This window comes from Phyllostomus discolor, chromosome 2, assembly GCF_004126475.2.
Source record: "Phyllostomus discolor isolate MPI-MPIP mPhyDis1 chromosome 2, mPhyDis1.pri.v3, whole genome shotgun sequence".
NCBI classification, from domain to species: Eukaryota; Metazoa; Chordata; class Mammalia; order Chiroptera; family Phyllostomidae; genus Phyllostomus; species Phyllostomus discolor.
This window is the reverse complement of record NC_040904.2, coordinates 170,106,479-170,628,696: the sequence shown is the minus strand read 5'-3', so window position 1 is coordinate 170,628,696 and position 522,218 is coordinate 170,106,479. Positions and strand designations below refer to the sequence as shown.

At 38.1% G+C, this 522,218-nt stretch overlaps 2 protein-coding genes and 1 pseudogene across 3 annotated transcripts; 1 reads left to right on the top strand and 2 right to left on the bottom strand.

Moving 5' to 3' along the window:
* Positions 1 to 46,515: 46,515 nt before the first annotated feature.
* On the bottom strand, positions 46,516 to 332,535 carry NELL2 (neural EGFL like 2). Of its 2 annotated transcripts, none has more exons than XM_036019152.1 (21): positions 332,480 to 332,535; positions 331,980 to 332,065; positions 331,416 to 331,544; positions 297,665 to 297,815; positions 278,627 to 278,800; positions 278,444 to 278,540; positions 276,034 to 276,106; positions 275,759 to 275,856; positions 274,754 to 274,882; positions 273,144 to 273,246; positions 226,120 to 226,211; positions 222,620 to 222,722; positions 215,353 to 215,481; positions 195,191 to 195,316; positions 146,737 to 146,859; positions 144,650 to 144,745; positions 77,010 to 77,150; positions 68,259 to 68,452; positions 66,934 to 67,110; positions 64,648 to 64,872; positions 46,516 to 47,233 (listed from the first exon to the last, which is right to left on the bottom strand). In XM_036019152.1, exons 2-21 carry the CDS (start codon positions 332,032 to 332,034, stop codon positions 47,183 to 47,185), a joined length of 2,466 nt encoding a protein of 821 aa, XP_035875045.1. In that variant the 5' UTR covers positions 332,035 to 332,065; positions 332,480 to 332,535; the 3' UTR covers positions 46,516 to 47,182. The 2 variants fall into 2 exon arrangements, with proteins under 2 accessions (XP_035875045.1, XP_035875046.1); XM_036019153.1 differs by having other exon boundaries at positions 275,759 to 275,841.
* An 81,512-nt stretch (positions 332,536 to 414,047) lies between these two features.
* Positions 414,048 to 414,479, top strand: LOC114513805 (annotated as a pseudogene).
* An 11,471-nt stretch (positions 414,480 to 425,950) lies between these two features.
* DBX2 (developing brain homeobox 2) lies at positions 425,951 to 467,439 on the bottom strand. The gene is made up of 4 exons (XM_028533335.2): positions 466,676 to 467,439; positions 451,413 to 451,508; positions 439,694 to 439,881; positions 425,951 to 429,891 (listed from the first exon to the last, which is right to left on the bottom strand). The coding sequence occupies exons 1-4, from the start codon at positions 467,109 to 467,111 to the stop codon at positions 429,559 to 429,561; spliced, it is 1,053 nt and encodes a 350-aa protein (XP_028389136.1). The 5' UTR covers positions 467,112 to 467,439; the 3' UTR covers positions 425,951 to 429,558.
* Positions 467,440 to 522,218: the final 54,779 nt, after the last annotated feature.

Below are 522,218 nucleotides of genomic sequence, written 5' to 3'. Positions count from 1 at the left end.
GAGCGTGGGCTGGGAACCAAAGTGTCCCAGGTTCGATTCCCAGCCAGGGTACATTCCTGGGTTGCAGGCCATAACCCCCAGCAACCACACATTGGTGTTTCTCTTTCTTTCTCTCTCTCTCTCTCTCTCTCTCTCTCTCTCCCCCTCCCTCCCTCCCTAAAAATAAATAAATAAAAATATTTTTAAAAAAACTTAAGATGGAACTGTGTTTCAATCCAGTAATCCCACTGCTGGGACTATACCCTAAGAATCCTGAATCACCAATCCAAAAGAACCTATGTACCCCAAAGTTCATAGCAGCATTATTTACAATAGCCAAGTGCTGGAAACAGCCTAAGTCCCCATCAGTAAATGAGTGGATCAAAAAAGCTCTGGTACATTTACACAATGGAATACTATGTGGCAGAAAGAAAGAAGGTGCTCCTACCCTTCATAACAGCATGGATAGAACTGGAGAGCATTATGCTAAGTGAAATAAGCCAGGCAGTGAAAGACAAATACCGTAGGATCTCACTATAAGTGAAAGCTAATCAACAACAACAGCAAAAAAAAAGAGCAAAATAGAACCAGAGACTTAGAAATAAAGAATAAACTGACAGTGACCAGAGGGGAGGGGGAGGGGCAAGCAAAGGAACACCAATAGAGGATCATGAGCATGGACAATGGGGGAGATTGACTATGGGAGTGGAGGGAGACAGGGCAGGGGTGAGCAATGGGGGAAAATGTGGGACAGCTATAACTGCATGACAATAAATAAAAAATAAAAATTAAAAATAAAAAACAAAAAATAGCAATAGCCATGACCCCACCAGAATATACATATGAATTACGCCCAAATGCACAAAAATGGCTTCCATCCCTGATTAAATCAGTTCCTCATTATTTCATCCTCTAACAGTCAGCAAAATTAAGTAGATTACAATTCACTGCTACCTTTGACAGGTATTTAAAATTAAAAAAAGCACAATCACTAGCCTTGCACCTTTTGTCATGTGGAAAGTGTTGAAATTCTCTGTGTTCTATCACCACCACTTAGTTTTGCAGGTGATTAGCAGCTTTCTTTGTTACTTCAGCAGCCTTAACATTTATTGAGCACAGTTCAAGGATAGAAAGCTCTATGGAATTAAACTTGGCAGGAAAGTGTGGTTATAGATACACTAATACATAAATTCAGTAAGGCCTTAAAGAACCACTAGATCTAACCTTGGGAACTTCCAACTGCTGGCAAAACTGCCAACTGCTGCTTGTAAACTGTGGACCTTGAAATAGGAAAAACATGTATTTCTCTCTCAGGAGGAGGCAAAGCTTGACTGAAACTCTTCCTGGGCTTATCCATCTCTCTGCTGTTAAAAATGAGCTATTGATATTTCTCATACCATACAATCTGTTGAGAAAAAAACTAGCAGAGGTACATACCAGGTAAGAAACAAGCCAAGGTTATTATGCTATAAAAATGAGATGCTGGAAGAGTTTTGACAATATGTAGAAATAATTAGCAAACATCACTCAAGCACAAAGTTAGTTACCATTATATGAAGCATTTAAAATGTGTCTCAAATCTCCTCTCAGGTTATTCTGTCATAAGTGCCATGCTGGACTAGCATATTGTTAATAGTGCCTGCTTCTTTGCAAATAAATGACATTTTTTCCTTTTTAAAAAAGTATATTTTATTGATTATGCTATTACACTTGTCCCATTTTTTCTCCCCCTTATTCCCCTCCACCCTGCACCCCCTCACTGACCAGCGTTTCTCCCACATACAGCACCACAATGCAGCAATGTGGGTTGCTCCGCCCTGGTGAATACCTAAGGCTCTGCCCCTTACTGTGTAATGGGTGCAGAAAAACACAAAAAATATGACCCAAATGAAAGAATAAATCAAAGCTCTAAAAATAAAATTAGTGACAAAGAGATATCCAACCTATCAGATGCAGAGTTCAAAAGACTGGTAATCAGGATGCTCACAGAAATGGTTGAGGGTGGTTGCAAAATAGAGGAAGAAGTGAAGGTTATGCAAAGTGAAATAAAGGGAAATATACAGGGAACCAACAGTGACCGGCAGGAAACTGAGACTCAAATCAATGACTTGGACAAGAAACAAGAAATAAACACTCAACCAGAACAGAATGAAGAAATAAGAATTCAAAAAAATGAGGAGAGGCTTAGGAATCTCTGGGACAACTTTAAATGTTCCAATATATGAATCATATGGGCGCTAGAAGAAGAAGTGGAAAAGCAAGAAAGTGAAAGCTTATTTGAAAAAATAATGGAGAACCTCCCTAATCTGGCAAAGGAAAATAGACTTCCAGGATGTCCAGGAAGTTCAGAGAGTCCCAAATAAATGACATTTTTAAAAACGTATTCTTCCAGAAAACCACTGAAGACAGTTGGATTATTTCAGGAGCACTGAAATATTACTCAAAAGAAAACAGTACCATGATGCAAAAAACAATGAAGTGTATATGAAGCAATTTCTGGGTCTACAAATGTCACATCAACAATTTAATATTATTTTTGTATCTACATCAAAAAAACTCTCGATAGATCAAAAATTCAAAGGTACTTTAGAAAGCTGTTCCACTGAGATTCGTGGAGACATTGGGGGCTAAATGCAGCTCTCCTCTATGACCTATGACTGGTTCAGTCCAAAGGCCAACAACGGGTGGGTGTCCCACTCGTAGCTCCTGTCATAATGTAACAGGACATAGCTGAGCAATAGCTATTCTTAGGTAGGAGCTGACCAGCAGGCGTTCTCAGGCAGCAGCTGTTTCCCAGATAAGCAGTTATCTCAAGGTCTTACTAATTCCCGTTTTAGCAGCTGCACCCCTTTCTTCTCCTCCTTCTACTTGTGTAACATGTATATAAAAGAAACTCCAGCTTGAGCTCATTGCTCAGGATTTGGAGATTCTCCTCTGAGCCCGCGCATAATAAAGGATTGTGCTTCGCCATCACCCCCCCGCCCCGCGTGTGAGTTATTTTCCACAACAATAGCACTGTGTGGACACAGCCACTCCACCAGCAACTCAGAACAGTGAACCTCTGCAATGGAGATACCACTGGGGAGGCATCTTGTCTCTGCGACTTTGCTCACCTCACGCCTCTGTGGCAGAAATCATCACGTCAGTGGAGTGCAGGATATGGCAGCTGAGAAATACTCCCCAAAGACCCTTGGGATGACAATATGGATTTAGGTGACCTGTTGGAAATGGAGCATTGATGATTCTATTCTTAGAATTTTAAATTTAGTTCCAGGTTGGTGTAGGAGGAATGGTATTCCTAGAGCAGAACTTTAGTCCTCAATGGAACTTGGATCCTTAGTCTTAGCAATAAATGGCTGCTTATGTATCAGTTCTGATATTCTATCTCACATGATGACAACTTTAATAGTCTTCATAGGGTGCTTTATAGTGTACAAACCAAATCCTCCCAGAAACTCAATAATAGGAGTAAAGCTGGAGTTCTAGGGAGGGAGCTCAGTGAACTCAGAGGAAGAGTTGTACACTTCCATTTTAATCCCTGGTTTTTCTTAGTCAGATTGAGAAATTCAGTTCTTAAAGACAAATTTGCTCCCATGCTCAGCATATGCCAATATTTTAAATTTCGTTTTCCCCCCCAGTGGTCCAGTGTACCTCCAGGACCTTGAGAGAAGAGAGAGAAGAATTCAATGATATAGAAGCAGTAACATTGGGGCACTTTCTTCCCCCACTCCGCTGAGTTCTGGCACCTGAACAACCTGACACGGGTCATTTTGAAGAACCAGCAGAAGAAAACTGCCACTATAACAGAGTGAAATGCTTGGCATCCCTGATTCCATCTTGTTCAAGCCTGCTTTGTTCCCATGGCCTTCCTAATAGCTTCTGCTTAGCCTTGCATACAGACATAATAATCATCAGAGGAATTCTGCTTGTGCCTTGGGCTTTACAAAGACAGCCCTTGACCAGAGAGAGCCTCTCTGGAGGATATAAGGAAAGTATGTACAAAAATATTAATTGTTTATCAAAGATTTGCAGAAACTTCTTTACTGGACTCACATCAGCTAGAGCCAACAGGTTAAAAACAAAAAAGGTTCATGATTTTCCTTGGACTTTTGCTGGTATCCTGAGGTCTGTAGTTGTCAATTGGCTCTTGCCCGTCTTGTTTCCCCCTTCCTGTGAAATAAAAGATGCCTGAATTCTGTTCTTTTGTTGAGATGGTTCTTCAGTCCATTAGCCCACAATCATCTTGGCTTATTTGCTTTCCAAATAAAGTTGTTTTCCTTTCCCCAACACCTTGTCACTCGATTTACTGGCTGTTATGTGGCAAATGGTTGTGTGCTTGGACTTGTTAATACAATCAAGTCCAGAGGACTTCTGTCTAAAGGAGCCTCTGGCCCTGCTGGGTGGCTCAGTTAGCTGGAGCATTGTCCTGTACACCAAAACGATTGTGGACTCAATTCCTGGTCAGGGGACATGCTTAGGTTGTGGGCGCACCCTAGTTGGGTGTGTATGGGAGGCAAGCGGTCAATGTTTCTCACATTGATGTCTCTCTCTCTCGCCTTTCCTCTCCCTCTAAAAACCAAACCAAAGCAAGCAAACAAAATAAACAAAAAACAATAAACATATCCTAAGGTGAGGATTGAAAAAGAGAGAGAAAAGGAGCCTCTGTCCAGGCTGTCTATCCTGATTTTTTAGAAGTGATATAGTTGTAAAATACTAAAATAACTTGTCCTGCATATTCGTACCTTACAAAAAGCATCCTACAAAATATACATTTTTAATAATCACATTTAAAAAAGAAATTTAAAGTATATGTTTTTATTAATTGGAAGAAGGGTGTGAAAAATTTTTACATGGTTTCTTGTCTAAGAATGAGGAATTTAGCACCTAAGTCCATAATTTTCTCCATATTCTATTAAAATCTAGAATTTTAGAGATGAGAAAGTTAAAGATAAAAGAGACTTAACATCTAATAAGTGATAAAACTAGACCTTTATTTCCAGAGTTATTTTACTCATTTTGGGGGTCTATTTCAGATCTCCAAGCTGACTCCCAATTACACGGTTTTCACCCAGATTCCCTTCTCTGAACACCTGTGACGACTGAGCACTGAGCTGCTCTCCCCTACGATTGCCATTAAAATGTTCTTATGTTGAACTGGATATCAGAGTAGCAACTGATCTTTCAGTTCTGATAGCCTATAAATGTGTTCTTACTTCTACAGCAAGGATTTTTCTTATCAGTCTAATCTATGCCTAGTGCTGACATTCTAACATGTCTAAAATGATTTGTTATGACGCTCACTCAAGTCTCTTTTCACAGGGTCTGAGAAGCCTCCTGGAAAAGTTTTCATCTAGAGCAGGGATGTCCAACATTTTGGCGTCTCTGGGCCACACTGAAAGAAGAAGAGTTGTCTTGGGCCACACATTAAATCCATTGTGATATGTAATCACACAAAATCTCATAGTATTTTACATAAATTTATGATCTTGTGTTGGGCTGTATTCACAGCCATCCTGGGCTGCATGGGGCTCCCAGGCTATGGGGCAGACACCCCTGAGTCTAAAGGGAAGAAGTAAATAGGCCTGCCACACTTATAACAAAGCCTTTGCTGTTGAAAAAGAATACAAATTTTGAATACAACATAGTGGCTGTCACTCAAATTCATCTCCAGCCTGGATACATGCCCAAAAAGAGAGAAAATGATAACTAAAAACTGAAAGAGCAGTTTCACATAAAAGTTCTGAACAAGCAGTGCCGTTTGAGGACGCCTCTGACACGTGATAACGCAAAGGGAAGAGAGGCATTCCCCCCGCTGCCCATTACCTACCACAGGACTTGAGTGCACTGGCAATGATTCCTGGGGGAGCAGTGGCAGCGCTTCCCAGAAGATTATGGTGCTCAAGGGATCCCTGGCACCTACGAGAGTAACAGCAGAGTCCCGAGGGGGTGTAATTACTCATGAAAACACATAAGGTAGCCCTTTGGATTCCTACAAGTACTTGGTGGTGAACTTGAATCTATAAGTGGGTGCAAGAGCAAATAAAACTTATTTATAACAATTATGTTTGTCTTATTATTATAAATAATAACTCATGACTGTAAATAATGTCACCTTTAGCCACAACCTGGAGGTGCCTTGGACATGCAGATTAAATTTTACCCTGCTTTAACTTCTGTCATCTGAGGATTAGGACTTTGGAGGGTGGAAAGGGGGTTAGCAGGACCTATAAGAGGGCACCATATTTCCACACCACATATCCTGAAGTTACTTAATAACAATGTCATTGTAATTGAAGTGATCATAATACATGCAACTGCATACATCCACTAATTGTCAGTGCCATTCCAGGGTTCTGTGCCCCGTTTTCTGTATCAGCTCTTCAATGTGACTGTATCTGGCTCTTCAGGAGCATTTCCATGGAATGTTATTATCAGGTTTTTTATTTTTGTTTTTAATGGATGAGATGTTTGTGCTAGGTTAATGTGAAATGTTGTCTTGCTTGAATTCATGTGTCTGTCAAGTTAGGAAATTTTAACATTTTCAGAAGGTTAGAGGAGGAGGTATAGACATCATGTGCTTGTTAAAGAAAATGGTTTTAGATATTTTAAAAATAAAAATAGTTATGAGCATTTACACAAGTACAAATATAAAATTATAACGGGCAAGGTGACCCTGGTTCAATATCGAAACATTACCCAAAATCACAAGTTGAAGATTATTCAAAATCACAAGTCAAAGGGCCTAGATTGTGTGGCCCTTTTATCTAGTTTCATGCACAAACAATTAGGTAAGACTCTGGTCTTATAAGGGACATAAAAAGTAGTTTTGACCTGGGGCCAAAAATAAAAATTGTAGACAAAATTGGAGCATGAAAAGACCTTTTAAAGTATCCTAAATTTTTCAGATTAGGTTTCAGGGGATTCTGTGTTTGGACAGTGGAATGGCTGGTGGGGGGCGGGGGCTAAGTTTATTTACCATGGAGAAATGCTGGTGTCCTCTTAGCTTATGGAGATGGAAAAAAGAACAATGAATGCAGATGAATGCAGAGGGAAAGAGAATGTTTGCCGGCATACCAGATTCTGCCATACACCCATGTGGTATAGTCATGGTATATGTAATAGATGTCTTACTTTAATTTTAGGGCACATAATATTGGTTGATATTGGCAAGTGTGTTGTAATAATAGCAATTCCATTACTTAGTAAGTGTTTATCTTGGGTCTGATACTTTGTTTTTCTCTGAAACTTAATTTCCTACTGGTATAATGGAAAATAAATTGTTTTTCTTAATGTCTTAGAATTATGAGAGCTAAAGCACTACATGCATGTTAAATACCTATTATTAAAATTATTTGATTAGTGCATATCATAAATAAACAAACACCAAGGCCAAGGACCTCCTAGTAAAGTAGCAAGGAAGGAAATGAGGAAGGGAGAGGAGGGAAGGAGGGAGGGAGGGAGGGAAAGAGAGAAAAGAATCAATCAGCCAGTCAAGTTTATGACATTTTTTCTTTAAAGAACTAGATTTAAGCTGAGTTTAGTCAAACTAGTTCTTGTAAATAGACACAATGCTATCCACTGATGAACTTATATTTGAAAGACTAAATGAAATATAACAAAATTCTACTAATTTACTTGTTGTAAGATCAGAATTTTTAAAACAAGCGAAGGGAAAGTTGGTTTATACACTTGTGTTACTCTCTGTGAATATACTATGCTAGGAAAATTAAAAATAAACACTAATAAGGTTACAGATGGGAAAGAAGTTTAAACCTCTTGAGAATAAACTTTTCAAGATGCCCTTAGACCCACTAGAAATACCATTTACATATAAATAATTGATACCTCATTATGAAACATTTTAATCTGTTCAAAAGCAGGTCCCAAAGGACTGTTGGTAAGCAATGCTTTGTTTGAGTAGCTCCAATTATTGTATTAATAAAAATTTAATTTGACAACCAAGCTCATTTTCAATTAACTAATCAATTAATTAACCAGCTAACATTATAGAAAATCAACAGTAAAAACAGTGCACTTTTACAATTAGGACTGCCACTATCAGGTTAGCTTCCTCAGGAAATGTGAATTGTTGTGGAGTTAATGAAATTGAGTTTGCTTTCACATTGTGACATTTTAATTCTCAAATCTTTCACATGTATAACCCTCCAACTTCCTGTTCTCTAAGTCTGTCAGATCACGATATTGATGTGCTTGTCTTTAGTGTTCACATTCAAGCACGTGGTGGGCTTATTCGACCAGCTTATTCAGATAGGCAGACCAAAAAAATAAATAAATAAAACAACACAAAAACCGGAATTACTTCTGGAGGGTAATAAAGGCTTTCCCTTCTAGGTGAGTGTTCTAGGAACCCATCTGAGTCAGTGTATCAGCTGGTGTTGTGAGAGGCTGCTTTTGGATTCAGTGAATTTTTTTGAAGACTCTTTCAACTCGTTTGCCCATTTCATGATGGGTGATTTATGAGAGCACCTGCCCACACAGCGCTGGATGTTCAGCAGCTTTTGACCAAAAACTGCATGATGCGCAGAGCCTCACCCTATTCACTCAGTGTTGCCCCTAGTGACTATTTTTTTTCTTTCCCCCCGAAGAAAGAAGTTCTCCGAAGTAAACGTTTTGCTGACATGGAAAAGGTAAAAATAAATAAATAAATAAATGGCAGAAGCACTAAATAAGGCACCAAAATTGACAAATTCAAAAACTGTTCTGAGCAATGGGAAAAATGTCTCAGTGGGTGTATTGCATGAGACAGAGAGTACTTAGAAGGTGACTGAAGTTTCAACATGTAAGAATAGGTGCACAATTTTTTATAAATAATTTCTGTTTTGGGGGGATTCCCCCCACCCATACATATTTGAACTTAACCAAAGTGTGTCATTTTGTGTGAATGATTTACAATAAAGAGAGAGAGAAGAGAACCATCATGAGTTCCTAGTCATAGCCCTGGTTTTTCCATACAAGAACTAATCTGAGGAGCATGATTAATTTATAGCATTTGGTAGTCTATTTAACTTTTCAGTTTTCTTTCTTTCTTAGAAAATGGGCTTGTGCTAACAGTTACTTTCTTTAGGAGTGTTAAGAATTCCTGGAAAGTGTCTAGGGAGTTATTAAGGTTAGTACATTTCAAAAACCTGATTTCTCTCTTGGCTTTTAATTAGAGCTTCTGATCTACTAAAATGGCAGGAACAGGGTGGTGTCTTGTCTGTGGCCTCATTGCAGACAGCTGCTAATTCATCTGAGCAGAAGTCTCACTGAGCTACATTGCTTTGGTCATAGTAAAGAGAAAGGTTAAGTAGGATGAATGGACTCTCACCTGGGTAGTAGATACTCAACACAAAGAGAAAAGAGTGAGGTGGAAGCTGGGGTTCAGGGTGACTTTGCATATCAGTTTCCTCATTCAGTCTCATTGCCATGAACCTCCAACTTTGGTACCCACTCTGGATGGAGCAAGAGCAGAGAGGACTTTTTGGACAGTTCTGACAGTCCAACATGGGGTCACTGTCAGCCATGACATTTATGTCCAGTGCTATTTCATTACTGAGGGACCGGGGTGCAATGGAATGCCCTTAGGAAGGGCCCGGAATGCCCAAACTGGCAAGTCTGGATACTTGGATAAGGGCTCCATCCCAACACTGTATGGGTGGGACCTCCACCCCTCGTGGGCTATAAAACTCAGAGCTCCGGCCACCCAACACTCGAGCCTGACTGTACCCTGGGTCACATTCAGAGCCCTGCCAGACTGTCACTCCATTGGCTGCCTGCAGCTGCTGCAGCTGCCTGGCTTGAACACGAGGCCTGCTTCTGCACCAACCTATGCTGCCAGTGACCGGGACTGAGCACCAGGCACTCCCTCTGCTCGCTTCTATCACCTGAGCTCCATGTGTAACCTCTGCGTGATGCCATTGACTTATTGGGAGGTCTCCCCCAATAAACCTGACACTGTGGAAAGACACAACATGTGTGAGCGACTGCTTTCTGGGGTGCTTCCTTGCTCACCACCTACTTCAAATGTGTTTGGACAGTAGAACAAAGAAAACACTGACTCCTGAGTGAGTGCTGGAAAGTTTTTAGAGTAATAATACATTAAGCAGTTGTTGGGAGTATACATATGATGAGAAGACAGGCACCATGGGTTTCTTTTTTCAATTTTTTCTTCCCACTCCCAGCACCCATTATCATACCTGGCACATCTCCGGGTTCTGATAAACATTTAATGAAGTAATGAAAAAATAATCTTAAAGTCGCCACAGAAAGAAGCCTTGCTTTGGAGGTCTGATTGGCAAGGTGTCCAGGTTCTGATTCTCTCTTTTTGCCTTTTCACAAATCCTGTTGTTGCAGTAAGTAGACTCCTCGTGGAAACTATTTAAATTACCAGGATGTTAATTCTTACATTTTATTGTAACCAATATGGAAACTGGGAATTAAGATGGACTTGCACGAAAACTTACATGTATTCTGTGTCAGTCTGAAACTGAGGAGGCACTGGCTATATTCTCGAGGTGTAGAATCTGATATTTTGTTGACATTTCCTGGTAGTTTTGAAAATGTTACCCAGTGCTCCGGCCACAGTCGGGATTTCTGCTGTGGCTAATTTAAAACCCACCAAGCCAACAGGTGTTCTGTTGCAGTGAGACAAAAGCATTATGTCAGCTCCACATTGTGATTTTCAAGACTTCTGCATCCAGTAATGATGAACTAGGTAATCTGCACCAACCTGCAGACTGCCCCCGAGGAAAACTGGAAAAGAAAGCGCAAGATAGAAACTATATGCTCAGATAGTTCGAAGAAAGCTCAGAGGGCTAACAGACAATGACGGATATCTGGCCAAGATTGGAAAGAGAAAGACTCCCCTGCCCCCACCGCTGGCTGGTTTGTCCTGGGGACATGTGCTGATGCTAGTGAGGCAGGCGAAGAAGACTAAATCGAATTCCACAACCTCGAGGGGGCAGGTGATCAAAGATGGTATGTAGTAAGCCATCTACATCTTGGACTGGGACCTCAATAGGCTGTACCTCAGGACAAAGGGCAGCCCACTCTCCAACTGCAGCATGGTTTCAAACCATCTGTATTACCCAGAAAACCTCATTCTAAAATTAGATTACAATGATCCCTGAATGTTGATGCCCCAGGGACCTGAAAAAGCAAATAAAAGTTCTTCTGGAGGAGTGGAATACTGAGCTCTGCAAATTATTTTAAAAATACTTTTTCACACCAATGTCACATACAGAATCAATGATATAGCAAAGTGCTTGAGGAGATAAGGCATAACTGAGACCAGCAGAAAAAAACAGATGACATCTAGAAGCTGCAGATATCAGGGGGGAATCATCAGATACCTAGAATTTCAAACTCACTAAAAATGTTTAAAATTAACTCAATTTTAACAGAGTTATTAAGTACTAATCTAGATATCAATAGGACATAGTTCCTACCTTCAGAAAATGTACATTTTAGTCATGAAAAATACTGTATACACGCTTCTTCTTTTATTTAGTAAGTAGTTTTATGGATAACATAAATATACAGACTAGGCCCTAAGAATAAAATAGCACATACACACACAAAAGAAATAAAGGCAGTTTCTTTCCCCATTAAGCTTCCATGAAAGTGTGAAAGCGAGGCATTTACCAAAAAATGTCCAGTGCAAAACCAGCCTGTACTTCTCTGCAAGGGGGGCAAATACTGCTATGAGGGTGGACATTAGAAACAGGAAGACTCACATGAGAAAATGATGATTAGGTTGTGGAAGATGTCCAGGATTTTACTGGTGCTTTTCTAAAATGACAACTTAAGTACATGCCTCCTTGACTTAAGTAAGAGCTTTACCATGATTTCCAATATTTTTTATCTCATGGTACACATAGACTAATTACCTAAATTCTGCAGCATATTGAAAAATAGATATTTTTTGCAGGTCTGGCAAAAAATAGATATAATTTTTATTTGATATGACTATTGTTGTGTTGGTGGTTGTCATTTTTTATATTTGATCACCGAGGGGGAAAGAGGGCAGTGCCCTCTTTTAAACAGCCAGGTGTTGCATGTTGTAGAAATGCGTGTGGCACACCGGTGTGCCTGCTGCAGCACACTAGTTGAAAATAAGCTGCACTATAAGGTAAGTTCTGTGTGGCAGTCATATTAAATGAGCTGAAGTCAGGTGGTACAACCAATTTGCAGCTCCAATGTAGAAGTCAATCCAGTCCAAACCGAATCAAAACTTTAGTTTAGTGTCCAATTCAAAACTAGGAGGCCCTGCAGCAGGGAAGGGGCCAAGTGAGCATTGTCTGTTCCTGTATTTTTCTCTGATTTGTCCTCTCATTGTTGCTACCAGCTCTAGGATCTGAGCTGTCGAATAGGGACTAAGAAAGAAGGAAGTCATTTAATCCAATAGGGCCATATGTAATTCTTTCTTAACCATCAGTTCCCTGCCGGGAGTAGTATCCAAACGCTAATTCTCTTGTGGAGCATGTCTGGGGGTGCTTTGGAGGGACCTCCACTCTGTGCAAGACATGCAGTGGGTAAGACATTCTCTACTGAGCCTGTTTTAGATCCTTCCATGCCTCCCATTGCCCTGCCCAACAGCTCTTGCCTCCCAGTAACTCAACTCCCTGTGTCTTACTCCCAATGCCCTCTCATTCTGGGATGCAAGTCTTCCTTGGGTGCTCACCTGAGAGGCACACTCAGTCACAACAGTGCTGAGAGAGCAGCCTGCCCTGCCGCTCCCCTTGCCCCCAGCCTTGCTGCCAGCATGCATGCGATGCTCTATCCAGCTTCTCACCTTATGATTCTCTGATCCATGTATGTTTCCCTAGGATTGTTGTCACTGGGAAGGGCTTAAGAGTCTCTGTAGTTGAATAAGCATTAACTTAGGGATGAAATGCTCACCTCCTCTATCTGCAGGCATCCCCAACCTATCTGAATGTCTCATTCATTATCTATCTATCTATCTATCTATCTATCAATTATCTATCTAATTCTGAGTGCTTCCTGTCTTGGTTTGTGGAGTACTTTTCCTCTAAGCATACGATTCACTGCCTCTAGCAATCTCCTCTTCAGCAAACTGAATTCTTACATAAGCCTGAAGGAGGGGTAGGAAAGAGAGGAGAAAGACTGCTTCAGACTCATCTTAATAAGATCTAATAAGGTGTTTGTTGCTCCTCTTAACAACACTTGCCCTGGATTTGGGGGTTGTAGACAAATTCTGAGAAAATAAGAATAGTATTCAATATCTAGTCACATCTGACTTTCTAATTATGACTCAGAAGTCATTCATGAAATGACTCCCAATTATCTCTCCCATCTTCCCCTGTACTCCTATAATCTGTGCATTCTTGAGTACTCGCCATATCCCAGGCATGATGTGTCCTTTCATGCCTCCCCCAAACTGTTGCCTCCGCTGCTTGAAGTCTCTGTTGTGAACCAGTTAGCCGAGTCAGACTTTAATAGATTCTTTCCAGACAAAAGCAAGCATCTCTTCTGTGAAAAGATTCTCCTTTGTTATCCCATTGCTTTTTTTATTCATATGTATCATGACAAGTATTGAATCGAAGAGTAATTATTGAATTCAATCAAAATTTATTGAGTATATACCAAGAGATTAAAATCTCTGCCCTTCTGGAGCTTAGAATCTCAGTCCTGCTAATCTAGGACCTCCAGGAGGGCAGAAAGTATATCTTATTTACCTCATGTTCCCAGACACAAACTAAGCACCTGTAATACGGAATGGTAAATAAATGAGTTAGTGGAGTGGGTGTGGTAAAAGGAAGAATACAGATACAAAGGCATCACCATGGGAACACAGAAGTGAGAGAGGCTCCCACTAAATGCATGAGGAGAGCATTTGGGAGGAAGTAATACTCATTCTAAGCTTTGAAGGGAGGGCTCTGGATTAAATTGTGTCCCCCTAAAAATTCATGTGTTAAAGTCCTAATTCCTAGTACCTCAGAATGTGACCTTATTTGGATGTAAGGTCATTGAAGAGATAATTAATTAAGGGGAGGTCATACAATAATTTGGGCTGCTAATTGATATGAATGATGTCCTTATGAAAAGAGGAAATCTGGACACAGACATGCACACAGGGAGAACAGCATGTGAAGATGAAGGTCGAGAACAGAGCAATGCAGTAGAGGCCAAGGAATCGCAAAGGTTGCCAATAAACCACCAAAAAGGAGCCAGAAGGGAGAAGCATGGAAAATATTCTTTCTTACAGACTTCTGAATGTTGCTTTCTTACAGAAACCAACCCTGCAGACACATCTGATATCAAACAGGAAGTCTCCAGAACTGTGAGACAACAATTTTCTATCATTTAAGCCATGCAATTTGTGGTACTTTGTTACAGCAGCCCTAGCAAACTAATAGAGAAGAGAAGGATTTAATCAGGTAAATGCAGAGGTGCAGGGATAGACCTTGAACACAACCTAGAGTGGGAAGAACGCCGTGTGCACGTGTGCTGGGAATAGTTGCCGTACCCCAGCAGTGGAACAGATCGATGCTGCATGGGTCAGGGACTGCTCTGTGGCAGAAGTTAAGATTATATCAGGAGTTTGGAGCCTGACTGTTGGAAAACCTTGAATGCCATGCTAAAAAGCTTGTGGTTTGTTTGTTTGTTTGTTTGTTTGTTTTAGGTAATAGGGTTATTTCACATATTGTCAAATTGGAGAAAATTTTATGAGTCATGATGCAATCATTTATTTAATCAACAAGTATTCAATTATCACTTTGTTGTATGGGGGGAAGTCAGGGTAATTAGTGGAAAAAGATAGATAAATATATGCCAAATAATATCATAATGTTATATTATGTATATTGTATTATACTAGTCAAATAACAATATAAAAATGTGTCAACTGATATGTTATCAATTGAGAAAAATAAACCAGAATGAGGAGATAAAGAATTCCTCCGAGAGGAAGGGGGCAGTTGCATTATCTGAAGAGGGTGGTCAGATGACTCTGATAAGAGGCCCCTGCCAGAAGGATAAGTTTTGTCTCCTTAGTGGCTTATTGTCCCAAGGTCTTTTTACAGAGCCTTAGCCATGGGGGGTTACAGCTTCTGAAACCAGGCAGTGTGGCTCCCAACAAGCAGAAAGTGGGAGCAATTCAGGCAGCATTTGGACCATGAGCACTCCTGGCTCCAGGGATAAGGGTGGGAGTGGATGGTATTTGCCTGATGATGTTTGAGAGAACAACAAGGAAGCCGTGGTAGCTGGCATGCAGTGAGCAGGAGGAGAGCATTAGGAGATGAAAGTCAGAAAGTTTGGAAGGAAGAAAGAGATAACAGTATACAATGAGGAGAAATAATTAGAACTTGGTACTAATGTTAATGCTTGGTACCTTTCTCTCGGGATTGCACATGAACAAGTGTGGCCATCTCACATTGATTACTGTGAATTCAGTCAAGACCCAGGTGTCTACTCTCTGCGCAGGGACCGGCCAGGGGGATCTATGCAGCCCCATCACTTGCTACTGCCTGGTCATTAGCAAAGCAAAGGAAATGGGGAGGGGGTTGAGGATACAGCCAGCTATTCCAATGAACAAAAGCAATTCCAACATTGTCGGGTGCATGGTTAGTGCTTCTAAATGAAAGTGCTATGTTTTTTAGCTGGGAAGAATGATGAATTATTTTAAAAGCACTCAGCTTGATTCCTTTTGCCCTGCATCACATATTTTCTCATAACATTGAATGCATAGGAGCTCGGAACCTTAGCCAAACGTTATGTATAGAAAATGTTCCCAACATCTTAAGAGTCAAGTCAGCAATAGAGATGATTGAATATTTACATAATTAGAAGGCATGGTCAGAATTTAAATAAATCATTATAGGCACTGTCTCTACAGAAGGCCCTAAAGCTCCCACCTAGCTCCAAATTAATGCAAAAGGAAGAGGGGCACCAAATTACACACCAAACTCTAACTGTAATAATTACTCAGACCTCAGTCAATAACCGGGCTGATTTTAAATTAGAGAAAAACCATACTTTGCAGGTATCCATGCCTATCATTTGATTTACAAACATTTACAAACAAAAATGAGTTCTCACAGCTATCTGGTGAAGCACGAATACTTTATTTTCCTCCATTTTTAGGCAAAGAAATTTGCAAGAGTCACTTTAAAGATCTTTTTTTAAAATGATTGCACAAAAATCTTGGATAAAGCAGAAAATTGAACTTGGTCCTAAGCTCTGGTTGAGAGGACAATACTCATTTCCAACTTCCCACAGGTTTAAATTCTAGCCATTGTAGGAAAACTGACAAGCCTTATCTAAATTGCCATTTTTCAAAAGCTTGCTGCAAATGTGGAAGGGGAAACTGTCCCCATCCCAACTCTCATCCTTATATAAATAGAACATACTCTCATTAGGATTTCATTTTAGATTCAATGAAAAGGACTCGAGTTTCACTTCTGAGGTTTCTATGTAACCAGGTACATAGAATACCTATGGGGAATTAGGAGACAATTTTGAAAAAAAAATGAAACCTAATACTGCTTCGGTCTAGGTATCATTAAAATCAGTTTCTCTTTTTCTTTTTGTGTGTTTTCTTGGACAGAGAGCAAATAATTTCAAACTTTTCATGACCATCACTCTCTTCTCTGTAGAAATCTTGATTCTGTTTGAATTAGAAAGATGGTGTAACTGGAAAGAATCTTAGAATTTGTCTAGGTTAACCCCTTCACTTTATGAGCCATTGCCCAGGTGGCTAAATAACTTGCCTTGGGTAACATAGTAAAAAGCACTGCCCTGAAATGCAGTACAATTTTGAGATCCTGATTTGAAGCCCTCTGTTCAAACTGAAATATATAAGCTGTTAGGGATTGAACTAAATGTCCAACCCCCAGATCCCTACCCTGCCAGTCCTATCAAGCTCTCCATGAAATGGGATAATAATACCTCAAAGAGATCAATCATGTATGAAATATGTTTAACATGCAGGTATTTAATTATTATTAGCTACTATTATTAAGAAATTGTTTTTGGCTACTCACATATGTTGGTTAGCTCTTATATGCTTATGATAGAAATATTAGCCAAAGCTCAGTGCTTGAAAAAGAACAATTGCTTAACTACAAAGCCACATAGAAGTAACTATGCAGCCCTCATCATCTTTTACTGACATTTAAACAAGAGCATGTGTCATCTCAGATGTCCTTTGCTCACCTATTTTAAGGTTACATGAGATGCTGGCTCAGAGCGTGTTGCCAAGAGCTTCCCTGGGGAATGAGGCAACTTAATGTGGCTGACCACATGGGTGCTCCGCGGGAACATGGGATGAAGCTCTCGCAAGGTCTCATGGAAGCTTCGGCCTGAGCCTGAGCTGGAGGCAAGGTGCAATGGTGTTTTTGTGAACACTGTTGGTACTACTACCCGCTATTCCTCAGTTCCTGCCCACTTGCGTCAGGTGTGGGATCCCTGCCGGAGGAAGGAGGAAGAAAGACGGAAAGGGAGAGCGTTTCCTGTTCTGAACATCCCTCCTTTCCACTCTCCAGATTCTGGGCGGTTGTCCCCTTTACTTTCACAACACGTATCGGGAAGGTTAAGGAATCATGGATGTAAAGTCTCTTCCTGTGCACAACTACGAATTTCATTAAGAACAGAGAGCAGGTGGATCTGGTTTATTTCTTTTCCTTGGTGTCTAACGTGGTGCCTGATGCACAGCAGAACCCCTGGAAATTCTGTTGAATAAATGAACGCATGCCTGCATTCTTTCTGCTGACGGCAAATGCCGTAGCCTCAGACTCTCTCTCTGCAGCCAAGGAATGGAGGTGGCTGGAGGAGGGAAGTGAACTAATATTTATCATGTCCCCCTTGTTATATGCATTTTCCCATGTTACTTTGGGAAAGTAGTAACTCGCAGAGGTGGGTGGGAAAATGTGGGCCGGCTGCTCCTCTAACAGCCACGTGCCCTCCGCTGCAAGTGCATTCATTTGTTTCCTGCTTACTTTCCCTACTGTTCATCTGGGAGCGCTCACATTCGGAGTCATTTTAGTTAAGCACTAATTAACCAATTAGCAACTGTCAACTTTTTTTTTTTCCAAAGCTCTCTAGGATTCATGGCTTTTTGCTGGTAAGTTTCTGTCTAGGCATAGGCTCATGTCTGTAGAAATCGTATCTTTGTAAATGAAGTGTAAGTAGGAAATTTGACTTTTTCCTTCTGCTCCTGAAAACTAAAAACCCTGGCCGCGTCCCAAAGTCCTTGTCTGTCCCTCTCATAGGTGATAATATTTGCTCTCCTCAAAACTCTCCCTTCCTCACCAAGAGGAAAAAATAGAAGTCTGGATAGACCATTTAAAAAAGCAGAGATAGCTGGAGAGGAAGAGACATGGTTTCTGTCTCCACTCTAGGACATATATTGGTGATAATAATGAAACTTAGTTCATAGGAAAAGGAGCAGCAGCCATTTCTGGGGAGCACCGAGCAGAGCACACATCGGAGGAAGGGTCTCCTGCCTGCCTCACGTCAGATAGACCCGGCTTCTGGTGATGCGGCCACTAATTAGCTCCGCAACACTGAAGATGTTCTTTAACTTCATTACATCTGTTGCCTCATTTGTAAAGTAAGGATAAAAATAATGGCAATTAAATTAGATAATGCATATGAGTTGCTTTTCACACAGCCTGGTGCGTAGCTCACTGCCAAATAAAAAGTAGCTCTGATAAGTTTTCATGCCACAAACATTTATGGAGCAGTGCTATAACAGCAGACATAATTTTTAATGCTGGGGATACAAACACTTTTTTTCCTCTAGATTTTAAGGCCATTTGGGCACAGAAGTATTTTGACAAGGAGGTACTCTAGTCATTGAGACTGCATCCCCTATGTGTGTGTCCCATAAAAGGGCCTCGCCCCGATCTTGGGTCAGGACTCATAGACCAATCAGAATGACATTGCATAGACAGTTAATCTACAGGTGTAGAAATTCTGATGGATGTGTCAGGATAGTGTGATATTAGGCCAGAATAATTGTCTAAATGAACTGGGAAATTATTGACTGTTCGTGTCTTTGACTATGTAATACCTGGTTCTTTGGCTCTCTAGTAGGTGAACACCCTTCTGATTATCAGGGCTCCCCACTGTGTACAAGTGCAGACTCTCCCACTGGAGAAATGGAGGAGTCAGTTACTCTCTCTCTCAGTCTCCAGCAATAAGTGTGGCATGTGGACTATCAGATGCTTTCGCCTAGAGTCTTGGGAGACCTGGGCCAAAGACAGGGATGATGGCTGTCACATTTCCAGAGGAAGTGTGCGAGTCCAGGGAGGGCTGCCTGGAGCGTCAGCAGAGCGGCGACTGCACACGAGCTCTGAGTGGGCTGACCATGGCAGGACCAGGCTGTGCTTCTTTCTACCAAGGCTTCTTGATTCTGGCTGGTTCTCTATTCTCTCCAAGGAATCTGTGAGCTCCCCAAATCCTTCTGATAACTTTTTGACTTAAGTTAGCTAAAGTTTATTTCTGTTGCTTGCAACCAAAGATCCTAACAGAAGTACTATCGTTCTTTCCTTCGGGCACATGAGATTGAGATAGCTTATGGTGTCTCTGCTCTAATGCAAAGCTGAGGAGCGTGGCCTTTCTTTTGCCCCCAGAGTGTCCACATGAGGTGAACACTTAACTGGCTGCTGACGATGCTTCTGATGAATGCAGGAAGAAAGGGGGGACAAAGGAAGGAAGAAAAGTAGACTAGGGACAGTGTCAGTAGATGTTTCTGAAGTCCTGACCTGATTTCCTTTAGGGCTTTGCTCCAGAGCAGTGAGTTTATTTTCATGTCAGCTCTGATGACTTTGAGACTTAAACATGAGTCAGCTTAAAAACACACGCACATGCCAGGGAAGGCTGAGGAAGTATTCTATTGAGTCCTTAATACCTTTCAATTTCAAAGCATAAATAAATAGTTACAGAGGAAAATGTAATTATGTCAATTCACGTCCAGCTACAGCCATTAGTAGGATTGCAGATACCACATTAATTGTTACAGTCTTAATCTTTACTCTGGAGGAATTCTAGAATATGAAATTTATTTTCTCAAGACAGAGCTGAGCCCCTTTTAAGAGTGGTAGGGTGAGTGAGGTGGGGGCCCCTTTAGGTAGCCTTCTCAGACTGTTTGTCAAGCATTACATCTTCCAGAATTTTCCTTAAGTATTTTTGAGAGAGAAAGTATCTCCTAAAGCACAGAAGTTACCCCATCTACTTTTAAAGAGGGATCGTGCTGTGGGGGAAACAGAGCTATGTGCCCGGGACCTCCCGCCCAGGAAGACACGACCTCTCTAGGATGCAGTCACAGCCCCAACTTCTGTCCCATAAAGGGTTTGCTCATCTTCTCTCTAAGGTCTCCTGTGGCATTAGTTTTGTTAGTAATCATGTAATACTTTAGCAGTTTCGGTGAAAGAATAGGGCTCAGAAGAGGAGCTAGGAAACAGAGAGAAGAAGGAAAACGGAGACACAGAAGGAGGAAAGGAGCTTTGGCATGCCACTCTAAGACACAGCCTAGCCGTGACATGGCATGGAGAGACAGAAAGTGTTGAAAGAACAGAACTAAGCTCAGACAGAGAAGGTGAGCAATGCCGTTCTCACTTCCAGTTCTCCCCTCCTCACCATGCAGGGTCCCTGGGCTGCATTGCTTGGGTGGAAACCTGGGGGACTGAAAACAGACCACTTCAATCCTCCCCTGCTGGACGGAGGCCCCAAACCGGCCCCAGGGCTTCTCTGATTCCGGCCAGACCACCTGAAGTGCAGTGGGAGGGAGGACAGGCAGACCAGGGTGTCTACACCTAGGCTCTCCACCGAAAAGCTGAAGGAATTCAAGGGACTTATTTAAGCTCCCAAAGGTCTAGTTTCCTCATCTGTCAGAAGAAGATGATTACACTGCTCTGAAATGTTGTGAAGATCAATAATATTTTATTTACTCTGCCTGGCGTTGTGAAGTGAAGAGCCGATAACTGGTAACCAGTGCGATTGTAATTGTTCCTATTGCAGTAGTTACCATTGCCACCGGTCTGAGGAACCATAGGATGCCTTGGGATGGCAACTCTTTAGGTCTGTTCCATAGAGGTAGGCCCAGGTCACGTGGAGAGATTACAAAAAGGACTTCCTAATACTCTATTTTAAGACAGTCAAACCTCGGTTCTCAAACCATTTGGTTCTCGAATAACTCAGTTCTTGATCAAGTTGCTCATGGAAAAAAATCTCGGTTGTCTAACAAAACTTTGGGTCTCGATTCTGGGCCCGACAGCCCTTTTAGGCTGACTCCTGTGTGATCAGTCACGCATCTCTTGGGGAACAAACAAAAGAGATTCGGTTTTTGAACTAATCACTTCTCCAACAGTTTTCTGGAACGAATGAAGTTCGAAGACTGAGGTTCCACTGTATTTAAAGGAGCAGAGACTTTTCTGGGGAGATAGGCAGACTTTCGATTGTACCCAGCGAGCACATTCTGCAAGATTACTATGAACTGGTGCTTCAGCTCAGCTCCAACACAGGTGTAAGCTGCTCTGCGGTGTCACACAGGTTATATCTCCAAATGTAGGCCCAGGGAACAGGAACACATTCTTTGAGAATGTTTTGTAAGAGGATTAAGTGAGATAATGTACGAGAGACTCTTGAGGGAATCTGGAAACGTGGCTACTTGGAATACAGCCTCCTTCCTCTCCCGAGCCCCTCCAAACTGTTTAGCTCTCCAGAGTCAAGCAGCTGCTGGATCCTGCTGGCAGGAGGGTATAAGGGAAACCCTGAGTTCTGCTGGGGTTCCCGAGAATACACTGCAGAGGGCTTCCCCTCCTGTGGTCTGGGCAAGCACTTGGTTAATGGCATGGAGCTTAAGTGCCTGGGACACCAGCCAGTGAGTATGGGTAAGATCTGTGTATGGATGGCCAGGGGAAGGTCAGGACATTACTGGGAAGTACAACAGAACCTACATAAAACAAGAAGAGAAAGATGGAATGAACTCCAAATTATGGAAAACAGCAATATGTTTAAAGAATGAGGAAAGACTGTGATTTGTGAGATAAAATAACCAGTAGAGTTAAAAGAAAGAAATAAAATCAGGTATCTAGTTATGATACTATATATAAGTGAAAGTTTTAAAGATAGTCATTGTCAGATTGTGTTGAAAACAAAACAAAAAAAACCTTTTTATGCAGTTTATAAGTAACCTATACAAAATAAAGTAATGATGAATACATTTTATAAAAAAGGAGACAGGTGGATTAAAAAAAAAACAGTCAAATGCAAACAGAAGGAAAGCAAAAACAGCAATATTAAAATCACTCAAAAATGAAATGTAAGCATAAAGGTGCCAAACTGGTTAAAGAAGAACCTCATATTATGAAGTTTTGGTAGGAAAGGAGTAAAAGAATAGAATAAAACCAAAATCTGAATAGATGATAGATAAGAATTTTCAAAAATTGGTGAAAAACATTAAGTGACTTATTTAAGGATTGTTCTGAGCCCCAGTCAGAAAAAATAGTAAATCACATACAGTTACAGCATCTAAAACTGCTCATACACAGACAAGAGCAAGCACTTACACAGCCCGAGCCCTGGTCTGCCACTTTAATACAAGAGGGAAGTGAGGGAGGCCAGGAAACAATAGAATGACATTGTTTTAGGAAGGAGAATAACACAAAGAAATGGGAGGGAAGGGCCACAGAGTTTAAAATATTTCAAGTTGTAACCTTGCTAGGGATGTGGGGGAAATAATCATTTTTGTTTTATGGGGATATGTCAAGTTTTCTCCCTAGGTATAAAGGGAAAAGGCAAGTATATGCTGCTTTCTAGAAACATGCATTAAACATGAGATTGAAAATAGAAGGCAGGAAAAAGCTCTGTAGTACAAAACTCAAACCACAGTGACAGAAAGAGCGTCAGAGACAGTAAGATGGTGAGAAAAGGAGCATTATTAGAGATGAAGAAAGACATTCCACAAGGAGACAATATTAACCTACCAGGTTAATAATGATGACTCTGAGTGTATATGAATCCAACGATGTGGTGAGGACAGACCACTGCCCCTGCTGGTAGAGAACTTGGCTGGACCCACTGATTAGAAAGTGCCTGTGGAGCCCGGTCAAGTGTGGGGTGTGGAGTCATATTGCTAAAGACCTCCAGTCCTCTTTGCCCCTAACATAAGTTATCTTGACATCAAGCAGTGGCTAAGGACTTTTATTGTGTTGACTATATTTTTAAGACTATTTCTCACTGGGTAGAAAGCTGAGGTAGAGGTGAAGAAACCCTGGGTGCTCACTGACACTAAGGAGCAAGACTGTAAACTGCAACCTGACCCTCTGGCGTCTGGCCAAGGAGGTGACCCACGGTCTAGACGATGCACAAAAAACCCTCCTTGCCTTCAGGCAACTTACACCCTGGGGGAGACCAACCTACAAAAGTAACTAAAACATAAGGGATAATATGATAAATGTGATCAAAATGGTAAAAGCAAAAATACACACACATAGGATACTGAGTGTCACAAAGGGGTGCAAATAAAGGTAAAGATGAAATATGAAAAAATGAACTCAAAGGCACCCATGCAAATGCAGTGTGAGAGAAACCAGGATTTCACTTCCCCTCCATTGCCAGAACCGCCCCAGGTTAAGTGCGATAATGTCCTCTCTTCTTGGGTCCTACTGGGGCATCACGCAGCCTTGATCCTTGCATTTAAGCACAGGTTGAGATCTGTTTTTCAAATTGTGATTTAACAAAAGTATGTCAGAGATCAGACTGTAAAAAACATGGAAGCTCCTGTGAGACCCTCACTTGACACAGCTTTCCCTAGAGACCGTCTTGCTTGATAGCGGAGTCTGATTTCCACACCCTCTACTGAGCCTTCCATAAGGATGCCTCTCTGTGGCGGGGATGCAAACAGAACTACCACCGCCTTCAAAGGGCTGCTCAGCTGAGTCAATTGAGCAGAAGGAAAAGAATGCAGCTGAGACAACCTGCAGCTTCCCAAATAGCATCTTATAAGCCCCTCCATGTGAAAATTACATGGCAGAAATATAAAAGAAAACAGGAAGTTCAGAAAATGGCTGGCAGATTAATTATTCTATTTAATCACCACAGTGCCTGGTGTAAAGTAGGCCCAGCGGCCTCCAGTATTCCCCGTTCCTCAGCTCCCTGAATATAAACCAAGCCCACAGGTCTTAGTTTAAGACATAGCCTTATATTCCCTGCAGAAATGGCATGCCAATTGGAACTCTTTAATAGCAAAAACTATGTCCAGAAGATTGGGACACAAAACTTATTTCCTTTTAGTGTAACTCTTTAATTCTGCATATTACTCCTTATCTGCTTGCCCAGGTAGAACAGAGATTTGGAATAAGAATCAGGAAAAGACTGCCAACGTTCATTCTATAGCTGTGTGTCTGACGAGAGAAGGTGGGATGAAATAATTAGCTTAGTTACCCAGGCAGGTGATTTTTAAAACCATGAATTCCGACTCTGTGTGTGGGTGTGTGCCAGGCACTGATAAGTGCTGGGGCTATAACAACAAACAAATCAAAGTCCCTGACCTCAGATTACTCAACTTCCAATTGAAAACAGACAATACTTAAAATTATGATGTATTTCTGTGTTGGGGGCGACCCATGCTATAAAGAAAGCATAAAGCAGAGGAATCAAGACCAGGACTGTGAGAGAGTGATGGAATTACAGCTCTCCATAGGTGGTCAGAGAAGGCCCTGGTGATAAGGTGACATGTGAGCAGAGACATAAAGAAATGAGGACATTAACCACAGGGCTATCTGGAGGAAGAGCAGGGGGCCAGAAGTTCAGTGGAGGGCACGGTGAGCGCAAAGGAGGTCGAGCACACTTAGCACTGCGACGTGCAGGCCGCTGTGAGTAGCCAGAGTGAGATGATCAAGGAGCACGGTAAGAGATGATGTCATAAAAGTAGTAGGAGAGGGAAGATCACAAAAAGTCTTACTGTCCATGGTGAGGACGTGGGCTCTTATTTTGAGTGAATCCACTGGAGGAATTTGAATGGAGGAGAGACATGATATGACTTCCATGCTCACATTGTCACACAGGTTGCCCTAGGGAAAAGACCCAGAGTGGGGGAAGGGCTGAAGCTGCGAGACCAAGAATGTAGGAGGTCATTGAAATCATCCAAGCAAGTGGTAGTAACACCTTAAAGCAGTGTAATGAGTGTGGCCACTCCACAGAAGCGAGGTGGGCACCATTGAAATTGGCATCAGATGTCAAGACTGATTTCACTCACACACACACACACACACACACACACACACACACATACCCCAAGAGGACAAGGAAAGTTTAATTACTCATATAATGAGGCTTTTTGAAGAGAACAGAGTAGACCTCCCAGGATGGTTCAGAAATGGCTTGAGAGAGAGGACAAAGGAAACTGGCCTGGGGACTGGGTGGAGATTAGTGAGTGGGCTGGGTGAGAGGGTTCCCACACACAGTCTGAATCTCTGGCTGGGGCCAAAGCCGGGGGCCCCTGGGGCTTTTCTAAAATCGGCTTTTCCAGACGTCCGGCAGAAGGAAAAGAGAGAGGAGTGAGGCTTAAAAACTCTCAGCACTCAAAGATACAAAAATGCATTCAGTCTTTTATGTAATGGTAGAGATGGTAAGAGGAAATCAAATCCTGGAACTATTTTTAACGCAGAGGAATAACATTGAACTGAAATGAGATTTTGCATTAAGGAGAGTAGGATGATTCCCTCTTTCACTATATCTTAGCAAATAAACATTTAAAAAGATCTAAAAATCAATAAGAAAGTTGTTTTATATCGAAAGTTTCATTTAAATATAAAAGGCATGTCCTTTACTTTTCTTTAACTCTCTCCAACCTCCCCAACCATTTTCCCTGAGAAGTAGGACAATCTCTGCAAGTGGGAATGTTTAAAATATACTTATTGATTGAAAAGATTTATAATCTTACAGGATTAGAGTATTATATTGACTTAAAACTCCCTGCTACCTTGCTTATCAGTGAAGTCAACCACTGACTTTAAGTAAAATTTTTTTAAAATTTTCTACATGATAAAACTGAGATTTCATATCATTATTCATCACACATATATTTAAATATCTGGGGTATAACAAAAAGTCTTTTACTTACATTGCAACTTTTATTTCAAAAATGACCTTTCATTATTTTATAGCTAATAAAGGAAGCAGCTGTGTTACAATAAAAGTGTCCTAAAATAGGAATCTAACATTCTGGGAATTATTCCAATTTTGCCATAAACTAAGAAAATGCATGGTACTGGGTATGTGGGTTCTCTGAGGTACATCTGTAAAAAGATGGAATAGGATTCAGTAATTCTCAGGATTTGCCTCCCAGGGGCTCTGTGTCAGAGCCGACAGCCCACAGGACAGTTTGAAGGACACTTGAACAGGTGTGTGGATTCGCTCACTGCTTGTAACAAAACCTTTACCTCTGTCTCATCGAATGTGAGAGATGGCTCTACAGTTAGAGAAATCCAGAGGAAACGTGTAGCTTCAAAGTTAAGAAATTTTATCAGAATTATTTAAATGAGCTCTTTAATGAAACCATTTATGTTTATTGTAGAAATAAGAAAAATTTTGAACAGCATCGAAAATATTTGATGAAAATTAAGAGAATGGACTATGTTATGCATTCCTGATCTTTTGAGATTTAGAAAGAATAAAGTCGACAGAACCTGGGTATTGTTAAAATCTAACTTTCAAATACTTTACAGACTTATTTCTAGGTTACTCCTTTGAAACCAGAGGTTTTTAAAACTTAAAACAATCCAAACTAACTAAAATTATTTTGACTCTGGTCTTGGCAGGTGTGGCTCAGTTAGTTGGCTTCCTGTAGCTGAAAGGTTGCTGGTTCAATTCTCAGCCAGGGCACATACCCAGGTTGTGGGTTTGATCCCTGGTCTGGGCACACAGGGGAGGCAGCCCATTGATGCTTCTTTCTAGCATCGATGTTTCTCTCTTTGCCTTCCTCTCTCTCTAACAGCAGTGAAAAAATGTCCTTGGGTAAGGATATAAAAAATATTAAAATTGCCTTGACCCTGGGTTAGTAATCTTAAATACAAAAGTACTACTGAGTATAAAACTGTCAAAATTGTGGCCATATGTTAGGTATCCCTTGTCAAAAAAAAAGTTATAGTAATTGTTTTTATTTTTTTTAAGATCTAGAATCTACCAGCACCATTCTTTTTTTTTAAGATTTTATTTATTTATTTTTAGAGAGGGAAGGGAGGAAGAAAGAGAGAGAGAGAGAAACATCAGTGTGCAGTTGCTGGGGGCCATGGCCTGCAACCCAGGAATGTGCCCTGACTGGGAATCGAACCTGTGACACTTTGGTTCGCAGCACATGCTCAATCACTGAGCTACACCAGCCAGGGCTATATGTAATTTTTAAAAATGTTTTATTTATTTACTTTTAGATGGAATGGAAGGGAGGGAGGAAGAAAGAATGATAAACATGGATGTGAGAGAGAAATGTCGATGGGTTGCCTCTCGAATGCGCCCAACCTGGGAGCGAAGCCATACCCAGGCATGCTCCCTGATGAGGAACGAAACCAGCAACCTTTCGCTTTGCGGGATGACACCCAACCAAGGAGCCGCACCAGTCAGGGCTTATATGTGATTTAAAAAAACACAACTAATTAATGTTTTAAAAGATGAAAGATAAAGACAATATAAAGCTATAACTCAACCCATTTTTTGACAACTATAGAAGCACTGTCCAAATTGATGAAAACACCTGCTATAGAAGAAGTCCTATCTCACAGACAGTGCAGCCATGTCCCACCGAAATCACTCTCTGATGTGTGTCCAGTGGTGTTTGCTGTGTCCAACACTCTGTCTTCAGAGAAGACTCTCAACCTTTATTATACTCAGTGCCAGCCAGATTTGGCCATTCATTTGGTAATTCACTTTCCAGTTAAGTCATAGTACACATAGCATTTCAGTTGTTGTCCATGGACTCGGGCCATGGTACCACAGACAGCTTTTCGATGGGGGAGACAGGGGTTGCTCATCTTTGCGTTCTTAGGACGTCGCACAGCACTTGGTGCATGAAAGGATTGTGATGAGAGTTTGTTCCATCAGACCAGTGAGTTTTGTAAAAAGTTCAAGCAGTGATTGGAAACTGAATCATCAACACAAAAGCTAGTCTTTTGTTCTGATGTGGGCTAAGAAACTGAGTTAGTGATTTAGAAATGCTAATTGAGTTGTGGGAGAGCAACTTCGAAATTCACTACACAGGAACGTGTTTCTGCTTCAGAGAGGATATTGGGAAGTCTACCACAAATCTGACAACAGAGGTGGCGTCTGTCTATCATGAAAACAGGGAAGATTGAAAGAGGAGTAGAAACCATGCTAGAGACAGGTGAAAATGTAGCAGGCCTTTGTGACAGCTAGGAGGGAGTAGATTCTTAGGGACATAATTTTGATGTGGTTTATATTTCACTCTTGTTTAATTTTATCTATCTTAGAATCAGCGTGAATTTTTTTCAGTATGCTAATATTGCTCATCTGTGCTGAAGGTTCATAAAGTTTTTATTAAAAATTGGATTCACTGATTAAAGAGCGAATAGCGACGATGATAATGGAAGTGAGGGAGCCCTAGCAAACAGGCAGAAGTCACAGAGTGAGACAAACCATTTTCTGCAGCTTTTTCCCAGAGCCCCACTCTGCTCAAAACTTGGGAATCCATATTTGATAATAAAGATCCACAAGTGGGACTGATACAAAAAGACAAAATAAAGTTCTCTTTCGCAGAGATTATCTCAATTTGCATAGCCGACTTCTTTCCATGGCTCTTACAGCTCAATGTCTGCCACCAATCAGCAACTCTAATGACATTTCTGGGGCCAGGCTTGACCGTAGGACGGAGGGGTGTATGTACTAACCCCGTGCTTTGGGGCTCTCGGTTTTAAGTCACCTAATGGCAACTTGACTGTAAGTGTGGTCCTGGTGCTAATAAGTTGGATTTTGTTCTGATCACTAAGGCAGAGCTCCCACCTCAGCACCCAGTTCATTGTAAGGGGCTCAGAAAATCAACACTGTGCAGGGCAAGGCACGGCATTCTGAGGGAAGGTAGCAGAGGCATTTCTGGAGCATAACTTAGGAACTGACATCGGACAAATACGAGTTCAGAGCACCACCTGAGCACGGCCCAGGGTCACAAAGTGGCCTACCAGTTGGCAAAGCATAGGGACGAGAATCGTGGTGCTCAGTGATGAAGGTTGGCCAGCAAAATTCTGGATTACATAGGTCCTATGCTTGTGTCTAGACCCTGAGAATTTGATTTTTTAGCCCTAATATATCACTCTAGCTCTGAGACAAAATAAGACTCTGGAAGCTTTCCCTTGATACGAAGCAGTAACTCCTTTAGACTGCCAGACCAACTCATTACCCAACAGATTTTCACCGACTGTTCATCGAATGCGTTGTGTAGCGATCACTGGTGGTCAGGCGCTGCTTTAGCTGTTGTGATGGCAGCATTGAAAAAATGATAAAAAATGTCTGCCCTTATGATGTTTATGAGCAGGGAGAACATACCACCGAAAATTTGTGTTGGAATGGGAATTTTGGCTTTTGTTTGAAAAGTACAGCAGAGAAAGTATATAAAGTGGTTTGACATTACTTGTGACTCAAAAGTTAGTTGTTGCAAAAATGATATTATTCAGTATGTGTTTCACCCATAAGTGCTATTTTGCCTCAAAATTTTAGGATGAATTCACTGAACCTTATCCATGCTGCAGAAAAAGCTGGTTTCCAAATCATTTTGTGTGCTATATTAGTGGTTGACCATTTCATGTTAAATGAAAGCTAAAACTGGAATGTGCTGAAATAGAATTTGATTAATTTGTGGACTCATCTTTATTTTTATCGTTCTTAAGAAATTTATTTTGATTCTCTTTATTTATTTTTTCCTCTTTAAGAAATTAATTGGTGAGTTACTTTTGAAATATAAAATTGGTTGTGACTCCATTTACTTTGGCAATAAAACACAAACACTGCTGAACTGGCAGACTGGTGTGCAGGACAGCACATGAGGCTCTCCAGCCGCTGCTCCTGACACGAACCCGCGGGACCAGTGAGGGACACATCCACGGAGTGAACGAAGCACACTCGGCACACTTAGGTGTTAATAGCATGATGGGTTCATATTTTTTCTGCAAAGTTTCTGCTCTTGAATGATGCAATAAATAACCACAGGCTTTAAATACCTTATTTAAAAAAAAAAAAACTAGCTTTGGTAATTTGTCCCACTGAACCTTTTTCTGCTCCACATATATTTTTAGCATCACAGTGTAATACATCTTAGCAGATTCCACTCTAGGTTGTCCTGAAGCAATGCTTTCTCAGTTTCTCCCAAAATGTGCTCACCTCTAGTTGTTCCACCCAGATACTTCAGTAACTGTAACCAACTATTGCCAAGCTATTGCCAATGCCAAGCTATTGCTTGGCATCAAACAAACAACTGAATAGTACAGGTAACATTTCTTCATCAAGAACCAAGATGAACCACTCAAAACATTTGCTTATATTTTTTTGTTAACCACTGGCGTTGTTCGCAATATGTTTAACAATTTGAAAAACTGTTCTCTTCAAAAGAGTAATGGTTCTGAATTTATTTCTTCTGGATGCATTTCTTCAACTACTGACATCAAACACAATTTAATTAATTCACTAACAGTACACCACTTTCTTTGGATAGCTAATAAATGAGCCACTGGGAGACTTAATGGCAGCCTTAATTTTTTTTGTCAGTGTGTGAAGAAATTCTACTGTGATAAGTATTTGGTTTTAAATTTTCTAATTTTTCTGGACATCGCTTTCCTGCCAGTTGGGAATATCTTACTGAGGGCTCAGCCTGATAGTATCAATGCACACTGTATTAGTTTCCTGTTGTTGCTATGACAAAATACCACAAACTTAGTGACAACACGCATTTATCATCTTAGAGTTTGGGAAGGTAGAAATCCGAAGGGAGTCTAACTGGGTTCCAATCAAAACGTCAGGGCTGTGATCCTTCTGGAGGAGCTATGAGACTGTATTCCCACCTTCTCCAGCCTCCAGGGGGATTCCTGAATTCCTAGGTTCGTGAGGCCCCAGACAGAGGTCACATCACACCAACCTCTGCTTCCATCACCCCATTCCTTCCTCGGACTCTGACCCTCCTGCTTCCCTCTTTCTGAGGCTTGTTGTGATTCCGTCGGGACCTTTAGGGTTATGACGGTCTTGGTGTCTGCTTGGAATGGTGAGATTCTGAGCCCGACAGCCCAAGCTGTAGGCCTGCTCTTAAGGGATTTTAAATTGTGCATTTTTAACACTATAGTAAAGTAATTTAAGATATTTCGTGTGCTCTCTCCATTAGGGGCTATTTCAAGTCATGGCGGCATGAATGGTTTTGTAAAAGGGAAAATGTTTCTAATGGTGTTTCAATGTTCGTGCCGATACAGAGTAAGCTATTGCTTTGCAGTAGGTGGCTTAGCCACGGAAAGAATACTGTTATTGCAGCGGAAACAATCTTATTTCTTCAGATAACAATATGGTTTACCAAGTTCTCCCATTCTTTTCATTGATTTCTAACTGAATTTATTATGTTTCAGACTGGGAATTGAGAAATTATTTGAAGTAGTATAGGTAAACCTCAGGATATTTTATTTAAAAAACACTCAGCTCAATTGCTGTGTTCAAAATACACATTTTAAATGCCTCTTTACAGACACTAAAGTGAAAAATACTTCTTTTGGGTTGTAAACATGTGGTAGTACCAGAGTATCATATAGTCAATATTAAATGAAAGCTAAAACTGGAATGTGCTGAGATAGAATTTGATTAATTTGTGGACTCATCTTTATTTTTGTCTTTAACTTTAAAAAATAAATATAGTTGACACACAATATTATATTATTTTCAGTTGTACAACATAGTGATTTGACATTTATGTATTTTATGAAGTGATCAGCATGGTGAGTCTAGTACCCACCTGTTACCATGCAAAGTTATCGTAGTATTGACTATATTCCCTGGGTTGTGTATTCAATCTCCATAGCTTATTTGTTTTATAACTGAAAGTCTGTACCTCCTATTCTCCTTCACCTTTCACCCAGCCCCTCATTCCCTCCCGTCTGGCAGTCATCAGTTTGTTCTCTGCATCTATGAGTCTGTTTCCACTTTGTTTTGTTTGTTCATTTGTTTTGTTTATTAAATTCGCTTTACCTTTTAGAAAACAAGATTTCTGAAGTAAATTGGTGTATTCTGTTGGAGACTTACGGCGACCCATTTTCATTTATATGGTGCATCACCAGAAACTCACCCAAGACCTGCTGGTGTGTGCGTACAGCATTTACAAAAGCAAAATCAACAGACCACCCACTGGGATAGAGGGCAAGAGCCACAAACTAAAGACAGGGCTTGTTGAGACCCAATACCCTGATTCCCTAAGTCAGTTCCATTGTCCACGTCTTTCTGTGACAGGGTTTGTTCATACTATTGCCCTCTTCATTTGCTGTAACAAATGTTAATAATCTAAATTTTTATAAAGTCCTGTGTCTAGAGTAAAATAAAAGTTATCTGTCCATCTTAAGATACTTAACTTAGTCATGTCTGCAAAGTCCCTTTTTACATGTAAGGCAGCACATTCACGGATTCCAAGATTTAGGATCTGAACATCATTTTGGGGGAGTAGGGGGTGTTATATTGCCTACCACAGCTAAAATGTCACTGCATGGAAAAACAATGCTTTGTCACCTAACTTGATAACAACAGAAACTGTACTCCATTGTGCCTTAGAAATGTGACATTTGAGGTTCACTTTTCTCTTTTTTTTTGGTTTGACTTGATGGATTGCACTGATAGTAGAAAAACAAAATCAAATAAAATGACATGCATAGCAGTCAAAATGCTGTCGAGTTATAACTCCATCATTGTAATGAGTCAGCAGGGGGCAGCCCTGAGAGGACCCCACTGGGTCTCCATTCAACTATTCAACTCTGCCATTGTAATGTAAACACAGACATGAACAGTGTAATCAGTGGATGTGGTTGTATTCCAATAAAACTTCATTTTTGGCATTGCAATTTACATTTTATATAATTTAAAATGTAGTAACATTATTATTTTTAAAATAGCTTTAAAAATGGAAAGCCATTTTAATTCGTGGGTTGTGCAAAAAATAAGGAGTGAGTCAGGTTTTGCCTGTGGGCTGTAATTTGCTTTCTCATGGGGTCTCAGAGGCCTTACTGCGGGAGGGTGTGTGGGTTGTGCCTAGAATTAGACTAGTTCATTTCTGCCCACGTTGCATCAGCTAGAATTTGATCACCTCACCACACCTACCGGTGGGCTGGGACAGGTGGTTCTTCTGTGTGTCTAAGGAGAGGGAACATGGGTATTGGTGAACATTAGCATTCCTACCACAGCCTGCTCTTTCTGGGAACCAAATGTTCATTTTGTCCTTTTTTTCCACATGCAGACTTTACTGACTTTCAAAGTGCATTTCGAAGTCCGGGGTCTAAGGTAATGCACGTCCTCTACAACATATCAGATGTAACTGCTCATAGTCCTGTCACTTATGAACTTAGAATATGCCCCTGGTACCCACCATAACAATAGATCCACTTGAAAAGGGTAAAGAAAGGGAGACACAGTGGATAGCGGTCAGGGGTAACCAGCTGGACAAACAACAAGAAGGCTCCTTATCCAGAAAGCAGGAGAAGCTTAATGATTTTTTTTCTGAGTCAGCTCTCTGTGAGGAAGTCTAGCACATTACTCTTTGTTGCCCTCCGACTCTACTCTTTGGGGGGCTCCTCCATAGCTCTCATTCTCCTTGGCACATCTGAAGTGTGTTATGCCTTCCTTGGGGCAGGGAGCTTTGATAGCCCACTGCCTTTACAAAGATTATTGTAATGCTCTTTAATTACACCCCCTTAGACCACCCTCATGGTTTTATGTGCCATACAGTTTCCTCATGAACAAAGCTTCAGATTTATTTGCTTGTAATAAGTACTGTGAGCTTATAACAACACCCTAAGATGCTTTCCAGACATTGCCTTCAAATCAGCTTGATTTTATTATCTAATTCCCTCCATTTTGTTCTTAACCTAATGGTGGCTGATCACTTGGTTCAACAGAAGTGTTTTTTGGTTACTCAAAGGCTTTCTCAACCATACCACTTACTAGCTGGGATCTAGAAACCACAGACACTTCCAACTCTTTCATGGCCCACATTTTTAGGCTCTTTCTATTCCCTCTCACTTCTGCTCACAAAGTGGCCAACTCTTTCCTGAGCTCATTTCCTCCTTATAAAACCCTGCCAGTAGCAGACAACCTCATCAGGCTGGATTACTAACATCGTTTTCTCCCTCTTTCCCTAGGGCTACAATTCAGCAAGCACGTGGTAGGCCTACCGAATTGTTGGGGGCAACAGATTTTTGCAAATGTTTTTTCCATAGCATAACATTTTCCTGATTCTCAGTCTGCTTTCTACCTTCCTCCTCATAAGCCATATTCTTCAATTTCCACTGGAAAAATGAGGTATTAGGCTAAGTGCTATAGCAAACTCCATTAATGTTTCAGAAGTATAATGCAATTAAATTTTCTTTCTCATTCGTGCCACAGCCCCACTTGGTGTTCACTGAGCAGCTCTCTTTGTGGTCAGATTCTAGTCCTTGGGAGGAGATTTGAGCTAACAATTTAAGGTTCCAAACCTAAAGATCCTGAGAAGATATAAGGAAGAATGACTCAGAAATTTAGGTAAAAGATAGGCATTTGAATTCACTTAGGAAAAAGTAAACCAAAAATTAAATTCAGGAACCAGAGTCACTAGATGTCATGTCCCACATGGGATAATTGGGATAAAGCTCTCAAAATATCTTCTCGGATTCCCCCATGGCTGCGATTGATCGAGAAAGTCCAATCAGCAGGGGGCATACATGGCCTCAGCCCCAGGATCTAGAAGGTAACAGAAAGGAAATGAAACAGACGTTATGCTTTCTCTCCAGAGAGCACCCCAGGGTGGCCCGTGAGTTAACCAGACCTAAGGAGAGTTCCTACTCTAAAGTGGAATTTGTCACTCTTCCTTTGTATTGTCATCATTTTCATTGTAAGCTTGGGAGTTGGTTTAAAGCTTAGGAATAATTTTTCAATTTCTTTGTTTTGTTTTAGAAATTGCAAAAGTTCTATGGTGAATTTTCTTTTTCTAAAAAACATTTTTGGGGGGACTTGTTTTTTTTTAAAGATTTTATTTATTTTATTTTTCGAGAGGGAAGGGAAGGAGATAGAGAGAGAGAAAGAAACATCAATGTGTGGTTGCTGGGGGTTATGGCCTGCAACCCAGGCATGTACCCTGGCTGGGAATTGAACCTGCAACACTTTGGTTCGCAGCCCACGCTCAATCCACTGAGCTATGCCAGCCAGGGCTAACTTTCTTTGGTTTTATTTTTTCCTTATTAAAGCTTCAGTATTTATACAGTCTCAGTGACTATAAATATGCAAATAAATGCAATCTCTTTGACAACCATATACCTCACATATTAGAACCATCACATGACCCAGCAATCAAACTTCTGAATATGTATACAAAGGAAATGAAAATAGGGTCTCAAAAAGATATGTGCACTCCATTGCTCATTGTAGCACTATTCACAATAGCCAAAATATGGAAACAACGTATGTGCCCATCAATGAACAAATGGATAGAGAAGATGTGAGATATGTCTGTCTGGAAAAAGTCCAGCCATTGTTAATATAACAAGAACGATTTGCACATATCGATGTAACCTGGCAGCCAAGGAGAGTGGACTGGAATGTGCATGGGTGTACAATGACAGCTTCACTGTACTAGTCCATGGGGGTGGTAGATGCTGTTGAGTGAGTATGTGTACTGTGTGGCTATCACATTCAAAGTGACTGAGTGAGTAGAGCAAAGAATCTGCATCAAATTTTGCGTTAAGTTTGAACATTCCTTTGTGGAAACTATTCACATGATTCAGAAGGCTAGGCTGGGGCAACTGATGGTTGGCAGCTTCATCATGACAATGCACCTGCTCAGGCATCACTTCTTCTGCAGAGTTTTTGGTGAAACATCAAATCACCCAGGTGACTCAGCCCCTCTACAGCCCAGATTTGGCACCCTGTGACTTCTGGCTTTTCCCAAAACTAAAATGACCTTTGAAAGAGAAGAGATTTCAGACCCTCTATGAAATTCAGGAAAATACAACAGGGCAGCTGATGGGGATTGGGAGAACTGTGTGAGGTTCCATGGTGTCTACTTTGAAGGGGACTGAAGTGGCATTGTCCTATGTATGATGCTTCTTGTACCTTGAATCTTCTTCAATAAATGTCCCTATTTTTCATATTATATGGCTGGATACCATCTGAACAGACTATATATATCTATATCTATATATGTATATATATATATATATATACACATATGTGAATATGTATGTATATATATCCAAAATATGTTATTTATAAAAAATTGTGTATTTATTCTTGCATGTTTAAACTTCAGTCACCTTGAAAGTCATCTTCCAAGTCCTCTCCACTCGATGTGATACACCTATCAAGATGTTTTTTCACTCCTCAAAACAGTTTTTAAATTCATGGATTTTGATGCCTTTTAGTGCTTCTGCCTTTTTTGTTTCACCTCTCCCACATTGGCAAAACATTTCCTTTTGAGGACTTTTTTTTTTAATCTGGGGAAACAAAATAACATCACTCAGGATGAGATTGCATGAATAGGGAGGGTGGGGCATGGGGTCATGCCATTTTGGCTCAAAAACTGCTTGACAGCGTGGTGTGGGCAGGTGTGCTCATAAATCACCCATCATGAAATGGGCAAATGCATTGAAAGAGTCCTTCAAAACAAATTCACTGGATTCAAACACAGCTCTCACAACGTCAGCTGCCACACTGATACAGACGGGTTCCTAGAGCACTCACCTAGGGGGAGAATCCTGAACTACAAGTGGCCTGCACTCCAGAAGATAATTCTGTGGGTTTTTTTGGTTCCCCCCCTAGTGTGTGTGTGTGTGTGTGTATGAGACAGAAGGAAATCCTGCAGTTTGCAACATGGATGGCCCTTGAGGGCATTGTGCTCCATGAAGGAAGCCAGACAGAGAATTGCATCATTTATATGCAGAATCTAAAATAAAAAGTCAAACTCAGAGTGGAAGAGTAGCTCCCAGGGACTGGGGTGGGGAAATAGGAAGAGGTTGGTAAACAGGCACAAACCTTCAGCTCTAAGATGAATAAGGCCTGAGTATCTAACATGGTGACTATAGTTGATACTGAAGACAAGCAGTGTTTGCCACCCCAAAATATGCTGTTAGAGGTGTTGATTTTAAGCTTGCTATAAAGGAACAAATGACTCAGGAAAAAAGCCCCATAAACCTTTGACCTCCCCCCTAACTGCCTGGAGGGACTTTAAATAGAGGGCCTGCTCCAGGAAAGGTGGTATCACTGTAGATCACTACAGGTTAATATAAACTGGTGTGTGACAGGCAGGGAGGGACCTAGCAAGCAAGGCCCATTTGCTCAAAATCCATTCTGTGACCCATTGTCAGAGGGCCCAGCAGACATTTGGTTACCAATCATTTGCTCTTCCGTCTCCATGTGAATCACTTTCCTGCCTTTTGAAATTCCAAACCACATCCACCCGCTTGTCCTTAGTTCCAGAAGGTCACAGAAGTCTCAACTTCCCACAGCGTTCTTGGGTTCATTTTTTATGGCAATCCCAAATGTGCATTTGTATAATAAGCTTGGGCATTTTCTCTTTTTAAACTGTTTCTTTTAATTTGATTATTAGCCCAGCTAGGAGAACTTAGAAGGTTGGAGGGAAATAATTTTTTAAGCCCTCACAATAACACTGTGTGGTGTAACTGAAATTTGCTAAGAGAGTATAACTTAAATGTTCTCTCTCCCTCTCTCTCTCCATTATATATATATATATATATATATATATATATATATATATATGTATGTATATATATATGTATATATATATGTATAGTGATGAATGTGTTAATTAACCAGATGGCAGAAATCCTTTTCACAACATATATCAAATCACTACGACATGCACTTTATATATATTACATTTTTATTTGTCAATTATACCTCGATTAAATCCAGAACATGAGAATACTAATAGAGTTTGTATCCTACACTAGCCACTGCACTGCGTGGAAGTTAAAAGATGAGTAAGATGTGAGTCCCACTTTCAGGTATATTCAGTAGGATGAACCAATTCATGGAAGTTGGAGTAAGAACAAGGATTTGATATCTGATCTAATTTTTTTGCAGACAAATGTGGTTAAGAAGAAGAAAGAATAAGGGAAAACCACTTGATGTTATGGAAAGAAAGCACATAAAAGGAAAAAGAATGAAGAGAATCCAGCTAAGAGGCTTCCGCACTCAGCCCCACCCCCACGCCCTTTTGCCCTTGCATCAGAACAAGCCCTTCAGAAAGATTCTCTATGGCTTGGAGCAGATCTGCTTAAGTAACTGTCTTCCTCTCATCAGAATAATGACAAAGGGATGGTTATCAAGCAGTAAGGGGAACAGGAAAGACAGTAACTTTTAAGAATGTCATTTAAAAAATACATAAAGTAACACATTAACAAAACAGTTCATATTTGATAAAAGCCAAAGTAGAAGCAGTTTTCCATAAAGAAAAAAAAGCAGATAAAACTCTGGAATGGCTAATGTATGTCACATACAGAATAATAAAAATAACCTTCAGAAAACAGGTGCCAAATGTCCTCAGTGCAATAACTGTCTTTATGGTTAATCCTCACTTAGTGAAGTGTTTGAGTTGCGTCCTGCTCTATGGAGAGTGAGAATGTGACCAAAGCGATAAAGCTCTGTTTCTACTGACTTTGCTTCGCGGTTAAAATGATTCAAATTACTAAAATATATTCGAGCTGTTTTATTCATAGCAAAGCTCAGTTATCTTCCTTTGGAATATCATTTGGAAATGATGAAATGATGCATGAAGATCTGTACTGGGGAATGTATTTACTGTAGACGAAAAGCACAGATTACTAGAAAAATTCAATTTGAAGTAGAAAATACATGCCACTGGGTTCCATGTGGAATAGTAATATACCACTGATTTTACACGGAATTGAATATGCCCTTAGAAAGATGATTTCATAAACACACTTGGAAGGATCGAATTTGAATATAAAAGTTCCCCTATTTAGCATTTAAAATTTTTTTTATGTATTTCAAATATATCAGAAGATACCACTTGGTGAATTGGGGGAATTTTTCTTCTTTTCCGTAAGACAGAGAAGTTCAGTAAAGGAGTCCCAATGCACAGTCTCAGTTCCGAAACAAAGTGTGTCTTTGGTTGAAATGACTTCTGCAGGAATATGGAGTTCGGTTCCAGGCCTGACACCGTCAGAGGCACCTGAACAACTGCGGACCATCCAGAAGGGAGCATCTGTGCTCTTTTAAGAGGACGCACTAAAGGACTCAGAGAAATTTCACACCAGAAGGAAAGGACGCTGATGGGACATTTGAAGGGAAGCCGGAGAGTATGGCCCCATAAGTAAACATAGAATGAATGTGGTATAAATTACGTTGAAATTTAAGGTAAATCGATTTCATCTGATGTCAGAAGAACTCAAATAGAAGAGTCAAATCTGGAGGATTCCAAAGCAGGCATGGGTGGTTTCTGGACGTGGTAAGTTTCGGCATGTGCCCAAACAGCTATTTGGAGATACACTAATCTGACTTTTTAAGAAGTGGTTATAAAAATAACCATTTATAATACATATGAAAATTCTTTATAATAAAAATGAGAATAAATAAACTATAAGAATAAGATAGTGAGGGAAACATTGGTAAAGTACGTCAAAGGATTTCTAACAACTACACATAAATATTTTATACAAGAAAGACATAAAAACACAGAAAATCAACAAAGAACAAAAGTAGAAAATGATAATGCCTATATAAGTTCAACCTCAGTTATTTAAAGAAATTAGAGTTAACATTAATACACCATTTTATACCTATAAAGAAAACACAATTGAAGAATAAAGTTAAATTTATAATATGGTAACAAGATTCACTTTAAAACAATCCCATACATTGCCAATGGCATTGTTCATTGGTAAGTCTTTAGAAAAGCAAGAAAACAGCTAAACCACAGCATTAGAACTGTGCACAACTTGCTTCATTAAATCTATGCTTGATGATACAGTCTCAGGAAATAACTTAGATGGTATGAATGTAGCAGCATCTATAACAGTGAAAAAGTTAGAAGGAAATAAATTATACTTACAACAAATCAATAAAATATTTACTAGTCATTAAAATTTTATAAACACCTATAACATAAACTGTTTATAGTAAAATGCTATGCAAAAGTAGAAATAAAAACTAAATGGCGACTGCAACGATGTAAAATATGGAAGTATGAGCGAAGAGCAAAGAAAAATAAAAATAGTAGCAAAGGTAGTGCAATTATAATGTTTTTTCTGCACTATTTCCCTATTTTAAAAGTAGTACTGTAGTTATTTAAATAAATAATTAGGAGGGGGAACCTTTTGTGCACGGCATTACCATTAAAGCCTTGCTTCCACAAATCATGTGACTTCCACACATGCATGTGAAAAACTAACTGGTTTAGTATGGGAGTGGAGATAGAAATAAAAATACAATTAATCAGCTTGTAAATTCACTTACTGGAATGCCAGAATGGAAAGCATCATTCTACTATACCTGAAATATACAGAATAAAATGACAAACAAGGACTACCAACACAATTACGCGCCCCGTGTACCCGGCATCTATCTTCCACATCCCAGAGACAGCCACTGTCCTAGTCTGGTGTTTGTCATCATCGTGCATTTAAAAACACTTATATTTGCATAAATACAGGGGCCAGGCGTAACTAGGTTTACAGTTGTCTGTATAGAAAAATACATACTACAAGAAAAAATAATATAAGAATAGACTCTGTTTCACGTACTCACAACTGTAAACCTACTCCCCCCTGTATATTCCTACAGGAAACTTGATTTTGCACATTTAACTATTTTATATAAATACTGCAGTATGCATGCATTTTATACATTTGGGGTTTTTTTTCTAAACATTGTTTCTGGCCTCTGGGCTGTGGTTTCTTAGATTGTTTCTGAGATGCATCCAAGTTGCAGCATGGAGTTTTTATTCATTTTCATGACCAGGGTATTCCAAAATATAAAATACCACATTTTGTGTCTCAGTGGTCCTATTGATTGACAGTTGAATGTTTTCTAAAATTTTGTTCTTGCAGATAATGCTGTTGTGAATGTTATTTCCTTGTCTTGTGCACGTGTATGAGAATTTCTATTGATCAACGCTGTCCAACAGAATTTGTACCATGAAAAAAAAATCATTGTACTATCAAATACAGTAGCTACTAGCCTCAGACTGGCCATAGGGCCCTGGATCGATCTTCATGCAACTGAGAGACTAAAGTTTAATGTAATTTTAATTATTTTATGTTTAAATAGCCACAAGTGACAGCAGTTACTGTTTTGGATGGTGCAGCTCTGCATCACAGAGGGGTGCACATGCGAGGTCCTGAGGGGCGCCCATCCTCAGCTCCAGATATTGCACACCTCCCCTCCAGAGTGGTGTGGAACCGAGTGCGATGTGCAATCCCACTACTGGCGTGCATGTCCCTGTGGTTTCACAACCTCCCCAACAATTGGTATTCTACTTTTAATTTGGTCATTTTTTTCAACATTATCATTGTGCTTTTAATATAAACTTACTTGAGGGTGTCCAAGCAAATTTTCACATTCATTAGTTGTTTTGGGTTTTCTTTCTTGTGAAATACCTATGTATTTCAGCATTTTTCTATTAGATGCTTGGTTCTTCTCTCTTTTTCAAGAGCTTTAAAATATATGTTAAGATATATATTTTAAAGTGCATATAAATATATATATTCTAGTGACTAATCCTTTGTGATTATATATAATGCCATATATAACCTTTTCTAGTCTGTGGCCTATCTGTTCATACATTTCATATAGTAGAATTTAATTATAATTTCATGATGTATGCCTTCTGATTCTATTTTAAACTATCCTGAGGTCAAAAAAGTATTCTTTTAAAATTTCTTCATAACTTTACTTTGTTTTCATAATTAGGTCCTTAATCTATTTGGAATTGGCTTGCATGAAATAATTTGCATTTTAAAGTTCTTCTTCCATAACCAGTTTCCACAGGCCCACTTCCTACCGTGACCACTGAAACACATCATGTGTCCATATGTGCACCGGGGCAGTTTCTGAGGTCTTAACCCTGTAACATATATCAGTCTGTCATTCATCTTGCCTATTCCTACAGAAATGACTCAATTCCCATAGCTTTATAATGTCTTGATATACAGTAGAACAAACCTCCCCCACCCCCAAATATAACTCTTCAAAATATTCTTGGCTTTTTGTTTTTCTATGATAGTTGAAGATCACTTTGAAAGAAATTTATTCTTATTAGTACTACTGGAGAGAAGTGGCATTTTATGAGAGTCTTCCTCCTCTTTTCTTCACTTAGTTAGGTTCTCTTTAATATTAAATCCCTTTGGCCCTCAGCTCTCACCCTCATTGTTACTATCCTAGTCCAAATGCTTATTATCTGGTCTGGAATTCTGCGGTATAAATGTGCCTCCTGTTGCCATGCTCACCACACTGCCACCCCTCTCCCAACTCACCTGTCTATTCCCCACACTGGCAAGAGCGATCCTGTTAATTGTCACTCGGATTATGTCACAGCTATGCTCAAAACTCTCTAAGGACCCCCATCTCACTCACAGTAAAAACACAGACCTCTAACTGTGGCCTAGGAGTGAGTACCTACATGATTTGGTCAACATCCACTCCTCTGACCACATCTTCTGTGAGTCTCAGCCATCTCGGACCTGTTCACACACTTTCCTTCTGCTTGTAATTCTCCTCTCCCTCCAAGTATACAGAGGGCTCCTGCATTCACTTCATTCAAGTATTTGCTCCAGTGTCATTTTACCTTAGGACTTCTTGCCCATCTGTTCTGAATTATCACCCCTGTCCTTGTCACTGCCATAACCAGCTTAATTTTTATTTATAGCATTTACCCTCACCTGACATTGCATCTACATAATTGTTAACTTTCTTCCCACCCCCCCCCTGCCCCAATCAGGATATGAACTCCATGAGAAGGCAATACATGAATGTTCACGCTTTGCACAGATTGTGTTCACTGGGGTACCCGGCTGCACCTATCCTGCAGTGCTCGGGCTATTGCAGGGATATTGGTTCACTGTGTAACCTCCTCACACAGTGTCTAGAACAGTGTGTGGTGTGTGGTAGGTCTTCAAGAAAATTTGTTCAATGTGGCTTTATGTTTTCTCCATAAGGCCATGCATCCTGTTTGATACACTCATTCCTGGATTTTATTTTGTATGTGTTTTTGTATGTATTTTAGAAATTTGTTTTTTCTATTTTCCCCTTCTTGTAGTTATGTTTTTAATAAGAGAAAATAATACTCAAAACTAAACTTGATATCATCTCTACTTCTACCACATAGTCCCATATTTATTCCAGAGTGTTATTTTAAAACACCCAACACTAGAGATAATGGAAAAGCACATTCTGAATACAATATTTTAGGGGTGACAGTGACATATTATGCCATTTGTCATTCACAATAAAAAAGAATTTCAGAGCCTGTCATGCAGACCATCTCTGTGAACAATGATTTGATCCCAGAACAAAGACAAAAGGATTGGAAGACAAAAAGGATTGGCCTCCTGGCCAACACAGGGTACACAGGAAACTGCAGCTCAGATCACCCTATTGAAATCTCCTGAATGCTCCTATTCTTCGTCAATTTAGTTTGCTACAGACCCAGAGCCATTACTGCTCAAGTCGTTCCTGCCTTTTTCTACCTGCAGGTCTATTAAGTAAGGGCAATTACTCTGCAAAAAGGTGACACTTCCTTTATGGAAGATATTGAATTCTAGGTCAGAAAACAGTACATTGTAATGAAAGGTCAGTAAGGACACAGTGAGCCAGCTTTACCGTAACGACCCGTACTGCAGAGGGGGAGCATCACAGAGAATAAAGTGCACATGGAGCATAAGCATTCACTTATTGCCTTTGGGGATCCTTTTGGCATGAATCTCTCTGAGCTCAATTTTTTATTGTACTACTAACATTCTATATTTTAAAAAAAAAGTCTTGCTCCAAAAAAAAAGTTGTTCTCATCAATGCTAGAGCAACTGGGCTGGGTCCATGAAGGTGTTTTGTGGGAACTGGTGACCTTCAGGGGAACTCCTAACTGGGCAATGGTGTCGAATTTAATAGATAAGGTAATGCTTAGTGAATTGAGGCTTGTTTTTTACTCAGCATTGCTCACCTGAATAACCTCTGCTACTCTGACACTCAGAGTACTGATTGCTGTTATGGAGCTTCAATATACCATTGTTTTTCTAAAGGAATTATAGGGTGTCTCAACTTTGGTTGTAGGTAACCAAGTTATTCGCAGGGTGAAAGGAGTTCCATGATATTGCAGTGTAATCAAACAACCCCATGGTTCTCTTTACCAGTGGAAAATGTCAAGGGGAAAAACAATATGGCAGTCTTTTGAAAGAGAGGTAAATGATGTGGATGACCATGCATGAATTACCAAAGAATCATACTTAAATATCAGTGTGTCTTTTTTTTTAGATGTGGAAATAAAGGAAATGTTATAAAGACTTTCTACTAAGGGCTGCTCTTAAAAGAGCCAAGTATCCCCAAATTAAATTCATGCTTCTTAGTTCTTATTTTCTCATAAAATTGGCATAACTCAACCATAGCATTCTTCCAATTATCTCCAGAGTAAAAACAGGGTATTAACCACCTCTTTTTCAAGGAACAAAGTTCTTAAGAAACAATTGATTACTGTTTGCGGGGGTAAATAGTAATTCTCCTGGGAACCTATTATTTATGGGATGAACCCTGAAGAAAAAAATTCAGTCTGAACACATTTACTGCTTTAATGGTCCTTGGAAGAACATAATGTTATTTTCTTCCTTCTCCTATCTTCTCAATGTTAGAAGAGTTTATTTTCCATCAACACTTGATAGAAACCAGAGTCTGCAAACCACAAAAGTGCTCAGAGCCCTACAAGATTTCTAATGGATTCATGACATGCAATTTCAGCCTTACTTCTTCTTTGCACAGGTGTAAAACAGCTAAATGATGACTGTATACAAGTATATGGATGTAGAACATGAGTATATGGATACACACACATACACACACTATTTCTTACTCTCCCCAGGGAAGCAAAACATATCTTTTTGGGGAAGATGTAATGTGAAATTCCAAACCTATGTAAGAAAAAAACTATGTGGAAAACACTTCAAATTAATACACTGTTGGAGGGTATTGCAATTTACCATAGTAAATAATTGCTGATAAAAATAAACCTTATACTCTGCTGAAATTTTAAATATAAAAAGGCTGCAGAAAATATCATTTATTATGTTTAAGGAATATAGAGATACTCCAGTTCACACATTCAATGAATGTTATATATGCCAAAGTATTAAGACATTTATACATGATCCTTCAGCTCCGCTTGTGTTAGGTTGTTTCCATAGTAATGTGACGGGGGAGTTAAAAGCCACATTACCATTTCTATTGCATGTGCTGCTCCTATCCTATCCATTTTCATTTTTTTCTTTAAAGAAAAAAGTCTCTAGAAACTAACATTTAATTTGATAATGTTTTTATTTCCTTTCTCTCTAGAGCACTACATATAAATGGGGCATATTAGATTAACCACTTCTACTTGGTATCCTCCTGAGATTCTTGTGCATCAGAAATTTGATATATAATATCATAGAGCCTCCTAACATTGGGATTCTTGTAAATTTTACATCAAAATGTGAAGAACCAATCTTGGAAGACATTCCCAAGCCTCACACCCTCCCCTCCTCTGTCTCTCAGAGTCCCAGCAGGAAGCAGACGACCCATTCAAGCTGGCTAACTAAAGAATTTAACAATGGGGCCATTTATAAAGATGTGACAGAAAATAAGGAAACCAACAAGAAAAAGAGCAGTTTCCTCCTGAGGACAAAACAGTCACATTTGTTCTTATCCCTAAGCCAGAAGATGAAAATACAGAGGGTAGCTGAACAAGGCCCACCTGCCGGGAGATGTAGCCTGCAGTAGGGTGACACAGATAGTCATGACAGTGACCTGGCAGGAAGACAGCCGATGGAATAAATACCCCAACTCTACCTCCTTCTGATACGCAGCCAGTGGTCCCTGTGGTCAAACCAAACCAAAATTCAGAGGACAAAAGAACCCATTACTAGGGCCTGTGTAGATCAGCCCCTGGGATAGGGAGCCAGGGAGAAACGTGACAGGAGAGACAGAATAAAGGTATTCACCGCACCCACACTTAGGCGTATAATTTAGTCAAAACCACCTTTCATTTTGAAAATAGCATGGTGGGAGTTTCATTAGCAGAACTAGTTGTATGTTGAAGCATCTGTGCAAAAAGGAGCACATTAGACAAGACACTTGGACATGTTATAAGGTAAGAGAAATATTTATTTACTTTCGCACAAGAACGAGCTTATTATACTAAACAGATTCAACCAAATAATATCAAGTGCAGTAAAACAATGGAATAGGGATGACTTTTCCTGTTAGAAAATATGAAGTAACCATGCCTGTGCATTATTTTTATCATGACAATAACTTGTGTCAAATTTCTTTTCAGAGTGTATACTGTACATAACACATTATAGCTTCTTTGCTTTGCTTCTGAAAATAGAACTCGTTCACTGCCTTACATTTTATTTTTTGCAGTGAGGAACCTAACTGATTTGTGAAGCTTCGGATCTAGAGGAAAATTTTCTGCACCAGTGAAGCTCAAAGGCTTTCAAAGCTCTGATGGGTTCAGGCTTCATATCCACGGGTCGCGACGTCAGGGTGTGGACTCGCCCTCATTCTTCCACTCGGGGACGTCAGACACAGCGGAGGCAGAGATCTGGTCTGGTTTTGCCCCAGGAATTTTCCTCTGGCGATTTTCTCTAGCTCCACACATTTCATAATTGAAAGTTCACTCAGCTATTAACAAAGCTGCACGTAGCTGCCCACAAATCATCCATCTGAAGTTTTAACTTTTTAATTTTTTGGTCTTTTTAATGAAAGAACATTCTTTAAACAGAAATCTCCTGTGAGACCGTTAACTTCACAGTTCCTGAAGGCACTGTGGATCCACTGAGCAACAGATGTGGCCATTCTAAAAAAAGGGGGATGGAGAAAAGCACAGTATGAATTTTTTAAGCCATTAGTAAATATTCACACTTACCGATGGGTGCACACAAACATAAAACTATGGTTTATTTATTATTTCTGCACAATTGGAAGCTCAATGGCCCAATCACTTTTCATGTTGTACAACTGCAGAACTAACTCTGTTCAGTTATTTGTGGCAAATTATAGGCTAGCTTTATTTACCCCACAGCACGCTCTAAGACCACACTGGTCCTTTTGTTTATTTATTCACAAAGTAGGGAAGGGGTACACAGATACACTGAACAATACAGAAAACATGGTCACTACCGTCACAGGGCTGGGCTTACAGGGTTTTGAGTGGGGAGAAAACTAGTAAGTACCAAACAATCATACAATAAAAAATTATGAAAAGTGCTGGAAAAGACTGGCAATTTAGATTGGGTAGTGAGGGCAGACGTCACTGTAAAAGTGATATTTAAACCAAGACTTCAAGACATGCATGTGAAAAAGCAGACTAAAGCACATGGACTACAAAGAGTAAAGGCGGGGAAGTGAAAAGAGTTCTGTATAGTTAAGAAACTGAAAAAGCTCTGGATGAGTATTTTAATTGGTGACAAATACAGTGTAGAAATGAAGGAGGAAAAATAGGCAAGTAAGGGCCAAATATGCATAATTAGTTTCAGAACAAAAATACAAAAATAATACATGGAGAGACCCCCCACAACTGGAAATATTTTCTGGGGTCAGGCCCCTTGTAGTACAGGCCTCCCTCACTAGGCGAGTGTTCTAGGAGCCCGTCTGTATCAGTGTGCCAGCTGGTGTTTTGAGAGCTGTGTTTGAATTCAGTGAATTTTTTTTGAAGACTCTTTCAATGTGTTTGCCCATTTCATGATGTGGGATTTATGAGTGCACCTGCCCACACCATGCTGCATGTTCAGCAGTTTTTGACCAGAACAGTATGACCCAAATGCCCCATCCTTCCCTAGTTAGCTGATCTCACCCAGAACAACATTTTTTTTTGGTTTCCTGGGATAAGAAAAGTTGTCAAAGGGAAACATTTTGCCGATGTGGAAGAGGTGAAACAAAAAAATGACAGAAACACTAAAAGGCATCAAAATCCACAAGTTCAAAAACTGTTTTGAGCAGTGGAAAAATGATCTCGATAGGTATACTGCATCAAATGGAGAGTGCTTTGAAGGTGACTGAAGTTTAAACATGCAAGAATACACAATGTAAAAAAAAATAAATTTCTTTTTTTGGGTCCACTGTCATATAGTGTATTACAAAACAGAAAAAGTTTCTTATCTACTTATCTTCAGTTTTTTTATTTAATGTTTTTTTCAATTACAGTTCACAAATATTGTACTAGTCTCAGGTGCACACCCCAGGGCTCAGACATTATATACCTTATGAGGTGATCATCTCGCTAACTCCCACACCCACGTGGCATCACGCATAGTTATTACAATAGTACTGACTATGACCCCTACGCTGCACCACACACCCCCAAGGCTGTTCTGTAATTGCCAATCTGTGCTTCTCAATCCCTTCACTTCTTTTGTCCAGCACCTCACTCCCCTCCCATGTGGCAACTATCAGTCTGTTCTGCATATCTCTGAGTCAGTTTCCATTTTGTTTGTGTGCTTTGTTCTTTGGATTCCACATGTAAATGAAGTCATATGGTAATTGTCTTTCTCTGTCTGATACATTTCATTTAGCATAATATCTTCTAGGTCTATCTATGTGGCCACAGATGGAAACATTTCATTTTTTTTATATGGCCATCAACAGGCAAGTGGATAAAATAGTAGTGGTACATATACACAATGGAATCACATCTTATTCTTTCAATTCCTTGCACACATAATGATGGTTGGTACCGTCACCTCCACTGTAAGATGGTAACATCCCCCTACTGCGTGAGCACGTACTGCCGGACACTTTGCCAGGCACTTGAACATACGGTCAACCTCACAGTATTCCCAGTAGGTTCACTATTCAGAATCAAACTTTTTAGATTCAGGAACTGTAGTTTAGAAAATCACACAGCCAATAAATGGTACACCTGAAATTAAAATTTGGGCTAACCTGACTCTAAAACTCATCCTCTATTTGATATTTTATTGCAATAATTGACTTTAGATCACTGAAAATGTATTATACTTTAATAGGATAAAATCCAAAGTGTCTGTTCCTACAAGATAAAACTGAAAAAAGATTTTGATACTTTAGTTTTTGTCGAAGCACACCAGATGAAAGATCCAGTCTATATCCAAGATTGTCCATTTAGCCTCATCAGCTTCCTTTATAATTTTTCATTGTATTTTTCCATTACTATTTAGTCCCCTTATACCCCTTCTCCTACAATCATCACACCATTATCCATGTCCATGAGTCCTTTTTCCTTTCTGCTCAATCATCCCATCCCCTACCTGCCCCCACTTCTTAGCTGTCATCCTGCTCTCCATCTATGAGAATGCTATTAAGCAGAGCTCTTACTCTGACAGCAAGAGACAGTCTCAACCATCTCTTGGGTCTCTGGTGGCATTATAAAGCTTTGTCATCATGCTCAAAGGCAGAGACATTTTGATTATAACCTGGTTACGTGCTCTTTCCTGACCCACTGACCCAGAGAAATTAGGGTACTAGTGCCTGAGAGTATCAGTCCCTCAAACTGTATGGCTGTAGAGCATAAGGGGAATTTCCAGAGCCTTTTGCCACTGGGCACATAAAACAAGCACTGGAACCTGTTATGAGAGGCACCATTAGTGTGGCTGTTGTGAGCATGTTTTTGGGAAGGGGTTGTCTACAAGTTATTCTCTATTTTACAGGAAAGTCTGTCTCATTCTATGCTAACATGTTCTGATGTAAGAAGATAAATACTCTACAAACCATTTTTGTGCACACATAAGATATTAAAGATTCTAATAAAATATCCCTTGAGGTTCTGGTTTCAGTAATGGCATAGCTGCTTATAGAAGACTAATCATCCTATAGGTAACCATAAAGTCTAGACAAAATATAAAAAGAACTATTTGAAGCAATGGCAAGTGACCAAAAGCAGGCAGATACAGAGGGGTTCCAATCATTGAAAGAAGGAAAAAGTAGTGTATGAGATTTATTCTTACTTGGCATTTCCCCCTCAGGGCACTCCCCAGACTATGTGGTTTAGGACACCTGTAATTCCAGCAGAGAGCCACCATCTGACAGGCTTCTGCCATACAGAACAATTTTTAGGGCTGTTTGAGTAGCTGGAAACCCAAGAGGAAATATCTAGAGATGAGAACGTGAGCCCGCATAAAAACTTCCCTCAACCTTTGGCTGATTTGAATTGCAGAGAAGACTAAATAAACAGTCAGCTCAAAGGCTGAAAGATCTGAGTAGAAATTTCAGGAGCTACCCACTGAGTGTAGCAGTGTTTAAAAATCTGTGCCCTGCCAAGTTAGAAGGACAACAAGTCAGGCTTTCCAATGAAAGCCCAAAAGGGCCATGATTAGGAACAAAACAATGTCTCAAGATTAAGAGATTCAATGTAGGACAAGGGTAAATCTGGATTAGACCCACCTAAGCAGTGTAAAGCCAAGCCTCCTTAAATGCAAGGTGACTGGCCAGTAGCTTGCAACCTGCTGTAACAAAAATAGTCTTCAGAGGAAGCTAATAGAACATAGGCTCTACACCATAAATCATCCATGACCTCCAATAAACCAGAACAATGATTAGATATGTAAAAAAAGACAGGAAAGGGTGACTCCTAATCAGGAGAAAAAGTAGCGAATAGAAATGACTCAAAGGTAACCCAGGTGGTGTAATTAGCAGATGAAGACTAGAAAGTACCAATTATAAATATGCTTAAAGATACAAATAAAGATGGTTATAATGAAAATAATATGCTAAATCTTAGCAAAGAAATGAAACTATAGACAGAATTAAATGGAAATTTTGAAACTTTAAAAGGAAATGTCTGAAATAAGAAACTCACTGGATTGGTTTAATAGGTTAGAGGTGAGAAAAGGAACAGTCATCAATTTGAAGACAAAACAATAGAAATTATCCAATCCTTGGGACAAAGAGAAAATATTGAAATAAAAATGGTATCAGTGATCATCAGGATACTATTTACTGTATAAAATATATGTAGTTGGAGTCCCAGGAGAATAAAAAGGAGAAAATGTGGCAGATGAGAGTTCTGAAGAAACAATGGTCAGGTTTTTCTCAAATTTGGAGAAAGAACATCAATTTAGATACTGAGAAAGTTCAGAAAACACCAGAGAATAAAGGCTAAAAAGAAATTCACACCTAAACGGATCATAGTCAGACTTTTAAAATCTAAAGATAGAGGCAATTGTGAAATTGTGAAGTTGTGAATGGAGTTAGAGGCAAAAGAAGGAAGTATTGCATACTGGGAAAAAATGCAAATGACAGCTGAAGGCTCATCAGGAAATATGGGAGACTAGGAAACAATAGAGTATCACCTTTAAAGCTCTGGAAACAAACCGTCAATCCTGAAGTCTAAATTTAGCAAAAATATCTTCAGAAATAAAACCATTTTTAGATAAGTGTAAGTTGAGAGAATTTGTTACCAGTATCTGCAAGATGGAAAATGCTAAAGAAAGCTATTCGAGCTAAAGGGAAATGATATCAGACGGAGACTCATACATGTGAGGAGAAATTAGAAGCACCAGAAATGTGAATATATAATATATAGCAAAACTTCCCCCTTAATTTTACTAACTTTTTTTGACTGTTTAAAGCAAAAATACTAACATGGAATTTTAGAGTTTACAGTGTACATAATTATAAGCCTACAGGGATAGAATTATAATATTCTGAAGTTCTTACATTTTAGATGGAGTAGTATAATATGAAATCTTATTATATTATAATAAATTAATATATTATAATTTCTAGACCAACAGCTGGAATAATAATATATTTAGAGTTTATTTTTATATTTTTAAATATTTTATTTATTTCTTTTTAGAGAGGTGAAGGGAGGAAGAAAGAGGGGGAGAGAAACATCAGTGTGTGGTTGCCTTTCATGTGCCTCCTACTGGGGACCTGGCCTGCAACCCGGGCATTTGTCCTGACTGGGAATTGAATTGGTGACCCTTTGGTTCGCAAGCCAGCATTCAATCCACTGAGCCACACCAGCCAGGGCTAATATAGTTAAGGTTTAAAAAGCCAAAAGAATAATTAAAATTGAATAATATAAAAAGGTAAATAAACAAAAAGAAGGGAGAAATGGATGAATAAGAGTACAAAACATAGATGGCACAAATAGAAAACAAATGGTAAAATGGTAGCCCTAAACCCACCAATGTCAAAAGTAACATTAAATGCAAATATACCATCCCTGATTGGTGTGGCTCAGTGTGCTGGATATCTGTCCACAAGCCAAAAGGTCACTGGTTTGACTCCTGGTCAGCACATGCCTGGGTTGTGGGCCAGGTCCCTGGTTGAGGTGCAAGAAGCAACTGATAGATGCTTCTGTCACGTGTCAATGTTTCTGTCCTTTTTCTCCCTCCCTTCCCTTCTCTCTAAAAATAAATAAATAAAATCTTAAAAAATGTAAATAGACTAAACACTTAAATTAGAAGAATGAGATTGTTACACTGAATAAAAAAGTAAGAATTAACTCTATTATACATCATCTATGAAAATGCACTTAAAATAAAACCATAGCTAGGCTGAAAGTGGATGGATCAAAACAATATACTGTGTGTCTAAATGAATGCCAGACAAAATTGAGTTCAAGTCTAAAAGCCTTGCTAGAGCGAGGGACATTACACAATGATAAAATAGTCAATTCACCAGAAGACATAAAAGACTACATACTGTGTGGATCCATTTACATGTAATTTGAAACTAGGCACAGTAAATCTATTACAGTGAAATCAAATTGAGGTTTCCTATGAGAAGCAGGAACTGCCTGGAAGGAAACACAAAAGTACTTGACAGGGTGTTGGAAATACTCTATATTTTGATTTCTTAAACTCATCAAATTATATACATAATAATTGTGCATTTTGCTATAATAAATATTTCCTTGATAAAACTAAAATAAAATGATCTACTAAAACTTTGACTAAAAATAGTAACCACCTACTTTCATAACTAATTATAAAGACTACTTTTTTACATAGCAACATAGTGTGTTCCTTAACACACTGTTATTTCTGGCTATTTATTATTAAAGATGTCATTGTCATTCTTGTAATGCTAAACTCTAATGATCCAGATTAGAAGATAGTCTCCTTTTATTTTAAGTAATATATATTATATATACAAGTATAATACATTTAAATATTTTGAAGTCAATATATTATCTTATTATTTGATTACTAATTTAAAATTTATTGTATGATTATTATAACTCATCTGTTATAAATTATATAGATTACAGATTATAATCTATTCTATAGATTACAGATTATAATCTATTATATTGATTTAATTTATATCTATATGTTTCTTTATTATTTATTAATTTAAAATTTATTATATTAACATATTAATTCATCTGTTATGCTTATATAGATTATAGACATAAAAATATAAATTATATAGATTATATGTATATCTATACAGATCATTTTTGTCATAGGTATAATATATATATACATATGTACATTAATTATATAAAATATGCATTTATAAATAGCCTATATCTAAACAATTGATATATATTTTATAATCTCACTATAAATATTTTAGTATAACTTCTTAGAATTCATTTTTTATTCTTTTATTTTCAATTTTCTTGTAAAGTGCATATGTAACACTCATATTTCACCTTAATTTTTACTATAAGCATAGTTACTACTCCAATGGCTGAATAATATAACCATATAATTATATAGAATATGTAATTATAATATAATATGATATATTGCATCATACAGAGTTATTATAATTTATTTAACCATTTTCTATTGGATATTTTGGTTTCTTCCTTGATTCTACATGGCAAATAATGTTGAGGTGAATATTGTCATGCATATAGCTTGTTGCATATTATAGATTATTTCTTTAGCTTAGATTCTCAAAACTAGGATTAACAGGTCATAGGATGTTTGTGTGGGAACAGAGAGTTGGCAAGGAGGTATATGTGTGGGCTGTTGACATGTGTTTTTCTTTTTAGATTTTATCCATTTTATTTTTAGAAAGAGGGGAAGGGAGGGGGAGAGGGAGAGAAACACCAATGTGTGGTTGCCTCTCACGTGCCCCCTACTGGGGACCTGGCCTACAACCCAGGCATGTGCCCTGACTGGGAATTGAACTGGTGACCCTTTGGTTTGCAGGCTGGTGCTCAATCTACTGAGCTATAGGGAACCACTTCTGGAGACACGGAAATGTAGCTCAGCACCCACATGGAAAACCAGTGGGCAGTGTGGCTGCACCCAAGACCACACCCGTGAAGAAGCTTTCCCATGGAAAATCAGGCCTGCATTATACCTAGGCTGCTTTGTGACTTGCTCTTGCTAAAACTCACCCTGAGTTCAGGCAGCAAGCCCTTGCTGCATATCTTTAAAGTACCTTCCTGAAATCTGTGCTAATTCTCCGAAGGACTGAAGTGTAACCAAACCTGTTATTCTTATCATTCCCTTGCATTTGCAACATTTTTTCCACACCCTCAACAATAATCTATAATGGCTGAACCCTAAAAACTGATTTGATGGACTGAATTTACAAGTTTGGGTCCTAGTGGCCCTTGGGTACCCACTTGCCTTAATCCTTATTTGTGCTTTATGATATATATGGAGGTTATTTTCTTAAGATTGCATTCAGGAACAGCAAATAGTAGGTTTCAAAGGCTTAACAGCTACAACTGATTTCAAAAACAAAAAAGGGGAAGATGTTGGACTTTTGGCCAAGATGGAGGTGTAGGTAGACACAGTGTGCCTCCTTGCACTACCAAAATAAGGACAACAAAAATTTAGAAACAAAAAAATAACCAGTACTGACAGAAAATTGAACTGTATGGAAGTCTGACAACCAAGAAGTTAAAATAGACACATTCATCTAAGCCAGTAGGAGGGGTGGAATAGGGTGGCCAGGAGGAGAGAGGTTGTAGCAAAAAAAGTGGTGGCTGGCAGACCCTGGGTGCTCAGGCAGCAGCTAGCGGACCATGGGCATGGGGTGGCAGTGGGTAGACAGGGTGGACCCACACTCGCATGCAGATAAGTTAGATGAAACTGGGGATTGAGACAGACTGCACAACCCAGGGCTCCAGCACGGGGAAATAAAGGGTCAAATGACGTATTGAAAACACCTGTGGGGGTTGAGGTGCAGGGAGAGACTCCCAGCCTCACAGAAGAGTTCATTGGAGAGACCCACAAGGTCCTAGAACATGCACAAGCCCGCCCACATGGGAATCAGCACCAGAAGGGCCCAGTTTGCTTGGGAGAAGTGGCAGAAGGGACTGAAATCCAGCAGAGGGTGGAGCAAGCACCATTGTTCCTTTTGGACCCCTCCCCCACAACAGCATCAAAACACAGTGATGTGGGTCGCCCCACCCTGGTGAACACCTAAGGCTCCACCCCTCAACGTAACAGGCATGTCAAGACAAAAACAAAATGACCCAAATGGAAGAACAGATCAAAGCCCCAGAACAAATACAACTAAGCGACGAAGAGGTAGCCAGCCTATCAGAAGCACAGTTCAAAGCACTGGTGATCAGGATGCTCACAGAATTGGTTGAATTTGGTCACCAATTAGATGAAAAAATGAAGGCTACGCTAAGTGAAGCGAAGGAAAATGCACAAGGAACCAACAGTGATGGGAAGGAAACTGGGTCTTGAATCAATGGAGTGGACCAGAAGGAAGAAAGAAACAACCAAACAGAAAAGAAGAAACAAAAATTCAAAAAAAATGAGGAGAGGCTTAGGAACCTCCAGGACATCTTTAAACGTTCCAACATTCAAATTATAGGGGTACCAGAAGGGGAAGAGGAAGTTTTCAACAAGTGGAAAACTTATCTGAACAAATAATAAAGGAGAACTTCCCCAATCTGGCAAAGGAAATAGACTTCCAGGAAGTCCAGGAAGCTCAGAGAGTCCCAAAGAAGTTGGACCCAAGGAGGAACACACCAAGGCACATCATAATTACATTACCCAAGATTAAAATGAAGGAGAGAATCCTAAAAGCAGCAAGAGATAAGGAGACAGTTGCCTACAAAGGAGTTCCCATCAGACTGTCAGCTGATTTCTCAAAAAAGACCTGGCAGGCAAGAAGGGGCTGGAAAGAAGCATTCCAAGTCATGAAGGACAAGGACCTACATCCCAGATTGCTCTATCCAGCAAAGTTTTCATTTAGAATGGAAGGGCAGATAAAGTGCTTCTCAGATAAGGTCAAGTTAAAGGAGTTCATCATCACCAAGCCCTTATTATATGAAATGTTAAAGGGACTTATCCAAGAAAAAGAAGATTTAAAAAAATGTACAGTAAAATGGCAGCAAACTCGCAGTTATTAACAACCACACCTAAAACAAAAACTAAGCAAACAACTAGAACAGGAAGAGAACCACAGAAATGGAGATCACATGGAAGGTTAGCAACAGGGGAGTGGGAGGAGGAGAGAGGGGAAAAAGGTACAAAGAATAAGTAGCATAAATGGTAGATAGAAAGTAGATAGGGGGAGGGCAAGAATAGTATAGGAAATGTAGAAGCTAAAGAACTTACAAGTATGACCCATGGACATGAACTAAAGGGGGAGAATGCGGGTGGGAGAGGGTGTGCAGGGTGGAGGGAAGTGAAGGGGGAAAATGGGACAACTATTAGCATAATCAATAAAATATATTTTTAAATGTTTTTTACAAAAGGAGGGGAGATGTTGGGAACTGCCCTGCCTGGTTTCGGAAGCTGTAACCCCCTATGGCTAAGGCTGAGTGAGTGACCTTTGGACCATCAGCCACTAAGGAGACAAAGCTTATCTCCCTGGCAGGGTCACTACCTCTTCCCCTTTTACTTCACCCTGCCTGGGCCCCAGTGCTTGATTGATTAGCCAATGACAGGTAAGATTCCACAAGGGGGGGATGGCCTAAGACAGGCACGATCACTGGGAGCCCCCAGGGAAGAACTTGGGGGTTATAGAAAAAGGGGGTGATGGACCCTCACCCCTTGGCTTTGCCATAGCCTGAGTCCTCATTCTGTTTGCAAGAAGTCTCCTAATCTCTTGGCTGCCTTACTTCCCCTGCCTGACTTAAACCTGAAACAATGACAGAGGGCAGTGCAGCCCTGTGCTAGAAAGGGTGGGCTCCCCTGGTGATCAGGCCCAAGAAAGAACACATAAAATCCTGTGAAACCTGCTTTGCTAAGAATGTTTTCAATTAAATAAGGGTCCGAGCAAGAAATGAGTTTGTTTCCCAAAGTTTTGTAGCCCTTTAGCTAACAGACCCTGACTCAGAACAAGCCCTCATAGTTCTTTGTATGCTATTGTTTGATCCTTACTGCCTGACAATGATTAATGAGATTCACCTGTATTCCTGTGCCAATTGAAAGCCAGTAAAAGCTTGTCAAGGCAAGGGTCGGGGTGCTCTCCCCTTGAGAGAGTAGCCATGCCATCCCTTGTCCTCCACAGGACTCAGTAGTCCATGTGAATGGATCGTCTCATCCATAATGCCTTGGACACTGAGGGCCGGTGTCCATGCCACTGAGCCACACCAGCCAGGTAACATGTATTTTTCAATGCCCCAGCAGTGCATATGAATTACAATTTTAGTACATTTCTGTCAGCATTGGAAATTAGTGTGAAATATTTTTTTTACTGTAGTATAGGAAAATAATGATTATTTTAATTTATATTTACTTCAACTATTTAAAGGTTGAAAATTTTCCTCTTTTTTAATAGCTGTATTTTTAATGAATTTTTTATTCTATTGCTGATTTATTTATGGGGAAATAAGTGTTTTTCTTATTAATTTTTATGTATTGCAGTATATAACCTAATAAAGAAATCGTATCTTCTGAGAATATTATTCCAATCTCTAGTTTTGCCTGTTTTGTAATTTTATCTTTAGAAGCCCTAACTTTTCTTTGAGGTATATATTACCACTTCTAACTTAGAAAAGGACTCTCCAGTCTAGAATTTTGGTAAGTATTTAATCACATTTCTGTTTTGATTTATTTTAACATTTAATAATTTTTTCTCATGGAAAATTACTTCCTTTAAATTGTTTTCCAGTCATTCAAGTATCTGTAGACTACTCCTTTTTCTTTTCTACTGACTTGCAAAGCTCTCCTAATCACCTGTAGGAGTCTTCATTATAATGTTGCTTATTTATGGGATATTTGTCTTCATAGATAGCACTAGTTACCAATTCTAATGTTAGTACAAAGGTTCACTTTCAAAGCTTTAAGTTTGCTGTTTCAGACAGATGAATGCAACATTTAGGAAGTTAGGAGCCTCATCCATATAAAACACTAATTTTTTCTATATCTCAATTATTTTGGTATTACACCTAGATTTTTCCCAGGAGTTAAAAGTACCCCCCTCCCTGGGTTTGTAATTTCCAAAGAGTTCTGCTTAGTGTTTATTTATCAAAGGATATGACTCTCTATTCCCTGCTTCCTCCTTATTTCTCTAGATACATGGTCTTAAGTTTGGAACTCAAAGCATAATGGCCTGGAGACACTCTGACCTATCAGTGTTGGAGGTCTATTAGATTTGGGGAAGGCAACCTTAGTAATTCATTTTTGACTCAAGAATTTAACTTCCGAGTGGAGAAAGTATTTTTTTTCTACCTAAGCAAATTAAGTCTGAAGACATCTTTAAAAAGGGAAAGGAAAATCTTACTCTATTCCATCCACTAACTCCTAATTCTTCAGATCTTCTGTTCAACGTCACTTCCTCAGGAAGGAACTGGTCCACATGTTGATGGCTCCCTAGCTCAGCAACCCCTTCCTTGAGAGCATCCACCACAGTCTGTAACATCTTCATCTGTTTCATGACTTAATGTCTATTTATTCCACTCCCAACAATAACAGTCAATATTTATTGAGTGTTTACTCCAATTCCAGACACTGCACTCTTCACCTCTAGACCTGCCCTGTCCAACAGGACGCTGCATGATGATAGAAAGATTACCTCTATGTGTTGTCTACTATGATAGCCACGAGCTGCATGTGACTCTTTAGCAGTTGAAATGTGGCTACTTGACTGGGAAATTGAATTTTAATTTTATTTAATTTAAAGTTAAATAGCCACATGTGAATACTGACTGCTGCTGTATTGGACAGCACAACTAGGCAATAATTTCCAGGAATGATCATGTCTGTTTTGCTTATCATTATACCCTTGCTACTAACCCAGTATCCCACACAATTGGTAATTATTGACTAAAATGATCACCCAGAGGGGAATAGAACAGAAAGATAAGTAAAAACGGTACTCTGAAAGCACCAAATTATGAAGAATGCTCACCTTCAGAGCAATATCTGGAGGCTGTTTTAAATAAATTTTATTTTTTAAGTAACACAAAATAAACAAAATAAAAATAAATATTTGGGATAAATTTAGTAAATCTGAGAATATTGTTACAACTCATATTTAATAAGAAAGGAAAAGGAAAACAGCATAAAATTTGAGTTGGCCAAAAAATTCATTCAGTTTTTTTCCATAGGATGGCACTAGTAGTGCTTCCTTATCTTTATTTTTATTTAATTAACTTTAATTTTTTATAACTTCTTTTTTAAAAGATTTTATTTATTTAATTTTAGAGAGGGAAGAGAGGGAGATAGAGAGAGAGAGAGAAACATCAATGTGCAGTTGCTGGGGGTCATGGCCTGCAACCCAGGCATGTACCCTGACTGGGAATCGAACCCGCGACACTTAATTAACTTTAATTTTTAAATTACATTTTATTGATTATGCTATTACAACTCTCCTGATTTTTTCCCCTTTTGTCCCTCTTTACCTAGCACTCCCTAATCCTCAGGAAGTCCCCCCACCATCGTTCATGGCCATGTGTCATGTGTGTAAGTTCTTTGGCTACTCCATTTCCTATACTGTACTTTACATCCCCGTGGCTATTCTGTAACAACCTCTTTGTACTTCTTAATCCCCTTACCTCCTCACCCCCCATGACACACCCCACTCCCACCTGGCAACCACCAAAACACTCTCCATATCCATGATTCAGTTTCTGGTTTTTTTCTTGTTTCCTTAGTTTGTTTTTTAGATTCAATTTTAGAAATATGTATTTATTGCCATTTTCTTTTTCATGGTTTTGATCTTCTTTTTGTTAAGTAGTCCCTTCAACATTTCATAAAATAATAGTTTGGTAATGATTAACTCCTTTATCTTTTCTTGTGTGGGAAACTCTTTACCTGCCCTTTGATTCTAAATGATAGCTTTGATAGGTAGAGCAATCTGGGCTGTAGGTCCCTGTTTTTCATGACTTTGAATATTTCTTGCCAATCCCTTCTAGCCTGCAAAGTTTCTTTTGAGAAACCACCTGACAGTCTTATGGGAACTCCCCTGTAGGTAACTAACTTTTCTTTTTCTTGCTGCATTTTAAGATTCTCTCTTTACTTTTAACCTTTGGCATTTGAATTGTGGTGTGTCTTGGTGTGGGCCTCTTTGTATCCATCTTGTTTGGGACTCTGTGCTTCCTGGACTTGCATGTCTATTTCCTTCACCAGATTAAGAAAGTTTTCTTTCATTATTTTTTCAAATAGATTTCTAGTTTCTTTCTCTTTCACTTCTCTTTCTGGCACCCCTCTGAGGTGAATGTTGGAATTGTTGAAGTTGTCCCAGAGGTTGCTTATACTATCCTCATTATTTTGGATTCTTTTCTCTTCTTGCTGTTCTGATTGGTTGCTTTTTGCTTCCATAGGTTACAAATCATTGATGTGATTTTCAGCTATGAAAATCTTCATCCACTCTACTGTTATTTCCTATAAATTGTTCTATATTTCAACTACTGTATCCTTTAATTCTCACTGGACCTTTTTTATGCTATTGAGGTCCTAAGTTTCTTGAGCATCCTTGTAACCAGTGTTTTGAACTCTACATCTGATAGAATGTAGATCTGATATCTCTATTTTTTTAGCTTTTTTTCCTGGAGTTTTGATCTGTTCTTTCATTTGGGCCATGTTTCTTTGTCTTCTCATTTTGGCAGCTTCCTTGTGTTTGTTTCTATGTATTAGGTAGAGCTGCTATGACTCCATGTCTTGGTTGTGTGGCCTAATGTAGTAGGTGCCCAGTAGGGTCCAGTGGCACAGACACCCCTATCACCCAAGCTGGATGCTTGAGATGTGCCCTTCATGTGGGCTGAGCATACCCTCCACTTGTAGTTGAGCCTTGATTGCTGTTGGTTGGTCAATGGGAGGGATTTACCCAGGCCAGTCAGCTGTAAGGATTGGTTGTGACCACTGACCACCATCCTCTTCCTTCCATTGAGGATAAGCTGTTCAGGGACAGGGTGGTGGTGCTCTGATGGTATAGCTGTCCACTGAGTACACAGGCTCTGGGGTTTCTTGGGTGGTGCAGATCAAGGTTAGCCCCTAACTTTGTTTTCCCCTGGGCCACCCTGCCTGAGCTATAAAGCAATCTGAAATGGCTGCTACGTGTACTGGGCTTGGAGATTCCCAGGCAAACAGAAGCTGTGAACCTAGGCTGGCTGCTGCTAGTGTCCAGACTGGGGCTCACTGAGGCCAGCTATTGTTTGTTTGATAGGATTTAGAAAGTTGTGAAGCATGAGCCAAGAGCAGCCATTCGTATAGAAAAGCAGCTTGGGTGGACCATAAGTTGGGTGGGGAGGAGTCTCTGGGGATCTCCAAGATGGCTCAAACAGTGTTAGCCAGGCTGATGGAGTCTTGGATATGGCACCAGCTTGCTGGCTCTGTGGGGGGAGGGTTCAGGAAAGGGACTATGGCCTCCATTTGCTTTGATGCCAGACACTTTAGTTTCTCTCTGTATACCACTGGTACCTTTTAAGCTGCTACCCTGGTGCTGGAGATCGGAAAAAGTGAGTCTAAGTAGGTGAGTCTGTGTGTGGATTCTTTAAAAGGAACTGCTCAGGGCTCCAGAATTTTCTTCCACCGACTCAATCCCTGCTGGTTTTTGCATCCAGAAGTTGTGGGGTCTTACCTTCCTTACACTGGAACCCTGTGCTGGGGGGCCTGGTAAGGGGCTAAGACTCCTTGCTCCTGAGATATCCCTCCTGGATTTTTATCCACCACATGTGGGTGAGGGACCACCCTGTTCTGTGTCTGTACCCCTCCTAACCAGTATGGATAGATGTGGTTTCTTTAATCCTACTGTTGTTGGACTTCCATTCAACTCAATTTCTGATGGTTCTGAGTGATGGTTGTTTCGTATTTTAGTTGTAATTTTGATGTGGTTTTGGGAGGAGGTGAGCCACACCTGCCTATGCCACCATTGTGACCAGAAGTCTGCTTAGTTGTCATTAACTTCATTCAAACACAATTTTGTTGTATTGTGACAGCTGTCATATCAGCAGGCATTAAAAAAAAATTATCAAAAGTGGTGAATTTTGTGTAGCTATTTTATTATTGAAGATTGAAGAAAACACATAATATTTTTTAGCACATTATGCTTTATTATTTGAAGAAAGGTAAAAACGCAACTGAAATTCAAAAAAGGATTTGTGCAGTGTATGATAAAGGTAGTATAGACTGACTGAATGTGTTGAAAGTGGTTTGCAAAGTTTCTTGGTACTACTGATATTTCAGGCAAATAATTCTTTGCTGCAGGGCTGTTGTATGCATTGGAAGATGTTTAGCAGCACCCCTGGCCTCTACCCACTAGAAGTCAATAGTGGGAGATAGCTGATATACTCAAAATATTCAAATCAATAAAGTTATTTGTGAAAATGAAAAATATCTTTTATTTTATGGATAAAACTAAATGGACTTTTTGGCCAACCCAATAGTAACTTCTGAGAATCAGCACTTACCTGACAAAAATTTAATTTAATGCCAAAATATACTTTCTGGGATACATTCCTAACATGAGCCAAACAATCCTAGTAGTTGTTTAATGACAAGCTTCTTCACTGTCTCTACCCCAGAAAACACTGCCTATTACTGAAAGCATTTTTCTTATTGAAAGTATCTGTTTGAGCCATATTTGGTGTGTTTTCAAATTCTATTACCTGGTATATATTTTTGTTGTCACTACTCAGGACAACAATCTAACAGATAAAGAGTATAAGGGGACTCAATTCTATTTGGTAATTAAATGACAGAAAGTCATTAATGCTGAAGTTTCTATATATGAACTGTTAAATGTACTCATTAAATATGTATTAAAACAATACTGCATACATATTATGGTAACTTTTTTAGTAGTAGTAACTTTTAAAATTTTCAACGTATTTTTAGAAAACAGCATTAAATGTTCACTCAAAAAAACTTTGCTTGATTGGTAAATTGCATGATTAAAAGAGCTAGAAATTTCGAGTTGAAGTAGATAATAGTATCTTAAGGCTTAAACCACTTTACATTGTCCTGTTAAATCAAGCCACTCTAGTAAGAATTTGTACTAAGTGAATCTAAATTAAATTGCTCTATATAAAATTATTTTTTAAACAAAAATGCTCACTTAAAAAAACAGAGCACTTGTACATATCTGGCTGTGTTATGCTAGGAAAAATCTGACATTTTTGCATTCCTGTTGTTAAGTGTTCCATATTTTTTACTTAGTTTAACATTCCTTCTAAAATTATGACTATGAAGAACAATGGCCTCTAAATCAAAGGTTTGTAAAAACAAAAATAAAAAAAGAATACTTTCAACTTTGTCACTACTTATGAAAGCCATGTCTATGTTATCTGTATTTTTGTTTTTATTGAAGAGGCACAATGCTCTCTAATAAGAGGAAAAATCTCTATAATGATTTTTGTCCAACTGAAGGACTAAAGTATGGTAAATAACAGATCTTAAAATTTTTAGCTCAGTGTAACTGATCACAACAAACCAAGAAACATGCCCATTTTGCCTTATCGATTTCCACTTTGGAAAATGTAATATATCTACTTTGTCAATACATCTTACAAATCTCATAAAAGGACCAGATAAAAATCAATAAAATAATATTGTGTTCTATTATGAAGGAAGAAACAAAGTTTACTGTTGTACGTTTTTTCTTTTCTTTTTTTTTTTTAATGTGTGCACAGTTAGGTACTTTAGGGCAATTTAAGTGGGTTGTATCTCTTCTGGTGATGGAAATAACTGATCATTCCGGTTTCTGACCACGAGCCTCCTTCTCGAGGCATGCGCACTGAAGAATGCACATGACATTCAGCCTAGGCATTAACAACGCCGATTACCACTTCTCTTTGAACAATAAATAGGCAATAAAATGCTTCCCATTGGCCAGGTTATACACATTAATATCTCTGAGTCATGGGAGCAGCTGGCCAAGTGCGCCCTACCTGAATTTAATTGCCTTTACCTTGCACTGGCACAGAGTACACTCGGTGCCGTGTTTGATCCAAGAGGAGCCAGTGAAGCGAACCACGTTCATCTCATCCAGGCAAGTTTTGGTGATGTCATTGCGAATGGTGTCAGCCTGGCAAGGGTCGGTGACACAGCGAGGGCAGCACTCACTCTCTGGGAGCACACTGAATTCACATTCCACCTCTGGGCAAGGCAGGGGCCAACAGTCAACTTCCCCTTGCTGTAAGAAAAGCAGATTTGCAAGGGCAGAGGGAGGGGAAGGGAGGACAGGGAAGGAGGCAGGCGGGAGGGAGTGTGGTACACACTGCTCTGACAGGCATTTATACTCAGACTTTCAAAGCCATGCATCTTGCTGTCGAAGTGATGAGATCTATGCTGCAGCTGAAGTTTAAACTGGCCTTCAATGATTAAACAAAAACAACAATAAAACAAAAACAAAAACCATTCTCTTAAACAATCAAGTTCGCATGCCCTTACCTTTCCTATGAAAAAGGGGAATTATTTACAATGGAAGAGGTTTTTAATTAACTTTTGCCTATGCAATCTTTTTTTAAACTTTTTTCATACTTCCCCTAACTCCTCATTTTTTCCCTTCTGTATAAAAGAAACTTTTGCCCATTTATGAGAAAAGAAACTGAAATATGAAAGGAATTTGATAGCTTTTCTTTGTTCATTTATATGGTTCTCAGTATAGGAACTTGGGGGGAAAATAAAATTAGGAACTGATTTCAGTCTTTTTCATCCATGTGGGAAAATTCTATGAATTGGATCTTTCTAAAACGTAGTTCCTACCTGTTTCCTATTTTCTCCGTAATTCTGAATCTCTGGGTTTTGGAGATGAAGGCTGCCTTCAGGCACAGAAATTGACCTGACTCTTTCAATTGATTTTTGGGTTGACAGTATAAAAAGGAAGCAACAAAAAAGCACTGCCTTAAAAATATCCTCACAAACAGAAAGAAAACTCGCCATAACTTTAAAAGTAGTGTCTGTGAAACTTTCTTTTATACAGACACATAGGCCAAATTTTCCTTTTCCATTTGTACCACTAGAAAGAAAGAAGACACTTGGTCAAATGGAAAAAAGATTATGTTTTCTTAATCAAGTCTATACTTTCTTTTTTTATCTATTATTTCCACGAGAAGTCTCATAAATATATGCAGACATTCGATTCTAACATTCTAATAAGTACTTATTACATATCCATATTATATGTAAAACCACATGCCCACTAGAACAGCATTGACAGTAATGATCTTTAGAGGGAAAGAAAAGTATTTTGATTTTTTTTTTAAGTCTGAGGTGTGACTGACAGAAGTAGATTAACAAAAGTGCTACTGGGAAAAAATTATTGTTTTCATGAATGCCATTGTTGTATTCATAACAGATATTTAGTGAGTACTTATTATTGGGTTGGCCGAAAAGTCCGTATGTTTTTTTCCATAAAATAAAACACACATTTTTCATTTTCACCAATAATTCTATTGATTTGGATATTTTGAGTATGTCAGCTATCTCCCACGTGGTATAAAATTGATTGTTCTCAATTAGTGTCACGATTTGATCACTGTTAACTTCTGAGTGCAGAGCATCATCCAGCAAGAAATCTCCAGCACGAAACTTTGCAACCCTCTTTTGACACATTTGATCAGTCACAGCATCTTCTCCATACACTGCACGAATCTTTTTTTTTTTGGTGTGTCAGTTGTGTTTTTTACCTTTCTTGAAATAATAAAGCATAATGTGCTCAAAATGTAGCATATTTTCTTCCATCTTCACTCTTAAAATGGCAGCAAAAAATTTACCAATTTTGAAGTTTTTTTTAATGCATACTGATATGACAGCTGTCACAATAGAATCTAACAAATTTGTTTCAAATGAAGTTAAAGAAAACTAAGTACTACTACAGCCATCTTACAGAAAAAAAAAAACAAATGAACTTTTTGGCCAACTCAATATATGCCATTAGGTATCTGCTCTGGATTCTGGAGTCTAAGTAAGCTTTGCTGGAAGAGGCTGAGTAGGCTGGGAGGGTCTCTTACTTTGAGCTCTGGGCATATTCCTGGAAAGACACACAACGCGGTGCATCATGTCTGCCCCAGAATATCGTTCCCAGGTCTGGACCTCACAGTGCCATCTTGTCATCCTAACCATGCTCACTTTTTCGTAACTCCTGACACTATGGCTGGGTAATGCGTACTTGTAGAGGGCAGAGAGCCAGGTTGCTTTCCTATCTAGAGTCTCGGTCTAAACTCTTCCCGAACTTCATTGTAGCTGAACTTACCAGGCAGCGGCACTGTTGGCAATTCTGGACCCAGGTGTCACCGCTGTTGTACAAGGTTTCCCCATTTTGATGGAGGCACTGACTGCTAAGCCTTGGGTCACATTCAGGACAGCAAAAAAGATCAACCGTGGGATTCTCACAGTCACAGACCATCCGACGACACATTACAAATCCATTCTGTATGGGAAGGAAGAACAGCAGTTACCAAAAGCCTCCATTTCTCAATATACTAACATATGTGTGTTTGTACATGTGTGTACATATATATTTACATATATGTATATAACATTTTAGATGTTGATTTGAAAGTTGAGATAATTTGCACTGTTTATCCAATATAATTAATTTGCTTTAAAGTTTCATTTTGTAGCTAAGGTACAGAAATTATGCAAGCTAGAGAACTTCTGATTTCCTTTCCACAAACTACTTTACTAAAAAGAAGTTTTGCAGAAATGGCCTGAATAAAATTACAAGCACTACATGGTCCTTATGTGTGTATAAATGTGTGTGTGTGTGTGTGTATAAATGTATGTGTACTTGTTTACTAAGGCAATAGTTTGAATGCTAACTAAATTGTTTTGTGTGAGGGCATATATATTTCGTAGCTAGTCAACAAGTCTCACATGTTATTAAGTTTATGGAATATTTTAAACCTTATGGTTTTGTATAAATTTTTATCAATTTCTTTCATAGTAGTTGAGCCTTTGGTGCATAGCATTGCTCTTTAACTAAAATTAAAGTCACTATTATCAGCAGGGTACATGAACATCTCTCTAAAATTCAAATATAGCATAATAGGCATTTTTCACTCCCAGGCCATAGACGTCCATTCTGGCTTCATTTATGCATTCACTGAAATGTGGTATTATGACTATGAAAACAGCATAGTTAGTAACAAAATTTCATCAAATGTGACAAATAAACATATTGTGGTATTTACATACAATGAAATATTATTCAAGAACAAGAAGAAATGGGTTCCTGATATATGTGTATGTCATGAATGTAAATGAATGTCAAAAACATAACACTGACAGAAAGAAACCAGACACAGGGAGCATGTGCTGTATAATTCCATGCATATAAGGCTCTCAAAAATACCAATCTAATCCTTAGTGACTGGAGATGGTGCTTGCTTGGGGTTGGGGTATGGGGTTAACCAACAAAGGACAGAGGCAACAGTTTGGGTAGGTGAAAATGTTCTATTAATACTTATTGTGGTTAAATGGACATACGGATTTTTCTAACTTCATTACACTGGTCCCTTGAAATACATGCAAATTACACCTCAATAAAAATGACTAAAATTTTTTACTTATACCAACCTGACATGAGCACACAGAACACCGGTCATTTTCCAACACCCAAATCTGACCATTGTGCTTAATTTTTCCATCATGGATGCAGTCCCCGGTACAATTCTTTCCATGAGGACATCGGCAATCATATCCACCATCCAGGTTAAAACAAATGGTATCATTGGTACAGCTGTGCCTGCCAGTCCCACACTCGTCAATATCTACAGTTAAAAAAAGAAAGACAGCAGCCAATGTGCTTAGAATATGCTTGGTTGCAAACAACTGCAGTCAGGCAAACTGTCTCCTGATGTCACACATAAACTGATTTTCATCTTACTGGCATGCATTTTTTTTAATCAAATGCTGACTACAGCAATGTTAATAATCTAGGGATTTACCAGGAAAATATTATCATGTTTGATTTCAGACACCAAATAACCTTGCTTATATTTTTGACTTTTATATCTCTGTAAATACCATTAGGCTTTATGGAACATATTTTTTTGAAAGTTAAGAATGAGAGTCAATTTATCAAACAAAACCAGTTTGGCAGTGGAAATTCTAAAAGGGCCTATGATTTTTTTATTGAGGAAATCATTGTCGATGTTAAAATGGTACAAGCAGAAAACCCTTTCTTAGTGGGAGATAAAATGTCATGGGAGCCCTGAGGCATTTTATTCAATTTCGAACCCAATTGTCACAGCCATGTCAGCCACATGTAAGCTCTTTCCAGCGTTCTGCTTAGCCGTTCTTCCCTGACAGCCTAGGAATTTCCACACCATCCTTATACCCTGCTCTTCCCCCACAGGAGGGCAAGGTACCACCAGCAATCGCCATTCTCTCACAAAGAATCCACCACTTCTTACCTTTTCCATTTCAGACAATCATTTCTTCTCCTGCCTGACTCAGTTGGCAACTGCCTGTGCTTCACCCGCCCTCACCCAGTCCGCAGCAATCATGGCCTAAAGTATTTCCATACAGATGAGGAGCAAATACCCTGACCCACAGATCAGGCCCATAGGAGGAAACATGGTTCATTTTATTTATCTCCATCATTTAAAGGCCACAAGACAAAATACGTTTCAGGGATATTGTTTGAGCAGCAGTAAGCAGTCCCCCCCCCCCATTTCATCTGCTTCCTCTGAGTAGAGGCCAAGAAAGAAAGAATTAAATTATAACAGGAAAAGTGGGCTAGAGAGAAGACAGAATATATAGCTTTTAAATGGGAGAAATGTTCATTGATTTTACTCCACAATTTTAAAAATGGAGATTTAGTAAATATTTTTCTTAAGTGGTTTGATTTAAACAATATTGGAGACGTGGACTAGTCAACATTATAGTTTAGCTATATTTAAAATCTTAAATACTTAAATTCTGTCACATGTGAATTCCTGAAAATAAACCACATGATGTATTTCTATTTACCTTGATTTTTTTATCAGTTCCTATCTTAACAAAACCAGTGAATTGAGTCAATGGCTGAAAAGATTTTTATTAAAACTATGATGAACTATATTAATAGCATGACTTGCCAAGGATAATACTGCTTATAATTATAGACTGTGATCAAAAGGAGAAATGTTAGCCGATATCAGAATACTTTAAAACATTTTTAAAGTACACTGGCTAATATATACTTTTTTCAGATCAGATACAATTTTCTCTTGGTAATGGAAATGAAAATTTTAAAGTGGCCCTATATCTGGTATATTCAGAATAATAAGGTATATTTGATGAGTTGAACTTCATCTCGCATTAATACTTTTATAATTAGGAATTATAGTAAGCAGAAAAATGTTAACCATAGTTATTTGGTCTCTTTGACCACAAACTCTACAAAAACCTGTTATTACCTAGTCCTTGGAATATACTATTATGACACTATTTCATCAATGGCAATCAATAACTGGATTTTTACAATCTTCTTATTTTGCCTGACATTTAAAATGAAAGCTCTGATATCAGACAATGCTTCTCCCCCCGCTTAAAGGCAGAGAGGCCTTGGATTCAGAAAACAAAGAAGAGATACCCAAGGACATTCATGCTCTTAAATAAAGAACAATTATAATAAAAACGAGAGTAAAACATTGCTCACAACAGTGGTTGACATGCACTTGTCATGTGTGGAGAAATGTGCAGGCAGAAATATCACAGTGGATTAATCATCACCTTTTGCTGTCCAGTGGGATTTGAATTAATTCAAACTCATCTTTTCTGCTTCTCTACACTGGGTTTCCCACTGCAGAGAATATTCTCGATTGAATGGTAGTACAGGCTTTTTGGAATTCAATTTTACATATAGTTTTATTATAGTGTTTGGTTCCTAAATTAAATATGTGTAAAGGGTTTATATTCTGCTTTGAAAAACCTACTATGGTATATAACATTTCTAACTTTAAAAATATTGATAACTCCTCTAGTGAGTGATTGTAAAAATAATTCTGCTGTAGCCAATGGTCAAGTCTCAGTTGTTATCTAACTTGACTTAGCAGCAGCACTTCACACAGTTTATTCCCTCTCCCTAATAAATTTTCTTTACTTGCTTTTTATCACATGCTTCTTTGGTAGCTCTTTTAGGCCCTGTCTTCTGCCAATATACACACTCCCCAGGTGTGGCCACTAAACTCTGAATAAACGGTAGTCACTTGAAGAAGTGGTCTAGTCAAGGCAAGTGTATGTGTGAAGCCACAGTATTTAGGGCCATTGAGATGTGGTATGACTGATCATCTGGGGAGTGCACAGCACATAAAAATGCAGCTAAAGAGGTACTCAGGGCCCAGGTAAAGTCCATGTTAACAAATTTGAACTTTATCAAAAAATAATGTAATCTCATTTTACAGAACTGCAAAAAAAAAAGTCACAATCAGATGTCCTTTTCAGAAAGCTTCCTTTGGCTTCATATTGGGAAAGGAATTTGATTGGACTAGAATTTTCAGCCACCAGATCAATCAATCAGCAGGCTCTTTCAGTAGCCCAGGCAAGAGATCGTCACATCATAAAAGCAAACACTCATATGGTCGTTGGTATCACCAGATTCTAGTACTTTCACATAATGGCTCATTTAATCCTCACCAAAACTGTGGTGGCTACAATTATTATCCCCTTTGTACAGATCAAGACATTGAGGCACAGAAACGTTGTGTAACTTCCCCACGGTCACTAGTCAGTAAGGTATAGGGAGCCCGCGTGAGAACCCACACCATCTGGCCCCAGGTCTGCGCTCCTCAACCCAGTGCTGAACTGAACAGTGGCACTGGGGACGCATAGAAAGAAACAAAGACAGAATCATCCAAGAAAGAAATGACGATGTTAAAGCAACTTAGTGATTTATTGACTACAAAGATTAGGAAGAGGGAGGGATCATGAACGATGTTCAGATTTCTGGGCTGGAAAATGTGGTTGATAATATTTACAGAGAGAAAAGCAAGATTTTGCTGAGGAGTGGAAGTGGTGACAGGGATGAGGAAAGACAATAATTTGTTTAGAACATTGAATTACACTTTCCTCTGGGCTTCCAAGCGGAGCTATCCAGTAAGTAATTGGATATATGGGGCTAGAGTTCAGAAAAAGGACGGGGCTGAAATATGAATTCAGTGAAAATATACTTTCATCATCCCCTTTCTCAAAAATTGTCCTTCAGACTCCAGTTTAAACTTCTTTGTGAGCCATTTAAAGCTACTTCCTTCCCCTGCACTCTTTCCCTGTCTCGACTGGCCAATAACCACACCAGACTTGAAGCCCTACAGTAAATGCTAGCCAGACACTCAAGGCTTTCTTGATCCCAAACAGGAAATGATCTCTCTGTTTCCTCACAGTCCTGAATTTATGTTATTTTCTCAAGTATTTATGATTTTTAACCTTGTAGCTTTCCCCTTTATTAAAAAAATCCACCATATTCTATCTAGTCTAACAGGTTTTGTTTTATACCTATTTTATCTCTTCCACAAGCTGGGAGCAGGGACCACCCTCCTTTAAGTTTCTGCTTAGCGGATGCCTGGCAAAGCACCTCCAGGTACCAATGCATATATTCGGTAACTACGTGTTGATATGAATTGGATTGATTCATTTCATTTTGGCCTTATTTTAGATTTAGGTTAATGATTTATAGTGTTTAGTTTGAACATAATGCTAAAAAGATCCTATCCTATAAACATTTTTTTCATCTTACAAATTCAAAAAACCTCATCAAGCTTAAAGATAATCCTGAAATTAAAGCAATGAAGTGAAATGTGGACAAGAAAATAAAATAGTATGTGAGAAAAAAAGTGGGCTTTATGCTCAGAGAGAGACCAATTTAGGGATGCACTAGCAATGGTGACATGGACAAGGAAAGTGTTACTCTGGCCCATTACCTGGGATTTAATGTCTACAGCTCAGAGATAAAGGGCTCAGCAAAACAGCATACGCTTTGTATGAATGCAGCTTATAAGCACGTATGCTGTAGGTTACACAACTGAAGTCTAAACAATAGCGAAATAGTGCACAGTTATGGGTTGATGTCTTCAAGCATGAACCTTATACTTCACAGTGACTGGAGATGCACCGCTGTGGTTTTGTCTGCCTCCGAGTGCTGCTCTTGTTGCTGCTGCTGTTGTTGTTCAGCAGCAGCAGACACATGGCACCTGCTCAGAAATGATCATACTCTTCAACCTGCATCCTTCTACAAACTAACGTCACCTACAATTCTACAAATCACTGAAATTGCAGCAAATGGATAGATGTTTAGAAGAAGCATTTTAGTCTTTTTTTATATATAACACAGGTGGGTTCTTTTAAAAGAATCCTTCAGAGCACATTGTCTTCTGAAAGAGTAGTACATTTTTTTGTGATAATCATTAAATTCTAATGGAAGATAATAGAAGAATCATCATTCTGGAATTGTGGTTTTTTGAAAATAACAATTTCCACTGTTCCTGTGTTTATGGCATTTCCTTGAAAAGCCCTTTCTCGGTAAGCATCTCATAGAATATTTTACTTCCCTATCTTCAACTTTATTATGTATTACTTTAATGGCTAGTTTTGTTTTCATTGTTATTTTCTGAACACTCATGAATGTACTAATTATGTTTTGTCCTAATCATTACTATTTATACATATATTTACTTCTAACATAGTAACTATAAATCATACTATATACCTACTTTAAAAACAAAACAAAATCTAACCCAAGGATACGTTCATGGGTTTTTATAGAGAGAGAAAAGGGAGAGAGAGAGAAACATTGATATGAGAGAATAATTGATCAGTTGCCCCCCATACATGGCCTGACCAGGGATTGAACCCGCAACCTAGGTACATGTCCTGACTGGGGATAAAACCAGCGATACTTTTGGTGTACAGGACAATGCTCAACCAACTGAGCCACCCAGCTGGGGCCTATATATCTATTTTTAACATAGGTTACATTCCTAACACACTTCCAATTAAAATATTATCTATCATGCATCTCAATCTTTTTTATTAGAAAAATAAATATATCATCTATTACATGAGAACTATTGTAGACACTGATGACTGACAAGCAAACAAAGTCTATGGCTCTTGAAGCTTATGTGCTATAGCAGATGATGAGCAAGGAAACAAATTAATATGTACAAACATTTCAGGAGAATTGATAGCTTGTATGAAGAAAAGTGACACAGGGTTACTGAATAATGTCAGGGGTAAGATGCTGTTTTAAATTGGGAGTCCTTGAGAAGCATTTTAGAGGAAATATAAATAAATTTAAAATGAAGTATGCTAAGATCTGGGGAAAGAACTTTCCAGACCAAAACAAAAAACAAACAACAACAACAAAAAAAACCAACGCATGAAAAGGGAATCAGTTTGGTTTATCTAAGAAGTGTCAAGAAAGCTAAGTACTATATCATGTGGGCCTTTGTAAATCATTGTTAGGGTTTTACTCTCCTCTGGTCAGTGCAGGGAGAAGTGCTGGGGTTTATGAGAAGGCTAGGAGAGACTGGTGTCCTCAAAGCCAAGTGAAGGAAGTTGTTTCAAGAGGAAGCGATGATCATCTGGGCCAAATGACTGAGATATCAAGCAAAAGACTAACTGACCAATGGGTTTGGCAAGAAGGAAACCGTTAGTAATCTTGAAAGGAGGGCATTCCCTGGAGCAGTGGAACTCAAGCTTCACGGGAAGCTAGAAAGCACAGATAAAAAGGCTAGACAATTCTTTGAAAGAGTTTTGCCCTAAAGGGGAGTAGAAAAATGGGGGAATATCTGGGGAATCTGGTAGTGTCAAGGAAAGTTACTTTTTGTTTTTGTTTTATATTTTAAAGACGGGGTGCTGCTCCAGGCTCTTTCTCTGCTAATGAGGATGATACAGTAGGTAGAGTGTAATGTGAATGAGAAAGGGGATAGGACAGGGGCAAAGACCTCATGGAGGCAAGAGGGGGTGAGATGCAAGGTACACTGGAGGGTTTAATTTTTGATAGGACAAATGCAACTTCATTCTGTGAAAGCAGCAGAAACAGACATAAGTGAGAGTTAGCCAGTGTAGCTCCTGGTGCAGAAGTGAGGTGCTTCTGCTTTCTCAGTTAAATATGAAGTATGGCATCAATAGAAAATGAAGAGAAAGGAAGTGATATCTAAGGTTGGAGGAAATGGGAGAAGGTATGAAATGGTTGGATCAGGCAGTTGCAGGGGAAAGTTACTAAGGGAATAAAGTAGGAATGTTGTATAATGTTGATGGCCCTTGTAGGAGGTAGTCTATAAGATGACCTCCAATGATCCTCAGTGTTGAATTTTTTAGGCTCTTATATAATCCTCTCTTCTAGAATGTGGGGTAGACTTATTGAGTCACTTCAAATGAACAGAATATGGGCAAAGTGGTGAAATGTCCCATCTGAGATTAAGTTATAAAAATGCTGTGGCTTCCATCCTAAGCACCTGCCCTCTCTTGAACTGCTTACTCTGGCGAGCCAGCTCCTCTGTCTTGAGGCAGCTCTGTGGAGTGGTTCAGGGGCTAAGGAAACAAGGCATGCCAATATCCATAAGAGTGACCTTGGAAATAGAGTCCCATTCCCTCCAACTCCACCCCAGACAAGCCTTCAAGATAGTCAACAACTTAACTGCAACCTCATGAGAAACCTTGAACCAGAAGCTTACACCTAAGCTGCTGTGAGATAATTTTTGCTGTTTTCAGCTGCTAAGTTCAGAAGTAACTTTTTATGCTTCTATAATACAGCCCTCCTGAGATGTGTCATCATGAATTTAAAACACAGTAAGCACAATTACAAATGTAAAGTATAATAGCAGAGGTATGTGTTTATTCTAGTCATGTTCTGATGCACAGAAAATGGTGTGCAAAGATACCACACAAAATGAAACAAAGGTAATCCCCACAGAAGAAGTGGAAAGGACGGGGGAGAAGAGGATGAAATAGATTCATTTTCAGTACACACACACACACACACACACACACACACGTGCACATATTTCTGTATGATTTGAGTTATTTATAATCACGTTATTTATATCCATCCTTTATATGTGAACTTAAAAGACAAGAGGAAGACCTGTTTCTCATAATATACTATAGAATATAGGCTAAATAGTTCATCAGGGAAGAAGAAAATCACATTGTTTGATATGCTTCTTGAACTGCAATCTGGTTCTTGGCTTTCTCTACAGGGTTGGAAGTATTCACTGGAACACTAACAAGTGCAGGGTAAAGCCCTCAGACCACAGGTAAGGGTTATTTGCAAATGCCAGGTTTTGGTCCCTGCTAAAGCAATAGAGTTCCCATTCCTACACAGAAATTCAGATGGCCCTCTGCTCGAGGTCCAGCGCTCTGCAGCTGCTGTCAAAGCATGCTGGGAGCCTTGGCATCTATCACCCAAGTCTACTTCATGTTTCTCCCAGCGAAAACCTTTTGAGGCACAAGGATAAAAGGCATCTTATCATTTAGGTGTCAAGTGCTGTTAAGTTAGAGTCTCTAAGGCTTTCATTGACTTTGTCATTTTAGCCACATTTTTCTCTCAGGCCGTTACTCTATGAAGGTGTAAGTACGAATGGAGAAATTGATGACTTTTTGACATTTGTCCTCCATTCCTGTGCCTAACTGGAAGGATGATGGCGAATCCTTTCAGTGAGGGTGGTTTCCCTGACCATTATTCACCGGGCTCTGCCTGCTCTCTAAAAACTGTGCCCCTTAACACAGGTGTAGAGAAGCAGAGTTGTTTGCCAATTCACTGAAAATAATTCAAAATTAATGGTAAATAATTGAGTATAATCTGGGCAGACTTTCCACTCCTACAAGATTGAAATATTTCAAGCAGGGACCATGTCTCCTTTATTCAACATGGAACATTCACTGAACATCTCTTCCTTTGCCAGGCCAGTGTTATGTTAGGAGTAGCCCAGTGTCATGTATTACATATCTTACACTTGGCCTTATCATCATCATATTTCTTCTGTCCTCTCTTTCTCTCTATTTTTCCTCATCTATTTTTCTAGCTCTTTTTGGGTCATATTTTTACATGTTTCCATTCAGAAATTTATCTGCTACTATGGGTTTATTCATTCTAAAACACCCTTCAATGGTTCCAAGTATCCACAAAGAATTGGGTTAGTGTCATAAATTTAATTATCTAAAAATAAAATGATCATAATTAGCAAGCACAACTTAGATTTTAACATGTTTTCAATCACTGCTGTAGAAACACACAGCAAAAATTGTCAAGTAAAAGATTAGGTCAATGGCTACTATTTATATCTTACTGTATATTCCTCAAGTTCAAGAGGGGTTCTTAAATTCTAGGTCTTCTGCACTGACCTTCACACGAGTCTCCACTGGGTGAAAACATTCCATTGTCATGGTAGCCATCTCTGCACTCGCAGTGGTACCACCCAGGCAAGTTAATGCAGTTGGCGCGGCTGTCGCACTGAATGAAGCCATCGGAGCACTCGTCAATGTCTGGCAAAGAAAACAAAAATGAGATGTTATACAATTACTGCTCTTATCTCAAGATGCAAAAACCGTTCTACTAACATTTGAGCACCAGCAAATCCTAAGAACTGGGAAAACATAAGACCAAGAAACTCTACTTGGTGACTGGAAGCTACACAGAAAGAATGTAGTGGTATTGTTAACAGCAGAAACATTTAGACAGCTTCCCTGTTGCAAAAGAAACCATCTGTGATAGCCATTAGCACTGCTCACCAAGTATTTCCAGCTCTTCTAGACACAAGCTAGGATTGCCACGGGGATTCCTAGAGCTAATTAGGGAGAGACACGTGTCAATGCTAGGAAGAGCCTTGAAGATTCACTGTGGGATGTGCATGTATTCTTTCCCTACCACAATACCAGTGACTTTCAGAGGCTCTGAAGGTCAGTGCGAGTTCCTGAGTAAGGACAGTGTGGAGCACATTCCTCCTCTACTTGGAATGGACATACTATATGAGCAAGAGATCAACCTTTTTGCTCTAAGCCACTGAGCTTTTAGGGTCTTTTATTACTATCAGCAAACCCCATTACAGCCTAATACATCATTCATCATCAATATGTGACAACTGCATTCATGCATTAATATGCTTCATATTTCTGAAAATATATGCCATCTGTGTCACTTTTTAATAGGTTTCACATATATTATCACATTCAGCCCTCAAAAAATATCTTGCCATATAGGTAGCATATCAGACAGATGAAGAAAATGAGGTAAAACAATTACATGGGATTTAGGAAGATCTCCTATACGTTCATGGCTGCCTACAAGTAGATATAGGCTAAAACTGGCAAAATTCTCTAAACAAAGAGAGCTATGTATCTTGAACCTCACATATTTCCTCCAGTGACTTACTACTATTCCCGAAGAGGATGAGCCCTTTATTCTCCTTGTTCTATTTGCTGCACAATTGGAACATCCAACCCCATCCAAGCATTTTCCTTTGCTCATTGAGAGAAAAGTAATTCCCAGAGCTGCCTTACAGAGTGCCCCCTTCCTCTCAAACACCTCTGGGCTTTGGGGTTGACGCAGGCCCTGCTAAGTGATCTGACGGCGCTGCACCATTGCAGCTGCCAAAAATAGTCACATGCACCCCACTGCCACCTTGACAGCCCTGTGCTTTCCAAACCTGCACCTTATTTCCTGCTGCAGGGACCAGGTACGATGCTGGCCCTCGTGCTGAAGTGAAATCCAGTTGCTTTTGCAGCCCTTCCCCCAAGACAGTCTGCTCCAAGCCCAGCAGGATCTGCCTCCTTCCTAGTCCAGTCTCATCTAACTCCAAAGTCTTGGAAGTATATATTCCTTTCATTTAAAAAAAATTTCCTCTTTTCCTATGTTCAACTTTGAAAGACAATTTTTTAAATAAATAAATAAAGTGCATTAAAAAAAAAAGGAAGAGGAAATAGGGCATCCTTCATTTACTTCTGATAAGCCCAGAGTGCCTTCACTAAAACAAACTGTTCTCTTAGATTAGGTAATAGGACAAAAATAAATAAATATTTTATATTATTGCAAAATTTTCACATTATTTTAGAACTATGAGTGTTTTTGCCTCTGTGGTTCCTCTTCTGAAGAGTCAATTCCTACTGTCAGGAGTTACCACTGTCACAATAATTATTCGTGGCCAAGTCAGCTAACCATGGACTTCCTGATACAAGCAGATTGCTTCCATTCGCTAAGGCTTCATAGGTTTTATGAAACAGCCTATTTATATTTCAAAGGCCTCTCTAACTGATGAACCCCAATTGTAAATGGGACTAAAATGCTGTGCTCGTTCAGCTTTGTACAGTCTTTTCTTCTAACCCAAATGATGCAGAAAATTGATTATAGCATTTTTTAAGTGTATGGACAAAAGAAATAGGTTGGGATTTAAACTTTACAAGTGAGTTTATTGGAAGAAGGCCATGAGTGTTATGCTTAGCATATCTCATTTTGAAAGATTTCAGTCATTAATGTTGGTGATTTGGAAGTAACCATTAATGGAAGAGAGCCTTCTCCACTGAAACAACTCTTGCATCTATATTAAGCCTTTAATTTAGTTCTTTTTTTCTTGCTTGAACACAATTGCAGGGTTACCTCAGATCCTATGATGTAAATGACACATATATTTTGCTGTGTATAATGCACATCCACATTTCGTGTGCATTATACACAGGATTATTATACCCATATTATACCCGTGGTATGTAATCATTATACCCACATATAATGTACATCCCTATTTTTTCCTCAAAAATTTGGGCAAAAAGTGTGCATAATACATGGCAAAATATAGTATATATTTCAATTTTCACTTCTTATTTTCTCTCATCACTCTTAATGCCTACTTCTGTACTGTCTCAACCCCACTTCTTTTAATGAACAATATGGCAATTTTCCTTGATCTATCAACATACTCATTAAGACTAGTAGAATTGCTGTGTATTATATTACTCAGTTTCTGAAGACTGAGGATACAACATGTATTGGCCATAATGTATTTTCATATACAATTTGAGTATTATTTTATTATGCAATTGTTACTTAGCAATATTTCAGAAGATGAGTACACAAATATATACATCACTTGTTAGTTTACCATTCACTATTTACTGCATGCCTGTTATGGGCCAAGTACTAAGTGCTGGGGAAACAAGGATACACCAACAAGAAGTGATTTTTTGCCCTAACTGGGTTTACTATCTATTTAAATAGTGTTTAAGAAAATTAAATTTATGAACATCTAAATTTACAATCATATTAAATAGTTTTTTCCAAGACACTATGTATTTAACACCTCTGGTATGGTATTAGGTGGTGATATGAATATCCTTTATTTTAATGGCTACATATTTATGTCTCTGAATTATTTCCACTTATAACAAGTGATACTAATAGCACAGTAGCAAAATTTAAATTTGTAGAGGGAGATAGATTACTGAAACAATGTTAAATAAACACTGGCATTTGCACATGACAAAAATTACAAAGAAGGTACAAATGAATGGAGTTTTAAAAACACCAATATATGAAACATTTATTCACATTTCAGATAGATTTTCTGAGTAATTCCTTAGGTAGTGAAATCATTTAATTTATTTAAAATATGACTCAGTTTACAAAATAACCCCCTAAACCAGAATTTATTTATAAAAAAGTGTGTATTTATTCTCACATGTTTAAATGGCAGTTCATCTCCATTTGATGTAATACACCTATTGAGATTTTTTTACACTGCTCAAAACAGTTTTTGAATTTATTGATTTTGATGCGTTTTAGTTCTTCTGCTGTTTTTTTCTTTTACCTCTTCCACATTGGTAAAATGTTTCACTTTGAGGACTTTTTATTTTTTATCAGGGAAACAAAAAATGTCACTCAGGGAAAGGTGAGGTGAATAGGCAGGGTGGGGCACAAGGGTCATACCGTTTTTGGTTAAAACTGCTGAACACTCAATGCTGGGTGGGCAGGTGTGCTTGTAAATCGCCATCATGAAATGGGTAAATGTATTGAAAGAGTCTTCAAAAAAAATTCATGAAGCTGAACACCCTCTCACAACACCACCGCCCTCTGGAAGATAATTCAATTTTTTTCTTGGGCACCCCCCCATACAAGTGTTAAAGTTCAAATTATATAGTACTTGTTACCATATAGGATAGTGAAGTAAAACTAGTCAGATAAAATACTTTGTTTCATCTTACATTTTCAAGTTTCTGATCATTTTGATTTGTTTATGCAAACTTTTCTACTTTGTTGAAAGTCAATAGGAAATGAAAATGTGCTTATATTGCCGAAGTAATCACTTGTCACCAGTAGTTAAGCTAGACTGCCTCATGGCTCTTTTTAAAGTCAGAGATAAAGCAATCAGCCTCATCTGCAAGTTATCTGAGGGACTTAGTTGCTCAGTAAATACTCAGCAAGAGAAGAGCTGAAATCTGATCCACAATTTAAGAGTTATGTATATTTTACCCATACACAACTGTGGATATTACTGAATTATAACACACGGATGTACACATACTACACACTACATATTGTGTACTAACAGAAAACAGTAAACAAATTTGAAAAACAATATTTCTTGGGTACTTTCTTTAGGTCAGTTAAAACCAAATTTTCACTTGAGTTACTATACAGAGAACACTAGACCTAGAGGAGAAAAATGTTATTATAATACTTTATTCTACATATGAACTACCAAATTTGAAGATATTTCTTTTGAAACTGAATAAGAGTACTTAGAAAAATAGTACAGCAGTATAGAAGCTCATATGATTTAGTCTTGATTTTAAGGACCTAACTTTTTTAAATCTGCAGGCACATTATGTAAACAACTAAAAATAAATTTTGTGAAAAACGATGATTTCATTATACTGTATTATATCTTAGAGAGGAAGTACTTTCCAGCTCCTGAGGGACAATTAGAACTTTTCCAGTAGCTACATTTAGACCAGTCAGCCCGTGGCAGTATTAAGATGCTGTCCCACAGCACAGAGAATCTAAAGGCCCAAAGACACTCAGCCATCCGACGAGAGCCATCAATAGCCGTCATACTCCAGGGATCAAAACAGAGCTGGCTAATAAAAGTGGAAGGCACTGTTGAGGACAGATTTTCTAGGAGGCACATATGTTTTGAGACAATCATTAAAAACAAACCAACACGCAGAAAAATAGGAAAGGAACATGCATGAATACTAAGAAGCTCACACATGCCGTTCAGAGTCTCCTTTTGTTAGGATCACACAGGCTGAGGCCTTCTGCAAGGGCACACAGAACGCTGGCTGCAGAGTGAGCTACCAAAAACAGCCTTCCCCGCTGCATGTAAAGGGTCACTTTAGAAAATGATGAATTATTTCCTTGTAAAATTGAATGTAGTTACAAAATGAGAGTCATGAGTGTAATCTCTTTCTCATGCATAGTAACAGTTATTTCTATCATAATAAAACAACTAAGAACAATAAAAAAAAGTGCAAATGCCTAGAATTATTCATACTTAAAGCAGACCCTAATCATTAGTTTAACCTGCTCTCCTTTAAAGCTAAAAGAAAACTGATTAGTTGCTATTCTATACCAAAAAAATCCAATTTTTTAAAAAGAGAACACATTTTTAATGGCAGTCAAATAATGAGTGCTGTCTTTCCTACTGCTTATCATTAATAAAACCCTGACATTATTTCTCTCATAAAAATAGCACTTGGACTATTTATATCATTATCCTATGCCCTGGTAGCTACATTATACTAATAAACAGCAGGCAATAAAACATACTCAAAACAATTAATCAACTCTTGATTACCCACAGGTGGATTATTTGTTGTCAGGATTATCTGCAGCATTTTTTTAATCCCAAGGTCATCTCCTTCCCTCTTTGGTTGAGCCTGGGTCTGGGGGTGGGGGTGCACATTTGCCTTCAGCGTGTAACAGATGTGAGTGCTCAAGCAATGCAAACTCATGTGAGTGTCACATTATTTTTAATAACTCTGCCAGATCTAGACATAAAATGTTGTCCAAAATTTTACAAGACCGATTTTCTCAAGTGAATATTTTGAAAATAAAATATAACAACATATGTAAATAAATATTTAAAATCACAATATCCTCATCACAAGTTGGGTGATGACATTACAGATTTAGTGATATTTTTATTACTTTATAGTCCATAATTGGGAAGTTAATGATCTTCTTAAAAAAGCACAATTTCATCATTATATCATTTAGTCCTCAAAACAACCATATTCTCATCCCTATGTTTTGAGCAAATACATTGCCCAAGGTCACACAGTAGACCAGAACTCTTTCGATTCCAAGTCTAGTGCTCTTTCTCCCACACTGGGCTGCCTCTCAGACCAACACCTGGCCAATCAGAACCAGCTCATGCTTTGAAATATCTCAGTGTATATCTTAATGTGAGTGAATTCCAGCTCTTTGGTTTGTTAGCTGTGTAACTTTGAATATTTTACTAAACCTCTTTTGAACTAGAAATAGTTCTCTCTCCCAATAATTTGCTGTTAACTACTTTTCTTAACTATCCTGGCTCATAACAGGAAGATAATATGTGTAAATTTCATCTCTACCTCTAAAATAACCCTCCAGAGTTTATCAAGTATATTTACTTGTCATTTGATTATGTGAAAAGGAGCAGAGGGAAATACAGTTTTACAGGTGGCATTTAGGCCAGAGAACATCGCTGCTTCTGTGGACAACTGGGAGCCACTGAACAGAGAGCAGTGGAGTGAGGAGGTCTAAGGTGTGCTTTGGGACAGACAGGCAGGGCCCACATGCTGACCAGACAGGGCTGAGTAAGACCAGAGGCAGTCTCATGTCCTTCTGAGGCTGTTTTTCATTGTCTAAGAAAGAAGTAATAAGATATTTTAATTAGGGGATAAAAAGCAGTGGAAATAGGGATAAAGAAGCATGCTCCCCCCCCTCCCCAAATGCTTATTATTTAGTCAGTATGTACACAAGGCCCTTTCATGTCGCCTGTGTTAATGTCAGACCAGTCAAGTTCACGTGCCACATGTCTGGGTACATACTGTACAGAGAAAAAAGATCAAGACAACCCATTGTTGTCTGTGTGTGTGCAATTCCTGGGGTACTATTATTTTATCATTTCTTTATTTCCTTGAGCCTTTGCATATGGTGTCCCTATTGCCTGAAATGTTCTCACTTTCTCATCTCCTCACCTAGTTAGTGATCTACTTCTCATCTGTCTGTGTCTCAAACTAAAATTAATATTCTTGGGGAGGCCTTTTTTGACTCGAAAGGCTATGTTAGATCTCCTATCGCTCCTTGTTTTTTGTACTTTACCCCACATGGTCGTTATAGCAACTATCACAAGATTTTTTTATTCTAAACTTACAAGTATTACACTGACTTAATTAGAATAACTTCAGTTCTGGAGAAAGTCTTCCCCTTTTGTTCTTACCTTTCAAAAGTAGCTCAATTCTTTGGGCTTTTTGTTTATCAGTGTTTGAATCTCTCACCGGTAAAACAAAATAAAATAAAAAATGGCGGAAGAGAAAGTCTGCATTGATTCTATAGATTGATTTTGGGAATACTGACGTCTTAACATCATTGAATCTTTTAATCGATACACATGATATATTTCCCTTTTTTCTAACAATTTTATAGTTTTTAGAGTCTTTGTAGGTTTCAGAAAGGATATCTTATGCATATTTTGCCTGGATTTATTCCTAAAATTTTTTGCCTTTTTTTAAAAAAAAGAAACAACTTTTTAGTTTTCTGAGAAAATTCCATACTGTTTTCCATAGTGGTTGTACTAGTCTGCAATCCCACCAACAGTGCACTATGGTCCCTTTTTCTCCACAATATCTCTAACACTTTTTCTTTGTTGCTTTGTTTATGATGGCCATTTTGACTGGTGTAAAGTGGTATCTCCTTGTGGTTTTAATTTGCATCTCTCTGATAGCTAGCAATATTGAGCATCTTTTCATGTGTGTCTGGATCTGACTTTTGACCCAGCAATTCCACTGCTAGGGTTATATCCTAAGAACCCTGAAACACCAATCCAAAAGAACCTATGTACCCCAATATTCACAGCAGCACAATTTACAATAGCCAAGTGTTGGAAGCAACCTAGGTGCCCACCAGTAAATGAATGGATCAAAAAACTATGGTACATCTACACAATGGAATTCTATGCAGCAGAAAGAAGGAAGAAGCTCCTACCCTTTGCAACAGCATGGATGGAACTGGAAAGCATTATGCTGAGTGAAATAAGCCAGGCAGTGAAAGACAAACACCATATGATCTCATCTTTAACAGGAAGCTAAACAACAAAACAAACCAACAAGCAAAATATAACCAAAGACACTGAAATAGAGGACAGGCTGACAGTGACCACAGGGAGGAGGGGAGGGAATTTCAGGGGAAAAGGGGAAGGGTTTGCAGGAACAAGTATAAAGGACACATGGACAAAATCTAGGGGGGGTGGAAATGGGAGGGAGGTGGGGAGCACTGGGGGGTGGGCTGGGATGGGAGTAAAAGACAGAAAACTGTACTTGAACAACAATTAAAATTTAAAAATGTTAAAAAAAACAACTTTACTTTTCCAACTTTATTCAGGATTATTGGCAAACTTGGCAAGATATTTAAAGTGTATAATGTGATGATTTGGTTTGGTACGTGTACATGTTGTGAAAGGACCCCCCCCCCCCCATTGAGTTAACTAACACTTTTATCACCTCATATATTTATCTTTTTTGGGAGGGAGTGGTATATGAACAGTTAAGTTCTACTCCCTTATCAGACTTTAATTATACAGCACAGTGCTATCAACAATAGCTGCCATGGCACACATTAGGTACTCAGACCAAAATCCAACATCAGCAACAATCTCGTGGGTTTTGGTATGTAACTAGTACCATAATTAATATATAAAACATTTCCTTCACCCCCAAAAGCTCCTTCACATTACAACAGTTTGAAGTATTAATTTGTATATTCACTTAACATTTATCATTTTGAGTAAGCTCCATATATTCAGCGTCTATTCCTGTATTTTTTTACCTCATCTTGAGAACACCTATCAAAGAACTTAATACATTGCTAGAGATTCGTAAACATCTACTGAATGAATGAGTGATCTTTTGTAATATCGGGTAACTAAGTGGCATGCTCACCAGGCCACCTTTGTGCCTGGCTAGGTCCGAGGGGGAAATGCAGGCAGGATGTCAGCTTGAAAGCACTCACTGGGATGCAAGAAGATGGTAAGATGACACTTACTAACCAACTTCAAATATTTACATCAAAATATTGACTACAATGTTAAACAGACAACAATGTGCTCATTACAAATAAATATATATACACATATTTTTAACAAAAAGAATAGATCAAGACTGCTGATTAAAAACATTTTAAAAATCTGCTTTTCCTCTTAATCTTTTACGCATTATATTAAAAGAACAAAAGAAAAACAAAGACAAAAGGAAGAACATCACCAGCAGAAAAGAAAATTCAATACATTTTTGTCTTTTCTTAGAAAACAGAATACGGGTGCATCAGGAGAGTCAGAGCAAAAGCAGGCAGAGCCCCGATGCTGTACCTAACAACACAATGGCACCACAGCTGATGAGGCAGAGGTCTGCCCTGATGGATGCGGAATGGACTGGACACCATGGAAAGCTGCTGAGACATGGAGCTGAAAGTTGCTGGGTTAATTAAAAGTCTACTGATGAATAATCAACCCGTTTACCTCCTCCCACCTTGAGCAAACTGCTGAAAGAAAGCAATTACCCCTGAAGCCAGAATGAATGATTCTTCTGTAGAAAAAAAATATAAATAAATAAATCATCTGCAGGAAATGAAAGCACCTTGTGCAGGATTTGTCATCCTTTGGAACAAAGTCCCCTGTGTTCCAGTGTTTAGAGATCTCAGAGTGTAAATAACTGGCTCCCTTTCAGTTTACCTATTATAAGTCTGCCAGTCAACAAATGTTAGCGTCCTAGGAAAGCTCAAAATAAGTTCTTCTGTTTGTTCACTCTTAAAACATTCATGTGAAACCATAAAACAACAAATGCTTTGGAAAAGTTTATAACAATACAAGTGAGTAACCAAGATACACCATCAGAAAAACCAACTCTGAAGGAAATAGAAATAATTCATAGAACAGAACTTCAAATATTTCTTCAAATAGATTCAAGGGACAATTTCATCCATAAAATGGACAGTGCTAGAAAAGGGGTATTCAGAGAATAAGAAGCCAGTTCTTGGGAATTAAACACATGATAGCTGAAAAATTTAAATGCAATATAAAGCTAGGAAGATCAAGTAGAAATAGTATCTTTGAAACTATAACATATGCAGAGTACATGAAAAATACAAAACAATAAAAGCTTCTGATTAAAGAGACATTTCTTACCAAGAGAAAAATGAACAGAAGGAAAATATCTTTAAAAATAATAATAATTGAAGAACTGTTACAGTTTTCATAGAACTGTAGTTTTCAGATTAAAAGGCCCCACCGAAGTCCCCAGACAATAATTAATGATATGCTGGTCAGTGCTCACCCAAGGCTCACTACGTAGCAGCCACTGTTCCTTGCAGTTACCTACATCTACTCATTTAGTGCTGACAGCAGTCCCATGAGACAGGAAATATTATTGCTCCCCTCATTTTAGAAAAGAAAAAACAGAGACACTGAGAGTTCCATAATTCTTCTTAAGGGTATAGAGTGGCAAAACGGGGTTTGAACTCAGACACTTTCAGGGGTGTCCAACCTGCGGCCCATGGGCCATATGCAGCCCAGGATGGCTGTGAATGTGGCCCAACACAAAATCATAAATTTACCTAAAACATTATGAGATATTTTTGTGATTAAGTGTCACAATGTATTTAATGTGTGGCCCAAGACAATTCTTCTTCCAGTGTGACCCAGAGATGCCAAAAGGTTGGATACCCCTAATACAGAGGTCAAACCCTTACCTCACACACAATACTGTCTCTCAAATGAATGAAAAACCCACATCTAAACAGACACTGTGACATTTCGCAGTAAGTATGCAAATACAAATCTGAATATCTTCCAGACAGGAAATAACAGCTTACATGTAAAGGAATGAGAATTAGTCTGGTAGCATTTTCCTTCCTCACAGTGTTATGGGCTGTAAGACAGTGAAGCAATGATTTTGACCCTAGGATTCTATACCCAGCATAATTTTCAAATACTTATGAAAGCAGAATAAAGATATTTTAAGACCTATAACTCCTTAGAAAGTTTATGTCCCATGCACTATTTAAAAAAGATTTTGCTGATGATATAGTCCAGTAAATAAAGGACTGAAACAAGTCAGAGAAAGACATCAGTAATTCACCACTCTCTGAAATACTTTCCTCACTTCACAAGGAAACACCACTTTCTCAGGTCTCCTCTTCCCTCAATGGCTGCTACAGCTTGGTCTTCTTTACAGATCTTATCTATTCAATCTCCAAAATGTAAGTTCCCCAGAAACCTTATTCTCAGATCTTTTCTATCTACTAACTTCTCCACACTTTTATCCAGTACTAGGAATTTAAATACCCAAACCATCAACGTCTAGTAGGTTCGATAGTGTTCCCACAAAATTCATGTCCACTTGGGACTTGGAATGTGACTGTATTTGGAAATAGGGTTTTTGCAGATATAATTAAGTACGGATCTTAATATGAAATTATCTTGGATTTAGGGTTGGCCCTAAATCCAGTGATTGGTGTTCTTAAAAGAAGCAGAGTGAACCACAAAGAAAGTCGCTGTGGAGATGGAAGCAGAGATTGGAGTTACAAGGTCAAAAGCTAAAGAAAGTCTGGGGCTACCAGAAACTGGGGCAGGCAAGGAAGGATTCTTCCTAGAGCCTTCAGAGGGGTGTGGCCCTGATGATGCCTTGATTTTGGACTTACACCCTCCAGTACTATGATAACGAATTCCTGCTATTTTATATCACCCAGTTTGTGGTACCTTTTTTTACAGCAGCCCTAGAAAAACATGTTAACTTATTTATATTTTCAGCCCAGACTGCTCTCCTCTCCTCTAGACTTGCATATTCAATTTCTTACTCAATACTTCCATTTATGTACCAAACTGCTCCTTCTGAAACTTCTCCATCTCAGAATATGGCAACACCATCCAGTTCTTAAGCAAAACCTTAGCCTTCTTCCTAATTTCTCTCTCTCATACACTTTATCCAATCTACCAGCAGATCCTATTGGTGATGTCTTCCAAGTATGCCCAGAATCTAGGCATCACTTCCACGACCTTCATGTCACCACTGCCATGCGTGTTACCCTCATCCCACCTGAGTTAAAATAACAGCCTAACGAGTATCCCTGGTTCCACTGTTTCCCTCCCATGGTCCCTTCACATGTCATAGCAGCCAGATGAACCTTTTAAAATATATGTCATGTTCCTTGACTTTCCCCTTCCGCTTCTTTCCCTGTTATCCCCCTCCTCCCTCCCCCTCTAATCACTGTCAGATAGTTCTTTATTTCCATGGCTCTGTTTCTGTTTTGCTCATTTGTTTGTTTTGTTGATTAGTGTGGGAGGCCGCTCTGCGTGGTGTGGGCCCAGCTCCCACTCGGAGATGCACAGGACCCACGCCCACAGATAGGTTCTCCTGTGGGGAATCAGGCCTGCAATGTACTTAGGCTGCTATGAGTCTTGCTTTTTGCTAAAACTCCCTCACTCTGAATTGAAGATATTTACCGCAAAGCAACTTCCTAAAAATCATGCTAAACCTTCCAAGGCTGAGGGTAATTGGTCCAACTACTTTTGCCTTTTCATTTGCAAATATCCCTCTTCTGTGATGTGCTTACCAGCATCCTCTCCTTTGTTTTCTGTATAAGGTAACCACCTAAAGTGAGCCTGTGCATACTTAATGAGGATCTTCTTATAATATGCCCAGTAAGACAATAAAAGCTCATTGGAGCAAGGGCCAAGGCTTTTGCTCCCCTTGAGAGAAAAGCCATGCTGTTCCTTTTCCTCCACCAGATTTGGTAATCCGTGTGAATGTCTCATATTCATCCATAATGACGTGGACCCCACGAGCCAGGGTATGAATCAGATTAGGTTCCGCTTGTAGGTGAGATCATATGGTATTTGAATATGTCATGGACAATGGGGTGGGAATTGACTGTGGGAGTAGGGATGGGGAGGGCAGGGGAGAGCAACAGAGAAAAACGGTAGGACAACTGTAACTGAATAACAATAATGATAACAATAAATAAAATAAAATAAAATAAAATAAAATAAAATAAAATAAAATAAAATATGTGTCAGATTGTGCCACATCTCTGTTCAGATCCTACTCCCATTCAGAGAAGAATGTTAGGAGGGAAATAGTTTCAGGGAAGCTATAGGGCTCGTATAATGTAGTCTGGGGACTACATTTCCCAGAGCCCTTTCCCTGAATGATTCTGTGTTAATGTTTAACAATTAGAGGAACTCCAGAAAATCACTAGAGGGAAGCTAAGAAGAAGCCATTGTTCTTTGAAGTAATAGCAGTTGGTGTCCCATTCATTCCTGTGAGCTCTGGTTCATCAGCTCTAATGGGGCGTCTGAACTGGTCAGTGAATGTTTTTCATGTCCTCTAGCTGTACCCTTATAGGCCTTCACTCCTCCAGCCCTCCCACAAATGTAATCCCTAATTTTTAGATAAAGCCCCTTATTCCCATAGTGCTTGTAGTGCTCTGTTTTCTAGATTGAATGCAGACTAATACGGAAGTCTATAGACTAGAAGAATATAATGAAGAGTTAATTTTTTATAATTAACATGATGAAGTATAAAGGAAAAATGGTTATCAATTAGAAATTCAGGAAAAAATAAAATGTTTTAACCATAATGAATACTATATACAAGGTGGAGCAAAAGCAGGTTTATAGTTGTGAGTATTCAAAACAGTTTATTCTTATATTATTATTTATTAGTTATTATATTATTTTCCATATAAAAAACCATAAACCTACTTTTGGTCTACCCTGTATACTATTGTGTCTCTATCAAACAACATTTTACATGGTCACAATGACATAAACAATATGAATTTTAAAATTTTAGATCCAATTGATAGAGGGCATGGGATAGTTCATTATGGATACTGAAATATATATATATATATATATATATATATATATATACCTCAACCCTGCAATATAAAAAGACAGAAGTTGGGAGAGTAAAGTTGGAAGAAAGCAGAAGGCAGGTTGGGAGATGGGACTGACAGGCAGAACTGATTTCCTTATTTTAAATAGTGAATAAACAACACTATCTATGGTAGATAAAACACAAAATAAAGGTGAAAAATATATATTGCTGGAGGCTGAAAAGGTAACACATTAGAATGAATGAAAGGGTAGCGAGGTAAGGGAGCTAAGCTGTCATCTATCACAGTCAAAAGTCTTTCTGTAATGTCTAAAATTGACTGACTAAATAAAGCTTCGTATAGTTGTATTAGAAGAACTGAAAGTTGTCTCTCTTAGCACCTTGTCTCAACTGCAATTTCATGAGAGGATTAAGTCCTGATGTCCTCAGCCATCCTGGGTAAGTCATGAATTAACTTGCCTGTAAAGCTGGTATCCTACTAGTCATGCACCATCTTCGGGAGACACGAGAAATTATTCTTTCAGGTCACTGTCTGGTTTCAGGAACTCCCTTTATAAAGACTGCTAGAAAGTGAGCAGGAAGTGAGTCAGGGGACTATTGCTTTTCATTCCAGGATCTATACTGTTTGATATTTTTTAACCATGTGTCTATGTTCTTCTCATACACATAAAGATATTTTTAAAGAACATTCGGAAGCTTCACTCTAGAAATGTTGAGTATAATATGACAGCAATTAAGCTAGTAGTGATGTCTAGATGGAAAGAAAAATGAAACAGAAACTCTGGAAAAAGATGAAGACTGGAGACATGAGGATAACGCAATCTGAATTGATACTACAAGATGCTACTAAAATTGGAACAGGTTGGATGAAACAATGAAAGTTAAAATTATAGAGAGACAAGAGTGAACCAAGGATGATCCTTGAGGAAAAGACTGGAGGAGAGAAAAGGAGGAGGAACTCTAGGAGGAATTGTTAGCAGAGGGGTGGGATGATCACAAATTTAACCACCAAAACCAAGGGATGAGGGAGTGTCAAGGAAGAAGAAGAGGCTGTCATTGACGCTGGGGAGCATTTCCCATTCCCTCTGATGTGTGAGCAACAAGTTGAAACCAGCATTTAATAAAAAGGAATTCTGAAAACTTCTTAAAACTTAAAAATCTTTGCAGCTTCTTCCCTTTTACAAGGTCGCTAATGTGTAGGATATGAGACTTAGAATACTTTTACTTATTTATTTAACAAGTATATATTAAATGTCTATCATAAAAAAATCTGGTAGACATTATGGAGACCCACTCAAGAGCTCACAGTCTAATAAAAAAGACGTATCATTAGCATAAATAACTCAGATACAAGGTGTATATTATGTGGCCCACAGGAATATTGCAGAAATATGTGAATACAGAATAAAATTATCATATCATCCTGAACTTCTGATCAACAAAAACTAGGCCACTAGAGTAAAAGCATGGCTAAGCAAAAACTTCCAGACTTATTCCTGCAAATACTAGCCAAGTACTTAAAACATTTACTCATTTATTACATTGTAATCAAGTACCTATTTTAAAAATAGGCATGCTTTTTTCATATATTGGATATTATAATTAGGCTCCCAAGATAACGTGAATGCGAAGCATCTGCTAGCTCTACACTAATAAGTAGACTGCTCTTAATCAGAGTAAAAATAGGAAAATCTTAATGCCTGTGCTTCCCTGACCTACTTTCCAACAGCAAGGATTAGCTTGTCTACTTGATCTACCTCAAGAATATTTTCAGAAGGAGAAAGTTGATTTTTCTCAAACTATCCAGTAGAAATAAGAGGGCGAGAGTGTCTCTGTGTAATAATTTACTGCAAGTTTTCTAATTACTAATATAACACTAAAAAGGGCTTTATGAATTTTGATGAGCTCGCTAACTGGTTGTTCAGGAAAATGAGTTTTGAACAGCATTGCAGGACTGGTAAGACAACAGTCAAAATAGTGTTTCTGTATTTATTTTCAAGTTAACTGACAAACTTATATCACAAGAAATATTGCTCTGAAAGGGAAATGAGCTCACAGATGCCAATAAATGCATGAGTGGAATGCCACCGCTTCCATATATCTGAATAAGAAGCCGTCTGCTAGAGCTTTGAGTGGGTCCTCACTGTGAAGCGTGCTGATGGATGGCTTCTATCGGCTCTGAGCAAGTGTTGGAGCTCTGACAGTCTGTCTGCTGTCAACCCCTTTATTCTAATTGCCTCCATCTCTGCTGAAACACCCATTAGCCTGATACAGGTTTTCCAGCCAGTAACAAAACATCACATCTCTCCCACATACATAATTGAAGGGAAAAAATACCAAAAAGAAGAAAAAATTGAGCAAACCATAACTTCTTCCAAATACAATTAGATTAAAAAGAATATGGGTTTCTTAAAGACAGGTTTGCTCTTTTATAGAGCTCTAAAAACCTCTTAACCACACAGACGGATGGCCACTGCTTGGTTCTGTCAATATAAGGCCATTGATGCTTCATGATGTAATCAAACTTCTTCCAGACTAGCTATATTTTTATTTCCTTTAACAGCCTATTTCTTCAGGAGCAATCAGATCAGTTGCACAGTCTGATTTCAATACTACAGAAACACCAAGAAAACACCGAGTGCTGGACCAAAGGGTTTCCAATCCTTGAGTGTTTGATCTCATGGACTCTGCCTAATGGTATACATGGGCAATGTATTTTTTAAATGGAAAAAAATCCTTTAGCCCACATTTTTATGATTATCTAAGATAATAAAGGAAATAGGAAGAGGGAAGGTGACTGGCAGTTGTTTGGCTACTAGGAGCCAGATATTTTATCTATCATTTGTATCTAGTTTCTATGACATTATTATTTACCCTACCTCCTTCTCTGTCATCTTTATATTTAAATGGTAATTGAAGAAATGATATGAAGGGACCCAAGGGAAAAATAATATCTATATGAATGGGGCTACCACAAGCTACTTGTTTTTTGTGGTAACAAGTATTCCTCAGGACCTCATCTTCCTGCTGCTCGGAGGCAGGATCCAAGGTTATAAGGAGGTTTGGCAAGAAGTTTGTCCTAGTAATCCCAGTGCCTTAGTCAACAATGGAAGCCATTGGAAGTCTAATTTCATCTGTACTATCTCGTTTTTTTTTTAATCTTTTTTTATTTATTTATTTTTAGAGAGGGGAGGGAGATAGAGAGAGACAGAGAGAGAGAGAGAGAGAGAGACGTCAATGTGCGGTTGCTGGGGGTTATAGCCTGCAACCCAGACATGTACCCTGGCTGGGAATCGAACCTGGGACACTAACTATCTCGTTTTTCAGCTGCTTGAGCAAAGGAAATGATCTAAATTCATAGTGATGGGAAGTGATTAAATTAAGGCATATACATAAAATGGAATGCTATACAGCTTGTTAAAATGATGTCTCTGAAAATTAATGACATGGAAGAACAGTCATGGTACATGTCAGATGAAAAGAAACAGAATTAAATTATGAGTAAAACATTATTCTAGTAGATAAACATGTATTTCATGTTGAATAAGATAGCCATTAGCTCCAAGTTGTAATAATAGAGATTATTTTTATTTTTTTATATTTCTCCATTTTATAAATCTCATTAAATACATGTTGCTTTTATAATTTGAAAAGATTTATGCTAAGGATATGGTGTTTATAAGTAAAACCAGAATGGGTTGGAAGAGCAGCTCGTGTGCACCCCTCACATAGTGAATGTCTCAAGAAGCTGGTCAAGGCCCTCGGGTCTCGTCTCCCTTGGTATCCCTTCCACAGATCCTGTGCTCCGGGACTTGCACGACCCTCTCCTTCCCTACACGTGAACTGGACTCTCCTGCCTCTGTGATTTTGCCTTTAAGCCTCCTTCTTTCTTGAGTACACATTCCTTCCTCTTGGCTCATCAAAATCATATTTGCAATTCTCTTCCTAGGTCTCATTTATTCAGGATGCCATTCCAATTCTCTGGGTTCTAGTCCTCCTGCTAAATTTAATGCTGAACTTATCATAGTCAGTTGAGTGTCTGTTAGTCTCTCCCCATGTTTATTGAGATATAATTGATGTGTAACATCATATAAGTTTAAGGTTTATGCTGTGGTGATTTGATACATTTATATATTGTAATATGATTACCACCATAGCATTAGCTAATTGCTCCATCACATCATGTAATTACCATTTCTCTTCTGTGATGAGACCATTTAAGATTTACTCTTTAGCAACTTTTCAGTATATAATACAGTATATTATCAATAAGTCACAGTGTTGTGCATTAGATCTCCAGAATTTATTCATCTTCTAACTAACTAGAAGTTTGTGCTCTTTGACCAAAATCTCCCCATTTCTCTTCCCTCTCAACCCCTAGTAACCATCATTCTACTGTTTTTGTGTGTTTGGTTATTTTTAGATTTCACATATTAAATGATATTATACAGTATTTTTCCTTTATATCTGACTTATTTCACTTATTATAATGTCCTCAAGACCCATTCATGTTGTCTCAAATGACAGAATTTCCTTCTTTTTTGTAGCTGAATAATATTTCATTGTATGTACATACAGGCATACTTCAGATATATTGTGAGTTTTGGTTCCAGACTACTGCAATAAAGCAAGTATTGCAATAAAGTGAGTCACACAAAATTTTTGGTTTTCCAGTGCATATTAAAGTTGCTTATACTATACTGGAGTCTATCAAAAGTGCAATGGCATTATGGCTGAAAACAATGTACATACTTTATTTAAAAATACTTTATCACTAAAAAATGCTAATCAACATCTGTGGCTTTAGTGAGTCATAAGCTTTTTTGCTAGTGGAAGGTCTTGCCTCCATGTTGGTGGCTGCTGACTGGGTATCTGTGGCAATTTCATATAATAAGACAACAATGATGCCCTGGATGGTGTGGCTCAGTGGATTGAGTGCTGGCCTGCAAACCAGAAAGTCACCAGTTTGATTCCCAGTCAGGGCACATTCCTGGGTTGTGGGCCAGGTACCCATTTGGGGGCCTATGAGAGGCAACCAGTTGATGTATCTCTTGCACATCAATGTTTCTCTCCTCTCTTTCTCCTTCCTTTCCCGTTTCTCTAAAAATAAATAAAATTTCCTAAAAAATGAAAAAAAAGATAAGAATGAAATTTGCACCAATTAACTCTCCCTTTCATGAACAATTTCTCTATAACATGTGATGTTTGATACCACTTGACCCACAGCAGAACTTCTTTCAAAATGGAAATCAATCTTCTGAAACCCTGCCATTGCTTTATCAATTAAGTTTGTGTAATATTCTAAATCCTTTGTTGTCATTTTAACAGTCTTCACAGCAACATCACTGGGAATAGTTTCCATCTGAGGAAACCACTTTCTTTGCTCATCTATAAGAAGCAACTCTTCATCTGTTAAAGTTTCATCATGAGATAAAACTGAAGCAATTCAGTCACCTTTTCAGGCTCTACTACTAGTTCTCTTGCTATTTCCACCCATCTGCAGTTACTTTCTCCACTGAAGTCTTGGACCCCTCAAAGTTCTTTATGAGAGTTGGAATCCACTTCTTCTGATCTCCTGTTAATATTGATATATTGATCCCTTCTCATGAATTGCAAATGTTCTAAATGGTGAATACTCTCCAGAAAGTTTTCAACTTACTTTGTCCAGATACGTGAGAGGAATCATTATCTCTTGAAGCTATAGCTTTATAAAACATATTTCTTAAATAAGACATCAAAGTCAAAATTACTCCTTGATCCTAGCACCACAGAACTGATGTTGTGTTAACAGGCATTAAAACAACACGAACCTCATTGTACATCTCCATCAGAGCTCTTGAGTGACCAGGTACATTGTCAATGAATAGAAATATCTTGACAGGAATCTTTTACTCTGAGCAGTAGTTCTCAATAGAGGGCTTAAAATACTCAGCAAATCATGTTTTAAACAAATGTGCTTGTCATTCAGGCTTTGTTTTTCCATTTACAGAACACAGGAAGAATGGATTTAGCATAATTCTTAAGGGCCTTAAGATCTTCAGAATGATAAATGAGCATTGGCTTCAACTACAAATTGCCAGCTGCATTAGCCCCTAACAGGAGAGTCAACCTGTCTTGTGAAGCTTTGAAGCTGGGCATTGACTTTGATTCTTAACTTATTAAAGTGTTAGACGGCATCTTCATCCAATAGAAGGCTGTTTCATCAACATTGAAAGATCTGTTATTTAGTGTAGCCACCTTCATTAATTATCTTAGCTAGAGCTTCTGGATAACTTGCTGTAGCTTCTACATTAGCACTTGCTGCTTCACCTTGCACTTTTATGTTATGGATATTGCTTCTTACTATAAACCTTACACAGCAACTTCTGTGAGCTTCAGACTTTTCTTCTGCAGCTTCCACACCTCTCTCAGCCTTCATAGAACTCCAGAGAGTAAGGGCCTTGCTCTGGATTAGGCTTTGGCTTAAAGAAATGTTGTAGTTGGTTTGATCTTCTATCTAGACTACTAAAACATTCTCCATATCAGCAATAAGGTTGTTTTGCTTTCTCATTCATTATTCATGCATTCAGCGGAGTAGCACTTTTAATTTCCTTCAAGAACCTTACTTCTGCATTTACAACTTGGCTAAATGTTTGGTGCAAGAGGCCTACCTTTTGGCCTATCTTACCTTTGACATGCCTTCCTCACCAAGCTTAATCATTTCTAGCTTTTGATTTAAAATGAGAAACATGAACAACTAGAGGCCATTTCAGGGTCATTAATGGACCTATTTTTAATACTGTTGTGCCTGAGGGAATAGGGAGTCCCAAGGAGAGGGAAAGATATGAGGGATCAGCTGGTCAGTGTAAAGCAATCAGAATGCATACACCATTTATGAGTTCAGTTTACTCGTCTTACGTGGGCATGGCTTGTGGCACCCAGAACAACTACAACAGCAACATTGAAGATCACTGATCACAGACCCTATAACAAATGTAATAATAATGTAAAGTTTGAAATATTGTGAGAATTATCAAAATGACACAGAGATGTGAAGTGAGAAAATGCTCAATGCTGGGTTACCACAAATCTTCAATTTGTAAAAGACACAGTGTCTGCCAAGTGCAATCAAATGAGGTTTGCTTATACCACATCTTCTTTACCCATTCACCCATTGATGGACACTTAGGCAATTTCCAAATGACAGTCCTCAGACAGCCTGCATCTTTGAGTACCTCTATTCCTAGGATACATTTTGGTGTACAGCAGCCCTCAGTAAACATCTGCTGAACTCTGGTGAATTCATCCTTAAAAATAGGACTGAGTCTTGAGTAGAAACCATTTGGATTCACATATGAGTATTTCCAAAAAACTGAAAGAACAGTAATAAAATGAATTTACTCAAGCAATTGTATTTCTTCAAAGAAAAATATTCTGTAGTGGATTTCAGCACATAAGTTTTGGTCTTTAAAACTTTGGCCCACAGTGATTAGCATAGAATAAGAAGGACCTTTGTACTTTAAAACGAGAAAACATTAGGAAAGAGGACCTAAAAATTAAGCTATCCTAACTTTTTGTGGTTTAAAGAAAATATATACTGATAGCTGCCATTTCATTTTTAGCTAACCAATACCTTCTTTCAGAGTTATACCAACAATTACTACTTAGAAATTATATTTGGGACTTGAAAGTTAAATCATAAATTTGTCCCCCATTTTAAGTGAAACTATTTTAAATACAATAATTAAAAATAGATATAATATAAAACTATAAAATTAAACACTTCTAATTTTCTATGGCAGAAGTTAAAAAAAATAGGAAAACCTTCTGTTAAATAACCTTTACTTATGCCCTAGCAGCACGTCTTCCCTAAACCATGGAGATAGCTTCTCTAATTCCTCCCACTTTAATATCTCCTGTGCCTAGAGAACAAGAGAAATTCACTTAAATAGAAATGTGAAATCTATCAGACAGGCAAGGAAAATTAATGGATGAATTTTACTTGATTGGCTATAAATTGTTCTACCCACATATTTAATCCCATTATTTTGAAGAAAATAGGGTCATACTACTTACAAATAAGATAAATTTCTGGAAAGAATAAAAGTAGTCATAGTATGCTCATTGTGGGAGAGACTGATAATAGTTCACAGAAATCTTGCTTTTTCTACTTCCTCTGCACACATCTAGACTACCTGAGTTTCAGCCAATGGAATGTGAGCAGCCAAGGCTTCTAGGAAGCAAGTATGCTGTCCCTGTGCACCCCGCCCTCCCACCACGCACATCGTCTGTCTTCCCCTTCTGCTGACTAGATAAAGTTAACAAAGTCTCAGAAAATGGTAAAAGGGGGTTGGAGGGGAAGAGAAGGAGTTCTATGTCCTAATCTTCCTGCCAAAGAGAAGTACCCAATGTGGACAGTTACAGGAGAAATAAAATTGTGATGAAATCATGATGCATTTTGGCTCTGGCTCTGTATTTTATTGTTGCTAATACTCCCCTAACTAATTCAGTACTACACCCTCCATAAACTACCTGAAGTTTCTATCTTTCAAACATACATACACAGGGGATCTGTCATTTGTTGTGTGTTCTCTTCTCTGATTCCCCCCCCCTTGAACATGGATGTTATTTTTTCTAGAAGCAGATGTAATATGCATAAGCCACATATGTCCACATTTACATTAATCAATTTATTCATTCATACAACAAATTTGACAGAGAACTGGCTATTTAGTAGACCTTGACGATACATGAGTGAAGAGAGCGTGAGACCTGATTCTAAGAAGCTTGTGATGTATAAATAGCAGGAAAGACGGATCTGTATAGAAGGAGTATAACCTGATGCATTAAGACATATTCTTCCTGTTGGCCCCCCTTTCTCTCTTTTCCACAAATGGCATTCTTCTCTTCTAAGGTCTTTCTCTCCCTCCTCCAGGGCTCACCAGTGGCTCATGCAGAGAAAACGGAGCCACCCCTTTTTGTAAACAGCAGCAAAGACTGGAAAATTCAGAGTCCTAGATAGATAGGTTAGTTAAGGGTCTTTGGAAAAATAGGTGTTTTACGAGGAGATGTGGCTAACCTATAATCATCTCCTGGAAGGGTTTCTAAAAAGCCTCTACATATTTTCTTCAAAATAATTATATTTTGAACTGAGGGACCCAAATTTTCTCTTTACTTAGACTGCCTGGAATGTCACAGAAAACTGCAATTACAGGGTCTCTTGCAATGAAGCTAATTGTTGTAAATTCTACATGTTTATTGCATTTTACTGTTTTTTTTAAAGACTTCTACTGATAGTTATTACTATCAGCTTGCTTCATATGATACAGAATTCTCCACAAAGAAGGCATATACAGAATGACTTTTGGTACATGATGTTAAGACTATGAAAACCTGAAAAAAAGGACAAAACTGATCTAGTTACTTGTGCTCACATTTTAAGGAAACCATCCCCAAATCCCCGCATTAATAATAGTGATATTTTTTCAATGTCTTAACGTTATTGCTGTGACTTTCAAATTTTGTTCTGAAACAGGCCAAGGATCCCAAATGTGCCATAAAATATGACCTATAATTTGGGATTCTCACTGCTGAGGTTTTATTGGTCAGCTTCTATTGTCTACTTTATTTATCTTCATATATCAAATGGGCTATGGAGGGATGGTTAAAGGTGAACATTTTCTATAAACGAGTCTTTTCACCTCTGTCTCCCTTGTTGATTCATGGCCGAATACAACTTTTGACCCCAAATAAGCAAATATCTAACAGAATAATGGCTAGCTCCAGACTGTTTGGCTTCCTATCCACAGGCAGGTAACCCTATTAAATATAGTTTAGAATTTTCTACCTCAGCAAATATATAAAATATTCTTTCTTCTCCTCAAAAATAATTTTTTGTTAAAAAATGAAGCACTATTGTTAAAACTAAGTGTTATTTAATGGATTAAAAATCCAAATATATAGTGATTTATACACTATAAATGCTTAAAATCATTAGTCTATTTTAGAAAGTAAATCATAAAATAAAACTGTGCAGGACAATGAATTGGACATTGTGAGGATAGAAGGGTTTAAATGTCTAAACTAATGAGAAAGCTGATTTTCATGCACACTATTTTATACACACACACACACACACACACACACACAGCCATTTTCTTCTGGAACCTAATGCCTGAGCTTCCGTGATAATTTACATATGCTAGTCCACCTAAATATGACTTATTTGCAAAACATGTCATGACTTAGACTCTAATACGATAGAGCTTCCATCATAGAGGACAGGCTTCAGATGGCAGCTAGATACACACTCTGTATGGAAATCTGCCTTATGATGGTGGTGGCCAAAGGCATGTTACTATTTTATCATACGTAGGTAGTTTTCAGGATGCACTCCAAACTTGAACTATAACATAATGTAACATTCTGATGATGGAAATTTTAGAAGAATCACACATTTGAAAACTTGGAATGAATGCCATCTTGTTCACAGTTGGCAGACCCACAGACTGAGCCAGAGTGTTACGGTGAATGTCTGCACCTGCCTCTCTGACGTGCCTGGATGCCCTGTCAACAATAATAAAGATCCATGTGGAAATGTATCAAATACAAAACAGAGAAACAATACAGTACATACTCTGTGATTCCATTTACATTAAATTCCAAGAAATGCAAGTAACTTAGTGACAGAAGACACATCAGTAGCTCCCTGGGGGTGGGGGATTCGAAAGTGGCACTAGGAAAATTCAGGGTTGATAAATACATTCCCTATTTTGAATGTGGTGATGGTTTTACAGAGGTATAGTATATATGAAAACCTATCAAATTTTACACTTTAAATACGTACAGCTTTATGTCAATTTGAACTCAGTAAAGCTATTAAATTATGTAATAAAAAGTAATATGTGTTCTCAGCTTGATGCACATATACAATAAAATGGTGAGAAACTATTTTTTAATCATTTATTGGTGCACAACTGTCAACAACTAAACAAGCACTCCAGTACTCCAGTTAACAAAGTGTCCTGTGAAAGGATCCAAAAGGAGCTACAGAAATTAGAAAGTCAGTTATAGAAACTGGGGGCACAATGAAGGGCCGTGGAATAAAGGGAGACCACATGACTCAAGTACAGGAGCCATTAGAACAGGGAAGCACTCAACAGGAACATGATACTCACCTCACATGAAAAAAAAAAACAGAACTTCTGCAAAGACACAGGTTCAGAAACAGGCTGGGAAGCCCCATTTTCTGAATGGGGAAACGTGATGAGGAGGGAGCACTACAGCTCTGAACTAACTAACTGACCCCAGCAGGTCAGCCTCCCTGGCGGTTCATCCCAGATAGGTAGTGCTCCAGCAAGGAACTGCACGGGGCTGGGGGAACCGAGTCAGACTGGCTGGGGTCAGAGGAAGGGTTGGCAGACAGCAGGTGACCTGTCTCTTCGGAAATCAATGGGCCAGTTGTGAGAATTAGCATCTTGAAAAGGCTAGGTCAGGCCCAGTTTAGAATGGATTTTTTCCCTCTGAATACTTACAGCACTTACTAGTTCATTATATGTCTCCCAACATAACAGACTTGTTTTGTAGCTCTTTTGGTGAGTGTCTGACCACCACCAACCCTCTATGTGAGCTCATGTTCCTAAAGTGGAGAGCATTTGTTACCAATGTTTGATTCTTCCTATTACTGACAATGAAAATTAAGTGCAGGAATAAAATTAATGTTAGTAGGCTTTCCTAAAGCTTGTTAGCCCTGTTTCCTAGCTGACACTGTCCTCTACTTCAAAGACTTGACTACCAGCACAGAAGCCATCCAGTTCACCAGAGTGAAGAGTGAACATTAGAATCCCAGATTGAATCACAATAACATTTGAACCCCTGGTGATAAATCTCAGACTCTCTTTATTAAAAGTTGCAGAGGCCAGTGTGACAGGAGGGCACAAAATCTGAACTCAATCCCCCAATTCAGACCTCCTTTGGCCTGCCTGCTGTGTGATTCAACTTGACTGAGTTTCTGAGTAGTCCATCTAAGAGGCAAATCCAACAGCAAATCTGCCTGCGGTAGATAACACAACATTTATTGTTCATTGCCCACTTCCTACCTCAGCGGAGGACTGACTGGAGAGGGGGTGTCCAGGTGCCAGGCACTGGAAATCCGGTGGCGTTAAGCTGTTAAGGTTCATGGGCTTCAGTTACATGCATACTCACGGTGCCTGCTGCCTTCAGGTCCACTCTTTCAAGCCCAGCAGTAAGACAGCACCAAGCTGCATTACTGATATGTTGCTAAAATAAGCTCTTGAGTTTCTTTTGTCTCCCTAATACACAGAGCAGGGAGGGGTCCAGTCTAACCTGATGATTCTAATCCTGTATAGCTGGCATGATACAAGAAAGAATAAAAGTCTTAGCAGTTATGTTCAGGGTTTTTCTGTGCAATTCAATCTGAAAAATATTATTAGCTGCTGAAGGAATTCCAAACAGAGGGATGTTTGGAATTATGTGGGGAAAATGACAAGGACTGGAGAAGAGCGAGGGACTGTGTGTGGCAGGTACATAATTATATCAGGGGAAGTGACAAGAAACAAAGTAAAAGATACTGGTTGTGGCCAGATGGACTTATTTTCTGGAGCTGCAATTCTGGATCTTATTCTGCATATATGTGGAGACAAATAGGCTTTGGAGTATAGGCTGTTCACTCATGGTTTGTCCCTTGAAGCAGTTAATGAGCTTCTACAGAGCCTTGCTCATTCTCCTACAAGCATCCTAGCTCCAGCTTTGAACCTGGGCTCCCACTCTCTGCTTTGGGGGGTTTATGTCTTCACCATTGCCTCATTTCGATTGCAGATTGTTTATCAAACTCTGATTTGGAACTCCCCCAAAAGACCACTGGTTTCACTAATAGGCAAAAGAGTATGACAAAACAAGCACAAAAAGTACCAATATTCTTTGCCTGGTCCTAGTCTCTGGAATACTGTCAGTCAAGGGTAGAGACAGAGCAGTAACATGCCCAAATCTGTTTAGAGGTAGATCAGAAGAGAATAATAGGAAGGAAGCTAAATTATAGAAAGGCAGGCCCACAGGGACAACAAAGAGAGATAATGCTACCACAGAGGTAGTGGCAGAGAGAATTGATATGGAATGCCGAAGAGGAAGACTCTACAAGACTTGGCAACTAATTGTAAGTTGAGAGTAAGGCGGAGAGAATAACAGAAGGTCACTTTGCTGTTGAGCTTTAGGTGTTTATGAGACATGCAGGTAAAGATGTCTGGTTGGCCATTGAAGACACAGATCTAGGGTTCAAGAGAGGAAGAAAACAAAGTGTAGATATGATATGGTTTGATAGATGTTGTTGTACATGAAGCCATGGAAATGGACCAGAAAATAGAGTTGCTAAAGGAGAGTATTCAAGATAGACTGAAACTAAGGAAGAATCAAGATAGAATGAGGCTGAGGAAGAATCAAATGAAGAACAATACCCCCAGCAGTGAGAGGAGGAGAGAATTTGAAGAAACAGAGAACTGTCAACAATGTCAAATTGGTTAAAATCTGTTGAAAATGGAAGAAAGGCCACTGAATATAGCAACTCAGATGGGAGGAAAGGGGATAAAAAATCAAGTAAGTTAAACGGTGAATAAAATAAAGACAGTGAGTAGAGATTTCATTTCCAAAGAAGTATGACTAGGAAGGAAAGGTGAGAGGTATGTTGGTATTTTATAAGAAAGGAAAAAGCAAGAATTCAAGAAATATTTTAAGACAATAAAATCAACATATTTATATGCCAAGAAAAGGGGATAAATAAAAAAGGAAAGACTGATGATATAAAATACAGAATAGATAACTGAACTTTGATTTAATTTTATGATTTTTAGGTGCATGAAAAATCATTCATAAACAAATTATTTTATTTTTCTCTGATATTCAAGATTGAACAAGCTAGAAGTTCAAAAATCAATCATTAGAAAGGAGAAGGAAGTTAAAGGTGAAATTCTCTTCTTCTACTCCTGTTTCTGTCTCCAGCAGACCCTGAGTTCTAAATTTAAAGCAGAGAATACTGCTTTAAAGGTGGTGTATTAGCGAAACATGCATAAATGTACTAATATTAATACCAGTAAGTCATCTTTCAATCATATTTTAGGGGTGAAAGGTAGCTCTACTTAATTGAAGAGGGCATCTAATTAAGCACATCTTCAGTTATGCCAATCAAGGACATATTTCCAAATAATTACAAGATATGAAAGCTTATTAGCTATTAAAACTATGCTGAACATAACTCAATCTTTCTTCACTTATTTAGAAGGCACTTACGGGGCCATTATTATACATATTAATTTTCATCAAAAATATAAAACTGTTAGATCTATTGATACTTTCTAGTAAAAATGGCCTTCTTTATTTTTTAGATTTGCTAAGTAAATGGACAGATAGGCCGAAAGAAATAAAAGAGTAATGTGGTAGACATTCCAAAATGGAGAGAAGTACCTGCTTGCTTCTGGTTCCAAAAATGCTATGATTGTTTCCTGTTGAAAACTTCCCACCATGGTTATCAGCAATCTTATTTTAATATGTTTATTTCAGGTCAAGAATATAGCATATACTAATGTATATCCTCAGGCCAAAGTACATAAAAGAGATGATGACATATTTCCATAATTTAATAAACTACTTTGTGATAGCATAGATGAAACACTTCTGTTTTCCTATTCATCCAGCTGTATCAGTTTGGTAATGAAAGGGGACGATCACGGACTTATTAATTCAAACTAAACATTGACCCTAATGTTGTTACTGTGTTTAAGTCAGAGGGCAAATGCTATTAACACATTTGAGTGAAGTAGGCCTGTAGAAGAAAGTGGTAGAAAGCATATGTATGTTTTGTAGGGGGGCAGAAAAACAAGCTATATTCAGGACATTCTTTAGTGGGGAAGAAGACAGCAGAAATATTGAATATGGCTTACAATTGCCATCATGAAAGGACGATATAAATGATATAAATGTTTTAACCATCTTCAGGGTTGTTCTAGCTCCCATTACCTACATAGTGTTCCCAAGAAGGCACAGCATTTGATTTGGAATCACGCCTGTGAAAACATTACAGTCCCTGAGCATGGGGCTCTCCCCGAGGGCGTAAGACAAAGCCTGAGTCCCACAGGGCTCACAGCCTAATAAAGTAAACACTTAGACACACACGCAAATAAAATACTTACATGAAATTCATGTATTTCATACATAAGCATATACAATATATGTATAAAATTATCCATGAGACTGCCAGAACACACAGCTTGGTAGTAACTGATCCATTACTTTAGAGACAAGTGGTACATGTAAGCTATGTTGTTCCCCCCCCTCCCAAAACTGACATGTTTTCAGCATACACTCTTGTGTTTTTTCATCAGATGCTACACAAAGACAGTGAAAATATTGCTCCTGTGCACTGTCCATGGCATGAGGGCATGATTGGCATTGTCTGCCACCAACCCACACCCATTCTGAAGCTCCATTTGAGAGCCGAATTCTAAAAATATCTTTGCATCCCTGAAAGCAATGGTTCTTAAAGTGTGGGCCACCTGAATCGGAATCCTTTGAGGATGCTGATAAAAACACAGATTTCTTATCTTTGCCCTCAGTTTACGTCTATGAACTCAGAATTCCAGTTAATGGAGTCTGATAATTTGCATTTTTCAAGTGTCCCCGGGTGATCTGAGTGTGTCTCGAAGTTAAAAACCCACTGTCCAAGGAGCCAGGAATGGTCCCCCTCCAGCACTCAGGTCTCTGTAAAGCACTCTCTCTTTTTTCATTTTAGCCTTCAAGAAATTTAGTTATTAAAATTGATGTTGGACTCTACTGTATTTTACCAAATCCAACTAATTCATTAATTGTAAGTTGTAGATTTTTTTATGTACACAAAGAAAAATGCTGCCAGTTAAACAAGGACATATCATCAACTGTAAGAGGTATTCAGATTTTGGAAATGTTAAAATGTGAAATAAGTGCATCTTAGAACTGATGGAAGAATATTGTTACTAAAATTTAACTTTTATGTGAGAAGGTTGTCAAAATTAAAAGTTTTGACGGGTGAATGGATGTTTCCTAGGAAGCTGTGTGTTGAGGGGTGGTACCTTCAGACAAAGATTTGAGCAAGCTCAAAAATGCAGGGACATGAACACAAGCCTGGTCTAGAGAGGGTTCTAAAATTAGACCACTTGAGTTCTAGTATCTGCCTTGATACTTAAACAGAATAACCAGGAACATAATTTTAAACCTCTGCACTTTCGTTTTCTTATTTGTAAAACAGAACTTTACACCTTTGCTTCTTAGGGTTGTAAAGTGTAAATACAGACTGAAAAAGGAGTGTTGAACATATTGTCCAATACACAAAACATATTCTCAATTACTATAGTTGTTGTTGTTGTTATTATTATTATATTCTTCTTCTTCTTCTTCTTCTTCTTCTTCTTCTTATTATTTTATCCGTAGAGGGAACAGCACTGGTAGGGTGGGAGGGGAATGGGAAGTGAGAGAAGATGAAGCCCGGTGGTAAGTACAGATAAGATTTTGATGGTTGCATATTTCTAAGAAGTTTAGGATCTATCTCCTAGGTGGTAGGGACTCACAGGAAGTGGGATAGTGACTAATTTGTTTGCATTGTAGTTCATTTACTCTGGTATCACTTTGGAGAATGCATTGAAAAGAAAGAGCCACAGTGTGGGTGAAGATGATGAGGACAATGGCAGTGCAGAGAGAGGCTGGGGAAGACTCCTAAATGGCTCAAAGGCAGTTTGAAAGGTAAAGTTACACGACCTGGGGCTAATTTGACATGGTGAGTGAGTGACTAGCAGAAGTCAAGGATAATTCCCGGGTTTTTTAGTGTACAGAATTATTTTTAGACAATAGATACATATTTTAGAATTCACAACAGCCTTTGTCCTTAAGAAAGTTAGAAGTTGAAATGGAAAATATTAGAAGTCAATATGTAATTAGCATCCATAGATAACTAAATAAAGAGAAGATAATGCCAGGGAAAGAAATGACATGGGCACTAGGTTAATATTATCAGGAACAAGTAGAGTTAATTAGAAAAAGAAAATAAGACATTGGTTACAGAGTTCATAGGTTTTTGTTGGTGTTTTTGTTTTGGCATCCAGCCTAGAGAAGATTTCACACACACCTGCGCGCGCACGCACACACACACACACACACACACAGTTTTAAGGCTAACAATAGGGACTATAATACTAGGGAGGTTTCCCTATAGTTGGAATTAGTAATATGCATTCTAATTTTAGCATTGACCATGTAATATCTTGTGATCCAAGACAAATTAGCTAACATAGCTGATCCAGGTTCGTCATCTGTAAACACAGGGACAAGTGTACCTATTTTGTAACCTTTTTGTAAAAGTATTTTAAAAGTTAAGTGCTATATTCATTATACTATATATATCAGTGAGACATAAAAACTTTATACGTTTCATGAGTCAAGATAAAAAAAGGTACTTACATTATTTAATTTAAAAGTGCTTAAATTTTTAGTTTAATTCAAGCCTCATTTATCAATGCCATTTCTTTTTTTAAAAATTTAATATTTTTTCACTTGGTTTTTAGATGCATCAACCAATGAGATGTGATGCAAGTGCCAAATCTCCTGTGAAAAAAACATGAGCAAACATAAAGCAGATGCAAATGCTTACCCTACCTGAGGGCTAGATTCTGATATTTTAATCAGGATCTAAAAATACTATTCTTGAAATAGGAGAGTTGAAGGACCTCCGCAATTCAGAATTTTTCTAAATAACCCAAGGGTAACGGGAAAGTGAAGAAGACAGGAAACAGTACTGGAAGAAAGATGAGTGCAAGGGAACAAGGGATTTATGACAGCACCATGGACTTGAACATAGTCTAGAAATCTAAAAGAAAAAAAAGCATGTAGAAATTCCCCCTGTTGTATGACAGCATTCATAGTTCATTTATCTTAGGTTTTCTTTTTTTTTTTTTTAATTTCCTACCCTTGACCAGAGTGGAGAACCAGGTCTTTACTCTGTATTATTACCTCAGGTACAGAAATATCTTCCCTGGGTCTAAATGGACCTACCTAAGCTACACAGAGGTGCCCATTTGCCCTGATCCAGACCCCTGTTGATAGTATATGAAGTGTCTAGTGCCTACACCAGCCTTCTTTTTAAGGGTAAAAATGTGCCTTTTAAGAGAGAAAAGTTATTGAGTGCCTGCCCTATGTTCAGCCGTATGCAGCAGTTGGGGATGTAATTGCACATGAAGTAGCAAAGCTCCTCATGGAATCTCCTGGTGTAATGGGGAGAACAACAATCACATAGGCACTTCCAATGTTGGGTAACACGCGCTGTGGCGTAGGAACTGAGGGTACACAAAAACACCCAAAATCGTACCCAGGTTGAAGGCTGGGGCTCCGGGAGACTTTCCAAAGGAAGACATATCTCAGTGGAAACTCAAAAGCACACAGAAATGAGACTGGAGAAGACAGACGACAGAAGACAGAAACATGTAAAAGCCAGGAGCTGGGAAAACTGGCTTCTGTGAGAAACAGATGGCTGGCATGTGTATTTGTGCTCGTGAGCACGTGTGTTAGGGGTGGAATGAGGGAAACAGCAAGATACAAGGCTGGAGAAGGAAGCAGAGGTCAGATTGTGAAGGGGCTTAAAGGCCACACCAAAGAGCTTGGTCTTGACTGTGTCATAACTTGGAACCCACTGGTGAGTTTTAGGGCAGGATCCAGTATCATCAGTCTTGCTCTAGAAGGAATCTGACTGTGGTGGGGAAAAGGACTAGAGGGGCAGCAGAGGGCAGGAAAGCACAGACACCAGTTAGCTATCCTCATGATATTCCAGGGGAGGGTCTGTCTCAAGGAAGTAGTCACAGGAATGGTGGAGGGGAAGGGAGCCAAGCAATATGTCATCTTGAAGTGACATCACATTAGGGCCCCCTCATTTGGCTAAAAGTGGACCAGAGAATGGATTCACACATGGAGCATGAGAGAAAGGGACAAAGGCCATGGGGATGAGAAGTGTGCTAAAACACGCCAACAGTGTGCCCAATGTTGCGCTCCATGTTTTATATCGGTTATCATTTAATTTTCATAATGATCTTGTAAGGCACAGAGCACTTCCCTTTATAGACAAGGACTCCCCCACAGTCTGCAGCCATTTGATAAGGAAAGTTGCTGATGTGACTGGCAAGATGTATTTGTGCTTGGAAATTTTTAAATCTAAAAGGAGCATTTAGGTAAACACAAATAATACACACAAATAAATCTATTCAATCACACTGATCAAAAAATAATTAAAGATCTGAATACTAAATGGTTACAGAAGTCAAAAAGGGAAAATATATTGTGTGTGGTTGGCCTGGATGGCACGACTGGAGTCATTAAAGGTTGATGGATGGAAGGAAGGCTAACGAGGAATTTGATTTGATATATGATCGTAAAGGAAATGGTTTGGTGGCAGGAAATAGAACTCGGTATGTGTAAGGGACAGCACGTATGCTTGATAAAAGTGAAAAGCTCAAACCAAGCACATTATTACAATTTCAAAGAGAGTACAGAATCACATAATGAAAAATTAACCTTAAATAATCTGCTTCCAAATTATGACTTACACTGTAACAAAACTACGTGTTGGTTTTAATGTAATTGTGTTATTCCCACATTGGCGATGCTTTAGTTCTGTTCAGACTGAATTTTGATTTGGGGCTTGATACCATGGAAATGAAACACAGCGGTGAAGGCGTAGGGGGCATAAAAGCCTTTGCATTTGATTCATCCAGAGTAAGTCATCATATTCTTTATTTTCACAGTTCATCATATCCTCACTATAGTATTTAAAAGAGAATCATCTAGGCAGGACAGTAATATGAACTTACTATTAAAAGCTACAGTTTGAGGAATGTGTACATAATAATAATATTTCCCAGAAATTGATGAAATTGTTTCTGACACGAATCCTGAGAGAATTCACTTTTACGTTAGACTGCCACATGCTCACTTGTGATCTTGAACTTCGATGTGTGTGTGCCCATAAAACGCACTGTCAGACAGCTAGTCTGTTCATGAGAAAGCAATACCAGCACTGTGCCCACCATGATTAACTACTTTCTTAGCTAGACTAATAACCACTACCACGTACAATAAAATAATCTTAATTTGGATTCATAAGTGGCTCTGTTTTAGACCTCTCTATAATTTTTTAGTTATGTTTAGATTTCATTTTTATAAAGTATGAACACTGTGTCCAAAGGCTTTTATGTCTTGTGACCCGGAAACAATATGAAGCAACTGAAATACACATGAAGATATTAAAAGCATTCTGAATATTAACTAAATTTTGGTTTAAAAATTTTTATGAGAAGTTATCCATTCTTTTTAAAGAAAACTTTGATTATCACTGTACTAGGTAAAACTATCTAACTGAAAAAAATTTCTCTTTAAAAAGAACAAGAACTAAGAAATTAGTTACCATTTTCAGCCAGAGATTTAGAGACTGATTTCAAGACACTTCAACAGGTTGAGTTAGCATAGGGGATAACTTCTCTCTATATTTCCTATTAGCATGTTTCATGATAGAACAAGGCTCATCTGAAAAGCAGGTAACATTTTTAAAAAATATGAGCAAACACGTGATTGCATTTTTAAAAAGTACCCTGTCTATCGAAAACCAATTTAGGTACCCAAATAAAAAGGAAACACAATATGATTGAGAATGTAATATGGAATTATAGTTCATTAATTCTTCAAGTATGTAATTTTCCAGGCTCCTGGTCCCTCACTGATTTCTGCACACCCGTACAGGTCCCACTAAATGTGAGCAAAAGGAAATTTAATCGCTTGGCTATATCATGTGTGGAGATGGCAGCGCTCCACAATTACATAGAAACATTGGGAAAGGGATTTTTCCAGTGACTGCTTCACCATGTAGCCCTGTTAACATTTCTTTGTTGTCAAAAATTGATCAATCACAGACCCACAGGCAATGGGAATAATGACAGTCTCCTATTACGTGGCCAATACCATCAAAGGGGTGATACTTGAACAATCGAAGCTGATAATTCGGAATACTTAATTAGGCACAATGAATTGGATGTATGCTTCAATCTTTTTTTTTCCTTCACATGCATGCAATGTATTTTCTTATTGCTACCATTGTAGGGAGTATGTCAATGTCCACAAAATTAAAAAATATATATATATTAAGTGATAGAACACAATTATAATTGTGAGTTCTGGCTAAAGAATTCTATTCTGATTTTCTAGGTTTTATAAAGGTTATCTCTTTAAAATTATAATTCTCCATTCATCTCACTGTCAACTTGTCCTTGGACCTTAATTTGCTTCATTTTCCCACATCTCAGACTTGAGCAAAATCGTGACCTGCAACCCAGGAATACAGTGGCAGTTAGTGAATGCTGGCACATGTGGTCTTGAAGAACTGGATGGAAATGCATTCCATCCAAGGCAAATTTAGCAAATGTGTGGTGCTGCTTGCTTGCCTTGCAAAGACAGCTAATATTTCAACCTCTGTGGAAGCTGCACTGACAACCCCTATTGGGGTTCTTCCATAAAGAATCAAGGTCAAAATAACCCTTTTGTGCTTTATTAATAGGTTCGAAGCACAGTGCATACTTTATATATTTAGGGGAAAAAAGCTAGGTAGAATCTTATAAAGAGGTGTCCTGAAAACAGCTGTGTGAACAAAAGCCATTTTAGCAGCAAGAGGAAAATCTACCATGGAGGTCAGCCTTTAAATAGCCCTTACAACCATTTCCTCTCTTTAGAAGATGGAATAGTAAATGGGGCAATCTTGAAGGAGTTTCGGCTATTCATTTTCCTCTCTTTATATCTTAATGCATAGCGGTGCCTCCTTGGCTTAGCCTAGTGTAAATGGGTTTGTCACCCAGAACACATAATTCAGCCACAAGCTGGCAATTAGCCTGTGCTGATTTACTGATATACAATCCAGATCTCAGATCAGCAGTGACTGAGCTGAAACAGTAAATGGTTAGAGTTCTTAAGAACCCAATTAAGTAATTACTATTTTTTTTCACAGTTTGATTGTCCATCTCCTTCATTATAAAGTGATTTTATATAAGAAAACGGAATTTACCTTTTTCATCAGAGCATCTCCAGTCTTTAGGAGTTCCTGCTACATGGTAAGCATTTGATAAATATTTATCACATGAATTAATTAATTAATTTCATGGGGAATGTTGATATTTCCATACTTAATAAATATTATTATTGAAGCACAAAAATGAGTTTTGAAGCATTTAAGCATAACATAGGCAATATGAGAAGTTCCTACTGTCAGCCTTACCCAGATCTCCTTGGGCTCCATGACCCCATGACAAATAAACTGCACAAAAAGTTGATTATAGGATGGCATTTATCTTGGCTCGTGTCTGAAATGGCTTCTAAGTCTTCAACTTTATTTTAGTAGCAACGTATGCTCATATTAACCACAAGAATTTCATAGTCAGGATGTATACATTACAGCCACATAGATGAACAATAAACAAAAACATAAGGAAGACAGAGAGAGGCCATATCAAAAGTGACATGGACTTTTTATATTACTGGTAAAACAGCATATAGGTTGAAAAAAAATCCCTCTGAATAGATCATGTAGGTCATTGCATACATTCTTTGTCTCTTCAAAGAAATTCTATTATTCCAAGCCCATCATTACACATTTTATTTATACCTAATATTTTTCAGATCAGTAATTCAAATGTTTCTTATTTTTGGATAGTTTTGATTTCTTAATAAATACATTAAACATAAAACTTAGCCAATTAGTAAACATACTGGGAATTTATTTCAGCAGTTATAGAAAGGGGTTTTTTTGGTACAACTATGGAAAGTTTTAATATTTAGCCATTTTAAGATTTCTTTTGACAACTGTGTTTCAGTGTTGTTTGGTTTTGTGTCTATTTATACCCAAGTAAATGAAAGAGCCAGACTAATACTATGGGTGCTTGGAGATTTACAGTTTAGATGATAGAACGAACAACAGCACAGATTCTAACAACAATTACAACAAAAATCACCACCAAGAACTAAACCAGCAAAGAGGCATGTTAGAAAGACTTATATGCATAAAGAAATCTTAGTTCCTGCAGCCAACTGAAGCCCCATGACATAGCCAAATTCCTTATCCCCTCCCATTTCCAAGAAGCTATGGGGGAGAACAGATTCTGAGACTCTCAATAATACTCCCAGATCCAATAAGAATAGAACGAAGTGGGCACTCTCTTCTGACTATGGGGTGGCAGAAATAGCAGCAGGAGAAAAACAGGCCACATTCCTGATGGCGCTGATTCTTGAAGAGGCAAGTGCCAGAACAACATAAGGAACCTGGGACTACGCAAAGCCTGAGCGCAAATCTCCAGAGGAAATAGGGCTGTCCTCTGGCTTTGTGCACAGAACTCTGACAAATCAAACCTTTGATGAAATCCCAGGAGTGAAGTCAAAACTTGGACAGCACAAGACACTTCCTCAACTGAGCTCTCCTCTCAGGCCATCAGGCCCTCAAGTCAGGGACAATTTTGGATAAAACATAAAATACCCAGCCATCAAAACACACTCTGGAAAGCTACCTCAAATGATTTTCAGGCTGGGCAGGAAGAAGTCAAATAGGAAATCTGAACCAAACTGATCAAGCGTGAGTAAAATACAAGGAAAGGGAATGGAATCAATGTACAAAAGCTATGAAAAACAATAAAAAACAGACAGAAAGTATTCATCCTAGAAAAAAGTGTAAGTCCTAAACAAAGAAATTTCCCCAAATCATTAAATAATAGAATATTAAAAAATGAGACAGTAGAAAAACAAAAATAAATAGAAAAAGAAAATTGCAGGCACAAAGGAAATAAAAATGAAGATCATAACACATCTATTGAAGCAAAAAATGAAATATATATGGTTAAAGTTTTTAACTTAAAAGAAAGTCTGGTAATAATCACAGAATATATACTTGGAAATAAAAAGAAGATTTAAGTCATTAGGATTTAGCTAACAGATATGGAGGAATGGCAAACATAATTCAGTTTTTTTCATTATATTTCCACCATCTGAAAAATCTGTGCAGATTATGGTTATAAAAAAGACTTTAAATTTCATAAACTTTAAAACGTAAAATAAAAAATGAACAAAAATCTGGAGGCAGAGGTGATATGTTCATTTTGACATCAATGACTTCATCAATTTTGCCTTAGATTGAAAACATGCAGTTTAAGATCTATAACAAACAATTTTTTTAACCTTAGTGGAAATTTTAAAAATATCGTATATCTTGTGGTAAATACCATTAAACACCTTGCATGGCACATTAAACAGTTGGGCATGATAAAGCCAAAAAAGCCACTTAATCTTACTCTATGACAATATAACTTTTTATTAAAAGTCATCACAAATTTGATCTGCATTTATAATGGGCATGAAGAAAAAATACCATTTGAATCAAGAGATGCTAGTGCTTTAGAGATTTCACACTAATGTTCCCTCTGCCAAGAATATTCTTGCCCCAAATATCTGCATGCCTGGCTCCTTTATCTCCTGTAGGCATGCATGATGATTTCACTGACTTCCTTAGACACATAAAACTGCGTCCAAATGCACCTACACCTGATGTTCCCCCTTCTCTCCTTTACTTACTTTTCTCATTAACTAAAAAATTACATATTATAGGATCCAAACCATACAATGTATACTATACTTATACTATATACTATAGTTAAATGGTATATAACTTATAAGTATACTTATACTTAACAGTATATAACTTATAAGTATACTTGTAGTATGCTTATAGTATAGTTACTTATAACTAATATAAGTAACTACTTATAGTTACTATAGTATACTTACAGTTAAGTATACTTGTAGTATAAGTATAGTATAAATTGTAAGACACATCCATCCTACTTGCTATAGTTGTCTCATCTAACATACTATATATTTTAATTATATACCCTGTCCATGGTCTGCCTCTCTTCCCTGTAGCATAAGCTCCACATTGGCAGGAATTTTCATCAGTTTTCTTCACTATTGTATCTTTAGTGTTGAGTACAGTGCCTTGCAATAGTAGTCACTAAAGCAAATATTTATTTAGTAAACAAATGACTCAATAAAATATATAAAAAGAAGCAAGCACAATTGGCTACCATCTGATTAGCTACTATTCTTAATCCCTTTTTAAATTACCTAAAACCTTGGACCTTTAAGTAAATAATAATTGAAATTGGAGGATTCACTTTCAGTTAGGTACCTGCAGGCAGATAACTCTACAAATTCCTGGCATCCTGATTTGCTGTATCAACACTTCAAAGTTCTGACATCTGCCTGTATCTGGCATGAGGGAGATAGGAGGTACAAGAGTAATTTATAAGGAAATGTCATAGATCAAGTCTCAGTCTACGGTCTTGCCTTTTGGGCATCTACTTGGTTCTAATATCTTGGCTAACATCTTAGTATTGTATTGTGCTTGCTTAATGCAGCGGGACTGGAGGGGAAGTGGATATGTGAACTTGCTTTGACAGAGCACCGCAATTCTCCAGGCGAGTTCCCGATAATGCATATAAAGCACTCAGCATAGTGTCTGCTTCACAGTTAGAGTGCAATACATTTTAGTTTCCTGCAGCATCAGCATAGTTCCCATCATCTCTCTCCTTGAGTAGTCACCTAAATTTTTCCCACTCCCAATTTTATCTCCTTCCAATCTCTTCTTTCCACACGCATGTCAACATGATTTCTGGCAACTCAAAATCTAACCCTGTTTAAAACATCAAATGGTTTCTCTCTGATGGCAGGATGAAGACCAACATATTAATGACCCACCTGCCTCTAAAGCCTCATCAGCCTCTCCCTGGCCTCTGGGCTTCAGGCACACTGCCCTCCTTCCCATTCCTCAAGTGTGCCTCATTAGCCCAACCACAGCCTCTCTGCACAGAACACTCTCCCTCCCAGCCCCCATTTCACTTCTCTTAACCTTTCTTTATATTTCAGGTCAACCGATCACCTAAACGAAGCACTTTTGACACCACTGAGTAGGTCAAGTCCTTTCCGCAACCTCCATACACAGTGCGGATGGAGGCTGTTGTAGCTGTGCGGTGAGGCAGCGCTGTCCCCTCTTGGGACTCAACAGAGTCACACCTGTAAAGTATCAGAGGGGCTGTTTGGTTAGGCCCATGTCCTCCCTGAACTATGAGTTCCTTGGGGACAGGCCGTGAGTCCTTTTGATCATTAAACCCTAGTGCCTATCTGACCAGCAAGCATGTGTTGGATGACGGAATGCATCATCATTGTCACTATGCCTGTCACTGTCATCACCCTTACCATCAAATTCCCAGGCAGACATCTTTCTGTGGCTTACACCTGGAGTCTGGCTTCCCTTAAAACTAGCTCCCACTGAACTAGTGCACCTTTGATCATGGCATCTATATACTAATAGCCATTCCACTCCCCTTGACCCTTACTATATAACCTGAACAAATCTCACATGCATTTTTGAATTTGGCCTAGATCTCACTAATTGGAGGTAATTTCTACTCTTTCAATCTTTTGAATTGCCCATGCATTATAGTAATTTGTGTATTTCTGATTTCCTCTACTGGATTTTAAATTTCTTAGAGATGAGAGCTAGACTGTACTTATTTTGAATATCTATAGTACCAAACACTATCCCCTAAATATAGATGTTTGAAATATTGCTTTAGCTCACATTTTCTTCCTGATTCTGCTACTTTATACTGTTCTTAGATCCTCTCTTCTAAACTCCTACATTACCAGTATTTTTTGAGTACTACCTGCCTTCAAGGAGTTATACCTTTTCTTTTATTGACACTGTAAGCATGAGATCTTTAAAATAAAGCATATCTAATTTAAAATACTTAGAAAACAATATATATATTTAAATATATAGAAACAAAACAATCTTCATTCTATCAAAGAGTTTTTCAGGTGTAGAAATAAAAGAAAACAATATAAAATTTCAATTTTGAAAATAAATTTAAAGTAGAGAAATTGATTAATGTATAAAAAGTCCTAAGGATATTTAAAAAAAGAGCTAAGAGAAATACTAAAATGCCTTAAAAGCCATGAGAATACCACAATGAAGTCATAAGGAGGCTATTCCACATTTTTTCTTCTAGACCTTGATTTGATTTGATTCAAAATTCAGAGATGGGTATCTATTTTAATTAAGGTGTATACCTTGCACACTTCCAAAAGGTATTTATTATAACTAATTTGAATTGAAGGCAGCCAGAAACTCCCGGGAGAGAGTCATGGACAGCAAGCCAAGCAAAAGAGCCTCCTGGCAACAAAGTTGCAAAGGGAAACAGAAACAGTTTTTAACATCCAGCAAAACGATGCACATGAGTTTTCTGAAACAGACCTTCCCCTGGTTTGAACTCGAAGAGTAATTTATAATGAATTCTAAGTGAAGTATTTTAAGATGATGGTCTAAGTTTTATTGCTGATTTACAAAGAAAGCAGAAAAATCTCTACTTTCTCTGTCTCTCCCAAATTCAAACATAACATGGTAAGGTCTTTCTTAGAGGCACTGTTTTGATTGCTGTTTGTATTTTATTACCTTAATACAAGGAAGAAGCATATTTCATTTTAATTATCACTATAAAAATATCAAAAATTTTAAGCCACCTTTGGCAAGCACTACATCAAAATCATTTCCAATATTAATTTTAAAATTAGCCCTTGAAATGCTACTATTTTGTTTTGTGATCAAGGGGAGAACATACTGCTTTAGGTTCAAACATATGGGCAGCTAAATTGATAAGTTTTAGTAAAAAGTCAGAAGCTTGAATCAGCTTATAGAGTCTACTTACTCTTGCAATTGTACCATGGGACTACTTACAGGTAAGATTGGATTTTCTTTTTCAAAAATTAATTTTGAATCTGTTTGCATGCGTTAACAAGTACTTCCCTGAAACCCCAGCTTGCTGTGCGGGAAGGCACAATAGGCACCGCTGTGTTTTGAAACAAGTGTGACAGCACCCTGGCCTCCAACCTGTTCATCGAGAACCTTCAAACAGCTGTAGTAAACTGGTATCAAACAGACTGTATTCTAATAGGTCCTTCGGGACGCTGACTGGAAAATTTCTATGTCCAGCTATCTAGATACCTTACTACATAATGCAGAATTATTTATGCAGAGTACTGCTCATTAAAGTATGGGTTTAGTTTTAACACTTTAATCCAGTTAAAGTGTTCTTTCTCACTGTAGTAGATTAGCAGAGTTAGTTTATTATTTTTAAAGGCACATTTGGAATCAGAAGATAATACATTTAATTGCTGCTCTGCCACTCTCCGGTGTGTGAGTCCAGAAGAAAGAGGCCTGCTCACACCTGTCAGCCTGAAGTACCTTGCCTCTGAAATGGGCAATATCTGCCATAAAGGGGGCTTTGTGCGAGGGCCAAACAGCATAAAGTGTTCTGTAGCTCTAGGAAACTGTTAAGCTATATTCGAGTATTGATAACATCATTTTTATGAGGTTATTTTTATGGGGTCATTTAATCGATCCATAGGGGATTTTTTGGAACAGAGAAATAAGTTTTGGGAATGGTTCTTGAGATAGTAGAGACTGTTTGTTTTTTAATGTGCTAAGACAGTATGAGGGGGGCCCAAAAGAACTGGAATTTACTTATAAAATATTGTGTACTTATGCTTACATGTTTAAATTTCAGTCACCATCCAAGTACTGTGCATTTGATGCAATACTTCTATTGAGATTTTTTCCCCACTGCTCAAAACAATTTTTGAACGTGTCATTTTGATACCTTTTTGTGCTTCTGTTTTGTTTCACCTCCTCCACATCTGGAGAACGTTTCCCTTTGAGGACTTGTTTTTAATCCGGGGAAACAAAAACGTAGTCACTTAGGGGAACGTTGGGTGAATGGAGAGGGTGGGGCATGGGGTCATGTGGATTTTAGTCAAAAACTGCTCAACACTCAGCACAGTGCGGGCGGGTGCGCTTGTAAATCACCCTTTATGAAATGGGCAAATGTGCTGAAAGAGCCTTCAAAAAATATTCACTGATTTGAAAGCAGCCTCCCGCAAGAATGCCAGCTGGTGCACTGATACAGATGGGTTTGTGGAACACTCACTTAGCAGGGGGAAGCCAGTACTACAAGGGGCCTGCCCTCCAGAAGATAATTCTGGGTTGGTTTTTGGGGGGTCCCCTTTATATGTGTTTAGAGGGGATGCATCTCCATAAGTCAGTTTGAGTGGACTTTGTACCCACTTCAAATTAAGGTTAAATTATCATTAGCAACTCCTATTTTGACATAACTTCTTAGACTACATAATGCCATTCTTCTATTATGGGTTCATCAGAATAGAGAACAGTAATGTGGAGAATTCATACTGACTTCAGGAAAAAGGAGGTGTCTGTTGAGATTGAATTGGGAGTCGGGGGCAGTCCACTCCCCTCACAGATATGCACATGAGGACAGAAGACCACCACGGACATGGCCCAAAATACGGTCCAGGGACGGAGGTAAAACAGATGCCACTGCATTCACCTCAGAGGCTCTCTCCCAGCTTTTCTCCTCACACAACGTGGACCTGCCCCTCAGAGAAGCAGCCTCTGGTGCATCTTCTGAAGCTCCACTGACACTGGTCTGCCCCAAGAACGCAGAGTGCGGTCAAATCCATGGGCTGTCCACCAGTACTCACAAACCATTCTGTGGTAGTAAGATGTGGAGACTACATATAATTAAATCCACAAGTGATTTTAAGACACCCTGATACCATAGTGAAGCCAACATGAGTGTACTCCTCTGATGTATATTATTCTCCAGCGATCACATAAAAAAACTACTAATTCACTTTTAAGCCCAAAGCAATTTACTTCTTTTGCTAAATGATATTGTTCTAAATCACTTCCCATTTTTAAAATATAAATTCTTATCCAGACATATTCATACTCTAACATAGGGAACAAAAATTAGATGGCCTGGGTATGTTGAACTTCTGGAAATTGGCTTTAAATGACAAAAATCACAGTAGGAAAGCCTCAGGGCGTTTTGCTGTTTGTGAGCTAAATATTTCATCTCTTGTCATAAAGGCCTATTTCTGTGCCCTTAAAAGCAGAAGGAGCTTGAGTTAGAATTTTAAATGATCACAATATCTTTTAAGTCAGTCTAGGAAAGAAAATTATTACACGGTGGTCAACAGAGTAAAACATTTACATGTTAACCTCATTTTGAGACACATTCTTTAAAGATGTAAATATTTGCATGAGACAATTTACATCTCATCTTCCAGAAGGTTCTGTCAATTATGTAATTGATTCTAGTTCTATTTTAGGTGATTTCCGTATGTATATAATTATAGGTCTCAGTGAATAAATAAAATTTCCTTGTAGTTTTAGACTAAAACCTACTCCTAAAGCCATCAGTTTTTATTCATCAGTATACCACTAATGGACAAGTACCCTTGTGTACATAGGTTTTAATCACAGGAAATGTAAATTAACAGAAATTTAATTTAAAAGCAAAAAGGCAGTTTCACTTTACCATCTACATTGTTCACTTGATAAGCTGAAGGGAGGATAAGCTAATGAAGGGCTATATTGAGTCATAACTAGGACATTATCTGTTCATTAAAGATCTTATTGTAAAACACTCTTCTTAATATCTGGAACAATTTCTTTTTAGTTGTTTAAACACTGACGATCAACTCACAGATTGAAAGGTGTATTCTAGTAGAATGAGTCTTGGCTATAAAAAGACTTTTAATACATAAAATTATATGTAAAATCATTAATTGGTTTTTTAACTACTTATCTTTTTATAGATGGTTGAGAAAATAACATACACATTTTGAAAAAATCCAGAGTTCTTTTGAAGTGAAAGTTAGGTTCTAAATGTCTTGGAGCTATTTTCCTTCTGAGAGATTATAAGGTAATAAAAGTCAATCAAAAATATGATTGAAAATATTTAACTTAAACACAGATATCTTAGAAATATACTGGAAGTTTTGAATTTGGGCAAAAAATGCAAGATCAAATTACATGTAAATATTGAAAAGAAAAAAGAGTATCCAATTATGGGTGAAATTTTAAAAATTCAGTTAAACAAAAACAACAAAACCCTTTAAGCTCATGCTAAATAAACAGAATGCTATAGCAGCCATTTTTGAGAAAGGGTGTAGAGTTTTCCCAAATCTTTTCAAGGCTAATTCTTCTTCTTCATTTAGGTATCCAAGAAGTTAAAAGTTAAGGTAATCAATAGTAGGGGGTAGCTAAAGATTCTGAGAGGCGAATTTGAGAGAGACAATTGTTAGAAGCTTGATGAGACAAAAATAGGCATGAAGTAGTTATTCTGAAAAGTGGAAAAAGATCATTCTAAGGAATGAGAGCTTTTCATTCTCTGTTGTCATTTGTATTTATGAATTTGAAGAGCGGCCAGACAGTGCAGCTGTGTGTTTTACTCCAGCCACAGTCAGCTGCTCCGGAGCAGAGTGGAGGAAGCCAAGGGCTGTATTTGACAAGAGCTGGTGTTTGCTGGGTCGTACACCACAGGGGGAAAGGCTAAGAGAGTTAATGAAGAAGTGTTGATCTTGATGAACCACGGAATGCAGGTAAGTATTCGAAAAGTGTTTAGATGAAAGGATTAATGTTCTCAATGAAGTCAGACAGTTAATGGAGTAGATGTAGTAGAGTATGTGAGATGGAAGGATAGGAGGGGGTGGCCTAAGAATAAGCTGCTTAAAAGTGAGATTTGGGGGGTGAAGGAGTTACAGGTGAGGACAAGGTCAAAGTTATAACAGTGGGAGTGGGTGGCTGGGGAGGTGACACTATCAAAGACCTGAAAAGCCAGAATATGGATGGCTCATCCACATTCAGGCTGTAAGAGCCAAGAAGGGCATGCTGGGAGAATATGGTGTGCCAGACTCAGAAGTCTTCAATGAATGAACCAAACAAGCAGGGAGGTTGGGAGGTTGTAGAGTCTGACCATATAAAATTCAAAGCTTTAATGTCATTTCCTAAAAAGAGTTCCCTAACCACTGATGTTCACACTCTCCCCCATTAGTCTATTTACTTTCTTTATAGTACTTATCACTACGTATCATTCACTTTTATGTATGTTGTCTGAATCCCCCAACATGATGTGAGAGCAGGACCTCGCCGAGTCACTACCTTCTCCTGGGGGGTGAGAATAGTAAAAATAGACACACCTTAGACATTGCTGAATGAGTAAACAAATGAACTTATTTATTAGGCTTTTACCTTATTTCATTAACTGTGCTAATTGTTAATGAAAAGATAAAAATATATAATGCTATTACCTTCCTTTATGAAGCTTTCACTCTATCGGGGAGTTTTCTTGAAAAGAAAATGCACTAGGAAATATAAGAAATGTACCCTAAGTGTGACAGAAAGTGTTCTAAATGTTTGAAGGTAGAAGTGAGGTGGTTCCCATATCTTGGCTCAAATGTCACTTCTTTAAGGACACCTTCCCCACTGACCCCTGCACTAGGGTAGGTGTTCTGCTATATCTCTTCATAGCACCTTCCATTCTTATCACAAACATAGTAAATGATTACATAATTGATTTTTTAAATAACAGCTTTATTGAGATATTTTATACCATGGTATTCACCATTTTAAAGTATATAATTAATTCATTGGGATTTAGTATGCTTACAAAGTTGTGCAACCATCACCACTATGTATTTCCAGAACCTTTTCCCATCACCCTGAGACTTTTAAATATATGTTTCCCCTCCCAAAATGTAAGCTCCATGAGAAGAGGAAGCCTCTACCTTCTCTAACTCTGTAACCTCAGCTCATACTCAGAGTAAGTTTCCTATAAGACAAGCAGCTTAATGACTGAGCAAAGAGTGAGAAGTGTCATATCAATGATGGAGCAACAGACATTTCCTTATGGTTTGTCGATGCAACAAGCATGCAATCTGAGATCTTATTATGCGATTGTCTTTCAGCCAACAAATCTAGATTGCTTTATAAACAGTTTTTACTTTCATATAAAAAGTAGATCCCTGTATTATATACCTGGGCTTTATTTATAGAATTGTTTTGTTTGGGAAAGTTTAGGAGGAGAGATTATGTAATTCATGTTTTACTGATTCAATTTCTGTCCAAATAAAACCTTCATTCTTAGAATTCATTTATTCATGGCCCCTTCTCTAATTACCTCAGTGGGTGACTTGTTTTCCGGTTTATTTTCCTCTGCCTTACTTAAAAGCCAAGTAGCTACAAATCCCATGGACCATTGCTGCTCACTACCAGGCAGCAAGGTGAAGGCAGATTACACAGTGGGTCCTATTAACGGGGTGGCCAGAACCCAGGAACTCTGGTAAATTTCCTCCACAATGCAGCCAGAGGGTATGCCTGCCATAGGCATTGGCCCTCTCAATGTTATTGCTTGGGTAACAAAATAATTTCTGTGATCATCACATTCTACTTCCTAATGACCATTATTATGTTCTTTGATATAGGTTGATGGGCTTTTTGTGGCTTTGTCTGTCCAAACATCTTGAAATCAAGCACAGTTTTATAACCCTTTTTAGAAAAACACGCTTACAAAGTTGAGAATATTCCTGTCTTTCCATTGACAGTTGGTGAGAATATAACTTGGGTAAGTCCTTTCTGGAGGGCTTGGCAGTGCCAAATTTTAAAATATTCATGCAATTTGGCTTTGCAATTTCACTTCCAGAAAACAACCCTACAGAAATCTTTTCACATTTGTATAAAAATGTACATATGATGATTTTACTGCAACCATTTGAAATAGAGAAACATTGCAAATAACCTGAATACCCATTATTATGAGAACAGTTAAATAAATTATGATACATTTACACATACATAGAAAATGTTATGCAATTCACCAGAATGAAACAGAGCTAAATGTATTGACTGAAAGGCCTGCAACTAGTAAGTAGAAATATCAAGTCACAGGATGATGTGTGCAATATTATTCCATTTGCACAGCCTAGGAGGATGTATGTTCCTATGTACGTAGGTATACTGAAAAGACCTGTAATTTTTACACACTGAAAAGCTAATAGTGGTTTCCTCTAATGCAGGGTTTTTTAACCTTGACTCCAGTGATTGTCATGGGGCCCTGTCTTGTGCATTGCGGCATGACTAGCAGCATCACTAGCCTTTAGCTCTGAGATATTAGTAGCACTCTCATATCCCCAGTGATGACCACCAAAAATGTACCCAGATGCTGCCCTATGTTCTGTGAAGGGCAAAATCCCCTCTGATTGAAAATACTGCTCTAGTGAATCGGGAAGATGCAATGGACTTTGAAGAGACACTACATAGACAGAAAGATAGAGAGATAGATATAGCTACCCCATATATGTATATATATATATAGGATAGTATTATCAGAGTAGTATTATCTATGTGCGCCTCAGAGGCACAAATTTCTCCCACATTTTGCTAAGATGCTTAATTTTATAGAATTTACCAAACAACTACTCTGTCAAGAAACCCAGCTTGTACTGCAACTATCTTAAGGCAATTTTCTCTCCTATAAAATAGGGATAATAAAGTTATTTCACAGGGTTTTTATGTCAAGTACAATAATAAATCCATTGAAGTAACTAATTTTTGCCATTTTGTTCTATAGTTCATTAGTATCTTAAATTATTTATATAATCATTTATCTTAAATTATTAAGATATAAGGGTTTTGGGGGGGTTGCAATAGGCTTCATGAGAGCAACATGTTGCCCAATTGCTTCCCCCACCACATTCCAGCACATAAAACAGTGCCCTGCATAAAGTAGGTGCTTAGTACAAATGTGTGAAACGATGCAACACATTATCACCTCACCTGCAATGCAGGCTGACCGATGCCCTTAAACTAAAGCACTAGTATTGAGTGATGTACTGACTTAAATATAAAGTTATATACACAGCTACCCCAATCAGAATAAAATGAGACTAAAATAATTAGCATGATTATTTACTGATGAACAACTGCAGCTTGAAAATTAGTTTAATAATCATTTAAATCTATTAAATGCATATTATGTTACAAAATTATCATATGTAGTGTTATTTATATATAGGAGTGGGCAAAAGTAGGTTTACAGTTGTGAGTAAGCAAAAGTTGATTCTTGTATTGTTAACTAATTATTGTATTATTTATTTGTATTACAACTGTAAGCCTACTTTTGCTCACCTCTGTATATACATTCATAGCTCAGTGGAGGGAACAACCTAAGATGGTGTCTCTCTCCTTTCCATGACTGGTCATGCTTGGTGGGCACTATTCCTAGGATCAGGGTCAAAAAGGACTCCTGAGGTCACATAATTTATCCCTATGTTTCAAGTAGGGGTCAGATTTTATTTTTAAATAATTCCAGTGGAGCAAAAGATCTGTGTTTATTTAATAAGCTTAGATTTTTAAAAATCCATTAAGTAATTAGAAGAAATTTCAGGGGAAAAAAGTCCTTCATGAGTCTAGCCTTCCTTGGCTTTTACATGCCACATAACGTGTCCTCTAGGTGGTCACCAGTGTTCGGCTAAACTAGTACAACCCTATGCATCTGAAATGATATATGGTTTTTATGATGCTACAAGAGTCATTTTAAATTTTGAATCCATGTGTGTGACTGCTTGACCTAAATGGAGTGGAAAAGACAAAGTTAGGTGTACCTGGTAGTGACTGATAAGCACTACAGCTGAGTTGGTCTCATAAAACCGCATTCCTCCTCCCTGGGGCATCCTGAGGCATCAGGTCCAAGTTCTCAAGCCATGCCCCACTGCCAAGGCTGTGGGAATCTGGTGAGGCCAGCGTCTCTCTCCTGACCCTGTACTCCAGGGGCCTCTCAGACTGCCAAGGTGAGCTCCTGGCCCCCTCAGAGGACATCTTGGAGGGTACTCTGCCTCAGAGATCTTCCTTTTTTGTACCACAAGACAACAGAGGTAGCAATGAAGGTAGTTAGTGTGTTAGGTGTATAATTTTGTATATGTGTGTTTCCTGGCAATAAGCAAAACCAAGAGAAAAAGAATCTGAGCATAAGTAAGCTTTCTTTCTTTTGTTTTATTGTATGTGTATAAATGTTATTTTCCATTTTAACCATCTTTAAGTACACCATTCAGTCATATTGATTATGTCCACAATGTTGTACAACCATCATCACTATCAGTTTCCAGAATGTTCCATGACTCCAAACAGAAACTCTGTATCCATAATGCAATTACTCTCCGTTTCTCCCTCCCCTCACTCCCTGGTAGCATGCAGCTAAGCAACTTTCTTCCTTTATGCTTTTGTTCAGTTAATTTTAATAGTACTAGTTAACACTTATTTAGCACTCAGTTTGTTCCTGGCACTGTGCTAAGAGTTATTTCATGAGTTAGCTCAAGAATATTCATAACCATTGTAAGGCTACCATTATTAACTCCTCACAGGAGTGGAAACAGATTACAGAAGATGTAGTCACTCAGCACCACAGAGTCTGTGAGCGACGGAGCTGGGAGAGGGAACTCCAGCATCCTGACCCCAAAGCCCACACCATGATGTTGGCCTGCCTTCATTCTGCAGAGTCTTTCTGAGGCCTGCTCTTACACTGGTTTATGCTCCTTCCTCTCAGTCAGTTCAGTGAGAAAAGGAACTGCTGGACACCAAAATATCCCTTTATGGCACTTAAATGCCAAGAGTTGGAGGAAAATGTTTGCTGTAGGAAGTCTTTTCAGGCTCAAAGATGCACTATTTTTAAGTAATGCTCTCTAAAAGTACATCCTATAAGGTTTCTCTTACATGTTATTCTTAATTTTCTCATTAACAACAAAAGCAAACCAAAATTTCTTCACCAGGATGCCTGAGTTCTCCTCCCAGAGAAAGACCCATTTACACAGACCCACTCTTATGTTCAAAATTGCCAACTTTTTACAAACCATACTTTTTTTCCTATTGAACTGTTATCCCTGTAACTCAAATGACTGGCGTGCAGTTTCAGTCTCACTTTATTCATATGCCCGGTCCATCTCAGAAGATTATCCCTGCCTCTCTCTCTTCACCACTCCCTTCACTGAGCCACATTCATGTCCATCCAACTCCTATCTCATAGTTTAAAACAGTCTCACCCCAATTCAATCTGTAAGTACTGTTCATTCTGTTTTGCACATATGTCCACAGCCAAATTTCTCAGAACCAGGTTAAGAGCTATTATTAGTAAGTCCTTAATTAGGCTTATAGTTGTTTCCTCTATCAACTAAGAACATCTGCTCCCTCCTAACACACACCTCCCTATTGTAGCCGATATCACTTTTTAGGAAAGATAACACACTGCACTTTCCAGTTCCTGGGAATGGCACACATTTACATTTTCCATAATGCAAGCCAATTCATAACTTCACAGATACAGGCCACATAGGTAATATCCTGCTTATGGCACTAAATGATTTCCCTTTTCAGCAGAATTTCTTTTAAGTAATCTATTTATGAATGTCACAATAGTTATCTCCTTTATCTGTATTTAACCTGAATTGTTTTGTAGTAATAAAAGCCATTCTGTGACTTGATTTCCATGAAGTACTAAGCAAAGCTCCATGAGAGTTTAAGATAAGGCTCTTGTGCTTGAAGATTAATACCAACACAAAGCGATTGAAGGGAAGTGGAATACAATGGGCACCAATATGGCTGTTGGGAGGAATTACTTTGGTTGGACAAATCCATGAGAGTTTTACAGAAGAGTGGTGTCTGGGGGGTAGAATGGAGAATTTGGGTGGGTTATGAGTGCATGTGCGGATTTAGGTGTAACTATTTAAATGGAGAGCTTACCCTATGCCTACTATTTGACCTTCGACATGCTAATCTGATTAGCACTGGATTTTTAAAATGATCATGGAAATAATTATACCCATTTAAGTGTTATTTTTGTGATTAAAATGAGTTAAAGAATGCAAAGCAATTAGCACAATGTTTGGCTTATAGTAAGTTTTAAATGATGACCAGCTGATGTGTCAGAAAAGTTTAAAAGGGAACTCAAAATTATGGTTAAAGGTGAGGCATTTTTACGTTAGTAGGAGAATGGCATGTGTCATAATAGAAAGAAAAGTCTTGCTTCAGGAAAATGTGTTGATGACCTCTTTGGGCATGAAAGGTGATACTACCTAACTTTACTCTCCTCCCAGAATATGGGGAGGGGAGCAAAGGGAGAGAAAGAGGAAGGGAGAGAGAAAAAGAGAGAGAGACAGAGAAGTTTAAAGGTTTAAGATTGAGAGCTATAAGCATCTCAGGAAAAAGAATAGTCTAGAGAGAATAAAAGTATGGCAGGTCTTTGAAGGGGGGGATATTCTGTGTGGTAAAAATAAACTCTGTGCAGGGGTGGGATCTGAGGCACCGTAAGCCTATATAACGCTGAGATCCCCTGCAGACAAAAGATATTATCAAAATATATAACTACTGCAAATTTTATAAAAATACATGTCCAGGTGAGCACATTGTTAGAGCCCCTCCCATGTTGTGAAAGAAGCACGGGCAGAAAGGTAGAGCAAGATCTTAAACTTTGTTAGAAAAATTTGCCTTTGATTCAGTGGCAAAAAATAACCAACACATTTTTCAAAATTGGCATCTCTATTGAGCTTTAGTTTTTTTTTTACCTTCACTTTATTCCACTTTAGTCCTCCTATATTACCCTCAAAATGTTGGTTAAAATTCTGCCATACACCATTTGTACCAGTGTTGCTGTGAGGGCAAGGTAGGAAAAGGAAGGCGGTGGGTGCTTTGTCAGGTGTGGATGATTCCATGTGGAGTAAGAAAAGCACAGGGAAGCAGGCTGCAGTGCAGTCCAAGCACCGATGTCCAAGTATGGCAGCCCCTTGGGATGCGGAGTTAAGTTGTGGGAGGGGCCTGGACAGGATGATTGCTTCTGAAGACTTGAGGGCAGCTGAGCTTCACAGAGAAGACAGCGTTAGGAAAGAAAAGAGATGATCAGGTGTGTATTTAAATCTTCACGTTCAGGGGGTGAGAAGAAGGAAATGCAAGCAAAGGCAGCCCGAAAGACAGAAACGCAGCAGCAGTGGGAGCTCCCGTGTGCAGTCGCCCGTGCTGGAAATGCGGTGCAGTGCTTCTCGGTGGGGCTTTGAGTTCATGCTGCCCCGTGTTTAACTCCTAGCTCTTCAACTTGATGGCTGTGTCACCGTGGGCAATGTGCTTACTTCTCAATCTCTCTCTCCAAGAACATGTGTCAGAACACCTACTACATAAGGCTGTGGCAATACAATGCAGTCTGGAGAAAATGTCCAGGAAACCAAAGGGGGCTGCTGGAATGAGTTCGAACACTCTGCAGAAAGGTCACACAATGTGAGCACGTTGGAAATAGTAATCGGGAAGTTAGATTTGTTTTCCAAGAGAGCTATTTCAGTGGAGGGGTGAGGTCCAAACTAAATGAGTACAAGTGTAGAACAAATATCTCCCTTCTATTTGCCTTTCAAGGATGGAAACTTGAAGATAAAGATCTGATCTCAGACTATATAGCATAAATATTTATTAATAATTCCAACAAAATTAACAATTGTCTCCATTCTGCTCCTAGGTAAGCTAAAATTACTTGATGGATACTAACTTTTAGACATTTACTAAATCTTGCATCTCACTCAGTTTAGGGTACAAAATTATCTGTGCAACAGAGTCAATGCCATTTGGTTTCTAATTCAGTTTTTGTGATTAATTTTTGTGATTTATGGAAAGAGTCCGCTTCCCATCTTTTACTGAGTAAAGGCTTTGCCATCCTGTAATATGTAGCTCACTCTCGCTTCTGCAGGACTAGTTACAGGCCTCTGTGTTTTAATTAATTTCTTTTTGTTATAAATGGTCAAAACCAAGAAGATCATAATGAATAATACATTTTCATTTTTAGAGTCCATTAGATTAACTGAATTTCAAGCAAAAAGAAACACAAACAATTGCAGTTAACATATTTTGGTTTCCTGGAATAAAAATTTTTAAAGAAAATGATGGGAAGTACTAAAAATACATTTGGCTTTATATAAAAATGACAAAGGTGAGGTTAATTTTAAGACTGGAATTGGGTCTTTTAAACTCTGAAGAAAGAAACATACTTGAGTGAGTGGTTTATATTTAAAAGGCTGCTCAGGGCAAATGAAAACACACCTCAACTAAGAATGACAACAAACAGCTCCATGTTTTCAAACATAAAATAGAGAATTCCTTTAACTTGTTTTGTTACTTTGATTAAACAAGAAGCCCAAGTTCACTTTTATTCAGCCTTATAATTATCTTCAGATGTGAATATTGAGAAACTCGGCAAAGAAAACCCTAACACTTGAGTGCGTACTTTTCACACATTTAATCAGCTGTTTGAGTGCCTCCTAGCTCCCACCAGTAGGAGTTTATTATGAAGCCTTTCCCTGAAAATTGCAAGTGCTGGGATTCCAGCTCCCAAATTTATTCTTCTCAAGAGCAATTTCTTCTGGGGTTACCACACCTGAAAAGATTAGTAGTGAGCAATCACTTAAAAGGTACTCCTATTATTTTTGTCCCCCCCCCCCCGTTCTTTCCTTGTCACTTACTTTAAGTGCTCCCTATGCACTAGACAGTCAGAAATATAAACTCTCAAGAGAGAAGAAAAAAATACCCCTCATTTTACTTTCTGCATCTTCAATCACATGCAGCATTGTGCTGTGCATGCACAAGAGCTTAATAGATGTTTAATTTAGATAATTTGGCACCTATATTTCACAAAGTTTGCTGCCGTGTCAAAGGTATTTAGTCACCTTTGTGGTGCAGTGGAGGCTAAATATCAGAGCAGAAACAGTGCAGATTATTTTAGTTCATCAGCCCCAGGCATGACTCCTCATTTCCCCACTTCACTGTCTGTACAGCCCAGAGCAAATTACTTAATCTTTTCAAACCTCGGCCTCTTCATTTGGTAATAATAATAACTATTTTATAGGGTTAGTATAGAGATTATGGGTAAGGTCATAATAACAGCCAACATTTACTGAACTACTGCTGTAACTGTTTGTATGTATTAAATGAAGTAATCTTTTCAATAATCCAATAAAATAGGCATTATTATTATCATTATTACCATTCTATGTTAAAACAAGGAGACCTAGACAAAAATTGAGCAACTTGTCTCAGGCCACTCAGGTAGTCAGTCAGTCAGGGACAGAGTCTGGGTCTGTACCCAGAGAGCCACCTTCCAAGCCTACTCTTAACTCTTAATCATCATACTCCACTGCTTCTGTATTATTACGGGAGGGGCCCTTACACATGCAGTTTGACGTAGCTATTGTTATGAAAAATTGTAACAGGAAGAGCCCTAGATTATCCCAACAAACCAAGGCAATCAAGACACAGTGCAAAATCCAATGCTCCCTGAGCGCCTCTAACATTCGTTCTCCTGGACCCTGCTTGGACATGCAGGCTGGCCCATCCCGTTTCATTCGGTTCTTGTGCAAGAGTATTTCTTATCTGGAGCTCAAACTTGCCTCTCAGTAAATTTACTAGTTTTGCATACTAGAGCCACACATAATAATCTAATCCAAAATCCAAATGCTAGTTTAGCTCTTCATATATTTAAGAATAATTTTCATACCAACTTTCAGTTTTTTAAAGGTTCTTTGATTTCGTGCTCAAGCATGTAGGGTTTATTAAATTATTCTCTTATGCCTGCTGGAGCTCTCATTTCCCAGATAACTTTTTCCTATCACACTCTGGTTTACAAATAAGCTCTTAAAAATCTGTAGGCCAATGTGGACACAATATTCCACCCTGGAATAAATGATATGGAATTCAGGGAAACTGTTACTTACATGGTTCTGTATACTCTATTTCTATTAACACAGGTTGTGTTTGCATTTTATTTTAGAACTAGCATGTTATACTTTTGGCTCACACTAAACTTAGAATCCACAGTCAAGCAAAGCATGAAACTGTTAAAGTTGGTTTCCTCTCTCCTCTGCAATTATTTTTTTCTAACCCAAATGCAGGAGTGTATTTATATTTTATTAATAGTCACTGACTGCATACCATATGCAAACCATGATGCTAAGTCCTGTGAAAAACACAAAATTGAAGGATTCACCTCTACTCTCAAAGAACCCGTACTCTAGTAGAAGGAAATGGAGAAGGGTGGGGGTAAAGAAGGACAGCTGAAGAAGAAAGTCAGAGTAAGGCAAGGGACACAGCGAATGTGGTCCTAAGACGTAAGAGATTAGAATTAAGAATCTAAAAATAAAACACCCTGGTAGAAGCAGTGTGGCCTTATTTGAGAGCTGAAAGCAGGGCAACCACAGGAGGTGCTTTTTCCAATGCTTGTTAATGTCATAATGCTACTTTGAAACCATTGTTCCTGCTATTGGAATGACTTTGAATGTTGGTTCTGACTTTTGCCATGTTAGCTATCTCCTCAGTTTGTCAGTTGCAAATTTGATTCATGTTTTTGACTTGACTTTATACCTATATCTGATATTTAACTTCTGGACCATATTTTAGTTTAAAAATACCTGTAATATATTTTATTCTCTCAAAAAAAAAAAAAAAGAAAAAGGAAAAAAACACCCAGTAAGTTCTTAAGGAAGAGTCACCTATCAGCTGAAAAAAGGCTGACTGACTGCTGTGGGCTTGCCGTACCTAAGTCCTATGGCTGCTTCTGGAAGTCCTACATGAAGGAAGAAATAGGAACTAACCATAGATGAGACCCCTCTAGGAAGAAATACAAGTTCTCTTTGAAAGCGCCTGAAATTTAGTGAAGAAAAAGAAGAAGCCCCAGCCCCAGATGCCTTCCCAGTAAACTCCATGAAGTTGTTCCTATTACCATCATTCTTTTTCATGTCCCACAGACTTGCACTTTTGTTCTGCCACCATGAGCTTCCCCTCAAGTGTGCAGACATGTGAGTGACCCACAGTGTGCATCACCCACAGGAGACACTGAGCATCAATCAGATCAAACGTACGGCTAAAATGGGAGTGACTCTCTTTCCCACTCCTGCAATGCGGAGAACTGCATAACCTGAAAATCTTCTTTCTGAAAGCACATGACTTAAAAATATGCAAGGTAAAATTTATAACTGAGTCAATTTTTCCCCATTACGCTGGTGTCCTGGTATAGTTAACAACAGAGTTGGCACGAACTGGCCCAGAATGCCAACCAGCTACGGCTGCTGTTCTCCCAGCAATGGAACACTTGCCTAGGTACAAGGCAACCTAGGCAGCTGTCTACCACTGAGGCCAATTTTTTTAAAAAATGGAAATTCCTATGTGGTCCAAGAAGAAGCTGAACAACATATTTGGATTTTATGGCCCACATGGCGACAGCAGAGAGGATTTGGTCCTATGTAAAGTCCAAGACTCTGGTAAAAAACAGGACTCTTGAAGGGCTGTCCTTCAGTGTAAGTGCAGGACAGAAACCACACACATTCATAAAGATAAGACATCTGCTAGCGGAGGCAATCAGGAGAAGATACGCTATTCACACCTGTAGTTGGGTGGGGAGAAAAAAATGTTTGCTTTTACAGAGTTCTGAGGTTCAAACTTATACCATCTATGTGGTATACCACTTTGCAAAGAAATTAATACAAATATCAATGGGTAATACCTTGATATACTTACAGAAGCAAATGCAAAATTTCTCCGGAGGAAAAAGACTCAGGATTCATACATAGGTCAATAAAGGTAAGGTCAGATATCAAAAGTATAAAATGAATGAGAAAATACTGTAGCATGAGCAACTGTCAGCAAACAGAAGAAAAGGCAGATTTAGATGCTCTTGAACTTCAGACAACAGAGCAATATGAATATGTTTAAAATTGTTAAAGACATAAAACAAGAAATTAAAGCCACAAGAAAGTAATAAGAACTAAAGGGAAATGTACCAAAAAATTTGAAAAAGAAAACTCCTACAAGATAGTTAATGAACTACAAAAATTCAATGGATGATCTAAATGAAGAATTAGACAGAGCCGAGGCGATAACTAACAGACTGGGGGATAAATATGAAAGAATCATGAAGGGCACAGCACTAAGGCAGACAAATAGAAAAGACTAAAAGAAGGTTGAAACATAAGATGATAAGGGCCAACATGCATCCAATAGGAAGTCCAAGGAAAGAATAACGAGGGAAAAGCAGTATTCAAGAAGACAAAGATTGATTGCTTTCCAAAATTGATGAAAGACATGTGTCTCCTCAGATTTAACAACATAAAGGAGCCCTAAACAAAATAAATAAAAATAAATTCATACCAGGACACAATTCATTGCAACCACAAACCCCAAGGGAAAAGAGACCTTAAAAGTGATTACAGTGAAAGAGTACTTTCAAATGAATTACAGTTGAACTGACAGCAGACCTCTGACAGAAACCTCAGAGGCCCCAGAGCCATGGAATACTTCCTTCCCAGGGCTCAGATAACACTGCCTAGAATTCCACACAAAACCTACCCTTGGAGGGAAAATGGCACAAAGCCCATTTCAGACCAAGAGTCGGAAGTGAGTTTGCCACTAACACATCTAAGAGAATACCGACATAGGTCCTTCAGGCAGGAAGGAAAAAGGCAGGGGAAAGAAATGGAAAGCAAGAAGGAAAAATAATTTGAGTATAAATAAAATATTGTATCCTGGATATGTTCTGAATTATAGAATACTAAGTCCCAGATAGCTGTCCATGTCTTTGTGGCTTCTAATGGGTCTCCAGAATATTGAGTTTCTACCTCTCCCGTCATGCTTCTAATGAAGAGAATTTCACCAGCTTATTTACGTACAAAAATATTTAGAATGTATGAAAGAGAAAACTGCAGAACATTCCCAACCAAAGTGTGGGAGTGCTCAAAGGAAGAGAAAGACCTTGTCCCCAGGTGTACATTTTATTGGCAACCACAGAGTTACAAATTAGAATTCCATGATTGAATGTAGCAGGCTCCTCTCAGTTTCAATTTCCAATTTAATCACTCTGTCTAATGGGGACATATTGACAGTATTATTTTCAAGATATACTATTTAGGGGGGACAAGCAATGACTGGAAAAGGGATACAAAGAAAATTTACTTGTCATTATATGCTTTTTGTCCTTTTAAATTTTATACCATGTGCATGTACTGCTTATTCAAAATATGAATGCTGTATTAATTAATTTTAAAGTAATATTTAAAAATCTGAAAACTGACTTTGGTTTGTCCTAAATAAAAAAAAAAACAAGGGGATACAAATTCAAAGAAGTCAATGGCATAATAAAATGTAAGTTATATTAAAAAATGCTCCATTGGCCCTGGCTGGCGTAGCTCAATGGATTGAGTGCAGGCTGCGAACCAAAGCATCGCAGGTTCAATTCCCAGGCAGGGCACATGCCTGGGTTGCAGGCCACGGCCCTCAGCAACCACACATTGATGTTTCTCTCTCTCTCTCTTTCTCCCTCTCTTCCCTCTCTAAAAATAAATAAATAAATAAAAATAAAAGCATTTAAAAATCATCTTTAAAAAAATGTTCCATTGAAAAAAAATTATCAATATATTTAAAGCAAAAGTCTATATTCCCAAGTAATTCCATTTGACTTTTTTTTCATGGACACCTTCCCTCTAACAGCTTGAGAGCATTTTTTCTCTTACATTACCTCCATGATGTGTCTTCATTTCCAACCTCAATTAGACAGGCACTGCAATAGGAGTCTGAAAAATGTCCCCTCACAGTTGTTATCTATTATACATGACTGACACAAGGAATGAGGGAGTAAGACTTCTTTTCCAATTAACCTGAAGGACTTGGAAGAATGACTTTGAGATTTAAAACTAAGAACTTTTAACTACTTTCTGAATAATACAAAGACAGAATTCTAAAAAGCATTAATTTTTTAAGATTTGCATCTGAACTACAATAAAGCAATTTTAAGAAATGCAGGAATGCATATTGGTAAATTAAACATTTTAAATGATTAAAGTATAGTAAAATTATACTTAATGCTGGTTTATAAATGAATAAAAAACTAGAATCATTTCTTATTCTAATCTTCACAATATCTCAGGGTACCTCTAGTTAACCGAAGGATGTCTAAAAGCTTTAAACAGCTGTGTACATAAAAATGTATTATATGTATAATACAATCACATCAGGTATCATGATGCTGTATGCCTTGCTTACATTATTTTATTCAATCTCCAGAACTAATGCCTGAGGTAGATCCTATTATCACCTTCATTTTGTGTTATACATGGGAAAATAAAGGCAGAGGAAAGTAAAGTAACATAGAAAAGGCCACGGAGCTGGTCAACAGTAGAGCTGGGACGCATGGCAATGTCTGTCTGACTTCAGTGTTTCTGTTTTCTCTATAATTACGTTAAATGCTCCAAGGAGGACCAAGGTTTGGCAGAACCTTAAGCAAATAAAGGGTTATTTAAGAGGTTTAGGATTCCCAACTTAAAGAGAAGATATCTTAAGTACCCAAGTTAACTCGTATGCACAGTATAGTCAAAAGACTTTGGTGAGAGTTTTTTTGTTCTTTAAAACTAAATTTGTAACAGGAAAATGTACTGTTGTGATCTAAAGCCCTAATTCACCTAAAGTTCATTAGTACACATTCACCAAATGTAATTCAATCACTTTTGTCATTAGATGCCAACTTTGACGGTCAGATGGGTCTCAGCAAGTATGATTGGAGATCCCACCTTAGAAGGATCGACAATCCCTCCATGGACGTGTTTCCAGATTACAGAGGTCACCAAATGATGTCTGTGTCTTGTCTGGAAAAATCACTTTGGTAGACACTGAGAAGGGTCAGAGGCTGAACTTCCTTCACCCCAAATTTTATTTATTACAATAAAGTTTAACTAATGATTTTTTGTGTAAGAAGTTTAGCTAGAACAAAATAGATTTAAAATAATACTAGAAAAAGATCACCTTTATTGGTAAAGCAAAGGTATTTAAAGATTTTCCTTCTTTTTTTTTAACTATATTATATCAAAATTTTTCCTCAGTCTCCCCTTTTTCCCCACAAAAAGATACACTTTTTCGTAATGGAATTTTACTGAGTCAATTTGGTAAAAAAAGAAAAAAAACATATATATTATGTAGAAATATTTTGTAAATTTTCTCCTGCTTCTGAATATTTTCAGTCTTTCATGTAAAACAATATAAAATAATATAAGCTTCTGAAAAACATGTCTTTTTAAAAAATGCTATGCAATTATGAAATTAAATCAATGTACAGGGTCTGGCATAAATAATGCCCCTGTTTTATTACAAAATCATAAGCACGTAATTTCCTAACATAACAATATCACACTTAAGTAAACCATATGAAATTTTAGGTGAAATGTTCAAATTAAAACTATACATTATTACACCCATATTATTACCCTACCAATCACACTCAAGCAGGCCTTACTTCTGCTGGACCCTGTATTTCTTTAATGATGAAAAATGTGCTAATTTAACCATATCCAAAATTTTAATATAATTTGATATTAATAATAAATGCTAACTGTACTTAATGCCAGCAAAATAACTTTGTTACTATAAATGAATTGAAGGATTTTTACCCTATACTGTAACAATAATAACATAATTTATAAAAACCAATCAACCTCAATCAACTTGAAGTTATCTTTGAAGTAAAGCAACACTCATATACACCACATGCTTCATTTTATCATTTTGAAACTAGAGATGTTAAAAAGCTATGAAAACACTTAGAAATACACCTTAAATTTATATTCATTTAACTACTCACTAAAAAATAATTAAAATCTCATTTCATGTTTTGATCTGTAGATAAGAAACTCATTATTTCACACACTGGAAAAAAAAGAAGCCATCTATCACAAAAGAGTCTGACATCTTTTTCTTTGATATTGCAGCATATATATTTTTTTAGCCTTCCTATTTGATACCAAGTTTTTCCCAGTTATAAACATTCAACTTGATTCAAGCCAGCATTTACTTATAGGAAACTGTCAAATCTTTAAAGTTAGGGTTTAATTCATGACTGAAGTTTTTACTTTGAGTATACTAAGACAGCTTTGCATATTAAATAGGTCATCAGCCATGTTTGCTGAGATTTAGCAACTGTGCGATAAATGTAGTATGGCAGTGACAGAGCTGTTAAATCTCAGCACATAGATTTCTACTATATTATTCTGTTATCCAAGAAATAATCACCCTGCTAAATCTAAGCTAAACATCTGATGGAATATTAGGATGTTTAACTAAAAACTTAGTTGTGCTGTTATACATGTGGTTGATTTCACACAGTGGCTAAAAAAGAAGTAAATGAAAAATTAGTTTTAATTAGTAAAATGCATACACATGGCCCCTTTGCAAAGTTGATAAATGTATTCAACCATTCCACCAATACACAAATGAGACATAAATATGAGGCTTGTCCAGAAAAAGGCCAGCCATTATTAATCCAATGAGAATGGTTTGCCCAACATAATTGTAACCTGGCAGCCAAGGAGAGTGGACTGGAAGGCCCATATGTGAACAATGATGACTTCACTGTACTAGTCAGTGGGAATAGTAGATACCCTTGAGTGAGCATGTGTACCATGTGGCCATTGCATTCAAAATGACTGAGCAAGTACAGCAATGAATCTGTATCAAATTTTGTGTTAAGCTTGAACAGTCCTCCATGGAAAGTATTTGGATGATTTGTAAAGCTACAGATATGGGCAACTGGTGATTGGAAGCTTCGTCATGGCAACATGCCAGCTCATGCATCATCTCTTGTGCAGAGTTTTTTTGTGAAACATCAAATTACCCAGGTGACTCAGCCTCCCTACAGACTAGATTCAGTCCCCTGTGACTTCTGGCTTTTCCTAAAACTAAAATCACCTTTGAAAGGGAAGAAATTTCAGACCATTGATGAGATTCAAGAAAATACAACAGGGCAGCTGATGGAGATTGGGAGAACTGTGTGGTGTCCCAAGGTGCCTACTTTGAAGGGGACTGAGGTGTCATTGTCCTATGTACAGTGTTTCTTATATATTGTATCTTCCCCAATAAATGTCTCTATTTTTTGGTAGTACATGGCTGGATACTTTCTGGACAGGCCTCGTAGACTAAATAAATTATGGGAGCTAGTTCAGGGGAGACTTTCTCAACTAAAGTAACAAGAGTTGGTAAATGTTATGCATTAGGATTGTCTCTCAAAAACCAGTAGATCCTATCACTTCTTCCTGAATGAGCCCATTGTGAAGACCTGGATAGTCACTAAGGCCAGGAATCAACCTACTTTCTAAGCTCTGTGGTAGCATACAACTTCAGCAGTCCAAATTTAGGCCACTGCTATACTTAGGAAATCTCAGCAATCCTGTTATTTTCCCTACCTTGGGAGAGAAAAAATGGCCACACTCTTCATTGTTAAAGACAACAGGATTAGATGAGGCACTTGAAAGGGTGAGCATAACAAAAAGCACAGACCCCATGAGGGATAATAGGAGAATAAATTTCTTAGCATATAGCATGGCACAAGAAAAAGGGAAAGAAAAGAAGGAAGAAAACTGGAGAAAAGAAGGAAAACAGCGGGCTAGGAAAGGGTACACCTGAGTTCTAAGTTGCAGATCTGTTCCTACCATGAAACACCTACGTAAGTTCCTTCACTTCTCTGTGCTTTCACTACCTCATCGGCCATACAAGAGTACAGGAATGACCCTGAAGACCTCTATAAACTAATACTCAAAAATGTCCAGCTAATATGGAAGCAACCACATCTTTTCCTTCTCTTCTAATTGATTACTTGCTTATGCCTAATTTTAAAATTGTCACCAAATATTTGTGAAGTGCCTAATGAGGTACAGTCTTTATAACATGTCTAAAGATTCAAAAGTGAACCAGATACAGTTTTTTTATCCCCGTGAAACTACATGTCTGAGTGGGTAGGAATGAGTTTAGGAACCAGAGGAACATGAGGGTGAAAGCTAAGTAGACAAGCAGAGGCCAAATCTTCAAGAGTCTTATATGTCACATTCAGAAATGTGACCTTTATCTTCAGGGTAATGAGGGACACTGAAGTTTTATTCCCCTATGGGGTGATATGACAAGATTTGTGCTCTGCTATTCTGTGGAGACTGGATTGCATGCAGAGAAATACACCTGAGAGTCCTGCATAGTACCAGCTAGAAGGGAGAGAAATGGACCCTAGTAAACATAAGCAAAAGGGCTTGACTGGATGTGAATGGCAACAAGAAGGGCATGAGTCCTTGACTACTGGCCAAGTAGACTTGGTAGATGAGACTGCTACTCACTGAAATAAGGAACAGAAGTTAAAAACCAGGTTTTGGTAATAGAAGAGGAAGAGGAAGGGAGTCATGAGTCATACAGGAGATGAAGAGTTCAGTTTGGAGTGTTTGGATTTAAGGTGCCCAAAGAAACATACTGGGAGGCATTGGATATTTGACTTTGAATCACCTTCCACAGAATAAACCAGAAGTTAATGTTCTTTATGCGTCATGAAAGATTCTCTTCCTAGTAGTTTTTAACTCTTTGTTAGTTATAGAACATATGAAATCTTTAAATGCTGTCAGTTCTCTCTAAAGAAAAATGTACATGTATACAAATATTTGTCGAATTCATGGACCCCCAAAGTCTATGGACCAGGAATTCCAAGTTAAGGATCTCTTGCAGGAGGTAGAAAGAAGGCAATGATTGAGAAAGGAAGTAACTCACTCTGAGTAGATGTGAGAAACAGAAAACAGTTTGGTTGTTTAGAGTTAGTAGTACCAACAATGCCAGATAGCAGGTATGGCAAACATCTGGCTTGATGTTCACCAACCCAGTTTCATCTTCCTGGACCCTCAGTTCAACTACACTTCCTACATAACCCATGTGATTAATTCTTACCAATGGAATGAGAGAGGAAGGACACTTCTGACCTGAGGCAGTAACATGGGTGTCTTTTCTCTCTGGCTTCTTCATAAAATGGTGACAGCCAGGTCCCCAGTTTAGGCAATCCCAATTCCAATGCCCCTCAGTACTCACTACTTCCACATTTGATAAACTGAACTGAGATACGACTGAGCAATAATATACTTTTTATATTAACAACCAAAATTTGGGGATTAATATAGAATCTGATGTTAGTTGTCTTTATTATTAAAGTAAGTATCAGTAATATCTATCATGTATAAGGTCCACAGGTCAATAAAATAGTTTTACACTATCTTTCTTAATTTTCTTTTTAGCACAATTATCTGAAAACATTTTATGTATTTATTTTTTTTCCTTTTCATAGTCCCTAGACCATAAATTCTATGCAGACAGGGAATACATTTTGTTCCCTGCTATATCTTGTTTCTAGATATATAACAGATCCTAAATAAATATTTTTGAATGGATGAATGAATAAATTATTTTACATGAGGCTCTTCTTATCTGAAGTTAGTTTTTAAAGGGCACAACTTCTGTTTATAACTGCACCAACAAAAGAGATATGTTGGAAGCCGAGGGGTTAGGAGCTAACCTGGAGCAATAACTGGGACAGATGCTTTGAGGCTAGCAGTAGTGTTACATTTTCCCAGATAAAAGGCAGGGATGCTTGCTTCTCAAATAGTGAAATGTGATCTTGTGCCAAGAGATCCTGGAAAGCAGAAATAAACTATGACCCAATGTCTTAGAGCAACAACTTTACTCAATGTATGTAAGTTAAATATTTTCATATATTATAAAATAGAAATAAATGATTTTTTTTCATTTCACTAGGATAAAACATAGTGTTTTGAACAAATTTTATTTACCCTTGCAGTGGGCCATTCTAGAACCTCCTTGGATGAAGCTAATTTCTCTCTTCTGTCACTTAGAGAGATTTTAGTAGAAACTCTATAAAGCACCAATATAGATAAAATGCCTGGGTTTAGGAGTAGAAAGATTTCTGTATTAAGCTGTTAACTCTGTGATCTTAGAAAAATACTAATCACTGTGAACTCAATATTCTCATTTGTAAATGGAGATAATATCTATTCTGGAGGAGATTTGTGAAGAATAAGTTGATGTATGGAGAGTATAAGACACTGAGAAGTTACGTAACTTGCCCAAAGCCACAGGACAAGTACGTAAATGGTAGAACTAGGTTTGGATCCCACATCTGTCCTTCTCAAAGTCCTAGGCTGTTATGGACAGCTACTTAGAGTAACTCTGGTGTCATCTTTTTATAGGCTGGAAGTTCAAGAATATTTTTTTTAAACAGAGAAAGATAAATATTCTTTTGGGTTATTTTTAACACTGGTATTAAATTTTACATTGCTTCAATTAATCTTATGTCACTCCAGATTTTAAGAATATCATCATGTAATTATTTTTCTAGTAGAACAATGATATGCAGAATTGGGGATGGCCATTAATCATCCCAAAGTTTACGGGACAACCTTTATTTCAAAATTGCACACCAATGAAATACTCTGAAAAAGCAAATATCTTAGTATTGACTCTGCACCTGATAACACTGTGTTCAGAAAACATGGCCGCCTGATGCAAGGCCCGCAGTGTACCTCCATGTGCGTAGGTGTGCTATTGGAGATCACAGGACGCAGAACCATTGTGTTGAAAGGACCTGGTTTTGATCTAGCAAATCCTATGATAGTTCATTACCAGAAACTTGTATTTTTTAACAAATTCATAAGCCCTATGGGTGAGGCACATGTACAATGAGCTTGGGAACTCCTGATTTAGGAAGTGACCTCTTTAAGAAAGAGGCCCACCAATCAAAGGCAGCCACTATGTGTTTCTATCAGAGACCTTAGTAACCAATTAGTCAGTGAAGTTTCAAAAACATCACGTAGAGGTACTTGCAGGAAGAAATGGTCTAGTGATGCAAACCCTTTTGTGAGCTATTCAGTGAAATTTTCACTTCTTGAATGAAGCAGAACATTTTCTGTCTCACATTCTGACCAGTCAGTGTTTTCATTAAAGCAGATGACTGCAAGTGGGATTGAGGCAAGACGTGCGCTGCCTCTACCGCATTGAGATTTATGGAAAGCACCGTGAGGCAGCAACCACCCAGGCACTGACGGCAGCAGCTCTCGCTGAAGGATCATAACCAGGCTTTCAGAGGCCATGGGCTATTAGAACCCACCCAACCCAAAGCAACCACAACTACTGACATGGTTTTAATTAGGACCTAATACACAAAACATTTTTTTTATTCTCAAGGTGCATTTTCAACTGAAGAAGCCTCTTTTGGGTCATAAGCTGTATATAAATTATGTTTTTAAAATTTTTTATAGTTTCTAGTATTAGCATCCATTAGAAAGAATAAGTAGAATGGACTTAAGTGAGGAATCATTAAGAAGTAGAAAACCAGCCCTGGCTGGCATAGCTCAGTGGATTGAGCGCAGGCTGGGAACCAAAGTGTCCCAGGTTCGATTCCCAGCCAGGGTACATTCCTGGGTTGCAGGCCATAATCCCCAGCAACTGCACATTGATGTTTCTCTCTCTCTCTCTCTATCTTCCTCCCTTCCCTCTCTAAAAATAAATAAATAAAATCTTAAAAAAAAAAGAAGTAGAAAACCTTAAATACTTTGTAAATAAACAATAAATGAATATTGAATGGGCCTGGTAAAAATGAAAAATTCTCGCAGTGTGTCCTAGGAAGTGAGCTGGCCATAAGCTTGAAGTCTATGCTTTAATACAGTCAAATGGACTCCAGGAAAAATGGGCTGTAAATGAATAAAATAAATTATGAAACATAAAATCCTATGCACTCCCACATATCTTTCTGAAAACATTTAACATGCTTCTAGTTATAATAGCTGTAAAACCTCCTTCGAGTGACTGGGGAAATACCCCGTGAATATGCATCGCTGAAACCTCCTTCCTCCTAGCACTTCCTTATTAATAGCTCTGCGCTCTGAGATCCCACTTGAAACATTCTTTTCCTCATGGATTACTTTATACATTAGTGTAAAAATTCATTTGCTAGAAGATGGAATGATATTCTTACCTGTTTCGCAGCTGGGCCCAGTGAAGCCCTGGGGGCAGGCGCACACATTTGCAGCAATACAAGCTCCTCCATTCCTACAGCCGTCTTTGCAAAATGCTAGAATAATTCAGGTACATGATTTTAGCACTTTAGAAGTAAGTAGTTCAAGATGCTCTAAGTCTAGCTTTTATGTATTCCCTTAGAGATATGGACATCAAATTATAAATGCTATTCTAATTTCATATTCATACAATATTTTCCATACAGGTAAGAAACTTCAACACCATTTGTAAAGCAGTGTTCTTTCCAATGTTACCTGTTTTTACCTGTAAAATAAAATACTAAACTTTCTATTTTAAAAAAGCAGTAACTTTGCACTACAGGAGGTATATTACAATTAGGATTTCATAACATTATAACAATCCAGCTTGAACTTGAACCTAGAAAATGGCAGCAATTCTCATTAGTTTTCTTAAGGAACAAAATCACTATCTAGAGAATAGAATAAATAGAAAATGACTAAATCTTATGAAGTTCTTATCATTCTACATACTGGCCAAAGTGACAAAATGTTAGAGAAATGCCCCGTGTTTCAAAAAGTTTAAAATCAGTCTTGGTGCTGAATTAGCCAATAGTAAGAAGAATTTCCTATAGTGGTCTTCAGAGTCTCTTGCATTCCCCTGTGAAGGATAGGTCAGGATCCAGGATCAAGGACAAAGAACCTGCATAGCCTATGGTCTTAGAGTGAGTTTGCAAGTGAGCAGGAAAAAGAGTCAAGGTCTGAGCCATTGCAAAGGTGATCTTTTGAGATGTGCTGCCCTCAAAGAAGATGAGAAAAACAAGACATGAAGCTGAGCACCCTTAGAAGCTTCTGTTTCCACTTCAGCTTATTCTTTGGCTCTGTAAGGGTCAGAGGCTGTTCCCTCAGCCTGGCAAGGTCTGGCACGGATGAATTAGACCAGCTTGTTACCGTCAGTGGGGCAAGGCATTCTCCACAATACTCTAGATTAAAGATGTCCACAGACTTTGGCCAGCCAGAGTAATCCTCTGGCTCATTCTGACCTGCATCCATGCGCCCAGGTCACTGCATTAACAACCAACCCTTGTTATTTCCTCCTCCCCCGACACAGTATGGTAGCAAATTGATTTTAGTGAACTCCAGGATGATGGACAGCCTCTATTTGAAAAATGGGCCATTTTGAAGCTTAAAATGCCTAAATTAGACAAATCAAAAATAAATCTATATGACATAATAATGAATATGGACTTTGTCTTATGGGAGTTGGTGGAGTTTCCGAAATAGAACCTCTATTTCCCTAGTGAAGAGGGAGGTACGCTCATCTGATGAAGGAAATGAGGGCATTTTTAGAGTGAATTAATGGATAGTAGTAAACTATAGTTGGAATATCCACTGGTAGAAATGAAAATCTGACCTCAACAGGACATTTAAAAAAATATTTCTTGGTATTGACAAAAAAGCTAAAATGGGAAACTATAAAATGTAGAGAACCAATATTCTCAGTTAATTAGTATCAACAGCTCAAAAGAGAGGACAGAGAAGAAAAACTGTGACACTGGCCTGGCCTGAAATCCAGATATTTCACAGTGGAATGTGTTGCTTCCAAAAAACAAGAAGAAAAAAGCTGTCAATTTTGAAATTCAAAAAGAAATATCCGAACCTAGGAAGAAACTGGTAAATAGGATGGAAAGGGAGAGTCAGAAAAACTGAAGCTCGAGAGTTGTAGAAGGAACAGAGCAGGCAAACTGGAAGCAGGGGGACCTGGGTTCAGACAGTAAGACATTGAAGTTTAAGGTTTCCAAGCTGGGGGAGTTCTGTAAAACAATGGCCAGGATGTGATCTGCTAGAGAGGAACAGAGATGGAAACCACTGTGGCTGAGGTAAAGGAACATACAGTCGAAGTTGTTGAACAGTTTGGCCACTTAAATACTGATGTAGCCAGGAGGAAGGCCATGAGCCATACTGCAAAGCTCTCTACGACTGTGGAGAGTGCAAAGAAGGTAAATGACAGTGCTGAGAAGGGGTGGAGTGATGTAAAGGTGGGTGACACTATTCTAATGGAAGAGGTGTTGGCACTGAAACCTGTTACCTTTGCACGTGGTTCCATTCCCTGTATAGCCTGGTTTGCAAACACAGTTGTGTCCTCCAACAGTATTGAAGCATAGAGCGTTTTCATCACAGTTGTGCTGATTTGTGATACACTCGTCGTGTTCTGAAATGAGGAACACAATTTTGTTACTCAGAGATAAATTTTCAAACTGTACCTGTGTCTTGGTTACTACAGTATCTTTTTCAAACACAGATATACACAGATTACAATCTAAGGAATAACAGATTTTAAAGTAGTTATATACTCCTCTTGAAGTACATGCATAGTTTACAGATACACAAAGCTTGAATGCAAAAGGATTTGAACAAAAGGCCCACCAATAACAGGAAGGAACAGAAGGAGAGAATAAGCAAGGGTGGGGATCAATTCTCAGAAGTACATCTCACAGCCAGCTGTGTATGGACTCTGTGGTTACCATTCAGGGGGTTATTCTCATTAAATACATCTGCTACCTACGTCTTTCCTGGAACATGAGAAGAATAACGGAAAAGAATGTGAAGTTGTATTGTTCTGTGAATTCTGACCTCCAGGATAATGCAGCTGAAGCTTTGGGAGTTAGGCACAGTCAATACCCACATCCACACTTGCAGGCATAAAGATGCATACACAAACTACTAGGGAAATATTTGTCCTCCTGAGTAAGTTCCCTCCCTCTGCAAAGATACCATCATACTTCTGCTAAAGCTAACTTGTCCTTATAACATAAGCAAATATACACTTTATCCAATCAATGTGATACTCCATTTAACTGCGTATAACTCAGCATTTTTGTAAGCATGGAAGCAGTTGTTCCTCCCAGGACCTCTGTAAGGCAGGCAAACCGATATCACTGTCAGCACTTGAAAGGTAAGTCAGTGGTGGTTCAGAGAGCTTAAGTAGTTCACACTCTGCCTGAGCTCACAGGAATACTGTAACTTCAGAATTCTAGCTCAGTGTTCAGCAAAAATGTAAAGGAAAAAAATAAGTACTGTGTATATGAGAAAGAAAACAGACCTAATATCAAAATCAAGATGAGTACAAATAAAATATAAGTGAGAAAATATATACAAATTAGTTCAGTCATTCAAAACCCCTATTACTTGGTCTCTCATAAATATTATTTTAAAAATAAATATATATTTTAATGTACTTACATTGATCAAACCACTAATTTACTATAATTTAAGCCATCAAACAAAAATAATTACTTTTCATTTTAGAATTTTGTAGTCCAGACATTACATAGATTATTCCAGACAATATATTATAATAGTAATATACCTGAACTTCAAAAAAGATTTCTTTGGGCATATACAATTGAAATTAGATGATTTTTCAGCTGACAATATATTGATAACAATTCTATGTTATATAAGCACAAAGCTATGACAGATTCAACTATAGCCCAGTAATAGTCTTAGAGATTATTCCCAATAATTTTTCAGAGGAAAGACATTTCCTCTGGTTTTATAAGGTTTTGTATCTGCATGAAGAGATCCTTTATTCTCCAAATTCCTGGCTGTATTTTTACCAAATTGTATAAAATTTCACATCAATTATCTAGTATCAGAACTTTTCATAGCTTTTATAAATTCATATATAATGATGACGGTTTAGAAAACAGCTGGGTTTCCTGATTGGGGCTACCTTGGACCACCATAAAATTTCAGAGGGACCAGAATGGGCAGCCCACCTACCTTAGGCTCAGCGTCCTGAAGCAAAAGCAATCCACATCTGCCACCGAATTTGTTCCCAGTGCAACTCGAAGTGCAGCAGTTAATCTATAAATCTCTACACGGACAGCCATGAACCCTTTCAAGACAGCTGCTGATTGATTGGATGCTGTTTTTATCCCTGTCTTGGTTGTTTTCTTAATTAGACAGTACTCACTGGGTAGAGGTAGGGCCTAACAAGATTCGTCTAGTCATGAGTATGATAATGTTCAATAAACATTAAATAATTACACAACCTGGGGTTTGGGTGTTCTTTTGTTGTGGTGGTCACTCTCATGGTCACTGAAACGAATGAGTCTGCTCCTAAGCAATTCTAAGAGAAAGACAGTTTTCAAGTTTTTTAACTACCTCTGTACCTTTACACATACATTCCCTGTGCCTGAAGAGCCTGCCCTGTGGTTCTCCTGGGAGACTCTTACCACTTTGAAAGGTGTGACTAAAATGTTACATTTTATATGACTTACTCTCCATCTCCTCCAGAGTTAGGGGCTGTTGTCTGTTTACGCAGCACAGTATACAAGACTGTTATTATATTCTATCATAATTGTCTACTTCTCATTGGCCCACCAAGCCTCAAGCCCTTTATGGGACTGTGAATTTTTAGATAAGAATTTTGTACTTTTCCTTGTGCTAATTTCAGCACTCAAAGAATGCTTCTTGAATAAATGACTGGAAGAATGAATGACCACAAGAAGAAAGCTAGAACCTATTTCCTCTGCCATTATCATTCATGTCAATCTTAATTTGTTCAATTGTGGACTAGATGTTAAGGGGAAAGCTATTAGAAACCTACATTGTTTTTCACTGATTTTAATATGGTGGTTTTTTTTTTTAATTTGGGATATTTCAGGTATTAGTTAAGATAGAAGGACGTATTTTTAAAACAGAAAATATGAATTACTTTACAATATCACTTTAAAATTTTTCCACACTACTTAAATTTGATTGCACTTATAAAGTAAACCGTAACCTCAGAAAAAATCCTTTTAAAATGCTATAATCTCACAGAGGAATTTACTTTAATTTCATAGCCCTTCACAACACAGAATGTGAATGAAGCAAGGAGCAAATACTTCATAAGGGCACCTCAATAAATGGTTCATTATTGCTTCTCCATGTCCAGTTCCAGTCAAATGTCAACTTCTTGCCCTTTCCCTGCCTCACATGTCCCTGAGGACTCCACCGCCAACCCGTCAGCCAGCTTCTCCATTTTTAATACTTCCTCTAGTACTTTCAACATCTAAGAAGTAAAATTAAATATAATAAAGAAAGGAGGGAAGTGGACACTATAATGTAAATCAATACTATGTTCCAATGTTTGAGAAGAGCACGTCAGGATGCAATAACAAATGAATTACAAGTTTTATTTCACATATATTGAAAAGCAGGCATTTCAGATCTGAGATTCCTGAACCAGCTCATAAGAATCAATGCTACTTTCACATCCTCGTAAAATGTCATTATGTATGTGATACGACAGTCCAAGTAGCAGCTGGGACTGAAACCGAGTGCTTTTCTAATTCATCTTCATGAAAAATATTCACACATTATTATTTTAATCAAAATGTAATCATATCCATTTCTACAAATTTCAAATTGAAATAAAATGGAAAAAGAAATAAACACATAGACTGAAAACACTATCAGTCAGCAGTGCTAAACAAAAGTAATAAGAGTGTCAATCACTATAGTACACTATATAGAATCAGTAATCTTATAGAGATAGCAGGCAAAGATTTTTCCTGTGTGCCATAATTTGTTGGCTCTGTAGCTATACATACTATGTAAAACTGATTTCATACCAGTGATGAGTCAACATAGTAAAATTCCCCTACAGAAAAAAATGTAATGTGCACACCTGGATTCATCAAAATGCAGATGTTATACATTACAATAATACTTAACCACTTAGTTTCAGTGATTAACTCCTGACCTAGGTAGGTTAATGTATCTAAAACCATTTTAATTCAGTTTTGGAAGATTGTATTTTTTCTATAAATTTATCCATTTCACCCTGGTTATCAAATTTCTAGGCATATAGTTGTTCATAGTAATTTCTTATAATCCTTTGTATTTCTGTGGTATCAGTTGTAATTTTTCTTCTTTCATTTCTGACTTTATTGATTTGGGTGCTCTCCCTTTTTTCCTTGATGAGTCCGGTTAAAGGTTTGTCGATTTTGTTTATCTTTTCAAAGAACAGCTCCTGGACTTATTGATCCTTTGAATTGTTCTTTTAGTCTCTATGTCATTTAATTCTGCTCTGATCTTGGTTATTTACTTCCATCTACTCTCCTGGGCTTTGTTTGTTGTTGTTCTTTCAGTTCTTGTAGATGTAGGGTTAGGCTGTTTGTTTGAAATGTTTCTATCTTCTTTAGGTAGGCCTGTAGCACTATGAACTTCTCTCTCAGGACTGCCTTTGCTGTGTCCCATAGGTTTTAGACTATTGTGTGTTCATTTTCATTTGTTTCCAGAAATGTTTTGATTTCTTCCTTGATCTCATTATTAACCCATTCATTGTTTAACAACATGGTATTCAGTCTCTAAGAGTTTGAATGTTTTTGAGTTTTTTCTTTGAGGTTGGTTTCTAGTTTCAAGCCTTTGTGGACTGAGAAAATACTTGATATGATTTCAATTTTCTTGAATTTGTTGAGGCTTGTTTTGTGTCCTATCATCAGTCTATCTTTAAAAATGTTACATGTAGATTTGAAAAGAATGTGTATTTTGTGTTTTTGGGATGCAAGGTTATATATATATTAGTTAAGTCCATTTCCTCTAATGCATTGCTCAATGCCACTATATCCTTGTTGATATTTTGTTTGGAAGATCTCTCCACTGTTGACAGTAGGGTGTTAAAATCCCCTACTATAATTGTGTTGCTGTCTATATCTTTCTTAAAGTCCTCCAAGAGTTTCCTTGTACATTTGGGTGCTCCTATGTTGGGCACGTAGATATTTATAATGTTTATGTCTTCTTGATGGATTTTTTCCTTGAGTATTATGAAGTGTCCTTCTGTGTCTTTTTTTTATGGCCTTTGTTTTCAAATCTATTTTGTCTGATATAAGTATTGCTACCCCAGTTTTTTTCCCTATCCATTTGCTTGGAATATTTTTTTCCAATCCTTCACTTTCAATCTGTGTAGGTCTTTTGTTCTGAGGTGGATCTATAATAGCCAAGGGCTGGAAACAACCTAAGTGCCTAGTTGTAAATGAGTGGATTTACACAATGGAATACTATGCAGCAGAAAAAAGAAGGAGCTCCTGCCCTTCACAACAGCAAGGATGGCACTGGAGAGCATTATGCTAAGTGAAATAAGCCAGGTGGTGAAAGACAAATACCATATGATCTCACCTATAAGTGGATCCTAATAAAAAACAAACAAACAAGCAAGCAAAGTATAACCAGAGATATTAAAATAAAGAACAAACTGACATTAACCAGAGGGGAGGGTAGAGGAAAATAATGGGGAAAAGAAGGGGAAGGGTCATAAAGAAACATGTATAAAGAACCCATGGACAAAGCCAAAGGCGGGTAGGACTGAGGGTGGGAGGTGGGGGTAGGTGGGGCAGTGAAAAATGATGATGGGAAAATGGAGAAAACTGTACTTGAACAACAATAAAAAAAGAAAAAAATAAATAAAATCATTTTAAGACTCCACACCTGACATGTCAACAGTCAAAATAACATACAACTGGACTTAAATTGAGTTTTTATTTTATTTTATTATTGTTCAAGTACATTTGTAAATTGAGTTTTAAAACTCAATTGGCATTAATATTGATCTGTTTCCAGAATGAAGGTATTATCTCAACACAAAGTGGCCACTATAAAATTCACATAGCTCTTTTCACTATAACTTCAAAACAGACATATAATACACATAGCACATGTTCTAATCAAGAATTGCACTATTGCAAAATGCAAATATTACAAAAAATATGAGTAAAAGCAATTATTTAAATACACCATTTCAAATAAATATAATTTTCTCTAATACCTATTATATATTAGCTTCTTCTTGGGATAAAAAGATGGTTATAAACAGTAGCTGCTCTCAAGAAGCTTATAGTTTACTTAGAAAGATAAGACAAAAACACATGCTTTTAGTACTGGCTTCATTATGAGAAATACAAGTGTTTTGTTTACAAAGGGTTACAAAGATCAAAGGAGGAAGTCATTTCTGGTTGAGTCAGGTGAGAATTCAAGAAGACTACACGGAGAATGGGACATTTCACATGGATAGTTTTTTACGTGTGTGGGGGTAAGTGTAAAATCCAAACTGAAATAGCAATCCTGTACTTTGCCTCTTTTGTTTTTGTAATCTTGAGGCTATTACAAATTTGAATGAACCTGAATGATTTGTAACGATGGAAGCTACAGTACGTTGCTTTGTATGTACCACATACTTTGTAACATACATGATCTCATTTAATCCTCATTCTAATTTGCAACATTATCATTACTTTTTAGAAAATTAAACTTGGCTTGAAGAAGTTGTGACTTGTCCGAGATCACACAGATCACACAGCTCCTAAGTGGCAGAGCTGTGAATCAGAACATCTAACTCCAAAAACTAGGTTGTCGATTGTTATGTGACATACTTAATACTTGTGTTTTACCCAATCTATTTATTTTATCCTAGTGTTCTTTCCAATTATACAGACAATTTTAATGCTTACATGATTTATTGTCTTTTTGTTGTATTTGGAGTCTTCTATTTCTTTACAATTAGGAATTTACCCTCTTTATTATATTTTGTAGAATTTTTAACCCCACAGGAGCCCTATTAAAATTTTAGAACTCTTCAGGGCAAAAGACTGAGGTAGTTCTGTTCATACTAAAATCCACACTTGTACAAGGTTGAGACAGGTTTTTAAAAGTAAAGGAAGATATCCAATACGATTAACTACAAATACCTGGGATTCTAGCACGAATTCTCCTAACTTAAAAATCCCTGGAAGCTTGACATTAATGCAGTTTGGCAAACAGACAGCTCTAATGCATGAGAGTTCTCTCCTCCAGTACCAGCGGTCCAGCCCTGGTGAGCACCCACTGCTTCCAGATTCTGCTTCACATCCCCGGCAATACCTCCAGTCCTCTGGCCACGCCTTTATACAGAAGATTCCACTCCTCTGGTAACAGAATATAATAAACAGCCATAGCTAGCCCACTACCCTACAAGAATCTTTCTTTTCCCCTGATGGATTTCTTCAGCCACAAGAATTGTATTGTCTATGCTGCATCTTCTACTCTCCCGTCCAAATCTAGAAATGTTGGGAAAACGGCAGCTATTATAACACAGTTCTACAAAGAAAGCTGCTCTACTTTTTCTGACCACAGAGTTTCTTGGAATATTTTACATTGTGTAAATTCTCTCTGCAAATGTGGCAGGAAATGGCTATAAACACAGCAACAAGCTACTTCTGGTCTTAACTACTATCTGATTATTCGAAACCCGAGAACAGGCTCCCTCAGACTTAAGACTGATTAAGTCTTGGAGCAAGGAAGCTTGCAGAAATGTAAATTAAATTTGAGGAGCTTATAATAACACCATGAAACTATAGGCAGTTTATCTTAAAAATCAATGGCTGCTTAGTCCTTTTTCTCTTATATTTCTGTAGACCAGAAACACTGCCTTCAGATACCAATGGGTTTTGTAGAAGCTCATCCATGAATTTCATTCACATGTGTTCCCACCAAAGTAAATATGCAGTTATCTGCCTGGGCCTGTGAAGAGCATCAGAACATGGCCACCCACAGGTCTACAATACTGAGACCTCTGGTTTCATTCTACAGAGAATGGCAACAACTGTGAGTGTTCAGATGAAAGATGCCACCTCTGTTCTACCAACATAAACAACTCTTAGGACCTGTCCTCTGCTCCTCAGTATGGCCACAAGATAATTATGCTGCAGCAGAGCTTTTCAAAGTGAGTAAAAACTGAGTTTAAAGAATGTCCTATAGCACACTCAATAATTCCCAGATGGAACTCCTTCCTCCCTTCTCCCCCTTTCATTCCTTCCCTTCCTCAGCTACAGTGGTTTGGCATTTGGAGGCATTTTTCTGGCTTCTAAAATTCCATTACTTTCAATGGTTACATCAAGAAAAAAAATGCCTGCTATCATACTTACTCAAATCTGTTCATTCCGTTTCTTACAATTACCTTATTCACTCACTATTACAGAGAAAAATCTATTTGCTACAATGTCATTTTAACAGACATATACTTTTAACACTCTTAAAGTAGCTGCAAGATATTATACTTTAATTTTGCTCGATGCCCACATTAGCAGCAAACCCACTGAAACTCATTTTTAGCACCTGAATATGTTTTGTTCACTACCCAAGTTTCCTGGTCACTGACCGCACGAATTCAATACTCACTTCTTGTTATTCTTCAATTTGTTTGGCAAGCAGAAATTTGTTTGGAGTGCTTTCCTCTGATATGCTTGGTTTATTTTCTTCTAGTCTTTTCACTGATATGCTCAGCCTCCTCTCCTAATCCTTATTTGATCAAGAATTTTAATGACAAAAGCACATTCTAATTTCCTCTGTACCTTTACAATAATTTTATAAATTAATCTATATTATGACTTCATGGCAAAAACTTTTTTTTACTTTGTGTTTAATGAAATTAATTTTGTCTGAACACATTGTAGGGCAACAAAATTCTTATAACTACCAGCCATAGAATTTCCACTTATCCTTTCAAAACACATTTACAAAGCTTCTGCTCTGTGGTTCTAGTGCTGTAAAAGATACCAAGGATGCATGAACTGGGTCACAGGATCTCAAGGAACTTTTGAACAGTTAGAGGAATGGTGCTATGCACAGATAAATATGAAATATTATAGAAGACTTTCAGTGCTACAAAGATAAAATAATAACAACAATAATGGCAACAGCAAATTCCTAAGTGCTCACTACATGCTATGAATCACTGCACTAAGTGTTTTACATACATTATCCCCTTCAGTCATCACAAGCATCTGTTCAGATAGGTACTATTATTGTTCCTATTGCACAAATAGGAGTGCAAAGCTTTCTTAAAGCAAATGTATATCTTGCCCAACATCATTTAGCTAAGAAGTGACAAGGCCGGGATTTGGATTTGCCTAGAGTGTTTTAAAAACTGAAACCTATAAACAAATATCTTGTGAGGCTTACAAAGGAAGTGATGAGGACTGACAAGGGTCTGGGGAGGTATTATGTAGGAAAGAGGCCAAGGGAGAGGGTATGGGAAGATAGGAAGGGTTTTAACAGAAAAAGGGTAAAGATGGTAAGGAGCATTCCACGCAGACCACAGGTGCACAGAGAAAAGCAGAGGGTGTGGCAGGACCGTGAGGTGTCTGACCTGCCCCAGGCGATGACTGGAAGGGCGTGGTAAGGAGTAAGTGTGGGTAGGGTCAGGAACACAACATGATTTTGTCTGGTGGGCAATGAACAGCTACTTCCAGCTGAACAATAAACGGTGTCATGATAAGATTAGGGTGGATTTGAGGGAAATCCACAGCAATGTGTAGATTAGGAGAGATGAACATTCCTTGGCAAAATGGGTGCCCCGTGTCAGGGAGATAGCACTCCTCTCTCTCTTTGTAGTCTTTCTTTCTCCCTTTTATTCTTCTCTCTCAGAGTCAGATTACATTATTACTGAGACTTGAGACAGGGGTCTGTGCAACACTGAGAGGTGAAGCAAAAGTTAAGGAGGCAGAGAAAGGAAAGGGGAAGAAGAAAGCAAATGGACAGAACCTGAATGCTTATTAATTGCCAAGCACTGTGCTGAGTAATGTACCTGTGCAGCCCCAGGAAGCACCAGAGGACACAGGAGGGATAGTTGGGAAGCTAGCAAGAAAATCTTAAGATTCAAATCCCTGTAAGGAAGGAATTGTGTCTTGCTCATTTTATACATCCCAGTCCCCTTGCTTTTGTGGAATGAAACCATGTCAACGAGAGGCCCTGAAATAGAATGAACACAGTGATGGAGAAGGAGGGGCAGATTTAGACATAGAACGGATGATCCTACTCTATCAATATTTAAGCCAAGGAGAAGGCATATAAAACAACTCGGGTTTCAAATCTGGGTAACTGGGAAGATGGTAGTGAGTTGAATAGAAGTTAGAGTGCTTCTTACGTTTAGGGATTTTGTTATTCTTGTTTTGTCTGGTTTTTATGGGAAAGTAGACAACAGAATTAAGAAATCAAATTATGAAACTAAAGATCATATAGGAAGTTGGATTTACTCTGCTGATGGTAACAATAAACTGAGTAAACACTCTGCACTCAAAATCTGTCTCTTATGGTAAACCCTCAGGGCTAATTCATCAATTGCCCTCAGCATCCATCACAATGACTGATACAATATTGGTCTCCACTGACTATTTGTTACAGAGTGAATCGATCACTAAAAAGTGTGTCTCAATCTAACATGCAAAACATTCAGAGACCTGCTACTGCAAAATATTCGAGTTGGTCTACAGTGAGTCCTATGTGTCCACTGTCTTCTCTTCCATTCCCCTCAGCAGCTATCCCGCTCTTTATTCAAATGCCCGCTGCACCTTCGTCCCCTTGCTCTCTGCATGGAACCCCAACCACAACTTCACAGAAAACCCTCCGGGTCATCAGGAAAGAACACCCTCATATTTCACACCCACAGATGAACCCACAACTAACACTATCCTTAAGCCTTTCTTCCTCTCACACCAGGAATCGGGGAGCCAACAAAGACTCCTCTTGCCGTCCTCCCACACACTACGTCCAGGGACCAGTTATCTGGATTCTGCCTCCTTGGCAGCTCACATTTCCATTCCCCGTCTCCATCCCCACCACTGTGCGGCTGCCCAAGTTTGGGCACTAAAATATCTTCTTTCGATTACTGTATGGCTTCACGGTGACAACATTGCCCAGCTTTGTCCATCTCCCAATAATTATCAGAATAACTTTTCAAATAAAATCTGATCTCTCTCTCCTCTCAAACCTCTCATGGTTTTTTAGGGACACCCCATTGTTTTCATGAGCCATCAAAGTACCGTTGACTCATTAAGACTTTCATCATAACCCTTTGCTCTTACCAAACTGCACCATTTACAACTCTCCCATTGCGTCCTTTTATCATCATGTATTGAGACTCTACTAAAGGCTGAGGATCACACCAGCCAATCCCTGTATATTTCACACATGCGTGCTTACTTTTTGCCCAGAAACTCTTTCCCTTCTTTCTTTGCCTAACTTTCCTACTCATCTCCCACTCAGACCAAATGATACCCTCCTTCATACTACTCAGCCATTAAAAGGAAGATTTTACAGTTTGCAGCAGCACGAATGGACCTGGAGAACATTATGTTAAGTGAAATAAGCCAGGCAGAGAAAGACAAATGTGGAATCTAATTGAACAAACTGAACAAACAAGCAAAATAGAGACAGACTCATAGAGGGAGAGTAGGCTGACAACTGTGGGGGGGGGGGGGACTGAGCAAACAGAAAAGGACTCGTGGACATGGACAACAGTGTGGTGATTGTGGGGGGCGAGGAGGGTATAAGGGTGATAAATGGTCCTGGGAAAAATACTATAAAAATAAAGAAAACATTAAAAAACTCTCAGTCTAATTCAGATGAGCCCACAGAGCCCATACAGCCTTGTGCTTAATTGTATCATAATACTTGAAAGCCAGAATGTGCAGTAGTTAAAATTAAGGACTTTGGAGCCAGGCTGTCTCAGTTCAAATCCTGGCTGCCTTTTATTAGATGTCAAACCCTGGACAAAATTATTTAATTCCTCTGAATCACAGATTTCTCCTCTGTTAAATGAACCTACATACAGCACAAGAATAAAATCTCCAGCAGGATCTGTGGCAGCGCTCAGTACTCAAAAACATTTCTGTAGTGAAAGTGTGACAGTTTATACCAAATCAGATAAAGATGAGAAAAGCATCACATCAAACTAAACTTTGCTATCAAATAAATTTTAAAAATAAACATTCAATTTCCACAGCTGTCTGGACTTTTGGGAGTTCAAAACTTTAGATAAGGGATTACAGATCTGTGTGTTTTATATAGAGCTGCAAGGATTAAATGAGGTAAGGTCTGGAAAGCATTTAGAATAACCCTGGTGCAGGTGAGTGCTTCAGCCCAATCACACTGTTGGGCATTATTAATTATTTTATCCATCCCCTATTAATCAGTTCACTCCTTGAAACAGGGAATTTTTATTACATATCTTTGAATCATCAGTTCTTGCCATAACTCCTGGCACATTTTAGGTACTTGGTAAATGTGAACACATGAATAATGGTCTGGCTTCAACCTGTACAAACATAAACATTTTCAATTTCTCAGAGTATTATACATCTGAAGTTTATTGCACTCATCAAAAATCCATGCAGCACATACCTGGGATTTGACACTTAGAGTAGCACCTATGCATTGCTTAAGGGATTGTGACCTTTAATGTCACCAAGGCAAAAGGTCAAGGTTGCTGTGCCTATGTTTTCATGTAAGTGATGCCCCTGAATCCAGTAAGATGCATATTTTTCTCTTTATTGATATTTATTTGAAAAAAAGAAAAGGCTTCACTAAGCTAGTAAAACCTCTGCTGGTGAAAAAAATCCCCCCCATATAACCCCAGGTGATCTATCCTTTCATCCACACCTCTAAGGCTTGCCTGCTTTAATACCCACAAAAATAAGATTAGAGAGAATATTCAACAAACTACAGCAGTAAAAGGTATCACAAGATAAAATGCAGCATAAAAGGGAACTTCTGAAGTCTACGCTAATTGAAGAAAAACAACCAAAGTACTCCAACCTAGGCAATATTTTGAATCCATTTTAAGACAGTTTTAGAAGGTATGCACACTTGTAGCAGATAATGTATCCTAACCTTTTATCTTCCAACTTGCAGAAAATTAAATGATTTCTCAGATTTTAAAGGGTTGGGACTATGGGGCAAGGAGTGCCATAAACCTTTTCAGTTGGGGACTTAATTTTATTTTATTTTTTAATTTAAATTTTATGTTTCAATTACATTTTAAGTTCAATATTATTTTGTACTAGTTTCAGGTACACAACATGGTGGCCAGACAATCACATACTTACCAAGTGCCCCCCCCATGTTTCCAGTACCCGCCTGGCACCACACATAGTTATTACAATATTAGTGACTTTATCCCCTTTGCTGTACTTGACATCCCTGTGAATATTTCGTAACTACCCATCTGTACTTCCTAATCCCTTCCCCTTTCCCACCCAGTCTCCCAACTTCCATCCCTCTGGCAACCGTCAATCTGTTCTCTGTATCCATTGTTTGTTTATTTTTCTCTTTAGGTTTCACATATAAGTAAACTTAATTTCAAAAATGAGCTTCATTACAAAATTCACCTCTGTTAGAGTATGTTATTTGAGTCTCTATCACACAAAATGCAAACTACAAGATTTTTTATTACAAATTGTTTTATATATTTTCTTCAATGTCCTTGATAAAACATTAAACATGTTTATACAAGTGTCTACTGTGCACTTTTATTTCATGCTTCTGTCTGTACTGTTTGCTACAGAGCATTTAATTTATCTCTGACATTTTAGCGCTAATATCCTTTAATGCCTACTTGCAATGTCTTATTGATTTTATAAATAAGTGTTAAGATCTACTATGCCTGTGTAAGAGTTGTGATTGTTATAAGATGAATAAGGCAGAACCTTGCTTTCAAGACATTTATACATGTTGTTTTGCAAAAACTAATACACATAAGTGCATTTCTTTGTGTGTGTGCATATATATGCATGTATGTGTGTGAATGTATTTTGTGTGTGTGTACATGTATATGTATAATTTATATGCACCAATATAGAGATATTAGGTAGCAAGTTGGCGATGAATTCACTCCTGTGTTTTGTTTAGTTCCTGAGTGGTAGGAATCAATTTAAGAGTATAGTAAAACCTTTCATTCTATCATTTAGAAAGCCATATTTTTTTAATCCAAAAAGGATTTTCTCTTCTGATGATATGGTTAAAGTGCCTCTTCTTTTTATACAATATGTGATTTTCAAGAATTTGAAATGGCTTTTATTCTGAACCTCATTCTGAATCACTCCCTTTTACTAGATGAGTTCCTTCAAAGGCGGCAATTCATTGCTCTCTGCTCCTCACCAAGGGGAGTGCCTGTCTGCAGGAATCCCCGCCAGTGTGCACAGGAGGCAGAAAGGCTGTAACCTGCCCACTCAGCATCCACCCTTCCTGAATCCTGAGCACCTCACCTCAGCAAGCTGACAACACTCCCTTCTGATTATTTCTCCTTAAGCCTTTGGACTCTGGGATCTCAATCAGATGGCTGCTTGAATGTGCATAGAAATTTGACCTCATAACAAGCTGTGTAGCTTAAGGAACAGCTGAATAACAACAAATGGGGATGGATTCTGGTCCTAATTTTCTTTCCTTTCCCTTCTTGTTTCACTATTTGCCTTCTTACATCTCAGCTTCTTGCCCTTGTTTTCCAATTGTGAACTTTATTTACACTCCTTTCCAACTTACTCATTCCACTTTTATTATTTCATAGTATCAATTAAATTTTTTAAAATTGTAACTTATAATCTTCCCAGAGTGCAAGTGTATACTTTAATTACCACTAGCCATGTCCTGCTCTGGGAAAACACCTGCTCTTTGTATTCACCGCTCTTGTTCTACCCTTGTCCAACTCCGCCTGCTCCTCCCTCATCGCTGCCTTCTTTCTCCCCGCTCCTTTCTCTGGGGCCCTAATCTAGTACAACTGGCAAGTAAGTATATCTGAGGGCTCCCTCTTTTAGTGTTATTTAAGTATGCCCCACATATCTACCCACAAATGATAAAATCTATTCACTCATTCAGAATGTCCCTTAAAAGTAAAGTAGAACAAAAGAAGGGAATCAGGAAGGTGAAGTGGAAAGATTGGGGGTCACCAAGGAACAGCTGGTACCACCAGCCTCCTGGGCCTCATCGGCACATTGACCACTTTTCCATTGGCTGGTCTTGCTTCTCTGCCTTCTAATCTGGCCTCTGCACTCTCCATTCTCTACCCCAACTCATTGTATCTCAAGACAAAATTATAAATTAAATGTTAGGGACTGGATGTATGTGCCTCCCCCAAATCCATATGTTGAAGGCGAAAGCCCAATGATGGTATTCAGAGGTGGGCCCTTTGGGAGGTGATTAATCATGAGGGTGGAGCTCTCATGAATGGGATCAATGCCCTTATAAAAAGGACCCCAGAATGTGCTTTGCTCCTTCCACTGCAGGAGGACACAGCCCGATGAAAGCTGTCTGACCCAGGCATCAGGTTCTCCCCAGACACCAAATCTGCAGTGCCCTGCCTGGCCTTCCAGCCTCTAGACTGTGAGAAATAACAGTATGTCGTTTAAGCCACCCAGGCTGTGGTATTTCTGTTATAGCAGCCCAAATAGACTAAGACACTAAATCAGAATGATTATTTTGAAAGTAGACTCTGACCATCCTTACAAGCCCCAGAGCTAGGAAAAACAAAATGATGGAATCATGATTGGAAAATTTTGAGAAATAGAATTCCCTAGAAGAAGAGATGGAAATCACTCAGCCATATATATTTCTCAATAACTGAATGTTAGGAACAGTACAACACTGACATTAATTACAGATTTGTTTTGGAAACAGAAAGGTATGAAGCAAAGAGATTGATTTGTCCTCTTTCTTTAAACTCCCACTCCCTTTGCCACTACCTCATCACCTTGGTGGCTCAGCGCCTTTGCCTAACGCAGCGTGCTGGGCCCCTCTATCACAGCCCTGAGCTCCCTGGATTGCAGCTGGCTATTTTCTTACCCATCTTTGCTTCTAGGTTATGATCTCCTTGAAGACAAGAAGATGAGTTTTGTTTTTATATGCCAACTGACATAACAAAGAGGGGTTAGAGAGGAGTTAGCCCCGCCATAATGGGCATCAACCAACTTCCTAGCCATCCCTGGAAGTCTGAGTAAGGACAGAATGTGGGTAGGCCATGGAAGCATGGCTTTAGGCGGTGACCCCTGACTCCCTGGTCAAGCATGTGGTCACCGCTGCATTTTCTGCAGGTGGCCCTGAGTGTCTGGCAGAATGCCTGACTGGAACCCGCCTCTCCATTGATGTTTGTGGGTTGAATGTTTTCATGCATTAAAAAATGAATCCATTTGGCACCATACTCCAAGAGAAGGAAAAACATCCACCTAAAATGTTATAAGAAGCTTCTGGCCTAAACACTGAATATGCACAATGAAAGGCTTTCCTGCAGGTCTAATTGGATTTATACTTCTGAACTCTCCTCTTGCTGTCCCTATTCAACTATTTCAGAGAAGAAATAACTAGAAACATACTCATTTATCTGTGTTTAATCAAATTAGCAATACATTATTACATCTCAAAATCTTTCCTGAATTGGGTTGAAAACTCAGGCATGCCAGCACAAATGAAGTTAGCATCTTTTCCTCCTTTGTGATTATTTCTGCCAATTCTACATTATTTAAGGTAAAATGAATCAAAGGTAATTAAGAAACATAGAAAATTATCAAAAGCATCTCAATTGTCATCATAATTCTTCTCCAACATCTCTTGAAAAACATTCCCCCATAAATTTGAAATTACATGATCTTTAAAAGTGACCACACATATACCAACACATTTGAGTCTATTCCGTTAAAGTGCAAATATACCCACCAGTAACCTTCCTATTTCATACAGCAGGCAGATTCTTTCAAAACTTAAACTAGATCATGACATCCCTCTGGCTTTCAACCATTCCCTGGACGCTCTTCCCCCTTCAAATAAAATCCAAAGTGCTCGCCGTGGACACAGCACAGCCCCACTGAAGCCATCTCCTACCTCTCTCCAACTCCCTGCCAACCGGACTCTCTGTCTTCCTTGAACAGATGAAACATTTGTGGTCCCCTCCCCCTGAGATGCTGTTAACCCACTTTTTCATGGTTCATCTGCTCACTAATTTCAGGCCTCTGTTCTGAAGGCACCTCTTCAGAGAGGGTCTGTCTCACAGCCTGTCCTCACCTGAATTCCTTCTTCACAGTGCTTGCCCCTAGCGAGCACTGAACTATACAAACTTGTTTGCTTACATACTTATAGTCTATCTTCTTCGTTAGAACGAAAGTTTCATGAGGGCAGAAACCCTACTTTGTTCGCTGGTATTTCTGTAGCAACCAAGAGTTTATTCCCAGTAGAAACACAGAATTTTACGGGGGAATTGGACCTTGGAGATTGTATCCTTCACCAAATTTTTTTATTAACCACATGGAAAAACTGAGGTTCAAGTAGATCAAATGACTCATCAGAGTTAATAAACAGCAGGACTGGATCTTAGTTATGTCTACTGCCAGTCCAACAGCCTTCGAAGGTAAGAAATAAACATGAAACAGAGGAATGCTCATGTTAACCTTCAACTTCATAGAAATTTACACTTTTTGTTTTCTAGAAAAGTCTCTCTATAAAAGCTGCAATAGTTTTTTTTTTATCTCAGCTTATTTTTGTTTTCGTTTCATTCACCAAGAGTGAGTCCTGGTGTGATTTTGTAAATCCCAGAACTCAAAAGCTAACAGGGTGTGACAGCTGGTATGTCCCATGCTCATCACATTCAGTGGCCTGTAACAGGGTAAATGACACAATTACCTGCTGTAATTACTGCTGCTGACAATCCAGTCTCCCTGGTGACTGTTTTATGAAATTCGGAACTGCTTTTCTTGTCAATCCAATAAAAATTTCTGCCTCCATATTTTTGGCAGTATTTTACTAAATAAACATTTAAAAGTTAAGGCTCAAATATGAAGTATATTTATTACTTAGTAAATTCAAGTGTTGTGTGTTCATTCTGCTTTTAACTATTTTTGGTAGTGAAATGTAAATCTTTTCAATATAGTTTTGTTTTAAATCGACAATGTGTTCTCACTGGTTATAAAGATGCACAAAATACTTCATTTAAAAGCAGATGTATGGTAAAAGTCAAGAGAAATGAATAAATAGAGCCTCCACCCAAATCCTGGTCTAGAATGGTCTGCTGTAAACCAAACTTGTTACTTATTTCATTTCAACTATGAAGACACTTGAGAATACAACAGACACAAACAATTGTAATAGTTGACTGCTCTGAGTTTGGCTGTCAGCCAAACTCCTTCACAAATTACAGGTAGGCTGTCAGAATAAAAAATAAAAATACACAGGGATGCACTTGCCACAGATATGACTTATTTCCCTTTTTTAAAAAAAGTACAGTTATCAAATTCCCATTTTAAGACTTGGATTAGCATATTATATAACTTAAACATAGTATTAAAAAGCAGCCTACTTAGGAGAAAGTAGTACAAACTCTTTTTGCAAGCACATTCAATGAACACACTTTTTTCTTCTCTATAAATAACACCAATATGTTAACAGAAGTATATTAGTAATCAGATGATTCTGATTTTGCACATAAGTGGTTCCTGCTTTAATGATGCAATATATTATTGGAAACCATACCAGAAGGCTGATTATCATTAAATGAACTAATCATGTCCTTATTGGGTTCACATGTTCTAACACAGTTTGGCATCATCTGCAGAAACTGATGAATAAATGGGTGAGGAGGTCAACAGTAAAGGACATGCACTCGATAGTCAGTGTTGAATGTGCTCAGCAGTGAAACACAAACGTGAGGGAACAGGGCTGATATGCAATTCAAGTACAAGTTACTGAAGACTGAGTTCCTCACTACATAGGGACACAAGATACTTCGATGCTTCTTAACTTTTTAATTGTAATATTCTTTTTCTTTGTAACAAAATTAGAATAAACAAGTGCTATTCAAATATCAAGATGGAAGTGCCATATGAATATTAAGAAGGATCATTAAACATAAGGGTACAAATCTCCACTTTACAGCTTAATGTATTAAGAAGAGAAAATTTTACATTTCAAAATATAACAACATGCAATGTTAAATAATGTAATGGGGATCAGTATCACTTTTGGAAGTGAAAGTGACGGTAAACAGTAAGTCCTCTCTCCATTTTTTCAAGCTTTGCAGTCATCCAGGGTTGCTAGGGAATTGTGGCACAGCCACTCACACAGTAGAGAGTAGTAAACCGCTTAGCTACTTGCAATATGACATAATCCACGCAAAATGCCATCTCATGCAAGCTGAGATGGAGGTGATAAACGAACACACAAGACAGAAACAGCCTCATAGATACAGGGGACAGACAGACGGCTGTCCAAGGAAAGTGGAGCTGGGGGACTGGGTGGAAAAGCAGAAAAAGTAAAGGGACTGAGAAGTACGGACTGGTAGTTACAACACAGTCACGGGACGTAAAGTACAGCACAGGGCAGGGGTGTCGAACTCATTTTCACCAGGGGCCACATCAGCCTCGTGGTTGCCTTCAAAGGGCGGAAAGTAATTTTAATTCCTTAACAGCTAAGGAGTAGTTACATTTATACAGTCCTAAAATTATTTCTGCCCTTTGTAGGTAACCGCAAGGCTGATGTGGCCCCAGTGAAAATGAGTTTGACACCCCTTGCATAGGGAATATAGTCAATAATTGTAATAACTATTATAGTGCCAGGTGTGTACTGAAAATATCATGGGGGAGGCACTTTGTAAAGTGTATGATTGTCTAACAACTATGCTATACACCTGAAACTAATACAAAATGATATTAAATGTGAACTATAATTGAATAATACAATTTTAAAAATCCATTATTCCAATCTCCAATCCCATTGGGTTTTGTATACTCTCTCAGCCTGGAGACCTGCCCTCTGTTACAGGTCAGCACTATGTTTTGGGGTGTTTGAACCTGCTGATTCCCCCACCTATAACATTCTTCCCTGAGCTCTTCCTCTCATGACTCCAGTGAGGACCTGTTTGATCACAGAATTGTAGTAGGTCCCCAGTGCTGGTCTCCATAGTGTTCTTCATAGCACACATTTAGCACCTGACACTATTCATCCACTGGCCTGTTACTAGTCTTATGTACCTCACCCACCCCAACATGGTGAAGTCAGTGAAGCAAGAATTGCATGATTAGCATTGTGTTCATCCCAGAGCAGGCTTTCAATAAATATGAATTGGATCAATGCATCCTTCAGTATAGGAAACCATTCTGTGTGGTGTGGGCCCAGACAGGACCCATGCCCACAGATAGATTTTCCTATGGGGAATCAGTCCTGCAATATACCGAGGCTGCTTTGAGACTTGCCTTTGCTAAAACTCCCTCACCCTGAATTGAGGCAACAAGTGCTTACTGTAACTTCCTAAAGTCTATGCTAAACCTCCCCAGTATGGAGTATAACCGGTTCAACCACTTTTCCCCTTGCATTTGCAAATATCCTTCTTCTGTGATGTGATTAGTGGCATCATCTCCTTTGTTTTCTGTAAAAAGTAACCACCTAAAGCGAACGTGTGCATTGTAAATGAGGACCATCATGTAATGCCGAGAAACCCAATAAAGGCCGGTCATGGCAAGGGCCGTGGCTTTTTCTCCCCTTGAGAGAAAAGCCATGCTGTCCTTTTTCCTCCACAGGGCTTGGTAGTCTGTGTGAATGTCTCATGTCTCATCCATAATGTGGCGGACCCCACGAGCCAGGGTCTGCATCACTTCAGATTAAGAGCTATTTTCCCTCTATATGTCTTTTATCATACTTCTAACTCTAAATTTGACATTCTCTAGGTCTGGAAGCTAGTAAATCTGTAGTTGGGGGATAAGGCTAATAGCTTCTCTGCTCAATGTAAAATAACTGTATAATATCAGGCTTTTATTTGAATACAATTACATTTCAAGAGACATGATATTACATAAAGCATATCTAAATTTGGGTTAAAAGGAGTCCAACAATATAATTGCATTCTACTGTACTAATTTTTCTTATAGGTAAGTAGCATGTCTACACAAATGGCCTTAATTGTCACTTTCAAATTAAAGCATGAAAGGATATAATTTCAGTTCTAGCATATTAACAGAGTCCACTATAAAATCAAAATATCAGGTTGGTAAAATTTAATGTATCTTTTAAAAAAACCACTTGGAAATCATCTCAGGAGAATTTTTTAAGTTTATTGAAAACCTTTTCCTACTGAAAGGTTTATCTAGTCAACAGAATTATCTAACAGTAGATTGATTTTTAGAGGACTGAAAGATGAAGCACAGTTAAAGAAACACTGTAGTTAGGAGTAGGATAAAGGGCTGTATTGCCCCTGCAGTGATGAATCAGAGGCAAGAGCTCAGCAGAGCAGTCAGAGGGAGGTGGATTTGGAAATGTATGGGATGTCATATTCAAAGTCACATATAGTAATATAAGGTGTCCACATTTCAGAGATGGATTGGGCAGCTACAATAAAATAATATATTAGTAACTCTCTCTGGAACTTCTGGGTTAAAAGGTTGCTTTCCTCATTCATTTTCACAAATATCATGGTAACTGAATCAAAATGCAGACTGGAAACATCTATTAGCAAATCACTTTCTCTAGACATCACTAGCAACCACAGAAGCTGGCTTGCATTACGTTATACTTGTCGACACTGCCATAAATTTTCAACTGCACTGCAATTATTTCCTGATCTAGAATTATAAGCACAAGAAGGGTTTTAGAATATCAGTTTATTCTAGAAATTTATTTTCTAATCTGCCTTTGTCCTTCTGAAAAGATTACTGACTCAACTAAAAAGAGTACCTATTAAAGGAACAGATCTTTTAGTTACATGTTATAATAAATAGTGAAACACTATTTCTTGGTCCTAACATCCTAAAAGGACATTACTAATAGCCCCATTAGTTATGTTCAGGTTGGTCCATACAGAAGCAAACATATATACATGTTTGTCATATTTAACATTCTACCACTTTGGACATGTATAATTTATATAGGTAAAATCATGTAAAGGTGCTATGAGCCGAAAAGTACTTCCTCATTTGTTGGGTATTTACATCCAAACTTACCTTTAGTTGAAACTTCTTGAACATTAACAATGTGCCAAGTACTACAACCTATGATTTACTTTGTTCTTCGATTTAATTTTGACAGCCTCATTTAAATAAATATTGTTATCTCCATCTTATAGATGAGGCAAATGAACCATATAGGGGTTAAATAAAATCATCCAAGGTCATCAAATTTTAAGTGGGAGAGCTAGGATTAGAAGTCAGATCTGTTGAATTCCAAGCCTGAACTCTTAAACGTTAAAATAAGTTAGGAGCTAGTTGATCTAATTGTCCTTCCTCATTTGAAATTTTTGTGCCTTCTAAGAAGTAAATACATTACCCCTTGACTGTCGCAGCCACAGGGCCACATTTGTGAACTTGGTCACCACAAGACACTATTCCATATTAAAGATCTCACATGTGGTGTTTCTTATGGTCTTCACTCTAGGAATTATCCTGTAAGAAGAGGTCTTGAATACACGGTTATCCCAAAAGTGCTGATAGACATGTGAAAAGATGCTCAGTATTACTAATCATCAGAGAAATGCAAATGAAACCACAATAACATACCATCTCACATCTGTCAGAATGGCTATCATCAATAAGTCAATAAACAACAAGTGCTGGCGAGGACCGGGGAAAGAGGAACCCTCATGTACCAGGTAGGGATGCAGACTGGTGCAGCCACTATGGAAAACAGTATGGAGATACCTCAAAAAATTAAAAATGAAACAGCCTTATGACCCAGTGATTCCACTTCTGGGAATATATCCAAAGAAACCCTAAACACTAATTCAAATTGCCAAAATTGGAAGCAGCCCAAATGTCCATCAGTAAATGAGCAGATAAAAAAACAGTGGTACATTTACACAGTGGAATACTACTCGGCCATAAAAACAATCTTGCCCTTTGTGATAGCATGGATGGACCTGGAGAACATTATACTAAGTGAAATAAGCCAGTCAGAGAAAGAAAATACCATATGATTTAACTCATATATGGAAGCTCATGAACAACATAAAATAACACACAAAAATAGAAACAGACATACAGATAGAAAGCAGGATGCCAGCTGTCAGAGAGGAACGGGGTTGCAGGGTTGGATGAAAAAGGTGAAGGGATTAAGGGAAAAAAAACCCTCATAGAGAGACACAACAGCATGTTACCATACTTTTTGGACTGTAAGACACACTTCCCCCCACCGCCCAAATTTGGGAGGAATGATGGCTGTTAATGCTGTTGCTGAGTTCTGTTTATATTTACATTGGTGAAATATGTTATTTATGTTATTAAATATTTTACCTATTTTTTGCTCAAAATGTTTCCCCTATTTTCCTCCTCTAAAACCTAGGTGTGTATTATGGTCCGAAAAATATGGTAATTACCAGAGGGAAAGGGGGAAGAGGGTAGAAAAAGGTATATGGTGGATAAATGGTGATGGAAACAGACTTGACTGGGGTGGTGAACACACAATACAGTGTTCAGAGGATGCATTATAGAATTGTATACCTGAAACCTATATAATTTTATTAACCAATGTAACCCCAATAAATTCAATAAAAATGTCAGGAGTCATGTCCTGTTGTAAGGGTCACACTTTAAGAGGGATGAGGTTTAATTAACATGCATCAACAGAGTGCCATAATAAAGAGATTCATTAGGAATAATTAATTTAAAAAGGATATTCCAGCCCTGGCTGGTGTAGCTCAGTGGATTGAGTGCGGGCTGCGAACCAGGCATCGCAGGTTCGATTCCCAGTCAGGGCACATGCCTAGGTTGCAGGCTATGGCCCCCAGCAACCGCACATTGATGTCTCTCTCTCTCTCTCTCTCTCTCTCTCTCTCTCTCTCTCTCTCTCCCCCCACCCCCTTCCCTCTCTAAAAATAAATAAATAAAATCTTAAAAAAGGATATTCCCAGAGATTTAGTAGTTTTATAAACATCATTTTGAATGTTGTTATATGGGACCAAGATTAGACTTATTTCCTGTTCCAGGGTGCATAATAAGGATGGCTTAATCACTGACTAGCAACACAGTGTTTGATCAAGGTTTGTTTCTTTGCACTGGCCTCCTTGCCTAAAATACCCCTCCTTCACCCACTTCACCCAAACTCTATCCTTCCCTCCTGGAGGACCTAATTCACAATCCATTACTTTCATGAAAGTGTTTCTGATTCAGACAATCCACATTGAATGTCTTATCTTTAGGACTACTATGAGTTATTCTATCAGCTTCTTTTGATTGCTCTTTTTTGTTTAAAAAAATTTTCTAATAGACTAAGCACTTGAGGTTATGTCCCATATACTTGATTCCTTTTATAACATGGGAAGGTAATGTATAAACACAATGCTGTGCTACTCCTCTCATTTTTTAAAAAAATAAGCCAATAAAAATCAAAACATTCAATGAAAATAAATATCTATAAAAGTTATTGTAAGTAACTAAATTGATAAAGTAGTAAGATGAGCAAAACTTCTATATATTATGAGGAAAACACACCTAAATATCCCATAGGTTAAGAAGGAATCACAATTGAAACTGAAATATTTAGAACTAAACGATATAGAGAATATCACATATTGAAATCTGCAAAATATAGCTTAAATAAAGATACAGAAATTTATGGATTTAAATTCATTCACTGCAAGAAACAGAGCATTCAAAATGAGCATATTTTTGTGCCAGTATTTTTATTGGTTCTGTGATTTTAGGCAAGTTATTAAAAATTCCAGTGCCTCATACTCCTCCTTTATGCAATGGGGCTAATAATGCCAAGTGTATAATATTGTTTTGAAACCTAAGTTAAAGAAGTAAAGCATTAATCATTCCCACAGCTCTTATACCAAAGAAGAATGCTCTAACTAGGCCACAGAGACTAACAGTCTTCTTGACTGCACTGGTAGATAGGACTACCAATGAAAATTGTGTGTATAAGAAAAGCAAAATAGAAAGGATAAGAAACAGGACAGAAAAATAAAAAGAAGATATGTGAGCCCATAAAGGAAGAGGAAGGAGTAAAAAAGCATTCAGGAAGGCAAAAAAAAAAAAAGCCTTGTTAACATAAGCTGAGAGAAAGAGAGGGTTGATTAAGAGGCAAGGGTAACAGCATAAAATGCCAGAGAGACAGGAAAGGGATTTAAAGTAGGCATTTAGGAGGGAACTGGTGATTTCCATGTGAGCAAAGTCAGAAGAGGTGAGCAAGAAGCCTCTTTATAAGAGGTGAGTAAATCCTATAGGCATGCTGGTGAAGCAGCCGGTATTAAGCCATGCTCTTTACATCCTGTGTGAAGGATGAGGATGGTAGCTAACTAAGGGTGGGATCCTCCCTATTCCATAAAATGTCAAATCCATAGAAACACTTTTACCCAGTGTGATTAGGATTCAGAGGCTGAGAGAAATCACAAAAGGTAAGACATACATACCTTAAACAATCTAACTTAAAATATACAAACGAACATTTGTTTACCAGTCTCTAACAAAGGCCAAGTCTTTTGCTTTGAGTTCCTCAAATCTTGCCTTTATAAATCATACCAAGTATGTATTCAGTAGAAATTCCAGATTCAATTTCTTTGAAGTGGAGTGAGAAATTAAAGACACTTGCAGATCAATCTAAATGCAGAATCATATGTTTCTAAGATTTTTCTTAAATTTTTATGGTATTCTCACCCATACATAATTTGATAACACATCTTGAGTGACTAGACTGAATTAAGTTTTTCTTATATAGTCAACTTATTTTTTTGTGCAACAGCACTCCTTTGTGGAAAATATCTGTTTATCTGGTGGTTTAGTTAGCTTGTGGTTCATTAGAAGAGCTTCTACAGACTAGGGAAAATTGCTAACTTCCATCCTACACTATATTGTCCCTGTAAAATGCTTTACCCTAAGGAAAAATACATTCAGCCATGATGAAAGGTTGGCAGCTGAAAAGCTCTGTCTTAAAATAGACCTTTTAATTGACCACACATCCTATATATAACTGACACTGATCCCATTTTTTCTATTATATAACTTACAGAGCTACTTTAAATAAGAAAATGTATGTGAAAGACTCTGTAAACTATAAAGCACTTTGTAAAAGGAAGTGCTGATTATTACTAGAAGGAAGAGATTTTACCACCCGTCCTTTATTTTTTTAACCTTTCTGCTTATCCAACAGTTGTTGGTTGACCACCTACTGCATACTAGACACTGGTTATACACTAGTGAAAACACAAACGTGTTTTCTGCACTTGTGAAGCTTATAATATAATGAAGAAAACAGGAATTAAACGAGCGGATATATAAGCTACAGTGTTATGAAGGAGAACGTTTTGAATGTTCTATGAGAGAATAACATGGTAGGTCAGTATTAAATTGGGCAGATAACTCTTTGAGGTCAAAAGAGTGAATTACAATCAGTCCAACAAAAACAGGAGAAAGAATCGTTGCAGAAAGAGGGGGCTGGGTGTGTAAAGACACAGATGCAGGAAAGAGCCTCATGTGTCTGAGACCTAAAGAAAAGCTCTGTGTCTAGATTGAAGTGCAGCAGGGGGACTGGAGTGAGATACGGCTGGAAAGGGCAGGAGAAGCCATAGCATGCCGGGCTCTTTAGGACCTATTAATAAATGACCTATTTTTTTTGCCCTCAGATAAATGGAAAGCCACCAAGAGGTACTAAAGATTTTTTAGAAAATCACCTTGCAGTGCAGAAAACAGGTTGGAAACAGGGCAAATTGGAAGGCAGACAGGGCATTAAAGAGACTTCTACAAACATCCTGTGGGAGAGAATGGGGGCCTTGACTACAGTGGGGCATGGGAAATGGAGAGGCATGGAAAGAGAAAAATGGTATTTTAGAGTTCAAACTGATAAACTAGCTAGTGCTTTGGATGGGATGGGGGGCCAAGAAAGAGAGAGAGAGGGAAAAAGGTCAAGGATCAAATTTGGACTTCTGGCTTGAGCAACTGGACATGTTCAGTTTAATGTGTTTGGAGGATATTCATGTAAAAAAGTTTGGGGCAGTTATTTAAATAACAGTTTCATTAGTTCAAAGCAAAATCTTTCAAAGGCTCAAAGGTTTCCAATGATCAAATACATAAATAGTTGGGATAAGACCTGATACCAAACAAGCCTTAAAAGCTCACTAACATGTCGGTACAAAACTGAAATACATTTTCATGAGAGAAAAAAAAGTATATATTGAAATGAAATACATCTCCATAGCATAACCTCCCTGCCTAGCTGATTTTCAAAATTACTCCTACAGTGTTTCTCTATGTCCACTCCTTGGGGCCTTTAAGTTATAGTATGAACAAAGAATTTCAAAGGCTGACTTACCCCAAAAGTCCTTCACCAGGGTCCCTCATTCTCTCTGTCCCCTTCGGTCCTTGTTTCTTCTGGACTCAGTGACTCTTTCACTCTCACCCCAGAGAATTTTCTGCTCTGCACATTCAGGAGTTGTCTTTCCCATGGGCATCCTTAATTTCCCAGCACTATACATTAATAACACCCTCCCGTTCACACAGTCTCTTTTAACCAATGAAACAGAGGTGGCTTTTAGGGTTGTTCTATCCTGACCAGATATACAACTCCTTTGTCTTCCTGCATGCTCAATAATCACTCACTCCATCTCCTAAAATGCCTTTAGAGGTAGGTAATGATAATAAGCATGATCATATCATAGATATCCCTGGGGGCTAAGTGACCTTGTGAGTATTTAAGATGTATATAAGTTATACAAAAGTCCTCAATATATTGTACTATCATTTTCTATGATGATTAGCATTTGGGACACCACCTGGCTAATGGCAGAAAAATGCATAACATGTAATTTTGAGTGGGAATAACTGATTAGAGAAAATGCACAGGAAAATTCTACCATACAAATCTTGTAGAGAAGGACCTAAATCTTGTAGGGAGAACAAGAAATAAAATGAGAAAAGAAATCAGCAGCATTATTGAATATTTTACAGATATCCCATATATTAAGTTATAAAGGATCAACAAATCTTCTTTGGGTAAAGCTGACCTCTAGTTCACCCAGGGACCCTGGTTAATCATCTTGGAATGATTCACCCACACTACCTCACTTGCTCTACTCATCAGGAACACTACTATTGAGAAACCATAGACTGGCAAAATGAAAGCTCATTCTTTAGTGGCCAGGTAAGTGGGCATGAGTTAGGAGCAGGTAGATCAGCACTGTCCAATGGAAATACAGTGTGAACACATGCATAATTTAATTTTTCTAATAGCCCCATTAAATTTCTTAATACAATTAATTTTAATAATATATCTTATTCAGCCCAATCTATCAAAGTATTATTTCAACATATAATCAATGTAAGAATTATTGAGACATTTAAAATCCCTTTTCTTCATACTGAGTCTTTCAAACTTGGGTGTGCATTTTACCCTTGACCACATCTCAATTCAGTCAAGCCACACTTCAAGTGCTAGAGAGCCACATGTGGCCAGTGGCTGCCCTACAGGACAGCACAGCTGTTCTTCATGTTCTGTCTGTATCTTATCACGCTCCATAAAAGTTAAGCCTGCCTAGAGGGAAAAGTAGAAGATAAAGCCCACAGACAGAAGATATGGCTATAAATAATGATGTGAATAGATAAACTACATGCAGCCACCTACATTTACTTGCGTGACATTCATAAACCCATACAAACTAATCCCTTTCCAGCCTATCTCACCCTCTCACCCCATCCCATCCCTGACACTCTGACACACACACACACACACACACACACCATCCTGAGCTGAACTGGGCCACTTGCTGTTTCTTCAGAAGACCTTGAGCTCCTTTACTATAATTTCCTTTCGTAGAAAGCATTCCCTTCCCCTACTAATTATGACATTTAACTCATTCTTCACTTACTATACACCCAGCTGCCCAATCTAGAAATGTGAGGGATGCTTGACCTTTCCCTTTCCCTCGTTCTGTACAACCCATAGATCACAAGTCCCAGTGGTTCTCCCTCCATGTGTTTGGAATCTGTCCACTTTTCTTGCACTTCCACGGCTTTCCCCATAGTCTGGGTCACTGTCATCTATTGCCTCAAAGATCCTCCTAACTGGTCCTTCCAACTCCACTCTTACCTCTGACCAAATTATTCCCCAAACAGTACTTACAGGAATATCTTTAAAACATGAATCAGATCACATCTTTTCTTTGCTTAATATACTCCAATGGTTTACTATGACACTGGGACTAAAATCCAAACACCTTCTATGGGTAAGATGCTGCATGATCTCTCTCTATCCTATCCCTTCAGTCTTACCTCATGCCACGCTCCTCCTTGCTCACTATGCTACAAACACAAGGCCTCTTTTCAGTCCCTCAGACACAATGCCCTTTATGCCAGCTCAGGGCATTGGATGCGCCTGGCAGTCATTATCTTTTCTCTAGTGTATAGCTGCCTCCCAAATGAAATTGTAAATTCTTTGAAGGCAAGGACTTATTTGTATGGCTTATTACTCAAGGCTAATGCTCAATAAATATGTTAATTGCTTAACAAATATGAAAGGATTAAAAAATTACTTTCATGACCTTTCAAGCTACCATCATCATGATCACCATAATTTTAATTTATTGGACACTTACTATGACATTATGTAAAGTGCTTTTCACTGAGTCTTCACAACCCCACAAGGTAGATGCTTTCATCCCAATTGTAATAATAATAATAACAATGAGAAAACTAAGGGTAAAAGGGTAAACACTTTTCTCATTGTCATTTAGCAATTGAATTAGAGCTGGGATTTGAACACTGATCTGTTTGTTTCTATGAATAATTAGTTATTCTGCCTCCATGAATTTCCAAAAGCTTTAAATTGAGCACTTAAGTTTTTTCTAGCTTTGAAAAACGATATTAGCAGCTCAGAATTTGTAAAATCAGTACAGGTCTAATCAATTTTTATGTCCTATATTGTTTGGATCTCTTATACTGACATTGCACACTTCAGATACTATTTTGAGAATGTGGTTGCCTAGCAACAAGCATTATTAGACTGAATGATATTCCAGATTATATTTTATTTGTTATAATATAGTTAACATATTATTCATTTAGGAATATCTGAGGAACAAGGTAGATAATTTACTGCAACATATTGTCTATCAAACAGGAACTCTACAATAAAGTGTAAACAATAAGGTGAATGCTTTTCTGTTCAGGAATGTTCTGTCTCCAAATACTTCTTTTTTTCTATTATATTCCATTGTTTATCCTACAACAGTTGCCCCAATTTTCCCCCTCTATCCTCCTCCATCCAGCCTCCCCATACCCTCAGGCAACCCCCCCACCATTGTTCATGTCCGTGGGTCATGCATGTATGTTCTTTGGCTACTCTGTTCCTGTGCTATACTTTATGCCCCCATGGCTATACTATAACCACCTGTTTGTACTTCTTACTCCCCTCTCCTCTTCACCCATCCCCCTAAACCCTCTCCAACTGCAGCTATCAAAATGCTCTCTGTATCTATGATTCTGTTTCTGTTCTGCTTGTTTATTTTATTTTGTTTTTTAGATTCATTTGTTTGTGTATATATATTTATTGCAATGTTATTATTCTTATTTTTGATAGTCTTCTTCTTAAAGAAGACACTTTAGCATTTCATATAATACTGGTTTGGTGGTGATGAACTCCTTTAGCTTTTTCTTGTCTGGGAAGCTCTTTATCTGTCCTTTGATTCTAAATGATAGCTTTGCTGGGTAGGGTGATCTTGGTTATAGGTCCTTGCTTTTCATCACCTTGAATATTTACTGCTAATCCCTTTTTGCAAAGTTCCTTTTGAGAAATCAGCTTACAGTCTAATGGGAGCTCCCTTGTAGGTAACCAACTGCTTTTCCCTTGCTGCTTTTAAGGTTCTCTCTTTGTAGTTAAACTTTGGCATTTTAATTATGTGTCTGGCATAAAGCTTATCTCCTCTGACTCAAGGGGCAACCTAAAACTATACTATTTAAAATGCCCATTAGTGTTGGTATGTTGTTTTAAAAAGTAGTAAGAATAAATAAATTACAATGAGGAGAAAAAGAAAAAGAAGGAAATCATAAACACAGGTAAGGTGATATAACAGAATGATCTTAAGATTTGGCATCTGAAAAGCTACTTAGGGGCCTAATAATTTAAAATTTGTAAAGTCTTATACCAGTTTCTTAATTTTGAGAGTCAAAATTTTCACCTCTGTGAAATGGAACTAATACTACCTTCCTTGCCTAATTCACAGGTTTTCGTGAAGCTAGAATAGGTTGGTCAATGAGGTCACTATTGCACTTTCCTGCAGCTCAATTTATGAATCCTCAGGGATGGGTATGGGCAGGTAGAATACGATGGTAGTTTGTCATCTAGGCAAGTTTCCAGATAATTTGTAACCTGATAATTATGCTACCCGCCTATAAAATTCATTAGAAATCAATAAGAAAAACATGAACAGCCAAAAAGATATGACCACACAACTCACTAAAGGGAGAAAAGCCAATATACATGTAATAATAAAGCAATGCTCATATCTACTGGTAATAAAAGACATTGACAATACCAAGATATATATATGTATAATTGACAATGCCAATATAATATATAATTTATATTATATTTTATATATCTTTATATATTAAATTATATATATTTTTTAAATCTATAGAATTGACAAATAAAAAAGGAAAAGGTACCAGCCCATTTGAGAGCTCAGACAATAAGCCTTCTCATATACTGCTGGTGGGAACAGAAATTGGTATGAAGTCTTAGAGGACAATTTGATAATATATATCTGAAGTATTAAAATGTACAGAACTGAGGTTTAATAATTATCTTTATAGAAATGTAGCCTAACTAAGGAAATTATCAGCAAGGCTTACAAAAATTCCTGTACCACATATTATCTGTAAAAGTGAAATTCTGGTAAAAACTTAAAATGTCAAGTTTTTAGGACTGGCTAAATAGAGTATATCTATTTTATAGAATTTTATACCACTATGATAAATTATGTTGTAGAAATGCTACTGATATGAGAAAATATTCATACTAAATTGATCATCTTAAAAGATTAAAAAAGTGTTATAGAATAATTCCAATTTAATTTTAAAAGGTACACATGCATTGCACACCATAGCTGAAAGAGTAAAAAACTATTTCTGAAATATTAACAACAATATCTCTAGGAAATGGGATACTGGGAGATTTTAATTTCCTTCCTCCTTTTGGGGGCTTTAATGTATTTACTTTACTGGGTGTATCTACTACATCTATATTAGGGAAAAATATGATATGTAAAGCAATATAAAAATAGCAAAATTAGGATTTCATGTAAATACAGTGTATTTAAATTCACCAATTTCAAGCTTTTAAAGATATGTGTTTGCTTTTCCCTGAATTTTAGTGGGGTTCCTATTGATAAATATCTAATTCATTTTGGTGAGCTGTTTTTATTGCATACATAAAGACACACAGATTCTGGAAAATTTTAAAAATAGCTAATCTATAGTTTTAAAAATACTTAGGCTACTAGGAAACCTAAGCATGGAGGGAAAGGCCAAGCAGTAGGTAGCAGGGTCCCCCACAGTTCTACCTGGTAATGATATATAACCTAATGGACATGAACTTGAGGATGATGAGACTTGGAGATAGTCTAGGGTCACAACTACATGTTTTGCTCACATAACTATCCTCTTCTTTCCTTAAAATGATGGAAGAAGAGATTAGTCCAATGTTGTTTCCTCTTCTTATTTGAAAAGTGTTTCTCCACTTTTACCGAGAACTTCAGCAAGTTACTCAGTCTCCCTTAAACATAGGTTTCTCATCTACATAGCAGGGACATCTGTATCATGGGGTTATGTTAATTAAATATCTAACACATGAGAAGCATTTGCAAGATAATAGCTATACATTCCATATACATTGTGTAGCTCTAAGACCTGTTCTTAAATTCTGTTGATAAAACTATGGAAACCACAAAAAATGCATTGATCTCTGTGAATGCCTTAGGGAATCACTTGACTGCTCTCATTCTAATAGAGATAGGATACCTACTTCAAATAATTATAATTAAAGAAATATTTCTAAAATTCACATTTTATTCCCTGAGTTAAAAGGAAAATGACATAAATCCTCTTATAATAACATACAATTTAACAGGGAAGACAAATGTGTAAACAACTATTAATACAAAACCAAACAGAATTAATTAAGAGCTATAGAAACACAGATGAATCTTGAGAATGTTATACTGAGACTAGGATGGTGAACACTAAATCCACTTGAGCTTCATGCCATTAACTGCTAAATTAACTCACACTTTTTAATAAGAAGACTCAAAATAACTTTATACAGGTGACACCATGTTTACTGAGCCAAAGAAGGTCAGTAACATTTCAAGTAAAGAAAAAAATAAAGAAAGTTGTCTGAGCCAATTAAGAACCACCTCAGGAAAGATATTCTCAGAAAACACTACAACAAAACCTGCCATAATGGGATAATGGAGGGTCTAAAATTCTATTTGAGTAAAATAAAGGTGGCAATGTTACGAGGTAAAGGGGAAATAGTTTCAGTTGGTTGTCCAGTTCTTGTGCGGTGCATTGTGTGGTTTGAAGGGGGGTGGCAGGAGCTGCTGCTCCTGGTTTTAGGCAATAGAGCTGTTCAGTTTTCTTGAGGAACTTGAAGGGAGCAAGAGGGTCAGCTGCACAGTCACTACGTTTGGATGTAACCCCACTGTGTGGCAGAAAGCAAGGCTAGACTTTGAGATAGACACACGATGGGAACACTGAAGTCTTCTTCCACTAGAAGGCTTCAGGGCTTGCTCTCTGTCAAATCCTTGCAAAGGTAAATATGCGTTGAATTGAACTACTAAAGTCTCAGATGATCAAGATTCACTTATTTCCTACTCCCCTTTTTCCCAAGCCCCTCAAAAAGCTAAGACCTTTTGTTCCCCCAGTTTGAGAGTGGCAGCTGGAGTCAATTACTGTATATTTGTATTACAGTGTGAAATATCACCAAGCTTTGCATTACACTGTAGTTCTACTATAATAGTTTTGCAAAGCATTAGAAGCCTGTGATTTGTAAATGAAGTTGGATATAAAGTTAGAAAGACAGACTGCTCTACTAAGCTGTGTGAGTGCTATTCTGTGAGCAATGGGAAGTCTGAAGTTTCCAGGGAAATGACTACACTGGACAGGATGATAAAGCTGTTGACAAAGTTGAAGTCATAAATAATGAGGCAAGAAGGAGCAGACACACACACACACACACACACACACATACACACACATGCGCACAGAAGAGATAGTTACAAGCTAAAGAAGCAAGTCTGGATAAAGCAGTAGAGAATCCTTACTTTTAGAGTAGGAAACACAGGGGAGGAAGAACCGGAGGTCAGATGGAAAAGGAAGATCTGGGCAGAGGATTGACAAAAAGCTCTCAATATGGGGCAACAAACATATTTCAAGATATGACTACAGAGACAGATATACCCAAGGGGATGACAAGTCTGCTGTTTTCAAAGATAATTATTCCAATGAATTCTACCCCCACAGGAACCCATTATCAAACTCTAAGGACATAGCCCAGACAACAGTGAAGGCAGGTTGGTAGCAACTCTGGAATGTGCAAAAAGAAAAATGATGAGTGGAGCAGTATTTAATACTAAAACAGGCTCTGATTTTTTTAAAGGGCAATCCAGTGAAAGCTTCATATGGACAGATTGCATTGCGGCTATTGGGATTACCTGCATATAACTGTGGATCTCAGACAGCCCATTTGCTTTTATGTCGGAGACCCTAGAAGGGGCATGGAGTTTTCTCCACTCAGAAGAACAAACATTTTGCCAACCCTTTGGATTCCATAAACGGGAATTAGATGAACCTTTGGGACCAGGTCACTTGACAAAGCCCTGCTCTGGCATCATTTCATCCCTTGCATGCCTCCTGCTGGAATTCATTTAGGACCACATGGAGTGGGAAAGCTCTCTTCCATTTGGGATTGACCCTGTTAATCCATAATCAGCCTGACTTTGTATTTAAGAATCAACTTAACCATCTGTATTTAAGAATCATCTTCCCCCATCAAGGCCTTTCTCTGGGTTAAGGCATGCTGTTTTGCCACCCCACGGTGTGTCCTCTCCTCAGTGATGGTCCTGGAGAACCTTCCTGCAGCTGTTCCAGAGTGACTGTCACTCTGCTGCATGACCCCGGAGACCACCTGCCATCAGCAGCCAGTGTCAGCCTGCCCAGCCCATGTGGTCTATTTGATCTATAGTGTTGTTCAAGTCAGCTGTTTCCTTGTCGATTTTCTGACTGGATTGTCTGTCCATTGCTCAAAGTGTGGTGTTGAAGTCCCCTACTATTATTATGCTGCTATGTATTTATCCCTTCAGTTTTGTTAATAATTACTTTATATATTTAGGTGCTCTGATGTTGGATGTGTATATAGTCACCCTTGTTGTATTCTCTTCAGGAATTCACTCCTTTATCATTATGTAATGATTTTTTGTCACTTGTGAGAGTTTTTGACTTAAAGTCTCTTTTGTCTCATATAAATATAGCCACCCTTGCTCTATTTTGGTTCTCATTGATATAAAACATCTTTTTCCAATCATTTTACTCTCAGCCCATGTGTGTCCTTAAAGCTGAAGTGAGTCACCTATAGGTAGCCTGTATTTGTATGAATTTTTATTATCCACTCTAAGTCTTTTGATTGAAGAATTTAGTTTTTTAAAAATCATTAAAAGCAAACTCCTGCATCCAAAGACACCACAGGGCTGTGCAAAGAGAATGAACAGCTTGCTCTGCACCTACACAATACCCTAAAGGAAAGAAATTGAGAGGTAAGGACTTAAAATGGTCATTTTGTTAATTTTCTCACTGCTTGTTTTGTAATTCTTCCTTTCTTGCCTTCTTTGTGATGTGATGATTTCTTTGGTAATGGTATGCTTGATTCCTTTTTTCTTTCTCTTTTATTTATATAGAACAGGGTTTTTTTGTGTGTGATCACTATGTGGCTTACATAAACCATAACAGTCTGTTTTAAGTTGATAACCACTTACTTTAATGGCATAGAAAACCCCTGCACCTTCACTCTCACTTTCCCTCATGGGAGCATTGATAGGCTGAGGGGGTCTCTCTAAGCACTGAGCTGTGCCACCTTGGAGGAGGAGTGACACTGGAAGGTGAAACTGTTTTTCTTACCCTCTTCAATGCATCTATTCTCAGAGTTTTTGCTTGAATGGGGATCTGCAACCTCCCAGGTGCACTCTTGGGCTCTGATGGAGGTACTCTCATTTTGCGGGTGGTTGTCAAAATTGGTGTATCAAAGTGGGTCTGGGGGCTGGAGCCCCCTATCCCTTCATCCTGTTGACATTACTTACCAGTCAGGATTCTAACCAGATCCTCTGTACTCTACCCAACATCTGCATTATATAAGATTTCATCTCTCGGCATATAAAATTTACATATGCAATATATGTAGCAAACAGATGACTATTGTGGAAAGCTCATTACACCTGAGGAAAACATTTTAAAACATACCATTAAAGTTTGGTGTTTTTTTGTAATACTGCAAAATAAGGAATGAGCAAAAGAAACTCCTATTCATAACAAATTTTACTGTGAAAGGAGAAGTAATATCACTAATTGTATGTGTGCAAAGCGATGCCAAATAAAATCAAATGCACCAATAATATCATCTAAGCTAAAACCTACAGCCCCAGGACCAACTCCTCTTGCTAAGGACTTGCAAACAGTAACACACCCCATTTCACTGATTAACTCAGTGAAATCCTGTATCTAGGCATTACACTCCCTTGATGATTACATGCTATGTAATATCTTGTCATTTTCCTACAAGCCTTTTACTGCTCTCTCCTTTTGAAAAATATTACTCTATCAAAGAAGAGACTGGCCATTAAAAAACAAAACAGCATCCAGTATTCAGTAATTTCACTTCCATGGACCCTTCCTAGTTTATCAACAAATTTTATGTCGGTCTAAACGATTCCCTCTGCTATAAACTTTGCAATGATCTAAAATTTTAGGAGTTTTTAAAATTGTCCAACTATCTGACACTATATTATAAGAATCTATATATTCTGCTTGTGACTTTACTGTTTAAGGTTATTGTAATTTAATTTCATAAGGAAAACTGATACGGATGAATTCAAAATTTATTGAAGTGTCTGGCGGTTCTTCTGGGGTTTATGTCAATGTGAGTTATGAATTTAGTAGGGACATGACTCATAAAGAAACCCAACCTTTGACATTATTTCTATACTAACATCTCCATGGTTTAAGATGACCATATTTATGATCACTTTAATACTATAAATCACAGTTACAAACTAAAAATACTCCAAGTCACGGGTCAGATAAAGTAAAGGGGTGAGGCTGACTGGCTATACAGATTCTGGTATTCAGCGTTTTCTTCCTGGAACTGCTGAGTATCAGGAACTGGGAGATGAGAACATGCAACCTGGAGAAGCCCTCTTGTTCTAAGAGAGCTGCAGCTATCACCTGCATTTGGTGGCTGGGGTGTGGCAATGGAGACCCAAAAGTAATGGAGAAATCCAGGTTTTCACAGTGAAATCTTTTGACTACTTAAATGTGGGATTATAATGCCCCAGAAGCCAAATAGATCACCACCAAAAGGCAATTATGGTTTATAGGCCACTAATTTGTGACATGGATACAGTCTTTTCTGGCAAGGAGTCTTCCTGAATTAAAAGATTGTTCTAAACAACCCGCATTCCATTCCAAGATCTAGGGCAACAGCAATTCCCAATAACTCACCTACATCTACAAATGAACTTTTTAATAGTGCTTTCAAAATTACTGTCTGCCAACTTCCTTCATGTTATTAATTTCAGAGTCTTTAAAAAGAATGCACAAGAGATATATACTATACAAATATCTGACTTACTATGTTTTGGGTAAATGTATATATAGTCTATTTCTATGTTAACTGTGTGCTTTTTGGTTTTACCAGAATCAGACTAGAAAATGTTAAATTTATACCAAAACCAAATATTAAAAAAGCAACTCAATGACTAAAGTGAGGCATTGGTATGGACCACCCACTCCTGAACACACTGTCTCTGTAACTCTCCCTGTGAACAACAGACTTGCTCCAGAATTATGAGAAATGGTTTTGTTGCTTCTAACAATTAGAAAACAGATGAGAACTGGGAATCATTTCTTTTTAAATATAGTTTTAGACAATTCAACAATGTTAGCTAATAACAATAGTGTATTAGTTTTCTATTATCATAAGTATTCTATTACTCTAAACCAATGATTTTCAACTTGTGTCCTGCAAGAATTTTTAAAACATTCAATACTTGACTAGTCAGGGGCTTTGACCTGTTTCCCCTTAATTGTCAAATAAAAAAAAATGACAACAGCCAACACAACAACAGTTATCTGGTGTGAATGCCCTGCCTTGAACCATAAATACATGGGTCATATAGTAGAGATGCATCTTACTGGTCACATCACATAATAAGGTTGTGCCTGCTTGGTTAATTCTTGATACCAGATATCTTTATGTGTAAGTATGGGCATGCGGTTTTTTTAAAAGCACTTTGAAGCAAAAAGGATGGGTAATTACTATTATTTTCTTTTTGTAAACCAATTGAAGTTATTTTTTCTATTGCCAGATCAGCCCCCAAAATATTTTTGCTGTGTCAAAGAATTTTAGTAGTTAGTTTATGTGTACCATGAGATGCAAAAGGTTGAAAATCAATACTCTAAACTCAGTGGTTTGAAACAACATAAATTCATTATCTTATAGTTCTAAAGGCCAGAGGTCCGACATGGGTCTACTGGGCTAAAATCGTGATGGGCACAGGGCTGCATTCCCTTCTGCAGGCTATTTTCTTGTCCTTTCCAGCTTCCAGAGGCTGTTCCACTAATGTTGCCTGTCTGACCATTCTTCCACAGTCACATCTCCCTCTGACAAAAGTCAGGCAAGTTCTCTTTTAAGGATTCGTGTGATTAGATGAGCCCACTTGGGAAGTTGAGGATAGTATCTTCATCTCAACATCCTTAACCCTAACCAGATTTGCCGTGTAAGGTAACACATTCCTGGGTTCAGGAGTTAATGTGGGCCTCTTTGGAGGGCCTTCATTCTGTTTGTCACAAATGGGAACAGTAGTAACAACTATTTCTTTCAAGTGCTTATGTTCCAATTGTCATGCTGATCACTCTGCCTGCTGCCTCTCATTCAATTCTAAAACCACGGATAAGGTATGCAGTATCATTCCATTTTAAAAGGGAAGAAACCAAGGCTAACAAGTTAGGAAAATTGCTCATGATAACAGCTAACAGATAGCAGAATAAGGACTTAAGTCCAAAAAGCCTGAATAAGCTAGGGCCCATAAGCTAAAATGCCACAAACGTGCATGGAGAAGAGGGGGCCAGGGTGAAGATTCTAATTGGATTTGGAAAGTGGCTCCATGGACCTCTTAGCTATTTCCTACCTTGTTGTAGTTGCTTGTTGTTGTTGCATTTCATAACATTTAATGAGCATGTATATGCAAATCTATTGTATAAAAATGCCTCAGGTAGTAATTTAATGGTTATAATTTCATTCTAAAAAAGTTCTCAAATCAATTCTCATTAGGCTACAATGAAAATTTGCTCTCATGGAGTTCTAAAAATACTGACAGCGCATTTCATTTCTCTTTGAAATGAAAGAACATACCACCTTGATTCATTCAATGTCATCATTGTTAGACACATCTATTTAATAAACAACGTTCTGGCACAAAAGAAAAATAACATAAAACAAAAAAAAATAAAGCATTGTCACTTCAAAGTGAACAAGCACAATTAGAACAAGCACAGCCTGAGAGAAATGTTTCAGAAACCATGGAGCATGTCTTATAATTTTCTATAGAATTTTCTGGCTTTGTCTCTTACAATTCCAGCCACACTAAACTTGCTATTATAAAACAACCTGTACTTTTGTACCTACTCTTCCTTCTTCCTGAAATGTCTCCTCTCACTTCTTTCTCTTCTGGAATGTCTGTTCATCCTTAAATACTGCAATTTAAAAGATGCCTGCCTGTATTTGGGCTTAAACCGGCTTACTCACTGCCTCTGCTGGGCTCCCAACAGCTCTCTGCACATTTCTTAGTTACAGAATGTGCCACATCGCGCTGTAGTCCTTCATTTCCATGACCTCCATCTATTCCACTGGACAATAACACTACCATGCATCTATGTCAAAGCTCTGGTGCAAAGAAAATAAAACAAATGTGTGACATCTCATGAGTTTTGCACAACTGCTCATGCACAGTTCTTACACAACATATTTTTATACTTTCTCTTGACTCTTATTCTCCAATCTGGGCTCTTCATTGGTACTTAGCTGAAATGGGTTAGTTCTGATTAACTGCATATAATATTCAACGTCGGCAGTAGGCGGTATTTAAGATGGTCCCAATGATATCTGCCTTCCGATATCCATGCCTGTGTGCAACTCCCTCCCTTTAGAACAGGCTGGACCTAGAGATTTGCTTATCACGAATATACTAACATGAAGGTAACAGGGTGTCACTTCTGTGCTTAGGTTGCCAAAGATGATGATTTCCATCCTGCTAGCAGGTGCTCTCTCTTACTAGCTTTGATGAAGTAAGCTGCCATGTTCAAAAGGCCCTACGTCAACAGCCAATGAGAAATTTAATCTGCCAATAACAATATTGGTAAACTTGGAAAAAAATCCTTCCCTAGCTCCTGAGGACACTCCGAATGCTGCCTTATGAGAGACCCTGAAGCAGAGGGGACTTGGCCATTCCAGGCCCAGATTCCTGATCCACAGACACTGACTGCGAGACAATAAATGTGTGTTGCTTTAACCTGCTAAATGTTGGAATTATTTGTTATGCAGCAGTAGACGACTAACGCAATAGTATTCCCTGTGATAAAAGAACTTCATTTAAGCAAAAGGAAGCCTCTTATATGGCATCAGAAGTTATATGAAGAAATCCCAGCAATCAGTGTGGTTCTCCCTCCCCTGGCAGAAGTGCATGGCAGAGACAAGGCTCCAGGTTTGAGAGAAGAAATGCACCCTCAGAGCCCAAACCCATGGCCTGAATGTGACACAGCCAACAGTAGATGCTCCCTGACTCCAGGGGGTTGGGCAGGGAAGGACAGCGCTGAGACAGGCAATGTCATGAGGAGGTCACACACCCATTGCAGGGTAAGCTCAGCAGCAGAACCAGAAGATGAACTCGGTTCCATGGGACACTCAGACAAAGAGGCACAGGAAGGTCAAACTTTCATTCTGGCTAACGGTTCAAAGCCAACAACCAAGGAAGGAAATGAAAGGTATCTGCTGAACCTCAGCTTCAACAATCCTGTCCTCCATACCTGTCTGTTGCTAAGACACCACTATTATCACACTCCTGCCATGCATAATCTTTTTATTCCCCTATGTGGGTTTTCCAGTCTGTGCCTTTCATATAAAAATCTCAAAATAAAACTCAAATAATACAGACATTTGAGACAAAGGTGAATTTGGGTTTACTGACTAACCAAGTCAAAGCAGGTGAGGCTGGCTAATGAGGCGGCTGCCATCATCGCAGTGCTCAGGTGGGCTTGCACAGAGGCAGGCTGGTGTGGACACCTCCACTGGCTGCTCTGATGATCAAACCACAGCTGGCTGGAGGTCATACATGGATACAGCGGCTGCACCGCGATGCTGCGTAAAGGCTCCGACAAGCCTGGAAACCACTACATTGGAGCTGACAGATTCAGATAGCACAGACTTCTTTCCAAGCTTTCATCTTTCAAAAGGCAAGTCAGCTCCCTGAGCCTTTGAGCCTGCTTCATTTTGAGCTGGCTGCTAATTGTATGCATGCACATATGTGTTTCAGAAAAGATAAGCACATTGCCTTGGCCTCCTCACTAACTGCACAGACAAGCCTCACTTCTGTTCTCTGTGCGTTTTCCAAATGGGGCCTGTGGTTCTCTGAACATTAACCCTTCCTGGTAACTACAGTCTGTGTTCTTCTAAAGATGCTTTCTTGATTATGTTTGTTCAGAAATAGCTTTTCATCTTAAATTCTTTGAGTCCTGGGACTTGCCATTTTCATTTGCTTTTTGTAATCATGTTATATTTTCAAATAACTCAATAATAACTACCTAGTGTAATAGTATATAGTGAACTCAAGGAGATGGGTAAGGCATTTTTTTAGCTTTAGGGACCACATTTTAAATTTTCAAGTTGTCTGATGATCATGTTTCATGAAATAGTCCACAATTTTGTCATATTTTGCAATGCTGACTCCACGAGAAGAAAATGTGGAGTGGTTGTTCATAAAAATGCAAAAGTCTTTCCCAATAGCCATGGCAACTAGTGCCCAGATGGTGAGATTGTCAGACTGCTGACCATGGTTCCTTAGAAAGGAAACCCACACAGCAGCAGCCGGGCTTATAAAATCCACCCTGCGTGAGCACGGACCAGACTCACCAATTCTTCACAGCTCATATTCTCTGCTCTGGGCAGATCAGTGTCCAGGGTAGGGCCCTGGCTGCATCCACCTCCCCCAGGGAATCTCCGTCTCACATTTGTTCCCAAGAACAACAGGAGCCTCCTGGGTCCTAAGGAAAATCCTCCTACGGAAGGATTTTCTCTAACTTCCAGAGAAAGTGCTACTCAATTACACCAAGGGTCCTTTTTCTTTTTTAAGCCCCTATTCACAGTACATAATAAGTACAGTTGAATAAACAATGGCATGTTGAATCCATTGCTCCAGCAAAGCTATCTACTTTACGAAAATGATAACTTGGAAAACAACCAGAGAAAAGGGCCCAATTGAAACGATCCCCGGGAAATAAGATGCATCTTCAAGAGGAGAGCTCATCTAATCATAGCAGTAACAATAGCAATTACCAGAGGTAACATTTACTAAAGGTTTCCCCTTTGCTAGGCATTTTACTAAAGATAAACTGCCAAGGCATTTTATGACTTTAAAATAACCTTGTTTATTTAGGGTTTTTTGGTGAAAGCTGATCTGCTTCCTTTCAATTCCTGTTCTTTATCATCATTCTCTCTTCCCTGTGCTGCTTGTGGCCCCCTTGCCCCTGTGCCCTCACCCACAGCATTCTTACCTACGTTACTGTGTATGCACCAGTAATTATCATGGCACACGCAGTGAATTATGAATTGTCTGTCTTGTTCTCTGCTTGCAATTTTGATAAATCCATCCAGAGCTATTTCTAAATACCTGATAATGAAGTTGTTGTCTATCCGTACAATAAATTACCAGCTTCAAGTGAAATTCTTTTGGGAAGAATATAGAATAAAAAAGAATAATGTATTGTTGCCTTTCCAAAATATTATCTCTTTAAACACTTTACACAAATTATTTTTTCCAACAGGGCTTGACAGAACACTTGAAAGAGAAACACAGGAGGCAGCCCTGTGAGGGAAGGGCGCACACGGGTCACAGCGATTTCAAGTCTAGGCGTCAGTTGCAAAGTCGTAAATCTTTCCCTGTAACCTTTGTGCGTGACAATGGTATCCAAGACCTTTGAAAATGCTGGGAAACCAACAGTAAAAAAGAAAACAATATCATCATAAAATTCATGACTCTGTCTAAATAAGCCTGACAAATAGGATGGTGGTAATGATTTAAAAAACTCAGTATTGACCATGTCAGAGAGCAAGTAACTATAACAAGACCATAAAATGTAAGCACCAGGAGTATTCAACGCTATAAAAAGGTAAGTACTTTTAGAAGTAAAACTCCTTGGGGAACAGCACACGAGGCTCTTTAACAACAAATATCCAGTATCTAGTAGAATTCCTTGTGCTTAGTGTAGACACTTTATGAACCTTCTTTGATGTGTGACAGGGACCAGAGCCATCCTGAAAAGGCCCTGGACGACAGTAGCAATCCGGGCCAGCGGACGGCACATTGAGCAGGCATCAAGAGAGGTCATTTACGGAGCCCTGGGAAAGCCCTCTGCCGCCTCTGCTGAGGCCTGCAGTTTCACCACTGGAGAATCGTGGCCTCAGGTTAAGCCAAGAACAGGTCTTTAATAAGGGAAAGGCCAAAGGCCAATACAAGGGCATCATAAGAAGTGAGCAAAGCCATCACGATATGGGGCCTAAAAGAAACTTGAAGAAAAACAAGGAAAAGTTTAAAAGAAAGTATATAACTCAAAATTTTGATTGGATGAACCTAAAACTGAATTTCTCAGCCTTGGCACTATGGACCTTTTGGGTCATATAACTCTCTGTTTTGAAGGGCTATCTGGTACTAGACACAGATTAATGACTCAGCTGGGAAGTAATCATAAAAAAAGCTTCCAGTTGAAATGGTTCCAGAAAACTAAGACGTTTTACCAAGATGCTCACTAGTCTAATAATAATAATATTATGGGATGTTTGGCAATCTCTGTGGCCTCTACCTACCAGAGGCCAGCAGCAATTCCCTTTCCCCACAGTTGTGACAAACACAAATTTCTCCAGACATTGTCACATGTCCTCTGGCAGATGGAAGGTGAAATCCCCCCTGTTAAAAAACCACTGCCCGAAAGAATCTGTTTTCTCCCTAAGCCAGACAAGACTTTTTCCATTCCTTCTACCCGTCTGCCTTTCCCTTCTTCTGATCCTGCTCTAAAGAACTGCGAAAGGGTGGGAAGATGTCATGCTCACCGACACAAGGAAGAATCAGAGCTCTGTTTTTTCACTGTTAATCAGAGCAGACAGACATTTCAGGAGGGTCTGAAATCAATTTGTTTTATCCTTTGACAACTCCAAAATTATTGATTTTTATCTCTCATTCTAGAGATATTTTATTCTTTGTTCATTATACAAGGCCAACTGGAAGCAGACATGCCCAATAAGACTGAAACATATTTGCCAAATTTAATGAATGTTTATATGAGTGACCCAAGAAAGCCATTTGTTATGCATAAAAGTTATTTTTACAGAGATATTGAAAAATGGGCTTCTAATATCCTAGCACATGAGAACCAAACCCTTTCCTTCTCTTCCATCCCCTTCCTTTGTCTTTTCTCCCCTTCTTTCCTTCTTCCCCTCTTTCTTTCTCTCCCTTCTCTCTGTCCCTCCTTCTCTCCCTCTTCTTCTTTTTTCCTTTCTTGCAGGCATACCCATGCTTTCCTCTATGAGAACAGAAAAAATATATAAGCAGAAGAGAGATTATGAAGCCTTAACTAAGAAAAACAATATACCCTCACTGGAAGGAAAACTATATTAATGAGTTTAGAAGAGCATACACTGCTACATCATTTGCACAAATGGTACAACTGAGTCATTATTGTAACTGTACTCAAATAATACAGTCAGAGACCCAGAAAATGGTGATTTGTAATTATTCTATTGATTCTGATTTAGGACTATTATTATAAAATCTGTAGGGGAATAATTTGTCTTGGAGTTGTAGCTAATGAACTGAAACAATCTCTAAGAAAGGCAGTTTAATTAATGAACATTATAAAGTGAATAATGTATTTCCACATAAAATATAAATCTTTCCCCCTTATTTATTTTTGTTGGGTTGCAAATTAAACAAATGATGACAAATATCAGAGACAAGAATAAGGAGGCTCATCTTCTTTCTTCTTACTGGTTCTCACTAATTATGACCTTGAGTAAGGCAATCAGTCTCTCTGAGCCTTGGTTTCCCCCCATTTGTGAAAGGAGTTTGGATGAGACTATTCTTAAGAATTCTTCCATCTCCAAAATTTTATGATCATGAGGAAAACATAATTCAAATCATCTAAAACTGAAATAAAAATCTGTGCCATGCTACCAACTATGGAAGGTAATTATTCTGCAGCATACATAATTTCTGCTCCAGAGCTACAGGGTTATAAAAGTGAAAACGGCTTCTTTTATTGATCAAAGCTCGTGACTATAAAGTACAGTGTATCGCACTTGGATTCTTCTTTAAATTAGAGTGTCTATGATTAATTTCAGGTGGGGTAAGCAAGTTGGTGAGTCTGCTGGGTACAGGGTTGAGCACGTCAGTTGTTACAAGGGGCTCTCTGACAGGAAAACTGGGCAGGAACACAGGAGCAAAACAAAATCAGAACTCCAAGAGCTCAGCCGTGAATATCGAAGAATGGCCCTGCAGTGGTGTCTTGACATTTATTCTGGAAGGCCTTCTACTGTGAATATGTGAGTGCCTGTTACTAAAATTCAGAGACATAAATCCCAGTTTCTATCAGAGAAATGAAGTCCTGCTCTGGTCTCATGGGAACTTGAAAACACACAGCCTAGATGCCATTGGCCACAAGGCAAACCTCCGCCAGTGTCATTTCCTCAAGGTGTTTGCACAGATGCTAACAGAAAAGTGTGGAGAAAAAGATGCAAAGTGGTAGAAGTTAAACTGCCATTTCCGTTGCAGGAATCCTGAATACGGGCTGACCTGGTATAGTCTAACCTAAAGAGTTTTGTCAACGATCATCTGACCTGGGGCTATAAAATAAAACCCATTCATATTCCCTAAAAAAAACCCAGCTTTTACATAAGAATGTAAATTCTCAAATTTGTAGACCTACTTGTAGTAGACAGGAAATGTAAGGGCCAGAAAGGCTCTCATCAAGGAAAGCACAGAAACAGTGGTGTGAGTCGGGAGTGCTGGTGCATCGTGAAGGAAAGCCATCCGTCATGTGCCAGCTCTTGAAATTCTTGGCTCTGGTTCCTTAGGCACAAAAATCATGGCCTGAACAGCTTTTCTTAAAATAATTTTGGCCTTGCTTCTCATTTTCACAAAGGGATACTTAATTTACATCATTAGGTCCTTTGGAATCAGAAGGGAAAATTCTCTGAAAGTACTCGAAAACAAACAGTAACTTGTGGGATTTTATTTGGAAGGAAAATGCTCTGGGAATGGCAAAGCCAAAGCAGGAAATTCTCTGTAATGGATGACAGCTAAACTGTTCCTTGAATTTACAGCCAACAGACAGGCTCAGAATGAAAATGAACCTCTTGAAAATATCCTGCTCCAGAGAAACACTCCTCATTCAACACTAGGCCAAATTATGTGTCATGTACTCTCCCTTAAAGTAGCTAACATTTTTAAAGAATATAAGAAAGACAAAAAGGATCACTAAGAAGTACAAAAATGTACAAAGCTTTTTAAGTCTTCAATGCCAAAGAATCAGCAGATTCCTTGGAAATTGCTGGCACTCTTATTTTTAATGAGCACATCTTGAAATCCCGCTCTCTGGGAGGCAGCGGTTTTATCTCAGTCTTTTTCATTGTCGTTAACCACTTCCTTGGAACTCAGGCTTACTGACATTATCAATACTCTAACAAACTGTGTATTTATTAAAACTCATTCTTTTATATTCCTTTACATTGGAAAATATCTCTGTAGTCCTCCTTCAAGATACACTGCCACTAAGTGTGATTAAATTTTGTCTAAAGAGCCCTGGCTGGTGTGCCTCAGTGGACTGAACCAAAGGGTTGCTGGTTGGATTCCCAGTCAGGGCACATGCCTGGGTTGTAGGCTAGGTCCCTAGTAGGGGGTTCATGGCAGGCAACCACACACTGATGTTTCTCTCCTTCTTTCCCTCTTTTCTCCTCTCTCTAAAAGTAAGTAAATAGAATCTTTGAAAAAAATTTTGTCTAAAGAAAAAGTACACAATTTTCCCCATAATGTGGAAACGTTTAGGATGAACTGACACACATACAAAAAGCAAGAATTTGTAAATCCACTGGCAGAATATATATTTTCTTTCCCCAGAACATCTTTCATTATTTCCATTGATTAAGAAGTCATTTCTCATTGTTTTTTCCCATCATTTTTTAATGTGAATACTATATTTAAATTTAGAGGCAGGACCTTCCATTTGCTGTAACTGATAAACAGGCTATCAAGTAGTATGTTCACTACAACACTTAGAAGAAGACACAAAGGCATAAAGTAAAACTTTTATTATAGATTCTTATTTTCCCTAGGAACCTCTCAGTATTATTTACAATCACTCTGACAAAAATTATAAAGTTGGAGGTACAGTAAAAAGTGACATGTTTTTCTAAAATATGCCACTTTTATCTTTCATATACTTAAAAAAATAAAAGAAACCAAAGGAACATTTTATTTCACATCCACATTTTCTCAAACTCCATAGTCTTCGATCTATTCTTCCAGCACTTTTTTCTTTCATATCCCACAGGTAGGAGCCCATACAATATGAACTTGATCAGTTGTCTTACCCCAGGGCCATTTAAAGACATTACTAACCCTCAGGGTATCCCTGAGCAGGACTCTGGGTGGTGCTGAAGGGTCCTGATATGATATTTCATAGAATAAACCTAAGCAAAATTTCTGTGATATGGTTACTCTGGGCCTTGCCCAGAGATATAAAGAAGCTCAATTTTCTTTAACATTCCCATTTTCTAGCACTCCAAGAATCTATTTCTGAAACATTTCACATTATTTATGTTACTATTCCTCCATTCAAACATCAATTGTCATATAAAGGAAACCTACTCTTTAAGAGTTGTTTCTTAGATTTCCCATAGAATTCATACAAGCATAAGGACAGTCTGGGTTTTAAATTATTATAATATTAATTTGGTTTTTAAGTTTTTCTTTACCTTCCTAACAGGGAGCATACTACTCATCCAGAACAAGCAGGCATCCCTTTCCTTACATCAGATTCACAATAACTATCAAATCAAAACCATATGCTATTGTTTATGACTTGTTTTCTTGTAAGGGAGTATTAATGGCAAACTTCCCCTCCAAAACTGAGTTTCTTTTAGAAACCTTTGAAAGTAGATTTAAGACACAGAAAGACTGTATTTCATAAGGAGCCACTACTTACCTGTACATGAGTAATCATCGATTCTGATATACCCAGTTCGACAGACGCACATGAAGGAGCCCGGCGTGTTGACGCACATGGTGTTCTCCCGGCAGTAATGGCGCCCCTCAGCACACTCATCGATGTCTGAGAAGAAAAGGTAGGGCAAAGAGGTCAACAGCAGCCAATATTCTGAAGTTTATCTATAATTTTCTTTGGTAGGGAGAGCACAACAGTTCCTCATTGAAAGGCATTTGCTCTAATGGTTGTTTGCTGTTGGTCTACAGGCCAGACTGTTGGGAGACATTGCCCTATCTGATTTCTTTTCATAGAGGTTTCCCTTTTAAGCTATTGTATGGCCAGAGAAAATGCAAAGTTGGGTCATAAAGCAAAAACAAAGAACCTAGTCAATGTGAAGCCTTTTAGGAACTTGAAGGATCTGAATCACATAGAAATACTGGAGTCATGACCAAGAGATATGAAATGTCCTGCCTATTTCCTGAAGCAGTATTGTGATAGGAAAAGTAGTAAAATACCAACACACATCATATCAACACTGTATGCCTAATCGCCAATTGCCTTTTTAAATTTCTCATGACCCATCTTCAGAAAAGAAACTCCCCAAAGAGCCACATTTATATATTAAAACTGCAAAGCTAAATAAATGTCGTTCCCATTTACATATGCAGATACTCACAGGCACAAAAATGACAAGACTAAAAAGTAATCCAATGGAAAATCATATTGAAACTTAGTCCAGGGTATACGTTAGTTCCAAATCCCAATTCAAAAACTTAGTCAAACTCTCACAATTCAATTCCATTCGTTACACTTTATTGAATGTTTCTATGTCCAAGTCTTTCCTGGATTTTGAGTCATATTGATGACCCTAAGAGTTAGAACTACAACCACAGGTGGATGGTACTGGGGATCAAGTATACATCAATATAACTTTGTCCTAAGCAGAGAGCACTGCACCAAGTTGGGGAGGGTTGCCATGGAAGATAGCTTCCTGCCAAATATTCACACATGAGCTGGACATGCTATCGGGATTCCAGCAAAGGATGCCTTGCTGAACCATGTGGCTTTTAACAACCCTTCTAAAATTTAGTATGAAGATAGTTAAAGCACAGACCCTCTCTTGAGAGGACTTACAATCCAGGAAACATTACAGTAATATAATCATTATCGTTATCCAGTTATGCACCTTCTGTTTTCAGCCTGGATTTTAGAGAGCAGTACTCGAAAGAGATTCACAGTTCCTTGAAAACAGAGTATCGCATGGTGAAATAGGTTTCAGGACCATGGTACTACTGTGCTTCCCACATCCCCTCCTTAAATTCACAATGAACATGGGCAAATTACAGACTCTGAAGTATCTAGTTGTTGCTTTTTTAAATCAGTCATTCAATCATTCCTTTGACAAATATGTAATGGACATGCACCATGCCCAAGTATTACTACATTATGTAACAAAAACAAATTCTAGCTGGAGAAATAACACCTAAATGATGTTATAAAGTGATGCACAGTATACAACAGAAGCACATTCAATGTGCATTAAATAGGCAGCAACCAACTTTTTAGGAATACAGAGCTTGTTTGTTCTGAGCACCTGGGAATGTAGAACACATTTGGGAATTTATATTTAGTGATATGAATCATTTTCTAACTCTTTCCTCCCCCAACCTAGCAAATGATAACAAAATAAAGAAGCCAGAACATAATTACACAAATAACAACATGAGGTCTTATATGCTAAGTGAATAAAAAAGCAAAAATAAAAGTGGTATTCAGGGGAAGATTGATGACTGAGAGCAAAGACAACCAGGGAAAGTTTGATGGTGTAGCAGGGTTTGAGGTGGATTTTGAAGAAGTAGGCTTCAAGTGTCAGATTTGCACAAAGTTGGAGGGAGCCACCACAGAAGAGAGTTTTCTGTCAAATAAAGATGCTCAAAGATGAGAGGGAGTGCTATTGAGATTCAAGTCTAGTGCAGACAGCATAGGCAGGGAAATATAGAATGTTGAGAAACCACAAATATTCCATTTGATTGCAGTGTATACAGAAAGAGGAAATGGAAACACAGTTATGAGATAGGAGACCATGTGACTAAACTTAATTGTCCAGCAAATATGAGAAAGATGCCTTATTTTTTCTAATGTGAAGCTATTAAAGCATTTAGAGGAAGGGAATGGGGAAATGGCATAGAAAAATAAACCTCATAAGGGTTGGTAAGATGGTGCAATTGCAGTTGATAAGAGAGGTACAATTAAGGAGAGACATATATATATTCATGAATCAATAAAATTCTGAGTCTTTTGTGGTCAATAAATTTAAAGTAACATCCCCAGTCCCAGTTTTTCCATATTATTTATCAGTATCTAAGAGTACCCAACGGACCCTATTAAACTATTTGTTAATATTTCTGTTGTCTATTTTTATTGGAATATCTGTTGTCCTTTTTTATTGGAATATAACATTCAAGAGGATAGAGACCTTGTTCGAGAACAAAGCCTGGCCCTCACTGAGTATCTGCTGAATGAATCAATGAATCCTTTCATGGCTTTTCATCTGGAATGAAAAAGATAAGAATCCTCATTCATAATGGTCTGCCTTGGACCTCAACCTCGCAGAGTGAGACTTTCTTTCCAGTACGCCCTGCAGGCACTTACTCAGACGTGGGATCTTTGTAGGAACAGTGAGCATAAGCCATCGTGATGAAACAGTCTTGTACAGTGGAAGAACACTGAAGTGGGAATGAAGAAGCCTAGTTTAGTCTTCGGCTCTATTATAGACCTGACAGGCATTTCATCTCTCTGGACATTAATTCCATCCTCCATAAAAGCAAAGACTAGTCATTTCCAAGTCATTACCAGCCCTCATACTTTACAACTGTAACAAAGAGAACATGATCTATCTGCTTGCAGTAGAAAATCTGATTCTCCAGAATTTTGTAGAATATACAGTCAGGCTCTGCCAAACTTAAAAAGCAGAAGTAAACTTGAACATTTCTTATACTTGAATATTTCTTATACTTGAACAAGTATTCTTGCCTCAGGATAATTCAAGCTGATCTATTTTAAAAACAAGAATTTATAAATTTATAAATTCCCTTTTATCCTATCTAAAAGCTGAGACAACTTTGTAATTATTGAGAATCATAGATTTTTAGACCTGAAAGGAACTTTAGAAATCATCTAACTGAACCCCAGCCATTTGCATGGAAGAACTGGAAGCACAGAGACACTGGAGACAAATTAAAGAGGCAGCAGGGATCAGGTCACGACACTTTTGTGGTCACATAAAAACTTTGGACTTCATCCCTATGTGAAATGGGGAAGCTTTTAGAAAAGGATTAATTGAATCAAATCTGTGTTCTTTGAATATCTTTCATAAAGCAAAAGTTTAAACAATTAATGAGTGGCAATCATAATGAAAACACTATTTCCAGACCCCAGGTCCAAGTTAATGCTCCTTTTGGCCTAGAGGCTGGTCTCCAAAATAGCCGTGGAGTCAGTGGGTCCCCGGGCATGATGCTCCTCCCCATGTGCTTCTGGCCACACTACCCAGCTCCCCGCCAGTGCCTTCTCACTGACACCATTCCTTAAAAAGAAATGAAAAAAAGCATGCCGTATTTCTAAGACATTTATCTCATTTTGCCCTGTAAAAGGATTATATTAGCATGTTAATGAACACTAATGCCTTTTGCTCAGCCAATAAAATCTTGAAGTCACGCAGCTCAATGGCAGGAATTCACCTGCTGAAGACTAATACAGATCAGGATGGATTACTGCTAAGTCTTGGCCCAGCAGCTGTGAAAAACTCTCTTGGCAAAGTTGGCAAAGAGATCAATAACAATTCGTAAACCAGAGTTCCACTTGGGAAGATTAATATTTTTTAAAATATAAAAATTTGCCAGTATAAGTAGGCTGCTCAGTGAAAAATCAGTAAAGAATAAATTAAAATGTCATTTACAAATAAGCTAACATTTAAAGGAATTGCCAGGAACCATGCTTTTAAGTCAGTGGCATTAATGAGTTTACCAAATGTTAATTTTATGTATTAAAAACTATATCTATCATATGTGACTAAAACATATGACTTTTTGACATCTCAAAACAACCATACATTTATTTCATTTTTTAAAAAAATCATTCATTCTATGTTGTATGGTACATTCTTCAAGAAGAGTAAAAGCTGTGTCAGCGTTCTTACTACTATTAATAGGATATATTATTCCTAGCTTTCAGATTCGTGAATTTAAATATATATATATTTATATGCATATAAATATATATGTAAACATGCCAAAAAAATTTGAGACAGGGCTGAGAGTGGATCATAAAATAATACCATATGCCTTTGGGAACAGATGAACAGATGAAAAACTAAGAGGCGGAGGACACAAAAATGTGAGTAGTTTATCCATGTAAGTAATATTTATTGAATCCCTACTATGCCCAATATATATTCATTTTGACATCAATGGCATAGTCTTCAATAAAACAGCTGTAGTACTTGTCCTTGCAGAGCTTATGGTCTTTCTGACAAGAGAGACAAATAATGATTTTTAAAATGTTATGGGAGTTTTAATAAGAATAGTGCCATCTGAGGGGTGAGGGGGAGTGAGAGTTTCAAATCCGGTCGTACAGCAAGACAAAGCTTCCAGAAGGATGTGACATCTAAGCACAGGTCTAAGGGAGAAGGAGAATTAACCAGTTGAGAGGGGAAAGAAAAGGGCACTTCAAACAAGGAACTGTGTGTAAATGCTGAAAAGTGAGAGCATTTGAGATATTCAAAGAATAGCAAAACATTCGATGTGGCGAATGAAGTAAGCAGGAGCTATTTTGTGTGGAGAGCTTACAAACCATGTGAAAGAGTTTGATATTATCCTATGATCAGTGGGAATCTATTGAAGTTTTTTAAATCAGTTTTTAACACATCCTATGTGCACAGGGTATCAAATTTTAAAGACACAATAGAATGCACAATAAAAATAAGCCTGGGACCTAGCCACACCATTGTCCCACTCCTAATCCCCGAGTCGGCCACTGTTACCAATTTCCTGTGCAATCTTCGAAAGATAATCTACACTCACAGAAGCACAAGCATGGGGGTGGGAGAGACTGCTTCCCCTCTGACGGATGTCAAGGAGGCAAATGAGGTGACATGAGTTGGTAAGCAAGACCTTTTTACTTGCAAGGTAGAGGATGGCTTAGAGAAGAGCAAAACTGGAAGTTAGGAGGAAGCTCACTTAATAATTTGGGTTCCTGTGTCTGTGGCAGTATATTCTATTTGAATATGGAAAGAGTGTGTCAGATTTAAAAATATATATATGGTATCCACAACCAAATGCACCCGGGGACTGACTGGATAACTACAGATGGGGGAGGGAAGATCTCAATGATAACATCTTCCTTTCTTAACAACTGGGTGGGTATTTAACATGGGGAACTGGAAGAATACATTTGGATGACAGAGGAATATGTTGAATTTGAGGTGTTTATGATGCATTGAAGTAGACTTGTCCAAGAGGCAGCTGTGGACCTAGAGCTCAGGAGAGAGGACAGGGCTGGAGGTCCATATTTGGGAGTCCTAAGCACAAAGAAGGTAATAAAAGCCATGTTGTTAGACAACATCACCCACAGAGAGGGTGCAGAATAAGAAGAAAAATGAAAATGGAGTCCTGGTTGACTTCAGCATTTGAGGGGCAACCAAAGAAAGAATACTGAAAAATTAAAAGAGTGTTCAACACACCTTCTATATTTGGGGAAATTCCCATCTGCCCAAGGAAGAAATCAGAATTCAGATTTTCAGTACTTGGCAGCTGAGACACAGGCCTGTAATCTAGGCCTGCAATCGGGGGCACTCATGCAGCATTGCAGTTCAGAAGAGAACTTTTGACTCTAAGCAAGGTTGTGAACTCTTTCTTCTAACAGGTGTAATGGAGAAAGCATTCAGCACGTAGGATAGTAGCAATGGCCTGGCTTTGGGAGTCCAGTCCTGGTGTCATTAGTGAAAAGTATGCAATATTTCTGTGAGTTGTGGCGTTGACAGCAAGAGGAAGATGTAGTGGTATTTGTACCCAGGTGTGGTAGGTGTTGTCCTGGCTAAATATCAGCTAAATATCAGGTGCTGTCCTCCCACATATATTGAGGGCCACCTAACACCCCTCAATATATTCCTTTTCTGTTTAAACTGCCAGAGTGAATTCTGTTGTTTGCAAGTCTGATCCCTGATCAATATAATGTAGCATCATGAAGACAACATAAATAACTGTTTGAAGGAGGGAGTGATCAATAGAATTAATTCCTACCTAGAGGTCAAGCAAGATACAGACTGAAAGGTAAGTTAACAGTGACCTTAGTAAGAGTAGTTTGGAGGGGACTTGGGATGGATATCTAGGCTGAAGTGGATTACAGGGAGTGTCTAACTTGAAGAAATGGAGACACTGAAAATAGATCACACCTTCAAGGAATCTGGCTATAAAGAAGAAGAGAAGCAATTACACAAAAACCGGAAGGGGGTGTAGGGTTTAGGGAGAAACTTGATCATATTTAAATGCTGATGGAAAGGAGTGAATAAGGCCCTGGCTGGAGTAGCTCAGTGGATTGAGCGCAGGCTGAGAACCAAAGTGTCCCAGGTTCGATTCCCAGCCAGGGTACATGCCTGGGTTGCAGGCCATAACCCCCAGCAACCACACATTGATGTTTCTCTCTCTCTCTCTCTCTCCCCCTCTCTCTCTCTCTCTCTCTCTCTCTTTCTCTCTCTCTCCCTTCCCTCTCTAAAAATAAATAAATAAAATCTTTAAAAAAAAAAGAAAGGAGTGAATAATACATGGCAAGATTCCTCTGCAGACAGGAAGAGATGAGATTCAGTAGTCAGATGGACCCATTACTCCTAGAAGTGGCGTCTATTCCACTGAGAGTAGGGAGAGGGAAGACAGGGTGAGTGTGAAGCATGTGGGTTATGTGATGGAAGCAGGAGGACGAAGAAGTTACTGTTTGTTTTGTCGGTAAAGGAGGTATCTGCTGAGAATAAGAGAATGGGTAGAGCCAAAGGTTTACAGGGAACAGTAAAGGTTTGAAATAATTATTGTAGGAAGTGAGAGCAAACTGAGCTGGGTTGCACAGTAAAACTACCAAGCAGAGAACAGTACCCAGCCAAGGCTGGTAAGCATGCACAGATCTACCACTTGACATATCTGTAACACTTTGATTCTTCCAGTGCATATACATAAGTAGGATATGTTAATTCCCACAAAAACTCTATGACCTACAGGGTACAGATCGAGTTGCCCCTTTTCACAGCCAAGGAACTTGTGTAAAGTTGAGAATTTTGCTGTAAGCTCGTGGTTGGCAAATCTAGAGTAGAATCACTCCACATAACCCACCATTATTCCTCCACAATCTGGCCCCATCTTTGCAGTTTAATCTAGTAACACTGCTGGATATAAGCCTCCTGTTGCAGAGAAACTCCAAACATGTCTTGCTTTTTCTCTTTGCTTTCTCTTCTCTGCCAATACAAATTGGATTCACTCTTCAAGGCCCAGATGAAGTCCCAATTCCTCCACAGTATCTCCCTAACTTCTTGGGCCATGGGGATTCCATCTGTCTCTACTTCTGCACTTTTTGTCTGTGCTTATTCATGGCTAGAGTTAGTAAACCATGAAACTAGGGAACAAACAGGCTCATTTGAAAGATTGCCTTGGATTGTTGAATCTGAAAATTCATCAAGTTGAATGACACTCTTTCCAGGAAGATTAGTATTTTTAAATATTAAAAACTGATTTAATAAATATATATTTATTTTGCCAAAACAAGGGTTTCACTCACTACAATATCCAAATTGCTGCCTATTCAGAGTTATTAATCTAAACATTACACCAGTGTTTGCATGAGAGATACAAAGCCACTGGTTTCCAATAGCTCATTTATACATAAGGCACTGACTAAATTACATTGCTAAATTTGCCAATGTGAATCAATGTTTAATGTTGATTAGGAGGAATGACCTCACAACAACGTGGTACAAACAATGTATATGTTCTAAAATTTCAGTTCAATTTCTTCACTGTTACATTGTCCTTTAAGGATATGAACAATTTATAAAAATGCATTTGGGAGCACATTCTTCATATTAGTGAAAAATTACTTGAGGGAAATTTAAAATGGAATAGAAAGTAAAAATGAAGCCCTGGCTGGCGTAGCTCAGTGGATTGAGCACGGGCTGTGAATCAAAGTGTTGCAGGTTTGATTCCCAGTCAGGGCACATGCCTGGGTTACAGGCCATGACCCCCAGCAACCCCACATTGATGTTTCTCTCTCTCTCTCTTTCTCCCTCCCTTCCCTCTCTAAAAAATAAAATAAATAAAATCTTAAAAGCAAACAAACAAACAAACAAAAACCCAAATCCTAAACAACTGAAAAAAAAAAGAAAGTAAAAATGAAAGTATTCTTACCTACTATTAAATCTCAGGGATCTGTTTTTATATCATACCAGTGATTAAGAGATATAATTCAGATGTATCAGGTGCTTGTCTCTTAATCAATGTTTCATGTTCACTAAAGGAAGCACCAGTTTCCCCCTCTGTCCAAACACATGGGGCTCTTTTTCTGCTTAGGAAGGTCATTCGCTTAAACAATCCAAGTCCTTCTCCAACACACAACTCAAATCTCTCACCCCTCTCTCACACATTTATTTAATTTGTGCCTAACTGGCACCCCTGATCAAGGGATATTGTTGTCTCCTAAAAACACATTCTTATTTCTATTCATAATATTAATAATAAAACTAACATTTAATCCAACGTCTGATGCTTTGCCCATGTCATTTCATTTTTCTTCTTAGCATCACAGGTTTGGACAGCAGATACCAAACATCATCTCAGAACCTTTGAATCAAAGTCAGATTTGTTTTATTTGTGCAATCCTGATATATTTGTAGCCATTTCCCTACCATTCATCATGCTCAAACTTCTACTGCCTGTCTCTAAGCCTTTTCTATTGGAGGTGGTTCTTCTTTTCGAAAGCCAATGAATACATAAAAGGAGGAAGAGAACTGTAAAAGGAATGCTAATAGTTGTGTTTTGTTTCAAGCAAGCATTTGTTAATTGACTGCAACACTTTTAATAAATAAACATAAGTAGAACATATGATTTGAAATTCTTGGGAGGCAAGATAAAGCTGGTATTTATAATTTAATCTCTAAGTTATACTTGACCTTGATGGAGTTGCAAAAAGACTTTTCCATCAATTAAATTATTAAAAATTTTAATCATATCATGCCTCTTGTCACTTCAATTGAATTATTTTCCAGGGAGGTGGCTTAAAAAATAATTTTCATTTCTTTAATGAAAAAGTGATAATGAACTGCTGCTTCACCTAAGACACCTGCAATTAATTTTAAATGAATTGTTTAATTCTAAGCAGACATTTTCTCCCCGATAATAATAAACAAGTATATGCATATGTAACTATCAAGTATTTTAACCTGCTATGCATATACAGAAAAATAACATGAATTCCCATAGTCACATTTAAAATCTTACCACATAATATGTAAATTAAGATGCACAATACATACTCTTTATTGAAGAACTGGTTCGAATATTATTCAGACCAGAAAGGAATTAGGCATAAAGTAATCTGGTTCTGGAAATAAACCTTGGTAACTTAGTTACTGATGTAGCCGAAGATCTTATTACAATTGGCTTCAAATAGATGATATCATCACATGGACTCTAAGGTATTGTTACCTCAAGTTTTCAATATACCAATGGTATGAACTCTGAGTTCCAAAGCTGAATTCATATTGCATGAACTGACTGACACACTGGTAGTAATAAACATATGTTAGGTACACAGATTTAATGACAAATTTTTACCAAGGACTTAGTTTTTGGAAGGCATTTTCACATACTTAATCTTATGTATCCTCCACTTGCCACCAACCTCACGAGACAAATTCTCCCATTTAACAAATGAGGAGACTGGGGCTCAGAGATACTGATTTGCACAAATTCCCACCATAAGTAAAATAGCAGAGGTAAGAATAAAATCCAAGTCCTTCATGTAATATTCTTTCTTTGTGTAATATTCTTCCAGAACTTCCTGCATTTTTCAAAATGGAAAGATTTTCATTTGATCAAACACATTAATTTGTCTATTAAACCCCCAAATTTCTTCTGACTTGTATTTTAAAAAATAATTACAGGCAATTGCACATATAAATCTACAAAGTATCCACGCAGGTACCAGAAGGACCTTTTCTGGTTTACTTTATTTTATATTTTCCCTCGCCATTTCTCCCCGCGTATCATCTTCCACCTCTGCCCATCCCCCTCCCCTCTGCAATCACAGATCACCTCACTGTCGTCTGTGTTCAAGAGTTCTCTCTCTTTTTTTTCCTCAATCCCTCCGCTCCCTCCTCACCCCGCAAAGCTGTCAGCTTGGTCTCTATCTGAGTCTGTCTCTATTATGCTTGCTGGTTCAATCTGTTCATGACTTTTTATGCACAGGGAGTATATAAAAAAGTATTTTTTTCTGATTTGGTTTTCATCATTGAAACAATTGACTAGCAAAAGTGTGACGAATATAAGTACTTGTTTAACACTGGCAGACAGTAAATGCTTCCATTATATCATACTACAAAGAAATGCAAAGGTAAGCAATTTGGTGAGAACAGTGGGCCAAAGAAATCTAAAAACCATACCAGAAATTCAATAATGCTATAAGCTATGGATACAAATGTCCTTGGCTGCTGATGAATCTGCAGCCTCCCTTCAGCATCTCCCCAGTTACTTCTGGGTGTGCCTCCAGTGTTTCCATGGGTTTGGGAATAAGTCAACACCTACATACCATCACTGCCCACCACCCTGCCCGGGACATCCTCTGGGCCTTTTCCACATTCTGAGTCTCTGCCAAAACTAGTATGTATCTCTGTGTCCCTACTTTTGTCTCTTTAAAAGAAACTCCCCAGGGCTAGGGGTGGGGTAGAAGAGGGGAAAACAAATGGTAATGGAAAAACTACAATAAAAATGAACTGTTTACGAAATAAAAGAAGCTTACATCCCCAAAGCTACAAAACTCTCGAGACACCAGCACAAAGCATTGTCCTCAGTCTCTATAGCACATTCAAAGCTACTCAAAAGTAGAAAAATAAATGCCCTCTACCTAATTTTCTTTTGTTCTTTGGGACCTAGGTCCTACATTAGCCTTCTTAATATACTGAATATAAGAGTGTATCCTCTTCCTCATCATCACATTATGTCTCTCCCACCATTCAGCACGAAAACCAGCCCAAGGACCCAGGCAGCCCTCCCAGGCTTATATCCATGAAGCCCTCTTCACTCCTGGCATAAAACCAAACACCCTGAAGACAATCAAATGATACAAACACACCCTGGGGGAAGGTATCACACTCACATATAGTCACGTTCCTCTTCTTTACTTAGCTTAAACCAATGTTTCTCCACTGGGAACAATTTCTCCCGCCATCGGAAATTTGGCAATGTCTGAAGACATTTTTGTTATCACAACTGGGAGTGGGGGGGGGGGGGGACACAGGAATGTTACTGGCATCTAGTAAGCAGAAGCCAAGGATGCTGCTAAACATCCTAAAATGCACAGGACAGCACCCATAACAAAGAATTCTCCAGTCCAAAATGTCAGTAGTGCCCAGGTTGAGAAAGCCTCGTGTAGACTAACACCACTGTGATGCACAAGAATATGCATGTGACTGAACAGCCTCAACGATTCATCTTTCTGGGCAGGGGCACATGAACTGGAAACTAAGAAACAATGATTTTTGAAAAATTAGTCTACAACAGTCCCATTAAACTTTAATGTACATAATCACTTGTAAAAATGCAGATTTGGGGGACCCAACTGTGACTTAAAAAATATTAAGGAGGTTGCATCCAGGAATATGCATTTTTATTTAACAAGCTCCTCGGGTGATTCTGATGCAACTTGAATCACAGGCTGAGGAAACCACATTGTACCCTGATGACAATAAGCTGATACTGTGAACACTGACATCCCTCTCCAGTTGAGCGTCTGGCTGGAGAACACTGGATAGCTACCAAATCATCAAGATAATAAACTAATAAACTCTATGCCTTTGGCCAGTGCTCTTCAAACTTCCGGACCTGTAAGAATGACCTGGAGATCTTGTTAACATCCAGGTTCTGACTTGGTAATTCTGAGATAAAGTATGAGATTCTGCATTTCTCACCAACTCCCAGGTAATGATCCATACAATTGATGCTTAGACCAACATGCTGAGTACTGAAGTCTTAAAAACAACTGCCAAAGAGTATAAGGACAGTACTCGTTATTTTAACAAAGCACAAAAACATCAATCACAATTCTCATGTTCTTCTGCGTCTTGGAAATGGGCAAAGACTTTAAATGCTACCTCCAGTGGAGTCGGCTCCACGAGAGCAAGGGCTTAGTCAGTTTTGCTCATGGCTGTGTGACTGGCACCCACTCAAGACCTAGCACATAGTAGGCACTCAAGAAATACTGTGAATAAATGAATGCTGAACAGAGTCTCTCTATGAATTCTAATGAGAGAAGCCAATCATAAATCAAAATCCCAAGTGCTTGTTCTTAATCCTATTTCATACATTGATGCCTCACTAATTAACGACTGATTTATGATTTCTTCTCTATACATCCAAAGTGATCATAAACTCCCATAGGCTTATATGAGCATTTTCTGGAGGAGTGCATTCTTGGGGCGAAAAAACTCAGCTGCCTGTGAAAGTCACACAACTATGGTGTTTTGTTTCAAAAGAATAGTATTTGGGTAGCCTTGATTGCTTCTTCAACTGCTTTACACGAGAAACTATCCCTACGAAGAAATTCAGAGAAGTTTAATCTTTATTAGGTTTGATCTTAAAAATTTAAAGTCTTTCCTTCATATCAGAGGAGACCCTTACAAAAGAAAAAAATGCTTCTTTTCTCTGAGTTGTGTATAGTAATGGTGTTCAAGTTTGCAAACGAATGGAAATTGGTTTGGGGTCAGAGAAAGCTGAAGCCGAAGTTGTTCATATCAGAGACTAAAAGATAAATAACCTCCCCCTCCCCCCAGAATGGCTACTCCAAGTTCAAATTTAGCTGTGTCACTTGATTTGGATCTTCCTGGACTTTTGCACCAAAACTCCTCAATTGGAGAAGAAACGATTTTCATGAAAATTTTTTAAAAACCAGACATTTCCTCTGCATTGTAAACCTGTTAAATAAATGTTCTTCAAAACCTAAAAACACTTTAATATTTCTGTTATCATGTTAATTTCAAAAGCTATTTTATGTTGCAACTTTTTCACTTGATTAGATGAATACACGATGTCATTAAAAAGCCAACTCATATTTGGAAACATCAAAACTGCATTTGCTCTTCTCTTTTTTCCCCTTAACTTGTAACTATAATGGTTAGTTTTGGATGTCAACTTGACTAGGCCACAGGGTGACTGGTCATTTGGTCAGACTTCATTCTGGGGTGTCTGTGAGGGTGCTTCTGGGTGAGACTCACATTTAAATTGATAGACTGACTACAGCAGACTGCCCGGCCCAATGTGAGTGCGTCCCACCCAGTCAACCCCAAACCTGAACAGAACGGAAGGGAAACTGCCTGCCTGCCTGATCAGCTGGGACCCTGGTCGTCTTTGCCCCTGAAACTGGAACATATACCAAAGGCTCGCCTGGTCCTTGGTCTTTGGACTTTGCCAAAATTACACCCTGAGCTCTCCTGGTTGTCCTGTTGAGTGCAGATCTTGGGACTTCCCAACTTTCATAATCACATAAACCAAGTCTCTATGGTATCTCTCTATTTCAATGTCTATATCTCTATTTATATACATAGTAACCTTTATTTGTGGGAGATATGTTCCAAGACCCCCAGTGAATAAATACCAGAAATCACAGATACTACCAAACCCTACATATACCCTATATATATTTTTCCTAGATGTATATACCTGTAATAAAGCTTAACTTACAAATTAGGCAATTTCATAGATAAAAGATGTGTTCTTAGCAACCTCAGCATACAATTTTTTCTTTCCTTATTACATCAAAAACTTTCACCTTTTCAATTTAAAGCACTTTATAGCTGCTCTTTGGCATATCTGAGTTGCCAGCATCTTACACCCTCACTTTGGGCCCATTATTCAGTAAAGTAAGGCTCACTGGGACCTAAGCACTGCAGTACCGCAACAGTGGATCTGATAACCCAGGCGGCCACTGAGTGACTAATGCACAGGTACTGGACAAAGAGATGATTCATGTTCAGGGCAGGATATCACAAGGTTTCATCCTCAGAATGGTGCTCAACATAAAATTTGTGAGTTGTTTCTTTCTGGAGTTTTCCACTTAATGTGTTCAAACAATGGTTGACTGCGGGTAACTGAAACCACAGAAGGTGAAGCTGCAGATGGAGGGGTGGTGGGTGCTACATGTCCTTTTGGTTCTGCTTTTCTGGAGAACTCTAATTAATACAGTATCCTTGGACTTTTATATTTAAGACACTCTACCATACACACCACAGAGAATCTGTATCATCAACCATAGTTTTGAAAGCTACAGTGTCTGCTATAATTCCCTAATTAATCCCACAGGGCTTAGTCCTCTGGTTATTTATCCCCACTCTGTTAAACATGCCTCCCATTAGCTCCAGTGGGGGCTTGTGTGCTGGGTTTACAATAAAAAACTTGAGCTCATTCAACATCTTTCACTTCATACCTCTTTGAGTAACTCTGGGAGGCTATCACTCATCTTACTCTTAAAGAAATCCTCTCAGATTAGCCCTATATTCCATAGTTAATGATACACAGATGCTTGCTACGTCAGGAATTCACCACTAAATTAATTAATTGTGAAGTGGTAACAGCTAAGAAAAAAGGAAGGAAGGGAGAAAGGAATGGAGGGAGGGAGGAGGAAAGAAGGGAGGAGCAAGGACAAAGGGAGGGAGCGGGGAGGGGAGGAGCAGGAGGGACAGAATGAGAGGGAGTTTGTTTTCCTATTGTCTTCCTGCCTGGGTTATATATTATGCTCTCACCTCATTACAGTTTCTGTAATGCCATGAGATGCTTTCTGAATGAACTAGAGAGATTTTTCTTCTTTTCAGAAATACTCAATTTTTAAAGCCAGTTAACCACTTTAAAAATGTCTTTCTAAAGAAAAATCTATATGCTACTCTTATTTCTAAAAACAAGAATTAGTTTAGCTATCTAAAAATTAAAAGCAGTAAAAATTTTTAAGCACCAAATTTGAAGATAGATGACATAAATTTGGACCCTGAGTTTACTGTTTACTGTCTGGGTAAGTGATTTTGGGCAAATCATTTCATTTCAAAGCTCTTCAGCTTTCTGGACCACAAAACAGGAGATTATAATAATGTCTGCATCATAAAACTGCTGGGTGAAGTAAAATGTTTTATGTGGAAGGCATTTTAAATGCATGTAAAGAAGCATTTGGTTATTAATAACAGGTGTTGCCTTGACCCACATGGCTCAGTGGATTGGACGTGGTCCCACAAAGTGAGAGGTCACTGGTTCGGTTCCCAGTCAGGGCAAGTCCCTGGGGCAGCCAACTGATGTTTCTCTCACACATCAGTGCTTCTCTCTCTCTCTTTTCCCCTCCCTTTCCCTCTGTCTGAAAATAAATTTAAAAATTTTAAAAAATCATTGATTCTGTCTTTTATTATAGTCTTATTGACAAACAGCAGGAAGGAAAATTTAAAAAATAGTAATATACTGAAGTTACATGTTTTCATTGTTATGTTCACATTACTTAGTACATAGGCTAAAATCTTCTGAAATGCAGAAGAAAAAGGTAGAAGAGATATCATTAGCTAAAGGCCTGCATTGAAAGGACAGAAGTCAGGTGGGAGGAGACAGTGTTTTTTGTGATATGATGGGTGGAAAAAAATAGGTATTTGTAGTCCTTTTAAATGCATGCCATTTATCAGTGCCCACATAATTTAATAAATAATGACTGGTATTTAGTTATAAAAATCAATAGACAATTAAGACTTTTTCTGTACAATATAAACACATTCAATAAGTTCAATGCCTATTTCCAGAATAATTCTTTGGTGGTGAGGTTGCCTAAAGGAATCCATCTGTTCAGCATATCTAAGCATCTCAAAGCATCAATAAACAAACATATCTTAAACCCTTCCTTTGGCTGTCTCTATTGTAGTATGTTGGGATAATTCAAAAAAAATAAACAGTCTATGACCACAAAACACATATTATAGGTGGGAGAAATGCTTACATACACACACACATGCATGAACCCCTTAATAAATAATATAGTATTTATTTATTGCATATATGTATATAACAACTGGACAAAACAAGGTACTAATTCTTCAGTCATCTAAAACTTTAAAAATTGATCTGAGAGATTAAAACTCTGTGCACTTCATCCATCAAGAAAATCTTCAAAGAAAAAAAATTAAGCAGTCTAGAAGGATAATTAAATCATGAAGAGTTAGACCAAAAAGCAAAAAGTATTTGTTTCAGATTGCATTACTTTGCTAGGGCTACTGTGGAATACCATAACTGGTGGTGTAAGGAACAGAAATTTGTCTCACAATTCTGTAGGCAAAATCAAGGGGTCGGAGGGCTGGTTCCTTCTGCAGGCTGTGAGGGACAATTCACTCCATGCCTCTTGCCTAATTTTGGTGCTTTGCTGGAAACCTTTGGTGTTCCTTGGCTTACAGGGGCATCGACCTGACCTCTGACTTCACAAATATGATCATGGCACTCCTCTACCCAAAACTTCTCCTGGCTTCCCCTTGTTCTTACCATGAAACCCTTTGTCTTTACTGTGCCCTTCAAGGACCTGCTCCCCACCATCAGCCTCATCGGGTACTTCTCCCTTGCTCTCTGCCTTCCTTCGGTTCTGACAAAGTACTTCTTTCCTCCTACAAGCCTTTACACATGCTGATTTTTCCACCTAGGAAATTCCCTTCAATCCCACCCTTATTTATAGACCTGGCTTCTTTTTACTTATTTTCAGATTTCAGAAAACAAACAAACAACAGCACACACAAAAAAACCGTTTCTTCAAGCACTACCACTGATCCATATCAGACCCCCTCTTAACCTATTTCTCCGCTCTTTCAGGGTATTTGCCACACATACAATTCGATGTCCTTTGGTGTAATGATCTGTTTATTATCCGTCTTGCCTGAGAGAATGTCAGTCATTATTTCTTATTTCCTGTTTCACCTCTAGCCTAGCCTTAAACAAAGTAGGTATGCAGTGAATATTTGTTAGATAAATAAATGAACCCCAACATTTTACCAATGCTATTTTAATGCTGATCAAGTAAACTGCAGTAAAAATAGTCTGAATTATAGTCACATTATTAAACAACCCCACAGATTTAGTAAATAAAATTTATATACTTACAAATTACTACTTGCTTATTTTTGTACATAATGAAAAGTCTAATTTCTTAGAAGACCAGCTGATAGACAACATGTATAATGACATATTTTTTTAAATGTTGCTTCTAAAAACTCAAAGCATCCTAAAAGTTAGCAACAACAACAAAATGAAAAGTAAAATCAAATTTGATCAGAATACTGCAAAGCCTGTTAATATGAATAACAAAAGATATAGCATTAGATGTTCTCACGTATAAAAAATTCAAGATATCTATAATAAACCAACAAGTTTTTCTATAATTAACTTTGGAAGATGATATCTTTAACTGATAAATAAATATCATGAAGCAATTTACAAACCATTTTCAGCACAATCCATTCAGGGCGGCTCTACTTTCCAAACACACCACGAATATGCTCCCCCCTTCACCTCCCTCATCACGTTCTTCATCCAGCCACCTACACCGTCACCTGCAGGACTGCAATAGCCCTCCAACCAGTCTTCCTATTTACACTTTGGTTCTCCCCACCACCTCCAACCCCACATTTCATCCCACTCATTGCAGGCAGAACTATCCTTTATACCATATTTTGCCATGTATAACGTGTACTTTTTTACCCACATATTTGAGGGAAAAACAAGGATGCACATTATACACAGGTAGTACTAATTCCATATCTATATATATGGGTTTTTTGGTCTCCTCTTTTATTTATTTTATCTTTTCAATGTTATTTTACTTTTTATATATAATCTTTATTATATTTTTCCATTACTATAATTCTTTTGATGCTTATGCATTAAAAGTCTAACTCCAGAAAGCAATAACAATATTTATATGCAAAATAACACCCTGGAATATGATCATTGGTTTTGTGTCTAAATATAAATAATAAATAACTGAATTAAAAAATTACAATGAAAGTTTTTTTTTCCTGAAAGTTTTGGCCAAAAATGTGGGTGTATACTATACGTAGGAGCATATTATATAAGGCAAGATATGGTGAGTCTGAGCATGTCACTCCCCTCCTTGAAACAAGCCTAAAATCCTCACAAGCCTGTCTACATTTTCTGTACCCTGCCTAATTCTTAACTGTATCTCTCTGCTCTGATTTGTCTGGTCCATCACATTATCCTTCTTTCTGTTTATAGAACAACCAAGCTAGTCTCCCCTTGGGTCTTTCTACTTACTGTTCTCTCTTGTTGGGATGCTTTGTTCCGGATTTTTCTATGCTGCTTCCTTATCATCAAGTCTCAAGTCAACTGGCAACCCCCCTCCTCCAGTCCCAGAGGCTTTCCCTGATCATCCCACCTAAATTAATCCCCGATCACTATCACGTCACCCTGTTTCATTTTCTTCCTGTTATTTATTATTATATGAAATTGTCTTCTCTCTATCAGGAGTTACTCACATATTTTCGGTCTCCCCCCTAGGACGTAGGCTCCTGAGCACAAGAAACTTATCAGTCTTATTCATCAATTACTACCCAGTTCTAGAAAAATCATTTGTATTACAGTAAGTAGGTGCTCACTAAATATTTATTACATGATTGAATATACTTAACAACAACAGAAGCAGCAGGTCAAAATAAAAATGATTATCATAAAATTAAGATTTTAAAGAGGTATCACATGAATTATACACATTAACACTTTCAGTGGGGCTGTTACATATTAGAAATCTTATGAAAAATACATTATTTGACTCAGTAACTTTAAATCTATTTCTTATAAAACCTTTAAAAGTTGAGGAATTTTAAATAAATCTTCATTATAAATAGGGACGGGAAACCGTATGTCCTACCCAAAGCAAAAATGGAACGGTCTCTTCAGAACTGAATCAGAGGCATTTGAAGAAATACTTTGGGAAAAAAAGTCAGTTTAAAAAATGAGTACTGATTTTTAACAGAGAAAAAATCTATTGAAAGCTAAGGGAAACAATAGAAATTGGTTTCCCAGTGGCCAATAAATCACTGTGTAACTAAGCAGAGGCTACATGTTTATACTCTGGAGGTTTTCCCTCTCCAAGGACTGATGCACCCTCTTGACATTTGGGAAAGGTAAATCTAAAACCCTCCAAAGGCCAAAATACCACCATATCAGTGTTCTTACTCGCAATACCCAGGATTCGAATCTGTGCCTCGGGTAAATTATAAACTACTATGTCTCGTGGACTTCTAGAGTCTTCACGAACAGTCAAAACCAAGGACTCTCTCAGTGTATTTGGACTGTTTCCATGAGAGAATAGACTACCATGGGTATTAGTTAAGATTTAAAAAAAACAACAACTAGGAAATCATTTACTCCACAGAGCTGTTTATTAAGTACTGTAGAGCACACCTACTAAGATTACTCACAGTAGCAAACAAAAATAGCAATAAGCACTTTATTTTCCTGTTAATTGATTGCCTTTGTTACACAACACTGTCTGGAAAAATCTGACTACAATTCTAACTGTAAGCTGCAGTAATCATGTCAATATGTGAACTATCTGAAGATCTAATTATGAAAAAAAACAAGGCAATTTCACAGTGGGAGTCTTGTTCTAATTCAAGAAACCAGCCATATTAACTTACTAGTCTGACATATAGCAGATAGCTGAAAAAATTTAATTTGAAAGATAATTATTCTTAGCTGATTAATATGCTTCAAATTAAATTCACCGCTTTTAATGGGCCCATCAACTTGACAACCTGGGAAATTAATAAATTTTGCATGCCGTAATCCTAGGAAATGTATACAGCCGAGCTGCACACACATCATTACAAGGATTACCTTCGCAGTAGGCGTTGTCCTCTCGCAGAGCCCGGAAACCGTCTCGACAGCTACAGACAGCCCTGTCGTTCAGATTTCTGCAGACGGAATTCTCCATGCAGTTATGCCGTTCAGAACAGAAGTCATAACCTACCAGGAAAAAGGAACTTATTAAGGTAAATGAACCATGACAAAGTAAATAAACTTGGTCTACTTAATGTCTTCCTTCGATTTAGGAGCTCTTTTCCCCTAAATGATTTTTAAAATTGATATCTTTATCCAGTGTTTACAGAACCACATGCTATGTATACTAAAAAGTTTTTTTATGTGCAAACTCAATTATTTCCTACTTCAATTTTATGTCTTGTTGCTGACTTTATAAATGCCATCTAGTCCCCAGTAACAGCCTTCCAATTATCTGAAACAAAGATTCTTGGAGTCCAAAATGTAGATTGACATTATAGAAGATGATACAGTGAGGAAACAAGTAATCTGAGAACTAATGGTGAAACATAACTAATAACCATGGGTAACAGAAACCAAGCCAGATAAATGTGCATATTGTGTGCTTAAGAAACAAAATGAACAGCTCAACATCCTTTAAAAAATCTGAAACCTGTTTACAAATGAAAATCATATCACTTCAGTCTAATTTTCTCTGGGAATCTGCAAGGCAAAGTATGTCCACTCAAAAGAAGAAGAAAATTTTTATGAATTACAAAGATTTCATGGATTCCAGACTTTACAAGAGGAAAGAAAAATGGAACATCTTATAAACAGTGACATCAATCATGTGTAATTTCTGAGGATCTTTTTTTCTGTGTGAATCCTTTGTTCAAAGGTCATGTAAGATGCTGAAATAAAAAGCTTGAAGACTAGAATTCATATTTAATGGAAATTACATGATTATACATCATTCAAATAATTTTCAAATTGCCTGATGCATAAGTTATCTCTCTCATTTTTACATTGTTTAATGAATTACCATTTCAGTCTATGTATGAAAGAAATGAGGACTGGAAGAATATATTTCATGTAGCTAGAATAAATGCACCTGCCTACAGCCAAGAAAAGACTTTTACCTGAGAAAATCATGAAGATGGAAGTTCTAAACTGGTACATCTCATTTGTAATAAAATTATCATAGAATGCTGCAATTCAGTAAAAAGGGTGGATTAAGCTATACCACAGCTGGCAGGTATATCTGTTACAGCAAAATGGCTGATGTCCATTTCGATTGGTTGGTGTCCATAGTGATTACCTCAAATATCACCCAGAATTAAAACAACTCCCTGAAGAAGACCAGAAAAATACAGCAGACCCCCTGTTACCTTGGGGGTAGGAGGGCATATGTTCCAAGACTACCAGTGGATGACTGAAACCATGGATAGTGCCAAACCCTATATATTGTTTTTTTCTTATATATATACAGCTATGATCAAGTTCAATTTAAAAATAAGTGTAGTAAGAGATTAACAACAACAGTAATGAAATAGAACAGTTACAATATACACTGTGATAAAAGTTATGTTCATGGTTTGGGGCCATTATGATGTAAAATGGGGGCTACTTGGACACAAGCAATGCAATTACCAGATCAACTGATCTGATAACTAAGGCAGCTAATAAGCAGCTAACAGGCAGGTAGTGTGTACAGTACGGATGTGCTGTACAAAGGGCTGAGTCACGTCCCAGGCAGCACAGAGCAGGAGGGATCGAGATTTCATCATGCTACATAGAACAGTATGCAATTTAAAACTTAGGAATTGTTTATTTCTGGAATTTTCCATTTAATATTTTTGGACAGCTACTGACCACAAGTAACTGAAACCACAGGTAAGGGAGGACTATGGTATATAGTAAATAACAGCATTTAAATCACTTGACAACATTTCTTGACAAGATTCTTCACAATATAAATTATCATGATTAAAACTAAACTTTAGGAGTAAAAAGCTCATTTTTAAGAGGCAAACATTTTTCTTGTAGTTTTTTTTTAATTTCCTTCTTCTTTAAAGAGTTATATTGACTGGCAGGCACTTAGGTTGCTTCCAGCACTCGGCTATTATAAATTGTGCTGCTATGAACATCAGAGTGCATAGGTTCTTTTGGATTAGTGTTTCAGGGTTCTTAGGATATAATCCCAGCAGGGGAATTGCCAGGTCAAACGGCAGCTCCATTTTTAGTTTTCTGAGGAAAGTCCATAATTTTTCATAGTGTCTGTACCAGTCTGCAGTCCCACTAACAGTGTACTGGGTCCCCTTCTCTCTCCAACCTCTCCAACACTTGTCGTTTGTTGCTTTGTTTATGATGGCCATTCTAACCAGTGTGAAGTGGTATCTCATTGTGGTTTTAATTTGCATCTCTCTGATGGCCAGTGATGCTGAGCATCTTTTCATATGTCTCTGGGCCCTCTGTACATCCTCCTTGGAAAAGTGTCTGTTCAAGTCTTTTGCCCATTTTTTAATTGGGTTATTTATTTTCCTGGAGTGGAGTCATGTGAGTTATTTATATATTTTGGAGATCAAAGCCTTGTCTGAAGTATAATGGCGGAGAGAGGTGGAAGGGTTTTCAGGAACACTATAAAGGATACATGGACAAAATTAAGGCAGGGGAGTGAGGTGGGGATGACTGGGGTGTGTAGGGAGTGGTGGGGAGGTAAATGCAGACAACTGTAATTGAAAAAAAATTTAAATAAGTAAATAGCTAAATTGAAACCATATTTCTTAAAAAGTGTTCCAGTGCCTTTTTACAATGCCTGAGGGGAAATAATTTCTGCTAAAAAGTCACCTTCATTCTCTATCCCCATAGCTCAGCACATCATCAACCTAAAATGAAAAAATCACTCCACATTTATTCTAAATTAAAACAAAGTTACTAAAAGGGAGAAAACTGTACTTGAACAATGATTAAAATAAAATTTAAAAAAACAAAGTTACTGAAAAGAAATTGGCCCACTCTTTAAGACACACAGAGAATTAAGAGACCACATTCCAACATAGTGCTATACTTTGTATAATTTCACCTGTAATGCTTCAAACAACTTTTAGAGGGCTGTGACTAAGGACATGTAAAGTTCCTGATGCATTTTTGTATTTGTGTTTTGCATTTGTATTTTGCATTTGTGTTTCTCTCATAAGTTCGTATTTTTTCAAAACTATCTTTCAATTTTTCACTTTGCTGTATTTTCTCTCCTCCTATGTTTCAGACTCTGCCCAGTCTGCACCATCCCTGCCTATGCACATGCCTCCCTACTACAATCCATTTCCTTTCTGCCTATGTAACAGTGAGAGCCCTCATCTCTGCACCAAGTACTGTGCGTACGCCCACCACACAGTGCCTAATGGTCACAAGAATGTTCCAATTATGAAATAACAGTACGATCCCACTTTCACTGTTAGGGTGAGTTATGAAGTGTTTTAGTTTTTATCAAATGGGTTTTTTTTTGTAATTAATCCAGAGACTTGAAAACTAATAGTTTCATCAATAAAATTCTAATTAAACAATGACAGATAGCTATTTTGACTTATTCTCTCAACGAGTCAGTCCACTGAATCTATTGGTTGTTTTACTGCTTAGAGATGAAATACCAGGGTCAAAAGGCTAACTACTGACAAGTAGAAAATTCAGACTCAATTAAAGTGGGTTGTTTCCAATCTATAGGGGATAACTTCACACAATCAGAGTATGGGTTGGCAATAAACTATGACTATATTACCTTAATAGTTGCATTTCTAGTCATGTGCTCAGCTTAGGAATACCTGCATTTGTATCTTATCTCTACCACTTACTGGTGTGTCATTAACTATGTAAGTTAATTAACTTTCCTAAACCTTCTATTTTTCTCACCTGTTAAATTAAGATAATATCTACCTTTGAAAACACAAGGTTCAAATGAGATCATCTATGTAAAAGCATAATGGTATAGAATTTGTTCATAATTAAAACAATTAGAATAGTACTAATAAGCCACCAACCAAATATGTTGAGATACTTACTACAGAAGAAAATTCAAGTAGTAGTTATAGGTGGATGGATCAATAACACAACACAATCTAGACTTTCTTTTATTTTTTCCTTCAGATTTTAACTTCAAGGATAGCAATTTTTCTGTTCCCTTTTGAGTTTTTCAAATGAAGTCTGCATCTTTTATTAAATATAGTTTTATAAAACATTAGCATGCATTTCTGTGCAACTGAGTAAGTAGGATAGGGTGTATATGGAAGATTATGAGGAAAGACAATATACATAAAGGTTATATGTAATAATCAGGAGGAGGATACACTGATTTTGAGTATTTTCTGGTGTTGCCTACAGGTATCTATTCCTCCTTTTTGGGAAAGTAAGACCGACGTAGTCATACTTTCGATGAACATCCACTCCCTGATGCCAGCCTGTGTGCTTGTAGGGAAGTGGACTCTACTGCCCCACAGGACAAGACATTCCACGGGCCTAGAAACAATCATCTCTTCGGGTACGGGCGAATGATCCAGTCCAGTGCTAATAAAGACAAATAAAACTCAACCGTTTGTTCAACTTATGAGAATATTGAACTTTTCTTCTGCCTTTAATTAGATACTTAATTGTACCATGATGATGTAAGCCAAGGAATGCCAGGGGTCTACCTAAGAGCACATGGAGCCTACAGATAAAGCCACCTCACAGGAAGCGACTGAGAAATGCATCTATGCAATGGGGCAGGATTTGAAATCTGATTCAAGCTGCTTCCTGGGGCTACCTGTTCCTTCTTTTTTGCTTAAGCCAGTTGGATTAGGTGTTCCATCTCTTGCATCTCAAAGAACACTAACTTATTTAGGCATTGTTTGCAAGGCAGTGGGTAATCCTGATTTTTCCCAACATGTGATTCACATGCAAGGGTGAACATTTCTTTAACTTAAATTTTATTTTTTCAATTACAGTTTACATTCGAGACTTTTTGTATTAGTTTCAGGTGTACAGTATAGTGTTTAGAAAATCATATACTTTACAAAGTGTTCCCTCTGATATTTCCAGTACCCACCTGGCACCATACATAGTTATTACATATTATTGACTGTATTCCCTAGGCTATACTTTACATCCCTGTGGCTATATTGTAACTGCCAATTTGTACTTCTGAATCTTTGACTTTTTCACCCAGCCCCCTAAGTCCCCCTCCCCTCTGGCAACCATCAATCTGTTATCTGTTGGATGAACATTGTTTAAAAGTACTAACAGCAATGGGTTTCTTTTAATGTGTAGAAGAAATACATGAATCTAATAACAATACCATTATTTCATGGATATCATTACTTAGCAATGAAACTAAAGTTAAAAAAATGAGTTGACTAACAGCATATATTAAAAAATTAACCAAGTAATGTTACTAGTGATATACAGATAATAAAAATCCTAAAGGTATAATTGAATAATATAGGAAACTATGAATCATCCAGAAGTTGCGAGGGAACAATCTGCACTCCCACAGCCTTCTGCATATTGATGCCCCAATTACTTATAACCATATGGTATGATAAAGCGAATGCTAAATTAAAGTGGGTCATCCCAATCTGGCTGCTGTGGCTCAGTGGACTGAGTGCTAGCCATGTGAACCAAAGGGTCACCAGTTCGATTCCCAGTCAGGGGATGGTCTTAAGCCACTGAGCTTTGGAGCTACTTCTGTTATATAGCAAAAGATAACTACTCATATATGGTCCCACTGACCAGTTTTATCGGCATCACCTGGGAGCTTATTACCAATGCAGATTCTTGAGCTTGACCCCAGACCTACAGGATCATGATCTGCATTTCAACCATCCCTATGTTATTTGTATGCACCTTTAAGCTTAAAAGGCACTAGTGAAGGGTACTTTTAGCTGTCCAGTTCCTGAGTGAAGTGACTGAAACAAGGTTCTTGATTCATATCAAATTCCACCCACGTTCTGGGCAAGGCATAGGTCGGGTGCTATGGGACAGAAACTCAAGTGGCCCTCCTTGTCTATTTGATTACAGCCCCTTTTACTGGTTTGCCTTCATTCCCAAGAGCTACCCTAAAACTCTTCGAAGGGCAAACCAAATCTTAAACCAGTTTGAAATTCCCCAAGAACCTTTCACAGAACTGAGGTTTCAAAACTCATAAGTGAGTGGACAGGAGAAGAAGCTAGAAAGAAAAAAACTACACCACCCTCCTAAAAATGGGAGAGGGGTATTTTATGTCTACTTTTTTTATAGATTAAATTAAAAGAAAAAAATAATAGTTTATGTTTTATGTTTTTAAGATTTCTTAAAACCTTATAAGGTTTTATAAGGTTTCTTTCTTCTTTTTTTTTAACTGTTTTCTATTTAAGCTTTCCTGTGTATCAGCATAAAGGCCATTATTCAAACAAGTGTTAGTAGCTCATTTGGAGAAGTTTTTTACACAACTTCATAACACAAGTATGAGCACCAACTACCTCCCAGGTGTCATAGTAGGAATGAAGGATACAAAGGGGAATATGAAGACCCAGCCCTGCCTTCAAAGTGCATAGTTCAATGAAGGAAACAGATTCACAAACATTTCACGATAACAGAGGAAGGCACATAATTCCATGATTGGTAGGAACCATAAAAAGTCCCATATAATCAACTCTTTAGTTTACTACTTGAATCTATAATAAAGTACCAAGTGTAAAAATCACTAGTAATGGGGAATTCTCTTTCTCCTAAGGCATCCCATTACCTTTCTGAATAGCCTAAATTTTACTGTTTTCTTACATTGAACTAAGAATCCAAGTCCCTCCCATTTATTGGTCCTAGGCCATTCATCACAGAGGCAACGCAAAACAAGCAAAGCATGTCTGATGGCCTTTCTCTCCTGGGTAGTATAGAAGCCTATGAGTGAAGAGAATGGAAATGATAAGAGAGGGACCTGAAGTAATCAAAATGGAAAGTGTGCTAAGTCAATTATAAGAACCAACTGAAGAGCAATGAAAAGCAAACAAACAAACTAATAAAATAAGTCAGCACCGTTGTGTAAATGTCTTCAGCAGTACCGTGTTGATTCAGACCTGAGTACAGAGAAAAGTTTAGCGATCCAGAGCTTGAGACTGGTGTAAGATATCTCGCAGAAATACATGAGAGCATCTAGATATTAATTCCATAACTACAATTACTTCACAACTACCTACTGTGTGCCAAATCAGGAACACACGTAGGGAAATACTACTAGTCTTTGGAAATACCTTGCTTATAAAATTTCTTTTTCATCTCAGTTGAAAAAGCCTCCTACAATGTCTCATACACATAAATCTTCTTTACAAAAAAGTCTTACCTTTACAAACTTTGCAACAGCTATGAGACAAGGTAATCTGTTGAGACTCCGGACAATCCAAAGCTGGGCAGCCTGAACTCTCAACCAGCTTCATAGTCTGGTCCTGTGAGACAACAGAAAATAAATGCTTCAAACTTCTTAATTAGGACTTACTGTGTTTTTAGATTCAGTATCTGAAAAAGCTCTTCCAACATAAAACTAAAAATTTCATCCTGAGAACCTCCTCGTAGGCCACAGGCTCGTTAATGACCTTAAATCACAGCTGGAAAGCCTTTAAAATGGACAAGCAGCACTTTAAAAGCACTTTAAAATGGATGCTGCCGCCATGTCTACAATTTGCCAATCATAACAAGTTCTCAGGGTAATCCTGAACAATTCTGTTAGTTTTACAACACATTTGCCACCCAGATGCCAATTTGGGCAAAGATGCAGCTTGAATTAGATCAACAGCTCACTGAAAGAAACAATATACATAAAATTGAGCTTTTTTAAACATTCTCATTTCAAGCTTTTCTAAACTGTTATAAAGAGATTATCACAGGTGAGTCTGGTCTAGAATGTTTGGTATCTCCCAACAAAACTATAAGGGAAATGAGGGTGGGATTCACATCTCTTGTAAATGAATGCCTAGCATATTTTCTGGCATGTAATTGGCACTCAAAAAATCTTTCTTAAATGAGTGAATAAATCAATGTAAAATTATTATAGTTCTAGCATTCAAAGTAGATAAAACTCTACTTTGGTATCTCCTTTTCATGGAGAAACCAAAATACAAAATACTTTTCTCATGCAGTAACCCTGCCCTCAAAGTAAACATTTGGCTTCTATATTGTCAATCTCTAATCCTTTAAGAAGAGGGTCATTAAAGATCTCATGTTATACTTATATACATAAGTAATAAAATGATTATTGGGACTTTCAGGCTTTTATTTAATACTGCTCAATAGCCTAGATTTTTTATCATTTCTATAGGAACTGTTTTCATGGAAGAGATACCCATTTCAACATCTCCCTCTTCCTGGCTTATGTATGAAAAACACCTTCTTCAAATTATCATAATCTCTTATCAAGAAAGTGGCAGGACACTTGTATACAGTGGAGTCAAATGCCAGTCTTCTTTTGACTTGATGGCAGTATCCATTCTGATCATCTTATTTCCAGAAGCACCGTGTTCTTCTGTGTTACCATTAAAGCCATATACTCCCAGGACACATTTTCAAGGACACAAAACTGACAATAAAGGAACAAAGAAAGACTGGAATTGACAGCCCAGAAAATGGAAGCATAAGAGAGCTGTCAATTATGTAAATGTGTAAATACAGAAGCTAAGGGGCCTGAGGGAGAGGAAACAATGGAAGTCCTCACTGTCAAGAATTGAGTCAAGAGCTATCGTACAAAAGCTTATGACAACCTGGCGGAGCTATGCTATATAATCTACAGCCACTAGCTCCATACAGCTCTTGAACACTGCAAGTATAAAATACCAACAAGATTTTAAAGACTTAGTATGACAAAAGAATGTAATATATTTCATCAAAAATGTTATATTTATTGATTACCTGTTAAAATAATATTTTGGTTTTATTGGGTTAAATATAGAGAATTTAGCCCAATAAAAATTATGTTTGTTGTTTATATATTTCTATTGGACAGCACAGCACCTGAAGGTATAAAACAGCACCTTTTGTTTGAGTAAATAAAAGGTAACATTTGTTCATTCACCCAATATTTACTAAGCACCCACAGAGTTGTCTACAGGGACTTCTCACTAAACCAATTTAAAATTAAAGCATTTTATAGCTATTTTAAAATCAAACAGGCAGCTATCCCAGTGCATTTCTAAACCACAATAGTCAGTGTGATGGAACACACTGGTCAGATGAAGAGAACTCACACACACAAACACGCACACATTAGGCAGCGAAACATCAAATGCCCTCAAGAGTTTAAAATTTAGAGCTGATATTTCAAAGTTAGAATTTACCAGTAGAAAGCAGCTGACAAAAGTTTTCCACTTTCCTTGAGTAACTTTTCTCTGATTCCATTTTTCTCAGTTTGGAGTCTCTAGATTTCCCTCCTAAGTCTCCCAATCTTTTAACAATAACAGGACCTACTCTACTCAAAACAGCACCATTGTAGGAACGCTGCTCGAGAAACATCCGCCTTGAAATCCAGTTCAGCAACTCACGTTAATCTCTCTCCTGTGCCTCAGCTCCCTTATTTTTAGGATAGTAACCTACATCATGGGCGACCAGATTTAAACCCAGAGGAGCAGATAGGACATTTTATAATGAGCATCAAGAAATCAGAGCTTTCATTTTCTAGAAATCAAATCTGTCACAGTTTTGCCTCATTATGTCTGCTCTCTGCTTATCCCCAACGTCTTCCAACGTAAGATGCATGAACTATGTAGTTGGTTTTTTTCACATTCAATTATCTTGGCAAAATTGTTAGGATTTTCCTTTCCCCAACACTTAGTACTCATATAAATGCTCAGTTTATTGGTGGTGCCAGCATGATACATTGCTTACCTGAATTTTCCAAATAATCTATACATACTAAATCATCCCCCAAACCTACATACGGGATGAATTTAAAGAAGAAAATTAAAAATCAAGTGGAAATGGAACCCTAAAGCAGAAACTTTATATGTAGACAGCTTCCCATGTGGCTTGAAATATAACATTCTATTTTATAAAAGGCAAATATGAGAAGTGTTATGCAACATATTTAGTTTTTCAATTAGCAGATTAAGAAGCAGAGTTAAAAAGAATCACATTTGCTTCAGAAACATACTTCAAGAGACCATGGCAATAAATTTAAAAAGCATTCTGCTTCATATCATGTAAGATATCCCTCCTAGAAGGATTAAGATTAATATCACTCTCGTCACCATCCAGCAGCTAATTTTTATGAAAGTTTTATGTTTTGTTTTTAATTGGACTGAGTGATGTTTCTCAGATGGGTCAAAACCATGAGTGACAACAGGCTATCCCTACCTACTTTTTCTTCCAAACAGAATAGAAGGAGCTGATTTGAACTGGGAAAAGATAACTTCATAAAAACTTTAATTTGACAAAAGAGCATTTTTATTTATTGGTAAAATTATTTTACAACCATTAATTTACATGGTTGTACAATAATGGTAATGTCCATATATTTAAACTATAATTAATATCTTAAATTGTCTCTTAGATGCTTTAAAAGTATTGCAAAGGTGAGGGGTTTTTTTTGTAAGATTTTATTTATTTATTTCTAGAGAGGGAAGGGAGGGAAAAAGAGAGAGAGAGAGAAACATCAATGTGTGGTTGCTGGGGGTCATGGCCTGCAACCCAGGCACGTACCCTGACTGGGAATTGAACCTGCGACATTTTGGTTCGCAGCCCGAGCTCAATCCACTGAACTATGCCAGCCAGGGCTGCAAGGGTAAGGTTTTAAAGAAACATTTACTGTGTTTGCATAACTGGAAGAATTTCGTAAAGCTCATGAAGTTTCCTTACCTTGCACTCATAGAGAACACACACTCCAGAAGATGAATAGACTGTATTTCTTTCTCCTTCAAAGTAGGTTCGTCCTTGAAATTGGCATATTGCTTTGGAATAAAAAAATACATTTACATTTATTTTTGATTTTTCATTAGGAAGAATAGCTTAGAAATGTTCAGATTACTCTGCCACAGTATTTTAATATTCTCCTGCCTTTTCATGGTGTTTGAATACCTATACAGCAAAATTCAATCTAACATATAAGACACATGCAGGCTCAAGTTATTATCACACCCTTTGAGTTCAGAGGGTAAAACAAGGTACAGAGAGGATAAGGGACAATGGCAAGTCAGAATTAGACTCTGAAAAAGAAGTGTCAATAAGCAGTCTCTCACCTAGTTATTTGCCTGCTAAATGATGTCCCATGAAGGGAATATTAAGCATGTGCTTAGGGCGGCTCCAAATCAGGGTGATAAGACAAGTTCATTTTATATATACCATTACAGAATTGTAAAACAAAAACTTGAAGTAAGCCAGGCAGTGGAAGACAAATACCGTATGATCTCATCTATAAGTGGAACCCAATCGACAAAACAAACAAGCAAGCAAAATATAGCCAGAGACACTGAAATAAAGAACAAACTGACAGTAACCAGAGGGGAGTGGGGAGTGGATAATGGGGGGAAAGGGAAAGGGTTGGCAAGGAACATGTGTAAAGGGCACATGGACAAAGTCAAAGTGGGGTAGGATTGAGGGTGGGAGGTGGGGATGGCTGGGGTGGGGAAAATGGAGACAACCGTACTGGAACAACAATAAAATTTTTAAAAATAATAATAAAAAAGAAGCTATATTAATTTCAGCACATACATGTAAATGTTCTGTTTTATGAGTTAGTATTATTTTATTTATAAGTACATGTGGGTGTGGGCACTCTATTTAGGATGTTGAAATGTCTTAATGTGGGCTTGCCTTGCTTCCATCACAATTTAAAACAGAATTTCAGATTCGATGGGGAAAACAGTTTTAATTAGTGAAAATGTATAGAAAGTATCAAATGACTTTATGAGACCTTTCAAAATGTTTACCTACAATTCACACAAACATTTAGCCAATGGAAACTGCTCGTTTTGAAATGAGTGCTTCACACTACCCATGTTTACTCATCACCTACCGGAGACAGATTTAGTGTGAAGCTAATGAACCTTAACCTTCCATATGAGTCTCTGGCTGAGGCCTCCTTCTAAGACTCCAAACCAACTTTGTTTTCATAATTTTGCATCGTTTTCCTTTGAAAGTGCACTCAGCATTGTAGCTGCTTTGAAGCCCCATAACACCTGTATCACCTCAAGCTAATACTTCCGAAGAGCAGCAGAGAAAAGACTCAAATGGTTTGTTAGCCCTACTTACAAAATTCCATTTTCTATTTTAACCATGTGAATTTTACAAAGTTGATGTGTATATTTCCCTTTAATTTCACTGTAAGAATAGAAGAAAGGTTTTTTATCTTCAGAATTTATATATTTATATTACCTTTAAAGTATCAAGTTGCATAGAGTAATTTTTAATAGACATACTTTTATTAATAGTAAATATAGATATGATTGTACAAAACTTTGTATTTAAAATGTAGCCCAACATTCACCTTTGCTGAAAAATGAACTGATTATTTAAAAACTGTACATTTACATAATGGGAAGCATGCATATTTTTAAAATGTCTCCCTGTAACTGATCTCCTTACTCAGCTTTTATTAATAATTTCCCTGCACAATATATATCACTGGCAAATTGATGTTCAAGTATTGGAGCATGCTGGAAAAAAATACAACTCACTTGCATAAATTTCACTACTTAAAACTGGCTGAAGCTTGCTCACTCATGAATATTCAAAATAAAACTACAAATTTGTCAGCTGCATACTATCTGTCATACTATGAATAAATAGGATGTGCATTTACTTAATGAACCTGGCTGATTATAAAATATATCTCTCCAATACATATTTTTTAAGTATTTTTTTTCTCTTATGAGATTCAGTAACCTCAAAATACCATGATCTGGCATATTGTGTGTTCAATTATACTTAATAAGTACCACATTTTATAAAATAATGAGAATAAATAAAGCTCTCTTACTCCTATTAAACACGTGCGATTCAAACATTTCTAAGACTATTATATATATAACTTGATAACTGCAGCCTACTTTAAGTCCATGTTGAAGAAAAAAAACTGATGTTCCAAGTCTTTCTTAAAACAGAAGGGAAAGGAAACACTTTAAAAAACACAAGGGTAAGTTCTCCTTATACAATGTCTTATGATAATTTAATATTCATGCACAGCAGATGGACTGCCTGTTCTAAACTCTTAATTCAAGAGATTCAAATAGGCAACTTGTGGGACGATAGGGCACCAAATGGAGCTTGGCGGAGGGAGGAAGCACAGAAACAAATGAGGTCACAACTGCTTCATTTCCTTTCAAGCGATGAGCACAAACAGGGTGAACTTAGCTTAGGGAGAACCCAAAGTAAGCGATTCTCATCTTGAATTCAGAAAATCCATAATCACTCCTAAAAATACTACAAGGAATCCTGAAAATACCATTGTGACAGCTCTGGGACTTAAGAGTACGTTGAAGGGGTAAAAACCATTTACTTATTAATATATACTGAGCTCCTATATGTTGGTATTCTCCTAGGTTCCAGGATTCAATGATTTATCAATTAAGAAAAGTACATTTTATGTACTTTACTGTATTTCTATATGTTATACTTTGATTTTTAAAAATGAAAATAAATGTAGATTCTTATGTTCAAGGGAAGTAATAACAACAATAACAGTGTAATAGAAAAAAAGATAAACGAGCCACAATTCATGCCCTCTCTATGAAGTAGGACAGACAGGCTCATACACAGGTAACTACAATAAAAGCCAAACTGAAGTGTTATGATTGAGAAACTTTTAAGTTATATGTCAGCACAGGAGACTGAGCAGTGAACTGCTAAGAGGGGACAACCAGATCAAGGGTAAGGAAGCAAATCAGGCCTGGTGAAGGACCCAGACTCTGGCAAACCTGAGGTCATCATCACTGTAGACTGAGCAGCAAGGAAAGGAAATGGTTTTACCAGAGCCCAATATGAGCCAGTTATGAAGGAGAGAGAGGCTGCCTAGTGAGAGTGCAATCGTGAGACACACAGCTACTGCCAGAAACACAGGCTGGTGCAGCGAAGGCGCAGGGAAGAAACATGGCCAACTCCCTCCTCCTGCCTTGCAATTTCCTGCCAGTCCTCCCGTTGGCAAATCCTACCCAATGCCAGCTGGCGAGGAGGCCAGGGTGATACAGTCTGCAGAAGTCTGGCTCCTGAGGCACAGAGGAGGGAGGAAAAGGAAAGAAAATGGACCTGGGAGTGAGGGGTACCCAGAAAGAATAACCAGCATCCCTCACAGGTGGCTATCATATTAACTCACTTTAAACCATGAGGTCTAGTTTACAAGGGTAGGTTGCTTTGAAGGGCATGAGGCAGTGGAACACAGAATAAAATTTTAAGGGAAAAAATAGAGACAGATACAAAATGCAGATCCACTTTAAGGAAAAATCCAGATAGCTTATCGATAGCTTAACACTGTCAATGAGGTATCAGAAACAAAGCCATGGAGATGGTGATTATGATGATGACAAATCACTGTGGTTTCCACAATGACCACAAGAAAGTCTCTAGAATTCCCTAACTGAAATGTACCTGCCTGCTTACCTTTTCTTCATGGAGTATTAAGTAAAAGAAATCACTTCCCCAACCAAACAACAAAGAAATAATCACTTTGCTATATTGGTTTCTTCTTTAATTTAATTGCACTCACATGGTCATAGTCAAAGACTTCATCGCTTGCCTACTTCGCACACCCATGTGTTTGCACATGTTCATGCACACAGCACTGAGCTGAGACCCAGTTCTGGATGCCCAGCATCCATTTAAAACCATTTACCAGCTTAAAGCGGAATTCTATCAACTAGGCTACATTCTTAAACATTTATATTTAAATTATTTATTGAGTATACTTCATTTATATATTACATATGCATTTTAAGATATGAAATTTCTAAGGAAATAGATATTAGTGCATTTAGGCTTATCACTTTGCAGACAAAAAGCTAGACCCCCATGAAATCAGACTAACCCATAGCACTATATCTATTCTTAAATGATTATTATTAATCAATGTTAAATGCATATTTACTGTGACTGTAGTATATGCTTTTGTATAATTCACATCACAGTCTAAGTGAATTATGTCACCCAGACTGGTCCAGTGCACAGACTCTTTAGTCATTGGTGGGGACATAATTAGAACTTGGGGAAATTCAATAGGATGATATAACAATTGGTACATACGTTTTACTAGGGCTATATTAAACATCACTAATTACATAGTTACTAGCACCATAATTTTTTAAAGATTTTATTTATTCATTTTTAGAGAGAGAGGAAGAGAAGGAGAGAAACATCAATGTGTGGTTGCCTCTCATGTGCCCCATACTCTGGGGACCTGGCCTGCAACCCAGTCATGTGCCCTGACTGGGAATCGAACTGGCAGCCCTTTGGTTCACAGCCCATGCTCAATCCACTGAACTACACCATCCAGGGCTAGCATCATAATTAAGAGAGACTTTGAAAAATCAAGTAATGTAAATTATTTTCTCTTTATTTCCCCCCATTTTAACAATTAAGAAGCATTAGAAAGATGGGATATATACAGTAAAAGTACAAATTTGAAAGTCATCAGCTGTAAAAATAAGTGAAAAGTAGTTTATAGCACAAATTGAGAAACAGGTAAGTGAGAGAAGGAAATAAACTCTAAAAGTACTAAATTACACATTAAAATTCTGATTTACTGGTCACTAATGCAGAAAGAGAAAATGCAGATCCCTTTAATGAAATTTCAATAAACTTCTACAAACCTTTGTAGAATGAATTATGCAAATCCATAGAAAAATATTTTCAAAGGTACAAGCAAAAGAACATCATATCATATTTCACTTCAAAACATTCCCTTATTACATATTTAGCTTTTCCTTTTTATCACTGATTGAAAAACCATGGGTCTATTTTAAACTTCCCAATTGGTATCAACACCCCTAAAAATGATCCAACAAAAAATTAAAAGTTACCTATACTAAGAAGAAAACCAGTATAACTCACATAGGTACAAAATGGATTTATGGCTTCTTTGAAATTTTGTTCAAAAACACCAGGTTATCAGTGATCTTTATATTGTTTAAGCCATCTGTTAAGGACAGAGTTGTATTTAGTAAGCTTTTATATGATGTTCTTTGAAAGCTCAGTTTCCTCTGGGAGGGCTTTTAGAGATCCCACGTACAACAGCAATTATTTCACGCTGAGCCAACATGATCTTTGTTAGTGAGATACAAATCAAAGCTGCTGGATGAAAACATATCTCATTAACTATAATTATTTTTATTTAAGATTTTAAAAATGTACAACAAATGCATTCATGAAGCAGGCTAAAATTCTGTGGAGTCAAACAAAAAAAAATTTATGCAAGTGTTTCAAAATTACTGAAAGACTGCAGCGCACAATCCTTTTTGTAATCTGGACCCACTTGGAATCAGTTCTTAACAATACGGTTGCACTAAACCTCCTGAGCACTAACCGCTATAAATTAATTTTTCCCCCTTTTACAATGCTTAAATCTCTTTTAGAGCACTTAAACACAATTTCCTTTTCCCTAGCTGGTTGTGCACTTTTCTATAGGTAGTGGTGCATCTCTCCCACAGAAGAACATGGACAGTGAGCGTCTTATTCGTCTTTGGATCTTATTCAGTACTTGGCACTGGCCCTGCATAATAAACTCTAAAGGTTTGTTGAATTTTTTAAGTTCTCTTCCAGCTCCTTGTTTGATGAAAAGCCTGAAAACAATTCAACTGGATCTCTCTGATCGTCACGTTTCCCTTTAAATTTGGCCTCATCCTTTGATTTTGCATCTCATAATAAAGGTTCTTTAAACTGGGTCTCCCAGAAATAGTTTGCCCTTTTGGTAACTTGGCAGCTTCCTTTCCACTGCAGTAGAGCGGAAGCGCCTGAGAGGGGAGCAGGTTTGTCTACCAGTTAATGAAAAAGCAGTTGGCTACTGTCATAGCAGTGATGTGCTAAAAGGAATAACAAGGTAGCATTTACAGCAGAAGACAGCTTGCACTGTTTAATGACAAAGCCTCCTTCCTCCACATAAAACCTGTTTTTTAAAGTCAGTGTTATTTAAAGTGATCAGAATTTCACAGTATTTAAATAATTCACAAATTCATTCATTATACATAATTGTTTCCTTTAACTAAATCTCATTAATTGTTTGGGAATTTAGTTGTTTGTGAAACTAATATTAGAGTTTAGGAAATGAGATCATAAAGTATATGTACAATTATTCGTCCTCATTTCATATATATCAGGTCCTTGGGCTTCTAAAGGACCGAGTCATGCTTCTCCTAGGGGGCCTTAATTTAGGTCAGTAGCCTGTTCCTCCAAAAAGAGAACTGGCCGGCCAACACCATAAATCCAGCAGTAGAGAGGGGCTAAGAGGCAAACTAAAATAACTTATAGAACAGAAAACCTGCAAAGATTCTAACATCCTGTCCAGATCAGCCTTTGGGTTAGAGGAGCTAGATATTCTGGGAAAACTAGAATTGGATATTCAAAGGATAAGAGCAACAAGGCTAATTTTATAGCTAGGAGGAGGGATTCAGTGCTTTTGTCCCTAATCTAATTTTACCCATTTAAATTGCAACTAAGTATATTCTGAAATTCTCTTCATTTAGCTATCTTTCCGTCACTGGCATTACTGTTGATCCTGGCTTGGAGAGCATAGAATGAAGTATCTAAATAAGACAATGTAACCAATTCATTTCCATCTCCTGGTGATAGGAAAAGTAAAGTTAGTAAGTGGAGGTAAAGATTTGGAGAAAAATACAGTATTCATACTAATACCTGAAAACCATTAAAAGTGACAGAATGTGAACACAACATGAGGTTACAGGTCTCATCATTTTAAAAGAAAACAATGTATCATACACAAGAAAAAGTTCACACACTGTCAGTTTCAAAGCCAGGACTAGAATTCATCTGAAAGTCTTTCTGTGTATAGTTTCTTACCACTGAAAATCCAGTGAACTCGGTCAAAACTTAAACTTCAACTTTGTGAAACATTTTTCCAAAACAACTGGCACCTTTTAGACACGTATTGTTTCAATATTACAGTGAAGCAGGGGCTGAACACAGAAATGTGTTGTAAACTGTAAAGTATGATCCTTTTCATTGCAAACCACACGTTAGTGCTCAATTAAGAGATAACAAGGAAAGACCCTGAAACAGCCATTGGTTTGGTTTAAAAATAGCTTCTTGTGCACAGGCAAAACAGAGAGGAAAAGAATGGAAGTGGGGGAGGGGAGCTCTCTCAGTAGGACATATTTTAAGTGCAGTTTCCTAGGATGTATATTAATAACTCCTTCCGTTATACCAAGAACATAAGCCAGGGGAAGACGAGAAGCACAGGTTAAAGGGAGCCAGATCAGCAGAGAACAAGACAGGGAGTAGAAGACACAGCACAATGAGGACACAGAAGGGAGCTGTGGAAGCAGCAGGGACAGGAAAATGTTAAGGTATACTTGAGACGGAGCAGGAGAAAGGAAAGCAGAAAACAAAATAATTTCCCTAAAGACTTGAAGCAAGAGTGGTGATACCCAGTGGAAATGGGAAGCACTTATGATAACCAACTGTCTGCCCGTCATTGTCCTAGGAAGGTGCCCTCCCGACTGATGGAGAAAGCAGCCTAGCTCGGGAAACAGGCAAACACAGGCACAACTCACTGCATCTGACTCAGAAGCAGTGTTGGAACCGAAAGGAAAACAAAGTCTGGCCAGGGTGGACTTGGATATGCCTCACAGATGAGGAGCATTTGAAAATGAGCACTGAAGGAGAAATGTTCAATGATTTGAACAGGAGAAAAGATACTAATGATATATTCAGAGAACAGAATAGAATAATAATCACAATAACACACTTAGTACCTGATCCTAACTAACATCTAGTCCAGATACCTCTACGAGCTGGAACTGATTTATTATAAACTGACTACATAATCAATTTATATGCTCCCAACCTGTTGGGCCAACAGTTCTCAACTGTGGATGGATGCACATTAAAAGAACCTGAAGAACATTAAAACTCTATCCCCCGGCTGCGTGCCAGACAAATTAATAAGAATCCCTGAGGGTGAGACCTGAGACTGTCTATTTTTTAAAGCTGCCCAGGTGCAGCTAAGCTTCAGAACTATTTTACTATGCAGAGAATAAAGAACTAGGTAAAGAGAAAAAATACAACTAATATTTAAGTGTGGACAATCACATAGATATTCAGTAGAAACCTTTCTATCCTGTTATCTGGAAGGGTATTTGGTCCATTGTTTAAAAACATCATTTAAAGTGAGAAATTGTAGACAACAATAAACATGTATCTTAAACATTTTCATTTAAAACACAAATCCACCTACCTTCAACAATGTTTTGAAGTAGAACACTTTTCCTTAGTATGGATTCTTTGATTGTGCTTCATTTGTAGTCTTGATTATATAAATGAAACTTACAATGTGTTGCCTATAATTTCTAATGTTGTTTTTAAAGTGGAGTAAGAGAGATACTTGCCAAGCAATCTGAAAGATTGTTGTAATACTGGTTTCTTCTACAACATTCTACCATTGTCTTACTGACATCTAATTCAAAACTGCCTTTTGTAGCAGTTTGAGCTTACCAGTTTTTCTGAAAGCACTTAATTTTTTCTTTGAAAAAGGTATTTCTTTTACATCCATATTTCATTGGTTTACATATTATATATGTATATGGTGTATAACAATTCAATAAGGTGATACAGCTGACTCAAACAGGATTGAGAACAAACAACTACCTCTTGGTTGGTGTGCAAATCACGTCTTTGAAGCTAGTGTGTAGGCTTCACCTCAAGTGCACTTGATACTGTATTTGTAACTGACAATGGAAATTGTAGATTAGTGCTTCTCAAATCACCTGGAGATCTTATTTAAATGAAGATCCTGATTAGATAGATCACAAGTGGGTGGGACCTGAGATTCTGTATCTCTAACCAGCTCCCAGGCAAGGCTGCCAGTTGCTGGTAAAGTGATCACACTTTGAATAATAAAGCTGTAGGTCACTGATTATTAATTAACCCTGCTTGCACATCAGAAGCACCTAGGGACACTGTTAAAAATACCAAGGTGCGGAACCCAAACCCATTACACAGAATCTATATGGGAGGGGCCTGGGCTTCAGTATTTTGAGAGCATCCAGGTGATGCTGGTATAAGGCCAATGTTGAAAGTCACTGGTTTACATTAATCCAAGTAGTCAATTCAGTGAGCTTTAAGTATGTCTGCATCCCAGATAATATCAAAGAGTGACTCACAGCGTGTTTCTGTAAGAATCTAGCCAAAATAATTTTATTGTTATGCTATAGTTAAGGATAACATCATAAATCTAAAGTTTTGTTTCCAGTGGCTTCTTAACTTCTAAATCAATTTATGTTTATAACTTTAAAAAAGGTAATAGAAGGAACAGATATGAAGGAGAAGGGGGAAGACAGGGGAGAAGGAGAGGACAGCAGTGGGGGAGGGAGACAGAGAGAGACAAGTCCTGTACGCTATAGGACTGGAGACTGAACCCCAACAAATACAGCTGTGTTGTATTTTGAGATAAAATATGTGTTGAAATATATCATTTTCCCCCATGTTCAGACAGTTTTCCCCTTAGGGTGCCAATTAAGTAAAATCTTCTATAGCTATGCTAAACAAAACATTGAGGTTAAAATGTTAAACACATTAAGTCTGGAAATTAAAAATTCAATTATCCCAAGCTTATTTCTTATAGTAATCTATCAAACTTTGATTACATCCCCCCCAAAGCCTCTGGAATTAAGAAGAGAAAGGGCTCCCCATAATCTTTCATGCCTTCAAACATACTATCATATATATTTATTTCTGTGTGTCTTCTCACCTCCATTTATTAAGAAGGAAATTTTGGAAATATTCATTCTCATCTTCTCAGTCCATCAATACTGAGTGGCTACTGTATGGCAGATGCTGTGCCCAGCACTGGGCAGTGAAGCACAACACAGACCTTGCCCTCACAGAATCTGCAGTACAGAGGAGGATTCAAGGACTACCGACCAGACAAATAAACAATACTTCCAGATAACACGGAGTAAAGATAACAAGCAAGAATCTGAGACACTAAATAATTATCAGGCCATTTTGGATTTGATCCTGAAATTCTTTGGGTTGATCGGGAACTATCTCTAGAAAAGATGAAACTTTAGCTAGACCAAAGCTGAGAGGAGCTAATATGGGGAAGAATGATGGAGAAAAAAACTCCAAGCAGAGGTGGAAATTAGATTGGCTTAAGTTTTACATTTTGATTTATGTTCCATTTTGAATATACTGATTGCTATCTTTGATGAGTTTCAGAAAATTCTCAGCCATTTTCCTCCTGTCCCTTTTTGAAACTCAGATAAAATGTATATTAAACATTCTCCTACATCCTCCCTGTCTTCTTCCTCTTTAGTACATTCTATGTTTTTCAAGATTTTTGTCCCGATCCCTGGATAATTTCGTATGACCTATTTCCCAATTCACTAATTCTCTCTGTATGTCTGCTTAGTCTGCTGTTTAATCCACCTGTTGAGGCTATACTCAATTCCCAGCTATTGCTTTCTCATTTCTAGAATTTCTTCCATTTTTTCCAATTAGCTATTTTATGTTTTCTGTTTCCATGAAGATAAACCTAGACTTATTTGATTATTCCTCTAAACATAATAAACATACTTATACTATATCGTGTTGGTTAACTCTAATCTGACATCTTTGCAGCCTGTGTCTTTTGTCTGTTTTTTCTACAATACCAGTTCTCATTCTTAGTGTTTTGTTTCCTTAGGTATCTTGTAGCACTTGAAGAAAATATTTCTAAGAATAATTTGAAGTCTAAGATGAAAGCTGATCCCTCCAGAAGAAAGGTTCATTTTCTTTTACCATGTGCAGAATTCATGACCTTAAACTAAATTCAAGTTCGAGGCCTTGTAAACAGGCAAGATGACTACAACTCAGACTTCTTCCTGAAGGAACAGCCTTTGGGAGTCCAGTTTGCTGTGATGAGGGTCTCCTATATATTCCCATCCAATATATTTGTTGGGCTTTTATTTCTGTCTCTTTTATACTTCAAGGCCCAAAACAAGAAAGCTCAAACTTCCCAAGAATGAACAAAATCCCTCACAGCAAAAGCAGCTTCACTGACTGCTCATTTCACTGTGTTCTCTTCCTTGGGTTTCTTTTCATTTTTAGTCTGGTGATCTCTTGCTATTTGATTCAATTTTTAAATGTCTTTAAATTTTTTAAATATTTTATTCTCCTTTCTTAGTCACTTTCAGAAATGGCTGATTCAAATAACTTAGCCAAATAACCTATCCAAAATAGAATATTCCATTCTCAGCTTTCATCTTGTGTGTGTGTCTGTGTGTGTTTTTACCTTCGTCTTTCATCTTTTTATTTGATTGAAGATAGGAGAGTATAACACTCTGTTGAACACTGACGTTCAAATTAATCAGTAATAGAAACTAAGTCAATCAGACTAAAACCAAGTACTCACACACACACAAAAATGAAACTAGACTGCCAAGTGATGCCATACATCAGAATAAAGTCATAATGAATAAAAGACTTACACATGAGCCAAAACATGAAAAAAGCCCTAGAGAAACACATGGGCTAGAAAATTTCAGATATCCCATGCAGAAATCTTTTCACCAATACATCTTCTAGGACAAGGGAAATAAAGGAAAGAATAAACAAATGGGACTACCTTAAATTCAAAAAAACCTTCTGCATGGCAAAAGACCTCATCATCAAAATGAAAAGGGAACCAACCACATAGGAAAACATATTTGCCAATGATACCTCAGACAAAGGTTTGATCTCCAAAATATATAAAGAACTCATACAACTCAATGCCAGGAAGACAAATAATCCAATTAAAAAAATGGACAAAGGACCTGAGCAGACACTTCCTCAAGGAGGACATACAGAGGGCCCAGAGACATATGAAAGGATGCTCAGCATCACTAGCCATCAGAGACGCAAATTAAAACCACAATGAGATACCACTTCACACAGGTCAGAATGGCCATCATCAACAAATCAACAAACAACAAACAACAAGTGCTGATGAGGACGTGGGGAAAAGGGGACCCTAGTGCACTGTTGGTGGGAAGGCAGACTGGTGCAGCCACTGTGGAAAACAGTATGGAATTTCCTCAAAAAACTAAAAGTGGAACTGCTTTTTGACCCTGCAATTCTACTGCTTGGATTATACCCTAAAAATCCTGAAACACCAATTCAAGAGTACCTGTGCACCCCAATGTTCATAGCAGTGTTATTTACAATAGTCAAGCACTAGAAACAGCCTAAGTGCCCATCAGTGAATGAGTGGATCAAAAATCTGTGGTACATCAACATAATGGAATACTGTGCAGCAGAAAGAAAGAAGGAAGCATGGATGAAACTGGAGAGTTTTATGCTAGGTAAAATAAGCCAGGAGGCAAAAGGCAAATATATCATATCACATATAACAGGAACCTCCTGAACAAAACAAACAAGCAAGCAAAACAGAACCAGAGGCATGGAAACAAGGAACAAACTGACAGGAACGAGAGGGGAGGGAGAGGCAGATAAGGGAGGAAGGAAGGGGAAGGGCCTAGTTAAAGAACAAATATAAATGACCCATGGACATGGACAATAGGGTGGGGACTGACTGTGGTAGCTGAGGGGGGCAGATAAGAGCAATGGGGGCAAGTTGGGACAACTGTAACAACAATAAAAAAAATAAAAATAGGAATTATAATAACAAATATGAAAAGTTAAAGCAAAAAAATAAATAAAAATTAAAACAAGCACTCAATTCAAGTAAATAGATGATAGATACAGGTAAGTATAGAGATAGACAAAATTAATGAATGAAGCAGGCAACTCCATTAAGTGCTGCTAAAACAAAAAAAATCTTGTTTATTTTTTCATTAAATTTATTGGGGTGATATTTGTTAATAAATATCATCTGCATATTGTACTGTATATTCACCACCCCAAGTCTTATCTCCTTCCATTAACCTTTGCCCCCTTCTGGTAATCACCATATGTTGTCTGTGTCTATGAGATGGTTTGTTTGCTTAACCCTTTACCTTTTTCACCCAGCTCCCCGTACCCCCTTCCCCTCAGAGCTGTCAGTCTGCGCTCTGTGTCTATTTCTATTTTGTCTGTTAGTTTATTTTATTCATTAAATTCTACATATAAGTGAAAGAATATGGTATTTGTCTTTGTCTAACTAGCTTATCTGACTTAGCATAATACTCTGCAGGTCCATCCATGCAGTCACAAAAGGTAACATTTCCTCCATTTTTACGCCCCAGTAGTATTCCATTATGTAAATGTAGCACAACTCCTTAATCCACTCATCTACTGATAGACATTTTGGCTGCTTCCAAATCTTGGCTATTGTAAATAATGTTGCAATGAACATAGGGGTGTATATATTCTTTTGATTTAGTGTTTTGGATTTCTTAAGATATATTGTAGTATTCCCAGAAGTGGAATCACTGGACCATAAGACAGTTCCATTTTTAATTTTTGAGGTAACTCCATACTGCTTTCCACAGTGGCTGTACTAGTCTGCATTTCCACCAACAATGTGCAAAGTTTCCCTTTTCCTCACATCCTCACCAGCACTTGTTTGTTAATTTATTGATGAGAGCTATTCTGACAGGTATGAGATTATCTCATTATGGCTTTAATGATCATTTATCTGATGATTAGTGATATTGATCATCTTTTCATATGTCCATTGGCCATCTGTATGGCCTCTTTGGATAAGTGTCTATTCAAGCCCTTTGTCTATTTTTTTAATTGAATTCTTTGGGTTTTTTTCTTGGTGTAGAGTTGTACAACTTTTTTGTAAATTTGGATATTAGCCCCTTTTCAGATGTATCATTGGCAAATGTGTTTTCCCATTCGGTGTGTTGTCTTTTTATTTTGTTGATAATTTCTTTGCTATGAAAAAACTTTTCAATTTGAGGCAGTCCCATTTGTTTATTTAGAGAACCCTAAATATTCCACAAAAAAAAGCTACTAGAACTGATAAATGAATTCAGTAAAGTAGCAGACTACAATATAAATATCCAGAAATCAGTTGAATTTTTATATACCAAAATGAAATATCAGAAAAGGTAACTAAGAATACAATTCCATTTACAGTTTCATCAAAAAAAACACTACCTTGGAGTAAATTTAATTAAGGATGTAAAAGATCTGTACTCAGAAAATTATAAGACAATGAAAAAAGAAATTGAAAAAGATACAAATATGTGGAAGCATACACCACATTCATGGATAGGGAGAACTGGCATCATTAAAATGTCCATATTATCCAAAGCAATCTGTAGATTCAACACAATTCCTACCAAGATTCCAATGGCATATTTCACAGAACTAGAACAAATATTCCAAAAATTTATATGGAACCACAAAAGGCCCTGAATAGCCACAATAATCTTGAAAGAGAAGAACAAAGTTGGAGGAATAATGCTCCCTGATATCAAACTATACTACAAGCCATGGTAATCAAAACAGCACATTACTAACATAAAAACAAGCATACAGATCAATGCAACAGAATAGAAAGTGCAGAAATAAATCCATACCTTTATGGTCAATTAATATTTGACAAAGGAAGCAATAACATACAATGGGAAAAAGACAGTTTATTCAATAAATGGTGTTGGGAAAATCGAACAGATACATGCAAAAAATGAAACCACCTTCTTACACCATACACAAGAATAAATTAAAATATGAATTAAAGACTTAAATGGTATACTCAAAACCATAAAAATTATAGAAGAAAACATAGGCAGCAAAATCTCTGACATTTCTTGAAGCAAAATTTTTTCTGATATATTAATATCTCATTGGGCAATGGAAACGAAATAAAAAATAATACATTTTGACTCTCAGGGAGGCCACAATACATAGAAATTGCAAAATTGCAAGACAAAAACTAAGATCTGGCTTGTCCCATGCACTAAAAAGTTGCAGGTTTGATCCTGGTCAGGGCACATACCTAGTTTGCATATTTGATCCCCAGTCAGGGTACAACCTATTGTGTTCTCATTTACACTGTTTCTCTCTCTCCCTCTCTCTCTCCTGCCCTCTTCCTCTCTCCCCCCTCCCTTCCTCTCTCTCTAAAAGCCATAAATATATCTGCAGGTGAGGATTTAAAAAACAACAACTAAAGTTCAATATCAAACATATGCTGGGATCAGCCCTATTTAAAAAAAAAATGACAGCAATCAGCAGCTTGATACATAGGTGTTTTCTTAATTAAGCAAGTCTTTGCTAGCATGTGGCTCCCAGAAAATTCAACAACAGCCAAAGAGAGAACCAAGAAGTCACCCCTAAACACCTAGAACAAGAAATTCATCTGAATTGTTATTAGATAATTTAAACTTTTAAATTAATTATTCTTATTGTTAATATTTTGCAAAGGATATTTGAAAAGCACTATTTTATATAAAAATTACAGTGATAGAATCAGCAAATATCTAATTTACACTTAGTCTCCTACATCCATGAAGTTGAAAGGAGAATGATATATAATATAATATTGCCTTCAAATTTACCTATGCAAGCATAAAGTTAATTTTTATTTAAAGTAATGGAAAATTTCCCTGACTTATATTATAAATGTATATATTTAAATTACTATCACAAAGTACATAGTCTCCTACTTACATAGCCATTAACCAGTTTACTGTCACGTTTCATTTGCAATGCTATAATTAATTACCTAAAATTATAGGATTATTTTTAGGTATTCGCACTTATCAAAACATTTAGAGTTAACAATATTTTTATGTATTCACTAAAGGTAACATATGAAAAATTCTAAATATATACCCCATACTCTACTAACATTAGTTCTTTCCTAATATTTCAGAGTGGAGTTGCTTTGTTTAATATAAAGCATACTCACTTTTTGAGTATTTTATTTTACTCTAAGTCTTCCATGAGTAGTTGCTAAATAACTGTTTTCTTGGTCATGCATAATTGCTCAGAATACAGTAGTATTGGCCACGGTAATAAGCAGGGCAATCAAGTAGTGTCAGCCAGCACACGGTTAGTTCACAATCAATAATCACTTATAATAACAAAAACACCTGTTTTGTTCTTTATTGCTAAAATTTTGCCTCTTTAATAGGCAGACTCCGTATTTGACCATTTCTTCCACATTCCTTTCCAATTTTTCTTGCAGGGCATTTCTAAAGATATTGGTAGTTATTTTAATTCCAAATCACCTCTTTTTCTATCATTGTTTTTCTTTGGCACATACTTCTTATTGCTCTGTAGTAATCCTCCATGATAAATACATGAATCCTGCTGCTTGACAATTTTGATCAACCTCGATCATTAAATAAGCATGGGCCCACAGAGTATCACTCCCTCACTCTCTGCTGGTTCTTATACATGGGCTTTGCTCTGCATTAAGTCCATATTGTCATTTAATTATTAACTACGTCCTCTTCTACATCTCTGCATATCCCCCCTTTGTATCCAATCAGGATAGAATTTTTGCTCTTCGGGCCCTCATGACTTAATTAAAACCCAGATACAAATGAGGACAAAAAAGGACAAAAGGATGCTACAAAGAAGCGTGTGACCAACTGCACATGAACAAGATAAAAATACAGACCAGCGGCAGAAGAACTCATAATGAAGTTACAGGAAACAGCTACTACTACTCAAGGAAGACCTTGCAAAGTTCTGATTTGTTCAAATATGATCTCCTGTGAGAAGTCTTTCCTGAATCCCCCAAATGAGAGTTTTCTTCTATACTATTAATCCACAGCACTGTCTGCATATCTCTAACATGGCATCCAGCACGGTATATTGTAGTCTACTGCCTCTCACAGAACTGTAGAGTCACTGAGAAAAACTTTATTATTCTGTTCTCATTTCAAGTATCCAAATGCCTGGAATTTAAGGGTCTGTCCAATGAATAAAAAGTGTCACACCCCCTCTTTCCCCCACTCACTGACCATGATTCAGATAAACTGGCATTTAAAGTCCAAGTGGTTTCAGGCTTGGAGGCTTTAGCACCTGCTGTTCCCTCTTTCTAGAATGCTACTCCCCACACACACACACACACACACACACACACTTGCTTACTCATCCTTCTGATTTTAAATGGCCCTTTTTTAGAGAAGGTCCTTTTGAATTCCAAAATGAATTAAGTCCCAGATTTTCCTCTCACAGCACCTTACACTTTCCCTGTACTGCACTCACACACTGTGTAAGACATGTTTTGTGTGGGTGTGCACATGTGTGTTTTCTTAACCACAAAATCAAAGATGAGATGAAAAATATCAACAAAGGCCTGTATATTTTTCCCAAAGTTGTTTTTAGAAATGAGAAATGAATATTCTTTATGTATCTAAATGGCATGAAATCTGAAGTTCCTACGGCATGTACAACATTCAAAATCAAAATTTGTTTGGTAAAAACAGCTTGTAGTAATCCTGGGGATTGACTCAGTGTTGACCAACTATGGCCCACAGGACAAATCCACTTGCCAGTTATTTTTAAATGACTGATGAATAAAATAAACAGTAAAATTTTATGACATGTAAAAACTATGAATTCAAATTTTGGTGTCAATTAAGATGGTTTTATTGTACTACAGCCATGCTAGTTGTTTACATGTTGTTTATGGCTATTTTAGTTCTACAAAGGAACAGTTTAATAGCTGCAAAAGAGAATATATGACCTGCAAAACCTAAACTAGTTATTGTCTGGCCCTCTACAGAAAACAATTTTATAACCACTCCTCCCTCCAAATTATTATTCTAGACTAAACATGGTAACCCAATTGCCTCTGCTAATGATAAGGTCAGTTATGGGTATGTAACCCAATTCCCATCAATGAGAAATGAGAGGAACTTATAAAGACACTTCTGGAAGCAAGAACATACAACAGGAGAAAGGCTGTCTATTCAATAATGGTGTTAGGAAAATAGAAGAGGTACATCCAAAAAAAAAAAAAAAAAGAAAGAAACTAGACCACCTTTTTATACGATATACACGAATAAACTCAAAATGGATTAAAGGTTTAAATGTAAGTCACAAAACCATAAAAATCCCAAGAGAAAACTTAGGCAGTAAAATTTTAGACATTGTTTGTGGCAATCAATATTTTTTCTGATACATCTCCTCGGTCAAGGGAAATAAAACAAAAAATAAACAAATGGGACTATATCAAACATAAAAGTGTTTGCACAGCAAAAGAAACCATCAATAAAATGTAAAGACAACACACTGAATGGAAGAACATATTGATCGATACATCTGATAAGGTATTACTATACATGATTTATAAAGAACTTATAAAACTCAACACCAAAAAAAGAAACAATCGAATTAAAAAAATGGGCAAAGGACCTAAATAGACACGTTACCAAAGATGACATACAGAAGACCAAGAGACATATATGAAAAGATTCTCAATATCACTAATCATCAGAGAGATGCAAATCAAAGCCACAAGGACATACCACCTCACACCTGTCAGAATGGTCATCATCAATAAGTCAACAAACAAGTGCTGGTGACGATGTGGAGAAAGGGGACCGTTTTGCATTGTTGGTGGGAGTGCAGATTGGTGCAGCCACTGTGGAAAGCAGTATAGAGATACCTCAAAAAATTAAAAATGAAAAAAATTTTAGATGGGACTCCCTTTTGACCCAGTGATTTCACTTCTGGGAATTTATCTGAAGAACCTGAAACACTAATTTGAAAGAACAGAAGCATCCTTATGTTCATTGCAGCATTTTTTACAATAGCCAGACTTGGAAGCAGCCCAAGTGCTCACCAGCAGTGAGTGGATAAAAAAGCTGTGGTACATTTACACAAAGGAATGTTATTGAGCAATACAAAAGAAGGAAATCTTACCTTTTGGGACAGCATGGATGGACCTGGAGAATATCATGCTCAGTGAAATAAGCTAGTCAGATGAAGACAAATACCATATGATTTCATTTATATGTGGAATCTAATGAACAAAATAGACTAACAAACAAAATAGAAACAGACTCATAGATACAGAGAACAGACTGACAGATGTCAGAAGGGAGGGGTGTTGGGGGCTGGGTGAAAGAGGTGAAGGTTTAACAACAACAACAACAACAACAGAAACAGACAACAATATGGTGATTATCAGAGAGGAAGGGGTGACAGGAGGTGGATGGGGGCAAAGGGGGGATATTAGTAGCAGAAGGAGATGACTGAGTGGTGAGTACACCATGCAGTGCAAAGGTGATGTGTCATAGGGTTGTACACTTAAAACCTACATGGTTTTATTAACCGATGTCCCCTGAGTAAATCAATTTATACATGTAAAAAAATGGGCAAATGACAAGTACAGGCATTTCAGTCAAAGCTACTCCATAAGAAAATAAGCCCACTAAAATTTTTTGAAAACACTGAATTTTGAGAAATGCTTAGTTTAGAAGGCACTATAATTAAATAGAGCATAGTTTGCTTTTTGAACAGGATTAGAAATATCCAGGCAGCTTTGGCTTAAACAAATGTAATTCTTCAAACTTGGACAGCATAAAAGCAATAAAAAGATCTATCCATTTACCAAATTAAAATGGTCCAAATTTAAGATCAGCTTTTCAAATTAAGTATCCAAGCCATAAAATTAAATACCAAAGAGGGAATATTAAGGCTAGCAAAGAGAGAGGAATAGACAAATAATAATAAAAAAATAAAGTTAATACTATTCTACTTTATGGGACTTGTATTATCTTAAATTTGCACACATTTATAAATAAGTTAGACTATAAAAGGCAAAATAGTTCTGATAGAAACAGATATCTCAGCGTTACATTAATATCACTGATGTCACATTAACCTTGCATAAAGAAATCAGTCCTTTCAACAAAAAGATGACTTCAAAAGGACTACCTGTGATATTTTGAGCACTGACAAGGGTTTGAATCAAAGATTGACAGGTAATGAACCTCTTAAAGCTGCCTGTTACTTTAGTTCATTCTCTCCCAACAGGTTTAGCTAAAAGCAAACTACAAAAGAAATTTCCCTGAAGGATTCAGTACAGTCAGAACTACTATAAAGGTGAGAAGATAAATAATGCATTATCAGCTCTTTTAAAAATTATTTATTACACAAATTATATTAAATATTTTTAATGTCATCACCACTTCTGTCTATATTTTCTTACTTTTTTTCTCAAATACAATGATATTTAGAAAAAAAGAATATAAATTTGTCATTGTCCTATTGTTTTTGAAGATTCTACTTTAACATACTTTTGGCCATTTTTTTTTTCTTTCTGGCTTTCCCCAGCCAGGACGTGTAGCACACATCAAAAATTACTAAAGCGCATCAGGTGGCACTTCTCGTTTACAAGTGTTATTTCTCTTAACATTTCCATCCCCTATAGAGGAAACTAGTTAGTCACCTCCTCAGAAGAAAGAATATGAAAGAATTAATGACTTGGTGTTATAACTACACGTATTTCCAAGATGAGATTATGCTTAGCTAACAAGACTGAAGTGATACCACCGTGGGAGTGGAAAAGGAGAGGGGAGTGGCGAGGGCTCCTAGAACAGCTGCAGATTGTGGCGGGAGAAGAGGAGAGAGGTGACGCCATCATTCAGAATGCAGTTACACAAGAGGCCAGTTGATGCCAAAAAAAAAAAAAATGGCTACAACGTTAGAAGCACTGTCTTGCACAGTATGGGAAGCCTGTCTCTTGGTTCATGAGCACGGCACAGGAATGCTGGAAAATATTCTAAAGCAACAAGATTATTACCACAAGATGGAGAAAGAAATTATGCAAGCCATTAAAACCAGCAGGAAACTAGGAGGAGGAAAACAATGAGAAATTACAGGGTAGATTTCAAGTACATCTACCAAGCTCTGAGTCACATGCATTCAAGAAAAGTCCTCTTCTCTACAAGAGGGTAGAACTCTAGTTCTTCAAAGGGAAAGAAAGCCACCCAAAGGAAATTAGTTTTGCTTTTAATATTTTTCAAAAATAAAATGCAGCTAACAAATGTGCATTGCTAAAGATCAAATGAATAGGGAGCTGTGTTTCTTTATGCCCTCTGGAGCGGATGGTGTTCAGAGGAGCCCGTAATTACCTAGTAGAGCTGGTAGATAATAAGAGGAAGTTGTATCAAATTTTCATGTTCGGACACATTATTTTGACATTTTTATAAGGAGGTGGATATTTCTTAATACATTAATGCTGGAGAGGGAATGCATTGATAGGAAACAAGTTTTCAGGGGTTTATGAGCTTGTAAGCTTTCATGTGACTATATTGCACATTACAAACAAAATCAAACAACTCTGAAATCCATTTATTCTATTAACAGGTGTTTGTTTACAAGGCAAAACTGCACTAATGGAAGATAGAGTAATCAGGAACTTGCACTACCAGAAAATTTGTTACATTCAGATGCACATCGTTCATGGAAAAGGACTCCTCATTTCTTTCTGAGGGGCCACTGTGCCAGGCACCATGATAAACAGCCAAAAGTAACAGGGCTGGCCAACGCTTTCAGGCAAGACTACTTCTTTCTATTATGTTTCTATATGACCAGGTTTTGATACATCCACATCTAGAGAGATAAGGCTTGATAATGAGCACTAAAATATTTTAAATGGAGAAATAAAAATAAACAGTGAATGCAGTTACATCAGATGACTTAGTTGGAATTCTGCATTTCTGAAAGTTGTCCAACCTCAAAAGAAAATTATAACAAGAGTAATTATAAAGGAAGAGTGAGAAATATTCCAGTTCTCCCTAAAATGCTACTAACAAGAGAAAAAATGAGGGTGTGGCAATAGCCTTTAAATCTTAAAAGTTAGAAAACAGAACAAAGCTCCCAAAAGGACCTCACAGAGCAGATTACATTACCATAGAATTTCATAAAGAATTCATTGAATGCTTAAGCAGGCTTCTGTGTAGGCAGTCTTCTGTGTAAGTCAAAGAGGGCCAGCCAGAAAATTGGGGTCATTAAGAGATGAGAGATAGGGTAATGGGAAATGAAATATAATTACAGAGTAAGAGAAAGGGAGAAGGAAGGAATAGCAGGTGTATTGATAAATATTATTTTGGTTTTGCGTGAATCATTTTTTCTTTAAAGACATTTGTAGGCCAACTTATATTTTTTCATTCAATTATATTTTATTTTTTATATTCTGTGTGAGAGAGGGATTTTAATAGCCTCAAGGAAGTGGTTCAGATGCTGGAAGCATCTGAGCCTCTAATATAACTACCTATATTTCATATATATTTCTTCAGAAATCTGAAACACATTTTATTCCTTCTTAAAATACTCATCAACATTAGCTATTAGGTACACATATGTAATTTCCATTTTGTTTTCAAGAAACAAACCTGTGATACACAAAACCAAAGACTACTGATAAAATTAAATATGTACATTTATGGTCAAGGCATCATTTCATATTTTTTCTGTGCTTACTTTTGAGACTATAACTCTAAAATTATACACATCATAAAATAATATTACTTCAACTTTTAGGCAAATCTTTCTTAATTTACTGAAATTTATGGTAAAAATAATGAGTTCATCAAAATTTAAAATATGTAAACTTGTAATTCTACTATACAGATGTAAAATTAAATCATTCTGAGCTTCAATTAATCAACACATTATCTAAGCCTTCAATTTGAACTTTTTTTGCAAATTGGTGATAGCACCATTTTGCTTTTTGCACACTTCTATAAAACTCAGACTACTATTTACTTATTTTAAAATATAAAAATAGTACAGGAGTTACCACAGTTTGAAAGGAGTACAGAAAAGACTAGGAACTTGGTTTTACTGGCGCCATTAACACTTCAGAGCTTGTTTTTTCCATATTCAGAAAGTTATTTCATATACATTATCTAAAATAATCACCCAGTGTTTAGAAATTACAATAACAGCACCATTTAATAAGGGTTTATTTTAGTCCAGTAGTATAGCTGGCATACATCTCATTGACACTCACAACAAATCAACGCAGAAATAAACCAAGGAGTTAAGGTGAGCTCAAATGACTTCCTCCAGGAACACGATGGTCAAAAGTGACAGAGACCAGACTCCAGATCTGAGTTCAACTGCAGGTGAGTTACCACCACACTGTAGCTGGGCTCCCCAACACACAGAATCCCCTTCTTAGGGGCCCAGTGAATCTCAATAAGGAAAACCTGGGAAGTGCCCATTGTCTCAGCCCAGCACTCAGCTCTTAGTGTCCCTCCTACCTTCTTAATCATCCCGCACCTACTTCCCATCCCCTAAATAAATGCATCTCCAACTTCCTACCTTCAGATTGCATCCTCTTCTCCCAAACATCATCTTTTCCTCTCAACACTGCACCATCATTTTCAGTTACCTCAACTGCACCTCGAAGTGTCTGCATCATGGACTCCTCCTCCAAACTACACGCAGTCAATTGCCAGGTCACACACGGCCATAGCAGTGTCCCACTCAGTGCCACTGCGCAGGCTCCCCAACCCACCGCTCTGGGTTTCCTGCAGTCCAATGTGGGGCCAAGCACAGGCCTGAGCTAGAGCCTTGGCTGCCCCTTACTTAATTCAGGCCTCAGATCAAATGCCATTTCCTCGAGAGGCCCCAGCACCCTGCCTTATCACGTTTCATCCCTTTATCCTGACTGTGCGTTCATGGTACTTTCAACCTCATGTCATCATTTATTTTCTCTTTATTGTCTCTCTCCCCCACAGAAGGTAAGCTCTACTCACTGCAGAGAGGAGCTAGTTCCCGGCCTTTCCACCTAGGCCTGGAACAGGAAAGCGTTTGTTCAAAAAACAGGTGAATGAATGACTAGATGAAACCTGAGTGGTTTTCTTTCTCCTCTGTTTTCCTCTCCAACTTCCGCATTACAGTGCAGTCTCAGTGTGGCTCAAAACACATCAAAACAAAACATGGAGTTGGTAAAACATACGGTATTTTTAGCTAACAATGCATTGGTTGGTAAAATGCCCTATAAGTAGTGGCCTTGGACTCACATACATTACTTAGCCTTTTAATACTTTGCTTTTGCAGGGAATAATAATAATGCTTACAGCATAGGATGGTCTCAGGGATTTGATGAGATCATGTATTTAAAGTGCTTATAAAGTGGTTGATGCAAGTAAGCATTTAGTAAGCATTAGGTAATATTATAATGACTTGCTTGCTTCCAGTTTTTAATTGCTGGTTTAGGGCTTTCAATGTCATTGTAAGGGGTTTGCATCTAATATATGTTTAATAAATGTTGTTTGTTAAATTTATTCCTAATGAATTAATATTTCTAATAAAGAAATTTTGGTTTAATGCCATTCCCTTAACATGGAATCCTAGGCCACATTCCTCTATTGCAAAATGCTATTATCCACGGTGAGTTGCAAAAACTCTCTGTTGAATTCACTCCCTGGGGAGGAAAGTCACATCTGTATCGCACACCATATGTAAAGATGAGCTCCCAATGTATTTTAATATTAAAATTATACCAGAGGAAAAATGAATGGAATATTTGTCAGGCCTCATAATAGAAAAGGCTATTTTAAGAATTCATAAAGGTACAATGAGATCCAGTTTTACTCCTATGGGTCTAATAATGAAATTTTAAATGATGATCCCCATGCTGGTGAAGGAGCACAGTAACATAGCTGGCACAACTGGATACAATTTGGTAGTTGGCCATGAGAACTATTTAAACAAATAGTCTTTGGCCCAGTTATTAGTTTTCCAAACATTTATCATAAAGAAACCATCCTATGTTTAAAGGTGAAACACCTTTAAGAGACATTCTTTTTATGTTTCTCTTATCTAAACAGAAATGTTGCAATCACCTTTAGCTCTATTCTTCCAGACTCTGTATTTGATCAAAAGCCAAGTATTATATTATGAAAGCTATTCTTTATCTTATATTTTCTCTGCAGCCAAATTCGGTTTAAGTTCCATTAATTTTTGCCTAGACAACTGAATAAATTTTCTAAAAATAAAATCCAGTCATTACTATGGGTCAATATATTATTAGCAATTCCAGAGTTACCACTATTATTAGAATTAATATGATTAGAGGTATAATCTACAGGAGACAAAATGACCATTGTTTATGGAAGATATAAATGACAATCTGAAGAAAAGAGACTTCCCAGGAAACTATTTCAACCAATAACTGATTTACAAGAAGAGAAAAATCAATAGCTTTCCTTTATACAAATAATAACCTATTGAAAAGTGAAGGTTAAAAAATCTATTCACTTAGTATCAAAAAATAGAGTAAAATATTGTCAAAAGCACTGCAAACCCACTATTTTCCCATCAGGATTTACTCTTGACAACACTATGAGGCAGCTAATTCAACAAAAAGTCAAATATCTCCCCACCCCCCTTGTGAACCAACCAAGTGAACTTGACTCATTTACTCTTCCTGAATACCAACTGTTACAGTTCTTCTTTTACATACCTACCAGCACCCAGCAAATCTCACCGCTGACAAACTCTCCTGGTCCTCTGTAATTCTAATTCTATCCCATCTATGGTTTCATCCGCTTGGCCATTCGGCCTTAACTGAATTCTGGCTTCCCTACAAAAATAGCACTTGCCTTATATCTCCAGGGATAGCTGTATGCTCTGTTACCACCATAGATACTTCATTGTTATGAGCTGAAATGAATCCCCCCAAAACTCATATAATCTAACCGCTGGTACCTCACGAGGTACTGATATTTGGACATAAGGCCTTTGAGAAGGTGATAAAGTTAAAATGAGTTGGTTGGTGTAGGTTCCAATCCAACTTGACTAGTGCCCTTAGAAGAAGAGGAGATTTAGACACACACAACAGGGATGGGCAGGTGTAAAGGAAAACCATGTAAGGACACAGGGAGAAGACGATCATCTGCAAGCCAAGGAGAGAGGCCTCAGGAGAAACCAAACCTGCCGACACTTGGATCTTAGACTTCAGCTTCCAGAACTGTGAGAAAACTAATTTCTGCGGTTTAAGCCACCCAGTCTGTGGTTTTTGTTATGGAGCTGTAGAGAAATAATATATGCATGTATACCATGAGGTAGACATCCCGTACTTCAGGGGCAGAAGGTATAGTTGGTGTCACTTCTCTATTCTCACAAAACAAACAAACAAACACACAAACAAAAAACCCTGCTCTCTGAGGTTCATGTTACCAACCTTCTTATAATTTATAACACACACACACACAAAGACCCCATTGGAACCTCCCCTCCATTCATTGTTGACTTTGAAATTCAGGTCATAATTTCTTTCTCCATCCAAATATCTGCAATATTCTAGAGGATTTTGACATCCATGTGATTGACCTATCCAGCACCATGAGTCTCGGCTCCTTGGAGCCCACCCCTCCCCTATTTCACCTGCACAGTCAGGTTCTGCACCTGTCTCACTGAAAACTGCCCCAGCTCTGCAAGCTCTGACTCAGACATTCTACTCTCTGACTCAAACTCCTTACACTTCCAAGCTGCCTCCTCAACTACTCTCACTGCATTTTTCCTTCAGCCCCATTGGTGCTTCCAACTCAGTATGAACTAACTTCTCCTTATTGAAGAGCCCTCAACACACTTACCTTCTTTCTCTCCCACTTAAGTCTCTTAAGTCTTTAAGTTGGATCCATTTTTGGTTAATATCATAAACTTTTGTATCCAGAAAGCAAAATCCCGACCATGGATGAATCCATTTATTTTTCTCATGCCATTATCTGGGTTGTTAAGGAACAACTCACTGGGGTTCTCTCCCACTGGGAAGTCTGGTAAGGGGAAAACTGTATAACCAGTTGGATGGATAAGTTAGCAACTTTGTCAACATTTCTTAAACAGGTATCTGTCAACCCAACTCTACCTCTGACTTACTTATTCTCCCCAATAATTCACACCGGGTCCCACTTCACAGAGGAAACAAAAGCTATCAGACACAGACTTCACTCCTTCAACCCCCTCTCCACCAAATCTGTACATTTAGCTACACCCATACCCACCCACGCCCCCTTCCTTCCTGTTTCTGTAGCAGAGGTGTCACTGTGTGCTGCAAAGGCCAATCCCTCCGATTATGCTCGGAACCCTACCCTTCCTGCTCAGTTAATTCACCCCTTCTATTTAATTGATTAATGCCATCAATTCACCCCTTCTATTTTCAGTATCTGCACACCTCTCTCTTCTCCATCTCCATTCCTCCAGCCCTCTCTCTCTCACTGATACCTCCCATCAACATTTCAACATTATCTATTCTCATTCCCTCTCATTTAAAAGAATCTTCTAACCCTAGATGTGCTTCCAGTACCTGCTCCATCTCCCCTCCAACTCACAGCCAAATTTAGTGCAAAAAGAATCACCACTTTTCCTCTCACCCATTCCCCTTTGTCCACTTTAATCTGTCTTCCTTTTTGGCCCACAAAAAATTGCTCTCACTACGACAGTCACCTCCATATTCTGAGTCTGATAAAAAATGCCAGGTCACACCATTCCTGTCCTCTCAACACATTTTGTTTTCATGCATCACTCACTCCCTTCTTCCTAAAACATTTTTTCCTTTAGCTTCCATCATATCAAATACTTCTGATTTTCCATGTGAATCTTGGCTACTCTTTCTCAGACTCTTCTACAGGCTCATCCCCCTCTTACAGATTTTAAATGGTAGAATGCCTAAAGAATTGGTCCTTGCCCTCATTTCCTCCCCCTGGAGTTTCTCTCTCAGTGACTCTAACCATTCCCATGGCTTCACCTATACAGATGAGTCTCATATGTACTTATCTCCCACTCATACCTATTTCTTCTAAACTTTGAATGTATGCATGAAAATCAGTGTTCCCTCTCAGATATCCATGGGCTCCTCAAACTCAATATGACCAAAACTGAACTGACAATTTTCTCTTACACCTGCTTGCACTCCAGGGTTCTCTACTTCAGCATAACCCTCCACCCCCTTGCGTGTCTGAAATTTGATACCCATCCCTAACACATCCCTCTCTCTCATTCACTGAAATCCAGTCACATACTTCCTACATATCCACTCACTTCTTTCCAATTCCACAGCCATTACCCTACTTCAGACTTCAACTTCTCCAAATTGGACTAGTGTTTATACTTCCTAACTAATGCCCTTATATCTTCTCCTCTTCTTTTTAATCCATACTGCTACAGAATAATCTACCTAAAATGTAATACTTCTTCATGTTTTACTGCTGTTTAAAACCCTTCAAATGCTTCCTAATGTTTTGAAGATAAATATCAAGGTCTTTTAAATCATCTGAAGGTCTTGCATTATATGGCCACTCCTTTCTCCACCTTTCTCCCCAAATACTATATTTATATTCTTATACCCATTCACTGTACTCAAATCACACTGGACAAAATACCACATACCATACATCAAATCTGGAAATATTTCCTTTTTAATAATAATACCTTATGCTGGAATGGTATACAGAAACAGGCAATCTCATATATTTGAAGTATAAATTGGTAAAATCTTTGAAAACAATTCAACAACATGTGTCAAAATTCTACAAATTTTGTATAATGTTTGATCTGGATATTTCTGTTCTTTAGATTCAGCCTCATATAATAATCATGGAGGTACTTTTACAATAGTGAAACCTGGAAATAAATGTCATGCTTTGTTTATCTGGTATAACATTTTTTTTAATGTAGGGAAAGGGTTTTCTTTCAATGTAGATAGACAAACACACACAGAGACAGACAGATAGAGAAGAGAGAAAGAGACCCAACAGTAATACTACATATATAAAAACACATCGTTTTTAGCATAGTCTAACCAGATGATCTTTAGCTTGCTTAAATATTTTAGTAACCTGATGACATGTCATCTTTAATAGCTATATTACTTAGGAAAATTTTTATGTTCAAAGTATTTATGATCAGGAAATGATTTTAACATGCCCTGAGTGAAGTATGCAACATTCATGACAAAGTGAAGAATTTAGAAAAGACAATTGTTTCTGTTCTTTTCAAGATGGATGCTGTTTCACTCATCAGTGCTATTAGCTTTGGCAATTGCTGCCACATATAATCCTTAGTTACTCTGTTTAATTTAATCCCCACTTCAAAATTTAGAAAGAATAAACTTGACACAGTGAAGAAAAGCACAATCAATTGAACTCTTTGCAGAAGATGCACAGGTACAATAATCTAAACTTACTGTGAATATGTATAGAAGAGATCAAGTACAATGAAAATTTGGAAAAGGGGCCAAAATGTGGAATATTTTATTCAATAAATGATGCAACAAACATTTACTGGGTGTTTCCTGTGCATTAGATAGTGTGTCAAGTAATGGAGACACAGAGATGAACGACAAATGGACTCTGCCTTGTGTGAAATAGGTTAACTCAACCCATTCTGTGAAAACATGAGTTAGCATTTCTTCAAAGCCTTGCTGTGTACTTGCCACTCACCTAGGACCACTGTTATTTCCACCTTTAGATGGGAATCCTAGGAGTTAATCACTACTGATCCCTCCCTTTCTGTGCTAGTATTCTTTAAAGGCACCATACTACATTTCTATTCTGTTCCACTTAGAACACTGTCCAAAAAGTAAAATTTCATGCCTCTAACATGCCATTTGTCACCTCCTCCAGGGATGCCCTCAGCCATGGTGGTTGACCACGAGTTTCTTATCAAGCTCTTGATACTACATGAGAATGCAGCTGCCCCGATGCTGGAAGTCAGTGTCAGAGGCAGGGTCAGGCCTGTGAAGTCAGGGAAGCCTGCCACACCTCACATCCTGTCATTCCTGACCTCAGCTCCCCAAGTTGAAAGCAACAATCAAACACATCACTCCTGCTTCCATCTTCATCTCTCTCTGAATTTCCCTGCCCCAAGTCATCATCTCAGGGTGTTGAAGATTTTAAAAATGGCCACACGTTTTCTGCTCCCTGTTTCTATGTCCCTTTCAATGTGACTTTACAGGACTTCCATCATCTGTACTGGCATCGTGACTTGACTCAGTCAAGAAAACATGGTAGAAGCAATAAAGTCCAACTAAGTTCTTAAGCTAGGTCTCAGGAAGTTTTGCAAGCTTGGACTTTCTTAGAAATCTGCAACCATCATATGAACAATGCTGGGCTAGGCTGCTAGGTTGAAAGAAAATGTGGAAAGAGACTCCAGTTATCCCAACTACACAAAGGAAGGACACCATAAATCAACAGGCTGAGCTAACTCATTAGCTAAGTAGAGATGCACAGGCAAGCCCAGCTATGATGAGACTAACCAGACCAAGACTAAAAAGTGAAATTCCCAGGTGAACCTAGTCAAGATTTCCAATCTGCCAAATTATTGTTTTAGGCTACTGACTTTGGGGATGTTTTACTACAAAGCAAAGCCAGCTGATCCACAGAGCTTCCAGTCCTCCATCTCAACCACTATCCATATATATGCTCCATAAACTAATACTTCACAAATGCACCCTCCACTCTCCTGCTCTAGTTGAAACTAGGATTTCCAGTGAGGTTAATGCTCTTTCTCTGAAACCATCTCCTTTAGGTTTTTTATTTTCCCATAACACATGTATGCTTGTAATCAGAAGGAGTCCCACTTTCAAAATACCACTTTTTCACACTCAGGTAAGAACCTGCTCCCCTTTGGTCTTTGTGACATCGGTCTCTTCCACCGACCACTGCCTCTCCTCATTGATATCATCTCTCTGCAACAAAGTCCATGGGCCTTGGGGACCTGGAAAACAACTCTCCTCTCCAATGGGAAACTGAATGGCCTTTGGAAAATTTGTGCAGCACCTGGAATCTAAATTTGCTTGTCTCCACACATACAGTGAGGTCCATTTCCTCACTACTGGAGCATTCCATTTCCATAGCTATACCCTTGAACTTGCCAACACCCAAAGCTACTCCACTCTGAAATATTTCAAATCTTACATCATAAGACTGCTTTCACTAATACATACAAAATAACAAACAAGAGTGACCACAATAACTTTCCCTGTGATACCTCTCATAGAATTATCTCAAGAAAAGGGTACCAGAATCAGATACACATATGCCGGGCTTTAAAAACCATTTAAGAGCCTATCATTCTCATGATATGTAAAAGTCAGCTGAAAGCATAAATGAGAGAAAATAACCCCAGGAAATATTTTTTTAAATGATAGTAGATTTCTTTTCCCAGATAATATCTCATACTGGAAAGCTACAACAATTAAAATGCTGTAGAATTAGTACTTTGAGAGACATGTAGATTGAAAGAAAGTGATAGAAATCCTAGAAATAAACTCAAATACATGTAAATACGTATTTAATGTAAGATGAATTGTCACATTAATCAGTGAACAAAAAAATATCCAATAAATGGTACTGGAATCATTGGTTAACTTGTTTAACAAAGAAAAGTTAACTAGAATTATTATCTTATGTCTACATAAATAAATGTCAGATTATTTATGCTTAAAATGAACAATTGGGGCCATTCAGTGGTTAGAAGGTAAATATATTTATGAATAAAAAGAGTTAAGAGTTTTCTTTTATAGCATGACTAAAAGAGTCAGTCACATAAAATTTTAAATCTTTATGTTGAAAAATACCAAATAAAAGAAAGAACATTCTGAAATATATTTGCAAAATACATCAAATGAGTATTATTATAACCTCTTACAAATCAAGAAACAAAAATAGAAAGAACTGAATTTTAAAGTGGACAATGTAAATAAAAATTAAATTAAAAAATAAATGCAATTGGCCAAAAAAACATATGAAAGAATTCAACAGTCCATATCTTTACCTCTACATCTGATCTTTGTCCCAGACTCCAGACTGTTATATACAGGTGCTTGCTCTATATTTCCATTTAAATGGCTAATACACCTCTTAAACAGAACATATCCAAACTGAACTCTTGATCTTAGCCATGCTCCCAAATCTGGCTCAATTAACAGCCTTCCCTATGTTAGTTAATAGCAACTCCACCTTTCTACTCCCTCAACCTTGAAGTCATCTTGCTCTTCTTTTAACTCATCCCCATATCAAGATATCAGAAAATCCTGTTGGCTCCACCTTCAAAATGTACCCAGAATGCAATTCCCCACCACTTTCTCTCAATGAGGTTACCATCATCACTTTGCTGCATTAGTGCAAAAACAGGCTTACCTTGGTTAAAATATGTAACTTGCATTCTGTTGCCCTTAGGACAAAAATAAAACTGCTTAATCTGGCTCCTTCTTACCTCCCCAGCTGCATTTCACATCATGCCCTTGACCCTGCATATCAGCACACCAACTTCCCTTTACGACATCCTGCTTCCCTATACAGGGCCTTTGCATATTAAATTCTCTTGGCCTGAACATTTCTTCCTTCTTCTCTTCACTAGTGTAATGCTATGTGTTCATCAAATCACAACTTAAACACCATTTCCTGAAGGATGCCTTCCCTGATCTCCCATTGAGGCGAGTTTCCCTCATTACAACAGCTTTAGCAACATTTTACTGTTGCAACATTGCATCGCATACCTGATCATTAGATGATTAATGTCTGTCTTTCCAACATGATTGTTAGGACTTGGAGGGCAGAGAGCAACCTTATTTTGTTCACTATTGTATCCCCAGTGTTTAGCAAAGACTAATTCATAGGAGGCACTTAAATACTTTTTTCAAAAGAATGAAAATTACAGGAAAGAGATTCAGTGGTAAGACATATAATTTCTCTAGGCATAGAACAATCACCTCTATACTATTACTTCTAGGATTATTCCAAGCTCTCCAGCTACTAAATTCATTCCTGGGCATGTGAGAAACTCAGCCAGGACAGTTAATCCAATTCTTACATTTCACTTCACATTCTACTGATTGTCTGCCCCAGCTCTAAGTCCTTCAGCATTCAGGAATCATAGTCTGAAAGGACATTAACAGATGAAATAAATCAGTGAGCAAGTACAATGTCCATCTTGTACTATACTCACCCACCCCCTTCCCTTCTTCCCAGCCAACAAATAAAAGTGACCTTCCAAGATTCAGGGCCTGAGAAATGCTGGAGGTAGATAGGCACAAACATAAATAGGAGATTCTTAACACCACTTGCTGCGAGCTGACCTCATTTGTGATCAGAGAAGCTCAACTCTTTTATTGGCTTAAACAGATGATGCTTGCCCACAAAATAGTGGGAAAAGAATGTGTTCCCTGCTGCATTTTTCCCTCTTCCTCCAAGCATAATAAAGAATTAACTTCTCAAATCTAACAATAAAAAGTTGGTGGGAGAATTTATGCTTCATGTCTTCCTAAAAATATTATAATAAACTATGAGGACTTGAAAATGGTCAAAAAGTCTTGAATAGGTTGGAAAAAAACTGGGAGACTTCCGAGGGCTATCTGTGCATACTTGGCTGTAGCATCACGAGGCACATTTGTGCAGGCTCACTCGCTCCTCCGAGATCACCATCTTTCACACAACCCCAGGAATCAGGTGCCATGGAGCTCAGTTCCAAGAGCACAGATTAATGGTAGAATTTTTACAAAGGAGAAAAGGGCATTTAAGCTTGTGGAAAACACATTATCCAAAAGTTTTATAGTATTTGGTTGCTTTTATTAATCATCTTATTCTTACAAGACCTACAAAAAAAATGAGACTTCAGTGTATGTGGGACACAAATAGTTACAAGTTGGTTCAGAAAAGTTTAATCTGACACTGAGGCAGCACAATTCATCTGTGCTGAGCCACCTGGCATAAATGAAACTACATGTTTTATGAAACTGTAGCAAGCTACTAAAGGCCTAGGAAATCAGACTGATGTGAATTATTCCACTAAGCCTATTTAAAAATAGATCTCATCAAAAGAAAATGTAAACAAAGCAAAACAAACAAACAAATCAACTAAAGCAATTTGCAGACCAAGATGGAAGAATGCTGCATGATCACTGACTCTCAAGAATTCCAGTTAATAATCCAGGTAAGTCTAGACCTTTTCAGTAAGTAACCTTTAAGTCTTAATTTGATGTGCTTTCCCTGTTCTTTCTTTACCAAAATCAGATAAAATCCAAACAGAACTCATTAGCTTTGAAACTTTCTTTTCCTGAACTATCAGAATCAACTATTTCTAGTCCATATATGAGGAATGCATAATGTCATGGAAAGATGTGCTTCATTTTAGTAATAACTACCAGATAATTTACATTTTTTTCTCTCCTTTCTTACTGCTTATAGAAATGAGTGTTATAAAATTGTGTTTACATATCCTTTGATTATTGCTGCCTATGGTACATCACACATTTTTTACTTCCTCATTTAAACTGGGTTTCTATTTCCACTAATGAAGTATGGTACAGTCACCTAAAACATTATATGAGAAACACTGCATATTTCAAATTGCGGTAAACTGGCTGGGTTATCTCAGGAAAGTGAAGTGACCTCCCTAAGCTTCAGTTTCCCCCTCTGCAAGTTGGAAACCATTATAATAAGCAAGAGAAATGATTCATGTTAAATTCTCATACTCTGAAAAAAACTAGTAAAAGTCAGCTTAAAACATAACTGAAAACATGCATTCTGAGACCTTACTGCACATTGAGATCCAAGAGAGAAAAATAAGGCTCTGCTAAGAACTTGGGCAACAGGGAACACACACCCACTAGCTACATCTGCTCATTAAAATGTGTTCCTGCACCAGCTGTTTTGGCAGCACGCAGGAGCTGGTTAGAAATGCAAACTCTCAAGCCCCAACCCAGAACCACTGAATCATAATTTTCATTTTAACCTGATCCCCAGATGATTCATATTCCCATTAAAATTCAAGAATCACTGAGCTAAGTGATGTGCTCCTCATATGCCTCATAGCTTGTTGGACAAAAATTCAGGTTTCAGCAAAATTACCAAAGTATGCCCCATGGATCATTGGGGTCACTTGCCAAGAGTTAAAATCATAAATAGCGTGCCTATATATTATTACACATGTCCATACAAAACAAGTGTTTGTGAGACATCTCTTTTTTTGAGAGAGGGAGAACTTTTAGAAAAATTTATTTAAGCCAAGCAGAAGATATGCCAGCAAACAAGGTCTCTACAGACTAAGAAAACTGATTCTAAGAATGGCAGTCTGCAGCTTCTTCTATGCATCTGCAGTTAAGCAAGGCAGGGAGTGGATTACAGAATAGTTAACAAGATTATGTGCTCTGTTGAGGATGGCTTATTTCAAAGGTGTGCTAACCTAGATGCACTGAAACAAGGAACAGGGCTTGCTTAAGGTAAAGATAAATCTTTTACTAAAGGAGTTATAGGCCAAGGGTATGACTACCCACCATGACCAGCCCACTTAGGAATTTATGATCAGATCACCCTGGGAGGCTACTTTCTGTAGAACCCCGTTTTCATCTGCAGCATATAGGATGGTGGTACAATAAAATCATAGTGGAGCTGAAAAATTCCTATTGCCCAGTGATGTCATGGCAGTCATAATGAACACATTACACACTTACCATCATATTACAATTGCCTACCATATTGAGTATAATGCTGTGCAGTTTTATAGCCTAGGAGCTGTAAGGGAACATAACTGTCACCCCAAAATATGTGTGAGGCATCTCTTTACAAGCTTAAATTTCCTGAGTTGGATGGAGCCCCCTTCTAACTACCACCAACTCTGGAAACAATTTTTAAAAGCAACTCATGTGATTTTATAGGTAATTTTTATAGTTAAATACATGTAGCTCTCAGTTGAGAGCCAGCTTTTACATAAAAAGAAATATGCCTGAATTGTGCTCTATTATAACCATCTCTAAACTAAAAAAGAATCCCTTTCTGATCCTTCCTCACACTGAACTCCTATAACATTGTGTTTTCTTCATTTAATTTTCAACCTATGCTAATTTTACACAGTCTGTACATATATATCAGAGGACACAGGCTGCATACAACATTCAAGACACCCAGTGGGGAGTCCAGTGCAACCAAATTGCTGTTTTGTACTTTTTCTTGGGGATGGTAGGTGATGTGGCTTCCTTCTCTCTTGAATGGGCACTATGATGTCCATTTACTTTTATTATGCAGTTGGTCTTCCTGCATTACTCCTTTCCCATAATTGCCAAAATCAACTTGTAAGAGGATGCTTTAAATTGCATGTATCTTATTTTCCCCTATTCTGATTTCAAATGCAATTTTGTATATCTATTGAGAAGAAAATAAGCTCATTTTTAAAACAATTACCTAACACTGAAGCTACGAAATTGCATTTTCTGCCGAAGATGAGTGTTTTTCATCTCTCTTAAATTGAGTCTCATATGAATGATATCTAGATTATCACACTTTTGCTTTGGCATAAATCTAAAATCCTCTCACTTGTCTCAAAGCCTTACCCTGCTAAGGAGGACTAGCCTTCTGATCACGTAAAGAGGCCCATTTTTGGTCTCCTAGAACAATGCTAGACAGTTTGATTCAATGATTATTACAGACAGATTTGCATACAGCTTTCTTCTGAAAAGTTGTAGGCCACTTAAGCAATGTCATTTAATGGGCAGAAAAATTCTTTGGAAAAATGTAATGGGGCATGAAAAAGAATAAAACCCACAAAATACATGAATTCAATAATCTTTCTTAATAATACAGAAAAATTGCAATTCAGAGTGGAGAACTAGAGGCTGATTACTCTATTATTTTAAAATAAAGCATGATTAAATAGGCACAGACCACTTCATGCCTCAGAATCAGAGGGCAGTAGCCTGTGTTATGTCCTCTGGAAAACCACGTTCACTTCAGAAAAACATAAATTCAATATATGCTCATGCCCTCTATGGAATTTACTGAAGATAAGGAACAGCAATTAATTGCAACAATGACTTTATATGTGCTCACTGGACAATGTCATTTGTAGTAAAACAAGAAAGTTCAGGCTTCCGCAGATGAGCTCTCATTAGAGGGTCTCCAGTGAATCGATATTACTATGCCCCCTTTAAGAGTCCATGCCCTTTTCAAAGACCTAGTGAAACAAAGACAAAAGTGGTGTTTTCAGTTTTCCCTCAGTGCTGCTCCCTTTCAGGGAATAATGCCCAGGACCAGCTTTTTGTAGAGCAATTTGGGAAACTCTGAGTCCATAATACCACCATTAGCACTTTACCCTATAGATAAAACCATATAAAACTGCTCAAAGATTATATATTAATGACATCCTGTGATATTATTTTTCATGAGAAAAATAACAACAAATTGGAAACAACCAAAACACCCTTTGAGAGCAGAGAAATAGCATTTTAATAAACTATATATCAGAATAATATGCAGCAATTTTTAACAGTTAGTTGATATGGAAACATCTCTAAGGTAGAAGTCCAGGAAAATGTATGATATCATGTACCATACATAAAAAATCTATACATGAATCTGTGAGCAAAGGCATTAGCAATCTGGAGTGGAAGGAATAGAAGTTTGGGGGAGAGGTAAAAAGAGAGATTTTTATATTTTCTTTTATGTCTTTTTGGATAGCTTGAATATTAAGTGTATGCATGCATTATGTTTAGTTAAAAGGTTAAAAACGCTGTACTAGGATTAGAGAGAAAAATGACAGCATCAAACAAGCTACACTACTCAGGACTGTGCAGTACAGGACACAGTAGCTAAATCACTGTGACACTGTCATCGTTCTGTGGCTCTGCCCTGACTTTTCTTGGCAAACCAGCTCTGCTACTAGCTGACTAATCAACAAATTCACATTTTTGAAAGATCATTAAAATGTATCACATGGTGTGTCATATAGTCATTAATCTGGAGACGACTATATTATTAATTATTCTTGCTTATTAATATATTGCCCATTCAGTATTTTTCCACTGATTTGGCACTTATCAGTTTTTATACTGTGTAAGAGATAGCAGTATACCAAATGCTTTTCTGAAGAATTTATTAAAAAATATCATCACAAAATGAATGGCAGTGTTTAGGAAGCCTACAGGATTATTCAGATGAAATCTTTAATAAAACTTAGCTATTTATCTTTATTGAAAATATTCCTTATCATAAGCTCAATTATCTTAACTATATAATGCACAGGTAGACTGTTTCTTTGCCTATTTTTCCACATTGACTTACAGAAATAAACAAAAAAAATGTCCTAGTTCTATTATTCCATTACTCACCCACTGTCATTTTAAATGTTAAATTAGGGTTACGTTGGTGAGAAAAGACTGAAGCCAGACCAAGACCACACATGTGATTTACAGCAACACCATTAGCTCTCAGGTCATTCAATTGTCTGCTACGATGTAATTTTTTTTTAAACTACAGACTTTCAGGAAACTCTCTAAAAATTTTGCATCTGATATGTAAGACCACACACCTTCTTTTTGATGGCTATTTCTACCTTTTTCATTATTGCATAGATCCCCTCAGTCTACATCAGCATTCTGGTCATGGAGCCAGCCCCCAAGTCTGTACAATGCCAGCTAATCTAATTGTGTTCATGCATGAGAACCTCCGGTGCATAATGTATACATTTCATGCTTCTAGCATCACCATAGAGACAGATAAGTTTATTGGATGATGCTCACAAGTTATTTTCTTTTTAAATGTAGCATATATAAATCATACAAAATGTTTTTATTTTAAGAATGAAGAGATTCTTGGTGAATTATATCCCACTAACTTTTGTTTGTCATCCCTATATTCACATGTTCAAAAGTCTCCATATTAGTTAAATTACATTCTCATACCTTTTTAAGAAATCCTGAAATTACTTGAGTGGCAGTCATTTAATCCCTGTCTCTACTCTGCTTTCATTTTAAGTGACAGAGCTACAACCATTCACATTATTTTCATAAATTTGAAAATTAAAGAATCAAAATTACTCTTGCTAAAAGCTAGAGTAATGGTTCTTGGAAAAACATAAATATATAAAAATCTAGTCATTTTCTAATAGTTAAAATTAATGAAAGTGACCCATAATATATGGAGAAAAATGCTCATCTTCACTAGTTATCAAAAATATGCAAATTTAAACTAGAACACAATATCATGTACCAAATTTATCATGCCTAAAATTGAAAAGACTAAAAATACTAACTAAGTGTGGGTGAGGGTGTAGAGCAACTGGGATGTTCATACATTGTTGGTGGGTGAATAAACTGGTATAACCACTGCAGAAAACTGTTTTATCAAAACTATTTTGCCAAAGGGAAAAACAAATTTGACACAGAATAAAACAGTTTTACCTTATGACCAAACAAGTATAAGGTATATATCCTTCAGGCACTCATAACAGGAAAAAAACATGTAAAGAACATTTACAGGACTATTTACGCAGCCAAAAACTGGAAAGCACCTAACTGCCCTTCAACAATAGATCAGCTTATGGTACATTAACACAAATAGAATATACATAACAATAAGTGTGAATGAGCATCAACATGCAAGGATGAATTTCACAAACATGATTTTGAATTAAAGAAGCCAGACACAAAAGCATAGATAATACATGATGAATTAGTTCTTAGTGTTAACCTTGGCCATAACCTATCCAAAATATTGAGAAAGAGAATGGCCTCGAGGAAAGAACATATCAAAACCTCTGAGGCATCTCCAAAAATGCCAACATCTGAATCATAAGGATTCCAGGAGAAGAGGAAAAGCAAGAAATCGAAAACTGATTTGAAAAATAATGAAAGAAAACTTCCCTAATTTGGCAAGGGAAATAGACATATAAGTCCAGGAAGCACAGAGAGTTCCCAAAAAGTTAGACCCAAAGAGGACCACACCAAGACACATCATAAAATGCCAAAGGTTAAAGATAAAGAGAGAATTTTAAAAGGAGCAAAAGAAAAGCAGAGAGTTACGTACAAAGGAGTTCCCATAAGACTATGAGCAGATTTCTCCAAAGGAACTTTGCAGGCAAGAAGGGACTGGCAAGAAGTATTCAAAGTCATGCAAAGCTAGATTACAACCTAGATTGCTCTGTCCAGCAAAGCTATCATTTAGAGTGGAAGGGAAGATAAAGTGCTTCCCAGACAAGGTAAAGCTAAAGAAGTTCATCATCACCAAGCCCTTACTGCATGAAATGTTCAAGGGACTTACTTAAAAAAAAATAAGATCAAAATCATAAATATTAAAAATGCAGACTTCCGGCAAGATGGAGGCATAGGTGGACGCACTGTACCTCCACGCACAACCAAGATTAGAACAACAACAATTTAGAGGCAGAATAACACCCAGAACTGACAGAGAATTTATCTGAATGGAAGTCGGACAGCCAAGAAGTTGAAGTAGACCCGTTCATCCAGACTGGTAGGAGAGACGGAGATGAGCGCGGGTCACGGCTCGTAGAGTGCGGGGAGAGCTGGGCACCTAAGGCAACCGGGAGCGCGTAAGCCATCCAGGGTGCACAGTGGATGGACCCTGAGTACGCAAGCGGCAACTGGCGGACCCAGGGAAACTGCCATTGTGGATCAGGGCAGAGCACGCAGCCCAGGATCCCAGGGAAGGGACTGAGATCCCAAGAGAGTGGGGCTGCTGCCATTGTTCCCTCCCGCCCCCACCCCCACCCCCACCCCCACCCCCACATACAGCGTCACAATCTAGCGACAGGGGTGCCCTGCCCTGGTGAACACCTAAGTCTCCGCCCCTCACCGTAACAAGAGCTACCAGACTGGGGAAAAAAAAAAGAGAGCGATGGCTCAAAAAGAAGAACAAATCAGTGCCCCAGAACTCATCCTTTTGAGCAACCAAGAAATAGCTAACCTATCAGATGCACAGTTCAAAACACTGGTGATCAGGAAGCTCACAGAATTGGTTGATTTTGGTCGGAAATTAGATGAAAAAATGCAGGTTACCATAAAAGAGATGAAGGAAGATGCACGGAGAACCAACAGTGATAGGAAGGAAACTGAGACTCAAAACAATAGAGTGGACCAGAAGGAAGAAAAAAACAAACAAACAGGAAATAATGAAAAAATAAGAATTCAAAAAAAAGAGGAGAAGCTTAAGAACCTCCAGGACATCTTTAAACGTTCCAACACCCAAATTATAGGGCTACCAGAAGGGGAAGAGGAAAAGCAACAGATTGAACACGTATTTGAACAAATAATAAAGGAGAACTTCCCCATTCTGGCAAAGGAGATAGACTTCCAGGAAATCCAGGAAGCTCAGAGAGCCCCAAAGAAGTTGGACCCAAGAAGAAACACACCAAGGCACATCATTACATTAGCCAAGTTAAAAATGAAGGACAGAATCCTAGAAACAGCAAGAGATAAGAGGACAGTAAACTACAAAGCAGTTCCCATCAGACTGTCAGCTGATTTCTCAAAAGGGACCTTACAGGCAAGAAGGGGCTGGAAAGAAATATTCCAAGTCATGAAAGACAAGGACCTATATCCCAGATTACTCTATCCAGCAAAGCTTTCATTTAGAATGGAAGGGCAGATAAAGTGCTTCTCAGATAAGGTCAAGCTAAAGGAGTTTATCATCACCAAGCCTTTATTTTATGAAATGTTAAAGGGACTTATCTAAGAAAAGAAGATAAAGAAAAAACATGTATAGTAAAAGGACAGCAAACTCACAATTATTAACAACCACACCTAAAGCAAAACCAAAAGAAACTATGCAAACAACCAGAAAAGGAACAGAACCACAGAAATGGAGATCACATGGAGGGTTAGCAACAGGGGAGTGGGAGGAGGAGAGAGGGGGAAAATGTACAGAGAATAAGTAGCATAGATTGTAGGTTGAAAATAGATAGGGGGAGGGTAAGGATAGTATGGAAAATGTAGAAGCTAAAGAACTTATAAGTATGACACATGGACATGAACTAAAGGGGGGATGTGGGTGGGAGAGGGTGTGCAGGGTGGAGGGGAGTGAAGGGGAGAAAATGGAACAACTGTAATAGCATAATCAATAGAATATATTTTAAAAAAGGCAACAAATTCATAACTGTGAACAAGTGAATCTAAAAAAACAAAAACTAAACAAACAAAATTAAGCAAAGAACCAGAACAGAAACAGAATCATACATATAGGGATCATTTGGAGGGTTGTCAGCCAGGAGGGAGAAGGGGGAAAATGGTGCAGGGATTAAGAAGCATAATAGAGGTACAAAATAGACAGGAGGATGTTAGAACAGTATAGGAAGTGGAGAAGCCATAGAATTTACAGGCATCACCCATGGACATGAACTAAAGTAGGGGATTGCTGGAGGGAAAGCAAGGTACCGGACAGAGGGGGCCAAAGAGGGCAAAAAATGGGACAACTGTAACAGCATAATCAATAGAATATACTTCTGTAAAAAAAAAACACAATTTGGGGAGAAATTACCTTGCATTACATACTAATTATTTAATCTTAGAAAACTCATTTATCCTCCCTGGCCACACTTATCCTCTGTAATGGGGATATTGAAAATGTCCTCCCTGAAAGCAATTGTTGTTCTCAAGATCTCTGAGGTCCTATGTAGCTTCAGATCTATGACCCAATGAGGTAAGTTCACTAGTTTGTATTTTCATCAATAAAATCATAAATGGAAAATAATAGTAGGTAACATTGTTTTAAGCGCTTTACATGCATTACTCATTCAGTCCTCACACCCACCCTGTAAAAAAGAGATAATCGCTCTCTCCATTGTACACACAAGAAAATGGAGATGCTGAGAGGTTAAGTAACTTGACCAAAGTTACACAGCTAATAAGTGGTAAAGCTGAGATTCAAACCAAGAAAAATCTAACTTTACAACCCACGTAACACTCAATATACAAATATATTATAGTAACTCCAATTTATGTAAGCTGACAGAGTTTTTAAAATTAAATTTAATACAAAGCTTTGGCCAGGTAGCTCAGTTGGTAAGAGAATCATCCCAATGCACCAATGTTGCAGATTTGACCCCCAACCGGGACACATACAAGGAGCAACCAGTCAATGTAGGAATAAGTGGAATCACAAGTCAATGGTTTTCTCCCCTTCTCTTTCTTTCTCTCCCTTCCTCTCTCTCTCTCCATAATCAATAAAAATAAATGAATAAGTTTCATATAATTTGACGCCTAATTAGAACATGGAATATTAAAATGTGATCTATATTATGTCTTAAAACCCATATTTTGTTCTACCAGAAGAATGATGATTTTAATTTATTCATGTAAATCTGGCCTCTGAGAAAATAACAATTAAATAACTATTGCTACTAGGCAAGTACCAGCCAATTTGGATAGTCACCATCACATTTCCTGTATTTGATGTCTGTCTAGAAATAGAGATGAAATTTGCCTTTCTTGTTTTTTGTTTTTTTTTTTTAACATAGCCTCTTCGGTAAAAGACATTACAGCATTAGTTCAGATCTTCTTCAGATTCTCTATTTCCATAAATCACTTTTTCTGTAAAACAGGGCCCTGTATTCAGACATGAATTTACAGTCCACTGAAAGAATAATAAATGAATGTACTGAATATTTTTTTCCTAATTTTAGTGACTTTCCATAGCTTTCTATTTCCTAGGGCTTTAGTCAATTACTTTTTGTTAATTTTTTGGTTTTGTTTCTGCTTTATAACCTGGGCTGGGATTTTATGTACTTTAATTAGTTTAACCTCATCCTATAGCAGTTAAACTCACCCAAAATGTTTATACCTCACATTTCCTAGAGCTATCTTAAATTTGTATCAGTCAGTCTTGCTGTTCGTTAGTTGAGTGCCTATGACTGGGATAAAGGATGCAATGATGTAGGCTGAAAGCAGAGACTGAGAAACAAAGGCAAATTCTTCTTACTTTGCAATTCAACCTAGACTTAGCCAGGACTCCGAACGGTTTTGTATGGCAAACTTAGCTACCAGTCAATAGTAGTGCATCACTTAAATCAATTGTTGCAGATGGTTTTAAAAAAGGAAGCTGGTTCTCAAAGCACAGTCCATTCTGACAGAATTTCTCTGGGACTTCCAACTAATTGTGCATTCTTGGGCAAGTCACACAATCCCTCTTATTAAGAAGAAGGAGGCAGTGCCCACCTTACAGAGTTGTTGTAAAGATCACATGAGGAACAAAGTATGTGCTTTCTAACCTATGGAGGTAATATGACTTCACTATAGTTGTGATTTTTATTACCTTAATGATTTAGCATTGACATTCTTGCTATTGGATTTTATCTTGTGTCTGTTTAACTCTACCACAGTAGCTCAACTGCAGGAGGAGGAAAGGTTAAGCCCCTCCTCTCAACACTTCGCTTATGTAGATTCAACTAAAGAAAAGTGACAGGCTTGGTTCTCTCTGACTTCTTTCCCAGAAGAACAACCATCTTACTATTCATCAGTATTTGTACTTAGATAAAGGGCTGAAGCTGAAGTTACAGAGGGAAAATACAAAGTAGACAGCAAAATAGGGCTGCTCAGTGTTGCACAAACAACCCTGGAGAAGCAAGCCTGAAAGCATTGAATAAAGAACATCATAAAGTGATTGGCCACACGCACTTGCTTTGTTCGTTTCAATCTTGACAGAGTAATGTTCAGCAGTTAAGTTATGTGTTTTGCCTTCCAAGGGCTTTAGGAATAGTAAGTGATTAATTTTTTTTTAAAACAGTTCTCACTAAAGAATATATTTTATTAATTTTATGCCACTAAAAAGGCTATGAGCCAAGGAGTTCCAATGAGTGTAGTATGTAAAAGTAGGTTTACGTTTTTGTTTTTAAGAAGTAAAAAAAAAAAAAAAAAAAAAAGTAAAAATCACAGAAGTTAACTTACATTCAATTGAAATTAAGTTCTCATAAATCACAACAATGATAATTTGACTTCTTTCGCTTTTGGACAAATGAAAATATGAACAATGTAAACAAGTCAGTTAATTATTACTAAATTTATTTTAAATGCTATCTATTTTTTATAAAGTAAGTTTTTGCAAAACTTTAAAGAAGCACATTTCTTGAAGATTTTTTAGTGACTGATTTTAAAATTGTGCATGTGAAGCCACATTCCCAAAAATCTCTAAGAATATTTACCATATAAACTAAGTCTTTATTTCCCTTAGGAAAAATTTTCTGTGAAAATATCTTGGTAGCTCTTGTAAAATGCTGATCATCAGAAGTGGAAGTTCAAATACTCAAAATACAAACAAACACAGGCATAAATCCTCTGTATTCTACAAAGTTAATGTCACTGAATATGAGCAGAAAGATGAAGTCACATTGTCCTTAATATTTTTAACCATATAAAATGAAATACTCAAATGAATCATTTGGCATTTCTTCAGTGATATGGTCTCCTTACTGATCCCTTACATGCAGTTTGCACTATTTTATGTATGGGGCAAACACGGTTGATTTTCCATCATTAACTCCAAAGTCTGCTGAAAGCACTTTGCATTGATGAATCTCAAAATATTTTACCATTTCACTGAGCCTAACTGCATGTTCTTGGGAAGATTTCAATTACAGTCTGATTTAGTGGGCAGCTTGCTGTTGGTAACAGAGACAAATGGTAAAATCGGAATTGTAATTCAAGACTTCTGACTGATGCATCTGTCATGAGGATCCATTATTTCAATCAGCCTACTCTTGTAAAATTGACATCACTTAATGCAAACCTATCATATTCACAGGTAACAATACAGAAGTAGTGGTGGAAAAAAAGATAAAGAAGTTAAAGTGAAAAGTATGACTTCTGCTATTGTCATGTTATGAATATAAAGCCCTAGAGAGGGCCCTTCTTCCAACCTCCAACTTTCTACAAAGAAAACTACAGAACATCACCATAAGCTTTCAGTTATTAATACAAGTTTAAGAAAAATTCAGATTACTCCTCACCAAGGAAATCAGCCAGTGACACGTAAGAATGATTACATTGAACCCTTCCTGGTTCAGAAGAATGTACTTGACTACGCTAATATACTTCAATGAAATGAATTGGCTTTGATGTAAAAATCTAATAAAATTAAATATAAATGTGCTCCTGAGAAAATTAATTCAACGAACTACAAAACAGCTTCCTGATTTTTTTCTGATAGCTGTCCCTCCATCAGCAGCAGCACATTGCACGCTGCGCAGGCAAGAGTAAGGTACAGCGATGGCCCGTGGTCGTGGAGCACACACCTATTAACCTTAGCAAAAGCAGCCATTCATTCCCACTCCCTCTTCTTCCCTCCTCCTTTCCCTTCTTTATAAATTCTACAAACAAACTTTGTAACAACTTGCTTTTCATGTAAGTTACTATTCCTTTGAACAGCAATTGCTAAATTTTAAATGCTCCTTTAAACAAGAATTGAAGGACAGTCTTTTAAAATGTAAGTAGCCCAGATGCAAAGCTTTCTGTTACTGAATGAGTGATCTAGAACCCACTTCAGGAAAGCCATGAATTCCAAGAGCATTTCCTGGCATCAGAAGTGCATGTGTGGTTGCTGAGCAGTGGGACAGTGTCCTCACTCAGCGGTGTGAGCCTTTCATGAATAACAGGCTGTGGCCTTGTCCATGCTGGCTGACCCTATGACAATGTGGACTTCTGTGGTTTGGGCTAATGAAGCTGGTATACCGTCTGTGCTTGAATGTCACTTGTATCATGGATTTTCTTTGTTATCATGGCTGAAAGTAGACCATTCTTGACCTATTTGGAAGGTATTTATATCAAGTAGTATAAGGACAGAAATACCTTCCACTAAATTTCTAACACAGCTTTTTATTACTATCATTATACAGAATAGATTCCTCCAAGAAAATATTTTTATGCTAAAATAAAGAACATTTTTAAATGGAAAATAATTGATCAACTGAAATAGAGAAGGTATTCTTCCTATTTTCCATCATTTCTAGAACTTATTTTGCTTGCCCTGATTAAACGAGTGATGGGTGAATATTTATTAACACAAAGCTTTAGTTTTGTCAGAGAAAGTATTCGTCATAAAAGTTGTGCTCACATTTGCATTCTTTACAGCACTTGCCATCCACATATGCAAGGGCCGACTTAAGCGGGCAGTCAGGATTCGGGCAGATCAGAGTTTCACACCGGACGGTTCCATTCTGAGAAGAAAACAATATTTGGGGAACTTACAAGTTGCAGTTTGGTAGTCTTCAAGTCATTTTAAGTCTGTTTCTTACATTTAAACCCTTTCCATAAAATTTCATAAAGACTGATATTATTTTTGGTTATTATACAGTAAAACCCATAACACAGAGACCCACAGTAATACAAATTGGGTTGTAACCCAGATGGTGATTGGCTCCCATCTTCTGTCCAGCAACTGATCATAGCTGAGCCTGAGTTCTCAGCTTGCGTGGTGAGGTGGGTGAGGACATGGGTAGAGGTGAAGGCACACACTGCCCAGGAAACAGCAGGCTAAGGGTAATCCTGGGATACTCATGTCTCCCCAGATTACTCACAAAAATTAGCATCAACAATCCAGGAGAATAACTGCTACCATTCTAAAGGTCCAGGCTCAGGAGTCAGAGCCTCCCCGTGGCTATTCAATGTGGAACAGACCACCACGAGGTGGTGCCGACAACCCCCACAGAGGTGCTGAACTGCAGACAGAGTGGCAAGGAATTCGATTCCTGAAGGTCATCCAGAGCTCCCAGGCTGCAAGCTGCCTTTCTAGTCATTTAATTGACCTTGCGATACCATATCTCCCATTTTACTCAGTTTGATTTTTGACCCCCAATTAACAATTTTAGAAGGCTTTACTGTATTTGTAAAATGCTATAACTTGAGTAGGAAAATAACATGACCCTGAATAGAAGCCCTGTGATGCACACATGCACAGGTGAATGCATGTCGTTTCAGGGCTGCCTTTGACTTGTTTGCATGCATGATATTCTGCTTTGGAATAAACGTGGTGAACTTGTGGACTTTTTATTAAGACTAATTCACATAGACCTCTGATTTCTTTCCAGTTAACCAGTTTTAACAGATGAATTCATGTGGGATTTAAAAGTTAAAAACCAAACTGGTCGTGAACTTTTCTTTGAAAGTGAACATATGTTTTTGAAACAATAATACACTAAATATTCTACTTTATTAGTGAACAGTTAGATAAACCATATTTATTTAAACTCTCTAATTGGTATTATACTATATTAACAAACTTTTAAAGATAATCTTATTTAAACTCCATTATTTGTTTATATGGGCCAATCTGGTCACAATATTTCATGCTGCTTTTAATTTAGCTTTATTAAAATACATGAATAAGCTCATGATATAGGAAAATTCCTGGAAATGTTAAGGATGACAGGACAGAATCCTTTGAAAATCACCTTGCTAAACCAATTTAAATTACTAACTTCATATGTGTACCAATAAATTTAATTTTTATAGCATTCTTAAGCCATAATAATCTTTATAGGCTAGAAAAAGTGTCTTTAATAATGTAACACACAGTTCTTTAGATTTGACTGGGTTTGTTGGCACTTTGGTACTGTGTCTTGAGGAAATGGGTGTTGAAATTTTCATGATTACATTATTTTAATTAATTTTTAAAGAGTGGGGGCAGCTGAGTTCCCTTAGTCTGAAATCCAGTGGAAGCCATACCAAGCATGTGCAGTTCTTACAGCCATCTGTCCAGGACTCCAGTTCTCGGTAGGTGGTTCCCTTCATGGTGCAAGTCCTTTCACAATAGCACTGATCCAATCTATTCATTCGCTGTTCAGCTCGAGACAGCTGTGGCACAAAGGAAGGGGTTCATAGCGTTCACCATCCCAGCAACGCATAAATGCAAAGTGCTCCGGTAGCGCTCCAATTTCTTTAGTGTATAGCAGTAGTGATGACTGTGCTCATCAACTATTTGTTGTAAATATATTTAAGTTTTTAATTTAAAAGAAAGGATTCCCCCCTCTTATATTTGTGAATTTGTTCCTGCCCTTGAAAAAGGAGCATAATTTATGAAATATAAATGAAGGTCAAGTCAAACTGGCGTCACTTACAATGCAGAGCGGCACTTCCCATTTTTAAAAATGTTTAATTTCATGAATATGTCTACTCAAGTGAAATCATAAGCTTTAGAATTTATATCATCAGAAACTACCCATATACAACACAACTTTCAAGTTATTTGTAAGTTTTATGCAAAATGACAACAGTCTGATGAAATTGTAGGCACGCTTTAGACATGCTTACAACAGTGAATTATCCTACAGCAGCAACACAGTGGCAGAAAGTATTTGTGGGACCATTTCTTCGACATGACCCTAGTGTCCACATTTTTTACAACATCCTCTTGTCTCCTTGCTTATAAAGAAAAACTCAGCAAAATAAATACTAAATTAAACAATAAATCCCATTGTAAGAAGCAGTGAATGAAATAGGTAATCTGCCTCATTTCTGATTTACTGAATCATTTGTTACATGGATGGCCAAGGTTTGAATATTTATAAGCCTTTTCCTCAGGCAGGAATTTAGATTTAGATTTAGCCCTGGCAAAGAGTATAGTACAGAAAAGTCTCAAAGGTAAACATCCATGGTTATAAAAAGAATTATAAGGAACTTCAAGGATTTTTTAGCTTCCCCACACTATATATATTTCCAAGTAGCTTTTACCTTAGCTGATGTTTTGGCTAAAATGTCTTGCAGCTCCATGATTTTCTGCACAAGTCCGTGGAAATCATTGCAAGTTGGACAGGCTGAAATTGCAAACACTACATTGGTCACGTTGTATCTATAAGAGTTCAATTTGTATTCACAAGGGGTTCAACCTGGCTACGTCTATGCTGACAACGCATACGTCGGAACTCCAATTTCGCGCTGACATCCTGGACAAAATTAAGCAAGAATCATGCTTTTCCTCACACAGTGCAAACACTAATGGGACTTACTGCGATTGAGATCTGGGCACTGAGCAATAAATCCTTGGGGCATGACAAGTAATTGCACATCTTGCATTATACCCTGTGTGTGAAAAATTAAATAAAAACATATTACTTTCATCTACCCAAATTATGTTCAGCAATCAAGTTCATGTAAGAAAACATTACAGAATTGAATCACCAAAATCCCTGAGTAAAATCTTTTTAATACATTGGTTTGAATTCAAACCAAAGAGAAAGAAACACATAAGAAAAAATAGATAACTCTCTTATTGGTAATACGTTTAAAGCCTTATGATGAAATGTCAAGATATAATTCAGAGGCAATAGTCATGTTGTTTTGAGAAGTAATTTTTATTTAGCCACTGAAGTAAGGCTTGAAAATCACCTTTAAAAATCAACCTGGAAATCACTTCTGGTTTCAGCAACAGTGAAATTGATACCAATTTTAAATTAACTGCAACCACCGAAAGAAAAAATTTAAAAACTGAGTTATAAAAGCAATGCTCATTTGAGCGTTTCTCTTTTTTTCAGTTGACTCTTTTAAAACGAATCTCTCAACTCAAAAAGGACAGCAAGATGCATTAAACAGCTGTGCAAGACTCAGCCACAAGACCTTAAGAGTTCAGAAAATTCAGCATGAAAGTTTTTTAAATGCCACCTGGAAATAATCCATTTTACAAAAAAAAGAAAGAAGAAAGGCCACATTACATGTTTACAGACAAAATTTACGTGCATCCTTAGTCATTAAGGAATAATTAGCATCCAACTTTGGAGACTTAAAGCAAAGGCCACATGGTAGTTCGGAAACGACCTCATCAGACACATTCCAGCTGTCCCTTCCCTCCACCACCCTTCTCTCCTCCTTTCTCAACTCTGTATGCTTTCTTTAACTAATATGTCACTTAATCTCTTTGAAAAATGCAAACAGAATGTCTAATGACAGGGCTGACAGCACCAACATGTTATCAAGACAATTTTGAACAAAGATTTACCAAATACTGACCTATATATCTTCTCCCTATTTAATCTGATTAATAGTATGCTGCAAAAAGCATGTCAATGTGAATGATGAATATTTTAGTGTACTGTAGCAGTTGCTGGATCTGCTGTTTGTTTGGGTTTAGATTAAGGAGGCAATTTGTATACAACCTGCTATCATTTGGAAGTGGCAACATAGAAACAAAGTTACCGTGTACAGAGCTGTGCGCTGCACAGATCTAGTAGGCACCATTCGCCGTCTGCAAGAAAAAAACATGATCCCTGGGGAAGTACATGTAATGCATGTGTGAGAAGGGTTCTGAGGCCACATCTGGGCTCCATGGGAAAGACTGTTACAATAGAGAAGAAGCTTGGCACTCACAGCGCAAATTTGCCATCCCTTACATGAGAAAAGAGCATTGAATTTTCAGGATTTGCAAAAATGGGATCAATTCCCCATGACTAGCCTTGGAGAAGCTACTTAACATCTATGAGCAGGTTTATGCATATGTAAAAGAAAAAAGAACAAGCATCAAAGCCAGCCAGACTAGGATTAGATGAAATACATATTCAGAGCACCTGGCTTCCCGGTAACACCTGGCTTCCAGGTAACAGACAATGGTCGAGTTTTAAAAACTCCTTCCTAGGATTATAAACCTTGCTTAGAATACAATTTTAAAGTTGCTGGTACAGACTCTACCTAAAAATCCACGGGTTGGACACGTCACCTATCATCTCTTATTTAACAACCATTTGCTAAGCCACTGCTGTATCACAGTTGCTGGGGGGAAATGATTACATTTACAGGCCTACAGCCAGAAAACTTTCTGGACTTTATTTCTTTCTCTTTAAAATACAGAAAACTTAGTGGCATGTGTTTTAGATCCTCTACAACAATGAGATTCTACAGACTGTAGAGTCTCTTAAGTAGGCACTAAGGAAAAAGACATAAATTATGACTGCTTTTTAGCCTTGGTAGATTTGTGCATGTAGGTTTCTGACTTTTTGGAGTTCAAGGAGACCATGGATAATGAATACTAAAAAATTTTCAAACCTCTATTAATAACATCCTTATGAAATTATCATCAAAGGCTATACTTCAGTAGTGGAGAGTTTATTTGTGTACTAACCTTTTAGACTTTTATTACTTTGAATGCCTAATTTTAAGAAAGATATGTTAACTGTCCTAATTGCAGACTTGTGATCTTCCCTGTAATGTCTAAAGACCAAGCTCAGGGGGAAACAAGAGAAACAAGTGTTCATTGGCTAAATAACACCAACAGCACTTTAAAAAAATAATAAATAAATATATATACAGGAAAAACTACACAAATCAAATTATTTTGTTTCACACCATAGAAAGCAAAATGTAATTTTCCAGACTCATTAGAAAGCATTTATATTTATACTTTATGCTCAGACTTTAGTCAAAACACACCTTAAAATATCCATGGACATTATTTCTCTGTCCCAGCCAAAATGTTGTGCCCACAGGCAAGTCTGTGGAGGGTTTCTCCACCACTCTTTCATATATTCTGCAAAATAAGAAACAGCAGATAAGTAATGTAAGCAGTCACTTCTTAGAATCTTCCATTTCCTGAACTGAGAACATTTTACTTACTTATTGCAGTCAATGTGTAAAGTCAAATGGGAGGCACTGATGGCTAAGGAGAGCTTGTGCCACTTGTCATCAGCCAAAATGTAAGGAAACACTTCCGTGTGAGGGCGGTGGCTGCCAGAGCGGTAGTGCAGACGGACTTCATTCCGGTGGCCACTGCTTTCTAGTTCCAGGTACCTGCACAGAGAAGAGCCGTAGGGAGCCCATTGAAAGTCAAGTTCAGATACAACTGACATGATCTCTGCTGCCAGAAAGATGGAGTAGATAGGTTGCTTTCCCTGTTCCTCCCATCAATTACAGCTAGACATTACATTATAAAACAAACATAAGAAGGGTCTGAAAGATGGGGGGGAAAAACAGTGAGGGACCTCAGAACCTGAGGAACAAAACAATGGTAAGTTTCCTGGGTTTTCTTTTTGCCTCATATGTCAAGACTTAAAACTAAAGAAGCCAGCAACCTGGAAATACCAACAGATGCAGAAACAAACAAACAAACAAACAAAACAAAAACACTTGTTCTTTCTAGCCCAAGTACCAAAAAAGGAGAAGACTAGCAACATAAAAACTTTTAGAGAATAATCACTGTATTCTAGCTGAACACCACAGGAAAAAACTGTGGTCATGTCCTCGACCATGCCAGCAAAGGCTAAGTGGGGACACTAGATTTCCATCGTCTTGGGGCAGAAATGATGTACCCAAAACCTCCGCTATGGTAGTGAGAGAGAAGAACAAGTAGAAAGCCAAAATCCTTTACCCAGATGACCAGCCATAAAGCTTTCCAGGGCGTCAGTGGAGACCACATGAGAAGGAGCTTGGTCTCCCACCCTCATCTGGCAGTAACAAAGCACATTGCCCCCTTCTGCCTGAAAAGGTGTCTCCCTGAGTGGAGAGTCAGGGCTTTTAACACCACAAAGCAGTAATAAGACTGTCACTACCACAGTGTCAGTAGAGACCATGTGGGGAGTTGGAAATTTCACCCCCACCCAGAAATAACAGAAGTTCTCCCTCAATTCTCATCAGAAGTTGAAGTGGGGAAACTGGACTTCTACCTCCACTTATAAGGAACGAGAAGGCACTCTCCCATCCTCGGACAGAGCAGTGACAGAGAAATCTAGCTAAAACAGGAAATTTAAATAAGATCCAAGTCTCAGAATATGATACAAAAATGAGCAGGTTTAAATTGAAAATCATATGCCATATGAAGAACAGGAAGATCTCAAATTTAATAAGAAGAAGATAATCAGTGAATATTAACAGCAAGAGACAGAGATGCTAAATGATCTGAAAAAGACTTTAAAGAATCAATAATAAAATGAAGCAATAACAAATATATTTGAACACACTTGAAACAATAGCAAAGAAAAAAAAATAAACAGAAAGCCTGTGGAAAAAATAGAAGAACCAAATAAATAAAGAAACAAATGGAAGTTTTAGGACCGAAAAATATGATAATTGAAATAAAAAGCTCAAAGAGTAGGTAGGCTAAACAGTAGAATGGAGGGCACCAAAAAAGAATCAGTTAACTGAAAGTTAAAACAAAAATTATCCAATATGCGCAATGGAAAGAAAATAGATTTCGAAAAATGATCGGTCTCAGAGACCTGTGAGGCCATAACAAAAGATCTAAAATTTGTATAAGTAGGGTTATAAAAGGAGAAGAGGGTAGACTGAAAAAGTACTTGACTAAATAATGGCTGAAAACTCCTCAAATTTGCCAAGAGGCATAAATGCACAGCTTCAAGAATCTAAGCAAACCTCAAACAAAATCAACTTAAAGAAATATTCATCATAATTAAACTTCTAAAATCTAAAAATGAAGACGTATATTTGAAAGCAGACAGTAAAAAATCAATACATTGTGTATCAGGAAAAAGAAATTAGAATGGTGGTGGACTCCTCAGCAGAAACAGTGAAAACAAAAGTGGCACAATATTTTTCATGTGATGAAAGACAAATTGGTCAGTCAAGAATCTTATATCCAGAAAAAATATTCTCAGAAATGAAAAAAAAATCAAGAAATTCTCAAATGAAGAAAACTAAAATAGCCTGAATCAAGTTTTAAACTTAAGACACATTATGTTCAAGGAAGCTCATGAGCACTCAAGAGGACATGCAATACCATAAGTTTGTACCTCTTAGTCCCCTTCACCTTTTTACCCATTCCCGCCCTGCCCAACCCTCGGCAACTGTAAACTGGTTTTCTGTACCTAAGACTCTGTTTTGTTTGTTCATTTCTTTAGCTTTTAGGTTACACATGTAAGTAAAATGAGAGAGTTCTTGTCTTTCTCTGACTTATTTCCCTTAGCATAATGCCCTCTAGGTCTTTCCACGTTGTTGGAGGGTTAAGAGTTATAAACACACTTGTAAATAAGTCACATCCAGCCAATGACACTGAGATAACCTTGTACAGTAGCAGATGCTCACGGGACTTTCCATGGTGATCACTTTGTAAGGTATACAAATGTCAAGTTGCTATGTTGTACACCTGAAACTAATATAATATTGCATGCCAATTATACTTTAATTAAAAATAGCTTTAACATTCCAGAATAAAGAATAAAAATAAAAAGAGGACATGTCTGAGGTGGAAACAGGTCCCCATGGAGATAGAAACCTGGGAGATTGTACTGGAAACCATGGAGGTATAGGGATTACCTTGTAAATTATAACAGATGAAAGAAGAACATTTTATCATTCTGAGGAGAAACCAGAAAAAAAACAAGTGTGGCTAGTGAGACTAGAGGGGGGAAAGGGAAAGTAGTGCCCCGAAGGTCTAGTGATGGAGAGGCCTCAAAGAAGAGGGAGTAATGAATCGTTTCAAGTGCAGCTAACAGGGCAAATATGGTAAAGACTTAACCACGGGATTTAGCAAAACAGGGATTTCCGGTGACCCCAAAGCTAGTTCAGAAAATTTTATAGAAAATAAAGCCTTCTGGAAGTAGGCTGAGGAGAGAATGGGCAAAGAAAAATGAGGTAAGTACAGACACTTCAGGAGAAATGGGGAGGCAGCTGCCGAAAAACACACCATCAAGGGAGGTTTTGCTGTTTCCGTTTCAATACTGCACACTTTTGTGTCCTGCTGGGAACGTGCAAGATGGAAAATAGCCACGGCCAAAAAAAATGAAGAAATTATAATAAAACAGAAACCATAAATTAAAACAGATCAATTACATGTTAACTACATAAAATATTAAAATTTCTCAACAGAAAAATAATATAAATAAAGTCAAAGAATAGATGGCATTCTGTAAGACAAGGTTAAATACATGATATGTATCAGAGGTTAATGAAAAGCACCTGCAAATCAATAAGAAAAAGCAAGTAATGGATTTACTAATTAGATTAGCAATAATCAAAAGGTAATATCTAGTGTCAATAAGAATGTGAACAAATAAACATCTCTGCTACACTATTTGTAGCACAATAAATTTACAGGGACTTCTCAAAAGGCAGTTTGGTAAAACTATCAATACATTAAATGTGCATACTCTTTAAATCAGCAGTTTCAAATCTAAAAATCTATCCTGCTAACACAAATTAGCATTGATATATACAGAAGGTTCTGACTGCAGATTTATGTAAAATAATGAAAATCTGATAAAATACCAGTTCTTCACTCAGAGAAGTACGATGCATCCATATTCTGGAATCCTACGCCGCTCTACAAAAGGATGGCATTCCAAAATGGAACAATGCCATGGTTTCCCACAATAAGTAAAAACTAAAAACCTCTATAGAATCCCATTTTGTGTGCGAAAACTGTGTGTGTGTGTTTTCTGAAAAAAAAGATCCAGAAGGCTACATATCAAATGTTAACAGTAGGTATCTCCAGGGATACAATTAGGGGGAAAGGATGTAAAGAATCTTTCATATATTTTTATGTCTTTGAATTTTCTTCATTAATTATGCATTCATTTTTAATGTAATATACAGTAAAATTCTACTTTAAGCTTAAAAAATAAGCCAAGTAGTCAAGAACACAAATCATAGAACTTAAGAATAAAATGCCAACTCGTTTAGTTTTTGATACAAACAACACCAACCAGAGAATCCTTTCTATATTATTATTTGATAACAAGTATTCATCATTTAAACAATTCAGCTAATGAATTCTATAATGATAGAGAGGTATTTGCGTTAAAAAAATAACATCAGCAAACACATCGGCCTATGGCAATACACTTGTCAGTTCCTCCCCCACAGAGGCATAAACCCTGCTCTCGCTGTCCTCCTCCAGCTAGTACTGGAAATAGTACCAATGCCGAACTCCTGAACTTGAGGCACTAAAGTGCCCTTCAGTAACAGCGAGGCTTATATGCCCTATAAACAAGAACAACCTTTCAGAACTTAAGCATATGACCAAAAGTTACATTTTCATTAGCATCATTCACTTAGTTTTTTTATAAAATGAAATAGATATATAATACATGAAAACATTTAATAAAGACAAAAATAAAGATGTAAAACACTTAAAAGTGTATCTAGCATAATAAAAAATAGCTATCATTAAAATGAGAGAAGACAGGTTGAAAAGTAGTTGATTCATATCTTCAAAACCAGTCACTATTAAGATTTATAAACTTGAATGGAGACATTAAATTACCAGAAAGTATGATTATTGTATAATTTAAATTAAAAGGTATCTGCGGTGAACATTGGGATTATTTTAATGAATCAGTTTTCTAGTAGCAGTCATACTCATTCTGGAACTATCCCCCCACTGGGTGACATCTCAATGGAAGACAGGCCTGCTCCCCCAGCCCCACTGCCCCAGGGCCCAGCAGAACAAAGTGGTTATACACTCAAGCCCTCCTAAAACCTGAGGGTTCACACCCTTTCAACCCTCAGAGGGTGGTAAGCACTTCATCTCTCTGTACCTCATTTGGTTACTCAGCTATAAAATGGGGATGTGAATCGTACTTGCCTCAAAGGATTGAGGATTGGAAGAGTTCATTTAAAAAAGCACTTAGAACACTACTGTGCACAAACAAAACACTCAGTGAAGATAGTACACGAGATACCTTTCTCATTTCAAAAAGCAAAGAGGTCAAATCTTCCCTCTTCCTTCCCCTGGCACAGCCAGGGGCAGGCCTGGGACACCTTAGCAATCAGTGTTCTCAATACTCAGAATCCTAACTGAACACAGCAAGGAAGGGAGGGAGGAAGAGCCTGCATTGTGCTCAGGGCACCAGCATCCCAGCCCGGTATGTTAAGGACATTCTTCATCCTGCTTCCCGTTTGCTGGCCAACCAGGGGGCCTCTAGTTATTGCCTGTTCCAAACTCTGGTGCCTCGGGCTCCCATCAATCCCGTGAACTGCCCTCCCATCCACCACATCCAAAGCCACTTCATGACCAAGAGCCTAACTGACAATACCATTGTGATCATGGGAAAATATGTGATTAGAATAAAATGAATCAACACTTTAAAAAGAGATTGTTTGAGTGATAGAACTATAGTGATATTTTAACCTTCATTTTATTGTCCTAATTTTACCTTTTATCTTGAATGAACATTTACTACCTCAAATTAAAAGTCCCATTTTAAATCCCAAGAAGATAATTTGTCACACTTGAACACATCATGTCTCCCTGACTTGTTATTCATAATTTTGAGAGGTAACTAAAATCAGAAACAAAGTTCACCCTTTATAATAATTTATGGCCTTGTTACTCAAATATCTTTGGTGTTGACAGGGATAATTTAAGATTAAGCTTCAGAGAAGGAGGCAACTGTGGCAGGACATCATTCATTTTGACGACCTCTGTTGTAACTCGAGATCAAAGGATAAGAGTAAGGTTACATCTCATCTGACAAAAAGGTTGCACACAGCACGAGACAGTAATTTTTCTGCTACCTTAAATTAAACCTAAATGGGAGAAAGATCAGATCATCTCAATACATTAAGCTATAAGCCAGTTGTAAATTAGTCACCTCAAAAAAAAAAAAGCCACATGCACTTCCAGTGCCAAGTATATCTTCAGTGTAGTTCATGGATAGCACAATTGCAAAGAAGTGACATATACGGGCACTGGGGCTGAAAATCCAGACCAGCCTCTCACTGTCTATGACCCTACCTCTCAATTTCCTCAGCTGTAAAATGAGACCTCAATATGGTAATCCATACAAAGCAGGATATCTGACACATCGTAAGGACTCAATCAACGGTGGCTATTTTTATTATTTGTCAGTAATCCCAATTAAGCATAATTTATGAAGTCCGGTCTCTGATAGCCAATTCTATGAAAAGCAAGCTATTTGAGTACAGTTTTAAATGAGACGGTTAGTTGACAGCACTGGTATTATGTGGGCCCTGGCATGACCAGTGAAATAGGAAAAGGGAAGACCAGTGGTAGGGCCAAACTTATTGTTAGGTGGATCTGTTCCTTTGTTACAGAAATTGACTGTTTCACCTGGCCACTACCAGTGATTCTTCCCTCAGATGTTGGGGGAGATGGCATAGCGGAGAGGAAAAGCTGTATTTTTTAGCGTCCCTCAGCAGAACCATGCTGATCTGTTTTTGTTACATGTTTTTGTTTTTAATGGTATTTGGCCATCAGCAGTTTAAGAGGCCTCAGAGTCTGAGTTCTGTCTCCACAGTTTATTAACCTGGCAAGTTAAAAATCCTATCGATGCCTCAGTTTTCTCCCCCATCAAACAGGAATAGTAAGAGTTGTACCTTAATCTGATCATTTTAAGAACTCGATGAAACAAGTGACGTGACTACTTTGTACAGGTCCTGAAAGGAGTAAGCACCCTGCATACTCCACGATCATGAATTTGGCTTCCTGTGACATATTTATGCATGCCAATTAAATGTCAGCAAATTTTAGGTGGATTTTAACTGTAACAAACATGAATCTCAAGCAAAAGTAGTTTAATGAAATCTACCCAAGTGCCTATGCTTGAACCTCATCTATGATACTCCCATCAGATGGTCATCCTCTTTGTCTGAATACATCCCGTGACCCACAACCCACGACATTCTGAGGCCATTTCATTTTTATAACAAAGACATCCCTTATATTAAAACACAGAGAGGGGAGGGTTTTTAAAAATCTATGACTTATTTGTTTATTTATTCCAGCCAACACTTACTATGAGCAATGAGAGTGTGACGACGAAAAAGGCCAAATAACACTGAAACTTAGAGATATGCACTAATAAACACATTATTGTGAAAATTAAGTTCAGCTACTTCAAAACTAATTATAATAATGTTATAAAAGTCTTCCTTCAAGAAGAGGAATGTACCTAGATCGGTGAGGATCAAAGCTTCCCCATAAATAATATAACTAAGAGACAAAATATATCACCAAGGGGAGAGATCAGTAATGAATGGCATTAATTCATGACTGAAGCTCTGGCATCCAACTGGACAGCATGAAATCAACCTCGCCGTCTTATTACCCCACGAAGCTGAGTTTACAATAAAAGAAAAAAATGGCCGCTCATGTAAAGGAGCTAATTTATTACTATTAATGATGAGGCAAGTAAAATAAAAACAAATTCTAATAAACAATACTCTGAGCTGCAAGAAGAACAACAAAATTTGGAAGACTTACACTACCATATTTAAAATCATTATAAAACCACAATAATTAACACTGTACAATACTAGCACATTAATTTAAAAATGGAACTATTGGCCCTGGCTGGCGTAGCTCAGTGGATTGAGCTCGGGCTGCGAACCAGCCATCGCAGGTTTGATTCCCAGTCAGGGCACATGCCTAGGTTGCAGGCCACAGCACCTAGCAACTGCACATTGATGTTTCTCGCTCTCTCTCTCTCTTTCCTTTCCCTCTCTAAAAATAAATAAAATATTTTAAAAAAAACATACGCATCTAAAAAAAATGGAACTATTGGAACTGTGTATTTAGACTAATGGCACTACATATTTAAATAATTTAGAAACAGCTTCACCCAAATAAGGTCAACTGATAATAGCAAAGGTGACTTTGCAATGCTAAGAGAAAATAACAGGCCTTTAAAAAAAACTGTGTAACATCAAGTGGATATCCATATGGGGGGGAGATCTCTTTAATGATGCCCAACTCATACTTATCACCTATGAGTACTGGCAAAGTACAATACTGGGAGATCCCCACTTCCTGAAAACTCAGGGCATAGATATGGCACAGGATTCACCTCACCCACTCCAAATGGCATCTCCAAAGCTGTTCTGAATCTAGCCCCTGCTCCAACTCAAGGATGTTCATGAGATTTGAAATGAAGTAAGCAGTTTAATTGTTGATCAACTCTTCAAGTGGGCTCACACTGAAATGTGGTAGGCTGAGAAAGGGGTCTCTCTTTTTTCCAAACTTTTCCAACTTACTATCCCTAATAACTTAAAACATCGTTTTCTTTTTTAAATGGTCATTATGCCCACATTTCTATATCGTTTTCACATTTGAATATGTAACTAAAGTCTTCCCATAATTTGTTTTCTCTATAACTCATATTAACATATTAGGATAATTTGAACACTTTGAACATTTAAATATAAACATGAGCAGCTCTGTGTTTAAATACTTTAAGGTCCTTGAGAGCTTGTTTGGAGGTTCTAGCAGGGGAACGCAGCTATCCGTACACCCCTGACTGAAGACCGGTCCCCTCCTCTAGTTGGAGAGGTCCTACTCTGTGACCTAGTGCAAAACTTCAGGAGATTTATTAACTGAAGTATCAATTTACATGAATTGAAAAATGAACTCTTATTCAAGAGTTATTCTGAAAGATCTATATGAAATGTGAATTTCTTTCTTCGCTGAATATATATGCTATTCCACCTTTTTGGCAGAGAAGTTAGTGAATTATCCCTGGATCGGTGAAACCAACTGTGATAAGCATTAGTGGTAAAGTTACAAAAATAGAGAAGTTATATTTTATGCATCAAATTCTCATAACATGTCAATCTTGATATGAAAGAATCTAAAAATGTATAGACACAGAGGTAAATCACAACCTACAAGGGAATAACATGTTTATTGAGGAACCTTTAAATTAGTTACTTATTTAGCATATAAGATACTATGTACTTAATTTTATTTTAAAATACAGTAATTATGTCACTTCTTAATTTCTGAAGTGCTGGTAGTTCTACCTATTAGAATGGCTTAAGTCAACTCTGCCTGAAGGAAAGAATTTGGTGATCTCTTAAAATTCAATATATACAGAAGTTGAGTATTATTATGATTTTGAATAAATTGAGATGTGTGTACATCCCAAGAAAACATATCAATATTCTCTTCAATTTCCAAATACGTGGTTTTCCAAGTATATTAAGGTGAGCATGCAATTGCACTATTGCGAAGAACAAACAATATTTTCAGAAGAAAATGATATTCTCAAGATAGAAACTTTTCACCTTCAGCTTCACCTAACAACAGTTCAAGATACTTTAGGGATACATCCATCTGCGATGAAGGACTCACAGAGACCCTTTGTGCCCTATTATTCCATGCAGTATTTTATCTGGTTTCAAACATTCCTCTTGAGTTAAGAATTTGCTATATCCTAAGATCCTCAAAATCAATAGGAATTGTTTAGGCCTATAACAGTGGGCCTATGGAGGGAGTTTCAGCAGCTTTACATGTGAAACATTCTGGAGCTGTGGGCCGACAGTAAAGGAAAAGCACTGATGCGTGCAAGACAGCGAGAAGTCCCAGGCAGGCTGCATTTGAAAGAAAGGAATTAGTCACAGGGGAGAGTAAGCTGTCAATGCTGCAGCATCTGTTCTCAGATATGCTTCATGGGTCCTCATGTGTTCTCCATTGTTCAGAATAAGTGAGAGCCAAAGAAGAGGACAACAGGATCCACAGGTCACCCACTGAGGTGACATTTTGCTCTTAGTGAGCCTATTACCTGGAGTTCACAACTGAAAAAGGTACCAAACACCCCTAACCAGGGGAAATAAAAACAACCTGATCCCAAATTCTAGCTATTATTAAGTATTATCATAAACTTTCCGAGAAGAGGCAATTAGAAAAATAAAAAGACAAAATAGTTTTTACACTGCCATCAGCTTTCCCATATGCCATGGTGCTGCTGTTGAAATAAAGTAAATTGTAAGGAAGAAAACTTCAGGATTTTCTAAAGACTTTTAGCGTAACAACAAGTCCAATGGGATAAAAATATATAGTTGTCTTCAAAAGCAGTAGAAAGCAATAGTGCTAACCCTGTTAATGAAGCTCTTGGGTTCTGAAGGAAGCAGGAAGGCCACAGTGCTGTCTGAAACAAGCAAGCAGCACTGTTGCTGGGAATGCAAACTGGTGAAGCCACTGTGGAAAATGGTATGGTGGTTCCTCAAATAATTTAAAAAAGGACTACCATATGATCCAGCAATTCCACTTCTGGGTATTCATTCAAAGAAAACAAAAACACAAAATCATAAAGACATATGTGCCACCATGTTTACTGCAGGATTATTTACAATAGCCACAATATTGAGACAACTTAAGTGTTCATCGATGGATGAATGAAAAAGTAAGATGCAATATTTTGTGATATATAATATGACATAAGTGCATACAATGGAATAGTGTTTAGCCACAACAAATAAAATCTTGCCATTGTGACAACATGGATGGAACTCCAGGGCATTATGCTAAGGAAAATAAGTCAGAGAAAGACAAATACAATCTGATCTAACTTATACATGGAATCTAAAAAAACAACACAAACAGCAACAAAAACATCAACCTCAGAGAGAGAGAGAACAGACTGGTGGTTGCTGGGGGACGGGGCTTAGGAGGAGGCAACAAGGGTGAGAGAGGCCAAAATGTAAAATCAAATAGCTATGAATGTCATGAGAATATAACACACAGTATGGTGACTATAGTTAATAATACTGTATTGAATATTTGAAAGTTGTTAAGGGAGTAGATCTTAAAAGTCATCATTGCAAAAAAAAGGAAAAATAATTTTTGTACATATGTATGGTGGCATGTTAAGAAGATTTATTGTGATCATATCTCAATGTCTACAAGTATCAAATCATTATATTGTACACCTGAAACTAATATAATGTTATATGGCAATTACATCTTAATTAAAATACACATCTACCAGTACATAAAGATATGCAAAATAAGCCCTGGCTGGCGTAACTCAGTGGATTGAGCGCGGGCTGGGAACCAAAGTGTCCCAGGTTCGATTCCCAGCCAAGGTACATTTCTGGGTTGCAGGCCATAACCCCCAGCAACCGCACATTGATGTTTCTGTTTCTCTCTCTCTCTCTCTCTCTCTCTCTCTCTCTCTCTATCTCTATCTCTCTCTATCTCCCTTCCTTCCCTCCCTAAAAATAAAATAAATAAATAAAATCTAAAAAAAAAGATACTCAAAATAAAACAGGCAAATAGAAGAGTTGTGAAGGTAGTAGTGAGAAGAATGGGCTCTGGTGCTGTGCAGCCTAGTTCAAATGTTGATTCTGCCATTTATTGTGACCTTGGACATGAGACTTAAGCTCTCAGGTCCCCCTTTCCTTATCTGTAAACTAGGGATAATGATGATACCTACTTTCAAGAGTATAATGAACATGTAATGAGATCAATCCATGTGAGGTATTTAGAGGACTGCCTGACACAGGGCAGGGACCTGATAAAGTGTCTTCATGGGTACAATGCATAGAAAATATTTCAGTGCACCTAAGAAGTCAGCCAGCTACCACAAGGCCTAGTATCAGCAGATGCTCTGCACTTGTCATTCAGTCATTCAGCAAATATCTATTGGCCATCTATATGACAAGAACTGCACCAGACACAGAGGGTGCTGGGAAAAAGAGAGAAGGTCCAGACCCTCAAAGAGCCTCCTAATTCCTCATTTTTATCATTTCCCTGAATAACACTCCCCAGAATAATAATCTGCAATAAATGTAGATCTTCCTTTTTCATCTAGAATTCCTATTTCTCCCAAATTGTTGTTTTACATCACCAGGCATTTTTATACTGTTTTCATATTTATTAGTTCATCTTACTCTGCCTTATTGAATCTACTTAGATATGGAGATCTTAAATAAGTGCCATTTTTCTTAATGCAACTGAACAAAACTCTTGCAATAGATCTTGAATTCTGTCAAGTTGAAGATTGGATTTTGTCATATATTTATTTTAGTTACTGGCTGATGGAAAATAATCAGGTTTTTTAAGTGAAAAAACATGCATTGTTAACATTTTAGAAATGTAAAAAAGTGAAAATTCAGTAACTAAATGAAATGAAAATTTTGAAAAACCATAAATAGGACAGTCACAGCAGGCTTAATGTAAAAGCCCCTCATCAAATGTTCCTCTAATATATCTTATATACAATCTAATCTTGTTTTTATAAAGGTATTTTAGTTCAATGAATGAAATACTGTATATAAAGCTATCAAGAGAAAGATTAAAAACCTAGGCAAATCACCCTTTTAGAAATTAGATGTTATTTTCTCCGAGTTTCATTCAGTATAAGAAATAATTTTCATTAAATAAAAATGTAATTAATTTAAAGATGCCCTACATAGTGAATGCTGACATACACTTCAAAAGGTTTGTTACTGTTTTTAAAAATATATTTTACATGGTATATAATATTCATTTTTATAATACTAGAAAATAAATGTAAGAGTGAGAATGAGTATCAATTTTCAATTTTATCATTTTATTGATATCCTTAAAAAGCACTAGTACTGATAGAGCTGGGCATAGTCAAGAAAAGTTAAAGAAAGTGGGTGAAGGTCTGATGAGGAACAGGATATTGGAATAAAGTTAGAATATCTCCCCATACAATACAAATCCAAATTAAAGAGGAAAAAAGTGGGGGACCTGGAAGATCACGAACTTGACCAGGTGGTCAAGGTTAGCATAACCAGCAGTAAAACAGATTGACCTAGTATACCTCCACAGGTGGTGCACTGACAGGAGTCATTATTTCTATGGTATTCCTAACAAGGGCACATGGCCTGAGTGACGAGGAAACATCAGACAGACCAAGGGAAAGGGTGATCCTCCAGAATGAAATGCCCATGTTCATAAGACCGTAAGGGATACCAAAGACAAGGAGAGACTGGAACTGCTCCAGATTGAAGGAGATTATGAGATATGACAACCAAATGTAACCTGTGTTCTTGAGTAGAATCCTGAAACAAGAAGCAAAAACAGGCATTGTTTATTTAGACAGTTGATGCAATTTAAAAGCATCTGAAGATTGGATGATATTGTCATATCAATGTTGATTTCCTGACTGGAAGGTTGCATGTTGGCTATATAGGAGAGTATCTTTGTTTTGAGTATTTAAAGGTGATGGAGCAAATTATTGTCAATAAAAGGCATATCAGAATTAGACATAGAGCAAATAAGCTAAAAATATTACCAATTAGGAATATGGTAAGAGACGTGGAAGAGTTCTTTGTACTGTTCTTGTAATATTTCTGTAGGTTGAAACTATTTCAAAAAAATTTTTAAGTAAAAGCAAACATTAATCTGGAAAAACTCTTGTATATATGACTAACAGTGAGTTGACATCCTTTTTTATAATTTTTTAATTTTTCTACTGAAGCTAACATACAATATTATATTAGTTTCAGGCATACAACACAGTTATTAGAGATTATATAACTTATTAAGTAATCACCCTGATAAATCTAGTACCCATGTAACCCAAGTTGTTTCAATATTGTTGACTGTATTCCCTATGCTATACATACTTTACATCCCCATGACTATTCTGTGTAAGTTAATATTCTTAACACATAAAGAATTCTTACAAATAAGCAAGAAAAATGATGAGACCCCCATATAAAAAGGGAAAAGAGAGGCTATTTTACTCCATTTTATGCTTCTTCCCCCTTTGTCACATATTAATTGACCATAGAGCCTTGAGTTTATTTCTGGGCTCTCTGTTCTGTTCCATTGGTCTATATGTCTGTTCTTATGCAAGTACTAGGCTGTTCTGATTACAGTGGTCTTGTAATACAGTTTTATATCAGGCATTGTGATCCCTCCTACTTTGTTCTTCTTTCTCAAACTTGCTGCCTTTTGACCCAGCAATTCCACTGCTAGGATGGTATCCTAAGAGCCCTGAAACATCAATCCAAAAGAACCTATGCACCCTGATGTTCATAGCAGCACAATTTACAATAGTCAAGTGCTGGGAGCAACCTGGGTGCACATCAGTAAATGAGTGGATCAAAAAACTATGGTACATTTACACAACAGAATACTACACAGCAGAGAGAAAGAAGGAGCTCCTACCCTTTGTGACAACATGGATGGAACTGGAGAGCATTATGTTAAGTGAAATAAGCCAGGTGGTAAGGAACAAATACTATATTATCTCACCTTTACCTGGAACATAATCAATGAAAGAAAAACGCAAACCAAATATAACCAGAGACATTGAAATTAAGAACAATCTGACCATAACCAGAAGGGAGGTGGGAGTGGACAGAGGGGAGAAGGGTTTTCAGGAACTGCTATAAAGGACACATGGACAAAACCAAGGGGAAGGGTGGAAGCAAGGGGGGGAGGTGGGTTTGGCTGGGGTGTGGGGAAGTGGTGGGGGAAAAATGCAAACAACTATAATTGAACAACAATAAAATAATTTAAAAAATAAAATAAAATAAAACATTAACCCTGAGAAAAATTTTTAAAAATAAAATAAAAAAGAAAAGGATATTTTAAAATCACTCATCAAACAAGAGACACCAGCAACATACTAACAAATATATAAAAATGTACAAATCCACTGTTATTCAAAGAACAATAAATTCTAGAAGTGACAGCAATTTTTCACATGCCATATTAGCAAAAAGTTTTTAAATATAATGCTTACTGCTTCCAAGTATGTAGTTTAAATTTAAGTCATTTGCAAAATCAAACTTTTTCCTTGTAGTCCACTCAAAATACATAATTTACTTCCCTTTGGTGCTGTTCAGGGCTTTTTTACTGGCTAAATTAAATGAATTTAAGCTGAAATATTCAGTAATTCACGTATTCTGTAGCACATCAGCATCCTCAAGAATAATCAAACATAACTTTACTACAGCTAGAATTTTAAATGACTGAAGGTGAAAATACAAGGGAAAGAGGTCAGCGTGCCAATCATCTCCTTTCAAAATACTCAGTGGATAAAATCACTGAAAACAAGAGGCGAAATAGGAATGACTTTTGTCCAGCTGTTATAAAGTACATCAATACCTGTTTCAACCACAAAAGTATATAACTCTTCCCTAAGATCAATGGAATTCAAGTGTATACAACAGCAAGGGAAATAAGATTTCTTAAGTAATTGAGATAACATAAACTCCATTGCCATAAGAACACCAAAATAATATTTTTGCATGGCCTTTTAAAAAAGGTATATCCTCACTATAACTAATGGAAATAACAAGAAAAGTTACAAATAAGCTGAATTCTACTTCCTATCCCTTGATAATAAACTGTAGATAGACCATTATAACTTTTAAATGAGTCTTTTGTAAAATGATTTTAAATGATTGATCAAAGGCCTAGAGAGCATTTGGGAAGTTTCACATTGACATCAGAAGACTAAAAGCAGAAGTGTTTTAATACCAAAGAATTAAGTATATTACAATAATCCCTCAACATTCATCATATGAAAGATCACTGAAATGTCAGTGCATACCAATGTATGGCAGATGAAGAGCAGAGAACTGAATGAACTTTGATGGCACATTAGAATTTTCCTTACTATAATGAGTTGCATCCAAAGAGTCCAACTTTCTCCAAAAGACAAAAGAAAAAGCAATTTAAATAGTATGGAAGATGTTACTTTGATACAAAACAGAATCCACCTTTCTGGTAATATAGTAATTTAAAAGTTCTTTACAAACATAAAGGAAAACTAAGGATCCTACCTGATTAATAGCACAACCTATAACACTCCTAGGAATAAATCTAAAAAAATATGTGCATGCCCTTTATGGAGATAATTATATAGGAGGAAAAAATGGAAGAAAATGGAGAGAAAGGCCACATCATAAAAATCCTGAATATCATAAAAATATTTATTCAACATATGTCAACTTATAAATGTGATATATTTCAAATACAAATCCCAATGAGATTTTTCCCATAGAACTCACCAAGTTGATACCAATGTATATACCAAAGAATCAATTTTCAAACATAGCAAAAAATTGTGAACAGAAGAGAAGAGAAGAGACCTTAACTGTAGATAGCAAGTCATGAAACTACAGTAATTGGAGTAGTGTGGTATTGCTGCAGAAGTCACAAACAGATCAGTGGACCAGAAAACAGGGGAAAAAATAGATCTCAGCATTGAAAGAAACCTGGTACTACATTTGATGTTTGGCATTTAGTGCTGATGCATTTGGCATTCTGTGGGCAAGGAATGGGTTGTTGGGCACATGGCATTGAGACCACCAGCTTCATCTGTTGGATATGACCCTAGATAGGTGCTCCTAGATCGAAGTAAGATGTCAATTTCATTTTCTTATTAGGTAGAAAAAAGGTATTAAAATATATCATTCCTTTTTATATACAAATTTGGCATATATAAGAAATATAAAAAATCTTATTTGCTTGCTGAGTTTTAACTTCAATTTAGTTTCTTTAACAAGCAACTCACTATGTCTCCTTGGTGATGACATATTTATGCATAATCACATTAAACTATATATATTGCAACTTTCATAATAATAAGGTAGGCATTGAAGTACACATTAAAGCTATAATACTTTAGAGATAAATAATGATATAAAAGCATATTTAAGAGAATAAAATATAAGTAAAGTTTTTTTAATTATGCAGAACTTGGAGTTTGAAATTTTAACTCATAAATCCAATTATTTATGTTATTTATGTAACTCATAAATCTAATTATGTTATTTATTAAATTCAACCAAAAAGTAAAGAGTATAGTAACTGTTATGTCAGTCTGTAATTTTATCCATAATAAACAGTCATCATTTTAGTTCAGAACCATTAAGCCAAGCAAATATTGTCAGCAAATTTAATTTTTACTTAGTACTGTCAAGAAAAAGAAATGGCTTAATATATGACAAACACTCAAAAATATGAAGGCATATTTTATCAGCCTCATATATAAATACACTCTTACTCATCTGGAATATATAATAATACTAAGAAAGTTAAAAAATCTCATTGATCTCACCTCAAGTTTATTAATATAGAAGGTGATGGCAAACTTAAGATACTTACTTTTATACTTTTATACTTACCTGCAAAGTCATTGCCACAAATTATGTGCACCATGTACACCATGTACACCATTTGCCAAGCATTCAAAGTTGGAAGCATAAATAATATTTGGCTTTCAGGAAAATTTTTAATAACAACCCCATGGGAACCAATTTATATATCTAAAGCCCAAGACTATTGTAAATAAAGAAGAAATATTATAAACTACATGACACAATCCAGGTGCCACTACCCAATCTACACGAAGGGATAACAAAAGGATTTTATTTATCCTGAAGAAACAATGGTTTTGTAAAACACGGAAAAGAACAGAGTCCTTTTGGAATTTAGGATATTTTTTCATTCATTTTTACTTATAAATATACATTGTTTTTCAACAAGCCTTTCCTGTTTTTATATTTCTCATCTATATCTCCTGTACAAATGTGTAAGTGAACCAATACCTTAGAATTATTTCTTTGTTCTTTATTTTTCCCTTTGAAAATGCAATAGTCAGAAAACTATCAAACCAAAAACTTTATGTAAGCACAGTGCAGAAAGCTGACAGGCCCTTCAGCCATTGCTGTGTATGTTTAGCCAACATCAGTATTACCTAAAGACAACAGACAACAACATAATGGCTCTTTACCTCTGAAAGAATTGAGACATTCAGGCAGAAACTAAATAAATAAGTGTTCAGGAAATGATAGGTCAAAGAGATGTGAGGCTGAGACTAGGGGAAGAAAGATAACTGCAGTACCAATAACAGGAAGGAAGAACCACACCTAACACGCGGCCTCTTGGGAGCACTGAGTGTCAGAGGTACCACAGTGGACTTGTGAAAACGCTGAACTCAAGAATCAGAAGTGGTTTGGGTGCTGGCTCTGTCCATAACAGCTAAATGATGCCCTAAAGCCCTGAGAGTAAGCCACAGGGAGTGTGGTTAGTACCCTTGCTCTGTGTCATCTTGCTATATTTTGTTCTCCACGTTTATTTGCTTTGGTTTGCCCTTTAGCATTTAGTCAAGATTTGCAGAGTGCAAGGTGGCCTCTCTCTGATGGAAGAAACCAATAGGCTTCTGCCCACACCTGAAAAGGATCATTAACACTTTCATACATATAAAGCACTTTATATATAAAAACTCTTTAATCTTCACAACAACCTATGAAGTAGCTATTATTATCCTCACTTTACAGATGAGAAAAATGAGGTGCACAGAGGTTATGTGACTTGCCCAGTGTCCACAGACAGTCTGTGGTAGTGTAGGTATTTAAAATGATAAATGTGAAGGAACGTTCATTGGCAGAACTGTGGTTATTCTCTCAGGAAGGAATTATTTTAGGTCACAAAGCCAAATGAGACTTTGCTCACAGGACTCCTAGTCATGCTTCTATACATACGAGAAGCTGAAAAATACTACGCAGCATTTTGATTCAACACACATCCAAGAATACAGTTTTAACCACTACCACCTAAGAACTGTGTTGAAAAAAAGTTATCTGTCAGGGATTAAAATTCTAAAACTATTTAAACTCTAAACCCAGACATAGAATACAGTGTTTTTGACTCTAACTAGTCACAAATTAAGAAGTATGTTTGACTTTAACATTGAGGAAGATATCACATGGAGAATTTAGTGATTAATAAATTTGTTTTAGGAATGGCAACTTCTGTGTGCTCTTAGCAACATCAAAAGCACTGCTCCCTCTGCCTTTAGGCAGATCTCAATTACTTCTGTTTATGATTTTGCATAATGTAGCAAAATTAATCTAACTGCTTTAAGCCAGTCTTAGATATAGCATGTCTTGCTTTTGTTTACTTCTCTTTAATGCGCTCACTTAACTAGACAGAATTAAAGCACAGGAAACCCCAGTAGCCACACTTACCGGTGATCCAAGTGGTGAATGGAGAGAATAACCCCGGAATTTAGGTGGGTCTGTTTCAGGGTCACCAAAATAGTAAATTCATGTTTGTTTCTCAGCTTCTGAAAAAATTGTTCAGCTGTAGCAGTGGCTGCTTTTATACTTCTGGGAATATCTAAAAAAGAGAAACTTACACTAAATAGACTAGAATTTGGTTTTATAAAGTACCCCTTACATGCAACATGTTTTGAGAAACACTATCAAATAATAACTGATAAATACCAAGTCTCAGACCCTCCTGGTAAGTTCTTTCAAAACAACTTTATGCTGCTTATTACAGGGTGATAAACCACATGAATAACCAAACTTGTGTTGCAGCATCATTTTTTCAAAATGTCACCTTGGAGGCAAAGAATCAAAGAACCCTGCTAGAAGAAGTACACTCCCAAGTCTCCTCCTTATGTACATCCTGCATCCTGGATCCCACCGCCATGTCCATGTCAACAGTGAATAAAAAGATGTACTTTCTAGAAGAGGACTTGAAAGACCACAATGGAGGCCTTTTTGTCTTTCTGACAACCTCACCACAGAAAACTGGATTTAAATCCATGTGCCAAGTTCCACATTGATGTCTTTAGCCAGAAGGCCTTCTCTAAATAGATTTTTTAAAAGATCATTGCAATTAGTCACTCTCAGCCTTCTGTGTAGGGGATGAAACATTACCATCAAATTATCTTACCATATTTGTTGAAAGAATTACAGAGAACTTACTTCCCAATGTGCCTCCTCCTGGCTCAGAGAAAGCCTCACCAAAGGAGGTTTGCCTGTGGGAGCAGAAACTTTTAAGCTGCACATCTACCTGTTATGGTCTTGCACTCCAACCTTGGCACACAAAGTGTATGAGGGAAATAGAGAGGGATGGAAATGGATTTCATGGACAGGAAAAAAAACATCATCCAAGCCATCTGCTAACTGAGCATAAGGTTCTCCTACTCATAGTGTGTTCAAAGGGTTTATGGGAGCCAGAAACAGGTTTTTTTTGGTGATGAAATCATTCTCCTATTTTCTATGCTTTAGACTAAGTAGACTAGTTAACTGGTTTTCAGTGGGGAAACTACTGGTGTTTAGAGAGAACAATCCCTCCTTGTGCAAAACTGTCCCATGAATGGCCAAATATTCGTCATGCCTGAGTTCCAGCCCACTGAATGCCAGTGGCACGCAACCTCTAGCCACTGGGACAACTCCAAGTTCTCTCACACACTTCCAGGCTTTCTTTGGGAGCATGCAGCAGAAATCTCATTGGGAACCACAACCTTGATGGAACAAATTACAGGATTAATCCAAAGCTCCCCATCATTCTAGTTCTACAAATTCATGGAATGAAGATGTAATCACCAATCTGTGTCCATCATCGGAATACAGGCATGGAAAAGCCCTCAAGATACCCACAAACTAGAAGAAGGGATAAACCATCCCAATACAGTGAAGGAAATGCTGTCACACACGGGTACAAAGTGTTGTTGGATCACAGAGGGCGAAGCAGCCAACACCATCTGAAGGGAAGGATCTCATAAAGTAGATGGCATTTGATCAGGAACTCAGCAGCTACAGAAGAGAGGACAAAGTGTTCCGGTCAGAGGACTAGCTTGTGAAAAAGCAGAGCGGCGTACAAAGGCACGCCATGTCTGAAACAGTGAAGAGCGGCCACTGCGGGATGGGGCTGGGTAGGGAAGCTGCACTGGACAGGCAGCACCTCCCGTGCCACAAAATGGACACCTGTTGTTATTTCTGTCACCATCATCAACCTGCCCTCTTGGTTTTAAAAAAATAAAACCCTCTCATTCACCACTGAAAAATGACCCCTCCCCACTCTCAGCCCATGACTTCTGTGCAAGAAGTACCATGCCCAACAGAGCATCACCTACCCCTGTCCGCAGTATTTGAACCAGGAATGGGCACCCACCCACCCCAGGGCAACAAAGTCAGGCCAGGGTATTTATTCAAAGTCTTAGGAAAATAAACTTTGTTGTTTCCAAAAAGAAACTTCCTCGGTTCCACTCAGTATTCACAACTCAAATATTGAACAATAATCTGCAATTTCTGCCATGAACAATGTAACAAGTTTTGAATCCACATTCCATTTTGTTCTCACAAAGCCCTGGAAACTTGACAGGGACAACAATTACTGTGTGCTTTTTCCATGAATAAAATGAGCCGAGGAACACTCCTGTGATTCACCCAAAGGCACCGGTATGCTGGAGGTATAATGGGGTGACAATTTCTGGTCCAGTATTCTTCCCACCAAATTGCACTGCCTCCCGAACACAGTATCCTTTACCAGAACTTCACTGCCACTCACCAACAGAAATGCAAATACCAGAGCACCACCCCAGAAAATAACCTAGAAAAAAAGTAATTATGTAAGATAACATTTTTAGTTCCTTAAGTCACTAGCTTAGAAGTGATTTCAAGAAAGGTCACTTTTCCCATTTGCATTTCTGTTTCCAATTTGTAAAATTAGCATTCCTGCCTTCTATTTTCATCTCAAAGCTTATATAATGTTCAGAGAGACTTCTGAGTTCCCGTGATTATTACTATGAGACCCAATTCTGCTCCTGACCAGAAAAATGAAGTCAAAATAGCCTCTATGTGAGAATTAAGTTTATTTTCTTACCATTTCAGGTTTCAGAATTAATAATTTAATTCATGTATGTATTAAGCAATTGCTCAACAAGGTCTCCTGTTAAAAATAAACATAGAAATATAAAGTGTGGAGGGTATCAGAACAAACTGTACCCACAAGAATGAGGTTCCAATGCCAGCTACAGAGATTATTAGCTGCACGTGGCATGAAGTAAACACCATGTGTTGGCTATTAAGATTATGACATTTATTATTACTACTCTAACAAGCAACGAGCCTGTGGAACCCACTAAAACTACCAAGAGCCATGATACCCTTGTGACAATTTTCTGAGCTTACTTTCATTCTAAGTATTCCAAACTAAGCCACAAAATGCCAATTTCCACATTTGAATATTGACATAAAATATTTTGGCAATCAAGTTATTCTTAAGATAAAATCCTGCCATCTGTTTCTATCGGTTGGTTATGCACAATAGTGTGGTGATGGCCAGAGGGAAGGGGGAGAGAGGCTGGGTAAGGGTGGGCAATGGGGAGGAAAGTGGGGACATCTGTAATAGTGTCAACAATAAAAATAAAGCTGAAAAATTATCTTCATCATTTTTAATCTCTTTAGAATATTTTTATTTTTAATACATATGTTGCTTAAATTAATTTACATTCTAAATATAAGCTTTGCAATTAAAGCATATACTTGTATTTATTTTATAAATGATATAACCTAATTTGAACTGTAGTGAATGTGCATAGAGATTAATTATAAATTAATTGGGTTTAAATTGTTTTCACGTTCAACAACTGTATTGTCACTTATTTTGTAAACCATTTATGAAAAAATATATACTACATATTAAAGGCAACTCTATACATTCTCCTAAAGATGTGATTGCTTAGCAGGTTAGAATAAAAGACAGCATCATTTTGATACTTAAACAAGTAAATATTTTTTCATACTTCTATTTATTTAAAAATGCAATAATACTATATTTAAAAGTTGTTTTTTAAAGAAAGATAAAATCCTGCCTTCCACAGTCTGTTTCTAGAGAACTATAAATGATCATTCTTTTATGGGCAAAAGACTGTAAACTGAATTACTTTTCAAAGAAGGACTGACAAAGGCTGACAAAATTGCCACTTCAGAGAAAAGCAGGCTGAGTAAACAAGCCTTTAAATGTGACTATGAAGAACCACAGAAAAACTTAGCAATGTGTCCATGCTCTATTGAATTTTTTAAATTGGAGAACTACTTGAGTTTAAAACAAAGTTTGTCTCAACATTTTCCATTTTTATTGTGTGCAGACACTAAAAATCCCACTGAGAAACAACTAGTGGCATTTTAAAGCAGCTCAGAAGCAATGAAACCGAAATACTCACTTTGAGTCGTGGGACTCCCAGGATTAAATGGTGAGCTCATGTGGGGGGTGGACACAATTTCTAGGGATTTACACAACATGCACGTGTTCCCCACGTGCACAGTTAAGAGGAGAAAGGGGGGAGAGAGAGAGAGAGACTGGAATTTCTAAAATTGGGTGACAGGCTATAGCTCAGTGCAGGTATGAGTGTGGGAGCAAATACAGGTGTTTACTGAAAAAGAGCTACTTTAAAAGTAGGTCTAGTGCATTGGTAGTAAAAGTAAAAAGAAGGGATTTGTCCATCTTCAGTAACAAAGAAATTGGTAAGAACTTTTTTCTTTTGCACTTAAACTGCATTGCTACAATTGCCATTGTGAATTAAGTCAGCCTCTCTGCCCACTGCAGGTCTCTGTTCCATCTGCAGTGTTAGGAACCTAAATTGATCCCCCCACCCCCGCCACAACCAGACTAATACAAATACCATGTGCAAATTCAATTATAAAAACAGTGTAATCTCAGGCATAGTATGTTTGGCTAAGAATGTTTCAACTCACCAGAATTTTTTCAGTTTCTAACTATGAAAAGTTGTTGTCTCCTAAATTCAGGTTACAATATACCAAATTAGAACTATTCTTATAGTTATTGTCCATTTCTCTCACTCTCCCGTCAAGATATCCATGTCTTTGGAGTACAAACTTTCAAGGCAAAATAGTAGTAACAATTAAGATTTTATTAACACTACATGTGCAGTTTGCAAAATCTTTTAACATAATCTCATTTAAGCCTCACAACATCAAAATAAATGGGATTATTAAGTCCATACTAATAGAAATTACAGATGAGGAAAGAGAGGCACAGAGAAGCCAAGATACTTGGAATTATCACTGTAAGTGACTCAAAATCAGAGGTCATTTCTATGAACTCTATTAAGAACTTGGTTGGAAACCTTGGGAGACTCCCAGGTGAAATCTGAAACTGGCCCCAGTACAGGAAGGCCACTCCAGATTGGTAGGTGGCAGGTTTAACACACAAGGAATTTCCATAAGAGTCTTGTCTTGGCGGCTGAAAGACAAGTAGATCTCTGCCCATGCCCACCAGAATCTTAAAAGTTTACATAGAGCCTTCAGTTGAGTTCAGTCATGTACTTAGTCAAATTGGTCTCAACAACACCTTGTCAGCTGAAGGTTGCAACCTTGAAGCCCGCTCCTACTGTGAGAATGGTGGGGGAGGCATACATCCCAAAGACAGGAAAGGAGGTGAAAAACCTCCAATTGCTTGGATCCAGCTCAAAGGTAATACCTGGCAGTCACATCCTCTCAATGGCATCCTCCAACAGAACAATCAAAAGTAAGATGATAAGATACAGGAATGAACCCACTGAATTCAAACGGTAGAGCCAGCATCCCAACTCAGGCCCCTGTATTTCCTATTATTACGGAATAGTGCCCTACCAACATGATGGTGCTGCACACACTAAAGAGTAGATGAACCCTCATTGTAAGTTAACTTTTATAAAAATATATTCTAAAGCCCTGGCTGGTGTGGCTCAGTGGACTGAGTGCCAGCCTGTGAACTAAAGTGTCACTGGTTCAATTCCCAGTCAGGGCACATGCCTGGGTTGCCAGCCATGTCCCAGTAGGGGGTGTGTGAGGGGCAACCACACATTGATATTTGTCTGCCTCTCTTTCTTCCTCCCCCATACTGTCTAAAATAAATAAATAAATATACTTCTGAATATATATGGAAAATAAATAAATACACTTCTCTTGATCTTTGGATCCATTCAGGCTTTGCAAATATACAAAACTGTATCACTTAATCTCTCAGCTAGATACTCTAAACTATTGAACTGCAAACTTCACTAAATTTGAAAACCAAAAGCTTTTTAAAAAACAAGTTTCAAATAACTCTTCTTAAAAAGTTATTGGGCAAAATGTATGAGTAATCCACAACTTTTCAATGGGACAAACCCACATAAATGATGCCACATATACACTTTAGACATTTGTCTGTTTTTTCGACTACTAGGTTAACAGACTACAAGAACATACTCTGGGAAAACTGACCTGAAACTCCCCTTCTACATCTTGTTCTCATTAGACCCCAAAACAATCTCAAAAACTTTTTCAAATCTGCAGCTAATTATAATTTATTCAATGCACTATAAACATATGTATCTTCATGTGTTACCTATAAAAATGTTTATTGGCTTAATGTTGTGAATATCAAGCCACATAAAAACTTACATACATGAATATAATATAATAAGAAACATAAGCATCCACCAACCATTAAAAAAAAAGCAGGTTCTACTCCTGAATGTAGCTATTAATAGTTGACTTTGAACAAACCACTTATAATTCATTTGTTGGAATTTTCATTACTAATGTAGAGCAAAATCTTGTCAGAATGTAGGAGGCTACAAACAATAAAATCTCTCTATAATTTGAAACTTAAAATTATAAGTATTAAAATCCTATATAGAACAAATATGATACAACTTAATAAGATCATTCCATATTGGTAATAATTTGGCTTCCCAGGTACATTTTCCTTCAGAGAGAGCAGCAGTGATCAACCAGTATGAGTGTTCTGGGTTAGCTCACTCTTATAATCCTCACTGTAGATGAACATTAAAATTGGCACTTGAGTTTAAAATGAGATTAATGCTTGGGGCTAGTGGGAAGCAGTCCCTCAGAATCTCACTAGTGAAATTACCAGCTGTTTTGTTACCAGAAAAATTAAGAGGATAAACAAGCCAAAGAGGATAGTCTTTCTTATCATTTCTTCTCCCAACTGCAGTTCTGCTCAAGTGTAAGATTAAATCAGCAGAAATATTAAGCAAATAAAAGAGATGATAATAAATTGATGATGATGACAATGATGATGATGATAATGTTGGTGCCATCCACAACTTTAATAGACCAGTTGTATTCCTCGATGATGCCTCATTATCTACAGCGAGCAGTTTCAACAACAGTAACAGACTTAAGAAGCAATGATATTGTCATCACTGCTTCTTAAAAGTAACACCTTAAAAAGGTGTATATTGTTATACACCTGAAACTAATATAATATTGTGTGCCAACTGTAACTGAAAAAAAAATTTAATTGAAACCTATATAATTTTATTAGCCAATGTCACCTAATAAAGTTAACTTAAAAAATAAAATAAATAAAAATTAAAAAATAATAAGTAAATTATTAAAAAAGAATTAGTAATTTCTGGACCTTTATTTGAGCCAGTCCAAAATATTATGTCTAATTGAACTCAAATGGATGCATACAATTTTTCAGCTAATATCATGAGCCAATGTTTTAAATACATAAGGAAATTAAACTATCATTGACTATCAAACTCGACAAAACATGCTTCTGCTCTAACTAAAGTTATTGAAAACCTGAGCAAATGAAATGTTTGAATTTCTTTTAAAACATTTTGAAAAACTAAGTTTTGACTGGTCTCTTAACAGTACAGGAAAATGCTTGGGTGCACCTTCGTGTACTGACATCTGTTGCTGGTGTGTGAGCTATTGCTTAAAGTAACAAACCACTCACCTACATAAGATTAGAGTGTATACATTCATGAATTAGGTCATTTTTCTCTCTTGCAACTTATCCCATATCTAGTACCTAGCTATATCTTAAATACACATATAATTACTCTTTATAAAGTGTTTAGCTATTAAGAGAGGAACTATAAGTGTAAAAGAGAAATAAGTGAAAACTAAATCACAAGTCATTCCTTTATTTTCTTTGAGGTCTGATCAAATATTCATACAGTCCCCTAGAAGTATAAAAAGAAAAACACACATCCATTCAGGAAGCTAACTGTTTTTTCATCCACATATGTGCTAGTAGTTTTTGGCTCAGCTTTAGTAAAATTATTTGTGTAAAGAGAAGAAAATATAATAGGATCAAGGTGAGATTTCTATTATACATCTTTAATGTTTGATTATGTCCATTATTTGACAAGAAAAAGATATAGAGATGTACAATACAGTTTTACATCGATAAAATGTGATGGCTATAAATTTTTCAGCCTCAGACTGCACATTCTAGCAGAGTCTTTGCTGAACAGCCAGAGAGTCCGTAGTGGCCCATCACTTATACAGAACTGAAATGCTGAAATGCACAATTTTATCTCTCACTTAATAGGCCAATTTGACCTGAGACATCAATTTTGGGAGTTTGTTCTGCTTTTATCCTTCCTTAATTATCTAATCAAATTATTTTAGAATAATCACACACCAAAATATCAATTATCATGATTAATCACCCTATGGAAATGGTGTGTTTTTTTTAACTATTATTTTCACTGCAAGAAAGAAAACAGTATTATGAAGTATCAAAGGACCCAGGGCACATAAAATCAGTTTCTCAACCCAGAGTTTCAGACACTGGCCTGTATGTCAGCTCCTGCCCTTGCTTCTGCAGGCTCTGCAGCTGCCTCTGCTCGGTCTCTGAGCCAACTATGATGATGATGCCAGAAAATCAGAAGTGGGGCTCAAAATTAAGTCTTGTATCTCAGAGATTAAACAAATGGCTCATAATTTGTGCAGCCTTTAAAAGAAATCGTTTCCCAGCCCAGCTACATTGGCCCAATCTACAAAGCTGAGCTGTTGTTTCAGCTGCCCAGACTAGAACTCTAAACTCTGCCCCACATGCCCACCTGCTTTGGTGAGGTTCTGATGCCCTGTCAGGATCTTGCCAGTTCTCTCTGCTGAACCTCAAGAATGGATGAATCCTGCTAAAGTGTCAGAATGCTAGATCCATGAAATGATACCTGCTTGACTTTGAACTGTGGGGGCTACTGGACCTGCCCCATTTACTAGATATCACCCCCAACTCCCATTCATCTACATCCTGTCCTTACCTCTTGGAGTTTTTCCCACCCTATGAGTCTTTCTAAATTAGTACCCCTGGATAAAGCACAGAAGATTTACTTATTGTCTTAATTAATCTCTGGGCTTTACCTTACTAGAAGCTATATGATCTTCACTACTAATTTATATATTCACAGGAGCCTTACATCTAATCCCACCAAGCTTGGGTCTCCCCCATTTCAACACTGGAATTTCTCCCTCAGTGCCCATTTCTGGGCTAAGGGTTGGCTCCAGTTTACTTCTGGCAAGTTCTTCAGTGAGAACAAGAGCATTGTGAAGCCTCAAATCATCTCATGGCAGATCTACTCGTCAGCCCTGGAACTGCCTGACTACCTCTAGATTGTTAGATGAGCAATAATTTCTTTCTTACTTGAGCACTGCATTTTGGGTCTCTCTGTTACAAGAGCTTAGCATAGTCCCTAAGTACTACACCTCCTAAAGTTTCTTCTGACTCATTCAAATGTTCCCCAAGGGTGTCGTTCTTTAAAACAAAAATCAGCAAAATTTTCCATATAAAGCTAGAGAGTAAATATTTTAGGCTTTGCAGGTACATACACTGATGTTGGATATCTTTTATAATCATTTTAAAATGTAAAAACCCTTCTTACTCAAGCAAGTCATACAAAAATAGGCCCCGAGTTTGGCCTGAAGGGCCATAGTTTACTGACCCCTGGAAGCAACAAAGATAGATAATTTTCCCTAAGAGCAATTTTTATATCATTAGTTAGTTACGTTTAAGTCTGGAAAGGAGAACTGAAACAATATGATAAGAGGCTTAGTTAAAGCAAGTCTAAACGCTATGGAAGCAGGAAAGGAGGAGGCACACACTGCCTGTTCCCTGGTTTTCATCCCTGCTGTCCATATGCATTCCGTGGGTCACATCTTATCTTCCCTCACTCTGCGATTAGCTCTCCCAGTGCAGGTGTCAATTTTCTAATTCTCCTTTTTCGCACAGTCCACATAGGAGATAATAAGCATGGCCAATTGTATTGTGTATTAGTGGTGACTTTGCCACCTACTTCTACATCTTTTTATAATAGTCTTTTTACTTACTTGTTTGCTCAGGTAAATAAGTAAAGGTTACAGATTTATTTTGCCTTCAAATATTCCTTTGCATTGCCACCTGGTTTAAAATTATGATTTAAAAGGTGGAGTGAATGATAACCCCAATGAACTAAACTATAATATGTATAAAAATTTACAATATAGTGTTTTATACTACTATATATTAAGAGCAAAGACTCTCTCCTTTCCCCTTGAAATGTGAACTGACAAGTCTCCACAGGGATCCTAGATTTATGGACAGAAGTTGTTTTTGGAGGATTCTGAGATGAGTACATTCTTAGAAAAAGGAGTAATAGAGGGTCGTAGATAATAGGTAGGTCCAAAACATTCCTCTCAGATGATTACAGTGTGGGCTGAGCATTTTCTTAGAAAAGTTATAAATTTCTGGAATGTCAGAAAAAAGAATTTCCAATTCAGTGACCAGAACACCTCACAGAGCCAAGCTTAGGCTTGTTTTCTCTGATCTCTGCCATTGGTTTCTGGGAGGCTGCGAGGAGACCCACAAAGAAAGTCCAGAATGCTTAAATTAATGTTCTTTTTTCCTTTTTCTGGGTAAGATTAGAGGTTTAAAAATAACCCAGGCACAAAGTCTATACAGTGGTCTACTGATAATTTCGTCACTATGTTTTACACTCTGTAAAACAGAGGATAACTGGGCATTAAAATAATCCTGGAATTACATTGTAGTCAGCGCGTAACATGTCACACACCACCTTCCCGACAATTCTTGACGTTCCATAGCTCTGATTACTTACTGTGCACTTTCATTATTTTTAAGTGTAGCACTTGGTGCTGCCTTATATATCTTCTTGTCTAAATGTGTTATATGACAGTCTTTTATTTTGTTAATTTTTTATTTTAATTGTTGTTCAAGTACAGTCTTCTGATAGTCTTTTATCTTCAGAAAGACTGATTTTAATCTCCTTGAGGGCAAGAACTGTATATAATACTTCTCTCTTCTATCGCAATAACTACCAGCAATGATAGCCCAAGATGAGAGGAGTTCAATAATATCTATCAAATAGAGTTGAATTAATTTTCTTTTTCAAGGTTTGGAAGATAAAACAACACACCTACCTTGGCCGTGTAATAATAAGTCACTCCCACCCCCCCACAACTCTCCACTGCAGCAAGGTTTATAACCCAGGACTCGCTGCACCGCCCTAGGCCACGTCTGGTAATCTCACACGCAAACACATTTATCCTGCACAGAGGTTTATGGAGAGGTCCTGGAAGGCATGGCCCATCCTAATTACTAGGTCTAACTATCTCATTAGCCCAGGCTAGGAAAATTGTTAGCATTTAAAACTCTATTGAAACCATGGTATCTGAGGGCAATTTAAAACAAGCTGCTTTCTTTCATCCCAGAATTTCTGATTTGAATGTTTTTTTTTCAATTTGCATATTTCTTCCTCTCTGGTTCACATTCCACTTCCACAAAAGTGTTTTCTTTTGAGCATTTGGAAAATAAAATGGTTTTTTTTCTACCTTGGTATCACATTTAGATATGGCTCTGAATTACATAAAGATATGTGAAAAATATATTTCCATTTTGAATTTAGGAAATTAGGCCCAAACATCAACAATATGTTTCCTAGTTAAATACCAACATCCAATGCTTCATTCACATATTTCCTCATTTCCAAACCCTCTCCCCCTTTTCCATACAATCTCACTTTCACTCGATAGAAATATACTCTAATTTTGTTTTTCTTCTGATTTCTTATTTTAACATTCTTGTTCATTCTTTCCTCTTGTTTCATACAGTACATTCAGAAATGCAAAAGGTATAAACACAGTAGTATATCAATAGGTGTGTGTACATGTGTGCATATACACATGCAACGTGCACATGTCAAGCTATGATTTATATAACTGTCTCTCTCAAAACACCACTAGTGGATCAGTTTTCAGGACTCTGGCCTGTATTTTTACATAGAAGCAATATTATACATGATGTTAGGTCCTCAGAAGTTTCAGTCTACTATGGTATGCCGTAGCTGATTTAAATCCAATAGATTCTAGTTTATGAATCCAGTAGAAATACCTGGTACCTCAATGAGAAAGGGGGAAATCTGGAAGCCAAGATGAGATAGGAGGATGGGATAACTGAATAAGCTTCGGACTGGACACTGAAGAAGGGAGCCAGTGGTGTAGTATCTAACAGTCAATGAGGTAAAGATGAACTCAGACTTAGTGCAAGTAGGGAAATGCAGGCAGGGGAAGCAGTGTGTACAAAGCATGGAGGTATGCAGAAGCATGGAAACTCATGGACGTACCAGCAATTTACACTGCTAGAGATTACGGTGTAGGGGAGGAGGGAGCTGGGAAGTGGAAAGAGTTTAGTTAGGTGGGTAGGAACAGATCATTGTTCTGTGACCACTGTGTTACTCAGAGAACTGCAGGGCTAAGATGAAACCAAAGCAGAAGCCCAGTTATATGACATGGACTGGCAGGGTGGGGTATAAGGAAAAGCTATGGCTCAGGGGACATGTAGCAGTGCAAAGCTTTTCTTAGGAACAACAGGTCCCAGTCACTGGCACGGTGAATTCCAATCAGTTGTACCCCAATGTTATTAGGGTGGGATCCCAGTGTATTCTTTGTCCTGGTCAGCACTGCTTCAAGAACTGGAAATGGTTGGCATACAAGGCTTCAGTTCCCAAACCTAAAAGTGCCAACACAGTCCACCTTACAGCTTGACCTCCGGATGAAACCGCACACTTCCAGCTGAGGACCCCAAGAATCTCTCCTCTCTAAATATCACCTGAAAAGGGAGTAGACGTTCTTCTTCCCTGAGACACAATAGGCTATGGGAGAAATAGCAAGAGCCTGAGATGCTCCTGGCACCTCTGAAAAAAATAAGGACGGAGGGTATAGGTAGAAATCCCAGGGATCCCAGCACTGATGATGAGAGTTGCAGACACGCACAGCCAGTGGGGGGAGGAGAGAGAAAGTCCTGGGGCAAAGAGGACTCTAACTGGAGAGGGACTGGTGAAAGAGAGCTCCCCATTCTAAAACGTGCTTGAAAACACTGGCAGTGCATGCACATGGATCAGTGTGAGAGGTTTGGGATGCTGAAATTTGGGTAAGTGTGATGAGGTTAATATTTTCTTCTTTTGGTGGATTCTCCTAACTCTAAAAGAGAAATTTTTAAGAATGAAGATGTTGTACTTTAAGGGAGGGGGCACATATAGAGCATGAGGTGGCCCCAACAGTGGTAAGTGCTGTTGCCTCTACGGAGCAGTGGTCACCTCTGCAGTGACCCTTACAGTCAGAACCAGCAAGCTTCACAAGGCAGGTGACCAGGCCTACTTTGCTTCTACTGTAAACCTAGCATCTAGGACAGGGGCTGATACATAGTGAGCCTTCTACCAATATTTGATGAATGAATAACAAGAGCCAAAATTTGCTGAGTGCTTATCATATGAGGCAATTTGCTAAGGGCCTTTTTTTTTCTACTAGCTAAGTAGGCACCACTAGTTAATTGTTCAAGATCAGGGCTCCTCAACCCTTAGCACTACTCACATTTAGGACAAGATAATTCTTTGTTATGGGGATGCTGTTCTGAATGCTGTATGATACTTAGCAACATCCTTCGCTTCCAATAGGATCCCAGTCCCATTCATGACAACCAAAGATGTCTCCAGACATCACCAAGTGTCCTCTGAGAGACACAACTGCCCCTGGTTGAGAACCACTACTTAGATTCTCCAGCTGATCACTGGAGGTGCCAGGATTTGAGCCTGGGTGGTGTACTGCGGAGACTGTGCTCTGAGCCTCTGCGTCGCAGCTGGCAGACAAGCAAACAGCAGCCAGCCTTAGTGACCGCTCACTGTGAGCCAGATGCGGTGCTGAGCATTTTCCTACATCTTCTCATCTCATTGTCACCATGGCTGGGTATCTGGAGAGTTACCTTTGAAGCCTAACGCTATTGAAGAATAATTGAAAGTATTTTACTTAAGTTGATTCATATCTTCTGGACACATTTTCAAATATTTTTGTAGCACTCTGCACTACATTTTGGTTTGCTGATTGCTAAAGCCCTGACTTTTCTGTTCCATCTTTAGTAACAGCATTGTTCCCTACAGAACTTAAAAATGAATTAAACTACTCATATTAAGTCGATTCAGATTTCTATAGGGCATTAAGGCCTTGTGCTGTGCCAGTCTTATTATAATGTCCTAACATCATCTTAAAGTAGAAGCATGAATCACTGGAGAATAGTTTCCTAAAGGTATGAGCTCCAAGGGCCAACAGCCTTTCCGAAGGCTGCATAGGAGCTACCCAGCTACCGCAGCGATGCAAATGCCCTTGGCAGAACCAAGACTCTCTACAAACACCATGAGCAAATCCCGATCCATAGAGCTTATTTCTCTCATTGTTTGAATTTATCTGGAGACTGAAGTCTAGAGATTCATTTTCAAATCCTGCTACCTGTCCCTAGTATTTAGAAGATGCAGCATGAAAATATCCCTTGTTAAAAGTATTGTACTAAAACCCACTGAGAAATATGGTCCCAGAGTTTGGTATCACTGTGTACCCTAAAGGACAGGGTTGAAAACTGTCTGAAGTTTTCAGCAGAGGATACATACCTTGAAAGGTCAATAAAAGCACTTCTATTGTTGACTGTATTGAAAAAACAGCAACAACTACCCATGAGGAACAATTATGAAAAACGTTTTTTGGACATAGTGCCCATATGAATTATGTAAATAACATACAAGTTGTAAACACCCATCCTTGGTGCACAAATATATCTACATTTTGAATAAGCATTTTTGAATAAGTGTGTGCACCTTGCAGTCAATGTATACTGGGTTTCCATTCCATGTCCATCATTTTCTAGCTTAAGCAACTTATTTAGCCTCCCTGGGCCTTGGTTCCCTTGGTTGTCACCTGTAAAGATAGGAATGATAATAGCACACAGGTTCATTGTCAGGAGATATGTGTGTGTGTGTAAGTGCCCAATAAGTATCCAATTAATATCTACCTGTCTTTCTCACACATGCACACATACACACACACACACACAACACACACTTTGGTGCTCAAAAAATCCAAATTGACATGCATGAATGAATTGGTGTGCATGAATAAACATATAAATAAATAAGGGTCAGTAGATAAATAGGCAAACCTCAATGCCAGATAAAAGGACATGTCCACAGCTCTTCTAACAGAACTAAAATACGTACATTTTTGTTACATTATGAGTGACAGAAAAGTTGCAGGAGGAATAGAACACTTCAATAGAGATGGTTATAAACAGTCCTCTCAACATGTACATCTACACCTTTTAATAGCCACAATTGTAAATGAGTTCATCGAGGCGGGAATACGCTGAACTATGAAATGCTTTCCTGCTGGCCTGGGAACAGAGCTTCAACATCTGAGAAGGCAGAGGCCCTGACGACTGCAGGATGGCAATGCTCAGAGTGTGCCAAGGGGTTTAATTTTGTGCCTCGCCCGCACCTCCCACACACTCTTCAATCTGTGCAACATGAGTGAGTTTGTATTGCACCACTTCCTGTTCTCATTCGGATCTCTGTAAAATTTTTATCTCATTCTTTTACACCATCTGTGAAGGATTATTCTCTATCCTTGTACTAATTATGCTTCTGCGGCTTATTTATGTGCCTTTGGTAAGTTCGGTAATCACAAACTAAAATTTTAAAGAAAATTAAGGCACTATAATCATTATTGAGAAACCAGTCTGTGTTTATGTTTTGTGTTACTTATAATGGTGATAGTAATGAAAAAGAAAATTGTACTAGAAGAAAACTGAGATCTATTATATACAAATGATATGCAACATAAGTCATTAAGAAAGAATTATTTGTAACAATGACTGAGATCAATGCTTTAAGCATCCATAAAATTGATCTTTATAACAATTAATAACATAAGCATTGGAATATAAAACCGGGAAAATCTTGCACTATCCTAAGAATAGTATCAATATTTGAATAATATTAAACCAAAGTACTGTCCAAAAAGGCCCTCCAGTTCTATCCAGAAATATTAAGATGAAATATGTACTTGTAATAATCTAATTCAAAGCTCTGAACACTATGAAAGAATTTTCTTTCAAACTTTTAACACAATTGACTCAGTGAAATTTTCACTTGAGGACTGTCATTCAGTTGCAGTCAAGGCTATGATCATGGTGAAAAGTTCTCATAATGACTCTACTGAAAAAGGCCGTAACAATTCTGCTCTCCTCGCCCACAATAACACTATTTGCCTGCCACCTGGAGACACAGCTCTGGATTGCTCTGGCAGCTGCTGCGCTTGACTGCATTACTGAAGCCTGGCTTTCTCAGCTCCAGTGGCACACACTGGCAAGACAGATGCCACAGGTTGCGTTTCGGTTCTAATTCTCAGAATTCAGTTTTGTCTTGTTGTCGCTACTCTTTCACTTCACCCTGGGCCACTTTCGGATGTGTGTTCTGCATCCCTTCCTCCCCAAACTTCGTGCACATCTCCAAGCACCAAGGTCTTGAACTCACCATATCTTTGCAGACGCTGTGCCTTTGAAGTAGTGAATTTCTCTCCATAACCAAACAATCAAGATCAAAACTGGCCCAGAATAGCTCCAAAATACCTATGTACCACTTTAATGTTGCAATGCACTTTCCTAAGCAAGGCTCTATTTTTCTTTCCAAATGGCATATACTGCATGTGCCTTTAACAAACCCTAAGTAAACAATGAAGCATAGAGGGTCCCTGACCAACAGAAATTTCAACCACTTTTTTATAGATATCTAGCTTAAAACAAATTGTACTATAAGTAAGTCAAAGGTGCTACAGGAAAATGTAGCAATTCATTCTCTCCTTTTCTCCCCCAGGCAGGGATGGGTCAAACACATGGAAAAGAGATGTAATATAAAATGCTGAAAATGTCTTTCTAAAATGGTTGTTTACATGTCTGAACTTGAGAAGATAAGTACTTTTGCAAAACACTGGGGGCAGTCAGACACCCAAGCTCAAGATTTTTCATATTCTGAAGAAGTATTTTCCAGCAGGCATAACAACCTATTAGGGGGAAACCATAATAATTTCATTAAAATTCAGAAGTTTAAAACAGATATACCAGCGAGCACTTGTGCATTGGGCAATGCCTCAGAAATCTAGTAGCTGAAAGTACAATGCACAGAAGAGAACAAAAATTGTCAGACTTTATATTATGACATTTCAAAATTACTGCACTCTTTCTGATTGAACTTCTTTAAGTGTACCCCACAGTCCTTTCACATTCCTCGCTTCTACATCAGGTGCCTGTCTCAACTTTCTATAAATCAAATCCTTAAATATTACATATCTTCAGGAATCCAATCGACTGCTAATACCATTTACATCTTTCTTTCCAAAAAGACAGCACAGGCTTCCTGTCCCCACCCTAATGCAGCCACAGCAATCAGACTCACGCTGTACTACTATACATAAGTATAAAATTGACAAAACCTGAGAAAGCAATTCTGCTTAGTCATCAGAGAGCAGAGAGCACAGGTGTAAGATCCTTGAGAGAACCCCAGCTGTCTGCCTAGGTGCACTTTAGAAATGGGGCACAGAGAAGTAGCTGGAGTTTGAAGAGAAAGCAGTAGTCTTCTGCAGAGGTGTGCAGAGGAAGAGCCCCAGGAAACTGCATAGGGATCTCAAGACTCCTGGGAATTTCCAAGTTTGGTTCATTACTAAGCTGTGTAGTCAGTAAGTGAGACTCTAATAGATTGGCAGAGAAGAGCTCCTAGAGATTTTGTAGGGTGCACAGGACTGGGAGCCATCGAATGATGACCATGCAAAGTGGAGAGACCTCTCTGAACGCAAGAGCACTCAAGCCCAGAGAAGCCATGTTTTAGGAGTGAAACCACTCTAGCTCTACAGTGGTGGCTACCTTAACAAATCCTAAAACCAAGCCTTCACAGAATAATGATAATTCTCCAGTCAAGTCACTGCCTACCAGAAAAGGAAACTCATTAGAATAGCTACAAATTAACAACACCCTCACAACACCAAATGTAAAAGAAAACATCGAGCAGCTGGGACGCTCAGACATTGCTGGTAGAAATACAAAATGGTACAAATGCTTAGGAAACAGTTTAATATTGTCTTATTAAGTTAAACACACACCTACCCTATGAGCCAGCGATCCCCTCCTAATTATTTACTAAAATATACCGAAACATGTGTACAAAAATAATTTGTAGAAATTTTCATAGCAGCTTTAATCGTAATAGCCCAAAATGGGAAACAACCCAATATTTATCAACAAAAGAATGGAAAAATAAGGTATGATGTGTTTATATAATGTAATATCACTCAGAAATAAAAAGGGGCAAATTTCAGATGTATGACATGGACAAATTTCGGAAACACGACGCCCTGGCTGGTGTGACTCAGTGGATTGAGCACCAGCCTGAAAACATGGCGCTGAACAAAGGACTCTAAACACAAGAAACTACATACTGTTCCATTTATGTGAAGCACTTAAATCAAAACAAACCACGCTATGGTTATAGAAATCAGGGTTTCCTCGAAGTGAGGTGGCACCTGGAAAAAGGTACAAGATGCTTGGCACTGTTTGTATACGAGAAAAGCTGGAGTACCTGGAGTGATGACATATGGGATGCATAGGTACACATATTTGTCAGACTCATTATGTTATATTTAGTGCCTGTGCATTGCACTATATATAAATTAGAACATCAAAAAACTTAAAGATGAACACAAATATGTCTACTCAATTTTAAAAACAATTCAAAACCTTAAATACATCATTAATTGAGTAGGAAGCATTCAAAATTCAATTTGCCTCCATTTCCAGGGAAAGTCTTTCCACCCAGATGAACTTTTCCTCTGACTGCCTTGGTCAGCCTCTGTGTCAAGGGTTTAATACAAAAGGTTTTTAAAATTCAAGACTATAGAAAACTGACTTAAGCTCCAAGCTATGGCAATGCTGATTCTTAATGTATAAAAATGCTAATATAATATAAATGGACTTGGAACATTTGTACCAAGAGCACTAATAGCCATATGGACTACCGATTGGAGTGGATCCCTTGAAGTTACTGACTTAGCCATATACACAGTTTAAGGTCATTTAAGAGACAACTTATAGGCCAGATGTCTAGAAAAGTACTCTCATAACATCTGTAGTTTGTTATGCAAGTATATATTTAAAGATTATTGACCCCCAAAGACCACAAAAGTTCCTTTGGAGCCATTATAGTTAACGATGCATTAATCTTAATGAAAACTTCCAGCATCGCCAGGCAGCCTGTAGTGTCGGCACCAATGTGGACGTTCTGCTCTTACAAAGAGTCTCAATACCACAGATGGGAATGGCGTCTTTAGTGCCATGGTGGTCTAATCCTATCAACCCCACTAAGAGAGTCCTCAGTTTATGGCTCGCTGAGCAATATTGATCAGCACTGTTCCTCTGGAACCATTATCATTTGTCATGTCATATTGTTCCTGCTGCGATCTCTTGCATTTTAAGTTGCTGCAACAGTTGAGTAGCCCAGCTTCTAGGTAAAAAATTATCTAATCTTTCTTCCACGCTCCCCCCTTTCAGACAATATGCCAAAGCATTATGACATTTTATTGTAAGCAACAGAACCCATTTAAGATGATTGATGCAAAATGAATCCTGCAACATATATTTCTAGTTTTTTTCAGGCCAATAATTTTTTAAGGATCAATGTCCAAATGATCCTTCATTTTTCCATTTGACCTCTATATGTACGATACGTACAAATGTTACTTTAGGATTTTTCAATTATACCTTTTTCCAGAATTGAAAACAACCCATCTATCTACCATGGCATTCTGACACTTCACAAACAATAACGTTCTGAAGCCATAGGCCTTTTGAAGGTAGCTTTTTAATCTCAGAATATCTTGTGGGAGAAGAAGAAAGAGAGGCTGATTATCACCAGGCAAAATGTTCCCCCATATATACAATGCCTGATGCTGGAACTCAGACTATTCTATAACATCCTATGTTCTAATAGCTCCAAAGCTGACAGGCCAGGAGAGAAAGAGGACCACAGTGATGGGCTAAGGACTCACCTATAGAGTCACCACTGGCACCATTCTTACCACTGGCAGGGCAGTGATTCACCCCATGTCAAGCTCACTGGTATAGCAAGAATACAACCAGGGTAAAGAATGCAATATGCGAATCTTCATTCTCATGAAGTAAGTGTATTAGATTATCATCTTATTTATATGTGTATTTTACTTCTATTAATCCTATCTTCTAAGCTAAGGTACATATACCTTAAGTACAATGATCATATATCCTATTACTATTCATTGTTTAACTCCACTGAGACTAGTACAGAAGATTTAACACAGTGGACTTACGTCTATTTTCCCACATGTAACAAGGATAGTATTTTATAAGTTAATAATGTACCTTTCTAATGCATTCCCCTTAGCTAGCCTAAGCATCCTTCTGCCTAAGAAGAAGATTTTGGCTCAGTACAGAAGGAATATTTTTAAAAACCCTAAATAATATTCAACATCTTTAATTCAAAAATAGGATTTTGCAGAAAGACTGTAACCTTGCAAGCTTGCTACGATCTCTGGGGAGGATTTTACAAGTTTCTCAGGTTCTTAAACATATGTACCAACAGCCAAGCTTTTTAAATGTGGTTCATAAAGTTTCTTAGTAGTGTACTAAATATACCCCTTCTACCAATGACAGCATGGGAGCAGAAGAGAAAAGATTTCTACTAATTAAAAATAATTAAAATTAATAAACACTCCTTCCAAGATTGTAAAGTTTTGTGAAGAAATAGAAAGAGAAGCAAAGAAGAAAGATTTTCCTCTCTTGGGACTTTGGCCTGGAGACAGGGAGTTGCATTAAATAGGAGAGGGCATCGAAGACAGCAGAGGGCTCTTGACCACTTTCCTTTGAACTTGAAAAGATAATGGCTTTTGGAGATGCACTCTATCAGCTTGGGGCATAGCTGCATCAAAGTAAGCTCAGAAGCACACTGGGGTAGGGAAGAGGGATGTCCTGACATTTATTTTTTCCCATGGTCCGATTAGGGATCTTGAAAAGAGCATAGCAGAGGAGCAGTGAGGGGGCTTCACAGAGATGCAGAGGTGCTGGTCGCCCAGGCCAGCATCAAATGGAAGTTGGAGCCAGACCTCAGGAGGCTCGATAGCACCCTCAGGACTAAGACGAGGCAGTGAGCCAGTCCCAGTGGGCTCTGACCAAGCTAACTAAAAGGCCAGTGCACAAATGACAGCAGCACAGACTTGAGCCACAATTGCTAGCAGACTGAGCTGCACCAGGTGGGCCAGGACAGCACCCTAGAGAGCAGAAGAGGGATGAAGGACGATATGCACAGGTGCATGCACACCCACACAACGCACCGTGGGAAGAGGAGCCAGAGGGTGCTGCTCCTTTAGGGAGGGAGTCGCCAAAGCCATATCCTTCTCCTCAGGAATCATCAGCGTTTCAGAAAAAACTGAAGATGCAGACTGAGAAGCTGGGCTTTTTTGGTCAACAGACCAATCACTCCTTCTCACGAGAAGAAATGTGCATGCTTTAGGCAGCGGTCACTTGACAAAAACCATTTAATAAGAATCTATTTCAACAACTCTTTAAGGCAGGGATCACAACCTCCCATGGGCCCATCCAGCCCCAGGCGTGTGAATCTGAACTTGAATCACAGTAAGTGAAGCCTGCTCTTTCCATTTAGCCATTGGCCTCACTACTCCTTACAATCTCACACTGGTGCAGTGAATTCATTTATGTTATTTGCCTGATCCATGTGAGCAATGATGTTGTGACAGTTTGCTTTAAAAATGGTAAGATAATTTAGGTTGGTTTCTTTTGGTTGAATTCACATGTTGGAAAAAAAGAACTCACAAATTAGGAGGCTTTTAAAATTAGATGGATATAAGATTACTTAGACAAGACACAAAATGTGTAATGTAAAAGAAAAAATTATAAATAGAACTTTATCAAAATTAAATATCTCTGTTAATCAAAGAGTCCCATCAAATAAGAGAATAAGTAACTTGAAATGATGGGACTTGCAGCAAAGCCTTGGCCACACCATTACCTGGAACCCCCTCCCCAGGACTGCATAAACCTTTGGCAACAATGACAATAAGGCAGACGTCAGTGAAAGAGAACAGCCAAAGAGGTCAGGATAAAATGCAGTTTAGGGAAAAAGTAGTGAATCCAGATAAAGTGATTAGATGAAAAAGAAAAATATGATTTGCCTCTTGGGCTATCAGGATATAGGATTCTAATTATCTTACATAACATATACTTAAAATACCTGCACTATATTATATATTTATATAACTAGAAAAGAAATTAAGTTACAATGCTATCCTTATTATATTCTTGAACTACTTTCTCAACACTTCTTTTTGTTATGCAGAGAATCAACAAGAGATCCCTAAACACATTGCTTATAGTAGAAATAACCAGAATCCTTGGGTTACTACACTGCTGTCTTGGAAACAGTAAACGATATCAGATTGGGTTAGTCTTCCGAACTCACCCATCCACCATCACCCACTACAATAAATCAAGAGTAAAGAATTCACATTCATAAATAAAATTAATGGTAAACTTTAGGGAAAATGTACTAAGAGATTTGATAAAATCATTTCTATGTATTTTCTTTCAGAATAAAAGTAAAACATGAAACGAACTACAACTTCAAACTAGTCCAAATCTGGATCCGTTGCTTATGATTGCATGTCAATAATAAGATATGTACATATAAAAAAACAGATAGCCAACCACTATTAGAACCAGTAATACTAAACAGAATAATATAGAGGAAGTCAAGAATTATCTTGTTTCAATCTTTTTTTGCATCCTGCTTATGATTTTGCTGTCATTTTCACTTTTTACCAGTAATTTGTTTATTTACAGCTATAGCTGTAGACAGACTTAAACTATAGCTTTAAAGATAACAGTGCTTTCAACATCAAAATGCAAAAATGCTTAATGGGTCTGTCCAGAGGAGGAGATAGTAGCTGACTAGCATTTATTGTAAACCCATTCCTCCTATAGAGGGATGATGCGCCATGTGCAAACTGGCCTAAATCAGTTTCAAACGTCGGCAGCAGTCTGCACCAGCGAGACCCAGTTCCAAAGCCAGCAGTACCAGGTCTTTCCACACATCAGATGATGACAGCTGAATTTGTTTTGTGGCATCTCATGCCTTATTTTGCTCTTCCTCAACACTTACAAATGCCACAAGGACAGATTTTGCCCTTGAAATACATTTGTCTTTCATTTGTAAGTAGATTCCATTTACTTTCTCGAATTAAAAACAAGTCTCTCTGTAGCAACAATTTAGAACATTTACTTAATATTTCCCATTGTCTTTGCTTGTATTTTTAAAGATTTGTTTTGCAATGAGTCATCTCCATTTAAATCATTAAAATAGAAATGTATTCACTAACGATCATCAATATCAACAGAGCGTTTGGTTTACCTTTTTTTTTTTTTCACTAGAGAGCCTTTTCCCTGAAATTCTGTATCTCCTCTTAATGACTGAAAATTTTCTTCTGTGGAGTCATATCTCAACATATACTGTTAAAAGATTGTTTAACAAGTTATATTTTCCTTGCCTACTTCTTCTATTAAGATAGCGTGGAAAGAAAATGAACCCTCCAATATCTCCCAGTGGTGCGCATCTGTTACATGCTGATATAAGAATGACAGAAAATCTAAAATGAGCTGGATCTGCATTTGTACCTCTGTTCTGTGTCTTTCCCACGAGAAAAGCTTTGTTATACACAATGACCACAGCGTAAACATTCCCTCTAGTTTCTTCACAGGCCACTAGGATAGTGTTTACTTAAAACCCTGCCTTTTTCTTGTTTGATGCCTGTGTAATTAACATCAGTCCTGGAAAGTTTTAGAAACAAGACTGAGCCTACAAGTTTCCACAGCCTAACCGGCCTTTTCCCAACTTCACCCTCTGCCTTTATTAATTTGTTGACCAAACTAACAAAAAGTAATCATCCATTAAATAGGTAGATTCTCCCCACTTGACAGTTTCCTGCCTAATCAGTGACACATGGAATGAACACTCTTTTTTCTTCCATTAGTCTCTGAAACATATTCTAATTTGGAGGTGTTATCAAAGAACAATTTAAATTATACTGCTGTCCCTGGAAATGCAGCCAATTATTAAAAATCGGACACCCAGCAGCGAGGGGATGAAATGTACTATGAGATGCTTGGTTGTAAAGAATCATCTACGATAAGGATAAGGAAATTTTTGTAGCCTTTTTAACAATGATTTCTGCATCAGAGTCTTAGTCACCTCAAGGTGAGTGGCAATAAATAAATATACATTTCGTATTCTTTTCTTCCCCTTTACAGGTCTCATTTCTTGCAAATTCCCACACTGCAACTCCATACTCCAACTCAAGTTCTTATATCCAATTCATTTCAACTTCAAATAATTTTTCATTTTAATCCACAACATGATAGTCTTATAAAAAGTATGACTGCAAATAATGTCTTATCTCTTCAGGATTATTTTTTATCATGGAAATTAGTAATAAACTTCAGGGAAAATTGGCAAGGAACATGGTAAAGATACCCCAGATTTGAGTTAGAAATATTAAGTCAATTAAAATTAGTCCCAATTTCTAATCCTTGAATGTTAAGTTTAAAGAATTTGGTAAAGTCATTTCTGTGAGGTTTTTTTTTTTCCAGAGAAAAACAAGATATTTAGTGAACTAATACCCTACCCCAGACAAGTCAAAATCTGGATTCTCTGGACTCAAATGTGGATTCAATAATCCCACCTCTGAGATATTTAAAAGCATTTCTCCCCTTTATTTGGGGTATGATGTTTCTTCTCTTGTAGTGAAAAACCTCTCTGTTTTCATTTGAAAGGCAAAGGCACAAAGCTTAGAGTCGCGCTGCTTTTCTAAGATGCCTGAATTAAATTATCTATTAAGTGTCCTAAATAAATTCACTCTGACTATCACGGGATATAAAATATTAACAAAAGCAATAACTCCCATACATGACTGTCCTCCCAATATCTTTTTAAAAATGGTCACATCTCTCCTGTTGTTTATTCTCCAGGCTAAACATTCCAAGCTCTATCAACCATCCCTCAACTGACACGGCTTCCAAACCTTCCAGCCCCCTGGTTGCTGTCCTCTGGATCCACTCATTTGTCTCGCTTATCTGCGTTGTGGAGAAACAGCATAGCATAAGTGATCCAAATTTATCCTTACTGCCCTTGAAATGTTTCTCAGTACTTTCATACAAGTATCTCTGCTAAATGTTGAGTTCACAATACTTCAAAATGTTAAACTCTTGTCATTGAGAAGCGTTTGGGATGTCCAGGTTCTTCAATGTACTGCTGTTGCCTCTGGGGCACACTTCATCCTGGGGTGGAAAGGAGCCCTCTCAGAGTAATTCAGTGCACTAAGTTAAACAGAACTACCCTTCCTCCTTGCCTCTCAATCCTCCTGCTTCTTCTTATGGCTAGAGAAGAAAGCAGGTATTTTGATTTAGAAGAAGAGCTCTTCCGTCTTTGTTAAAGTTACATATATATAGGCCATAATAATGTCACCAAAATAAAATCAGATTGCCATAAATAAATGGACTCAATTCAGTGCCACAAATATTCACAAGAGGCCAAGAGACTACAAGAAGGAGCAAGGCAGAGTCCCAAGCCTCAAGGAGATGACAGTCTAGTCAGCAGATAAGTATATTCATGTGACAAGTATTTGTGGCGCTCTTACCACCTGCTAGACACTTGGGCTACGTATTAGTGAATACAACAGTCAAAAAGCCCTGCCCTCAGGGAGCTTACTTTCTAGCAGGGAAGACAGGCAATAAACAATTCAAATAATAAATAAGTGAATTTACATGATAAGGAATAAAGTTATCCATAGGCATGCTAGATGATAATATTATGGAAACTAACAGATCATATCAAGGGGTATCAAGAATAATTGTGGGCTAGAAGACAAGTTGGAATTTTACCCAGTGGTCAAAGTAGTCTTCATTAAGAAATTAATATTTGAACAAACATTTAAAGGAAGCAAGGAGTAAAATGTACAGATAGCTGGGGAAGAACATTCCAGGACGAGCAACCAGCGCAAAAGCCCTGAGGCAGAAAAGCGCCTTGACTGTCTGGGGAATAGCAAAGATGCCAGGGGAGTTAAAGCAAGGTGAGCAAGGGAGAGAGGACAGATTCAGCCAGAAAAAATAATGCAGGGGGAGTAGGAGTGTTCATATAGGTCTTGTAAGGCCTAAGAAGTACTTTTACTTTGAGTGAAATAGGGAACCAGAGAATGCTTGAGACAAAACCAGTAACTCCATATTCATTACACTTTAAAAGGATTCTGCAACTATATTGAATACAGACTGCAGGGAAGCAAGACTATAAGCAGGAAGACTGCCCTGCCAAGGAGGCTACTGCAATCATCCAGATGAAGGATGGCTGTTGCTTGGACCAGAGAAGTAGCAGAAAGAAAAAGAAAAGTGGCTAGGGTTTTCATAAACAACTAGCTGTAATACAGTGTGGTGGTTGTTTTAATAGAGGATGCTAAGATGGCACAGTGAAAGCAACAATAATTCTACCAAAGAGATTTGTAGTCAAAGTGACATCTTAGCTGAGTCCTGAATGACACGTGAAAGTTCATCAGGAAAAAGACTCAGGAAGACCAACCCAGAGAAAGTAACTGCAGGGAGTTGTGGGTTGCCAGAAGAAACACAGAGTATGACCCTTTCCCTAGAGAACTGACAGTCTCAGTAGAGGGAGAAGACAGCAGGACATTTAAAAACCAGAGTCCCAGGGACCACTAGAATGAAAATTGTCAAAGGGGCATCGGACTACAGAAATAAACAATAATGCCAGCAACACATTCAAGAAAAGGAACCAAAGAGCTAGCAGGAAATGTAGGGGAAGTGAGCCCAATTCACAAAGGGCCCAAAGGACCCCCCCCCAACAGTTCTGCAAACATTACACTGGCCCTTAAATCACCATGCAAGGCTCCCAGCAATCTTATCCTCCACCACCAGCTCTCATCAACACACCAAACCAGAACCTTACCAAAGAATTCCAAGACTGCCCAGACAAGTAAAACAACTGTGTTGTTTGTTGCTCAAAATTCCTAACTTTCCACCATGACCAGTGTAGCTCAGCAGGTTGGGTGTCATCCTGCAAAGCAAAAGGTCGCCAGTTCCATTCCAAGTTGGGGCACATGCCTGGGTTGCAGGTTCAGCCCCCACATGGGGTGTGTGCAACCGATCAATGTTTCTCTCTCACATTGATGCTTCTCTCTCTTTCTCCCTCCCTTACCCTCTCTCTAAAAATAAATAAATAAATAAAACCTTTTAAAAACAATTCTAACGTTTCTCCCCATAATAACATATACTCAAAACCTAAGCTAAATTTTAATGTGCTTGAAAAGTAATGTCTTGGGGTGGCTACAGAGAAGCAATACCCCGAATTTTCTTCTGTTGGTTTTCTCTATGCTCTTCCTTACTTCTGAAACAGTAGTGCAACAAGGGCACATTGCACTCCTTCCTCTCCAAGATTTGCCATTCATTCTCATCCTTCTCTACAAGCCCATGTATCCTTTTCTCCCCAAGAAAACCAAAACAACAAAGATAGAACAGAAGATGCTTTGGGGCCAGTCCCCACCCCCCCGCCTCCAGTTTACCTTCATTACACTCGAGTGGCCTTACCCTTAGCTCCTCCACAAAATCCAGCATTTCTCCCTGGAAGCCCCCTAAAAAATCCAAGCAAGCATGACCTGCTGCTAAGCTAATTCCAGAATAAAAACAATATTTAAAATACATGAAATGCTTAGTCAGTGTGAGGCACAGTTTCATTTAGGTAATCTACACATCAACCCCAAGAACTAATACTGTTATTATCTCAACTGAAGCAAAGACATGTAACAAGATCAAGTTCATACAACTAGTGAACAAAAGAGACAAGATGTCTGGTTCCCAAGTCCTGACTACTCCTGCGCATTAGTATGAACTTAATTACCTCCATCATTTTCCCCTTTGTCTATAGCTATAGAGAGCAGCCTTTGTATGGACAGGTTGCTGGGCTTCCCCATACTTTCCCCAGAATGGAGACTGTTAGCAGAGTGTCATCAAGAACAACTCAGTACACCTGTTCATGTACATCTGTCCTGGCAGCTGGCCAATGAGAAAGCGAAGAGTCATGCTCTTCCTTTTATCCCCCGTCAGCTCCCTCTCTAATTCTTTTTAATTACAGTGGTCAATAGTTGAGTTTCAGTGAATACAAATTTATACAGTGAAGCAAAAGTCACCATGAAAAAAATATCCACTAACAAACTACTTGCTTATAAAATGAATTTCCACATAAACTGGCTTCTAACTCTTCAATGTAAATTTTAAACTGAAACAGCAAAAGATGAAATTTTCATGAAGCCAATAAAATCATTGTAAGAGAACTGCTTAAATGAAACACAAAAACACTAACGTATGATGATCTGACATAGGTACATAAATTTTAAACATGAAAAATTAAAAACTTGACAAGAATTATAAATACCTCACAACAGAATGATTTCATATTGAAGAGTTAAGAGAGAGTTCTCAGGTATTTTTTGCAGACAGAAACAAAAGAAAAATACCCAGCACTTGATTTTACCCTATTTTTTTTCATAGTTAGTTCATAGTCAAGTGATTACCCACATGTTGTCACATATAGAGTAGGACATATGATTTTGATAGTTTCTAGTTTCACCCTTTAAGATAAAATCCCAAATTTTGGTTCCTGTTTTGCCTCCTATAATAATTTATGTAGACATCTTACTTTCTTTCTCCATGATACTGTGTGTCCCATCCTTACACACAGAAGCAGTACCATAAATATCTGGTAAGTTAAAGAAAAATCAACAGGAAATATCACACCGTAATGCCTTAAGGTCAAACACCTAAGTTATTAACTAGCAGGTGTTGAATCGTGGACAAATAATAACAAGAATGGCAAAGAGAACAGGTGTCTGCCAGCATGGGCTCTGGGCTCAGCCGGAGCAGAATGAGCTGGGGAGGTGGAGGTGGGAGGACCATAAAACCGAAGAAAGCAGAGGCCCTTCACTTCAGCTGTTATCGGGGTGCACTTCAGCCATGCCACTCTAAGTTACTACTTGACAAAGCCCATCAAGATCGCTTCCATGCTTTCTAGCACTTTCCCTTCCACATCTGGATGAACCTTTTGGAGGAGAAAGGTTGTATTTTTGAAAAAGTAATACAGTCAAAAAGACCAGCACTTTGTTATACTCTAGTTGTTCTCAGCATCAGCTCATAGTTCAATGATGATGAGAATCCCCTAAAGACTCAGAACTTAGTATGAAGACTCTGATTTGCATGTAAGAAATCATCGTGAGTGTCAAATGACTAGGATGACTTTAATTGGCTAGTTCAAGTTTCCCTATAAATACACACTTTCATAAATAGTTGAGGGAGGGCTCCAAAAAAAAGTTTCATTCAGTTACAAAACAAATGAATTTTAATGTTCAACATATATGTTAGTTGCCTGTTGCTGCTATAAAAAGTCACCACAAACTTAATGGCTAAATCAACATAAATTTATTATCTCCCAGTACTGGAGATCAGAAGTCCAAAATGACTTTCATTGAGCTAAAATCTAAGTCACTGCAGGGCCATGTCCTTCCTGGAGGTTCTAGTATAAAATCAGTTTTCTTGCTTTTTTATAGCTTCTAGAGGCTGCCAACAATCCCTGGCTCATGACCGCCTTCCAACATCAAAGCCACCAAAGACCAGTCAAGTCTTTCTCACATTGCATCACAATGACACTGATTCCTCTGCCTCCCTCCTCCACATTTAAAAGATCCTGTGATTACATGGATCCAACCAGATAATCCAGGATAATCTCCATAGTTTAAAACCAACTGATTGACCACCTTAATTTCAAGCAACCCCTTTTGCCACATAACATAACATAACATATTTACAGGTTCTAAGGGTTCAATATGAGGACAGTTAGAGGACCATTATTCAGCCTACCACAGTCTGTCCTTATACCCCCAAAGATTCTTGTCCTTCTCACATGCAAAATACATTCACTCTACCCAAATCCCCACAAGTCTCAACCCATTAGATATCAACCCGAAGTATAAATCTGGTCTAAATTCTTATCAATTCAAAAGCCCCAAATTTCATCATCCAAATTAGGTATAAATGAGGCTTTGAGTGTAGTCATCCTGAGGCACAATTCCTCTCCACCTGTAAATCTATGAAGCTCAAGAAACAATCTGTCTGCTCCCAAAATACACTGGTGGGATAGACATAGGATAAATTATAGGCATTGCCATTTGAAAAGAGAGAAAATGGAACTTAAAAAATTACACACCAGTTCCATGCAATTTTGAAATACAGTCAGAAAAACTGTTTTTGGTCTGAAGATCCTGGAATAATCCTCTGTGATTCTTGGCTCCGCCCTCTGGGGTCTTAGCTCTGCCTTCCGGACTCTCAGTTCTGCCCTCTGAGTCAATGTTACCGTTTCACTTTCCCCACAGTGAAACAGCTAATGAGATGCCACTTGGGTCAACCTCATTTCTAAGCCCACCTCTTAGTTACTGTAATATTCTACTCTATTGACAATGACCACTGTCCCTAAGTACACATGGGCTCACTGACTGTCACACTGAAGACACACTCATTGACACCTCTCTTTCCTCAATGCAGTTACCTTTGCCTTCTAAAGCCAGTGGCCCATCACCAAACGCCCAGTTGCACTCTTGTTTTCAAACACTGGTATAAGAGTAGACTTGTGAACACATTTTTTCCTTTGTATGCATATATAACAAAATAAAATTATTAAGTAATACTAAATTCATAGTACGCAATAATTTATAAAAATTATTTATAGTTTCAAAAAGTAATGAATTGCAAGATCTTAAAAATCACCAAAGAGAAGAATGAAGGGAGCAAAAGGAGAAGAGATATTAAATAAGCAGAAATCACTGGGAAACTATATATTGAGATTAGTTTAAAGCTAAGAGACAAAACATGGTTATACTACTGCAGGAGACACCGAATGGTTCAAAATCTGTTCCACCTCTGATAACTCCAAGTAACTTCTCTGATAGGTTTACTTGAAATCTGAGAACATCTCACAGGTTTTGTAATGTGTTACTATTCTTGCTATGACATTTTACACACTGTACAAACATGTCTGCAGCACCCACAATTCATTATACTTCTTCATATCTTCAGAGTCTGAAAGCTTTTACCTCTCTAAAATCCACAGAATCCCAGAGAAATGGAAGGAAGGGGTCAGAACTGACTTCTTAAAAACAGTTTCTACATTGCAATAACAGGAAAGAGACCTTTCCAAAGTAACTATGATGCAAGGCCAAAGGTCTACCTGTTATCCATTTCAGAGTCTAAATCTTAGAATAAGTAAATCATTAGAGTAGAATGAATACATCAGGAATACATGCCTACTGAGAACAGGGCAGGCAGCAAATACTTGCTGACTGGTTATACAAAGTAATGTTCATAATTTGGCAGAAAATGAAATTTCATATCTTCAAATCTCACACATCATATTTGTTAGGTATTTACTGTAAATCAGAGATTTTCAAGCAGTGTGCCACAAGAATTTTTAAAACATGCAATATTTGATTGTTTAGTCAGGGGTACTGACCTCTTTTCCCTTAGACTGTCAATGACAACAGCCAACACAACCATGGCCATGTGGCGTGAATGAATCAAAATTACACCTATTTTTTGGTGCGTAGCAGATCAGCAAAAAATGTAATATATTTTTGGTGTGTAGCAGAATATCAGTAATTAGCTTATGTGTGCCATGAAATGAAAAAGATTGAAAATCACTGCTCTAAATATTGGGCTTGGTACCAACAAAGAAACTACAACAACAAAAACAATCATCAAAGTGCACTGATATGTACATAGTTACTATGCATAATTCAGAGAATATACATTTCATGAGAGTTATGTATTGACTATACAATGCCTAACTTGAAGACTGGGTAATCTAAATGAAAATGAATACTAGACATTTCTTTTAAAAATTAATCATGAAAACATCTTTATTTCTTGAGACTCTTTCCTAAAAATTGTCTAATGTCCAGCATCAGGACATAAAAGACACCATCCTGACAGTTCTATTCTTGACAGTCCACTCTTCAGAAGCAGCTAGGAAGAGCACTAACATAATTTACAGAACCTTTGTTCTGTAACAAACTTGAGGGTACTTAAACACCATTTGTTATTGGAGCTTTAGCTTCTATAAGGCTTTCAGCTTATTCAAATAAGCAATCCTGAAATAACTTTCTATCCAATTCACAGGGATTGACAACCAGAGGTATGAAAAGAAAAAAGAAAGAAAAAGAAACAGAGGTTTAACCCTAACGATACATCTATTTTACTCTCAATTTTTATGACAGTCTGGTTTTATTTTCTTTATTAGATTTGGTCATTTTTTAAAGCATTCAATATCCTCCCCCCAAAAAAGACCTTTAAGTAATAAAAACAGAATAACTAAAATAAAATATTTATCATAAAGATGTCACAAAAATATTTAGTGGGCTCACCATAATGAAAACAAAAAAAAATTACATTTTAATTTCTTGTAAGAGTAACCCATGTTTTAAATAAATGAACCACATGCCCATTTCCTCCATCTCCAAAGTGTAAGCTCTGGTGTTTCTGTCCATGGTGACACTTACTGGCTGGATCAGGCAATAACACCACAGCAGAAACACTCGGGTTTTATTTTATGCCTATTTCTTGGTGGCAGATTTGCTGAAGTGGTTTTATTTTGCATACCCAACTCTAGTAATTACGAGTTGCCCTTCTTTTGAAGCCATGGCACCAAAACCACAAAAGAAAAATTGGGCGGGGTTGCAGAGAAGATGCTTTGGTCAGCCCACTAGATGAGTTGAACTCCGTCTCTCTTGCCTTCATCTCCCCTTCACCGTATGTGAAGCTAATCTTTCTGTACGATTAGCTGCCTTTTAGAAACTTGCATTACAGCATCTTTCCCCAAACCAAACAACTGGCCAAAGCTTTATTTAGTAGGTCAAAGTTGAAAGACTGATGCACTGTAATTTGCTTCTGACTACACACACATTTAAATATAATTTAAAATGTAGACATTTCTGCCAATTCCCCCTGACATCAAAATACAAAAGTTTTAAAATCTCAGGTATACAATTAGTGATGATACAGGTAGACTTTTGAATTAACACAATTGAAATATTTTCAACATAATTGTTAAGCAACATTATTACCATTGATGGAGAAGGAAGAATATAATCTTCCAATGAGGATTCTTGTCTCAGATATATTGCTTGGGATGCACAGTAGATAAAGCTATTGAGAAGTATTAATTTTTCCAGAAAGCTACCCACATAAAGAAATTCCTCCCACCCAGGAACCATTGTACCTGAAACTTTCAAAGAGCAGTGTCTTAACTAAGATTAAGCTATCCTATTTCCTACCTAAATCAATTTTACCCAAATGAGACATTTGTGTTATAATTCATTGTTCCCTAGACTCTAAAACCTACCATCTGCCATAGGAGTTTCTGTACAGTAATTAAGGCACTATCCATTAGAACTGGCAAGAGTACAAAGTAAGGGTGGGGGCAGGAGGGGAGAAAAAACAAGCCATTTAAAAGGAAAGGGAAGGTGTGTATACTTCACACTGAGCCCTGCACATCTCGGTTCACACACTGTCATCCATGAAGCAATACAGAAGAGTGGTGAGGCCAACTCCTCTCGGGGTTGTCCCGACTCAACCCTCACAGAGGACTCAACAAGCACTTCATACCTTGAAAGAGAAAGGCTTTCGTCCCATTATGCAGCCCAGGCACCTGGCGCACTCCCGTCGTGGACTCCCCAAGTTCTAACTCTGTTAAGACGTCAATCTGTAGGGAGGGGTCCACACCAAGCCCCCAGACTGGTGGGAGTGGAGGTGAGGGAGGAGAGAAAGAAAAAAAAAAAAAAAAAAACCTCCATCAAAACGCAAGCCTCTTCCTCCAGAACAGCGAAGAACCGCATCTCAGAAATAACCCTGGGAGCTGAGGAAGAGAGGCAACTCCCTCCTCTGCCGCGGAGAGCCTTACCTGAGATGAACAGCCACGCTTTAAATAGCGGAGCACCCAGTCCCATCTCGGTGACCTACTTTAAACCCTTCTGGGTGCAAAGTTCCCCTAAGGCCCTCAGACCCTCCCGTCTCCAAGACGAGCACAGAAAATTTTCAAGCCAAACCCGCCCCCTATGCCAAGCTTCCCACTCCAGACCTACTTCAGGCAGAGGAAAAGCGAGGTGTCCCCAGCCAGCTGGGGCTGCCCCGGGGCCCGGCCGTCCCCTCACCAGCTGGGCGGCCACTCACCTGCTCCGAGACCGAAGACCAAACAGAACGTTCTCAGTAAGACCCGAGACTCCATGGTGTGGATCTGCTCAGTCCATCGTCTCCGTCTTTAAAAATAAAAATAAAAATTGAAGTGGTTCTTGGAATCAAGCGGGAAAATAGCGTCCGTCTCTCCAGTCTCTGCCTCAGATTTACTGACCAGTAGGATCAGTGTGATTTGGTTGCCTAAGAAAAAAAAGGAAGGACCCCCCAGGCACAGGAAGAACTTGGACCCTCCAATGCGCACATCATTCCCGCACGCAGAGCCAGAGCCCAGGCAGCGGGGCAGGCTGGGAGGGGGTCCAAGGGGGAGGGATGGACTCGCTGGAGGCTGCTGAGGGGGTGCGGGGGGGCGGGCGGGAATGAGATCCGGAGCCCAAATAAAAGCAGCAGAAGGCACGCACACCCAGAAGAAGGGGGGCGGACCCAAGAAAGCCTGGGCTGGGGCGCCCGGCACCCGTCTGTCTTCCCGGTGCCCAAACCTGTTGTAAAGACAGAGACAATGGAGAGAGCGCCGGAGAAGACGCACGGAGGAGACCAGGCTCCTCCGAGGAGGGAGGGGCAGCCCGGGAGGCGGGGAGAGGAAGAAGAGGGAGGGACCGCCGAGGGCGAGGCCGGGAGCTTTGCGTCCCTTTCCCGCAGGGATCCACGGTCTGCAAGCTCCGTCTGGGCAGCCCCGGAGTCGCTGCAGCCTCCACCCTCCTCCTTCCCTCTCTCGCTGGCCCGCGCAATGCCAACCACCTTTGGGATCCAAATATCTAATTCAAGGTGCCAAGTTGATGGGCGGTCTTTGCTCTGACCCCTTGATTTTGGGCGCGAGTCTTAAAAGACCGACGGAGAAAAAGGACCACCCAGCCGCAGAAGGCAAGGCTAGAACTGCACTAGCTCGCCGGCTTTTTAGGCAACGGAGGGAAGCCTGCGAGCGGTCGTGCCTGGGCTCCGGAGCAGCCCTGGGAACTGGAGAGGAGACTCCCTCTCAGGGGCGCGCAGGGAAGGGCTGCCGAAGCCCACTAGACTCCCAAGGTGGGCTGGGCGATGAAGGAAGAGACTGGCGGAGACTAGTGGCAAGCCTAGGGGAGCCCGAGAAGGGAGGTTCCCTGCCCGGGGCGGGGCGCTGGAGAGCTCCCCCAGCGCAGAGAGATCAGGGGAGAACTTAGCGAGCAACTGCTGGACAGCTCCGGGAATTCACGCCCCCTTGCAAAACAGCCGAACACCGCGGAGATCAGGGCTCTAGATCTCCAGCACACGCGGGAGGCAAGGGCAACAGAGCCAGCGTGCCTGCCCATACAGAACAGAAGAGTAGATGGGCAGACAGAAAGATATGATAGAGAGAGAAGAGAGCGAGAGCGAGAGAGAGAAGGACCTAGCCCGGGAAGGAGAGAAAAGCCACCACCCCATTGCTGACCGTATTCATGATCGCTCTCTACCCATCTGTTCACCACACATGCGGGAACCGTAACAGTGAGGTCGTTTAAGATCCAATCCTCAGCAGTGCACAGTATGTTCAAGGTCGATGGCACACAATATTTTCAACATAGCCCTAAAATTTTGAGGTAAATTTTGAATAATGACATTTAACTTCCATATTGAAAATGTAAGAGTTTGAAAGCAATTAAAATGATAATCCAGACAAAGACAAATTGAGTTTCTTAACTTTCCATCCACACAGGCACATTCTGAGTTCTCCAACAGGATCCTATACAGCTAGTTGCCAAAATGCACACTGGGTGCAGTCTGGGGCTCCTGCGGAGCAGTGATGTACTGTACCACACTATAATGGGGGGAGGGGGACATTTTTAGCTTTGTCCTTGGAAATTTTTAGAAAAAAAATCAGAATCTGGAAGCTTTTTCAAATTAATTTTTAATTATGTCTCTGTATCAAATATTCTATTTATTGCAATAATTCTACTTCTAATTTTGTAAACTTTGAGAAATATTCCAGTACTTACATGTGTTAAGGTATTGTTGTATGAATCCTCCTACATTTGTAAAACTGCACAAAATAAAATTAATGTAGTGCAATTGAATTAACTCAAAAAATATTATTCATCAGGAAATTAAAGATCTTTCTATGGCTTTACATCTAAAACATTGAACTGTAATATGTATCTATAAAAGTTCTATAAAATATATTTTAAATAATCTCATTAAAGTTCTATTGCAAGATGAAATGAGACAGAAAAGTAAATATACAGCTACATACATGTTTACGTGTAAAAGTTCTCCTAACCTACATGCATTCCACCAAATCACAGGATCAGTGCTACCCTTCAATCTCTCTCTCACTGGTGACATGCTGAAAGCTGGTGGTTAGTAGGCTTGCCTCCAGTTAGGGCAGGGGCTCTCAACCTGGGCAGAGGTTTTCGACCTTGGAGTCACTGACATTTTAAGGTTGGATAGTTCTTTGTTGGGACTGTCCTGGGCCAGGTAGGATGATTAATGGTTCTCATGGTCTCTACCCACTAAATGCCAGTATTTTCAGTATTTTATTTCATCTATATATCTTTTAACTATATCTTTTTCTTGTATAACTTTTAAAATTGGTGTCCTAAGACTGACAGCTATCACAGTGGAGGGAGGCTGGGGGCTGGATGAAAGAAGGTGAATGAATGGATTAAGCCAAAAAAATGAAAAGAAAAATACATGACACACAGACACAGACAACAGTGTGGTGATACCAGAGAGAAGGAGGGGTGAAATGGGGCAGGAGGAGACTTTGCTTGGGGGGATGGGTACATGATGCCGTGTGCGGATGCTGTTTTATTGAGTTGTACACTTGAAACCTGCATGGTTTTGTGAACCAATGTCACCCCAATACATTCAATAAAAAATAAATAAATTTAGGTTTCTCTAGCTACAAAAATAAAGTGAAATAAAACTAGTGCCCAAGGGAAGAAAATATACTACTTAAGTGCTTGCCATCTACTTAAAAGTCCGTATGCTACCACTTCAATTGAAATACAGAAACTTTACAAGCACATTGGTCCCTTTATCTGCATCCCTTTATGCTGTGATTGTCTTATGTGTTAAATCAACATGCACTGAACCTTTCTTTAGACAATGTTAACATTTTTGCTTGCAATCATTTTAGTGGGAATAATAATTCCTTCCTTCACTTTCTACCTCCCTCCCCCGCCCCCCAAAAACATGTCTATGTCCTAATCCCAACAATCTGTGAATGTTATTTTACATGGCGAAAGGGACTTAAGGTTGCAAATGGAATTATGATTGCCAATGAAGTGATCTTAAAATAGGGAGATTAGCCTGCATTAACTGAGTGTGTCCAGCCTAATTGCTAAGGTTGCTAAATGTGGAAGAGGGAGGTAGAAGAGAAGGTCAGAGTAGCACAATAGGAGAAAAATTTGTCCTGCCCATGAAGACAGAAGAAAAAAGGGAGGCTAACAGCCAAGGCACATGGGCAGCCCCTGGAAGCTGGAAATGCTGAGGACAGGGATTCTTCCCTACAGCCTCCAGAAAGAAGCACATGGTGCCAACACCCTGATTTTAGCCCAGTGAGGTCCATTTTAGACTCCGAAACTACAGAACCATAAGATAAATTTGTGCTGTTTTAATCCACTAAATTTGTGGTGGTGTGTTTCAACATCCACAGAAAATAATATCATTACTTACCATGTAATAAAAAGGTCAGTCAAAATGGTAGACTGTGTTGACCCTGAGAAGCTCCCCTTCCACCATAAATGCATATCAAAGCTAAATAGAATGTTCAAGAATTTTTTATTCATGTACAGTTTTACATTTCAAAAAGAAAGAAGGAAAATCCCGGATGCTAAGGGGGGAAAGAGGTAGCTGGGGATTGGTGAAGAAAGGAGTGGCTGGTGCGATGAGTGGGAGAGGGTGGGACATGGGCCTTCCGATTCAACAGATACAACGGGATAGGATTTTAACATTCACACGAGAACTAGAAGGATGGGACATGGCCAAAGCCAGAAGACGTGAAGATGTTGCTGACTCCTCTGATAAAAAAAAGGGAACTTTGAAGGGTTATACTATTTTTTAAAAATGAAACTTTAAAAAATTTGCACAAAGGACTAAAAAGGGACAAAAATGCTGGCCAGATGCATAGGACAATAGGTGAGAAACCCCTATAATAAATGTCGAATTCCAAGCTGTGCTACTTGTCACTTGCAGGTACAAGGTTCAAAGTCATACTCATCACTAGCATAGAAATTACATTCTAATAAAAGGGTCAGTTCACAAAGAAGACATAACAATCCTACATGTGTATGCACTAATAGCAAAGCTTAAAAACACAGGAAATATTTACCCTAGAGAAACGGTAGCAGAACTGAAGGACTAACTAGACAAGTGCACAACTATATTTAGCAACGTCTAACATTCTCCTCTCATAATCAATGGAAATCTCCAGTTGCAGGTTGACTCAATGCCAAATTCCTGTTAACGTTAAAGAATAAAAGACATCAACTATCCACAAATATTTAAGAAAACAGAAGAGGAGGGAACACTTCTCAACTCTTTATAACACTAGCATTATTACTCATACCAAAACCAGACTAAGATAATCCACAACAAAAAAAGAAAACTAGAACAAAAACATAAAATATAGCTTTTGAACATGAGCACACAGAACATATCTTTTAAACTTAATGCAAAATCTTCAAGAAAATATTAGTAAATCAAGTCTGACAATGTATTAAAAAATAGTAAACTAGAGAAAATTGGGATTCATCCCAGGAATGCAACATTGATTAATATTTTAAAATAAACCAGTATAATACACTGCATGTACAATCTAAAGAAGATAAATCACATAATATTAATAGATGCAAGAAAAGCATTTGACAAAATTCAACAAGTATTGATAAAATAACTCATTGCAAAATAAAATTTGAAGGAAACTTTCTCAATCTAATAAAGGACATTTTAAAAGATCCTACATTAAGAAGATAATTTATTGGAGGTTTCATTTAATACAATCAGCCAAGAGAAAGAAATAAAAGCAATTTGGATTGGAAAGGAAGAAATAATAATCTCTCCCTTCCCATAATGATTTGGTCATCTACATTTTAAAATTCCCAAAGCATCTAAGAAAAAACTATTAGAAGTAGTAAGTTGCTTTAGTAATATTACAGAATATAAGGTCAACCCATATAAATCAATTGTATCTCTATATACTAGCAAGGAATAATTAAAATATAAATAAAAGTACCATTTATAAAGCATTATGAAATACTAAATTCTTATTTAAAACTCTAAATATAAATAAGATTCTACTCTGAAAACCTCATCCTCATCACTATCTTGTAACTATTGCTGAGTGAAATTAAAGAAGACCTCAATGAATAAACATATTTATCATTGTCATTAATGAGAAGATAATATTCATATTACTCTACAGATTTAAGATAATCCCAATAAAATCCCAGTAGGCTATGCCTTTAGCAATTGACAATCTGATTATAAAAATTTATATGGAAAAGCAAAGAAAATTAAAAAGTCAAAAAAATTGAAAAAAGGAAAAATTGGAGGATTCCCACTGACTTCGAGATAGCACAGGAAAGCTGTAGTGGTCAGACGGTGTGGTGCTGGGATGAGGACAGAGACATCAATTGGTGGAACAGAATAAAGAGCACAGGGATTGACCCACATATATATGCTTTTTAACTTTTTTAATTCTTTTAAATTAAAGTTGACATTCAATATTATTTTGTATTAGTTTTAGGTGTACTGCATAGTGGTTAGACAATCATGCTTTACAAAGTGTTCCCCTGGATATTTCCAGTACCCCACCGGCACCACAGAGTTGTTGCAATATTACCGTCTATATTCCCTGTGCTGTACTTTACATCCCCATCACTACCTTGTAACTACCAAGTCCCTTCTCCTTTTTCACCCAGTCCCCCAAGACCCTACCCCTCTGGCAACCACCAATACGTTTGCTATGTCTATGAGTCTGTTTGTGTTTTGCTGGTTCATATATATTGTTCTTTAGGTTCCACATATAATATCTGTCTTTCTCTGACTGAATTATTTCACTTAGCATAACACCCATTTAGCCATTTAATTCATATGCATTTAAAGTAATTGTTGATAGATATGCCATCTTGACAGGAACCCAAATGTTCCCATTTTTGCCTAATTGATTTTTTTAAAAAGGCATCAAAATATCTCAATGGATAAAGAATAATTTTATAACAGTGATATTTGAACACCTGGATATCCAAATTGTAAAACTATTTGGAAGCTTCTTAAAAAGTAAAATACTCTTACGTGTTTAATGAATAAAAAGAGATTTCCTCACAAGACTCATTTCCGAATGTTTGTAGGAGCTCTACTCATTTTAACCAAATATAAAAACATTCCACATGTCCACCGACTGATAAGCGAACAGACAAACGATGGTGATTCGCGCAATGGCGCACTGTTCCGCAACGAGCCGCAGTGAACGACTAGTGCGTGAACAGCCTGCTGCTCTCACGCATCCTTGCCTGCTCTAAAACCTGGGACGATCACGACATGTTTCCCGGTTCTTTTTTTGTTCCCTTTATTTTACATTACCAACCACGCGAGCACCTCACTTTCTGCTCCAGGGCCCACGGCAGCATGACTCAGGCGTGTTTCACGGACCACACGTTCCACGCCTCCCTCAATCCCCATGCCGTTTGAAAGGGCCTAACACTTCAAGACTGTGAAGTTTTGTTGAAACAGTGGGACCACAGAAAGTAACAGGATAATCCTGAAAGTATCATTAGACTAGAAGGGTACAGAAAGATAACAGGAGATTAATAATATTAAAATAGCAAACAGAAACAGTATAAAAGAAAAAAGATTAGAATAAAGAAGTATCTCAAAATGAGAATGATTACATGTAGTAGTAATTACATGGAGAAGACAAGTAAGTAGGAGAAGAGAATTTACATAACAAAGGTGACTTTCCTCCCAAGGCACACTCTTACTTGTTGAGAGGAGAGGCTAAAAAAGATGCCCACTTGGGACATGGGAGTAGGTGAGGTTTTAGTCAACATTCTTTATATTCTCCACATACTCTGAACTACTCACAAAACGCAGCTGAAATTCTTTAAGGAAATAAATGGTGTTGCTTCAAAAACAGTGCTAAATGCAGCATGGTGAAAGTAACAAGCTTGGAACTTGGTCGGGAGCTCTGGGTCAAGGCCCTGTCCACCTTGTTCCTGAGCTATATACAACCTCTGTGCACCTGTTAGCGTAATAACTAAAGTCTCCATCACAGCACCGCTGAGGGTCCAGTCCACTCCAAAAAGTGCCATGCAGTATGTAAATGCTAGTTCTTGCTGTTGTGGTCACATTAAACTGCCACATCAGGTTTGGCCTGTTTCTGTCATTCCCCTTTGTGACTTATTCTGCATAATGCAAAATAATGGCAATCAAAATCAGTCCATAGAAAAAGGCAAAGAAAACTGGAAATGTGAATATAGGTAACTTAGTAGCACTGATACACCTGAAACTAATATAATGTGTCATGTTAATAAACATTATATTATAAGGTGTTATGTGAATTATACCTCAGTTAAATAAAAGCATTGTTAGCCAGTGAGTTTTTTTGTTTTAAATTTATATATATTAATATAAATTGATATATTATACATTTTATGTAATTAATATAAATATACACACATGTATAGTGTTCTGAATACAAGACTGTGTTACTGGCTTATCAAATGTTTCCAGTCTCCAAGAGCCATGAGTCATCGGTTTGAAAACTTAGCCCACCATGCAGCTCTTATTTTTAACTGCCAGTAGACAGGCAGAGGGAGCATTGGCTGGTCTTGTCGGGAGCTGCAGTACCTAGTGTTCATCTGAACAGAATGAAGCACACGTGGCCCCAGTCAGTGTGCCAGCTTCTGGCCTTGCTTAAGGTGTTCTATTAAAAGACAGGGCTTTGTCTAATGTTCAGAATCAGAGTGACCCTCCCCAGAAAGGCTAAAGGCCGGAATATTCTCAGTGATATCCAGAAACCAGCTCCACTTATATCAGATTTTTTCCTTCATCCTATAAACCTAACTCTGGTAAACACAGAAGTCATTAAAAATTCCATTTTCAAAAGAAGATTTTTATTTGATTCTGCCTCTGCTATCATCAAAAATAATTCTCTTTTTATAAGGTTATACATAGTGAACACCTTAAAGGAAATTTATTAAGTTCAGGCCTCAAAACACAAAAATTCAAAATCTTTCCTGACTCATCACATAATTCTTGCTAGTGCTCAGCTACTGACATTGGAATTTTTTTTTCTTTTTGATGAACATATAGTTTCTAGACAGAAGATCCAGACCAAGTTTCCCAAATTCACAGCTTGAGAACAAGGGTATGTTTAGGTTAGTATCTTAAGGCACGGTCAGGGACCCAGGTTCAGCGGGGGCTTGGCCGGAGTGTCTATTCACATACATAATCAAATCTTCTGACAGGAACAAAGAAGTCAGGAGTCTGTCACCCTGCCAGGGCCGGCCTCTGACTCCATTTCCACTGTCTTTGCCAAAGGCTGCAGCTGAGGATGCAAACAGAAAGACAGAGCTGCTGAGTGAGCAGGTGAGTCAGTGTGTGAGACGTGCAGGGAGTGTTCAGGTCATCCGTATTCTTTCCCTCTGACTCTCACCGTCCGCAGCGCCAAGCAGCAGACTTGGGAGTGTGGCCATGGTGGATGGTCACATGAGAAGAAAGTTTAAAAACTTCTTATTTTGCAAACCAACACACAGATAGGTCAAGTAATTTGTTCAAAATCACACAATTAATTAATTTCAGAGCTAGCACTTAACCATTCCCCTGATTACTCGTTTACTCAGAAGATATTTGTGAACACTCAACTGTGTGACGAGCACCATGCTCCATGCCTCCGCACAGCAAATCTCAAATGAAGGCACAGGCACCATTTTATGAAGAGTCACAAACTAATCTAAAAATATAACTACTGCCTCTAAGTCTTCCCAGGAAGTGGGACACTGCCTCCCATGGACTTCACATGAAGTGGTAGGTAGGCCCCACCTGCACCCCATTCTGTTCCAGTACTTCGTGGGTGCTCCTCGAACCATCCAAACATGCTCCCTCCTCAGGAGTTTTGCATACCCCTTTTTTTCTGTCTAGAATACTGTTCTCCTACACAGCTGCTTCATTTCTTTCAAATGTCACCTTCTCAGTAAGGGGACCCAAATGACCCTATTTAAAATTGTAACCCCCCTCCCCATTTATATACACAATACTCTCTATCTCCTTTATTCGCTTAATTTTACTTATTTCTATATTTAGTATGTGTTTGCTTATTTCTTTCCTATATCCCCCAACTCCAGGAGATAAGCTCCATTTCTCACAGGTTTTATTCACTTCTTTATTCTTAGCACTTACAACAGTGACAGGGATATTGTAGGTGTCAGTATTTATTGAATCCAAGAATAATGTATAAAAATGCAGCTAGTATGTGTCTGGCATATAGTGAGCAATCAATAAATGGTAGCTATTATATCTTAGAATTAACTAGAGTGTAAGTATACAGGCTATCGATCAAGGGGGCATAATTCTCCAAGGCATGCAAAATCTCCTCATTAACTTCTGCACAACACTCTGCTGAGTTGCTGAGATACAGCAAAAGTCTGCCTCTTGTATCTTTAGATCACTACTGCATATTCAAAATGGATTCAACAAATGATTGTTTTTTTGCTGTTAAAACAATTCAGCAAGATAAAATTCTGATTTATTGTTGGACAACATGATTTCACATATACATCAAACAGACCCCCCCCAAAATAATAAATAAACAGCAACTTCACAGACAAAAGAAGGAAAAAATAAACTTTTTATCATTGGCCTTTTTAACCATCTCCTACAAAGCAACTACTTATAGTACAGCTAAGCATATACACAAAATATTACTCAAATCTTCAGAATAAGATTGTTTTGTTGTTTGTTTTTTGCTTTTTTTTCTTATTAGGTTTTTAATGGAGATCTAACTTTCTGAGTAAAACCTCCTTCGTAAAATTTGCAGTTTTATAACATATTTTTTAGCAAGGAATAGAAATTAACAACTTATTTTCACTTGTTATTTATCTCCGTATTTCAGGTTGTTATTGATTATACATAAGAATATACCTCAGAATGCCTCCAACTTTGGATAAAGCACATTCTTTCTCCATTTCCTTCAGTTCCCTCCCTCTCCCACAGCAAAATGTATTATTGTGACTGACAACTATTTTGCCAGTATTACAGGTATATCTTACAACTTTTTGTGTTTCTATTCCTTTTATCCACACATCAAATTATTTTTTTCTTTGGCTTGACTATTGTAGCACAGTGTCCTTCCATAGAAATGCGATTTTAATGGACAAAACTCAGGTATCCAAAAAATGTAGTTTTATTTTCTATACCTCATATTCGTCTTAAGACTTCATTTGTTTTCCTGGCAAAAGAATGACTACTTTTGTCGAGTGCACTGGTAAAGAGAGCAGACTGGTGAGTACCGTGTGTCAGAGAGTATTCTAAGAAAGCTGACTCACTGATTCTCAGAACAGAACAGCCCTATGAGGTACCCAATCTACAGTTGAAGAGAGCGAGGCACAGAGAGGTTAAATAGACAACTGGTAGTCATGGAGACAGGATTCAAACACAAGCAGTATGACTTCGGAGTTGATTCTCTTGACCACTCCACTATACCTATCTCCTTTAAAAGTTGCTACAAAACCTATTTACTGACTCCCAGGTGGATTTATTACTTCTACTCTTTGCCAGGTAATTTCCAATTTAATTCATGTCAAAGTTCTTCTGCTCAATATTATTGCCTCCAAAGGCACATACATTTCATCAGGATGGTAGTCGAAAAGGCATCTTTTCCATCATCACCCTTCCAGATAAGGGTGTGCTACTTACTGTGTCCAAATTCCCCTTAACCTATGCCCATTCACCCTTCTAAGTTGTCCTCACTCAGAGGACACCATTCCTGTTCCCTCTGCCCTGCCACCCTGGCCACAGCTTTTAGAGTTTGATGAATCTACCAGCTATTCAAGTACCAAAGTCAAGTAGAATGAAACCAATCATTGAAGCCAGGGAAGATCTTACTAAAAATCAAGTCTGGGCTAGCTCAGGTAAGTAACTGAAGCCATGGAAGGAGATCTTTCTAAAATTCTGCATGTTCTGGGACCTGGAGGGTCCATATGTAATATTTGCTCTCCCAGAGAGATGATGTTCTTGAGGCTGTCCTGCAGGAGGATGTCCTGGTGAGGGGACCCCGCTGTCAGCTCTGGTGCCACAGGAGCCCAGGTACATCAGGACTATGTCCCTTAAGACCAAAGCCTTTTATATTGTTATTATTGTGTTAGTGTCATCATCATTGTTGAATCTTTGTTCATTCTTAATTTGTAAAGTGGTTATATGTTACTGTTCTCTGAAAATTTTCTTTTTATTTCTTTTTTTAAAGATTTTATTTAGTTATATTTAGACACAGGGTAAGGGAGGGAGGAAGAGAGGAAGAAAAACATCAATGTGTGGTTGTCTCTCACATTCCCCCACTGGGGACCTGACCTGCAACCCAGGCATGTGCCCTGACTGGGGATTGAACTGGAGACCTTTTGGTTCACAGACCGGTACTCAATCCAGTGATTCACACCAGCCAGGGCTTCGTTTTATTCTCATGACAGATTATTGTTCCTCCTGTGGGTCAGGATTCTGCATAAGAAGTGCTTTTGCACTAGATGTAAAGCTCTGCAGTGGTAAGCTTGTATTTAGTCATGGCTGCACACTCAGGCCTGCATAATGCCAGGCAGTGAGTTTGGGGCTCAATGCATATTTGTTTAAATAAGTTAACATGGAATTTCCTCTCCCTCTTATTCACGTTCTTAAAATGTGGTTTCATGCTCTGCCTTGTAAGAACCTCAGAACGATATACTTTACTAATTATACAAATATATTTGTTGAATGTATTGCAAAATATTCTACAATTTAAAGACTGAAGGCTTGTTTTCAAAATATGTCTTAGTAATGGGATGAACTTATTCCAACAGCAGGTTCACAAGGCCTTGGTTCCCTTTCTAGTCCCTGGTAATTGTTCCATACTAGGTGAGTCACACAGCAAACTTGTGAGGCTGCAGCCCAGTTGAGAACTCTGGGTGTGGTTGGGAGGAGGACTTTGTCCTTTAAAGATGTGAGCGTTTGAAAAAGGGATCGTTCTGTGAAGGGATCGTTCACTCATGTACCAATCCTCAAAGGTACATGAGTGAACGAACAGTTCAGTGGAAGTACTGGAGTAGAGGTAAAATATCAGCAGATCTACAGCATTTCAATTTCTCCTGCCAGCTGGACAGGTCAGAGGAACCTCTCTGTCACCATCACCAGGCTACCACCCTTACCACAGTCACAGAAATAACTAACATGTGAAAAGTCCTTACCACATTTCTAAGCCCAGTGCTTAAGCTTAAAAGCTTTCATGGATTATTTCTCTTAATCATCACAATATCTTTATAAAATAGATACTATTTTTATTACCATCACCAAATGATTACAGATGAAGAAACCAAAGCACAGAGAAACTAAGTCACCCGTGTAAGGCCAACATTAGGTACCGCAGCACAGCTGGCCTTTGAATCTTAACAATTTGATTCCAAGACCCATACTCTATTTGCTAAACCTCATAATTCTACAGAGGACATTAGTTTAACTCATTTGGAAAATCACATGCCAGAGAAACATACATAGCACTATCAGAGTCAGTACATGTACTACTGGTATGCTGGGACTGCCATCACAAATTACCACAGACTGACTTGAAACAACAGAAATTTATTCTCTCCCAGCTCTACAAGCTAGAAATCTGCAGTCAAGGTGATGGTCTGAAGTCTCTAGGGGAGGACCCTTTCTTGCCTTTTTCAGCTCCTAGTAGCCTCGAGTGTCCCTTGGTTTATGGCCGCTTAACTCTAATCTCTGCCTTGGAAACACAAACTCTTAAGCGGTGCCTTCTATCGAACCCCTCTGAGCCTCAGTTTTCTATAAGAGATAAAGTTAAATGCATCAACTCCTTTGGGGCTCCAAAATTCTATTATTCTATATAAAGCAAAGCCAAATTGACCCTTCATGTATTTAGAGATTATACATAATCATATGATCATGATTTCGCTAATAATAATCTAGCATACAAGGACATCCCTCCCTCAATGACAACTACTACCAGTATTACACAGCATTTCTGGGGTCTGGTGGGTACCTCTGCACTGCTCAGAGCAGGTAGAAACCGTATATCAGGAGTGCTTGCAGAGGGGACCCTTGGGCCATCTGAGACCAAGCTGGCTACAGGCTTTGAGATTAGCTGTGCTCCCATTCCAAGCATCTCAACTAGCCTGCCTGCTGGGGTCTCCCAAGCCTCCTAATTGTGAATGTACACATAGCATTCTAAAGAGAGTAACAGCTATTATTACAAGCTTCAAAAGCTTCTTCCTGTCCTTAGGACAATGTCTAAAGTCCCAAACTTACCTACAGAAGCGTTTCTCAAATTATCTGTGGTGACAGACCAATTTTCTTATCCAGTTATATTAAGCAAACTAATTTTTAATCTCTAGTTCTTGTGAATCAAGAGATTAGAGATTTAAAATCTTATGTTTTTAAAGTATAATAAAATGAACTTCTAGAAAAATAAATTTTGAGAGACACAGAAACTCAGCAGACCTAAAATTACATTTCAATAAATCTAATCACAACAAACCTAACAGGAAAAATTATGGAAACGATATACACTGTTTATTAAAAGCATTCATGTAGGAGATTAAAATGGAAAATTGCTGATTATGCTCATAAGTTTTGTCTCTCACAATCATAAATAACAAAAAGTTATAAAGAAAATAGAAATCCCCTGTATTAAATTATTTTATGTGCACTCTGAATGAACACTGTGTACATCAATAGTTGAGCTTGTTTTATGCTTGTTAACTTATCTAGGTTGGATTGATGATAATGCCACTCTCAGGGGATCACACACATCTATGTTTTGTTTTATTAATGTACATAACTGAAAAATCCGTCTCACAAAGGAATATTGACAGGAATGAAAGAAAAGGAATTACCATAAGCTCAGGATATTTGTCTTTAATTTTTACCTAAAGTGAAGCAAATGATGCTGTGAGTTGAGAAATCTATATTTAATCTATCTTTATTAGTAAACAAATATAACAATTTATCATTAAAGTTGTTAAATTATATCATCTTTCAAAAATTAAAAAGAATACCAGATCCACTATTTTTTCATGTGTGTACCTCCTTTTGATACAAATGAATTCCAAACATTCTATCAGATTTGTAAGGCACTCACAGGTGTGCAATGCCAAGATCATCAATTACCCCATTGATACTTTCTGTTAAATGATGGAACATGTCATAACAATCTATAGAAACTGTTCTCCCAAGCTTCTAACTCTCAATTTTCCCTTCAGTTTTATGTGTTATTGGGATATATTTTGCATTTCTCCCTTCTATAGATGTACTTAGATCACTGAAAATATCAAAAATGTCAGATATATAAATAAATCTCTACTGTCCAATGCACAATTTTAAAATGCTAGAATAAAACCAATTTCTTATCTTGCAGAAAGACTGAGTTTCTTTTGTTGTTCAGATATGCTCAGTAGAACATTTCCTTCAATAATCATTAAAACTCAGCATGTAAAAACTGTTGCTTATGATCAGCTTTCATATCCTCCACATCATCACATAATAATGAGAATAATGAAGAATCTAACACATTAGCATTCAGGTAACTCACAGTTTTTACTATGTCGCTAAGCACATCATCTAGTTCAGCTGATATTTTTCTCATAACATGATTTTCTTGATGAAGGAAGCAATGTGGTAAATTACAAGCCTCTTAATCTGGGTATGTATTCCAGAATGCTTTCCTATTATTGTGCAAAAGCAGCTAGATTTTCTGTATTGTGTCATTTGTTTTGTCTGGTAAAGCCTTCTACCTCTCACTTTGCACAAGCACTCCCATCCCACACCCAGCCCGATGAACTTCTAGTCATCTTTCAAGAATCACATGAGTATCACCTTCCTTACACACACACACACACACACACACACACACACACAGAAAGCTAGGATTAGATACTCCCATCTCTCTACCGTACTCTTCAAATCCATAGCACTCAGCACTCATCTCCATTGTAATGCATATAACATCATTTTTACACAGTTGTTTATTTGTCTGTCTTCACTCTACGTAGAACATATCTCCCTTGAGGGCAGGAATACCTGTTCCCTTTTGAGGGTCTAGCACCTTGTTTAGTTACTTGATCCAGTGTGGATTTCAGTGTGTTCGCTGCTGTGATGAATGAATAAGGTTTATATCCATTTCCCTGGCCATAAGAAATCCGTAGGGTTGGGAGTCAGAGGAGGGTAACAGGGGAGTTGATAAGGAATAAAAAAGAGAATTGAGTGTGTGGTGAAGGACAGAAATTAGGCCAGATGACAGTAAAAGGAACTCTTAAAGGTGAAGTAAATGAAACACAGATATGTGAGAGAAAAAAATAGATAAGAAAAAGGAGGCACAAAAGATCGTTTTTCAGGTATTACAAAAGATGCTTTAATATTCTGTGAAATTTTATCTTTTTACTTGCCTTTCTTTTTCTTTTCAGTGTCTTTGTTCTTTTGCTTATTTGTTTATTATTTCAATAATCATTCATTGAGAATCTGCTTTAAAGAAAGCATTGTGTTAGGTTCTAGAGATATGAAGCCAGAGAGCTGAGCTGGTGAGCAGTAGTTATGACGCAGCATGATAGGAGCAAAACTGGAGATTCACAGAGCATAGAATAAGGGCAAGGATGAGAAACATTTAAGCCACCAGACCCTGCATATGTGCCATGTGGATGCTTCAGGCTCTGAGTCAAAATGGACTAAGAATGTGTCTGTCCTCAGTTCCCAGTGAAACATTCTGACTTAGTATTTTTTTCATATTTCTCAGTGTTTATACTTAGAGTTTTGCCTATAGTCAAAAGTAATAAAAACAAAAATATAAGACTTTTCTACTTTACTATATCTTCTTAAACTAACTAAATAGGTAAATGATTTTTCACATTTCATAGATTATTTTTTCATTCCCACTTTTCTGCAGCAAGCAGATAAATTCTTCCCTAATGTATCCCAAATTTAATAGAGAAAGTACTGACTTCTGATTTATTAATTTCACTTTGATGACATTTTTCCTTGAATTTCTGACATATTTCATAATAGCCTAATGGAATATATTTACTTTAACTTGATTTGCCATCATCAATATTTGTATTACTGCCATTTCTGTAAAACTTTAAAATTTGATATCTGAGGTCTTCGGCTAAGTGTGTGACTTTAAAACTGGTAATCAGATGATAATATATCATAGTTATAATTTATAAATCCTATTCATTTAACATGGGTTAGTTCACATCTGTCAGAGGGGAAGGGGAGGGGAACTGGGTGAAAAAGGTGAGGGGATTGAGGAAGAACAAAAAAGCCCTCAAGGACAGCAGTGTGGTAATTATCAGAGTGAAAGGGGGATGCAGTGGGAAAGGGTGAAGGAGGGGAAATGGTGATGAAAGGAGACTTGGGGTGACTCACTAACACAATAAGATGTACAGATGATGAGTTATAGAATTGTACCCCTGAAACCTGTATCATTATATTAACCAATGCCACCCCAATAAATTCAACAAAAAATAAAATTAGTGCATACAAGACAACAGATATTTAAGAAAATAAATAAATAGATGTAAAGATAAACATTTAAGTTCATCTTTCTACAAGTCAAATAAATGTCTAAGTTCATCTTGACACAAAAAGTTTAGATTTAAAAAAGTTACACCTCAATTACACTCTGATTTTTAAATAGATTGGTAACATGATACAGAAGCAGAAACTGAGTGCCCTGCATGTTGAATTTTCGATTAACTATTGATACTACTTGCTATGCTTTCATAACACAAAGAGACTGTGTGGAGGGTTGGTAACATGGAGAAAGCCCCTTTGGATAAGGACTCCTAGCTAGAACCCATTACACAGGCTGCGATGCCAACCATGAAATCCTGGTTAAACAACTGAGAGAGGAGCGAGAAGAGATAGTGAGCAGTAAACACATGGGTGAAACGTGTGAGTCACAAGGGAGGTGGTGGGAGATACTTGTGCTCACGTTTGATTGGTTGGAGTTGGCCAGGAGAAAAGGCAGGAAGCAGAAAAAGCAGAACGAAGCCCTGTAAAGAGAGGACGTCTGCTCCTGCAGCCTTTCTCCTAGGCAGCCAGAAAACCGAGCAGACTAGGATCTTTGCTTTGATGCTAGATGAGCAGCATTTTCCATGGTGAGTGAGCATCAACTCTGCTCAAATGGTGATATGATGAGATTATAACAATTTAGTAAAGAGTCCTTAGTTCAGCTAAAAGGAGCAGAATGGAAGAGTTGAAATACAAAGAGGAAATCCCATTTTGTATCTAAAATTTTTATTGATCTCAGCCTTGCTTAAAGAGTTTCTCATTTTCTGCATGTACTTATATAGTTGATTAGTATTCATACCAAGGATTAAATAAGAAATATATTTTCACAGGTAAATGCAAAATCACAGCTCAACCTGAATCTCCATTACACACACAGCGAGGGAAAGTTTGTCCTGCGATGGTCACCGTCCCACACAGCAGGATTAGAAGCCCTGAAGCCACAGTCCTCAGCTGCTTTTAACTCCTGTTTCCTTTATAATTATGCACTCCAACATGATTCTCATTTATATCCACATCACTCAATGTATTTTCTTGATTTTTTCTATAGTTTATTTGTAAAATCATAGCACCCCCTACCTTTAATTTGATACCATCAGCACCACCCAGGGGCGCATTCTCCCACCCTGGAATTCACAGCTTTCAAGGACCAATCGACCTTTCTTCAGCAGCATTACATGACCAACACAGGTAGAGGCAGAGTGAGCCACTTGGTTGCATTATTGTCTAACATGTCTACACCAGTAAACACTCAATTTAACACATAAAAAACATAACACATACATCTATAAATAGAAAACATTTTGCCATATTTGGTTTTATAAAGTGCTCTAGTCTGATTATTTAGGCTAGAGAAAATAACACATTTAGTATGTTATGAAGAAAGGAAAAAGCAGGAGTCTGAGATTTCCATTAAGGTCAAAGTAGGAGTTAAAATAGCAGTTGTAGTTCAGAAATATAGGGGCGGGGGCTATCAGGGCAGGTCTTAGTTTGGCTAAATCAGAAAGAAAGAAAGAAAGGAAGGAAGAAAGGAAGGAAGGAAGGAAGGAAGGAAGGAAGGAAGGAAGGAAGGAAGGAAGAAAGAAAGAAAGGGAGAGAGAGAGAGGGAGGGAGGGAGGGAGGGAGGGAGGGAGGGAGGAAGGAAGGAAGGGGATGTAATTTTTAAAGGGTAAAAGTTGTGCCCTTTTACAAAATTCACTTAACTAATCAATTTCTGGTGTTTGCTAAATATATATGCTAGTGTAAGCTAATATGAAATAACACCAAAGTTTTTAAAAAGTAGAAAGTGTGTATTTTAGGTCAAGATATCTAGCTGAGATTAGCTCTGTAAGCTTCCTTAAATAAACCGACTGGAGATTTCTAACATCTCCAATTCTTAAGTGCCCTTTGTTAACAACTGATAGACATTAACAAATTATAAAAATTTAGTCAAAACAATTAACATTACTTAAAGAAATTTGGTGGCTAAGGTGTACACAGGAGTGGTAAAAGCTACAATGCTATATACTTCTATGGGCGTGTGCTCTTAGGAAGGTGTAATCTAGTCGCCAAGATATACATGTATATACATGGAAACTATTGGGCAAAGTAAAATGTAATTGGTTCTATGAGAGCGATATTATTCAAAGCACTAAAGGAACATAGAGGACAAAGGCAATAGATCAACCGAGAGACTAGGGAAATTTTCATGGAGGATGGAACGTGTGGCCTGAACTTTAGAGTGTATAAATTGGTTCATAAAGTGCAGAAAGGGGAATGAGGGATATTCTAGAAGGATGATACATCAGAGGCAAAATGTTTATTCCCTCTCTGAAGAATGAAAACCTAGTTTAGATGCATAAGGCAGACAAGTAAGAGATACGGATGGACAGGGAAGTGAAGCCCATAACTTTGAAAACCATAATGATTCAGGACTTTATTTCAAAGACAATAGGAAACCACTGAAGGTTTCAGGCAGAAGAGTGACCCAATCTGAGAAAAACTTTAAAATGTCTTTTGTTCTTTTGTGCAAGTATGTACTATCAACATGCTTTCATAAAAAGGCCCATCTATACAGTGCTGGTGAAGCCAGAATGTTAAAAATAAGCTGTGAATCCTCTGAAATTTGACAAGATACTTGTAATAACCACCCACTGAGGTTGGCTGAACACTTGTCAGGGTTGCCAGCTCACAGAACACAGAATGTAATGCAGCAACTACTCATAACATTCTCAGAAACAATTAGAAAACCAATGAAGGTTCACACTTCACAAAATAAGATGTAAAATAGAGGAACAAGTTCAATGTTAAAACTTAGCATCTTCAAAATCTTGGCAAATATGTACAGTCAGGAGCACTGGCAATAAATGTATGTAATGTCTACCATTCTTGTGAATTACTAGCTTATAGACATAGCAACTCAAAAGACTAAATGTCATTTTAGAAAAAATATTTCATTGGATTAAACATCTCAAATACAGGGAAAATGGGAAAAAGTCAGATCAGGTCCTGTGACAGAAACAATGCTGTGTATTCAACAAACTCTATTACCTTTTATTCTAAAGACACAATAAGGATACATTTCCCAAACCCCTTTGTTTAGAAGAGCCCTTCACTGAGTTGCAGCCGATTGAATACAGTTGGAAATAATATTCAACACCATTCAACACTCCTACGTCTGGCTCCTGAAACCTCCATGTTCTGTCTCTTCCTTTGCGCGCTTGCGAGTTGCAAAAATACCCGGTGGAACGCCTTGGCCACTGCAACTCGGTTGGGCATCCGCCTGCAGAGTGAAAGGTGTGGTTGTGGCTGCAGGCCCGTCTCTAAAACAGGGATGGAGCGCTTACAGGAGGCAACTGATCCATGTTTCTCTCTCACACCGAGGTTTCTCTCCTTCTCTTTCAACCTCCCTTCCCTGAGCTTTAAAAATAAATAAATAAAATCTTCCAATAAAATATCCAGTGGAATGCTTTGAGACTTCTGAAGATTTAAAAAACAAAACATAACAAAGCCACATGATGGAAGAAGAGATCTCTGAATGGCTGGCTGTGTGGAGGAGGGACCTCCTCCTACCTCCCAATGACCTTCATTGGATTATGGCATGAGCCAGAAATAAAAGCTGCTGAGACTTGCAACTGTTTGTTATACTCATTAGTATATCTAGACTAACACAGACTCCCAAAAATGTATTCATATTTTCAAAATCATAATAAGTTATACACATTCTAATCCTCCTCAAAGCATTTCGAAGTGTTTTCAAAGCGATAAATGCACCCAAATATTTTGCTATAAATATAATCAAATTTCCAGGATACTAAAAAGTACAAGTTGGAGAGAAATAATTTAAGGAAAAGGGATAAAATCACTCATCATTACATTTTGAAACAAGGCGGCCTGCTAGGCCATTAAGGGTTTGGTTGCTCCACGGTGATTCCCCAGTGAACACGGCCCAGTGAGGGTCAGACACAGTCTGAGGGGACGAGACAAGAGGACCCTCGACGGGAAATGACTGGACCAAATATTCTCCAGCTTTATGAGTTACAAAAGCCTTATTTGTAAGAGTTCTGATATAAGAATTCTGACTTTTTTCTCATGCTTTTATATAAATTTTTAAAATATTTTTTCATAGGATATTTGTTATTCTTTCTAAAGCAGTTGTAATTATCAGCTAAAATTTTCTCATTATGTATTTTAATATATTTTTTATTTTTTTATAATTTTTTATTTTGTGTGGCTTTTTGTACGTTTAAAATTGTCTTTTTGGTACTTTTTATTGTGCTAAGCATAAATTCTCATAACTGCTTCTATATCCTATTTGAGATGACTCTCATATCCAAATATGTGTCTTCTGTGAGATAAACTTTATTTTACTAGTAAAGGTTTTTATAGTGAGTGTCCTGTGAAACCAGATTGACCAAACACAACATAGGAATCAGAAAAATGGGTAATAAATCAGTGAATATAAATTCTTTATTTAATACCTGTTCATCAGAGCACTGAAAGATCTTTAAGCTCTCTTTCCATGTGACTATTTAAAATAAACCAAATTATTTCATACCCTCTAGTCCATATCATCATCAGAATAGCCTGCAATCTACAGATGGAACATTAGCGCTCACAGCCCCCAAGAGGGCCCTTGGGTCTGAATCCTCACAATAGATGTCCCTTTGGTGTTATCATCATACGTACATTTGTTTAACAAATGTTTCAGGAAGGTCCGCTATGTGCCAGACTCTGGTGATACGTCAGTGAACAGACAAAAACTGCTGCCCTCTCAGTGGCTTATTTCAGTTGGGGGCAGGGCAAGGGAGACAAACTAAATTAACTATGATTAACTAATTACACAGTATTTTAGCCAGTAAAAGCAGTATGGAAGTAATAAAGTAAGAGAGGGAAATAGGCAGTTGTGGAGAGGTTAAAATTTTAAGCAGGGTGTTAGTGAAGGCCTCACAAAGACAATAGTAGAGTCAAGGCCAGAAGGAGATAAGGAGGCAATAGTGATGATATCTTAGGGAACAGGATTTCTAGGCAGAGGAAACGCCAATGTTGAGGTAGGAGTGCCCTGGACATATCTGAGGAACAGAAGGAAGATTGTGTGCAGCAGTGGTATGCCTGGGGCTGCGGGGTGAGTCAGGGGAGCCGAGGTTAGAGACAGGACGGGTCGACAAATCACAGGAGCCCCAGGAGTCACTATAAGAACTTCGACTTTTTCTTTAAATGAAAAAGGAAGTGACTTAAGGATTTTGAAAAGAGAAATGATATTAAAAGACATGTTTAAAATGTCTAATTCTCTCCTTGACTGGTGTGGCTCATAGGATGGGCATCATCCCATCAACCAAAAGGTCCCCATTTGGATTCCTGGTCAGAACTCGTGCCAAGGTTGAGGGACAGGTCCCTGGTTGGAGACGTGTTAGTGGCAACCAATCAACGTTTCTCTCTCTCTCTTTCTCCTTCCCTTCCCCTCTAAATAAATAAATAAATAAATGAAATATTTAAAAAGTAAAATAAAATGTTTAATTCTCTCTGGGTTAATATGAACAAAACAAAAACAAACTTGGGTTATTACTGTAAAGGGCAAGTTCATCATGATGTATACTAGGTAGGAGTGGACACTCAGGATCCAGAGTGCTTGGGCTTAATTCCTAGCTTACTAGCTGAATGTCCTTGAGCAAATTACTTCACCAGTCTGTGATGCATGCTTTGCCTCTGTAAAATGTGAATTATAATGGTTCCTCACTCAGAGGTTGTTCTGATGATTAGATAAATTGAGTAAGTTAGTATTTATAGTGTTTAGAATAGTGCTTGGCATAGAGAAAGCACAATCTGGGTTTTGTTAAATACATAAAATAAATATACTGGGGTCAAGCAGAGTGTTTTTATTTCCTTTCCCAAAGCATTTTACTGCACATTTACTTTGAGAAATTTTTGTAATAAATCAGTAGCCTGTCTAAATATTGGAGAGAAGGAGATAATACAAGGCCAGTTGGGCTCTTCCCATAAGTAAGAAACATTACTGAATCATCAGTCTTCGCTCTAAGTAGCCAGCCATGGTCTCCTGGTCTCCATGGTCTCATTATTTCCTCCACACCTGGTTGAAAAAGTCTGGGTACAGAAATGCAGTAGGAAGATATAAAGCTGACTTCTAGTCTCTGCCTACTTTTTCTTATTATTCAAATTTTCCAAAATTGGTATGTGTTATTTTTATATTCAGAAACAAATGTTGTTTTAAAAAGCTAGCTTTCAGACTAGAGTTAGAAACAAAGATGGATACAATAGAGTAACTTTTCTCCTCTCCAGTCTAAAAATAGTAGCCAGGGGTTACTGGGAGGTCAAGGAAGGATTAAGCATTATGTTTCAAATTAGAAATAGTTGTGAATTTACCAAAGAAATTCCAAAACTTTTAACATACTAAAAAAATTCATGAACATTAATATATTTTAAACAAAACAGTATGATTCACAATGAAATCACAGCTGCTCGGAAATTTAGGTCACTGTATCTTCTTTATAGAATTAAAAAAAAGGCATTCAGAGTTGCCTTAAAATTAAAGTGGTAAGAAAGAATTTAAGAACTCAAATTCTGAGGATTAAAACTGATCATTATTATTACAGACATTTAATAATAATACACAATAGTCTAAAAAAGTTTTTAGTTTCCTCCAGGTTGAGTAAAAGCACGTTCCCCACTTCAGTAAACACTCAGTAAATCATTCTGATTGCTCAAGTCAAAAACTCAAGTCACTTTTCTCACACCCCCCATCCAGTTGCCCAGTATATCCTTTCGCCTGTCTTCAGTATATACCCAGCATGTAACCACCTACCACCTCTACCCACACCCACCTTGGTCCAAGCCAGCAACCTTACTGGTCTCCCTGCTAGTGTCCTCCCCTTCAGTGTATGCTCAAAACAATATCTGAAGGGTGAGCCCACTGCAACAAAGTCAGATGGCATCACTCCTCTACTGAAAACCCTCAGTGGTTTCCCATTTGCTTGAAGTAAAATGTTAGGTCCTTGCCAAGCTTTACATGACCTGGCCCATGTTACCCCTCTGATCCCACTCTTCATCCCTTATCCACTTCATCCTCCCTGGCCTCCTTGCTTTTTCTAGAAGAAGCCAGTCAGGCCTTTGCACAGGCTGTTCTTTCTGCCTGGAATGGTCTTCCAGCAGATGTCCGCATGGCTCATTCCCTCACCTCCTTTACTACTCGGCTCACATGTCACCTTATCAAGAGGCTTTTCCCTGACCACTTTTTTAAAAATTGCAAACCACCCCACAAAATATTTTCTACTGCCCTTCCCAGGACTTTCTCTACATAGCAGTTAAACACCATCTGACATCCCATATATTTTCCTTACTTATCTCGTTGTCCCTCTTCAGTGGAATGAAAGCTTTGTTCCCTGATGTAGTCCCAGAAGCTAGGTCACTGCCCAGCACACTGTAGCTGCTCAGTAAATGTGTGGTGGCTATTAAATGAAAGCGTAGGTGTTGGACAGGCCATTGGATACACATTCCTGGAATCTGGAGAGAAGTGTGAGCTGGAGATTCAATTTTAGGAGTCACCAGTGAAGATGGCACTAAAAATAGAGACTGGATAGATTCAGCAAAGAGGGAATTCAAGAGATCGTATCTTATATTTGTTGAAAAAGCATAATGATAAAGAATATGCACTTTCTGCAGATTTCAAATTTAAAAAATTTTAAGAACAGAAAGTGATTAAAAAGGCAAAATATTTGTTCTGGCTGGTGTGGTTTAGTTGGTTGGAGCCTTGTTCCATACACAGAAAGGTTGAGGGTTTGATTCCCAATCAGGGCACATACCTAGGTTGCAAGCTCCATCCCTGGTCTGGGCACATACAATCCCCAGTCCAGGCACATAAGGAAGGCAACCAATTGGTATTTCTCTCTCACGTCAACATTTTTCTCTCTCTCACTCTCTCTCTCTCTCTCTCTCTCTCTCTCTCTCTCCCCCTCTCCCTCCCCACTTGTCTGTGTGTGTGTGTGTTTCTCTCTCCCTGCCTCCCTAACACTCCTTCCTTTTTTTCTAAAAACAATGAAAAAAATGTCCACAGGTGAGCATTAAAAAAGACAGTATTGGTAACCATTTGCAGGACTTTGAATCAATAAATTATCATTGCTTTTTAATAACAGTTTGCTTTATTTCATATTCAAGGTTATCTTCTCAGTAAATGAATAAAATTGATGCCTTCCCATTCTTCTGTTTACCATCTGACCTCAAACAACCACAGAACACTAATAAAGAAACAGAACACATGTAATGTGTTTCTAAAGAATTCCCATTCTAGTCTTCATCTTTTGTGACCATTTAATTGTAGTGGTGACTGGCAGAGCTCGCAGACATGTGGGAATTGAAAGTAATACACTTGAAGTAAATGGAGATTACAATTTTCTTTCCAATAATTTGAAACTTATTCTGAAGCTTCTTCCAAATATAAATGCAGAGCCCAAGGTCAGACAACACTTTACTGAGAATCAGCGATTAGAATGCAAAACAGTCTCCTCAAAGACTCTGCTGTCTGCATTTTGTAGAAACAGATGCAAAAAGTGGGGAAAATGTTATAAAATAAACACTGCCACTGCTTGGTAATGTGTGCTAGTTATATCCATAAAGTTGCCAGCCCACTGTTCTCCTTAGGTGACATCATTCGCCAGTCCTTGCCATGTGCTCCAACGTGGTCAGACACCGTCGGGCTGAGAAATGCCTGCTGCTCGGCAACCCACAGCTCTTCCAAATACCTTTAATTTGCAGTTGCAATCCCCACTTTGCAAAACATAGTATTTCATCACCTACTCTATTTACATTTCTAAAATCTGCATTAGATATTTCAAGGATGTCTAAATAGAAATTAAAGTATTGGAAGAGCCTACATAATTTAACAAGTAGCAGGAATTAGAGAGTGCTGACTCAGCAGATGATGGGCAATCAAGAGGCCCACCAAACTCTATAAAAACTGCAAACAGCTGCAGGTTTAAAGTTATGAAGATGAAGACATTGAGAAAGACATTAAAATGTTATAAAGTAGACAAGGAAAATAAAATGAGGAAAAGGAAAAGTATGAAAAGTATAAAGGAAAGTTGAAAATATAAAAACAACCTAAATAGTAAGTGAAATAGAAAATCAAGTCAATGAAATGGGTTCAGGATCTAGCTGAGCTAAAAAGAAATTGTTGCTAATCAACCATCATAGTAGGCTCACATTTTTTAAAATGGAAACTATTATAGCAGAGGCGGGGGGTAAATGAAGCAAAATAACCCTAGAACACTGGAAACTAATACTAAAGAGTCATCATTGTCGATCTTTCTCAGTCTTTTTCCAATAAAACCTCCAGAGTGTTCTCCATCACATCTAAGCACTTCTACTGTATGCAGCAGTATAACCACCAATCTACCTTCCTTATCCCAACAGGCCAATTTTTGTGAGGTTTGTGTAGAATGCAAAAATCCAGAAAACGACAAAACTTCAGACCACTGAGGTTGACCCATTATAAATCACATGTAACACTTGCTGAGTACCAGCATCACAGACTCACAGACTCAAAACAGAAGAGATTTTAAAGGTCTTCCAGTCCAACCAAGCATTCATCCTCAAACCCTCTGCGGCATTCCTGCCAAACAGCTGGGTTATTTTTACTGAAATACGTGGATTGATAGAGATGCCACTATTTTCCATAAAGGCCCTTTTTACCTTCAAACATCACTTCAGCCTGTTATTTATTCCATTCTTATATCCCTCAAACCAAACATGTCACTGGGGGCATTTATTGATAAGAAAACATAAAAACACCAAAAGACTGGGACCTACTCTCATTTTGTTGATATGATTGGAGGATCCCTATGAACCAGCACACTTTCAAAGTTCCCGTAGTGATTCTAATACCCAGACAGGATTATAAACATTGCACTAAACCAAGTTCACACCACACCATGGTAGAGTTTCTATTATAAAGTGTTAAATGACCCATCTCTGTAAAACTTCTACCTATTAGTCTCAGTTTGATTCCATGGTGATTACATAGTTGAATAAGGTAACATTATAATATGAAGAGAGTACAAGATTTGAATTTAGACAGACCGGCCCTGAGTGAGTAAACTTCCTGAGTGATCTCGGCCAAACTGTCTTGAGTCTCATTTCCACATCTGTAAAAAGGGTATAATAGTAAGTAATCAGGAACTGAAGAATGGGAACTGAAGGATAGAATGAATATATTCCATGCGGCCATCACATTGCTACTGTGTCCACTTGAACCTTCTCTAGGTGAATGCAGTAGACAGACCGTAGGGTGGCCCCATGATTCCCACTCCTGGATGTTCACAGCCTGTCTAATGCTCTCCCCTTGAGTGTATGTGGAACTTGCTAAGCAACAGAAAATGCAAAGATGAATGGATTTGGCAGGTATAATTAAGATCCCATATGAGTCAGTTTTGAGTTAATCAAAAGGAAGATTATCCTGGATGGGCCTGGCTTAATCAGGAACCATTGAAAACCCTCCCTGAAATCAGAGATCCCAAGGGACAGAGACTCTCCTGTGGCCCTTGATGAAGTAACGGTCATGTTATATTGTAGACTCTCACGCAGCAAGGAACTGTGAATGGCCCCTAGAAACCACGGGTGTCCTCTGGTACCTCCAGCCAACAGGCACTGAAAAATCAGAGCCTTCAGCCATAAGCTTTCAAGGAAATGAATTCTGTCAACAACTTCAGCGAACTCAAAAGCAGATGCTTTCTCAGTCACCCCACTAGACGAAAATGCAATTTGTCAGACCCTGAGCAGAGAGGACCTAGTGAAGCTGTGCCCAGACTCCTGAGCCATGGGGACCCTGAGATAAATACTAGTGCTTGGTTTTGAGCTAGTAAGCTTGTGGTAATTTGGTTTGCAGCAGTAGAAAACAAATAACATTTTTGTTTCAATGTCTGAAGTCCTTTCATGGTCTGGGTCACTCTGCCCCAAAAACCTCTGCTTTGATACATTTCCTTTAAAGCAAGGTTTGCAAAAGTAGATGGAACCATTGCAGCAAAATTTATTCAGGCAAAAAACATCAATGAGATGTTGGTAGTCGTAAAAAATTAGTAAGAAACTTGAAATTTATGATTAAATTTGATGATGCCATTTTTTATCCTAAGGTTCAGATCTTCTCTGTTGTATTAAAATGACATTCATTTATTAAATTGCTTTGCAAATGAGCCTCTCTTTCTCCATCTAGAAGGCAACCCATACTAAATCTAAAGCTTGTATCAAATCCAAGATTTGAAAAATGTTTTGGAGAGTTTTATAAAGTAAAACATTTCTATTGTTCTTTATATTAATCTATCATAGTTTGTATTAATTTTGAGCTGCTTGTGTTAACTTCACACACACACACACACACACACACGTACCTATATATGCACGAATGTGATTGTGCACATTTTTCTGCCAATCAGAGAAACCTTAGAATCCTAGTTTTCCTCTTTTGATATTTGCATAGGCAAGTACATTTAACAGTACCTCTAACCAATTCATAACCAAATACATTATGGAGCCTCCTTTCTCCATCCTTGCTCACTAATGATTTTATGTCAGACTATATGAATTATCTATCTTTAACTTCCAAAAGCAGCCTTTCTATTAATAGCTCTTGTAAAGTGGCATGCAGAGATTAACAGCACCCCCCTCTAACGGACTCTATGGAACAACCATTGGTGTTCCCCTTCCCCCTCTGCAGGCAGTCCTTGATTCCCCGTGTAGAATATATTAAGTCCACATTTGTAGTTTCCACCTTCCTTATTGAAGGCATGAGCATATGACCCTAAAGGGGCCTTACAAAGACAGTCAGCATGCTGAGAATGATAGAGTATAAAGATAGAAAGAGCTTGAGTTCTTGGTGACACCGCTCAGTCAAATAATTAACCAGGTCTCCGACTACCCTACTGCCAGATCTCTTCCGACAGGAGAAAACCAATGTCTTGTGCAAGCCACCTTGGGGTATTCAGTTACTGATAGCTACAACATCCTAAATGATGCATTTACCTTTCTCTAACAATTTTTTAACCTTCCTAAGCCTCAGTTTTCTCAGCAATAGAAAAAGAAAAATATGAAAATATGGTCTTTCAAAAATATCAAGTTAAGTTGATAGACAAATAGGGTTCTGGTACCAGGTCCAGGGTGTGTGTGTTGGTGTATGTGTGTGGGGGGGGGGGGCAGGGGGAGGTTCCACACCAATGAGCAATTCTCAGAACACCAGCTGGGTGTTCTACAATTCAAGTCAATTCTGACACTGTCTACCCAGAGAGATCATCAGGTCCCACAGGTTAAGGGTTCAGTCCTACAAGACAGCTCCCCCAACACACTGCAGATGCCAGTCACAAGTACAGGCTGTTACCTATATTTCCAATCAACTGATTATAAATCAGAGGTTCCCATGACTTACTCCTCTGGTTCAATTAATTTGCTAGAGATTCTTACCTACTCGATTAAAAGGATATAACTCAGGACCAGCCACATGGAAGAGGTGCATGGGGAAGGGGCGCAGAGCTCCCACACTCTCTCTGGGAGCACCTCCACGTGTTCACCAGCCCAGCTCTCCAAAGTACCTTTGGGTTTCTATAGAGGCTCATTCCATAGACATGATAGGTAACCTACTGGCCATTGGTGACTGAGTCAACCTCCAGCCCCTCTCCCATCCCCAGAGCCTGTGGGGTGGGACTAAAAATTCCCACCCTGTTGTCACATGGTCAGCTCCACTGGCAACTAGCCCCATCCTTAGGTGTTCTCCCAAAGTCACCTCATTAACATAACGAAAGACCTTCAACAATCTCAACACTTAGAAAACCACAAGGGTTTAGGAGCTCTGTGCCAGCAAAGAGGACAAAGACCAATATATATTTCTTATGGTAAGTCACATTACCACAGAATGTTGTGAGAATGGGCTCTAATCCAATACAACTGCACCCTTATGAAAAGGGGAAATCTGGACCCAGAGACACGCCACACAGGATAAAACACCAGGTGAGCATAAAGGTAGAGATCAGGGTGACGGTTCTAAAAGCCAAAGAACATCAAAGAATGGCCAGCAAACCATCAAAATCTAGGCAAAAAGCCCTAGAAAAACAGGCCTCAGAAGAAATCTCTGCCAATGCCTGGATTTTTGACTTCAAAGGTCCAGAAATGTGGGACCATAAATTTCTTTTGCTTGACATCCAGTTTGTGGTACTTTGTTATAGCAACCCTAGCAAACTAATACATAATTTGATGGTAAAAATAAACCCAGTTCCAAAGGAACCCAAACAAATAAACAAAACCAGAAAATAAATTACACTTTCTTCATAGTCATACATTAACAAGCTGGTGTTTAATAAATGATTGTAGTACAAAACTATGAATCTCAAATTAGTCTTTACACATAAAAACCTTAGGTCAGAAATTGAAGAATTTCTTAAAAGAAAGAAAAATATTCTACAGAGAAATAAAAAAGAATAATTTGGAGGGTACAATTTTAAAAGAATCTAAGGGAGAATTTTCAAATATACAAATGAAACAGAACAATAAAGAGGGGAAAGACACAAGTGTGCTTTGTTAATAAAATAATGAACTCACAAATGCTAAAATAGATTAAGAAGATAATGAGACATGAGAAAAGAATCCACTTGGACATATCTTTTAAATCTGAATTCTTTACAAAGAAATATAAATTGTTATATTTGCATATTTAATCAGTACATTTTAAGTCTTTTAGTGCCTTGAAATTTCTAACTAAAGAATTGTCAGTAAAAAGATGTGGAAGGAGATGCTTTGTATTGAATTTGAATATATTATTCATGTAATTATAACTTCCATGTAACAAAGGTTTCCTAATGTAGTCTCATCTAAAATTAATAGATATATACTCAGTGAATCCAAATGTTTAATGAGCTACAGGGTTTATTAACATTCCCATTTTATTTATTTTTAGCTTTATTAAAGCTCATCTAATGCCCACAGGCTTGTGATACACACATCACATAATAAAAAGACAAAATTAAATTTAAATTCTCATGTAGCAGAATTTCCTACAAAGCAAATGAATACCAACATGGCTGCCTCATTTCAGAATTTCTGGATTTAAAATCAAAGATTAAACTTTTTACCTGCTTCTAATTAACCTTGTACTTATACATAGAGACAGTGCAAATAAGTGCAAATTTACCAACAGACATATAAAATACTAGTTCACATAAAAATGTATATAATTTCTGCAGCTCAGGGGTAGCTCTGCTATTCATATAAGCACCTCCCTCATCTGTCGACTGGTGGAAGAAATCATTAAAGTGATTAATTCCTTAAAAATATGACTATTCCTAAAGAGGGAACACTTCAGCTAGTCTCAGTGAGAACATTTAAATCCCAACTTAAATGCAAATGTTATAGCCGGTGGGTGGGGACTTGGGACTGGGCCAATGGGAGGAAGCAGCCCCGAAGATGGAGGCTGGGAGTGCTAAAACCATCCTTTGTCAGTTTCCTTCTTTTGTTTCTATATATTCAGGATTCTATTTTCCAAATGAGCATCTGCACATGTAAACCATAATACGGAAGTCAAAGAGCCAGACACTGGATCAAAGTATATATTATGCACAAAAGACTGAGCTAGATTTTATGAGACATACAAATACAAGAAAGACATAGTGTCCAAGTTCTCAGAAGCTTACAGTCTGGCAGGGGGATAAAAGTAGTTTAAAATTCACTACAACACAGACAGTGGAGCATGATGGGTAAGAACTCAGACCCAAGAGGTAGCCTGGTTTGAATTGTGGCTCCAACTTACTAGTCCTGCATCCTCTCTGTGTTTCAGTCCCCAAGCTGTGCAATGAAAATGAGTTATTATGAAGGCTAATTGAGTTAATATATGTAAAACACTTAGAACAGTGTAGGCAGTAAGTATGAGGCAAGGGTCATTTGAAGAAACCAAAAACAAGGTGTTAATGGAATTCAAGGGTGGGCAAGATGACATTTGATAGAAAAATCAGGAATTTCTTTTTCTTAGATAGACAGTAGAAAGCAGAGAATATTGGTGACCCTCCTCTTCCCCATCATACACAAAAGAATGTCTGCACCTTTTCAGAAAGTGCTTCTGCCATTCTGTTGCCTGACGGGTTCCCTTCAGGTGTGGGTGGTCCCATAACTTACTCTTTCCCTTTTGTTTGCTCTTTCTCCTTGGTCACAATGAGAACCTGCACTAAAACTGTCATTTTATAACAAAAATATGTCAACATTCTACACACAGTCTTTGCAAAAATGTCAGGATGAATTTTTATGATGTGAGTGTTATGAATACCCTTCCACATTCATTTATTTTTAATACATGAAGAAGTAAGCTCTTGTCTGCTAAGGGAATACAGAGCATGCAATGAGTTTGGTTCATAGGATGATATTGATTTTTCAGGATGGCATGAAAATCGGTGTGGTTAGGATTCAGCTAACTAGTCTGGAGTAAATAAACAATAATTCATCATGCTTACACAAAGTAAAATAGTAATGCCTTTTCAAATATTTGTATGTACCATACAACTTACTTAAAAATAAGTCAAAACTACACTGTATAAACTTTTAAACATTAACTCTCTCCATTTTCCATTAACTTAATGAAGTGAATATTGTGGATTGAATTGTGCCCCTGAAAAGATACATTGTAGCCTAACCCTCACACCACACTTGTAAACGTGACCTTATTTAGCAATAGGGTCTTAACAGATGTGATCAAGTTATGATGTCATACTGGCTTAGTGTGGGCCTCATCAAATGACTGGTGTCCTCATACAGGAGGGAAATTTTGATCAAGGCAGGGCACAGGCACGCAGAGAGGGCCACATAACGTCAGAGGCAGAGAGCCAAGGACTGTCAGGATTGCTAGAGAACCTCAGAAACTAGGAAGACGCAAGGAAGGGTTCTTCTCTAAAGTCCTCAGTGGTGAGGTGGCACTGCTGACACCTTGATTCCAGATCTCTGACCCCCAAAACCGTGACAGAAGAAAACTTCTGTTGTTTTAAGCCACCCAGTTTGTGGTACTTACTGTGTTACGGCATCCCTATGGAATAAATGCAATCCCTCAACAACACTTACTGAGTCTGCCACATGCTGGGCACTGGGCCAAGCGCTGGGGACGCTGCGTGAGCAAGCACAGCAAAGTCCCAGTTCTCAGGTACTTGTGTTCTTGCAGAGGAGACAGACATCCAACAAACAAAGTATACCGCACTCATTAAATTCCGTTGCAAATACCCTACTGAAGTACCTCTCACAAGTCATTCTTTAACTAACAGAAACGTAATTTCTTTATCATCTTCATTGCCACATGAAATCAGCTTGTTTTGTCCTACCCTAGTCATCAGTCCCCTCTTGTCCATCCAGCCTTTAGAACAACACAGGACATTGTAGACACCCAAAAACTGCTGCATGAAAAAAGCAACAGGGTAAAAGAGTGTTTATGAAGGAGATGTGACCCTTTTTTAAAAAAGATCAAAACAGGCTTTTCTATGGAAATTATATTTGGGCAGAATAATAAATAGGAGCTAACTGTTTCTTGGGTGCTAAAGATAGTTAATTTGAAGAACAGACAGGAAAGAGTATAAGCAAAGAAAATAGGACTTAGGAAGGCCCGAGGCAGGAAAGACTACAGCACATTTTAGAAATTCATAGGTCAAGGTGACCAGGGCCCAAAAAGTGAAGGGGAGGCTATGCCAAGATGAGGCAAGTGAAGCAGGCATTTGCCAGATCATGTAGGTCATTGAGGCCAGGTTTAGCATTTTAACGTTTTCATAGTTTACGATGAAAAACCTATACAGGGTTTTCAGAAAGAGAATGAATCATCATATTTGCCTTTTAAAATCTCCTGCCTGCATCCTGACTATGTATTTTAAGCAGACAAGAGGGACTGTCGGGATAGTTAGCAGTTATTACAGCAGTTTGGATGAGAGATAAGGGCAGCTCTGAGCAGGAAACTACCTATGAAGAAATAGATTCAAAAGTTCTATAAGTGGTTTAAAAATCAGAATGTTGTGATGCATCAGATATGAAGAAGTACAGGATGAGAACAAGGTTTCTGGCTCATGCTATTGGTGAATGGATATCATTGTTTTTTGATAAGGAATTGAAGGAGAATTGGACAGTAAAAGACGAGTGACAGAGTTTAGTTTCGATCATGTTGAGCCGAGGTTCCGGTGACACAGCCCCAGGCAGATGCTGAGCAGGAGGTCGCAGAGGAGCCTGGGTCCTGGCAGAGAGGTCTGGGCCGAAGACGTCAACACTAGGAACCATATACTTAGAGATGGTAACTGAAGAAAGTATTTAGAGAGAAGAAAAAAGGCTTTGGAGTATGTCTTGAGAAACTAAAGCACTTGGATATATCCTTAATCCTTTTGTCATTTAGAGGGCTTTTACTTTCCTGAACATAAGCTCTCCATTGCTTAAATTTTTCAAAAAAAAAAATTAAACAATACTAAAAAACATCAAATCTTCTGAATTTTATTGTTAATATTGAGACCAGAAATTTCACTTAATGGGGATTGTAAAACTTAATATGCTTCAGATGTCTATCATTCCTGCATATTTATCATCTCCAAGTAAGCTTTAGATAATATAAGCTTATATCTCCTCATATAAGAGATCGCCTTGCCTTTCATTAGTCATGTGTCCTGTATAAATATCTGCATACCCAAACCCAAGAGAAGTTACGGTCACCAGAATGAATTTGCATTTCCTTGTCAACTTTGAACTATCTTTCATTTTATGATGTGCCTTTGGATTACTGAGAACTTCATGATTAGAAGAGAGGCAAGAAAACAATAGCAATGACTTGGTGTCATGACGAATTCACAAAACTAACTTCAGGTCCTAAGACTGTGAAAACACATGCAGGAGGCAATAACACACACAGAGTTTACTTTCCAGCCACTGCTTTTGAAATGGGCAGTATCAGGGGCTTCTGGAATTCAGTTTCCACTTATTTCAGAGAAAAAAATTACAAATCTTAAGATTCCTTCCTTTTTAATATATAATCTTTGTTATGAAAAGGTTATTGTCATTAATCTCCTACTGGGCCTAATTTATAAATTCAACTTGTCACAGGTATGTATGTACATAGAAAAAAACATAGTAGGTACAGGGTTCAGTACCATCTGCCGTTTCAGGCACCCACTGGGGATCCCCACTGGGGAACATATCTCCAGCAGATAATGGGTGGGGGTGGCGACTGTACTGGGGTAAAGAAACATTTTAAATATGACCCCATAATGCAACAGAGAGAAGGAAAGCTCACACTAAAGTGCAGTTTGAGTGATACTCTTTGAAGTCTGAAGTGCAGAAAGAGTGATACTCTTTCCTAAGAGGTTTATTATATAATATGGGATGCTAGTAACCTCTGAAGGATTACTAACCCATATTTGAAGAGTCTTGCATCTTAAAATTTATTTATTCTGTTCCTTCCATCATCCTGATTCAACACTGATCATAAAGTTATAATACTCTGCCCTCTATTGTCCTTACTATATTATATATATAATTTATCAGTGTTAATCAAATGGAATCAAGAATTTTGAAACATAAGCCTCTTTAGAAGTCAACTGGTTCAATTTCATTTTCATAGGCAAGGAAACAGAAGCTCAAAGACACTAACTGACTTCCCCCAAAACATGCATTAATATGGCAAAATATATAACTTTTACTTTCCCTTGGTTCAAACCAGAATATTATCATTTATATGTAATAATTTGTCTTTTCATATTGTTGAGGGGAAATTGCACTGAGCTAGACACTATCATTACGCACAAGTTTTGCCCCACTATACATAAGCATCAATTTAATAGTAAACAAAAGCAACTTCCCAATTATGTTTCAAAGGGTACTAGCCTCCTCTATTATATAACAAAACTCTTAGGAAGGAGCACCAGTGCACTTCAGTTTGAGCTCTCCTTCTCTCCATTGCATTACAGGGTCATATTGAGAATGAGCCTTTACCCCAGTACAGCAAGTCCCCCATATCTGCAGGGGACACGTTCCAAGATCCCCAGTGGATGCCTGAAACCACAGACATTGCTGAACCCCATATATACTGTGCTTTCTTCTATATACATATGTACCTATGATAAAGTTATCTACATTAGGCACAGTAAGAGATTAACAATAACATCTAATAATAAAATAGAACAATTACAGGCAACATATTGTAATAAAAGTTATGTGAATGTGGTCTCTCTCTCAAAATATCTCATCATCCTATACTCACCTTTTCAATTTAAAAAATCACTCTACGGCTCCACTTTGGCATAGACAAATTGCCAGCCTCACCACGCTTGTGCTTTGGGGCCACTGTTAAGTAAAACAAGAGTTGCTTGAGCACAGGCCTCACAATACTGCAACAGTGGAAGTGATAACCAGGAAGGCAACTAAGAGACTAACAGGCGGAGTGTACAGGCTGGACAAAGGGATGAGTCCTGGCCCGGACAGAGCAGACTGTGCACAGTTTCATCACGCTACTCAGGATGGCCAACAGTTTAAAACTTATGAATTGTTTATTTCTGGAATTTTCCAGTTAATATTTTCAGATTGTGGTTGACTACAAGTAACCGAAACCCAGGAAAGTGAAACCATGGGTAAGGAGGGACTCCTGTATAGAGTGAAATCAGCATTTCTAAGATGAGTCTACTATACTCAACTTTAATTCATAATATGAAGGGAAATATTAAGGGTATCACAAATTTATAACTCCTTCTCACAATAACAGGAATTTGACTCCCACTGTGCCAGAAATCTCACTGAATAAAAATAATTTGCAAATACTAAATTATCTAAAATTAGATTACAAATATAAATTTTATTTTCCTCTTGGAGTTTACCCTGTTTGCCTCTCATTTCGCCAAGTGATGGTGGAAACATTGTAATCCTCAGCTCTTGAGCAGGGAAAGGCTTTTATTCCTGCTTTAATGAAGTCATTTTAGAAATGAGTTTCAAAGGCAGCGATGGGGTACCATCACTATGGATATGAGGGAGGGAAAGAAAATTCTTGGCTCAGTGTGACTCAACACTCACAATCTCAGGATATGTATTTATGCAACAGGAAAATTAGACATAAAGTTAAGGCCTTCTCATGTTCTCACTGCAATTTGAATAAAATCCAAACTTCTTACTAAGTCCTAGAGGACTGCCTCAGTCTTGAGACTACTAGTCCCAGACTCATCTCAGCGTCCCTCCTGACTCACAACCCCTCCACTATGTGTCCCTTGAAAACGACTGCCTACATGTGCCTTCTAAACCTCTGCTTCAGCTTTCCGTGCCTGGGTTATTCTTACCCTTGGTCCTCACAGAGCAGAATGGCCTCCCCTGACTGCGCTGTCTATACACACACTTGCCCGCCTCAGGATTCTCCCATTGCCCTGAAGGGCATTTGTTGGTATCTAAAGTCATTACTATTTTACAAATTTATTATCCATCTCTCCCCACTAGACTGTAAACTACACAAAGAAAGGGACTTTAATCCTGATTCACTGCTTGGTCCCCACCCAGCCTTAGATCAGTGCCCAGCACACAGCCGGGGCTCAATTAATAGACATTACAATGACATAAAGTTGATATTGGTCTAAAGCTCTCTACGCATTTCATTCACTCAACTGAATTTACTCTCTCCTCTGTGTAAGATAACTTGTTGGGACGTACCTGGTGGTGAAATTTAAAAACTGAATTCTTCAAATTCCTAAGAGCAGGAGGACAATCAAACCCTAAACTTATAAAACTTTAGTATTAAAGTTGAGCTTGGAGACCACCTGGTGCAGCTTCTTCATCTGACACAGGAGGGAACTAAGGAACAGAGATAAGTGTCTTGCCCAAGATAACGCATGTTTTCACTGTTTATAGAAAAGGAGTCGCTGAGTCAGCTCTTCAGTGAAATTTTTATAGCACTAACATGTGAAGTTGGCTTCCCACCGAAGAAGCAATATTTACTATTATCAACATTATTACTATGGTCACTATCACCGCTTCCACTAGACTACGGTGCAGACGTCACACAGCACTTTGTTACCTAAATATGTGAATGACTACATGTAAAACACACACCAAACCCTTTAAACACCAAACATTTAGGTCAATTTCATTACCCAATACACGAATCCCACAATCTATCCATGGACAGACTACCACCTGTTCAAACGAGCTGACAATAGAAATCCAGGACCATCCTCCAGAATGGCTAAATGAGCAGCACAGTACGAGATACCACATACTGAGGCCAGCACACTGAATCCATCATTTAATTTTGTGTGTAAGTCTTGCAATACATCGCACAGTGCCCACAAGAGGAATCAGAGATATTTGAATTGAATATGTTACAATTACTAAGTAGCTGCCGAATGAGGCCGGAGAGAACCATTCAGTCGTAAAACCGCCCATCGCCAGGTGTGTGTGGGGGGGGACGGGGAGGAGGGCGGGGGGGAGGGGGGACGGTGGGGGCGGGGGGTCTGCTTTGCCCCTCTCGTTGTGTCCGCTGGTGCCATGCGCAGCCCAGTTGCTCTTCCAGGCATCTTTCGGGGAATCAAAGACTCTTCAGGGTTGGGGTTAATTTAGAGCTTAAATAAGCCTTAATAATTGTATTTTTCTGACCTCACTTTACCCAAATCCATCTCTTTCAACCATCGAGCTTCTTTCAAAAGATATTCACAGCTGTAATTTATGTCTCTGTGACTGTTCTGTAGCTACCAATTTGGACTTTTTATAACCCTTTCACCTTTTCACTACAGGGAATATAGTCAGTAATATTGCAATAGCTACATGTGGGGCCAGGGGGCACTTGAACTATCAGAGGGACCTCTCCATAAAGTATATGATTGTCTAACAGCTATACTATACACCCGATACTAATACCAAGTAATACTGGATTAAACTGTAATTGAAAAAAATTAAAATCTAAAAAAAATTGGTCATGAATTGATCATTGTTGAAGCTAGTGGGTAGTAGACTATTAACATGCTTTTTTTCTACTTTTGCATATGTTTGAAATTTTTTGTAATAATATTTATTGTGGCCCCAGAATTTTTTTGAGAAAATAAAAACAAAGGTATTCACGGTTTAATAACTCTTAGGCACTTAGCAACAGAATATGTGGGAAATCTCCCCTAATAACTAATACAAAAAGCCCCTCAGTTGCCATTTTGGTTTTATCAAGTGTTTTTTTAAAAACTGATTTCTTTTTTTTTTAAGAATCAAACAATATTTTGGAATTAGGAACATTTTATCTTTTGACTAAGTCTGTTGGAAGGTATAGACAACACAATTAGAAAGCCTAAGCTATTTCTTACACATTAAGAACATAATCTTTCATATTAAATTGGTAGTCTTCACCAAGACCTACATGCTATGGCAGTTACACACATAACACAGGCTAGTGGTTAAGAGCCACACAACACAGACTGGTTAACAGGCTCTGGAGTCTCAGGAACTTGCATTCAGATCCCAGCCCCTGTGCCCCAAGCCTGGAACACTGTCTAGTTTCTCTGAGCCTCAGCGTTTTCATCCGGGAAAGCAGGGTCATGGTACCTGTTCCACACCACTGTTGTGTGAGTCAAATAAATGCTCTGTGTGCCCAACATATCATGGTCCTTCAAGAAGAGAGTTAGCAGTAGTACTAATAAGGGTATATAAGGTGTAAATAAAACACTTTCAGCACCAACCTATCTGCTAATATGCATTCAGTGATTTTAAAATTAACCATGGCGTTTCTACCCACTCATCACTGTAAGATCCAAGCAAGAGTAAATGACTACAAGGGATGCACAGCCTGTCTTCTCTTTTGCAAGAGTTTTCTAATTAGCACATTAACTAATTCACTACTTACAGATGTGCAATTTGTAAACACAAACTGTTGTCTCAGACGTTGATAACTTAAGTGATTTTTTAAATGTAGGTGCATTATGAATTCATTGTAATTGGTCATAATTAAGAATCGCACAGTGATGCATTTGTTTTCTCTTCATACTGGACTTTTTAAATTTCATGAATTTATTATGAAACCATGTTAAGTATTGATTAAAATCTCTAATACTTTGGATGAATCTGTAATTTTAATTAAAAGGACCAACGTGGTCAAAGTGAATCTCAGCAATAATCCACTCACCAAATATTTTAATTCTAAGTCTTCTAAATATATTTTAGCAATATTTTTTTACCTTTTAGATTTAGTGGCTCTTAAGGAAGTAATAGTGAAACTTTGTTTTCCTGGGTACATCTGGTTGGAACTGTGTTTTACACATAGAAGGGCTCAATCATTATTACAAACTGATTCAACAGCAAATTTATTTGCAAATTTTGGAAAGTCTTAACTTCAAAACCATGAAACTAAAAAATATTTAAAACAAAACTGAGAATATAATTAAACACTAAAATGTTTAGATTAAAAAATGAATCCTAGTTAACTATACAATTCACTCATTTCAAACACCCAAACTACAAGTAGTACTAAAAATTTTATCCACAATGTTTTTAAAAGTCTTAATTCATACTCAAGATTTATATCATACTCACATTCATATTTATAAATTCACATTCATATCGATATTTCATTTCTGATAATTATTCACTGTGTAATAATTCCTGTTGTTTTCTATTCTATGGCGGTTCTGATGGATGACGGCACTAAAACCAGACAGTAAAGCTGGACTTGACTGTAAGCGAAAGTCTTACATTCTTTCTCTATGTGTCACTTGCATATGTAAACAGATGGGGGGAGGGGAACGGTTTTTTCTTTATTCTTATTGCTGACACTATTATAGATGTCCCCGTCCCCCTTCTTCCCTTTGCCTGCTTCCACCCAGACCCTGGAAATGCTTTGAAAAATAAAATAAATCTCTGTGCTGCTATAATCCAAATAATTGGAAGAACTACAGCGCCATCTTGTGGAAAAAAGTATCTAAATAGTGAAATGCTTCAATTCTTTAGAAATGAGATTGAATTTCTTGGCCACCTGCTCTGTTCTTTTCTAATGATAATTTTTAAAACGCTTTAACCTGGAATACCTGTCAAACAGCAAAGGAAGATAACATTAGTCTAGAGTATATGTATATATATATGCTCCATTATCTATGTCTCTGTTCTAAAGAAAAATACAAAGTTAACATCTTGATGACAGGTTGGTTGCCCCAGAGTCAAAGAGGGAATCTGAAAAGACGGTGAAGGGTGGGAGAGGACTAAAGCTGGAGGTACTGCCTTTTCGGTCCTTCTTTTCCAATTGTGAGGGGAAAAGGAAACCCTTAATGTGACTGCAGCACGTCTCTTCAAAGAGACTAGTGAAGTACACAGACCACCCCAAGGTGGAGGAAATACCCAGGAAGGCCATTCTGGGTATGCATGCTATCTGCAGGGCACTGGACATAGCCTCATGGTATACGAGAGAGGGGAGAAGGTTTTTCACTCATTCTCCCAAATCAGTGAATAGAACCAAATGGTGAAACCCTGGGTAAACCTTGTCCTCCATCCATGCTTTTCAAAGTACTTTCCAGACTACTGAGTATTCGATACAAACCCCCCAAAAAAGAGTCAGAATGTCTCTTTTGTAGAATTAAACAAAATCCCTCCTCTCTGCTTTCCCTCCTCTCTGCTTCCATGACAATTCATTCATAACCTAAAATGGAACTTAACCTCCTATAAATAATTATTTGTAATTATTTACCATCCTGCTTCTCCAAAAACTGCAAGCTCTTTAAAAATCAAGACTGTCTTTCCCATCCCTTTACACCTAACACCAACTATAGCGCACAGTCAACTCTCGACATGTCTGTTGATTTAAATCAATTATACTTTACAATGTATTTGTGTTTGGCCACAGTGTTAAGCTCCTAGATGAGAATCACATGGGTTCTTCTGGACACCGCCCCTCCACAGCCCGGCATTAAAAAGAGTAGTGCTAAGGTTGTCATTTACCACTCTTGTTTTAGGTCTTTAACCCCTGAATCTATTTTTAAAACTCCATCTCCTGAACAAACAAGGACAGTAGGTTAAAAAGAAGTCTCTATATCTGTATCTTTTTTTACTCTGAGGATGGAGGACTTAGGGATTATTTTTTTCTAAATTTTTCTTTCTTTAAACAAATAAAAATCTAAAGAGGTAGCTGGCTATCTGCTAGAGAACTTAAAAGAAAAACAAGGAAAATCAATATTCTCTGAGAAGACAACTTAAGTCTCCCGATGTGGCACGTTTGCTCTCTCTTCCTTCCTCCTCACCTTTCCTCTCTCAACCCTCAGTTCCCACCCAGTCCTCCACCTGGATTTTGTTCTTCACCTAAAATATTTACACCTGACTACTGAAGAGTTAGCAGCAGCCACAGGAAGAAAATTAATTATACATCATTAACAAGGAGCAATTTGGAATCCAATCTGTTTTATTTGACAAACTTTTATTTGTTGTATTTGGCCACATTTAGACACTCACCTGCAGAGAGTCGCACCTCTGTGCTGGACTGCACAAAGGAACAAAACTCACCGATTTTTAACCAACAAATGTAAGTAAAGCTCTCTGGAGAAACTACCATCAAACAAGCTCAATATGCCCTGCCCTTGCTTGCTCCTGGATGCTAAAATAAGGAAGGCCAACACTAATTGCAGCAGATCAAGAACCTAATTCCCAGCGACTCTATATTTAAGTGAAGGCCAAAGGTTTTACAAGCTGGTTTGCAAAGAAGAAATGCTTGGGCAGTCATTATGTAAATGGGAAAAATCTTGATGTGAAATAACAATTCCTTTAGCTCTTTATAGGGTCAAGGACTTAATAAGCATTGCCTATAAAAATGCAATGCTGAAATGCGGAAAAGTCGTCGTAACGCTCTGCAAATTTCTCTAATTCAAAATGCCACGCAGACTCGCACTCCTGTAATCATACAAAGTGCTAAGTATGAAGCTCATACTACAATCCATTTTGTAACTCCTACTTTTGATTAAACAAGAGCATTACACCAAAGGTCCAGGCATGGTATCTGGGACTTAATTGTTTCCTTCCCCTTTCCTTTTGGAAATAAGAAGACTGGGCGTGTTTCTCATTTCCTTGGGAATATTATTAAACCTCTCTGAATCTCAGCTTCTTCCTGCGAAGGATAATATGACCACTTCATCCACTCATCATAAGGGATAAAAGATTGTAACAGATGTCAGTAGCTAATTTTAAGTTGTCAGTAGAAAATAATTAGCACCGTTGTTATTTTTAGAGTGGTTGGTGTATACTGCATATCCAAACTTCTAACCTTTATGATATTCATCAAAACCCAAATCTAAATAGATGAACTGCCCTCAAATCTTTGTGGTGTTATACACAAAACCTTGACAGGCGGTATAACATATTACTGTACTTTACCGTCTATATTGCACACCCATGTTTTTGGCCCAAACTTTCAGGAAAAAAAATCTTACATTTTAATTTTTAATTCAATTATTTATTTATTTATAGTTAGATACTTTTTGTGTTATAAAGGAATTTTAGCATCTATTTTTGAAGATATGAATATCATTATTGCTTCCTAGAGTTATACTTTTAATGCATAAGCCTAAATAAAACAATTAAAAGCATTTATATAGATATGGAATTAGTACTACCCATGTATAATGCACATCCTTACTTTCCCTCAAATATTTGTGCAAAATGTGTACGTTATACATGACAAAATATGGTACACATTTTTAAAACATTAGTTTGTTCAAAGTGTCAATTTTGGGATTTTAATAATAAAATAGAAGTATCCATCTATAATCTAGTTTGTTCTTTATCAAAAATCAGTTTCCAAAAAAAAATCCAATTTTACCAATACAAAAATCCTAGTATTAGCTGGTTGAAAAATCTGAGTTTTTGTTGAAAACAAATAGGCTCTTCAGTAGCTCTGGGGTAAAGTTGGCAATGCCAAGGAAAGATTGTTTTTCTGTGTGTGTGGTTGCTATTTTATTACCCTTTCCAGCAATTTTCCACCTGAATAACTTTTAAACTTGTAATTTAGCCACACTTTATTCTTTATTGTATTTCAATTTAGGAGGCAAATGTTAATTAATTTAATTGAAGACCTGGAACCATGAAGAATTCTAGTTCTAGTGTTGATTTAGTTATTAAACTTTTGCTGATTGAATTAGGACAATGACCTGACTACTTTCAGCAATGTGCTGGCAAGAACTCTTCTGCTTCATCTCTGAGCCTCCCTTCCCCTTTCCACTGCCAGTGCTCTCAAAACACTTGTGGAACTGAATTTATCACAGTAAATTTTTTCTATTAAATGATCTGATATTAAGTAAAAGTCAGCAGAAAAATAATTCATAAGTAACTTTTTACAAACTATGCTTATTCCCTTCCTTGCAACACAGTTCTAATTGCCTCGCATGAAACTTATGAAATTAATTTCTCCTGATTTTGGTCATTCCAATTCCTTCAGCAAGCCCAAGAGAGCCTAGGCTGAGCTCTGGAATGCTCCATTATTTGAAACACATATGAAGGTCCAAAGGAGAATCTAGTAAAGGGGGCTGGGAAAAGATAAATGATATATTAAAATAGTATGGTATCCTAAAACCAAGTGAAAAAAAAAAAACTTCAATAGGATTTGGACTGAGAACAGATCCTCAGATTGGACAAGACGCTGGCCCGTACAGGCATGGTTTCAGTGGAGTAGCAGAATAAAAGCCTGGTTAGAATCCTCATGAGGATGGGAGCTGAGACTGTGGAGACATTGAGGCTGGCTCTAAAGAATGATAAATAAGTTGGTAGCCATAGGGACATGGAAGCAAGGGAGGGTTCTCTTTTGTTTGTCTGTTTAAGACTTTTAATATTACAAGGCGTTTTAGCAAAGAGGAAAGGAATCACGCAATGATACAAGACAGGAAAAAAATTACAGCAGTAAAATTCTTGAGAAAGTGAGAAGAGATGGAATTTAGCAAACAAGTAGGAGACTTTCCTAAAAATAGGGAAAGGCACTTTCACAATAACAAAAGGCTACAGAATTGGGTAGGCTGGTTGGTGGAAAAATAATGTTATATTCTGATTGCCTGTTTCTCGGTGAGATAAGATGCAGTCTCCCACCGAGAGTGAGGAGCAGGAGAGAGGAGTTGGAAATTTGAGGAGAAAGAAGGCGGTGTGAAATAGTAATCTCTACGATAGAAAATCAATCAGTAAGGAAATGCAAACTGTGGCTGACTGAATTGCAGAGACTGAGATACACACTCATCAAATCCAAAAGAGATCAGTCAGAATAGTTAGGTGTTTTTCTCCAACATTCAACTGCAAGCTTGGAAAACATTTATTGAATGTTCATTTTGTGTCAAGCACTGTTGTAAGCATTTTACTTTTGTTAATTCCTTTGAGCCCACAACAAACCCATGAGATAGGTACACATGGGGAAACCAAGGCCAAGGTTTGTTAAGAAAGTTACCCAAGGCCACTAACTACTAAATGTTGGACCCAGAGTTGAAGGAGTGTAGTCTAGAGCCCACACGCTTAACCACTAACCAATATTACCCTTCCACAAATACTTGGGATTTGCCCATGTTGGTCTTCCACCTTTGAGAAGCCAAGAGGGAGGCAAGGAAGCTGAGGGTGTTTGCAAGTAATTGGACAATGGAACCTAACCTGGACATGGAGAAAACAAGGATAAGAACAGGGGATGCAGGAGGACACCAAAAAACGGTGGTTTCCAATGGATTAGAAGATCCACTGTGATTAAACAACTAGCAGAGAGGTAGTGAGCTGAAAAAAGAGGAGTGGTTGTTGGTGAGGAAGATGTTAGAAATCAAAATTCTGAGGGTAGTACAGTTATTCATAATGACAAAAATCTAATATCAGACCATGCGAATTGTAGTTACAGTCATAAAGAAGGGTGAAAAAAAGATTATCAGGAAAAAGATGCTTCACTTCAGACACTATGCAGACACTTCAAAAATCAGGGAATAGATGAAATTTCTACATGAACCAGATGTACTATGGAAAGAAGGATGTGAGTCTGGTGTTAAAGTCATCACCAAATGAGAATGACTGATCAGGAGACTAGGCGATTACTGCAGGATGGAGAGATGTGTATCGTCAAGCAGCCCCACCCCGAATAGGGGTTAGCAACTCATCCCAGTTTGCCTGGAACTTTCTCAGTTTTAGCACTAAAAGTTCTGCGTGCTGGGCCTCCATAAGCTAGGAATTTTGAGAAAGGAGAAAGGATGAGACATTTTCTGTAAGAGGCAATGAAAAGATGATAGCGGTATATTGAAGATGCTATGAATTATGTTAAAAACTCACATGACAGGTACTACTACTATATTTAACTCCTCATCTCAGAACAGGTGCTTTGCTCACAGGAGTTGACTTGTTTGAAGCAAAGATTGCCAACACATTTTCCTCCCAATTTGTCTGCCTTGTTCCCTTAAGGATAGTGATCACGTTTCCTATCTCATTATACTTAATGTGCTCTGTAAGCTATAGCTAATTCTCTATAAGCAGTAAATGTTGTTAAGTGCCTGAATGGGCTCAGTGAAAAATATTGCTCAGTTGAGAAAGTCATATCCTAGCAAAGAGCCTGAGCATTCAGGAAAGGGTCAGTATGGTAGTGTCGCCCTACTCTCACATGCCTGAAATGAGACATATCTCTGCCACAGAAGTACCCACATCCCACACCCACTATTTATTTCAAAAGCTTCTGGGGTTAGGGGATAGATAATCATAGTACTTCACAGAGAAACACTTTAAGGAGAAGCCTTAAAGATACTTAACCAGCTTTTAAAGAATCATGGAAACCATCTTCTTTGATTGAACCCTTGTATGAACTCTCCACTCAGGCATTAAATGTACTTTCTGTGTATTTCTACTTTCATGTGGCAGAAAATGCTGTACATTTTCCAGCTTGTTTTAGTACCCTACATGGACAAACGTTGTGGATTATTAAGTGGTTTAAACATAGTATGTGCATCGAAAAAAGCTGAAAGAATACACAAACAATTAACTGAAAAATAATCCAAACATTACAATGACATCATCAGGTTGGTCTGAGCCATCTTCTAGTTTTTCCTGCCTTTTAACCATACCTTTCTCTCTCCTTGCCCTTATCATGAAATTTATCAATAGCAAAATCGATATTTTTTCAGCTCCAACTCACCACTTAACTTGCAATAGGACATGGCCTATACCCTCGTAGCTTGCAATTAGAATAGCAGCCGACACTCCTTGACTTGCACTGGGACTTGGTAGTCATTTCTGAGCAAATCCCAGTTTCCTGTACATTCCTGTACTGAGCATATACAGAATAAACTGTGTAACTAAATACAAGCTGATTTTTATATATTTGTTAGTCTCACGCAAATTTATAAATCAGGGGAAAAAGTCTTGGATAGACTACCTATCCTGATTTTAGGATTGAAATTCCAGCTCTCCAGTTCAGTACCTATTCCTCCTTGAAGTTTCAGCAACACTTAAAATCATTTGCTATCTCTTTTTCCTGAAATTATCTCACCACTTCCTATTTTTAAATCTCTTTTCTCTTATTTGCCTGTTATTTTTTCTTCCTTCTGCCTTCAAAATTAGTTCATTATTTCCTCATTATTTTCTACATAATTCTTAAATTTTTATCAACACTTAATGTCACCTATACTTTTTAAATTCTTTTTTCCTGGATATTTTTTCTCAATATTCCCTCTTTGGCTTCCTTAGTGGCTTCTCACTTTCTTCAGGCGGTCTCTAAAGGCAGGTAATCCCTAGGAAGCTACACTTGGACTTCTCTCTGCTTCCTACAAGGTTAATCTCTATTACCCACATTGTCTGTGAGTACAGCTGCCATTCCTAAACAGAATGTGTTCCAAACTTTTTAATAATTATTTCCTGCACATCTCCATCTGGACGTCCCATAGCTACCTCACATTTCATCTAAAATCAGACCCTTCTTCATAACCAAAACTAGTTCATTATATGATTTCCCTAATTCTGATGAAAGAAGCTACCAATCTCATGGACACCCAAACTTAAAACCTCCATTTTTAATCCATCCTGGTCAGTTAAAAAGGTTACTTTATTCTATCTCCACCCTAGGTCTGACAATCTTTACTTCCTACTCACCTGTACAGTCGTAACAGCTTCTTAATTGCTTCTCTGCCTCAGTGTCCCCCCTCCAACCCATTTAGAATATTATTGCCCAGTTAATCTCCCCAAACCAGTGGTATGATCTCCATTCAGAAATCATTAATAACATCCCATTGTTTGGCAAAATAAAGTCAAACTACCTAACCTGGCACTCAAGCACCTCCAGGTTGTGTATATTTCTCTGATGATAGTTATCTTACAACAGAGTCACACTTCTTGGATTCTAAAACCAGAAATAAAATCATAAGTAGTTACCCTGGACAAGTCCTCCGGCAGGTGCTCCACTGGCGACCATGAGTTGGTTCAGCACAGTCCGTCTTGCCTCCAGCATTGGAACAGATTCCTGTGTCTTTGGTTGAGCACCAGATGAAGTAGTTGGCTTGCTTTTAGGGTCCATTTTATATGAAAAAATGCACACACGCATATCTTTAAAAGTTAGAATCACACTCAGCTCAGTGGTATGTTAGCATTTCAGAAGCCCCCACAACAGAAACTAACCAGGGGAACCATTGATTCAAGTGTTCCTGCTGTGCTCACTCAAGGCAACCATGGAAGGGAATGGTGGGCAGCACTGCCAGCACTATTTAAATTGTAAATTTTCTATCTTTTTTTATTTCTGGGGTTATTAGTTTGTTTTGCTAAGATAATGAAATTCCACTGTTAAGACTTTTTAAATAATAATAATAAATATTTTGATACTTGTCTTTGTGCCTTTGAACTTGAAGATAGGGATCATGTCATTTTCCTATTCACACCTTCTACAGCACTTCACACTGTACTGAGTCACCCTGTAAATATTTTCTCTTCAAATAAAATTTTCTTTGATTTTTAATAAAAGTGAATAATAATGTGGTTTTTAACAGTATATGCCTAGTGAAAATTTTATTTCCCAACTTTTAAAAAAATCTATATCTTTTTCCATGAAGACGTAGTGACAAAATCTTTTCTGTTGCAATTACTTAAAAGCAGCAGCTGATTTTTCAAAATAAATTGTTCTATTTAAATACAATAACACAACAATATCAGTTAACTCCAGTAGAGGCAGTGAAATAGACATATACTTGTTATCTACATTTGATAACCAAAATATACATGTTAAAGTATATGTATAGTTAAATACAAACATATATTTATATTCCAAAATAATAAGAATAATCTAAGTTGTTAAATTAAATTGATAGTAAAGAAATAACTAAGGTAATATGTCATCATGATTATATTAAAATCACCAAAATGAGCCTGGGCCAGGTGGCTCTGCTAGTTGGAGCATCCTCCCATGCACCAAAAGGTTGTGAGCTGGATTTCTGCTCAGGGCACATTCCTAGGTTGAAAGTTCCATCCCCTGCTTGGTACACATACAGAGGCAATCAATCCATGTTTCTCTTTCACATGGCTGTCTCTCTCTCTCTCTGTCTCTCTCCCTTCCTCTCTCTCTAAAATCAATTTTTTAAAAAAGCATATCCTTGCGTGAAGATTTTTTAAAAGTCACCAAAAACAAAAAACAAACAAAAAAGAAACTGATCGCATTCCTGCCTTACACTATGCAAATTTTATCATTGTTATTCAAATATTTCCAAAAATATAACCAAAAATATCCCTGAAAATCATAATTATACTACCCCATATAACCTAAGATTGTTACTAGAGCGACTTAAATACTTGCCTTGGGGAAGTCTAAGATATCCAAAGCGGCTACTGGAGTCAATTCAAATAAACCACCCTGTGCAATTTGAGGGACATTATAAAAATAAATTTTGGACTTGCTGCCACATCTTCTAGATACCTGTATTTGATTCTTCCCACACTTTGGTGATAGAATCTACCCTGTAGCATCCGAAAGTGCACACTAGGCAGATTTGAGAAGTCATCTTGAGTTGGGGCAGCGCTAGGGGGCGTGCCCCAGAAGCACCCAAAGGGAAGCTATGAGGGTGACTCTAGGTGGTGTCACACAGCCTTGCGTCCCTGAGCAACATCCACGGGGCTTTGCAAATGTTCCTGGCAACATTGATCCCGAGTGAAGGTTGGAGCTTCCCAGTGACCACTAGAGGGCTCAGGGGCGGTTGTCATTGCAGGCTGCCCTCAGGGGCCCTTGGGAGGAAATAGCTTCAGGGATGTGATGAAGTTTACTTGTTGAACACCAACCAGCACTCAGTGCCGAGGCTAAAAGACGCACTGAACACAGGAGATGGACTGCCGGTATTTGGAGCTAAGTGAATATGCCTCGGAGACATGGATGCCTGCCGCGCTTAGTAGAGAAAACTTTCCACCTAGAAGTTTCTAGTTTTTCGCACATATCCAAAGACATTGACCTAAAGCAGAGAAGTTATATGTCAGAATTAGGAACTAATAATCTATATACAGGCTTTAGGATCAGATTTGTATTCAAATTCAAGCTTTGCTGTTTGTGAGCATGATATGGTAAGTAATATATGTAATTTTCTAACCTGCAGTTTTCTTATCTGGAAAATGTAAAGTGCTTGGCATAGACGGTGCTCCAAAAATAGAATATACTCAGTAAGTGGATGCTTTACTTGTTGTTTTGACCATTCTATTTAACCTTATACAGTTGGAATCTCTGAGACTCTGGGTACATCATCAGTGCTGTCTCCAACTCCCTTTCATAAAAATCTCTGTCAAGATGTGGCCAGACTCCAGAGCAATGAAAACCAGACCTGGTGAAAGATGAGATGTCTCAGAAAATGTCTACTACTCCCAAACCTGCTGTGTTTTGTACTTGGGCATAGGTTTTTAATCATTCTCAAGGTCACCAGGTTTTATCTATCCAAGCCCCACCTAGTGTAGCCAACATGACTAAAGGGAACCTGCAACTGCATGTCTGGGACCTTTGATTCCAGGAGCCCTACCCTGAATTACAGCCCCCAGGACCAGCTGGGTGGGGAGGAAATGAAGTGGGGAGGGCCAGCCTACTTCCCTGACCTCTGTCTGTCCCTTTGCCAGGTATTGGTCTCTAGTCTTTGGACCTAGGCTTCACCCTCTAAACATCCCAACATCAGGTACAGACCGCACCTTGTTTAATGAGTTTAAAGCCCTCTGAGGCTGCCATGTGGAAGTCTCCCCTGTCCCATCTATCTTTGCATTAGACCCTTGGACACTGACTTCAGCCTGGGTTTAAATTGTTTTACCCTCAGCTTGATTTTTAATATTTAATTTATAGGGGAAAGGGAGGGGGAGAAACTGATGTGCAAGAGAAACAATGATTGGTTGCCTCTCCCATGGCCCCAACTGGGGACCTGGCCCACAACCCAAGCATGTGCCCTGACTGGGAATCGAACTGACAACCTTTCAGTCCGTGGGCTGCTGCTCAGTCCACTACTGGGACATCACGTTTAAAGAGACTTCTTTAAACGTAAGGTCTCTTTAGCATCAGTTTTCCCCAGCCCTCAGTGCACAATATCCCCACCTTAGTCTCAGATTGTTCCTTTCTCCCTAACAGTTCACAGCAGACCAGATTGTTACAGCTGCAGTTTTTTATAAGAAAAGCTGAGGGCTAGGGTTGCCATCTGGAGACACTGAACTAGTACTAAGATTCTTGATAGAGGATATGGCTATAGAAATAGGGTCAATTGATTCCATTAGCTAGTTTCTGTTGATATTCTTATCAAGGAAAATTCAGAAACACACAGAGTTGACTATTATAAGAGCTCTCTAACCATTAATCAAGAATATAGGCTTTGAGCTTTGTCCTTGGATTTTTTTTTGTCTTTTTCCTGTAATAATTGTGAATTTCTTCTGATCCATCTGTTTTCTTCCCTGGAATCCCTAATTGCAAGGGATAATAAATGGTCCACACAGATATTACACTAGAATTTAGACCTCATTAGACCTCAGTGTGTCCCCACAGATGGACACAGATTATTCATCTTACAGTGCCACAGAATACCTCTCATTTCCTCTCCTGTCTCAGTTTAGCATTCTACATTTTATGTTCATTGTTAAAAAAAACTTTTTATCTTTACCTAAAGACATGCTTATTGATTTTAGAGAGAGGGGAAGGGAGGAAGAGAGGGAAGGAGAGAAATATCAATGTGAATAGATCAGTTGCTTCTTTTATGCACCCTGACTGGGAACTGAACCTGCAACCTGGGCATGTGCCCTGACCTGGAATCGAACCCATGACCTTTCGGTTTATGGGATGATGTTCCAGCCAACTGAGCCATACTGGCCAGGGTTTTATGTTCTTAATGATTTACAAATTAATGAATTATTTGAGAAGGAAAAATTGATCTTTCTGAGTGGATGTTTGTCAACATTGATATGAAAAAATGTTCACATGCTATACTGGTACATTCTGTCCTGTAAAAACAAGTGCTGTCTCTACCCATATGTGAAATAGAGAATTTGCCACACCAGTCAATTATGAAAACTAATCTCTGAATTACTTTGAATGAAACATTAAAGGATTAGATGCCAGAAAAGGCAACAACAGATTTTCCCCCATATTCACATTGTAAGATTGCAACTCTGAAAAATGCTTTTCTAGGAGTTTACTGCTTCCCAGAGTCACTGTCATCGAGTTTTGACATAAAGGATTTCAGGCACCCAATTTAGAAAACAAACAGCTATTAAATTTCTAAAATGTCTATTTCCATAGATGTTTTAATAATGGAATAATATTAGTGTGCTTCTCTCTGCCTCCTTCTTAGAAAGTAGGCAGTTCAAAGGGTGTTTATTCATTCTTACGAATATATTTCCCCACTCTGTCAAAAAGAGAAGCATAATTCGATTGAAGTATATCAGAACTATGTTTCCTTATACCATACTATGTGACAAGCCATAAATAAAATGAACTTTTTGTGAATACATAATGCATAGGATATGTTTCTAGGGTTGCATATAAAGAGTATTATAATGACACACAATTTTCTAGGTAACCAGAAGCAAGTTGCTATTTCAACAACTCATGGACTGAATATAAAGCAATGTTCAAGTGTTCCAGCTCAAATGTATAGTCCTAACACCTGCAATACTGACATACCAACACAGTAAGTTTCTTCTAGAAAATTATTTTTTAGGAAATTATGTTGGCCACCATGAACTTCTTTTAAACTTCAAGTATTTAATACTATAAGAATACAGTTTATGCTTTAATGTTAAATTCCTTTCAGCGGTGGTAGACACCAAGTACCCTGTTCGATGCTGTGTTCTCAGCACCCAACACAGTCTGTATCATTGTGAGTAGACTCTCAAAAAGTCTTGAGTAAATAATTAAACAAGGGAGTAGGTCACATTTATTTGGTTGTCTTTGTACCTCCCTAACAGTGCCATTCTTAGATGTGCAGGTACTAATCTCCTTTTCTTACTTCCCAACACTCCCCCACTCTGGTCCTGGGCCCTCTCAGGCTATTTCCTGCATAGGCCCACCTGCCTGCAGCTCGGGTCAGTCCTATACGTTCCCATCCCAGAAAAATAAGGGATATGTTGCTTGATTTTGAACTGTTGTGAGATTCCTTCAGTTCTTTGTGCCAGACAGATGTTTACAGAGGACTATTTTACAATACTTCTGGATGCTTTTGAAGGGTTATCAAAAACTCCCCTGCTGGGCCACTCTAGTTGTAAACTCAGTGAAGGGACAATACCTCTCCTTCCCTGCACCTCTTTCCCTGGTTTTTGGGTTTACATGTCATACAGAGTCTCCTCCAGGAAATGCCTTTGGACAGGACTTCCAATAGCTGCAGAGAGAGCTCTCTGTGCCCTGTGCACCATACCTTGTGTACCAGGAGCGCTCACGTATCATCTAACCCACAGCAGAGGGGAGTGTACTTGCTTCCCAGACACAGCAACTTGTGTTCACGCTCCCACAAAGCGGCCCACAGCCAGGTCTTTCCTGCACTCAAGATCTCCTGGGTGGCAGTCGGACCCCAGTTCTGGGTCTCCCAAATGCTGAACATAGATTTTAAGCTCTTGAAAAATTAATTTCAATGAATCTGATTTTTCCATCACTATCCCTCATTTTCCATTCCCCAGGGTTCTTTCTGTAAATGACAGTGTCCTTTATTCTTATTGTCTAGGGACTCTGCTAATTTCATGCTATGTGTAAGGAAATAGCTGTTTTTGCTGTTTTTGTACCATCCTATGGCACGGGCATATCTGCCTAGATTTAGAAACACTCCCTGAGGTTCCCCCACATTAAAGTCAAAGCATAGGACCCATCTATTCAGATCACAGTGGTATTTCTGATTGTAGCATGTCTTCTCTGTCTCCACCCTTCCTAATCCAAATAATCATTTCTAATAGGCAAAGACCCTCTCTCCATTGGATATTTCCTCACTCTTTCTTCTTGTGGAAGTATCTAGAATAATCTCCTTAATAAGCATGAAATCAAAACATAGGAGAGACTTTTCTACTTTCCTTCATGCCACATACTTTCTCTGAAGCAAGGAATATAATACTAATTACTATCTGCTTGAATTATGTAAAGGTAAATGAACAAATACTTGGGGGAGGGGCTAGGAATTGGTAGATACCAGAAAAAACATTGCATTATGAAAGGAATTAAACAAAAAGAGACATAATCAGATTGTCACTAAAAAGACTTTTAGTTTATTGTTCATTTTTAGAGAGAGGAGAAGGTAGGGAGAAAGAGAGGTAGAGAAATACAATATGAGAGAGAAACGTCAATTTCACACAAGGACCAAACCGACAACCCAGGCATGAGCCCTGACTGGGAATCGAACTGGTGACCTTTTGCTCTGCTGAATGATTCCCAACCAATTGAGCCACATTGGTCAGGACAAAAAAAAAATTTAATTGCCCCAGCTCCTGTGAGGACTAGATGTTGGAGATGCTCAGGAAATAGTGGAAACAAACCAGCTTGGAAATTATTGCAGTAGTAAGGAAGAGGGTGGCCACAGAGTGGAAAGAAATAAATAAATTGAAGACATAAAACCTGCTGGCCTTAACCACTATGCTGCATTGCCTCCCAGTAAATGACTCTGAGAACTCACTGGCCTAAGTTTTAATGCCTACTTGGTTTATTTCATGTTGCAGACTAAGGGTATTAGCATTTTAACAGAGGAGTTTCCCTTGATAGAGTGAAGGAAATTATTAGGGGAGGGCTAAGGATATATTTATCTTTTACATCTCCCTTGGATGGTTAAAATTGCTTGCCCAAGGTCCCAAGCTAGTAAACAGTGATGCTGGCATGTTAATGTCTAATAAAAATACCACAGTGATGGCCTTTGCATGTCAGCAGTTGACAGGTTGGAATTGATATTTTTAGATGGAGAACTTAATCTATGTACCATATTCTTTTCATTCTTTCACTGATAAACTATAAGACCAGGGTAATAAAATATAGACACCGTAACACCCATGCCAAAGACATACTCCTGGGTCTGGCTGCTGCTTAGAAGGCTCAAGCAGGGAATTAATCATGCTTCCTCATGTAGAAAGATGTAATTGAGTGATATATTGTTTATTTATGAATTGAAGATCCAGAGTTGAGGTATCACCTTTTGGCCTCCTGCCGTATATCAGCCAGATCAATGTAAGCATTAAAAAAAGCACTGGAAGCAATTGGCCATAGTAATGGATTTCTTGGCCTTTGGAGACCATGGTGTTAGAGGCTGAGTGTTAAGATGACTGTGGAGTGTAGTGGACTGTGCTATGAAGAAGCCTGAAGCATCAGGAGTGCAAATGTTTAACATTCTGCAAGGGCTTTCTAACTAGGTAGGTATGATTCTCCTGATTTTGTAATAAGTAAGGTAAGCCATGGAATGGTTCAGTACCTTGTCTAAAAGCATGCAGCTAAGAAATGACAGAGTATGGTGTGCATTTAGAGTATTCTAAATTATTAGCACATTCAAGACCCATGCCTGCCCCTCAGTGCCCCTGCTGAATCACGGTGTTCATCTCCAAACCAATTCAGGTGCACCTGATTATCTGCCAACAACCAACCAGCATAAAATTCCAAACAATTCACAAATGGCCATTGTACAAACCCACGTGCTGAATTTCACAGCAGTTGTTCCTAAGACACACTTCATGTCAGAAACAAAAAATGGAGATTTGATGATAGCTTGGTCATTCTCCTTGAAGCAACGAAGCATGTGGCCCTCACCCTAAACAGAGGAGACAAAAGGAGAGAGATAGGAAGAATATTGAAAAGAAGAAGGAAGAAGCATGGGAACACACTATTGTGGGTCCACATTATTTGTCTATCTTGATCTTTTTACTCTACTTGCCTCTGATGGGTGCTATAAATTGTGTGTCCCACTAAAATGCATATGTTGAAGCCCTAATCACCAATGTGATGGTGTTTGGAGGCAGGGCCTTTAGAGTCTCCATGATGGGATTAGTGACTTTATATATAAAGAGAAGAAGAGACACAAGGTCGCCCTCTGTCTTTGCATACCAAGAAAAGGCCATGTGGGGGTACAATCAGGAAAGGGAGCTCACCAAGAACCTAACCATGCTGGTACTCTGATCTTGGAGTTCCAGCCTCCGGAATTGGGAGAAATAAATATTTGTTGTTTATGCCACCCAGTCTATGGTATTTTGTTATAGTAGATGAATTAATTTTAATGCTTTTTATACTAATACAGTGTGACAAAAAGGTGCTGGGATGAACTTATTTTAATTTAATTCAACAAATCTAATTTTTTATTTATAAGAAAATTAATTGGCATTCAAGTTGTTTTTGGATTACCTCCCACTTTTCAAAAACATATGGTCAGTAAAATCAAGAGACAGGTAACCTCTTTACAAAGTTAGAATGTATGGATATTATTATTATTATTATTGATCTTAAAAATACAAATAATTATTTTGTGCATCTGTAAAACCCACATTGGATAATCTGAGTATTTTTTTAATTTTATTTTAATCATTGTTCAAATACAGTTTTCTCCTTTTCATTTCTAATTAGAAAATATTAATAAGACATGTAAGGAACATAATATTGCACCAAGCCACTCTTCATATTATCTTTCTTCTAAGACTTTTTTTTCACATTATGGTTCATCTGAGAATATTCCTATGCTATTATATTTTATGCATGTATAATAACACAAACATATATTGTTGGGAAATATAATTAAAAACACAACTCTTCTCACAACCCCAAAATCCTCCCCACTAAGATGGTAAAGAAAGAAAACACTTATTTTTGAATAAACATTAAACCAGATTCTGATTCATAACACAGGCAATGCACTAAGAAACCACAAAGGGAAAGGAATCTCACCCTCTTATATGGCAGCCAGACACGGCCCATGACATACTTGTTCTCAAGATAGACAACAACTAGTCCTCAAATAAGAGGACCTGACAGCACCATTTGTCACACAAAAAACATCTTAAATTTACCTGGTAATTGTGGTGACCATCTGTGTTAGGTAAGTAACTGGATCTATGCAGAGGAGAAACAAACTTCTCCTATCTTTATGGCAGAAGGCAGTTTTGTAATGTGGACTAACAGCTCCAAAATTAGGTTCCTCTTTCCCGCAGTGATTGGGAGAGAAGGGTGCTACCTCCCTTGACGTTCCCATTCAAAGAGATGGCTCCCAGGTCCATGAAAAAGACATCCCTGGGTTATAAAGTTGACAAAAGGCCTATCAAGTTTTCAGAAGGATTTCTATACATTTCAGAGAAGTAAAAGCATAATTACAAGTTTTCAAAAGTAAATGCTATAAGAAGGTAGGGGGAGAAGTCTCTTCCCTTATTTTCAAAATGGAAAATCCATCCCTTTATTTTTATTTTCATTTGTCCTTACAATGACTAGGTATAAAAAACTATAGGTATAGATACATGTGTGTGAAACTCTATAATAGTATTTATGTATCTATGTATACAAAAATTGTATATTACCTATGTATAATAAAAATTGATAGCAAGGAGACTATATGGCAAATGATAGCATTAAAAAACTAGATGGTAAAAACACACAGAAAGTTAACATCCATTGTGTCTGCATAATTAGATTCTGTGTCATTTTCTTCCTACTTTTATGTGTGTTAAATGATTTTATCACAAACATATATCCTGTTTTTAAATTAAAAATAAACTCATAGTTTGTTTTTTAATATTGAAAAATATTTCCAAAGAACCTGCTGCAAAAACTTTCCCATCTGTGAAAAAACAATATTCCAACTTTTTCATTAGAAATAATGTGAGCCATTATAATGTGAGCCATTTGGTGCACAGTTACTAACGGTGCTCTGTATTATTGGTTTCAGAGCAGTTCATCATTCAGTAAAGCAAAGACCAATGGTGAGTTCGTCTGAACTTGGTTTCCGTGGCTAGCAGTGCTCACCTATCGGTAGAATAGTTAGAATAGAATTGGAAGAATAGGAGAACAGTTGACTGGTTGTTAGCATGATGAGGATGGGAAGCCAGACACAGGGTCAGTGCCTGAGTCCACAAGTGATGTACATCCATGAGTTTCACACCAATGGTGATTCCAGTAACAGTAACTAAGCTCTTTCCAGAATGGTTCTCTTGAAATGCAGGAAAATACTGCTGTTTTCCCCACTTAGGAATTCTTTTCTTGCAAGAAAAATGGACTTCTCTCTCTTTTTTTATCTTTCTTTTTATTTTTATTGTATTTTATTGATTATGCTATTATAGTTGCCTCAATTTCCCCCTTGTCCCCCTCTGCCCAGCACCCCCTTCCCTCCAGCAATCCCCTCCCTTAGTTCATGTCCATGGGTTGTGTGTGTAAGTTCTTTGGCTTCTCCATTTCCTATACTATTCTTAACGTCCCCCAAGCTGTTTTGTACCTACCAATTTGTGCTTCTTAATCCCTGCGCCATTTCTCCATTCTCTCCCTGCCCCCTTTCAGCTGATATTCCTCCAAATGATCTCCATTTGTTTTGCTTAGGGTTTGATTTTTTTTAGATTGTCAATTTTTTTGTTGATAGTTGTGAATTTGTTGCCTTTTGATGTTCATGGTTTTGATCTTCTTTTTCTTCAATAAATCCTTTTAACATTTCATGTAATAATGGCTTGGTGGTGATGAACTCCTTTAGCTTTAGCTTTAGCTTTACATTGTCTGGGAAGCACTTTATCTACCCTTCCATTCTAAATGGTAGCTTTGCTGGATAAAGTAATCTAGGTTGTAGGTCCCTGTTTTTCATGACTTTGAATATTTCTTGCCAATCTCTTCTTGCCTACAAAGTCTTTTTTTAGAAGTCCACTGACAGTCCTATAGGAACTCCTTTGCAGGTAACTCTCTGCTCTTCTCTTGCTGCTTTTAAGATTCTCTCTTTATCTTTAACCTTTAATATTTTAATTATGATGTGTCTTGGTATGGTCCTCTTTGGGTTCAGTTTGTTTGGGACTCTCTGTGCTTCCTGGACTTATGTGACTATTTCCTTCACCAAATTAAGGAAGGTTTTCTTTCATTATTTTTTCAAATAGGTTTTCAATTTCTTGCTCTTCCTCTTCTCCTTCTGGCACCCCTATGATGCAGATGTTGGTACATTTGGAGATGTCCCAGAGGCTCCTTATACTATCCTCATTTATTTTTTAATTCTTTTTTTCTTCTTGTTGTTCTGCTTGAATGCTTATTTCTTCCTTATGTTCCAAATCATTCATTTGAATCCCAGCTTCCTTCTCATCTCTGTTGATTTCTTATAGATTATTCTTTATTTCACTTAATGTAATATTTATTTATTTATTTATTTATTTATTTATTTATTGCTGTTCTCAAGGAGTTCTCTGAGTATCCCAATAACCAGTGTTTTGAACTCTTCATCTGATAGATTGGCTATCTCTTTTTTGCTTAGTTCTTTTTCTGGGGTTTTGTTCTGTTCTTTCATTTGTCTCCTCAATTTGGTGGTCTCCCTGTGTTTGTTTTTGTGTATTAGGTAGAGCTGCTTTGACTCCCTGTCTTAGTAGTGTGCCCTATTATAGAAAAGACCCTGTAAATTGTGTGGGGCAGAGCCTTAGGTAATTGGCAGGGCGGGGTACCTGCTTCACTGCTTTGTGGCTCTGTGTGTGGGAAGGGCTCAGAGAGGGGACAGTGCTGCTGCCTGGCTTCTAGAAGTTCACCCAGCTTTCACCCCATTTCCAGTCACTTTACCTCCTTCCGGTGTGCAACTGGTGACCTTCCAGCTGCTGCCCTGGTGGTGAATACCAGAGTGGGTGGGTTTGCATACATTCTAGACTGTGCTGGACCTTTAAGCAGTGAAAGTCTTCCAGTTTCTTCCCCTGCCCCAATCCCCACTGGTTTTTACACCTAGAGGTAATGGGGTTCTATCCTCCCAGTGCTGGAACCCTGGGCTGTGGGGCCTGGGGCTGGGATCACTGGCTCCAAATGTATCCCTTCCATCTGTTCTGCCCCTGCCTTTCCACACCACACTGCCTCTTTGGCCATCTCTGAGATTCTACCCCTCCTATCCAACTGGATGAATGTGTCTTCTTTAAACCCTTGGTTGTTGGACTTTCCATTTCCATTTTCTGATGGTTCTGGTTATTACTAGTTTTGAGATCTTGTAATTCTTTTTTTCATTGCTCAAGGAGGTGAAGTGTGTCTACCTATGTCTCCATTTTGACTGGAATTTCGGATTTCTCTCTCTTCTCTATGTCAGCTCTTGCAAGTGGACATGCATCTCAAGATACTTTCCAAAATACCTCTCAGCCTCCATGAGAATACACTGACATATGGATTGTCCCACCAAGATCACCAAACAAATGACAGTGTCTAAAGCCAGAAACAAACAAAAACTCTGGGCTCAGGCTGACAATTCTACCACAAAAGGAACAAAGCACAGGAGTCATAGTTGCAAGACAAGCTTTCTGCCGAGATCTTGGCAATCAGGAGCACTTGGAACACCAGGAACCTCAGTGTGGGAAGCCCTGGGGGACAAAAGGCCTCTAAAGCAGAGTGCCATGTGCAGGAGTGAACACAGGTCTGGTGGCCAGGCACAAGTTACTTCACAGCCGCACGTAGGTATTTACTTGCCACTGAGCAAGTTGTTCCCATCTGCCTTTTTCCCCTCATCTGGAAAACAGGCATGCTAATAGATTCATTAAACAGTTACCACAAAGAGTAAAAATGTATGTGAAATTCCTGGCAGAACATAGGCACTCAATAATTGGTAGCTATATAATATTCCTACAGCACCACTGTGACATGACCAGATGCTGAGAAGGCTTCACTTGGCCTGATTTTAGACTCAGCCCATGCTGATCTCTCTTGTGTGTATTTCTTCAACACTTTTGTCCATATTATGTTTTAAAGCTATTATATCCATCTTGCATTTTCAAATTTATTACTTCCCACACCAGAGTTGAGCTCTTTGAAAATAGCAACCATTGAATTTATGATGAATCAATATTCCATATACACACCAGAGAGGTAAGCTGCATTTTCTAAAGGAGCCCCCGAAGCCCTTTGTATACTGCCTACATGTCTATGTTTCCACCTAGCCATTCCATGAAGAATGTAAGCAGAATAATAACCTAATTCAATGGTTTGTGAAATTTTTGCTTATAATTTTCACAATAAGTACATGAAGTTTTTTAAGGAGCTACAAAGTCCACATAGTAAATGGGTTAAAAGAATGGTGCAAACATTATCACACAGATTTGGTCTGAAATAAAGGGCTAAGATATTCACTTAGTCAATTTTAAAAACGAATTATTCCTTTCTCCTTTCCTCCCTCCCAGCCTTTCTAGATAGTGTTAGAAAGTTCAGGCAGGGTCAGGCAAGGTGGGTTCCCAACTGCCCTTCCATCTGCATGCTCCTCTGCTCCCCCATTAACTCTTGGCTCCAGCTAAAGAAACCACTTGCTCTCTCCACTTGTGTGCCTTTACTTGCCCTGATGATTCTTCTGCCTGGAATGTCTATGGCTTACTCCCAGCTTCCTTCCCCAACAGCCCTGCCCAGTGTCTGAAACAGTCCATCCACCCTGCAAGGCTAATATCTCAAGGGATACCACCACCACAAGGTAATGTTGTCCTCCTCTTAACTTTTTAAAAACTTTCTCTGTATATCTCTTGTGGCATATCATTTTCTCTGTTGCAATATTACTTGAAAATACCTTCTAATATCTCAACCAGGTTGTAAATTCATTCAGAGCAAAAAGGAAAGAATTTATATCTGGTGAATCTTACCAGTCCCTAAAATACAGAACTGAATTTGAGAGTAGCCAAGAAGGACATACTGAGGATATGCACCAGTCATTCCCTACCTTCATCCACTAAGCCAGGTTCTCAAAAGTTTCCAGAAAATAATGTTAATCCATAAAATCTTCTCGAAGACCAAGGTTGTTAAGTTTACTACGTATATTTTCTTCTGTATAATTTATTGTTTCTGGTATTATATTTAGGACTTTGATTCATTTGTTTTTTTTTAAAGATTTTATTTATTTATTTTTAGAGAAGGGAAACGGAGGAGGAAAGGGAAGAAGAGAAACATCAATGTGTGGTTGCCTCTGGCACACCCCCTACTGGGGACCTGGCCCACAACCCAGGCATGTGCCCTGAGTGGGAATCAAACTGGCATCCCTTTGGTTCCCAGGCTTGTGCTCCATCCACTGAGCCACACCAGCCAGACCAGATTCATTTTGAATTTATGTGGACAAACAGTAGTCTAGTTTCACTCATTTGCGTATGGCTTTCCAGTTTTCCCAGTGCTACTTATTGAAAGGGCTCTCTTTTCTCCTTTGCATGTTTTTGGCTCTTTTGTTGCAATTACAAAAGGAATTTTTTCATTTCTTTTTCTGAAATTTCATTGTTAGTATATAGGAAAACAGCAGATCTTTGCACATTGAATGTACAGATGATGTATCATAGAACTGTACACTTGAAATATATCATTTTATTAACCATTTTCACCCCAATATGTTTAATTAGAACATAAATAATGTTAATCCAGTTCTAATTCAAATACATTGTAGACAACATGAAACATCAGAAGTCCACAGGTGGCTATAAAGTCTTAATATGAAGGCTTAATTTTATTCAGGAAGAAGGTGCTGAATTAATTCACATTGTTTAGTTGAAAAGATTATTATCCTTCGAGATCAAGGGACATTCTCCAAGGCAACTGATCTTTACTCTTCAAAGTGTCAGTAGTATGAAAGACAAAACAAAAGTCTGGGAACTACCTTAGATTAAAAGAGATTCAGTCACAACTAAATGAAATATACGACCCTTCACTGGATCCTAGAATTTTTTTTAAAAGGAACATTATCAGCACAACTGAGGAAATCTGTGTATTGACTGTATATGACATAATATGATTGCATCGATATTAAAACTGTTGTTATAATAAGGACATTTCTGTATGTAGGAAAATGACCTAGGTCTTAGGACATAATGCTGAGATGCTTAGGAACACAGTGGCATGGTGCTTGCAACTTACTTTTAAATGATTCTGCAAAATAAACACACACGTGTACATACATGAAGTGAAAGAGAAAATGAAAGTGCAGTGCTAACAACTGGTGCACCTAGGCAGTGTGATACATTGTTCATTCAACTTTGAAATTTTTCAAAATAAAAAGTTTAAAAATTTGTCATCATCTTGCAAAAGTAGGGAGCCACTTATAGACCTGTATGAGCAACTTTTAAAATGTAAACAAGCAACATTAACAGAAATATCTATTTGCTAAATTACCATCAACTTGAAAGTTCTTATAAACGATATGGAAATATCCAACACCATTACTGGCTTTCATAAATCTTGAGGCAAATTGTATCCTTTAACATTTGTGTGAACTTTCAAAGCAGAAGTAAACCTTGGTTAAAATTTCAAACTGAAATAATTAGGAAACTAAACAGTGAATGTTCAAAGCACTCTAACAGTTTCCTGTATTAATGGAAGAGCTTTGAAATGCTTAACCATAATATTCCTGTGGCTTTTTACAAGGATTAAAGTTACAAAAAAATTTTTAGTAATCTCTACAACAGTGAAGTGAGAGTGGCAATTTGTATAAAAATCACTAGGCAGAAAATCTTGAAGAATTATAGTCTTTAGAAATTCATTTCTGCTATTTTTCTCCATACAGTTCTCCTCCTAAAGAAAGGACTGAGGTTGTGCCAAGAATTTTTTACTAGAAAACATTATGATGCCAGTGTGGCCACATCTAGACGACATCTGGCACACCCAATAGAGGGGACTGCAAATAGTGAATGGCCGGTGAAAGATGTAAGGCACATTTAATAGATAAATCATGATTTGTTTTAATGATGATGAACTCAGTTTGGAGATAGGAAAATGTAATTTCAGACCTTTATTTTTTAAACTCTCTGAACAGTGGAACAAAAAGCACAAGATCTATTTTTCTCCCCACACTGGGATTCTCATAATCATTACTGAATTTATATTTTATTGTATGGCTTCAAAATATGTCTGAAAATTAGTTTTGTTCTATTGCTGTATATTATCTTATAATAATTTCCATAGATCTTCACATGATAGACATTTTACAAAATGTTTCAATATATGATACTTCTCTGAAGTATCTACTTAAATCTAGAACAACTCAACATTTCTTCATGGTATAATTTATAAAGTGACAAGTAAATGCTAGATTTTTTAGGGAAGAAAAAATGTTACTTAATCAAATCCTTTTTGAATTTGTGTTTCTTTTTTTTAACCATATCTCATAGTTGTAGTCACTATGCTGAAGTTTCAAAAACTAAAGATCATCAAGGATTAATTTAAAATTTATCATATGGCTCATTGTGCTAGGAAAATAGACCATAAGCACACGGTCACAGTTTTCCTAATTTATCACAGCAAAGGTTCCTCGGTCCCCTAGGCATATGTTATCCAAGAAAGCTTAATCATAAATTCCCTTGCAAAATACTATCCTACAAGTACTGTTTCAAGAAGAATAATATCTCCATATCACAAAAAGATCTCTAAGCCATAGAACAAATGGTCCGCAGTTTTGAACAAATATTCAAGATGGTGGTATGCTACTGCTTCAAAATCACAGAAATCTGATTTCACGTAGGTTTCCCCTTCCTGCTGTGGTCATCATTGGTGCTATCCACAGAATATGTGTGCACCTAATAGGATACACTTCTGAGCCTGTTGTGACATTATATTGACCACGTGACTTGCCTTGGCCAATGAAATGTGAGCATAAGTGTCAGACAGCTATTTCAAGAGCCAGGACACAATAATAAAGAGTGCCCAGCTATCTTCCCTTTCACCACAGTGACCAGCAACCTCCAGCTGGAGCAGCTTCATCAAGCCCAAGTCCCGAAGAGAGAACACTGCAGATTAGAAGCTTCAAATTACCCACAATGGGCACGCTCCAAGAAATAAACCCTCTAGTTTTAGGCTGCTGAGTTTTGGAAGTTGTACACTAGTTACCACAGCCTAACCAGCCCAGTCTGACCAATGCATTGCCCATATTTTATTAGAGACAACTGTGTTAGTCTCTTGAAGTTTGCAGAGAATACTGATACATGCTCTTGTTTCTTGGCTGATGGATGTTTATTGTATTAGTATAGATAGAAGGAAGTAAGAAGTTAGAGAAGACAATTCTAGTAGCTGCAGACCAAGTCCTGTGGATACAGGATACAACACAACACACATTTGAAGTACACAGCTTGGTAAGTTTTGAGATATATACCAATACAATCAAAAGTAAAAAATACCCATTCTTCAGAATTTCCTTACACCTCTTGATAACCATCCTGTCCAGCCCATGCTCCTTCAAATAATCATATTTTGCTCACATCACTAAACATTACATTTTATGTAAATAGAATCATACAGTATAGACTTTGGGGGGGCTAATTTCTTATACTTGGCATAATTGTGTTCATATTCATCCATGTTGTAGAAATCAATAGTTCATTCCTTATTATTGTTGAGTATTCCATTGAATGGTTATAACACAATTAGTTTATCCATCTCTTGGTGAATGTCTCAGATGTTCTCTGTTTGGGGCTATCATAAATAAAGCCACTAAAAACATACATTTCCAAGTCTTTGTACAGACATTGACTTTCATTTCTTTGGATAAATACCTAGGAGTGTATGGGATGGCTGGTTTATAAGGAAGGTGTATATGTTGTAGTATCTCATTGTGGTTTTAATTTCCTTAATGATTAATGATGCTGAGCATCTTTGGTGTGCTTATTTCCCACCCAGCTACCTTCCTTGGATAAGCATCTGTTCAAATCTTTTCATCTTTAAACAATTGGAATATTTGTGTTTTAAGACTGTGGGTTCTTTACACCTTCTAGATACAAGTCTTTTTCATCACATATATGTTTTGCTATAATTTTCTCCACCAAATATGTGGCTTGTCTTTTATTCTCTTAACAGTCTCTGTTGAAGAGCAAAAATTTTTATTTTGGTGGAGTCTAATTTATGGGTTTTTTAAAAAATGGATTGTGGTTTTGATGTACTTAAGAAAGCTTTGCCTAACCCAAGACCACATAAATTTTCTTTTTGCTTTCTTCTAGATATTTCATAGTTTTAGGATTTTTTCCAGCTTTATTGATATATAAATGACATAACACTGTGTAAGTTTAAGATGTACAACACAGTGATTTGATACATGGATATATACATTGCAAAATGATCACCATGATAAGGTTAGTTAACACATCCATCACCTCATATAGTTAATATTTTTGTGTGTGATGAAAACTTTTAAGATTTACCAGCTTAGAAACTTTCAAGTATACAACAAAGTATCATCAACTATAGTCACCGTGCTGTACCTGACATCTCCAGAACTTAAGACGGGAAGTTTGTGCCCTTTGATTACCTTCACCCATTTCCCCGACTCCCTCAACCCCGACCCCTGGCAATTATCAATCTACCATGTTTTTATGAGTTCAGTGTTATTTTGGATTCCATGTACAAGTGAGATCATAAAGTATTTGTTTTTAACTGACTTACTTCACTTAGCAAAAAGGTTCAAGTTTCACTCATGTTGTTGCAAATGGCAGGATTTTCTTCCTTCTCCGGAAAAAGTCCAGCCATGGTTAATATAATGAGAACATTTGCACCACATCAATGTAACCTGGCAGCAAAGGAGACTGGAAAGCACATGCATGAAGAATGACGACTTCACTGTGCTCGTCAGTGGGGGTGGTAGACACTGTTAGGTGAGCATGTGCGCTGTGTGGCTGTCACATTCAAAATGACTGAGCAAATAGAGCAACAAATCTGCGTCAGATTTAGAGTTCAGCTTGAACATTCCTCCACGGAAACTATTTGGATGATTCAGAAGACTTTTGGGAATGATGCAATGAGTGCAGTGCAAATAAAAGTGTGGCACAGGCTTGAAAGATGGTCAAGAATCTATTGAAAGCAATCCATGTTCTGGAAAGCCTCAAACAAGCAGAACACCTAAGAATGTTGAATGTGTTCGGGCTACAATCAACAAAGATTGGTGAATGACAGTGTGAAAACTTAAAGCTGATCTGGGGATTCCAAAACCCATCTCATTTGAGAATTTGATATAGAACCTTGGCATGAAACATGTCATGGTAAAATTCATGCCACTGTTTCTGCTGCCAGAGCAAAAGGAACATCATGCTGCACTTGCTAAAGACTTGATTCAAGCCTCTACCAAGGAACCAGATTTGGCACTCTGTGACTTTGGGCTTTAACTTTATTTTATTGTTGTTCAAGTACAGTTGTCTCCATTTTCCCCCCACAACTCCCCCTGACTCCAACCATCCCCACTTCCCACCCTTGATCCTACCCACCTTTGGTTTTGTCCATGCATCCTTTATACATGTTCCTGAAAACCCTTCCCCCTTTCTCCTGCATTATCCCCCCACCTCCCCTCTGGTTACTGTCACTTTGTTCTTAATTTCAATGTCTCTGGTTATATTTTGCTTGCTCATTTTCAACAAAGGATTTTGCAGAGTGTTTTGAACAGTGGAAGAGATGCTGGGAGAACTGTGTGAAGTCCCAAGGTGCCTACTTCGAAGGGGACTGAAGCATAATTGTCCTATGTACAATGCTTCTTATACCTTGTAGCTTCTTCAATAAATATCTATTTTTCACAGTACATGGATGGGTACTTTCTGGATGGGTATATATATATATATATATATATATAGTTCATATATATATAGAGAGAGAGAGAGAGTTTGTTTCTGTCTTGGCTATTATAACTAATGCTGCAATGAACATGGGACTGCAGATATCTATTTGAGACAGTGATTTCATTTCCTTCAGATATACACCCAGAAATAAAATTGCTGAATTATATGGCAATTCTATTTTTGGCTTTTTGAGGAACCTCTATACTGTTTTCTATAGTGGATGCACCAATTTCCATTCTCACCAACATGTTGTGCACAAGAGTTCCCTTTTCTTCACGTCCTTCCCAGCATTTATCTCTTGTCTTTTTGATAATACCCATTCTAACAGGTGAGGTGATACCTCATTGTGGTTTTGATTTGCATTTCCATGATAATTATTGATGTTAAGCCCTTGTTCATGTACCTATTGGCCATTTGCATGTCAAGGACTTTACCATCTATGTTTTCTTCTAGGAATTTTGTGACTTCACATATTATGTTTAAGACTTTAATCCATTTTGAGTTAGCTTTTATGGGCAATGTAAGATATGATCCAGTTTTATTGTTTTGCATATGAATATCCGGTTTTCCCAATATCACTTATTGAAGAGACCATGTTTCCCCCACTGGGTATTCTTGGCTCCCTTGTCAAATATTAGTAGACTGTATATACATAAGTTTATTTCTGGGTTCTCAATTCTGCTGCATTAGTCTGTGTATCTCTTTCTATGCCAGTACCATACTGTTTTGATTACTATAGCTTTGGAGTATAGTTTGAAATCAGGATGCATGATGCCACCAGTTTTAGTCTTCTTTCTCAAGATTGCTTTGGCTACATGGAGTTTTTTGTGGTCCATGCAGATTTTAGGGTTGTTGTATCTATTTTCTCAAAAAACAAATGCCATTGGAAATTTGATAGGGATTGCATTGGATCTATAGATACAATGTTTAACAATATTAATCTTCTGATTCATAAACATGAAATATCTATCCATTTATTTGTGTATTTAATATCTGTCATCAAAGTCTTAAAGTGTTCAGTGTACTGGCCTAGGAGTTTGCTCCCATGCCCCAGCAAGGCCATAAAGTGAGCTCCACAGTCAGTATGACTCTTTAGCTAGAGATACAAATCAGGCAGAACTGCCAGGCAAGCTCCCTGCTTGGTATCTCTGTTTGGGCAAGCAGGATCCAGCCTGCTAAGATCTGAGCACTAGTGGCTGTAAGTACTCCTGTTTCTCCACCTCTGTCTGTTTGATCTCCAGTGGTTGAACTCCACAGATTCCCCCAGGGAAACCCATGAGATGAGTACCAAGTGAGCCTCCCAGGAAGTGTCCCACATTTTGGGGAAATTGGATTTCTACCTTGGGTTCTCTTTTCCCCACTAGAGAAACCATAGGTCTTCGTGGTCTCTCTCAGTGTGATACTGTGCCAGCCGGGAAGAGGAGTAATGTTGTCAAGATGCAACAGCTCTTCTCAGTCTTCTCATGTGGTCCTTCTCAGTCTCTGTTGTCCCAAAGGGCACATCAACTTCACTTCAGGTTCCAGAATTTTCATGACAGTATTTTGTCTATGGATAGCATATCTCCTTTTTAAAATTTTTATTGTATTTTTTCCATTACTATTAAGGCCCTTATACTCCCCTCCTGCCTTGTATACTTTACTTTGTAAGTGGGACTAAAGTTGGGAATGACCATCTTGATGACATCATCCCCTCATATTTTTAGGTTTAATATTATGGTCTATAATCCATTTATTATTAAATGTTAAACATGGGCTAGATGAAAATTCATTATTTTGCATGTGGATATCCAATTGTTCAAGCACAATTTGTTGGGAAGATGCTTTTGCACATCTTTGTAAAAAATAAGTTTTGTGTATATGTGTGAGTTTATTTCTGGACTTTGTAATATTTTCTATTGGTCAGCTTTTCTATCTTGACACCAGTTCCACATTTCCTTGATTACTCTAGTTTTGTGAGTCTTGAAATTAGCTCCATTTTGCCTTCGGACTTTGGTCTTCTATTTTAGAACTATTTTTGCCATACTAAGCCCTTTGCATTTCAATATGAATTTCAGAACTCATTCATCAGTTTCTGCAGAAAAGCCTTCTGGGGTCCTATTTGGGATTGCACTGACTCCAAAATTGGTCTGAGTCAAATTTGCATTTTCTGACTATGAACATGCGTGTCCTTCCACTTGCTGAGATCTTATGTAATTTCTCTTAGCAATGTTTTACAGTGCAATGTACAGGCCTTTCATACATTTTATCATATTTATCACTGTGATGTTGTGACTTACAATAAGAAATATATTGATGTCTGTTTAGAAGGTATCCAACCATGTAATATGAAAAATAGAGACATTTATGGAAGGAGATACAAGATACAAGAAACGCTGTACATAGGACAATGACGCCTCAGTCCCCTTCAAAATAGGCACCTTGGAACCTCACACAGTTCTCTCAATCACCGTCAGCTGCTCCATCATATTTTCCTGAATCTCATTGACAGTCTGAAATCTCTTCCCTTTCAAAGGTGATTTTAGTTTGGGGGAAAAGCCAGAAGTCACAGGGCACCAAATCTGGGCTGTAGGGGGGTTGAGTCACCTGGGCAATTTGATGTTTCACAAAAAAAATTCTGCACAAGATGTGATGCATGAGTGAGTGTGTTGTCATGATAAAGCTACCAATCATCAGTTGCTCATAGCTGCAGACTCCTGAATCATCCAAATATTTTTCTGTGTAGAAATGTTCAAGTTTAATGCAAAATTTAATGCAGATCCATTGCTCTACTCTCTCAGTCATTTTGAATGCAATGACCACACAGTACACATGTTCATTCAACAGCATCTACTGCCCCCACTGACTAGTACAGTGAAGTTGTCATTGTTCACACATCTGCATTCCAGTCCACTCTCCTTGGCTGTCAGGCAACATTGATGTCTTACAAACCATTTTCATTATATTAGCAATGGCTGGACCTTTTCTGGATAGATGTGTTTGGGCTTTATCTTGGTTCCTAGCACAGAACTCTTAAAACCTTTGGAATTTCTGAAGTGATAAGAGCACAAAGACTCTTGATACTCATAACAAATCCCTTTTAATTAAACCTGAGTTTATGTTAATGAGGTGATTTTTGGAAAACACTTAAGGATGGGGGCTAGTTGCCAGGAGAATCTATCATGTGATTGGAGAATTGAAACATCCAGGGACAGTACAGGGGCTGGAGGTTGAACCAATGGCTTATAATTGAATCAATCGTGTCTATGTAGTGAAGCCTCCATAATAACCTCAAAGGATAGGTTTCAGAGAGTTTCCATGTTAATGAGCACACCTGGAGACTTGGGAAGAGTGGCAGGTGCTCTTGGAGAGACCATGGAAACTCCATGCTCTTTTCCTTTGCCTTGCCCTATGCATTTCTTTCATCTGGCTGTTCCTGAGTTATAGCCTTTTGTAATCAACTGGTGATCTAGCAAGTAAAATGTTTCTCTGAATTCTATGAACTGCTGTAGCAATTTAATAAAACCTGAGGAGGGAGTTGAAGAAACCTCTAACTATAGCCTGTCAGTCAGAAGAACAGGTGACAACCTGTACTTACAACTGATGTCTAAAGTGGTTGTGGGTGGGACAGTCGTGTAAGATTAAGCACTTAACCTGTGGGGACTGGTGCTATCTGAAGGTAGGTTGTGTCAGAATAGAGTTGAATTATAGGACACACAGCAGGTGTTCTGAGAATTGCTTGTTGGTGTGGGGAACCCCACCACTACCACCACATTGGAACTGGTACTAGACTCATTTTAATCTCTAAGTATTTATTTAATAATTTTAGATACTGTTTTAAATGGCAATTTTAAGAACTTCAATTTCTGCTTATTTGATTCTAGTATATGGAAATACAATTATTTTTGTATATTGACCTTGAATCCTGAAACCTTGTTAAACAAATGAATAGTTCTAATAGACTTGTATATTCAATTAAATTTTCTATATAAATGATGTCTTTCATAACTAAAAACAGTTTTACTTCTTCCTTTCCAATCTGGATGCCTTATATTTGTTATTCTTGCTATATTGAGTAAGCTGAAACCTCCAGTATAATGTTGAAGAGCAGTGTTGTGATCTGGCCATTCTGCTCCTAGGTATTTACTCAAGAAAAATTAAATTATATGATATCTGTTCAGAAAAAGTCCAGACATTATTAATATAACAAGAATGGTTTGTGTGACATTGATGTTACCTGGCAACCAAGGAAAGTGGAATGGAATATGTATGTGTGACCAAGGATGACTTCACTGTACTACTCAGTGAGGGGAGTAGATGCTGTTGAGCAAGCATGTGTACTGTGTGTCCTTGCATTCAAAATGACTGAGTGAGTAGAGCAATGGATCTGCATTAAATTTTGCATTATGTTTGAACATTCCTCTGTGGGAAAATATTAGGATGATTCGGAAATCCACAGTCTTGGCATCAGGTGATAGGCAGTTTTATCACAACACACCCACTCATACATCACATCTTGTGCAGAATTTTTTTGTGAAACATCAAATTGCCCAGGTGACTCAGCCCCCTACAGCCCAGATTTGATGCCCTGTGACTTCTGGCTTTTCCCCCAAACTAAAATCACCTTTGAAAGGGAAGAGATTTCAGACTGTCAATGCGATTCAGGAAAATATGACGGAGCAGCTGATGGTGATTGGGAGAACTGTGTGAGGTCCCCAGGTGCCTAGTTTGAAGGGGACTGAGGAGTCATTGTTCTATGTGCAATGTCTCTTGTATCTTGTATCACCTTCCATAAATGTCTCTATTTTCCATATGATATGGCTGGATACCTTCTAAACAGACCTTATATATCTGTATGAACAAGAATGTTTTAGCACCTTTATTTGCCATAGAAGAAAACTGAGAAAGCCTACTGTCTTATCAGCAAATGACTAAATATACAAACTTCATATCACACATTTGAATATTATTCAGCATCACATAAGAATGAACTATTGATTTGCTGTAACATGCATGAGTATCAGAACAATTATTCTGAGTGAAAGAAGCCAGACAGCAGAGCACATACTATATGATTTTAGTTATATAAAGTTCTGTAATATGGAAATTAATGGGAATGCAACTTAAAGGAAATAAAAAACAGTAGCTGTTTAGTAATGGAGTCAAGAGATAATGAAGAAAGTGTGGAAAAATGGATTACAAATATGCATAAGGAATCCCCAGGGGTGGTAGATATTTTAATTATCTTGACTGTAGTTATATTTTCAAGAGTATACCAATGTGTCAAAACTTAATATTTTAATGGCTTATCATATGTCAATCGTACCTCAATAAAAATTAAGAAATGATTTTTAAAAAATACCACAGACAATGAATAAACTCAGGCCTGGGATTATCTGGCCAGAAATAGGTAGAGAATATCAACTCTGTTGTATGATCCCATCACCAGAAAGTCCCTAAATGCAGCCCAAACTCTGAGATGCCTAAAGGGCAATTATAATGTCTGATTAAATCAGGGATTAAGTGGCAAAGATGGATAGTCTGTCAATTGAAATAAGAAATAAATATCATGCAGAGGCAATTCTCAAAGAAAAGTTCCCAGTGGTTCTATTGGATTTAAACTTGGGGTAGGAAATAATGTTAAGGTATTTAAAGTATAGACACCAGTGCCTATCATGATTACTGCAAACACATAATTAGTACTGAACAAATATTGCCAACTACTTAACTACTGGTATTAAGTTGAGGAAATGTCTGCTCTTGTTGGGAACCGCCCTGACTGGTATCAGAAGCTGAAACCCCCGCCTAGGCTAAGGCTAAGGGAACGCCCTTGGAACCGTAAGCCAGCAAGGAGACAAGGGCTTGTCTCCCTGGCAGGAATGCTGCTTCTGCTGCTTTATTCATAACTGAACCCCAAAAAGCTTGGTCAGTTAGCCAAAGACGGGTAAGATTCCCCACAGGGGGAACGACCTAAGTCAGGCACGATCACTTTGGGAGGCCCCCCAAAAGAAGGACTTTGGGGGCTGAAGCAAAAGAGGGTGACAGACCCTCGCTCCTCGGCTTTGACATAGCCTGAGTTCTCATCGTCTGGGAGAAAATCTCCTTATTGTCTTAGTTCCCGTGCTAAGCCTGAAACAATGACAGGGTGGTGCAGCTCTGTGCTGAAAAGGGCAGATTCCCCGGGTGATCAGGCCTAAGAAAGGACATGTAAATTACTGTGAAACGTTCTTTGTTTAGAATGCTCTCAGTTGAATGAGAGGGGTCAAAGGAGGAAGTTTGTTCCTCAAAGTCTTACAGCTCTTTTACCCCAACTCAAAATAGACCAGCAGAGTTCCTTGTTTTCTATAGTTCCTTACTTCTCCCTGATAAGTACTGTACTTTACCTGAATTATTATGCAAAATGAGCCCAATAAAAGCAGGTATGGACTGTAAATCAGGGCGCTCCCCACTAGGGGGGGTGGCCATTTCGTCCCTACTTCCCCACAGAAATTAGCTGGTCTCTGTGCACGTTTGTTTGTTTCTCGCGTGTTTTTCGGTGAGCCATCCGCAGCGTTCCGTGGTCACTGCTGGCCGGTGACCCACGCGCAACATGCTCTTTTTCTAGGAAAATAAAGAACCTGCCATTGGTGCCATTCCACTCTCAATTACAAAGCCATGGTCTGTGAGTTTATGGAAATGCTCTTGAACTTCTTGTTGGCTATAATTCAGTTCTACTATGACCGTAGGACATTTGTTCAATTCCTCACACCTACAGCAACAGTTCTCAGATGGGTTTTACCCTGCTCACCCTGCTGTGCTTGTTGAAAGGCAATGATTTTATGCAAACATGCTCAGTTCCCAAAGCTGTCTCCATCTGTTGCCTCATCCCAGAGTACCATTACTGTATGAATACAGTATCACAGTCTGATCCCTCTTCAGGCTTCATGCTTTCTGTAGTTCAACAGGGTTCCTGCTTCATTAGAAATGGTCTGATGATAATCAGAATTCTGTTCATTTCAGTCAATAATACATGTAGCTTATGAACCTGAATGAACTACCTAGTCTCCTTAAGCTTGAGTTCACTCACCTGTAAAATTAAAACATAATGCCTATTTTAGTGAATGTTGGAGAATTGAATGAGCCTACCACAGTATCAGACACATAGTAGATGCTCAATAAGCATTGTTCTTAGTATTATTGCTCATATCCCTCCATGGGAACAGCCTTCTTCATATTACTCTCTTGTCTGATCTTCCCAATAGTTTCCTCACTAAGTGCAAGTTTAATAAGGGCAGGGATTCTGGCTGTTTAATTTGTTGATGGCTTCCTGAGGCTTATAACTATACCATAGTAAATGCTCAATAAGCACTTGTTGGATGAAGGAATAAATGAATGGCCTACCTTATCTCCCACCTTGAACAGTCCATTCACTGAGGAGAGGATCCCTGTTCAATTCATTTTTATAATACCTCACAGTCCTAGTTTAGGGCCTGCAGTAAATAAATATTTGTTGAATGAATGAAAACCTAAACAATTACCTCAGCGATTCTGTTTTCACTTCCCAAACACTAACTGCAATCTTAATCACCATTCCTAGCATTTGAAGCTCCATATTCAGGGGGAAAAATGCTTAAAATAATATGCCTTCATGTTCCACCAAACACACATACAAATTAAAGTTAAAAGCATAAGGAGTGGCATTTATGTTCAATGGCACTAAAAATTTAAAGATTGCTCAATGATTTGGAGTGCTTTTTTTTCTTGAACTTGTCTGCTTTTCAATCCCATACAATGAATAGTAAATAGCATGTATTTAATAAAACATTTCTGAAGTCAGAGCATATTATTGAATGACCAATAAAATGTGCCTTTCAACTTATATGGAGGGCTGATATAATCAGCTTTTTAATGAATCCCTAGGCTGTAGCAGAAAGTTTTATAAATCTCAAATAGTGAGATTTTTATGAAAGTTATTAGCATACTTGTTCACCAAAGAACTTTACACCATTTCCTGGGATTGTTTAACCATTTTAATGAGGCAAAAATTACCCCCCAAAAAAAGCTTATGCTTAAATGTTATTGGCAATATAGAGAACAAAGATGCATGTAGCCATCACTCACATACTGGATAAGCATGATAAAATAAAGAAGAGATGATTGTGTATTTGCACGTGATTTGAATTCATGTTAGTTGATTTCTCAATGGAAAAATATGACCTTCTACCTTTAAAATTTAAATGACCTTTTGGAGACTTACTAAAAAGAAATCTTGCCCAACTTTGCTAACATTATATGACCCACATGAAATAACATCTTGATGTATTAGTATATGAATCAAAAACATCTGTATCATGTTTAGCTTAAAATATACATTGATTTGAAAATAAAGTGGAAAGTTGTAAAAATGTATGCCTTATTTCAAAGAATGTAAACCATTAAACACATTTTTGATACTGTTCTAAAATTTAATTCAGTTGTCTGAAATAAAGCTCAGAGAAGTCTATCTTTTGTCCTGATGTGGAACAACAATTGATCCTTGAACAGCGTGGAGGTTGGAGGTTTCAACTCCTGTGCAATTGAAAACTCATATATAACCTTTGACTCCACAAAAACTTAACTACTTATAGACTACTGCTGACTGGAAGCTTACTCATAACACAAACAGTCGATTAACACATATTTTGCATGTGATATGTATTATATACTGTGTTCTTACAATAAGCTAAGCTAGAGAAAACATAATTTAAAATATCATAAGAAAGAAAAATACATTTGTCGTACTGTACATATTTATTGAAAACAAATCTACATATAAGTGAACCAGTGCAATTCAAACCCATGTTCCTCAAGGGTCAACTGTACATAGAACCTTCCAGCAGAGTTTTGTCTTGAGCGAGTTGACTCAGAGCAGGTTTATTCATAGGCTTCAGGAAGTCCCTGAAGCCCCTGGAATTGTGCTCAAAGTTTTATGTGTATGTGCAGACATGTCTTTATCCAGAGCACAGTTTTTCATTCTTGGTCATATTGACATTTGGGGCCAGATCATTCTCTGTTGTGGGAGCTGCCCTATGTATTGTAGACAGCTCTGGCTGTCTGGCATTGTCTGGCATTGTCTCGGGCCTCTGCCCATGACTACCAGTAGCACAGCCCCAATCGTAACTATGAATAAATTGCTCTATTTGTATATTAGAAAAAAATGTCTCCGGATATTACAAATATCCCTGGAAAACCACTGATGTAGAGAGAGGGTCCACTGGTTTTATCATATTCTTAAACAGGTTAACAGCCACTGTGTTAGTGTGTAGAACAAGAGTTGTACTCACCTCCCCACTGGGCCCCAAAGATAAGCCCACTGGTCTGGCCTTTGGAATCCCCCCCAGAATGAAACCCGTTGCTGTTACTCTTATCTCAGGCAGAACCATGGGGCTCCCATCACCATCCTTCCCCCTGAGAATTGCAATCACGTGAAGATCTGGGGTTTTTTTCCAAAAACATTTGACTAAGATCACCCCATTGTTTATGGCTTTAGAAAGCCTAAGGATTGTGTTTAAAGATGGGGAGTTAAAAACCTCCCAGGTCTGTTAAGTTTTGTCACTCATCTTGTTTTGGTTCCCCACCATACAAACCAGTGCTTGACTTGTGTGATCAACACATATTTGGTTAATGATTGGATAGCTGCACTGTGAAACTCACAGCATCTCTGAGAGCTTATTCTTAATTAAAAGACCCATAGGTAGTAAGAAGTATTTCTGAAATCCCTCCCTCCCAAAGTTCCAATTTTCTCTGCCTATCTGTTGTAAAGCTTTTGCCTCAGAGATTCGCTGCAAGGAGAACAGAGCCCAATGAATCTATTCCACACCATGAACTTGGACTCAGCAGTGGATTCTCTCCTTGCTCTGTGAAGGTTTGGCCCCATGTGCAGGTCACAGGTATCCCTGAAAGCATATAACATCCAAAGTATCCTCATCACCTCCACTGGAACCCTTATGGGCAGTGGGATAGTTCTGCTGGGTTTTCCTTTAGCCAACTAATCCATGGATTTTCACCTGCTTTCCTTTGCCTTTCAAAACCTACCACCCACTGTCGTTGGTGTTCTTTCCCACATCTTTTCCTTTTTTCTTTTTTTTTTCCAATTTAATTCTGAAGTGGAATACAGCCTCCCTACACACACACACACACACACACACACACACACACCCTTTTCTTGCCTACACCACACAGACTATATTAAAACAAAAATTTAACAACATACCATTTCAAGAGACACACTACAACATAAGGACATAAAGAGGTAAAAGTACAAGTGTGAAATACCACCCAAAAGACAGCTAATGTAGACAAAGGGACTCCAAGTACGATAGCAACACTAGAGCTAAAGAGGGTTGCTACATAACAAAAGGTTTGATCCACTGGGAATACAAATCTAAATTTACATGTACTAATAAAATAACTTAAAATATGTGGAGCAAAATTTGACAGAACTATACAAGCAACTTGACAAATCCTCTGTTACAGTGATATTTTTGTCATAGCTTTCTCAGTAATTGGATCAAACAAACCCTACGTCAATAAGTATACTAAGACTTGGTAATACTGTAACAAGCTCTATCACACATACATAGTATGTATTTCAAATCTTATCGATCTAATCCATTCTCCAATAAAATATTTCACACCAATTCCTTTATGTAAACTTCTAGTGTCTCCTTCCTATCCACTCTCATGATTTCTTTCTTACTTCACTGAGAACTTTTAAGCAGTGCAAATTTTTCCAGACTCCCTCTACCACATCTACCCACTTTCCAACATCTGCACCCATACTCTGCATTCCCATGTTTACGGTGGATGAACTCTCTCTGCTTTGTTGTAAAGTCAGTCTGTGCCCTTGAGCACTGGACCCCATCCTCCTCTGGTCCCTTTTCTCTAACAGTCCTCCTTTCCTACCTATTTCATCCTGTTGGATCATTCCAATTAGCGTTCTCACCAGCAAGACCCCATCTCCCCTGAAAATACTCCTTCATGCTAGCAACTAAGTCTCCCAACACCTCTCATCTGATACTCTCGAATCTATGCTAGTCCAGCTATCACTCCCATCACTCCACCAAAACTGTTCTTGTCAACCTCTCCATGCTAAGTCTAATGGCCTTTTCTGAGTTCCCATCTTACTGTACTAATGTCTGCACTAATCCTATTTAACATTCTCTCTTCCTTATTCACTTTCTTTTTTTAAAAGAGTTTATTTATTTATTTTTAGAGAGACGGGAAGGGAGGAAGAAAGAGAGGGAGAGAAACATCGGTGTGAGGTTGCCTCTCATGCACCCACTATTGGGGACCTGGCCCGCAACCCAGACATGTACCCTGACTAGGAATTGAACCAGTGATCCTTTGGTTTGCAGGCCAACACTCAATCCACTGAGCCACACTAACCAGGGCTTATTCACGTTCTTTATTAGCTTCTAGGATACCCATCCACTTGGTTTTCTTCCCACTTCAACCACTCCCCATCACTCGAATTACTACCTGAGCTCCGTCTCCTATCAAATCAGTGGTGGCATTAGATTCTCATAGGAGCATAAATGCTGCTGTGAACTGCCATGTGAGGGATCTAGGTTGCATGCTCCCCATGAGAATTGAATGCCTGATGATCTGAGGTGGAGCTAAAGCAGTGATGCTAGTGATAGGGAACAGCCACAAATACAGATTATCACCAGCAGAGAGTTTTGACTGCACAGAGACCATAATAAATCATTTGAAGATTCATATCAAAACCCTATCAGTGAGTGGCAAGTGATAACTAAGCTGCATTTGGCTTTATAGTGGCAAATGAGTTGATGTACTTCAATTGTACAGATGCATCTGGTGGCAGACTTTAAGTTAGAATCCGACACTTTAGTTGACATGTGGTCTACCCATTATTTTATTTACCACTTCTATCCATGCTTCTTTCCTGCACTGCACACTTGTCTCAGTCACAGTTTTGGTAAAGCCACCAGCGAACCCTAGCCAAAATTAGTAAAAAACAAATGCTGCTAGAAAGCTTCTTTGAAAAGGGAGAAAGACCCAATGATGAGATAGCAGAAGGCTCTAAGACTGCCAACAAAAAGAAAGCTGCATTTAAAAGAAAATACCAAGAGTCCTGCTTAAATTATGGGTTCACTGCAACAGGTGACTCACACTCTCCAAACCCACTTTATATAACATGTGGTGACCAGCTATCTAACAAAACCATGAAAGCTTCAAAGATGCTTCGCCACATGGAGACCAAGCACCCTGCATTAAAAGACAAGCCTTTCGAGTTTTTCAAAAGAAAAAATAAAAAACAGGAACATGAAGGACAGAAGCAATTATTGAAGATCACCACATCATCAAATGTGTCTGCACTGAGAGCATCATTCTTAGTGGCTGACCACATTGCTAAGTCTGAGAAGCCCTTTACCATTGGTGAAGAGTTGATCCTGCCTGCTGCTGAGGACATTTGTCGTGAACATGTAGGAGAGACTGCAGTTCCAAAGGTGGTACATGTTCCTCTTTTGGCTAGCACCATAACTAGATGAATTGATGAAATAGCAGAGGATATGGAGGTACAATTGTTAGAGAGAATTGCATACCACAACTGTGGTATGCAATCCAGGTTGACGAGTCTATTGATGTTGACAACAAGGCAACAGCGCTTGCTTTCATGCGATATATTTTTCGGGAAGATGTGCATGTTATATGCATTTTTGTTGCCAACCAACACCACAGCAGCAGAACTATTCAAGTCTTTGAATGACTGCATATCAGGAAAACTGAACTGGTCATTTTGTGTCAGTATATGCTTGGATGGAGCAGCTGCCATGACTGGACGGCTTTCTGGCTTCATTAGGGGCAAAGAGGTCAGTTTTGAATGTGAGTCTATGTACCGTGTTATCCACATAGAAATGCTGGCTAGCCAAAAAATGTCACCTGAACTTAACAACATTTTGCAGAATGTGATTAAAATTATCAACCACATTAAGGCGCATGCCCTTAACTCATGTCTGTTCACACAGCTCTGTGAGGAGATGGACGCAGAGCACACATGTCTTCTCTTATACACAGAAATGAGATGAGTTTCTCGAGGCAGATCACCAGCCAGAGTGTTTAGGCTACAAGAGTTGCTCCAGAGATTTCTTTTAGAAAAACCATCACCACTGGCAGCACATTTCAGTGACACACAGTAGGTCATAAAAATTGCTTGCTCATGTGACATATTCAACCTGCTGAATGAACTCAATCTGTCACTTCACAGTAGAACAACTGTTCAAGTTGGCAGATAAAGTGGCTGCATTCAAATCCAGTCCGGAATTATGGAGGTGACGAGTGAGCATTGGGATTTTTGACATGTTTTGGACATTAGCAGAGACTTTGAAGGAGACTGAGCCAGGGCCTTCTTTCTCCCAGCTGGTGCATGATCACCTACCTCAGCTTTCAGAAGAGTTAGAGCATTACTTCCCAACCACAGAAGACCCCTGAACTGGGAAGGAATGGATCCGTGACCCATTTGTGAATAAGCCAGGTGAATGGACTTTGTGCTAGAAAGGATCAACTGCACATGACAGTGGCCATAAAAGTATGTTTGAGACCACTTCAAGTCTCCATACATTCTGGATTAAAGTCAAGATGGAATATCCTGAGACTGCCACAAAAGAATTGAAAAGCCTGCTTCCATTTCCAGCAGCCTATCTTTGTGAAACAGAGTCTTCTGCGATGAAAGCAATGAAAACGAGATTACAGAGTAGACTGGACATAAGCAACACACTTTGGGTGTCACTGTCTCCCATCACCCCCAGATGGGATGATCTAGTTGCAGGAAAACAAGCTCAGGGCTCCCACTGATTCTGCGTTATGGTGAGTTGGATAATTATGTCATTATATATTGCAGTGTAATAATAATAGAAATAAAGTGCACAATAAATGTAATGTGCTTGAATCATCCCGAAACCACCACTCCCCACCCTGCCCCGGTTCGTGGAAAAATTGTCTTCCACGAAATTGGTCCCTGGTGCCAAAAAGGTTGGAGATTGCTGTCTTAAGGTTACTTGTCTCTCTCAGACCTCACAATGTTGGAGACCCTCAGAGCCCAGCCCTTGGTCCTCCTCTCTTCTCTTCTCGTGCTCAATCCCTTGGCAACTTCCTCCAGTCTCAGGGCTTAAATGCCATCTATATGATAATGACTCTTAAATATATGTCTCTAGCCCAGGTCCCTCCCCTGAAGTCTAGTTTTGTATATCCAATTACCTACTGAACATCTCCACTTGAAGAACTCATTAACACAAACTTGCCACCTCCACCAGCATGGAATCTTTGTACCGAGTCTCTTTCTTAGTGTTCAAATGCCCCAACCTGAAGCTGAAGAAGCTGCCCTGGTACACATGCCCTCGGCCGTGATGGTGTATGCTCTGGTGGTGGTGCTTACCTCTTTTATCACCAGAGGAATAATTTATGATGTTACTGTTGAACCCCCAAGTGTTGGCTCTGCGATTGTTGGGCATGAGCATCCTAATGGACAATACGTTATAGAGGGACTCATGTTCAGCCTCCTGTTTACAATGGGGAGTTAAGGTTTCATAACCCTAGGTCAACCCAATGCACCAAACATTCCAAAACTCAATAGATTTCTTCCTCTATTCGTTGGATTTGTCTGTGCCCTATTGAGGTTTTTTCATGGCTAACGTGTTCATGAGAATAAAACTGCTGGGCCATCTGAAGGGTAAAGGTGCCTTTTGAGAAGAAATCTGTGGACACTGGATTTACACCTGTTAATAAAATGTTATAGGTTATACTAATCCTCTAATATGAAACATGGGAAAGGATGAAAAGTAGAAATGAAGCACCTAGTAGAACACATGAGAAGCATATTAAAACTCAGACTAGAATATCTTCTTGGCATCAAATAGACAAGCTTATCACAGTATTTTTTTTTTCCTGATGATCTATACTAACATATGTTAATTGGCATTTTCTTCTCAATTTTTTTATATCTTAAAGAAAATATACTCCATTTATACAACTATAATTGTAAACAGAGTGATTATTTTTTATAACCATTTTAACATTCTTTGGAGATGACATACCTGACTTTCATGAACTAATGTAAAATTGAAAAACAAGATCCATAAGCTGAGAACTCTGGACAGCTGCTCGGCTTTACCTGTGGTGCTTTGCCTTTAAGTAGAGTGTGTGACTGTACATTATTTCAGATATGTATGTGAGGCTGTTTCCTGAACAATAAGGTGTAGGAAAGGAACAGAAATAAATTTTAATTAAAAAAAATTCAAACTCTGCTAATGGGGGAGAGGTTAGAGGGTGCAGGGATTGAGCAAAGAGGAAAAAGAACTCATAGATATGGACAAGGGTGTGGTGATTGCTGGAGGGAGGTGGGTAACAGGGGACTAAATGTAATAAAAATATACAATAAGATTAAATTAAAAAGCAAATAAAAAATACAAACTCAACACGGTTAAGACTTAATTTCTGATCTCCCACCAAAAACCCTAACTTACCCACAGACTTCCCTATCTTAATTTCATTCTCCCATGAGCCTAGGCAAAAAAACTTGGAGTCATCGCTATTCCATCTGTCTCATACCACCTTTATTCTGTCAAGAAATTTATTTGGCTCTATCTTTTAAATATATCCAGAATTCAACCACTTCTCTCTGCTACCATTGTCCAAGCCTCCACCACCTTCTTGGATGATTGCCACACTATTGTTCTGACTTTTCTGCTTCCACCCTTCCCCTTTTAGTGTATTCTCAACACAGTCGCCACAGCAACCCTTTGAAAATGTAACTCACATCCTCATGTCCCTGCTGCTCTCATCCCATTCAGAGAAACACCCAAGGACCTTATCATGAAGTGCACCTCTTATTGTCTGGCCTCATCTTTTATTATTCTCTCTGTCGTGTGCGCCCCTCCAGTCCCACTGCCTCCTTGCTGTCCTTTGAACCCAGCACAGAGGCTCCCGCTCATTGGTATCTGCAGCTGTGTAGTCTGTCTTCCCACTTATATTCTCTGCACTCCCTGTCCTCACCACCTGAACTGGGCTTCCCCCAGATACTTAAATGACTAATTTCCTCACTTTCTGTAAGTCTCTACTCATATGTCATCTTCTTAGTGAATCCTTCCATGACCCTTTTATTTACAAATGAAAAAAACCACCCCAGCCATCCTGTATTACTTCCCCACCATAGCCTTTATCAGATCCTTACACACCCCTAACATGCTATACTCATTATTTATTATCTGCCTTCCTCCCCGAGAATGGAAGCATTTAAAGCAGAGATTTCTGTCTGTTTGCTTTGTTCACTGATGTATCTCAGGCACCTCAAAGATTTCCTGGAACATCATACACACTTTGTAGATATTGTTAAATGAAAGAATGACCAAATGAACAAATAAATGAATGAATATGTAGCACTCTGTATCCAACATTCTTTTCAAAACACAAGTGGATTAATTATAAAATTTGAGCACTCGCAATTATAAAAGAGGCATAGAGTCTATCTGAAAGCAAAAAGAAGAATGTCTCACTCAGAATTTTATGTTCAGGTACCTATTGATGGATGAAATAATATCTAGAAGATTTTTTAAATGCATGTAGCTGAGGAATGAAAGCGAGTGCAGCAAGGTTTGAGTGTTCTAGGAAGAATGAAAGAACACGAGCAAAGACAGACTTAAAGGCAATAGTGAGAGTATGTAATGAAAGATGCAATGAAAAATGTCTGGAGTTCAGAGATGGTGGTGAATGATGAGGCTGGACTGAGAATTAAGTAGAAGCCATGTTACAAAGTTGTGTGCCCCTATTACAGAATTTAAACTTCATTCTAAAAGCAATGGGAAATCTTCCAGTTCTTTAGCTTCCTTATCACAATGACCTTTCTCTCCACCCTGTCAGCCATCCATCTCCATGGCCTGATCCTAGACTTTATCAGCACTAGCATTTCAGGAGTATGTAGAGGCCAAGGGATTTGTTCCCCAACAAGTGTTCAATGTGATGAGACAGGTCTCTTCTGGAAGAAAATGCCAAAGAGGGGCTACCTCACACAGGAGTCATTGCCAGGACACAAGACAATGAAGGACAGGCTGACATTATTGTCATGTGGGAATGCAAGTGGGGACTTTAAACTGAAGTCTTCCCTTGTCCACCATTCTGAAAACTTGTGTGTTTTCAAAAATTATAAATAATGTCATGAAAAACCAGTTGAATGTGATGTGGAGGACCAACCGCAAAGCTTGGACAATCAGGCAGTTTTTTTATCAAGTAGATTCATGAGGTGTTTGCCCCACATGTGAAGAAATACCTCCAGGAGAAGCAATTTCCACTTAGGGCACTTCTTGTAATGGACGACACTCCTGCCCACCCTCCAGGCTTGGGGGCCGAGCTGGTGGAGGTGGACAGCTTCATCACCATTAGGTTCTTGCCACCTAACACCTCTCAGCTAGCCCATGGACCAGCAGGCCATTAATTTAAAGAAGTTCTACACAAAGGCACTGTTTCAGAAGTGTTTTGAGGTAACCTCTGCAACTAATTGAACCCTCAGGGAGTTATCGAAGAAACATGATAATATCCTCACTTACTGGAAGATCATAGACAAAGCATGGCAGGAGAGAAGGGAGTGTCTTCCAGGGCTGTGCAAGCAGCCTCGAAGAAATTTTGGCCTGAGTCTGTTGCTGAAAGAGACTTTGAGGGCTTTGAGCATGAGCCTGTGTCTTTCATGGAGGACACTGTGTCTCTGGGCAGGCCCGTGGGCTTGGAGGCAGATGGCGATGATGCCAAGGCGTTGGTGGAGGCCCACAACACTGCACTGACCTTCAGAGGGAGCAGCAGCTGGAGGTGGCTGAGGAGCTTTCTTTAGAGAGGTGGGGAAGGGAAGATATTCCCCCTTAACTAATTAAGGAAATGCTTAGGAAATGGGGAGAAAGGCACAGATTTTTGAGAAATATTACCCTGACAAACAAGTAGAAAACTGTGTGATAAATTTATTTGATTACAATGCAGTGTTTCACTTCAGGCCAGTGTTAAAACATAGGAAAAAACATACATCATTGGATAGGTTTCCACTCTGACAGAGGCCCAGTGAACCTGAAGCAAGGTCTAGTGCAGCAAAGAGACAAAAGAGAAAGAACCGCAGAACAGCTACCTGAAGTTTTGATGGAAGGGTGCGCCCCTTCCAAACAATAACATCCCTCCATCCCTCCTCTCTCTATTTAGTCATCATTAGTTTTAGTCATTAGTAGTTCTAGCGTGTATGTAAATTTCCATTTTTTACTGCATATTTCATTTCTTTTTTGTTAAATTTTCATTTACATTTCATGTACTTTTTGTTTTAAACATGTTTATTTATAGATTATACAGTACTGTATCCATGTGCTGTACATAAGAACAGTTAAAACAGAATCATTTGGGGGTCTGGAAGGGATTAATTCAATTTATGTTATTTCTAATGGGAAAAAAATGATTCAGTTTTTGAACAAATCACTTCTCAAACAGTGTTCTGAAATGAATTAAGCTTGAGGACCGAGGTTCCACTGCAAGCATTTCACACGGAGCCTGCCAACCTTTGCAAACCGCCATGACCCGCCCTGGGACGACTGAAGCAGGCGCTCTTCACTCTTCCTCCCCTCTCTTCCCCACATGTGCGTCACTGTCACTCAGCTAGGGAGCTGCACAAAAGAAAAGTGCATGGGGAAAACTGGAGTAAAGCTCTTGGATACACTTAATTTGAAATCAAGTCAACAAATATTTATTGCGGGATCACTAAATTCCAGTCTCCCTGCTAGCTATTAAAGATGGTGGTGGGGGGTGGGGTGTTGTAAAAACAGGTTGCTGACCTTACAGAGTTTGCAGTCTACCTAGATTCCTGAGGTCAGGAAGGAAAAGCAAGTAGGTAATTACCAGGGTGGTGGATGCTGGGACAAGGGAAGTTTGGAGTATGGCGGGAACATACAGTAGGGGTTTTACCCTGGGAGACGAGGGAAGATCTGAGGGATGAGTGAGAGTAGGCTAGAAGAAATGCAGGTGGGGAGCAAAGAGGGAGAGTAGTCTGGGATTAGCTTGTGTAATAACTTGAATTATGGGAGCTAAAGACACTTAAGGAAATGAAGAAAATCCAGCTACTTAGAATTTAGAACACATGAAGGAACGTGGAGAGAGATAAGACTAGAGAGGCGAGCAGGGACCAGATCTCAGAGGACACTGTGAACATTTGAAGGGTGTGGGAGTAGATCTTAGCTTAGGGGAGAACCATAGGAAAATTGTAATGAGAAAAATGGCATGATCAGGTTTGCATTTTAAAAGGATCATTCTAACTACAATCCGGAGGAGGAGTTAGAAGGAACCTAGAAGGCATGCAAAGAGACTGCTAGGAAACAAGGAGTGTGGGGACAATGATGATTCAGAATGCGTCCATGGCTGTGGGAATGGATAGGAGAAGGCAGACTGAAAAGGTGGTTAGAGGGATGCACGGATGAGACCTAGTGGTTATAATAACTCCTCGTGGAATGTCATTAGTAGATTCTTGGAAACTGTGACTAAGGAGTAACTCCAAGTTGACTCTGAACAACACAGGTTTGAACTGCATGGGTCCATGAATAAGTAGATTTTTTTTCACTAAATACAGTAAATGTATTTTCTCTTCCTTATGATTTTCTTAACATTTTATTTTCTCTAGCTCACTTTTGTAAGAATGCAGTATATAATACAAATAATACACACAACATATGTTAATTGACAATTTATGTTATTGGTAAGGCTTCTGTAGGTTATTAGTTTAGTCAGCCATTTACATCCACAGACTTCCAAACTCAGACTGAAATTACTATTTTCAATAAACAGTTGCTTGAATCTGCAGACGTTCAACACATGAATACACAGGGATGACTGCAGTTAAGTTTTGGTGGAGTCAAAAATATATGTGAATTTTTAACTGCATGGCAGGTCATTGCCCTTAGCCCCCAAATTGTTCAGGAGTCAACTGTATAGGGAAACTAATTTTACCATAGGCTAACTGATAGAGACATAAGTCAAGTTCCTACAGCATATTTATGGTGACAAAAACACCACCAAACTCCTAAAGAGCCAAAACACTTCTAATATTAAACCCTAAAACTATTAGCTATACATACATCTAAGAAAGAAGAATAAGGCACCCCTTTTTCCCACCTCATGAAGTCTGTGGGGCCTGCCAGGAACAGGACTTCTACAAGAACAAGTAAGTCTGGAAGGCTGTGGTCCAAGGCCATTTTTCCCAGCTATAAGCACGAAGCTCTTCTTAGAATTGAAGGTGTTTATGCTTGAGATGAAACTGAATTCCTTCTAGGCAAGATATGTGCTTGTGTGTGCAAAGCAAAGAACAACACAGTGACTCCTGGTGGCAAACTGGACAAAACCAGAGTACTGTATTTTGCCGTGTATAATGCACAATTTTTTACCCAAATTTTTGAGGCAAAAATAAGGATGCATATTATACACGGTAGTACTAAATTCTGTATCTATATAAATTTTCTAATTCTTTTATTTATGCTTATGCATTAAAAGTGTAACTCTAGAGCCCTCTCTGGTGTGGCTCAGTGGACTGAGTGTCAGCCTGTGAACAACCAAAGGGTCACTGGTTGGATTCCCAGTCAGGGCACATGCCTAGGTTGCAGGCCAGGTCCCCAGTGGGGAGTGTGATGTTCTCTCCCTCTCTTTCTCCCTCCCTTCCCTTCTCTGGAAATGAAGAAATAAAATCTTTTTTGAAAAAGTGTAACCTTAGAAAACAATAATGGTATCTGTATGCAAAATAACACCTTGGAATATGATAATTGGTTTTGTTTCTAAAAATAAATAAATAAACAATTCAATTTAAAATTAAAAGGAAAGATTTTTTTTCCTGAAATCTGGGCCAAATGTGTGGGTGTGCATTATACACAGCAAAATATGGTGATGTGGGGAAACGTAACTCATGTTTATGGAAACAGTGGCAGGGCTCGTGCTGAATTCCAGAACAACCTTCCTGCAAAGGCCATTGGACACAGAACCCATGTAATGCTGTACCCCTCAAGGACTGAAACTTATTGAAGAGTAAATAAATAGAATGGATTTGTTTTCTTTTTTAAAAAAAGAAGGAAAATGAATAAAACAAGTAAGAGAATTCTTTTCCAGCCTGCTTATTCCAGTTCAGAGTCAAGGGGAACCAAAGCCTATCCCAGCAGCTTGGGACAGGATGCCCTTGCACCACAGGGGCGCTCACACACCCCCCACACACTTACTCAGACTGGGACAATTTAAGCACGTCAATTCACCTAATCGTGCACATCTCTGGGATTGTGGGAGGAAACCGGAGTCCTTGGAGGAAATGCACACAGATGTGGGAAGACGATGCAAATTCCATGCAGACAGTGGCCCTGCTCTGGACAGGAAGCATTTTTTTTTCTTTTCAATGTTACAATGTAAGGATGTTGAATAAAATGATGTTATTCAAGGACCTGCTGTAATTATACAAGAGGGGATCAAGGAGTAAAGTGTCAACCTGACTCCCATGAATTCAGCAACCGGCTGTCTTATTTTGCTATTTACCAAAAGACGGAACTACTAGTGAATATTTGAGGTGAAAGAAGGGCTCACACTTAATTTCTCATATCCAGATTCTACTGGGAAAATTTTTAATTGAATTTATTGGGGTGGCATTGGTTAATAAAATTATATAGATATAAGATGTACAATTTTACAATATGTCATCTGTATACTACATTGCGTATGGACTGTTTATTAGAAGAAGGATGGAAAAATGAAGGGGATTTGAGGTTTACATTAAAAGGGAAGAAGACATATAATAACAAATTCAGGAAGAATTCAAACTACAATGTGAATTGTCAACAAGAAAAACAATATCTAACCTGACAGTGACTTAAACGTGTGTCCCACCTACCTTCAATCTTCTTGGAACCATATGGTCCTAGCTTCTAGGCAAAATGGTCCCTAGGATTCAGGAAGTCTTTCCTTCTTTCACAGTTGCTCTCGTGAGGAGTTAAGTTCTAAAGGCCGTGTGGCCTAGAAATATAAATAGCTGTTCTGGCTAAGCTCCAGGAGAGTTTACCATTACAATTAAGACAGAAAATAACTTATCCTGAAAGGGATCTTAGAAGTAATCCAACGAAAAAACATATTACCTATAAAGAATCAAATTGTTAAGAGGCAAAATAAAAGGCCACCAAGCCCAACCATTGTATTCTGAAGTGATATTTATAAGTCTGGGGAAAAAAGAAAAAAAGAAAGAGCTCATTTGAATTTGACATGTCTATAAGATAGCCATGTCAAAATTTGTGTGTTTTAATATTAAAAGTACAATTTATAACAGATTATTTGAAAAATAAAGAACAAGGAAAAGAAAGCAAACATCATCTTTAACCCAACTCAGACAGCTGCAGTCAATATATGGCTACATAGTCTTTTTCTAAACCTATACACACGTACACAATTTTAGCTAACATATATATTTTTTTATTTTTAGACAGAGGGGAAGGGAGGGAGAAAGAAAGGGAGAGAGACATCAATGTGTGATTGCCTCTCCCACACCCCCTACTGGGGACCTGGCTTGAAACCCAGGCATGCGCCCTGACAGGGAATTGAACCGGTGACCCTTTGGTTTGCAGGCTGGCACTCAATCCACTGAGCCACACCAGCCAGGGCTATAACATATGATTTTATAATCTGTTTTTTTTCCTTTAACAATGAATCACGAACATTATTATAGATCATCATTCATCTACAATATTATTTTCAATAGCCTTATAGGACTTCATTATATAAATTTTCTAAAATTGATTTAACCAGTCTATTGTTATCAAAAACATATTCTGAGATGACCTTCAGGACAGTGAAACTACTCTGTATAATACTGTAATGGTAGATATGTGTCATTATATATTTTTCAAAACGCATAGACTGTACCACAGCAAAAGTGAAACCTAATGTACACTATGAACTTTAGGTGATAATGATGTGTCAGTGCAGGTATGCAGGCTCTTCAGTTGTAACAAACATACCACTCTGGTGCTAGGTGTTGGTAGTTGGCGGGGGGGGGATGTGTGTGGTGGGGGCAGAAGGAATACTGGGACATCTCTCCACATTCCATTCAATTTCTCTGTGAACCTAAAACTGCTCTAAAAAGTCTAACATGCTGAGCATCCTATTATATACAGCTACTTGCACATTTCTATTCCCTTAAGATAAATTCCAGTAAGTGGAACCATCTTGACAGAGGGTATGCTAATTTACCTTCTTGCATGTGTCACCAGTTTCTCTCCAGAAAGTTTTTGATAACTTACACTTCAACTAAGAGAGTTGATTTTTGACTCCTGACTCAGAATTGCCCACACTGTGTTTCACTCCACGCCTCCATTTACCCCATTCCCAAAATGGTGCTATAAAAACATTATTGAATGTTTCTATCAACAACATCCCTATTTGCTTAACCACATGTAGTACCAAGTTCACTCTGTCTTTTGATTACCAACTAACTGCATCTCTGAGAAAATGTATGCCATGCTAATTTGTCTTTTTTTAAATTTCAAAGAAATACCCACATGGATCCCAGATGTTGACCATTTAATGGAAGAAGGTGTTTCCTCATTATACAAATATGGTATGTGTCCAAAATATTGACATTGTTTAGTTTATGAATCAGTTAAAACAACTATATCACAAAAAACAATGGTTCACGTGTGAGTCATAAATTAAACAATGCCAATTTCTTGATGTGCGCCACATTTGTATAATAAGGAAACACCTTCTTGGATTAAATGGTCAACATCTGGAATCCATGTGAAACCTTTAAAAAATTAGCCTTGTATTTTCTTAAATTTTCCCAGTGTAGAAAGAAATCCTAAATGTAAGCAATTTGTACAAAAATTTCTCTGCTTCAAATGTTCTTGCAAGTAGTGCATTGCTTGGTTGGTACAAAAGCTTAAGCCAAAGCAATGGAAGTCAAATTCCATTACAGAAAATGCAAAGAGAAGTTGTTTTCCTTTTATTTTGAGTATTTTTGCTATAGTGAGATACAGCTATAGTATCTTACTATAGAATACAACTATAATAGGTTGAATAGTGGTTCCCATAAAAGTTAGGTCCAAGTCCTAACTCCTGGACTGTGAATGCAACCTTATTTAAAAAAAAAAAAAAAAGGACTTTTACAGAAGCAATTAAGTTTGAGTGCGATCATCTTGGATTTTTAAAGTCATCTCTAAAACTAATGACTGGTGTCCTTGGAGAAAGGCAGAGGGAGATTTGTGATACAGGCACACAGAAGACCACATGAAGTCAAAGGTAGAGACTGCCCAAGCCAAAGAACTCTTAGAGCCAGCAGAAGCTGAAAGAGGCAGCTTCCTAAAATCTGCAGGAGGAACATGGTCCTGCTGATATCTTGACTGTGGATTTTTGACCTCCACAACTCTGAAAGAATATATTGCTGTAGTTTTAAGCCACACAGTTTGTGGTAATCAGTTATGGCAGCCCTGGGAAATGATAATGAAAATTCATAGTAATAGAATTAGATGTATATCATGAATTAATTGCATCATTGTATTTTATTAGAATTTGACATGCCTGATTTTTTGGCTTTTGATTAGAATCAAGCATTCGATGGTTCTGCTTCATGTTTAAATAACATTAAAGGCTCCCTTTTAATCTTGCAATGTGCTGATCCCCAAAGATCATCCCCATCATTTCTGTTGTTCAAGCAACTTTGAGAGAATACCCATAGAGTCATGACATCCTGAGGGATTCCAGACTAAAAAGGCAAAGCAGCCTTGTCATATTCGTGTTCAGATGGTGGCACATTCATTTGCTTGACTTCTGCACATGTTGTGGACAAAAATACATACTCAGAAAAGCTAAATAATTCATTGATGTGACTGTAAAGCACAACTGAACAGTGGTAGAATATTGCCCTACATTAGTATGCTTGCCACTGGCTATGTGCTAAAATCCAAGCGTGCACACTCCTGTACATTTTGAATTAATGGGGTAAGTTTTGATAAACTTCACAGTGGCTTTTTGAAGAGACTCTCAATTTGTATTCTATGTTTCATGTTTGCTGAGTTTTCATTGGGTTAAAGGAAATAAGCATTAGACTGTAATTCTTCAGTGCATTTTATGGAACAAGGAACCCATGATCATTCTATCCATGACCTGCCACCTCCTGGCCTCATCCCCTGGTCCACATCAAGAAATGGAGGAGTTACAACAGAAGATTGTGCAACTATCATAAATAGTTTCAAAGAATTTTTAATGGCCTGGGAAAGTGTTCTCTGTATAAAGTTAAGTGAAAAAAAAAGCAGGATAATCTGGATATACGCTATGATCCAAATTTGCTTAGACACACATACATATACAATCAAAAGTGAAAAATTTTCACAAAAGAGCTAAATTGGCTCTCTCCAGGTGGCAGAATTACACATAATTTTTCTGTTAGATATATTTTCAGGTGTGTTTCCTTATAATGAGCAGGTATAACTTCTATAACCAAAAATAATAACGTAATGGAACCCAACTAACAGCTGGAAGCTAAGAGCCATCTTTGTGGGGCTAGTGCTATGTACTCAAGATAGTTGATTACTAAATAGGTTGTTTCAGAAATGGTTTATAAAGACATTAATTCTGCAAAATGTCCCCTGTATATTCATGAATACTCATCACCCTCATTTCCGCCCTCTCCCACTTATGCTATTTGCTTTTACTTCTGTCTTCCCACCCACCACGAGTACAGGTCGATCTGAGTCTGAGAAGGAAGAAAGAAGAAAGGAGAGGGTAGGGTACACTATGTAGAAAAGAGAGTACTGAATTCTTCCTGTGAACTCTTTCTGACTCCCGCTTGGACTGATGCGACTGAATGGAAGAGAGTCAGCATAAAACACCAGCAATGTCAAGGAGTTTGTGCTTTTCTGAAGAGTGGAACACTTCACCACCTCAACCTCTACAAATAAGGAGATGGGGTTTTTGGAGGATGGTAGATTATTTTTTGCCCCAATTTTACTGGATCCAGTCAATGACAGCATAGATTATTTCAAATGCTGTTTGGCAAGACTAGATTATAAGTTCCTTGACAGCAAGAACCAGGCTGTCCCTCATTTGTTTACATAGAGCCTAGGATAATGCCTCACACATAGTGCCCAATTAAGTGTTGAAATCCAGAAAGAAAAAATGTTTTTGTAGATTTCAGATGACTGCAGATGCAGTGTCTAATAAGCTCATGAACACAATGGAATGAGCTTCATTGTATTAAAAAGCCAGCAGACCTTGATGAAATCACTGCTCATCGAGGGATGGGTTGTGGAGGATGTTGGGGAGTAGGTAGCTTTTAAAAGGGATGCATCAATATCCAGATGATGTATTCCAAATTTTTCACCGAAAGCTTACGTAGTGTCATTAATCAATGTTACCCCAGTAAATTTAATTTTTTTTAATTAAATAAAAGGATTCATCAGACTGGGGAGTGAAAGGAGGCAGAAGGAACATGTGTAGAAGGAACTACAGCATATTGGACAAGCATATTTAATTGTGATTGTGAAAAAATGATATGTATGATAATGCTCAGGGGTAGAGAGGATGGTGTGAGTGTTGAAGAGTATGTGTGAAATATGTGTCCAAATCTGAGCACGTAGCAAAAACTGGTTGGGAGGTATGGTCTGCCCAACTGTATGGATATTTAAAGCTTGAGAATCACTGGCCTAAATAACTGGGTTCCACACTCAAGCTACCTCATTACTAAGAAAAAAGAGTTGCCTTTTGTTGCCTTAAACATTGATAATCATGGCTTTCTCAGTCTCCACATCCAGTGATCATTCCTTACCTGCTTACATACTCCTAGCCCTTCATACTTAGCTTTATAAAACAGTCATCCTTATCACTGCTGGAAGATGGTACTCACCATTTTTTTCTTCTCATCTGCTTAACATGCATCTGACAACTTACTTAAAAATTTTTGTACTGCTTTTGCCTCCAGGCTTCTATGGTCCTGGTGCTTACTAGAGCAGGGTTTGTCTGGAGAGCAACAAATATGCAATTGTACGATCACATGGAGAGAAGGAGTCATCATCCAGATAACAGAAGAAAATACGCATGTAAGTACACTGTAGGTGAATGGAGGGCTAGTGGAGCACAAAGTGATAGAAGAGGGAGACCCTTGTCAGTTAGAATATCAAGCTCAGTGGTCCTTTCCAGCAATTCAGGCCAAGTCAAGGCACAGCAGGCGTGTGTGCATGCGCCATGTCTATGTGCTTGTGTGTTTTGTAAGCCCTAATACATTCCTCCAAAGAGTACTTTTCCTAAGCCTTAACACATTCCAAAGTGGAAACCAATTAAAAGATTTATCTGTATATTCAAATATCAAACCAATCTCACAAAGAGGAGCCTCTGCTGAGCGAAACCCTGGAGGCAGGTCATTCAGGCCACTTCTAAAACCTGGGTAATCAATGGCCATGACAGTTTCTCTCATCTGAGTTTCAAGTTATTCTCAATAGACATTGACCAAAGATAAGTACTTTATGATTTTTAGCAATGAGTGGTAAAACGATGTACTTTAATTTAACACTGCTATGGGATTAATCTCTACAGAGGCTTCATAGTTAAAGGCTTTTTCAAGTCTTTACTTTCCCTAAACTTTAAAATGAATACAGAAGAGACTTCTGAAGAGAAAACCATACCCCAAATAAGAGCTTGTAAAGTACAATATGGTTCTGAATTTCTTTAATAAATTTCACTGTAATTTTCAAAATGTTATGTCTTCCAATGCATCCCATAGTGGTATGCGCCCCCACATGGTTGGTAAGATTTCAAGATTTGAAACTGGACTACCAGGGTCCAAATTCCATTCGTTAACCTCATGACCCCAGGTGATCGCCCTAACCATACCGCCTCAGGTCCCTTGTCTGGGTAACAGGAATCCTGATAGTAATATTGCCTAGGTCGCAGGGTTATTGTCATGAGATTAAATAAGTACACCGACCCTAAAGGCTTAGCACAGTATCTCACACATAATAAGGACCCAATAAATGTAAATGAGGTTAACATCATATAAAGAAAAGAAACCACACTATAAATCACTTTTCAGGGCGATCGCTTTGTAAGTTACATAAATGTCTAATCACTATGTTGTACACCTGAAACTAATACCTTAAAAATTTTTTAAAAATTAAAATTCAATTTGTTATCAGAAGATCCATGCCTCTGCTTCCCACAAAGAGGCACTGAGAAAAGCTTCTTCTGAAATGACTTTTAAATAAACGATCTTCTGATAAAGACATACCCAAGCATATACCAATTCAAATTCCATTCACAGAAAATAATTTCCTGATGCTGACTAAAACTATTATCTTTTCTTTTCTTATACTTCTCTATTTTTCAATTACAGTTGACATTCAATATTATATCAGTTTCAGGAGTGCAGCATAGTAGTGAAATATTATCTTTTCTAAACCCTCCCAGTCTATAGTTAAGAACATAAGCAAATCAGAAGTCATTCTTTTACGTAGCTTTCTCACAAACAAAATTCCACATCATGAACTTCTAATAATGTTTCTTGTCCACAGATTAATAATAACCTAGTTCAAAACCACATCATTTCCTTTTTCTGCCTCATTTCCTTCAAAGTAAAACATAATTTCTTCTTGGACCTGGAATAAAAATTCTAGATTAACTAAGCAAATCGTTACCAGAAAGGCAATTTTATAATAATACTATTTCAGAGTACTCAAAAACATTAAACATCTGTGTGGTGTTTGTTAATACATAAAATAACCTAATATATATAGTATATAGCACCTAAGTGGAAAATTGAGTCTCTAACTAGAAGTGCAAAGAGAAATCTCTATAGATTCCATTAGTATTGTGTTTTGTAGTCCAGTTGGGAACATTTAAAAAAATTGTGACACTTTTTTAAGTCTTGGCCGGGGGTCACAACTGCTTGGCACAGATGTTTCATTTGGCCAACATAGCACTTTAAAAAGTACTAAACTCAAATATTTTTAGGTGGGTCATGCCCTTTTTTTACCCGACAGGCCCTAAAAGGCATTTTACATTGCAAACCCTGGTTAAGGCCCATTCTTACAGAGATCAAAAGAGATCAAAAGATCACCATTGGTTAAATAGGTACCACCCTCATGGCAGTGACTTGAAAACTAAGAATACTTGTAGTTACATTCAGAAATTCTTCTACTTTGCCTGTTGGATTAATTTTCAATATACACTTTCAATGTATAAATCTAACAGTGGCTCATTTGATTAGTATTGCAAAGTTGTTATAACTCATTTACAGCTGCATACTGAATGAAACCAGAAAATAGAAAATTTTAAAGAACGTGTTCTTACATAAAAATTCGGACTGAAGTCCAACTTTTACATTATTTTTGAAAAATTAATGACATTCAGTCAATGGTTGGCTTTTCTTCATATAAAAGGAAATTAATTTGCTCCAGGCAGTATTTAAAGAGGAACTGGTTTCTCCTAATGTGTTTTAATGAATATTCATATATACAAACACACATAGAGACACACTATATATATATACACTCAGACTGAGCCAACTATTACTCTCATTTTTTCTCAGTTCCATCACACTTTCTGGGAGATTCTATTCCACTTACAAATTAAATCTGAGTCTGAGATGCAAATAACAGAACACTGAGAAGAGTTTCCTGAAGCATTAGTTCATGTATCATTCCAGAGGTGTTAGGTTTTAGGCACTGATGAGGCACAAGCTAGCTGGATTTAAAGTCCAAAGATTATTAGTTAAGTGTTCTTTTAAATTAACATGGAGGAATGCCTCCATTCAGACAGCCCCAGTAAGTACACCCTTGTTTCCAGCTTCTTCAGAACACAAGTATAAGGCACCTTGCAGTGAATTTGCTTCTGGAGGCTGTGTCGCTGAACTCTCCTGGATGAGTCTTTCTGGAGGTTCTGGCGAATTCTCCCTCCATCTTGGACTGGAGTGCTGTTGGGAGACGTCCCAGAGTGAAGGACAAGGAGAGGGGAAACCCAGGGCAGATCTCGAAAGGGGATCCTCTTGAAGGCCTACTTCTTGGATACACCTGTTGTTGGAAAGCACTTCCTTTTCTTTGGAATTCCGCCATTTCATTCTTCTGTTCTGAAACCAGATTTTCACCTATTGATAAAACAATTGGATAAAATCATCACTTACTCCATGTTAATTCACTTCAGCATTTTAAACTGTAATTTCTTCTATTATGTCTTCTACAGAATATACCTTATTATGAGAGACAGCCTAGCAAAAGTCTTTGTGGCTTCTCACCTGGGCTCCTTCAAAAGTATCTGAGAAATCACTTAGGTATAATATCCCCACATACACTTAAAAAATAAAACAACTGTGGTGAGTCAGTTATATCATGTAAGCTGGACATCTTTTAGGACTGATTTAACTCTCTTCAATATTTTAAATCATTTAGTCTGTGCTTAAGTATTTATTCAAAGGAAATGTTACCTACCAGAAGTAGCATCTGTGTTAATTTTGTACCAGGTATCAGGCCATGCACTCCGTGTGGATTGCATAGTTTGATCCCCCCAATGACTGCAAGAAGTCCTCATTTACATGTAAGAAAACCGAGGTTCCGAGTATTAAGTCAGTTCAAGGTCACACTGCTAGTGAAATGGAAGTGCTCAGACTAGTGCCCAGGCCCTCAGAAGCATCCAGATCTCATCAGGAGTTTTTGGAGACTAAATTAAGAATACATTTTATATTGTTTTGATAAACTTCAGGCTTTCTACAGTTTCCAAGTTTGATTACTCCCAGAATTTATCAGACTCTGGTCCAATAAATAACAATTGATTGTAATTAACCCAAGTATGATGAGGGTTTCTGATTTAAGCCATACCTTCCCAGCACCCCCTGGACTCTCTTTGTACTATTAACCACCCTCTTTACTCCCAGTGTAGTTGGCCGCACCTGAGCAGGAACATTCACAATTGGTTTCCTGATATCTTAAAAGCAAATCACATGGGTTTCCTGTGCATTACATTACATCTTTATACCAACAACTTAGTAGACACCTATTTTTAAAACAAAAACTGAAAATATTTTACCTAAAGAACTAATCATTAAAGCTTTTCAGCCAAATATTTCTCCCAGTAAAGGAAAAAATTCTGAGATAGTGTTTCTAGATTGGCAAAACAATTGCTTCATTCTTCCGACTTGATTGGCGATATTCAAAATGACTACAAGAAAATCCTATGCCAGGCAACTGAGCCCAAAAGACTACCATTCCAGTTACAATCCTGTGATTAAGACTTTTCATCAGAAAACAGTACTAATGTGTACATAACAGCATTCAGTTTTATTCATGAACTTGTTTATTATTTGCACTGGGCTTTTACTCTAAGAGCACCTGCCAAGTAATTTCTAACAGGTTTTCACCACCCTTGCCTTTCTTGTCACACTCATTGTTTTCCTCCTCCCTTAGCTCTTCTGTATCTCCAGAAATTTGAGTGATGCCTCAACTTAAAAAAATCACGAAAGGAGTTTCATCATAATCAACGGTATTGGGACAAAGGTGTATTTAGGGGGAAAGTTCTACTTCTCAACAAATACAAAAGTTCCACATGGATTAAATAACTAAGCATAAAAACAAAACTATAAAAGTTCTAAAATAAAATGTAACAGATTATCATTATTTGCTTGGAAAGATGAATGTTTTATTAAGAATGACATAAAACACAGAGGCTACAAATAAAAAGGTAGAGCTGACCACATAAAAATAAGAAATTTATGTACAAAGACACCGTAAAAATAAACTACCCAACAGAATTAAAAGGAGGGACTCAAAATCTTTTTAGTTTCATGCAGTTTCATTTGTTTATTTTTGCCTTTGTTGCCCTTGCCCAAGGAGACATCTTTAAAAAGATATTGCTGAAACCAATGTCAAAGAGTTTTCTATGTTTTCTTCAAGTTTTATGTTTTTAGGTCTTTTAGAATTAAAAATTAGATTTTATTTATTTTTACAGAGAGGATAAGGGAGGGAGAAAGAGAGGGAGAGAAACATCAATCGGTTGCCTCTTGTACTCACTCCAGTCAGGGACCAAACCAGGCACATGCCCTGACTGGGATTCAAACCGGTGACCTTTCACTTTGTAGTACCATGCCCAACTGAGCCACACTAGCCACGGTTTCAGACCTCATATTTAAATATTTAATTCATTTTCAGTTTATTTTGTGTATGGTATAAGAAAGTAGTCTAGTTTCATTTTCTCTGCATGTGTTTGTCCAGTTTTCCCAACACCACTTATTGAAGAGACTGTCTTTAGCCCAATGTATAATCTTGCCTCCTTTGACACAGATCAATTGACCATATCAATGAGGTTTTATTTCTTGGATCTCTATTCTGTTCCATTGACCTATATGCCTGTTTTTGTGCCAGTATCCTATTGTTTTGATTATTAGAATAGTAGTATAGTTTGAAGCCAGGAAGGGTGATACCTCCAACTTTGTTCTTCTTTTTCAAGACTATTTTGTCTATTCGGATCTTTTCTGGTTCCATGTAAATTTTAGGATTACTTGTTCTTGTTCTGAGAAGAATGCCACTGAGAGAAGATATTTGCAAATAATACATCTAACAAAAGGTTAATATCCAAAGTATGTATGGAAGTCATACAAATTAAATTTTAAAAAATGGATAAAAAACTAGCAGAGGACCTGAATAGACATCTCTCCAAAGAGAACATACAGATGGCCAACAGACACATGAAAACATGCTCACCATTACTAATCACCATGAAAATGCAAACTAAAACCACAATGAGGTATTACTTCACACCTGTCAGAATGGCTATTATCAAAAAGTCAATAATTAACAAGTGTTGAAAAGAACATCAAAGAAAAGGAAACTGCATGCACTGTTAGGATGGTTACTTGGGGCAGCCACTACAGAAAACAGTATGGAGGTTCCTCAAAAAATTAAAAATTATTCATCCAAAGAAAACATAAACACTAATTTGAAAAGATATATGTACCCCTATGTTTATTTCATTATTTACAATAGCCAAAATATGAAAGCAGCCTAGTTATCTGTTGACAGATGAATGAATAAAGAAGACTGTATGTATGTATGCACACACACAATTACCAACATTTTGTGGCACGCCAAAAAATATCTAATCTGCCAATCTAACCAAAAAATAGGAATAATTTTGATTTGATTCATTCATACCTGACAGCTATTGTTGCATTGGCTGTTGTTATTGCTTAATGTGACAACCTAAAGGGAAAGAGGTCAGTGCCCCTGACTAAATAGTCAGGTATTACGTGTTTTAAAAATTCTTGTGACACACCAGTTGGAAATTGCTGAGTTAGAAGGTATTATACTAAGTGAAATAAGTCATACAGAGAAAAACAAACACTGTACAGTTTAACTCCTATGTGGAATCTAAAACAAAACAAATGAACAAAGAAAACCAAAATAGAAATGGACTTTTAGATACAAAGAACAAAGTGATGGTTGCCAGAGGGGAGGTAGGTAGGGGAATGGGTGAAGAAGGTAAAGGGGAATGAGCAGTATAAACTTTCAGTTATAAGATACATAAGCCATGCACAGTGTACAGCACAGGGGATATGGTCAATAACATTGTAATGACTTTGCACGGCCATGGATGGTGACAAGGCTCATTGTTGTGATCACATCATAAGGTATATAAATGGCACATCCTTATGTTGTGTGCCTGAAATTGACACTGTATGCCGCCTATAATTTTAAAAAAGCAGGGGCTCAAAGACATAGTTGTACACCCATGTTCTTAGCAACATTATTCACAAAAGCCAAAAAATGGAAGAAACCCAAGTGTCCATTGATGGATGAATGGATAAACAAGATGTATACACATACAATGAAATAGTATTATATGTATAAAAAGTAAGGAAATTCTGACACAGACTACCACATGAATGAACCTTGAAGATATTATGCTACATGAACTAAGCCGGTCACAACAGAACAAATACAGTATAATTCCACTCATATAACTTGCCTAGAAGAGTCGAATTCATAGAGACAGAAAGTAGAGTGGTGGCTGTCAGGGGCCTGAGGGAGGGAGGAACAGGTAGACATTGTTTAATGGGTACAAGGTTTCAGTTTTGCAAGACAAAAGAAGTTCTAGAGAGGGATGGTGGTGATGGTTGTACAACAATGTGAAAGTACTTTCTGCCAGCAAATCAAACATTTAAAAAAGGCTGAAATGGTAAATTTTATGTTATGTGTATTCTACCACAGTAAAAGCCACAGACTTGGAGAGGATTTCTGCAACAATTATAACAGGAAAATGTTACTAACCATAATATTCCAAAATTTTTATTAACAGCCAAAATAATTACTGCATATCAATGAAAAGACAATATGATACAAAAAAAAAAATGGTTGAGCCATGAAAAGGCTAATTCACAGATTAAAAACAGCCAGTAAAATGATTAACAGACCGTGAAGTTCTAGTAATTAGGGAAATTTTTTAAAATCATTGCCAATAATATTGGCAACATTTTAAAAACTTATAAACAGTGGAGGGTTTGCAAAAAGGGACTGTGTTATTAAGAGTGCAAATTTGATATAATTCAGTATTTTGATGCAATATATATTTGGGAAAAAATTTAATCTATCACAATTTAAAATATCTATATACTTTCACATATAAATCCCACTCCTAGTATTACCCCTATCTTACGGATATATATTAAAAGTGCATAAAGATATGCAACAGTGAAACTTGGAAGTGACTTAAAGTTGGGAATGCTTAATAAATTATGACATATGTATGCAATTATTGTTATGAGATACTAAAAAAGAATGAAGTAAATCTGTAAGTACTGACATGGAAGGATACACCCCATGACATCTGAATCAGGGAAAAAAGCAAAGTGCAAAATAGCAGGCATTGTCAGCGCATTTTTAAAACAGCCCAAACCTGGGAACAACCCAGATGCCCACCATTAACATGAATAAACTGGCATGTGAAGTGATGCTGCACAGCAATGAATACGAATGAGCTATGGTTCCATGCCACAACACAATTGAATCCCACAGATGTAATGTTAAGTAAAAGGAGCTATATACCAAAGAAAAGGTGCTAAATGATTCTATTTGTACAAAAACAGGCAAAGCCGATCTATGCTGTTAGAAGTCAGGACAGTGGAAGCAGCAGGTAGTGATGAGGAGGGAGGCAGGGAGCCACTGGCCCTGGTGATGTTGGAATGAGTGATCTGTGTGCTGGTTATACAGGTGATTTGTACTACCCTTCAGAAAACATCACATGATGTGCATGGAGTCAGCCCGTTTTTCTTTAAAATTATACATGCACAATTCCAGGCCTCAGCTTCTTCATTTATAAAGCAGCAATACTAAACATAGTTATCTGATAGAGTCACCACAAAGAAGAATGACACTGAACATGAGGGCATGCGGCAGTCACTATGTGTTTATGCTATTACGTATCAGTGTATATACAACACACAAATGTGTTTTTTAAAAAATACATGATATACCAGTAAACTCAAACAAAAGCCATTTAAAAATGATAGTTATCTGACAAAGGAGCAAGAACAAACAATGAGATGAAGACAGTCTCTTCAATAATCAGTGTTGGGAAAATTGGACAGATACAGGCAACAAATGAACCTACACCACTAACTTACACTATACACAAGAATAAACTCAATATGGATTAAAGACTTAAATGTAAGCTGCAAAACCATAAAAATCCTAGAAGAAAACACAGGCAGTAAAATTTCAGGCACTTCTGGTGGCAATATTTTTGCAGATATATTTCCTAGGGCAGGAGAAAGAAAGAAAAAACAATAAATGGGACTACATTAAATAAAAAAGTTTTGTACAGCAATGGAAGCCATCAACAAAATGAACAGGGAGAATATATTTGCCAGTGATATACCTGATAAGGGGTTAATTTCCAAAATATATAAAGAACTTATACCATTCAACACCAAGAAGACTAACAACCCAATTAAAACATGAGCAAAGGACCTGAATAGATATTTCTCCAGAGAGGACATACATATGGCCAATAGACATACAAAAAATGTTCATTGTCATCAGAGAAATGCAAATTAAAACCACAGTGAGATATGACCTCATGCCTGTCAGAATGGCCATCATCAGTAAATCAACAAACAACTGCTGCTGAGGTTGTGGAGAAAAGGTAATTGTGCACTGTTGGTGGGAATGCAGACCAGTGCAGCTGCTGTGGAAAACAGTATGGAGTTTCCTCAAAAAAATTAAAAATGGAACTGCTATAATCTCACCTTTAACAGGAACCTAAACAACAAAACAAACAAATAAGCAAAATATAACCAAAGACACTGAAATAGAGAACAGGCTAACAGTGACCAAAGGGGAGAGGGGAGGGAATTTCAGGGGAAAAGGGGAAGGGTTTGCCGGAACAAGTATAAAGGACACATGGACAAAAACAAAGGAGGGGTGGAAACAGGAGGGAGGTAGTGGGGGCTGGGGAAGGTGGGCTGGGATGGGAGTAAAAGGCAGAAAACTGTACTTAAACAACAATTAAAATAAAAATAAAATAAATAAAACTATGGTACATTTACACAATGGAATACTACATGGCAGAAAGAAAGCAGGAGCTCCTACCCTTTGAGACAGTGTGGATGGAACTGGAGAGCATTATGCTAAGTGAAATAAGCCAGGCAGTGAGGGACAAATACCATATGATCTCACCTTTAAGTGGAACCTAATCAACAAAACAAACAAGCAAGCAAAATGTAACCAGAGACATTGAAATTAAGAATAATCTAACAGTAACCAGAGGGGAGGTGGGAGGGCATAATTGGGGGGAAGAGGGGAAGGGATTTCAGGAACAGCTATAAACACACATGGACAAAACCAAGAATGGGTGGAATCAGGCGGGGGAGGTGGGGATGGCTGGGGTTGGCGGGGTAGTTGTGGGATGGTAATGCAGACCACTATACTGGAACAACAACAAAACAATAAAACAAGAAAAAGAAGAAAAAAATGGAACTGCTTTTTACCTTACAATCCCACCTCTGGGGATATATCTGAAGAAACCCAAAACACTAATTCAAAAGAATATATGCACCCCCATAATCATTGCATTGTTATTTACAACAGCCAAGATCTGGAAACAGTCCAAGCATCCATTAGTTGATGAGTGGATAAAAGAGCTGTGGTAAATCTACACAATGGAATACTACTAAGTTGTAAAAATAAAGGAAATCTTACCTTTTCCAACAGCATGGATGGACCTGGAGATTATTATGATAAGTGAAATAGGCCAGTCAGACAAAGATAATACCATATAATTTCACTTACATGTGGAATCTAATGAACAAATAAACTGACAGACAAAACAGAAACAGAGGTGTGGACACATGGAACAGACTGACAGCTGTTAGAGGGGATGGCGGGTAGGGGACTGAATGAAAGAAGGTGAAGGGATTAAAAAAAACATGTACATATATATAACACACAGACACAGACAACCGTGTGGTGATAGCCAGAGGGTCAGGGCAGTGGGGGTAGGTGCAGGTGGGCAAAGGGCGGGGGGAATGGGGGCTGAAAGAGACTTTGCTTGGAGAGATGGACACCTGATGCAGAGCACACATGACATTTTGTTGAGTTGTGCACTTGAAACCTGTATGATTTGATGAACTGGGTCACTTCAATAATTTCAATTAAAAAATGATAGTCATAACCTAGGAGTTAGATTGTAAAGTGAGTAGATGAGTTTCATGTTTAACTTTACTAATTCCTCTTTTGTTTGAACTTACCATAAGAAACACCAAGTATTAATTATGTAATTAGATACATGAGCAAATAAGGAAATGTTAAATTACCTCTAAGATGTTTACCAAATTCAATAAAAGAAAAGCATTCATTCCTGAGGTACTTGAATTTTTGAAACAATGTAATCACTTATGTAAAACTGTGTACCTATGGATAAGAACTAGAAGATAGCATTCAAACAGGAAGATAGTTTGTCTTCTTGGAGTGAAGAGATTATGCTCATCCCCCTCATAAATACTCTTTAATATGCTGGCTGCATTCTCCTTTCAACTGTCAATTTGTAAAAAAACCATATGTACTACCAGACATTCTCACACTTTCTCAGAGCACTATCAGATCAAACCCAGCCACTTTTCATCTTTTAATACCTACTTCAAGTTCCTATTTAACCAAAGGCCCCCTGACCTCCAAAACCAGTGCATGTGGTCCTCCCTGATTCTGGAGTTTCTTGTCTGTACCAGTCCCACAGAGGCCAGGTCTCCCGGGCCCCCCTGTGGTCCTCAGGCCTCACCCTTCCTCTGAGGATCACGCAGTCCCATCGCTAGACTCCCCACGTGCATGCAGACGAGTTATACGGCTGTCCTTCCCAGAGACAGCAATGATCATAAGGCCCTAGAGATATGTAACTTTGAGGACTACTGACCTATCTCCTTTACTTGGCAGCATTTCTAACCTACCAGGTGATGTCTCCTATACTGTTGTCTTACACTGTTATCGAAGTGTTCTTGAGCTTCTGCTTTGTTTTCCCAGGTGGTTGTATAAATTCCCAGGGTGCACGTGATGTATCTTAATCAGTGTTTATTGATATTCCTGCTTACTGCTTACCTAGCAGTGTCTTGCACACAGTAGACCATCCAGATATAGCTACTGATTTATCTTCCATATACCCCGAGTTGCTCTGTGACATAGAAAGGATTTCTGTATTGGTCCCTGATTTTAAAGTTAGAAACTGAGGTATGCAGCTGTCAATGAAAGTTAAGAACTCATTAATACCACTCATGAGCAAAGCACAGACTGGCTGATGCAGGCCCAGGACCCTCTGCAGTGCCACATACTGCTTCCTGTGACTAGAAAAAGCTGGGTAACAGAGGGGGAAACAGATCGCTTTCCCAGGGAAAGCAAGCAGGGTTAAGGAGAGTTTCATTCAAAAATAAACTGGTTTAAATGAAATCCAAAGTTAGAAACCAGCTCACTTGTATCAAGGGGAAAACAGTGTGGTGGTTAACAGAGTCTCTGCTAGCCCTTCGATGCCTTGATGCTAATTTTAAAAGTCCAGGTGGATGTAGCCCTGTACCAAGAAAGCCAGCTTGGAGAGCAGGGCACCTGCTGCATTTCAGTCACTGTCGTCCCCCTTAGCCAAGTGCCCTTGCACAGTAAATACCCTTTCCAACTGTGCAGTGGCTCTAGGTTAAGGAGAATGCAAACCCCACAGTCGGGATGCCTGCGGAGGGACACTGGACCTACCTTTCCTCCTCTACATTTCCTCATCTATACAATGTGAATGACTACACTGCTTGTTTCAAGTGGTGATTAGAAGGAATAAATAGGAAATGCTAGCACCTTATGCAGTTAATTATTTATAATTAGCAGGCTAATCATTAAATGGAGTATTCTGTGCTTCCCAAAAGGTCACAAAGTCTCATTCAAAATTATATGAAGCATTGAAGTGCAAGAAAGGTGTGTAAATGTTGCAAATTGGAAATTACTTAACTGTACCTGACATAAACCCAAAGTACAGAATAATGACATTATTAAGAGCATTTACCAGTCACACATTCATGCCTTGGTTTTTGGATTGGAAATGAAGAAAAAGACAGGAAAATTGGTTCCTTTTTTGCAGGAAAATAAGTAGCCTGCTTTTCTAAAAACTGAGCAAACAATTTAATGATGTAAATGCCACATCTTTAACATTTATGCTTATTTGGGAAGAATTAATAAGGCAAAAACCTAGACCTCTCAGCACATGGACCTATTTCCAAAGAGGACTTGTGATATATATTTCCACCCACTAAAAATTTATGAAAATACTTCAATAATGCTTCAGGGTCCAGCCTAGTACAACAAATATTTGCCACATGGATGGTTCTCATCACACTCCTTCAGAATCAGGAGCAGCGACACCATCTGGCTCCTTAGTACCTGTGATTCCTTCAGTCCCAAGTTGATGGCAAGTTTCTTTCGGTCTATTTTGCTGATATATTTCTGCTTCTGAAACATTTTCTCCAGAGCCTTTCTCTGGTCCTCAGAAAAGACAGCTCTTCTTAAAATACCCCTCCGAGCTTTGGAATTGGAGTCCTGTGTCAGGAGGGGCAGCACCTTGTCCTCTCCTAGAGAGGGAAAGAAGATACAAAAGCTTTAGTGAGAGGCCAGTCTGTCTTTCCAGGGCAGTATCCTCCTTGTTTGGACCATGGCTCAATTATCTCGTCTCTGAACTCCGCATGCTTAGACCAGTGCTTCTTGACCAATTGTTGGTGTTGGACTCTGATAAGAATCTGACAAATGTCTTTGCCCTCCCAATTCCATGTGCTGTGCCAGAAAGTCCATGGTCCCAGGTAACAAAACTCCAATATGGAACAAGTAGTAGGTGGTTTAAACACTTTGGTTTTCTCTAATTCTTCATTTACTTATTCATTCATTTTCTCCAGAAATTTTTCAACACTCATCATATGGCAGGCACTGTGTTCAATGCTACACACTGAGAAGCAATATGGATATCTTGTATCACACACATTACCTGTAAAATCTAGTGAAGGGTGTTTATTGAACTAGCATCACAAGTGTAATAATGAAGTATTCCTAAGCAGGGTACCTTAACAGCACAAAACAAGGAGTCTGATCTTAAACTGGGATGCCAGGGGAAGCTTATAAGAGTCAGAGATATTTCATCAGAGAAGAGAGGTTTGGAAGACCCCCCGATCACTACCACCACAACCACCATCCCCCCAAATCAATTGGTCACCCACTGCTTCAGGTCTGAGACATCTACTACTTTTTCTGCTTTTCTGTGGCTAGCACAACACTGGTTCCCACCCTCTAAGAGTTTTATTCATAAATCATTCATTCATTCAGCTTCCTAGTTGTGATGGGAGATCCCAATCCCCATAACCTGTGAATATGTTACATTACATAGCAAGGGGGAATTAAGGTTACAGACAGAATTATAGTTGCTCATCAGCTGACCTTGAGATTAGAAGAGTATCATGTAATATGCAGGTGGGCCCAATGTAATTACAAAGGTCCTTATAAGTGGAAGAAAGAATCAAAAAAGAAGTCATAGTCAGAGAGAGATTTGAAGATGCTATACTTCTTGCTTTGAAGATGAAGGAGGATGGAGCCACAAGCCAAGAAAGGCAGGCAATGGCTGGAAAAGGAAAGGGGACCCATTCTCCCCTAGAGCCTCCAGAAGTAATGCAATCAGTAGGATATCCTACTGACACCCTAATTTTAGTGCAGTGAGACCACTGCAGGCTCCAAACTTCTGTAAGTATAAGATATTAAGTTTGAATTATTTTAGGAAGCTAGGTTTGTGAACATTTGTTACAGTAGCAAGAAGACACTAATACAGTGGGTATCCCAGACAATTAGCACATGGTCCCTGCCCTCAAGGAGCTCACCCTCTCGTGGGAGGACTGACACATGACCATCCCTCCAAAAATAGGCATCAGGAGTGGGGGGATTCCAGCTTACATTTTGGTGCTTAATAATTATTTTTAAATAAACAAGCAAATGAATAGACATTTCATACAGACGTAAGGACTAGAATAAAATGATCTGTAAAAAGCTCTGGCATCAAAAAGGAGAAAATGATGAGTTCAGAGAAAATAGTCATGTTGAGCCAAATGTAAAATAACAAACCAGTTCAAAAGGAAAGAACCAAGGCCAAATCAGGCAGAGTAACAAGCACATCTAAAAGCATTATGGCACAAAGGAGTAGAGTCTGTCCAAGGATAAGTAATCAGGCTGCAAGGCTGGGGAAGGCCATGAATCAGAGAGAGCGCTGCCAACCATATACAGCCTGCAGCTGGGCTTTGTTTGGTTTTAGAATGTTGATTAGGAATGATGATTTAATTGTCCACATTTATTAACTGGGAGGTTTCGTGTGAAGTCCAGGTTTCCAACATCTCTTCAAAGGTAACCACACTGGCTCACTTTCCCATGAAGCAAATGGCTACCAGAGTGAACAGTGGGAGCTCCTTTTGGAGGGAATACGTGGCCCCAGTTCATCATAGCCTCACCTAGTTTGTTCTCTACCTGAGAGGCTCTGGAAGACATTTGGACCTCTGGCATAGGGATGATGGAATGAAATCGAGCCAGGTCACAGAGGACTACAAGAATTTGGGACACTACCCAATACATAGCGAAGATGGAAAGAAGATGCTTAAGCAGGGTGTGGCACGATAATGAGAAACATAAGCATACTCTGTGCATTATTTCACTTAATCCTTCCAACCAATCAATGCTATGAATGCTACTAAAGTTCTCCCCATTTTATAGATGAATAAAATGAAGCTTAGATAGCTTAAGTAACTTTATCCAAGGTCACATGGGTAGGGTTTCAAACCCAAGAAGACTAAGTGCAAAACAAAGGCTCTGAACCCTACATAATACTCACACTCTCCTGACTTGTATTTTAGAAAGAGAATGTCAATAAATAAATCTTGTTAATTCTACCTTTGTAATATGATAGCTCCCTTTCTTATTTGTCTAAAAAACCCACAAACATCTCCCAGTGAGTCCCTCAGCCCTGGGTTAGCCCTCCTCCTCGTTCATCCTCACACTGCAAGAACCACTGCTGGCTGCTCCCTCTTTCCTTCCAGCTCAGTAACCTTTGCATCATCTTAGAAATGCCGTAGCCCCTGGGGTGTAATCACGCCAAATTCCTTACAAAGGTCCATTTTTATTGATGCCCTGTCCATGCATCCTCTCACTGGATCTTAGTCAATTCTCCATTGATAGGACCACCTTTTTTTTTGCCTGTCTCATGCCAAGGTCATATGTTGAAGTCAGGTTTTGACAATTTAATTCAATATTTCTTTATCAGAGATTTAAGTAGCTTTATGTAATATTAGTCAATAATAAAAAATATTCTAAATATCTCAGTATGTCCATCTTTTTCTAAATGCTTTTCTTCCCTAAACTTTCCTTGATACAGAGACCTTGGAATTGGCCCTTCTGCAATCTTTCAGAGCACAGATTTACCTGGCGGGATGATGTTTCTCTAGGAAAGCTCAGAACAAAGGACTTGGAAGTATGGAAAAACTGGGCTTGGAATTCAACACTTACAGTGTGAGTTGAAGCAAATGAGACTCTTTCCGCTCATCTGACATGGTTGTTCTAAGGATCTGATGAAATAGCACAAGAAAATTGCACTGTCAAGCGTACAGTAAAGATCCCACAAATCTATTTTACTTCTCCTTGCTGGATTTCATTTGATTCTTATAAGAATCATATGCCACAGACATCCTCTGTACAGATGAAGTGTTCAGAGTGGTTAAGGTCCACAGCTACACAAAGGACAGAGAGCTCAGCTGGTGACAAGGCTTTCTGAATCCAAATGCTGGGATCCTTCCTCTGCCTCACACTGCCCCTTTACTCAGGTGTATTGGGCCAAAACTTGGAAGGAAGAAAACATTTACAGATACAGCCAGAGCTCCTACCTGTGCCTATAGGCTTCTGCACCCTGTCCCAGGTCAGTCTGTGAGCCTGGACTACGTGGTATCTCCTACACCGCCTTACAATTGTCTCCTCCAATTCCAGTGTGCCCTTCTCACTTGATATTTTGATCCTGGAACTCTTAGTTTATAAGTACATCCAACCTATCCTTATTATATCCATCTATATTAAAAGTTAAATATGCAAAGGTAAAGTACATTATACTGTATCCACTTGGTGAAATTTTAAAGAGCCATTGAAGATGAAGACTATGAAGATCAAGCAGCAGCAAAGAAATATACTATCATAGACATAACATGTAAGATATATACTATGCTTACAACTAAGCAAAATTCAGAGAAAAAAAGATTGAAAAGCAAAAATAAACACTAAGATAGGCTGCTGTTGGAGAGTTATGGACAAAAAATTCATCTTCACTCTACTTGATTCTAGTTCTACTTTCTACGGAAAACAGCAAATACTCCAGCAACCTTTTTGGGAATAATCCTGCAGAGTGATTGAGCGGCTGCTGAGCGACAACTGAAGAGGAATCCAACCCATCCTTCAGGTGCTCACAGTTAACAGGGAGAGGTCAAGAATAATACAGACAGCCACAGTCCAGTGACATGGATACCCACAGACCATAGCAGAGAAAGTATTTAGAACACCAGATAAGAAGCCACTTAGTCTTGGAGGCCAACAGAGTAAGTCCTGAGAAAAGAGTAGCTAGAAGAATAGCAATCCCCCTTGCTGGCAACCTAGACAAAGCAGGCAGAGCAGAGGGATTAACATTTGCAGACACATGAGAGGGACAAGGACAGTGTGACACATGGCGAGTCTAAGAATCTTGCCCAGCATGGTGTTTCCAGACTGCAGGGTATGAATGGGGAGAACTCAGGAGATAAACTGGGAAGGCAGATTAGGGCCACAGTGACTGGAACAAGTTTAGGGTGTAACTTGCCACAGAAGAAAGCCTTTCAACAAGGACCTGACCTAGAAAAGTCAATATTTTCTGAGTTAATAAAACTTTTTGTATCTCTATGGAAATGCAAAACAAATTTATGGGCCTATAAGGCTAGTTTTAAAAATATATACATTTTTTTTTCTAAGGAGAGGTTGTAGAAGTAGAAGTCATGATTCTACTTGTTTTAGCCCCTTCTTCACCAAGATCAATATGTTTAAATAAAACAATGGAATAACGCATTTAAATGCCTCCAACTACTTTTCATAGGAATGCATAGGCTTTGCTAATGAACTACTTTTAAGTAAAGAGAAACAAGATGCCCATCAAGGGAATCTATCGGTAAGTCATTCTCAACAATGTGGTGCCTACTAACACTGGGGGGTCACAGACCCAAACTAGACCTCATTCTCTGAAAGGTGGACCTGGAGTGGCTGTGAGGGCTGAAGGGTTAACTCCTGCATCTCACCCTCAGGTTTCAGCACTCTGTAACAAACACAAATCCAACCAACGAACAAGCAAAAAATATAGTAGAGATAAAGAATATTACACTCTTCCTTAACTTGCTGGTTGCCTGGTTTCTCTCAGCACTGCCCTCAATGCACAAATCGTGCATGTTTTCATGCAGTGATGTGCCTCGTCACTCTACCAGCTGCTTCTACCACTGATGCTCCCTTGCATGTGTGACCCATAAGTATTTCACAAGCTCTCTCTGGACCTAACCATTAGCCACACTCATGAACTCACACTATTTTCATATTTTCGAAGCCTATAAATACACGCTCAGATTTACACCTGCAAAACAAACACAGACTTCAGGAACTTGGTGGTTCAAAAATCTCTCAAATGCTACTGAAAATTTATAAGCAACAAACACCTCTAACTATTCCTATGCTCATAATAAATGTCTGACTTGTGTAGAAACTTCCAGGTAACAAAAAATAAGCAAAGAATGAAATAAAAGTAAATGGTCGCAGAGTTGAAGGCATGGAGTAGAGGAGAAGCATTAAAAGTCAGGGCCACCAATTCAAGGCGCTATAGGCTTTACCAAATTGGGAATATTATTATGGTTATTATTTTATAGTGAAGCTTTCATATATATTTGTGGCTCAACATGTGCTGATATGTGTGCAAACTACACACAGCATGTTGTGTAATCTTCACAACAATCACCAGCTGTATATATTATCACCCCCATTTTTCTTAGGGAAAACTGAGGCCATTGAGGTCATACACCAGAGCAGAGTGAAGCCAATTAGTGCTCTTAAAACTATACCAAAGACTGTCAAAGCTATAAGTGGCTAGGGGAAGAAGTCAGCAGGTGGGGAAGAGTCTAATTAAAAGAGCAGAATGACCTTGGGTAGAAACGATCTCAAAGATATGATTCCCTAGATCCTGAGAAGTCCTCCAAATGCCATGACCCAGGGAATCCCCATGTGCAGTGGGCGCAGTAACTGGCACTTGTACAAATAGAGGTGTGCTGTGTGTGAATAGTACTGTTTGGGGAAAGTTTGGGCTGGGGGGAGTATGCTGCAACAGAAAAACACAGCGTTAGATAAACTAGTGGAAGCCTGTGCCTCTCCCTCCAGAAAACATGTCTGAACTCTGAAGACAGGGCATTGCTATTCATTACTGCCAGCAAGCCCTAGAGAACAAAGGGGTACCCAACACAGTCACCTTCTAGACATCAGCCCAAGAGCAAAGAACTGCACTACAATCCAACACAGTCCCTTCCCAGGAACAGTGTGCTAGTACTTTGTGTGATGTTCAGACTCACCTTGACGCATTGGCATCTCTGGATTATTGACCCCAAATCGGGCAGCTTTCTTATTGCTTCAGGAGCCCTGTAAAGGGTTTTGAACCATTCATGTCCTTGCTCCATTCTGAGCTCCTGGGCCCCATCGTGGCACTGGCCTTGCTGATTCCTGTTCTCCTCTACTCCCCACCTAGGGGGATCACAGCAACCCAAACAGACGGCCATTCCTAATAGTCTCTGCTGCTTCAGTTTTTTTCTGAGTTTACACAGGCTTTCTGTATTAAAGACTAACTGATGACCCAATATCCTTGTGGCTGTAAGGAACTTACAGCACAAGTCTATGGAGCAACATTGGGTCTACATCTCTCAAGGCTTTTAGCAAAAAAAAAAAAAAAAAAAAAAAAAAAAAAAGATTATTTCAGAATAGTTCAAGTCAGAGATTAACAACGAACCTTTCAGAGGCAGCTTCCTTTCATTCTTTTGTACAGATTCAAGAGTAGCTTCTCAGAGCTTATGGAGACAGATCATTTGCTTAATGCAGGACTCTCTACCAGGCCAGCTAAGAGGCCAAAGGCCTCCATTAACAATTTTTTCAAAGGTAAGTCATTTTGAACCATGACTCTGTCTGTCTCCTTCCTGGAGTTAGCTTTTCTCAAACATGGGGTGGTTCTTCTCTGTGGGCTCATCTTTTTCTGCAATAACACTCAAACAGTGGTAACTTCCTGTCACCCGTTTTTCATGGTTTTCTCAATTTCTCTCCCATGAAGAGCTTCCTCGCCCTTCTTATTTTCAAGTGTGGAGAGTATGTGTGTGTGTGTGTGCATTTTATGTAATTCCTGTGGATTTGGGGTTTGAGAGAAAAGACAGAGCCTACCCTATTTAAACTAGAAATTATCTTTTAATCTCTATATAATCTAGTATTTGGGAATGCTATACAATAATATTTTATTATGGTACAGTTTGATTTTCTTAAAAAGTTTCCCTTATATTAAGCCCAAATTCAGTTTCCACCAAATTCTACTCATTGGCCCCAAGTCTATCCTTTGTACCTATAATGAATACAGTATATCTAATTTGAAGATAACTTTCGTGTTCTCCCTATTAGTTCTCTTCTCCAGGCCAAAAATACTCAACTGCTTTCAAAAATTCATGACCAGTCACATAGCTCCTTCACCATTTTAGGTGCTGACTACCTCCTGACCTGGTTTTTATATGTGAATTTGTTCAATGTGCCTTTTAAAGTGGGCCTCCAGACTGAACAGGCATAGGCAGTCTGATCTTTATAGAGTCTGATAGGATTATTATCTCCCTAGTTCTGGGTATTCCATTTCTAAAAGCACAATTCAACATCCCCACATCATTCTTTAGACACATACTGAGCTACTAGTACAACCCTTTCTTACTTTGTTCTATGTGTCCAATTCTCTCGCTCCCCTATTCTGTACCTGTGCATTAGTTTGGGGGAATTCAGTATTAGCTGTCCTGTTAGATTTCATGTTATGTTCAGGCGAGGGCTGTAGTCAAGATCAGGGACAAGCACCTTATACCACTAGGTAGTTCCCCTCCCCAAGCCCCACCCTCCACTACATATGAACATTCAGGGAGAAGGGAACTCCATTCCAGGAACATTACTCATATACTTTCACTGCCTCTGTAGAAATGCTGAATAGAACCATCAACTTGGAAAATCTATTGTCTATGAGTCTCTGCCTCCTTTAAACATTTTTCCTGGTTGACCGAGTGTCATTTATCTACGGAGCACCCCTCCCTGCACTACTGAGAAGTCAAAACCTACATTCAATTTACTGCACAAACTCGATTATGTTTTTGACAAAATAATTAGGCTTCTCTCTCTGTTCGAACACAATGGTGCATCTCTCTGAAGATAGTAGAGTGCCAAAGAGAAATCCTTATAAAAGAAACCTCTGTGCTGCCTTTTATGAACTTGCATAGGTCTTGTCGGTTTCCCCAGCCCACTCACCACTCCTGCTGAGAGCACAGGCAGTCGGGGGTGCAAGGATGCTACCCAGAGAGCATTGCCCTCTTTGACAGTAATGCCCCCAGTAATGCCAACCTCCGTGCAGTGACAACAATGATGTCCCTTCCCTGCTGCCTTCAACAAAATTCTAAAATCAAATTTGGAGAGTATATTATATTCTTTTAAGTTTTAACAAAGAAGGGAAGAAAGTAGAATCAAATGTAGACTATAAGGTCACCTCCCCCAAAAAGGTAGAGCAACTTGTCCTGGAATATTTCCCTGCTGTTCCACATTTAAACTTTGTCTTTTAATCCAGAAATTTTCAAAAGGTCAAATGCAAGTTGGGTACTCAAAGACAAAACAAAATAAGCATCTGATGAATTCAATGAGCTACTCTACATAATTAAGGCTCCTGTACTTTTCTCAGGCAGTTTTTCTTAAGGTCATTCCCTGCATAATTTCCACAACTTTCCATTTCCTATTAGCTGAGAAATGTGTTATTTCGAAAAGAACCTTATGGATGTAATATCAAAGATTTTCCTTACACTGCTTCGAGGGAGGGGAGAACTTTTACCACTGCCTTTTAATTGTTCCCCCCTGTAATGGCTGTGCTTAAATAGCCCATTATAGTATTTATTATATGTGGGAAGGGCACTGGATGAATGATTGTTTCCACATTGCAACGAGTCAATCATCCATCTAAAAGTTAACAAGAAAAACTAAATCAATTTTAAACAAGTGAATCGTGTTAAAAGAGTCAAAATGATGTTTCACTTGCAAGCTATGAGCGTGTTGATCTGATCCTACACTTTTGGAAACAGTGAAGCCAATATTGTGAAACGATAATGAGTGCTGTTAATTTCATCACTTATTAAACATCTTAGTACAAATGTTAATTTTGGCTCTCCAACCTGAAACACAATACGAGATTACTTGGACTGTTCATTTTCTTTCTTTTGTGCAATGGGAAAAAAATTAAATGCCTGGGCATGAAAATCATTCTTATTATTAAAAAAGAGAAGAAAAGGGGGAAATCTAGTAAACGCCTTAAATAAAAATGATTACTATGCAGACATAAGCCTTATTAACTGTTCCCTGGCATCACAGTTATTTATGTAAAAGTCTTTATTGACAGCATAAATCCACCATTTCATTATTATTTGCTGCCAATACAATGAACATTATAAACAAGAAAATAAGGAATTCATTTCAGAATTGTAACTAATGAGACACCAAAGTTTATTTAAAACACTCCTGGCATTGCTAAGCTGGTGTAAAATGCCAAGTTTAGAGCTAAAAGGAAACCCAATGCAGCATTCTCGGTCCCCAGTCTCAGCTGTGCTGATTTTCTGCTTGTGTGCTGCATTCAGTAAAAAAGATAAGCATGAGACTCAGAAGCCTCCAGAGATGGACACAAATTACAGCAGTTACACCAAAAGCATAAGGTGGGAAAAACTGAGAAGCAGGTGGAAGAAAATGAGACTTGCTAAAAGTAAAGTTTCAAGCAATTAAGAAGTTATCTAGGAAATGTCTGTACAACTATTTTTATGTGCTCTACTTATTAAACTGGCCTGGGAACTAGAGCACTTGTATGATTTAGAGACTTATTAAAACACTGCTAGAGAATGAACATACACACACATGAATACATACATGAATGTCCCCACCTGTGACATGGAACTTTTTGGTCCATTTCCACTTACCTAAATTCCATTGCCAGAGGTTTTCTAAAGTAGGAGACAGTGTTACATCGAGGTGAAATAACTAAAACTAGATACGGGACTCTTTTAATCTTCACCCCCGGAATGCAACACTAAAGATTTAATTCTGCAGAGCGGCCACTAGGCCACTGTATCAGATGGTATCAGACGTTTGGGGTTTTAGTCCCTACTCCAGCAGTCTTTTCCTGATACTCACATATATGGTGATAAATGTCTCCTTAATCTGCACAACAGTTTTCAATTGCCCTCATGGGAGACCACCTTGAAGGAGCGAGGAAAAGGTTTAGTCATGGTTTCTATTTTTCTATTTGAATCAATACACTCTAGTTAAATGGACAATTAATAGGTCACTTCCAAAATAGTAGTGTATCTGTCCTGGTTAATAAACAATCCTCACAGTTGATAATGGGCTCTATGTATTCAGCAAGTCCTGTATACACTCAGCTCATCCACTAAATCCCCTTTCAGGTGGACAGGGTTATGTGGGAAGATGAGCTAGAATGAGTCTATAAAAGTCAGTTTCATTCACTGCTTTATTTTTCAGTCAAGTGCTTCAAATGGTGTCCAGAAATTCACTTGGAATGTGAGACAGGAGAAAAGACTGGCACACAGAGCCTTGCTTTATGACCATACAAAAGGGCAACTGACCCTTGCCCGAGCCTTTTCCATGTGAAATGGTTCCTAAAGTTCATCCGCACAGTGAAAAATCGTGGTGAGGTCGCGTGTGGATGAGTCAAGTGAAAGTGGCAATTGGTCACGGGTCTGTCACCCATTGTGGCTGGTTCCCAACCATGTAAAGTGCTCTGTGGGAAAGTACCAGCCCCCTCAAGAGGTGCTCAGAAGCTCGCAGCTCATTAAACGGCCAGCATTTGCTGCCTCACTTGTCAGGAATCATCCTGTCGAGCAACCGCCCTCCTGAAACATCCATAAAACACAGGCAGAGAGGCAGCCGGGCTCTGAATTCAACCATGATGAGCTCTGGCTTGAGCCTGACTCAACTCTTACTTCACTTTTCACCTGACAGGGCTGTTAACCTGAATAAATATTTTCTCTTGGGCAGCTGAAAGAAATGCACTCCTGCACACTTTATCATCAACTCAAATGCTCTGCCCAGAGATTCCTACCTGATTTAGGAATCTCAAGACCAAGGTGAACTTTATTGACTTTTAGTGAGACATTTTTTCCTTTTTGTGTGTGAGTGTGTACACTCTGTAAGTTTTTGAAAGCTGTTGTTCTCACTCCATCACTGGACTCTATTAAAATTGCATCACGTTTGAAGAAAAGTTCTCTTGCAAATATTTCCTCTGATGCTTGTTGGTTTTCCTCAAGATTACAAGGGGAGGAATTTACTTATTTGTACAATCTTAACAATTTTAAATTATTTTCTACGGACACCCAGTGACTTTCTATGTCATGTTTTAAGCTACATGGAAATTTGACACAGCACAATTTCTTAGCCTTCCTTTTTCCTTCTTTAAGTGGGTATTGCTACACATTTCAGAAAGAGCCCAACCGGTCCCTCTGAGATCTTTTCTATAAAATGGAAAACAAGTCACCTTCCTTGGTGTGTCAGCCCTGGGTTTCAATGTCATTAGAAACTGCCCACAATTGCTCAGTGGGCTGAGGTTTGATAAATCTCTGGAAACCTCCTGAATAGGATTGCTGTGATTTTTAGTGAGGAATTAGCTCCTTGCCATTGCATTACCAATTAGTTTTCCAGAGCACATTAAATCCTGCTGCTTTGGTTTACAGAACAACTGAGGCATTGCTGATGGAGCATAAAAACTTACTTGGAAAAGCAGTGGGGGATGCAGGGCGCCGACAGGACCCACCGCAGCACGCGGAGTAGAATGGCGGGGCACTCAGGAAAAAGGGTTTGGAAGGCGCTGCAGAGAAAGCATTGATCTCATTGATTAGCCATTTCTTTTAGACAGTATTCAAAATTCCAGTTTCCCAAAAGTCGTAGAGTAAAAGCTTTTCATTTTCTGAGACTTAGTTATTATGCTTACAAAATTAAAGTCCTTTTAAAGCAGCCTTTATCGGTCAAAGAGCTTGCCAAATAATTTAATCAAGATTTGGAAGATGTGGTGAGAAAAGACTCAAGTTATCAAAACCAAAGGTTATAGTTCGTTTTCTGTGTGGCCATAATTATACATAGTATGTATCGTAAATCAAATATTCCTTTATTTAAAGTATCCTAGAGCAACATCATTGAAGAGAACTGTCTGTGGTGATGGGAATGTCCTCTGCCTGCACTGTCCAATGTGGTATCTATCTACCTGCCACATTCGGCTATTAACCACTGGAAATGTAGCTAGTAATACCGAGTAACTGAATTCTTAATTTATATTATTTTGGGTTTAAGTAGACTCCTATGGCTAGGGGCTATTACATTGAATAGCACAGCTTTAGATATAATACTTGCCAAGAAACAACTTGAATGTTAAGTGCTTAGGCATAATTTTTAAAAGAGATTATATTACTCTACTGTTTGCTTTCAGAAGGTTCTATATATAGTTGAATTCCAAAGTTTATAATAGTAAATTTACTGAGCAATTCCCTAACAAAATGCAGTTTCTCTGATCACTTTTACACATTTAAAAGTATTTGAAAAGAGTAATAACATTTCATCACAAGAGAAATCTAGTTAACCTGAAAGCATTGATGTTTATAGTATAGGGATTTACTATATAATTCTGTTCTGCTCATTATATTAAAGTATGCTGTTTCTAATATTTTCAGTACATATACATGGGCTGGTTATTATACCCTTGTAAGTAAAGAAATTTTAAACTCTATTCCTCAGTAGATGAAAAATACCTATAAAGGATATCATAGAACATTAATAGCTCTTTTTTAAAATTGATTTTAAAAAGAGAGAGGAAGAGAGAGAGAAACATCAGTTTGTTGTTCCACTTAGTCATGCATTTATTGGTTGATTCTTGTTTGTGCTCTGACCAGGGATCAAACTCACAGCCTTGGCGTTATCAGGACGACAATCTAACCAACTGAGCTGCCTGAGCAGGGCCTTGATATGTCTTTTGTACTGAGCACTTACTTTACTCCAGCCTTTGGGTAGATGCCTTAAATATACCATATCCTTTAGTATAATGAGGTTTAATACAATATAAATATGGGTGAGATTTGCTGAAGGCAGACAATTTCCTTGTACCAGGGCATACCCAGAAGAAAAACTAGCACACTCTAAATAGTCAACACATATCCAGTAAATGAATAAATGGTCTGCAGATCTAAGAAATAGGAAACTTCTGATCTCCACAGGTAAAGGGGGAGGACCAGGAATTAACCCCTTCCCTGTTGCCCTGACACATACTGAAATACAGTATCTTCCATAACAAATGCCCCAGAAAGCTACAACATGAGTTCAAAATAAATGCTTTCACTACTCTCTCTTCATATCCAATGGCAACTGTTTTCTTAGTTACATATCATCAAAATTATTTTGATACATGTGCATACCTTCTTTTAAGAACACAGTAATTTCGACTTGTATTTTAATCAATAGATGAGCACATATTTATTTTTACCAATGCCATTGAAGGATATCTCAGAATAAGTCTATTGCCAAACAAGAATTTTATAGTCTCAGGTTTCGTAATGCCTTCAAAGGGCAAGCTAATTATAAATACAGGTTTTTAAATAATATAATGGAAAGTACTTAATATTAATGTTTTATTTTTAATATCTGGGTTTTCAAATAAAAAATGCTTGTCATTTTTCATTCCTGGTTGGCACATATTTACTAACCATTTTTATTATATATTATTATTTTATTTTTAATTGAATTTTTATAGTCCATCACCCTGACAGCTTTTTTCTCCTTGTATCTTCCTTTTTATTATTATTCTTGTTTATTCTATTACAGTTGTCCAACAATGTCCCCCTTTGCCTTCCTCCACCCAACCCACCCCTCTCTCCCACAGTCAATCCCTTCTCCATTGTCCATGTCCGTGGGTCCTTCACACATGCTCTTTGGCTAGCCCCTTCCCCTTCCCTTCACCATGCTCCCACCTCCCTTTCCTCTGGCAGCTGTCACTCCGTTCCATGTTTCCATGTCTCTGGTTCTGTTTTACTTGTTAGTTTATTTTATTCATTTCATTCCTCTTATAAATGAGATCACATGGTATTTGTCTTTCACTGACTGGCTTATTTCACTGAGCATAATAGTCTCCAGTTCCAACCATGCTGTTGCAAATGGTAGGAATTCTTTCTTTCTTTCTGCTGTGTAGTATTCCATTGTGTAAATGTACCTCAGTTTTGAAAATACAACTAAACAAAGCATAAAAAAATCTATTTTGATGTGTGAAAAGATTAATAAAATTTTTTCAAAAATTTCATTATTACTGTAAGTTGTTCTAATACTGACTATAAAACCATCATAAAAATAAGTAATTTCATTTAGATTTAATATCTTTTGTTATAAGAGCATGGCATTATTTGGAAAGAGTTATATCTTCCATTATTTCTGTGAATATATTAAGTACTTAAAAAATAAAAATATATTTTATGCAGAAAAGTTGCCTCATTATGTTTATTCTCAAGCATTTCTGTTACCTAAGTTATTTTGATCCCCACAATTAACACTATATAAATAATTAAGTTATGGTTATTGTGCTATTTGGCATTTTTTGAATAGAGATAAAAGAAAAAGAGTCAGCAATGTTACACTTACATACATACAATTAAACATTTATCACGATAGCTGGAAATGCACACAAAAACATTCCTGTTCAATATCAAGTGTGGAAAGTCAGTACACTCCTGATACTAAAGCAGTGATGCAGGATACATGCAAATTACAAATTTCACTCCTGCAGTCAACATGCATCTCAGGCTAACCTTACAAGACAAAAAAAAAAAACAAAAAAACCTAGGAAAATAAAGGATAAAAAGTGGATGGTCCATTTGAGACAAGTGATCAATTAAATTCATTTGTCATCAATGAGGTTCTGAGATCTGTATCTTAGTGTTAAATAAAGTCAAAGAAAGAGTTGTAATTGAACAGTTTGTTGTATTGCTGTGTATCACCCTCTTAATACAGTACAGCTGTCATCAAAACAACACGCTATCTCCAGTAACAACTCTAGTGGCTAAAGAACAACATGTGACACGTCCAGGCTTAAAGTCCCTTTGTGCAGAATTTCTTCACCATTTTAAAGCTCCTCTTTAACACACATATATTTACACAGGAGATTAGTCAATCCCTGATTTCTATACATAAATACACCTTGTTTAAACTGGTTTATGTGGAAATCACTGTGAAATTCCAATTAAGTGCTCCATTTTTTTACATGCTCCTACTTTGACATAAGTCAATTGCTAATCCAGCTGAGCATGTGATTGCAGGCATGTTGAATGGCACTTGGAAATAACCCTTTAAAATAAGTCAATGCCTTGAAAAATATATAATTTAACATAGTTGCAAACCACATAGTTTTTAAAGCAATGAGCAAAAAAGGAAACTCAAGAGTGATAAAAAAAACAGTGACAAGTTGACAGATGGGTTCAAGCTTTTGTAAGCCATTAAGAACTACTTTGAAGATGCTCTGAAAGGGGCAGAAAGCAAGGCAATTTCATCCTTGATGATATGCATTTCAAAGCCCATAGTACATTCTAGATGCAGTCACTTTATCATTTATCACGTTAGGAACAAGTCGTTGTAGGCTTACTGAACAATACTTATGATAGCAATATTTAAGGAGCACCTGTCATACGCCTGGCACAGGACTGGCTATGAATTTAACACATTCTATCTCACTTATTCATTAACACTCAGTCTAAATGGGCGTGCACCTGGAATGTGATGAGTACTGTTTCCAGCAAGTTTTTTCAAAGCACAATGGGAACATCAATATTTGGGCGTAATATTTAATTGTTGGCCATGAGGGATAATGATTTCATGGACAGAGACTGCCAGTTACTCCATAAGAGCTGGAGCCCAGAAAACGGACACATCACCTACACTCTCCATGGGAGAAAAATGGATGGTTTTCCCTGTGGGAAAAAATGCACATCGTCAGTTTCTCCAGCATGATGTTAGGTTTTCTGAGTACAACACGTCAGGATACTCTAAATTTTGTATCCTGCCAACACATCTAACTCCCAGTTTCTGTGGGAAACATACAAGTTACAAACAAATGACTTCAAAATTTTGGAGCTAAACTGTCTGAACCTAAATGACTAAAATCACTTATTCACAGAAAACTTTACAAACTTTTCACTTCTTAGTCAGATGAACCTTCCTGAAGACAAAGAATCAAAACCTCTAACAATTATTTTGAAGGTTTAATTAAGATGGGAACTTGGAGCCAAGTTAATGATGAACTGATCTGATGTTTTTTACCTTAACAAACTAGACGGTTCTGTGATCTAGGTAACCCACAGCCAAGGGCAGTGACCAGCCTAGCCACAGAGAAATTATTTTCAAAATCCTGCTAGAAAACCAGCAATAAATTTTTTAATTGTTTTTGTTATTTTTATTCTTCTTTACTGATGGAGAAGAACAATGGGTATCTAAGTGGAGTGAAATCCCATTCTTTTTATTGTCAGTGCAAACTGCAGTACTGACTGACCTGAGCTGACATTTCAAAGAAAGAATACTAACGACCACTAATAAAACCTTCAAATAAATTTCAGGAGCAAACTGAAATGCTACACCATTTGGGCAGACATTTTAAGAAGAATGAGGAGAAATGAGCAAAGGTCTCACGATGTCTTACTAAGGTAACCAAAGGGTCAAAAGTACTTCTGGGAAAGAATAACAAGGAATTGAGTAATTTCAAAAGGATGTTTTAGTGACCTCCTTCAAGTACCAGGTACATGGGCACTGGGAATAAAGAAATCTAAACTTCTGACCTAAAAATAATACATAATTGAACAGACTATCTGGAGTACAATGAACCCCAAAGTAAGACTGCTGAACAGCAGCTACCTGTCATCAGTAGTAAGGCCTAAGAAATACCAGTTATCCAATGGTGCGTTATTTATTTTATCACACAACCTGCAAATAATTAATTTACATGATTTACACGCAAACTTGCCTTCAATCGCAAGGAAAAGCAAGTTAATTAAATTCATCATTTACCTTTAACAGAAAACAGCTTTTTCTTTGCCGCAAATATTTCAGAGAAAGAAAAACAAAGATCTGAATATTCTGGTACAAGCTCATGAGAAGTTAAATCACACACAGTGTCTACTCACTTGATTCTGTCTTCTAATTCCACTCAAATAAATATTGTTGCATACCTATCAAGTCACATATAATTCACCACATGTTGGAACTGAAAGGATGAAAAAGGATAGTTTCCCTCCCTGGAAGAATTTCTATTTTTTAATGTTCTTTAACTTGTAGATTTTAAATCTGTTGGTCAAAGAAATGAAATTTACGTTTCTCCATACTCCAAACTTAATGCTGTTCTGTCAAATATGAGGGATTCTCCAAGAAGGAGATGATATCTAAAAAATTTCTTACTGTATTTTCCTAACTAGTAGTTCCCAACCCTAATACACATTAGAATTATCCAGAGTACTTTTCAAAGATACAGATGCCCAAGCCCCACACCAAATGGATTAAATCCAGCTGGCTAGGGGTGGGTCCCCTAGCATAGGACTGTTTCCAAAGCTGCACAAGTGATTATAATGTACAGTAAGGACAAGACCACTGGAAAGAACATGGAACAGTGCTTTCATGTCTACCACTACTATAAAATTTTAGATCAACTCTAAAAAAAAAAGACGACAACATATAAAAAGCAGCAGCATGAACCTAACTTTCACTGAAATACAAAAATTTTTTTAAAAAAAGAATATTGTTAGGAAGGCTTTAAGCATGAAAAACATCTTAATCTGGACCTTGACTCTGAAGGTATTTAGAATGGCAAAAAAAAAAAAAAATGAAGAGGAGAGACTTTATTAAAACTGGAAACATTACTCAAAGGAAAATAAAATATTTTGAAAAAATATGCAAGGGTCTAGGAAGCATATTGTACATTAAAGCAAAAATCCTCTCATTCATATTCTTACTCTAAGCAAGAGGGAGGAGGGCAGGGGTGGTGGTGACACAGCGGCAGGTCACGGAAACCACCCCACTGTGGGGACAAGGCCAACGGAGTGAACATGAAGCAGTGTGTTTGGAGGAGCAAAATGCAGCTGTTGGAATTCAGGTCTTGAAGGACAAACTAATTATTTTTATTTGATCTGATAGATGTCAGAAGAGGATAATTAAGGTTTTGTGATTAGCTTGGTGATATGACGAAAGCCATATTTTAGAAAACTTCACCTGGCAGTACTGAATGACGTGTGGTAGAATAAGGAGGGGCTAAATGGAAGGATCCCACTGCCGTAACAATATGCTGTAGCAATGGGTGATGATAACCATGTATTTGGACGCTCCCACTACCATCTTCTCCCATCTCCTTACAACACCAACAGGTGAGTTGGGTCTGGCTTCCTTTCCACCTGTGGAGCCCTCATTCACTGCAATAATCAAAGGTGGTCACTACCTCTGCTGCCTCTCCCTTCAAGGTGTCTCTATTAGACAGCTTTGAAAAAATGAGCTAAATTTTAGGAAATCCCTTGCTCTTTTTATTACAAAGTCAATGTCACATAAGAGACTACCATAACAGGCTAGTACCCATAGCTCTCAAAATTCTAAAAGCCTTAATGAAGGCTCTTTGAGCTCCAGTTATTCCACCCCCTGTGATTAATCACTAAATTGGTCTACTCCAGCAGGAGACAGACCCAGCCAGAACTGTGTCTGAAGGTGGTTATCCTGATTTCACCCTACAACAGATTTTAAAGGGCTATGAATTATTTGGCACTCCTCCCATTGAGAGGTGGGATCTATTTCCCATTTACTTATATTTGGGGTGGTCTCACTGCCTTGCTTCACCAAGGGATATAAAAGAAGTGACATTCAAGAACTTTCAAGGCTCAGTCATAAGAAGCCTTGAGTTACAACCTGCGTTTCTTGCAATGTTTGCTCTTATAAATGTCCCCTTCAGAACCCAGATACCATGCAAGAAGCTCAAAACACTTGCAGAGTCCAAGTGTGGATGCTGGGCAGCCAGTCAACAGCCAGCATCACTGTGAGCCAGGTCAACTTGGACATCCAGCCCAGCTGAGCCTTCGGATGACTGTGGTCCCAGCTGACATGCTGCACGAGATTCAAAGGGAGAACCAGTTGAGCCCAACCCCCAAAAAATGAGACAGAAAATGAGAAATTGTTCCTTTAAGCCTCTAAGCCTGGAGACGGTTTCTTACACAACAATACTTCTTGTACTTACATTTTCCTTATGGCAAAATGATGGAGAGGAGTCTTTCACATCTTTTCGTGTACATTACCAATGGGTTTTTGAGGTATTTAAAAGTCAAATGTCAACCCCAACATTGGTTCTCATTTTGAAATGAAGAAACAGAAGTTCAAGTAGATTATGTACAGGAATTGCTCAGGATTATATAATCACTAATATAAAGACCTTAGACATGAACCCAGACTATAAAAATTATAGTAGTGCTGCTAAAATCACTTTAGAAAACATGCAGTATTTTGATAATTACTTAATTTAATATTTGTGCTTTGGAGAAAGTACTGGCTAAGTTTTACCATAAAGGGTCAGACAGTAAATACATTAGACTTTGCAGGGCATACAGTTTTTGTTGCAAACAAAAACTACAGAAATTATGTAAGCAAATAGGAGGGACTATTCCTGCTTTGAAGAATCAGACTGTCTTTTGGTTTCACAACCGATATAACTACACAATTGGTTCAACGCACCCTAACTCAATCCAGCCCTAGGTTAGTCTAGTAAAAACTGGCCAGCACTCACAGTTTTTATTCTCCTTTAATGGACATAAATCTTATCAAAGAAGAGCTTACTAACTCCTTCACATATTTGCACTTCAAAAGTGTCAGAGATTCAAAATTTCAAAGAACAACAAATTTCTAATCCTCCCAAGAGGACTGGTAGAAATGTGCACAGTACATATTCTATTTCTGACGGTCACCTGGAACTGATGACGTTACCACTGCTATGGCCCGGTGACTGCACGGGTGGAAGAAAAGTGAAAAACCTAGTTCATCTTGGGAATGTTTATAAACAAGGTGGCAATTAAATATTCAGCAATATGTAGAAAAAGGACATTTTTTCTTTCCTTTTCCTGGATGCTTTGTTTCTGAAACAAAAGTCTAAAAACTCATAGAGGCTTGTTTGATCTTTGACTTCAGAGAGAATTTTTAATCCTCTAAGTTTACTGTTCACATAACTTACAAAAAATATGCCCCTAAAACATTCCCAGCTAACAGCTGGTTGACAAAATGAATAATGCTATTAAATACAAAATCAGTATGGGAACTCTACGTGAAGTGATGACTCACTCAGCATTGCCAAATCAAGTACTGACTGGAGGCTAAAAAGAATGAACAGGAGAGATTTTATTAAAAGTGGAAACATTACTGAGAGTAAAATAAAATATTTTGGAATAAAATATGCAAGGGTCTGGTAAGCATATTATACATTAAGGCAAAAATCCAATGTTTTATTATGATACCATAAAATAGAAGCATGATCTAATGAAGTCTTAAATAGGGATTCTAACAAGCATTCCTAGATAAAAATCATATTATTTCTTTTTACAATTTGCCTTTTATTCCTGATAAACTCCAGGTGTATTTGAATGAAAACTTGAAATTATTTAACTGATTTAAAAATTGTGCACCTTCACTACCAAAAAAAAAAATCACTGTAATTAAGAAAAAAACTTCTAGAGTCTCTGTTAAGCCAAGATTAAGTGGAGAAACACTGTATTAAGCTACTAATCAAGTCCCTTTAAAAGAAATAATTAGATGGTCTCTAAAATCATGAACAATATCAACAGCAGAAACAGGGTAGTGGAAAGTAGGCTGAGTAAGGAGTTAATGAAGCATTTACACACCTCTCACCCTAAGATAAGGATGCATTTGTTTAAACATTTTAAAGGTAACTTTTCACTTTCATAAAACTTTCACAGCAAAGATTTCCCAGCATTTTACGAAGACATCTATTGCCTATATTGCCCCCTTACCTTCAAGTTGCTACCATTCCTATCATTGTTCAGCTGTAAACCTAACCATAAAACATCTTCTTAGAGCAAAAAGAGACCTTTTACTGTTGGGCATGGGAACAGGAAGAAGGTGGAGCACTCAAAGAGGAATACAACAGAGTCTAATGCACAACTCTGCTTCCAACATCTGAGTATACGTGTATTTACGGTAAACAAATGTAAACAAATCACTGTTGACAATCCTTTTAAATTACCCACAACTTATGGCACCCTTTGGCTTCCTACATATCACCTTGTACTCTCTGAATCCCGAATTTACTTCTGCATAAATCCATATGCAATTTTCTGGGCATTGAAACCACTGTGTCTCTTCAAATAACCCTTCCCTGGCTTGTGTGGCTCCCTAGACTGAGTACCAGCCTGCAAACCAAAAGGTCACCAGCTCAATTCCCATTCAGGATACATGCCTGAGTTGTGGGCCAGGTCCCCAGTAGGGGTTGTGCAAGAAGCAACCACACATTGATGCTCCTCTCCCTCCCTTCCCTCTCTCTAAAAATAAATAAATAAAATCTTTTAAAAAATAACCCTCAAATTCTTAAAGTGCATATTAATTCAGGGGAAAGTTCTAAAATGTTCCTACTTGCCTGCTGGATTTAGTCCCGTTTTATTATTAAACCTCAATAGCTTCAATACATGTTAGCAAGCTAAGATTCCTTGTTGTTAAGGTGAAGCAGAGAAGCATATATTAAGGGTCGGGAGAGGGTTGGGTGCTAAAGTCAGAGCCATTCTAAATGCACATAAATTACCCTGTTATAGTTACAACTCAGACATTGTTTTGTAAGGACTGTGGCTTACTCAATCAGTACCAGAAGGAAAGGCACAATTAGCCCTACTGATTCTCTTCACTGTAAGAACTTCTCCTCAAACCTGATGGACTCTGTTAACTTGGAGACCATATAACAATTTGTTCTGAGCTGTGTTCATATAACTCCAAATATATGGTAAGCAGATTACAAAAGTATTCAGCTGTAAGAAAGAATATGGTTTAATATTGTCTACAAATTCCAACAAAAAATGGCTAGGGTGATGGCCTGAGCAAGGAATCACTCAAACGGGTCCCATCATTATTTGGATTCCCCACTCTTTTTGTCCTGGGTCGGCTTCATCAACATTCCAGATGCTGTGATTTTAACTTGCCAAAACAAATCTACAGGACAGTGTTATCAAAAAATAAGTGATACACTATGGCTTAATAAATCAGATCATAAAGCCTTCACTTGAACTGAAATCTCCACTTGGAGCCCAGACCCATCTTCTCCCTCCCGGAAGTGCCTAAAATGTAAGAGAAGCTTTTATTTCACACTTTCAGTATATCTCTGTGAAAGTGGAAATGAAATACCAATTGGAGCACAAAACGTAAGTTTAAGGCACAATCAAGGGTTAATAGGTAAATGGCAACTGAGACAGGATGGACAAGAAAACTAGAGTGCACATTAAATATTAATGGTGAGAAACAATTCTAACCAGGTGCCAAAAAAAAATATTGAAAAGTTCATTCGCTTTTTTCCATATGATGGCTCTAGTAGTGCTTAGTTGTCTTCAGCTTCATTCAAAACAATTTTGTTAGTTTGTATTGTGACAGCTGTCATGTCAACGTGCATTTAAAAAAGAAATTAAAATTGGTGAATTTTTGTGTAGTCATTTTAATATCGAAGATGGAAGAAAACAATTTCAGCATATTATGTTTTATTATTTAAAGAAAGGTAAAAAACGCAACTGAAACACAAAAAAAGATTTGTGCAGTATACAGAAAAGGTGCTGTGACTGATTAAATGTGTCAAAACTGATTTGCGAAGTTTCCTGGTACTATTGACATTTTGACTGACTAATTCTTTACTGCAGGGCTGTCTTATGCATTGGAAGATGTTTACCAGCACCCCTGGCCTCTACCTCTGAGAAACCAATAGTGGGAGAGAGCCGACATACTCAAAATATCCACATCAATGAAGTTACTAGCAAAAATTAAAAATGTGTCTTTTATTTTACAGAAAAAATTAAAAGGACTTTTTGGCCAACCCAAACTACAGACTTGGTTCCATTTCTGTACTACAGTACAATTTACTTGACAAAGTCACCTTAAAAATAAAACAAAACAAAACAAAAGAGCAGACCTGGTTGGGTGGCTTGGTTGGTTGGAGTGTCATCCTGTACACCCAAAGATTGTTGATTTGATTCCCAGTCATGGCACATACCTAGGATGCAGGTTGAATCCCAGGTAGGGGTATGTGCAGGAGGCAACCTGTCCAGATCTCTCTCTCCCACATTGTCTCTCTGTCTCTCTGTCTCTGTCTGTCTGTCTGTCTGTCTCTCACACACATGCACACACACACTCTCTCATTCACTGGCTGTCTCCCTTCTTCTCTTAACATATGCTCAAGTGAAGACTAAAAAAAAAAAAAAAGAACAGTTCAATCCACCTATCCAGAACAAACATTTGTTTTGTAATCCTTTTATATGCAGCATAAGGAGTAGATTTAATAATCAATAAAATATACTCAGAAAATTATGTCAAACACTTCCTAAAATGCTTAAAATAACAAATGTTATTTAAAAGCAAGGCTATTTGTTTTACTTCTTTTGAAAATAACTGGTGCCATAGCCAAAATAAATTTTAAATTTTAAACCTTTACATTTAAAGACCATCTTTCATATACAAAAACATAAATATTTTAATCTAGCACATGGATTGCCAAATAATGACATTAACAAACTTCTGGGGAAAGATTTCTGATGATTAGGATTTACATGCAAACCCTCTCGGCTTCCGCTAATAAACTGTAACAGATCCAAGATTTCTCCTTTTCAGCTACAACCCCTGGAGGTGAACCTTCTTACTACCTACTGTTGTACTAAACGTGCCCTTCTCAACCCTTGAGGAATGTGCTTTGATTTTGAAAGTAAAGTTTTTAAACTACTCCATATAAACAACTTGGCAACATATAGCTACAGAGTGTTTCTCTTCCTGCGCTAAATGCTTCAGACCTGCCAGTTTTCTGGGACAAAGCACTGACAGCTCTACCTTCGTCCATGACCTGCAAACAAAGCTGTGTTACTGTGTAAGTGTCACCACCTTTCAGACATATAATGAGATGAAGGGAAAAGCCCATTTCTTTTATAGGCTCAGACACAGAATCATATCTGATTTATTATTGTGATAGTTGTAATTGGTTATCTCGCTATTCTTCCTTAGTTTCTCAGATTCAATGTAAGACTATTCTAAAGAATATGAAGATTTGGGGTCAATTTTTTTCTTCCACAGTTTACAGATGTTTACACTGATACTTCAAACAAAAACAATACTAGGATGTGAAATAATCATTGTAGAAAAATAACTGACCTATTGTGAGGATTAAAGCAGCTAACTATTTTTTTAAATGCTGGGTAAACCATAAAGCAATACCGAACGTGGAACGTAAGCTCCGCAGGGGGAGACAGAGTTATCTGTTTGGTTCACTGATTATCCTAAAGACCTAGAACAGAGCCTGGCACTTGGAAGACGGTAAGCATTTGTTGAATGAATGAAATATATGGTATAATTAGCCGTAGGTAACAAAATAATGAAGCAGAAACGCATCCTCTAGTTAAATGGTGTTCTATATCACCAAGGAACTTAAAAAGAACTCTGGGGTTTTCTTCTTCAACAGTTAGACCTGTGCACTCGACAAATGATGGCTGAGAAAAAAATGGGTCGTCGACCGGCTGAAATGATTGAAAACTGCATTTTGTGTTCCACTCCTTAGTGTCTAAAGGAGCAGAACTGGTTGTTCACTCACTGCCTTTTCAGAAAGAAATATTGTTATGGTTCTGAAAACAGTAGCTGTTCTACCTCCTTTACACTCTCCACAGAGCATAACCACTTTCATCCTCATCTACTTTCCAGGTGATCAGGAAGGCTGCCAATGCTCATTACAACTTCACAATTCTACACAGTATAAAATAATTCCTGTAACACTTGGTAAGGCAGTGATCTGTCACTTAAATCAAAGTGAGTAATGTTCAGAAAACTACACTCTTCATCAAATTATGAAAAATCAATAAAGGTAAATGCTCATTTTAAGCAGCATATTTGTGGGTACAAATTTACAGAGCTTTAATTTTCTTCTTGAGACATTTTTCAAGTTTCAAAAGTTAAATGCACTCTCTACAAGAATGATTTTTTGAAATAAGAGGTTATTTGTCCAAATGAAAATTAACCTAAGGGAACATAAAATCCTCAATGATGACAAGATAAAACATTAGGAAAAATATGCTTAAACTATATTAAAACACTTCAGAGGAAAACATAAATTCTTACACTCTTAATTATTCCAAAAATATTTTTGTATTTTGACACTTTAATCAGCATACAAGAATGAGTATGTTCTTGAAAATTAAAAGAATGGAAACCCTTTTCTCAATAATTGCAATATTCTGAATGAAACAAGTATATGAAATTATTTTTCAGAGTTACTGACATACCTGCATTTGATTAGTATTTGGGTTATTTACATTTAATCTGTAAAATCTACAAAGGTTAAACTTAAGTAATTTTCCAGTGTTGAGTAGCAAATCATGATCAGGAGCAATATAAGGGCCCTTGAAAAATAACTTCTGTGTATATAATGCCAAATCATCAAATGTTATGCAAGTCACTAAATTTTCTTGAAAATGTTATTTTAAGAGATTATTTACTAACTCTTGTCTACCTGAACCTGCTTTATATGTTTCTAATTTTCCTGCTACTTCAAAAGAACAGAGTGACCCAAATTTCCAACGCATATAAACTTTGCCTTAAACATACTGTATGTGTTCCTCTCCCAGGGCGCAAAAAGGCTTCCCTGAATTCTGGTTTTATACTATGTGAATGAGCCCGGTGCTCACATCATTGTACATGTTCCATTCTGTTAGCAACAATTTCCAACTGGTAGACCAGGACAGGTTCTAAACATGTTCAATTCTATAAAGCTATTAGCAATAAATTTTGACCCGGCAGTTTACTGGGACAATGGAAACTGCTGGAAAAGCGTCTATTAGTCATTCTGGACAAACCCAAAGGCATTAAAAGAATGAGTTAAGATCGTCTAAGGACGCAGACAAAAAAAAAATAATAATAATCCAACTGAATGTCAGCTTCTGAGTCTCTAAGAGGCTTTTCCTTCTAACACCACCAGTTTCAGCAGCCCCTCCATACGCTTTAGCTAATATTTGGCTAAATTGTCCGTCCTCTCCCCACTCACACCACTTAGGTTTCATGCGGGGATTAAACTAAACCGAAACTGCCCTTCTTTTGGTAAACTCCCATTTATTGGTGAATTTCCTACTCCAGGTGCCAATTCGGCTGTTTCAACTCAGCACCAAGAAAAAAAAAGTCGGCCTGATTTCTTTGCGCCCTAGTGATCCAAAGCCAAACTTTGCCCAACTCTCCTTCCAAAAATCTCTGCGAGGGTTACTGAAGGGCCCCGACCGTCGTACCACTTTAAGTGGTAAATGCCCCCAAAGCGGACCGCGCGAAGGTGCCCTTGCCAGGAACTTTCCGGAGAGCCAGTGTCGCGCGGCCTCGAGGAAAAGGAGCCGGCGGGCAGAAACGCTGAATTTGGGAAAGCCCGAGAAACCGGTCCAGCGAGCCCAGGGACCTAAACACTGGGGCTGTCCTTTCCCGCTAACAACGAGTTGCCTTCAGGGTTTCTCCTAGAAGGCCTGAAAATCCAGGTAGCCCTACCACTTGTTGAAAGAAGGGGACAGGAAAGGAAGCTGGTAGTATGGGAAACGGGGGTAGGGGACGGCAATTACAATTCGTGGCGGCTACCCTCCAAAACTCGACTCCAGGCCAGAGCGGAGTCCTGCGCCGTGGGTCGGACCACTCCGTGCCCTGCGTATCGCCGGCGCGCCCAGAACCCAGGACCCGAAGGCCAGGAGATGCTGTACCCGGCTGGGAAAGGGAGGGCTGGCTCACCTGGGGCTGAAGGATGGAAGGTACAGTCTCGGTCAGCAGAAGCCCGGCCGGGCAGCCTCGCGCCGTCCGCCGAGGGGCTGAGCACTTGAAAAGCCCACCGCGTGCCAAAGGGCGCTCCGCCGGGGCTGACCTGTTCGGAGGTCGGGCACAGCTTCAGGGGAACAGGACTGGCAGGCAGGGGCCGGACCTGCGCGCCTGCGGTGGCGGTGGAGGTGGCGGCGGCAGCGGCGACCGTGGCTAGAGCGGCCGCGGGGCCGTGGGGCGCGGGCGGTGGCAGCCCTGGCGGCGGGGCGCCCCCAACCCGCAGCAAGTTCTCGATCAGGAAACTCTTGCCCAGGTTGCCAAAGCCGGGCGCTGCGGGGAAGTGGAGGAGCGCCGAGGAAGCCACCACGTCCCAGTACGCGCCGGCGTGGGCAGCCACGGCACTGGGGAGCATGATGCGGCGCCGCGAGCCGGTCGCACTCCGGCCTTCTAGCCCGCGCGCCCCGGGGAAGGAGGAGAGGGCACCGAGGACGCCGGTAGACTTGGAACGGTATTATTTATTTGGGTCGGGCCTTTTTTAAAGGATGGGAGGAGTGAGTGTGGGAGGGGGAAGCTGTGCGTTTTTCCTGGCCCGCGGCGTAGGCTGCGGGGGCTCGGGGGTGCGTCCCTCCCACTCTTTATGCAGATCCGGACCGGAATTTTTTGAGAAAGCTGGAAGGTGTGTCCAGCTCATCCATTCATGTCACCCGGCCCACAAAGTGACAGAGGCGACCAACAATAAGGGCAGCCCCAAGAGTCCGAGCTGTGGCAAGGGGAGGGGCTGCGTAGCAAGGAGGAGGTGGGCGTGGAAGCGACGCGAACCCGGCGAGCTGGGCCCCCCTCTCGGTGGCGGCCCTGGAGACAGCCCTGAAGCCTGCCAGCCAGGAGCGCCCTGTGGTCTGGAAGTCCGCTGAGCTGCACTTGTTGGGTGACTTGTCGTCTGCAGTACTGGTGTCACTTCAGGAACCACAGGGCACCCAGGGAAAGTGAAGGAAGTTTTCGGTGTCTGGAAGGGCTGTAGTTATCAAAGTCACAAGTGTTGCTGAGACTATGTGGCGGTACAGTGGGAAACGTTGTCTTTAAAGAGTGGGTTGCGTGCACACTGAATGTGGCCCCTACTTTTTTTAAGGACGCCAACTCTGAGAAAGAAGATACCTGCTGAGAAGGGCTCTCAGTGGCTGCGTAATTGGGCTCAAGTTAAACACAAACCAACAGAGAAAAACAGAGCTTAGAGGCCAATCCTAAACATGAGACGCTCTCGCCAAAACCACACGTTAAGGAAACGTGAGCAGAAACTGCCCACGTGCAATGTGTTCTTGCCACCTGAGCCAGTCCTTACAAAGGAGTTCCTGGAATTGTAGTTCATCCTATAGGACTGAGGCTTACCCTGTCCAATCAGAATTGCACAGCTCTATTCCCATCAACATCTTCACTGACCAAAAGAATGGCTCTGTTCTGACCAATCAGGGCAATACATTTTGGACCAATCAAAATGCAAGGATTTGAAGCCTTCATTTGCATGAGGACGGACCAATCTGGAAACAGGGATTGGGGCTTCTGTCTATGTAAGTCAGTTCCCCTTGAGCTTCATGAGTCCATTTTCTCTTTCCACCACAGAATGTGTTTCCCTAGCTGGAGCTGAAACACTGAAGATGTTTTATTAGAACAGAGTAGAGCTGTCTAGTCAAAGAAAAACCTCACCCCAGGGCTTCCTAATAGCAGTGCTCTTTCACAGCCATGCTGCTTCATAATTGAGCTGTGTAACGCCATTGAACTGTTTCATAGCCTGCTGCTCTCACAGCCATGCTGCATCACAGTTGAGCTGTGTGCTCTGAATAAAGTTTCCTTCTTCACTGCACCCCAAACTGGGGAGTCCTGTTGGTGTTGAATTGATGCTAATGACTATCAGTTAACAAGGATAAAGGAAATGACTTTTTGTTGGAGACCTTTTAAGAAATTTCTCAGTTTCCAGTAACTCATTTCTAGTCACTTTTCAATAAGATTTCATTGAGTGTTCTGGATTGGGATGGAGAGGGAGGGGCCTTTGATTTCAGAGTTCAGGCAAAGACTTGACAACTTACCAAGCCGGTGCTCACCCTGATCCCCATTCTGAGCTGTGCCAGTATTCCCTTACATCTGGGGCCTCTCTGGTTCAGTTTCACAGGTGAAAATTAGAAGGCTGAGGGCAGACAGAGCCTCCTCACTGTGGGGAAGGAAATAGCTGGGGGTTTCAACCACTCAGTATTTACGCCCCCAACCCCTGTCTTCTAATGGTTGTAACTTTCTCCACTGGGAGTCAGTCAGTTAATCTCCTCCACTTCATGTTCTCCCAGACTTGTCTGAAAATTGTTCTCTGCCCATGTCTCCTCCCAGGATTTCTTTGTGGCTCCCATTTAAGAGAGTCTGGGGGAAAAAAAGCAGTTAAGTAAATTGGTCCACTGGCCATGTTACATGGGAAGCCTCATAGTGGTTTTTTATAAACTGAATTCAAATCCTTTCACCCCCTCTGCTCCTCTCACATCCCTTGGTCATTTTCTTATATAACCTTTCCTACCACTTGACCATACCTGCCAGGCCCCGAAGACATCTGAGTGTCCCACCCTGTGCTCCAACCCGGGCCCCAGTTCTGTCTCTCAGGTGCTCCCGGGCATGACAGAATGGATGTTCTGTGTGTGGTGGTGGTTTCAGCTCTGCCCCCCAGCCCCATAGGAGCCAGCGGCAGGAGCAGCTGGGATGGAGTAGGTGTGCATAAAGACTCCTCCCAAAGAAAGCCTTCCCCAGTACTCAGAATACAAAGTATTATTAAGTACTTGGAAATATAAAAATGTCTTCTGCCGTAAAAAAAAAGTTTTGATTTAAGAAGCATTCCAGAAGAGATGATCAAACAAATTTTGACCTGGAGAAGGGGGTCTTAGTTGGAGTCGGTTAAGAGGCAAATGGCAGCTGGCTGGGAAAAAAAGCCACCACCAAGTTCTGACCAAACACTGTTGGGTCCTCCTCCTCAGAGAGACATAAATGAAGACCCTGAATTACTTAGAATTGTAGTTACTTTCTCTCGCTAGAAAGATGGGTTGGGTTTTTTTTTTTTCAGTTTATTAACAGCCTGATAAATAGAGCACAGATAAGTTAAAAAAGTGTCTGTGTGTATTCATGTGTGTGTAGTTAAGTTTTTTTAACCACAGGACAACTTTAAAGCTTCTGACTTTAGAAACTGTGTCAATGGAGCATTAAAAACTGTGACTTCTCTGTCAATTAACACTTTTCCATTGCCACTCTATTGTACAAATTTAGATGAATTCATTTAAAATAAGATTTTTTAAAGGCTATCTGCAATGTTTGGGGTCACATGTATCCTTGTTCAACTTTACCTTAATAATGATTTGATCCCTCACTTCAATTTACTTAGAAGCTGTCTGGAGTTGCCAGGCTAGTGAAGTAAATTTCCTTTTAAAAATTCACCCAGCTGATCTGTGCTTCATTTAGTCTAGGTATGTCCACAGCTTTTTAACAGTCCTTGTGCTGCTAAGTGGGAGGAAAGTTACTTGCAAGGCTGGTGTGCATGACTCATGTCTATTCACTTATTGATTTAGTCAACAGACCTTCACCGAGTGTTAAATAGTTACTGAGCACCTGCAGTGGCCCTGGGACTGTGCACAGCAGAAAGCTCTGGTCCTTGCCTTCCAGGCATTCACAGCCTGGTGGGGGAGCCAGACAAGTAACACCCAAGCACAGGCTTGTAATGTGGAGGAAACAGTATGAGAAAACTCCCAGAGGAAGTCTCCCCTAAATGGAGTCTTCAAATGTGAACAGTGGTGGGGGAGAAGATGCTTAGTAGTCACCTTTGCGATGAGCAAGGAAAAGAAGTGTTGCATCATCGCTGCCATTCCCCTGTCATAGCCACCGCTTCTCCAGTGTCTCCTGTCAGCCATGGTGTGAGGGGGGGACCCCCAAAAAACCCCTGGAGTTTGTTTATAAAAGATTGTGTATTCTTACATGTTTAAATTTCAGTCACCTTCCAAGTACACTCCATTGGATGCAATACACCTACTGAGACATTTTTTCCATGGCTCAAAGCAGTTTTTAAACTTGTAATTTTGATGCCTTTTAGTGCTTCTGCTGTTGTTTTTTTTTTGTTTGTTTCACCTCTTCCACATCAGCAAAATGTTTCCCTTTGAGGACTTTTTTCATTCAGGGAAAACAAAAAAAAAAGTCGCTGGGGTCTGGATCAGTCGGATAAATAGGGAGGGTGAGGCACAGGGGTCATGCTGTTTTTGGTCAAAAACTGCTGAACACTCAGTGCCACATGGGCAGGTGCACTCATAAATCACCCATCATGAAATGGGCAAATGCACTGAAAAGAGTCTTCAAAAAAATTCACTGAAGCTGAACACAGCCTCTCACCACAATACCAGCTGACACACCGATACAGATGAGTTCCTACAACACTCAGCTGGTAGAAGCCTCTACTACAAGGGGCCCACCCTCCAGAAGGTAATTCCGGTTTTTGTGGGTCCCCCCTTGTACTAAACATTTTATAAATATTAACTCATTAATCTTCACAATAATCCTATAAGGTCAGTAGTAGTATTATCCCAGTGTTACTGATGGGGCACAGAGAATTTAAGTAAATTCTAAAAGCTGCACAACTACCAGAATGATGAGACTGAGACATAGTCCAAGGCTGGATGATGCCAAAGCCTTGGAACCTTTGAGTTCAGCTATTGCCCTTTTCACAAACCTAATTTGCTGTGCTAACTGGTGTCGCCTGACCATGCAAGCAAGGGAGGCTGAAAAACAAGTATTTCATCTTTCCTTAGTAGAAGGGGTCAGTGAATGTTTGAGTCGAGTGTAACTGTTGAGTCAGCCAATGGGCCAAAGCCAGGTAGGAGGCAACTGGAGAGATCCAGACACAAAGCGATATGGAATTTAATAAAATTAATGGCATGAAAATGAAATGAGACAAATATTGCACTGGTTGAATCTATAGGACTGAATGATGCACTTCTCAACTGAGGGTGACCCCCTCCATCCCCAGGGGACATTTGGCAATGTCAGGAGATAATTGTTTGTTGTCAAAATTTGATGAAGGTGGGGGACTTAGCTATTTGCATCTAGTAGCTGCAAGCCAGGGATGCTGCTATATACTCTATGATGCACAGGTCAGTGCCCACACAAAGAATATCCAGCCTTACACATCAATAGCGTGAGGTTATTCCTTTCCGGCTGGGAATAAGAGTAGAGGTGGTATGTCTCTCCCGTTGCGCCCCATGCTAACAGTCCACACAGTCCTCCAAACTCTGTTCTTCAGGTGCCAGAGGCAGAGGTCCAGCTGAGAACCCTGAGTCCCCAGAAGATGGTGGAGCTGCAGAGGAAAGGAGCCTAAGTCCATGAATCAGCACCTGGAAGGCCAAGAAAGATGAATATTTACAGGAGTAAAACATGACATATGCAAGAAATAAACATTCATTAAGTAATGCCATTAAGTTGCATGTAATTAAGTAATGCATTAATGTAGAAGCTGGCTTCCACAGCATATTCTCACTTGCCTTAATACAGGGGTGGGCAAAAGTAGGTTATAATACAAAAAATAATAATACAAGAATAAACTCTGTGTTTTGTGAACTCACAACTGTAAACCACTTTTGCCCACCCCTGTATAGTGATTCTATAAATGTCCCACACCAATAACAGTAACTTGGTCCTTAGTGACTTGGGCAAGATCCTTTTCTTGGGGAACAAGTGAGGCAGAAACAGTTTGTGGGTGATGGGAGATCAATAGAAGATAAGGGAATAGAGAAGTAGAGTTTGAAGAAACAGAAGAAAGCTTAAAGGGGTCATAGGGTTAAGAGAAGACAGGACTCTAAGATGAGACAAAAGAACTACTACAGACAGGAAGCGGAAGGGAAAAGAGATGAGGGTGCTGGACAGAGCAAACAAGGGGATAAGCGCAGCTCAGGTTGTGTGGACTCGTAACGTCTAGGTAAACAATTGTTCCAGCTTCAAGGTCCTCTCTCATGCAGCCTACTGAGGTTGACAGGGTGCAGGACAGTGCCTTTCCCAGCAGTTATCTTTATCTTCAATTAACACCAGGTCTTGTTCTAGTTAGCATAACAGAGATTATAAATTATTTTTCACCTCATAAATAAGTATTATTTAAGGTGTGGAGGAAGGCATCCCCACCTTTACATGAAAGCCTATCTATACTCTCCAGAATGGAGCCCTAAGGCTCGGTTCTGAACTGGTCCTGTGTTCTGGTACTTAGAGAACTCACTGCACACCCCAGGACCAGAACACTGACACGTTGCCTCAGGTGAGTCTTTCATGCAGGGTATGAACTTGAAAGAGCTGACAGATGAGCATCGCTGAGCTTACACAATAAATGACTCTGTAACTGCTTGCATGTAAATGTTGAAAACTGTCCTAGAATTTAGCCTGACACTTGCTTTCACACCTGTTAGCAGAGTTATGGGGGTGGCTGCGTATCACTTCTTTGCTTAATTATCTATTAGAAGCGATGGGTATTTATGTAAAAGAACATCATAAGTGAGAATGACCAAAGAAGCTCCAGTCATTTTGCTGCAGTGTCTTCATTCCTTAAGGAACCACTTTGTCATATGCTGAGGTCTGGTCCAGAAAAAGAGCATTTTCACAAACTCAGATGCCTTTAAGGTCAGACTGATAAAACCTATCGTGTAGCCAGGTGTAAAATGATAGGGAATGTGAGTTAGCTATTAAAGAAGGTGGGGTGGGAGAAGTGGAGAGGAAAGGAAAGAGCCTGCCAAGCAACGCATCTGCCTGGACCTATGTTGTCATTAGGCTGGAGAAGTAGTCTGGGGCCAGACAGTGCCCTGTATGTAGTATTTGGGACTTTGGAATTTGTCCTCAAAGCAATGAAATGTGACCATATTTGCATTTTAAAAGACATTGTGGTACAGACATTTGGCTAGGATCTGGAGAAGACTCTGATTGGAGCCTATTAAAATAATCCAGATAGCAGATGCCGTGAGTATGGGCTGGGTTTGTGGCAGTGAGGATGGAGAGAAGGAGAATTTGAGAGATATCTAGAAGGTAGAATCTATTCTTCTGTGAACTAGAATCTGAGGAATTCTTTTCCATCCTGAGGAATTAGTGTACTTGGCAAGAACTACACAATCCTCTGTATTTTCTGAAGTGCATGGAATGCCAAGAAGTTGAGTTAATTTTAGAGTTCTATTGCATTGACTCTTTTGGCCTGTATTTCTCTCATCTCCATCCTCTCCTTAGTTCACGTTAGATCTTTTATGTTTATTTCTGTTGTGTGTGTATCCATTTAGCATGCTTCCTCAAATCCTATTAGTAATAAATACCAAAAAAAGAAGTAAATCTTTTATATTTTAAACATATATGCTTACAGTAGTTCCACTAAGAAATGGACTTCTGTAACAGAGTCTGAAGAAGCTCTTCCCTATTCTTGCCTAACCACGTGACTTCTTCCCTTCAGGCAGGAGAGTCTCTGTGCTTGTGGAGAGAGAAGCCTTCTCGTAGCTCCTGTGATGTGGACTCTGGATGGTGAGCTCCGGGGTGAATTGCCGACCTCTCATTGGCAGCCTCTGATCACCTGCTTCAACAAATACACATCTTTCAAAAGAAGAGGTGATTGTGAGGACCTAGGTTCTGTTCTCAACCTAAAGGAGAAGATTCAAGGGAACCATGTCAGCCTTTTTAGTAACCACTGGCAACCTGGCTGGTGCAGGAAGCAACAAATATTTCCCAGTAGCTGCCAACTCGGTGGATTCTCTCCACAGTCCAACACCCACTCACAACTCAGATCTTTGGACAGATTACATTCTAATCCTCAGATTAGAAGCAAAAAAATATATTTTAAAGAAAAATACAGCAATATGTTGACTTAGGTACATTCAACTGCTTCAATAATCATTACTCAGTCACCTTCTATATAATTCTATATTCTCTGAAATATTCCCCCATTCCCTCAAGCCTACCCCACCCCCCAATACACTGTGTCTTTGAAATAAATTCTAAAATCTGGCTTACCACTCAAAGACAATTAAAATATGTTTTCGATTTTGATCTGGCAGCACTCATGCTCTCATTGTCCTACTTTTCCTGCACATGTCTTTTCTGGCTGGCCCCATTGGCTTTTTGTGTATTATTTCACCATGCCTCGGGCATTGTTCGCCTCCGTGCCCTGCATTCTACCTTCAAGCTCTATTTTACTGACTTTCTTCTGTAACTGGGAGACTTCCCAGTTCCTTTCCAGGCCATTCAGTTTCTTTGGCATTACTTTCTCATTGATCATTTCTAACCATTTCCCCATTTGTACTGCCTGGCGCAAAGTGAAATGTGAGGCCGCTGAAAGATTTTGAGGAAATCGCTCTGGGTGCTGCTAAGCCCCAGTCTTTTCAACCATTTCTCATTATTTCAGTGTCCTGAAAGTCACAGGTGCCTCTCATTCATATTGAAATCCTATGAAGTGTTTTGGTTGGCCCTGAATTACTGCTTTGAACAAAAGGAAGGATGCACATTGCATTATGAATTTTGTCATAATCGCCAATGTTTGCACCAAAAAAGAGTGTCTTCAGATGAACACTGAGTTTTTTACATCCACTGTCAAAATTAGGAAGTACACAGAAAAATTAATCCCTTGTCAAACTCTGCTGTAAGGCTACGAATCCAGGCTCTCTGGACCAAATTTGGATGTGTTCATTGCCTTGCTTTACGGTGTTATTTCTTTGGTGAGAATTTGTCTCACGTAAAATATAATAAGCATTTTAGGCAAATAAAAATTAACCGATAGACTTTTTTCCTAGTCCCCCAGTCCTGTATTGAGTTTCACAGCTTGATTTGGAAACTAGAGTAATAGTACTCATTTTCTGAAGTCAGTACTGCTTGACAGTCAGCCATTCAAATTGTGTAATTCTGATGAGATGCAACAGGAACTTAACTCTTGTTTCTATCAATTAGCCTATGGTAAAACTGGTTTCACTGTGTGTTGTTTCACTCAGAGTCGCAGAACCTATCCACGAAGTTAAGTATGTTTTATGTATGGTGTGGAATGAGGATCTCACTTTGTGAGAGCATGAGGAAACCACTGCTCAGTATCAGATATGAAAAGACAAAGCTGACTTTACTTCTGGTCAGGCACAGGCTCAGAGCAGAGGAGACTGTTGATCTCACATTCAAGTTCTGGCCATCTGAAACCATGGATTGGTGGACTTTTGAAAGTGTAAGTGGGTTGGTATCATCTGTAGTTGCAGCAGTGTGATTTCTCAGGTGAAACAGTGGTTGATTTGTTGACACTTCAGATATGTTACATTTTTGGAGTGAATCTACCCCTTACTGACTTTTAAAATCAGGTTGCTGATACTGTTCAGTTGACTTGCAAAGTGTTTTCACTGAGGACAGTTACTGTTCATCTGTTGAAGAGGCTTAAAACTGATTCAGGTGACTAGTTGTTACCAGGGTTACAGAATTTTTTTTTAAGAAAAAGCTTGTGGAAACTTTTAAATTCTCAGTTCTCATGTTTGTTTCTCACTTATCCAGAATTTTAGATAATCAAGGATTCTCCAGACCTTGCCACAGTTGTTGATTCTCCTTAAACCTGTGGTTGATAAGATCTAATATTTAGATTGAGCATTAATTGGTATTATTTTATTCTGTGTTTATCTGGAATCATTTAAGTCATCTGTGAGGACAGTGACTGTGCAGAATATTTAAGACTTTGGACAGTAGACATCAAACTATGAGATAATTCATTTATTTGTTTTTTAGATTCCACATATAAGTGATATCATATGGTATTTGTCTTTCACTGTCTGACTTATTTAATTTAGCATTATTTCACTTATCATCATTTAACATAATACTCCCCCGGTCCATCCATGCTTTTATAAATGGTAAGATTTCATTCTTTTCAATGGCTGAGTAATATTCCACTGTATATATGTACCCATCCTCTTTATTCATTTGTCAGTCAATGGACATTTTGACAAATGAACAACAAAACAAACATCAATAAAGTGAACAAATTGTTGGTTGTCAGCTAGGGAAGACTTGGAGGGAAGGGTGAAAAAAGCTGAAGGGAATAAGAAGTACAAATTGCCAGTTGTAAAAACAGTCATGGGAATGTAGAGTGTAGCATCAGGAATGTAGTCAGTAATATCGTAATGACTATGTATGGTGTCAGATGGGTACTAGACTTATTGGGGTGATCACTTAATAAGTTATATAAATGTCTAATCACTATTTTGTACATCTGAAACTAACTATAATATTGTATGTCAACTGTAATTGAAAAATAAAGATATTTAAACTATGAGGCAAATAAATATAAATAAACTAATTTTGAAAGGGACTGGAAGATTCTCTAGAACTAGGCCTGATTCAGGAAACAATTCCCAACAGTTTCCTACATCCCTCTTAAATAGCCAGGCTGCCTTTTATTTTAGCTGAGACACAGATTGTTTTACCATGCAAGGGTTAATTCAGCACAACATGAAGTGTCAGCCAGGGGCATATTCCTTCCGGGCTTGCCAAAAGAAACTGGTGTTTGTGTGTGTGCGTGTGTGTGTTATCTTTACTTGCAGGGTCTAATGTACTTATTACATTAAGCTGTTATATAAATATTTCATAGATTTACAATTTATTTATCTATTTGAGTTTTCAGTTACTGAGATTTATTAAAATCTATTATATTAGATACTTCTTTTTCTTTGTATTTCATATATATTCATATGTATAATGTATATATGCTTTATAATCATATTTTATCTTTAAAGTCTGCTTTGTCTAATATTGGATTGGCCAAAAAGTCCATTTAGTTTTTTCTGTAAAATAAAAGACACATTTTTCATTTTACCAATAACTTTATTAATTTGAATATTTTGAGTATGTTTGCTATCTCCTACATGGTAGAACATTGATTGTTCTCATTTAATGTCTCAATTTGATTGCTATCAACTTCAACAGGTCTACCTGACCGTAGAACATTGTCCAGCAAGAAATCTCCGGCACATGACTTCACAAACCAATTTTGACATGTTTGATCAGTCACAGCACCTTCTCCACACACTGCACAAATCTTTTTATTGCATTTCAGTTGTGTTCTTACCTTTCTTGAAATAATAAAGCATATGCTAAAAATGTTGCATATTTTCTTCCATCATCAATATTAAAATGACTACACATTCACCAATTTTTATTAGTTTTTTAAATGCACACTGATATGACAGCTGTCACAGTACAGGCTAACAAAATTGTTTCAAATGAAGTTAAGACAACTAAGTATTACTAGAACCATCTTACGGAAGAAAAACAAATGAACTTTTTGGCCAACTCAGTATTAATATAGTTGCACCAGATTTGTTTGTATTACTACTTTCCTACTATATTTTTATATTCTTTTAGTTATAAATATTCCACGTTCTTATATTTTAGATGTGTGTTTTAGATATAGCTGGCTTTTACAAATCTACTCTGACAACCTATCTTTTAATTAATGCATTTGTCTCATTTATATTCAGTGATTGCTGAGACTTTCAAATTATTTTTACTAGTTTGTAAGTATACCTTTATTTACAATGCTTTCTCTTTCCTTCCTTCTTGACTCATAATGGATTGATACTATTTTATGTATTTCCTTTTCTTCTCTTCTGGACTAAAAGATGTATACTCTGTTTTTATTCCATTAATGTTTTTCTCGACATTTTAACATTAATCTAAAATTAATGAATATTGATAACAGTATTCTGAACAGCTCAAAATACCACTTTACTACATTACATGTTATTTTTCTGCAGTATTTTTGTTCCATTTTTGTTTTTATGCCCATAGTGTAGTGATTAATTATGTATGTGTACTTACCCAGTTACAAATTTCTTTATATTGTAACTTCTTTAAATTGTACATTAAATTTTAAATTTCTTTATTTATAATTCATTCTTGAACATCATTGATACTTTTTATCTTTATGAAATACATTCTTTTGTCAGTAGTGGAAATTCTTACTAAAAGGCGTACAGTTTCCTGGCATTCCTGGATGATTGTTTAGCTGCATATAAATGTAACGTTTGCAGTTGTTTTCCACAGACTTTTGGAGATGTTATGCCATTGTCATTTGGATTCTATTTTTATTGGTGCAAAGTCTGCTGTTAGGTTAATTTTCCTTCTTTTGAAGATAATCTGTTTTTCCTTTCTTGGTTTGTTTTCAAGGTTCCTTGGTTTCACTGTGATTTATCTAGTGATTACTTTTTTCCTTTTTAGAAAATTCTCAGAACTTGCAGTGCTTCTTGAATATGATGACTTACACATTTGATCAATTCTAGAAAATTCTCAGCTATTTTTTAAAAAATAGTACTTCTCTTTCAACCCTTCTTTAGTGTTTCTCTTCTAAAATGCTATCAGACCAATTCTAGAAATGTTTTACTCTATTTTCCATTCCTTTACCTTTTTCCTCTGAAAATCTACTTTTTCATCTTTTCATCTCTCTAGTCTTCTAGGTAGTATTTTTATATCTATATTTCAGACACTATTTCTATCTTTAGCTGTTTAATTTACTACTTAATTTGAATTAGTAGAATTTTTTACTTAAGTGATTCCATTTTAATTTTAGATATTCTACTAGTTTTCTGTTTAAATATTCCTGACCATTTTTAATAATATATTGATCTTTTCCCATGTTTTAATTATGTTTAAATGTTTTTAAACAATTTAAGAACACTTATATTATGAATTCTATCAATAATTTTGTTAAAAGATGCTAAGTTTCTATACCTGTTGTTTTTGTGTCAATATGAAGATGAACTTTGCTTCTGTCAGATTGCTTTCTTATGTATTGCAATTTTGGATTGTGAAGTCATTTTATTTTTTTACTTTTGGAGAAAGGGGAAGGGAAGGAGAAAGAAAGGGAGAGAAACATCAATGTATGGTTGCCTCTTGTGCACCCCCTGTTGGGGACCTGGCCCACAACCCAGGCATGTGGCCTGACTGGGAATCAAACCAGCAACTTGTTGGTTCTCAAGCCTGCATTCAATCCACTGAGCTACAGCAGCCAGGTCATTGATTGTGAAGTCATTTTTAATGGAGTTGTATCTTATAGAAATGCACTATTATCTGACTTTAATGTGTATCATTCTAGAGATATTTTGTGGCTAATTTGTCCAAATTTTCCAGCACTGCTAAAATGAGGTCCTGGGCAGATGCAAATTGAGGAATTGAAACTAAAATGCAAGCTATACATTTAAAATGAACATGCCACATTTTATCCTGTGATGTTTATTGCTTTATAACCACAGGGTTTTTGTTTTATTCTGAGTCCTTAAATTACCAAAAGTGTAAATGTTTTACTTTTTCCCAGGAGCCAGATTAATCTTTTCATAAAATATAAATCTAGGCATATGATTCCCCTGCTTAAAACCCTTCAAGTTTTTTTTTTAATTTTAACTTTTTAAAGAATAGAATGGAATCTAAAATTATTAACATGTTCTTGCAAGGCCCCCATGATCTGATCCCTGGCAGCCTTGCCAGTCCCATCCCTGTCAGTCCCCTCCGTGCTGCTGGTCTTCGCTCAGTTCCTCAAGGGCGTTATCTTCTTTCCCAGCCCTGAGCCTCTGCATGTACTACTTCCACTGTCCCTTCTCTGCCCCAGCTCCACCTGGAAAGTGTGCACTGGTCTTGTATGTCTCAGCATGAATGTCTTGTCCTCAGGAAAGCTGCCCTGAACTCTCCAATCTCACAGCCAGCCGAGGTTAGACTCCCAAGCTGGTCACTTTCTAAGGACCTTGAGGATTTTCTTTCCATGTAATCAAGTCATTTTTTTTAAAGGTAGTGGCTGCCTTCTCACCCGACTAAGCTCCACGGGAGTGTGGCTGGGTCAGGCACTTCTGGTCATGGGAGTGAGCAGCTCCATGCGCATGAGGAGAATACGCACACTCATATTTCAGAACCGCTGCAAGAGGGAACTTACGTTACTCTATCTCCACATGTGCTACATTGTAGGTGACGATAAATATATGCCTAATAAAAGGATTAATTGACAACCTGAACGTCATTTCATCATGATTAATTAGGCCTCATTCCACTTGTTACTCCCAAGAGGACATTCAAATGACTTTTCTTGTTTTTTATTAGCTTGTATAGTTTTTTTCTAATGTCTTCTGAAAATTATTCCCAAAGCAATGTTTTACCACTGAATCTTATCTCTGACCAGATTATTGCAAAAGTATCAATATCTCAGTCAATTTCTGTGCTTCTTACCTCTATTTCCTTCAACCACCCCACCATGCCAATATATCACATGCATTGCAACATGCCTTCATTCAAAATTAAATAAATGAATATTTACCAAGCATCTGCCTGCCTGGTGGTGTTCTGGGTTCTAAGGACTTGGAAGTGAGCAAAGCAAGTACTGCCTGTGTCTCATTGAACTTACTTTCTCCAGAGGAGACAGACAACAAAAAGTAAATATAAATTGTGTTGGCAGGTATAATTAACCGCTTTGAAAAAATAAAGCTGAGTGAGGAGCTAGTGTCAAGTAATATTACTTTGGTTGGGATTTTTTAAAAGGCCTTTCTGAGGGAGTAATAATTGATATTCAGGCAAAAATCTAAATCAGGTGAGGACGCAAGTCACAAAAATATCTAGAAAAGTGGATTAGAAGCCGAGAAACAGCAAGCACAAGGACTGAAGTAAGCCCACACTTAGTGCTTTGAAGAACTGTAAGGAGCATGTTTAGCTGGGAAGAAGTTGGAAATGATCTTGGGGAGAGAGCCCGAAACAAGGTCACTTATAGTTTAACGAGGCATCCAAAAGCTTTGTTTTAAGTGTGATGGGCAACCAGAGGAAAGTCAAGAGCAGGGAAGCTAAGTGATTTGGTTTACATTGTAGGTTAGTCACTCCAGTCAGAAGTAGGGAGTTGAAAGGGGATTTCAGGGGTCTGACTGAGTGAGGGTAACAGGGGCATTGACTAGGGTGGAAGTCATGGAGGCAATGAGGGTTCATGCTTGTGGGCTACTTTGAATTTAGCTTCTAGATTTGCTGATGGATTGGGAATCAAGGATTACTCCTTTTAAAATTTTACCTGAATGCCATGAGATACTGTGAGATCCCTTTTGAGCATTTTTAGTGTGGGATGCCTATTAGACCTACAGGTAAAAGTATTACTTAGGAAATTGGGTACAAGAGTTTAGAATTCATGGGGGAATTGGAGCTGAAGATATAAATCTGGAAATCATCAATACATATTGGTATTTAAAACCATGCATTTGGGTGAGATCATCCAGGACAGTTCTTTCCAATCTTTTTCATGTCATGGGCTACATAGAGAATAATATTTGTATGCTTGAAGAGGGAAACAGACAAAGCTGCCTGAAAGCTGGAGGCGATGACCCAGAACCTCCAGGAATCGCATCTCAGAAAAATTTATAATGTGTGTTTAAACTGGTTAGAACAACAGCAGAAAGGTATGCATGGGCACCTCAACATTTAGACATCATTAAGTAGAAGATAATCTAGCACAAGAGACTAAGAAAATGTTGCATGTTGTAAAGAAGGAAACCAGGAAAATATGATATCCCAGAAGCCAAGTAAAGAAAGTAATTCAAGAAGGAGGAAGAATCAATTAATCAGCTCCTGCAGTGGAGATGAGGACCAAGAACTGAATATCACCCATTTTAGAGATGAACAAATTGAGGCTCGGAGAGGTTGCCCAGGGACTGGGACAGAGCCTGAGGTTCTGCATTTCTAATACTATCCCAGGTGATACAGATGTTGCTGGTCATGGATAATAATGAATAGCTAGGCTCTTCTAAACCAAACTCTCTTGCATAGTTCTTATTTAAATTTTTTAAATAGAAATTTTAGAAAAGAATCAATTATTATATTTGGCAAAATGACATTTTTAAGGGCCTTAACAATTATTATTTTAATACTTGCTTTTTTTGGTAATGACCAGTTCTTCTGAGGTTGTTTGACAGCGTGGAGTGAAGAACAAGATCACAGGAGGGAAGGAGGCCAGGGAGGAACTGAAGTTTCAGGGTTTGAGATGAAATAGTCATGTGGAAACAGAAATGACCAAGAATGATGATAGGTCATTGAGTCATATGTACTCGTGTGAAAAGCAGTGAGGATGTGCTAATATCTTCAATGAATAAGGAGAAGTGATCAGAAGGATTACAGATGCTTGCAATATGGTGAAATGAAAGGTGATAACCCAATATAACGCTTCAAAAGAAGAGGTTTTAAAACAAACAAAAGCAAACAAATAAGAATTCCTTGTCTAGTGTGGCTCAGTGGATTGAGTGCTGGCCTGCAAACCAAAGGGTCACCAGTTCGATACCCAGTCAGGGTACATACCTGGGTTGCAGGCCAGGTCCCCAGTTGGGGACATGTGAGATGCAACCACACATTAATATCTCTCTCTTTCTCCTTCCATTCCCCTCTCTCTCAAAATAAATAAATAAAATCTTTCAAAAAATAAAAATTAAAAAAGACAATTTTTGTGGGTAGGGGGTGGTAGTCCATGGTGCTTTGTGGGTGGGGCAGCCATCACTTGGAAAGGCTCAGGTGTTGCTCTGTCCTTACAGGATTGTGAGGGTGGTTTAGAGCATGTAGGTGGTGGTACTGTTCAAAGAAGGAATTTGAGGATAGTGAGGACTTTGCTCATGACAAAGAAATTCCAAAGGGCATAGTGGGAGGATTTGAGGGTCAACAAGAGGTGGGATTTTGGTTAGATTATTGGATGTACAGTGACAATAAGTGTCCAGGCAATGTAGGAAGGCCACCTTAAGTATTTAGACTTCTTATGGTGACTTCAATGGGGACATATAGCATAAGAGGGATTTGGTAGAGCATTTGACCCCACCTTTACAATCTGACCTCAGCCATACTTCCTTGAAATCCTCTACATATTCAGTTTAAAATCTCCCACCCAGAGATATACCAGTTTTCTGCACAATAGGGCTTGCTTTGTTACTCTCCTGCTTCCTCTAAGACATTTCCCCATATTCTTACCCAGGCAGCATTTATCTCTCCACATACCTCTATAATTGTCTAACGTATCTTCTAGTTACCTATTCATTTATGTATAATCATTTCTCCCACAAGAGATTATGAGCTCCTCAGCTGCTAAGGTAGGGTTGCTCCTTTTCTCCTTAGAACTGTCATCAAAAGTCAATAGAAATGTAATTAATTGAATTCTCCCTTTATTCACCCCAAGGGCTCCAGACTTCAGCACTGTAGCCACTATGGCGATGGATTATCCATAAAAGACCCAAGCAGAGGTGGTCTTGATACCTCTACCTCATTCTCTCCAGTCCTAAACAAGTCTGGCTAGTGCCTGTGGGGGACAGATATCATAGGACTGTGAACAGTCATTTTTGATTTGTGAACCATGGATGTACCCATACAAAATGTAAAAATAAATCACTGCCCAGGTTGGGCTGGAAACTGGAAAAATCTATCATTGACATGCTCTTTTTTAATATATAAAATTACTACTATGGAGTATGGAGGCCCAAAAGCTTTGATCTTATAGTAATGATTAGAGTAAAGGGTAACTTGATTTCATAGTTATTTGTTTTACCAATGCAAAATACACACATATCACATGCTTATAAAAAAACCCTAACTTTTCTTTGTATAATTAAAACTAAATATATTTTAAAATCAGTTAACTTAGGGACTACTGTACCTGAACAACAATAAAAATACTTAAAAAAATAAAAACCAATTAACTATATCGGCTTTTATTATAACAGGTGATAAAATAGGTATAATTTTTCTGTTATAATGTAATTTAATAGTATGCATAGATTTTGAAATGCACTGTGAAGTGAAAATCTGATGATTTCACAATTTTAAAACTTTTTCCCTATAAAAAGAACTCTGTTTTTACTGAAAAGATTTATTTTAAGATGTGCCCATTTTATTTTTAAATGTGTCCTTTTATTTTCTGTTTCTTTTTTCTGCTTAGTGATACTTAATCTTATTATAAACCTTTTATATGATTTGTATGCATATTACTGCATTTCAAAGTTGATGAGCTTTTCTCACATGCTTTCAAACACGCATAATAGACTGATTTTTAAATTCCCAAATGTTATAAATACTTATTTCTAAAAGACTTCTATGTGTAATTAAAAACTTTTCTGGGAAAACAGATGAATTCTAGCTTATTTAAGATTCTCAGTGATTGTCAATTAATTGCTGTATCATAATAGAGCCCAACAAAGACTGATTATTTTAAGAGTTCTGGGTGGAGAATTAAGTTATAGTTAAAATGCACTGCTTTTGTTCAAAGAACATATATGCATGAGCCATGGACAGTGTAGGGACTGACTGTGGGAGTAGGCTGGGTGGAGGGGGGAAAGGGGGAAAAGTTGGGACAACTGTTATAGCATAAACAATAAAAGATTCAAACTAAAAATAAATACAATGCACTGCTTTAAAGGCATACACCAGGCGGAGAATGGGTAGTCATTCAGAGTGTGGTCTCTGGAGTCAGGCAGTCTGGGTTCAAGTCCCAGCTTTATCAGTTAGAAGAAATGGGACCTTGGGTGAGTTACTTAAGCTGTCTGTAGCAAACATAACTATTCTTTATACTAAAGACATTCTCTACATATGCTTCCTTACCTGCTTCTTTTTGACAGAGCCTTCATGCCCCTACAGAGGATACAAGTACCAGCTATTTTCCTGGCTTCCTTTACCATTAGGTATTGGCCTATGATCCAATTCACCCAATGGAACATGAAGAATATCTGCCAGAGATATTCTAGGATGGGTTGCCTTCCTATTAAATGGAGCAGTGCAGTTCTTTGGCCAAATATTGATCCGTCTGTCTGATGCCTGAAGCTGTGGCAGCCATCCTGTGAACTGCGAAAGGACAGGCCCTAGGACAGGCCCAAGGACAAGCCAAGGACCAGCTGGTGCTTGGGTCCTTGATGACATCACCAGCCACTGGGCAAATGTGGAAATGTTTTACCAGAGTTCCTATTATGAAGATAAAAATTTTCCACATTTTTTAATCCATGTTTAATTGGGAATTCTGATATTTGCATATAAAAATATCTTACACTTTCCAAATCAATATTGGATAGATATAATAACAGAAGATGTTCTTGTCTTGTTTTTTATTTCAAGAGGAAGTTTAAACATTTAACAATTAAATGTGATGACATCTATAGGGTATTTTAGAAATCCTTTATCAGTAAACCATTCTAATTTACTAAAAGGGTTTATTAAATTATAAATGGAGATTGAATTTTTCTGCACCTATTGAACATATAATTTTCTCCTTTATTTGGTTAATGTGACAAATTATATTAATTTATTTGCAAACTTTCTCTAACATAGAATTCCTGGAAACTCAACTTGTTTATGATATAATCAATCTATTAGCCATTTTGGATATTGTTGGATTTTGTTTGCTATATTCCATTCATGTTTATAAGTAAGATTGATCTTTTATTTTCCTTTTTCATAATGTCCTTAGCAGATTTTGGATTGATAATATGCTGTCTTGATAAAACGAATTCATAAAAATCTTTTTCAGTTTTCTAGAAGAGTTTTTGAGGAGTGGAAATATTTTTTCTTTGAGTATTCTTTCTGTTTCAGTTGAATGTTTGTTTTTTCCTTTTGTTCCAAATCATTGATTTGAGTCCTGGCTTCCTTCCCTTCACAGCTGGTTCCCTGTGTATTTTTCTCTATTTCACCCTGTATAGCCTTCACTTCTTCCTTTATTTTGTGGTCATAATCATTTCTGTGAGCATCCTGATTACCAATGTTTTGAACTCTACATCCGATAGGTTGGCTATCTCCTCATCATTTAGTTCTTTTTCTGGAATTTTTATCTGTTCTTTCATTTGGGCCATATTTCTTTGTCTCAGCACACATATTACATTGTAAGGGGCGGAGCCTTAGGAATTCACCAGGGTGAAGCAACTCACTTCTCTGTGTTTTGGTGCTCTATGTGGCTGGGGGGGGGGGGGGCGGGCAGCGAGGGGGTGTCAGAAGGAACAATGCCACTTGCTCAGCTCCTGCCCCACTTTCAGTCACTTCCCCCTCTTCCCACAAGCAAATGGGGTTTTTCCAGATGCTACCCTGGTGCTGACACCTGAGTGGGTATTCTTGTGTATGTTCTAGGACTCTGCGGTCCCCTCAAAGGGACTCTCTTGAGAGACTGGCAGTTTCTTCTGCCACGCCACTCACAGGTTTTTACAACCAGAGGTTATGAGGCTTTATTTTCCCTGTGTTGGAACCCTGGGTTGCACAGTCTGTTCTGGGCTGGGATTGCTCACTCTCCAGTTGTTCCTTCCAGTTTTGATCCCCACTTGAATTTGGGGCCACACAGTCTGTCAGTCACCACCTCACTGTCCATCTCTGTCCCTCCTACCAGTTTGGATGAATATTTCTTCTTTTACTCCTGGGTTGTTGGACTTCCATACAATTTGATTTCCTGGTAGTTCTGATTGTTTTTGGTTTTTAGATGGGTTGTTATCCTTCTTTTGGTTGTGCATGGAGGTGAAGCATATCTACCTACACCTCTGTCTTGGCCAGTTTTCCCCTCACTGTCTTTTTAATATCTGGATGGTTTGTGAAAATGGACTCTTTTTTGTTTTTAATATATTACTTAAATTGTCTTCTATATTTTTATTAATCAGTCTCTTTGCTTTCTACTTCATTATTATCTGCTTTTACTGCTATTTACTTTCTTTGGATTTATTTTACTATTCTAAGTTTCTGACATAGACACTTAAATCATTACCATTAGACTCTTTTTTCAAGTATTTGCATTTAAGGCTGCATATTTTCTAAGTACTGCTTTTACTGCAAGTTTTAAATTTTTATTATTTTTATTATCAGTTGAGAATATTTCCTAACTTCCAATGTGAATTTTCTCTGACCCATGGATTATTTACAAGTATATTTTAATTGCTTAATTTGTTGAGATTTTCAAGTTATCTTTTTATCACTTTTTTAGCTTACTTGGCTTTTGGTCTGAAAACATCCTTTGAAATTTGCTGAGACTTGCTTTTTGGCCCAGTACATGGTCAATATTTGTAAACATTCTGTATATGATTGAAAATAATAATCTGTATTCTGCAGCTGCTAGGTAGAGTGTTGTATCTATTTCCATTACGTCTAAATTGTTAGTTATGTTATTCAAATCTTTTATATATTTGTTTTGTTTTGTTTTATGTTTAGTTTGCTTTTTGGTAACTCTCAGTATAATTGCAGCTTTGTCTTTTTTCAATGTAGTTTTATCAAATTTTTGTATATTATGAGGTCACATTGTTAAATTCATATACCTTTATAATTGTTTTATTTTCCTGCAAAAATGAGCCTTTTTCATCCTTTTACCTATAGTTTTTCTGTATAGATAGCATACCTGCTTTAGATGTGTCTCTTTTAAAGATATATAGTTGGGTATTGTAGTCCAGCCTGACAATCGGTGCTTTTTTATTGGAATATTTAATCCATTAATAGTTAATGTAAATGGTGATTTACTTGAATTAAAATGCACCATTTTGCTCAGCTTTTCTATTTGTCCTGTCTCTTGTATGTCCTTCTTCTCTCCTTCCTTCCCTTATTTTGGATTGATTTGTTTTTTTATTATTTCATATTTTTCCTCAGGTTGAATATTAGTTATATACTCCTTTATTATTTTTTAGTGATTATTCAGCAAATTCAACATGTATTCTTGACTTCATCAAAGTCTAATCTTAGTTGATTTTATTTTTTCCAAGGCCATGAAATGACCTTGGAGTACTTTCAGCATTAATTTTTCCCCCAACTATAAGCTATCATTGTCATATATACCAATTTTGTATGTACTTTTAAACTAAATACATCATGATAGTTATTATTTTATACAGTATTTGTATTTACCTAAATTTTTATCATTTCCATTATTTTTCCCTTTCTTACTCTTTCATTTTCTATCTGGTATCATTTTCCTTCTTCCTGAAGAATATGTTTCAGGTTTCATTTATTATCGATCTGCTGGTAGTAATTTCTCTCCATTTTTGTTTATCTTTACTCTGGACAGGTATTTTGATCAGGTAAAGAATTGGAGATGGGCACAGTAGGGATTTCATATTCTCTCCTTCTGGCTTTTGTTGTTTTTAGGACTGTTATTTCTTTAATGCTAATCTGTGTTATCCCTGGGCATTTTCTCTTTTTTGTTTTATTCTTCCATTTTATTGTGATTGGTTATCACTTGATAACCAGATGTTGTTATCATTTTATTTATCCTGAATCCAGTTAAATAGTATCTTAATTAAACCTGTGATTTGTTGTCTTTTAGCTATTTTTGGAAAAAGTCAGCCATTATCTCTTCAAATATTGCTTTTTTCCATTTTATCTGTTATCTCTTTCTGGCACTTCAGGTAAACATAGATTCAGATAATACATTCTTTCCTTTGTTTCATTTCACTTTTCTCTCTTCTCACTTTTTCTTACCTCTTCATTTAAAATTTAGATATTTTCCTCTGACTTCTTTTAGTTTATTATGTCTCTCTTCATTCATGTCTAATATGCTTTTTAATCCATCCATTAATTTCTTGATTTTGATTGTTGTATATTTTACTTGTAAAATTTCTCTTTGGATAAGAGTTTTTTGGAGAGGTCAAATGTGCTATGTAATTTTTATAGTTTTTAGCTGTCAACTTAATTTTTTAATTTTATTTTTATCTCCTTGAAATTAGTAAGTAAGTTATTTTAAAACCAGTATCTTATTAATTTAATATGTAAAACTTCATATATAAACTTAATATGTGAAGTTTCATATATTAAGTTAATATGAAGTTCCTCTGATTTTCTTTATGCTAACTAGCCTGCTATGTGTCAAATTGGATTATGCACCACACATTATATTAAATTTGTGAAGGATTTGAGACCTATGATAATATTATCTTTCTCTAGAAAGGATTTTCCATTTGTTTTTTCCAGGCAATCTAGAATTACTTTTATTCAATTTCAAGAATTGAGATTTTCCAGAACTCATAGATGCAAGTACTGGATTACTTATTTTTCATCTTTATTAGTAAAATGTAGCTCTTCAGGGTCCCAGACCAAAGTGTTCACCTGAGCCCCAAACTTGACAAATCCTAGACCCCAACTTTTGTACCCCTACCCTACCTGCGAGAAGCACTCACCTCAGCCATCTTTTTTGAACTCTTGTTTCCAACAAGGACAATGTTCCCCTCTTCCTGTGTACCCTCCCCTCAAATACTAAATTCACATTTCTGTATTTATGTATTCTTCTGGATTTGGGGCTATAGTTTTTTACTACCTCATCAGCAAAAGTTGTTGAGGTTCCCTCCAACTTTTCTAGGTTCTGTGATAAGTCTAAATTGCCTTATCTTCCACTTCCTAAAGCCACTGATACACTTTCTGTGCTTTGTTCCCAACTATAAACTGAGGATAATAATTACGTCTCTATCTCATACATGGAAAAATTAGAGTTATATAAGTGAAGTGGTTAGCCAAGAGCTTACATGTAATAGTGCTCAATAAATGTTAGTAATAATATTAGTTATAATATCATCCTGATTATTAAGATATTTGGGAAATATGTTTTGTCTTGGGTGTGACTAGTCCAAACCAAACTACTAGGAATGGTTTCGGACTGACCAAGTCAGATATAAACCCAAATCCCAAACATGTTTCCCCAATGTCTGGCAGCATTCAGTTCAAAGTCTTATGCCAATAATCTGATATTTTCCCAATCAATGATTTTACCATAGACTGTAGGAAGAATTTATACAAACTGTATACATCTATAGGTTCAAAAAGATACTTAGCTATCAAAAACATATACACAAAAAAGAAAATTGCTGAGTATGAGAATTCCAACAGGGTGAAGCTGTCTCTTTTATCTTGTGACTTTTTAAAAAATAGTTTCATAAGTTTCTGATAATAATATCAAATTCCATTTTTTCTTGACTTTCCCCATACTTGAATCAGGGTATACCCACTAGGATTATTTCAGTTGTATATAACAGAGAAAAAGAACATTGCTCAGCACTAGAATGATAACTCCATAAGTTATGAGAGATTCAAGATCCTTCCAGTTCACCACTCTGCCATCTATCGGATGTGATTCTAATCCTCAAGGTCAATATGGCTGCTAGAGCTCCAACATCACATCTGCATTACAGGCAGTTGGTTTTGGGAGTGAGTGAGGATGTCAGAGAGAAAGAACATGCTTCCTTCCTTTTAAGAAGACTTCTTAAAGGGTCTTTAAGTATTAAAGTAATACTTAGAGTAAGTATTTCTGCTTACACTTTATTGACCACATCATAGTCACATCATCACAGCCACAAGAAAAGCTAAGAAATGTAGTCCTTTACCTGTGCAAACTGTCTCCAGTTGAAATTAGTGTTCATTCTCAAAAGAGGAAGAGGCAAGTCAGCATTAGGAGTTAACAGTCTATGCCTCAAAGGCCGATGGACTGCAAAATATAGAGAATTATAGTAAATTTACTGAAAGACCAAATTGTTGTGAAAAGATAATATTTTCCAGGTTACTTTATCCCTAATGCAAGTAGTAGCAAAGGGGGCAAGAAATCAAAGCTTGAGAGCCTGGGTTAGAGAAAAAATAACTTTTTTAAAAGACTAAAACTTCGTAGGCAAAAAGGAATAGGTGAAGAATGAATTTCTGGGCATTTCAAAACAGTGTAGAGAACCTGTAAATTAAATGCAAGCCTATATTTTTCAGGTGAAATAATTTTGTACTACGGTATTGGATGTGCAGGAATTAAAATCAGAACACCTGCAAAAGCGTGCCTGTCATTTTTATATTGAATAGTTTCAGAAAAATTTCTCAAGTTCTTATATATCTACCTCTTAATTAAACACATGACAGTTTCTCAGTCGTGAAATATTTTCTCCACAGCATGTCCAAAGCAGCACTTGGGCTGGCTGGTTTAGTGAGGAATCACGCATAGCACTTGCCTCTGCTGAATTCCTTGGGACTCCAGAGGATTTTATACAGTGATGTCAAAGGGTAATACAAGATACTTTACAAAGTAGGTTAGCATAGACATTTCCAAATAATTACTTGGTTTGGGAACCATCTATTCACTTAAAATATTCTCCTATAATTGCTACATTTGGTGAACTCTCCTCCTGAACCTCAAAGTGTAATGCATATTTATGCCATTCAATTCCCAGTGACTACTCTAAAATATGTCAGTGTTGATCATTGAATACAAATTCTAAGTGCTGTCTTTTAAAATGTGTGTTTTAAAATGCAAATCGACATTTTATCATGCCCCTTGCCTTCTTTCTCCTTGAGGGAATTCTCACCTCTGTCCTGGGCTTTAAAATATTATCACTTATAATAATCGATCTTTGATTCCAGCAACAAAATTTAAGAAAATCCATTTAATTCAACAATAATAAAGTACTCTCGGGAGAAAAAATATATATATACTGTTTCTTAGTTGTTTTAAAAGCAAGCGAAAGTTTAGCTTTAAGGGGGACAGGGAGACAGGTCAACCTGTTTCTTTTGCCTGCTGGCCAGATGATGCTAACAAGTCATTGTCTTTTCTCACTCAGGCATAAAAGCCTGAAAACTACTTTTTCTTCTGCCTACCATTGCCTTAACCAGTAATGCTCTTCTCAGACAGCAAGATACCTGAATGTCTAAACATTTATCTGTACTAATACAGGCTCACTCCACATGAATGCCTGCCAAGCAGGAACTAGGCTGTCAGCTTCATCCCATCAAAAAGACTTTCAGTCCCAAGGACTGATGGCAGGTTCCAATTGTTAAGTCATTCTTGCTTGAACTGAATTTTAAAGTCAGGCGCCTACTGTTAAAGAATGGAGCTCAAAGAGGGTATTTAGCCAGAAATGTTGCAATTCTAAATATAATACTGTTGACTATGGATTTTTCTCATGTTGTCATTATTTTTTTTTTAGTTGGGCACTAAGTAAAACCCCAGGGCAGCAAATAGTGTGTAAGGGCAACTCCTGCTGCATAACAGCTCTTGTTTTGGTACATTCACTTTGTAGTGATTTATTAAGGGAGGCTGAAAAAGCCTGATTAAAATGCATAAACAGTGCTGAACAGTAAACAACCATGTCTAAGGATGAAAAAATGGGACCCACATGCTGTGCATGGAAATTGCCCTTAACAACATGGCCTATTGTGGAACAGATAGGAAGCCAAAGGTTGCTTGTAATCAAATTTGAAGTTTCCCATCACTTATAAAAGCAACACTTCCTTGTGCAAGCGTTTCAATTTGTTGCTGTTAAAAACTGCTTCCTGACTTAATCCTTACAGAAACCAGGAGTTCTTTTGACTGTCAGGTGGATAGAAAAATTTAGACAGGGAGCCTACTAGACTGAAAAAAAAAACCTAAGTGAAACCAAGTTTTTACACTGAGGGAGAAATAAAATCTAATGATCCACAGGGGGCATATTAAAGCAACAGTGGAGCTCAAGGTTTTATATATATATATATATATATATATATATATATATATATATATATCTCCCAAATATATATTTGGTAGTACATTTTCCATGTCCACAGGAGAAACAGAGTTGATGGATTGGCTAGGTGCTCCTCTATTTTCTCATTCAGTAATAAAACAGATTAAAAAAAAAACTAGTTCAATATAACCTGAATCAAGTCTATGAGGAAAGACTCAAGTGGAAAAAATCATTTATAATATGACAAGACTTATCTGATGCGTTGACTTACATGAGTTCAAGTACAAGATTTAGTATATATAATACTTCCTTAAATTTATATTTTGAAGAATATTGATTGCTAATTAAAAAAACAAATTGCTAAAATTTCATGCCATATTTATTCATCCATTGTATGACTATATTAGATTACAAAGAAAAATATGTTAAGAAATCCAAATAATTTCTTTAAAATCCTATTTATATTCTAATCTATAGTGCCTTAGTTACATGAATAGCATTTTAAAAAATGTTTTAATACCCTTTTTCCAAAGAGAATTAAAGAATAAACCAAAAGGTCAACTTCCATCTTCCTAACTAAATATCATTGTACTGAAATTTAAAAAAATACATACAATTAACAAATCTCTCATTGTTAAACATTCAGATCTTTTTTATTTCCTAGTAGTAATATTATAACAAACATCCTTAGACCATTATATAAATATATGTGTTTGTTTGTGTGTTTGTTTCTTTGGCACAAATTTCCTCACATATAATTTCTAGATCACACCACAAAGATTTTACTTACTGAAAAATGGACTTCCGGAAAAGTCTTACTAATTTTCGTTCTGCCAGTGGTATATGAGACTACACGGAAACCAGTATTTGGTGTTATCTTTGCCTAATCGCTATCAAATGAGTGAGGGTGGCATCTTTTAAAAATGATTCTCATGCGCCTGACCTATCTTTTATAATTTTAATAATTTTATGATTTGTTTCTTTTTCTTGTATAAAGTGCCTCTTAAAAACATATCTGATCCTTTCGTAGGGTTACTGGGAAAATTAAATGAGGTACTTTGTGTGAAGTGCTTAATTCTGTGACTAGGAAACCTTAAGTGCTTAAGAGTAGTTAATGAGTTTTAGCTATAATTATGGGTATTGATTTATCTCTCTGAATTATAGATATAAATGTGGTCAATAAAGAAATTCAACATAAATAAAGATAGCATTACCATTATTCTGAAATGCACCTGTAATAGTAAAATAAAAGTATTCTTTCTCTAAAGAACATAAAGCCAAAAATCTGTGGAGGGAGGAAGTCCTTGGTAAGTAGTTGATTGATTCCTTTCCCAATCCCTGTAACCATCACAAGCACTTCCCTTTACTTTTGGGAAGAGTGGTGAGTCCAAGTTCTCATTCAATAGACATGAAGGATATTTGTTTTGCCAAGAACTGTCCTGTGCACCTCTTAGGTATGTAGAGGAATGCTGTAGCCTGCAGTCCTCAGAGCTGCCAGCCACAGGGAGAGAAATACAAGTCTGGGCCAAATGTGACCTCAGAGGCCAGGACCAACAACAGAAGGGCATTGACGGGACTCTTGCTTCATTTCAGAACCAGAAAGTAGGCCTTTCAGGACATTAAAGAGAGAGTTGTTAATTTTTTCTAAAATCATGAGTATAATTCCTCGTTTGGCATTAACTGCAATGATCCTGCTAAAGCAACTGTATGCCTTTAACCTCTTGCCTCACCGGTCCATCATTCCATTGTGACGGATTTGTCATCAGAACAAGGGGATGGATTGTGCCCTTTCCATCTTAGAAGACATTCGGCTCTTTCTATGCCTCTACCCCTTTGATCATGAAAGTCTTAACTACCAGCATAACATTCAAAACGGTTATCCATCCAGCCCTAACCTACCTTTTTCAGCATCAACTTCACCCCATTTCTCTGCACATTCAGGGCTCCAGATAGTAGTCTACTCACCACTCCTCAAACACGGACCATGAGTATTCATTCCTCCATGCTTTTGCTCAAATTTCTGTTCCCTGAGCCTGGAGTGCCCTTTGAAGTTCCCCACTCTGTTGACAGAGATCCTGCATATTCTTCAAATCCTACCCGGATTCTTCCCCAAATATAGCCACCTCTTCCTCTATGGTCTAAATATACAGTCTATTGGCACATTTCCTTCTGCCCTATATTATTGATGGTTATTTACACATATGCTTTTCCCATAGATTATAAGCATATGAAAGACAGTGACCATATTTTAATCATGTTTGATATTCCCCCAGCCTAGCACAATCCTGCTTATAGAGGAAGTGCCCAGTGACTGCTTCATAAATTAAATCTTCAATGACTAGTTCTAGTTGCTTTCTCTGTCAGTATGACAACTTTCTGTATGAGAAAAAGACACTCCTCATGGTTCCTAAGTAGGATGGCGAGATAAAACACAGAACACTGAGTTAGATTTGAATTTGAATTTGAAATTCAAATTTAACTGGATGTTCTCACTGAATCTGGAAACCCTAGTGCAAAGACATGTCCGTTTCACCACTGTCAGGGTTAAGTCCTGGGCAAGGGTGAAGTAGTGTGGGCATAAATGTGTTCCCTCCAATTCAGCTGAAGCAATGTGTATGTAGCCATGATGAACCCTCTTCTAGTAAGGGGAAGGTAATATTTGGGGTAGGGGGAAGGTGCAGAAGCACAAAAGGAGTCATTTATAACTTGATCCTTACATTCTTACAGACAAAACATAGTGGATATCTGAGGAACCTGGGAAAATAATTCCAGGTATTAATGCAAATTCTTCAAAGAGCTAGTTTATTAACAATACAACCAAGATAAATCTTTGAGGTCATTGAGACATTCTGCTTTCCTTCAGGACTTTAATTCATGCTGCCCCCCGTCTCTCTTATTGTCTCTCAAGCATCCCAACCACAATGGGGTCATTGTGCAGGTTCTGTTTGTGCCAACCCCCCATGCTTGGCCCTGAGGATTCCTGTCTACTCCAAGTTATTTGATAACATTCTAACTTCATGCCTCACCCACACTTAGCTCTCATCTCTCATCCCCACCTCTTCTCTCTTCTAGTTTGCTAGGCAACAGTTTGTTAGTCTAATAATAAACCCATGCTTGCCATCCTACAAAGAGAGGAGATCAACAGAACCCTCAGGATTCTCCTTTGGTCTCAGATGACATCTGTAGTTTAACACTAACCTTCTTAGGACAATTTCTGGCATCCCCTAAGTTGTCTGATCAAAGAGGGTTGGAATTTCCTGTAGGAGTGGGTGCTCTACTCTGTGAGGCAATTGTTTTTTGGAGAGAGAAACCTTGCAGTAACCTTTAAAATGCACTATGTGAGCAGCTGTCTGGTGATGAGTTAAGCAGAATCTCTTAACTTGCAGATATATAACAGGTATGTTCAGACCTTGCCATTCCAATAACAAAGTAATTTCCAATTAAAATTATACCCAAGTTGAGCTTCCAGTTGCCTGTAAGGAACTTACTGCTCCTCGGAAGGATGCTCTCATCACACTCCCGTAGGCCATTGGAGAAGAAACCCCTTAAGATCTTTGTGCCTAGCCTCTGTCAAATCTGCATTCCTCTACTTCTCCAGGCAGAAACTCCCAGGAGCCCATGGCTGCACTGGAAATAGACTCCCACAGAAGCACAGACACACTGCGGCAATACAGCAGCCCAATCACAGGGAATAAACTCTGGCCACGCAACATACCAGAAAAGCAACTGTCATTAGGATAAAGGCAATGATTTCGGTCACTTGAGCAACCACATTGCTCCACACTCTAAAGCTGGGAAGCCCCAGATGTAACTAGTGTGCTTGTCAGGACTCTGGCTGCTAGTAACTAAAACCAATTGTGGCTAGCTTTTAAAAACACAAAAATAAAGAGGAATGTATTACAAAGACATAATGGTTCAGGGGAATTCAAGGAAAAAGAGGCCAATGGATAGTGAAATGGGAATCTAGAAAATGTATAACTCTATCTCTCAGCTCTTTCTCTCTGTGTTTTATTTCTTTTTCTCTTTGCCATTATTTTCCTCTGCTCCCAAATCATTGTGGAGATTTGACCCATCATATTAAAGCTTTTCTTAAAGGGTAGGGTCATATTTCTCAAAGTGGCCCCAGAGCCCAGCCTCAGAGGGAAGGCAGAGAAGTAAAGGGGCCATTGCGAGCTGGGCAGGACCCTGCCCAAAGGTATAAATTATACAAAGTCGCAGCTACCATTTCCCTAGTTCTCACCTAAGACAAACTGGAAAAGGAAATAGTAGAGATGCTAGATATCTGGTTATATTGCTGATGTTAAACTTGTAATAAAGCAAATTCAGAATGGTAATGAAGAATACTAAAAAAAATGTAATTAATGAACTGGAATGTACTATTTTGTCTATCAAAAACTTGTATCCCACAAACCCTACCTGTTCCTTCATTTGTCTTCCTTAATTGCTAAGCAGGCGATCTCTTAGAAATAAAACCGAGTTGAATTGAATTAAAATAACACTATTCCCTTTGGGTTTATAAAGGTTTTTTACTCTCATATCAATGATGGTTTACTATTGGCGGAGTTGGGACCTCCTGCCTGTTTCTTCAGTGCAATCAGATTTCATTCAGATACTCTAAAAATAAGTGAAAAAACACCTTAGAAAAGTAGCTTCTAGATGCCACTCAGCTCTGTGACAGAGGACTAGTAAACACAAATGGGCCTTACTCAGTGATTTTCATTTTTCCTCTTTTCTTTGGTGTCCCATTTCCCCAATGGTTATACTTCCTACTCATATCTTACAGTCGTTTCCAGGACATTTTGTGCACTCTTATAAAAAACATTAGTACATTCCTCCAATTTATGTTCATTTATTTACTACGGTATATGCACTATAAAGCAAATAATCAATAAAAACTTTAAAATGTGATCTATGTTAAGTGTAAGTAGAAGTTTGTGCACTGGTCTGTTGTCACAGGACAGTCAGCCTATCCGAGCTAAGTTGTTCTTAGTGCATCATTTTTGGTGCCCTAATGGCCAGTCCTGAACCTTAGAATAGGGTGTTCTGGATAACCACACTGTGTGTAACATGAATTCTCTGGCACTTTTCATTGATTAGTGCCATGAATATTTGTCTGTAGTGCCAAAACCACTGAATGAGCTGCATGGGTGTAGAAGTGACCAACATCAAACCAGCAGTGAATTTTCTAAGAAAGAAAAAGAAAAATGGAAAAAATCAAGCACGATGACTGGGTTTTGACAACAAGGCTACACACTCCGAAGTAGGTAGAGCAGGAGTTGGGGCTGTTACTGGCTGAGAAAGACATAACCCCACAAAGAAGGAAGGGAAGCCAATTGGATAATGATGCTCTCCAAAGACCAAATGTTCTCGCTTTTCTTCTGCATTCCTTCCTTTTGTCCTCTCTAGCAAACTGCAAGCCTGAGAGGATGCTGCCCTGCCAGCATTTCAGATCAAAGGAAATCATGAGATAGGGCAGTATGTAAACCAGTAATCTTATCCTTTAATAAAACCCTTCTCACAAAAGGAATGACCAAAATTTGACAACAAACTGAAAATAATATTTATTAAAAGAATATCAGGCAAAGGAGTCATATCTCTGATGCATAATAAGTGTATACAAATTAATGAGAACAAGAAGGCTTCCCAGTAAGTAAATCAGCAAAGGCTATTCACAGAAGAAGAAATGATTGGTTGGCAATTATATGAGAAAATCTTCAATTTTCACTTTTTTAATGCCATAAGTTAAAACAACAGGATACTGTCTTTCCTTTGTCAAATTAGCAAAATTTTTAAACTGTCATCAAAGTACTAGTCTCAATACTGAAATGAGAACTTGAATTCATCACAATGAGAAGTGTATATTAACCTGACCCTTTGGAAATTAATATTTCAGTGCAGATCAAAAACCACTAATATGTACATTTTCCTTGATGTAGTAACTCCTATTAATTCATCTTAGGGAAATAAAAAGCAGAGATTAAGAGACTGATGTGTTTACTGACATTTTATAAAGCATTGAGAAAAATAAGACAACAGGTCGTTTGACAATATGAAAGTAGATAAATAAATTATGACATACCTACACAATATATCATTGCTCAGCTTCTAAAATTCATATTTATTAGGAGAGCTTAGCAGTATACCAGACGTTATGTTAAACGCATCAATGGAAAGAAACAGTAGGGAGAGGAGCCAAGATGTTGGTGGAGTAGGTGGAAGCTACACTGACCTCATCCTAGGAAAAAACTAGAATTGCAACTAAATTAGAGAAAAATCATCCAGAATAACCAACTCAACACTAGCTCGAGAGAAGCCTTATAACCAAGGACAGACAAAAGAAACCACATCACTGCAGTGAGACCAGTAGGAAGTACAAAGGTGAGAGAAGGCTGGCTCGGCTCCCACAGGCAGCAACTGAAGTGCTGGAGGAATATTTAAGCACCTGGGGGAGGGGGTCCCCCTGAGAAGTGTGGGGTCTAAACGCCAAGCTGGGCTCCCCAGCCTAGAGCACCAGAACTGACAAAGGAACCCAAATCACATTTGGCTGTAAAAAGCAGCAGGAATTCTATTCACCAGGGAGAGACGACTAGAGACACAGACAGCCTCTTAAAGGGCCAATGCATAAAATCTCATTGACAGCCACTTACCCTGGCCTCCAGCAGAGGGATGGCAGAGTGAATAAGAGCCACGTGAAGAGAATCTGGGGTTGGTGGCTCTGGGGAAAGAACTAAAGGAACAGCTTCCATAATCCCTATGTTGAGTGATTCCCCATAGTACAGAAGCCATCTTTTCCAGGCAGAGCACTCCCCTCCAAGTGGTAACAGCTTGAGGGGAAGCAATAACCCCACCTGCAGGAATCCCTCTCACTCCACCCTGTGGAGTTTAAGCCAGGCTGCTGAATACAGCAGGAGGTTATTTCAGTCATTAAGCCTAATAGCAAAGTAGAATCTCAGAAATATGAGACTTTAGCTGACCCTCTCCGGGGCTCAGTGCTGGTAAAAGCTGGCCTTAGTGCATAGCTTGGTTCTGTCTTCACACACCCAGGCACAGCAGAGGGAACCACAACTGTGGGTGACTGATAGCTCCAAATAGGTTGCCCAGGGCCAATCATAGGCAGCGTCTGACACAGGACTACATCAGAGTCTTTGCAAATCTACCTAATACATAGAAACAAATACAAAGAAGCAGCCAAAATGGAAAGACAAAGAAACAGGCCCCAAATGAAAGAACAAGAACATACTCCAGAAGAAGAACTAAATGAAATGGAAGCAAGCAATTTATCAGATATATATCAGTTTAGAGTAATGATTATAAGGATACTCAATAGCATGAAAAAAGACACAGAAACCATAAAAAAGGACCAGTCAGAAATAACGCAATATCTGAAATAAATAATATACTGAAAGGAATAAACAGGTTAGATGAAGCAGAGGATCAAATCAGCAATTTGGAAGACAAGGTAGAAAAAAAAACCCAAGTAGAGAAGCAAAAAGAAAAAAGAATTTTTAAAAATGAGGAGAGCTTAAGAGATCTTTGGAACAGCATGAAGAGCAAAACATCCGCATCATGGAGACACCAGAAGGAGAAGAGAGTGAGCAAGGGATTGAGAACCTATTGAGAAATAATGAGTAAAAATTTCCCTAATTCAATGAAGGAAAAAGACACACAAGTCCAGAAAGTGTAGAGAGTCCCAAACAAGTTGGACCCAAAGAGGCCCACACCAAGACATACCATAATTAAAACAGCAAAGCTTAAAGAAGGACAGAATCCTAAAAGCCACAAGAAAAAGTGGGCTATGCAGTTCGCCTACAGTAATGATAACAACCAAGAAAAAAATACTTATGAAAAAGGCTCTACATAAAAATAGTCAAAAATTCTACCAGTTATTTTTCTTGGTTGGTGGATTTATAAATAATTTTAGTTTTTTCTATTGTTTAGTGTCTATTTTTATATGTCTTTTCAATTTACAGTCATGTGACAAACATTTGTTGAAGGCCTATGACTGGGTTCCAGACACATGCTATCCTAAGTGTCTTAGGTGCTTAGCATAAAGCAATGATAAAAACAGAATTTCTGCTCTCAATAGGTCCTTCAAATTTAGCAAATAAAAATAAGAATCCAGTTAAATGTAAACTTTAAATAAACAATGAATAATATTTAGTATAAGTGTAGTATTTTATCTAGCCACCCTAACTCTCAATGAATTTAATTTAGTGGGGGGATATACTTCCTACAATGAACACAAATTAACTTTTAAAATTTATTCTTCATTGAAGTGAAACACAGAGAACATAAAATTTACCATTTTAACCATTTTTGAATGTACAATTCAATGGTATTAAGTCACAGTGTTGTGCAGCCCTCACAACTGTCTAGTTCCAGAACGTCTTCATCACCTCAAGGGGAAAACTCTGTGCGTATTAAGCATTCACTCCCATTCCCCACTCTCCCCAGTCCCTAGCAACCACTAATCAGCTTTCTGTCTCCACAGATTTGTCTATTCTGGATATTTGCCTATATAAATGGAATTATATAAGATGTGGCCTTTTGTGTCTGGCTTATTTCATTTAGCATGATGTTTTTAAGATTCATTCATGTTGTAGCATGTATCAGAATGTCATGCCCTTTTGTGGCTGATAATATTTCATTTTATGGAGATACCACATTTTATTTATCCATTCATCTGTTGATGGACATTTGGGTTGTTCCCACCTTTCAACTAGTGTGAAGTATGTGTTAATTTCATACTTTTAAAAATAAGTTTTATTTAAACTATTAAAAGACCCAAGGGATAATGAAAATCCTTCTCTCAGCCTTCTCTACTCCAATGTTATGTGTTTAAATAACTCTGAGTAAAGTTTATGGCCAATCAACACAACATAATGTATTAAGCAAAATAAAATAAAGTGCAGCAGATATAAAGAAGCATAAAATATAGGTCTTGTCATCAAGAAGCTTATATACAATTCTGGGAAATGAAAAATAGTCCAGTGTTTAAACATGGCAAGGCTACTCTGCCCCTCAGTTAGACACCACTGAGTTTTGATTACTAATTCAGGGCTGCCCCTAGGACAATAAGTAGGGCTCATCACATCTGCATGATTAGAAAACGTATCCAAAAAACTGAACTTCCCAGGAAAAAAAGAGAGAACTTTATCCAAAGACAAACCACATTTTCCAACCTTAAAAGCCATGAAAGATCAGAAATATCAGAGTTCCTCCTCCAGCCTATGTTGGATAACTAATTCCTGCCTTCCCCTTTTAGTGAGTGTTTTTCTGTTTCAGGTCCTCTGAGGTTTTCACACTTACATCAATAAAATCTCCTTCCAACAGCTGAGGGAAGCTGGCTTGCAAACCTTGTGCTGGCACCACCTAAGAGCATATGAAGCATTTTGAAGGATAAGAGAGAGAAGCAACACAGGGGCTGGGGGGAACCTTCACACTTCTTTGTCCTTTGGCTGGAGCCTGAACAGCCATTGCCTGACCCAGAGCCAAAGGATGCAGAAGGGAGAGGCTGAGTAAGACCATGTGGTGAAGAGCAGTCAGAGACTCAGGAGTCCTCAAGTGTCTACTAGGGCTCAATTGTTTCATTTCCTCTTCCAGAACTTGCCAGACTTCTTTCATTGCCATGCTCAAGTTATTTACCTTACTTCACCTCCTGCTGCCCACTAACTAAAATTTTATATATTTTTCCTTCAAAGCTCAATGTAAATCCTACTATTTCTAAAGAGGCTTTGCTGATCTTTTACTTCTTTGGAAAGTTTTGAAAAGCCTTCCAGAGAGGTTTTGCTGATTCTTCTTTCTTCCAAAGAAGGAAGATACTGTCCTTTCCTTGTTTGGACTATACCTCACCGTGTTTGTTATCATTGCTGCGTATCTTCGTTATCAGTATGCTTGTTCAGCACTTGTTCCCCGTGCCCTACCACCATCCAACAAACAAGATATAATCCCAAAGGGTTGTCTTCTCGTGGTAGCAGCTACATTCCATTTATTTCTAAGTCCTCATTCTTCCATTTACCCTGCGATACCCAAGGCAGGTTGACCGGTGTTGTATGCAGGTTTCATACTCAGGAAAAAGTGTTGAGTGGGTGAATATTACTTATTTTAGACTCCAATTTAAAAGGGAAAGAAGTCTTTTCAAATACCTTAATAATAGAGTAGTGGTGTTTACCTGCCCACTGCAAGCTAGAAGTGGGGTTTTGGGGATGACTTTTTTAATAAGTATAGTTGGAATATTTCTTATATTAGTCTCAGGTGATTATATTAGAAGAGTTTCCTGCAGAGGGAAATTCAAGCTTAATGCAAGCTCAGGTGATTAGTCTCAGGTGGTACAACATAGTGATTTGACATTTACCTACCCTATGATGTGAACACCACACTAACTCTAGTAACCATGCATCACCATGCAAAATTATTGCACTGTGTTTGGCTGTACTCCCCCTTCCCTTCATCTTTGTCACCTATCCCTCCGCCCACCTTCCCTCTGGAAACCACCAGTTTGCTCTTTGTTTCTATGAGTCTGTTTTTTTGTTTCATTTGTTTTGATTTTTTAAATTCCACATATAAGTGAGCTGGGCATATTTGATTGGGCATCTTCTCTCTTTTTATTCTTAAAAGAATTCATCTTTTGAAGTGTAAAAGAAAAAATTCGGCTCATATTTCTCTAAATACCTCCTGAAGAGTACCCTGTCTTTGTTTCCATTTTTTGCCTTTAGCCATTATTTTTCTACACTTAATTGATCAATTCAATTTTCTCCATCAAATCATACAAACTTTTTTTGTTACTGTTTTTATCATTTTTTCAATATTAACCCTAATATTCCAAATGATTGTATACTAGAATAATTTCTATATTTATATAAAAAGTAGGAAAATAGAATGCTCTTATGAAGAAAATAATCAAAGCATTAATTTCTTTAACCTGAAGTACCCGGGGGTGTTGTTGCTGTTGATATGAACCGTGCTGCTGGCTTTTCATGCAGCTCTGGTTGCAGTATAGTTGTCACCAAGACTCTATTCACTTACACATTCCTTCTACAAATATTTATTGACTATGATGTCTGAGCTGCTGAACTACAGTACTGTGGACTGATTCATTCTTCCAGTACTATATAGTGGCTCATTTGCTCTTATTCTTTTGCCAGCACAACTTTACCAACATCCCGTAGGGAGTGGTGTTTTCCAGGGGTTTGTTCTCACATCCCTTCTGTTACCAGGAATGGCTGACACCTGACATGGATGAGATCTCTTCCCTCTCTGGAGCCAGTGGTAGATATTAGTCATCTTTCATGGCATTCTTTCCCACTATGCCTGAAGGTGGCATTAAATTCTTTCTCACATGGGTATCGTCTATGTCATTGGGAGATGGAATGCAACAGTCACTGGGGAATGGAATGTCTGTTCTTCCTGCAACTCCCTCCCTCAATGACTTTACCTGGCCTGGCTTCCACTTTCATTCTGTGAGGATGATCCCCGTACTCTATTTGACATTTCTCCTGAATTCTAGATTCATATTTTCAATGACCTTCCCCACTTTGTGTCTCCAGCTCAGCTTTTGTAATACCGAAGTTACTATACAAGGCCTGTCCAGAAGGTGCTGTATTTTGCTATATATAATGTGCACTATTCTGCCCAAATTTTTGAGGGAAAAATAAGGGTGTGCATAATACATGGATAGTATTAAATTAATGATAAAAATCAAAATGAAAGATTTTTTTTCCTGAAAGTTTGGGCCAAAAATTTGAATGTGCATTATACATGGCAAAATACAGTATCCAGCCATGTATTATAAAAAATTAGAGACATTTATTGAAGAAGATATAAGATATAAGAAATATTGTACACAGGACAATGACATTTCAGTCCCCCTCACAGTAGACACCTTGAGACCTCACACAGTTCTCCCATTTGCCATCAGCTGCCCCGTTGTATTTTCCTGAGTCTCTTTGGTAGCCTGAAATCTCTTTCCTTTCAAAGGTGATTTTAGTTTTGGGAAAAGCCAGAAGTCTCAGGGTGCCAAATCTGGGCTGTAGGGGGGCTGAGTCGCCTGGGCAATTTGATGTTTTGCCAAAAAAAACTATGAATGACACATGAGGTATGAGTTGGCACGACGAAGCTGCCAATCAGCAGTTGCCCATAGCTGTGGTCTTCTGAATCATCTGAATAGTTTCCTGCAGAGGAAAATTCAAGCCTATTGCAAAATCTGATACAGATTCATTGCTACACTTGCTCAGTCATTTTGAATACAGCAGCCACACAGTATACATTCCTCTTCAAAGATGTCTAGTGACCTCACTGACTAGTATAGTGAAGTCATCATTGTTCACACATGCACAAGGCAGCCCACTCTTTTTGGCTGCCAGGTCGCACTGATGTCATGCAAATGGTTCTCATTATATTAACAATGGCTGGCCTTTTTCCGATCAGACCTCATATTCTCCATAGAACCTGCTCTTAGGAATTACTATTTATAGTCACTCAGCCTAAAGATGATAGGCTTATCTCTGCTTTCCCTTATCCTTTACTTCAACTGCATGCACAGTTAATCATTAAGTTATATTAACTCTACCTCATAAGTGTTTCTTAAATATATTACTGCTTGTCCTTTTCCACTTTCCTAGTATAAACCATCATGGATTGCCTACATGGATACTTGTAATAACCTCTGTCATTCTCTATGAATGAATTACTCTCCAAATTATCCTCCACCTTGCCATTAATCATCTTCCTAAAGCACTGATCTGACCATGTTAGTGATTTCTTTCATTTCTTTCAATGGATCCTTAAAATCCTTTGTTGTCACCAGAAAAAAATATCAGATTCCTTCTTTGTTTGCTATCCAGAGCCCTTGACACTCTAGCACCAAATTACTTTTCAAGCACATTTCTCATCACTTCCCCAACTCCTAGCTTTCTGCTTCAGGCATACCATATAAGCTATTCACTAAATATACCATGAACTTCTGTACTTGCTGCCTTTCCTCATGCTGTGCAATCTGTTTAGAATACTTTTTCCTCTACTAACTGCCTGGGAAAATTCTCTCCCATCAAAATTTAGCTCTCCCTTGTCTCTCCCCTTCTCCAATCCAGCCTCCACCAATGGTTCAATGTAGTGTGATGGTTAGTTGAGTCTGTTGCACCAAGCTGTTGAATTCTAGAGGAATCTTATCCATTTTTGTATCTATAACATGAATAATAGGGTGCCTAACACATATTAAAAGCATTTGCCAAAGTAAAGGATAGCCCATATTCTAAGTCACTGTTCTCTTTAGAGAGTAGTAGCTGGCTGATAAATGAAGATGATAAAAATGGCTTAAATTTGAGTCTTATCACATAGTCTTGGATTGGAAATTGCTGACTTGCCTTGCCAATATTTTCCCAAGCTTCCAGTGAATTTTTTTTTGGAAATGTATGCAGTGAAATGATTCATCCAGACTTTGTAAAATAAAATTATCCCTTCATTTTCTTGTTTTAGAAACAAAAACAAAACCACCAATGCTCAGTCGATATAAGTGGAAACCCCCCTTTTTTTGTATGATCCAGTGTTTCCATTAAGTGATTTCAGAGTAGGAAAATGAAAAGAGCATTTGGAGGGGCTTCCAGTGGCATTCTGCCCAAGCAAATCTGACTAATCTGAATAGTGGATTTGGAATCCCCAAGCATACCTCGTAAAAGCCATCCCTAGAGAAAAGGGCTTCACAGTAACAAGCTGCTTCCACTTCAGGATGGAAACCCCGTTTTATGCTGCCTACAAGGCCCTGGAAGTGGTCGGGCATAACAAATAATGATATAATCAAATGTTGGTTTATGTAATCACATAATTCTTTTCTATAAAATTTTAAAATATTAGAAGGTATATCGGAGTTAAAACACAGTAGACTTTAAAATTAAAAGTAGCACTGTTTGTGGTAGGTCTCCCCTAAATCAATCCAATAACATTTACCTGCATCATAAAACTGTATCTAATAAGGCAAATGAGATTAATGAATTGCAGTATCATTTATGGGAGAACAAAGGCCTCCAGTTCCAACATTGCTATCAGCAGTTCTCATTGGAATTCTTTCATTAACTGTGGAAGTTGATTTAAATTATGCAATCCAAATTTTAAGTGGATGTATTAAGACATGTATCAGGACACAGCAAGGTAGAAAAAATCTCACAAAGCTCAGATAGGAGTAAGTGAATTTTCCCTGCAAATAAAAAGACACTGGATTACAAATGAGCACTCTCTTCAGCGAGTGGGCTAATCAGTGTGCAGGCCTGGATAAAGGGAACAATGGACACCTCCTGACACCAGGCTGTGTGTCTGGTGAGCATCCCTCGGTGCAGTGTTAGTACTGTGTGCGTATTTATTGTGTTTCTATAAAGTCCTAATGAGCTCTGTGGGTGAGAGTGAAACCTTTTGCTTTTTCACACTGTGCTCAAGACCCTTAAACTTCATGGGGTCAAACCTAAAGAAAGGGTAATGGACCATGAGGTCCAGATTAATAGACCTGATATTAACACAGCAGCAAGAATGTCACCAAATGCAAAGTTTAGGGCAAGCAATGAATGAAGTATTTGTTACACTTAAATAATATACAAAGGTTATAACAGAGTAGTGGTACTATATCAATGTCATTATTGCGGGACTTTGAGAAAGTATGAAATAACCCTGTAACACATCTGTAGATCACAATAGACAAATTTGTCCTCCAACAGAAAATCATAAATTAGAAGAGAAAGCTATACAGCTATGGGGACTAGCTATAATTACTTTTAGATATTGAAAATCTCTTGGCCAGAGAAATAATCAGCATACTACCAGTATCTAATACTCATATAACAGAAATGTATTGTACCCTTCATATTGATTTTGCAGTTCATATACCGAAATGTACATTTTCTCAATAAAACAGATTTTCCTTCTCTAATGCTCTGGTTCCTCTAGGATAGGACAGATGTTTCTTGCTTTGCAGTGAGTGAAACATAACCACACTGAGGATGATGTCATGAACAGAACCACTTGTGTAAATATAGGACTCTTTCATCAGATTCCTTATCCGTGTAGCTGTTGGCTCATCAGGGCAAGCCTAGTCTGTTATTACAGTGAACTTCAGTTCGAATGATGCAATGTAAGCCACAGACTTGGGGCCTGAAAGCACTGTACTTCGTGCTTTTGTTGGTAAGTTAACATTAAAAGAATCATCACTCCCTCACATGGGTAAGAAGGGGAAGATGTGAGGGTATGCGCCAGTAAAAATATTTGTGTGCTTGTTCACCTTCTGGGTTAAATACTTTTCTTTGGAATTGACTTAGTTGGGTTATAAATTATCTGGGGACAAGGACTCTATCTTTACTTCTGCTGTTTTATGTTTCTGTTCCTAACACCAAAGATAAAGCCACAGTATTGTTCACACACTCCATGTCTCGTGGATATATGAGGTCTGTCCAGAAGGTATCCAGCCATATAACATGAAAAACAGAGACACTTACTGAGGAAGATACAAGATACAAGAAGCATTGTACACAGGACAATGACACCTCAGTCCCCTTCAAAGTAGGCACCTTGGGACCTCACACAGTTCTCCCCATCACCAACAGCTGCCCTGTTGTATTTTCCTGAAACTCATTAACTGTCTGAAATCTTTTTCCTTTCAAAGGTTATTTTAATTTTGGGAAAAACTACAAGTCTCAGGGTGCCAAATCTGGGCTGCAGGGGGGATGGTCACCTGGGTTATTTGATGTTTTGCCAAAAAATAGTGCACAAGTCATGATGAAGCTGCCAATCAGCAGTTGCCCACAGCTGCAGCCTTCTGAATCATCCTAATAGCTTCTGTGGAGGAAAATTCAAGCTTAATGAAAAATTTGATGCAGATTTATTTCTCTATTCACTCAGTCATTTTGAATGTCACCACCACACAGTACACATGCTCACTCAACAACGTCTACCACCCCTACTAGTACAGTGAAGGCGTCATTGTTCACACATGCGCATTCTAGTCCACTCTCCTCAGCTGCCAAGTTACATCATTGTCATGCAAACCATTCTCATTATATTAACAATGGCTGGACTTTTTCCAGACAGGCTACATATGAATGAAATATTATTCATAGATATGTTATATATGAGTATATGTGATATATGATAACATTTATATATGAAATGTTATTCATTACTTACCAGTTCCTCTTGTTTCTATGTCTTGATTATCACAAAAGTGGAAAATTTCTTCAGGAAATTCAGGCAGTATATTGCCAAATTAGTTAGCTAACATGTGCTGTCACAAACCTTCCACAGATTATTAACTGCTAATTTTGTATCATTGATTTGAATTCCAGGAGTCTGCCCCACCCACTAATTCAGAGGTTACTAGAATGTCACTTTCATATTTGTATAATTAGACCAGGCTCAAATAAATAAAAAACCTCACAGGTTTCAGAAAACTGGTTTCAATGTTTAAGTACACAAAGCAAAGACCCTTAGAAACAAAAAACAGGCCCCAGATTGACCCTAAAGAAATGACACTAAGAGCCAGGCAAATGTGTGTGACACAGGAACATAGAAACACTGACCTACCTAAAAATCTCACTAGCCTTCCAGAGTCCCTAAAATTTCTGTCATCAGTCATTGCCATGCATTAAAACATCATTTAGAGAAGGCCCATTAAAATTTGGGCACAATGCATTCACCTGATAATATCCATGATCTCTCTAGTATGTAGTGGTCAAGAGCAAGACACAGTCCAGAGCAGATATTGTCTGAACCAAAAGAGAGTACAGACTTGCGTAGAGTCAAATGAAAAAGAATCGTGGAGATTCAGGAGGCCCTAAGGCACAGGCGATGGGTAGTAAGATGTATCACCCAAGACATTGGGGTGAGACTGCAGGCTGCCTCTTTAGAAAATGGACATGAAGCCTATTAGTGAACTGTTTCTAAATATTTCCCTAAAGCCGTCAGTTCTTAAAGGAATTTGCATTTATACTCCCCAACTTCAACATACTAAAGGGTAGTTATTACCCTAAAAATAAGTGTGTAGTTCATTCTTCTGATATAATTTTAAAAATGAGACCAACAGATGATAGAAAAGAGATACATCCAATTCCAAGATTTACCCTTTGCCAAACATATACATGTACATTTATGAAACAATTATTTCAACACACTGAATGTTAGGAAATGCAGGATAGTGACAATACCCAAAAGGATGATTTAAAAAATATATTTTTAGAGCATTATAGATTTACAGCAAGATTAAGCAGAAAGCACACAGAGTTCCCATATATCCTTTTCTTCCCCCCACATCGACAGCATCTTCCACTATCAGCATCCCACACCAGAGCTGTACACTTGTTGCCATTGAGCTTATACTGACTCACTATAGTCACCCAAAGTCCATAGTTCACATTACGGTTCACTCACTCTTGGTGTTATACATTCAATGGGTCTCAATAAGTATATGATAACTGCTACCCACTATTATGGCATCATACAGAATAGCTTTACTATGCTTAAGGCCTTCTATGTCCCACCTGTTGATTCCTCTCTCCCCATTAGCCCCTGGAAACTGCTGACCTTTCTACTGTCTCCTCAGTCTGTCTTTCCAGAATGTCATATAGTGGAATAGTACAGTACGTAGCCTTTTCAGATCACCTTGTTTCACTTAGTAATGTGCTTTTAAGTTTCCTCCATGTCTTTTCCTAGCTTGACATCTCATTCCTTTTCAGCACTGAGTAATATTCCATTGTCTGGGTGTACCATACTTTATATAGCCACTCACCTACTGAAAGACATCTTGGTTGCTTCCAAGTTTTGGCAATGATGAATTTCTTATGATGGCACACCTAGATTATTTGGCCCCTGCCTACCTGTCTCATTTGTTTCCCACTATTCCACATTTTGCATACTCCAGTCTAGCTAAAACTGGCCTTCTTGTTGATCCTCAGAGATGCCACTCTAGTTTTCACATTAAGGCTTTTGTACTTGCTCTTCCCTCAGCCCAGAATATTCTTTCCTCAGATTTTTACAGGGCTCTAGGCCACCCCTCATATTTCAAGGGCTCATGGCAAAAGGGAAAATAGAGGTTCTACATCTTATGTTTAAAATGATAAGACAACAAACTGATTAACAAAATGTGTTCTATTCTCTCACCTTGACAAATAGACTCTCACGGTGGCAATTTTTTTTACTATAAGCTCTGGTTATTCTATGATATAGTAGGCAAAATATAGAAGGTTACTAAATTTAATAATTTTGTGCATGTCTAGGTGTTATGTTGCTAAAACAGCAATGTTTAGATGAGTAATAAACTACATAGTTCATAAATTATGTTTTAACTTATTAAACTTTTTTCTTATTTCAGTAAGTTCACTATTCTTACAATCAAGATTTTACATAATGTGTGTTTTGTTGACAATATTGATCTAAAGGGTTAAAAATAAATTATAATTATATTCAAAATGCATAAAATTTGAACATATTTTAATGAAAAAGTTAAATTCCACTTTTATAAGTTAAAATTTTTTTCAGGTTTTCAAAGAAGCTATAAAAACTTCAAAATTATGTAATAAAACTAAAAGGCAAAATATAAACTAATTAATATGAAAATTTTAATAAATTCCTTAAAGATGAAATTTTATTTCTTTCTGGAATATTTACTTAAATGAACTAAATATTTGTATACATATAAAACAGTCCACAATTCTAGTGTTCAATGTCCAGATAATTGTCAACATAAAAACAAATCAATTTATATCTCTGGTACCATAAATGAGAATATGAGGAGAAGGAAATAGACATTTTGCACTAACGGAAAATGATTTTTCATTATGCAAGAATCTATTCTTTTCTGGGGGGAAAACTGACAATTCAATTAATATTTCTTTTATCTTACTCCTTTGTTACTCCTGTCCTCTCCCAAGGAACAGCAGCACAGCTCACCTACCCTTGCAGCCCTGGGGCACTGTGGCCTTTTGTTCTGAGGTCACGGCACAGGAGGTTTCTGACAAGACTTTCCCTGGGGCCTGAGCAGTTTTATTCACGAGAAGAGACATTTAGGGTCACTCATTAGCTGCACTAGCACTCAGTGCCAGACCCTGGGTAACAGAGCATCCACGTGTCCTGGAATAAATTTGTTTTTGTTTTTGTAAAGCACGGGTCCCTCTAACAAGCAGAGCCCAGGGAAGCTGCCCTCTCGCTGGAGTCTAAGGGTGGTGTTGCAAATCTCACTCCTTCCATTCTTTCAGATTTGATTCAAAGGTCACCTTATCAGATACTCCTGACATGTGTGCACAGGGGCACATGCGCACACACAAAGGCACATATGCACACATCAGTGCTCGTCTATGCATGCATGTGCCCATGTGATTCTGTCCAGTCCCTTTCAGGTTTAATTTTCTTCAGAATACTTATTCCTACTTGACACATGTACATTAATTTTTAATTGTCCCTCTCCCAACCGGAATGTGAGCTCTGAAAATACGTGCTTCTCTTTCCTCTGGGGGCAGTGTGTGCACGTGTTTAGATGTGAGAATGGCTGCATCAGCTGGAAGGTAACAAGGAATGAAGGAAAGTGACCTAGTTTGCTGTTGCCCTGGGATACTTCTGACAAAAACCATAAAATACTACTGTTTTCTAGATTGGTATGTTTGCAGTTAAAACAAAGGGAATCTTCTGACGTGATTATAGTTTGAGATTGAAGAAATTAAGGCTGTTTGCAGTCTTCTTCAGTTCTTACTACTGCTTCTGTAGTAAGAACATGAGTTCTCCAAAGGCCTTCCTCACCCTCTGCCATCCATTGAGACTTGCTTCCTTAACTGAGGCTATCAACACATCACCAAAGTCAGACCTTTACCCTTATAAACATGTTTATATGATAACATTATTTACTAAATAATAAAATGTAAAGTTATAAAGATAAGGATGTTGTCCTAGCTCAATTAAACTAAAATGGAAAAAATGGCAAAACACCACAATCTAAATACAAAAAGAAAATTTGGTTTTCTTGGTGATGACTTCTCATAAATATAAGACTATCGTATTCTCTGGTCTTTTTTTTTTTTTGGTCTTTTCCTTTTCCATTCTTTTAGTCTATTTCTCATAAAGAAAGTCATTGTAAAACGAAAGTTAGTATATTATGACCAAAGCCGAAATTATAGTTTCTTCATAATAAGAGTGAAGGAGAAAAAATGTAGGTCTCATCCTATTGAAAGGGCTGCTAACAACACTTCGCTACTAACACAGACTTCGCTGCGTCAGCAGTTCAGCTGACACAGCCCCTGCCAGTGACCAACCCCATCAAAGTGCGGGCGTCTTTCTCTACTGAAATGTTTCTTCACCAGCGTTTTTGTGGTGTGCCTAGGCCAATAGCTTCAAAGCATTTCTTAAAAAGAAGTTAAGATGTATGCTCTCCCTACACAAGTTTCCTACAGTCTTTTAAGCTGTTGAAATTCAAATCGTTTAATGGCTGTGATGAGATTGTTAGCTGGCATAAACATTCACTAGCCATCCAAAAGGTCTGCATCCAATGCTAAGTAAAAGTGTATTTTGTATTTTATTCTGAAGGCTTAGACTCCTTTGTGAATAGACCAAGAATTAATAAGTATTTGTGGTTTCCTAGGAAAATTCTGCCACCTAGAATTTAAATATAAGAATCTCCAGTTAGAAAATGAAACAGACCTCACTGCTTTAGGGAGAAAACATGTGGTATAATGACCTGTGGAAGAAGAGAGAAAGGAGGAAAGGAAAAACGACTGATAAAATCACAGTGTTTTAGGACAAGAACCATGTAAAGTTCACAAAGCCACTTAACTCCAGGTTCGAGTAGTTCTCAGGATACAAATTCCACATAGTTGGAATAATAAATCTAGGTCTCAGATAAGACTTCCAATTATTGATTGAGTATATGTTATTTGAAAAACCCTTATTAAATTACTACATGTCAGGAAATGTGCTATCCACTAAAGATGTAAAATTCAGTTCACATTCTAGTGAGAATGAGCTACCTTTAAAAAAATTACATTTAATACCAAAAAATTGAAGGCAAGGTCTCAAAGAGATAGCTGTACACACATGTCCACAGCAGCACTGTTCACAACGGCTACAACATGGAAGCAGCGCAGGTGTCCCGGACAGGTGAATGGATAAGCACAATGTGGCATATGCACACACCAGAATATTACCCAACCTCAATAAGGAAGAAACTCCAACATAGGCTATGACATAGATGAACCATGAGGACATAACACCAGGTGAAATAAGCCAATCACAAACAAACTAAGTGTGTGATTCCATATATGAGACACCCAGAGTAGTCAAAATCATAAAGAGGGAAAGTAGAATTGTGGTTGCTGGAGGCCGAGGAAAGAGGGAGTGAAAAGTGACTGTTTGATGGGTAGAATTTCAGTTGGGCAAGAGGTAAAGTGTTCTGGAGATGGATGGTGGGGATAGTTGCTCAATGGTGTGAATGTACTTAATGCCACTGAACTGTACACTGAAATGGTGAAAATAGTAAATGCATACTAGAAGTATTTTATCAATAAAACACTGAAAACTGCATTTAAAAAGTATGAGTATACCCTGGCTGGCTAGCATAACTCAGTGGATTGAGCACAGGCTGCCAACCAAAGTGTCGCAGGTTCGATTCCCAGTCAGGGTACATGCCTGGGTTGCAGGCCACGGCCCCCAGCAACTGCACATTGATGTTTCTCTCTCTCTTTCTCCCTCCCTTCCCTCTCTAAAAATAAGGGAAAAAAGTATGAGTATATAATAGGAATATAAACAAAATACTGTAGAGTCACAGAAAAGGAAAAAATTACCTCTGTCAGGCAGGGTGATGTCCAGAAAAGGCTTGCAGCAGAGGGGATAAATGAATGAGGCCTCGGAGGACATAGAATACATTATCACTCATGTAACCAACTCCACTTAACACCAGACTGGCTGACAGTCCATCCCCTCTGTAAGCACACTGTGTGATGGCCATGGCTCCTGGTTGCTGGGTATAGTACCCACTCTCTTGAAGGTCCCAGACTTCCCCTCTCTGCTGGTGACTTGTGTGCTTGTCAAGAGTCAGAGGCACTAATTCTCCAGTGTTTATACCATTATATTTACAGTAATTAACCAATCAAATTAAATATTAGATAAACCAATTCTATTTCACCATGAAAAGGGAAGCATTGCTCACCTCCTCACACAACTACATAAACATTACAACTAAACTATAGAACAACCATCACTCAGAACCATCAGAATGTAGTTGAATGGAATTCCAGCAACTACAGAATTAAAGAAACCACATCCATCCAAACTGGTAGGAGAGGCAGAGACACAGAATGTGCTGGTCCCATATCCACATGTGGTGGATACAAGTTGGGAAGGATATCTTGGGAGTGAGGAGTCCCAGGCCCATACCAGATTCCCCAGCCCAGGGGTCCAGTGACAGGAACTTTTGGCTGCAAAAACCAACAGGGATTGAGTGAGTGAAAGAAATTTCTGGAGTCCCAAGTAGTTCCTCTTAAAAAACCTACACATGGACTTACTCACACTCACTCCCTCTGAGCTCCAGCACTGAGGAAGCAGCTTGAAAGGCACCAGTGGTACACATGGAGTAACTGAAGCATCTGGCATCAAGACAAGAGCTGAGGGGTGGCATTCTCCCAGACAGAAAGGCAGGCAAAGGTCATTGTCCCTTTTCTGAGCCCTCTCCACAAGAACCAGAGTTGGCAGGTGGGTGTCATATCTGAGACTCCATCAACCTGACTAACACTGTTTCCCCCACCCTGGAAATCCCCTGAGACTCCATCCCACCCATGTTACAGGCCCACCCAAGCTGTTAACAGTGACTTCTCCATATCAATGACTAGTCTTGGCTCATGCTTCACAACTTCCTAAATCCTCTCATACAAGCAACAGCCAGCCTCAGTGAGCCCCCAACTCCCATACCTCTTGCTAAGTAGCCTCATGCATAGTACTAGCATCAGCCACAGCTTGGCTTTGCCTGGGAATCTCCAAGATCAGTACAAGTAGCAGCTATCTCAGTTTGCTTTATAGCTCATGCAGGGTAGCCTGGGACAGAACACAGGTGGGGACTGACCTTGGCCTGCATCACCCAGGAAACCCCAGAGCCTGCTCATGCAGTGGACAACTATAGACCACATGGGAGCTCCACCACCTTGCCCCTGCACAGCTGATCTGCCATGGAGGGAAGAGGGTGGTGGTCAGTGGTCATAGCCAGTCCTTGCAACTGACTAGACTGGGTAATCCCTCCCATTGATCTGCCAGCATCAACCAAGGCTCAACTACAAGAGCAGGGTGTACTCAGCCTACACAAAGCGTGCATGTTGAGTACCCAGCTTGAGTTACAGGGGATACTGTGCCACTGGACCCTACAGAACACCTACTATATTAGGCCATGCCACCAAGACACAGAGTCAAAGCAGCTCTACCTCATACACAAAAAGAAATACAGGAAGGCTACCTAAATGAGGACACAAAGAAACATGGCCCAAATGAAAGAACAGATCAAAACTCCAGAAAAATGCTAAGCGAAATGGGGATAAGCAATTTATCAGATACAGAGTTCAAAGCCCTGCTTATAAAGATGCTCAAGGAACTTAGAGAGGACCTCAACAGCATAGAAAAGATCCAGTCAGAAACAAAGGATATACTAATTGAAATAAAGAACAATTTATGAGGAAATAACAGTAGAGCAAATGAATTTGAGAATCAAATCAATGATTTGTAACATATAGAAGCAAAAAAAAAAAAACAGCCAATCAGAACAACATGAAGAAAAAAGAATCCCAAAAAAAAGATGATAGTGTAAACAGCCTCTGGGACAACTTCAGGCATTCCAACATTTGCAACGTAGGGGTGCCAGAAGGAGAAGAGAAAGAGCAATAAATTAGAAATCTACTGGAAAAAATAATAAAGGAAAACTTCCTTAATTTGGTGGAGAAATAGACATGCAAGTCCAGGAAGTACAGAGAGTCCCAAACAAGATGGATGCAAAGAGGACCACTCCAAGACACATCATAATTAAAACACCAAAGGTTAAAGATAAAGAGACAACCCTAAAAGCAGTAAGAGAAAAGAAGTTAGTTCCTTATAGGGGAGTTCCCATAACACTGTCAGCTGATTTCTCAAAAGAAACTTTGCAGGCTAGAAGGGACTAGCAAGAAATATTTAAAGTCATAAAATCAGGGACCTACAACCAGGATTGCTCTACCCAGCAAAGATATCATCTAGAATTGAAGGGCAGATAAAGGGCTTCCCAGACAAGAAAAAACTAAAGGAGTTCACCATCACCAAACCATTATTATATGAAATGTTAAAGGGACTTACTTAACACAAAAAGGAAATCAAAACTATGAACATTAAAATGGCAATAAATAAATATCTATCAACAATTGAATCTAAAAAACAAACTGAGCAAACAATAAGAACAGAGACAGAATCATGGATATGGAGACTGTTTTGATGATTGTCATATGGGAGGGGTTAGGGGAATGGATGATGAGGAGAAAAGAAAAGAAGTACAAACAGGTAGTCATAAAATAGCCACAGGAATGGAAAGTACAGTATAGGTAATGGAGAAGCCAAAGAACTTATACGCATGACCCATGGACAGGAACAATGGTGTGGGGATTGCCTAAGGAGTGGGGATGCTGGGTAGAAGGGGGAAACAGGGAAAAGTTTGGACAGATGTAATAGCATAATCAATAAAACATAACTTTAAAAAATGAGAAGAATAACAAATGCCTGGAAAGTCTCCATAAATTAATCACTATGAGAAAATTAAAATTGTTGTTCCATTAGGTTATATAAAACACAAATAACTTCAGGAAAACTGTAAACTTCTAGATGGACTTTGCACTCAGGTTACTTTGCAGGTGCACTTAAGTTTCTCTTCCTCATTAGTGAAATCAAAATTAGAAATTGCAGAACAATGAAAAAAAGACAAAGATAATTTGAAACAAACTACAAAGAACTTGAATTAGCAGACTCACTATCAAAGAAAAACCTTGGCCACTAAGGTTTAACAATTAAATGAGACATTTATTATGTTTTAACTATATATATATATATATATATATATATATATATATAATCTTGTTTTAAAACCACTTTTTCTATACGCTGGTTTCTCTTCAGAATGCACAAATCTTTCGCCTTTTAAAACCACTTTTTCTACCACACTCTCAATCGCAGCTGTGATTTCCTTGGTTGAAAAGACATAGAGGTTTAGAGCACAGGCTCTGGAACCAGATTGCCTGTGTTGGATTATGGCTCTATGACTTATGAGCTATGTGACCTCAGGCAAATTAATCTCTTTGTGCTTTATTTTTATCATCTATTAAATGGGGATAATAACAGCACCTATCTGTGAAATTTGCCTTAAGAATTAACTGATTTAGTGTATGTACAGCACTTAGAAGTGCCTGACACAATAAATGTTGTGCAAGTGTTAGCTCTTACATACTAGCAATGGTACTGATACTACTATTACTAACTGGACTTTGCCAGGGAGAGAGGAGACAGAAGAACAATGGGGAGAAGACAATGTGCCTTTAGAGAGGGAACACCTGCGAGCCCTGGAGTAGTGATCATGCCACCTGGAGGGGTAGTACCTGTGGGAAAGGTGACTGATGAGGGGGTCTCAGATGCAGGCATTAACAGTGATTTTTTGTCGTCCTGCTTCTAGCCCATTCTATGACTCTGATTGCCGCTACTCTCTTGGCCACTTTTTACATGGCAAGTTTGAAATACTCCTGAACACAGAGGCTGAGTGGTCTCACATCCTATTGAATTTACAATTCAACAAGAGATCCTGATGCACATTAAGAATACAACACATATTCACAAAAACATGTTACTGGTGCAGAGAAGAGGGTGCAACAAATTGACCTGAGAGAATATGACAGAAAATGATAATTGAGCTGGGTGATAAGGATGAGCAAGAGTTTATCTATAAATGATAGAATCCAGCATGAGTAATTGCCATCAGTAGAATTAACAGACAAGGTGATCAAAGTGCCCTTTCCAAGTAGTTACAGCAACAAAGAAACCTTCTGCCCGACACTAAAAGATTTGGAAAGTATAACATCTGTATCACAAGGTCACAGCTATTTTCTATTTGACTTGTCCTTGATAAAACTCTGAAATATGTTATTGAGCCTATCTACGATTAAGTCAGATGACTTCTGAAGTATTCCTTTCTTCCATCTTCCTGTATTTTAGCTCTCTGGCTTAGACAACTGGCAAGATAAAAATGAACATGAAATGTTGAGTACAACCCAGAAAAAGCTATAACCATCGTTCACTGCCTTTCCCTTCAATACAATACAATAAAAGCAGATTGTGAAAAACCATTCCACTTGGTATCATCTATTATGGGCAATGTCACTGGCATTTTTGTTCTGTGCCTCCTGTTGACATTATAAATGTGGGGAGGGGGGAAACTCCCTCGTTCCAGAATGCTCACTGAAGATTAGAGATGGGCAATGGAGAGATGAAGCAGTAGACGGTGGGATTTGGCACAGCAGCACAGGGTAGATGCTGATGTCAGCCACTCTCCTACCCCCCGTGCACCCACTGACACCGGAAAAGTCACTGAATTTTGTAAAATGTGGACACTCATTCTCATCGTCTGGCATTTCTGGAAGATTAAGTAAAATAATTAGTCTAGAATACCCAGCACATGATAGACATTTAGTATATGCTTCTAGAATGAATAGATTTATAAAATACAGTTCATTTTTCACCTTTTCCAAAAATATTGTATTGGCTTTTCATTTCCACAGTAATTGTATTCCTTTGTTTGGGCTGCCGTGACAAAGGACCACCAACCGGGTGGCCTGGGCAGCAGAAATTTGTCTCACAGTTCTGGGGGCTCTTTGGGGGGCTGTCAAGGAAGGACCTCTTCCAGGCTTCCCTCCTTGGCTCTGTGTGACTGTCTGTGTCTCAGGTTCCCCACTGTAAGGACCCCAGTCAGAAGAAAACCTAGTCCAGAATGGTCTCGCCTTTGCTTGACTAGTTACATCTGCACCTAATTTCAAGTAAGGTCACGTTCTGAGATACTGGGTGTTAAGACTTCAACATGTGAATTTTGGGGGGACGCAGTTTAACCTATAAGAGTAATGAAGACTTTGTGTAATAATTCAAGCAACCTAGATAGAAGAAATCAATGGTCTCCTCCCCTAAAACAATCCCGTTTCTCTGCTTTTAACATTTTGAAATGAGTCCTTCTGCAAGTCTTTCCATACCTACACACACACCACAATTACATTATATAGTCCTGCATTTAGACACGCACACATATAGCTTTTTTCTTTTTACTAAATCCAATCATATTATACATATTACTGAGCCCCTTTCTTTTTTTATTTCACAGTATATCATAGATATTTGTCTAAATCAATGACCATTGTCCTATGTAAATATTTGCATAATATTCTATAGTATGAATAAATAATAATCTAGTGAATACTTGTCCTATTGGTGGATATTCAGGGTAATTCCAAGGTTTGCGGTGTTCATTTTTTAAATGCAGCAATATGTACTTTTACTCAACTTTTTCCATAAAACTAGTGCTTTTCTTTATGTGAGTTGGATTCTTAGGCATGGCATTTCTAGGTCACAGATATACACATTTAAATTTAATATTACCAGGTGACTTTCAAAACTTTTTTAGCTAAGCTCATATTCATCAACAGTGCCTCAGAGGTATCAGTTTTCCCCACACTTTAGCCAAAGTAGATTTAATCAGTTTCTTAAAAATTTCTGTCTCTCAGATACATGAAAAGTAATATCTTTATTTCTTTACTATACATACCCCTAACTATCACTTAGGTACAGCATCTTTTCAATATTTACTGGCTGCTTGTATCCCTTACCTGAGAACTGCTGGATCATCTCGTGTACCGTTCTTCCATTACACTTCTTGTATGTTATCCATTTACAGGAGCCACTGTACTTAAAGGAAATTAACACTTGTCACATATACTGCAAATATTCTTTCTCAATTGTTGTCTCTTTTAACTTTGTATTGGTGTCTTTCGCCATCCAGAAATTTTAGGTTTTTATGGAGTCACGTCGCTCTGGGTTTTTTTAAAAAATAATTTGTGCATTTTTCTGTCTTGCCCATGAATGCCTGTACCCTACCCCAAAGATTCTTAATCTTGTTAATTATATTCTAATATTCTGTTTGTATGTGTTATAAATTACAGATCTGTTTTTTTTCTTCTTTCAGGTGAGCATTCCATCTCTTTAGCACTGTAGATGAGGTAATTCTTCCTTTTCTCACTGAACTGAAGTGTAAGCGTCACCATTCACCAAGTTCTGGTTTTAAAGAGTGCTTGAGTCTGTTTCTGCACTGTGTGCTGTTTCCCGGCCAGTCCGTTCCGCCTTCAGCCAGTAGCAGCCGTGTTACTTGACTGTAGCAGCCATATGTGAAGTTTTAATAAGGCAAGTGCCCCTTCCCTGTTCATTTTCTTTCACAGTTTTCTTAAAACAGTTTACACTTTTTCTTTCATATTGAATTTCAAATTATCTTGACCAGGTAAAATAACAACAATGGGACTCTACTCCAAATCACTTTAAATTTCTAGAAATATTTGAGACATTAATGACTTTTTTCTATTCTTACATCAACCACATGAGCTTACTATGAAAACTGCAGCTTAGAAAGGTGCTGTAACTTGTCCAAGACCACGCACCCAGAAAAAGACAGAGACTGCCTTTGTATCTCTCCGATGCAAATTCCACAGCATTAATTACCTTCTCTGTTCACGGCAGAGGAGGAAGGTGATACATTGAACTATCAAAATTGTCCTGACGACTGCTGTGTTGCAGCCAAACCACTGACGAGGCTGTCAGACACAGGCAGAACCCGACCAAGCCTGGCACCAGTTTGGCAGCAAATCACTAGCTTTTATCCCAGTAAACTGTTTTTCTTTCTTCAGAAGATCTAGATAGAGAAAGAATGAGAATAAACTTCTGCTGAGTAGGTACCTGGACGATTCCTGGTTGAAACATGTCTTTCTTTACTGGTATGAAATTGTCATTATATTGTAACTTCAGTTTTAGCTTTAAAAACTTATTCTTAATAA

Coding starts and splice junctions, on each gene's coding strand:
- NELL2 (XM_036019152.1), bottom strand. CDS start 332,034: ATGGAGTCTCGGGTCTTACTGAGAACGTTCTGTTTGGTCTTCGGTCTC. Junction 215,482..222,619: donor CTGTTGCAAAGTTTGTAAAG/GTAAGACTTTTT, acceptor TTTTCCTGGTAG/GTTATGACTTCTGTTCTGAA. Junction 68,453..77,009: donor CAGTGGAGACTCGTGTGAAG/GTCAGTGCAGAA, acceptor TTTTAACTGTAG/ATATTGACGAGTGTGGGACT.
- DBX2 (XM_028533335.2), bottom strand. CDS start 467,111: ATGCTCCCCAGTGCCGTGGCTGCCCACGCCGGCGCGTACTGGGACGTG. Junction 439,882..451,412: donor ATCCCCCACTGCTTTTCCAA/GTAAGTTTTTAT, acceptor TTCCCTCTCTAG/GAGAGGACAAGGTGCTGCCC. Junction 429,892..439,693: donor TGGGACTGAAGGAATCACAG/GTACTAAGGAGC, acceptor TTTTATCAATAG/GTGAAAATCTGGTTTCAGAA.